Genomic DNA, 549,438 nt, shown 5'->3' with positions numbered 1-549,438 from the left:
TAATTTGAAAGTCTTTCCAGACCTTTAGAGTCTAAATAATTTAGAGTCTAATCCAGTGGTTTTCAAGCCTTTTTTTTTTTTTTTCCTTTTTTGAGCAAAGAGCCCTATTCGCATGTGAGATCAAATTTCAATACACTGGAGTCGAAAACATTAAATAAACAAACTGGATGAAACAGGTGCCTGGGGACTTGACCTCACCTTCTCTTCCTTTCTGCCTCCAGCCCCCTGGCAGCGCAAAGTAGTTCTAGCAAAGGAAGAAGGCCTAGCTGGAGTGCCTGGGTGGCTCAATCAGTTGAGCATCTGCCTTCTGCTCAGGTCATGATCCTGGGGTCCTGAGATCGAGCCCTGCATCAGGCTCCCTGATTAGCAGGGAGCATGCGTCTCCCTTCCCCCCTGCTGCTCCCCCTCTTGTGCTCTCTTGTTCTGTCAAATAAATAAATAAAATATTTTTTTAAAGGGTTGGGGGAAGAAGTCCCAGCTGGTGGTGGTGTAATTATGACCTGACACCAGACTCCCTAACTTCAGAATACCTTCCGGTGGCAGATACGGCAACATGACTCTTGAGTTTGTAGATGGCATGTATTTCCCCCTGTCTTTCCTTGATTCAGCAAAATGAATGGATTTTTTTCCCTGACATGGAGAGAATTGACTGTTCTAACTCATATAAATTAATACACATAAGTTTGTTCATCCAATAAACTTTTGAATACCCATTGAGTGCAAGAATTAACAAGGACACCTTGTTAATATCAATAGTACTTGAATACGAAAACTAGCTTTTATCACAAGAGAACATGAATTGCACATATAACAGTTTGAAACAAATTCTTCACAGATAGATAGTTTGACCTGTGCCCACTGGAACCTGCTAAGCTAACCAAGGGATGTGTGCCCCGCTTTTTTATTTATAATTGTTGATAATTGCGGGGCACCTGGGTGGCTCAGTTGTTGGGCGTCTGCCTTCGGCTCAGGTCATGATTCCAGGATCCTGGGATTGAGCCCCGCATCGGGCTCCCGGCTGCTTAGCAGGAAGCCTGCTTCTCTCTCTCCCGCTCCCCCTGCTTGTGTTCCCTCTCTCGGTGTGTCTCTCTCTGCCAAATAAATACATAAAATATTTTTAAAAATAAATAAATAAAATTGTTGATAATTGCAAAAATGGGGAATTTCTACAGCCAGTGAGTCAGTATGGACAGATAAGTTAGGGCTGTAATCAGCTACAGTTTGTTTGCCATTTAGGTATAAGACCCAGAAGATGGAAGTGATTTCTTGATAGTTCCTAAGGCTTGGAATTTTTATTTTGTTTTTCTTCTATGGTATATCATTTAAAATACTATTATATTAAAGCAAAAATATATTCAAGAATAGAATATGACATTTGCATGAATTTTGAAATAAAGGCCACATTGCGGGGATCTGTTTCCTGCTATGCTCTAAGGAGCATTGAAAGGGCATGGGTAGTAAATGAGCACTTTGAGTCTTCTCTCCACCTCTCCTTCCTTAAATGGTCTTTCCTTGGCTTCCATAACACCACTCTGTTTTTCTCCCTTCTTGGGGCCCACAATCTGTACAGGCTTCTTCCTCTGCTTAATCCTCACAATGTTAGGTTCCCTGGGCTAGGGATCCATCCTGAATCCTGGCTTTTAATGCTCTGAAGCCACAGGTTCTTGACAGTTGGCTACTCTCCTCTTGTGACTTCATCTACCCTCAATGAGCATAATAGAATGAACCCAAATCTCTTACCTATATATCCAGATTTTTTTGCTAGGTGCCTATCAGAAATCTCCACTTGGTTATCTTCTAGGCATCTCAGACATGTCAAAAACTGAAATTAATAATGGTTCCCACACAACTTTATTATTAAATCCTTCTCAGTTTTCCATAGTGGTTCCTTTTTCCCTCCTTCCTAGACGAGGGCCAACCTTAGCATATCGTGAGAAATTGTGGAAGAAAAAGGAATTGTATGTTTGTGGGCAAGAGGGACAGCGTTGGGAGCTGGCCCAGGCCCCCTTCTTCACATTAGGTTAGGATCTGGGCCAGGGTGGTGCTCTTGGCACCAGAGTGCCAGGTTTTCCTTTGTGGCAGGAGAGGTGAAAGAAAATGGCTCAGGTTACACTGTTCATCTGCTCCCTTCCCCTCAGTCCTGGTCCAGGGCTTCATATCCACCCCGTTACTTGGGCCAGAAATCAGAGTCCTCCTCACTCCCATCTTCACAACAGAATTTATGCACATTTTTCATTCCATTCTTTAATATTCATTTATCTTGGAGCACCTGGGTGGCTCAGTGGGTTAGGCCTCTGCCTTTGGCTCAGGTCATGATCTCAGGGTCCTTGGATCGAGCCCCGCATCCAGCTCCCTGGTTGGCGGGGAGCCTGCTTCTCCCTCCCTCTCTGCCTGCCTCTCTGTCTACCTGTGATCTCCCTTTCTCTCTCTCTGTGTCAAATAAATAAAATCTTTAAAAAATTCATTTATCTTAATGTTCTAAATTACATGCCATAAAAAAATATAAAACATGCCTAGCTGATGACTTAGATGCTGTTGAATCTTGTTTTCCTTTTTGGAAATCAGGGCTGAATTAAAGAGACTGCTACTACTTGCCGAGCGAACTTAACAGCCAGTTTCTCCTCTCTCAAGATTAAAATATTTTGAGAATCAAACCCATAAGTGGTGACATTTTTCCTACACTTTCTTATGTGTCAGGTGTACAGCTCTATAATTCAACATCTGTATACACTACAAAGTGATTACCAGCAAAAGTGAAGTCACTGTCCGTCACTATACAGTTGTCCCACTTCACCTGTTTGGCCCACCTTCAACTTTCTTCTCTAACCGTTGGTCTATTCTCTGTATCTATGAGGTTTTGTTTTGTTTATTGTTGTTTTTAAACTCCACAAGTGAAATTATAGCGTTTGTCTGCATCTGACTTATTTTGCTTAGTGTAATGATACATTCAAGGTCCATCCATGTCACAAATTGCAAGATTTTTCTTTTTTATGGATGAGTAGTATTGCATTATATAAATATACTACATCTCCCTTAACCATCTCTTGACAGATGCTTAGGTTGTTTCTATATGTTTTTTTTAAGATGTTATTTGTTTATTTTTCAGAGAGAGAGAGCACAAGTAGGGGGAACAGCAGGCAGAGGGAGAAGCAGGCTCCCCACTGAGCAAGGAGGCCAACATGGGACTCAATCCCAGGACCTAGGAATCCTGGCCTGAGCCGAAGCCAGACGCTTAACCAACCAAGCCACCCAGGCGTCCCGGTTGTTTCTTGGCTATTGTAAATAATGTTGCAATGAACATAGGAGTATATATATCTTTTCAGAGTAGTGTTTTCAGATTTGTCACCTAAATACCCAGAAGTGGAATAGCTGGGTCATGTGGTAGTTCTTAATTTTCTGAGGACTCTCCATAGTATTTTCAATAGTAGTTGCACCAATTCACAATCCCACCAATAATGTACAAGGGTTTCCTTTTCTCTACACCCATTCTAACACTTATTTTGTTTTGGTTTTGTTTTTCCCTAATAGCCATTCTAATAGATGTGAGGTGATACCTCATTGTGCTTTTGATTTGCATTTCCCTAATAGTGATGTTGAACATCTTTTCATGTGCCTGTTGGCCGCCTGTATTTGTTCTTTGGAGAAATGTTCCTTCAGATCTTCTGCCAGTTTTTTAATTGGGTTGTTTTTCTGTTGAGTTGTAGGAGTCCTTGTATATTTCAGCCGTTAACCCCTTATCACCAAAGTTTTGCAAATGTCCTCTATTCGTAGGTTGCTTTTTTGTTTTGATAATGGTTTCTGTTGCTGCACAGAAGCTTTTTAGTTTATTTTTGCTTTAGTTTCCTGGACCTTTGGAGTCCGATCCACAGAGATGCTGCTAAGACCAATGTTAAGGAGTTTACCGCCTGTGTTCTCGTCTCAGAATTTTATGGCTTCAGGTCTTATATTCAAGGCTTTCATCCATTTTGAGTTAATTTTTGTGTGTGGTGTAAGATAGTAGTCTAGTTTCATTCTTTTGCATCTGGCTGTCCATTTTTCCCAACACCATTTATTGAAGAGACTATCCTTCCACCATTGTATGCTCTTGTCTTGTATGTATGTCTGATCTGTGTCATAGATTAAATGTCCGTGTGTGTGCGGGTTTATTTCTGGGCTTTTGATTATGTTCCATTGATCTGTGTGTCTGTTTCTGTGTCAATACCATACTGTTTTGCTTACTGTAGCTTTGTAATATAATTAAATCAGGGGGCCTGATACCTCCAGCTTGATCATTCTTTCCCAAGACTGCTTTGGTTCCATACACATTTTAGAATTATTTAAGTTCTGTGAAGTATCCCATTGGGAATATTGGTAAGTATTGCATTAAATCTGTAGATTACTTTCAGTGTTATGGACAGTTTAACAAAACTAATTCTTCCAATCCTGTATTCCAAGAATACAGAATATCTTTCCGTCTGTTTGTGTCCTCTTTGGTTTCTTTCATCAGCATCTTACAGTTTTCATTACATGTCTTTCACTTCCTTCGTTTAATTTATTCCTAGGTAATTTATTCTTTTTGATGCAATTTGTAAATGGTATTGTCGGGGCACCTGGGTGGTTCAGTCCATTAAATGTCTGCCTTTGGCTCACATCATGATCTCAGGGTCCTGGGACAGAGGCCTGAAGCAGGCTTTCTGCTCAGTGGGGAGTCTGCTTCTCCCTCTTCCTCTGCCTGCTGCTTTGCCTACTTGTGATCTCTATCAAATAAAAAATAAAATCTTTTAAAAATAAATAAGTGTTCTCATTCTTTTTCAAGTAATCTCTACACCCAGTGCAGGGTTCAGACTTAGCACCCCAAGATCAAGAGTCCCATGTTCTACTAACTAGCCAGCCAGGTGCCCTAGTATTGTTTTCTTAATTTCTCTTTCTGACGTCTTGTTATTTGTGTATAAAAATGCCAGAGGGGCGCCTGGGTGGCTCAGTGGGTTAAGTGTCTGCCTTCGGCTCAGGTCATGATCCCAGGGTCCTGGGATCAAGCCCTGCATTGGGCTCCCTGCTCAGTGGGGAGCCTACTTCTCCCTCTCCCGCTCCTCCTGCTCACTCTCTGTCAAATAAAATCTTAAAAAAAAAAAAAAAAGCCACATTTATCTGTATATTGATTTTGTATCCTACAACTAACAATTCAGTTACTAGTTCTAATTGTATTTTTGGTAGATTCTTTATATATATATATATATATATATATATATATATATATATATATAATCTGTAGATAGTGGGAGTTTTATTTCTTCCTTTCCAATTTGGATTCCTTTCTTTTTCTTACCTAATTGCCATGGCAACTTCCAATACTATGTTGAATAAAAGTGGCATCCTTGTCTTGTTCCTGATTTTAGAAAAGGAGTTTTTAGTTTTTCACCATTGAGTATGATGTTAGCTATATATAGGATTCTCATATATGACACTTCCTTATGAGGTATGTTCCCTCTGTACCCACTTTGTTGAGTTCGTAATTATAAATGGATGTTGAATTTTGTCAAATGCTATTTCTGCATCTATTGAGATGGTCATACGGTTTGTCTTTTGTTAATGTGGGGTGTCACACTGATTGATTTGCAGGTGTTGAACCATTGTTCATTGTTGAACCATTCTTACATCTCACTTGATTATGGTATATGATCCTTTTAATGTATTTTGGACTTGGATTGCTAATATTTTGTTGAGGACTTTTGCATCTATGTTCATGAAGAATATTGGTCTGTAATTTTTTTTGTGATGTCCTCTGGTTTTGGTATAAGGGTAATGCTGGCCTTGTAAAATGTCTTTAGAAGCTTTTCCTTCTCTTTAGTTTTTTTCAAAGAATTTGAAAAAGATCAGTATTAAATTTCTGAGTTTGTAGCAGAATTATCCAGTAAAGCTTCCTGGTCCTGGACTTTCTGTTTGTTGGGAGATTTTTCATTACTGCTCTATCCTCCTTACTGTTAATCAGTCTATTCACATTTTCTATGTTTATGATACAATCTTGAAAGATTGTATGTTTCTAAGGATTTTTTTAATTAACATATAATGTGTTACTGGTTTCAGAGGTAGAGGTCAGTGATTCATCAGTCTTATATAATACCCAGTGCTCATTATATCACATGCCCTCCTAATGTCCATCACCCAGTTACCCCATCCCTCCACCTCCCTCCCCTCCAGCAACCCACTACGAATTTTTTTTTAAGATTTTATTTATTTGTCAGAGAGAGAGAAAGCTCAAGCAGGGGGAGAGGCAGGGAGAGGGAGAAGCAGGCTCCCTGCTGAGCAAGGACCCATATGGGGGACTCAATCCCAGGACCCTGGGATCATGACCTCAGCCAAAGGCAGGTGCTTAACTAACTGAGCCACCCAGGTGTCCCTGTTTCTAGAACTTAACATTTTTTTTTTAGGTCGCCCAGTTTTGGTGTATAGTTATTTTCCCTACAATTGTGAGTAACTTTATTAGTAAATGAACAATGCCCAGAATCTTGGAAAGAAGTGGTAAATTGCTGTTTGTAGAACTTTTAACAAGTAGACTTCTTTTGCTAAGAGGTCAGCTTCTATGTTAGGTAGCAGACTTCAGAGGTCTGCAATCCAGTGGTCAGTTTCCTCATGTGTCAGGGAAATGCTCACCAAAGATCTCTAGGGCGCCTGGGTGGCTCAGTGGGTTAAGCCTCTGCCTTCGGCTCAGGTCATGATCTCAGGTCCTGGCATCAAGCCCTGCATCAGGCTCTCTGCTCAGCAGGGAGCCTGCTTCCCCCTCTCTCTCTGCCTGCCTCTCTGCCTACTTGTGATCTCTCTCTGTGTCAAATAAATAAATAAAATCTTTAAAAAAAAAAATCTCTAAAGAAAGATGGGTTTATTTTATTTACTTATTTTTTTAATGTATTCATGAGAGAGAGAGAGGCAGAGGGAGAAGCAGGCTCCCCTGCGGAGCAGGGAGTCCAGTGGGGGACTCGATCCCAGGACCCCAGGATCATGACCTGAGCCAAAGGTAGATGCTTAATGGACTGAGCCATCCAGGCTCCCTATTTTAACTTTTATTTGGATAATAACACTGGTTTTCAGAGCTCATGATCCTCATAGCCAACTTCATCCAGTTCTTAATTGCAGCAGCTATCATGGTTTTTAAGAATGAATAGCTTTAGAGTCTTTGAGAATCCTTATCCTTGAGAAAAAAAATCTTGTACAGACAATATTGTGGGATCCTTTTAAAAATGATACTGGTTGTATGTGTGTATGTGTGTGTGTGTTAGTATTACATTCATATGGTACAACCTACAAAAGGACAGTGAAAAGGGAATTCTCCCTAAAGTCAAACCACTGTTTCCAGTTTCTGTGGATCATTCCAGAGATACTCTGCATAATCAAGCTTATGTATTTTTATAGAATGATATCATAATCTGTATACTCTCTTGCCTCTTGCCTTTTTCCATGTGATATATGTAGAGATTGTTCCACATGAACACACACAGAGCTGATGCTTTTAACTTGAGCCACATTTTTATTACGAAAGTAAACAATGAATAACTTGAACTAATTACCCCTTATCCATGTTTTTATCCTTTGTCATGACATTGTTTTCCATGAGGACAAATAATTCAGGGTAGAACCAACTTACCCAGTTTTAGTACACGTCCTTTAAATTATTTTTTATTTCATTAACGGATTTTCTTAAAAAGTATTCAAGCCACTTTTTTTTTTTTAACTAACCATTTTCCGTCTCCCTAAACACATTTGTTATATAAACTCTCACTTGACAATTTCAGATGTGGCCCTTTCTACTCATTTCTTTTTTTTTTTTTTAAAGATTTTATTTATTTATTTGACAGAGATCACAAGTAGATGGAGAGTCAGGCAGAGAGAGAGAGAGGGGGAAGCAGGCTTCTTGCTGAGCAGAGAGCCCGATGCGGGACTCGATCCCAGGACCCTGAGATCATGACCTGAGCTGAAGGCAGCGGCTTAACCCACTGAGCCACCCAGGCGCCCTCTACTCATTTCTGTACCATTTTTCATTCCATTATGTTTGCCAAAATTCAAGGGCCTTAAAAATTAACATGACTTCACACACATCATCACGCGTATGGCAAATAAAGGCCAAGGGAATGACCATATCTTTAATACCCATGTTCTCAGCTAACTATGAAGAATCAGGTGAAGCTGGGTTTTGCAACCAGTTGTGTTCATATGTCTTTTTAAGTACAGCAAAGATATTTTTGTTTCTAGCAATATAGATGATTTGATATTCTAAAAAAATAAGCTCTATTAAACACCCAGGAATTCTTGATGAAATATAACAATAAGTAACCAAGCTTACAGAAAGAGGGGAATCTTTAAGGACCAAAACAAAAGAACACTGGAGCCATTAGTTCCCTAGGCCATCTGCCAACTGGTGAAAAATATAATAGCTAACACTAAAGCTAATATTTATCAACTGATTATAATATGCCAGGCCCTGCTGTAAGTACCATACGAATATTAACTATACAACATCTCCATACTGTGGGTATATTATTAGCCCCATCTTTCAGAGGAAGAAACGAAACACATGAGAACCTTGGCTAGAAACACTACATGGGAGACAGAGATACAACCTTGAGCAAGATATGGAATTAAAATTTAGATTCCCCCATATAGCTGAAATATTCAAAGAGTTATTCCTTCAGAGAAAGGAAAAAAGCAAAGTCCAGCCTGCCACAAAGAAATGTGTCTGTTACAACCTTAGCTCTTGGTGGGAAAGAAGCATTCTATGAGAATACTAAACCACAAGTTTCCCCATACACATCATTTAGAGTTCAGATTTATGCTATCATCAAAGCCTCAGAAATAAAAATTAAAATATGAAAGTGGCTCTCAGTTAATAGGGCCATGGGGTGCCTGTCAAAAGCAAACAGGTGCTGTTTTGGGGATGGATCCTTAACTGAAACCTCCAAAGGATTCCAGTAGCTAAAACACACCCAAATATGAGCTCACAACCCAAAGTAACAAGACATAAGGAAATAAGCCACTATACATGAGAGACCACTAAAAACTAAGTACTAAAGATACCAGAAGTACTAGATGCAGAATACAAAATGATTTTGCTCTAAAATATTTAGAGAAGGGATGCCTGGGTGGCTCAGTCGTTAAGCATCTGCCTTAGACTCAGGTCATCATCCCTGGGTCCTGGGGTAGGGCCCCACCCTGGGCTCCCTCCTCAATGCGAAGCCAGTTTCTCCGTCTCCCACACCCCCTGCTTGTATTCCCTCTCTCGATGTCTCTGTCAAATACATAAAATCTTTTTTTTTTAAATATTTAGAGAAATGAAGGTATGATGTACTTTAAAAAAGGGGAGTTGCAGGGGCACTGGGTGGCTCAGTCAGTGAAGCATCTGACTCTTGATTTCAGCTCAGGCAATGATCTCAGGGTTGTGAGATTGAGCCCTACACTGGGGCTCTGCACTGGGTGTGGAGACTGCTTAAGATCCTCTCTCTGGAGGCGCCTGGGTGGCTCAGTGGGTTAAGCCTCTGCCTTCAGCTTGGGTCATGATCTCAGGGTCCTGGGATCAAGCCCTGCATCGGACTCTCTGCTCAGTGGGGAGCCTGCTTCCCTGTCTCTGCCTGCCTCTCTGCGTACTTGTGATCTCTGTCAAATAAAATCTTAAAAAAAAAAAAAAAAAATCCCCCCTCTCTCCCCCTCTTAAAAAAAAAAAAAAAAAAAAGCCAAGCAAGCAAAAAATGTCATTGAACTATGACCAGGCAAATTTGAAAAATAATAAACTTATGCAAGTGAAAAAAAAGTCATTGAAAGTGAAAATAGAATGGGTTAAACAGTTAAATGGAATACTGCCAAAGAAAACAAACTAGAGAAATGTCTGGATGGTTCAGTTGGTTAAGCATCTGCCTTCAGCTCAGGTCATGACCCCAGGGTCCTCGGATCGAGTCCCACATCGGGCTCCTTGCTCAGTGGGGCACCTGCTCCTCCCCTGCCTGCTCTGCCTGTGGCTCCCTTTGCTTATGCATGCTCTGTCTCTCTCTGACAAACAAAAATCTTAAAAAAAACAAAAACTGGGGCACCTGGGTGGCTCAGTGGGTTAAGCCTCTGCCTTCAGCTTGGGTCATGATCTCAGGGTCCTGGGATCAAGCCCTGCATCAAGCTCTGCTCAGCAGGTAGCCTGCATCCCCTCCCTCCTCTCTCTGCTTGCTTCTCTGCTTCCTCATGCTATCTGTCAAATAAATAAAATCTTTGGAAAAAAAAAAAAAAACTAAACTAAAACCTATAAAAGATTGCCAAGAATACATTACCTAGTGTACAGCAGAAACACAAATATGCACAGGAAATAATAAAAGACGTTAAGAGACTTGGGGGATAGAGTGAAAAAGATTGAATCTATATAAAATGGGAGTTCCGAAGATAACACAAGAGAAGCAAAACTAAGTAACAGCTGTAATTTTTCTAGATCTCATCATAGTAGGGAATCATTGGATTTAGGGAGCACACAGGTCATGAGCAGGGCAGTGTTCTAGGGGGACTGCAGGATGACAAAGCGGTCTTAAATGTGACAAAGAAAGGGACGCCTGGGTGGCTCAGTTGGTTGAGCGGCTGCCTTCAGCTCAAGTCATGATCTCAGCGTCCTGGGATGGAGTCCCACAACGGGCTCCTTGCTTGGCGGGAAGCCTGCCTCTCTCTCTGCCTCTGCCTGCCACTCTGCCTGTGCGCTCTCGCTCTCTCTCTCTCTCTCTCTCTCTGACAAAATAAAAAATCTTTAAAAAAAAAAAAAGTTTAAAAAAAAAGTGACAAAAATTGCCTAAAAAGAAAAACATTGAGAAATTGACTTCTCAACAGCAACAAGTAAAGCTAGAAGACAACAGAATGATACAAAGTTTTGAGAAGAAATAAATGTTCACCTAAAATTATAAACTGTCATTTAGTGCAAAGACTTAAAGATATTTTCAGAACACAGATTCCATTTACTATGAATAGATCACCACCGAAGGATGTACTTCAAGAAGAAGAAGAAGAAAAACTAAGCAGATCTCCAATGCAAGAATGGTGAACAAAGAATCCGGTGAACATGTAGGAAAACTAAACAAATGCAGGTTGCGTAGAGGAATAATAATGTCTCGTTGGGAAGGTGATAAAATCAGACCAGGATTCTCTGAACTGGAAAGAAATGAAGACTCTGGGAGGGGCAGAGGCACATCTGTTTTTTTTTTGTTTTTGTTTTTTTTTAAGATTTTATTTATTTGACACAGAGAGAGAGCACAAGTAGGCAGAGCAGCAGGCAGAGGGAGAGGGAGAAGCAGCCTCTCCACTGAGCAGGGAGCCCGATGCGGGGCTTGATCCCAGGATCCTGGGACCATGACCTGAGCCGAAGGCAGCCACCTAACTGACTGAACCACCCAGGTGCCCCGGCACATCTATTTTTAAATCAGCTTCAGGGAGAGCCTGGGTGGCTCAGTGGGTTAAAGCCTCTGCCTTCAGATCAGGTGATGGTCCCAGGGTCCTGGGATCGAGCCCCACATCGGGCTCTCTGCTCAGCAGGGAGCCTGCTTCCCTTCCTCTCTCTCTGCCTGCCTCTCTGCCTACTTGTGATCTCTGTCAAGTAAATAAATAAAATCTTTTAAATAAATAAATAAATCAGCTTCAGTATGTTCCTGCCATAGTTCTCCAGGGTGTCCTCCACCTCCCCCTTCACAATCACCATTCTCCTGTTTCACAAAAGACAGACTTCTTACACCGTAATTATTACTGTGGCGCAATGGCCCTATGTATAAAAAGCCTGGTTGTTAAGTATAAGAGACAATACAAAACCATTCTTGTTTATAAAGCCCCCACCCTTCATCTCACTGCTGTCAAATAATACGTCAATCCTGAAAGATAACCTCTTGGAAGTAAAGAGAGCATTAGTAAGAAATATTGAGACTGGCAGAATTTGACTTCACTCAGACAACAAATTCATACCACAGCTCTGTCTTAAGATTCAGAAGTGAGAGGTTTGTTGTGTTTTTTTTTTTTAATGGAAACACATATAAAATGAAGCCAGGCTTTTTCTAACAGAAATTAAATCTATTTTGACTGCTTGGTTTGCCAATAAGGACTTTCCAATCAGTTCATATGGTAGTCATTTTTTCCATAATTAGAATTAGCTGGAATCTGCAGCTACCAAAATAGGCAAAAGATTTAAAAATTATCAAAAAATATTGCACAAGTGTTGGCAAGAATGTGAGGAATTGGAACCCTTGTGCATAGCTGATGGGAGTGTAAAATGGCATAGCTGCGATGGAAAAGTGTGGTGGTGGTTCCTAAAGTTAGAATTATTTTTTGATCCAGCAATCCCATTTCTGGGTATATACATTAAAGAATTGAAAGCAGGGACTTAAACAGATATTTGGACACCAGTGTTCATAGCACTAATTCACAATAGGCCAAAGGTGGGAACAGCCCAAATGCCCATTCATGGATGAATGGATAAAATGTCATACACAGACACACATATGTACACACACATACATACATACCATGGAATATTATTCAGGCTTTTTTTTTTTAAAGACTTTATTTATTTATTTGACAGAGAGAGATCACAAGTAGACAGAGAGGCAGGCAGAGAGAGAGAGAAGCAGGCTCCCTGCTGAGCAGAGAGCCCGATGCGGGACTCGACCCCAGGACCCTGAGATCATGACCTGAGCCGAAGGCCGCGGCTTAACCCACTGAGCCACCCAGGCGCCCCTATTCAGGCTTTAAAAGGAAGGAAATGCTGATACCTGATAAACCACACACAAAAGAAGAAATATTGTATAATTCTTCTCATATGAGGTATCTAGAATAGTCAAATTCACAGAAGGTAGTATAGTGGTCCCAGGGAGAAGGAGGGAGGGAGGGAGTGGGTGGGGAATGGAGAGCTAACGTTTCATAGGTATGAAACCTCAGTTTCAAATGATGAAAAAGTTCTGGAGATGGATAGTGGTGCTGGCTGCATAACAATGTGAAAATAATGCCACTGAACTGTACAGCGGTGCTGTCCTAGAAACAGAAAGATGCTTAATTATTGTCTCTAAGAAAATCATTTTAAGAATATAAAATAAATCAATTATAAATTTGAGGGTTCACTTCTGGACTCTCAGTTCTATTTTACAAATCTAGATATCAGTCTTGATTTTTGTAGCTTTACAGTAAGTTTTGAAATCAGGAAGTGTGGGTCCTCCAATTCTATTCTTTTTCAAGACTATTTTGGCTCTTCTGAGCTCCTTGCATTTCCATATGAATTTTAGAATCAGCCTGTTAATTTCTGCAGAGTCCAGCTGAGATTTTGATAAGGATTGCACTGAACCTATAGATCAGTTTGGGGAATTGGTCACGTTAACCATATTAAATCTTCTAATCCATGAACATGGGATGTCCATGCATTTATTTAGCTCTTCTTTCAGTTCCTTCAAGGTTTTGGAATTTTCCATGTATGAGTCTTGTACTTCCTTTGTTAAATTTATTTCCAAGTAGTTATTTTTGATGGAATTTTCATTTCATTTTCAGATTACTCTTTACTAATATATAAAGATATAATTGATTTTTGTATATTGATACTTATCCCAAACTGGCTGAACTCATTGATAAGTTCTAATAATGATTTTATGTATTCCCCTTACGATTTTATACTAAAGTTTAACATTCTCTGGAAAAACTTTATATAAAGATTTTCTGACTTCCGGGGCGCCTGGGTGGCTCAGTGGGTTAAAGCCTCTGCCTTGGGCTCAGGTCATGATCCCAGAGTCCTGGGATGGAGCTCCGCGTCAGGCTCTCTGCTTAGCGGGGAGCCTGCTTCCTCCTCTCTCTCTCTCTCTTCCTGCCTCTCTGCCTACTTGTGATCTTTGTCTGTAAATAAATAAATAAAATCTTTAAAAAAAAAAAGATTTTCTGACTTCCCCCACCCCCAGAGGGTAAAACAAAATAATGAAAAGTTTCTAGTTATGTTAAAAAAAAAAATGATGCCATTTAATTTAATAAGTAATTTTTTTTTTTCTTCTTCTTCTAAATAGCCTCCACATCCAGTGTGGAGCCCAGCACGGGGCTTGAATTCTGAAATCAATCAACTCTGAAATCAAGACCTGAGCTGAGATCAAAAGTCAAACAAACACCTAACAATGAGCCACCCATATACCCCAAAGAAATCTTTTGTTTGTTTGTTTGTTTAGATTTTATTTATTTGAGAGAGAGACAGACAAAGAGCATGAGCGGGGTGAGGGGCAGAGGGAGAAGCAGACTCCCTGAGCAGGGAGCCTGATGCAGAGCTCGATCCTGGAACCCCAGGATCATGACCTGAGCTGAACGCAGATGCTTAATCAACTGAACCATCTGGGTGCCATGTTTTTTGGGGGGTTTTTTTGTTTTGTTTTGTTTTGTTTTCATTTTGGGGGGCAGTCAGGCATCACTCTCTATCCTGCCAAGAACTTTTTATTTTCAAAGATGTCAAACCTGTTAAAAAGTAGAAAGAAATGGTACAGTTGGCCCTTGAACAACACAGGTTTGAGCTGTGTAAGTCCACTTATATGTAGATTACAGTACAATATTATTAATATATGTTCCTTAGGATTTTCTTAACATTTTCTTTTCTCTAGCTTACTTTATTGTAAGAATATAGTATATAGTACATATAACAGAATATGTTATCTGTAAGGCTTTCAGTCAAAAGCCTTTATTAAGTTTTGGGGAGTCAAAAGTTATACAGATTCCCACTGCCTGGGGAAGTCAGCGCTCCTAACTCCACCTTGTTCACAGGTCAACTATATGATGAAAACCAAATACCCTTCACCTAGATTCACCTGTTTTAAACATTTGCCACATTTGCTTTATTAGTCTATACATAAATATGTGTATGTGTCTATTTATGTATACAAATACATGTACTTTTTAAAATTTTTGCTGAAACACTGTGAAACTAATGAAGTCCCTAATGTGTCCCCCCAAAAACAAGGGCATTATCCTAAATAATTGTAATTCTATCAGACCTAAGAAATTTAACGATTGGTATTTTACCTAACATCCAAGACATATCCAATTTCTCTAATTCCCCTCAAAATTTTATTTATGGCTGGGTTCCACCCACTCCCACCACCAATTCAGGATCTAGCCCAGGACCATGTCTTGCATTTGGTTGTCATGTCTTTTTAGCATCCTCTAATAGGCGAGGCTTTCTGCCTTTTCTTTCATGGCATTTGGCATTCATGAAGGTACAAAGCCAACTGTCATGTAGAATGTCCTATAAAGATTTGGGTTTTTCTGATTGTTTCCTCATGATTAGATTCAGGTTAAACAATTCTGGAAAGACTGTTACAAAGCTGATGTGGTATACTTCCCATTCCATCAAATCAGGAGGCACAAACGTTTGTCCCATCTTGGGTGACACTAAAGTTTGATCATTTGATCGGGTTGTGGTTGCCAGATCCCTCCATTGTAAAAGTACCCTTTCCTTTTGTAATTAATAAGTAATCGATGGAGAGGTACTTAGAGACCACATCATTCCTCAGCCAACTCACCCAGGGCCATTTACTGATGATCTTTGCACAATTATTTATTATGCTAGTGTTTGGGAAATCGTGCTTTCCTAATTTTCCCATTCGTTCTATACTTGACTTTCCTTTAGACCCCAAACAGATCCAGCCATATAATGAAGGACTCGTCAAAATTTCTCTGGGTATATGAACCTACCTTCCAGGATGGTTCTGGAAACTGCCCCTAAAGGAAGCTGTGGCAAACACTGTTCATGGACCACTGAAATCTCTCCTGCCCTGGCACAAGACTAGACTACATTCCCAAGCTCCTGGTGGCAATATGTGGGCACATCTAAATTCTCTACAATGGAATGTCATTGGAAGGGATGTGTGCCACTTCCAGGCCTAGGCCTTAAGATGATGAAAGGAAGCTATGCTAACCACTATACCACCAACACGAGATGATGGATATACTCCCTCCATGCTTTCTTTCTACTTACTAACTAGAACCCATGGCCACCTGGCCTTGACCATGAAGATGACAATGCCTTAGAGAAGGAATCAGTAAACTACAACCACCACAGGTCAAATCAGGCCCAGTGCCTGTTTTTGTAAATAAAGTTTTATTGGAACATGGCCACATTTGCTCATATACACATTTTCAGTAGTTGCTTTCACATAACAAATGGCATGGCCCACAAAGCCTAAAATATTTATTGTCTGGCCATTTACAGTAAAAGTTTGCCAATCCCTGCTCTAGTATACAGTAGGCACTTGATAAATGAGAAATGTTAACTTTCCCATTCAGTGGGCCCCTTAAACCACCACCAAATGTATTTGAAACACATCTATCTTGGGGAAAAAAGCCTGACCCTAATACCTCCAACTCTTTCCTTTTTTAACAGTAGGCTTCTGGAAAATCCAGGATCTTGCTCCCAGCCCTCTCCCACACATCAGGCCACCTTGTGCTTTAGGGCCAGGTGAATCTTCCTAAAACAGGATTGTCATCCCAATTTGCCCTGGTCAAGATCTCCCACTGTCTATTGTCCTGACATCAAACCTAATTGGCTCTTAGCCTTCCAGACTCAGTAATCTGACTCTTCTTCCCCAAATCAAACTTAGCTCCACTCCTACCTTACAGCCAGAGCTGGGACGGGGTGATGAGATGAGAGAGAGATTCCCCAACGCACCAAACTTAGGTGGGTACCAAAAACTCAGTAATCAGAATTAATAATATCTTAATGCAATTTAAAAAAAAAAATAAAAATTAATGCATAAACATCTATGAACAACAAAATATCCAAATTTTAAACAAAGTCTTTGAAAATTAACCTCCACCTGCTCTAAGTTCATGGGTTCTTGTACATGAAAAGGAGGTAATCACTCAAAACAGCTGGCCAGCTGCCTCCTGTCTTCAGGAAACCCACAGATCTCAAGAGAGATCATTCTGAATCTACCCCTCCCACAGCCCCCTTGCTATACCTCCAGCACCAACAGAATCTTAGCTTTAGTAATGAACGTACAATGTTTCAGCTTTGAGGTCGGAAGCCACCTGCTGATCCTACAGTGGCTTTCTAGGTCTTTGCATTTTCCATTAGCAGGTGGCAGTCTCCTCGCGACAGAAGAGCCTTTCATATATAGCTCACTTGACAATGACTCCAGCTTTGTGTTAGCACAGTCTAGCGGGAAAGGGGTGCGGAGACCCAGATCAGTGTGGCTCAGAGTGAGAGGAACAGAGAGTACTGCCGAGGCTGAGACGCCAGCAGTGCCATCAAACAGAGACCAGCAGGGGAGAAGGGCTTTGTGCCTTCAGATATGCAGGGATGGGGGGGCTGCTGCGAGAAGTGTGGGCACATTCTAAGGAGAGAAAAAAGTGAAAGAAAGCAGAGGAAAGAACTCTACAGTTGCTGCCAAACAGGAAAGCGGCATGTCCCTCCTCTGAGCCCTTCTCAGCTGGGGTTCCGTTTCCAGTTACCACTGAGCCAAAGGGGGTGGTCGTCTCATCACAATACAAATAATTTTCAAAAGGTGCTAAACATTGCCTCATCTGACTTAGAAAGACAAGGAAACTGCTCAGAGCCGCCCCCCCCCCTTTTTAAAGTCTCTCACTTTGCCCTTGCTTGTGGGGGCGGGGGGCTCTGCGATTGCCTCCACCCCCCCCACCCCGTCTTCCCACCTTCCTCCTCCCCAGGGCCATTTGCCTTCTACCACTTATCTGACCTCAACTGTGCAGTTCCCCCACCAAAGGAATTTCAAACATAAGGCAACAGCTGCAGAGAGATTTTGGGGGGATATTAAAGCCTTCAGGGAAAGTGCTTGGCCTTGAAAGTCTTTATCTACAGATAACAAACTTGGCTGGGTGCGAGGTTTGCTGAAGAACAGTCACATTAGCAGCTGTCCACTTACACATTCCCCAGGCAAATCCCAGCTTCAGGTCCCCACATGCCCTCCCCCGCCCCCCAGCAAGCAGTTCTAAATTAACACTCAGGAGGCTGCCTTGTCCTGAAAGCCACTGCTGCCAGGCCCCACAGGAGTAGGCTGTGTGCCGCCCACCTGCACCCGACAGCCCTGGGTGGCCAGAACTCTGTGTTCTGGCCTCGTTCGGCCACCAGTGCCCTTGATCCCTCACACACCACACCTGAAGGAAGCTTCACCTCCCTCCCCTGCTGTGCTCTCCTTCCACCTGGCTCTGTCCTGCTCTCCTCCCTAGTGAACAGCCCCCTCCTCTCCAGAGCCCAAAGCCCTCCCCACTCTCAGCCTTTACCTGCTGCAGGAACGGACACCTGGCTCCCTGCCCTCCCAGGTCTTGGGCTTCCCCACGGCCCTTGCCAGCGGAGGCTCACTCCCCCACTCCACAGCACACCATTTCCCCTCCAATCTCTGAGGTTTAAGCCATGCCCCAGCCCATGCCCACCCTCTCCTGGTTACTCCCCCTTACTCTACCTTGGCAACAAGCTCACAGCCTTCTCTCCACCCAGCTGCTACCACCATGGAAGGAGGTCTTCACCACCCATCAATCCCACACCCTGGCTCTCTGTCCCTTGACCCCATCTCCAAACACCTCCCCCCTCCTCTCCATTTCAGCCACACCTTCCCCTACACAGAATCTCTTCTGACACCAGGAATTCTGACCTTGTGACATTGCGCCCCCTTGCCCTAACCTCCCCGCCTTCCACCCCATTCGTCCAGTGACTCTCAACACACCAACACTGTGTCCTCAGCCTCACGTCCATTCCCTTTTCCACGCTTTCCCAGGTGGCCAGCGCCCCTGGCCCCCCGAGGCCTCTTCCCTATCCAGCCTGAAGCACACACTCCGTCTCTTCAACTGCCCTCTTGCCCAACGTCTCAAAATCACCACTGTCTTTCTGAACCACAACCCTGGATAAGTCAGTAGCCTTTTTTGCTGAGCAGACCCCACAGTGGAGAAAAGCACAAAACCTAGATCAGGCCTCCGGATCAATGGCGACCCACCTCAGCGGGGCCCTCTACACTGCCACCAGTGTCTCTGTCCCAATCCCCAGGGGCCCGCCGGGGAGGCACAGAGCTCCTCTGACCTAACCTTAATCATTCCATTCTCTCCAGCTCCTTGGAGGCCTTGAGCCACATTTCCTGCTCCATTCCTCCTATATGGACAACCTCTCCCCATGACCCAGAAACTTCAAACAGCATCTAAACAAGTCCAAGTGTTCTAGTCTCTCTCCTCTGAGAAATAAGTAAGCCCTCTCTGGGCACATCTCCCTCAAGCTACTGCCCCATCTCTCTCCTCTCCTCCTAACCAGAGGTCTACACTCCCTGCCCTGTTGTCAGCTGGGCCGCCCACTCCCACCACACCACAAGTGCTCTCACAGGGCCACTGAGGGGGACATTCAGTGTTGTTCTGACACAGCTAACCTCCCCCACCGCACCCCCCCCAACACGCCCGTTTCTGTGACATCACACTCCTGTGTGCACCTGTGTCTTAGCCCCCTCCTCACACCAACCCTGAGGCTGGGGCTCCTCCAGACCTCTTACGGGCCCTCTGCTGTCAACACCTCGACTCCCATCGACCGCTCTGCCACACAGATCGACATCTCGAGACACGTTTATCCAACTGCTTCCTACACTTCTCCACTCAGAGGCTGCAGATGTTCATGGGCAACACAGCCAGAAACAGATTACTTTCTCTTCAAGTCCTCCTGTGTCCCACTCCTCAGTGAATGGCTGGGCCCAGCAGAGAGTTAAAGATCAATATTTGCTGAGTGAATAAATCTTCCCTCGTTCTTCACAGCCAGTCACCAAGACCTGTCCATCCTCTTACTACAACCCTGTGCTTCTTGCTTAGGTAAGGCTGGCTGCCTTCCAGGCAACCTTTCGAAAGGCCCCGGAGCCCCCTCGATTCCGGAGGGACAGGGATCTTGCCGGTGTGCCCTGGCCCGTGAATAGCGAGCCACCGCGCGGATCACATCGCACAACGCACTGTAAGGCCCGCCTGGTCTGCTGCACCTCCGCTGCACCGGGAGCTCACCTCCACCAGCGCCCGTGGCCCGGCCCACGGGAGCCGCTCAGTCAGCATTATAGGTTTGCAGTCAGTGAGCGGAGTACCGAGCGAAAGGGACCACAGCGCGCCCGGGAGTCGGCAGCTAGACGCCCGGCCCGCGCCAGGCCCCAGTGCGCCAGCTCAGCCTGCACGCCGCGCGCCCGCGCGCCAGCCCAAGCGGCGGGCGAGGGGGGCCCCGCCCCCGTCCCACGCGGCGCTCCCGGAGGCCAATAGAAATGGTCTGCGGGGCACCGCCTCGACACGCTATGCACGGACAAGCCAATGGGCGCGCTCTGCGGCGAGCGCCTCTCCCGCCGCGGATTCGCAGCCAGCCAATGGGAATGGCCGGCGTATCCCTCAAGGGGGCGGAGCGGGCGGCGGGGGCGCGGAGTCCTGGGACGCTGTGTGGGTGGGGGCCCACTTCTCACGTCCGCGGTACAGGCGAGCGAGCTTTCGGCTCCTTCCCCGCGTAGCCAGCGGATGATGGGGGCTCTGGGCGCCCGGCGCGGCCTGGAGTGGCTACTGGGCCTCTACTTCCTCTCCCACGTCCCCATCACTCTGCTCCTGGACCTGCAGGTGGTGCTGCCGCGCGAACTCTACCCGGTCGAGGTGAGGGCGACAGTTAGTCCTGTCCGCCAGTCTTCGAGGTTGGGGCCCCTGCGCGCGCTGTGGTTGTACGCTGGCGTCCCCAAAACCTCCCGTCCTCCGCCGGAGCCCCCCCGTACCCCGGGTTCTGGTTCTGCTCCCCCTTTCCCTACCGCCCTCTTAGGCCCTTCCACTGCTCCGGCCCCTTCTTACCGGTCAACTCGACGTCTTGCTTGGGGTTTTCCTTGCCCCAGACCCTTACCCCAAGCTGCTTGGTGCAGACACTTTGGTCCTTTTGAAGACACTCCTTCCCTGGGTCTGTAAGGCCGCACCCACCACCTCTGGTCGGTGGTATTTGAGGGAAGTAGCCTGGGTGAAACCAGTGTCTCAATCACGTGCTGGATCTGTGTGTTCTTTGAAAGAGCTCTAAAATACCGTCTAATCCCAAAGAGATAGTGCAAGTGGAATTAGACCCGTAGAAAGGGCATGCACAGATCGTTCCTTCAGGATCAGGATCCCCCAACTTCAAAAGCTCGTAAGTAAATTAAGGATACCTTTTCAAATCAGCCCTTGTCATTAGGTTCCAGTAAGAATGATCACCTGAGTAGAAATCAAGGCAAAAAGCCCCATTCTCTGGTTGTTGAGTATTCTTTACCCCAAACATTGCTTTAATGCTTGTCATTCCTTCAGGGCAACCGTTTTATTTTCTCTGGTCTTTTTTATGTCTGGACCCCGTAACCTTCCAGTAACCTTCCATGAAACTCGTGTCCTCAGTTCTGTGCTTCTCCAGATTGTCTGCAGAACTGTGAGCAAGACTGACTCGTCTACCTAAGTAATTGATTTTGCCTCTCTATGTCTTTAGACGTTTTTTCTCTGCAGCGCAGGGATTCTTAACTTTAGGTCCAGGAACCCCTTACAGGGTATGCAAATTGTGCCTTGTATTTTTCTGGGAGGAGAGTCTACAGCTTCCATTAACTTTTCTAGGGGTCTGACCTTCCCAGAAAGGCCACTGCTCAACAGTGTGCCCCACTCCATAGTCCTTTTGTTTGCCTCTAGATCCCAAGCGTATCAGGGAAGACTTCTGACCTACCTTTTCTTGAGAAAACTGTAGGAATTGATTGGCAAGAACATTGAACTGCATTCTGAGGACCTGGTTCTTTCAAGAGCTGCCTTGGTATCTTGGGCAAGTCCAGGCTGTGTAGCCTCACCTGCCAAGTAAGAGAGAGCTGGTTGAGCTTGTGAGCTAGCCATACCGCGGTGTGAGTTTCCTGTTGCCGCTGTAACAAAATACCGAAGCACTGGGGCTTGAAACAACTTACTGGCTCACGGTTTTGGAGTTCAGGAGTTCAAAATGCATCTTGTTGGGCTGGTTCCTTTGCAGGTCCTACTGGAGAATCTGTTTCTTGCCTATTCCAGGTTGTGGTGGCTGCCAGTGTTCCCTGGCTTGCGGACATACCAATTCAATCTCTGCTTCTGTCATCGCTTTGCTGCCTTTTCTATAATTCGGGCTCCCTCTGCTCCGCATTTATAAAGGAGGCTTACAATTACATTCAGAGACAACCAGCTGGTCCGCATAGCTAGCCTCCCCAACTCAGGACCCTCAACTTAGTCACATCTGCAGAGTTTCTTGCCGAAAAAGGTTAGGTGCAGAGATTCCAGGGGATTAGGAGGGGGATATCTTTTGGGGCTGTCATTCCGCCTGCCGCACAGTCGCACTCTCAGAAAGCTTCCACAGCTGTGCACCAGCTGTTAGTTGCCTGGAAGAAAGGAGAGCCTCGTGTGTGGCTTGCAGAGCCTGTGTGACCAGCAAAGCTCGGGCAGGCTGCCTGCTCAGTCTTTGATGTGAATCCCTTTAGGACTGGGCACTTCTGTTCCTCCGGGTATTCCTGACTTAACAGCTGGGACTTTTATCTTTTCTGAATGTGCCGTTCCCCCAGGTCCTTGCTCCCCACTCACTGAATACAATAAAAATGCGTGGAGTGTCATAAAGACCCCATTTAAGCTTATATATTTGATTTGGTAAAAAGTTTTCTCACCTTTATAATATTGACTTATTGTAAACGGTCATGGGCAAGCAGAATCTGGCCAAATTGTGCGTACGTGTGTTTGTCTGTCTGATGCCATTTGAAGGTGTTAGCAACACGGGGGCATCCTATTTTGAAAAGGTTGTGTCTCTTTTCACTCTTGTTGCTTTGGAGTAGAGTTTGAAGGTTTTATTGGTTCTTTATGGGGAAATAATAAAATCCTTGAGTTATTCTCAGGTTCTCTTTGAAAAAGTTCCAAATCTTAACATCTGTCGTGTTTTTCTTCCCTACATAGAAGGAATTTTCCCCTAAACTAAAAAGTTTGCAGAGCTCCCATAATGGTTAGGCTAAAATTTGCCAATTAAATACCTTCCTTGGTTTGAACAGATCAACAATTGGACAAACTTTTACTATGAAACAGTAAGGATTTCGTTTGACTTAGAACTTGGAGAAGATGGGGAAGCATTTTGTAATATCGTTTGCAGCTGGGGAGCATTGCTTCTGCTAAAATAAGGAAAGATGGGGAGCACCTGGGTGGCTCAGTCGGTTAGGCTTCTGCCTTCAGTTCAAGTCATGATCCAGGGTCCTGGGATCGAGCCCCTCAATGAGAAGCCTGTTTCTTCCTCTCCTGCTGTGCTCTCCCTCTCTGTCAAATAAATAAAATCTTCAAAACAAATTTTTAAAAGGTGAGCGTCTATGTGTGAAATCAGTCTGTGCTCTCGTTCTTCTTTTTAAGAGAGAGCATGATCGAGGAGGGGCAAAGGCAGAAGGAGAGAATATTAAGCAGGCTCCACGCCCAGCAAGGAGCCCAGAATGGGGCTCAATCTCATGACCCGAGTGGAAATCAAGAGTAGGACGCTTAACCAACTGAGCCACCCAGGCACCCTCATGCCCTCATTCTAAGGTAGAGAAGTACCTTTGCAACTCATGGTTTAGAAATCCTTGTGCAAAGGCCAGGTAAAAAGTTTAATGGTTAAGAGTGTAAGTTGAATCAAATGTGAGTCCGGTATAAACCTTTTTTTGGGTCTTAGCTAATAGGAATAATTCTTACTAACAACAGTTGCATGCTGAGATTTTAATAAGATTAAACTTGAATTTCTCTGAATATGGGTTAATTACATTTAATTACGTAATGGTAACATTTACTGTGTGCTTGCCATTGTTCTAAGGTCCATGTACATTAAGTCCTTTCATCTTACCAATAGTGAGCTAAGTACTATAATTGGGAAACAAATTTCGTGAGATTAAGCACTTTGTCCAGAGCCAGGAATTGGGTCCCCAAGTCCCATGCTCTTCACTCGGCCAAGGACCTATGAGTTGCCTTCCATCTGCCCTTGTCCAGGCCTTGGTCTGGCATCATGTGGCTATTATGTGACTGTGGGCAGGTGCTTGGGTCCTAATTGATTTACTTCCAGAGCTGGCTGATTAGATTATTTTAAATTTTGCTAATCTCATCCTGCAGCCCTTAGAAATCACCAGGCTGTATAGAACTGTCTGGATTTAGGAAATAGGTTGATCTGAGAGGTTGTATACAAATTGAATAGAAAATGAAATTCAAATAAATCAGAGAATGCCTTGTAAATCTTAGGGTAAATCTTCAAAGCAGGTCATTCCCTTAAATTTTTTTTTTAAGAAAATCTAGAAAGCAGGGCGCCTGCATCTGCCTTCGGCTCAGGTCATGATCCCAGGGTCCCGGGATTGAGCCCCGCCTCCAAGCACAGCCGAAAGCCTGCTTCTCTCTCTCCCACTCTCCCTGCTTGTGTTCCCTGTCTTGCTGTCAAATAAAATCTTTAAAAAAAGAAAAGAAAATCTAGAAAACAAAAAAGGACCTTAAATATTTGGTCCACGTTGCTTGTTCTACTGATGAGGAAACAGAGCCCAGGAGAGGTGCAGGGACTTAAGCTTTAAGAGTATTTTCTATGCCATTACCTCCCTGAGAAGTGCCTAGAAGGAAGCCAAGAGTATTGCTGTAAAATTTTGATTTCAAATCAAGTACGAATATCTTTTGGTAGATAAGGTTGTTGAGCCACAGCCTTTCTGAAAGTAAGATCAGCCTAACGAAATGTTTGTTTCTGGATATTTGCTTAAAAAGGCTACTTTCAGCAGTGAGGCCTTATTTCACAATAGTGAGCCTTTATCTTTTGATTAAAAATTAACAGGAAAAACATCTTTGGATTTTCCATTACAGGCTGAATTCTGACACTGGAAGTTGCCTTGATTTATCATGAAATCAAGAAATGTTTTTGGTTTTGGAGGCTGGTGTGTCAAGACAGGGTGTAAAATGCAACAGACCTTCAGTAGTCTGTGTGGTGTGGGGAGCCCTGGGCTTTGGGCCCTAACAAAGGGCACAAGAGGGGCAACCTCAAACCTTCCTGCTTCCTTCCTCTGCTGGCAGCCGTGTCTTCACGGATGCACAGTTTCTGATTTAACAGTGGTTAGAGGGGTGGGCAGCCAGCTGGAACCCAGACTGCTAACGGTCAGGCGGTGACACAGCCTAGAAGCTCTGTAGCTTGTGGTTTGGGCAGTGTGTTCTACAAATACCCTCCTGGTCTCCTAAAAGAACACTCTTCAGAACTAGAGTAGTTAAGAATGATGAGGAGCTTGAGATTTAGGGATTAAATTGTCTAAAATTGCATCTTCATAGAGGTTAAATTGATCTCCCTTCTTCCATCCCCGCCACACCCCCCAACCCACCCCCAAAAGGCAAACGCAGTTCATTTCTGTGTTTGAGGCGGTCTGGGCCCTGGAGCCGGGTGTGCGGCCGCTTCTGTTCCAGGCTGGATGGTAGGATGCTTTCCACAGCTGTCCTTGACCAAGAAGGAGACTGTTGACAGATCCATTGCCTTTGTGTGCTCATTCGGCCTACTATGTGCCAGCTGCCGTTGCTCATGACAGTGGGCAACGCAGCAGGCTGCGTATTGTCACAGAGTCGTGAGCAAATGCTGGGTAGCCCAGAGGGCGTGGAAGAACTGAGAGAAGCTTCTAGGAGGATCTAGTGAGTTGTTTGGAAGTGACCACCTGGGCTGCGGTGGGACGGAGCTGTGGCCTGTCCCACCAGGTGGCTGTACTCACAGTGACCTTTCTCTTTCCTCAGCTGACAAACCTGCTGAAGTGGTACATGAAGGAGTTCAAAGACCCTCTGCTTCAGGCCCCCCCAGCGTGGTTTAAGTCCTTCCTGTTTTGCGAGCTTGTGTTCCAGCTGCCTTTCTTTCCCGTAGCAGCGTACGCCTTCTTGAGAGGTCGGTAACTAGTGGGGAAATCCCATTTTTGCTTTTGAAATGAGGTCCCAGAAATCTTTTGGGAAAGTGTCTTGGAGAAGGGGAGCAGTCCCCTTAAGGGTGACCTCGGGTGGGGTGGGGATGGCAGGAGACATTACTTGGGGTGCAGGCCTGTGCCTGTGCTTAGCTGGGAACCTCTCCCGCACCAGGGGCTGCTTGCAGATTGAACTCGTTCCTTTTTATTGTTTTGGGGGGTTTTTTGTTCGTTTGTTTTTACCCCTGCAGAATTTTCCTTTCATCATTGGTTTTTATGTTTCTGACTTGGATAGCACCAGACTGGCTTTTATGCAGTAGCATCATCCCAGAAGGGTTTCACTTCTCCTTTATTCTTACAGTGTTCCCCTGGGACTAACACTTTTATAAAGACGGGGCCGAACTCCCGTACATAGTAACTAAGCTCATATACCCTTTTTCCCACTGGAGACCCCCAGCTCTGTCTTGGCAGAAGCTGTTGGTCTTCTCACCCGTATGTAATTCCTTAACAGATGCTGTTGGCAGGCCCCGCCCCCGTGTCAACTGTTAATGGCCATTTTACTGCCACAGAGTTGTTCTGAATCCAACTCCAACCCCCGCCCTTGGTTCTCTGGCGGTCCCTGTGCTAGAGCCCCAGCTCCGGGCGCTAGGCAGCATTAGAGCACCCCCAGTCCTCCATTCGTTTGCCCTGGGAGGGGAGCATTCAACTGGAAGGAGCGAGCAGGCATGAAGAAAAGCGGGGGGCCCCCCCAGGGTCATGAGCAGACCTAATGCTTCTCTCTCCCACTCCCCACTTCAGGAGGCCGCAGGTGGATCCGCACCCCTGCAATCATCTATTCAGTTCACACCATGACAACGCTCATTCCAATCCTCTCCACGTTTCTATTTGATGATTTCTCCAAAGCCAGTGGTTTCAAAGGACAAGGACCTAAGACTTTCCACGAAAGACTTACCCTCGTCTCTGTCTATGCCCCCTACTTTCTCATCCCTCTTATGCTTCTGCTTTTCATGTTGCGGAGCCCCTACTACAAGTACGAGGAGAAAAGGAAGAAAAAATGAATGACAATAGTAATGACTGGCCCCAGGGGGAGAAGCCCACAGCGTGGTTTTCCTATTGGACCCGGTATGAGGAAAACTGCTCAGAACCCATGCCTCCAGTAGCATTTGAAACACACCAGCAACACACAAAGAGCAAGACTCTGGCAGGAGCCACATCAGAACCTCGCCTTCTGAGGACACTGGTGCCAGCAGACCAGTCAGCTGAGCACAGACAGAAGGGTGTGGGCTGGCTTATAGGGAAGCAGTGCCAAATACCTCCCCGTGGCCCCGAGTTCCACTGTGAGCAGGACCAGACCAGATCCCGGATAAACTTCCAAGAATCGTGGTCTGCTTGGCATGTTCATGAGTCCCCTGACCCACAGTGCACATGTGATTCAAACCCTTGACTCCTGATTCTTTGCAGCATATCCTTTATCAGCAAAATGAAGAGTGGGATTTCTGGGGTCATTTTTAAGTTTGAAATTATGCCTCTTTAATATGCATTAAAAACTATCATGGCTTTTTTTTTTTTTTTTTTTTTTTCCTCCACCCTTGGTTGGGGGAAAGTTTCTACAAGAGGCCTAAACTCAATTTTACTCAAGGGTCAGCTCTGGCCTAACTTTCAGAAATGGATTAAGCTTGAAGGTGTTTTGTTTCTGTATTAAACAGGTCATCCCAGAAAAACTTTTTTTTTTTTAATCTCCTGATTCCTTCTTTCCAAACCTTAATCTTCTATGTTTTTACAGACTACCTGAAATTAAGTCCCTTCCCTCTGAGGTCTGGTGCCTCACACCTGATGTGGAGTGTGCTTCCTATTGGATAACTGCACATTTCCTGAGAGTTTCGTCATCCTTCCTGGCTTGTTCTCTTGAGTAAAGGGGCAGCAAGGCATGACATGTCCATTGTGTAAATGCTGGCTTGCTTCATTGGGTTCCTTGCTTTCTCTAAATCATACTCAGGGTCAACTCAAAACACCCACACATACCTGTGAACACACATGGGAAATGAGAACTGGTCCTGTCTGGTTCCCTCTTTTTGTCTGTTTTGCTCACAGGCCATGCTGGTCTGCTTGTTGGGAGTATCATCTGACTCATGTGTCTGGTCCAAATAAAGGCACCTGCTGACCACTGCCTGATTTGTTTCGTGGCCGAGGGAGGGGCACGAGAGTCCAGGGTTCTCTCAAGGTCTTAAATGTACACTTCAAGGGCACCAGGAAAAGAGGGAGATCAAAGCATTCGAAAACAGTAATTTATTGCTCTTCCTTTCCAAAGCTTTGTGAAATTACAAAAAAAAAAAATCGAGTTTACAGACTGCTCAGGTCAGGTTAAGAATGCCAAGAGGTGAGAGCCTGGACCACCGTGGCTGTGGGTGTTCGCCAGCAGCTGCGCACAGACCTCTGCGACAAGCTCCCTGATTTGTTTACTGCCTTCAGAGATGCTGCATTCCTTACACACCATCTCTCAGGACATACGTGGGCCATTAGTCAAGTCACTGGAACAGCATAGAGGTTTTTTGGGGTTTGGGTTGGTTTTTTGCCCTCCTATAAAATTTTCAGTTCATTTCTGAAAAATAAATTGGTCAATAAATTCATTTTGTTCTGCTTCTACTTTACACAGAGCTTCATATTCAACCCGATACCTGAAAAACAAAATTGTTAGAAGCCCTAAAAATGGATGAAATAAACCATGCATTTAATTCTTCTAGAGAAGAAGATAAATGATTTAAATGATGCCAAGAAATAGTGTGAGTACACAATGTAGAAGTTAGGGTAAGAAAGAACAAAGAGTGGGGCGCCTGGGTGGCTTAGTGGGTTAAGCCTCTGCCTTTGGCTCAGGTCATGATCCCAGGGTCCTAGGATCGAGCCCCGCGTCAGGCTCTCCTCAGCAGAGAGCCTGCTTCCCCCTCTCTCTCTGCCTGCTTGTGATCTCTCTCTCTCTCTCTCAAATAAATCTTTTTAAAAAAGAAAGAACAAAGAGGCAAAGCCCAGCTTAGGGACACACATGAGAAGTCTCCAGCCCCAAGAGGTGTTTTCCTTTAGGAGAACCAGCTGAGTCTGGACACTTGCTACCTGAGCTTTCAAGCTCTCAATATTAGAGGTGGTTTTAAGAAATTTTCTTGGGGCACCTGGGTGGCTCAGTAAATCATTTGCCTTCAGCTCAGGTCATGTTCCCAGGGTCCTGGGATTGAGCCCCCCATGGGGCTCCCTGCTTGGCAGGGAAACTGCTTCTCCCTCTCCTACTCCCCCTGCTTGTGTTCCCTCTCTCACTGTCTCTCTCTCTCTCAAAATCTTTAAAAAAATTTTTTTTTCCTTTCAGCAAATGTAATTTTATTTTTTAAAAGATTTTATTTATTTGACAGACACACAGCGAGAGGGAACACAAGCAGTGGGAAGGAGAAGCAGACTCCCTGCTGAGCAGGGAGCCCGATGTGGGCTCAATCCCAGGACCCTGGAATCATGACCTGAGCTTAAGGCAGATGCTTTACTGAGCCACCCAGGTGCCCCTGTAATTTTATTTTTTAAATCTTCAAATCAGGATGACAAGTGAGACACTATCCCTGGGAGAACAATGATGAAGAAGGATAAGAGGTGACCATTCGAGAAGGAAAAACAGAATTGCAATTAAGTAAAGAACTTGCTTTACATCATAACTTCTTACCTTTCAAGCTGCATTTTCTTTTCCGCTATTAGTGCTTGGAGTTGCTGCTGTTGGGCTTCTCTCTGTTTTGCTATAGATTTGAGCAAGTTCCGAGCACCAATGGCCTAGAAAAACAGTATCACCGAAGAAGGTCATGGCTTCATTAAAACTGTCTTCAGCATTAAGTCCTCAGCCAAGGAAGGGCCACTGGGGCTATCTCAGTGTCCAGCTAGCAAGACAGTTGAGCCCCAGAGCCTTGGAAATGAGGAGGAGGACTACCAGCATGACCCCAAGTGCCTGACAACACCCAGACGGCAGCTTCGGGGTAGGTCTATGAGCATCCCCGACTCTGACACACAGGTGGTCAGCGGCCCATTTGATGTGCCATTTAGCCTGGGGTCATTTGCCAAGTCCTTGACACCCTGCATGCCCACATGCTTCACTTATAAAACGAGCGTAAAACCACCTATCTCGGTGATATGACGGTCAAAGGAAAGAATGACAAAATGTACTGGCATGTAAGAGTTTAACAGAAGGTTAACTGTGCTCATTACTAAAATCCTGTTTTAAATAAAGAAAAGCCCACCCCCGCCCCCCAAGAAAAAGTCAAGATGGCAGAGGAAGAGTGAATGGGCCAGGATTTAGAAGACATGCTGATCTTACCTTCATCTTCTCATTTTCTGCTTCTTTTGCAAGCTGGTCAACAAGCTCAATTAAACCGCCAACTATTTTCTGAAACTGGCCAATTTCTTTCAGGGAAAGAACAAAAAAAAGATTTTATTTTCTCTGCATCCCCACTCCCTCAGTGTTCCCTTGTGGCAAGAGGGCATGGCTAACTGCCCCTTCTAAATTGTGTCAAAACAATTTGGTGCCTGCTGACCTAAAGTCTTCCACCCTTAGTCTAAACCAGGAGAAGGGTGGCCAGGTGCCCAGAGCTGGACAAGGGCCCAGTGGACTGTGAGTCCCAAGTGAGCCAGCCAGTGACTATTAACCTTAGGTATAAGAACCCTGATGGGCCCATCCTCCGCGCACTCTCTCTCCTGCTTTCCCAGGAGTGACAGGAAGCACAAAGGGCCACATTCATAGAAGGACTGACTCAGGACATGAACAGAGCCTCCTGACTAGCCCCAGATAAGGAACTAGATGTCAGTTAATGGTGGTTAGGGGGGCAGGGCCTTGCCAACCATGACCAGAGTTAATACAGAACTCAAAGCATTTAAGGGCCTCATCTCCCATTTGCTTCTTTCAGTGTCCTTGGGTATGGTAGGACCTCATTCTACTGAGGAGTGAACTAGACCCCAGGAGGAAGGACAGCATGCAGTGAGAAGACTGGCCACAAAGCTCATGCTGCCTTTCACCAGCCAAGCCCTGTAGAGGCTAAGGAGAGCCCAGAAAGCTCAGAAATCCCTGCTCTTCAACAACAACCACAGAAATCCCTGCTTTAGCGAGAGCTGCTGTCACTGGGCTTACTTGCCTGCTAGAACAGGCTAGGACAGGTGTCCTGGATAACTAGCTAAAAAATGACCTCAGTGAGTCTGTTGAACTTCCAGGAAATCAAATCGTGAGTACCTAACTCTTCCCTACCCTCAAGCCCTAGTTCTGTTACAAGGTTTCTGAGGCAAAAAAAATCAAGGATGGGAAAGCCTCTCTCCATTTCACCATTTGCCTTGATCGGTGCTCTGTGTCTGACTACATGCGAGCATTAGAGAGCAGGGAGACAAGGTCACTGGTACGTGGGAATTCACAAAGGCCAGACACAAGTTCCAGGGAGCAACTAGGCCCATTCTGGCAGGGATGACAGCTACGTGGGGTGTGGAGGCAGAGCACAGTTGGCACAGCTCAAAGCTGAGTGGTACCACATCTCCCCAAATGACACTCACTGTCCACAAAGTCCTTGCATTCTTCCTTGAGCTCTATGGTCTGCTGGGTAACCTCAGGGTCCAACACGCGCAGCTTGTTCAGCTCGTCAAAGTGCAGCCCAGCTTCCCCCAGGATATCCTTGGCCATAGCTGTGAAGAAAGCAGCCTCAGTCCCCGATCACTTCCCAGCCACCCAAGGAAATGCCCACTTCCAGCCCAGCCCCACTCCTACCCCCAGACACCAGTGCCAAAACCCCAGACGCTCCTCCAAAGGCTCCCCTTCCCTCTGCCTCCACCTCTCTGAGCCTCACCTGTTTCCCTTCCGGCTTCCCTAGAGAAGCTCTGCTCTGCTCTGAAGGGGTGCTAGTGGCAGCCGGGAGGTGTGTCATAGGAGCAAGGGTCAGGAAAGAATAAAGTCCAGTTGCTTGTCACGGGCATCGTTCGTTCAACACACATTTCTTGAGTGCCTACTACATGCCAACACTGCTAGATGCGGGGGGTACAAGGATGAGGGCGACATGGTGCCCGCCCTGGAGGAGCACATAGTTTAGCTGGAGGAAGACAGATATGGAAACTGAGAAAGTATACTGTGTTAAGTGCTTTTACAGAAATATCACGCAAGTGTTGCAGGAGAACAGAGCAGTTAACAGGGTGAGGGAGTAACATTCGAACTAAGTTGTGAGAAGCTGTAAGTATATTTGTCCCCAATTATGTACCCACAAGGACACGAAAAAGCTCTTCCAGCACAGCCCTAGCATAACACCAAAAGCAAGTAAAAGAGGACATCTGCATGACTTAAAACTGAGAGTTTAAAAAAAAAGCCAGGAATAAAGATATTACCCACAATGTCTGCCACAGACATGCTGGCCTGAACTTGGACCAAAATTGGTTCCATCTCTTTCTAGCAGAAAACGCAAAAAGGAATGAAGCGTCAGCAAGAACGTACCAAGTGAGGAGGCTAGGGAAAGGCTTCCCAGGTGGAGAGAACAACACGGACAAGAGTGTGAGGTCACTGAAACAGCCAGAAGACCTAGAAGATGAAAGGACCAAGAACGGAGCTGCAAAGGTTAGCTGGGGCCAGATCAGTAAGACCCTGTGTGTCCAACTCAGGAGTCTGGGTTTCTTTCTGCAGGCAAGAGAATCAGCAGGGAGATCTTTTCCCTTCCCAGGCCACCCTGCATTCCTGGTCCAAAGGATGCCTCAATTCTGGGAAGGACACACTGAAAAATCACTGTTGTTCTGGCAAACAGACACCGCACGCGCGCGCGCACGCACACACACACACACACACACACACACACACATTAAAAAAAACACACCCTTTCCAAATAGGGAAGCAAGGCTACTTAGGTCTAGCCATTGGCTGCCATACCAATTCCCAAACCCCAGGTGTTCCAAAGGCTCTGCCACCACCTGGCCCTGCACCAGCCCATTCCTCTGCTCCCACCTCCCCCAGCTGTTTCCCTTTGGGCTTCCTTAGAGAAGATCTGTCCCAAATGCCGTGATAATGGGAGTAACTTCCCAGAGCAGGTATCCCATAGGAGGAGCAACAGTTAAAAAAAAATTAAGTCCCCCACCCACAAGAACTCATTTTCAAGACAGTCCAAAATCCAAATTTAGAGAAGAAATCTGATTTCTTTTTTAAGATTTTTTTTTAAAGATTTTTATTTATTTACTTGTCAGAGAAGCAGAAGCACGGAGAGCTACAGGCAGAACTGGTAGAGGAGGCAGAGGGAGAAGCAGGCTCCCTGCTGAGTAAGGAGCCCGATGTGGGACTGGATCCCAGGACCATGACCCCAGCCGAAGGCAGATGCTTAACCAACTGAGCCACACAGGTGTCCCAAAATCTGATTTTTTTTTTAAGATTTTATTTATTTATTCGACAGACAAAGATCACAAGTAGGCAGAGAGGCAGGCAGAGAGAGAGGAGGAAGCAGGCTCCCTGCGGAGCAGAGCCCAATGTAGGGCTCGATCCCAGGACCCTGGGACCACGACCTGAGCCGAAGGCAGAGGCTTTAACCCACAGAGCCACCCAGGCACCCCCAAAATCTGATTTTTAAAGGAAAGTCTTAAATTCAAAATTTTAAAGGAAAAACCACATCTAACACTGTGGGCCAACTAATGCAAGTCTGTAGACTGCCCATGTATGACTGTGGCCCAGAGCCCTTGGCCTACTGTACTCCACTGAAGGAACCAGGCTAGCATCTTCCTTTTGAAACATTTTAATCATCCTGAGCTTCCTTTTAATCCAGATTTTTAAAAGATTCATCTTCCTGCTGTTCTGTTACATTTACACATACAGTCCGAGCATTTAACACTTACAGGGCCCAGACCAGCTGCTCTAGAAAGCCTCCAATAACCTAAGGGATCAAATATCTGCTTCCACTTCCACTCCCTTCCCTGAGAGGATGCATTTATTCAGAAACATTTCTGATCTCTGGGCAGTAAACAATCACAAGTGGTGAGGACAGTATGAGGAAAAGCACATGGGTTAATATGAAGCTGCAGCAAGAGGACATAATTCATATGGGGGGAGGATGTCTCAACAAAAGTTTTTTTTTTTAACAATTTTTCAAGGTTTTATTTATTTTTTTGAGAGAGAAGGAGAGAGGACAAGCAGGCAGAGGGGCAGAGGCAGAGGGAGAAGCAGGCTTCCCGCTGAGCAGGGAGCCCAACATGGGCTCAATCCCAGGACCCTGGGATCATGACCTGAGCCAGAGGCAGATGCTTAATTGAGTGAGCCACCCAGGTGCCCCTCAACAAAAGCTTCTGAAAACTTGACACTCAAGCTGAGACCTAAAGAATACCCAAAAGTTTGCCAAGTGCAGCAGGAAGGAGGCATTCCAGGCAGAAGGAAAAGCATGTGTGAAGATCCTGAGGTGAAAAGAAATGTAGTGTATTCCAAGAGTTGAAAGGCTGGCGTAGTTAGAACCCAGAGAACAAGGGGAAGTGTGGAACAGGGTTAAGTCTAGATGGGAAGGCCAGAGCTGGCTCATGGAGGGCTCTCAAAGCCTCAGTCATGAGCTTGGATTTGATCATAAGGGTAGCGGGCAGCCAGCAGTTTTCAGTAAAGAAGCACAGTCATATCTCCCTTTTAGAACGATCACTCTGACCTAGGATGGAGAATGAACTAGAAGGAACAACAGTAGGGCTACACCTACCTTGTTCATCACTGTAACCCTAGCATCTAGCACAGTGCCTGCACATACTGGGCACCTGCACTCAGTAAATGTCTGTGGAACGAATGACTGGAAACAGAGAAGGCTATTACAGTAACCAAAGTTTGGAGCTGAAGAAAAGTGTTCCAGTTTGCGATTTCACGTAAGTTGATGGCATTTGGCAAAGGACTGATTGGATGTAGGGGTTTGGGGATGAGGGAAGGAAAGAGGCAAGCAAGATTCCCACGTATCGGGCTTGAGCGCCAACTCTATGTTCGGAGGGCAGAGTTGAATGAGATGGATAGGACCCGAGAAGGAGGGCAGGGAGAGGGTTCCCAGCCGACCGTCAGATGCCCTCCCAATTCCCACACGTGCGTGTCTGGGCATCTGAGGAGACACCGGGCACAAGAACCGCACTGAGCTCCTGAAGTTAACTGCAGAGACACTCTCTCCACCCCCTGGCTCTCCCAGATCACTCCCGGCACCGCGCGCAGGCGCCATCCGCGGGGAGAGGGGAAGGGGCACCGTGCACACAGGAAGACCTGGGTGATGGAGCTGGCTGTCCACACTACGTAAACGCCTTGAACTTATATGAGCTGCAGTTTTCTCACAAGACCATTGCGAGCATCAGCGCGGAAAGCTCCAGGTCCAAAGTGGACGTCGCACCGCTCGCAAAGAATCGCGCGGAATCCCCACGTTTCTTTCGGCCTGTCAGGTTCACTCGCCCCAGGTCCGCCCGCGTCCTCCGACTCGCAGTCGCTGCCTACCTGCCAACCCCGTAGCGGCAGCACGCTGCCGCCCGGGCTGATTCCCGCAACCCGGTTCTCTCCCGGGTCAGCGGCAGCCGGTGCCTCGCCCGCCGGCCTCAGCTGCTGCCACGGCTACAGGACCTGTTTACCGGTAACGTCATTACCTGACTACGGAAGTACTTACCTCGCCCAACCCGCAGAGCCTGCTGGGAAACAAGCCTGAGAGGAGGGACGGCTGCCTACAAGATCCAGAGGGCTTTGCGCCGGAAAGGCTGCCGGAAGTAGCTGAGCGCTCACCCCGAAATGCTCTCAGGGGCCCCTCCCTCCCCAGTGATTGGGTTCTGGGCAGGGCCGGCTTTAGAGTCCCAGGTTGAGGGGAGGGCGGGGTTGGGCCGCGGCTTAGGGCGGAGTCCGCGGGTGGAGGATGTGAGCTCACAGCCCCGGATTGCTGGCGGGCAGGCGGCCACAGCGCAGGGCGGCGCGGGGTCGGCTTGCAACCCAGCTGAGAGGAGAAGCGCCCCCCCCTGGGACGGTGAGAGCCGGGGTGCGGATGCCCTGGGGGGCAGGATGGACGGGTCCCGAGCTGGAGCAGAGGTTCCCACCCAGTCCTGGGGAAAAGGCGTGGGACGGCGTAGGGGAGATAGCTCAAATCCTCCACTGGGATGGGTGTCAAAATCGGTCTCAGTTTCTCGGTCTTGAGGAGGGGGTGCGGGCCGGGGAAGACTCACCACAGATCAGAGAGTTGGTCTGGTTAAATCTTTCCAAACCCTTTGGACGAAGTTTAAGATTTACACCTAGGATTTCTGCTAGATCCGCCCCCTCTATCCAAGATCTGTTACCCGCCCGCCACCGCCGAGTGTGATGGGTTTCTGGGTACTTCTTCCTTTAGGACTCCACCTTCTATAGCCGTGGTTGTTGTCGTGCCCTTTAATCTGCTTAGGTTCCCTTTAGCCTCGCTAAGAGAGACTCGGATACGCCCTCAGCCCCAGGCATCCCCAAGTATCCACACACAAAGTCCGGAAGGAACAGCGGTGAGGCTATCAATGGAAACTTCATTCTCATTGGAATTACTTACTGAGGCGTCACCTGCCACAAGATTCCTGGAGCCCAGTGGTCTGGGAGCCCAATGGTCTGGGAGGAATCCGAGCTGGCAGCATCTGAGCTGACGTCATCCAGGGGCTCAAAGCAATTGCTTTGTAGGCCCTGTTGGCCACTGCCTGGCCTTGAGTTCCTTTACTTTGGCAGAACGTATGTGTGCTTGCTTTGAACCTGGGGAAACTGGAGCTAGACCCAAAGTACATTGGGAACTTGCTAAAACCTGTTAAGGGGTGGACTTACGCCTTTGGGGTGAGCCAAGGAAGGTGAGGTGATTTCATACTATTCATGTGTTACTTAGGGATTAGGCAATCTGCTGGCAAGGGTTCATCTCATCCATACTCCGTTCTTGGGGCAAATGAGAGGCTCCTGGACCAACCACCGAAGAAATTAGGTACTTCACAAAGCACCCGCTCTGGTCCTTCCTTGGACATTCTTCCTAGGGGCCTACCTAAATCTTTTTAGGGACAGTTTTCAGTCTAACAAACTGATATATATTAAATACTAAATATATTAAATGCATGACATTGTGCACTGCTTCTGGATCTCACAGGAGGCGGCATGCAACCGTTAAGCTTTTGCATGTTGTGAGGACTACAAGGCAATTTCGTCTTTTTTTATGTCTGTTACCAACACTGCAGTCCGAGCCTCTGTTTCCTCTGGTATTCCCGCTTGCTCTCCTGCACCCTTATGATCCGTTCTCTACCAGGCAGCCAGAGTGATCTTTTCAAAATGTAAATAACTCAGATCCTGTCACTTCCTTGCTTCAAACCCTCCAATTGATTTCCATCACAATTAGTATAAAATGCAAACTTTTTCATATGAAGCAGCCCCTGCGTGGTCTGACTTTACATCAAGCCAACTTCCCCCTTTTCTATGCACTAGACATCTTGGCCTTATTTCTGTTCCTAAAACTTGTGGCTAACTGAGAAACTTTGCACTCATTCTTCCATCCATCTGGAATGCTCTTTCAGACTTCAGCTGGAATGTCACCTTCCCAAAGAGGCTTTCCCTGGCCCCATCCATCTTAGGACTTCTCCCTAGTCACTCTCTTATCACTAGCTTAGTTATTGCATTTCTTACCATCTGGAACTGCTCGCATATTTATTTTCTTGCTTATTATGTATATCTTCCCCCTAGAAGGTAATCTCTGTGAGACCATGACTTACTTGTTCTCTTCTATATCCTCAGTGCCTGGCACATAACAGGGGACAATAAATGCTAACTCTTACTATTTTTATTCTTGTTAACGTTATGTTGCTTCTTTGTACTCCTTGAAGGCAAGGCCCATATCTTTCCATCTCTCTGTCCCTACTGCCTAACAGAGTAGGCACTCAGTCTTATTTACTCACTATATGAATTAAACGAAGTAATGTCGGTTAAGTCGCCTAGACTAGTACCTAGAATACAGTAAACCTGCAGTGAATGTTTGCTCTTTTTTTCCAGTGGATGAATTGTAGTGATTCCTTAGAAAACCAAGACATATAATAAAGAATCTAGCTCACGAGGGGTGACCTAGCTCTGCCCTCCTTTGCTTCCCTCACTCCTCCCTCCTATGAATGCCTATCAGTGTTTCAGTTTCCAGATCACTTCGTAGTTGTTTTGAGATTTACCATCTTTGTGAGCCCCTTCTCCCCAGTCTTGTGGGCAGGGAAGAAAGGAAGAGATAGGGCTGGGCCTCATCTCAGGAAGAGGTAAAAATAACCATCCTGTAGTTGTTCTGTCCTGGAAAATGGTGACAATTTCAGGAACCTGGGACAGGGCTGGGACCCAGAAAGGGGAGGGTCAGGAAACTCCGCTGGGGCCAGGGGAACCTCTGCCAGGTACACTAGCCGGTTCCCTCCAGCCTAGCTCATTCCCTGCTCTCTTAAAGCTGCTTTTACTTTGCTTCCCGAAGCCAGACTGTGGTGGTGCTCAAAGTCAGCCCTGGTACAGGCTGCTTCTGAGCCTGGAATATTTAGAAAGGAAGTACATCCTGTCTCCCTCTGGCTCCTGGGAATCTCCTGCGCTGGCAGGATTCCTGGTACGTTTGGTGGGAAGTCTTGGGTCCTGGGAACGAGAATTGGACTGTGGTTCCCCAGGGTAAAACTTCAGCTGCCCCGTCCGCTCCTCAAACTGTCTCAGACTAACTCCAAGGGTTTGCTTGTCCTCCTTGCTGCTGAGAGCTGAGCTGAGGCTCAGGGAGGCCGGCGAGATGGTGGGCAGGCTCTGGGAGACTGCGCTGGTTGCTGGTACCATAAAGAAGAGCAGGGATGTCTTCTCTTGCTGTTGCCTCGGGCCTTAGCCTCTGCCAGGGAGGTTCTTTGCTTGTCAAGGAGAGAATGACTGCATGGTCTCCTCGCATCCCCTTGCAGCTGAGGGTTTTGCTCGGCTAACTCCTGTCTTCTCTCCCATCTCCTGCTCACAGTGCTGAGAGTATGAGGCTCTGGCCTCCACTGGCCACTCATTCGTGATCCTTCCACCACGGCGGAGCCTTCCAAGCCGACCTCCTGCCGTGTGGTGATCTACCTGCAGCGGGAGATGTCAGGGGATACCTGTCTGTGCCCAGCCTCGGGGGCCAAGCCCAAGCTGAGCGGCTTCAAGGGAGGAGGCCTGGGCAACAAATACGTACAGCTCAATGTGGGGGGCTCCCTGTACTACACCACCGTGCGGGCACTAACCCGGCACGACACCATGCTCAAGGCCATGTTCAGCGGGCGCATGGAGGTGCTGACCGACAAAGAAGGTGAGGCATCAGGGCTCGTTGGGCCAGCTGAGGAGGGAAGGAAGTGTTCCTGAGGAAGCTAGTTTGGGGCAGGGCTCAAGCGTGGCAGGTCTAGACTCTAGATTCCCTCTTCCTGTTTCCCAGTGCAGATCTCCTTCGCCTGGAGTCTTGGGTAGAGCCTCGGAATTCTTGGAGGTTGTAGGTAGAAGGGTGTGCGCTTACACATTTTCCAGGGTGAAGATCCATACTTCTTAAATATTCCCAAAGGACGAGATGCTCCCGAGAACCACGGTCATAGTGAGTGGGCAGGACACAGAAGGCAGGCAGGTCCTGGCACTGTCCACGTGGCCAGCGGTGGGCCTGAGTGCTCCTGAGCTGAGACCTCCGTGGGCTGCCGCGTTGCCTGGAAGGCCTCTGTCCCCCGCAGTCCAGGCCAGCCCGGGTGGAAGAGAATAGCCACAGGCCAAAGAGCTGGAGGTGGTGTTCCCGCTCCTGTGACCCTGTGCTGCGGGCCGCCCCCAGGCTAGTCAGGTGGCCTTTGCCCGCTGCTCATTCCTGGAGGCAACGAGTAACCCTGTGCGGCCTGTCTGAATCCTTAGGCTGGATCCTCATAGATCGATGTGGGAAGCACTTCGGCACCATTTTGAATTACCTCCGAGATGACACCATCATCCTCCCACAGAACCGGCAGGAAATTAAGGAACTGATGGCCGAAGCCAAGTATTACCTCATCCAGGGGCTGGTGAGCGTGTGCCAGACTGCTCTGCAGGTACGGAGCTGAAGAGGGCTCAGGTCCAGGAGGTTCGGGGTCGGCTTCTCCCTGCAGGGCCATCAAGGTCCAGTTCCCAGAAGGTCGCGTGACCGGTAGGGTTGGGAGTCCAAACCTCGTTGTCAGATATGCAGGGTGCTGCCCAGGCCAAGGATGCTGGCAGCCAGTCATTTGGAAGATGGCGGACTTGGGCAGTAGGGGACTGAGCCTAGTTTCCAGTTTCTCCACTTTGGTATCTGGATTTTAGGTTTTCTGGAAATGGGCTTCTGCCTGCCAACTGGCAGTTCCTATGGCCAGATGCCTCCTCGATAGGCAGACGGTAGCCTTGGCAGAGGGGCTCCGACAGCTCCTGGGGAAGGCCTGGCTTAGCCTAGCAAGCAGGAGAGCTCAGAAAAAGATTCTCATTGTGTGTGTCACCAGGACAAGAAGGACTCCTACCAGCCTGTGTGCAACATCCCCATCATCACCTCCCTGAAAGAGGAAGAGAGGCTCATTGAATCCTCCACCAAGGTACTGGGACCCCGGTGGGCTGTGGGCAGGGGAGGATGGGACCCTGGCCTGGCCCTCACGCTCTCCTCCCTCCCAGCCCGTGGTGAAGCTGCTGTACAATAGAAGCAACAACAAGTATTCCTATACCAGGTAGGGTGGGCAGCTGGGGGCTGGGGTGGGCAGGGCTTGGGGAAGGGTGGCAGAAGTAGCTAGAAGGACTAGGCAGCCAGCCATGGGGTAGGAGACCCGAGAGAAGCCACCTGCATTCCTGGCTCCGTTGGCGCAGGTCTGGGTCTTGAGGCGGGAAGAACAAAGAGAGAAGGGAGGTGAGGGCAGAAGCGTTTGGAACTGGGTGCTGGGCCCTGGCTGGGATCTAGAGGAGAATGAACCGGAAACCGCTCCCTCCCCCTCACCTCCCCCACAAGCGTGTCCTGTCAGGCAGCACGCCAGGGGTTTTCCCGGAATTAGCTTCTGGGGTGGAGGAGGGACCCTGGAAGCCCATGGCTGGGACTCCTCCTAAGCCAAGCTCTGTGCTTCACAGCTGGGCCACCCTTTCCCTTGCCCATTGTCCCCTCAGCTGGCCAGTTAGGTAGACGCTGAAGGCCACGGACTCAGGGAGTCCCCTCGGACAGACATGTTGCCGGCATCCCCCCTACAGCCAGGGAACAGACCCTCCTGCCGTGACAGCTGCGAGCCTCCCTCCTTCGGGGCCAATGAGAGGAGACCACCCTCCCTCAGTTCTCCCTGCTTTAATTTCCGAACAACTCCCCTCCTCTTCCTCACAGGCCCCCAAATCCAGAGGGTCCCATCTGACCCCTTGACTTTTCCTCAGTTCTGCGTGATGGGGAGGAGGGGACACACCCAGTCAGCACCCTCTCTTGTGCTAGAATGTCATTCCCAGGCCCACTGGCCTTCTTGGGTTTTCCAGCAACTCGGACGACCACCTACTAAAAAACATCGAGCTGTTTGACAAGCTCTCCCTGCGCTTCAATGGCCGCGTGCTCTTCATCAAGGATGTCATTGGCGATGAGATCTGCTGCTGGTCCTTCTACGGCCAGGGCCGCAAGCTGGCCGAGGTGTGCTGCACCTCCATCGTGTATGCCACGGAGAAGAAGCAGACCAAGGTGTGGGGGGCCTCCCTTTGCGCGGGCGGGGGCAGGACACAGCCTAGGGCAGCCCCAGCTGGGCCTTTCATCACCGGGAGCCAGAGGGCGTTCGGTTTGCTCTGTTTTCCCCAGACTCACATGATGGTGCTGGCAAGGACAAATTCAGTTCGGGGAGTTTGGGGAATGGCCTGGGAATGCTTTGTCCTGGTCAGCTGAGAGGCAAGAACAGCATGGTGTGGCGGGAAGGACTGGGTCTTTGGAGTTGGCCCAATTTAGGTCTGAATTCTGGTTCTACCGTGGACCTGTTTTCTGGCCTCATACAAGCTGTTTAAAGCAGCTGGGCCTTAGTTTCCTCACCTGCAAACAGGGGCCTGATAGTATGCAGTCAGTGGAAGTATTAGGAGAACGTGGCAGTTCCTAGGAGCAGCAGTGTAGGGTCTGATCACCTCTCTGGCCCTGGCTAGTCAGGCGTTCCTGGTTACCAGTTCAGCCCCTGCAGTAACAACGCAGCGCCAGGTGCATGTGAGGGATTCGACAGGTGACAGTTAATGCAAACTCAGCAAACCCTGTTCTCCACTCATAATTGCTGGAGCAGTATTTAAGGCTGGCTCTGAGCACAAGGCCAAGGCCCTAACCTCCCCACATGCTAGCCCGCTGTTCTGGGACTGGGCGGGGCACGGGTGGCATGCTAGTCTTTGACGTCCTTTTGTCCACGAATCCAACTCCCCACATCTCCTCCAGAGAGAGGCTTCCCCTCCCCCTCACGAGATGGGAAGCCACCTGTCTTAGGAGAGCGTTTGGGAGGAACTTAGCCAGCCCAGGGGCAAGGGCCCTGCCACATTGCAGCCTCTGGGGTGAAACGTCGCTCGGTCCTCTTGTTCCCCTGAGCCCAGGTGGAATTCCCAGAGGCCCGCATCTATGAGGAGACACTCAACGTCCTCCTCTATGAGACCCCCCGAGTCCCTGACAACTCCTTACTGGAGGCCACCAGCAGGAGCCGCAGCCAGGCTTCCCCCAGTGAAGATGAGGAGAGCTTTGAACTGCGGGACCGGGTCCGCCGTATCCATGTCAAGCGCTACAGCACTTACGATGACCGGCAGCTCGGCCACCAGTCTACGCATCGCGACTGACAAGACCCTCAGGGAGTCAGGGCACGGGACACCCTGTCTCCCGTCCTGTGGAGCCCTGCCCCGTTGGCCACCCCACACTGCTGTTGGCTGGATTTCTGCTCCAGCACCCAGAAGCATGACAGGAGGGCAGAGGGCCTGGGCAGGAGAGGGACCACATTCCTTTGCCCTGCTCCCTGAGCACTTCAGGATGACCCAAGTCCTGGATCCTTTGCTCACCCTTCCTGACAGGGAGCTGTGTCTGCCCCTGGGGCAACTGGGCTGACCTGCCCATGTCCCACGAGAACAGTCCCCTTGACCCCTTGCTGAGTGTCCTTTGGCTCTACTGAAGGGCTACCTTTAAGGCCTCTGGGGAGATCCGTGGGGAATGGGCTCATTCTGGTGCTGTGGAGGCCCAGTTTCTTATAGAAGGTGGGGCTTCTTTTTCCTTGAGGTCTTTAAGCACAGGCTTCATGACTTTGGTTTTTAAAAAATTACCTAGGAAATGAATAGCTTGAACTCTAATAATGAGGGGACTGGGCATTTGTGCTACCCCTCTAGGGTGCCAAGACCCTGGGTAGGGCTGAACCCTTGGCCTTCCTTGATGCCTTTGGCATCTGTTTCTTTAAAGCACTTTGTACTCTTACTCAATTTGTATTCTGCCCTGACCCATATCATCTTTTTCTGACTCTAACCCCTCTTCCCTGCAGAATCAATCTGAGAGAGGGGCTAGAGAAGCAATAAAACAAAACAAAAAACTGACTAGCTTTGGCTTTGCTGGGCTGGCCAAGCAGCCAGCCCAGAGAGCATGCAGGAAAGAAGGACATTTAGGTTGGGAACTGTGGTCCTAATAATGCCCATGAGAAAGGACATTTTAAGGTCATGTAATGGACTCCTAGGGCTTAACATGATTGCTCTTTTTGATTCTCTTGCCCTCAGCCACAAGGCATGCTTTGCTTTACTTTCTGGAAACCCAAAGGGCCATTACAGGGGCCAGGAGCATGAGCCACAGTGGGAAGGCAGTGGAGCCCATGAGCGCTGCACTCGGATGCCCATCAGCTGAGGTCAGTGACCACCAGCTCCGTGTTCCCAGCAGCCCTGTGCAGAGGTGACATGTGCTTGGCTGTGGAGCCCCTGCCTGCCCCATATTACTGGTTTTGTGTCCCCGCTGAGGATGGTGGTTCTGCCCAGCGCTGAGTCTGGACACAGGGTGATGGGAGCAGCCTAAATCCCTTTGGAGGCCGGATTAACGTGGCTGTGGAGCTGCCAAGCCCCAGCTCTCGGGCAAGGTGCAAGTTCCTCCTTGGGGCTTTTTCTCACTACCTGCTGTTTGGCTTGGCCCTCGAGAGACTGCTTATCCAAATTCTTTTCCAAAGGAATGCCATCAGGGAGGGACTGTGCAGCCGGCCTAAGAAAATGCCATATCTCATAGCTGCTGAGCGGTAGCTACTCTGAAAGGAGCACAGGTTATTAGGCTCCTCTCCCCTGACAACTGTCACTCTAGCTAAGTGGCCTGCTTGTGACTGACCCGGTGGAGCCTATAGGCAAATGCCAGGCCCACGGTTCGCAGACACCCACAAGGACCTGAAATGACATGATGAGGCTGGGGAAGTGTGACTAACCATGTATTTTACACTTGTCACAGCCTTGAATGTGTAGATTTTCCAGTGAGGCACCCTGGTCATCAGCTCAAAACACTTCTTCCAGCCCTGAGTGGAGTAACTAGATGAAGACAAATCCTTTCTTTGGCCAGATTCTGGCCTTTGGCTTTGTGGTTTTCCCATGGAGACTGGAATGCTTTCTGCCTGAGGCCACTGGCCTATTTCCTCTGCTACCCTCCTGAGGCCCTCTTAATACTCAAAGCCCCAGCTTCCCACTGAGGTATTTTAGTGCTTGTTCTTTGACCTCCCCAGCCCCAGCCTCTCTGCTGCTTCAACATTTAGATCCTCAGCTGTCTTCAGTGGTGACTAGCCTTTCTTCCCAAGAAAGCACAATAATCCTGGGCTGATCAAAAATATCTCCCTGGTCTTAAAGAAAAATACTAACGTTGAAATCACTGAAGTAATCTTAGCTTCTTTAATCAGACTTTGTGGCATAAGGGTTGGGGGAATTTCTTTGCGCTTCTCAGCCCCATTCAGAAAGCAGCTCTCAGCCGTGTGAATTTTTCAACTTGGAGCAGCCCATGGGAGCGCAAGCAAGGAGTGTGGATGAAGGTCACACCTTGTCAGTTTCTGAGAAAACTGGAAGCCTGCTGTTTACCACTGGTCCCGGGACTGGGCTTTACTCCATTTCTTATCTGACCAGTGTCTGCCTAAAGGATGGCCCAGGTCCTGCCATGAGAGAACATCCCCTTTGTCACTTACCTGCAATCCCTTGTTGCTCAGCACAGGTGATGAAAACAAACCCTAATTTCTAATAAAACTGTGTTACAGTGCTGTGGTACAGAGCTGTGCTTGCAGCGACCAGAGCTGGGTCAGCTCACTGTTGTGGACCTAGCTCTTGTTTTCCTCCTGTTCGCCACCTCCCTTGCGTTCTCGGAGTCCGAAATCCTATTGCACTCAGTTGCCCTGCAACCCAGGCTCCCCCTGGTGGAGGATTAAGGACAACACTAATAAGGGCTGGAACTGAGATTTAATATTAAGAATAAAACGATCTCTTTAACAATCACTATGGTAGTAGGGAAGCAGGAATCCCTACGATTCAGGGGGAAATGCAGCACATTTCATCTCTGGCTCTTAAGGATCTGTGAGCAGCTCAGAAAGTAGCTTGGCTCAGACGCCATTCACACATATCTAAAGCTTCTCGGCTGAGTTTCTCCATTTGTCGTCTGGAAAGGCCTGACAGACACAGGCTCATGGCTGGCAGGCCTATTATTCCAGGGACCTCACATGGCTTGCCTCACTCCTTCCCAGGACCAAGGAGGCCAGCGATGCCAACGGCTGACCAGTGCGGAGAAGCCCGAGCCTGATGCTGGCCTCCTGCTCAGCACTTGGCAGAGGGTAAAGAAAACAAGAGTCCAATCTAGCCCTCACCCCACTGGCTGAGAGGCACCGTGACCCTGGGAGATGTTCAGCCAAGTCCGAGCCTCAGGGGAGAAGCATACACTCTAACAGATGGGGCAGTTTCCTGGAAAGGCAGCAAGGACAGCAATCAAGGGCACCACTGGTCAAAAAGGGAGCCTGAGAACCCGGGGGCAGAAATGGCGAGGGTGGCCAAGTGTGCACTGGTTTATTGACCAAACCTCATATTCCAAACAACTTGTGGAACAGGCCAGGAAACCCAGGCCTGTGGCAGCTGAACACAGAATTCCTGGTGGAAAGGTTTACTGGAACACAGTGTAGCCAGGGCTTACGGGGGAGGCCAGCCTTGGAGGAGTCCTACACAGGTCTTCTGGAGAAAACGACTACACCCACCCGCTGAAAAAGAACCCCACAACCAAACGGTACAAACAATAGAAGAGACCCACTGTGGCCCATGGTGGAAAGAGAGTTCTGCAGCAGTTGTGGGAGGAGAGCTGTTCAGAGGCCAGGCCTAGGCACTCAGGCCTCAGCTGGCCTACCAGTGAAGGCCTGATGGTGGTGTCTTCTCATCTTTATTGCTTTCCAGGGAGAAGGGAGGGATCCGGACATCAAAGTGGGAGCCATCAGGCCTCTCGAAGCGGAATGTGCCCCTGCAGGTCAGAGAGAAGGCGGGTTAGAGGGAGTGATGGCAGAGGCCCTGCTGAGGATCTTGAGAGCCCTAGGCCCTTGACTCCGGGACTGAACACAGCAGGATGAGCTCCCTTCAGCCTGGTTCACGTCAAGATAACACTGGTCTACAAACCCGAGAGCCCTTCCTGACCCTACAAGAAAAGAAACACAGCTGCCCTGATTCTGGCCCTTAGATGCACACTCGTAAGCTACCCAACCATACTTTTAGGTTAAGGAGTGAACCACCAGGGGAAAACCAACTACATGGGCAACTCAGTGCCACACCAAACCACCAAACCTCTCAGGTCTAAGTCCTCAGTCCATGAAATCACAGGAACTAGAAAACAGAAAAAAATCCAACAAGTCCCCCATGACAACGAACAGCAGAAAAACCCCATCTCAAGATGGAAGCCAGCCCAGAATTAACAGCAAACTCTGAGCTCTCATGTTTCTGAGCTGTGGCTGTGTCTGCGGAGTTGGGGCACCCCGTCTCCCAGCATGTGCTCACCCACTCACCACATGTGCCCGCTGGAAGCTTGCAAGGAGACGTGGCTGCTGTACTGGAATGCAGGCTGCTCCTTGGATAACACGGGTTCCTATAAGGGTTCAGGGAAAATCGGTAAGGCCAGGCCAGCTCCCCATACCCTGGGGTCACATGCCGACTGCCAGTTCATCAGGAGGGTGCCCCTTCTGGCCCCCCACAATGACTGCCTGCCAGTACTCACCGCCCCCCACCCCCGAGACCAGCCACTGACCTGGGTCTTGCATTCTGATTCTGGGAAAGAGAACCTCAGACTTAACATCTGAGGCCACTGGGCAAAGATGCTGGGCAGAAAACCTCCTCTGTAAACAGCCCTTCCAGAGTCCATTCACTAAGTGCGTGGGTGCCAGGCGCTGTGGTGGTGCTCTGCAAACCTTGGCTAACTTAAACCTCCCGGGAATTATGAGGTAATAGGTGTGACTCCCATTTAACAGGAAGAAACTGAGATTTTTTTGTTAAACTGGCCCAATGTGGGGAATAAACCACAAACAGCTGGCATTCAGAGCCAGACTATCTCACTCCAAAGCCCTGGTCTCACTCAGCATCCCACCCTGCATCCCAAGTCCCTGCTCATGGGGAGAAATACACGTTAAATGTGGTCGCTGGCCATTTCTCAGGACTTCATTCTCAGAAGACAGGGTGGGGTAGTACAGGATTTGCAAAATCCGATCTCTTTGTGGACCAGCAGAGGCAGGTGTATTAAGAGGCAGAGGAGGGGTGCTTGGGTGGCTCAGTGGGTTAAGCCTCTGCCTTCAGCCCAGGTCATGATCTCAGGGTCCTGGGATCGAGCCCTGCATTGGGCTCTCTGCTCAGCAGGGAACCTGCTCCCTCCACCCCATCTCTGCCTGCCTCTCTGCCTACTTATGATCTCTCTCTCTCTCTGTCAAATAAATAATCTTTTATTTAAAAAAAAAAAAAAAAAAAAAGAGGCAGAGGAAAGACAACCAGAAGCAGAGGCTGGGGCAGGTTAGGGGGAGGAGCCCCACAGAAAGGCACAAAAGCTCTGATGTTGGGACTCCCCTGGATTCAAATCTGCCATTATCAGGCACAGGACCGGGGGCCAGTTACTCACTTCGCAACCTCTCTCTTCAGCTGTGACTCAGGCTGTAAGAAACCATCTCATGGGGTTGTTGTAAGGTGTCACCCAAAGCAGCCCAAGGCATCCCACAATGAGCCTCTGTCTCCAGACACAGAGGAAAGGAGAGCAGGCACTGAGCCCCCAGGCCTGCCGGGAAGGACCAGAAGCAGCATTACTGGCCTGATGACGCTCACCCTTCCCACCACGCCTCGGCCTCGCACTGTCTCCAAGGTGCCAGATAAACTGAATATCCTCCAGTGTCGCTCCCGGAGCTGTACCACGTCACTGTCGAGGTTCTCTAAGCGGATACAGTAGCGCCACTGTGGAGGGCAGAGGACAGAGTTCACAGCTGACAAAGAACAGACCTTGAGCTAGCCTACCTGGAATTCTACGAAAGCAAAAGGCAACCAAAAGGGATATCTGCAGTGCACAGACCCCTCCCGCCAGAGCCAAACTGGCCCCCTCCCAGCCCATCTACCCAGGTACACACTCACCCAGTAGACATGGGAATTCTGGGCTTCCTGGGGGAAAAAAAAAAAAAAAGAATTTGAGTCCCAGAGGGCAGGACCAAGTCTGTTCCAATCAAGAGCTCTCCAACTGAGGAGGTGTATTCCAGGAAGGTTGCAGAAACAGAACAATGCTGCGAGTGTCTGTGGGATGGTGACTGGACTGCAGCCAACAAGCCCCAAAGGAGGCAGCCTCCCCTGGCCTGGTCCCTGGCCTCCTCCCTCCTCCTTGATCACCAACAGAGCTGGGTGCCAATGGACATCAGCCACAGGGCCCTTCCCCTTCTCACCAGTCTTCCAGCCAGCTGCTGCCCCCCACCCCTGCAATCACGGCTGGCCCAGGCCATAGCCCTCCTCGGCCCTTCCACAGCCCAACACCGTGACAACACTTGATGGGTTCTGTGCAAACCTCTCCCACTACCATGGGCTCCTGAAAGGCAGGGACAGGGTTTCATGTTTACTAGAGGCTCACAGACAGGCAAGAAAGAGCTCAACAAACATCTGACTAACGCATACCGAGTGTGAACATCAGCCTCTACTGATTTAAACAAGTATGTGTATGTTCTTCATGAACAGGAAGCCTTTGAACCAGAAAGAAGGAAGAGTCAGCCTGGAAGACTCTGTCCCAGAACTTAAGGGTCTGCCGCTCTAGATCCTGAGAGTCTGCCCAGTATGTGCGGCACTTGGAAGCAGAACCACTAGGTACATGGTTTAAATGTGGAATCCACTCCAAAGTCACACTGGGGATACCAGAGAAAATCTGGGGGCCCACCCCGAGGGAAGGGACCCAGGCCAGGTACACACCCTCATGCCCATGTAGAAGGGGATGACGGTGACACGGATGTTCTCAGTTGTTTCCCGGTGGACATCAGAGAGCTCCAGCCAGGGGTGATTCTTCTCTTGCCAGGCCCGAAGCGTCTCCCGGGCCACAAAAGGAGGTGCTGGGGCAAGAGAAGACTAGTTAGTCCAGGCCAGAGTCCCGGGTGTTCTCCAACTGCCCCTCCTAGAAAACTCTTCCAAGTGAGGGCCCAGGGAAATAAGGCACCCAAACTGGAAGCAAAAGCACAGGCTGGAAGAAGGCACAAGGCCACCAAGAATAAGCCCTGAGGCATTATGGGACATCCTGGGAAGAAAAACGGGCTGGGAGTGAGGAGCCCAGGTCTTCAGACCCTACTGTAACCCTGACCTTGCGACTCACTAGCAACCCTGAGTCCCTTCTTCTCATCCCTGAGCCTCAGGTTCCATATCTATTAGGAAGAGACAACTGCCATCTGCCTGACAGATCTAATGGGAGGCTAAATAAGGTTGTGGATATACAGCTTTGAAGCTACTTGTGTGATGCCGTCTTTGAAGAAGGGCCCTCCCATTTCAGCTTCCCTTCTTGAGAGAGCTCACCTTTTGTCTGGTCGTATAGAAGAAATCTTTCAAATAGCTCATGCTGGATGGGAACCTGATCTGTGGAGGTATAGGGGAGGATGTCTTCATGGCTGACATAGTCCAGGCCTGGCACAGAGAGGGAAAAGAAACAGTGAAACTCACACAGGAAAAGAGAGGAACAAGACTGAGAAGAAACACAATGCTGGCCTTGTCTCCAAGCGGGACAAGCCTGGCACCACTGCTCTCAGCTTCTATAATCCCTCCTAGCAGATTAAAGGACATCGGAAAGGCATCGGAGTCTTCTCACTAAGACACACCAGGCCTCTCACCAACAGGCATACTCAGATACACATTCACTACTCACCTGGGATGGCATAGAGGGCCCGGCTATCATCATGGTTAGCCAAGAAAGTCACAGCTTCTGTCTGAGATCTCTGAGACTAAGGAAAGAAGCGAGTCACATTTTCTTAGTCACAATCCAGTCCTGAGAACTTGGGGCCCAGTGCTGATCTGGGCTCTCTTTGACCCTTCTCCCTCCCTCTGTCTCCACCAGGTTTAGGCCTTTCCCAGGGAGAGAAACCCCAGGCCCAGCCACCTTGCTTACTTACTATATGTGGACAGTCTCGGGCATCAATCAGCACCTGATAGTAAGTGTGAGTTTTGCCTTTCACCTCCTTAGAGCCATGGCCTGCAGGATTCTCTGCTCTAGAGGGTAGGGGAAGAAGCCCAAGATCACCCCAAGAGAAACCAAAGTGGTGCCTGCCCTAGCTCCCTACCACCTCCTTACCTAAACGGACTAGTTAGTGCCTGATCTGAAGGGGTTTTGGCATCAGCTGGGTACCTGCTCAGCAACATCCAGGCCCAGCCCATCCCCAGTCAGAATGTGGAGGACCCATGGCACCACGGGAATGAGGAGGACCCATGGCACAGAGTCTCTATTTGTCTTAGTCTCTGGCTGCTTCTTGGAAGGAGGGGACCACGCTGAGAAAATCAAATTGCTGGTTCTATCCCTGGAGCCCTGGGTACCCCACTCTTCCCACATCCCTGGGGTGGTCTGGGGTGGTCTGTGATTACTTAATGGAACTAGGCCTTTTCTTTTTTAATGTACTCTAATGATAAGAGACAGAAAGACAGATTCTAACTGAACATCAGAAAATGAAGGAAATTAGTCCCTCAATGCCTTCTGGGCCACTTATAATGCAAATAGAGAACAGCTTGGGAAGGCATCCTGGGGAGGCCTAAAGGGACCCTCTGGCTTCAGACTGTCCCTGGCACTCAGCACTTTTGTCTCCATGGCGTCCAGGAAGTACTCTGAGACTGTTCACATGGCCCAGGAGGATTTCAGTTCTCCCCTGGGACCCCAATTATGAACATCAGCCATGAGTCAGGCGTCCTCCTGAGGGGACCATGAGCACAATGACAGGAGTACTTACTTTTCTGGAGCTGTAGAAGCCACATCCCGGTCATACAGTCTGGCCTGCCAGGGAAACAGGACAACACCTCGGTAGCCAAAAACACTATGAAGGAAGAGCTAGGAGGAAAGAGAGCCTCAGTGAGTGTGTGGTCCACAAGTCTTTTTTTTTTTTAAGATTTTATTTATTTATTTAACAGAGATCACAAGTAGGCAGAGAGTCAGGCAGAGAGAGGGGGAAGCAGGCTCCCTGCCTAGCAGAGAGCCCAATGCGGGGCTCGATCCCAGGACGCTGGGATCATGACCTGAGCCGAAAGCAGAGGCTTTAACCCACTGAGCCACCAAGGCACCCCCCACAAGTCTTTCCAGGTGGGACTCAGAGCACTAAGCAGCACAGGTAGCTGGTAACCCCAGCACAAGGTCCTGCCGATCTTTCCCTTGAACTCGGTGATCCACCCCCACCAGCTTCAGAATACTCCTGACCCCCTTCACTGGGCTGACTTCTGCTGATCCCTTAGATGGTAGCCTAAAGCTCTAGGAAGACTTCCCTGACCTCCTCTCAACTCAGCACAGTGTATAACCACTGACCCCATAATTCCTTTCTAGACTGCCAACTCTATGAAGGCATTGCTTTTTTTCTTTCTTTCTTTTTTTTTTTTTTTTTTAAGATTTTATTTATTTATTTGACAGAGATCACAAGTAGGCAGAGAGGCAGGCAGAGAGAGAGGGGGAAGCAGGCTCCCCGCTGAGCAGAGAGCCTGATGCGGGACTTGATCCCAGGACCCTGAGATCACGACCTGAGCAGAAGGCAGAGGCTTTAACCCCTGAGCCACCCAGGTGCCCCAGGCATTGCTTTTTGATTCAGGTCCAACACACAACACCAGGTCTATTGCAGGAAGGCAAAAAAAGGGGAGTGGGAAGTTGAATAAACAGAAAGTCCTTACTTACAAGGTGCCTAAAACTATCTCAGTGCATCTGGCACAAAGTTGATACAAAAACTCTGCACCCACAACTTATATTACACTGCAATCAGTTCAATCATGACAAAGTATCAAAGGTTTGCTCTTCTTTCTTTTTTTCTTTCTCTCTCTCTCTCTCCCTCTCTCTCTCTCTTTTTCCCTTTAGCAAGAGAGGAAGGAGAGAGGGAAAGGGAAAGAGAGAATCTTAAGCAGGCTCCTCACTCAGCAGGGAGCCAGATGCAGGGCTCTATCCCAGGACCCTGGGATCATGACCTGAGCCAAAACCAAGAGTTAGCCACTGAAACTTCTGAGCCTCCCAGATGCCCCCAAAGGTTTCCTTTTCTGAAAGCTCCCTCCACTGGCTTCCTACCTTCCACAAACTTACAGGACTCTTCAGCAACCTGGCCCTCTCCTCACTTTGGTCCAAATTATCTCTGTCCACGCTAACTTGGAAAGGGAACCCACTGACACATGAAAAGGATTCACAACCAGGAAAACAGAAACCCCATCTTAAAAAATTTGTGATTCTGCTCTGGCACTAAACACCAAGGCAGAAAACTGTAAAATTCGGGTCTAGGACCAAAACTAACCCTTTCAGAAGCAGGGCACACCTTGAAAACAAATATAAGATGACCCAGCCCAGCACTCACCTGCCCAGTCTCGTATTTTCCGTTCTGTTTTGGCACCTCAAATACACCAACCGTCTCCAAAACTTTGCCCTCTGGTCGGTTCCTGGTTAGGAAGGAAAAGAACAAGCAACTGAAAAGAAAAGCTGAGAAGGTAATGGTACCTACACCATTAGAATAAGCTACTAGGATACTGAGGGGCCAGGCAGTGAGAGCAGAGAAGGGTCAAAGCAGTGAGGGGGGTGGGTAGTGAAGCAGATAAGGGTCCTCCCAAACCACCACTCCAGATTCTGCCTTTCGTCCTTTTGTCTAGCCACAGGCCCTGCCTCAGTTTCTCTGTTAAGTCTGACTGCTCCCAGATCACTTCCTCCTCTCTTCAGTCTCAGCATTCCTCATATCATGCCCTTGCACCCTGCTTATTTATACCCCTTGCCTCTGTTTCTTCCCTGACCCATCCTCCTGACCTCCCACAGCAATTTTTTTTAAAAGACTTTATTTATTTATTTGACAGACAGAGATCACAAGTAGGCAGAGAGGCAGGCAGAGGGGGGGTTGGGAAGCAGGCTCCCTGCTGAGCAGAGAACCTGATGTGGGGCTCGATCCCAGGACTCTGGGATCATGACCTGAGCCAAAGGCAGAGGCTTTAACCCACTGAGCCACCCAGGAGCCCCCCCTCCCACAGCATTTTAACCGCCTTTCCCATCTTGCATTTCCGTTGTTTGTGCCCAGCTCTTATCTCCACTAGAGACTGTAGGTGCCCTGAGAGCAATGCCTGTGTCTGATTAGTTGTGTTCCCCCTCAGAGCCGAGTGTGTGAAACATTTGTTTTATAATTCCAGCTCTGTCTACCCTCCCCCCAAAACTGCAGCCTTTACCCTACCCTTGAGCAGCTTAGCCATCATCTCCAGATGTCCTACCACACTCACTGCACTGCACCTAGTAGTCTCTCAATCTAGTTTTTGTTCAGATTCACATCACATTTCACAGGGGTCTTACACTGCAAATATTTATCATCTCTCCCCAATACCAGTGTCTGATTTCAGCCACAAAAAGTCAGTTCTCTCTGGTCTCTCTGGACAGGGCTGCTTTTTCTAGGAGTCCTTCAAAGACCTGCTATGCTTAACATTTTGGGGATGTGAACCTTATGCTTCCTCTCACTTGATCCTCCAGCCCCAAAGTGACCTGCCTGTCCCATCGCTAGAGACAATGCTCACACCACTCCCCATGGCCTCAAGCCCCCTCGCCAAGTCACAGAGAAAGAACCAATCTCCCCAAGGTCACGCCGAAACCCGGAACCCACGCAGGGCTCATTCTCAAGAGTCCGGTTTCCCACTTCGAGCATCTTTCTGAGGGAGGCTTTGTCCCAATCCGGGGCTGAGGGTTCAAGTCAGGAGCCCTGGGTTTTAATTAAAAGGCTGCCCACTAACAAGAGCGCTCGAGATCTCCACTTGGGGAGGTAAAATTCGCTCCGGGAGGGTTACTAGCTCCCCCTCAGAGCCAGTACTGCGTAACCCAGGGCTCTGGGCCGCGCTCCCTTCTCTGCTCCTGGCACACATCCCAGGCAAGGCAGGTCGGCTCCCGGCCGGGACCCTCTTCCGGGTCGAACTTCAATCACCCTCGGCCGGTCCGGCCTCCTGGCTTCCTCCCTGGCCGAAACAAGCTCCCTGGGCTCCACGTACGGGCCCCGCGCTCCGTCCCTCACCGGGACGAGAGGTGCCTCCGCGTCGTCGTGGTCGCCGCTGGTGGGAAGGCCCCAGCTCCACCTGCCGAACAGAGCGGCCTCGGCCCTCGGGCCCCGGTTAGCGAGCGGGACCACCAGCGGCTGCCCACCGCCAGGGCTCGCCGGGCCACACAGCCCGCCATGTCCCGCCCGAGCGCCTGCTCGGCTGCTGACACTGGGCCCAACCTGCGGCCGGAGGCGTTCTGCCCCCGCCCCACACTGCCCCGCGCCGCCTCCCCGCCCCCTTGGCCCTCTGCCCCGCCTCATCCCGCCCCGCAACCTCCATGCTCCTTCCGGTGAGCGATGAGCGGAAGTCCCTGCTCCCGGTCACCTGACCCTAGGTCCGCCAGACATGGCGTCTTGCTTGCTGGCAGGTGAGCGACTGGTTCGCGCTTTGGGCCCCGGTGGGGAGCTGGAGCCAGAGCAGCTGCCCCGGAAGCTGCGGGCAGAACTTGAAGCTGCGCTAGGGAAGAAACACAAGGACGGCGATTTTTCCAGTGGCCCCGCGCGCCTGGTTTCCTTCCGACTGATCCGAGATTTGCATCAGTATCTGAGAGAGAGTGGTGAGCTGCAGTCTCCAGCCCGGACTCGCCCCCCTTTTTCCACAGTCTTTTCCTTCCTGACTCTTTTTCCCCCTCCGCCATCGTTATGAGAGAGAAAAAAATCCATCACTCTTCACCCGCGGAACAGTCATCTAGCTAACTCAAGAGTCACCTCATAAACCATAGGACAACCCGCTCCCTTGACAGCTTCCATGAGGATTTCTTGTGGGTGGCAAATTTTACGTGTGTAGTTTCTGCTCTCTTGAGAGTCTCTTCTTCACTACCACCCCACCCCCCCTTAGGGCCTCCTGACCTTTGAGGAAGTCCAGTTCTAACCCAGTACACCGCACACAAGTTCAATTTTTTCCTTTTAAGCTACAGTAGAAAACAACTTAGGATAGTGAGCTTGTCCTGTTTGGGTATTTGGATTTCTTTTCATCTGATAGCGTCTTTCTCCACCCCCCCACCCCCCCACACATAGAACGATGGAAAGCTGTGTTGAAAGACCTGAACTGGGAGTAGCAGCTGAGTTCTAGTCCTAGCTCTGCAGCAAACTCCCCTTGGAGAAGTCGTGTCTCTTCCTTGGGTCTCAGTTCCCCTCACTGTGAGGGGAGGGACTAGGACAAACTGGCCTGTAAGGTCTTTTGTCAAAATTAACACAGTCTACCCAGAAGTACAAAGGGTAGACCGCTCAACTACTAGAACTATTAGAACTAAAAAATACCTTTTTGGGGCACCTGGGTGGCTTAGTGTATTGAGCCTCTGCCTTCAGCTCAGGTCATAATCTCAGGGTCCTGGGATCAAGCCCCACATCTGGCTTTTTGCTCAGCAGGGAGCCTGTTTCCCCCTCTCTTTCTCTGCCTGCCTCTCTGCCTACTTGTAATTTATCTCTCTGTCAAATAAAATCTTTAAGAAATAAAAATAAAAAGTACCTCAGATATCATCTAGTACACTATTCTTTAAGTATTTAGCATCACCATGACTTAAACCTATTTAGGGCAGTTCTATTGTGGCCACAGCGTGACTTAATCTGAACACAAATGTAAGTGGCTTATTGTTAGCTGTGACTTTGGCGAAATAATTGAGAGCTGACACTTAGCTATGCATACTAGGAGATATTTATGTGGAATTGTCCTCAATTCTTCTCAATTGAAAATGATCTTGGAGATGAATTGAAATAGGGATGGCCATGTTTTATTTTGGTAGAAAAAATAGAAGGGCCAGACCCTTTTCTGATCTTAATCCTTCAACCTCAATTCTATGCATCATTATGTTTGTAAAAATCTTTTCTTCCCAGGTTCCACACTATACCTTCATGAGCTCCTAGAAGGCAGTGAAATCTATCTTCCAGAGGTGGTGAAGCCTCCCCGGGTATGTAACGGATATATTTGTGAAAGTGGTGTTGGCTGAATTGGACTTACGATACATTCAGATTTATGAATCAACCTCTAGGCTCGAAAATTTGTCTTTTAAATCCTTGAGAGCTGGGATGGGGGAAACAGATACTGTCCTCCCTGCTTGACAGGTTGGAAAACAGATCTGCAAAAAAACAAAAGGTTTCCAAAGCAGTGGAGGCATAACTAGTACATGGGTCTCTTAGCACCCTTAGGAGTGCTTTGTCCCCTGAAACCAATGATTGTAACACGGCTTTCTAGTAAGCTGGGGATATCTTTCTCATTTGATTTTTCTGCCTCAGAACCCAGAGCTAGTTGCCCGTTTGGAGAAGATTAAGATACAGCTGGCCAATGAGGAATATAAGCGGATCACATACAATGTCACCTGTAAGGTAAGGGCCCGCTCCTCAATACAAGGACTGAGTAGCTTCTGAAAGCAGACCTCTGTGCTGGGAAGAGATACAGAGGGGGGAAAAAAAACATCGTGGAAGCTTAGTTTTTATACTAGTCAGGGTCCACAGAAGCTCTGTGCTGCATACAAACCTAATACAATTCCCAGCTCATTTACTGAGACTCTGGGCTCAGATGGTGACAGATTCTTAAAAGTTGGAGAGGTGGAGATAAGCCTTGGAGCCTTTCTTCTGATAGGACTCCCTATTATTCTGTGGCATGCTCCCACCCTGGAGCAAGAGAGGAGTAGATGGGTACTGGGAACCTATGTCCTTTTTCTGAAATGCATGATCTGTGGTTCAGGAAAAAATCTATCTGGTTCTGACAACAGAATCCATGGAGAAGGCAGACTTAATATGTTGGGAAATAAAGAGAGCAGAGCCCAGACTGACAAATAGTTACTCTCTGGGCTGCCTCTGAGCTGCTTCCATTGGGAATCATTTGTGTTTTCTTTTTCCCAGGATTCAAGACATGGTGGGACTCTTAGTGAACTGGGAAAGCAAGGTGAGGTGCTGGGATATCACACTGCTGAAACCTGGGACGGGTTGGTCATGGCACTTCTTCCCACCCCAGGGCTCTGGGTTTAAGCCTGAGCTATTCAGACTTGCCGTTTGAAGGCCCTCTTGTCTCACCCAGAGATAAGAGGGCCTTGTGGAGGATGCTGACATAAACGTTTCTTCCCTGGGTTCTTCCCCAAAGTGAGGTCAGTGAAAGCTCTGGTCATCACCATCTTCAACTTTATTGTCACGGTGGCAGCTGCCTTCGTCTGTACTTACCTTGGAAGCCAGTACATCTTCACAGAAATGGCCTCAGTAAGTAAGCACTGGGCAAGGCAGGGTATCCCAGGTGGGAGTGTTGGTGGGAGAGAGAGGATGTATGTGAAGGTGCCTTGAACAAGTTAGGCATTAGACAAGCATTTATTTAGTAAACAAGAGGAGCATTTGAGCTGTCCAGCATTCATGGGAGTACATAATAACCTCAAGAGAATCCAGATTCTCTTTTCTTCCCTTCCCCGCAACCTGTGGTCTGGGTTTCCCCCCCCCCCCCCACCCCCCCCCCCCCCCCCCCCGCCATCTTTACCAGAGGCCCTGGAGGCTGCAGAGCTGGATGCTGGCCTGCATCCCCTAAGCCTGGTTCTTTCTCTCCCCAGCGGGTACTGGCTGCCTTGATTGTGGCCTCTGTGGTGGGCCTGGCCGAGCTTTATGTCATGGTACGGGCAATGGAAGGCGAGTTGGGAGAGCTTTAACCTGAGGGTTCATCATCAAAGTCTGGAGCCGGTTTGGGGAGACTCCAAGCTCCCAGCTGCCAATCACTGACTCAGTCCACTTGTCAGGCCCTTTGTCTACAGCTCTGGTTAGTCAGAGGGCCAAGCCAGGGCCACCTGCTGTTCGTGCCAGAGCCCCAGCCTCTGTCAGTTTCCAGAGGGGCAGTAAAGGAGAGTCAGACAACAACTGAAAAGAACTGGTCTTTCAGTTCCTTCTCCTGAACCCAGTGCCCGTCTGCGTTCTGTAGTCCATCTGGGCCCTCCCAAGGCTGGGTTTTTCCCCATCAGGAGTAAATAGAATCCAGGTCTTCCTAGAAGTGGACCACATTGCCTTGAACTTCCCCAAGTGTACAAATTAATGGTCCCCCTTGCTTCACACACCCTTGAGGCAGACCTGTAATTTAGATCAGTAACCTCCAAAACAGAAAGGATTGCCTTTCTAGAAGCCAGTTTGTGTCAGAAGAGGAGCTGATCACAGGACATCAAATGAGAGAAAGACAGGTTGGTATAGGATGCTGAAATTGGGAGCTAGGCAGCTACCTTTCCAGAATCTTAGTTTCATTCTTCATCCTCTGCTCACCTTTTTCAGATTTTCTGTATGTTTCTGCCTGTCTCTACCACTCACCAGCCCTCCTTAAACTGCCCACCTTTTTATCACCCTTTGCTCTGCCTCCGAAAATGAAAACAATTCAGATGGCAAAACAGTATGTCTGCTTTTAATTGAAAATCTCTTGTGCTGGTGTGTGTTGGTGGCAAGAGTATGCCTACTGTAGATTGTCTCAGCTAATACAGGGAGACGTTCTTTGTAGATAGGGACTGTTTCCAGATTTGACTGTATATGTGGGCATAAATAACCATATACATGAATACATAAACATAACATGTTATGAGTATGTATACATATTATTGTATGTAAGCCTAACGGAGGTTATTTTATGTAGATTCTTAAAATGTCGGAGTTTGGGGGAGTGTGGAAAGTAGATTGTAAGTGTGCACAGTTGAGTAATTGCTTTACGTCATTACTCTTGGTCTTCATAACAATCCTGGAGGTTGGAAGAGGAAACGGCATTAGGCCCCTTTTCCCCGAAGACAGAACTGAGGCTGAGAGAGATCAGATGACCAGCTGTGGTCCTTCCTCTGTGAAATGGAGCCAAAGACTGCTAAGTGGTGTTGAAGTCCCCATGTAATGTTAAACTTCCAAGAACTTAAATTAGTGGTGTACTGATAGAATCTGTGTAAAGGTCCTTAGAAACTGTCAGCAATAGATTTTTATCCAATAAATATTTATTGTATCCATTGTATTCTTACTTCAGATCTTGTCACAACACAGAAGCCCAAAGATTGCTTAGTTCTGATCATTGTTCAGGATCTGTTCGTATTCTTAGTATATGTGCTGTCGAAGCAAGCACAGTTCAGGGTCTGTTCCTAATGGTATGTTCCTTTCCTTTTGTTCACACTGTGAGCTCCTGTGGCCTTTTTTCCCCCCCAGGATACACTTCTGTTCTTAGAAATTATACACTCATGGGGCGCCTGGGTGGCTCAGTCAGTTAAGCGTCCAACTTGTGATTTTGGTTCAGCCCACAATCTCATGGGTTGTGAGACTGAGCCTCGCATCAGGCTCTGAGCTCAGTGGGAACGTCTGCTTGAGTATCTGTCCCTCCCTTTCTGTCTCTCTTTAAAATAAATAAATCGGGGGGGGGGGTGTTGTTTGTTTTTTTAAAGAAGGAAAGAAATTACACACTCATTGGTTCAGTAGACATTTGCTTTCCAGGTTTGCTAGTTTCTACTTGATACATAGCCCGTCCCGGCTTCCCCAGATGGTACATGAGAGAGAGGGAAGGTTTCCTTCCTCTTGTCCCATCACAGATGACTTTGTTGAGAAATCTTAGAATTTCTGTTGTTGGTTGAAAGAAATGTCAGCTGTGAGAAAAAGTGCAGGTGGCATTTTACAACGTTTCTAGCAACCCAGACCACTTAAGACTGAGTTTAAAAGCTGCACTGAATGTTTGTGGAGATTCATGGCTATCCTACTTGCGCTGAATTCTGCTGGCCAGGTAGCCTGTGGGCCCACATGGCCTTCAGTGTTCAACCTCCCACTCCCCACCCCAGGTACCTGGATTGGAAGGTTGGAAGGCTTGTAAATGTTAGATGAAGGGCAGGCCCCCTCAAACAGCTTCTGACCCAGAGCGTCTTCTCACACTGAGATTGGGTCATTCCACATATGCACCCCTTTCACCAGAATGGGGTCCTTACCTGAACCCAAGCCCCTCCTCCCAAGTTTAACACACTCTGTAGCCTCGAACACTTATGGAGTGCTCCTTTATGAGCCATGGTACTGTGCTAGCTGCTGGAAATCAAGAGGTAAAAGACCTAGTTCCTGCCTAGGAAATCTTGACCGTGCAATGTTTTCCATGTGCAGGGACAGAGCTGGAGATAGCAGTCGGGTGGCCTGTGCTCTGGGTCTCATCACAGAGAAGAGAACTCTCTGCTCTCGGCCACTTCCTCCCTCTCTTAACCGCCCCCAGTGCAGTCTGGACGTAGGGCTTCCCAAGGCAAAAGGGAGTGCTTGGCAGGAGCCAGGGGAACAAGAAGTTTGGGGTCTTTCCAGTTTCTCCTCATCTGCTGTATGGAGAGGGAAGGTTGAATTGAGAGCTTTTATAATGCATCAACCAGACGAAGCCCTTCACTTAACATTATTGCTTCTCATTCCCCCAAATTGAGAGAAGACAAGTATTATCACCCCCATTTTGCAGGCTCAGAGACTTTCAGAGAATTGCAAGGTTACATAGCAGAGCCAGGATTTGAATCCAGCCCAGACTGATGGCAAACTCCTGCTTTTCTGGAGCAGAGCAGCTCCAGAAGTAGAGGCAGCTGGAACATCCTGGAAGCAGTGGGAGCGGGAGCAGAAGGTGCTAGCCGAGGCTCCCATCTCCCTAGGGTCTGTCAGCCAGAGCCCTAAGCCCTTCAATTAACCATCCCTCTACCTAATCCCGCTGGAAGCCTGGGGAATGTCCCCCACCCAGGACCTGTGTGGAACCTGGCCCTATTTAGGGATTAGGTGATGGAGATACATTTCAAAAGCAAACAGCGCTTGTCCCCATTCGTTTGCAGCACACAACAATCCAGATTAAGGTATAGAGTTTGGGTTTTATTTGGAGATTAGTTGGCATTACAGATGACGGTGATATGAAAACCCAGTGTTGCCAGCACGCACTCCCCCACCCCCTGCTAAATCTGTCAGGTTGTCTCCACAACCTCAGGTCACAGGGCAGCCAATCTGATCTTTGTGAAAATTAAATGAACATAAGCCCCGGGCTCCTCTTTCTACTTTATGACTTTAATATCACTTCCTCTTCAGATCCATGGTTCTGATTAATATGTCCAGGTGGTGGTAGGTCAGAAGAGGGGGCCCTGGTTCCCAACAGCCTGAAATTAGTCTCAGTGCTCTCCTCGCCTAACTCACTTAGCAGTTAGCTAGCTAATGGCCTGAAAGTGAGGGCTGGCTGCCCATTCTTTGGAGGGAGGAGGTGTTGTCACCTGGGGTGAGAAAAATTGAGGGCCTGGCCTGGCTCCTGAAAGGTGGAAAACCTGGCCCTTACCTCATCTCTCTGAAGGGACCTCCCGCCATGGCGATGGGCACAGGCTCAAGGAGGGGCAGAGTGCTGGGGAGCAGGACACAGGCCCTGGTGACTCTGGGCTGGACAGGATGACAGTCAGAGGGAGGGATACCTGCACTAACCTTCCGATAAGAAAACTCCCTTGTGTAAAAGGAGGGGTGAGGGATCCACATCTGATATGTTCAGTCCTAAGGGGCAGGGTGGGCTGCGGAGCCAGAGGAGCGATCTCAAAAGTTCTAGACTTAATTTAGGAGTGGTCCAGGTTGGTGACGATGGCAGAGGCATAGATGAGGTCAGATAAGCTGCCCAATGAGGTCTGGGGAGTGGCTCGCTCTGAAGAAAGGTGGACCCCTGAAACCCCAGCTGGTCCCCATGGGGCTACAGCTTTAGCCCCTGTCCACCCCTGTCCTGGACCCAAACCAGGAGCTGGGCAGGAAGCATGTCGACCCATTGAGGCACACTGAGGTGTGCTGTTGGAAGGTGGAAGCTGGACTAGTGTTCGGGGCTCCCGGGCCTGCTGGAGGGTGTCCGGAAGAGGACGGGCTCTCTGGGTGTGCTCGGGCCTGGGGCTTAGGCCTCCCGCCTTCCTGTTCTTGATTCTCTTGGCCCGGCGATTCTGGAACCACACCTGATCAGGGAAAAAATAATCTCTTCTGGCACCAGCTCCCCCTCCCCCAGCTACAGGGAAAGCAAAACCTGGAGAGAGGATACCCAGAGAAAAGGGACTGTGCGAGAGTACCCTCACCCTCAGACGGGGTCACTGCTCACCTGTATCTTGGCCTCAGGAAGGCAAGTGACCCGAGCCAGGTGCTCACGCGTGCTGATGTCAGGGTAGGGCCATGCTGCAAACACCCGCTCCAGCTCCAGCAGCTGCCCCCTGCTGAAGGTGGTCCGCTTTCTCCGGTGGGAACCCAACCCACTGGTGTGGCCTGTGGGCCGGAGTAGGAGTCAAGCCAGGATCCTTTGCAAGAGCCTCCATCCCAGCCTCAAGACCCTCAGCAGACCCTGAAGTCCCTTCCCCGATTCCTCATTTTGACCTTCCCCCAGCCTACCCTTTCCCCAGCAGATCACCTGTTGCAGGTGCATCCTCAGGGCTGGCCATGGAGCTGGCAGAGAACGAGGAGCCAGAGGGCCATGCCAAGGCTGTGCCCACACCACACCCCTCCTCCTGGGGTTTTATCCTGCTCAGAGGACCAGCCCCGCCTCCAGGAGGGGAGAGGTTTCCTGTCTAGCTTGAGAGGAGCAGAGCTGTCCCAGAGGAAAGAGGGGAGGGCAGGGGCAGTGTTGGGGCTTGTGTGGGTCTAGGGGCGGGAGGCAAAACTTTGGTGGCCCCTGCTCCTTCAGGGCTCATGAAGGAAGCCGGTCCAAGACCCCCTCCTCACACCCGCAGACTCCAACACTCTGTGTCTGAAATCCTGTGCTTTGTGGAAATATTCCCAGGACACCTTCCAGGAGGAAAAAAACAAAAAACAAAAAACAAAAAACCAACCCTGTCTCTAGGGCTCCCGGGGCTTCACCAGGCCCTTCTGGAGCCCTCAATGTGCTGTGCTGGCTGCCTTCAGGGGAGAGCGGGTGGACTGCTGTGCCACAGTGGAAGGCTGGGCAGGATGAAGAGGATGACAGGGATGGCAGGGGAACTGCAGCCACCCCGCCCCCAGCAGGGCTGGGGAGCAGATGTCCCCACCAGCCTGCCCTCAGGTCCACCTCAGAGATTCATCTGTGTTCAGCCGTTTCTCCATGGCCCCCTGAAAGCCCAATGGGCTTCTTGGAGTCCAGGAACCTAGAAGCAGAGGAGGTTCCCCGGAAACAATCGAGGAGTTCTAAGGAGATATTTGTTTTTACAGAGTATTCATCCTTTTAAGTCTTCTGAGCCACTTTTCTTTTCTTTTAAAGATTTTATTTATTTATCTTGACAGAGATCAAAGTAAGCAGAGAGGCAGGCAGAGAGAGAGAGAGTGGAGGAAGTGGGCTCCCTCCTGAGCAGAGAGCAGGACGCGGGGCTCGATCCCAGGACCCTGGGATCATGACCTGAGCCAAAGGCAGAGGCTTTAACCCACTGAGCCACCCAGGCGCCCCTGAGCCACTTTTCTAAGAGAAGTGGGTGCATTTGAATTCCCTTCGAGTTCTTGCCCTTCCCCCTCCTAACCTCAGTGACCCACACCCTAGACTGAAGACAGGCCTCAAAGAGAGGATCATCCTAGGGGTGCGTTTGGGGGAGTACAGCAGCCCCCCAACCACACTGCAGCTCAGAACAGGCAGAAAAGCTAAACCAGAACCCCACTCCCTCCGCCCCTTCTCTCTCCTCCAAGACCCTAGTCAACTCCAAGAGGCAAAGCAAGCCCAGGGCTGGGAGGAGCGCTGGTTGCTCCTGTCATCAGTGGGGTTCAAGTTCCTGCTGATGTTGGTAGGTTGGTAGGGGCTGCTTAGCTCAGGCAGAAGGCTAGCACTCATGAGGCCTTCCCCAGCCCAGAGTTTTTGGGGTTTACAGGGCCTGAGCCCAACGTGGACTGGACACGAGGAGGCTCTCCTCCCCCAAGACATCATGACACTCCAGCCTCCCCTCCTTTCCCCAAGCAAATCCGTGTCTCCTGCCTGTCCACCCCAGTCAGGACAGTAGTCTTAAATTCAGGGTCAGGGGATCTTTATTGGGCTAGATGGAAAAGGTTGAGGAAGGAATAGTGGAGGGCCCAGCTGTGTGGGCTCAGATTCCTACTGGTGGCCGGGGGCTGAGCAGCCCAACCAGTACTGGGCGATGGAGCGTGGGTAAGGAGGGCTCACAGTGTCCACTCGCCGTGTGCGAAGGTTGACTCGGTAGTACTTGTCTGAAAGAGAGGTTGGGAGAGGGTGTGTGAGACCCAGCCCCACCCTGCCCATCCCTGCCCTGAGAAGGAACACGTGGGTGTCTCCTGGAAGGGTAAGTGAACATCCAAAATGCAGCTAAGGACTCCCACCCTGTCCTTCTGGAGTCACCGCCCAAGAGCCATGTTCAGCCCACGGGGGACCAGGGACAGCAGGGAGGACCCAGCTGGACGAGGAACTGCAAGGATGGCAGAGGCTCCCACCTTGTAAGAAGAAGTAAACACTTTGGATGGGTTCGCAGGTGGCAGGCACAAGCCAGTCCATGTCGTAGTCATAGTTGTAGGTGCCCAGGCCGCTCTCCTCACTGGAGAACCAGGACAGCCAGGTTGAACGGGATTGTCGGTGGGGGTTCTGGCTGCGGCCTCGGCCACGGAGACTGTTACTGCGTGAACGGTAGCGCTTACGGTTGCGGCGCTTGGACTTGGGCTTCTTGGCCCAGGATCGGGGAGCTGAGCCCGAGATGTAGATGCGGCCGGCTATGGCTGCATCCACCGGCGTGGGCACACCGGGCCAGTCCTGGCTGATGAACCGGGGCTGTCCAGCACCACCTGTGGTGGGGGATGGGTTAATGAAAGCCCTGGAGGCCTGTAGAGTTCATCTGGTACCCAGCAATAGGCTGTTCCTTTGCCCAAGGACACCACAGGCTCATGGCAGAGCACAGCACCTGGGCCCTCTGACTCCCTGTCCAGTGCTCTTTCTCCTGGCCTTTCTCCACGACAAGCCTCCCCACTTGCCTCAGTCACAGCCCCTCCTCCTGCTGGCCATGCGCTTGGCTGTGCTAAGCAAAGTCCAGTGTGCAGGGTCCAGGTGGACCTCCCCCCAAAGGTCAACAGAAACAAAGTCTGGCCTGAGCAAACAGCTTTTGACCCATTGCTCCGCCATCACAGCCCCCTCTGGCCGGCAGTGCCCTGGCCCTCCTGGTCCCAGGAGGAGAAAGCGAGATTTGCCCTCCCTCCATACCGGAAGGTCTGTTCCAGAAGAGAAGCTCGAAGAAGGTCTCCCACCTGTCCCTCTGCAGCAGGGCAAAATGTTCAAACACGGCAGACAGGGAGCTGCCTTCACACTCCTCCTGACTGGGCTGCTGCTGGAACTCATATTCCCAGTACTGTCTCCCTGAGTGAGGAACCAGGATGAGGGAGGGAGGCCGGGGGTGGGGAGGAGATGTGTGAGCAAGGCTGGAAAGCCAGCCTCAAGGCTGCTGAAGATGGAAGCTCCTGGCAGGGGGTGAGCCTAGTTTGACCTTGCCCCTAGAGGAGTGTGGAGGCAAACTGAGACCACCCCACTGCCTGCTCTTTCTCCCACCCCTCCCTTGGTACCCTTGAAGAAGTAGACCCGCTCCCGGCCACTGTAGCTATGAGCAGGGAGAGCCAAGGCTGCATCCACGTTGTCTGGAATGCCCTTGAAGCCTTCAGAGATGTTGCGGGGGAAATCGGGTTCCAGGACACCATCCTCAAAGCGCCAGTACTGATTACCCTAAGGGGTAGAGAAGGAGGAGGGAGTTAGGGGGTAGCTGGCTGGGCACAGGCTGAGTCTACCACCCAAGGTGCAGCCATCCCAATTCTAAGCTTGTCACCTGGGATCTAGAGCCCTGGGTTTCCCTGTCCTCAAGAGCCCCAGTCATGAACCACAGGCTGGGATCCTACCTTCTCGCCCGCCCTAGTCCTGGGCACAGCAGCCCTCCTCCCCTGCCTAGATTACCCTTGACCCTGACCCTCAGCCTCCGGGGCCTCATACCTTGAAGAGATAGGTCTTCCCCTGACAGTTGATGCGGGTGAAGGCAGCATCAATGGGGCCCTCAATGCCCCAGACATCTTGGATAAGCTTGGGGTACCCAGGCCTCACTGCCTCTTCATCCAGCTCATAACAGTACCGCCCTAGAGTGCGGGAGGCTGTGTGAGAGAGGAGAGGTTCCAGGGGCAGACCCCTACCCCGCAAGACGTGCCCCTGGAGTCACCTCGAAAGGCAAAAAGGGAGCCATTCTTGAGGTCAGTGAAGGCATCAAAGGGCTTCCCACTGCATAGCTCCTCCTCTGCTGGGGACTCAGGGATGACTTCACCCTGTCCCTCAGGCCCTGAAGCCTCCTGTCCAGGTCCCGGCGCCTCTTCCTCTGGGCTCAGAATCGGTACCTGGGCGGGAGACTCTTCAGGCTGGGGCTGCAGGCCAGGGCTCAGCGTGGTGCTCTCTGGCTGTGTGAGGACGCTTGCCGAGGTCCCCTCGGGGTAGTCAAAGGCCCCGTACTCATCTTCTGGCAGAGTGAACACGTCCCCACGAGTCACTGCAGGCAGAGTGGGTGGTGGTGAGTGTCCAGCCGGAGAGGGGACCCCAGGCCCACCCAGCCCTTCCAGACACACCTTGGGGTTTGCACTCGGCCACGTAGTCCTCGCAGCAGCTCTGGTAGTAAGAGCAGAGCTCGTCGCATTGACACTTCCTGTCCGCGTTGAAGCCCTCAGTGCAGCGACCTTTGCAGGACTCTGTGGGGGAGAACGGGTCAGTTGGCATGGCCAAGCCCAGATCACCCTTGCCCACCCTTCATTGGCCCCAAGGGCCACCGGTACCCTCTTTCTTGCACCTTGGTCAGCCAGAACAACCCACGCCAGCAGGGCGAGCAGCAGCAAAGGCCTCGGGGAAGCCATAGCAGGCCCCTAGCTTCCAGCCTGGTGAACTGGGCTCTGCGCTCCTGGAGGTCTCTGCTGTGGATGCTTGAGGAAGGGAGGGAAAGGTGGGGACTGGGAGGGAGGGAACCAGAGAAGAAGAGCTGCCTTCTCTCCTGTTCTGTTTGCTCAGTCTCTGGCCCAGCCCCCAGTGCCCTGGATCCCAGAGGCTGCTGTAGCCAAGGGTCACATTCCTGGAACTCTGGGCCTGGGAGAACTGTGAATGGGATTCTTGCCAAGCTCAGTGTCCTATCCGAAGGGAAATGGCACAGTGGATCTGGAGGACTGAAGGCTCACTATGTCCCTCGCAGGCTGTGTGACTTTGGGCAAATGGTTTTACCTGCCTTGGCTTTCTTTTTGGTCAAGTGAGACTAATTACACTTGCCTCGTGTTGTGTTGGGGGTTACACAAGCTAAAGCAGATGAAATGCCCAGGGCCTGGAGTAGTGCCAGCTTCATTCTCCATAAATGGTTATTTATCTGTGATTTGTTTGATCAGGCACATCCCCAACTGTGTGTCTCACTCACCCATTGTGTATTTAGGGCAGGGAAAGGGGGGTTGGAGGAATGCTGCTAAACACCCTGGGGAAATATTTTTATTAAAAAAACACAGATTTCTTGTGTTTAGGTTCAACTCTTGGTTCATTGATTTCCCTAAGCTGGGCTTCACAGCACAGCGGAATGGGGTGACTATGGACCGTTTGGATTGGATTGGATTCCTTGGTCTCCCAGTAATTCCCAGCTCCCTGGCAGGTACTGCTCCCTGTCTCCACCTCCACCTACCTTCTGTGGGTAAAGAATAGCCTCGTTCCCCACACTTTTAGACTAAGTAGCATCCCTCTTTCCAGAAGGTACCTGGCACAGAAGGTCTGATTTTGTGCCCACTCTCAGGGGTCCATGGGGCTCCTGAAATCCTGCCACCACCTGGAAAAAAATGATTCTTGGCGTTTCCAACGGACTTTTCCCATTCCATAATCAGAGAGGGCTGTGTGACTTTGGGCAATCTCTTTTCCATGAGCTTCAGTCAGTTCTACTGTTAAATGGGAACACTAACCCCTATCCCGTAGGCCTGTCACAAGGCTTCACTGAGAAACAGGCGTAAAGTTGTACGGAATTGTTCTTATGGTTGCTTGAACCAGGGGAGGGAAAGGTGGGGACTGAGCTCCACACGCTCCACGGTGTTGCCTTCACGTTGCAGTGCCACGGGGTTTGCGGGGAAACCGAGGCAACCCTCCAGCTCTGCACCCTCTCGCCCTAGTCGCCACCCCACCCCTCAGCTACCGCGTGGACGTGGCTGGGGGAAGCCTGGGTTTGAGGCTATGCAGGCTGCAGGGGAGGAGTCCCACGTGACGGAGAGGCGGGGTGTCAGCTCCGCGACTGTGGCTTCTCAGGGGCGGGGCCGCTGCAGAGCATCTCCCAGTCGGAGTCCCCCTTTGTTCCTCTTGCTGCCTCCTAGATCCGCCGGCGTCTGGGTCCATCCCTCGTCCCCTCTCGCTCCTCCCGCCCACCCCTTGCATCCGGGCCCGCATCCCTTCACACAAAAGCTCGGTCCCAGTTCCTGCCCTTGCCCCTCCCCCAGACTTCTGGCCAGCGCCTTTGCCTGGTAGGTAGCCTTCTGCCCATCCCTCCCTTCTGCACCTTCTTTTCCCTGGATCCGTCTCCTGTCCCCCTTTTCCCCAAGTCCCGAGTCGCTCCGCCCTTCCGGACCGGGGATGTCCCCCGCAGCCCCGCGCCCATGGTCCTGACGCTTCTCCTCTCCGCCTACAAGCTGTGCCGCTTCTTCACCATGTCGGGCCCACGGCCGGGCGGCGAGCGGCTAGCCGTGCCGGGGCCCAACGGGGGTGGCGGCGCGGGCCCGTGGTGGACCGCGGGCGGCCGCGGGCCCCGCGAGGTGTCGCCCGGGGCGGGCACTGAGGTGCAGGGTGCCCTGGAGCGCGCGCTGCCCGAGCTGCAGCAGGCGCTGTCGGCGCTGAAGCAGGCGGGGGGCGCTCGGGCCGTGGGCGCCGGCCTGGCGGAGGTCTTCCAGCTGGTGGAGGAGGCCTGGCTGCTTCCGGCCGTGGGCCGTGAGGTAGCCCAGGGTCTGTGCGACGCCATCCGCCTGGACGGCGGCCTCGACCTGCTGCTGCGACTGCTGCAGGCGCCGGAGCTGGAGACGCGCGTGCAGGCCGCCCGCCTGCTGGAGCAGATCCTGGTGGCTGAGAACCGGTGAGGGTGCTCGCGGGCTGGAGGGTAGAGCGCCGGGTGCTGTGGGGTGACAAGGACGGTCCGCGGCCAGGGTCTCTGATGTGAATCGCCCTGTGCCTTTTCCCGCCTCACCCCACCAAATCCCTGTACTACCCCCCTGTTGGGGATGAGCGTGTCCGTTTTACAAATGAGGCTTGGGAAAGTTTCATGCTTTGCAGGGAGTCACAACACAGTGAACTGATGGTTCAGCCAGGATTCTCCTGGGACTGGTGGGGTGAGGAATGAGACAGGGAGAGGAAGAAAAGAGTATAGCAGGACAGGAATTTGTCCCTGGTTCTGAGGGTGGGGCTGGGACCCTAAACCCACAGACCTCCTCCCCACAAGCATGGGTGCCCTTCTAGGCTACATTCTCACTGCCACTGTGAAAGGAAGAGAACACAATGCTCAGGAAATGGGGTAGGATTACTGAAATGAGTGCTGATCTGAGGGTTACTTGCCCTCTTTAGGCCACCCCCAATCCACCTTCTGCTTCCTCCTTCTTCATTTTGGCCCACATAACAAGCCAGACATGATCTCATCCTGCGGCTGCTCATGGGGAACAGAAGGTTTTCTAGTGGGATCAATGGGTGAGAGAAGAGGAAACAGGTGAGGAACGAGGCAGGGGCCAGAGTGTGTGTTCTCCATCCCTTCCCCACATAGGGCTGAGATACAGTAGGGGGTGTCCAACTGGGGCCTGGAAGTCCCTCTCTTGCCTGCCTTTTGAGATCTCCCCCAGAATATGAGGACTCTTGCACTCACTTTCTCTCCCCTCCTATGCCAGAGCAGATCAAACTGTCACTCAGTAGTCACGTGCTGAATTCTCAGGCCCCTCAGATTTAGAAGGGTTTGGGAAGGGTCACTTTCAATTCATGCAGCTTTTTGATGTGTGATGGGTTAGGGATGCTTTCCTTACCATTTAAAAAAATTAAACATAACCTTGTGGATGATGGAAATGATACAACCGTCAGAAATACATGAATGGAGCAATTTAAGTTGGGAGAGCAAGTTAGGATTCTGCTTACTCAGAAAGTCATTAATTTCCCAACTACCATCAATCATCAGTACATTTGGAGGACTAGCAAATGGAGTGGGTGCTCCCTGGATGTGGTGGGCACGGGGTGACAGCGTACCTGGTAGCCTGGTATGTGGGGTGTGGCAGCTATAATTAGAATCCGTGGAGAAGCAGTGCAGCCAACACCCTAGGAAGAGGAGGGCGGCAAGATGCAAACTGCACTGATATTTTTTTCAAGGTTGAAAATAACAACACTCACCTCTTACAGAATTATTGAAGGGAGGAGTCACACTCACCATTGTCCCTGATCTGGGGAAACCACGCACTGGTCCTGACAGCACTTCAGGACCAAGGACAGAGCCCAGCAAGCCCCTTGGCCTTGGGATTTTTTCCCCAGAATCTCCTCAACTTTTAGTCTACTTTGGGTGGAAGCTGGAAGGAAGAGAAGGGAGGTGACACACTGAGAATTTGTGTTGATGAAATCTTGCCCTTCATCAGCCAACCTCCTCTTAAAGAAAGTTCCTCAATCAGTGCACCCACTCCTTTTCCCATTCCCTTCTTCCCAGAGTGCTGCTACACCTGTTGGCCAGGAGCCTAGATCACAGCATCCCTCACCCTCAAATGTCAAGAGAAATCCAACAGGGTAGGACCCTCTGAACTTGATCCCATGACACCAGTGAGGGCCCCACGTGACTGCTAGCCTTTGCAATTTATAGCCCAGCCCCATCAGGAGACCATAATTAGGTTAAATGGTTTAACTCTGGTTGAATGAATGAATTTCCCAAAAATACACAGTTAATAAGTGGAGGAGACATGTTTAAAAAGTAAAACAAGGGATGCCTGGGTGGCTCAGCCGGTTAAGCCGCTGCCTTCGGCTCGGGTCATGGTCCCGAGGTCCTGGGATCCAGTCCCACATCGGGCTCCCTGCTCAGCGGGGAGGCTGCTTCTCTCTCTGCCTGCCACTCTGCCTGCGTTTGCATGCTCTCTCTCTCTCTAACAAATAAATAAGTAAAAATCTTAAAAAAAAAGTAAAACAAAACAGAAAGCTATTGCATATAAATTCAAAAAGTGCAACGGTACAAAAAAGTCCCAAACTTAAGAATTTTTCCTTCTACCCAGACCCCCTCGCTGGATGCAAACCAGAAAAACAAGTGTTTTTTTTTTTTTTAAGATTTCATTTATTTATTTGACAGAGATCACAAGTAGGCAGAGAGGCAGGCAAAGAGGGGAGGGGAAGCAGGCTCCCCACTGAACAGAGAGCCCAATTCGGGGCTCGATCCCAGGGCCCTAGGATTATGACCTGAGTTGAAGACAGAGGCTTTAACCCACAGAGCCACCCAGGTGCCCCGCAAAACAGGTTTCTTGCACGGTATGTCCTCCCAGAACAATTGTATACATACAAGGATTTACACATATGTGTATATTATATATACATGCTGGTACGTGTATGTGTATGAATTCCCCCTCCTGAAGCTGGAATTTGAACCCAGACCCACAGCCTCTCAGGCTGCAGAAGCTGGGAGCTGAGTGTATAGTTCTCATTACAAGGATATAGTCCAAGTTCTGTGAAGGTGCCAAGGGCATAGGGAAAGGGGAGGGCTGGGGGGTCAACAGACTCAGAATAAAGTCCTCTTAAAAAAATTAAAAATGGGGCGCCTGGATGGCTCAGTCAGTTAAGTGTCTGCCTTCAGCTCAGGTCATGATACCAGGGTCCTGGGATAGAGTCCCAGGTTGGGCTCCCTGCTCTTCAGGGAATCTGTTTCTCCCTTGTTCTCTCTCTCTCAAATAAATAAAAAATTTTTAAAATAATAAAAAATTTAAAAAACAAAACAAAGCAAAAAAAGAATAAAGTCCTCTCTGAATTAATATTCCTGAGCAAGCCCTTCCCTTCACTTGTCCTCAGGAAATGAGAGTGTTGGATTAGATTATTGCTTAAACACATCTGCTGGTTCTGATATTCTCAGAGTTTATGTAGTCAGATTGTTCTGGAAGCACAAAGTATAGATGAAGGATCTTAACCTTGGAAGACAGACAGATGCAGGTTTGGACCCCACCTATGCCTCTTACCAGCTGTGTAACTCTAAGCATGACGTGTAACTTCCCTGAACTTTGGCTTTCTCCTTGGTAAAAGGAACAAGTGAATGATTGTAACCCACCTGTTCTTTTGGACTTTAGGGAAGCTCAGTGATCAACTCAGAAAAGTTGTTGTGCCATGTTATGGGCTCAGCTGGGACCTGCAGTGGACACAAAGTCACAAGCATCACTGTGATGCTCACTGGGCAGGGACTCCCTGCCTGGCTGAGTCTTTTAAGTCTTTAGGGGTAGTGTCAGTTGTGGAGGACATCATTTGTGGAGGAAACTTTCACCTCTGCCTAGAGTGTGCCAGCTTTCCTGCCTGCTGTGCTGGCAACCAGGCTCCCTCCCTTGGACATTTCCTCCCTAGAGCAGTCATAGTGTTTCCTAAAACCCATGTAAGAGCAGGTCACTCCCCTTCCTGAAGCCTTTCAATGGCTCATTTGCCATCGAAATAAAGTACAAATGCCTGGAGAGGGCTCAGAAGGCCCCCAGGACCCTTTCCCTACTCTCCCCCCTTGAATCTTCCACCTCAGCCACTAGAAATGGCTTCACTTCAGTGTGGCTGAGGTGGGGACAGATCCCCAAATGCACCAGCTCTCAGATATCCCCCAAGCCTTTGCATACATCTGTGCCTATAATACAATGTCCACAATCTCCCCTTCTCCTCTTCATGAATGTCCCACCATCTTCCCCAATTAATACCCTAGGCACCCAACCAATATATTTAATGTGTGTCTTTATATCTGTGTCCTGGTAGGATCTTTATTCTTGTTTTGTGTGCATGTATTTTTAATTTACACAAATGGAGGGATGCCTGGGTGGCTTAGTTGGTTGTGTCTGCCTTTGGCTCAGATCATGATCCCAGAGTCCTGGGATCGAGTCCCTCATTGAGCTCCTTGCTCTGCGGGGAGTCTGCTTCTCTCTCTCTCCCTCTGCAGCTCGTGCTCTCTCTCTGTCAAATAAATAAAATCTCTTAAAAATTTTATACAAATGGTGCTGTGTTTTATAGCACATTCCAGTTCATATTTTTATCCACTTAGTAGTATTTTTTAAAAGATTTTTATTTATTTATTTGACGCAGAGAGAGAGATCACAAGTAGGCAGAGAGGCAGGCGGAGAGAGAGGGGGAAGTAGGCTCCGCGCCGAGTGGAGAGCCCGATGCGGGGCTCGATCCCAGGACTCTGAGATCATGATCTGAGCCGAAGGCAGAGGCTTAACCCACTGAGCCACCCAAGCACCCCAGTAGTATGTTTTTAAGATCCTTCCTTCATGTGCCGTGGTATAATCTGTTCAGTCCCTTGTAACTGCTCCATAGCCCTCCAGAGTGGGTAACTGCCCATGTTACCTCTCCACTGTCCCAGGCTCGACACCAGACTGCCACTATCTTCCCCCATCACAAACAACCCCACAGCCTTTTCCACGTTCTTTTGTGGATCTGTGACAATTCTTAGGGATATAAACTCAAGAGCCCCAGTTTCTGGCTCATAGGGTGCATATGTCTTTAACTTCACCCATGCATCCCAGCCTGCTTTCCAAATTGACCGCCCAGCAAGCACCTCTACACAGAGAGCTTCAGGGTAGTTGATGGCCCCTCACACTGCCAACCTTTTCTGTTACCCAGCTTCTGCTTTTTGCCTATCCAATAGGTGTAAAGTGATAGCTGATTTAATTTTCACTTCTCTAATTACAAATGAGTTAGAGCATCTCTTAATTTGCTTGTTAACATTGTGGATTTCCTCTTTTGTAAATTGCCATTTATATCCTTTGCCATTCCCTATTGAATTTGCTGTCTTTTTCTTATTGACTTGACTATTCATATCTTCTATATATGAAACCTTTTTGCTTTTATATTTTTCCTTATAGGTTTTAAACATTGCAAATATCTCTGGCCTTCTTTCTATTCCTCAAACATGCCAAGCTCACCAGCCCTCAGGGCTTTTGTCCTTGCTGTTCATTCTGCCTGTTACACTCTTCTCCCAGACACCTGCAGACAGGGGTCTTTGGATATTGTACTCTCAGATTTCACCTCCTCTGCCGCCCACTGTCCTCCTCCACTGTCCATTACATCACCTGCATTTGCTAGCATAATAGCCATCTCACTCTTGTCCTGTTCACTCATTGTTCCCTTGCTTATTGTTTGTCTCCATATTAGCTGTGTATAAGTTCCAGGCTCTCTTAGGCCCTGCTCAGCTTCAGTCTCTAGCACAAAGCCTGACACACAGTAGTTCCTCAATAAAAATCTGTTGAGTGAACGGATAAATACACCCCAGTCACACCACATGAAGTGAAGAGAGGTTTGAAGGCAAGGCGAAGAGGGGTGTACTTAGAGTAATGCTTCAAATGATGATAAGAAGTTAAAATTTAGTAAGTCTTCCCTATGGCAGGTTTCCCCTGTGGGAAGCACTTTACACGGATTTTCACACTGGTACTCATAATGACCCTGTGGGGTGGGTACTCCTTTTATCTTATTTATGAGATGAAGTTCCTTATTTAGGAACTGAAGTTGGATAAAGGAAGGCACTCAAGGTCCCACACATTTCTAGACCAAAAAAACAAAAACAAAACAAAACAAAACAAAAAAAAACAAAAACAAAAACAAAAACAAAAAAACAAACAAACAAACAACAAAAAAAAAAACCCCACCAGCTCCCAAGGGATCTTCTCCAGAGTTAGGGTTCTTAACCATACACACTGCAGGGCAGGAGGCAGCGTTAAGGGAGGAATTGGGTGTGGCCAGGATGAAGCACCCTTATAATCGTAATGGGAGGAATCTGTTCCTTGCAGGGCAGGTGGAAGGGGGAGGCAGGGAGGTTAATGCTCTCCCTCACGTTCTATATGACACCATTGAGGCCAGAGAGGTTAAATGACCAGGTCATGGTCAGCTTTCCCCGGTGGTACCGCCATTCCATCATCCCTTGTCCCACTTTGTTTCGCCAGGGACCGCGTGGCGCGCATCGGGTTGGGTGTGATCCTGAACTTGGCAAAAGAGCGGGAGCCGGTGGAGCTGGCGCGGAGCGTGGCCGGCATCTTGGAGCACATGTTCAAGCACTCGGAGGAGACGTGCCAGCGGCTGGTGGCGGCCGGTGGCCTGGACGCTGTGCTGTACTGGTGCCGCCGCACGGACCCGGCGCTGCTCCGCCACTGCGCGCTGGCGCTGGGCAACTGCGCGCTGCACGGGGGCCAGGCGGCGCAGCGGCGCATGGTGGAGAAGCGCGCCGCCGAGTGGCTCTTCCCGCTTGCCTTCTCCAAAGAGGACGAGCTGCTACGGCTGCACGCCTGCCTCGCGGTAGCCGTGCTGGCCACCAACAAGGAGGTGGAGCGCGAGGTGGAGCGCTCTGGCACGCTGGCGCTCGTGGAGCCGCTTGTGGCCTCGCTGGATCCCGGCCGCTTCGCCCGCTGTCTTGTGGATGCCAGCGATACAAGCCAGGGCCGCGGGCCCGACGACCTGCAGCGCCTCGTGCCACTACTGGACTCGTCGCGCTTGGAGGCGCAGTGCATTGGGGCTTTCTATCTCTGTGCCGAGGCTGCCATCAAGAGCCTGCAGGGCAAGACCAAGGTGGGTGAGGGGTGGGAGTGGGGACAGGAGTTAGAGAGCATCTGGGAAGGCTTCCCAGAGGAAGTGACATTCAACTGGGACTTGAAGTACACATTAGAGTTAAGTGAAGCAAGCAGAAGGATGAGAGACCAGTCACTGGCCTTGAAGGCAAGACCGAGGGTTTTAAGCAGGGAGCATGCCTGGCATTCATACTGAGAGCTCAGCCTTCATCCCATGGAGATGGAAGCTGTTAGAGGGGAGAAATGAGGGGGAGAGTCGAGAGAGTTTCAGGAAAGGGAATGAATGGAACTAGGTGATCTATAGGGTGAATGCAGGGCTAGGGCAGATGATGGGAGTTTCAGCGCTGAGAAGAGGCGAGGGGAAGGACTGGGAATCTTTGGGGATGGCTGGTGAACTGGGGGACCCCTGACACTCTCCCAACCCCTCCCTAGGTATTCAGCGACATCGGAGCCATCCAGAGCCTGAAACGCCTGGTTTCCTACTCCACCAATGGCACCACGTCGGCGCTGGCCAAGCGCGCGTTGCGCCTGCTGGGCGAGGAGGTGCCGCGGCCCATCCTGCCCTGCGTGGCCAGCTGGAAGGAGGCCGAGGTCCAGACGTGGCTGCAGCAGATCGGCTTCTCCCACTACTGCGAGAACTTCCGGGTAGAGCAGCGCATCCCAAGGGCTCGCGGCCGCTAGGGGCGCCCTGAACAAGGCAACAGCGCCCCCTTGCGGCCCGTGCGCCCGCGGCGCCAGGGATTATTTTGGGGGTGGAAGCCTGTACTCCACCACTTTCGGGGTCACTCTAATTCGGGTCCCATCCGCCTCCCCCGTCGTAGTCTCCGGTTGCCTTTCCTTGCATCTTATGCTTGGGGTCCAACGACTGAGGAGGAGCGCCCTTCCTCACGTCTGACCCCTCCCCTAGGAGCAGCAGGTAGATGGCGACCTGCTTCTGCGGCTCACGGACGAGGAGCTCCAGACCGACCTGGGCATGAAATCTGGCATCACCCGCAAAAGGTACGGCACCTCCCGCCCGCCAGTCCTCACCTTCTGCCCCTAGCCAGTCCTAGGTCAGGACCTCAGCGTCCTCTTCTCCCCCAACCCCCGGCTGCAGATTCTTCAGGGAGCTCACGGAGCTGAAGACTTTCGCCAACTACGCTACGTGCGACCGCAGCAACCTGGCTGACTGGCTGGGCAGCCTGGACCCGCGCTTCCGCCAGTACACGTATGGCCTGGTCAGCTGCGGCCTTGACCGCTCCCTGCTGCACCGCGTGTCGGAGCAGCAGCTCTTGGAGGACTGCGGCATCCGCCTGGGCGTGCACCGCGCCCGCATCCTCACCGCCGCCAGAGGTCAGCCTGCCCATCTGGGAGCCCAGCCCTCGCCCAGCCCTCGCCCAGCCTCAGTCAGGGGTGCTTACAGAGGGTAGGGGTGGGAAGACAGGGGGTTTAGGCGATTAGCCAACAGCTTACCAAATACGGGTCTGGAGGTGCTTTAGGGAGGTCACGAGGGCAGAATGGATTCTAGGGCTCTAGCAACCCTTTTTATTTACTAATTTATTTTAATTTGCTAATTTACTATTTCGCTAATATTGTCAGTTACAATATATAAAGTTTTAAATATTATCTTATTAAAATCTATATGCATTCTATTCAGTGGGTGTTAATTTTTTAAAGATTTTATTTATTTACTTATTATTTTTTAAGATTTTATTTTATTTTATTTATCTGAGAGAGGGAGTGAGCGGGAGGAGGGGGGCGGGCAGAGGGAGAAGCAGACTCGCTGTTGAGCAGGGAGTCCATCGTGGGGCTCAATCCCAGGACCCTGGGATCATGACTGAGCCGAAGGCAGACGCTCAACCAACTGAGCCACGGGGGTGCTCCTGGGTGTTAATTTTTTTAATCAAGTAGTCACCATGCTGTGCATTATATCCCAGAACTTACTCATCTTTTTTTTTTTTTTTAAGATTCATTTATCCATTTTAGAGAGAGAGAGAGAGCAAGGCAGAGAGCAGGGGTGAGGGTCAGAGGGAAAGAGAATCCTCAAGCAGATTCCCCCCACTGAGTGTGGACCCCAACTAGGGGCTCAATCTCACCACCCTGAGATCATGACCTGAGCCAAAATCAAGAGTCAGACACCTAACCGACTGAGCCACCCAGGTGCCTTTCTATAATGTACTTTTTAAAAATTTTTAAGTAATAAGAGAAGTGTAGCTTCAAAGTGTCCAATTTGAAGAGTTTTGAAAAATGCATACATGTGTAACTACCATCATAATCCAAGATGAAGAACATTTCCATCAAGAGTGTTCTTTTTAAAGATGATGAAACTAAGTTTTAGGGAATTTAAATACGTTTCTCAAGGTTATCCCTTGGGGAATCCCAAATACAAACCCCAGAGCCATTAAGTAACAGAACTAGGATTTGAACCTCTGTCTTTCTGCTTCATAAACAGACAGGGGCTGACTGTGAGTGCTGAGACTGGATATTATATGAAGATGGATTCTTTTCATTCATCTCAACAAGGTCAACCAAAGCAGATCAGCTTTCATTATTTTCACACTGCAGCTCTTAGTATAACCCCAAGATTTCTTTTTTTTTTTTTTTAAGATTTTATTTATTTATTTGTCAGAGAGAGTGAGCACAGGCAGAGGCAGAGGGAGAAGCAGGCTCCCCACTGAGCAAGGAGCCTGATGAGGGACTTGATCCCAGGATGCTGGGATCATGACTGGAGCCGAAGGCAGCCGCTTATCCAACTGAGCCACCCAGGCATCCCTAACCCCAAGATTTCATTTCTTAAAAACAGGGAGGGGCACCTGGGGGGCTCAGATTTGCATTCAGATTTCTCCTGCTCCGAATCCTTTCTGGAGTTCCAAATGGCACATTTTCTTTCTATGTTGCTGGCTGAGTCCTCCGGTATGGCTTTGGAGCCAAGCTTCTGCAGGTTGTTCTCTCAGAACCCAGCCTGGGGTTAGGGTTAGGGTTAGGGCCAAGGAGTATGGAAGGTCTGGTCTGAGGGCATTGTGGCAACCTTCCCAGAGGGCTGAGTTGAGGGCGTGGGTTAGGGTTAGGGTTAGGGATCCAGGGGAGATTGTGACCTCAGCCGAAGGCAGACACCTAACCAACTGAGCCACCCAGGTGCCCCGCTCCATGCACCCTTTTTAAATGGATGCAGTGACCCACTGAGACTTAGATTTTAGAAGGACCCCTGTGGTTGTTGTGCAAACAGATTGAACTGGGCAAGTGTGGATTTGGGGAGGCCACTGAGAAGGCTGAGTTGGGAGCCTGGACATAGAGAGGGCCTTGGGGCTGGAGTCCAGGTGTTTAGTTGGAAGAATGCAGAGCATGGAATCAGGTGTTGTGAACGTCTGTCTGTTCTGTTCACTGTCGTATGGCAAGCCCAAAGGGTAGTGCCTGGCACACAGTAAGTACTTAGTGAATATGCGTGGCATGAATTAATGAGAGGTAGGGGTGCGGGCCGATACCCGGGTTCTGGCTCTGGTGGGAACTAGGAAGTCAGGGGCCTGGGGAAGACTTGGGATGTGTTGGGTGTAGTGTCTGTGGGCAGCTGCCCGTGCAGGTCTGGAGTTCTGGAGAGAGGACAGGGCTGGAGGTGCCGATCCGTGTCCCTAAACCCAATGCCTGTCTCCTGAGAGGGACTCACCAATAGTGAGCAGCCTGCCTTCCCGTAGGCCCAGCTCTCTATCTCAGTGACTCTCTTTTGCACAAGCCAGGCGGCCCGGGCCGGGCTGCGCTGAGAAGGCTGAGTGGGCAGCAGGTGACACCCCATGGGGAGTCAGGGGTGACTCTGACTGAACTCTTGTCTGTCTGCCTCAGAAATGCTACACTCCCCGCTGCCCTGCACTGGTGGCAAGCCCAGTGGGGACATCCCAGATGTCTTCATCAGCTACCGCCGGAGCTCAGGCTCCCAGCTGGCCAGGTGAGAAGGGGTGGGCAGGTGGGCGGCCCAGGGGCTGGGGGCCGGGCCGGGGCAATGATGTGGGACCTCTCGCCAGCCTCCTGAAGGTGCACCTGCAGCTGCACGGCTTCAGTGTCTTCATTGATGTGGAGAAGCTGGAAGCAGGCAAGTTCGAAGACAAGCTCATCCAGAGTGTCATGGGTGCCCGCAACTTCGTGCTCGTGCTGTCAGCCGGGGCCCTGGACAAGTGTATGCAGGACTATGACTGCAAGGACTGGGTGCATAAGGTAGGTGCTGGCCTCCGAGGTCCCAGCACTGGCCCGTGGCCAGGGGTCAAGGTCCTCCTCCCTTTCCTTCTCATTCGCACTCCCCAGCCACCTCCGCGGTCCAGTGGCGAGGCAGGAGCCACAGCTCGGTCTGTAATTGGTCTTTGGCAAGTCACTTAGGCTCTCTGGGCCTCAGTGTTCTCATGCAGAAAATGGGGATAACGTGCCTGTCTTACTCACCTTGTGGGATGGCCGTGAGGGTTGGAGAAGGAGGGAAGCGCTTTGATAAATAACCTCAGTGAGGGAAGAGGGGCAAGAGAGCCTGGTGACAGGCACAGTGGGATCGTGAAAGGCACAAAGCTGTGAGTTTGAATCCCAGCTCCGGCCTTGGGCAAGTTGCGTAACTGCAATGAGCTTCGTTTTGGCTACTGTAAAGTGGGAGAAGTATTGTCCTGGACTCCCTAGGATATTGTTATAAGAATTAAAAGAGCTAAAATCTGTCAAGTCCTTAGCAGAATGCCTAGTTCTATAGTAATTGTTCTATAATGGCAGCATTTATCCTTATAATTAGTATGAGTGCTTCCCGCTGTTTAATTAATGCCATTCTATCTTCAGTGCCTGGCATATACTAGAAACTTACTGAATACTGACAGAACAGATGGATGGATGAAATGGGTTCATACCACATCTGTAGATTATTAATTATTAATCAGTGAGGGATACGGCAGTCATCTGACCTAGAACCCTTGTCCTGAAGCAGCTAAGGCAACAAGACGTGTAGAGATCATATATGGGTTGGTGTCGCCGCTAAGCCACGTAGGTGAACCTCTCACTGGCCATAGGAGCGTAGAGAAGGGGGAGAACGTTAAGGGCTGGAATAACCAGGGAGGGCTTCATGAAGGAAGCAGAACTTGAGAAGAGACTTAAGAATTTAGGTAAGTGGAAAAGAAGGCATCCCAGGCAGGGCGACTGCACGAGCAGAGGACAAAAGTGGGGATGAGGAAGGCACATCCCCGGTGATTGCTTACAGATGAAGCAGAGACTCAGAGCAGTAGAATTCTTCTTCCGCTGGCCAAGCTGGTGTAGAAATCCAAAAAGCTGGCCTCTGAACTCCCATCGATCTGACTCCAAAGCCTCTGCTCTTTCCCAGCACCTGCCGTGGCACAGACCTGAGGGGGTGGGAGGGGAGGTGGGGGTTGGGGCAGAATTCTGCTGACACCAGAAATGGTCGTTTGCATCCCTTCCCAACTCCATGTCGGGTGACGCCATGTTGGTAGCCTGAGATCAGCCCTAGTGGGAATATTTACACAAAGGAAATTGGTAAAGACTACAAAGCAGGATTTTATTTGGTTAGTTGGTTGTTTTCTGTTTGTTTGGTTTTGGGTTTTTTTTCTTTTTGCCCCCAGAGAGTTATTTGTTAAACATTTGCCAGCACACCACTGGGGTTCCCCGGGTGGCTCAGTTGGGTAAACACCCAACTCTCGACTTTGGCTCAGGTCATGATCTCAGGGTGGTGAGATCGGGCTCCACACTGGACATGGAGCCTGTTTAAGATTCTCTCCAGCCCTCCCCTCTCCCCTCCTCACTGGCTCTCTCCCTCTCTTTAAACAAACAAACAAACAAACAAACTACAGAATCCATTTGCTGAGTACCTAAAGGTTGGGAGAAGACTTGTGTTTAAAGCACTGGGGGAAAGGGATCCCACAAGGGCAGTGAGGCCAGGCCAGCGGTGGTAGGGAGAAGGCTCTGGCATCAGAGTACAACCAGACCAACCATGGGGAAGAGGGTCAGGCCCTGGAAGCCGTGTTTTAGAGGCTGAGTACTGGGCTTGGTTGGGTGTTGGGCCGAAGAGACACCTGGAGGATCATGGTTGATGGCCCAGAGCAGGTGGCAGGCGGCCTTCTGGGATAAAGAGAGGAGTAGCTGAGCTCCACTCGAGGTCAGACCTTTCTGTGTTCACTCTATATCCCGGATGCCTACAAGCCTGCATGGTACGAAGCAGGCTCTTGACTAGTTGATGGGATACTTGAATCAGTTACCAAGCAGAGGAAGCTGAAATAACTGGGAAGCCATATAGGTCCACCAGGTTCACCCGGCCAGAACACTCGACTCTGATCAAGTTTTCATTCCTTTTTTTTTTTTTTTAAGATTTTATTTATTTATTTGACAGAGAGAAATCACAAGCAGGCAGAGAGGTAGGCAGAGAGAGAGAGAGAGAGGGAAGCAGGCTCCCTGCTGAGCAGAGAGCCCGATGCGGGACTTGATCCCTGGACCCCGAGACCATGACCTGAGCCGAAGGCAGTCGCTTAACCCACTGAGCCACCCAGGTGCCCTCAAGTTTTCATTCGTAACCTGCTGGATGACCTTGAACAAGCCATTCTTCCTCTCTTGGCCAGACTCTGAATCTTTACAACGAGCAGCATGCGGTCTTTGATTCTGGATAAAACATGTCGAAAGGCTCTCAAATAAATTTGTGCAGGGTCAGAATTCAAATGAGGGCTTGGCTGAAAGAGCCCTGAGCTTGGAATCTGAAGGCTTGATTCAGAAGCCTGGCCCCTCTTGGGCTGGGCATTTGTGTGACTTGGGGGCAAGTACCCTCTCTGGGCTTTCTTCTTCTCATTCATAAAATGAGAGGTTCCCCCAAAACCAATCAAGGTTGGAGTTATGTGGGTTTTTTCCCCAGGAAGGCTCTGGGACCCAAGGGTGGTTGACTCCCATCTAGCTGACTGCATTGAGGGAGGAGGGATGGGGGAAGCCTCTGCCTTGGACCAGTCCCAAAGGCCCCATCAGCCTTCCTTGGTTGTTAGTGCCTCACTGCCTCTGGTTTTAAGACTCCTTTCCCCGAAGCCACATTTAGTGGGTAATCAATACAGAAAACCACAAGTGAACTGCACTCAAGTAATTCCAATCCCTGAGGTTCCCCCCTTGAAAAGAAAAAATTCAATAAGCACTTACCAGAGCACCCATTAATAGTAATATCCTCAGAAGCGCCTTGTGAGGGAGGTTTATTATCCTCTTTTACAGAGGAGGAAATCATAACACCTGTGATTGATTGATTAAGCACACGCTACATGCTGGGCACTGGCCTAAGCACTTGCCACAGGACATGGCAGGTACCCCCCAACAGAAGAGAAAACAGAGGCTTTGAGGGCCCATTGGTTGCCTCATGCCACAAAGCCTATGTCAGAGATTTGATATGAACCCCAGTCTCAGGATTCTGGAGTGCAGCCCCTAACAGCTGTGCTTTGTTGTCCCCCTCCCTCCCTCCCTTCCTTCCTTCCTTCCTTCATTCCAGCCATCCAGCCATCCATTAAGTATTTGGCAAGGGCTGACTATGGGCAAGGCTTTGTGAAAGATGCTGAGATACAAGATGGATAAAAACCGGACATGATCCCTGTCTTTATGTCTGGTGGGGAAGACAGATATTAAGTAAATTACTCATTAATTAAGTTTGCAACTCTAGCATGTGTTAAAGAGCCTTTTAGAGCCTACAATAGGGAGATTGTGCATGGTCAGAGAAGGGAGGGGAGACTTCCTTGGGAAAGTATGGATTGAGCTCAGATCAGAGAAATTAGTAAGCATTAGTTAGGGGAAGGGGCCAGGAAGAACCTGTGCAAAGGCCCTGTGTAGGGAGGGAGGATGGCTGATCTAAGGAGGGCAAGGTCTGTGTGGCTGAGAGAGCAGTGCAGGGCTGGAGTCTGGAAAGGGAGCTGTGGCCAACCACATGGAGCCTTCAGACCACAGTATGGAGGGGGTTTTTTTGTTTGTTTTGTAAGACTGTATGTGTTTATTTGACAGAGAAAGAGCACAAGCAGGGGGAGTGGCAGGCAGAGGGAAAGAGAAGCAGGCTCCCTGAAGAGCACAGGGAGCCCATTGTGGGACTCAATCCCAGGACCCTGGGATCATACCCGAGCCAAAGGCAGTCGCTTAACCAACTTAGCCACCCCGATGCCCTGAATTTTATTCTAAGAGCTATGTAAAGTCTTGAAGACTTTTAGGTAGGGGGGGAACATGATCAGATTTGGATTTTGGAAAGAGCAGCCAGGTGAAGGGGCAATGTAGAGAACAAGTTAGAGGAAGCAAGAGTGATGAGGAGAGACCTGGTGGGGGACAAAGATAAAGGGGTTGGAGCAGCCCGGTGAGGGTGTGTGTGTGGAGGAAGAGCCAAAGTGGGTAGATCTGAGAAATGAGGACAACTGCCGGGCTGGTAATGGATCAGTTTGGGTCCAGACAGTGATGTTTTTCTCCTGACACCAAGTTGTGTAGTTTTGTTTTTTTTTTTTCCAGCACTAACAACCATTTCTCCAATCTGCCAACACCAACTGGGTGTCCCGCAATTCAGTTCTTTTTAAGAAAAATTTTTAGATTGATTTATTTATCTGAGAGCAGGAGACTGTGCCGCAAGTGTGAGGGGGGCGGGGGCAGAGGGAGAAGCAGAATCCTTCCCCCTGAGTGCAGAGCCCAACATGGGGCTCCATCTCACGACCCTGAGATCGTGACCCGAGCTGAAAGCAAGAGTCCGACGCTTAACCGACCGAACCACCCAGGCACCCCCAGTTCAGTTCTGATACTGACTCACCCAGATCGAGTGTCAAACTCCAGAAGGGCTTAGTCCCACATATCTGCGCTCACTTCAGACATCTGAGAGTCCCGGGTTCCTAGGCCACCCACACTTCTGTCTGACTTGGTTACCAAGTCAGGAGTTCCCATGGCACACATCCCTCCCCTGGCCAGTGCAATCATTTGCTAGAATGACATGCAGAACTGAGAAAGCACTTAACTATATTCCAGGTTCATTGTAGAGGCTGTAACTCGGGAACATTTGAATGGGGGCCATGCATAGGGCAAAGGTATGGGGTGTGGGGACAGGCAGGGAGGCTCAGAGCTCCCATGCCCTCTGCAGGCCACCCTCCCAACACCTGGATGTGTTCAACAAACCGCCCCATCCTTCGGGGATTTGATGGAGGGTTCACTGTGGAGGCATGGTGAAGTCTTTGGGCCCTGGTGAGTGAACTCAATCTCTAAACCCCTCTCTCCTCCTGGGAGGTGTGCGTCTGTGACTATATGTGAGATACTTAGTTTCCAACTTTTTCATCATAGCTTGGTCTTCCTGGCAAGCAGCCCCCATCCAGAAGCTCTCTAGGCAACCCCCATGCCCAACCTCCAGTCATCTGGGGATTCCCGGTGTTTCAGGAGCTCTATGCCAAGGACTTGGGGCAAAAACCAAATATTTGATTTTTATTAAAAAAACAAGGGGTGAGGGAAAAGCCAAAGCGGACTTCGGCACCAGCACCCCTCCTAGGGACTGCCTGGCACCAGGGTCCCTAGATGGGGGACCCAGGTCTCTTCTTTATCCCCTCGTTTCTTCCTGCAGGAGATCGTGACTGCTTTGAGCTGCGGCAAGAACATTGTGCCGGTCATCGATGGCTTCGAGTGGCCAGAGCCCCAGGACCTGCCGGAGGACATGCAGGCCGTGCTCACCTTCAATGGCATCAAGTGAGGAGAGGGGTGGGTGTGCAGCCCCCAGCCAGCAGCTCCCCCCACCCCCACGCGGCCCCCTGACCCACCAGCCCCTGTGCCCACAGGTGGTCCCACGAATACCAGGAGGCCACGATTGAGAAGATAATCCGATTCCTGCAGGGCCGCTCCTCCCGGGACTCATCGGCAGGCTCGGACACCAGTTTGGAGGGGGCCGCACCCATGGGCCCAACTTAACCAACCCTTAGATCCTAGGCCCTGCTGTGATCCCCGTTCCCATCATCCCGCTCGAAGAAACTGCTCCTCGACCTGGCCTCTCTCAGCTGCAGCCAGCTGGGCCCTTCTCTGGAAATTGCTGTCGCTCTGCCCCCATCCTCATGGTCCACCGCAAGCCCAGCTTCCTCCGCGTCTGCAAAGGGAATGGAGCCAGGCATTGGGGGCGCTCGGGGCCAGACACCTTCCCCCACCCCATCTCCAGGTCCTGCTACCAGGTTCTCTATCTCAGGTGTGGGAGAAACCCTGGACAATTGAGAATTTGCCACACACGGCACCCCCTCCTGCCCAGACAGCAGCCAGCTTGAGTAGGGGGAAGGCTGGCAGCCTCCCTCTGACGAGTTTGGGCGCTGCCCTCCCCTCTGAGCTAAGCCAGGGCCGGGGCCCAGCAGCCAGCTGGAGATCAGGCTCCAGTGATGGCTCTCCACCCAGTTTGTGCCTGGCTTCTGGCCTCACTGCATCCTGCCACCCTGTGGCCTTGACCTGTAATCACTGTGTCCTTAGCTGGCCTGGTCTCCAGTCCCCTCCCAGCCTTCCTGAGGTGCAGACCTCTTAGCCACACCGGAGGTCAGGGTCGGCCAAGCCAGTCCTCACTGTGGCTGGCAGCTGTTCACCAGGCCTGGACCACCAAAGCCGTCTCGACAGGCAGCTAGCCACCCTCCCTGTGCCTTGTTGCTGGGCCTTGTTGCCGGCTCCAGCCTGGCTCTGCTGGCTTGCCCAGCCCCTCCGCACCCTTTCGCTCAGGGGGCAACCGGGGGAGACAGCCCCCTGTGATGGCAGTGCTGGGCTGGACAGAGGCCGCAGCAACACGGGAAGAGGCGGGATCCTGAAGAAGGGTGAGGGGTGTGTTGGAACCACCTGGGAATTTTGCAACAATGGCGTTCAGACTACCTGGTCAGGGTTTGGGTTTCTGCTTTTCTCACAAATTCCCAGGTGGGTGGGTGCAGATGGTCAAGGAATGAGACACCTGAACTAGCGAGCCTCTAAAACACAAATCCCTCCCAAACCTTTGCCATTCCACCTCCCGCCCCCCACCCCCTGCCCCACCTCACGCCACTCCATGGATCCTGTAGCCCCACTCAGTATTATGTCCCTTGTATGGAGAAGGGACTGAATGACTGAATGACGGCCATTTCCCAAATCAGCAGCGGCCACCCCAGGATCCAGACCTGGCCTTCTGGTGCTTGGTCCAAGGCCTGTCTCGAGAACCATCCTAGAAGCTGTGCTCAGGGCAGGGCTGTTGCTATCCCCACGGCTGGCTTCTCCGCCCCAAGGGTCTGGCAGAGGGGGACAGGTTTTCACCAAAAAAGGCTGGTCCAAGAGCTATACAGAAATAAACAAGCAGAAACATCCCTCTGCCCCTTTCTCCACTTGGGTAGGAGAGCAAGAAAGTATCTCCCCGCTCCCATAAACCAGGGCTTCGGCTAACAGGGTCAGCTGGAGCCCGCCCTGCCTCTCCCCTCCCGGGGGCAGTGGGCAGTGGCCTGGCACCTCAGGCTGGCTCAGCTTCCAGAGTCACCTCACGCGGGGGCCAGCCAGGTCACTCACAGCTCCTGAGCCTCGTCGTCAAAAAGTCAAGAGGTCTTGGGGCGCCTGGGTGGCTCAGTGGGTTAAGCCGCTGCCTTCAGCTCAGGTCATGATCTCAGGGTCCTGGGATCGAGTCCCGCATCGGGCTCTCTGCTCAGCAGGAAGCCTGCTTGCTTCCCTCTCTCTCTCTGCCTGACTCTCCGTCTACTTGTGATCTCTGTCTGTCAAATAAATAAATAAAATCTTAAAAAAAAAAAAAAAAAAAAAAGTCAAGAGGTCTCGCCCTGGGCTTGGGACACCTTCCTTCTACTCCCCGTCCTTCTACTCCCTCTCTGGCCGGTCCTGGCCCCAGCTCTGGCCTTCACTGCTCTTGACCCTGCCTCCTTCAGGCCACAGGAGCGGCCACCAGTGCCAGGCCCTGGATGCGGAGCGGACATTGCCCTCACACAGCAGCATCAGTAATGATACACTGGCCTGAGTGCTCTCCCAGGGAAGCTTTTTGTCACCATCAGTCCCCCCGCCTCCTGAGGTGCTCTGCGGGCGGTATTCAAGGAGGCTGCCAGGCCGTTTCTTCTGTTCCTACAGCCTCAACTGCTGCCCCTTGGTGACTGGGGAATCAGAGCTCGGCCTCCGACCCGGAGTCATGACCCCCACCCCCAGCCAGGCTTGGCCCCACAGGGCTGGTCCTGAACGGGGGCTGAGAAACGGCGTTTCCCCCAGAGCCTGCTCCGACATGGGCCTGCAGGGTCAGGGTTTTCCCCCCCGCTGGCCTGCAAGTCCGGGCTGAGTCAGCAAGGCCCCTGCCCACCTCACCCTAGCCGTCCCCAGGGACTGAGGACTGCTCAGGGACACCCAGAGGTCAGAAGTTCAGCTCCAACTCCTTCATTCTTCTCCCCTGCCCAACAAGAGAGGCATCTCATTCTAAAACGTATGAGGTGGGAAAGGTCTCAGCATATCATCTAATCCAGTGTTTCCTAACTTGACCCCCTGTGATCGGACAGTTCAGGGCCCGGCTGCCCCAGCCCTTCGGAGGAGGGATTTGCTCAAGGTCACAAGCAAGCCAGAGGCAGTGCCCAGAGCAGAGCCCAGGCCTGAGGACAGCCCAAAACCTTTTCCCAATCCTTCTCACTGCCTCATGCTGGGACAGTGAAAAACTATTCCCCGCCTTGCTTTGGTCTCCCCATGATAGAGACGGTGAGTTGGGAACGTGGCAAAAGGCCCGAGCTACAGAGGTCACAGCTGACCCCGGTGGGGTCACACTTCACACCTGTATGATTTCTAGGGCAGGAGGAGGAGCCAAGCCCTGTGGCCAGTGCAGGCAAGTGCCGCCTGAACTGGGTCTATGTAGGGGCTGGCAGCCCTCAACAAAGGTGGTGCCTTACTACTTCTGGGCCGGGCTTCCCTAACAGCCTGGAAAAAGGCCCCTTGTTCTCTGAGAAGCTGCAGCCCCGATCGTATCGGGGAGTCAGGCCCCTCTCCGGGTTCCCGTTGAGCTACAGAAGCAGGAGGACGGTCTCAGCACACGGTCCCACTGAAACACATGGCAACGGGAGCGCTGGAGGGCAGAGTAGTAACAAAACCCAATGCCTTCAGGGGCGGATCTCTGGTGGACCCTCGGGAATGGGCTCTGCCCCCAATCTCTCCACTGGCCTGAGGCCAGCCGGGCAACCCTGAAGCCTCTCCAGCAGCTCAAGAGAAGAGAATGAGCAGTGAGATGCGGTGTGGGCCAGCCCACGGCAGCTCAGGGGGCTCCTGCCCAGCCCAGAAGCTTACTGCTGTCTGACTGCTGGTGGGCAGACCGGGAGCAGGAAAGCAGACAGCCCCACAGCCCAAGGCCTTACAGGCCCGGAAGGTTCACTTCAGTGTGATTCTGTGGATTTATTGTGACTGGCATTGCTAAGCTCAGAGGGTCGATCCCAGCCCAAGACGGCAGCACCCTCCCCCAGAGGGCACCCAGCCCTGCCACAGCCTTCCCCTCAGAACCACATCCGTCGCTGAGGGGCCACTGGTGGCTGCGCCCCAGAAACGGCCCGGTGAGCTGTGCCGTCTGGGCTGAAGCAGAGATGCCAGCCCTTGCGCTTCAGCCGCTCCCTGAGGTGTCCCTCCGTCAGGACCTCCACTCCCCTGGAGGGTTCCCTGTGACCGCTGGTAGGAAGGGGGCAGCCCCCCCCCATTCCAAATGGCTCCCCCACTGCCTCCTGGAGTAGGACCGTCTGGGTTCCAAGCTAGGTTGAAGTCCTAGGCTGGCACAGCCGTCCAGCTGGACCACTCTGTCCGAGGCAGACGTGTGCCCTCTGAGGGGTGGTGCCCGTGTCGCGTGGACCGGGATCCAGATGCATACTTGGAGTTGCTTTGTGTTCATTTCGCTCGCTTTGCCCTCTGTCTCCCATGCAGGCGGATCAGGGACTCTGAGGAAACTGCTGGAATTCAGGGTGAGGATTGGCCTTTTCCAGCACCCTGTGAGAGACCAGAGAAAGGGTTCAGATTTGACATGGGGAGACATCCTTAGCTCTTAAGAGATGGGACACAGGCTTTATCGCGTGGACTGGGACAGGTATTCTCTCCCAAAGCCGAGAGGTGGAGGACAAGGCAATGTCCAGAGACAGGGCTCTGGAAAGCAACTCTTAAGGCTACAGGGGGAAGAACCCAGAAGGTCAGGCTAGCCTGGGGGCCAGCCATATTAGCTGAGAAAGCTCTCCAGGCTTCTTGTTAGCACATTCCCGCCACCTTCCTTCCATCTGCAAAATGGGAATGGAGGAGGGGAGCTGAGGGAGAGAACACAGCCTTGCCAACAAGCAATGGGAGCCTGTCCCTTCCCCTACTGCCCCTCCACCCCTCGGCCTTGCCCTTGGAGAACGGCTCCCAGAAGATTAGGCCGCGGTCCTCAAGGGGAGAGTCAAGGGGTTCCAGGAATGAGTTCTGGTTGGGAGGAGGAGAAAGTGGAATTCTTTGGGATAAAGGGCATTCTTATGATCACGAGTCAGAGCCCTGCATTACCCAATCAGAATGGCCGGGATGAAGAGGAGGCCGGCTCCCAGGAGGAAGGGGAACCCCTTCATGAAGTTCAAGGTGGCTGGGTAGAGCGAGTTGAAGATGCCAGAAGCCATCAGCATGGCCAAGCCATTGACACAGGCCACAGCAGAAAAGAGAGCACCTGCAAAGAAATAAACATCATACTTCTACGTTGAGGTGGAAGACCTAGGTTCAAATCCCAGCATCACTAGCTCACTGCTGTGTGACCTGGGGCAAGTCACTTAAAGTTTCTGAGTCTCACCTTCCTCAACAATAAATCCTACATCATGTGTTGTGATAAGGGTTCAATGAGGTCGTGCATGGAGAGTGGTTGGCACACGGGCTACCAAATAAATGGCTGTTATTAAATCCATGTATTCAAAGTATGTGTGCTATCTTCTACCAAAACCCTGATAAAATGGGTTTTGGTTTATGTTCTTTGGGAATCATCTCCTGTTCAGATTAATTGCTGGCTTAATTCCCAGTTCCACCACGTATCTGTGTCATCACTGAATAAGTTGCCTATCCTTCCGGGTTTCTGTCCCTCTTCTGTTGAACAAGGACAATACCTATTTCACAGATGGGCAGCAAGAGTAAATTCACATGTAAAAACATCCATGACAGGCCCTAGCCCCCTGCAGGCAGGCAGTTAGTGAGGGCTGTTCTTTTCTCCGGGTCCCCCTTGGGGCCTCTCTGGGTACAGAAAAAAGGCTTACTGAGTGAATGAATGAAGGTACACAGGTTCGGGGTGGGGGTGGGAGGCAACAGAATGAATGTAGTGGGTGCACATGGCACCAGATGCCCCTTCCAGGCCAGATGGGGGGAAATGGATGAGCCAGATATGTCCAGACTAGGATCGAAAGACCCAGAGGCCCCAGAAGCTATTCCTTAGAGAGATGCCAGCAGAACCCAAATTTTGCAAAACGAGCAACAACCCAACAGAAGCTGAGTTTGCACTCTGTCAGAGTGTCAGAGCCAGGAGGACCCTGTCGTCGGGAGGAAACCACTCATGTTACACAGGAGGAAATAGGCACCGAGACAGAAAGGGACCTGCCCAAGATCACATAGCCAGTGGGTGACAGAGCCAGGACCTGCTGCTCTTCAAAACAGAGCTGGGGGAGCGCCTGGGTGGCTCAGTGGGTTAAGCCTCTGCCTTTGGCTCAGGTCATGATCTCAGGGTCCTGGGATGGAGCCCCACATCAGGCTCTCTGTTCAGCAGGGAGTCTGCTTCCCCTTTTCTTTGCCTGCCTCTCTGCCTACTTGTGATTTCTCTCTCTGTCAAATAAATTAAAAAAATCTTTAAAAAAAAAAAAAACCAAAACAGAGCTGGGTTTGCATCCTGCTCTACCACTTACTGAGGGACCTTGGCTGACCCGATTTAACCCTCTGGGTCTCTGCTTCTTCATCTGTTACTTGGGGACAAGGAAATATCTAAAAGTTGCTTGCTTCCTCTCTAAGCTTGCACACTGGCCCTAGTGAAGCAGGGAACTCTGACATCATCACGTCCATTTTACAGACAAAAAAGCTGAGGTCTGGAGAGAGTAAATGCTGTGCTCAGGTTACCCAAGAGAACAAGCGTGCTCTGCTGACTGCAAATTCCAACCCCGTGATCTCAAAATCCAAGGTCCTGTGGTCCTCTGCGAGCCCTAGGCAATGTGACAGAAGTGCATATGTCTTGGCTACTAACGTGTTCTGGGTGGGAGGGAGGAAGGTAGGCCCCTCCTGGCTCACAGTTGGTCTCTGTCCAGTTTGGGCAACACTGGCTATGAGCAACCAAACGCAGGTTGACCCTGGCACTCACCCTGCTCTGACTCGCCCACCAGCCTGGAGAGCTTGGCCCGAATGATGGGTGTGATGACTAAGGACAGGAACAGGAGTCCATACCCTGCAGAGAAAGAAACAAACAAGAAAACAGGGTCAGGGAGTGGGGTGCCTAAGCACCATGCATAGCAGAGCTCCTCTACATACATAGCCCACGTGGGACTCATGATGGACACAGGAAGAGCTTCCCTATTGAACGAGACAGTGATCATGGAGGGTCAGAGACCAACTTTCTCTAGGTTTGACCCACCCACTACCTCTTTCGTGAATGAATGCTGATTTCCCCCCAATTATGTTCTTGTCAGAATGCCTCTTGCGGTCACAGCGGGCACGATCCACCCACCTTGAGCTTCGAAGGGAGACGGCAAGGCACAGAAAACAAGCATGGGCTTTGGAGTCGGCCTTGAGTTCCTAACCTGATGCCATCTATTACTAACTGTGTGGCCTTGGACATGACTCCCATCTGTGAAATGATGACGAAGCCTTTATCACAGAATGGCTCTGGGGTGTGTAGGAGGCTGAATAACGGTCACCCTAAGACATCAAGTCGTAATTCCTGGAATTTGTTAATGATGCCTTATTTGGAAAACGGGTCTTTGAAGATGTGATTAAGGATCTTGCAATGAGGCGATCTTCCTGGACTGGACTGGGCCCCAAATGCAATCAGGTGAATCCTTAGAGGGAAACGGAGGGAGATGTGACAGAACAGAGAAGGCTCACAGAAGAGGAAGAGGCCATGTCACTATAGAGGCAGAGATTAGGGTGACTTGGCCACAAGCCACAGAATGTGGGCAGCCAGCAGAAGCTGAAGAGGGGAGGGAGATCCTCTCCCAGAGCCTCCGAAGGCAGCATGACCCTGCTGACCCCTTGCCTAAGGCCCACTGAGACAGATACTTCACTTCTGGCCTCCAGAACTATGAGAGAATACATTTCCATTGTTTTAAGCTATCCAGTTGGTGAAAATTCGTTACAGTAGCCCTGGGAAATGAAGTTCCTTTTCCCCTTGTGTTTGTTACTCAAGGGCTTACAAGCATTCTTTCGTAACCGTTTCTCTCCCTTCCGTGACTGTTGGTCCTAGAGCACAGTGGACCCTCACAAGTGGGTATTTGAGGTAACCCACGGCCCCGTCAGGTATCAGGCCCTCAAACCCCACTCCGCTGAGGCTCCCCAGAGTCATGACAGTGTCTCCATCATCTCTGCATCCCTGAGGGCACTGAGCCCAGCACCAGGGCCTCGGGAGATGCCGTGGGCAGGAGAGGAAGGTACCTGGTCCCCTTCGGCCTCACTCTCCATGCAAGCAGCCAAGTTAAGACATCTCTGATTACTCATCAGCTCACTTTGTAAACAACGTATTTAAGGACTAACAAAATTGATCTGTCTCTCTAAACAAAGTTAACTTCCTCATTCCTAGCCACCCCTCTCCTACCAAAAGAAAAAGGGGGAGGAGGGAGGGAGGAAGGGGAAGGGGATGAGGGAGAGGAAGAGAAAGAAAAAAAAAAGAACTAAGGCAGGGAGGAATTTGATATCTGTGTCAGAGAAGACTTAAAAAAAAAAAAAAAACTCAAGGAAGGGGTGCCTGGGTGGCTCAGTCATTAAGTGTCTGCCTTCGGCTCAGGTCATGATCCCAGGGTCCTGGGATCGAGCCCCACATCAGGGTCCCTACTCAGTGGAGAGTCTGCTTATCCTTCTCCCATTCCCCCTGCTTGTGCTCTCTCTCTCTCGCTGTGTGTCTCACTCTGTCAAATAAATAAATAAAATCTTAAAAAAAAAAAAAAAAAACTCAAGGAAGGTGACCAAGGATATTTGAGGTAGGGCCTGATTCTTATCAGAGAAGTGAATATTAAGACATTAATGGCATGGACTTTGTTTAAGAACACCATAAATGCTGGCTGTGGGAGGCCAACAAGTAAAGCAATCAGTGTATGAGCCATACTTGTGTCTTTTGCTCTATCTTACTAATGATGTTTATAGTTGACAACGTGGATTAATGACTGAGGCTACTGAAGGTCTGTCTTTTCCGGCTAACAAAGATGGCATTTTCATGACGATTCTTGGTTGTCTGTCCTCCAGTGCAGGCAAGGAGCCTAACAATGATTCTAGACACAGGCACGAATCACATTTAGAGGCCGTGAGTGTCTGACCCCCAATTTTCACCCAGCACCTTTGGGACAAACCGTCCCCGAGCCCACACACTTAACCTGTAAACATGAGAGGGGTGATGGTAGCAAATGCAAAGACCACCATTCCCAGAATGTTGAAGGCCAGGCCAATCTCGGCCACCCAGGTGTCGGCCAGGCAGTGCTGCAGAAGCCGCAGGCCCACCAGGCTGGTGAGGTACGGCAGATGCTGTGCGGCAGAACCGTAGCCGATCAGCTTGGAGTCCCAGCAGAGGGGTCTGCTCAGCTCGTAGAGGGTCAGGATGTCCTGGGCTCCAAAGTGCACAGTGACTACCATGAAGATGGCCAAAGAGTACAGGGCTAAGTGCCTCCTGGACTTCTCTGGGGCCGGAGACGCATACAGCTTGACAATGGACCGGTGATGGCGGAGCGTGAAGAGCCGGGCAGGTGTTGGCTCCTTTACCGTCTCACCAAAGCAGAAGGCTGCATAGAGAGTCATGGCTATCAACAAGGCCAAGGCCAGCCAGAAGGGGTTGGCATAACCCTGGGCCCTGAGCCAGTGGCCCCCAAGGAGGCTGGCCAGCATCCCTGCCACCCCAATGCACGCCTCCAGCAGGGCCATTCGAATGGTGCGGCTGCGGCTGGAGCTGACATCCGCCACCGAGGCAAAGCCTGCAGCCAGCAGGCCACTGAAGTCCCCCAGGAGCGCGCAAAGGATCCGGCCCAGCACGAAGTAGCCCACGTGGAGCTGCAGCTGCACCACGAAGATGGACACCAGCGCCTGCAACAACAGGCCCAGGGAGGCCAGCACCAGCAGGGGACGGCGGCCCACGCAGTCACTCCAGGCACCCAGCAGGGTGGACGAGAAGAGCCCCACCAGGAAGCCGCCCAGGTTCATGTAGAGGGTCCAGTGGGAGGTAAGGGTCTCCACTTCCTGTGGGGACATGAATCATAACCAGGTGCTGTTCCTCACTGTGGGCTGCCCGTCCCGCAAACCACCACCATCCTGGCAGATACAGGGATGGGGACTATCCTCGAAGCCCTAAACCTCCGAGAATCTTAGTAAAACTCCCAGAAACTTGGCCCTGGCTTATGGGGGAATGGACCACGGTCCCATTCCCTTACTTTCATTCTCTTTTGTTAATCCTCATGGCCTCTCTTTACGCAGGGCGACATTAGGCACAACACCCACCCCGTCTTCCCCCGCAGCGGTCGCTCAGGCCCCAACTTTGCTCTGGCCCCGCCCACTACCCCCAAACCAGCCAGCCCTCACCCGGACGCAAGCCCCGCCCCTCGGCCGCCCCCACGCTCCCGCCCGGGGCCACCTCCCCCCGCCCCCACCCCACCGCCGGTGCCCCGCTCCGCGCTCCTCCCGTGCTCCTCCCGCGCCGTCACCTTCATGATGGGGTCCGCGCTGTGATTGCTGCAGCTGCCCCTGTCGCGGGTCCCATTGTAGCCGAGGTCGGTACTGAAGCGGTGCCACAAGTACTGCGTGGTGAGCGGGCCCTGCAGGACCAAAGCGAAGTTGGCGAGGAAGACGAGCGGCTCCACGGGGCCGCGGCACAGCACCGCGGGGCTGAGGCGCGCGCGGGCCTCGCCCGGGGGGCTCGCGCACCCCTCCATGCGCGTGCGCCTCAGGGGCTACGCCAGACGGATGGCTGGGCTTTCTGCGCCTGCGCTCAGCGTCCCTTTTTAAAAAAGTCTGACGGGGCGGGGCCGCTGTCCCCCTCACTCTCGCCCCGCCCGCTGTGGGCGGGTGAGGGCCGGAGAGGGGCCCCACACCCCTGCCCCCGAGTGACCTCATCTGCAGTCTGTGCGAGGATACAGCCCTGCAGCCCTCCTTTCCAGGCTCAGAAACTCTCCAAACGATATAAAAATATCAATAATTAACATTTATTGATCATCTGCTGGGCACTGTACTAAACTCCGCGTGCATTATCCTTCCAACAACCCCATGGCTAGCCATTATTAATGGTCACCGTCTACAGATGAGGAAGTCGGGACATGGGACACTGCAGGCAGAGCCCGGGGAGCACCTAACCTCTGATGCCCATGCTGATGTTCTGCGCGGCAGCAGAGGCAACTTAGTTCTGTGACCTTGGCTCTGCTACCACCTTGGCCATGGCACTTAACCATCGTGCTCTGTTTCTTCATCTTTAAAGTGAGGATGCTAATAGAAGCTGCCTCAAAGAGCTGCTGTGGAAATAGTTTGGTACATTCTAAATGCTGTTGTTATCAATGGGCTGTCACTTGCCCCACATCTGCCGTAGGATCTTTTCCTGGGAAACCGGTCTTGTTTTGGAGGCTCAGGACTGGCTCTGCCCTCCGAGGAGCAGAAGAGAAGCTGGAGGAGGGCCTGGGAGGCCATCAGGTGTGGCCCTATGCTCCGCATGCTCCTGCTGTAGGAACTGGGCCAGAAGGCAGTTACACCTGTCTGGGCGTGTTTTATTGCCTATAAAAGGGGAAAACATTACCTGCCTTTCTCCTTTATCATTGACTCACTCAGCCCATTTCTTGAGCACCCCTTACATGTCAGGGATCATGCCGGGAGTGCTCCAAGAACGCCTTTACCAGGCCCTGTAGTTTTTAGAATGGTGGGGGAGACGCATCAAAGAATCCTACTAACTAACAAGAGTTCCACTGTGGAAAGAGCTTTAAAGGGGAGGAGCTGTGGGACTCCAAGGCTGCTCATTTGAGGGCCTGACCAGGTCTAGGAGGGACAGGACTAAAAAAAGGCCACCTGCCCTGACAATAGCGCAGCTGAATGCATTTCTGGAGGCAAGCTTTGTGCAGTGACCCACAGGCCTGAATTTTGGGCATGGTGAAGTTCCCTTTCCGGATACCATGACTGTGTGTGGGCTTGCTGCTGGCTTATTGACCATCCCCCACCTCCCCGCCCCGCCCCCCACCCCACCCCCAGCCAGAAGGTGTCCTAGGCTCACAACTGGTAGATGCTGGCTAGATACTGGTGGACTGAATGACGCCTGCACCGCCCACCCCCAGAACCATTAGCACCCTGTGGTCATCCCAGAGGTAGGAAATTCCACATTTAACATACAAGCCCCCAGGGTTATCTCTCTCCCCTCCCCACTATCTACATAAAAGCTTGGCCCAGTTATGTCAGCTGCAGGAAGGGAAGAGTTCCTAGCTGAAACTGGATTGTTCTTTCCTAGAGAACTAAGAAGGAGAGAACTAAGGCCAAGTTCCCTCAGCTGGGAATGGGACAGGGTATAGAACACTCCGGAGCTGGAGCCTATGGTGGTCACTAGACCAGAGGCCACCACCTCCCCTTCTGCTTCTCCTCCTCCTCCTCCGCCTCCCCCACCTCCTCTTCCTCCTTCTTTTAAAATTAATTTATTTGAACTATGCAACACATTGTGCCTCCCTTTTGTGCTAAGCCACAGCAGGATAAAGGGGCCTAAACCCAACTATATGTCGCATCCGAGGCACCCCTCACTAGGGCACTGATTTCTGCAGTAGTTGCTACTTTATTATTGGGGCCTAATCTTTTGCCTGTATTGGCCCTTGGGCACTTGGGATCCATGTGTTTTGTTTGGTAATTAAATGTTCAATAAATTCACAAAATAAAACAGCTAAAAATAGTAATAATAAAATAAAATTTATTTATTTGAGAGAGGGAGACAGCAACAAGCAGGGAGAGGGACAGAGAGAATCCCAAGCAGACTCCCTGCTGAGATCATGCCCCTGAGATCATGAGCTGAAATCCAGAGTCCAATGCTTAACCTTTGAGCCACCCAGAGAGAATCCCAAGCAGACTCCCTGCTGAGATCATGACCCTGATATCATGAGCTGAAATCCAGAGTCTAATGCTTAACCTTTGAGCCACCGAGGCACCAGAGGCCTCTTCTAACCCCTTTTAAAACCTAGCTGCAATCAGGTCATTGCTCTGCACAAAACCATCCAGTGGTTTCCATTTCATTCAGTGAAAGCCAAACCATTAAGAGGGCCCTAAGATGATTTGCCCTCTCTGACCCTTTCCCTACACCATCCCTTGCGCTCCTTGGCTCTAGCCAACCTGGCCTCCTTGTTCCTTTAATCGGTCCAGCAGGTTCCTGCCCCCAGGGTCCTTGCATTTGCTCTTCCCTCTACCTGAAATGCTCTTCTACCAGATAGCCATGTGACTGGCTTCCTGGCTTCATTCACACCTCTGCTGAAATGTCACCTGAGCCTTCTAGATATAGTAGCAACTTCCCTCCCCCATCTCCTGGCACTCCCTAACCCCTTAACTCCTTTATTCTCCACACAGTATTTGCACTATCTGAATTATTTTAACTCTCTGGTTTCTCTGTTTTCCATCTCTCCTTACTAGAAGGGATGGCAGAGGCTTTATTTTCTTTGCTACTGTATGCTCAGCACCTAGAATAATGTTCAGCACAGGGTAGATGCTCAGAAGATGTTAGTTGAATGAATAAAATAGTTCCTCGAGGAGAAAGGAGCCCCAGTCCCCATGGAGAGGGTTGCCAGTGTCAGGCTACATTGTAGAGTCCAGAGTCCAGGAATCCTCACCCGGAAGGAAGCCTAGAGATCATAGCTTTGCCTACCCATCCTTTTAGAAGGTGAGGAGGGGTACCTGGGTGGTGCACTTGGTTTCAGCTCAAGTTGTGATCTCAGGGTTGTGAGATCAAGCCCTGTGGCGGTCTCCATGTTCAGCCTGGAACCTGCTCAAGACAGTCTCTCCCTCTCCTTCTGCTCCTCCCCCACCCCAAATAAATAAATCTTTAAAAGTAAATAAATAAATAAATAAATAAATAAATAAATAAAAGATAAATAAAAGAAATTGAGGTCTTCATAGAGGGAGTGAAAAATTCTTGCCCTTTCAAACCTTTAAAGGAAAGAAGTGATTGTCAAGAAAGAGCTAGGTAGGGGTGTCTGGGTGACTCAGTGGGTTAAAGCCTCTGCCTTTGGCTTGGGTCCTGATTCCAGAGTCCTGGCATCCAGCCCCACGTCGGGCTCTCTGCTCAGTGGGGAGCCTGCTTTCCCCCCAACCCCTGCCTGCCTCTCTGCCTACTTGTGATCACTGTCGGTCGAATAAATAAATAAAAATCTTTAAAAACGAAAGAAAGAAAGAGTTAGGTAGGACCTAATTCCATCAGAATTAAAACCCTAAATTAACAGGCAAACAGAGGGGGTGCCTGGGTGGCTCAGTTGGTTAAAAGGCAAACAGAAAACAAAATATTCCTTTTAGCTCTTTTTAAAGTGTATTTGATAACAACTTAAGATCTCTCCCTCATCCATCAAGTGGCTAGATAAAAACCAAGCCCCGAGAAGTTGGAACACGGAACCGTGTGTGAAACACACATGTGTGCTCTTCTCCGGCTTTTGGATAATGAAAGAAAAGCTGTGCCTTTGCTTTTGTTTTTTGTGGCCAACACATTAGTAGAGATTTTGTTTTAAGGGAGGATGCCCAAAGCTGGTAAAGCTGGTGTGAACCAAACACAGCTGAGGGAGTTTGAATGCACCCTTTCAAGAGACAGGTGGCTAACGTTGCATCAAGATTCTTAAATTCTCAAGTTGCCTTGAGGCTCTAGCTTAGGGAAATAATATGAAGTACCCCCCACCAAAAAAAGACTCTTGAGTCAAGACATTCTCTATCACATTATTGATAGTCGTAAAAAAAATTGTGAACAACGCATTTGTCCAACAAGCAGGAAATTCGCGGTGTAAATTGTAATAGATCCATTCAAATAGCTGTTCACCATTAAGATGATAATTTCAAAGAGATTGTCATAATATAGAAAACTGCTTATGTCACCATTTTTATGTGGAAAAACTAGAGAAGTTTTTGTCCATATGGTATGGTCATGGGTATAGAAAAATCTGCTGAGTAAAGACAAGAAGATACCACACCAAAAATATTCACAGAGATCTCTCTGGGTGGAGAGGCAGTGAGGTCATGTTTTCTTCTTTTCTTTCTCCTTTTAAAATATTGGCAATTCTCCTAAAATAGGCATGTATTTAATCATGGAAAATATCACATTTTTAAATATCTGATGACGTTCCTCTGCTTTAAACCCATTCTAGCTCAATTGCCATAGATCAATTTCATGCCCATTGGCATTCTGGAACCGTCTGTGGAAGCTGCCTTTCACTGAACTAGGAACTGTGTGAGGTCATTACATACATTATCTTATTCAGTCCTCAGCACTTAAGAGGGAGGCACTACTATCGTTTTTACAGATGACCTATCTGTGGCTTAGAGAAATGCAGGAAAGAGGTCCTTCCCACTTTGAGAGTCGATTTTCTTCTCCTGACACCCATTCCAGGGCTTTCTGAATCCCAAGCCTTAGTATGTGTTAGTTCCTTTGCCAGGAATGCCTTTTCCACATCGCTTGGCCTATTCAACTCCTATTCATCCTTCAAAACCCGCTTCTGTGTCACGCTTCTATGAAGAATTGGTCATCGCCTCATATGAGCTTCCACAATACCGTGTTCATAATTTAGCCCTGGTTTTATACGTAACCTGGCTGTAAATATGGGTTCACAGTTTTGCCTACTCCCTACCCCTACCCGTATTTGACTTGAGGGCAGAGACAGTGTGTTATTCATCCCTGCATCTCCTAGCAAGGGGCCCAGCATGCAATAAGGTGAAATGTTGACTAGGTTTGTTGGCGTGCACCCACTCCAGTCGATTGGTTGCGGCTACTTGAATTGCTGCATTGATGGGCTATTTCTCTGGCTTGGTGGGAGGGAGTCCTGTGATCTGTAAGTGATGTCTGCCATAGGCTCAGGAATGAAAAGTCTTGGCGCTAATGACAGTGCCGTCCAACCCTGGGTGTGTACTCGGTACTTTTTGTTGAGAAGCTTTGGAGAAGTTTTTGGAAGCTATCCTGGCTTCTTCACACCCATTTGGGTAATGCCTGTAGAAGACTGTGTTACAGTCACTGTGAGAGGTGGTGGCAACAGGGATTCCTCATTTAAATGGCAGTCTGGGGGATACCTGGGGGGCTCAGTCAGTTGAGCTTCTTACTCTTGATCTCAGCTCAGGTCTTGATCTCAAGGTCATGAGTTCCAGCTCCTCATTGGGCTCCACGTTGGTGTGGAGTCTGCTTAAAACAAAACAAAACAAAAGCTAAACGGCAGTCTGTCCCAGCTTCCACCCAAAGCTCGTACTTCCTTTCCACAAGTCATCAACCACAGCTTCTGAAGAGCTATTTATGTTTTCGGAAATTAACAGGGAGTGCAGAGAGAGCATGAGGGGAAAGCCTATTCCCGTCTTGAGTTGTGTTTCTCACATGTCAATTCTAAAGGTCAAAGCAGCGTCCATATCACGACCACGGGTGTCCCTAGCACTAATTTGGAAGTGGCAAGTATATCTGTCTCCTGGCGAGACTTTGACCAAGTGCCTTTCTGACCACTGTTTTCTCACCCGGTAAGTTACGTCTGGCCTCTGTTTCCTTGCCTGTGAAAAATGAAGTCAAAACATCCGTCTAGGGGCATGGTTGTTAGGATCAAATGAGAAGACGTGTGTGGCTGTGTCCAGCTGCCAGGGACGGTGGTTTCTGTTGATCTGATCTTGAAGGTGGGGAGGGATTTTGCCAGAAAGAAGTGAGGCTGTCACAAACCAGGGGACCAGCAGAGTCGCAGACAGGAATGCTGGCTAGAGGCCACAGAAGTGAGGGTCTGGAGGGGGAGCTCCCCAACCACTTACCCCACAGGAGCGATTCCCCAAACCACTTCTTGTCTTGGGGATCCTACTTTTTAAAAAAAGATGATTTATTTATTTATTTGACAGAGAGAGAGCAAGAGATCACAAGTAGGCAGAGAGGCAGGCAGAGAGAGACAGAGAAGCAGGCTCCCTACTGAGCAGAGAGCCCGATGCAGGGCTCCATCCCAGGACCCTGGGATCATGGCCTGAGCTGAAGGCAGAGGCTTAACCCACTGAGCCATCCAGGTTCCCTGGGGCTCCTACTTTTGATCTCATTTTCTTTTTCTAAGTTTTAAAAAATATTTATTTATTTATTTTAGCGAGAGAGAGAGAGAGAGAGAGCATGCATACACACATACAAGGGGGGAGGAGCAGAGGGAGAGGGAGAGAGAATCTGAAGCAGACTCCCCGCTGAGCATGGAGCCCGATGCGGGGGGCTTGATGCCAGGATCCTGAGATCATGACCTGAGCCGAAATCGAGAGCAGGCCGCTTTTCTGGACTGAGCCAGCTGGCGCCCCAACACTTTGTTCTTGCTAGAGCCTTCTCATCTCTCCTTCCCTCCCTCCATTCATTTCACATCAACAGTCTGCCAGGACCAGGCTGGGTGCTGGGGTTACAGACAAGGGTTTTCCCAGTCTCTTCCCTGGAGGCGTCCCCAGGCCAGCGGAAGGTGCACTGCCAATCCCAAATCGCAGTAGTAAACATATGCAACAGCGCAAATTAGTTCAGAACTTCCTCAAGAGGAAGTCAAAGAAGGAGTCACAGCAGAGGAGCTGAATCTTGAAGCAGGAAATGAAGAGAAGTCGCTAGAGGAACAGGGAAAGGAAATGAAGAAGGGCTTTCTGTGCTGTAGAGAAGGCAGTTCCATCTAATTATCCATGAATAGCACAGTTAAATAGAATTATAGTGTGTGTGTGTGTGTGTGTGTGTGTGTGCGCACACGCGCGCTTGTATGGACTTGTTAATTTGTTCAATGTAAATATTTATACTGTAAAAGCTTGTCTTGGAAAGTGTTCATTTTTTTTAAAGATTTAATTTATTTATTTGACAGAGAGGGAGTATAAGCAGGGGGAACAGCAGAGGGAGAGGGAGAAGCAGGCTCCCCAGTGAGCAGGGAGCCCGATGCGGGACTCAACCCCAGGACCCTGGAATCCTGACCGGAGCCAATGGCAGATGCTTAACTGACTGAGCCACCAGGCGCCCAGCAAGCATTCATTTTTAATTTGCCTGAAACCTCAAATGAGGGAAATGGTCCCAGGCCTCTTGACCTCTGGCAGACCGTGCAGGGGCTCCTCATGGCCAACATAGTTTGGGGCTGACAATGAAGGTCATGTCTAGGGGTTCTTGGGAAGGACATCTTTTGGCCAGGCCCTCCCTCCAGTTCCAGGCTCAGAACCCTGGCACTGATGGCCTGGAGCATCTGGCTTTTCTAAGTGCATCGGAGAACGAAACGTAGACAAGGCTGGGGGACAAATCAGAAGGCTGTGCCTACACTGTACAGCCACATGGCTTATCCAGAGATGCTCATTCCCAGTCCAGGGGAAATGGGCAACTGAATAACTGAGCAGCGAGTGCTTGTGGCTGGCCCTCCCCTTCCTTGGTGTGTTCATATACCCAGTTGTCCTATGCTGACCGTGTAAACACATTCTTTTGATATATATGTCAGTCGTGCTGATGGAGTGCAAACAGACTTCCGGGCGCCTGGGTGGCTCAGTGGGTTAAGCATCTGCCTTCATTCGGCTAAGGTCATGATCCCAGGGTCCTGGGATCGAGCCCTACATCGGGCTCCCTGCTCACTGGGGAGTCTGCTTCTCCCTCTCCTCCTTCTCTCCTAATCCTGCTTTCTCTCTCTCTCTCTCTCTCTCTCTCTCAGATAAAGAAATAAAATCTTAAAAAAAATTGACATCCATTTAGGGCACTGCTCTGGACCAGTCGTTTCACAAATACAAACTCTTATCTTCATTACCACGCAGGGAAATTTGAGCTGATGTCTGTCTGACCGCCAAGCCCCACACCCACATCTTCTATTCACAGACGCAGAGCCCACACCCAAGACAGGGATAGCACAGTGTTCTTAAAAAATTATTCGGCTCACATAGTATATTTTAAATTTTGAATTAGTTGCCACCATTTAAGGGTTGGAAGATTCACATGAAAATCTAGATGTCTGGATTCTCTTGAAAACGCGGGGGTCATGGCTATGTGCACACAAGCCTACTCCCACTGAAGGAATTATCCCCTCCTTTGAGGTGGGGCCCATGTCCTCCAGTTCACCACCGCCCCGCCACTCACCTTCACTCAGCGGAAGGATGCCTGGCCCCTTGAGGCACCCTGCTGTTGTCCAAGAATGAGATCCCAAAGTTTCTATAGGATCTATACTGAGGCTTTCTGAACATAAAGCAGATGGGATCACTGTGACATTATGCCAAGCTGCTATTCTAAGGGTCTGAAAACATTCTCTTGCCTTCCATATTCGTTTGATTTAATTAGCTCTAAGGCCACATTCGTGCTGAGCCCACCACAATCTGGGAGATTGTGAGGCCAGAGACATCTGTGGGGATCAGATGATGCCTCTAAGGAGTTCCGTTTGGATCTTACTGAGTTTGCGGTGCCTGTGGGACATCCTGGTGGAGGAGGGCTCCCAAGGCCAGCTGTCCCCAGATTCACGAAGGGCCGGGCTGGGAGCCATCCGCCGTTGTCTGACGGAGTCCTGGGAGTGAACAGCCCATCCTGAGAGGACAGAAGCGACAAAGAGCCCAGGTCGGTGGGGAGCCAGCCACTTCAGGTGGACAGACAAAGAGGGAGCAGACAGAGAGGGAGGAGGAGAAGCAGAAGAGAGGGTTGAGGAAGCCAAGAGAAGAGAATTTGTAGGTATAAGTGGGGACGTGCTGGTCACTAAAGAGACATCTTGGTAATTAGGGGTCTGTGCTGGACACCCTCAAAGTTCCAGAAGCTGAGGTAAGGGAAGGGAAGGATAGAAAGCAGATCACAATGTGTTCACTATCAGCTGGACATTTAGCACAGAGGAAAGAATCGGAGGTGTCCCTTGATAGGCTCTCCCTTGGAGAACGTAACAAGCAGGATACAGCACACATGAGTGAGGTGAGCTCCTCTCTCAGAAGTGGAACTGAGGAGCCTAAGGGACAGGTAGGCTTAATCTCGGTGACCAGTGCAATCTCAAAGAAGCATACCTGAGGTGGAAAACTAGTCATGGGGAGTGGGAAAGCGAAAGGTGCTGCAACCCCAGCCAACCCTAGCTGGCTACATGGATGACAGCAGGAGACATGTTCTCGAATGTTCCACGGCATTTACTGGCCAAGGCAGCCAGCTGCCCTCGATGGCCCACAAGCTGACCCTTTCATACTTATGTTCCAACACTCCTGGGTCACCTGTCAGAGGCTAAGCTGGGACATCGTCACAGCCCTGCCAAACCAATACTTCAGGCTGTTCCACAGTGCCTTCCCCACCTGTAGCTTTTCTAGGCACTTATCTTGACATTTGGTTGGCGTTTGCTCTTACTCTATAATGCTGGGGGACAGGGAAAACACGAAAAAGGGAAAACACAGGGCTGACTCCAATGCTGTGTACTTCAGATAAAGAAGAAACATCAGCAGCCACTGGAAAGGCACTTGGGGCCGAGGGTGAGTGACAGATGTTCAGTGGTGAAGAGAAAAGGCAAATTTAAGGACCACTTGTGACATGATGGGCCTGGGTTTCCAAGGTGTGTCTAATACTTGAAGAGATGGGATGTTTCTAAAAGGACAATTGAGGATCAAAACACCTACCTCGATAAACCACCTTAGGACCCCTGGTATGACTGGTGATGAACACCGATCTAGGGTTCTGGCAGGATTCCTAATTTTTTCCTCCAGCTTTGAGATATCATTGACCTATAACATTGTGTAGACTGAAGGTGTCATATGTGAATATATTGCAGAATGACTACCACAATAAGGTTAGGTAACACGTTAATCCCCTCACCTTTTGTGTGTGTATCTGTTGAAAACTTTTCAGATCTACTTTCTTAACAACTTTCAAGTATATAATAGAATATTTTTAACTAGTCACCATGCTGTATATTATATCCCAGAATTTACTCATCTTTTTTTTTAAGATTTAGTTATCCAATTTAGAGAGAGAGACAGAGCAAGAGAGAGAGTGGGGAGGCCAGAGGGAGAGGGAGAGAGAATCCCAAGCAGACTCCCCACCGAGTGAGGAGCCCGACACAGGGATCGACCCCAGGACCCTGAGATCATGACCTGAGCCAAAATCAAGAATCAGAGCTAGGGGTGCCTGGGTGGCTCAGTCGTTAAGCGTCTGCCTTCGGCTCCGATCATGGTCCCAGGGTCCTGCATCGGGCTCTCTGCTCTGCAGGAAGCTTACTTCTCCCTCTCCCACTCCGCCTGCTGTATTCCCTCTCTTGCTGTGTCTGTCTCTGTCAAATAAATAAATAAAATCTTAAAAAAAAGAAAAAGAGTCAGAGCTCAACCAACTGAGTCACCCAGGAACCTCTCGTCTTTTTTTCTTTTTTTTTTTTTTAAGATTTTATTTTTAAGTAATCTCTCCACCCAACGTGGGGCTCAAACTCAAAATCCAGAGACCAAGAGTAGCACATGCCACATATTGAGCCAGCCAGGTGCCCCCAGAACTTATTCGTCTCAAAAATACCTATTCATGGGGACGTTTGTACCCCTTAAGCACCCATTTTTCCTACAACCCACCCAACTACTTTCTACTTCTGGGAGTTTTGTTTTTTCAGATCCATAGAAGTGAGATCACGCAGTATTTGTCTTTCTCTGTTTGACTTATCTCACTTAGCATCATATTCTCAAGGTCTGCCCATGGGGTTCCAAACAGCAGGGTTTCCTTCCTCTTTGTGGATGAGTCCTATTCTATTGCTTCTGCATACCACATCATCTTCATTCATTCATTCATTGATGGACATTTAGCTTGCTTCCATATCTTCACTACTGTTGATAATACTGCACTGAGGGGGCCTGGGTGGCTCAGTGTGTTAAGTGTCTGCCTTCATCTCAGGTCATGATCTCAGGGTCCTGGGATAGAGCCCCGCATCGGGCTCTCTGCTCAGCAGGGAGCCTGCTTTTCCCTCTCTCTCTGCCTGCCTCTCTGTCTGCTTGTGATCTCTCTCTCTGTGTCAAATAAATAAATAAAATCTTTAAAATAATAATAATAATAACTCTGCACCAAACATGGGGTTTCAACAAGCTCTCTGAGACAGTGGTTCATTTCTTCCCATACATACCCACAAATGGAATTTCTGGCAGGATTCCGAATTCTTTTTTTTTTTTTAAGATTTTATTTATTTCTTTGACAAAGACAGACACTGCGAGAGAAGGAACACAGCAGGGGGAGTGGGAGAGGGAGAAGCAGGCTTCCTGCAGAGCAGGGAGTCCGATGTGGGGATCAATCCCAGGACCCTGGGATCATGACCTAAGCCAAAGGCAGACGCTTAGCGACTGAGCCACCCAGGCACCCCAGAATTTCTAATTCTTGACCACATTTGTATCTGCAGTTCGCCACTGCCAGAAGCTGACTCTCCTTTCCATACACCTCACCTTGTTCCCTCCCTCACAGGTCTCTCTGTATCTTTAGAGCCTAACAAATGGACAGGTACAAACACGGGGCTTGTGTGTCATCGAAGAGAGAAAGATGAGATTCCCAAAATCAAAGCACATGATACCAGACCTTCTAAATGTTAATAACGCTGAGTGAGAACCATGCCCCTCTTTTTAAACGTATATGAATTTCCTCTTAGATATGTACTTTATCTGTGCACTGCAATTCCCCTTGTTTTCAAAAGGTATAGTTGAATCTCTCTCTTTTTTTAAGATTTTACTTATTTGTTTGACAGAGAGAGACACAGTGAGAGAAGGAACACAAGCAGGGGGAGCGGGAGAGAGAGAAGCAGGCTTCCTGCCTAGCTGGATGCGGGGCTCGATCCCAGGATCTTGGGATCATGACCCGAGGCAGAGGCAGACGCTTAACCAACTAAGCCACCCAGGTGCCCCTGAATCTCTTTTTAAGCCTACATTTACTTTATTTCCTCTGTTGTCAAAGTGTGGACTTGAATTTCTTTCCAAACATATACTTTAAATAAGAGTGTGCTTTGAGAGTTCAGTGAGAAGGGTGCCTGGTGGCTCAGGCAGTTGAGAGTCTGCCTTTGGCTCAGGTCATGATCCCCCGGTCCGGAGATCCAGTCCCTCATTCGGCTCCCTGCTCCGCGAGGACCCTGCTTCTTCCTCTGCCTGCTGCTTCCCCTGCTTCTATTCTCTCTCTCTCCCTGTCAAGTAAATTAAAAAATAAAAAATCTTAAAAAAAGAAAATCTTGGGACAGCTGGGTGGCTCAGTCGTCAATCAACTGCCTTCAGCTCCTGTCATGATCCCTGTTTCTCCCTCTCCCACTCCCCCTGCTTGTGTTCCCTCTCCCACTGTCTCTCTCTGTCAAATAAATAAAATATTTTTAAAAATCTTAAAAAGAGAAATTACCCTAGAAACTTAATTTTGCTGTTATTTGTATTTAATGCTGTCATGTAATCCAGCTTTAATTTTATATGATTATGAAAATGTACACATACACAAAATAGGTTAGTGCAAAGAAACCCCATATACTCATAACTCAGATTCAACAATTAATCAAATCTTGCCACAGATTTACCTAGTTTTGTCCTTTGCTAAAGTATTTTTTTAAATATTTTATTTATTTATTTGACAGACAGAGATCACAAGTAGGCAGAGAGGCAGGCAGAGAGAGAGGAGGAAGCAGGCTCCCCGCGGAGGACCCTGGGATCACCCGAAGGCAGAGGCTTTAACCCACTGAGCCACCCAGGTGCCCCTTCTAGAGTATTTTAAAACAAATTCCCGACATTATAATGTTCTGTCATTTCTAAAATATATAGACATTGTCTCACATAAGCATAATGTTATTATTACCCCTTAAAATGTAGCAATTTGGGGCACCTGAGTGGCTCAGTCATTAGGCATCTGCCTTCACCTCAGGTCATGTCCCAGGGTCCTGGGATCCAGCCCACGTCGGGCTCCCTGCTCTGTGGGAAGCCTGCTTCTCCCTCTCCCATTGCCCCTGCTTGTGTTCCCTCTCTCGCCGTGTCTCTCTCTGTCAAAAAAATAAATAAATAAAATCTTAAAAAAAAAAAGTAACAATTCTTCAACATGATCTAATACTGGGTATTCAATAACTGTTGCCAAAAAAATGTCTTTTTACCATTGATGTGCTTGGATTAGACTTCAGACAAGCCCACACAGTGCATTTTAAGGGCATGTACCAGCTCTTAAATCTCTTTTGTTCCAGAACAGTCTCTTCCACTCCTCATCGTCCCCCGTGTCTGCTTTTCCTGAGTTGTAAAAAAACAATAACCATAAACATTTATATAATAAATACAGGTTTTACACTTGTGGGCTCCAGGAATGGGCTCCATCCTATGACATGTAAACTTAATTCTCAATTTTTGCAACCTTCACTGTCACAATATGTAAGAAACAAGGCACTGCTTGTAGTGGAAAATGTATCAACAGAAAAGAGGGGCCCAGAATAGGTTGGGAGGAACATCCGGAAAACAGAGATCAAAGGGAAAGATGAAATTTGGCAATTTATGCACTCCAGGATGAGAGGCGTTGAACCCAGCAGACGTGGGCATTCACTTTCCAGGAAACATGGATGCCCCAGTGGACAGCAGTCCTCACCAGCAAGTGGCTCGGGTTGTCCTAAAGAGCCTTACAGGGACCCCACAATCCCACACCTTCATTCTCCTTCTCCCTTGGTGACCTCTGATGACCCTTCCAGGCCCCAGGGCGAGGGCATAGAGGTGCCTGGTGAGCGGCAAGTGAACCCTGTCCCTGTTTAGATCTGTTTAGGTTTACAGTAGTAGTTTGAGTTTCTTTTTTTTTTTTTTAGGTTTTTTTTTATTTATTTGACAGAGAACACTAGCCAGGCAGAGGAGGAGAAGCAGACGCCCCATGGAGCAAGGAGCCCGATGCAGGACTCGATCCCAGGACCCCAGGATCATGACCTGAGCTGAAGGCAGACGCTTAACCCCCTGAGCCACCCAGGCGCCCCGAAGTTTAATTTTCTCCTGGGAGTTAACACATTGATATTTGAAACTTTGAAGCAGTCCCTGATGGGCTCAGTCCACCTCTGAAAACCAGGTGGTCTGGCTGTTCTGACAAAGTGGCATTTGGCCACCCAAGCTTCCATTGCTGTGACCAGGATGGGTCTTTGAAAGACCGCCTGCCATCCTCATCACTCGATATCTTACCTGGTGGACAGGCCTTCTGTGACCTCATCTTTTCCCATCCTGCCACCCCAGTAACCCTCCGATTCCTTCCCTGTCCCCACTGCTCTTCCACCAGCCCAGACCACTTTCCTCCTGGGACTATTCCAACCACATCCTGGCTTGTCTTATACATTCCAGTCTTGCTCTGCTTCCAAATCATTTCCACAGTGATTTTTTTTTTTTTTTTAAGATTTTATTTATTTATTTGATAGAGAGATCACAAGCAGGCAGAGAGGCAGGCAGAGAGAGAGGAGGAAGCAGGCTCCCTGCTGAGCAGAGAGCCCGATGCGGGGCTCGATCCCAGGACTCCGAGATCATGACCTGAGCCGAAGGCAGCGGCTTAACCCACTGAGCCACCCAGGCGCCCCAGCAGTGATTTTTTTTTTTAATGCAAATATCATTTGGTTTCTTCCCCCCTTAAAAACCTTCCGTGATTCCCTTGGCCTGACATCTGAGGTCTTTCTGATCTGATGCCAACTCCATCCCCCTCAGTCCCCATTCCATGCAAGACACTATGTCCCCTCCCCATACAACCTTGGCACCGGCTACTCCCCTCTCCCGTGCCCATCCCCCTGGCCAGAGTAACTCCTTCCTACACATCTTTCTAGACTCACGTTAAATACCCCCTCCTCCAGGAAGCCCACTCCCCATCCAGAATAGGCAATACCACAGAGCCCCATACTCCCCACACTGGGTTACTAGACTGTTAGTCCGCTGAAGCCGAATATGTCTTGCCTTATCCAGCAGTGCCTGACGTGCCAGGAATTACTGTCGGATGACTGAAAAAGTGACACTTTAAGATTGCATGCCTTCTTGGCTCCAGGCTGAAGCCCCTCGGCTCCTTTCACTTCTCCTCTTTTGATGAGATGTCCAGATCCCTCCTCACAGTGGCCCTTCTTGCAAGAACAGAGCACCCTGCGGATTGCTGCCTAAGCGTCCCCTGGCTTGTCCAAGTTCTATGCCCCATTAATGAAGCCGTAACCGGGGAGGGAAAGTGCATTCTCACTGCCTTGCTGGCTTCTGCTGTGCTGTTCCTGGGAATCCCCAAGCTCTCACCTCACACTCTACCCCTGGGTCCGCTTTCACCTTCTGGCCCACATGCAGGTGGGTTTTGGACCCATCATCAGGTTCATACAAGTATCCCTTACATGTGATGTCATCTTCTTTGATTCGGCCCATCTGGGTCACTTAGCGTTCTCTAGTTGCAAGGAAAAGAAACACATTCTGGCTGTCTTTTTCAAACGGCTTTGTTTGAAGTCCCTGGAAGGGTAAACTCTCAGAATACAAAGAATGCTGAATTGCCAGGTCACAGCTGGGACAAGAAGCAGGACAGTTCTGGGAATCTGGGCAGCAGGAACCATCAGACACACTTACAGGACCTGGCTGTCAGGAGAAATCAGCTATATCCCATTTCCATCATTCTCAAGATTCCGGTTCACGGGAAACAGGCTGACTGGCCTGGCTGGGTCATGCGCCCACCCTTGGGCAAGGAGGGAGGCTCTTTGACTTTTCCATAGCTGCACCCAGTAGGGCAGGCAAAGCAAGATACTGTTATCAGAAGGCGAGTTGATTGCTAGTCAGGGGGAAACACTGATCTCCATGTGGCTGGCCTTTTGCTCTAACTTGGACAAATTCTAGAGATCGAGGAAGCCAGGATGGGGAAGATTCGGTGCAATGTTCAAAGGGTAACCTTGGGTCAGGCTCCAGCAGGGTCCACCCAAGGCTCTCTTCTGAGTAGTTCAACACTGTGGCAGGGGGTCCTAAGGGTGGCTGAGCAGCCAGTGTGGCCCTAGGGCACCAGTCTGGTTCAGAGCTAACCCCACAAAGGGACAGGCTAGGACTTACAGAGTGTGCATGGGCTCTGTGCTCGCCACCCAACAGTTACCACCAGGAACCAGCAGCAAGACAATCCAATCTCCATGGCTTAGGAGGTTTCCTTGTTTTCTGGTGACTGAGAGCTTTACCACTTTCCATTCCTCGAGTCCTGCTTCTAATGGATTCTCTCCAGACTGGGTCCCAGCTGCTCTTGCTTGCTTCCTGGTGGCCATGCCTGGTATGACAATGCTCTCCAGTCTCTGGGAAGAAGTCCCCACCGGCAGGGACCTAGCTCTACATCCTGATAGTGAGTCTACCAGATTAAGCAAGTGTATTTTCCACAGAAAGAACCATCAAAACAGAAGGGTTTTTTTTCCCCAAGGGGTTGACTTATGTAATGACAGTCCTATAAAGGTATGAATGAACAATTATATGGACCAAGCCACGGTTCAGTCCCTACACTGAAACAAGAAGAAGTATATGACACCAAGACTCTCCTGGAAGAATGTTTCTACCGTCAGAGACCAGCCCTCTTGGCTCTGTGGGGCTTTACACTGGGGAGAATGGTCTACACTGATGAAAGGTTAGCCTGTCAACACGTCTCATGTGCTTCTCCAGAAACTTCCTTCTCAGCACACACATCCATCCCCAGCTTCCTCGATCACAACTCCTCTTTGATCACAACTCCTCTCACCCCCTCCAGACCTGACTGCCAGTATTTCTCCTCCAGATCCTGTCAGCCTTTGGTCCATCACCTGCAATTTTCAGCCCTCCTATATTAGGCACGACCAGAAGATAGGCTATACCTCATTGTCAGAGAGAAGAAAAAGAAGGAGGAGGAGGAAAAAGGGAGGAGGAGAAAGAGAAACAGATATTTCACAAAAGATAATGTTCAGACGTCAGGTAGACATGAAAAATTGCCCACCCTCACTTGTCACCAGGGAAGCACAGACTGAAGCCACAACATAGTATCACTACAGACCTGATGAGCTCAGAGGAAAAGGAGATAATATCAAGTCTTGACTAGGGTAGCCAACCATGTGGAAACAACTCAAATATGTGTCAGGAGAGCCAAGAAGTTGTGGGTATTCACACAAGCAAATATTAAAGAGCAAGCACTACAGATCCACGTGACAAAAGAGTGAAAAAAATCAGATACAAATGAGTACGTACTGTGTGAGTCCACCTATGTGGCCTTCAAAGAGCCAGTAAGACAAATCTATTTTGTTAACTGTCCGTGCAGTGGTTCCTCTTGGCAGGGTGATGGCAGGAAGTGGTAACTGGGAGGTGGTACTGGGATGGCGGGACGTGGTAGCTGCGAGGAGCTGCTAAAGTCCCTTCATGTGAGTGGTAGTTACATGGGTTCTATCTTGGCAAGTCATCCCACTGAACACTTACAGTTTGTGCACTTTTCTGTATGGATATTTTATCTCAAGAGAAAAAATGTTAATCCCCTTTCCTCTATTACTTTGATGTTTCTCCATTTTTGCCTCCCAAACCTCTCCTCCCCCATTCTCCTTGACACCAGTCACCCACTTGGGGTCTTTTCTTTCCTCCCTCTCTCTTTCCACCACCCCAATCTTATTATCCTTTCCACTCTCCCAGATAACATCTCATCATTCCTACAAAACTCCCCACACCACCTCCTTGCTTCACTCATTGATTTCTCTAGTTTTCACACTGAGGCCAGGGGCTGGAGGGAAGAAAGACACTGACAAGGTAGTCCTCTAGTGACAGGGGAGAAAAGAAGAAGCTGCAAATAGTTTTGACATTTTGATAATTTGTGTCCTTTTAACAAGTCAGGAGTCGGGGCATCTGGGTGGCTCAGGCAGTTAAGCTTCTGCCTTTGGCTCAGGTCCAAAGGCGGGATCAAGCCTGGCATAGGGCTCTCTGCTCAGTGAAAGGCTCCTTCTCCCTCTCCCACTCCCCCAGCTTGTGTTCCACCTTGCTCTGTCTCTCTCTGTCAAATAAATAAAAAGTCTTAAAAAAAAAAAAAGGAAGGAGTCATGTTCTGATGTTTAACACCCTTATTAAGACCTTTCTACCAGTTGCCTTTTGTTTTGTTTTATTTTAGGCAAAAGGAGAAGTTATTGATTCATCACACAGTAAAATGTGGGGGTACTTCAAGCATGACTTGATCCAGAGGCTCACAGACATCTTCCAGACCAAGTGTCTTTCCATCTTACTTTTGTTTTCCTTGGTGCTGATTTCACTGATGAAGGCTTTGCACACCTGCTAGAGGCAGCCCCCAGCTTAGATCCCAAGGGGTGCTTCTCAGCCCACCCCTGGAAGAAGTAGAACTCCTCTTCCAACAAAAGTTGCTTCCAGCAAAAGTCATCATTAGTCATGGGTTATGGACCTGTGAATTCACCTCCTCATTTAAGTGTATTTATAACCCCAAAAATCAATACCAGGCACTTTCACCATGCTTTCAAGGTCATTTGTACACATGTGTGGAGATGAAAATTTTGAGTCACCCATGGGGACTGCATAGCGTGGGTGGGATAGAGGGTTAGATATATTATCTGTAACCAGTACAACCCAAATAAAGCTTGGCAATCTTTGTTTCTCTTTTGCTTCCAAAACAGAAGAAAAGAAAAAAGATTTTTGAGTCACCGAGCACATTGGTTCCCATCTGAGATCCAATAAGCCAACACTCTCTCTTCTTGCTTTTGCTCATCCTGTAAACAGCTGTCCCTTTTGCAGTCTATTTAGTGCTGTGTTTTGGGCATTGTTGTGCTTTTTCTTGCTGATTTCACTATTTTAAATGGCCCCAAAGATAACACTGACGTACCATCTAGTGTTCTGAACCACAAGCAGCCTGCCTCTAATGTACCTTAGGGAGAAAATTCACGTGTTAGAGAAGCCTCCCTCATGCATGAGTAATAGTGCCATTGGCTGTTAGTTCAACCTTAGTGAATTGATCATATATTAAATAGGATGTCTAAACAGAAACATATAAATCAAGATTATGTATTGATTGGTTAAGGAAAATGTTAGCAGAGGCTGATAGGAACCTAATCTTTTATTTCCCCTAAGAGCAAGGGTTCCGTATTTGCTAATTTGCTGTTTCCGCCAACTTGATGGAACATAATGATCCCAGATAAAGAGAATTGAATGTACTAGCATTAAGTGTCTTTAACCAGGCCGGAGGGGTGTGCTGTGAGTACATCACCTGAGCAGGAGGAAGGAATGATCTGATTGGCTAGGCCTGCATCATCCCTGGATCTGTCCAGTGGAGACTGCTTCACCCCCACTGCAGAGGCTGAATGGGAGAGGGGGAAAAGGTTCCCAAAAAGGAATCAAAAGGAGAGGAATGGAAGTGAGGCAAACAAAATGACAAATGCCCACTACTCCCGGCCTCTGTTTTGAATTCTGTCTTACTTTACAGACTGCAATTGACATTAAATGATTGGGTAAAAAGTAGGAGTGAGGTGGGTACAAATCTATTGGTAGCATAGATATTAATCAGCTAACTTAAGCAGAAAGGCTCTGGAAGGTCATTGAGGAATTCAGAGAACTGGCTAGGAGAATGGAAAACCAGGCTTGGAAAATGATGAAACCGCAGCCATGGCTTGCCCCAAGAACTGTCGGGTTGGGACTCAGCTGGTCACTGCTGTGGGCAGGACACTGATAGACACGGACCTTGCTGTGAAATACCACGAGTGGACATTGATCCCATGCACGGAAATACGTTCTGCTTCTATTATCACCAGACATAAAACTACATAAGTGGCAGAGACTGTAAACTTGGTTTACTCAGTATCATTCCAACCCGTTTCTTTCCTGCCTTCCTGTATTATAGAGGCCAGAAGAGTTTGCACTTTCTAGACTCCCATGCAACTGCAGTGATCTAATCTCCCTCCAGCACAGGAGAGCAATGAGCTAGGGGTCCGAGGCTGGGAGTCTGAAAATTCTGCAAAGCACAGTGGTGCACCTATCTTTTATTTTTGGAGAGTAGCTAGAGATGAGGCTCCAGGGTTCAAACTTCCCATCAGCATGTGAAGCAGGTACCATATTTTTAAAAGTCCGTTAGCCGTATATTCTCATATACCTCTACCCTCTTCTACTTACGTCAAATAAATCAATACATATACAAATTCAATACAAAATTCAGAGGACTGGCTAAACATTTATCTATGCTGATTAGAGGCTAAGAAATCCATGGGGCACCTGGGTGGCTCAGTGAGTTAATCCTCTGCTCTTGGCTCAGGTCATGATCTCAGGGTCCTGGGATCGAGCCTTGCATCGGGCTCTCCACTCAGCAGGGAGCCTTCTTCCCACCCCCACCCCAGTCTCTGCTTGCCTCTCTGCCTACTTGGGATCTCTCTCTCTCTGTCAAATAAATGAATAAAATCTTTAAAAACGAAAGAAAGAAACCCAGAGAATAGAATAAAATTTGAAGTCTACTATAGGTCTAATCTGGAAGCTGGGAGCAGAGTCTAAAGAGAGTAAAAAGAGGCCATTTTTGAAGAGACATGAGCTGAGGAGTTCCCAGAATTCAGAAGGACACAAACCATCAGAATCATAATAAGTTCAATCTAGGATAAATGATCCCCAAAGCAGGTATGGGATGGAAGAAGGAGCTGAATGCCAATAACGGGCAAGAAAACGTGTAAAATCAAAGCAAGCATTAACTGTATGTACAAAGCAATCTTATGATGACAATGTTTAATTTGGGAGGAAAGTTGTAAAAAAAAAAAACCACACAAATCAAATAACGAATGACAGTTACATGTATGAGAGGAGGGAGCGATTGGTGTTAAGGAGAATGGTAGAGATACTGAACAATTCTCGATTTTATTTCTTTTTTTAAGAAATAAATCTTGGGGGCACCTGGTTGGCTCAGCGGGTTAAAGCCTCAGCCTTCCGCTCGGGTCACGATCCTGGGCTCCTGGGATCGAGCACCGCATCGGGCTCTCTGCACAGCTGGGAGCCTGCTTCCTCCTCTCTCTCTGCCTGCTTCTCTGCCTGCTTGGGATCTCTGTCTGTCAAATAAATAAATAAAATCTTAAAAAAAAAAAAAAAAGAAAGAAATCTTAGAGTCAGGTTGTGAGTTCAAGCTCCACTTTGGGTGTAGAGTTTTCCTTTTAAAAAAAAATCAGAATGACTTTATTTATATTTTTTAAAAGATTTTATTAATTCATTCAACACAGAGAGAGAGATCTCAAGTAGGCAGAGAGGCAGGCAGAGAGAGAGGAGGAAGCAGGCTCCCAGCTGTGCAGAGAGCCCGATGTGGGGCTTGATGCCAGGACCCTGAGATCATGACCTGAGGGAAGGCAGAGGCTTAACCCACTGAGACACCCAGGCGGCCCTGACTTTATTTTTTTTTAAAGATTTGATTAATTTATTTGAGAGAGAGAGCACAGAGGGAGAGGGGGAGGAAGAAACAGACTCCCCGCTGGGTGGAGAACTGGTCACGGGGCTCAATCCCATGACCCAGAGATCATGACCTGAGCCAAAGGCAGACACGCTTAACTGACTGAGCCACCCAGGCACCCCCAGAACGACTTTAAACGTCTCCAAAGAGTCACTCGAAGCAAGAATACAATGGAGAAATGACTTAAAAATTCTAAAGGCAAGTGATTTCCTACCTAGAATTCTATAACCAAAGAAGCTGTTGTTCCAGTGTGAAGGAGCAATCGGGCATTTTCAGATAAGCAAGTTCAAAAAGTTTACTTCAGGGCTCGCTTCCGCAGCGCATATACTAAAATTGGAACAAAAAGTTTACTTCATATATCCTTTCTCAACGAACTATGAGAAGTTGTCCTCTACCAATAGGAGGACGTAAATTAAGAGACAAGAAATCGATACATGAAACAGGAGATTCGACACAGAGGAGGAAGGAAGGAAATCTCCAGAATGATGATGTAGGGAGATTCCAGGATGACAGCTGTGCCCCAGATTATAAAGGGCAAGCCCCCGCCCCATGGGTGGGGTTATGATCACCCTCAATAGAAATGCCTCGTGAGTCACCCTATTGAGGGTGGTCATGAACACGCCCTCTGCTGGCGGATGTGCGCCACTAAAAGAAGGAAGTAAATCAAAGAGGAAAGCCCATCACCCAACTCAGGAGAAAGGCAAAGGAAACACCAAGAACACGACAAAAGAAGTCCCAGGCGGATAACTGTGCAGCAGGGCTGGAGAGCCACTAGACTAGCCTGAAGGAGACTGGGGGTCTCCAGGATGGAGGAGAATGAAGATCTCCAAGAAATGATGTGAAAGTGACTTATCACCTACTGTGAATAGTTTTTGGGAAAACTGTAGTAAGAAGAGGCTTTTAGGTGGCATGAGAGGGTGAACAATGTGTACAAAGACAACTATGCTAACAAGGCACATATTAACGTTAATAAAAATAAAGGAAATATAATCATCATACACCACAACGCCCAACTGTGAGTATTTGCATAAGCATTCTAAGATTAAAAACTAAATATTGATTCAAATTTTTAAAAGATTTTATTTGTTCCTTTGCCAGAGAGAGAGAACAAGTAGGGGAAGCAGCAGGCAGAATGAGAGGAGAAGCAGTTTCCTCACTGGGAAAGGGAGCCTGATGAGGCACTCGATCCCAGGACCCCGGGATCATGACCTGAGCCAAAGGCAGACACTTAACTGACTGAGCCACCCAGGCACCCCTGACTCAATTTTAAATTATAATATAAACAGGGGCGCCTGGGTGGCTCAGTCAGTTAAGCGTCTGCCTTCAGCTCAGGTCATGATCCCGGGGTCCTGGGATCGAGTGCCTCATCAGGCTCCCTTTCCCAGTGAGGAAACTGCTTCTCCCTCTCCCTCTCTGTCTCAAGTGAATAAATCTTTAAAAAATTATAATATAATCACATTTGACTTGAGAGAGCTAAATATTCTCAATATAGTTGTATTATACTGAAATGATTCTCTAATGGGAAGCTGATGGATAACTTTCAAAATTGATGAATAAAATATGATGTATGGGGCACCTGGTGGCTCAGTGAGTTAAGCATCTGCCTTTGGCTCAGGTCATGATCCCGGGGTCCTGGGATCACGAGACCTATGATGGACTCCCTGCTCAGTAGGGGAGACTGCTTCTCCCTTTCCCTCTGCGGCTCTTTGTGCATGCTCTCTCTCTCTCTCTCTGTCAAATAAATAAAATCTTTAAAACAAAATAAACTAAAATATGGATGTATGCATTCTCTTTAGAAATAAGGATTATATAAATGCTCAAACAAATGGCTAAAAGATTTGAAAATGTCTGATGCTAAAAAGGGATCCTAGGGGAGTGAGAAGGAATGTGACCAGAAACTTCTATATTTTTTAGCCTTTCAGAATATTTGGCTGTATGAATGTATTATATTGTATTTGGCTATTGAGATGTGGTATTTTGATAAAATAAAAATTAGCTTAGGGACGCCTGGGTGGCTCAGTTGGTTAAGCAGCTGCCTTCGGCTCAGGTCATGATCCCAGCATCCTGGGATCGAGTCCCGCATCGGGCTCCTTGCTCGGCAGGGAGCCTGCTTCTCCCTCTGCCTCTGCCTGCCATTCTGTCTGCCTGTGCTTGCTCTCTCTCCCTCTCTCCCTCTGACAAATAAATAAAATCTTTAAAAAAAATTAGCTTAGAAATGCCATTTAATCCTAAAGAGACCAGGAAAACATAAAAACAAAGCACAGAAAAATCAAGAAAAATGTAATTTCAAAAATAAGAGGAATATCTCCAAGTAATTGATTAGAACAAGCAGATACTAAATCAGAAAGCATACAGCTGTCGATTTGCATAATACTAACAACTGACTTAACCTGACTGACATTTATAAAAAACACAATCTACAACAGGTGTGAAGTACACCTACTCTTCAAATACACACAGAATGTCCACCAAGGTAGACCATAATCTGAGTCATGGTCTATTTGATGAGAATCAGCAAGTTTCAGAAGAATTCTGTTTTAAAGATTTTATTTTTTAGGAAATCTCTGCACCCGACGTGGGGCTCAAACTCATGACCCTGAGATTAAGACTTGCACGCTCTTCCAAATGAGCCAGCCAAGCAGCCCTTTAGAAGACTTTTTAAAACAAGGGGGTGGGTAAAGTCAACATGATGACCCTCCCAGGGAAATATATAGCTTTAAGTGCCTATATTGGGAAACAAAAGGGTTTATCCTAAACTAGATCTTAAGCTAAGAAATTAGAAAAAGAACAATGTGGGGCCCCTGGGTGGCTCAGCCATTGGGTGTCTGCCTTGGGCTTGGGTATGACCCCAGGGTCCTGGGATGGAGCCCCACATCGGGCTCCCTGCTGGGGGGAGCCTGTTTCTCCCTCACCTCACAGCTTATGCTCTCTCGCAATCTCTGACTCTCTCTCAAATAAATAAATAAAATATATATTTTTTAAAAAGCCCTTTATATAGACGATTAGTACCATCATCCCATTGGAGACCAGGAAATCAAGGCCCACAGGAATGAAAATGACAGGCAGAAAACAGGGTGCGGGTGATGCATGTCCCCCGGATGGGAGGCTCAGGAGCCAGGCCTGAGCTGGGGGTGTGGGACCCAACCGCTACCAGGAAACCCTGCCGGCTGGGCCTGCCTACTCTCAGCAGTCCTGAGCCAGGGAGCTGCCCTGCAGCATTCCTGAGGCCTCTGAGGCCCGGTTTGCTTGTTATGCAAAGCAGGGCCATAGTCTGCCGGAAGGCCAGGGCCCAGGACAGTGGCCACCATCAGTGGCACCCAACATCTCCAAGGGGCCCGAAACCCTACCCTTAACTCTCAGCTGGGCATGGGTGCCAAGAGCCCCCCAAGCTGCCTTTCAGGAGCAGCCTAGGGGGACTGCAGGCCTGGTGGAAAGGGTCCTGAGCTGGGGAAGCCAGTAGAAAGATCTGGATTCAAGTCCTAACTTGGCTACTGACTACCTGTGAGGTCTCAGGACAGTCACTTCCCGAGTTGGCCCTCTGTCCAATGAGAATAATACCAACCTCAAGCAGCATGGTGGAAATTAAATGTGAGATTGAATGTGAAAGTCCTGGCTAGATCCTGGTCCACATGATGGGGTTCTGGAATATAGGTGAGGCGGGGTGGGGTGGGGTCTGGAGCCCATGGCTGAGGAAGAATTCTTGAGACATTTTGGTGCAAAATGGTGGTTTCATAAAAGCATGGGGACAGGACCTGTGGGCAGAAAGAGTTGCTGTCCCCCAGGGTTGTGAGGGGTGACTGATTATATATTTGGGAGTTGGAGGACATAAGGAAAAGGGAGGTTTCGCAAGGATGTTAAAAGACTCACAGGATACTGGAGGCCTTGCCATTGTCAAGTTGAGGTTGTTTTTCCCTCTAGCAAGGTATTAACATTAAAATGCGGTGGGGAGCGGGGCATCTGGGTGGCTTAGCTATAAAATGTTTGCATTCAGCTCTGGCTCAGGTCAGGATCCCAGGGTCCTAAGATCAAGCCCCACATTGGGCTACCTGCTCAGTGGGAAGCCAGCTTCTCCCTCTCCCACTCCCCCTGCTTGTGTTACCTCTCTTGCTGTCTCTCTCTCTCTGTGTCAAATAAATAAATTAAATATTTTTAAAAAGATAGTTGGGGAGCTTCCCAGAGGAATGTCACACCTATCCCACACAGGGGTTGGGGGAGGGGGTTAGGTCACAGTGTGTCACTTTGTGCTTTGTCCTCAGCTAGCCTTCTGCTCCCTCATCACATGTGGAGTGTGAAGGGTATCAAGGTTGGGGACACACAGAGGGAGGCCCCATCTCCCCTAGAGACCTGTATGCTTTGCAAATTCAATAGTGAGGAGCTCTGTCTTGACATCTTGTTGAGGGAATGAGGTCAGTATGTGGGGGGAGAGGGGGTTCTGGGTGTTTGATAAGGGAATCCAGTGTCTGTCAGGCATCACGGTCTCTGAGACCTCTGTTCTGAGAAGAACGCTGGGCTACACACTCAACAAGTAACCAAAGGGGACAAATTGGATCCTGGCTCTGCTCGCCGGCCTCTCACCATCCAGTGAAACACGCCAGGGACAAACAGTACCACCAAAAGTACCGTCAGTGCGGGAAACCAGAGCAGCTAACAGATCCCCAAAGGAGTTTTGGGGACCGCGGTCAAGAAGAGCCATGACTTCGGGCAAAGGTGACAGGCGGGGCCCGGTCTTGTGGGATGGGGAGAGTTTTCATGGAGTGGAAAGGGAGGTGGGCAGCACATTCCAGAAGTTAAGGCTCTATTGTGCCCGGTGGAGAGGTGGGGGCGTGGGGTGCCTGAGGATGTTTGGCCTTGGCAGGGTACTCGCCCCCCCACCCCCATCTGCAAGGCCATCCCCACCATCCCCGTTCGAGAGCCCAGCAGGAAGCAGAGACTGAAGAGGAAAGGGAGGAGGAAGGCAACCTTGGCCTCAGGACCTCCTGTGCACCCCGTGTCCTCTCTCAGAAACCCCACACCAACCCTTCCAGGCAGGTTTTTCTTATGCTCATTGTACAGGTGAGGTAATTGAGCCTTGCAAGGACTACGCGCTGGGATTGGCAAGGGGCAAGGGGCACAGCTGGGATTGGCAGCTGGGTCCCGAACCACGGCCCCTCCTCCCTACCCTTGGGAGCTACTTTCTAGGCTTTGAAAAGTGGAGGATTCTTTCGCAAGAGGGGAAGATGGCTTCTCCCCCGGAGGACCAATCAGGCCTCTCTCCTCTTCCGGGCAGTCTTCCAGCTGCTCTCCGAGTCAGAGAGTTCTATGATCCAAACAAACACTGTCCCCAACCCTATACCCTTATCGCCACTCCCCACCCAGAACAATCTGATTAAATACTGCTGTCGTCAGTAAAAGGTCTTTTATTAAAAAAAAAAAAAAAAAAAGTCTTTGCTTTCCTTAAGCACAGCCTCCTTGCCGGACAGAACATGCTCCCTGCCTCCCAGCCTTCAAGGTCAGGACCGAAGGGAAACTTTGTTACTGTCCCATCCGGGAGAGGCTTGATCAGACAGAGTCCTGCTACATTTGTCAACAAGTAATGATCTCCTAAGCAACTAAACTGAAGTTGAACCCTAAGAGAGCCTTGGTTCCTTGATCCTGACACTCAAGGGACCCTAGGGAATGGTTGTGTTACCCAATACTAGCCACCAAGAAATAATAATGGCTGCCTTTAGGGAGTCCCCACTTCGGTGGGCCTGTTTGCCCACCTCCTAGCTCTTCCCACCACCCAGCAAGGTCAATTCAAGTGTTCTCCTCTGGCTACATTTTCAGTTTTTCTGCTTTATAGAGACAGAACTGAAGCTCAGAGAGGTTGTTCTGTCCAAAGCCATGATGGGACTAAGCTTAAAAAGAAAGGCAGGATTCAAACCTAGGTCTGTTTGATTCCAAAGCTTGGCCATGCTCCTCTGTAAGTGTTCGATGAATGGATGGATGGATGGATGGATGGATGGATGAATGAATGATGATGATAATGAATGGAAGGGATCAGGTTCAGAAACCCAAAGATTGGAAGCCAGCATTCAACTTACCATCTCCTCCTGACTCTGTGGCCTCTGCACAATGTTTAGATAGGTGAAATCAGGTTAAAATAAATGTCAAAAGAAAGTTTAAATGAGAAAACAGGCCTCAAAAGAGCTGGGTATATGTATCTAAGGCCGCCGTCAGCAGAGTGAAAAGGCACCCTGTGGAATGAAAGAAAAATACTCGCACATCAATATCTGACAGGGGATCAGTATCCAGCATAAATAAAGGACTCCTACATCTCAGCAGCAACAAAAACCAAATAACTTGTTTTATTTTTTTAAAGATTTTATTTATTTATTTGACAGACAGAGATCACAAGTAGGCAGAGAGGCAGAGAGAGAGGGAGAAGGAGGCTCCCTGCTGAGCAGAGATCCTGATGTGGGGCTCGATCCCAGGACCCTTTGATTATGACCTGAACTGAAGGCAGAGGCTTTAACCCACTGAGCCACCCAGGCACCCCTAAATAACTTGTTTTAAAAAATGGGGAAAGGGGGATGCCTGGGTGGCTCAGTGGGTTAAAGCCTCTGCCTTCAGTTCAGGTCATGATCAAAGGGTCCTGGGATCGAGCCCCACATCAGGATCTCTGCTCAGCAGGGAGCCTCCTTCTCCCTCTCTCTCTGCCTCTCTGCCTACTTGTGATCTCTGTCTGTCAAATAAATAAATAAAATCTTTAAAAAAAAAATAGTAAACGTAGCCCATGTCGTGTCTTCAAGCATCAGTCCTACGATGCCTGGTCTCTAAACTCCCCAGATGGGGGACCCCTGAGCTGCACCCCATAATTGCACCAGGTCCCAGGAAGAAACCATGCTGTTTAGCAAGTGCTGAACCCGCAGAGTGGGAGAAACCTCCATGCCACATGTCACATCCAGTTCCTTGCTTGGCAGGGAGCCTCCTTCTCTCTCTGCCTCTGCCGGCCTCTCTGCCTGCTTGTGTGCACACTCTCTCTCTCTCTTTCTCTCTGACAAATAATAAATAAATAAGATCTTTTTTAAAAAATGGGGAAAGGGTCAATAGACATTTCTCCAAAATATACAAATGGCCAACAAGCATATGCAAAGATGCTCAACATCACTTGTCATTAGGGAAAGGTAAATTAAAACCACAGTAAAACGAGACATCACCTCGTCCCCATTAGGATGGCTGCCTGAAAGAGACAAGCAACAAAACAACAACAACAAAAAAAAAAAAAAAAACCACAAAAAAAGAAAATAACAAGTGTGGGGAAGGATGTGGGGAAATGGAAAATTGTGCACTGTTGGTGGGAATGTAAAATGGTGCGGCCACTATGGAAAACAGTAGAGAATTTCCTCAAAACACTGAAAACAGAATTAACATATGATCTAGCAATCCCATCTTTGGGATTATCTTTGGGATATAGCCAAAATCCATCTTTGGGATATAGCCAAAAGAACTGAAATCAAGTTTGAAGCGATGTTTGTAGCAGCATTATTCACAATAGCCAAAAGATGGAAGCAACTCAATGCCCAAAGATGAAGAGATAAATAAAATGTGGTATATACATACAATGGAATACCAGCCTTAAAGAGGAAGGGAGTTCTGGCCCATGCTATAATATGGATGAACCTTCAGAACATTCTGCTAAGTGAAATAAGGCAGTCACAAAAAGACAAATACTCTTGATCTTGGGGTCATGAGTTTGAGCCCCACGTTGGGCATGAAGCCTACTTAAAAAAAAAAAAAAAAAAGAAAAGAAAAAGAAAAACTGGGGCACCTGGCTGGCTCAGTGGGTTAAGCCTCTGCCTTCAGTGCAAGTCATGATCTCAGGGTCCTGGGATCGAGCCCCACATCGGGCTCTCTGCTCAGCAAGGAGCCTGCTTCCCTTCCTCTCTCTCTGCCTGCCTCTCTGCCTACTCGTGACCTCTCTCTCTCCCTGTCAAATAAATAAATAAATAAAACCTTTAAAAAAGAAAAAAAAAAGTAGCACCTTTAGAACCAGAAAGTGGAATGGTGGTTGCCAGGGCTTGGGGAGAAGGAGGTGGGAGTTCTTGCTTAATGGGTATAGAGTTTCAGTTTTGCAAGATGAAAAAGTTCTAGAGACTGGTTGCAAAACAATGGGATTATACTTGACAGGACAGATCTGTATGTATAAAACTGATTAAGATGGTAAATTTTACCTTATGTATATTACATTACAATTTTTTAAAAGAGCATGACATGGAAACTCAGAAGACAAGGGGACAGGCTTGCTGCTCAGTAATGCAGGGGGTAGGTTCTTGGGCTGACTGTATCCAAATGAGTCTCAGGTTAGCATCAGAACATTCTGTAGATGGGGCGCCTGGGTGGCTCAGTGGGTTAAGTCTCTGCCTTCGGCTCAGGTCATGATCATAGGGTCCTGGGATCGAGCCCCGCATTGGGCTCTCTGCTCAGCGGGGAGCCTGCTTCCTCCTCTCTCTCTCTCTCTGCCTGCCTCTTTGTCTACCTGTGATATCTCTCTGTCAAATAAATAAATAAAGTCTTAAAAAAAAAAAAAAAGAACATTCTGTAGATTCTTGCCTAGGCTCAGCTTCCAGAGGAGGTGGGCTGGGCCAGCCCTAGAAGGGGGATTCCCTATTGCCTCTTCACACTCTTGATGGTGGTAAAAACCCATTGACTTCTTTGCCTTCTCACCTGACCAACGGCCCCCATCATCCTATTGAAAGATCCAGAGAGCAACTCCATGACATGATGGTAAGAGGGCTTGACTCTCTGGCACGAACCTTATAAATTATCACGTGGGCACCCTATCCACCCACACACCCAACCATCCATCCATCCATCCATCCACCCATTCATCCTTTCAACGTATAGTTGGATATTCGTTCAAGAGGCTGAAGAGGTCTATAGGGACAGTCATACAAGACAGACCCTACCGTCCCCAAACTCAGAGCATGGTGGAGGAGAACAAAATGCAGTGTCCTATGTGCTTTTGCGGTGATAGTGTCTTCAAGAGCACTCAGCAGGGACCTGTTCCAGTTGGTAATGAAGGTTCGCAAAGGAAGTTCAGTCTCAGGCTGAGACTTGAAGGGTAAACAAGATTCAACCAGCCACGCAGGGAGAGGGAGCCTGGGAGAGTATGCCTGAGAGAAGCAAGAACATAGGCACCTGTCGGAGATCTTAGTAAAGGCAGGGTCCGGTGAGACTCTGCAAAGAGTGGAGTCATGGCAGGAATGGTGATTGCTGAGGCAAAGATGGGAGCAAATGAAACGGCCACTAAAGGACCTGCTTTTTGGATGCCTTTTTCTGCTCTGAGTCCTCCCAGGACCTACACCCCCAACTTATGCACGCCTTATAGCACAGATAATGCATATCAAGGAATTAGCGATTTCTCTGGAGCCTTCCAGCGCAATGAGTAACATCTAAGGAATGACTTGACGGGGTCGTCGGTCATGAAGGTTTTCCAAGACCACTGACTCATCAAGACCCCTGGCTGCGGGCTTAAGCGACTTCTGGAGGACACCTAAAGGCTCGTTTTGTTCCTGGATTACTGAGAAGACACGTGTGCTGAACCACTTTCCTTAATAAAAACCCCAGACCCCAAACAAAGACAAGACTCACTCTCTTTCCTCTCCAGGTCTCCCTGACACTCTGTTTGATCTACGCTTTCCCCACATCTTTAATAAATAGTCTCACTTCCTCTTGGCTCACATTTGATTTCTATCCTGCGTGAAGCCAAGGACCTTCTTGGCTGGTTCCGCGGGACACCCCTCTGCATCCTCAGCCCCAGCCAGCCTGCAGCACAAAGATGGGGTCTTGTAGATTCATGGAAGCGCCTTCTGAGCAGTCCGCAAGGTGCTGTTGGGGGATGGGAACAGGTAAAAGATGAAATGAACATGCCCCGTTGGAAAGACACTGGAATACAAGGGCCTTTGGAGTCAGATTCTGGGTCTGGGATTATCAGAGCTCTGAGCAAGTTGCCTGCCCCCCACACAGTGTAGGATCCCCTCCATCTCTCCCTCTTGCCCCAGGGCAGGCTAGCCGCCCAGAAGGGGCCCTTCCAGGGCTGAGGCCCATATCACCTTTCACCAGGGGGCCTCAAAAAAGCCGCAGTGTGCTTTCCTACCTTGCTCCCTGTGGTCATTTCTGCCCAGGAGAATGCTCATGCCCTATGCTTCCACCGATGGTCTGACAGCCACCCCCAACGCTATCTTCTCCCCTTTAGGCCAGGCAGCTCCAGCTCTTTTAACTCATTTCTGGGGCTTCCCACCACATCCAGCCTTTCCCACCTTTCCGGGACCACTTGGATTGTGCCCTTGTTCAGTTCAACCCCCAGTTGTCTCAGGGGCCTTTGTCTAAATGCCTGGCCCTGTATCCTGGTCCAAACTTCCTAAAAGCCACATTTGGACCCCATCCCCAGCCTTGGCTCTCTCTCCCCAGTGTATCTGCCCCTTGATTCTGAGGATAGGCTGGTTCTTGTAAGTCGGGGACCACCTCCTGTCTGGCTAGGACCTCCTCAGCAGTTCTCAGGAGGCCCTCTCCAGGAGGGTCAATGGTCCAAGTGCAAGGTCAAGGATCCTCCCTGAGATATACAGAGGCCTGTCATGGGAAGAGCCCCACAAAGACTGAAGAAAGACAGTCATGGCATCCTGCCATGGATTGCTTACATGCACTAGGAGGCACGGAAAAACAACAACAACAACAACGACAAAAACAAAACAGAGTTATTTGCTGCAATCATTGAAGGAAATGGAGGGTGGTGCAAAGTGGGCAAAGCCTGGGGGCGGGGACAGTGGCTGCGACCACCAGGTGGGGGGAAGGTCCTCCTGATGTAAGTGTTGAGTGGAGACTCCCGGCTGGTCTCAGCACATTGCTTTGTAGAGGACCTGATCACTGATGGGCCCTGGCTCCTGCGGATCCCCCCCCCCCCCCAGCCACAAGCTGCTGTGGGTCCTCAAAAGACGCTCGGAGAGGGGCCTGAGGGTCTATGACTTTGAAGGGCGTTGCAAGTGTGAAGTGTGGGTTGGGGGTTGGGTAAACTGGGTTGCAGAGGACACACATACTGGAGGCCCAGCCCCTCTTGCGGCTCTTCTAAAGCCCCAGGCTACAGAAGAGGCCATCTCTGCACCGAGACAGAATTCAGGTATTGTCTTGGGTATCTGAAACCCTTTGTCCTGCGCCTCCTGACTGCTCCTCGCCTAGCCCTAAGCAGGCGGCAGGTTGGCTGAATGGGAGGGAAGAAGCCATAACCCCAGACAGGGGTGTAGGGTGGCCGGTCTGTCCTGTCTTATGGCAGCTTCCCACCAGGCTGCCCTCAGCAGTCGGGTGACTGGATTCCCTCCATAGCTCTCTGCTCTCCTCCCAGAGGGCACCGGGGGTCTCTCCCCAACAGACCTCACTGGCTCCAGGAGGATCTCACTGACAAACCAGCCAAGCCAGGCCGTTCGCTGAACACCCTGGAAGTGTGGCGATCGGCTCTCAGTCCTGCCCCCTGCAAACCCATACTCCAACCACAGAGAACCTTCTGTTCTCTGAACTCCGTCACGGTTCCGCCTCTTTGCCCAGGCTGTGTTTCCATCCTGAAACATTCTCCCTGACATCCTGCCTTCTCACCCAGGCACACACGGATCTTCAACATAATCGTGGAAATATGGAAAAATGGATCGAATTTCTCCTGTGTGCAGTTATGGGCTGGGGGAAGGGTGGCAGCACCGGGAGACAGAGGCTCTGGGTGGACAGACTCCAGCCATTCCTTGCAACCCTCAACCGGCCCCCTCCAACACAAACACCTCTATGCACACTCCACCCTCCGGGCCTTAGCTGGTTGGTTCTTCCCTCTGCCAGCGATCTTCCCTTCAACACCTGGCAACCAAATTAGATTCAGCTTCAAAGGTTTAGCTCACACGCCCCACGCTCCTTGTTCTCTCCTTTCACCTGGTGCCCCCGATGGGTTTAGACCTCCCCAGGGCACTCAGGGCACTCAGAAAGCATGTTTGAATTCCGGCTGGCTCTGTATCCCGGGGCCTCAGTTGTCCCACCTGTAAAATGGAGTAGTCACACCTAATTCATAGTGTGTTTTGTACAGAGTAAATGAACCAGTACACTAACCAGCTCGTACTAAATGCTAAACAAACATTCACTGTTACCAGCGCCATCTTAATTATTACGACCATGGCACTGAACACAGGGCTGAGTCTATAGTTGGTGCCACATACTTGTTTGGTGAATGGGATGGGTGAAGGGATGGATGGATGGTGGGTAAATGGAGAGATCAAGATCTCTCTGGTCTTCTGTGGCAGTTTGGGGTTGGGGGTGGGGGAACCAGGAAGAACTTAAAAAGAAAAAACCTAACCTTTTCTGATCAACATACCATAGGTTGTCTCACTTATGCCTCATAATAGGAAGTTGTTACGGCAGAACAAGGAAGTGGTTATTCAGAGATGTTAAGTCAGTGGCTCAACGTCACACAGCAAATAAGAGACAGTCAGGATGGGTAACTTTGACAGTTTCCTTTGACAGTTTCCTGGATACCTGGAGGGAGGAGGAGGAGGGTTTGCTTCAGATTGGCTGGGCTCGATCTTAGATTGGAAACCCCTGGAGGGCAGGGCGTCTCTGGAGGCCGGACTGCCTCGTGGGGCTCTGTAGGACCCACTCTGCGGATAACCTGGCTTTGGGGGAATCAAAGGAGAGAGGAGAGGTTGAGCTGGGGAGAGGGCCTGGGTCTTGCCCCCCAGAGGCTGGCTCTGGAGCTTCCCAGACACCCTTCCTTCTCCATCTCCTCCAGCCCTTAGCAGCCTGTGCGCACAGAAGGAGTTAACTTTGGGCTTAACTTCTTGAAAGAACCCGAAGCTTTTATTCCTTGATCTTGCCTGCTCCTTTTCTTTGCAAAGTCTTCCTGATCTTTACACCTCCAGCAGGTCCCTCCTCCTTACTCTCACCTCCTGGACTCCAAAACAGTCTGATTGCCAGGGTGGGTCAATGGTTAACACTCAACCAGCTTTATATAAGTTTGCCCTGGCCTGCCGCCTACCTGCCGCATCGCTCCTTTGGCTCCCTGGATCCCGGAGGCCGTGGCTCCAGAAACCCTCGAGGGTCACACCATGGCCACCTGCTGGCAGGGCCTGTGGGCCTATCGCTCCTACCTGCTCGTGTTCTTCCTGCCTATTTTACTTCTGCCCCTGCCCATCTTCATCCCCACCAAGGTAAGCACTCGGGGTTTGGCTCCAAAGGGGTGAAGGAAGGACGGGGGAGGGCAGTCCAGGTGAGCGCTGGGCGTCCTTAGGACCAGCGTGGTTTACTCATCCCTCCCTGTCCTGAAAGTGAGGCTCTGACCTCATGGTCCTCCTGAGACTGATGGTTAAGAGGCCAAAGGGGGCTTTTTTTTTTTTACTTTTTTTAAGATTTTATTTATTTATTTGACAGAGAGAGAGAGATCACAATTAGGCAGAGAAGCAGGCAGAGAGAGAGAAGGGGAAGCAGTCTCCCTGCCTGCCAAGCAGAGAGCCCGACGCGGGCCTCCATCCCAGGACTCTCAGATCATGACCTGAGCCGAAAGCAGAGGCTTAACCCACTGAGCCACCCAGGCGCCCCAAAGGGGGCTTTTGCTTGGCACCCAGGAGTAGCCACCCAAGGGGAATGGCTTAGGTGCACTTGAAATCTGACGCCTGGGGAGACGGGAAGCCAGTTCCGTAAAGGTGGGTGCAGGTGGAGGCAGCTGGGGTTATCTGGCTACCGTGGGCTCCCCCAGCCCTGCCGGGCTCAGTGGGGTGGGAGCGGGGCTGGCTGCTGTAGAAGGGTGGAAAGAGTGTAGGAGGAAGCTGGCTTCAGGCAGTTTGTGCCTTTAAGAGTGTAAACAGAGGGGCGCCTGGGTGGCTCAGCCGGTTAAGTCTCTGCCTTCTGCCTCCGGCTCTGGTCATGATGCCAGGGTACAGGGATCAAGCCCCATGGGGCTCCCTGCTCAGCAGGGAGCCCGCTTCTCCCTCTCCCTCAGCCATGCGTGTGCATGCACTCTCTCTCTCTCTCTCAAATAAATAAAATCTAAAAAAAAAAAAAAAGAGAGAGAGAGAGAGAGTATAAGCTGAAAGAGAGAGAGCTCACCCTTGATCCCAAGGGCTAAGTCAGCTGAGGGAGAGGGGCAGGAATTGGACAATGGACGGGACCCTGCCAGTGGGCACCATAGACAGCATACCCTGGATGGAGGGACAGGTGCCTCAGCTTCCTGCCTCCCTTGGCCAAGCAGCAGGAACCATAACTTTGGCTCCCATTTATTGGAGCCCTCACCACATGCTCTGAACCATGCATCCAGTCTCCCTTCCTCTCCTCTTACCCCTCCCCTGACAGACCCTTCCTCTCACCTTCAGTGGCAAGCCTGACTGTCCCATTTTACAGATGGGAAAAGTGAGGTTAAGTCACTGAAACCAGGGCAGATCCTGGTTTCACAGACCTTGGCTATAATACACTTTGGGGGCCCCCTTGTAAGTAAAAAAAGATAAAATGATGAATCTAAAATTATAGGTCTTTAGGGGAGGTTCAGTTCAGGAGGAGGGTCCTGAAGCTCAAGTTTGCCATACAAACAGCAGGTGGGGCAGGTCACAGAAAGTGGCAGAGCTGGGGGTGTGGTTGAGCACCAAAGCCTAGGCTGTCTTCTCCCTACCCTGCTGCCTCCTGAAGGCTGACACAGGATCCCCTGGTCCAGTCCCCACCTCACAACCCCAGGACTGCCCACTGAGTGATTTGCATCCTTTTGTCACCAAAAGGGAAATCAAGGCAGGCTTTTTGTTCATGGTATCACAAAGGGGTGAGAGAATGGGGATGCCGGGGCACAGCTCCTGAGCCTCTGACACTTGGTAAGTGACAAAGCCCTGTCTGACCTTCGAGGAGATCCTCATCTCAGGTCAAAGCCAGTGACCTCCCTGTGCTGGGGACCCGTCCGATGGGTTTTGAAACAGGTTGGGCTTTGTGTGTAAACTGCAGGAGGAAGGACAGACAGGGATCCTGATTCACATTTCCCTCCTCAGGAAAGTACAGCCCAGAAAGATTCAGCAACTTGCCTAAGGTCACACAGGAAAGACCAAGTCAGAAGAGAAGCCAGGCCCCCTGGCAGGAGGGCTAGAGGTTGGGACCACCACCCCCCCACCCGTGTGCCCTGTGCCGCACCCTGCCCTGCTGCTTGCTTTGGCCTCATAGATGGTGCTGACCCCGGCCTGACTCGGAGGAACTGTTCCCAGTCCTACCTGTGGAGTCCAGGCCCTCCACGGAGGCCCTGGAAACCAGCTCCTCTCAAGGACTTTGCTCCCCTCATTATCTCCTCCCCAGCCTCATCAATTTTTCCCTCTCGCCTAATCTCTGCCATCAGCATACAAATGTGCTGTAATCTCTCTCACCGTGAAAAAACAAACAGACCCTCCTTGAATCCCACATTCCCTCCACAGAAGCCTGCGGAAGGTCTTGGAATCTGTCTGCACTGCACGTGTCTTTCCTTAAGACACCTCCAGTCTCCAAGAGGCTACCTTCCAAGCCCCCCCTTATTCCCACTCCCCCGCCCAGGTGACTTTGGCTATCTCCATGCTGACAACTCCCCAGTCTTAAGCCCAGCCCTAACCTCCGTATTACCTAGCCAACACTGGACGCTTGCTCCCGAATCTTCTCCAAACGGCTAATGTTTCCACACGGACACATCCAAAACAACACTGCTTGCCCATCTTTCCCAGCTGGTTCTTTCTGCCGTCTTACCAAGATGTGGTTCAAGTTTCTACTTCAGAGCGTTTCCTTTTTTTTTTTTTAAATATTTTATTTTTAAGTAATCTCTATATCCAACGTGGGGCTCGAACTCACAGCCCCGACTTGGTCAAGAGTCGCATGCTCTCCCCACTGAGCCAGCCAGGCCCCTGGAGCCTTTCCTGATTCCTCTTTTCCCTTCATTTCCAGTTCTGTCAGTAGGTTCCTATTGACTCGAGACCTACGAAATACTGAGTGGAAGTGCTTGCCACTGCCTCCCCAGTGGGTCCAGGCCGCCATCATTCCTCTCCTCTCCCTCCCCAGACCATTCTTTTTTTTCTTTTTTTTTTTTATTTCATTTCTTTTCAGCATAACAGTATTCATTGTTTTTGCACCACACCCAGTGCTCCATGCAATCGTGCCCTCTCTAATACCCACCACCTGGTTCCCCCAACCTCCCACCCCCCGCCCCTTCAAAACCCTCAGATCGTTTTTCAGAGTCTATAGTCTCTCATGGTTCACCTTCCCCAGACCATTCTTCACTCAACCACTACCTGTGGAAGCCCTTCTACAGGCTTCTCATCAAACTCGAAATAAAACCCAGACCTCTTAGGGCAGCCAGGAGTCCCTAGGGCTGCACCCCTGGAGACCCCGTGGTCCCCAGTGCCTCGTATCTTCCCTTCCCTCTCGTTCACTCTTATCCAGCCTCACCAGCTTTCTCCGTGCTCCTCACGTCACTCGTCTCCCTGCCTGGAATGTTCTTTCCCAGATGACTGCTTCTCACTCAGGTTTCAGCCTCAATCTACCTGCTCAGAAAAAGCCTTCTCTGACCGCTGCCGGTCACATACTATTAGGAAGCCCTGTTGTTCTAAGTAAAGGGCTTTCCCTAACTGAAGTGATGCACTTGTTTATTTTTTATTTATTCTCTGACTCCCTGTGCTAGAGGGTAGGCTCCATGAGGGCAGGCCCTTTGTCTTCTTCCATGCAGAATCTCCAGGACCTGGCACATAGTAGGTGCTCAACAAAACACATGTTGAATGAATGCATGATTGTGGGCAAAGAGGATCCTGTGTTGAACCCCTGCTGTCTGGAGTGAGTTCCCAAGCTTACCTCCATATCCCTGAGCCCCTGAAGTGGGAAGACTGGGGAGTTGTCAGGATGGAGAGTTTGATGAGTCCCAGACAAGGCTCAGACAGATGTCCATATTATAACAGTTGACATTTATTGAGTATTATTTCTGTGCTAGTCATAATGCCAAGCACTTCAAAGCACTAACCCATTTACTTCTCACAATAACCTGTGCGTTACTGTGAGGGAACTGTTATCCCATTTTACAGACATATCAACTGAGGCCCAGAGTACTAATTTGTCTGAAGTCCCAGCTAGAGAAAGGCAAAGTCTAAACTGGAACGTGGCTTTGAGGGTCTCTGCCCGAGGCTGTCCAGGGATACAGGCTGGTGGCCCCATTGTGAGTTACCTCTTGAGCCATCTACCTCCCATCCACCCTACCATCAGCCAGTGCTCCCACTGGGCTGCAGTCGGGGAAGTCTGTTGAGCTCCTAGGGCTCTGTGCTAGAGGTTACTGGAAAGGAGTACGGGGTTCTGTCCTCAGGTTGCTGTCAGAGGAACATGTGTTTACACAGAGGTATAGCAAAGGAGCTCAGAGAAGGGAGCAAATTCTTCCCACTGACTCAGGGGTGAACCCAAAGCAGGTGTTGTTTGAGTTGGGCTTTGAAGGCTGAGTGAGATGCCAACAGTCAGAGGCACCCATAGATGGCCGGCCGGGTGAAGGCAACCATAGGAGTAAAGGTGTATGGGGCTGGAATCATAGGGTGTGTTCCAGAAATAGCAACCAATCCTGGAAATGCTCGCCATCCTCTGGTGGTCCCAGGGGAGGAGGGACGGTGGGGCCCGAGGCCTCCTCACTGCTTCCCCCAGCTCAGCCACTGGACAGTGAAGGGGCACTATGGGTGTGCCCCAAACCTCATACCCGCCCATTCACTTGCCCTCTCACTTGCCCATCAGGGAGCAAGTACTACATCCCAAGGACTGTTTAGGTGCAGGGACTGGAAAGACATGCAGAAACATATGCTGTGAGAACCGACTGTGACTATGGCTTAGGGACAGGCTGCCTGGGATGGGGTGTTCAGGAAAGGCCTCTCAGGGCAATGATATTTACCCTCGGACCTGAATGACAAGCGAGGGCCAGTCAAGCACAGCTCTGAGCAAAGAGCTGTCCAGGCAGAACACGCAGTGCAAAGGCCTAAGGCCACGAACAAGCTTGGCAAAGCTGGAGGGATGATCAAGGCCAGCGTGGCACGGGGAGTAGGAAAACCGTGTACGTTCAGTTAGAGAGGGAGGGGGAGGTCAGCCTATGTGGTCAGCCCTGCAAGGCCCTGGGGAAGGAGGGTTTTTAGGGTCAAAACTGCAGGTGCCCCACTCCCCAACCCCGCCCCCCACATGGGACCATCTGGAAAAACAGTCTCCTAGGGGCACAGTGTTTGCCAGGACAGAGCTTAGCTAAAATCCAGATCGTAGTTACAGGAGGAACAGAAGGCAGAAATTCTTAATCTGAATCAGCTGCTCTCCTAGACTAGACAAACAGTATGTCGTGTTGCCCACGTGAGCTTTTAAGACCCGTGTAACTAAAATACCCTAACTGCAAGCTATTCCTGAACCCCAGGGACAGAGCAGGACTCAGATGATTCACCGTGGGCATGAAGGCTGCACGTGGAATCTGGACCTCGGTGCTGGGGTTCGCCTCTCTCTTTTGAAACTTCCTGGCTCGTGATCAAGAAGGCAGAGCCCAGGGAACAAAATAGGGATTTCAGAGCCAGACAGATGTGGGTTCAAATCCACACTGTATGTGACCTCATACACTGTATGAGAGGCACTGTATGAGCCCTCTCCTCTCTAAGAGGCTGTGTGAAGATTAAAAATGAGAACCTGTGGACATAGGGTCCCTGGTACCTGGGGCCCCGTAGATGGTTCCCTGTGCCTTCTGCCTTTTATCTGAATTTTTAACCCCTGAAAAGCACAGCCAGCCCCAGGTACCTGACTTCTTTTCCAGAGATGACTTCTGTTCACAGGGGCTGTTGCCCCAACAAGGGGGCATTGATGTTCCCACCTGTGAATCAGGAAGGTGAGGTACAGCTGGTCATGGACATGAGAGCAGTGAGGTATAGTTCCTAAGTGTAACCACCACCTGGAGGCACACTTTCTGGCCTCTGGGGGGGCCTGGGAGTAGGATTAGAAGAACCCAGGGCGCCTGGGTGGCTCAGTGGGTTAAAACCTCCGCCTTCAGCTCAGGTCATGATCCCAGAGTCCTGGGATTGAGCCCCACATCGGGCTTTCTGCTCAGCAGGGAGCCTGCTTCCCCCTCTCTCTGTCTCTGCCTGCCTCTCTGCCTACTTGTGATCTCTGTCAAATAAATAAATAAAATCTTTAATTAAAAAAAAAAAAAAAAAAAAGAAGAAGAACCCAGCCTCCAAATCCAGCGGGATCCCTGGAGGAGAGAGAGAGAGAGACTTTTCCCCAGTCTGGACTTTGTTCCCAAATTATTAGATTATGTTGATGCCTGTCAGCACCTGCTAGGTGAGGGTCAGGAATGGGCAAACCAGGTAGAATCTTCCACAGTAGTTTCCTGCATGGAATCCAGTGGTGAGGTCCATCGAACGCACGGAGTGTGGAAATGCTTTGCTCACAGTCAATCTTGCCTGCTGTTTTGCTCTTCTGTGGACCCAGGCTGACCTGGCCCCCAGCCCAAGAGGTCAGGACTCTCCCCCCCCCCCCCCCCCCCCCCACCCCCGCCCCCGACGTTTGTCTTCTCTGACACTCAGAAACCCATTGTTTCCCTTTGGCCTTTTAGAGCAGAAGATGACGCAACCAACTCATTCAGACTTGAGTGCAGAAATAAACAAAGATCTCAGGAGTGAGAGCAGGCAGAGGAAAGGCAGGCAGCCAGCCACCATCGCTCACTGTTAGCAGACCCTCAAAGGTGGGGCGGGGATGGAAATGCTTTACTGGAGGAAAGGAGAGGCTTCAGGGGTGCCCCGACCAGAGGCTGTTGGCAGGGGAAGCCGGAGAGGCCTGATAGACGGCGGGCAGGCCATGAGGCCATGTGATTGGTTAGGGATGCGGATTTGGCTCTCACCAGTTGGTCCGGCACTGGAAGTGATGGTAGAGAGTAGGGGAAAAATGGAGGAAAGCCAGCCGTCATTGAGCAAATCCGGACTGTTCGGGCCACCGGCTCTAGAGGCTGTAATTTGGCTACCCGGGCTGGTCGCTGCAGACCGCGGGACATATTTTCGTATAACTGGCTGTCATCCCCTTTGCATATTCAGTCTCTTGAAAAGGTTAGGTATTTAGCCTGGACCTCCTATTCCTGGAAAGAATATCCGGCAGTCCGGCCTACTCTGCATCTCCTGCCCCAGGTCCCTCCAGCCCTTGGGCTCACTGCAATGTGTCTAGACACCCAGAGCAGGCACATGGGAGTGTTTGCTTCCCTTTCCTCCTACCCAAGATTTTGTTTACTTATTTGAGAGAGAGACAGAGACAGAGACAGAGATAGCAAGAGAGCAGGGAAGAGAGGGAGAAGAAGGTTTCCCACTGAGCAGAGATCCCAGTGCAGGCGGGACTCGATCCCAGGACTCTGGGATCATGACCTGAGCTGAAGGTAGACACTTGACCAGCGGAGCCACCCAGGAGCCCCCCCATTTTCATCTTTAGATGATGTATTTATTTAATTAGATGTATTTAATTAGATGATGTGTTTATTTAATTAGATGACACGCTGACGTCGTTTAACATTGGACAGTACCAAAGAATGAAATGGAGAGATCCTGCTCCCATCCTTGTCCCTGGTGCCCATCCAGATGACAGCCTCAGTGGCCAGTGCAGGGACTCCTCATCCCTGGGAATCTATGGGGAGAATTCAGGAAGTCTGTGAACTTGGATGGAAAAAAACCCTATATTTTATGGTCAATAATATCTAAGGAAAATTTAGTACTTCCTTCTGTTATGAATGTAGATAACAAATCACAATAGTATTAACCATATCTTTGATTTGGCCACCAGGAAAAAAAAATCACAGATATTGTTACATTTCATTAGATTCATTATATCTTTCTAATTCTGATTCATATATATATATATATATATATATATATATATATATATACACAGACACTTGTGCACATATTTTTAAAAATCACATAGGGGATGGGGTGCCTGGGTGGCTCAGTTGGTTAAGCATTTAACTCTTGGTTTTGGCTCAGGTCATGATCTCAGGGTTGTGAGATGGAACCCCTCGTCAGGCTCTGTGCTGAGTGTGAAGCCTACTTAGGGTTCTCTCTCTCCCTCTGTCCCTACTCATGTATGTTTTCTCTCTCCCTCTCTCTCTCTCTAAAATAAAATCTTAAAAAAAAAAAAAAAAACTCACATAGAGTAGCATTCGTGTAACCTGACAGTGTAACTCTCTCCTCTTAAAACCCTTTAAGGGCCTCACTTTTCACCACTGTCTTCCAGATAAAGCCCTAGATCTCCCCTAAGGCAGACAAGGCCTTTTCCAAGTATTATACCCCTCCAAGAACGCATCAAAATCTCTCATGCCTCATTCTGTTCCCTCTCTGCTCCCTCCCTCACCTCAATACCTTTTGCCCACCCGCCCGCTGAACTCCTATTCATCCCTCAGCACTCGTTCAGCATCCCCTCTGGAAGCCTTCCTCAGCCCAGACAGATGGAGGCTCGGGGAAAGTCCCCTTCTCCTCTGGGATCCCACTCTGGTCTCGCCTTTGCCATGGTTCTTGGCCAGCTGCCGCCTAGTATGTCACCTCACTCCCAGACCTGGGAGTGCTCACTGCCAGCAGCATCACTCCTCACCAGGGGCAGGGGGGTAGTGGGAGTGGCCCCCTGTGTGCCAGGCCATCCCCCCTCCCTGGGTTAACCTTCAGTCACCGGGAAGAATAAGTCAAGATGCTCTGAGACTAAAGGCATGTTCGCAGCTGTGCAATAGCCACAGGCTGCTCTGTGCCCATCATGGGTAAAGGCCATGATGCCCACAGGTCCCACACCTTGCCCGCACCCTGGGTCCAGAGTCTGCCCTGGACTCTGGCACTGTCATCTCCATGTGTGCCTCATGAATCCACGCTGGTTTTCCGGGAACCAGGGAGTACATTCATCTCTCAACGCCAACCCTACCAATTGCTCACCACCGTCAACCGTACTTTACGACATAGTCACATCCTTTATCCTTATAATAGCCCAGAGAGGCAGGTGTTTCTTTTATTCCCATTTGCAGATAAGGAAACCATATAAAAGAGATAAATGTGTGTATAGCTGGAAATGATCAGTGTCGCTTACAAAAAAAGAAAGAAAAAGCTGAGAGAAGTGATGTAACTTGCCCAAGGACACAGCCATTAAGCTGGGCCTGGGCACGTGAGTTTTCTGACCTCTCACCTGTGTTTCCCATTACAAAAGAAGCAAGCTGCCAACCTGGGGGTTTGGAAGCCCTCTGAGTATTTATCTCTCCTGTCCTCTGTTGGCTTTGCAGGGCAGCCTGCCCACAGTGGGCCGAGGGGCCAGCCCACATGGGGGCACCCAGCGTCCCAGAGGGCCAGGGCTGGGCCTGACTCATGCCTGGTGCTCTCATTCATGCATTCCTGCCCATTCCATGTAGGTGTCTGATGGGGTAGACAGAAACGGACTCAGCCCTAGCTCCCTAGAGACTACGGTCTGATGAAAAAGGTTGATGTTCATCAAGAAATTCATGAAACAAAGCATTTAATTATAGCCTGTGATGAGTGCTAGGCAGAAGAGGTACAGGGGCTTATGTGTGAAAACAGGGAACCCATGGAGGATTCTCTGAAAAAGGAATACTTGGGATCTTGAGAATGAGTAGACATGAACTGAGCAAAGTGAAAAGACAGGAAATCGTGTGTGCAAAGGCCCTGTGGCTGGGAGAAGGATGGAGCATTTGAGGAAGTGGAAGAGGGCTGGTGTGGCTGGAGCAGAGAGCAAGGAAGAGAGGCTCAAATGAGCCCCAAACTTCTCCTGAGAGCAGTGGGGTACTCTGAAGGGATTTGAGTTGTTTTGAGGTGAGTGTGTCCATGTTGGAGGATTGGAGTGGATTAAACAGACTTGTGACTCAAGATTGCTCTGCCTGCAGCAAGGAGAAGGGATTTCGGGGCAAAAGAGGAAGAGAGGTGAATGAGGAGACCTTGTAGGATTCTTGGTGACAGATGCTGGGGCTCGGACGAAGCCGGTGGCTAAGAGCTGAAGAGAAGTCAATGGGGGCATTTGAGGTGTGGAGGACCAGCAGGACTGCAGACCTGGAGGAGAGAGGGTATTTGTCTAATGAGTGCCTGATGAACAGTTGAGGGGCCTAGGGCTTGCCCCCCAGGGGCTCCCAATAGCAGGGACTTCTTGATGTAGGGCTGGGTGTGGCACAAGTGGGAAAGGAGGATTTTGCATCCAGGCCAGCACCCACCAAAGAGCCAGGGGTAACACCCGGAGGTGAAAAGACTCACTCCCTGTCCTCAGCAGCCCATAAACAGATACTGAGAGAGGAGCAAATCCTCAGCCAAGGCACAGAGCTGGGGAGCACCTCCCCTGCCCTCCTGGGCAAGGGAGAGGTAGTGACAGAGGAAGGGAGCAAAAAGCGTTAGCTGCCGGGGAGAAAAACTCTTCCCCACTGCTAGCTGAGCCACCGTGGACTGCAGTGCAGGCTATGCGTGTAGGATTGGTGTGTGGAGTTGTACGGTGCCAGCAACCCTGGGGAACTGTCAGTGGCCAGAGCGTAAACTGACCGGGTCCCAAGCCATAGGCTGCCAGCTGGGTTTGGCCAGCCCAGGTTCCTCCCACACCATGAAAGAAGCGACAACCACTGCCCCATGGAGATGTGAGGAGGAAATGAGAGGGAAGGGACACGGAGCACCCACCCAGCTCCGCAAGCTTGACCTCTGTTGATTCCTTGCTCTGGCTCACACTGCATCGCTGGGGCTTTTAGAGACCCCTTCTCCCACCCAGAGAGGAATTCCACTTGGAGATGGACCTACATACGGGTTTAGAAAGTTCCCAAGGTAATTCAGGGAAGCTACCATAATTGGTGCTAGGTCATTTTTCTCTTTCCCTTCACCTTAAGGCAGGGATAAAACTGGGGCCCAAGGGAGCAAGAGCACTTGGCTGTGAGGGACCCAAACAGAGGGGGTTGGGCCACTTGCTGCTGATAAAACTCAAAGGCAGAGAGATGAGCGGTGGTGAAACAAGGAAGGGATTTATTTCAGCAAGTCCATCACAGGTAATAGAGAGCGGACTAGTGTCTCCAGGAAGGTCTCCACAGTGCTGAAAATACATGCTGGTTTATATAAGGAAAATGTGGGACAAAGGAAAGGTCCCACAGGTGGGCAAGAAAGGTCAAGTTGACCACTGTCTCGGGGTCAATCATGCAGTTTCCTATGGCTGTCAGGGCAGACCCTGCTGTTGCTTGGGGGTTTCTTTGCCTGCATCTTTTTGCCTGGAGATAAGAGATAAGTGGAGGGAAGAACTTAGGGGCATCTGGGTGGTGCAGCTGGTTGGTCATCTGGCTCTTGGTTTCAGCTTAGGTTATGGGTTCAAGCCCCATTTCAGGCTCCACGCTCAGGGCAGAGTCTGCTTGGGATTCTTGCTCCCTGTGCCTCTGTCCCTCCCTGTAGTACTCTTTCTCTCTCTCTTTCTCAAATAAAATTTTTTTTTAAAAGAAGAACTTAATTAGAAAGTATGGACTGAGGTCAAAATGGAGGTAGCTGAAAACCTCGTTCAGGGATTTTTTTTTTTTTTCTTAAAGATTAATTAATTTGGGATGCCTGGATGGCTCAGTTGGTTAAGTGTTTGCCTTTGGCTCCGGTCATGATCTCAGGTTCCTGGGATCGAGCCCCGCATCGGGTTCCCTGCTCAGGGGAGAGCCTGCTTCTGCATCTCCCTCTGCCTGCCACTCTGCCTACTTGTGCTCTCTCTCTCTATCTCTCTGTCAAATAAATAAATAGAATCTTAAAAAAAAATTTATTTATTTATTCATGAGAGAGAAAGAGCACAAGAGGGAGGGGCAGAGGGAGAGGGGCACTGCTTGGAGCCCAACCTGGAGCTCCATCTCATGACTCTAAGATCCGGAACTGAGCCAAAACCAAGAGTTGGTCACCTAACCGATCGTGCTACTCAGGCGCCCCTCGTTCATGGACACTAACCCATTTCTGAGCTGTGAACACCTTTGGCTGTCTGGGGAAGACTATGGACCCTTCTGGAATAGTGCTTTAAAATGCCCAAAAGAAAACATATGGGATCGCCAAGGAAACCAGTTACTTTGAAATACAGTACTAAAAATATGAAAAAGCCAATTGCAATTCAGGAATACAGGTGATCATTCATGCATTAAATAAGATCTGGCATTGATACAACTACCATGTCAGAATGAGTGATGGGTAGAAACAGGATTTCGAGATACATTTTGAGATAATGGCATCAACTGATCTGTGCAGCACATAGCTGATGGCTGATGGCCACGATCAAGGGCCTTTGAGACAAAATCAGCCGCGGTACCCCTAACCACAACATGGCTTCAATGCCTATGTTTAGAGCCTTAGTTAGATGTTAGTGCAAAGATGAAATCGTTTTCCCGCAGATTCCTTGGAATTCCACGCCCCAGTTAAGCACCCTATGACCCAGGAAGAACAGGTCAGCAAGTTATGCTACAGCTGGACAAGACTGCCCAGGAGGATAGGATGGAGACGTGGGCAGCCAGAGAAGGCTTCTGGATGGGACTTTGAAACCGGTTTTGGGCTTGATCCAGAGACAGACTGACGGATGGGGAGAGGACTCCAGGAAGTTGTAAAGGGGTAAGGGAGCCATAGACGGAACACACTGGAGTACACGGGGGCTGGGTTAACTATTAACAGCTCTCTCTGCAGCCAGGGAATGGGGTCTCATATGGGGAAGGTTTGGGCTTTGGGTTTACTTGCCTGGAGCCTGATGGCAGGAAGTGGCAGGCCCCAAGGAGGACAGTTCTGTTGGAATTGAGAGCCCCAGCCCATCCCTATCCACCCCACTAGTCACAGCGAACCTGAGGCTGGAGGGCACCCCACAACTAAGGGATTCAGCTCAGGGCAGAAAGGGAAAGATCAAGAGCCAAATGGTCGGGCTTCTTCAACTGCGGACGTGTGACACGGAGACGCTGGCTTCATTTATTTGTGCCTTCGTTTCTTCATCTGTGGGATGGGAACAATAGTCAGCCATGACCTCACCGATCCATGAAATGCGACAGTCACCCAAAGCACGGGGCGCCCAAGGCCTGGCACGGAGGAGTCCTGGGGTTACATGTGCTGTTGTCACCTCGTTCCTCTTGAATCAGCCCTGACCGCGCATCCCAGCCCTTGTCTCCATCCCAGACTCCTTGTCTCCAGCCAGAGAATTCCGAGTCAGTTAGGGGGGGTGGGGTTGCCAGGGTCCAGAAGGGGCCGGCCTGCCCTTAGCCCGGGGTGGGCGGGGGTGTGCAGAGATCAGTAACTGGCCACACCATCCATGCAAGTGAGAAGGAAGCAGCTGAGAACAGCAAAGTCAGCAGAACTGGCCTCCTGTTGGGGGAGAAGGTGGGGTGGGTCTCTGGACGAAGGTCAAGGTGGCCCCACCCCTGGGGCCGAAGAGTCCATGTCCAGGGTGAGGAGAGCTCATGGAAGTTTCGTGATGACAGTGGGGACTGGGCAGGCTGCATGCTGTGCCATTCCAGGCATTCCTAGAGCACTGGGGAGACTCCCTTGGAGTTCTTCAGTCTGGATGCCTTGCCTGGGTTCCAGACTGGCTCTGCCACTCCCCAGTTCTCTGTGACCTTGAGCAAGCCATTCACCCCCTCCAGCTTCTCTAGATCCTGGGCCCACCACACCCACCTTCAGGGCTGCTTGAGTTACCCAGGAAAACACCCAGCTCCTAAAAGTTGCCCCATCAGAAGCAGCTTCGTCTCTCAGGGATCCTCCCCAAGCTTCAGGGCACTAAGGGGAAGAGGTACTCGGGGTGTGCACCAGGTGAAAAAAACAAGAGGTCAGGGCAGGCCTCCCAGCCCATTGTCCTGGCACAGCCTGCAGCCCCACAACCCCTTTGGCAAAGAGCGGGCAGGTGCCCCAAAGGCCTCCTTCTAGCTTATGATTCTCTGGCCCTCCCTGCAGGGGCCCCAGGACCCTGGAGGCTCTCTGACTTCCATTTCCACCCCAGGTCCCCTCCCAGGTCTGATGTCTGGCCTCTCCAGAAAGAAAGGAGCACTTCTGGTACCCAAAGACTTGCAAGACTATGATTCAAAGTCCCCCCCACCACAATCTCCTGCACAGCTCAGGGCTGTGGGAACCTTTACATATTCTCTAAATGTGTATGGCAGCTCCCGGAATTGTGTGATGCTGGGGTCATCCCAGGCTTGCTGGGAAGGAGAACTCCCACTATTCCAAAACTTCCTCGTGGTTCATTCATTCAGAAAAGTTTTGCATGGAAGCCTGCTGGGTCCTGAACTCCAAGCACCCAGATGCCACAAAACTGACTCAGTCCTCATGAAGCTCCCCTTCTGGGAGAGGAAATGAACATTTCATTGCATCGTCATGCAAATAATTCTCACAGGCTCTGACAAAGCTGGGCAAGGCCAGGGGGCCAGGCAGAGGTCTGCAGCATCCAGGCCTCAGTCCCATCTAGATGAGCCCCCCATCTCATCTAGGGGATCCTCACTTTGGCCCCCTGCAGTCCCCTCGGGCTGGGTGGGGCCTGATAACCAACTCGAAGCTCTCCAGTCCCTCCTGTGTGGCTGGATTACAGCGCGTAGCCTCCCCAAAGTCAAAGACAAGGTGGTGAGTGCCTTGCTTTGTTTTTTATTTCCATTTTGAAATGAGACCTTGGACTCAGGAATCAATGACTGGGGATTGTGCAGACTCTTCCTACACTGTTACCAATAGCCTGTTTTCTCTCGGGGCCAAGAGGTGACATGACTTTGGGACACAGGCCTGCCCTTCCAACAGCTCTTCTGCTCCCCTCCTGCCCACAGGAAGCCTCCTGTGCCTACTCCATCATCATCATGGCGCTCTTCTGGTGCACTGAGGCTCTGCCCCTGGCTGTCACCGCCCTCTTCCCCATCGTCCTGTACCCCCTGATGGGCATAATGGATGCCTCTGAGGTAAGGCTCCTGGGATGGAGGGGGTCTGGTATGGAGGAAAGCCTCATCACAGGCAGGGCACACAGAAGAGGAGTCCTTGCCTCTGTTTGGCAGGTCAGGGAGCACTAAGGGAGGAGTCAGAAGATGACAGTGTTGGGCGGCGGGGGAGGTGCATTCTAGAAATGCCGAGGGCATGGTTGGTGTTGAGGGTTAATTCAAAGTGGATCAGGTATAGGCCAGGGAGGTGGAAAGGCCTGGTGACCCAGGAAAAGGGTCCTTGAAAGTCAGCTAAAGAATGTGTATTCTCCTGGGTCAACAGCTCTAAGTCATGAGTGTGCGTGTCTCGGGGCCACGTGCAAGGCTGGTGAAAACACAGACTGCCGGGCCCCAACTCCAGCGCTTCCGAGTCAGGAGACCTGGGGCAGGGCCTGAGCATTTTGTTCCCAGCAAGCTCCAGATGGGGGATGAGGCCGGCTTGTGGACCACACTTGGAAAATCATTGCTGTACTTTCTAGTGTCAGTGCTAAATTCTCTGTCTCCCAGTCGATGGTTTGAAACATGACTGGAATCAGGCTAGATTATCTCCCACTCATTTCTGAGGGGAGAAAGAAGGGGAGGAACCTGGGTTAAATTCTTTTTTTAAGATTTTATTTATTTATGTGACAGAGAGAGAGAGAGCACAAGCAAGGGGAGTAGCAAAGGCAAAGGGAGAAGCAGGCTCTCCACCAAGCAGGGAGCCTGATGTGGGGCTCCATCCCAGGACCCTGGTATTACAACCTGAGCCAAAGGCAGATGGTTAACCATTGAGCCACCCAGGGGCCCTGGAACCTCGTTTGTTTTCAATGGAAGATAATCCAAAGACCATTTCCACTTGGTTCCTAGAGCCTAGGAGACCAGCCTGTGTTTGTGGGAATGTCAGGGGGCATGGGAGAGACCCCTTCCTGCCTCTAAGCTGTCCCTGCCTGCTAGGTCTGCCTCGAGTATTTTAAGGACAGCAACATCCTGTTCGTCGGGGGGCTGCTGGTGGCCATTGCCGTGGAGCACTGGAACCTGCACAAACGCATTGCTCTCCGTGTGCTCCTCATCATTGGGGTGCGGCCAGCCCTGTGAGTTCCCACAAACCAGGACTGAAGAACCTGGAATGGGTGGGGTGCTGGGGATCCAGTCCCTGAAGGGATGGCGGGACGCCGGCCAGCGGTTCCGTCTTTGTCTGTCCCTAGGCTGCTCCTGGGCTTCATGTTGGTGACAGCCTTCCTGTCCATGTGGATCAGCAACACGGCCACCACCGCCATGATGGTGCCCATCGCACATGCTGTCCTGGACCAGCTGCACCAGCCACCCACAGGCAGGAAAGCAGAGAAAGGCAGCAACAACCCCGCCTTTGAACTCCAGGAGCCAGGACCCCAGAAAGAAGTGACCAAGTTTGATGAGAAAGGTGAAGTTCAACCCCGCTCTGCCCCCACCCCTGCCCCCTCCATCTCAGCTCTTAGTGGTGGTGGTGGGGGGTGGTCTGGGGTGACATTCTTGACAAGGTGGTCATCTCAGAGCTTTCAGGGAGAGAAAAGGGAGACATGCAGTGAACTTGTCCTGGTTTAACCAAGACTGACGCTAGTTTTATTTTTTTAATTTTTTAAAAGATTTTATTTATTTATTTGAGAGAGAGAGAGAGAGTACAAGCAGGCAGAAGGGCAGAGGGAGAGGGAGAAGCAGAATCCCCACTGAGCGGGGAGCCAGATGTGACACTCATCCCTGGACCCCCGGGGATCACGACCTAAGCCAAAGGCAGACACTTAACCAACTGAGCCACCCAGGTGCCCCTATGCCTAGTTTTAAAATGAAAAATCCGACATTCTGAGGATCCCTTCCATGCAGGGCCAGATGAGATGCTAGACCACTTGGGGAGGCAGAGGGTTGGACTCTGGGTGGGCTGTCAGGGATCCAGGCTCCCTTCGTCCTGTGTGCTTCAGATAATCCTCTTTCGGGCTCTGTGCCTCAGTTTCCCTCTCTCAAGAGAGAGGTTGGGCCAGATTCTGTCTGAGGGTTGACCCGGCCTGAGAGCCCAGGGAGTGCAAACCCTCGCAGACCTGGACTGCAGCCTCGCCCCCCTCGCTCCCCTATCTCCCAGCTCATGGACAGCGGAGGGTGGGGGTGTTGCCCGCTGAGCTCTCCTTTGTTTCCAGATAACGGGCAGGTCCACCCCATCCCCGCCGCGTCCTTAGAGCCAACCGCACGGCCACAGGAGCAGGTGCGCTTCAGCCAGGGCATGAGCCTGTGCGTGTGCTACGCGGCCAGCATCGGGGGCATCGCCACACTGACCGGCACCACGCCCAACCTGGTGCTGCAAGGCCAGGTCAACTCGTGAGTAACTGGGGGCAGGGCCGGGGGCGGGGAGAAGGGTCTGCACTTGCCCTGGGAGGCCCCTGGGGCAAGGTCATACGACAGACTGCGTCCCCCCACCCCCACCCCCAGGCTCTTCCCCAAAAACGGCAACGTGGTGAACTTTGCCTCCTGGTTCGGCTTTGCCTTCCCCACCATGGTCATCTTGCTGGTGCTTTCCTGGCTGTGGCTGCAGATCCTCTTTCTGGGGTTCAAGTAAGTGGTGGCAGAAGTGGAAGCAGCCCAGGGGCCTGCCCTTACCCTCTGGTAATCTGGTAGCCGTTTCCGCCAAGGGTATAATTACCTTCCCATTGAGAAGGCCTCTCCCTGCCAAGGCCTCTGTATGCCCTTGCCGCACCATTGAGGGATTTACTGTGCAGAGACTATTACTCCATTTAGCAGATGAGCAAACTGAGGCTCCAAGAGTGGTGTACAGCTAGATTTGCCAATGCGGAGGCTGAAAACTAGGTCTCTTGATGCCCAGGCCAGATCCATTCCATAATGTTCCACAGTCCTTTGGTTAATGCTTAAGGAGCACACAGTGAGCACAGTCAGTTCCAAAGGGTTTTTTGTGTTCTTACTGGACATCTGGCCCTGTGCAAGGCACTGAGAATACTAGGGGATGTTAGGTGCAGCCCCTGTCCTTGGAGCTTGTCTAACGCAACAGCGAGAAGCCTGGAGCTGAGGATAGTGGAGATCCCAGAAGGCCCCTATGGGACATGATGTCTAAAGCCAAATCTTGTAGAACGAGAAGCCAGCCAGATAGGGAATGGGGTAACGGCACTCCAGGTGGTAGCAACAGCCTACACAAAGGTGCAGATGCAAGAAAGAATGTGAGAAAACTCGAGTTCTGTTGGTTGAAACATCAAGATCAAAAAGAAGTATCAGGAACTGAAGCTGGAGAAGTAGGCAGGGGAAGATGACGGAGGTCCTGTGTACCACATCAAGCATTGGGACATTGTCCTTGAGGCCAGGACTTGAGCAAATAGGTTTTATTCTTAACTTCCAGCCCTGGGTTACAGGTAGTGACCAGAGAAGTCTGAGTTGACCATCCGGTCAGACCTTGCTGGAGCTCAGCTGGAATTGAGTCTGAGATCGACTGGTGATGTCTCTGTCAGTGAGGGAGGAGAGTAGTGATAAGGGTGGTATTGTGGTAGGAGTTACTGGTCTTCCCTGCCCAGGGGGTGGTGTGGGGGGGGGGCGGGGTGGTGAGGATGGAAGATGGGACATGGAAAGTTTTTAAGTATTGTTGCTGTACTTTGGAACAGTCACTTGGGCGGGTGCAAGGCAGCCGGATGGAGGCTGGGGGCTGGTATGAGGCTGGGTGGTGGTCAAAGACGCCCGCATACGCAAGGCATCATGGGACATTCAAAGCTGTGCTAGGTGGATGGTCTTTGCCGCTGAGGAATTCATGGTTCATCAGGGGAGTCCATCAGATTTGCCCAAGTGAAAAATTAAAAGTCAACCCAAGTTACGCAAGGGGCACACAGAAGTGGGTGGCAGTCTCCTCAGCCTCCAAGAGTGGTGTGGGTGGGGCTCAGGCTCCCAGGGGATGCTGAGAAGCAGGTAGGAGAGGGAGGGAAAGATTTCCCGAAAGGCTGCTGGAAGGGGGGAGTGGCGAGTCCTGGCCAGAAGGAGTTGTGGGGCCAGGCCTCTAGATCCTCCTCACTCTGGGCAAGGGAGGGCTTAGCGCAAGACAATCTCTGGAGGGAAAGGGGTCAGTGGGGCAGATGGAGCAGGGTTAAGCATGGGGAAACCTGCCCCTGGAGTCCCAGCCTTGCTTCTGCTAAAGAAGAACCATGACCCCACCCCACCCCACCACCCGAGTCTTCTGCTCTTCTTCCAGAACCTTGGGTGGGGTCGGGGCCAGGTTGGTGGTGTAGCAGTCCTGCCAGCATCAGCGTATCACAGGTGCTCAAGAGTCCCTTGCTTCCCTGCCTGGCACGGGATCCTCAGGAGCTACCCCAACTCCCCCCTCCAACAGCTTCCGGAAGAACTTTGGTTTTGGGGAGCAGGCGCAGGAGAGAGCGCAGGCAGCCTTCCGCGTCATCCAAACAGAACACAAGCTACTGGGCCCCATGAGCTTTGCAGAAAAGGCTGTCTCTGTCCTCTTTGTCACCTTGGTGGTACTGTGGTTCACCCGGGAGCCGGGCTTTTTCGTTGGCTGGGGCAACCTGGCTTTTCCCGACAAGGATGGAAACAGGTGAGCATTCTTGGGGAGAGGAAGATACTTCTGGGGCTCACCTGGCTAAAGGAGGAGGGAAGGGAGCAGGTCCCCTGGTGCAGACCCAGAGGGGACCTGGTGGGGAGGACTTGCAGGGAGGGCTTTGCACTTCTGTGGGAGGGGCTCCTCTCCACCGCTGTTCTACCCTATGACCCTGAGCAGCCCTGAGTCTAAGTCTGCCCTCCTTGCCCTACCCACAGCATGGCATCTGATGGAACAGTGGCCATCTTCATTGGCGTAATTCTGTTCTTGGTGCCCTCCAAGATCCCAGGGCTGACTCGGGATCCAGGTAAGAACCTGGAGTGGGGCAGGGAGGGGCCTCTGGGCAGCCCCTGCCTTCCAGCATGGAATGCGCCTTCAACCACACTTGATAGGAACAGTCAAAGCCCAGAGAGGCTGGGATGACTTGCCAAGGGTGCAGGGACTCAGGGACAAAGTAAGGATGCTGCGTGCCTTGAGCTCTGATAGGGACCCACAGAGCGACCAGGGGGAGGGAAGGAAAAACCTGTCAGCTCTCGGTGACCCGTCCTCCTCTGCTTGGGAAATAGAAAACCCTGGAAGGCTGAAGGCCCCTCCGGCCCTCCTCAACTGGAAGACTGTAAATGAGAAGATGCCCTGGAATATCGTGCTCCTGCTGGGGGGCGGCTTTGCTCTGGCCAAGGGCAGCGAGGTGAGAAAGCCCCGCCCCCTCGCCGGCCTGTTGGACGGGGACACTGTGGCAGGGAAAGAGGCACCCTGCCTCCATCCCACACTTAGGATCCTCCTGGTGGGTGGAGCCTTGGCAGCGGCAGGAGAGACAGGTTAGAGATCCATCTAAGGGAGGGGGAGGAAACACAAGCCATAAGGACCTCCGTCTGTTAGGGTTCCCAAAGCCAAAGGGAAGGCGGGCTCCCCTGGTGGGCAGGGACTATTTGTTCTCAGTTCCAACCCGGTCCCACCTCACTCCAGCCGCCTCGCCCTCTGCCAGGCGGAGAATGCAACAGCTTTAGGGAGTAGTGAGCGTCGAGGGGACGCAGTTGGCCCGCTGAGGCCACCAGGGGGCGCCATGATCACACCCGGCCGGGCTCTAGGGACCGTAGAGCGCAACATTCCCCAGAGCCTCCAAACAGAAGGGAAATCCTTGAAGCTGCCAGCGCCCCTCTGCGCCTCCGTGTTCTGGCTAAGCTCATTCATTGTGCAGGCAGGAGGCAGCTTCCCTGGGTCAGAGACTCCTGGATCTGGGGTTAGTTCTCACGGACTGTGCCAGGCACTGTGCTGCCTGCTGGGTGGGCAGTATCATACGAGATAAAGTCCCAGCGCCCTGGGACTCACAGTCTGGCAGTACGCTCGTGGACAGGTAATGAATGACCTTGGAGGCCTCATGACCCTGTGAACTGCCCCCATTCTCCTGCCAGCCTCTTCCCAGCATCTTCCCAGGGCCCTCCGCCCTTCTCTCTCCTTGCCAGTCTGCTGGGCTGGAGGAGTCCGGGAGAGAATAAGGATGGCCAGGGAGCTCCCAAGAGCCGTTGGGAGAACAGGAGGAAAAGGAATTAAAGCCTTTACTCCCACTAAGCCCCAGGCTTCCCAAGAAGGCCCTTTGGCGCCATCTCCTAGCTTCTCATCTGACCCTTCTCCCCACACCCAAGTGTTCTTCAGAATGCTAGAGGGGCCTTTTGGTGCTGGCTGGGTCTTATCTTCTTTCCCAAGCAGATGTGAGTCTGAAGACTCTAGAGAGATAGAGGCAGGAGCAGGACCCTCCCGGACCCCCAGCAGGGGACTCTGGAGCCCGAGGGACCCCAAATTCTCACACACTATCTTCCTTTGCCCACAGAAATCAGGACTATCTGAGTGGCTGGGGAAAAAGCTGACCCCTCTAGAGAATGTGCCACCTCCCGCCATTGCCCTCATCATCAGCCTCCTGGTTGCCACGTTCACCGAGTGCACCAGCAACGTGGCCACCACCACACTTTTCCTGCCCATTCTGGCCTCCATGGTGAGCTGGTCCTTCAGACACGCTTCTTTCCGGCAGCCCTCCCACCCACCTCATCCAGGGGCCCCGCCTACAGGTCAGAGTGACCTGTCAGCACCTCCTCTTGCTTCCGGGAGAAGACCCCTGAGCTTCCCACCCTTCCTCAGACTCTTTGGCTACCTTGGGCCCTGAGGCCCTCTGGCCCCTGACTCACTCCGTCCCTGGTGATGTCACCCCTTGAGTATCCTGATGGGCCTCATTGGTGGCCTCGCCCACCTCCCCGGCCCAGCCCCTGTTCTGGTCAGTCCTGAGGTGACAGGTTGAAATGACTCCCTGGAGCGTCCCCAGCCCCTTCCTCCCCTGGCGCGTTCCCACAGCCTTTGATGACACCCTGGAGCCCCTTTGAGATCCGTTTTATGGGCCCCTCCCCTCACCACGCCCCACTGGGCAGGGCTGCGCACTCATCCCCTCCAGAGAGGTCAAAGGGCCCTTCCCAGGTCACCCTAGTGCCTCCTGGCAGAAGTGGGTTCGTGGCCAGAGGGTATGTCCTTAAAAGGTGGGGGACGCTGTCCTCCAGAGAGGGGAAGCGGGAGAATCGGGAATGGGGACTGGGATCAGTTCTGCCCACTGTCTCCCCATCCAGGCTCAGGCCATCTGCCTCCACCCTCTCTACGTCATGCTTCCCTGCACGCTGGCCGCCTCCCTGGCCTTCATGCTGCCCGTGGCCACCCCACCCAATGCCATCGTCTTCTCTTTCGGGGGCCTCAAAGTGTCTGACATGGTGAGTGGCAGTGGGGCCTGAATGCCTGTGTGCTCCTTCCTGCAAGGCACCTGCCCCCGGGAAGGTGGACTCAGGAAGAACAGAGTCCAAGGTCTTAAAAGCTCACACAGGGCTTCCTTCTCCCTCCTTAGCGCCAGGATGAAAGCAAGGGACAGGGACCCTGCCTGGTGCTGCAGGTCAGACCCACAGGGAGACTTCTCAGGGAGACTTTGGCCAGTCAGAGAGCTCCTGAGCCCCTAGGAGCCCCTAAGGGATAGGTTCCAGCCCAGCTCAGTGACCGGTCACTCAGACTGGCTCTCCTGCCACCAGGCCCGGACAGGATTCCTGCTCAACATCATCGGAGTACTGGTCATCACGCTGGCCATCAACAGCTGGAGCTACCCCATCTTTAACCTGCACACCTTCCCATCCTGGGCTGACACCAACAACACGGCCAACTGCCTGGCCATCCAGGGGAACATCACAACACCGAGCCCCTAGACCTGGGGACGGTCTGGCTAAGACCAGGGAGACCCGCCTGTCCGGATGCCTCTGAGCCAGGAGGGGACATGTGCAGGCTCTAAGCCAAACGTGGAGAGAAAGGCTCATATACATGGAACCTCGTGCGCATGTCTGTGAGGAAGGGGTATGTGTGCTCTGTGCTGCATTTCCAAGGAAAGTGTGTGTGTGTGTGTGTGTGTCTGTGTGTGTGGTGTCACGTGAGGATGCCCAAAGGGGTTTCTTGTGTGCGCACACAACCCTTGGTGTGCATGCTGGGTGGGGTGCACGTCTGGGTTCTCGGACCATACGATGCACCCTCTCTAGCACTTTGGGTCCTCATCTCCCCCATTTGGTGAGTGACCAGCCCCCTTTGCACTGTATTTATTGAAATTTGGGGGTGGGGTAACCCGGGGAGCAGGGCCTACCAGCAGTTGTCATGGCAACGGTCCCTGGGACCAGCCCAGCTACGAGGTCTCCCCAGTTTCTCAGGTTTGGGGAGAGGGATGGAATATTAGCCCCATTAAAGTCTTTTTTTTTTTTTTTTTTTTTTTTTTTTTCAGTAGAGTCTGGGCTGGTTTTCATGGCACTTTCTGGGGCTGGTCCACCACATGGCTCAGGCCCCAGGTTGGGAAGTGATGGGAGGGGACTTGGCCTCTGTCCTGTGTGGTGGCCCCCTTGGCACCTCTCCCACCCGAGGGAGAAGGTAATGGCCAGGAACCCCTGCCAAGGCTGACTGGAGTGGGCGCAGCCACCCAGGAGAGCAGCACTGACATCACCGGGCCCGGCTAATTGGGAGCTGCCAGTCCCTGCGTGTCTTTGGGAAAACCGGCCTCCCCGTTCCCAGAGCACTCCCTGGGCATTTACATAAAACCCTCTCCCTCTGCCAGTTCCTCACCGACCCTTCCTCCAGCTTGAAAAACCAGTCCCACCAGACCAGGGAAGGCAGACTGACCCATGCTAGGTGTCCAGAAAGAGGGACCCTCGCCCAGAGAGGGGGCCGGAACAAGAGGGATACAAGTGAGACACACAGGAACAGGTTCAAAGTCGGCACGGACTACGGAGTCCAGGACCAGACAACACTCTGGGTCATTCTGCCTCCCTCCCCACCAGCCCCGCTCTGCTTCCCCACCTTCCTGAATTCCTGATGCCACAGCCGTCATCCATTCTAAGAGCTCAACACCCCTTCCTGCCTGCAAGTTCATCTTTGTATCAGTCCTAAGTCTCTCGCTGGGACCATGGCCCGTAAGCCTTGAGTTCATCGGGATGGAAGTTTCCAAAAGTCTCCTCCGAGTTCCCTACTGCTGCAGCAGGAGAGAAAAGAGCAATTTTCCAACACTCTCATGCCTGCTGACAAAGGGGGCTGAGCTGCGAAGACAGAAAACTGGAAAGGACTCAGTTCTGGATTCCCCCTCAGCTGGGCCGTCACTCAGTCTTCCCAGAGCTGGAGGGTCGAGCTCCAGATGGGAGGGGGCTGCTGCATGTGGGAGAACATGGCTGTCCCCAGGGGACAAGAGAGTCCTGACAGGACCTGGCAGACATCCAGCAGAATGAGGAGTGTCAGGCAAGAGGCTCCACCCCCAAACCAGCCCCCCAGGCTGGCATTCCTCACTCAGGAAGCAGGGTCATAAATCATGGCTCCCACCCAGACCCACACTAGGACCCCCCCCTCCCCCACAACCCGGGGCCCTAGGCTCTGGCACCCCCCCAACAGGGAGTAGTGGGCCAACCCCTCCAGAATGGTGGGACTTTTCCAGTGACTTCCCCACAATGCAGTGGGTGCCTAAGAAGCGGCCCCAGCTCATCTCCAAGGAAGGCCTTCTGCTACTACCTTCTTTTGGATTCTAGTTGGGTGCCCACAGTAAACTCCTCACTGGGGAAGAGGAAAGCGTGCTTCTCAGCCCCTACCCACTGTCCTCCACTTCCCTTCCTACCTTCACTTCCCCCTCAGTCCTGCTCAGAGAGGGCCAGATGGGGACTGAGGCCACACAGCAATCCCCAGCAGATGAGGACTGAACCGGCCCTGCGTTCTCTGGGGACAAGGTGGGCAAAAACTGGGGTGATGGTTGAGGGTTCAGGGGTGGCGAGTGCCCTGGCAGAGTGCAGGGCAGCACCCCCCCCCCCCCGCCAGGTGTTTGGAAACCATCCTCAGCAGGCAGGAAGGTGGACACAGGAGGCAGGTAGCACCTGTTGGCTAATCACCGTCATTAGCGAGGCAATAAAGTGGCACGGACTGGGCCAGCCTTTGAGGGAAGGGCCTGTCAGCCCAGGTCTGGTTTTTGCAGCCAGCCCTAGCCCCTTAGCACCTCCTGCACACACTCAGGGCTGTGGCAGGTGGATGGGGCCCCATGGGGACGACGGGCTGCACCCTCTCTGCCTGGGCACCTGCACCCTTTCTCCTGTGGCTTCCAGAAAGGGAGCAGGGGGTGTGGGCAGGGAAGCTCCAGGTGTCTCCTAGAGGCTGATTTGCGCAGTGCTGGGATGCAAGAACTTCTGTGAGAGCAAACTCCCTGTTGCTAGAGAAGAAAAGTGAGGCTGGAAGCAGCCCAAGGACAGTCTGCCTGCCTGATGTCTCTTTGTTCCCAGTTCCTCGCACAGGGCCAGGCCCAGGGACGGTTGTGTAAAATGCATGCATGAAGGCATGAATGTATCAGAAGCATAGGGGGACTTCTTACCCCTGGAGGTGACATAGTGCCCTCAAAGCTCCTTTCCAAGCTGCTGGGCAGAACCAATGTTGTCTTTAGGCTCAGCCCATAGGCCCAGATTTCTCAGCCATCTCTTACTTTTCCCCCTGCCTCTGTCCCCTAGAGTTCTGGGAGTGTTCCCTTTGCCTCCTTCCTCCTGCCAGGCAGCCCCAGCCCCAGAGACAACTGGCAGCCAAAGAGAGCGTGGAAGCCCTATCAAGCCAAGTTTTCAAAGAGAAACTAGCCAGGTGGAAAGGGAGCCTTAGTTAGGGGGATGGAGAAGGTGAAAGGAGGGTCACTGATACCACCTTCTGGGTTCATGTTGACTTGGGCCTTAGGTCAAGGGCAGCTCTGGGGGTTAGGGTCCTCAAACCCAGAAGAGGTCCCTTGGGAGGCTCAGGCCATGACTTCTCTCTCTCCCCAAAGTCCCCAGTGGAAGGCTGTTTCCTGCAGGCTGGAGGGTGATATGGTGAGGGGTACAGGGTGAGGGGTGGGGCAGGACTGGGATGGCTGAGGTTCTGGTAGGTGCCAGCCCGGAGAGACGCAACCTGGTCTGGGCCCCGTTATTCGTGGTCAGCAGAGCCGTGAGGTTCTACTATGAGCAGGCAGTCAAAAGGGCGAGCCGACAACTTCAGGGAGGGGAGGGGGTGAAGAGGGGACAAAGAAGAGTGTGGGGGCAAGAGCATAAAGCAGCCTGATTGGAAAGACCAAGACAGGGATTCCAAAGAGTTGCTCTTAAGGGCAGGTGACCTACACACATATATACACAGAGCCACAGACTCTTAGGCACAGAACAACTCACAGATACACACACAGATGTGAGTACCTGCATACACACAGTTATACACACACATAGACACTCATACAGCCCTTCGGAAGCCCAGTCATCATTCACAAAAACACAAACACAGCCACAGACATATTTCTGCACACACACACATTCTGGCATCACTCTTCCCCACCTCCACGACCTCGCTTCTTAAAGCAGGAGGGATTAAGACTAGCCAGGAGAAGCCTGTCCTTCTCCCCCAGCAGGACTCTAGCTGTGTCCCTCCCGCCCTTCATCCTGGACCACCCTCCCCCAACCAAGCTCTCAGCTTGGAAACTCCCTGAATTTCCCAGAGGGTCAGCCAACCAGAACAGGCTCAGACCTCTCAATTGGGTGCCCCAGTCACACACCCTCCACAACTCTGGCCAGTGCTCCTCTGCCATCTACAGCCAAGGAGCTGCCTGCTTTCCCCCAGGAAGCCCACCCGGATTAACCCCAGACCTCTCCAACCCTTCTTTGACATGGGGTCCTCAGGCCTTAGGGCCTCCGGGCAGCTCCACTAGGGCCCAGTTCCTCTGCAGATGGTCTTACATGTCTTCCCTACCAGTGGAGTGAGACTTGGAAAGCCTGGGAAGTGACAGTCTTGGGAACCCATTTTGGGGAGACAAGTCCAATTCACACAAACAAAAGCAGACAGAAGATGGCTAGTCCTGATATGGGGTACACGGAGGGAGCCCCTCCTCCATCACACTGGGATTCCCCACGGTGGAAACAACCCCCCTTTCTTCTCCCTGGGGTCACCAGAGTCTCACATGGGATGGGAGCATGGCGGACAGCAGCATCAGGGATTTCCATACCCGGTTAGGGCTGATACTGGCTCAAAGCAGCCCAGCCCTGGGCAGAGCTCAGCAGCCGGCAGCAAATGGGTTCTGACTTCCAGTCTCTGGAGAGACACAGCTTCCCCTGGCCCCTGTCTGTTTCAACACCCAGCCACGGTCCATCCAGGGCAGAGCAAGGCTATACCTAGAGGCCCTGAAATGAGGCTGCTGGAAAGTATGAGATCAAACATCCAGATGGCAGTCCTTTCCAAGGAGAGCAGAGCCAACACTGCAGCCCCTAGAGCTGAGATTAGACACCAGGACAGACTTTCTAGGTCTAGGACTGAACTCTGAGGAGCCGATGTGATGGGAGAAGGAGAGGATGGTCCTGTCTGGAGGTGGAGAAGAGAAGAAAGACCTCACAAACCCCCCTGTAGTCCGAAAACACTGGAATTCCCAAGGCTCCTACTTCAACTCCCAGACGGCCTGCAATGAGGAAGTAGTACTTCTCAAAAAGAAACAGGGACCCAGAGCCCGCACCCAATCCTGGGGCAGGGGTGGATCCTGTCTCCCAAGAGGGAAAAAGGAATTCACCTCTTCATCAGAAGCAGAGTCTGCAGGAAGTTGAAAACCAGTCTCTCCTGGCATCCCATCAGAGCCCCTCTGGGACCCTTGGCCCCCAAATCAATTGACATTTCCTTGATTTTTAAGGAAGCTAAAAATCTTCTTCATTTGTTTATTGGCCATTTGTATTTTACCTCTGAATTGATTACTCATGTCCTTGGCCCATTGTCCTATGATCATTTGATTTATTTAGAGGAGCTCTTTATATATTATTGATTAATTATTTGTCTGTTATATATGTTGCAACACTTTCTTCCAGGCTGTTTTTTTTTTTTTAAACATATATAATTTAGCTTTGTTTATGGTATATTTTGTTCTAATGAAATTTGTAATTTTTACCTGGTCAAGTCTATCAACATACTCGTTCGTGGTTTCTGGATTTGATGCCATTCTTAAAAAGTGCCTTCTCTGCTCTGTAATTATTAAAATGTTTTCTATATTTTTTAAAATTTATGTGTACGGTTTCATTTTACTTAAGTCTTTCATGTACCTAAAGTTTTTAAATGAATAGTGTGAAGTAGGATTTAACTTTATTTCTTTCAAATGGAAAACCCAAGGGCACCATGGTGACTCAGTCCATTGGGCGTCTGCCTTCAGCTCAGGTCATGATCCCAGGTTCCTTGGATGGAACATGTATTGGGCTCCCTGCTTGGCGGGGAGCCTGCTTCTCCCTCTGCCCCTCCTCCTGCTTATGCTTTCTCTCTCTCTCTCTCTCTCTCAAATAAATAAATAAATAAGATCTTAAAAAAAAAATGGGAGGGGCGTCTGGGTGGCTCAGTGGGTTAAGCCTCTGCTTTCGGCTCAGGTCATGATCTCAGGGTCCTGGGTTGGAGCCCCGCAATCGGGCTCTCTGCTCAGCAGAGAGCCTGCTTCCCCCTCTCTCTCGGCCTGCCTCTCTGCCTACTTGTGATCTTTCTCTCTGTCAAATAAATAAATAAAATAAAATTTAAAAAATTGGGAAACCCATTATCCGAAGTTCATTCATTGAATTTTTTACACTTTCCTGCTGCTTAGAACTCTTGTTATTATATGTTCAATTCTCAAAAATTCCCATTCATCCCAAACTCTATTATCTTCCATTGATTCATTAGCTAATTTGCACCAAAATCACACTGTTTTAACTGCAGAAGCCCTTATAGAACATTTTGAAATCTGGAAGGCAAGTTCTCCCTATTAGTCTTCTTTTCCAAAAGTTCTAAATTATCCTCATGTATTAAATCTTCACCAAAATTTAGAATCAACTTGTCAAGTTCAGGGGGTGAAAGATTAAATTTGGTCTGAATTACATTCAGTTTATAGATTATTTAAAGCAGAACTGACATCATTACAATATTATATTGACCTTTCCGTTCAAGAACGTGATTGCCTTTATATTTACTCAGGCTTTATTTATCAGTAAAGTTCTATTGTTTTCTTCATGGAGATTTGATGTACTTCTTATTACGTTTATTTGTGGGTACTGTCTAATGTTGTTACTATTGTGAATAGGATCTTTTGTCTCCTTTTATTTTCCACTTGGCTATTTTAGTTGCATAGACATGGTTTTGGTTTTCTGTATGTTCTGGTACTTTACTAAATTCTCTCATTAGTCCTAATAGCTTTTTAGGTGATTCTCTTAAATTCCTAAGTAATCACATCATCTGTAATTTTTGAAGATTTTGCCTCTTCCCTTCTCATATTTATATCCCTTATTTCTTTTTCTTATCTTATTGCGCTGGTTAGCACCTTCAGAATAATGCTGATTGATAGCAATGAGAGCAGCTTCCAATTCACAGCTTTCATGGTTCTCTGTGCCCATATGGAAATACCCATAAGTCTAAAATAATAATTAGCCTCATATACACCAGAGAGGAGCAGTAACAAACACACTAGAAGGTCCAGACAGCTGTTCTTTCATTGTGAAACTCCCATTTTTTATTAGGTTAAGGGAACAGAGCTTTGATTGCTAACATGAGCCCCAGAGAAAGATGCATTGAGTCAGGGCCCCTGTTCTAGCCCCAGAACACAATTCCTATATCCAGGTGAGCAAACCAGCACATCTTCATTTCCCACCCACCACCACTGGGCCTGGGGAAGAGAGAGGGGGCACATATTTATTGAGAATCTACTGTATACCAGACATTGTGCTAGGAACTTTAAACATGATCTTATTTAATCTTTGCCACAATTCTATGAGTAAATAATATTATTCCCTTGTTAACAGTTGAGGAACCTGAGACTCCAGTGGTAAGTATGGAGGATAACACCACTAACCATCACTCACAGATGGGTTCATTATTATCTACCTCAACACTCGCTTTTCTGAAATGATTGTTCCCTGCCTAGACCAGGGAGTCTCCAAATGTTTAAGTCTGGTGGCAGATGACAGCCACCATCCCCCAGCCAAGGTTAGCCTGACCTCCCTCCTCAGAATGAGATGGAGAAAGTGGGGAGGAATGGCCATCTCCAAACCCTCAGGCCAAAAGCTAAACCCCAGGCATTACTGGGCGGCAGATCACCGCTAGGTCTCTGGACACTTCAGCTCCAGAAAAAGATACAAGTGGGCTTAGAAACCAGGACAAGTGGGGAAGAGAGAGGAGAGAAAGAATGCCCAGGGACAGGAGATGGGGGTGGGGCAAAGAAGATGGAAAAGGAAGCAGTGAGAAGGAGATGGGGACAGGACCTGGGGCGTGGGTGGGGGGGGGCGGAGCAGAGGAAGGACAGGGTTCAGAGGGGAGCAGTGGGGACCAATTCCAAGGGCTCAACGGGCACCTCACTGTCCGTGTGGACTCTGAGGGGCCAGAATCAGGGCCACAACCATATGGGTTTCTTTTTTCATCCCCCAGAACATAAAGAGTGGCTCTGGGATCATGATACAGAACCAAGGGCTACCTCCCCCACCTCCACCTGCACAGACCCACAGATGCACACACAGACCAAGACTGCTGACCCAGAGCACAGACACAGAGTGCCTACCAGAGGACACAGACAGGGGTGCTTGGGTGGCTCAGTCAGTTAAGCATCTGCTCAGGTCATAATCCCAGAATCCCAGGATCGAGACCCACATCGCGTCTCCCAACTCAGCAAGGAGTCTGTTTCTCCCTCTGCCTTTCCCCTCACCCCCCAATCCCCGGCTCCTGCTCATGCTCTCTCTCTCTGACTCACTCTCTCTCTCAAGTGAATGAATAAAATCTTTAAAAAAAAATACATTTTTAAAAATTAAATAAATAAATAAAAAGAGGATGCGGACATAAGATCTAGACCCCCACACAGACACAGGGGAAGACACTGATGCAGATGTATGCCACTCCAGGAGACAGGTGTATAGACACCTGGAGAGACTCACATGTCCACAGACCCACGGAGAGAGCCGCGTGCATATCCACATCAGGGTGCCCACACCCACACACACACACACACACACACCCACAAGGAGACACCCTGAAGGTATCCAAGGGACTGGAGAGACAGAGGGTTGGACTCCGTAGACGGATAGTTCTCTGCACGTCTGTGTTTGAATCCAGCCCTTGAGGGATCACGGCCACTGCCTGGTCCCATCAGGCTGCAGAGAACCCCGGGCTGCCACGCAGTGCCGCTCCCCAGGATCCCTTTGCAGGTTCCGTGAACATACGTGTGATGGCCCAGCTCTCCTGACACGTGTGCGTGCCCCAACAAGCCTGTGCCCCACCCGTGGGGGCTGACATCCCCTTTCTGGGGTGTAGGTGGGGGCCACGGGACAACCCCCTCCTCCACAGGCCACAGGCTGTGCCCGCTGGCAGAGACTGGGGGCCGGGGCTGGCCCGGGCAAAGGGAGGGGTTGGGGGGAGCCGGGGTGCGGCTGGGGCGGGCGCAGGAGCCGGGACCTGTCAAACGAGAGCCAAGGAGCAAACGAGCTTCTTAGTCACCTCGCTCTTCTCCCCGTTTTGGCAGCAGCCCCTCGGGGCAAGGGGAAGCTGATATCATAATTATTGGCTCACCCAGCAGCTGCCTCCCCTCACCTGATGTCAGCACAGACCCAGGACGGCCAAGCTGACGGACTGACAGGCGGACGGAGCTCCTGGCCCCCCAGACCCGGGCCCCCACGCCGACCTGCTTCACTGAGCAGGTAAGAGGAGACTGGTCCCAAGTCAGCCGTGGAGGCCAAGACAGGGCCAGAGCATGGTGTGTGGGGGGGAGTTTGCCTTTTTAACGGGCCCTGGGAGAGGCTGGGAGCCCCTGGGTGCTCCCCATCTTCTCACTGCAGCCGAAGGGAGACTCAGGAAGCGGGGTGAGTGCCTGGAGGACAAAGAGGACCACCCCCCTCGTGTTCTTCCCTCTCGTCCCTGTCCCAGGCTGCCTAACATCAACCCTTCTCGCTGTAGTAGGGCTTGTGGTTCTGGGGTTGGCTGGATTTTGTGTGTGGCTCTGTGGCTGGAGAGGCCGGGCTGAGCCACCCCCGTGCTGGGGAGAAATGAGGACTCGGCAATACTAGGACCGGAAAACTAGAGCTGAAAGACGGAGAGGCAGATTCTCAATTGTAGTGGCTTTCTGGGGGACAGGGGAGATCCCAGCTCCAGGGGCCTGGGTGATGCCAAGGGGCTCTGTTGATCCAGACATCGCTTAATGTCTCTGGGCGGTTTGGGCTGGGGTCTGGACGCCTGGGGGCTGGAGGGAGGCCTGGGATGCAGAAAGGAGATGGCACAGCTGGTGGAGAAGCAAACAGGTGGCAAACAGGTGTTGTGGCCAGTGCGGATGCGGAGCTCAAGGCAGAATCCCCCAGAGGTCTAGGAACACCTCCCTCCCTCAAGACCTCTGTGATCAAGAGGTCTGGCGAGCAGACCTGGGATGGGCAGGCAGCTCTAGGACCCTTGAAGGGTAGAACTGGGAGTCTGGCAAGCAAAGGCTCTTAGGGAAATGGCTGGAGCAGCAAGAAGCCCCCTCTGGCTCCCACAGCTTCTCCCCACCCCCACCTGATCAGGTAAGGTTCTGGCATTCCCCGGGGAGTCCCCCAGGCCCTCCCTAAATGTCCAAAGAAGCAAGTTAGATAAAGCACAGACTCTAACAAGTGGGCGTGTTTGCCTGCTCTCTCTGCACCTACGAGCGTGGGGTGGACATTGGTGTGGGGGAATATGTGTACGTTTGTGTGTGCATTGTGTCCAGACCCAGTTGGCCAGCGGGAAAGGACCTGGGTGAACAGGACCCGGGCCAGAGAAGTCCCCTCATCCCTCTCCCAGCCCCGATGCCGCTTAAGTCCCATGCCAGTCGGGATTGCCCTCCTCTTTCTAATCCTGCAGGTGGAGGCTCACACAGCTCCGTCAAAGTCAGGAAGTCTCCACTGCTCTGCTTGACCCATAGCCTTGGCCTTCCCCCACTGATGAGACCCAGCTTCTCTGGGCTGACTGGAGGATGGCCTTGCGCTCCAGACCTGTCCCCATAGAGATTGGCTCAGGTCCTTTTGCCACCTCGGTCATTGCCTGACCCACAAGACAGGCCGTAGGAGGCCATCCCCCACTGATGGGGGATGTGGCACCTCTTGTCCTAGACCTTCTCTTGTGTGGGGACCCAGACAGGACCAGAGGCGGGCTGAGGCCGGGGAGACTCGGGATCCTCAGGGCCCATGGTGCCATGGGGAGAGGCGCATGTCCTCCCAGCTCCCCACCCAGCCCCGCCCGTGGTGCCTCTGCGGAGCTCAGCTCCCGGCTCCGGGGCCTGCTGAGGCATGCTGGCCCCCCAGGCCCGGCGCCTCACTCACCTCCCAGGGCCAGGAACCTGTTCTCCCGGGAATGCCAGGGAGTTCTCAGAGGACTTCATTTCCCAGGGGCTCAGGGAGCCCCAGAATCCTCTCAATTCTGCTCTCAGTTAGGGGAGAGAAAGATGGGGGGTCCCTGCTCCCCCTATCTTTGTCTCATCTGCAAACTGAGCCCACCACCTTTCCCCCTACCAATGGCCTTCACCATTCGTCGTGAGAAGTGGAGAAGGCTCAGGAAGTGAAAGACAGAGGGGAAAGCCCACCAGGGACACGCGCCTTCTAGGACGCTGTCGGATGCCAGCCCCCACCCACACCCTAGTCTCAGGGAGGGCCTTTCTTTAGCCCCCAAGGAGAGCCCCATCTGCCTTCCTTCCCATGGGCTCTGTCCATCCTTCACAGCCGGGAAGTCCTCCCTGATGTCTAACTCCCTCCTTCCAGCTTGTGTCTTCTTGCAGAGCAAAACCCCACTGCATGCACAGGGCCCAAGCATATGGCTAGAGACTGTTACTAAGGCACATTGAAACTTCCAGAGACCTGGTATACGGGAAAGGACAGAAGGACGGCCCCACTGCCCTTCTAGTGGTCTCTCCAACCCCACACTCTGATGAGATGGGGCTGTTGGGAGCCACTTCTGCCCGCCTCCCCTAATCTCCCCCTACTACAGAGGGAGGCAAGGGACAGGGGTCCCACAGGCATGCCCTCCCCTCTTCCTTTCCCCATCACAGTCCACCACCCCGGCTAGGCCTGCAGGGGGCCTCCAGCAAGCCGAGACTGGCTTCTGCAAACAGGAGAGATGGACGTTGGACTTCATGACATGTTTCAGGGTCATAAACTGAATTTGGCTGGACTGTGTGACCACAGGAGGTGGTTTCCTGAGTGGAGAGGCAACCATTGATCTGGGATGGGTGTGGCTGGGCTGGCAACGTGCCCAGGAGCAGGGAAATGACAAGATAACCTCTGGGAGAGTGCATCTCAGAAGCATCAAGCATCCCTGAATAATTTTGGTCTTTCCGATTTACTGCCCCTTCCTCCATCTCTGTGCCCATCTCCAGCCTTAACCCCTGCCTCCCCCTAACACCTCCACTCCCACCCACATCCCCAGTTTCACCTCTGTCTCCACAATCCCATCCCTCTCTTCCCCTTCTACCTCACCTCCTCAGCCCCACGTCCATCCTCAACCCCAAATCCGTCTTCCATCCCCACCTCCCTGGAATGGATCTCTCTGTGCACCAGAGATCTCCCTCAAAGTCCAACACCCCTCAGCCTCATCCTCACCAGGTCCTGCCATGTCCTCACCCTTCTCCAGTGTTTAGGAAAAGCCCAGAGCAATGCCACTAGAACAGAAAGGACTGGATGGGGTCATCCCCGGAGAAGTCCTCTACTTCCCGAGCCTGTCCAGGCCTTCAAGGCTGGATGCTGGCCAAACAGTAAAAATGAGGTCAAGTGCAACAAGACGAGTTGAGGTCTGATGTTCAGGTGGACCTCTCTGCATTGCAGGTGGGTGGCAGGCGAGGGGGAAGCTGGAGAGACACGCCCAGAGGGCCCCAGAGGGAAGAAGCAGCAAGCTTTCTTGGGGGGCCTCAAGTATAACCAATCCAATTAGGCATGGCTGGCCCCAAAGTGGAGAGATGGACAGAAGCCGAAGCCAGAAAGCCTGCCGGGTTGTTTAGGAACGACTGCTGTCGTGAGCATCCCTGGGTCTCTACCCTGCCTGTGGTTCTTGCTTAGTCAGCTCAGATTAATGGGGCCGGAGAGAGAATTAGCTGAATCGTGATCGCTCAAGAAACTTGACCCGAGAGCCAGCTGTGAGTCACAGAAAGAAAGGGAACCCTTGCTGTCCTGGCTACTCTGGGAGCTCACTGGCGTGGGCACCCCCCCCAAGAACCAGAGATCCCCCTGGGAGGTCTGCCCCTAACCTCCACCCTGGGCTCATGGGAAGATGGTTCATCAGTCAGCTTGAAGCCCTGCTCCTCTGGCCTGAAACTACTGCTTCTGACAAATGACAGCCGGCTTGGCCACCAACACACACACACACACACACACACACACGCACACACACACACACACACCAAGCATGGGGCGTGTCCCTGGAGCTGGATTGCCCGGAGACACTTGGAGTCCACCTACACTTGTAAATTCCATAGCCATGTCCCACACTACACAAGTCCGTCAGTCTTGGAAGCCATCGGATGTGCTCACACACACACACACACACAAACACACACACACACACACACACACATCACCAAGCTCAGAAAACCCAGGGATCAGACTCCCCCTTAGCAGAGCCAGAGTGATCTTAGCAGAGCCCAGGCAGCAGGGCTCACCGTCAGAGACATCCCTGGCTCCTTCCGGGAGGGGTGGCTGGAGCCCACGTGGGGTCCCCCAGAGCATGTGGTTTTGGAGAGGAGGCTCAGCCTCTCTGAGCCTTCCCATGAGCATGCCCAATCTCTCCAAGGTGGGAAGGGTTTTGGAGAGAAGGTTCTTTGGGCTGACAATGCCAAGCCCTGGGGTGGACCTGGGGATGCTCAGGGGAGAAAGGTGAGGGCTGGAGCCCGCGAGCTAGATGTGTTCAGAGAAACACCCCCAGAAGGAACTGCTTCTCTGCATCCTTCTCCTCGGATGCACAAGGGAGTGAGTGTTCACCCAGCCTGGGGGAGCCTGGAGGAAGAACCACGCCCAGATACCCGAGTAGTGGAGAACAACCCCTTCCACAATCCCTTCAGTTTCCTCATCTGTCAGATGGAGAAGGGCTTGGCTGGGTGGGCCCTCCCGTGCTCTTTTCTCTCCAGCTGGGTAAACTCAAGCAGTTAGCTTGCTGCCCACCTTGTAGGAGTGAGCACGGGCTCTGGATGACGTGGGGGGAGGGGCCACACCCTGAAGAATTTGTCTGGTACTAGATCTGTATTATTAGTAGTGGTGACAGAATTCATACCCGTGATAATAGGCTGGTAATAATGAGCAGGCCTTCTGAAAATGTACAGAGCACAAGAGGCCCCTGGCCCAAGGGAGGGTGGGGGGTCCTGAGCCCCCACTAGGGTGGGTAGGCAAAGAGGGCCCACCAACTGAATGGGAGCACTCTTACCTTCCCCCACGGGAACACCCTGGGAAGGGCCAATGGTTGAAGGGGGAATGATGTCAGCCCCCAACCCTTTCCTGAAATCCCATGGGCCCAGGACCTCAGGGGAGGAAGCAGGAGCCCCAGAAAAAAAGGGATGTCAGTTTAGCTTCCTCCAACCATTTTGATTTTCCGAGTCCTCAGTCAGTCTCCGGGATAGCCAAGAGAGTTATGTAGGGCAAAGATGATCCCATTTAATACAGGAGGAACTGAGGTTCATGGCCGCACTAGCCCATGCTGATGGCAGAGCTGGGAAAGAACACTTCTGGGGTCTTTGGTCAGAAGGACTCCCTATCAGGGAGGAAACAGGGGGCTTGGTGGAGCGGCCGGGGGCTTCTGAGATGACAATGGCCAGGCTAGGGGGATGAGGCAAAACAAGGTTGTAGTCATCCCTATCAGTCTCCGAGCTCAGATGCTCGTCTGACAATCACACCGTAGCCCATCAGCATCTCAGCCCATTATCCATGAGGCCCGCAGGATGCCAGAGACGGGACGACAGGTTCACTGAGTGACTTCTTATGGGGGGACTTCTGAACATAGGACTGTCTGTAGAGCTAATTGGGCTGTAGAGGCTGGCAATGGGATCCTATCCCCCCGCCCATTCCTCCACCTCCTCAGACAGCATGCATGGCTGGAGGAAGCTTGTCATAAGGGAGAATGAGGCCATATTTCATAATCTGTGAAAAATCCTCCTGTTCCTTCCATCACTCCCCACCTCACCATCCGCTCTTTGGCCCCTTTCACAGCTGGGAAGATTGAGGTTTAGAAGGAACTTGCTTCTCCGGAAATCAGTATCTGGGGCCTCAGAACACTGCTTTCTGCACGCTGGTCCCCCTGGGGGGCTTTAGCAGGCAAGAGTCCCCACCCTCCAGGAGCCCAGCTCTCTTGTCAAGCCCCCAGTGGTTCCGGGTTGCTTTGTCTATCTACGAGTCCCTTGCCAAGCTTGTTCTCACCATCAGACCCAATTATGCTTTTAAAAACCCCTGAAGGGGGGGCACTTTGGTGGCTCAGTGGGTTAAACCTCTGCCGTTGGCTCAGGTCATGATCTCAGGGACCTGGGATGGAGCCCCGCATCAGGCTCTCTGCTCAGCAGGGAGTCTGCTTCTCCCTCTCTTTCTCTGCCTGCCTCTCTGTCTACTTGTGATCTCTCTCTCTCTCTCTCTCTGTCGAACAAATAAATTTTAAAAATCTTTAAAAAATAAATAAATAAATAAAAACCCCTGAGGGAAGGTAGAGGGGAGCGGCACCTTCCTCTCTAAGTTGCCCATCTAAGGGGCTCATGTTCTTGGAATTGAGAATTTTCCTCCTCCTCTTCCTACTAACCTTGGTGAGCAAGCTGACCTTGCTTCTGGGAGCAAGATCTGGAGTGGGCTCACGGCTGCAGAGCCTGGACTCCGGAGTAGGCAGGAGGGAGGAAAAGGTAGACCATGAATGACCTTCAAGAGTAAGAGTAAAAGATCTCTGGGGGTTAGGGTGTTTGGTCTCCAGAAAGGGGCATCTAAGGAGTAGGGAGAACCCATTAAATCCAGTGGACTCTGACTAGGTGGACAGTCTTTTCTAGGAGAAAAGGGGTCCTGGGAAGAATTGTGTCTCAAAAGGAATGGATAGGAGCATGAAGGGTGACATTTCTTATTTCCTTAAAACCAAGCATCCCTTTCTTCCCATTTACCAAATGAACATCCTCAGGGATGTTCCCCATCCATTCATCCATCTGTCTCTCCATCTGTCCATCTATCCACCTGTCCAGCTTCCCATCCAGTCATCAGTCCACCCATCAATCTGTCCATCCGTTCACCTGTAGACTGCATCCATCCTTCCGTCGTCCATCCATCTAGAAAAGTCAGGCCCCAGTTGGTCTCCCCAGGGCTGCCAGGAAGGGCCTGTGGTCCTGTGGCATTTATGGGGCACGTGACCTGCCTGCCTGGCCTGGGGAGGCAGCCCCGCCCCAGCCCTCAGGCAGGGGGCCGGTCCAGGCATGTGGGAGTATTTATACCTCGATGGAGGCTCCCTGGGTGTTGCTGGGCTGAATGACTCCCCGAAGCCGTGATGGTGGCCATGGCCCCGAGCCCACTGTGAGTGCTTGGGTTCAGCTCCTCTGAGGCCAGAGCTGGGTGGCAGGGTTGGGGATGGGCCGGAGAGATGGGAAGCTGTTCAGAGGTGGCCAGGGATGGTGGAAAGGAAAGGATGCCCGTCAAAGGAGAGTGGGGGGAAATAGGAAGCTGCTGGAGTCGGGCATCCACAGCAAGGCTGGGACCCACCCCGGAGAAGGGATGAGTTGGTTGCCTCTGGAGGATCCCTTGGTGGATGGCAGGAAGAACAGGGCAGGAGGACTAAGATGACAAGGGAGACTATGGTTAGATATCTGGAAGAACTTCCAGGTCAGCCCCAGACATGGAAGGGGGCTCATGTCTGGGGCTCATGTCTCAGGATGGGCGCACCGAGTCCCAGTCTAGGACCAGTCCGTTTCCAGCCGCAGGGGAACAACTGCAGAGGCTCTGGGACAGCTCTGTCTTGGGGGATGGGAATGGTTCAGTGGCAGGTGTCCTTGGCTTAGGTTTGAGGAAAGCATCCCATGAGGGGGACACTATTGCTGTTTGCTCTTCTCCACTCCTCCCCCTGCTCTTTCTGTCCCTAGGCTGCCTCTCACAGCACTTTAATCAGAGCTCAGGGCAGCTGACACTTTTTCCTGAAACTGAGGCTGGGTGAAGAGCCAGAGGGGCCAGAATTTCAGAACCCCCAACCTGGATGGGACAAGAGGATGGAGAAACTCCCTCCTTCTTGGCACGCTTGCACTCCCAGTATCCTGGGGTGCTCAAGCCTTGGGAGCAGCCCCGGGGCCCTTCATGGCCTCCCCCAGCTAGGTAATTACTGAGCTGCTCCAGGGGCCCCCTCCCAGTGGCCGGGAGGGCGGAGCCCTGGGTAGGGCCACCGGCAGCACCAGGCCCAGGCCCGGGCCCCACCTCTCATAAAACATGCTGCCTCAGCCAGTGACAGAAACCATTAAGGCGGAACTCTACCATCTCCTCCCCGCTCATAAAGGGCGGGCGGGAGGCTGCCCAGTGGGAGGGAGTGTGCAGAGAGCCCAGGAAGGGCCCTCCATGTCCTCTGTGACTCAGCTGCCCACAGAGGATGCGGGGACAGACAAACCCTCCCAGGGGAACCTCCAACGTTGCCCCCAGCCCACCACTCTGGCTCCCAGGTGTGAGCGAGGATGCTGAGGGGTCCCTGAGTGGGGGCCGGGGAGTGTCATGGTTAGGCACACAGGCTCTGAGGCCCAGGTGTGAATCCTGGCGTGGTGGGGGGGTCATATAATTTGGTAGCTGGGCCAACTCGTGTAAGTCGGGTTAATGGGAGCTTCAGTCCCTTCGTCTATAAAATGAGGATAATAAATCCTCTTCTGGGGTATAATAATTCCCTCCAGTTACAGGGAGGTCCCTCAGGGAGGCAGGGCACAGGCGAGGCCCCGCTGACAGCTCGTTGGACATGGGCCCCTCTGGAGGCAGGACCAGTGTCAGCAACATCAGATGCAAATGGTTGCGACCCCTCATTGCACTTATAAGGAAACAGAGGTACAGAAAGAGGAAGTGACTTGGCCAAGGTCACACAATCAGCAAACAGGGGGTCCTCCGCCTTCCACTTCTTCCAAACGGTCTCTTCTGCCTGAGTTCTAAGGCACCAGGAGAAGGGTCTCTGAGAAGTGGGGAGTTGTCCTGGGTAGAGGGAGCACAGGGCCTGGCTGTTTGTGAGAAGGGCACAGACCAAGGACGCAGTGATGCTCCTTGTTGTCCCTGCTGTCATGCTTTCTGGGGAATTTCTTCCTATCGTGCTCCCTAAGCAGGTTAGGGAGCAGGGACTCTGCTCTGCCTTCCCTCTGAGCCCAGGGAAGATCAAGTCTCCTTCCAGCCCTAGCCATGCCCCGAGACTCTCTGAGGGTCATGGGCAGAGGAGAGGTAGCTTAGAGAACCGAGGGTAGACAGGATGCTGAGCTACTGAACTGGTCTCCAGACCCTGTTTGGTCAGGGTTATTGTGTGTTTGGGGGTGTGGCTGGGGGTCCTGTGGCCAGAGTTTCGGGAGATGGGATTTTCAATTTTAGCTGTAGGGCGCTGGGCACGGCCCTTCCTCTCTTTGGACCTCAATTTTCTCCTCTGAAAAATGGGGTTAATGACCTTGCCCCCTCTCCTGGTGCTGTGCTGGTCAATGTTCACCAACGAGCTCCTCCCACTCCCACCCCCCAAAAAAGTCTCTGATTTGTAGTGTTTGCTAATGTCCATGAGTAAATGCTTACACCATGGCCAATCCAGTCTGATTTGACAGAACGGGGAGCTGGAAAGATGTGGGCACAGTTGGCTCCTGCAAGGCCACAGTAGCTGTCTCTAGCACACCACTGCCTGTTACCCTCTGGGGCAGAGGGAGAACGAGGGAGATGACAGATACGAGAGCTTTGTAAATTGCAGGGTGCTCTATAGATGGAGAGTCAGGAGGACGGTTGGTTGGTAGGTCGGTCGTCCTTACAGTAGAAGGGACCTCAGGGTACAGTCTGCCTTTGAGATCCCTGGCCCAGCTTCAGCCCAGGAAGGGGGCAGGCTGTGGATCGGGGGAGCCCACACTAAGCAGCAGGGTCATGGCAGTCATTTCTGGTAGCTGCTGGGATCTGAGAGAGGAGGTGAGCTGACTGGACCTCCCCCATGGGTTTGCTGCTATTTGCACACACACACACACACACACACACACACACACCCCATCGTGTTCCTTGGAACAAAAGCAGGTAGGATAGAGGTTAGACTCCAAGATTCCCTCTGAATGTGGATGCCAGCCTCAGGACACTGGAGGCATTGGTGAAGCCTCCTGAGAGACCCAAAGCAATAGAGCAGCCCTCCCCACCCCCCACCTTCCCTGGGAGTTTCTACGGACCCTGGCTCCATCTACCACAGGGGGACAGCTGGAATGATCTCTGAGGGCAGAGAGTCAAGGGGAGGGAAGTTTAGCCTCCACCAGTGCTGGGGGATGATGCCATGGAGACAGAAGGGGGAGTCCTCCTTCCCCCACCCCCAGAGCTCATGCTTTAAATTAACTCTGCCCCACTGCTAATTATTACTAATAGCTACTATTTATTGAGTATGTACTATGCATTAAGCTATTTACAAGCAATATTTCATCTAACCCTCCAGAGAGGTATGTATTATTAGCCCTCTATTACAGATGAGGAAACTGAGGCCCAGGGACGGAAGTGAAGCACCTTGCCCAACCGAAGTCCCGCAGTTCCTGGGATTCAGATTCAATCTTGGCCCTAGAGCTTCTGAACTAGATCATCCAACCTCAGGGTCACTGAAGGCTACTCCAGGGAGGGGTCGGGGACCAGCCCAGCCCCCTCCCTTACCCAACAGTGAGCTCCTTCCTGTGCTGGACAGGACCCCCTATTTACACCAATCAAAGCCCCACAGGCTGGCCTCTTTTGTTTTTTCTTTGTTTGTTTGTTTGTTTTAGGTTTTATTTATGTATTTGATGGAGAGAGACATAGCGAGGGAGGGAACTCAAGCAGGGGGAGTGGGAGAGGGAGAAGCAGGCTTCGCGCTGAGCAGGGAACCCAATGCGATACTCTATCCCAGGACCCTTGGACCGTGGACCCAAGCCAAAGGCAGATGCTTAACAAATGAGCCACCCAGGCACCCCTGCCCAGCCTCTTTTGGATGCATTTGTCAAGGGACCTCCTCTTTCAGGGGCTGTGTGGTCTTAGGCTAAGTCACCGAACCTCTTCTCTGGGCCTCCTTTCCTCATTTGTAAAACAGTCTGGGCTGAGGTGACCAAAAGGGTACCACTGAGTCAGGAGTGGTCCCTCATAAAACCAACCCAGAGGAAGCTCGGCAGGAGGACCATTCCAGGGCAGTGGGCCTCTGAGCTCTGTGTACACTCCCTGGTTTTAAGCCTGTCTATGGGGCTTGGCCAAGTCCATGTGCATCATACAGCTGTGTGTGAACTAAAGCCTTCAGTTAAGGTCTCTGAGATCAGGAAGTGAGCCAGGCCTCCAGATGATATCCTGGGACGTAGAGGCTGATGCAAGTGTGGGAGTGGGGCAGAGGCTTTAGGGGGCCTTCCGGGAAGGTTGGGCCAAGGTGCAGCCTGCTCAGATTCACATCTCAGAGGAGCAGAGTTGGGATCTAAGCCCCCGGAGGCCAGGCTGAGTGAAGGCCAGGCAGAGAGGGCAGCTGCCTCCTGGGGGGTCATTGACCAATCTCCCCAGGCCTGCCAGGCTCGAAGTCGCAGGACCGTCGGGGAAACCAGAGTCCTGGGTCAGTAAGGCCAAATGCGTGACACATGTCCCTGAGGGTTTGCTATGGGCCGGGCATCTTACACACCTTGTCTCCCTTCATCCGACTCTGGGAGATAGGCCCACAAGCCCCATTCATCAGAGGAACAAGATACAAAGAATTACAGGGTTTTTTTCAAAATCGAGAAGCCAGGTGGTGACACAGCTGGGACTCAAAGTCAGTTTGGACCAAACCCAAAACCTTTGCTCTTAACCACACACCATTCTGCCTTCGGAGAGGGGAGCAACCACCACCCCCCCATGGGTTCCAAAGCCCAAGACCTGGAGGAGACGAAAGGGCCCTGGCCTCACCTCTGGAGGTGCTAGAGGAGGCTTGGGAAAGCAGCTCTGGGCCACATCCAGGCGTGGCAGGCAGGCCCTGGCTGTCCCAGAACTGTCCAGGGAACGGCAGTGGAGGGGGTGGGGTGTGGGCCGTCAGTCATGCGGAGCCGGAGATGGGCTGCCCTGTACCCCGGGCCCCATGCCTGCTCCGCTGTGGTGTCCAGTTACGGCCAGCTCTGCGCTTCCCTGGTCACGCCGCATTTAGCATTATGATTGAGCGGGTGCCGGGACATGGAGAAGGGGCGGTAGGGACTCTTGAAGGGGCGGGAGAGCCTCCCCACACCTCCCCCACCTGGACCCCAGCTACTAGCCCCCTCTGCCACTGATCCCTGGAGGGACTTGGGGCAAATGCCCTCCCTTCCTTGTTCACGGCACCCCCAAGCAAAGGGAGGAGACAGTTCATGCCTCCCTGGCATGCGGATCCTAGGCTGGGCACCCTTGGGTCCCCCAGGGCACTCCCGAGAGAGTTCAGTCTGGGAAATGCACAATTACCCTGATCTGCTTGGCAGAGGTCTCGGGTAGGAGGGAGTGAGTGTGAACCTCAGGCTTTTCTTGTTGCTTGGCCCCCCCAGCTCAGCCAACACTCAGTCTGGCCCCCATCAAATGAAAAAACCATACGAGGAACCCAGCGAACAGAGCTGGGTTCGAATACTGACTCTATTAAGGATTTGCTGTGTGATTTGGACAAGCCGTGTAACACTTCTGAGCCTCAATTTCCTCAGCTGTAAAGTGGGCTTAAACCTTCCTTATGTTTTTTTTCTGACAAACCCATGAGAAAACTTTCCAAATCGCTTACACAGAGGCCAGCCCAGAGCGGGCCCTCAGCCAATGGCAGGCTTTATCTGAGACTGCTTGGCAAAGAGGAGAACATTCCAGAGGAACTATCCTTGGCAGGTGGTGGGGAAGGAAGGCAGAAAGCTGAGGGTGAGAATAGTAAAGCTGAACTAATAAGGATATTAATAACGAGAGCAGGCATCTGGAGAGCACTTAGGATATGCTAGGTATTGTGCAAAAGGGTTCCTGTGTGTTATTTCCTTTATTACAGCATTCCTCGGTGGGAGGCCCTACCTCTCTCCCCGCTCTATAGATGATGGTGTCGAAGCTCAGAGAGCTTCCCTGACACAGCTAGCAAGGAAAGGCTTGGACCTAAGTCCTCTCAACCTCTGGGGTATGCCGGGGACAAGGCTCTGTACTTCTAGAAGTAGGAGCTGAAAGAGTCCTAAGCTATCATCTACTATCATCTACTGTGAGGCCCTAGTTTTCAAATAGTGAAACCAAAACTCAGAAAGGGCAGTGGCCTGGGGACGCCAGGCTGGCTCTATCACTGGACCATGTGACTCTTGATCTTGGGATTGTGAGTTCGAGCTCTGAGTCAGGTGTAGAGATTACTTAAAAATGAAATTTCTTTTAAATTTTTAATTTTTAATTTATTTTTTTAAAAGATTTCATTCATTCACCTGTCAGAGAGAGAGCACACATACAAGCAGGGGGAGCAGAGGGAGAAGCAGGGTCCCCACTGAGCAGGGAACCCGACATGGGACTCGATCCCAGGACCCTGGGATCATGACCCAAGCCAAAGGCAGACGCCTAACGACTGAGCCACCCAGGCATCCCAAAATTGAAATATTAAAAAAAAAAAAGAGGTTAGGGCCTCTCGTATACATAGGTACAAGAGGCAGTTTGGAAGCGGCAGGAGGAACAGCCTGTGCCGAACATCGCCCAGTGGACCAGTGGTGGCACCCCGGGGCCAGGCCAGGCTCACAGGACCACCAGGCGGCCAGGTCCCCTCGAGTCCCCAGGGGCACACTGGGCATGCCAGTCCCTGAAGTGGCATCGGTGACAGGTCCCACCTCTACGGAGGGCTCGGTCACCTGCAGCATGAGAAGTGTGAGGGTCGGGGCTTGACCCACTCTCTCCAGCCCCCTTCTCTCCAGACCAGCCACCTGTTCAGGCCCTGTGCAGAGGCAGCTGGCAATAGTCACCTAGTCCGGTCCCTCTCTGGGAGATAGGGGCCAGAGTCAGTGTCTTGAGGGGACCATCCGCAGCTGAGCTCCAGAGAAGCCAGCTCTCCCTCATGGGGAAGGGGGTTGGGGTAGGGGGTAAGGGGGTCTCCCACCTGGTGTGTTTTGTTCTCTCTCCAGTCTTCCCTCTGTGCTTCCTTCCTCTGTCTCTCATAGTTTATCTGCTTCCTTCTGTCTCGAGTGTGTCTCTCATTGTGTCTATTTCTCTGCCTGTCTGTCTGTCTCTCTCTCTGTCTTACCAGATGTCCGGCTAGAGTGAGGGCACCAGCCCAGGGATGGGGTGGGAGTAGAGGGTGTGAGCTTGGGGTTGGTCACCCCAGGACCCTGGTCCTCACTCTCATCACAGCCGGCTTTCTTCGAGGCCAGGACTGGGTGATGGTGTCGCTACTCCCGCCGCAGTCTGACGCCACACTGCCCGGCCCCGCCAGACTGGAGGGCGAGCCCCAGGGGGACCTCATGCAGGCACCGGGCCTCCCAGGCTCCCCCGCCTCACAGAACGTAAGTACCCACCACTTGGGCCCAAACACAGCCCAGCAGCAGCTGGACCAGTCCCCCCTACCCCAGGGCACCTCCTGGGATCTGCCTTGTCCCTTCCAGCAATGAGTAAATTACCCAGTGACTCCAAGCTCCAGAGGGTTCGGATCCCCACCTCTGCTTATCCCTTCTGTCTGGGGCTTTCCCAGGGCAGGGCTGTGCATCCCTCTGACCTGGGGTACCTCAGATCCAGGAGCAGAGTGCCCTCATCAGATTAGGGCTTCCAAGGGAAGTCTAGGTCTCCTCCATCATTTGGGAGTCCCTCAGAGCTCAGCTGCAGACCCCGTTACCCTAGCCCAGAGTAGGGTCCTGGTCCAGCCTCTACTCACAGGCTCTCTACCCTCTGTCCACCCCAGAAGCTTGCCGGCTTCAGCTGCTCATCATTTGTGCCTGACGGCCCCCCAGAGAGGGCACCCTCACTGCCCCCACAGAGCCCCAGCGTCGCATCACCAGGCCCCGAGCAAGTCCACTGCCCAGCTGGCCCGGGCCCGGGCCCCTTCCGGCTCTCGCCCTCAGACAAGTACCCCAGCTTCGGCTTTGAGGAGGGCCCAGCAAGCAGCCCTGGGCGCTTCCTCAAGGGCAGTCATGGGCCTTACCACCCATACAAGCGGCATTTCCATGAGGACGTCTTCCCTGAGGCCCAGACCGCCCTGGCCCTTGATGGACACTCCTTTAAGACCCCGGGGGCGCTGGAGGCCTTCGAGGAGATCCCCGTGGATGTCGGGGAGGCTGAGGCCTTCCTGCCTGGCTTCTCAGCAGAGGCCTGGAGCAACGGGCTCCCCTATCCCAGCCAAGAGCACAGCCCCCAAGTCCTGGTGAGTACCAGTGGCCAGTGGGCAACCCACCCTCCCCGAGGGGTCCTAATTCCCAGAAGCCCAAGATGAGTCCTCTGAGGTCAAACTCCTCCTTCCCTTCCCAGACCTTCCCCATCTTGGACTCAGGGTCTGTGGGCGCCAGGGAAGCAGCAAGCTCAGAGAGCTGGGGTCTCGGCTTTCTTCTGGCCTCCAGGTCATCTGGGGGTGGGGTGTGTGATGCTGACCTGCCCTGGCCATGGAGGGGCCAAGGTGAGGGGAGGCAGGAGGTCAGGCTAAGGAAGCTGGCAGCTTCCCAGAGGTTCCTGAGTCAGGATTCCCGAGTGTGACTTCTCTGTTTGTTTAAGAATCCCCAGCCAGACCTACCCGCCCATATGCAAATGTGAGAAGAAAGACACATTCCAGAGACCTAGAAAAAGGGTTTAGGGAGGAGCCACAGAGCACAGGATTCCTTCTCCAGCATCAGCGTACATGGGTTGAGAGAGGGCTTCTGGTTTCTCAGAGGACACTTCCGGGCCCTATTCTTTGCCCAGAGAGGGGGGCCTGGGTATATTCATAGAAATACCTTGAAAGCACCTTGGAAAGTGGGGATGTCCTTCCACAGTCATACCCACTAGTTGTGTGATCTTGGGCAAGTCACTTAACCTCTTTGGGCCTCATGTAAAAAGAGGAACTGCCTCCTAGTTTTGTTGCCCTGGGAAGAGAAAAGTTCAAGGGGGATTTGGAGCTCCCTGAGATAGTGGGCACAAGTGGGCTCAGGCTGGGATGTGCCTGTTTCAGATGCTCACCAGCTCTCCTCACCTCTTATTCTCAAACAGGCTCCCACTCCATCCCCAAGCCACCCCGACAAAGCCTGAAGGGGTTGGATACCTACCAGTAGTGGCCAAGACAGGACCCTTGGTTCTGGGGCCCTTTGGATGGCTTCTCCTCAGGCCCATTGAACGTGACAGTCACTCATGGTGAGGGTGTCATATTAGCTACTGCCCCCCAAATCCACTCGCTGCAAGCCCCCAGGCATCGTGCCAGAGGCTTTCTCTCAAGTGCCCATTTAATCCTCACGACAATCCTCGAAAGACTTCCCACAATCCCCATTTTGCAGCTGAGGAAACCGACATTCCATAGAAGTCAAGTGACTTTCCCAAGGTGTCCTTTGGCCCTATAGGAAGTGAGGCTGAGATTTGAGCCCACTCCCTTCCCTCCTGCGCAGTGAAGAGGGGCTTGGGCCCAGAGAATCACAGCCAGCTGGTCGACTCACAGGGTGACCTCGGACACGTCCCTTCCCCTCTGTGGGCTCAGCCCCATCATCTTCCAAATGAGGCGGTTGGACCTCGTGCTGCTGGCCCTTCCAGGCCTGAGATTCTATGATTATGGCTATCTCTGCATCAGCAACCCCAGGGCACATCCAGAAAGAGCTGACAGTTGATTCGATCCTCGGGGCCCAGATGCTGGCTCCCCAGGCCCCCGGGAAGCCCAGGAAGAGTGGGCTTCTTCACCTTCCAGTACCTAGCTGTGCACTCCCTCTGACTCTACTCAGGGTAGAGCCCCATGCTAGACTCTGGAGGCCCCTGGGGAGCTCACTTCCCATGGAAAGCCAGAGCCTGGCTGCCAGCAGCTATGGATTCTCTGTGCCAGGGTAAAACAGCCATGGGGCTCCAGCAGACCAGCAATGAGGGAGACTCCCCGGAGCAGGCAGCAAAGGCCTTTGAGTTGAAGATGGCTGGGAGATAGACTGGGGAGGACTCATCGACCATCTCCAAGGAGCCCGCCAGAGCTCCTCTGCGCTTTGCCAAGGAGGAAGGGGCAAGGCTTTGGGTCACCAGCTGGGCCAACCTGTCTGGCCACTTCCTGTGCTCCCCCTGCTAGGGCTCTGCAGTGGGAATTCTAGAGCGGGACTTTTTCAGGTGTCCTTCACAGACCTGTTCCAGGAGGCTTGCAGCTCTGAAAGCGAGCAGACCCCAAGCCAGGCTTGATGTGTGGGATCAGGCCCTGTATCTTCACGCTATTCCAGAGAGATCTCTGACCCCACCCCACCTCACTGTGACCATTGTCAAATCTCCCCCAGTACTTCCCCCAACCCCGACCCGGACAGCTCACCCTCTGCCTCTCACCTGAAGTGAGGTGCGGGGTAGGGATCCCAGCCCCAGCTCCACGGCTAACCTGCTGAGCTCCCTCAGAAAAAATCCCTGACCTTCTCTGTTTTCCATTTGATCTCTAGGACTAAGCTTTGGGGCAAGCAGAGGAGAGGCTGCTTTCGTATAAGTTTCAAAGCCGCAGAAGGGAGGGAGGAAGAAAACCAAGGCCTCACCTGATCATCTGTTTTTTTTGCCTTCCAGCAGGGGTCAGAAATCAAGGTCAAGCCCCCAGCTCTGGAGACCGGCCCTGGGATGTACTGTTACCAGCCCCCCTTGCAGCACCTGTACTGTCCCTCCCAGCCCCCCTTCCATCAGGTGGGTCAGGGACAGGTGGGCCCTAGGATACTATGTGGTATGAGGTGTGATGGTATGAGGCATGGATGTGAGTGTGCATGTCTGCATCCCCAGGGAGGGGCCGCCTGAGTCCAGGGCCCCCTGGGGAAGGAAGCAATCACCCTTCTCTAGGAGGAGGTGGGGTTCATCTGAGAATTGCAGACGGAAAGTCTCAGGAAAGAGAGTGGGGCTGAGAGTGGGGCATGGCCCAGATGTGAACCAAAAAGAGAGAGAGGAGGAGAGCCCAACAAAGACAGGGGCCAAGAGAAAAGCAATGTGTGGGGTGACTGAGCAGAAAGGCAACAATGGGCTCCCGCCTGGGTCTGCCACTGTCTTACTATGGAGCCCTGTCCCCTAACTTCCCTTTCACCGAGACAGGGTAGGACCAGGCATGGAGGTTGGGGGAACTTCCTACCTGGAAGGCTCCATGACCCCATCATCTCTGGCCCTTCTCCTCTCTCCCACCCCACGGCCCAGCCTCAGCTCCTCCGATATGGCCAGGATGCCAAGTAATTGCCCCACACTGGCATGGGATGCAGGTTTTTACAAAAGAGAAAGAAAAGAGCCCCAGAGCTGCCAGGCAGATCCCAGGAGTCACCGGGCAAGACGGAGCAAGTGGCTGCCCAGCGCCCAGCTCCATCCACCTGCAGCCTGGCGCTGAGACAGGCCCTGCCTGTGGAGCAGGTTCTACTCCCGGCTCTTTAGCTTTGGCCCTGATCTTGGCCAAGCCAGGGAGGCAGGCACATTGCGGGGGGAGGGTGCCATGGGGGAGGTGGTCAGAACTGCTTGCCGTGAGGGAGGGAGGCAAGAAAGAGATGGAGGGGCGCCAAGGGAGACCAGGAGGGGTCATCCTCGCTGCCACAAGGAGCCCAGCTAGAATGGCTAAAGCCCTCCTGAGGCTCGGAGTCTGACCTGGGGCAGGGAGTTCCCCGAGGCAGCCTGGCCCATCAGGGACAGAGCCGCAGCAGGGTTCAGGGGCTGCCAGACCTCAAGTGGCCTCACCGTGCCTAGCCTGCTTTGATGCCTTCTGCATTCCGCAACCCCCCCCCAACAAGATGGCCGCACCCAGGGCTTTATAGAGGCTGCAGAGAGGGTGACTCAGGCACCAAGTGTCTCTCGGGTGACCTGGAAAGAGCACCTCAGCCCGGAGCACATGGGGGAGTCAGAGTCTCCTACCCCCTTTACCCCCATAAAACACCACCCCTGGCACCGCAGCCACTCCCTTTGCCGTAAAACCACCTCCTACCCCCACCTGCCCACCACCATGACCGGCCCTTTCAAAGAGCCACTGAAACTCATAAAATGTGGCAGTGCCCAGCAAAAGAGTGCCCGGCCTGGACACCCCACTTCCGACCCAGCTGCTCCCGGAAATGGAGGGGAGGTCTGGAGGGCCTCACACTCTCTGGCCCAGCTGGGCTGCTTCCCCATCGCCATGGCAACCGGAGGACCTGGATGGCCTAGAGGAAGGAACTGGAGGAGAGGAGCTTTGAGGCCTCTGAGATCTCACATCTGGGGATGGGGATCTCCTCAGAGGCCCTCAGATGTCCACGCCCTTGGCCAGCCCCCTCAGATGGCTCTGCTCTTGGAGCCAGTAACCAGGGAGAGAAGAATCTAGCCTCAGCTCTCTCTCTGGATGTATGTGAATGGGTTGTGGGGGATGGGATTCCCATGGCAACCATCTGCCCCTTTGACCCCTACAGTACTCACCAGGTGGTGGTGGTTACCCCATTCCCTACCTGGGCTCTTCACACTATCCATACCAGCGGATCGCACCTCAGGCCAGCACGGATGGGCACCAGCCTCTCTTCCCCAAACCCATCTACTCCTACAGGTATGTTTCCCGACCCCCCTGGGGTGGAAGGCAGAGGGGTAAGAGGACCAGTGAGGAAACTGATGCACAGAATCCTCAAGGTACAAGATGATGGCAGAGGTTGGAAATCATACCCAGCAGGCTTCGAGAAGATGCTGGAGAGGAGATTCCTGAATGGGGGCAGGCGGATAGACTAGATCACCTCTGATCTTGTCTGACCCTGTGGAGCTATGTCAGAGGCTCTGCTCAGCAGAGGCTGGTGCCCTGAGATTGGGCCCCCTAAGTTCTGGCCTCATGGGGTCCAGGGCATCTGACTGAGAGTTGAGGAGGGAGGCTCGGCCCTAGGGACAGAGCAAAGACCAACCCCCAAAGTTCTCCTGGAAATAAGTGAGGGATGAGGTCTACAGATGCAGCTCAGGCAGCCAGCGCCTGCAGGGTTGGGGCTGGGGTTATAAGCGCCAAGCCCACAACCCCCAGCCCATCTAGGACACCTTTCTCCTGAGCTTTCATTCCTCCCATCCACAGTGACACCTGACCTTCTGTGTGCCAGGCCCCACATGGGATCAGGTCATCAGCCAGTGTCCAAGCTCAGGGAAGGACAAGGAACTCAAACAGCAGCCCCGAGCACAGAGAAGGGGTTTGTGGGAGGCAGGGTGGGGCACAGAAAAAAGCACACCCCATCCTTGGAGGCCAACAGAACAGAGTTCAGGTCCAGGCTCTTGAATTGACTAGCTGTGAACCTCAGGCAAGTTCCTTAATCTCTCTGTTTAAGAAAAAACAAAAAAGAACAGCAAGATTCAGGCCTTTGGGAAGATTAGTAAGAGAATACGCTTGGCACACTGTAGGGGCTCAAGAAACCATAGTTGCATCCCTTCAGCATGCAGTTGGCTGAGGGTTGACTGGTAATGACAGCTTCCATTTAACGAGTGCCTTCTATATTCAAGGCATCATCCTTAATCCTCACAACTCTGAGGTAGCTATTACTTTCCTTACTTCAAAGCTGAGGAAACTGAGGTTCAGAGAAGTTAAGGCACTCACCCGAGGTCACACAGCTAGTAAGTGGCCAGGCCAGGATGACAAGCCTGATCTCTCAGATTCCACAAGACCTTTGTATCTCAGTAATTCCCGATGTCAGTGGACACCTTCTCATCCTTTCTCCTTTCAACTTCATAGAGCCTCTCACCTAAATCCACAGCAGATTATTTCTCCTCAACTACTCCAGCCAGGGCAGGCAGGGGGTGGGGAGGGGCAGGTCAGGGGGAAACTCTCTGTCTGCTCAGAAGTTCAAACCCTCAAGGTTGTTCTCTGCCTTCAGCATCCTCATCTTCATGGCCCTTAAGAACAGTAAAACGGGGAGCCTTCCTGTCAGTGAGATCTACAATTTCATGACGGAGCACTTTCCCTACTTCAAGGTGAGCCCAAGATCCACCCAAATCCTCCCACCCCGAGTCCTGGGTGAGACAGGCCTCTCTGAACCAGAAGGTTCAGCGGGAAGGTAGAGCACGGGTTAGAATGAAAACCAGGAGAGAACTTGCCTCCTCTTTTCCACACTTCCTCTCGAGAGAGTTCTGCATCAGGAACAGAGAGCTCGAGCCATTCACCCAAGGTTGCACAGCAGGCTGGAATCTGACCTCATGCTGGTGGAAAGCGGACATGTCAGTCCTGATGGGCTTCAAGAAGCCTCCACCTGCCCCAAGTGGGGAGAGAGAGAGCTAGGGAAGAAATGAGAGGCTGTCCCATGCCTGCACTCCAGGAAGCTGTAGTGTTAGAAGGATCAGAGTAAGCGCTCTAGCCAGCCAGGGGGCAGGGGAGGCTGGGACCCCAGGACCCGTTGCCTTCCAGGGAGAGATTAAGATCTGTCCCTGTGGGTGGCAGGCTCTGCAGCAGGGCTGCCAGAAAGCAGGGTGTGGGTTTCATGGTCTTCAAGTGTCTCAGGGAACTCGGTGGCTCACCTGACCTTCCTATGTGCAACCTCTAGTTCCTGTCATCCACAAAAGGGGCTTCTATCAGATTCCCTCCCTAGAGGTGGGACAGATGCCCTTCTCTCCAGATAGGCAAACACATAACAGGGTATTCCTCCTGCTCAAGGTCACACAACAGGGGGGATGGGTTGGTGGCTCAAGCTGTTTGGCTTCACATCACCCACTTCTGTTCTCGGCATGTGCCCTCATACCCTCCAGCACAGACCTCTGCTTCCAGGGTGGGTGCAAGGGAGATCAGAGCTTGTATGTGAGGAGTGTCTTCTCTGAGGTCTCTACTCTGATGGATCTAATCTCATCTGCAAGCCAGGCCAAAGGTGGGAGCTGAGGCCCGGGTCCAGAACTCAGCTCCCACCAGCCGGAAGGTGGTCTCTAGCCCCACTGGCTTCCCAACTGTCCCGCCTGAGGATAATCTGAACCCGATACTCCAACAAGCTTGAATTTGCCACATGGTGATCAAAGGAGGAGTGGGTCAGATGGCCAGCATGGTCTGGCCAGGGAATGGGGAAGTACCGTCATCCACCAGAGATTCTGGAATGGAGAGGAGGAGGGAGGGGAGCTGTATCCGAGATCTGAAAAGCATCAAAGCCAATATCTAGGGCTGTCCCTATATCCCGACAGATCCTGAGACAAGAGCTTCCCTAACCCCAAAGCTTTTGGAGGGTCCTATATAGGGCTTCAAAGGGCCAGGCCAGAGAGAGGGAAGTGAGGGCCCTGCCCTGTTCCTCTCAGCCCTTCCTCCCTGCCAACTCCTGGCCTGCCCCCCAGCCCCTCCCTGCATCTCATCTTCCTGGCTTAATTATTTTTCCTGGGAGCCGTGTAATCCCTGTTTTATGGGGCTGAAGAGTGAAGAGGTCTAACAACTTTTTTTTTTTTGTTCTAGTTGTTGTTCTTAGCCAGTTGCATCACTCCCTCACTCCTGAGTTTACATTTGACTTCAGAGAGAAAGCATCTGTGAGGATGGGACGGGCCCCAGTAGTGAAGCCAGCTCTATAGGGTGACCTGGGCAGGGCCCTTCCTAAGGGGACAGAGCTGGAGTCCGGGCTCTGTCACTGTCTTCTGTGTGATCTAGGGCCAGGCCCTTTCTTCCCTGGACCTCAGTTTCCCAATCTGTAAAATGGTCAGGTTGGACCAGTTGGCTCATCCATTCCCTCCAACTCTGACACCTCCCCTCTGAACTACCTAAGGCCAGCCCCCTTTATCGCTCACGTTCCATTTGAAGGGTCATTTTTCCCAACAAGAACAGAGTGGACCCTAGGGTGGGTAGCTCTCATGCCCCAGGCAGTGGAGGTGGGCGTCCTGTAGCCCCATGAGTCAGGGCTACGGGACCGGGGAAGTGTCCAGCCGCTGGGCATAATTGCTACTGCCGACCATCCCTCTTCCAAACAGGAAGTGGCTGGGGTGTGGGGGGTGCCCTGGCATCCCAAAGTCACAGATTTATGGGCCCATAAAAGGGCCCAGTGCACATTAACTCTGTCCATCAGGCGACACAGCCTTGACTCCTAGTAGGGACTGTCGTGGGAGTTGAAGGTGAATCCCAAGCTGACCGGTCTGGTGACTCGAGAATCCTTCCTCCAGAACCCCAGAAGCCTTGAGGGGGGTCATCTCCACCAGCCCCCTGCCCCCAGCCAGCTGCCCCTGGGAAAGACTCCAGCAGCTCCTGCCAGTGACTTGCCGTGACGCTGGCATCAGGACCCAGTTCTGCGGGGCGTGATTCAGCCCGGCTGCTCCCTGGGGCAAGTGAGCCGGGGAGGAGGGCGTGGCTGCCCCTCATTAAGCAGAAACTGCAAGCTGAAAGGGAAAAGGGACGGGGGCTGAGGGTGTGGGGGCCCCACTGGCTGGAGCCGATGTTCTCCCCACCCGTCAGCCACTGCTGGGCTTAGGACTGTCACAGAGGCTAGGACAGAGCTGGAGGTGGGGGGATGGGGGGAGCCCACTGGCACCCCCGCCACCGCCTCTCACCCCACTGAGTCAGCCTAATGGTTTTTACAACCCTCCCTGGGCACAATTACTGCACTGGTGGCATGACCGGGCCTCCTAATGGGTGTTTATTCTGTTGGCACGAGCCCCCCCCACTCCCCACCTGAGGGCTGGCCTCCCCACCGGGGCCCCCGTACACTCATGTGAACACTCACACCCACATACAGTCATGGATCCCCCCACACACCCAGGGAGACTTTCTCACACTCACATCCTTGCACTCAAAGGAACTCACAGGCCCACACCCCAGAGACTGGCTACACCAGGGAGACATATTTAGGGACACAAGCACACACAGACTCATAGCCAATCCCCCCCCAACACACACACACCTCGTTCTCTCTCCAAAACCCAGCTGTACACACAACATATATGCGACACGGGCACACACCCAAATACGACCTCACCCATCGTTCTTCCCTCCAGGGTTTGCCCAAGCAGGGATGAGGCAGCCCCTGGGGAAAGGATCATCTCCTAGCTTCCTTGGGGAGACCTGGGTGTTGTGAGTTTGCTTTTGGCACAGGGGTCGGAGCACAGGCCTGGAGACCCAGGGGGAGTGGTCCAGCTCCAGACAGGGAACGGGCCCTCCCTATACGAATCACCTCAACAGTCCTCAGAAGGGTTGGCCAGCGGTGGGGATGAAGGCAGATTTTAGGTGAAAATAATTTGCGGCCAAGGTTCCTGCCCACCCCTGCCCCACCCCGGAAGGGTGCCAGACGCAGGCTGGGTGCTGAGGAGGACGACAAGCCCCGGAATGGGTGGCAATTAGGTGCCCAGAGGGCAAAGGAGTTTTCTGGAGCCCAGACCTGGCTCTGGCTACTTGACCCTGACCCTGACCTTGTCCTGCTCTGCTCCGGCAGACGGCGCCCGATGGCTGGAAGAATTCTGTCCGCCACAACCTCTCTCTCAACAAATGTTTTGAGAAGGTAGAGAACAAATCGGGAAGCTCCTCTCGCAAGGGCTGCCTGTGGGCCCTCAATCCGGCCAAAATCGACAAGATGCAGGAGGAGCTGCAGAAGTGGAAGAGGAAAGACCCTATCGCCGTACGCAAGAGCATGGCCAAGCCGGGTGAGAGGCTGGGGGGCAATGCAAGGAAGGGCGTGGTGCACCTAAGAGCAGGGCGAGGGGGACAGTAGAGGGGAGGGGGAGAGGGAGAGAGGGATAGAAGCTGAGCAAAGAGAACTTATCAATGAGTGAAGGTCTGAGTGGTTCCAAGGCTGGGGAGAGGGCTTGTGGGGAAAGGGAGGTCTCACGGTGTCCATCTCTCTTCTCTCTCGGGCCTTCGCAGAAGAGCTGGACAGCCTCATTGGAGAGAAGAGGGAGAAGCTGGGCTCCCCACTGCTGGGCTGCCCACCCCCTGGGCTGACCAGCTCAGGCCCCATCCGGCCCCTGGCCCCTCCAGTTGGGCTCTCCCAGCCACTGCACTCCATCCACCCAGCTCCAGGCCCCATTCCCGGCAAGAATGCCCTGCAGGACCTACTTGGGGGACACGTGTCCTCCTGCTATGGGCAGACATACTCGCACCTCTCACCGGGCCTGCCCCCTCCCGGACCTCCGCAGCCGCTGTTCCCACAGCCGGATGGGCACTTGGAGCTGCGGGCCCAGCCAGGCACACCCCAGGACTCGCCTCTGCCCGCCAACACCCCACCCAGCCACAGCGCCAAGCTCCTGGCTGAGCCTTCCCCGGCCAGGACCATGCAGGACCCTCTGCTGCCAGACGGAGACCTTGGCACTGACCTGGATGCCATCAACCCCTCTCTCACCGACTTTGACTTCCAGGGTGAGCTGGGGGCAGGAAATGGAAGGTGGGAAAGAGCTGGAGAGGTGCGTCCGGCGGTGTGGCCCATTCCCTCCAAGTCTCCAGGCTGGGGCCTAGCTAGCTGCCAGGTTTCTGGTCAGTTGAAACGGAGAAGTCCCTAGCCAGCCAGGGGTGCCAAGGGGCAAAGAGAGACGTCCTTGCCCCCACTTCCCTCCTTCTGGTACCCCTGAACATGTTGCAATGGACCCCATCATCAAACCACTCCCAGCTTCAGGTAGCTGGAAAAGAGTCCAGTGTGCCATTGAATAGTGGCTGTGAGCGACTGCCCATCTGAACATTCCAAGAGGTGGCTGCGTTTTCTCATTCATCTTTTAGGGCAGAAGAAGGAGAGTGGTGTTCCCCCCGGGGAAGAATGCAAGACCCCAGAACTAGGCAGGCCCTGCAGAGATTTGCAGGATGGGAATCTGGGGAGAGGTTCTATCTAGTCCATTCCACCTTGTCCGCCCCATCTCTGCACACAGCCAAGTCCATCCATTCACACCTAAACTCCAGTGGATGCCCAGCCCCTGGTCCTGGCCCCGGGAGGCTTGGAGGAGGTGGCTGACCCAGGCCTCAGACCCTCTGGGTGCATGGGGGTGAGTGGGGACATCCATAGGCAGCTGGAGACTGCTGACCCTCACAGAGCCCCTGGTCCTGGAGCCCAGGTCTTGGTAAACTTGTTAGGAATGCACGGCTAGAGCCTCAGCCCAGAAGTAGCCAGAAGTGGGGGCAGCGCTCACCAGGGACCATCAGCTTCACAGGTCCCCTCTCCTCTGGGCCTCTAGAACCAGAGGAGGGATTATTAAACCCCTTTCACAAAAGCACATGGAGGTTAAGTAACTTATTCAAGGTTACTTGGCTAGGAAGAAGGAGATTAAGGATTGGAACCCAAGCAGCCAAGTTCAGTCTGGGGTTTAGTCCAACCCCCTTCCTCCATCCCGGCAGCCCTGATGCCCAGGCCCTGGCCTGCCACAATGCAGATCCCACAGCCCAGAGAGGAGGACGGAGTAGCAGCAATGACTCCTCCCTAGAGTCTCTGCTCCAGGCTCTGCTCTCCCTAGGGCCTGCAGTGGAGGACTACATCAGGTCCCGAGGAGCACTGTTAGAAGATTCTTGGTCTTGACTGCAGATTGCCTTCCTTGGAAGCCTGGGCACAAGCCAGGGGGAAGAGCACCAGGGCTCCCTCTGCAGGCTAACCTGGGAGTGCACAGTACAGACATCCGTCCTTCCAAAGGGCCAGCTCTCAAGTCCTTGGCTACCCCCGCCCCCACTGCAAAATAAGAGCCCCGGAGATCATCTAAGCTATGGCAGAGGAATCGGAGGGTTCCAGCAACTCCCTGGTACCAACAGTCTGTTCCCTGGTCAAGGTCATCCCAACCATGGTCTTTTTAGCATGTAAGAGCCAAGGGGTGGGGGTCCACAGGGTTCCTCGGTACCTCCCGGTGACTCCTGTTCTCTCCCCCAACTAGGAAACCTGTGGGAACAGCTGAAGGATGACAGCTTGGCCCTTGACCCCTTGGTACTGGTGACCTCATCTCCAACATCCTCTTCAATGCCACCACCTCCTCCCCCACCCCATGGCTTCCCCCCAGGGCCCTGTCTGGCAGAGACAGGCAGCGGGGCCGGCGACTTGGCACCACCCGGCAGTGGGGCCTCCGGGGCACTGGGTGACCTGCACCTCACCACCCTCTACTCGGCCTTCATGGAGCTGGAGCCCACACCCCCCGCGGCCCCTGCCGGCCCGTCTGTGTACCTCAGCCCCAGCTCCAAGCCCATGGCCCTAGCCTGAGCCACGCCCGGCAGCCACTCCGGCCTCCAACCGGCCTGGACGTCCCCGCTGGCCGCCCACATCGGGCCCACCTAAAAGGTCAAGGAAGGAAAACCAGCCCTGTCCCCTAAGCCACCAAGCCAACTGATTGTCAGCTGGCAGCTTGGGGGTGCAGAAGATAGCCCCCAATGCCACCCCTCACACATTTCTGCCATCTGGGGAGCCAGCTCCTCACTCAGGATCCCCAGAGACCGAGTGTCCAGGCGAGGAAAGAACACACCATCCCTAGCTCACACTCATCCACACCTACGTCCTGCATAATATGTGTGCACACACATACACACAGTCAAATCAAACCCACACCCACCCACATACCTACTATCCAGAAGTATCAGAACTACATCACCGAGAGCCTGACTCCATTTCTAAGGTGGCTGACAGCTGAGGGCCCAGGTCCTTGTGCGAGATCCAAGACCACCCCGAAACCCTCTTCTGCTGTCCGCATTCTCTGCAGGCCTGGCCCCTTCTAGCATGTACTCTCCCGGAAGGACCCTGTATTTATTCTCCCATCTTCATCCCAGCAACCTGTCAGGAAGGAGTCATTGTACAGCCTCTCCCCAAGTTGTCTGTGGGTCCCCCAGGGGGCTGCTGTTCAGGGCACCCACCTGGCCAGGCTCCACCCAGCCTCAGTGTCTGCTCTGTCTGACCTCCCCCAGAATGCCACACGGGAGAGGTAACGGCCACCCCAGGACCAAACTGAGCCCAGTTCTGACACAAAGTGTTTGGAAAAGCCCGTGCCCTCAGAAACTTCAGAGTGTCCTCTTCTCCCAGCCCTGGGCTCTGGAAGGGCCTCTCCAGGGCACGACAATCTCACTCCTTCTCTGGAAGAACTTCATGTAGTTTAGTTCCCAACTTACTAATGACTTTTCACTGGCCCAGGCAGCCTGGGCATTCAGGGAAGGGGAGCCTGACACAGGCTGGCGGGGGCGGAAAGTGGATGTGTGTGGCGGCCGACGCCCCCCTCTCTTTGACTGTTTGGCAGACCCACGATGTCCCCCAGAGCTGGGGGTGTGGCCTGGTCAGCCACCATGCCCTACTGGAGAGTCTAACCCCCACCGAGTGGGAGCTTCAGCCTACCCTGCACCCAGGGGTGACAGAAATCCTCAGAGGTTGGCCTGGGCTTGGTTAGGCACAAGCAGATCTCTAGACGGTCTGCAGTTTTCCCCTGACCTGGAACAATAAAGCAAGTGCCTGTGGTCTTGGCTCCTGAGGCTTCATTTCCAGATTTCCCCTCGCTGGGCAGAAAGGCCAGGCCTTTCTGTAGACACCCTGGTCTGGGATGTCACCCCGACCCTCACTCTGTACTGTGAAGTTTCCAAATCCAATGAGTGAGGCACCCAGGAAGATTTCTGGACCAACCTGAGGAGGGCGAGAGGGCAGGTAGGCGGGGCCTCTTTCCAGGAGAACTTCCAGAAGGATCCAAGGAAGCAGTTCTCCTGCCCCTAAGAAGGAAGAGGATTCCCTCCCCACCCTCAACCCCTTCTTACTGAGATTCACTGCTTTCCTCCTTGAGCCCCACCATCTCTTCACACAGGAAGGGGTCACTTCCCTGTCCCGGTCGTAACTTCCTGTCCTCCATCTTTCCCTGGTGGGGGCTACAGGTTCCACGGGTGAGGTGACTGGAAGGGAGCCCGGTGCTGCGGACACTGCTGGCCCTGGAAAGTGGTCTCTGGGGGGTCAGGGCCCTACTCAGCCTCCACCCTCCCTGAGAGCCTGTGTCCAGGACCAGAGGGAAAGGGCAGGGTAGGGAGCCAGGGGAGACAGGGCCAGCCGGTGCACCCGAGAGGAAGACCCACCTCCCTCAGCCTAGCCCTGACTATAGAGGGAAGGGGTGGGGGGAGACTCTCTGTGAACCCCCTACCCTACACCTCCAGCTCCGGCGGTGAGCAGAGATCAAGATCTCCTCCAGAGTAAAACTTCAGTCCCGTGGGCCCATTGAGCGCACCTACAAGGGAGTTGGCACCCACACAAGTAAGGCAGGTGGCAAACAGAATTTGGGGTCTCCGAGTTTGTTTTTATAACCAGACCGGCCCTTAAACTTGAAAGGGCTGCAGCCTCTCGGAGCTGAGCCCCAAGCTCCCATTCATAGGCTGCCCCCTGCTGGTCATCTCACAACAAACAGCCACCGTTTGAGGACGTGAGCTGAATGGATGCAGGGTCTGGAGGTGCCCCGTTCTGGGGGAGTTGGCCTTTTCTTTCTGGCGGGGGCGGGAGTGTTGAGTGGCTCTAAACATAAGGGTTCTAAAATTGGTTAGTTCATGGGTTCATTAAATTGGATGAAGAGGGGCGCCTGGGTGGCTCCGTCGGCCCCGCAGCCGTGAGATCAAGCCCTGCTTCGGGCTCTGTGCTCAGTGCAAGGTCACTTGAAATTCTCTTTCTCCCTCTCCCTCTGCTCCTCCCTTCATCCCTGCTCACGAGCGCTCTCTTTCTCTCTCTAAAATAAATAAATAAAGTTTCTTAAAAAGCTGGCTGAAGAAATCATACCTTCATTGTCACTCATCTCAACCTCAAACTTAGCATTTCCCTCCATTACAAATGTCAGCCACAAATCACAATAGCTATAGAAGAATCTGTGACGGGGCGCCTGGGTGTCTCAGGGGGTTAAAGCCTCTGCCTTCGGCTCAGGTCATGATCTCAGGATCCTGGGATCGAGCCTCCCCATCGGGCTCTCTGCTCAGCAGGGAGCCTGCTTCCTCCTCTCTCTCTGCCTGCCTCTCTGCCTACTTGTGATCTTTCTCTGTTAAATAAATAAAATAAAAATCTTTAAAAAAAAAAAAGAAGAAGAAGAAGAATCTGTGACATTGTCATAAGGTAGAGAAATTGCAGATTAGAAATCACAGATGTTTTCATATTATATTACAGGTATCGCAGAATAGATATGTAGATTCCTATTACACAGTTTTTAATACCTAAAATACTTAGGATTACCGTACATTTTGTACACATAAGACCCTTACCGTTTCTAGGCTTCAGGAGACGATAACAATGGGGTCCATAACACACAAAAAGGTAAAGCACCCTCGTTTTCGCTAACAGGGTGGTGAGGGATGGATGGTGGCTCTTAACAGGAGGGCCTGGGGCAGAGAGGAAGGTGCTGGGGGTTACAGCTAGCAACTTTTTACCATCGGAAGGGAAGCATATCAATATTTCATCATGGGTTTGGCAGTCCTAACATGCACCATACCATGACCAGCCTGGGTAGGCACAAATGGTGGGTCTCTCGGGCTTTCTTGCTCGACCCAGTGGCAGGGTCCTTGTGACAATTCCTGAAGAGTCAAAGCCAAGAAATCTGGACCACAGCAGAGAAATGAAATCTGAGGCCCAGATCTGGCCAGCTCCATACGGACCTTCCAGCTCATTAGCATCAGAGCCAGGGCCAGATTCACCCTTACCCTGTCTCCTCCCTCCTTATATTGCCCAGGGACCCTCTACATTCTCAGGGGAAGTGCCAGGAACCAGACGCAGCAAGGTGCACCCTTGGCAGCAGACCAGTGCCAGAGACAATGAAGACTTCCAAGGAGACAGGGGGCCAAGCCTTTTCCCAGCCGGAACTCCTCTTCCAGGCCCAAAGTACATGGGACTCTCGGGGTGAGGGCCAACCCCATAATTCAGCCATCATTGCAGCTTCAGCAACCATCTTGTGGCCACTGACCTCCAAGGATCACCATCTCCAGCCTTCATCCACTTCCTGGTCTCAGGGCCTGAATTTCCTGTCTCTTCCTCTTCACCTCCTTCGGGACATCTGTATGCACATGCCAGCAGGTCCCAACCTGAACTCATCACCTCCCCCAGCCCCCGTCCTGATCCAACTTGGATTCCCAAGCCCCGTGACAGCAATCCCACCCCCCACCCCACCCCGATATTCAGGCCCCAGACCAAGCTTCAGCTTCAACTTCTTCCTGTCTCTGGCCGTCTCATCCCATCAGCCGCCAGTTCTGGAAATCTCCCCTCTGAAAATCTCCACTTCGTCTGTTTCTCGCCATCTCCGTGAATACTGACCGAGTTCAGGTTCCCTTTGGCTGTCAGCCCAAATTCCTGCACCACCCTCCCAAGAGCCCCTCTGCTTGCCGTGGGGGTCTGTGACCTGGAGCCACACTGTGGGCTTAGACCCCTGACCCTGCCACTGAATAGACACACAGCTTCGGCCACACACGTTCATCCCTCTAGGCCCACACTTCTGTGAAATGGGCATAATAACAGTGCCCGCCTCAGAAGCAACTACGAACAGTCTAAGTTAACACGTATCCCCAGACCTGGCACTCAGTGTGTGTCGGCTGTTAGTCTCCCTCCTTCAAATCCAGCCTTCTCTCAGCAGCCAGAGATAATCTGACTGGGTCATCCCAATTAACCCTCCCACCTTCCCCTGGAGAAGCCTTATCACCGGGACTACAAGGTTCCAGAAGACCTGTCTTCCTTTCACATCATAAATATCCACTTTCCCCTAGACACCTGATCCATCTTGCCTCCAGACCCCTGCTTTATGCTGTTCCCTGTGCTTCAACGCTCATCCTGCCTCTTCCAGCCAATCATCCTGAGTGTCCGTGGTCCTGCTGGGAACAGGTGTCTCCTCCAAGGATCCTCCCCAGATCCTCTAAGCAGGATGACTCCCACTCCCCTCCCTATAGGCCCAGTCCATCTGATTCCTAGGAACAAGTGTGTGTTCGTGTCTCACTCATTTTAGAATTCCCAGAGTACTGCCCAGCCAGGGCTCCAAGGAACCCAGAGGAATCCTGGCACTTGTAGGCATCTTAGAGTTAAGTCTCAGCCCAGAGAGGGTGGTCACCAGGTATATCCAAATTAGTGCCTGAGAACAGTAGGGTGTGAGTTCTCTACCTACCCCAGGTCCTCCGTTTCCTCCACTAAGGAAATTAAGAGCTCTTCTGGGTTTGGGGTGGTGCTAGGGGCCAGGGGCTGTGTCCTATGCAGGCCGGCCAGGACAGGAGATGCTCCCCCGGACCTGAGCCAAAACCATGTCCACCTTGTCTCTCTAATGAGGGCTCAGTGCACAACCTAGCTAGCAGTCCTAGTGGTCTCTGGGTGTGGAAAGGTGCTCTAGAGAACCAGACCACCCCCTCCACACACACCTTCCGTCTACCCTAGAGTTGAGGCCTTTGTCCCAGCCTCTGTTTTGCCAGAGCTGCCTATGACTTTGGGACAAAGCTTCCCTTCTCACAGTCTGGGTCTCCATCTTTATCAAAGGAAAAACCCCTTCTGGCTGCAACATATGCTAAATGCTGACTTGAGATGCTGAGTGTGACACCAGGGTATAGAGGATTAGTGGACAGGATGACCTGGGGGCCATGCTATCGCCCCACCCCCAGCGCCACCCCCTCCCCATACACACATGCGGGCTCACAGCCAAAGAACAGAAAAGGAGAGAGTTTATTGAAAACTATATACAGTTGGTCCAGGCCCTATCACAGGCCACAATCTGGAGGGATTCCCCCCCCACACCTTAGGCAGTAGCTCAGCCCCCGATGGTAAAGGCTAGAGCTGGAGCCGGGGCTGGGGCTGGGGCCGGGGCCAGGTCCTGGCTCCCTTGGGAATCTTGGCAGCCAGACCAGCCCTCCACTCCAATGGATATTTATCTGTGAATTGACAATCCTAAATAGCCTGTTGGTGGCAGGCAGGGAACAGGGAACAGGGAACGGGTCCCTGCCCTGACCTTGCCAAAGCCTGGATAGGGGAACACTACTCTTAAACCTGGGTCCCAGAGGCCCAGCTAGGCTGTCCGGAAGTCCTGGCTACTCCTCTCCTAGGAGGCCTTCCTGGACATGGAGGCAGACAGCCCTCCTACCCCACCCCCACCCCACGGGCTTCAGAGACCTGGACTGGGGACATCAGGTACCCTCCCTCCCATCGCCAACTTGGGGGTCCAGGGCTCTCGGACCACTCCCCAGGCAGAAGACCTCGGGTTGAGAGGTGAGTGTTGGGGAGGACACAGCTAAGGGCCCAGGACCCTCCTAGGGCAGGGGGCTGGTTTTGCGGGTCAGGGTGTTCCACTGTAGGAATAGTCTGCTTTGTTGTGCATCACCAGCCGGTCATCCACGAAGTAGAAGCTGTCAGACTGTGTCTCGTATGGGTGACGGATCATTTCACTGACTGCAAGAGAGGCCCCACCAGTTGGGGCAAAGGTCAGGAGCCTGAGCCGGGGCCCCTGCCAAGGAGGCTTCGGGACTGTGGGATGGGGACAAGCTGAACAACCTCAGACCTCCCTCCACCTCACAGAGCTCCCCCAGCCTTTTTGAGCCTCAGTTTCCCTACCGGTGGCATAGGAATGGCAGCCAAACAAGAGACCCAGGGTAGGAGAAAGGGGTCAGAACCACACTCCCCCGCCAGTTTGGTCTCTCTAGTCTTCCCTGCCTCCCCCCAGCCCCCCACAGGCCTTCCACGCACTCAGCTCCTCAGAGAGAGGGGGGAAGTCGTAGATGTGCTCGCAGGTGTTCTTGCTGCTGGGGATGCAGAAGCCAAAGTGGAAGTCAAAACTTTTGAGGAGCTGGTTGCGGAAGTAGTGCCTCTCAATCATGCGGAAGTTGTTGACAGGCTTGTCTCCCACTGTGAATTCCACCCTGGCAGATAGGAGAGGGCAGACCTGAGCTTGGCCTTGAAGTCAGGCGGCAAGGCTCCAGACAGACACCACCCCCCAAAAAGAGAGGCTCAGTAAGAACTCATTCCCCACTCTCACCCCTATCCCCAGCCCTTGCCCACCCCCCACCCCACTTCCATCCAGTGACTCACGTGGCTCCCACCTGCCTCAGGCGGAGGAAGGCAGGGGTGAACTGGTAGCGAACAAAGCGCCCAGCATTGGGGTCCAGGTCCCGCCGGTTGATGGGCAACCGCTCTGTAATGTACCCCAACTGGGGCTCAGAGGGCTTCAGGCCAGGGCCCCGGGCCCACCCAGGGTTCCCATCCCAGGGCCCCCATCTGTCTGAATTCTTAAAAATTCCCCCAGGAGATTCTGATGCACCTTGAGGGTTCAGACATTTGGCCAACTGGTTCCCCACCCCGGGAAGGGGGGTAGTTTCTAGGTCAGCAGGTCACCAATTTTAATTGAGGTTCCCGGGGCCCCAGGAGACAAAGGCCTGGGGCCTCTGGGACTGCAGTTCCCAGGAAGGCCTGCAGAGGGCAGGCTGGCAGGGATCGAAGGAGCCAGACGGTCCACCCAAGATGTCCAGCCCCAGAAACAGATGGGAAAGAAAAGCAGAGGCCCAGCCCCAGCTCTTCTCTGACTCTTCTGCCGCCTGATGAGTCCCTGGGCAACCTGCTTCACAGCCCTCTCCCACCTCGTCCTTCTGTTGATGGCCTACCCAGCCAGACCACTCACCTGAGGCTGGGGGCTTCTTGATTTCAAAGAGGACAGTGCCTGAGTCCATGTCTCGAATCTTGAACCTGATGAAGTCGATCTTGTAGATATTCTCCTCGGGGGAGCACAGGTAGTCTAGGGAAGACAGGCAGCTAAGCAAAAAAGGGACCCGCCCAGAAGCCCCAGCTATCACTTTCTCTGATTCCAGAAGGTCATTGCCTTCTAGAAAGAGAGAACGGAGTCCCAGCCTTCTAATGAGGGAAAAACGCTCTATCCTCTGAGGTCTCGGAGGTCAGGGACGGGCAGAGTGAAGGAGGAGGGTAGAAGACAAGGTCACCCCCCTACCCAGTCTCCTTTCCATCGTGGAGTTGTGGGGCCTTATTCCAGCCTCTGCTCTGGAGGGGCCAGCTCAGTGACTGTGAGCCTGATGGGTCTCCAAACTAACAAGGAACCCCAGCTAGAGAGGGATACAGCCCTGGCCTTTGAGAACCTCGTGCTAAAGAGGGTGACACAGCTCCACCTCAGGAGAAACACAGTACTTCCCCAGAGAACATTCACACCCCCGCCACATAGCTGCCCCTGGTGCTACCTCTAGGAAGTGTCAAGGCAAGGACTTCCCTGACCTAGGTTGTGCTAGGGCAGGCAAACAACCCCTCCGAGGTCCCCCCCCCCACAACCCCCTCTTCTCCCCATAAGCGGCTTATATAAGCCCAGCTCCCTTAAGCAGCTTAGCCAAAGCTCTGCTGACTCAAGCCCAGAGCCAGGAATATTGGGGGAAGGAGGCCACCTTTGCTCCCATCCCCTGCTGATCTCCAAATGGGAGGAAGTCTTAGCAAATGGAGGGAACCCCCTCAAAGCTCATCGACCTAGCCTGAGCTCTGAACCACCCCCAGAGAGAAGAGTACAAGCAAAGCCAGGAAGTGGGTGTGTGCGTGGGGGAAAGGGAGTCCTCGGGCCCAGAAGAGGAACCGGGACACAGTGGTGAACTGTGGCTGAGGAAGCTTGCTTAGGAACATCAGGGCCTGGTCCAGCAACAACTGTAGGTGCTCAGGGAGGCCCCTGCAAACTGAAAGGAGCAATGGTAGGTCTAGTGCTGTCAGCTGGCAGGCCATCACATCCTCCCTGACAGAGGCCCGGAAATCAGCCTCCAGGCCCCTGGGCCACCTCCTATTCCTCTGGGGCAGGAAGAGGAAGTGAATGTAAAGTCCTTCTCTCGTCCCCAAACCCAAGGCGGCCCCCTCCAGGAAGCCCTCCTGGTAGCCTCCTGGCATCCTAAGGTCCAGCAGGGCTTAGAGGGAGAGGCTAGATCCCTGGCCTGTCAACCACCGTCCATGGTGGAGAGAGAGAGGAGGAGGAGGAATGCCAGTGAGCAGCCCTCACCTCACCCTCGACACACCTTATTTAAACAGTAAGTAAGTACCAGTCCAAAGATGCTGAAAGAAGGTGCGGGGCACAAGGAAAAGAGGTAGCAGAACTGGGAGCAAAATCCTAGCTGCCCAGTTCCAGCTCCTGGGAATGTCCTTCCTTCTTCTCTACATTCTTCTGCTGTTGGAGCCTCTCCTCGAATGCCGGGCTAAGTTCTTAGGTCTGCCCTCAGTCTCTTCTACCACACCTTGAATTATCAGCCCTTTTGTCCTTAGAGGAAGTGAGGGAAGTGGGATGCCCCTGGCTCAGGACGCGGCGCCCACACCCTCCCTTCTGCCAAGGGAAGGATGAGGCCTGGGACCAGGGTCAGAGTGGCCCAAGGCTCAGAACACAACTGCCACCCCCTTGCCCTCTGCCACAAATATCTTCCTAAGCTGGATTCAGGGCCAATAATCCAGGAGGAGCAAAACTCAGACCTGTGTGATTAGGGTCAAAGGAGACCAGGGGGTGCCAGGATAGAGATCCCTGGAACCTGGTTCTCAGCTTCTAGAGAGTAAAGAGTTCCCAGGAAGCCCCTTCCCCTGCTCATCCTCACAGATGCCCCATGTCTAACGGCTTTGAATCTCCTCCAAATTAGGGGACACATGGCAGTGACATGGGCTAGGCGCCCCCACAGTCACAAAATAACCTCTAAAGTTACCGAAGACCCAGACAGGTCAGCCTGACCTCCACAAACCCTGTAAGTTCTGCCCCCATTCTAAATGCTGCTGTTGCCAGTTCCAGCTCAACTGGCACGAACATCAGACTGGTCCAGGCCCCCTCCCTCTGCTAGTGTCTGCTTGGGCAAGGCAGCTCAGTGCTCTGCGGGCCCAGCCAAGAATGGCTGCTGCCTGGCTCTGAGAGGAGGGAGAAGCTGGTCCCCCAGGGACTCAGATGCACAGGCCTAGCTAGACCTGCCATTACGGTCCCCTCCACGGCTCCAGCTGGCAGCCTCGGGCTCTGCTGCTCCCCCAACTCCAGGGCTCAGGCCCACTCCAGCACCTGCCCCCCACCACTAATGAGGGCTTCCAAGAATTGCTGTCGCAGAGGGAGCCGGAGCAGGATTACTGAAAAATGAAGCTAAGGTAGAGGGCCACTCTCTCTCCAAATGCCTCTGTTCTTTGAGGCTCAGCCACTGCCTCTGGCACGAGGCTTCCTAGCCCTTGTTCCCTGACTGTGGTAACCTCCTCCCGGGCCCTGAATGCCCAGTTGTCTGCCTCCAGGCAGCAGACGTGAACAGTCCTGTGGGGCCCTCAGTACTACTGACAAAAGAGCCCTATTTACAGAGCACACAGCAGGCCAGGCACTAAGCAAAATCAGAAAACTGGTTTCCACAGCAGCCCTATGAAGTAAGTGCTGTTATCCCCATTTTACAGATGAACATGGTCAGAGAGGTGCAATTACTTGCCCAAGGTCACACAGCCAATTACATGTCATAGCTAGGACTTCAACCCAGGCAGTTCAGTTCAGAAACTCAACCACAGCAGAGACTAAGCCTCCCGGAAGAAGACAGGCTAAGGTGGTAGGGGGGAGGGTGCAGGGAGCAGTAACCTACTCCCTTGAGAGGGCTCAGACCAACCCACTGAAGCTTCCTGCCCAGGTCCTTTCCTGGGGCTGGAGGATGGCCCAAGACTTCCTGGGGGGACCCAGAGTGAGGACATTTAATGGTCAGGGAGACTGGAGGGTCTTAAAGTCACCTAAGTAACTCTGCCTCTGCCTAGCCTCCAGGGTGGGGACTGAGGACAGATGGCACTTAGCACCCATCCTTATTATTGCAGAGAAAAGCCTCAAAGGCCTGTGACGGCTCCATGGGGAAGGGGTCACAGTTGCAGCTGCTGCCCGACCTCCACCATGGGAAAGGGGGATAGCCTCCTCAGGAAGGAAGGAGTAGGGTGAAAATAAATGTCTAAAAGGAGAAGAAGCGGGCACAAGGAGATCAAGGGAAGAGGGAACATGGAAATCTCACGCTCGGAGGCAGAAGGCTAGGGAACTCAGGCGAGGGGCACCCCGGTGGGGGAGGGGAGGTAGGGGGAGGTGGTAGGGCGGGAAAGGGGGCGGGGGCCCAGGCTCCGAGCTCCGCGAGGGCTCCCTCCCGCGCTCTCTCCCTCCCGCCCTCCCGCTGCGGGTGGCGCGCCCCGCCGGTACTCACCGCCGGTGATCCGCTGCAGCCCCAGCACGTCCTCTGGCCCTATCGGCTGCTTCCTCTGCAGCGGCCCCGGCCTGGGCCCCAGGCCAGCCTCGGGCTCCGACTCGGACCCGGACTCGGATTCCGCCTGCAGCTGCGGCTCGGGCTTGGGCTCCAAGCTTGGGCCCGAGGCCCCTGGAGCGGGCTCCGCCCCCGTACCAGCCCCGCCGCCGCCCTTCTTCACCTTCATGGCCTCTCTGGGCCGCCGCTCGCCTGCTGCCGCGGCGGCTGCCTGCGCCGGCTGGAACGAAGAGAAGGGGGAGCGTCCGCAGCCCCGCCCCCGGCCGGGGCCCCAGGTACCGCCCCGCCCCCAGGGGTGGGCCAGCTCTGGGCCCCGCCCACCCCGCCCAAAGGCTGCGCACCAACCTGGGATCACTCCCCCGGGGCTGGGCGGGGCCTCGCCTTGGGCTTCATTCACTTTTTCACTAGGTACTAGGAGTCCTGTCTACCTCTCCATACTCGCTGCGCTCCCGCCACTCTGTCCTGCCGTCTGCCCCTCAAGCGAGTTCCCGCCTCAGGATCTTTGCCTGGGATGCTCTTCCCCCAGATGGCTTCCTCTTCTGGTCTTAGTTCGAATGTCATCTGCTCAAAGCTCCCCTCCCGCCAACACCCAATCTAAAGCACTAGCCGCAGGTACCCATCTGATCAGCCTATTTTTTCCTTCTAATGCAGGATCTGAAATTAGTTTTTGTTCATTGACTCTCCCCACTAAAAGATCAGTTCCATGGAAGCAGAGATCCTGTCTTTGTTATCTTATAATACCTAGCAGTTACAACTGTGCTTAATATATTCTTTTTATGAATTTATGAATGAGTTTGTATTTAAAGGCTTACACTGGTACAAGCTATTCCCTCCCAGACCCCCTGCGAAAAAGGCAGAAGTAGATGCTAACAGCTTTGTTGGGCAACCTTGTACGTGCTAAGGGACAACAGCCTAGGCGACTCGCCACCACAGGGCCCTCCAGGGCAGGGAAGCGGGGCCTCTCTCTAGGGCACATGGCCATGTAGAAGCAAGGTGGGCCCAGGCATCCAGGACAGTTGGCAGGAAACCATTACTTGGACACAAATGAAGAATGAAAGGTATGCTCGTACTTCGTATCATTCCAATTAACATTCGACCGAAGTTTATTGAGAGCCTAAAATAGACCTGACACTTTCATATGCTTATCACATTTAATCCTCATAACCACCTTGTAAGGGAGGAATCATTAGTGCTGTTTGAACAAATGAAAAACTGAGGCTCAGGGAGATTAAGTGGCTTATTCAGTGCTCCCCAGATGTTAAGTACAGAAGGTATAGAAAAAAGGGTCTGAATTCAGGCATGCTTGACCCCAAGTCTGGAACCTTCCCCACTGCATCACACTAACCCATAAAAGGGTGAAGGGAAACTCAGCCACATGCTTAGCATCAGGGTATACCCAACAGGCACAGACAACCAGGAGGGATGGGAGGGAGGGAGAAGGCCCCAGAGGCGACCTGTTCCCTTCCATGAGAGCAGTGCTAGGGCTCTCCCTGAGGGGTTAGAGAGAAGCATGGAGGGGACGGGGCTAGAATCCAACCCAGGGCTTTCCCCTAAGGCTCCCTCTGAGTGCAAGAGGACCTCGAGGAACAGGACAGAAGCACAACAAACTGCCCCTGCCCCGGAGGGAGACAGGAAAGGGCCTTCAAGTTTAAGCCAGATAAGGAGACCCAAATGACACGTCTTCTGGAGGGAAGGGGAGAGGAGGGCACAAAGGTTGTGGGGGGAACCTGAGCTAGCGGAATGGGAAGGGAAGGAAAGATGAACCCTTCTTGGAGTGTTGTACTTTGGTTACTGGAGCTAAGTCCTTCACGGCAGGCCCCATTTATGTGCCTCTCAATCTCCCACCTCCCATTCTGGCCAGAAAGGAAGCCTTCCTACTGAGATTCTGCTGTCCTGTTCAGTCTCTCTTCTCAGGCTTTTTCCAGGACTTGCGGGTTTCCAGGAAGATCTTGACCAGGGACAGGAGGATGGGCACGGCCATAGGCAGGAAGAGCGGGATATAGATGGCAAACTTCTGGTCATCCGGGAAATAGAGGAGGTGGAGGAGCGAGGGATCAAAAAAGGCACGCTCTGAGGATGTCACAGCTTCCTGGCTGGCAATGAAGGCAGAGGCCAGGTGCCCAGCGGCCAACTCCTCTGCCGCCTTCTGGACTGCAGCTACAGCCCTGTACACCTAGGAAGGGGGCAGGGGGTTACCATTAAGTCCTAGGCACCAGAGGGGTGTTGGGGCAGGAGCGGGAATGGGTCTTACTGTATTTGCCATCTACAAGGCACATTGCCTGGAGTTTGCCTAGGATATGGAGACCAGTATAAAAGGGCTACAGCCAGCTTAAAACCTCACACCCCATCTGGTGTCCTGCCCCCTAGAGGAAACCTGGGGCACTCCCGGATGCATGCCCACACAAACCCTGGGCCTCGTCTGGCTCTGATCTCACACCAGACCCTGGCCCTTGCTGGCCACTCTGGGTCCTGTCACAGAATCCATCCCCTGCCCACTCACCTCAGATGCCACATCATCCTTGATGACAATGTTGCTGATCTTGCCCAGAAGCTGAGCCAAGGAAGTAAGAGTAGTGGTGGCCGTGGCCACGTTCTCCACTGACCGAGCCCAAAGCAGCCGGTCGAGCTCCCAGGTCGTTAGCCCTTCACTCTTGGGCCCTGAAAACAGGCATTTCAGAGGTATCTGGGGCTGTCCAATCCCGAAGAGCAGCCTGTAGGAAGAGTGAAGTCAGGAAGGCTGGGAGTAGAAGATGGCTAAGCTTCCTAGAATTAATGAGAAAGATTTTCAGTCTTACCCAGAACCACGGAAGTCATAGGGAAATGCCTTGGGGTCTCGGAGAGGTAAGTGGCAACATTCAGCAAAACATAGCCTCAAGCCCCATTTTAACCAGTGTTTTGCTTTTACCTGTTCCTGGATTAGATTTCTAAGATCTTGTTTGAAAAAAGGTCTCATGGTGACAAGATTTCTGGTAATACCTACCTTAATCCCCTCATCCTTCTTACCCTCTCTTTGGACAAATGGGACCACTGAGCCTTTAGTTAAGGGGATGATCCAGGACCACTTTTTTTTTGTTGTTTTTTTAAAGATTTTATTCATCTATTTAAGAGAGAGAGAGAGAGAGAGTGTGTGTGTGTGTGTGTGTGTGTGTGTGAGCAAGCAGGGGAGGAGCAGAGGAAGAGAGACAAGCAGACTCCATGCTGAGTGTGGAGCCCAATACAGGGCTTGATCCCACGACCCAGAGATCATGACCTGAGCCAAAACCAAGAGTCAGCCGCCCACCCGACTGAGCCACCTGGGCTCCCCGATCCAGCACCACTTCTGATAAATGGGTGCCTCTCTAATGCCGCACCCAGGGCAGACATTGCTAATCAATCAGAATCCTCTTTCCTGATCGTCCCAGGCACAGCCCTAGAATCCTCAGCACAGGGCATTAGGAAGCCACTACCAACATAGCGGTTAGCATCAGAACTCGTAGCTCTTTCCTTAAGCACCCCTAATCATACCCCAGGGACCTGACATTCGGGAGTTTGTTTTTTTCTCAAACAGTCTGTCAGCAACTACTCCTTCTTAGGAGAAGGAGAAGGTGATCCTTAGAAAGCTTGCTTGGTTTCCCTGCAGCTGTATGCACAGGGGAGGTATTCCTGCCGGGTGAGATGTCATTCTACTCAGCTGGGGAGGCTGGGGTCAGACTCAGTGGCCACATCCCCAGGCGCATCAGCCAGGACCTCACCGCAACTGGGCCAGGAACACCTCCATCACTCGCACCATGTCCACCTCGACCCTCACTGGCAGCTCCGAGCCATTGTAGGCTTTGGGGTCCACATTGTAGACCTGCGGCGGGGAAAGGAGATTGCCTCAGGACTACACCCAGATGGTTCACAGCTCTGCCCTAGACGCTCTGGAGGCCGGGAAAAAAAGAAGACCTTAAGGTCTCTAGAAATTATAAACCTGATGGTCTAGCTAATTTTTTTTGAAAACCTATTAGGTTTTCATAAATTATCTCCATTATCCCTTCAAAAGTCCTGTAAAAAATATTTTTTATTCCATTTTAAGAGTTCCTATGAGAAACTCCCAGTCTAACCGGAGAAACAAAGTCCCCAGCCTTGCAAGACTGCCATAAACAGGGCCAAGATCTAAGATGGACACACAGAGAAGTCCTCAGTGAGTGCAAACCACTACATGCAAAAGGGTCGTATTATAGAAAACAGTGACAAAAATAAGAAGCTGTGGGGCTGGCAGGGGAGAGGAGGAGCTCACAGCACCCTGACCTACTTGGTGCTGCCCCTCCCACAGGCTGGGCCATGGAGGACACCAGAGGAATAACAGAAGGAACAGTCTCAGGGAACATGTGTCTGTCTCTAAAGCTGGGGCTCTAGGACCATTACCATAATGCCACCCCAGCGGGGACTGTGGAAGGCGTTGGTGGCCACTGGAGCCCCATCCTTGTCCTGAATGTACAGCGGGGAGTGGGCAAGCTCGGGTACATAGAGCAGAAAGTTGAGCACCGGGTAAAGGGAGGCAGCGCTGGATCCTGCGGTACAAAGAGAAGGTTAGTCAGATTACCAAAACCGACTGGGTCTAGAACTCAGTTCCAGGTCAGCCTCTAACTTTCTGGTCACTCACTCTGGGCCTCATTTTCCCCAGCTGATAATCACCAGGATAACCTCCAGTCCTGGGTTTCTGCGGTCAAGGACGTCCTCTGAACATTCTCCCAAGATGTGCCACATACATGTAGAGTTCTTAGCCCCTCAAAGGCCCCTGGAATCTCCCCCTCTCTAACAGGCCCCCTTCACTATCTAAGACCACCATCTTGGGCATTGCCCCATCACACCCGTATAACTATAGCCCATTTTATACATAAGTATAAATATGACCTCATGTCAATTCCCTCTTAATCCTTCAATAACTAGCCATTCACACCAGGTAAAGGCTCAAGCTACTTACCATGGGCCTTATGATCTGACACCAGCCCGCCTTGCCAGCTTTACGTCAGTCACTCCCTCACTCCTCTACACAACTTCTCTGAGCTTTCTGAATGCCTATCTTTTCTGCCTCTTCTACATCTAAGCTCAGAGTTTTCCTTGCCTGGAAAGCCCTTCTATCTCTGTACTCAACGCTGCTGGAGGGAGAGAGAGAGAGGGAGGGAGGGAGCAGAGAGGAGAGGGAGGGAAGGAGAGAGGGAGGGAGAGATCACCTGTAGTCCCACCCATATCATGGTCCACACTGAAATCCCACAACGAGTGATATACTAACTTTGGTTTGCTTATATTACAACTTGTGGTCATCTCTTCTTCATAGGTACCACCCTCACACTTAAAGTCTAGAATCCCAGCTTCAAATCTCAATCAGCAGAACCTTCCAAATTCTGCCTTCACATACTTTTGCTGTTATCTTTCCTACATGCGTGACCGTATCTTTCCTGGATGACTTGCATGGAGGGAGATGCAGCCTACCATGTCTTTATAAAAAGCACTGGGAGTCATGTTTAATAAATGTTTCTGGGGGTGCCTGGGTGGCTCAGTGGGTTAAGCCTCTGCCTTCAGCTCAGGTCATGATCTCAGGATCCTGGGATGAGCCCCACATCAGGCTCTCCGCTCAGCAGGGAGCCTGCTTCCCGCTCTCTCTCTCTGCCTGCCTGTGATCTCTCTCTGTCAAATAAATAAATAAAATATTTTTTAAAAAATGTTTCTGGATATAAGTTTCATGAATCCCATGAAAAAGGAGCCTAAATGCCTTTTTCTTTGATGCCCTCAGACCACCCAACCTGGGAACCAGAACGATATACTACCAGCCTCCAACCCCACCCTGAGCCTTCAGGGTCCCTCCCCAGCCTGGCAGATAGACCCTCGTCTTCAGCTCACCCAGCCGGGACTCCACTGGGTTGATGACATGGGGGAGGCTGTGTGCAGCCAAGTAGTAGCTGGAGGAAGCCGGGTCAAAGCGGGGGTTTACCCCCAACACTGCATAGTAAAGAATCTGTAAAGCAAAGAAAGGAGAACGTTATTTTGTGTATTGATTCATGCTCCACGTTGTCCCAAAAAGGATCTGAAGTGCCTTAAAAAGATACAGTGAGGGGCACCTGAGTGGCTCAGTGGGTTAAGCCTCTGCCTTCAGCTCAGGTCATGATCTCAGGATCCTGGGATCGAGCCCCGAATCTCTCTCTGCCTACTTGTGATCTCTCTCTCTCTGTCAAATAAGTAAATAAAATCTTTAAAAAAAAAAAAAAAAGATACAATGAGGACAGGACAAAATATAAGAGACAAAATCAGAGCTGAGAGAAAAATAGGTGTGGTGGGGGGGCGGGGGGAACAAAGCCCAGGGTAAAGTTAATACAGTAAATACATGCTTTGAAACTGCATTTTTTTTTAAACCAGGCTTTCCAAAACAAAGAGGGAAACAAGAAGAGCCTAATTCAGTATCCGCAAGATCAACTCAAGTCAGTGATTCAGAAGTACTCCCACTAGCAAGACCTGATAAAAATGTCTCCCACATTTTCCCTAAAAGGACACTGTGTGATACATTCTTCACACGTAGGAAGCTACATTCTTGCCATCTTCGCTGCTACTACATTAACATATTTTGGGAAGTTTTATTTTTTAAAATAAATTCCTTAAGGATGGCACAAGTGGGTGAATATGGTTCTAAAGGGGGCTGTAAGGAAGGTTGTTTTTTTAAACAAACCTTCACAAAAGTCCCCGAGCTGGACAGCACGGTGGGAAAGCAGACACTAGAGTCATATACACATGCAGGCAATTCCTAGCAAATCAGCGAGCTCTAAGAACTGGGAGAACAGACTCCACTTGAAAACAATATGGAAGACTCTGGGGTGTGGTCAGGGAAGGGACTCCCCGGCTTGCTCCCAATCTCACCTGAGAGTCCACAGAGAAGTTGCCCGCAGCACTGAGGGCACTCAGGAAGGGCTGCACATAACGCCGGACGGCCCCCTCGATGTCCCAGTGGACGTCATGGGACTTGGGGTCTGGGTTGAGTAAACTGAAGGTGATCTCATAGCCTAGAAAAACAGGAGTCAGGGAAGCCAGAGGCAGCTGTACCCTGCACTGAGCTGAACTTGTTTCTCCTCCGGGATGGGGTTGGTGGCCATCAGGGAACCCAAGGGAGGATAAAACTGGGAGGAGGGACACTAAGTGCTTTAAAAACATGAAACCAAAGAAAAAAGGAGTGAAGAGTCCGCGTGCAGATTCCCCTTCCGCCCCATCACCTCCGCATCATTCATTTCCCTGTCCCTTCTCACAGCAAAGCCCCGTCACCCTACCCAAGCTGGACTTGAGAGGCCGCCTCTTATCAGCGCTCCACTTGTCCTCTGGAAGGTGGTCAGCCAGGGCTGCCGCGAGCACATCCTCGGTCAAAGACATGGCCTGTGCTACTTGGATTACGCGGCGGCCCACGATGTGGAAGGCCTCCCGGTGCGTGATCCCTCGCACGACTGCTGTCCTCTCGGGCCCGATGTAGCTTATCATGTCCTGTGAGAGGCCACCAAGGGACAGAACGTCGAGGGCTCAGGGAAGAAAGCAGAGAGCATGCTGGCTCCTGTCTCAGAGAATCTGACTTTTTGCCACTGACCAACAGGCCTACCCCTCCCTCTAGATTCATAGTGAACACCTATCTCAGCACCTCTGACCAATCAGTGTACATGAATGTTTTCATTCATTTCTGTTCCCTTAGCCTTCCCAGCAGACTTAAGTCCTAGGCGTGATCTAAATCTTCACAGGCTGGAAACTAGTAGGAGATGCCATGCTGAACACAGACAGCGGAATAAACACACACCTGGAAAGTCTGATATACGTAGACAGCACGCGGCAAAGAGGCAAGCCCCGGAATGCTCACAATAGCATTCTTAGAAATTCTTAGCACTCTTAGAAATGCTAAGAGTCAAAAACCAGAAGACAATCCAACTGCCCATCAGCAGTTGGATAACTTGTGTGGTTATGTTTCAATAATGAAACATATTAAAAAATGAACAAATTAGACTCAACTGCACATTGATTATCACAGAGGATTCTCTCAAACATAAATGTGGAACAAAACGAAAGTTCCAGAAGAACATGTGGGGTATTAATATGAAGTTCAAAAGTGTGTAAAACTGTGGATGTTGCTTAGTGAGATACAAAGCGTATGATAAAACTTGAAAGAAAAGTAAGAAAATGACACACACAAAATATGGTCACCCTGGGCCAAAAGGGAGCAGGTCTGCGTAGAACCACGGAGATGCACGAGTTCAGCTATACGGCTAGACTGTAGTTTGCAAGCTGGGGTTGGGTACATGGGTGGTCATTAAAATTTTTTCATTTTTTTATAAGAATTAAATTTGGGGGCACCTGGGTGACTAAGTGAGTTAAGCCTCTGCTTTCAGCTCAGATCGTGAACTCAGGGTCCTGGGATCGAGCTCTGCATCGGGCTCTCTGCTGGGCCAGGAGCCTGCTTCCCCCTCCACCTCTGCCTGCCTCTCTGCCTACTTGTGATCTCTCTCCTTCTGTCAAATAAATAAAATCTTTAAAAAGAAAAAAAAAAAGAATTACATATTTCATCACAAATTGTAAAAGAAAACAGTACGTGATATAGCTCCCACTGAGCCTCTTGCTCGTCAAGTGAAAAGGTCAATGTGTCGCCCGTATTCCCATCACAACCCATTCAAACAAGTTTCTTTTCTTTTTCATCCTGATTTTTTTTTTTCCACTTTAAATGGTCATCGGACCTTGGTCTGGGCTTTAGAAAGACCCAGGGTCAATGAAAAAATCCCTATTTACATTCTATGTTTTTTCCTATTTTCATTCTTTAAAAAAACTATTTGTTAAAGAGTTTTCTGGAGCAAATGCCAGCAATGTGGGGTGCTACTGCAAGGAGGAGGTGACCTAGGAGAGAATGAGCTGATGGGATAAGGCAAGTCCGCAGTCTCTCTGCTCACCCTACCTGGGGCAGAAGCGAGGAGTTTTCAGAGATCACGTACACAGTCAGGGAGCCTTCTGCTTGCTCCTGCAGCTCAGCTAACATGGTTTCTGCCTCTGGGGACAAAAGCAGGAGGTGCACCAGAAGCAAAAACACCATTCCCTTTCCCTCTAGCCCCCTACAGAGGGCCTGAGCTTTCCACCTCCTGCTCACACCTGGCTGGCACTGTGGCCAGGCTCGGCCCCCAGTGGCCCAGGCTGAAACACACGGTATCTCATTCCCAGCTTCCCCAGAGATTCTGAAGTTAAGATAAGAGATCGGAAGAGGAAAAAGAGGACTTCATGTTAAACTAGCATAATCACCCCTTCGGGTACCTTGCATACTGCCCAGGGACAGGGCCTCCTCCTCGAGCTCCAGAGCCCTTCGATAGGCCTTCTGGAAACGGCATTTGATTTTCATTTTGTCTGAGAGGAAAAGGAAGAAGCAAGGTAAGAAGACGAAGTACAGACCTCTGTCCTCCTTCCTAGCCCTCACACTGTCCAGTGTCTCAAGACAGCAAGAATATTGTTTGCAAAGAAAGACCAAGAAGCTGCAGCCAATTCTAATGATTTCTACACAGCTGGTATCAAATACAGGGCACCCCACCTCCTTCCCCTAACTAGCTCTTGCCTCTGCCTATGGACATCCTACTATCAACCATTCTACCATCCTACCATCAACCCTCCCAAGGGGAAATCTATTACAATATTCACTCTACTAACAGGTGAAAGGAGAAAAACCAATGATCACTTCAATATGTGCCTCAAAATAATTAAATTCAATGAATGTTCTTGATACAGATAAGATGCACACTTAATGACAAAACACTAAATGTAGTTCCATTAAAATTAGTAATAAGGGGAGCCTGGGTGGCTCAGTCAGTTAAGCATCTGACTCTTGATTTCGGCTCAGGTCATGATCTTAGGGTCATAGGATCAAGCCCCACATTGGGCTCCCTGCTTCAAAGGAAGCCTGCTTTCCCTCTCCCACTCCCCTTGCTTTTGTTCCTGCTCTTGCTATCTTTTTTTTTTTTTTAATTTTTTATTTATTTGACAGAGGGAGAGGGAGAGAGAGAGAGAGAGCGTGCACAAGCAGGGGGAGTGGCAGGCAGAGGGAGAGGCAGGCTCCCTGTTGAGCACAGAGCCCGATGCAGGACTCCATCCTAGGACCCTGGAATCATGACCTGAGCCAAAGGCAGACGCTTAACCGACTGAGCCACCCACGCATCCCTGTGTGCAACTCTTGATCTTGGGGTTGTGAGTTCCAACCCCACGTTGGGGGTAGAGATTACTTAAAAATAAAATCTTGAAAAAAACAAAAGGAAACAACAAAATCCTTCAATGGCTTCCCTTCTCACCCAGAATAAAAGCTGTATGTAAGTCTAGCCTCCTCTGCCCCCTCTGCCCTCACTCTGGTCTTATGTCATCTTCTCTTACTCTTTCCCTCATTCACCTCCCTCTCACCACAATGGGATTCTCACTGTTCTGCAAAGGCACCATTTCTGCTCCTACTTGAGGACCTTATACTTGCTTATCCCTCTACCAAAAATGTTCTTCTCCCAGATATCTATACAGTTTACTCCTTTATCTCTTCTTAGGTCTTCATTTGGAAGTCTTGTTTTCAAATGCTGCCTTCCCGGGCTGTGCTTCTAAAACAGCAATGATCTCCTTATCCCCCAAGAAAATTGCCCTATCCCTGTCCTGAACTATTTTTCTCCTGTTGCCACCCAACATACATTTATTTATTTAAGATTTTATTTTAAATAATCTCTACATCCAACCTGGAGTTGGAACCCATGACCCCAAGATTCAGAGTCATACTCTACTGACTGCGCCAGTCAGGAGACACCTCCCCCATCAAACAAACATTTATCTTCCTATGTCTCTTCTCTTTTTCATCTATTTTGTTCACTGTATTTTGCCTATTTTGTTTGCTGTATCTCCAGCAACTACAACAGCATCTGATATAGATACTCAATAAATATTTGTTGAATAAATGAACAAACCTATTACTATTCCTATCTAACAGATGAGAAAACCAAGATTTAGAGAGGTTAACAACCTCACCCAAATTCACACAAATAAGTAGCAGAACCAAGGCTTTATCCAGCTCTCTTACACCAAATTCCATACTCTCGGCCATTCCACTATCCTACTCCACAATACGTCCATATTACGGAATGGCGTGTCACTAAACACGAAGAATTCCACGACAAATTGGTAACAATCACGTTTAAACTAACAGGTGAGGTATGATCCATTCTTGTTTTGAGAAACAAAAACTATGTGTGTTTACATTAGCTCAAACTGTATGAAATATGATTTTTTTTTAATTTTTTTTAAATGTAAGCTCCCTCCCCAATGTGGAGTCCAACACGGAGCTTAACTCACAACCCTGAGATCAAGACCCAAGTGGAGACCAAGAGTCAGACAGATACTTAACCACCTGAATCACCCAGGGGTCCCATGAAATATGATTTTTTTTTAAATGTGTATTACCAAGGTTAAAAAGCTAGACAGTAAACGGCCTACAGGAATGTCACAGTCTGGACTTGGCCTACACATCCAGTCACTCCTAAACTTTCACTTCACACTTCAGAAAAGTAAAACTTCTCACAGATCCCCCAACACGTTGATTCACCCCTCCATGCTTCTACACGAGAAGCAGTAGAGTTTGTTGGTGAAAAGCCAGAACACCGGAATCAGTCAGGCCTGGATTTAAATCCCAGTTCCACCTCTTACTAGCTAGCTGTGTGATCCTGAACAAATCAAAATCTCTTAAGTCTGTTTCTTCATTTATAAAATGGAGATCATAATGTTAAGAGAGGATTAAATGAGGCAGCACATGTAAAGTCCTTTACCTAGTTTCTGGCATATAATGAACAACTAATATTAGAGATTATTATTACTGGTTCATGCTGTTCCCTTCTTCCCTTCCCCCATTTAACCTGAATTCCTGCACATCCTTTAAAAATCCGGCTTAAAAATGACATTCTCAAAACCTTCTCTGCCTGCCTTTCCTCCCAGACAGTTAAAGTCTCTTTCTTTGGTGCAATCTCAGTTTCTTAAATACTTTTGATTGTGATTTCTTTATCTAAGTGTCTTTCTCCCCTACTGGACTATGAATTTCTTATAAACATCATCAATTCCTCATTTACTCCAAAATCCCTGGTACTGAAAAGTACCTAATATTCAGTAACCTATTTCACATTAAATTTAAGAAGGCCTGTATACAACCCCAACTTGATTCCAAATCCAGTGTCCTTTCCGCTACATGCCACTTCCTCTCCTATCCCCTAATAAGTATTAATTGCTTCTCATCGGGTAGCATAACTGTTTTATGAATAAAACTGTTGCCTTAATGGTGAACACTGAATTTAAAGTTGCTTTCCTTCTGCCCAACCACACTGTTCATTCAGAGAGGGCTTTTAGTAAGTTTTTAACTACCTTTAAGGGACACCCACGGTCCTCTTACCTAACCCATCTCTGGACTGAGCTCAGACCAGAAAGGCAGCCCTGACTCTCCAGGAACTCACATTTCAGGGGGATCTCTCTCTCATGCACAACGGTGAAGGGCAGCTTCTCCTGGTCGTCCAATGGCACCGATTCTCGGGTAAACACGACAGTGACGGGCACCGTGAGCCGCAGCTAGGGGAAGGAGCACCAGGGCCAACAGCTGAGTCTCCAGCGGACTGTCCCCTGGCTTTCTCCCACCGAGCCCTCTCACCTGCAGGGCATTCAGTCCACTGATCTGGGAGTAAGGCAACGGGGCCCGGTAGGTCTCCGTGGTCTTCCACCAGAGCGGCAACCCCAGCAGGATGGCCACCGCAGCGAAGAAGAGAGCCGCCCGCTTTCCTCGGACCACTTCTGGGGGGTACGGAGGTAGCGACTTGAGCCGCTGGAAGTGGGCTTAGGTGCACGCCCCACACCCGACCCTTAAGAGCCCCAGCAACCTGCACTCAGAGGCTCTCCGGCCGCGTTCATAGGTAGGAATCCCTGTGCTAGAGGGGCCCGCGCCCAAATCTAAAGGGATCTTGTCTGAAACGACCCTCCGACCCCCAGTCCGCGGGACCTCTTGCATACCACAATCCCCAAATCCCGCATTCTTCCCTCTCAATACACAAGCCGCGGGCCCCGCCTGAAAGCCACCGCACCTAGGTCTGTAGCAGCTTCCCCCGGAGCCGCCATGCTCGCTTCCGGTTGCTCTAGGCGCCGAGGGCGGAGCTACGCAAGCCGCCCCCAATCGGAAACCCGCAAGGAGGGGGCGGGACCACGACAGCGGTCGCAGCCAATCGCGAGCCGCACTCCAGGGGAGCGGGGAGAAAAAGAGGTCGAGGGTGGGCGGGGTCCACAAGGAGCGGGTCCGCCAGTTTGAAAGGAGTCTATCCCGCGCCAAGGGCAGTCGAGGAGGTTCGCGGATTTCTGTGTTGCTCGAAAACTCTTCGTTAGTCCCCCGCTTCCTTGCAGAACACATCCCTAGTCCCACGGATTAAGAGCGCAAACTCTGCAGGCGTTAAACACCTGTTGGGCTACCACAGGCAGCTCTCAGTCTCAGTTTTCTCATCTGGAAAATGGATACATTTACTAAAATGAGCTCACTTAGGGTGGCTTGCCCAATCCGTAGAGCGCAGGGGGCTTGATCTAGGGCTCATAAATTCCAACCCCACGTTGGGTGTAGAGATTACTTGGAAGAAATAAAATGCGCCGCCTGTGTGCCTCAGTTGGTTAAGTATCTGCCTTTGGCTCCGGTCATGATCCAAGTGTCCTGGAATTGATCCCCACATTGGGCTCCCTGTTTAGCGGGGAGCCTGCTTCTCCCTCTCCCGCTGCTCGTCCCCGCCCCCCACGCCCAGCTCGTGCTCTCTCTCTCTCTCTCTCTCTCTCTGGAATAAAATCTTTAATTAAAGAGGTGCCTGGGTGGCTCACAGGTTAAGCATCTGCCTTCGGCTCAGGTCATGATCCCAGAGTGCTGGGATCCAGTCTTACATCGGGCTTCCTGCTCAGTGGGGAACCTGCTTCTTCATCTCCCTCTGCTGCTCTTCTTGCTTGTGCTCTCTCGCTCTCTGTCAAATAAATAAAATCTTAAAAAAAAAAAAACTTTAATAAAGAAATAAATAAAATAAAATGAGGTCATTCATGTAAAGAGCCTGGCACAGGAGTCACCCAAATATCACCGATCACATCGCTGTTTATCCATATCATAGAGCGCCTCTTCTGGGTGTCCTCTCCTCAAGCCTTAAATATGGAGGTGGAAAGCCAGTAGTACCTTTTTAGCATATTTGGCTCATTCAGTATTTTGTTAATTCATTTGAATTCATTTCCAACTCGTATAAGTGAATACTTCACCTTAAATTTTAGGAAATTCACGAGCAAATTCTGGATCCTGGATCCAGAATTCTGGATCACTTAGGTTTAAATCCTGACTTCTTCACTTCACCTGAGTGCTCTCGAGAGTTTAATTAATTAACCACTCTGTGCCTGTTTCCTCATATTAAAATAGGGATAGTAATAGTATCTGCTTTATACAGTGTTATAGTAAATGAGTTACTGAATGTAGAGTGATTAGAATAGGACCTGGCCTAGGGACGCCTGGGTGGCTCAGTCGTTAAGCATCTGCCTTTGGCTCAGGTCATGATCCCAGAGTCCTGGGATCGAGTCCCACATCGGGCTCCCTGCTCAGCAGGAAGCCTGCTTCTCCCTCTCCCACTCCCCCTGCTTGTGTTCCCTCTCTCACTGTCTCTCTCTCACCAACAAATAAATAAATAAAATCTTAAAAAAAAAAAAATAGAATAGGGCCTGGCCTGCCAGGAATACATAGTCAGTGCAACAGGGGATTCCTGGGTAGCTCAGTTGGTTCAGCATCTGACTCTTGGTTTCAGCTTAGGCATGATCCCAGGGTTGTTGTGGGATAGATCGAGCCCTGGGTTGAGTCCCATGCTCAGCAGGGAGTCTGTTTGAGATTCTCTCTCTTTCCCTCTGTCCCTTACCCCGCTCAAGCAATCTTTCCCTCCCTCTTAAATAAATAAATCTCTTATTATTTTTTTAAATTTATTCGAGACAGAAAGAGAGAGCATGCACAAGTGTGGAGGAGGGTCAGAGAGAGAGGGAGAAGCAGACTCTCCACGGAGCAGGGAGCCCGATAAGGGGCTTGATCCCAGGACCCTGAGATCATGACCCAAGCTGAAGGCAGACACTTAACTGACTGAGCCACCCAGGTGCCCCTAAATAAAACTTTTTTAAAAAACAAAGTACCATATAAGTGTTACCTATTTGTTAATATAAGGGCAAGCTCCCACTGAGCCTACATCCCCATACTGCAGTAATTAGCTGGGTGGAGCACTTTACACAGAGCATGGCCTCCCCAGTTCACACAGAGCACACCTAGTTCTCTCATCTTTTCATCGCCTCAGACAGACCAGGTGTTTGATGAACCCCCACGTCCCAGCTAAGTGGGCAAAGTTTAGCATGAAACCTCAACAGGTCTACCCTTGCCCAGACCCTCAAATCAGCCTTCTCTGTGTCCTCTTCTATCCCAATGGGAATGGGCAAGAGCCCCTGGCAACCTCCTAGACAGCCTGCTTCATCTGGCAGTCCTGAGACTTGGGGCTTTTCCATGTTGGGCGGGAGCCCAAGTGCCGCTCCTGCAGTGCCCACTCCATAACCCCAGCACAATGTGTCAAGCCCCAGCAGGGTTCAACGCAGAGGACAAGTGAGAGACTCCCATCCCCTTATCTGTTTTGGGCTCTGTGCAAAAGCTGCCGTCAGGAATTGTACAAGTCTCGCCTTCCTCCATCCTTCAGCTGCCCCCTAGTGCCTGAGGCGACAGTCCCTGAAGAACATGCAGCCCTCCGCACTGCCCACACTGCAGCCATGGACATCACCAGCAAGAGCCTGAGCTGGGAATGGTGACTCCATGTACCCCTCCCTCATAAACTTAGAACCCAGGAAAACTACCCTCCCCACCTCCACAGGCAGAAGGCCCAGAGACAGTCAGTGGAAATCAGAAACTGAGGTGGGAATTTGATGTGTAAAACAGACAGACAAATTAGCATGGTTTGCTACCATTTATTTGCTTTGTGGTATGTACCCAAGGCATGAGTCACGTCTGGTGTCTTACTTTCTGATCCCAGGAGACAGGGCAGGCAAGGAAAGCCCAAGGAGAAGCTACCACATCATGAGGAAATTGTGGGGGCTGAAGGAGGCAGGGGGAAACCCAGGCATCCTGCTCTGACTTCTAGCAACTTCTCCTGTCTTCAGTCACAAGCGCACTATCTTCCCATCCAATGGTCCCGGGTGCAGCAGTGGGAGAGGGGAGGGGAGGACAAGAAAAGGAAGATGACTCAGTGCTAGATGGAGGCATCTCTGCTCTGCATGGCTATTTGGTCCTAGCCGTAACTATAGGCAAAATAGGGTGCAGGTGGCCAGGCCAAGGGCTGTGGTGTGGAATGCGTACTCAGTAGGCGTGGTTTGCAATGTAGAGGGACTGTGCTGCTGCTCCCCCGTCTTCTCCGCTGCCTTCATACTTGCCCTGGGCTGCAAGCCCATTCACCTGCAAAAGGGTGCGGGGTAGGAGGGAGGTGGAGTAAGCGGGCTGACACTGCCCACAGGTGCCAAACCCTGCCCAGGCTATAGTCTGTGGGTGCTGCCCTCCCGCCTAACCATACCCCTCTCCCACAACCACCATCTCTAGCTCCCTACCTCAGCCCGCTTGATGAACTCCTCAGTGGCAGCCCCAGCATTGTCTTGTTGCCCTCTCCAGGCATTGAGGGCAGAGGCCTGAAGGGCACGCCCATAGGAAAAGGTGAGGGCCCAGGGCCGAGGAAGGGGGCAGCGGTTGATAGCATTGAGGTTGAGCGATGCCTCCTCTTCACTCTGACCCCCAGATAGGAAAGTCACTCCTAGGGTAGAGAAGAGAAGACAAACTGGTTGGTCAAGCCCCTATTTTTCCAGGGCACGGGACCCATGAAGGCCACAAGAACCTGAGAATGGGTCTTAGGGACAGGAGCAAGTTAGGAAGCAGGGTAGTACCTGGGACAGCTGGGGGCACAGTGCGACGCAGGGCAGTGACAGTTGCCATGGCGATCTCCTCTGGGCTATATTTAATGGGACAGGCATGGCCAGGGGTCACCATGTTGGGCTTGAGCAGGGTCCCCTCCAGGTACACGTGATGGTCACTCAGGGCCTTGTACACAGCAGCCAAGACCTAGAGATCAGAGGAGGCTTACTAAGGTTCTGGTGGCCCCTTTTTTAGGGGAAGGTGGGCATGACTGTGAGGGTCAGTATAGGCTCAAACTCGCAGGTGTGTTCTGGGACAATGTAAAGAGTGCTTGGGGTGAGTGCCTGCATCTGAGCCAGGGACTATGGGGAACAGGCTCCCCCGTCAGGCCGCCCTTGCACTATGTGTCTGTGTGCGGCTGTGGACTCACCTTCTCAGTAACATACTGACAACGTTTGAGGTCGTGGTCTCCATCTGGCAGGATTTCAGGCTCCACAATAGGCACAATGCCATTCTGCAGGTAAGAGCAGAGTAGCTTGGGCGGGGCAGCAGGTGGGAGGGGAGAAAGCCCTTGTACCACTCTCCCCACTAGGCACAGGGCACCCACTAAGCCCCTTACACACACACACACACACACACACACACACATACCTGCTGGCAGATGCTGGCGTAGCGGGCCAGCACGTTGGCATTTTCTAGAATGGCAAGTGCTGAGGGTGTGCGCTCACTGATTTTCAGCACGCAACGCCACTTGGCAAAGTCGGCGCCATCCTTCTTGTATTGGGCACAGCGTTCCGAGAGCCCATCCAGCCCTGCAGGCATAGTGCCAGCCTCATCACTCTGCCCTTCTTTGCCAGCATCAACCATCCAACAACCCTGTGGTCTTCACCCACCCATCCTGTACCTTGAGTGGTGGTTTCTCCGTCAGTCCCTGCTAGAGGCACTACGCCCTTGTCAACCTGTAGGGGAAACACACATGCAGAGGGCTGAACCCCAGCAGGATTCCCCTTGTCAACACACACACACACACACACACACACATCTATTTCCATTTCCATGTTCGGCCCCCATCAAGGGCCAGTGGCTGCACCTTGATCCCCACGACAATGCCTTTATCCTGAATGGTACGAACGAAGGGAACACCATTATCGTCTTTCTGGTAGAGCGTCTCATGGAAGAAGATGACCCCGCCGATGCACTTCTTCACACGGTCATCAGCACTGAACAGGACCTGGCGGTACAACCGGCGGTTTTCCTCCGTGTTCTCCACGCCAATTTGGCTCAGCCGCTTGGCCATGCTGCCTGGAGGCGGAAAAAAGAGGGGTAGCAAGCTCATTCCCAGGGCTCTCTGGCCATCTCTACCCCACCCCACCTAGACACAGGTCCCCACCTACCTACAGACTCATCTGCGGCCAGAATGCCTTTGCCTGGGGCCACAATCCTGAGCGCAATGTCAGACAACTCCTTTTTCTGCTCAGCAGAAAGGGCTGGGTATGAGTGGGGCATGGTGACAGCTCTGTGGAGTAGAGACAAGATATAAAGGCTGGATCCGACCTACAGCTTCCTCTGCTTCCTCTCCTGGCCACATGGGGGCCAAATGGCCTCCCCCACCTCCCAACAAGCATAGAGCTAGGAACAAGGCAGTAGTCCTTGGCGTGGGTCCTGGGCAACACAGTGGCACCAATCCCTCTGACAGCTAGCAGGCTTAGGGCCCCAGTTCCCACATCTCCTTTTGTCCCTGGTGGGCACCCTTCCCAGCCCTGGGGAAAGATGCAGGGTGGGGGTGGGTAGGTAAACTGCCGGAAGCTACAGGTCTTCTTGTGAAACTACTGCCCAAACAAAGATCCAGTCCTTCTTTCACTGAATCTGGCCCCTTCAGGTAGGACATAAGCCCTGGCCTTTGCATCTTCCATTTTATCATCTTCGGCAAGACCCCTAGGAAAAGCATACTTACTTCCAAGGCTTCAGAATGAAGCAAAAGTACCTATCATCCTCTTCCCTTGGGTTCTGGAGGAAAAGTGGGTGACAAGTGGGGAGCAGGAGTGGCACACACAACTGCCATAGGCTTCTGTAACCTCTTCTTTTCCATACCCCAAATCTGACTGCCTTTGCAGCCAGATGGGAGCAAAGGACCAGGGTTGAAAGGAGTGAGCAAAGGGCCTGAGAGAGAAAAGGAGGATGGAGCAGGGAGATCTGTGGGGAGGTGACAGAGAGACAGGCTAACTAGCCAAGGGAAAGACCTAAACCAGGGGGAGAGAGTAGGCAAGACAACTGGACCAGGAACTTAGCCTAGAAGAGGGAGTAGGCTGAGATGAAAATGGGATGGTTGGGAGAGGCTGACCCCCAAGAAAAATTCTGTAGGCAGAGGAAGACTTGGGATTAGAAAAGCTGAGGTCCGGGCATGAGAGCTAAGAGGAAGGGGTCCTGTGGGAGAGGCTGAACCATAGGGTTTCCGAGTGGACAGAAAGGAGAGAGGATTAAGAAGAGAACTGAGAAGGCACATCCAAGGACCCCCGGGAGTAGGGCAAGGGTGATAGAGGGAAGAGTCAGGGAGAGGAAGGAGAGATGCTGAGCAGCTCTTGCCTCGCCGGATTACCTCACCTGTGTGCAGCAAGGTGCGCAGCGAGTTAGCGGTGGCAGCCACAGGAAGGGCGCGGATTCAATTCCGCAACAGCTGCGCCTGAAGCTCAGGCTCCTGTAAATGAGGCTGCGGATGCCGCAGAGCTACGTGACTCCCCCGAGGGGAGGGCACATCCCCGCCTTGGCCACGCCCCCTCCCTGGACTGGTAACCCGACAGAGCCACGCCCACTGAGGCGGGGCCACGAGGTGGAGTGACTACCCCGCCGGCTTCTAGGAGGCTGTCGTCCCACTCCCACCTCCCTACCACTGGGGTCCCCGGAGGCAAGAACTGGCCTTGCCCTCATTTCTGCCACAATCGCTTTTACCATGTGCCGGGCACTGGGCTGGATGCAGGGGACTGAGCCTGGTCTGATGAAGGAGAGTCACCTAAGTAGTTGCAACTGGTGGGGTAAGGAGAGGCACGAACAAAGTGTGGTAGTCCTGGGCAGAGAGTAGGAATGAGTTTCTCTGTCCTCACCCTCTTATTTAGGACCTAGCCTAGAGGGGGGATGGTGAAGGTAAGAGAATGAATCCTTGTCTGTCCCACCCCCAGGCTAAGAGCCAGGGAACAAGCAGTCCAGTGCCTTTGGCTCTGGATGCAGGGGGAGGGTGGTATGGAGGGAGCCCAGGCAGGAGAGCCAACAAGGTTCTCTAACCTCATCCATCCCCCACACCCAAAACACAGGATTCGGTGAACTTGAAGAAATACATTAAATATATTTTATTTAAATAACATTAAACACAGCTAGCTCTTTGTCCGTTGGTCCTGGTGTTGGGGTAAGGGAGTACTGCAGGTAAAGGGTGAAACAGATTCCAGCTTTCAGTTTCTTAGCTCAGAAATTCCAGCAATCCCTGTAGCTCCTTGCAACCCCTCACAACCTCTGGGATGGACTGCAGAGTCTGGGAAGAGGCATAAAAGGCAGCTTAGGGTTACAAGTCCAAGGCTCCCAGCCCCAGGAAGCACCAACTGGGTCAGAGGGGAGAAAGCAGAAGCCACAGAGAAGCCTGCAACAGTGAGGCAGGCCCAGGGCTCAGCACAGGCTGGGAACCACAGAGATGCTCCTGAGTACTTCCTGAGGCCAAGCCCTATGCCAGGTGCCTTAGCTACATCAATTCCCTCCCTCCTTTACCTCATAAATATGCTGAACAATGTCATCTAGTTTCTTTAACTCCTTGTCAGAGCGCCGAAGATTCTCCTCTAGTATGTTTCTCTAGAAAACAGACAGGATGCATTAAGTCCTACACTCAGAAGAACAGCATAGCTTGTGGGGCAAGGGAAATACTGCAGAGCACTTGCTAGTAGTAGTGGGAAATGGCCCTGAATGGCATTGGAATTCTTACATGGCTCTGGAACTTGACCATGAGTTTTGCCTTCTCATTTTTCATCTCCAGGAACATCACCCTCAATTTGTCCACCTGTAGGTATATCCAGATCAGTAGAGGCACAGCCTAGGGTTCCTGCCAGCTGCCCAGCTCCTCTGCGAACTCTGAGTCACCTCTCACCTCTTGGGAGAGCCACACTTTCTCCTGGATCCAGTTAGTAGCCATAGGCTGACAGTCGGGGTTCAGCTGACCTGCTAGAGTCTCTTGGAGCACCTTAGTTTCTGTCTCCGCACGCCGAAGTGAGCGGGTGAGCTGGGTCACCTCCTCTCTAAGGCTCTGGGGACGAGAATGGAGAGATGTCCAGTAGCCCTCAAAGGGCCTCTCTACCCTTATTATCCCATGTGGTGAACAAGGGAAGACCAGGGATCCATTTCCCACCAAATCTGAGATTCTAGCCCTGAGGGACACAGAAGGCGGAGGGCCAGGCATCATCCTGAACGTACTATGAGCTCGCTGCTCCTGTCTATCTGCTCTAGGATCTTCTCGTTCTGCTGTTGTATCACTTCCTGGAGCTCCTTTTCATTCTGTGAGGGAAAGGGAGGTAAGAAGCACTGAGAGAGCTGGCTTCTTAGCAGCCCTTGCCAGGAGATAGGATTTAGTGTCTGACCCCTGTCCAGCTCCAATAACACCAATTGATAACACTCCCAATTCTTCCTCTAGGGCTACATCAGGCAAGGCATGTTTCAGTGTTGAGAGAGTTCTGCCAGAGTTCCTGACTTCTAGGTCATCCTGGGAGATAGGTCAGACCATTGCTAATTCCCAAACGTGTGAAATGTCTGACCCCAGGAAGGGTAAAACTAGGGCAAGGATTGGAAAATCCCCACCACCCAGATTCCTGGAGAGACCATTGCTCCCAATGGGCCAGTAGAGCTGCCCCAGTTCTTCATCGCCCCACTTCTAGGACCCTCCTTCACCTTGTAGCGCAAGCACAAGGCCTGGTTCAGCTTCTCTATGTCTGCCTCCTTTGCCTTCTGGTCTTCCTGATGCTGTTCTTCCTGGGCCTGTAGCCTCGCCTGCAGATCACAACTAGGGGAGGGACAAATTCAGCATTATTTCTGTCCTCCCAGGTGCTGGCTGGGCCCTGGACATAAGGAGCTGTCTCACGTTACCTGCCCCCTCTGATCAAGACCACCCTCCACTCACATCTTTCGCTGCCGAGTCCTGACAGCTTCCTCTTTAGACTCTTGCAGCAGGGAACACAGGCTTTGAAGCTCCAGAGTCTTTGCACCCATTTCTGCCAGGCTCTTCTCCATGCCTGGGATCTCTGAAAGAACAAGTGCAAGCTGGAAGCAGAGCCCTTGGGCTCTGGAAGGAAGAAGTGTGGGTAGACATCACCACCACAACTCTTATCCATGTTCCCCACCCATAGGATTTGAATTTCCAGAACACTGCAGATCCCAAAAGGCAGAAATAAAATGAGTCCATGTAAAATTGAGGTTTTTAGAGCAAATTACTTCTCACTGTTTTACTCTTTATCATGAGTACCAGATCTAGAAATGAGGCAGGATCCCTGGAGCCCATCCTAACCTGTAGGCTGAAGGGAAACCATTGATGCTACTCGGGTGAAAGCACTCTTGTCACTTCCAAGCAAGGGCACAGGAGATGCTTCTGGCTCTGAAACAAAAACCAACCAAGGTAGAGGGCCCCTCTGGTGACCCAGTAAGGATCTGCCATAACAGAAGCCAGGACCACAACTCTCCCACCCTTAAATCCCAGGGCCTTTAACCTTCATCTGCCATTGCTGTCAAGACATTTCCCAAGAAGGCGCTGTCAGTAGGCGGAGGGCATTCCTGGGCAGGAACACAGGCTGTGCTTACCATGGGGGTCTCTGGTTCAGCCTAAGGGTAGAGGAGAAACATGGTCAGCCGGCTCTTCAGGCTTAGGGATCTCTTGAACTTCCAGGTACCGAGCAGCCACCTCCTCTGAAATGCTGTTCCATCTACTCTTTTTTTTCCTCTATCAGCACCTTCTCAATTAGCTCCTTTCCCAGAATTTAATTCTCTCACAAAATAAAACAATTAAACACAGAAACCTTCTTAACTTAAATCCCATTTTTAAGCTGCCTTTTCTCTTTCCCCTCCCATCAAGAAAAAGATAAAGAAGCCTATATTTCCGGGGCGCCTGGGTGGCTCAGTGGGTTAAAGCCTCTGCCTTCGGCTCAGGTCATGATCCCAGGGTCCTGGGATCGAGCCCCGCATCGGGCTTTCTGCTCTGCTCAGCGGAGAGCCTGCTTCCCTCTTCCTCTCTCTCTCTGCCTACTTGTGATTTCTGTCTAATAAATAAATTAAAAATCTAAAAAAAAAAAAAAAAGAAGCCTATATTTCCTGCCTAAAACTGTCACATCTAGTGACTCCCTACCCCACTACACTCAGTCTTCTTCCTCACCATTCCACCAAAACTTGTTTTGTTCACTAAGGACATCCTTACTTTCAAATTCCACAGACATGTTTCAGCTCTTGTTTTACCTGACCTATTTGATAATCGATGACCATGTTCTTCTTTTAGAAACTTCCTTTTCCTTAAATAAAAATCTTAAAAAAAAAAAAAAAAAGGGGGGCGCCTGGGTGGCTCAGTGGGTTAAGCCTCTGCCTTCGGCCCAGGTCATGATCTCAGGGTCCTGGGATCGAGCCCCACGTCGGGCTCTCTGCTCAGCAGGGGAGTCTGCTTCTCCCTCTCTCTCTGCCTGCTTCTCTGCCTACTTATGATCTCTGTCTGTCAAATAAATAAATAAAAATCTTAAAAAATAAATAAATAAATAAATAAAATTTAAAAATAAAGAAAAGAAACTTCCTTTTCTTGGGGCGCCTGGGTGGCTCAGTGGGTTAAAGCCTCTGCCTTCAGCCCAGGTCATGATCCCAGGGTCCTGGGATCAAGCCCCACATTGGGCTTTCTGCTCGGGCGGCAGGGAGCCTGCTTCCTCCCCCCACCCTCTGCCTGCCTTTCAGTCACTATTCTGAAAGATATCAACAATTTATTGTGTGGTGTGCACTGTGGGAAAGCCAAAGAAGAAAGGCTAAATTTCTGGGTTTTTTTTGTTTTTTTGTTTTTTGTTTTTTTAAGATTTTATTTATCTGACAGAGAGAGCAAGTTCATAAGTAGGCAGACGGTGTGGGGCGGGGGGAAGCCTCTCTGCCTACTTGTGATCTCTATCAAATTAAAAAAAAAAATCTAAAAAAAAGAAACTTCCTTTTCTCAGCTTCTGGGACATGACTCTCTCCTTCATACACACGCCTCATAACTTTCTATTTCTTCTCTCTATCCACAGGTTGTTCCTTAAACTGTTGGACTCCTTTTGGTTCATCCTTTGCCTTCTTTATACTCTAATCCATTCCCTAGGCCTCGCTTTGGGGAACTCCACAAAAACAGCTACTACTACATGGATGAACTTTCTATCTGTCTCTCTCAAGTAGATTATTTTCCCAATCTCCAGACCCAAAAGCCTGTGAAAAATCTACCAGAACGCTCCATAGTCTACCTGAAATTTAGTTTACATAAGGCTGACCTCACCATTTTCCCTGTCCCATCCCACCAAAAATCTGTTCCTCCTCCAGTTTATGATCCTAGGGCCGGAGGATTGGGAGGGCAGCAAATGACAGCCTCTGGTTCAGATCTGGCCTGCCACCTGTCTTGGTAAATAAGCTTTATTGAAATACAGCCCATACATTTATTTACATACTATCTATGGCTGCTTTTGAGCTACAAAGGCAGAGTTGAGTAGTTAAGATAGTGACAACATGGCCAAAAAGACGAAAGTACGATATTGTACTTTATGGGAAAAGTGTGCCACCCCCAGTTCTAGAAGGTATCATCATCTTTCCAGCAATTTAGAGATGACACTTCACTCTTCCACCTTACTCCTACACCAAATTGGTCACCAGGTTCTATTACTTCTATTTTCTAAATACGTATTCAATTCATCCAGTCCACCCTTTCCTTTCTAACCCTTCTATAATCGCCATTAGTTCAAGCCTCCAGGCCTCCTGTCTACTTCTCTAGTCTTGTCTCCTTGCCATTCTTTTTTTTTTTTTTTAAGATTTTATTTATTTCTTTGACAGAGACAGATCAGAAGTAGGCAGAGAGGAAGGCAGAGAGAGGAGGAAGCAGGCTCCCCACTGAGCAGAGAGCCCGATGCGGGACTCAATCCTAGGACCCCGAGATCATGACCCGAGCTGAAGGCAGAGGCTTTAACCCACTGAGCCACCCAGGCGCCCCTCTCCTTGTCATTCTTGCCCCATATAGCTTCTATACTGAAAAGCTACTTCCCAGACTCCAAACCTGCCAAATTCCATATGAGCAGGGCCTTGTCTTATTCACCTGTAGCCCCAGCACCTAACCCAGGTCATGTTACAAGGTAGACACTACAAGAAGAGTACACACAGTGCCTCTCTGACTTTCATAGTCAGAAAGGCACTCTCTGACTTTGCCTAGTAGGCCTTCCTACATAACCCTGCCCCTGCCCCACCCTCACCTTCCAAACCTCAAGACTCTGCCCAAGGATCACCTGCTCTGAGAAGACATGCTAACTCTCAAAGGTATAACTGATGCTTCCTCCATGAAGACTTCTATCATGATTCCAAGTCAAGATGTCCAGGTTACACCTGTCTTCCCTGCAACACTGTGGATTCTTTCACATTTTCTGTGCTCAGCACACAAATTTCAGGATCCTGGTTGTACCTTTCAATGTTGAATAACCTAATTAACTATCCTGAAAGATATCAACAATTTATTGTGTGGTGTGCACTGTGGGAAAGCCAAAGAAGAAAGGCTAAATTTCTGGGTTTTTTTTGTTTTTTTTTTGTTTTTTTTAAGATTTTATTTATTTGACAGAGAGAGCAAGTTCATAAGTAGGCAGACGGTGTGGGGTGGGGGGAAGCAGGCTCTCTGCTTAGCAGAGAGCCTGATGCGGGGCGCGATCCCGGGATCCTGAGATCATGACCTGAGCCAAAGACAGAGGCTTAATCCACTGAGCCACACAGGTGCCCCCTCTTTTTTTTTTTTTTAATATTTATTTATTTGAGAGAGAGAGAAAGAGAGGACGAGTGAGTGCAGGAGGAGGGCCAGAGTGAGAGGGAGAGAGAGAAAATCTCCAGCAGACTCCACACTGAGTGTAGAGCCCAGCTTGGGGCTTGATCTCATGATCCTGAGATCATGACCTGAGCTGAAATCTAGTCGGATGCTTAACCAACCGAATCACACAGGTATCCCATCTGCTTTCTTTAAACATCATAATCTAGATGAAGAGAACAGACATCTGAGGGAAACTAATGCAAGTGCAAAAGGAGAGTAAGTTCATGAAGAATACAGCAGGAGATCACTGAATCCATGTGATTCTGGAACATTTGAAAGAAGTTGAAATAAGGAGGATAAAGAAAGGAAAAGGTATTTCTAGTATGAAGACAGAGGAAAATGGGCATGGTAACAGCCCAAGTCTGGGTATGATTAGAGACGGGGCATGTATGATTAGAGACGTGTGGTATACAGGCAGTCTAGTTGGAGTAAAGTGTTCATAATAGGCAGGAAACAGATGAAAAAAAGGATGACAGGATGAAGTCCCGTAGGTGACTGAAAGTCAGTGAAGGTCAGAGATGGAAGAAGAGTAGCGTTTTAGGAAGACCATTCTGTATGATAAAGATACAACTGGAAAAACTCTCATCAACTAGGAATAGAGGAGAACTTCCTCAACCTACAAAAGCCTGCCGCTAACATCATACTTAAGATCAGGTATGAGGCAAGGATGTCCTCTTTTACCCCTCCCTTTCCATGTAGTGGTGGAAGTTCTAGCTAATGAAGTAGGACAAGAAAAAGAAATTAAAAATCTACAGATTGGGAAGGAAGGAATAAAATTGTCTTTGGTTGAAGATATGATTGGAAAGGAAGAGAAGGAATCCCTGGATCCTACCTTCTCCTTTAGTTTTGCCTGTAAGAAGAGGGTGAGTCTCCGGAGTTGCTCAGTCAGCACCCCTAGCTCTTGGGAATACTGGCGGGTCTTCTCCAGGTGTTGTTCCTGGTTCTCTGCTATGGTGCTAGCCAGGTTAGCCCTGAAATCAGGAAGGAATAGAGAAAACAGCCGAAGACCAGGCAACCTTCTCTGAACTCTTCCCCCAAATCCCTACACGGAGCTTCGTTCAAAAAGGAAACATGGGGCTCCTGGGTGACTCAGTCAGTTGGGCGTCTGACTCTTGATTTCAGCTCAGGTCATGATCTCAGAGTCCTGGGATCCAGCCCGGCCTCAGCCTCTGCACTCAGTGTGGGGTCTGCTGTCCCCCTCACTCTAGTTCTCCCCCTTCTCATGCTCTCATTCTCTCTCTCTCTCTTTCAAATGAATAAATAACATCTTTAAAAAAAAAAAAAAAAAAGAGGAAAACAAGAGTTTCTTGGATCATGTCACAGTCTCCTTGGAGACTGCAGTTTCCGAAGTGCTCCGAGGAAGCATAAACACTTAGTAGGTGAAGCACAGAAAGGTAGAAATCTTACTTCAGGTTCTCCACAGTGTCCTTCAGGTCCTCACACTGCAGGCTGCGCTCCCGGAGTGCTTCCAGCGTGGTTTTCAACTGACACTCCACCTGGCCCAGCTCTAGATGAGCAACCTGATTCTCTTGGTCTGCAAACTGGGGACACAGGAAAAGGAAGGAAGGCAAGGGGCGAGAGAGGGAGGGGGTAAAAATGAGCTAAGTGGGAAATTTCAGAGCCCTGGGAACAGAGGCTCTTCCTGGTCCCCAGCCTCAAATGTCACCAGCACAGCATCAGGTAAGAGGCACGCTGCTCCCGGCTCCCCTGCCCCCAGCCATTTTCCTCACCTCCAGGGTCTCCTTCAGGTCTTGGACCTCCTTGGCCAGGACGGCCTGCTGCTGCTGCAGCTCTGCCTGCGTGTGTTTTAGTGCCGCCGCTTCCTTTTGCCATCTGCCAGAGACCTTCTGTTAGATCCCAGCCATCCTACACCCTGGGTGCCGACTGCCACCACAACCCGATAGTGACTCACTGAGTAGCCTGCTCCTCATTGCTCTGGGTCAGCTGGCAGAGCAACTCATCCTTCATGGCCAGGTCCTGGGTACAATGGGCATGCTGACTCTGTAGCTCTTTTAGCTGACTATCCATGCTGGCCAGATTCTGCAGCTGAGCCCGGAGATCTAAACCAAAAGCATCCTAATGACACCATGTAGTCATCAGGCCAAAATCTCTCTATTCTTCTGCTCTGAAAAAAATGCTCCACAGCACTTCCTTGCTCTACTGCCATACGCCAGGATTCAGCAGGGCACAGGGCTTGTTCATGTATGTATGTGTACGTATACACACACACACACACACACACAGACACACACACACACACCCCTACCTGTTGCTAGGCGACTATTTTCCAACTCCAGTTGTTCTATTAGGCCTTTGCAGTCCTCTAAATGGGTAGTAGCTTGTTCCAGCTCCCTGGAAACCTAGGAAAAAAAGATAGACTTTTCTCCTATGGTTCTTCCTGAATCAGGAATCCTAGGACTCAGCCCAGCTTCTCTTTCTGGACAGAACAGCAAAGCACCTTGCTCCTGGGCAGCAACACTACAGAAATAAGGTCCCCGGTAAAAAGGAGAAAGAGGAGAAAAGTAGCTGAAGAAGGTACTAAAGAGAAAAGGAAACAACTGGGCCCAAAGCCATCTACAGTGAAAGGACCTGGCTGGTCTCCAAACCCAGAGGAGAAAAAGGACACAACCAGGGAAAGAGGCTAATGATACCACTCATTAGAAAGGCCTTCTACAGAGGAGGAGGAGGAGGAAACCAGGCCTAAGAAGTCCCACTCCTGGTTTGTACCTGCTGCTTTTCCTCAATTGCAGCATCACGTTCCTGCAGGGTCTGCCGGCTCTTGGCTTTGAGTTTCTCTGTGAGTTGTTGAGACCGGCTCAGCAAGGCTGTCCATGTTACATACTAGCAGGGGAAGCAAGCAGGTCAGGAGAGCACATTCGAGGCAGGGCTCCTAACAGGGCGGGCTGGGAGTAAAGGGTGATATAATGGCCCCAAATACTCACATCCAACTGCATGGATATCCAGTCCTGCTGTAGGTCTGAAGTCAGACTCGCGGTCTGCTGAGCCACCTCTTTCTGCTCAGCGTGAAGCCCAACCTACACAAGAAGGACTGCCTACAGAGATGGCCCCTTCCCTCTGGATACAACAGAGTGCGGGGATATGGCCATCCTCCCGGTGTGTCAACTTAGATCCCAGGGAAGAAAATGCCTTCAAATTACCAGCTGGGCCTGGGTCTCCTTCAAAAGGCCTCTGAAGTCCCCGGTGGATGCCAGGTCCTGTTCCAGCTGGCTGATGCGCTGGCTGGCATGTGCACAGAAAGCCTCTAGCACAGCCTCAGCCTGTTGAGGGAAGAGGGCAAGTGACTCTGTGTTCCTGCAGGAACCCTGAGGAAGAGACCTCCCACATCCAGGAACAAAGGCCTGGCACCTTACCGCGTCCTTGCCTCTAAGGGCCATTTCCTCTTTGTGTTTTGCCTCCTCCCTTTCTGCTTTGAGGCTCTGGAGCCTTGCCTTCAACTTCTTCAACACGTCACAACAGCAGGAGACCAGGGTTTCTGCATGCCGAGACTACAAGATAAGAATCAGACACCGCGTTCGGTTCCCTTTTTTGGACTTTCAGTCTCACCGGAGTGCCTTCACCTTGTGCTACTTACCTCCTGACTCACGGCAGTTTTATCTTCCTCTAAGTGCAACAGAGATAGATGAAGCAAGGATATCAGCTCTTTAGAAGCCAGCACCCACGACTGCTGTAAAGGGAAAGGTGCTTAGGTTAGACCAGAGACCAAATAAAGTCACTAAGCTGGAACTAATAACCAAGGGCACTAGGAGGGGAAACCACTGACCCCAGTTTCAAGCTCCCAGTAAGGAGAAGATAATCACCATCTGCTAACCACCCAGGACTCTCCATTCTTTTTTTTTTTTTTAAGATTTTATTTATTTATTTGAGAGAGAGAGATCAGGCAGAGAAAGAGAGAGGGAAGCAGAGAAAGAGAGGCAGGCAGAGAAAGAGAGAGGGAAGCAGGCTTCCCACCGAGCAGAGAGCCCGATGCAGGGCTCGATCCTAGGACCCTGAGATCATGACCTGAGCCAAAGGCAGCGGCCCAACCCACTGAGCCACCCAGGCACCCCAAGACTCATTCTTAATCGTCACAGGACACCCAGAGATGGTATAAAGGCAATCAGTACTTACCATGACATTCCTGGCCTGCTGCAGAGCCTGTCCAATCTCTTGGCTCTCCTGAAGATGCTGAGGTTTCTTACTTATCTAGTCAGAGAAATAAAAGTGTGCCCTTTGCAGAGGCAACATGCCCCACCAGCACCACATTCCCGCTCCCATCTGCCAAGATCCAGGAGCCTCTCCTATGAAAAGCAGGAGCAAGGCTCACAGCTCGAGGAAGCGGAGTCAGAAAAAAATCCAGAGGTACACAAAAAATTCCTTTTCAAAATGACCTTTTTTCTAACTATAAGGATGACATGTGTTTAAAGGTTTATAAAAGTTTGAAAATATAGAGTGAATAAAATAGAAAAAGAAGCCATTAATAATTTCACCATCTGGAGCAATGATTCTTTTTTTTTTTTTTTTAAGATGTAATTTATTTATTTGAGAGACAGCAAGCATGAGTGGGGAGAGGGACAGAGGGAGAAGGACAGGGCCAAGCAGACTCCCTGCTGACCTCGGATCCAGACCCAGACTCTATCCCAAGACCCTGAGATCATGATCTGAGCAGAAATCAAGAGTTGGCCGCTTAACCAACTGACCCGCCCAAGGACCCCTAGAGCAATGATTCTTAACCAACAGTATAGCAACTACCCCGAAAGATTTCACTATAACTCCACACCAGAGATTTTCTGGCTATAGGGATTTGCTGTAACTGAGGAGTATATTACTTCCCTCAAGTGTCAGGGAGATTACTGATTTAGAAAGAAACTACCATATTCAGGGGGCCTGGGTGGCTTAGGTCATGATCCCGGGGTCCTGGGATCGAGCCCTGCATCGGGCTCTCCCTGCTCTGCCTGCCACTCCCCTTGCTTGCGCTCTATCAAATAAATAAAATCTTGAAAAAAGAAACTACCCTATTCAATAAATTCTAAGATGATTATCTTTTTATACAATAGTGCCACTGAAGTTGGGATGCATCTTAATATGCACAACTAAGATTATCACATAAATAAACGTGGGGTCCTGGTTCTATTACTTAATTTCATTATATTAATGTTATTTAAGCCTGAGTTTATATTCACTCTCTTCACTGAAATAGCCTGAGACTGGAACATCTGCTTTAGGGGGACCTATCAAAGTAGAGTACACTCATTTTTAACTTCCGCTGATACTTTACCTCACCTCGAAGCCTTTCAGAAATTATCTAAACTCTGATTTCCTTTCTTTTTTTTTTTAATTTCCTTTCTTTAAAAGCCATGATTTATGTTATACTTCTTTTCCATGTTATTAAAAACTCTTCATAAGCATACTTTAAAATTACGTTGCAGGGCGCCTGGGTGGTTGTCGGGTTGGTTAAGCATCTGTCTCTGGCTTAGGTCATGATCTCCAGGTCCTGAGATCTAGCATCCACTCCCTGCTCAGCAGGGAGTCTGCTTCTCTCTCTCTCCCTCAGCCCCTCCCCACTGCTCATTCTCTCTCTCAAATAAACATCCTTAAATAAATAAATAAATAAATAAAATTACATTGCAGAATATCCCATCTTATGGTGTACCACTATTTTTCATTTCATTTTTTCATCATTTTGAAAAAAGCTACTGTCTTTATGCAGCATTTTTTTTTTTTTAACTCTTAGGATACATCCCTAGAAGTGGAACTACTGGGTCAGAAAGTCTGAATTGCTTTAACAGTCTTAAACTACTTTCAAAAAAGGTTGAACCAATTTATACACCCTACCGGCAATGGGACAATACTTACCAGTATTATCTATTTTATTTTTTGCCATTTTGTGAGATGAAAATAGTTTTAATTTCATTTAATTTCATCGTTTTAATTTGTAATTCTCTTAATTTCTAGTAACCTTCTTGAATATTTCTTAGTCATTTTTCTCATTCTCTGTCTATGCGTTATCTTAGTGCAGATAAAAATTAGTATGCTGTGTAGAGTGGAAAAGTATGATCTTGAGACAGCAGAGCCATACAAAGACTCAGGTTCTGAGAGAAAAGCCCAGAAATATCATTACTGCTGAAAGGCAGCCGTCATCTGAGACAAAACCTGTGGGAGCAGCAGTGCTGAGTCATGATGTTACAGCAGTCTGGATTTAAGGGGACAGAGCTTGTGGCATTCGCTGCTCCCCTCCCCTGCAGAGCGGCCATTATTCCCCACCACATCGTGTGTGGTAAGGCCCGCAGCACTCTGTGAGCCCCGGGCAGGGCACGCATGCTCCTCAGAGCAGGGCAGTCAGGCAAGTGATGAGATTAGTGTGAAGGAGGCAGCCAAGCGGGAAGGACAGGACACTGCAATGGGGAATAGGGAATGGCGGCAGGTGCCGTCACTGCCCCTCTTTGGCTCTGGCTCAGTGGCCTCCAAAGGGATTTGGCAAGCTTCCGGGAAAGAGAGGGGAAGGAGGTCAGGATTTTGGCAGAAGGTAAAGTTGAGGATATTTTCAACCCCAGGTCTCTGGGCATTTGGAGACCAGCTCTTCTTAGCAGCAGCTACCGGTTATCTCAAAGGCCACAAAACTGAGGCTCTCAATTCCTTCCCTGGACACCATTTCCTTCCTTTCTCAACCTGTGCTGTCACAACCAGAATCGTCTAGGATAGTGGTCTTTGAACTGTTTGCCTCTCATATCTCACAGAATAACCTTGAAAGACTGAGTACTCTTAAGTTTAAAATGTTATAAAGGCTGTAATTTTAACCATAAATATTGATAGTTTGAGGGGCACCTGGGTGGCTTAGTTAGGTAAGCTTCTGCCTTCGGCTGGGGTCATGATCACAGGGTCATGGGACTGAGCCCCACATCAGGCTCCGTGCTCAGCATGTTCTCTTGCTCATTCTCTCTCAAATAAATAAATAAAATCTTAAATAAATATATAAATAAATAAATATTGGTAGTTTGGAATAAAACTGTTAAATCACTCTTCAATATATCCAATGGTATAAATACTACACATACCATAATGATTTAATACCTATTTGACACCATTAAAAAATGGATAAACAGGGGCCCCTGGGTGGCTCAGCTGGTTAAGCTTCTGCCTTTGGCTCAGGTCATGATCCCAGGGTCCTGGGATTGAGCCCTGCATCAGGCTCCCTGCTCAGCAGGAGCCTGCTTTTCCCTCTCCCTCTGCTCCCCTGTTCCTGCTTTCTTGTTCACTCTCTATCTCAAATAGTTAAATAAAATATATATTTTTTTAAATGCATAAACAGGGGCGCCTGGGTGGCTCAGTGGGTTAAAGCCTCTGCCTTCAGCTCAGGTCATGATCCCGGGATCCTGGGATCGAGCCCCGCATCTGGCTCTCTGCTCAGCAGGGAGCCTGCTTCCTCCTCTCTCTGCCTGCCTCTCTGCCTACTTGTGATCTCTCTCTGTGTGTCAAATAAATAAATAAAAAATCTTTAAAAAAAAAATGCATAAACAGGGGCCGCTGGGTAGCTCAGCCAGTTAAGCATCCCACTCTTGATTTTGGCTCAGGTCATGATCTCATGGTCCTGGGATCAAGCCCCACATGGGGCTCTGCAATCAGTAGGGTGTTCACATGAGGATCCTCTCTCTCCCTTTCCCTCTGCCCCTGCGCACATGTCTCTCTCAAATAAATAAATCTTTTTCAAAAATGCACACACAAGCTCTTCTTAAAGGTCAGAAATTTAAAAACATAATAATAATAATAATGAAAATAGATTTAAAAATTTTTAAAAATTTAAAAATAAAATAAATTTAAAAAATAAAATAATTTTTTTTAAAGATTTTTATTTATTCATTTGACAGAGAGAGACACAGCAAGAGAGGGAACACAAGCAGGGGGAGTGGGAGAGGGAGAAGCAGGCTTCCCGCCAAGCAGGGAGCCTGATGCGGGGCTCGATCCCAGGACCCTGGGATCATGACCTGAGCCGAAGGCAAACACCCAACTGACTGAGCCACCCAGCGCCCCCAAAATAAAATAATTTAAAAGAAAAAAAGATCAGAAATTTGGGGGCCCCTGGGTGGCTCAGTTGATTAAGCATCTAACTCTTGATTTCAACTCAGGTCATGATTTCAGGGTGGTGAGATCAAGCCCTGCGTTGGGCTTTACTCTCAGTGGGGAGTCTGCTTCTCTCCTTCTCGCTCTCCCTCTGCCTCTGCATGCATGCACATTCTCCCTCTCAACTAAATAATTCTTTAAAAAGAGTCAGAAATTTTTTATCATCCCTTTTCTTCCTTGAACCTTGTATTTTTACGCTCAGAATTTTATCCTCATGTAATATATTTTAAGTCTATAATATATTAAATCTATTATTAACCAATATCTCTGCAACAACAGAAGTCCATTTAACCCAGTAACATTTTATTGGGAATAATCTATCAATAAAAAGGACAGCAATTCCCTCCCCTTATTAACTCATGTGTCTGTGGATTACTATAATTCCTACACTAAGACATGCCTCAGCAACAATTCTATGCTGATTTTCCTTTCTTCTAGATGTAAGAACTGAGAATCTGCTTCACATAAGTAATGGGAATAAGTAGGAATGGAGGAAGAAAAGACCCAATTCTAGGCGCTCCTTTGGAGAAACATGCCAAAAATCTCAATAGTGAACTTCGGTCAAAATTTTTAATAATCCACATGATGTGTTACGTTACCATTGCAGCCATTTGCTTTCTCAGCTTGTACACAAAGATTTTCTATTGTCCTTTGATTGCTATTCCTTGACAATGTAAGATTCAGGATAGGTCGTGAATATGCTGCTCTTTAGTAAAGTAGGAAAGGGCCATTGAGAATGGGGAAGTAGGAAAGAAAAAAATTAGTTAAGAATACATGTGTGGTGATTCACAGACCTGTACCCCTGGGGCTAATAATACATTATATGTTAATAAAAAATTAAAATAAAAAAAAAGAGTACATGTGAAAGATGAACATCTAGAAACTGATTCCTTTAAAATTTTCCTTGCTTATATTCCCTTGGAAAATGACGATGTATCCCAGGGGTATAGTGAGTACCCACAGTCTAAGGAATTTTCCAGATCCTCAGCTTTTATACATATTTTAAAGAAGAGGGCCCACTGGGAAGAACCTTCTTACCCCACTGGGAGATGTGTCAGTCTGTGTGCTATTGTCCCGAACCTCTGAGTGAGGGACAGTCAGCTGGCTCTTCCAGTCCCGCAGCTGGCGGGAGAGAACCTCCAGGAGGACGAGAGAGTTCAGCAGGTTATCTTCTAGATCATGTCGAGATAAGGCAGTTAGATCCGGAGGACGGTTGCTGCAGCAAGAAAAGAACATGAGGAGAAGAAAGAAAGGGTGAGGGGATGGGAGCAGCAGGTCCCGGTTAATGGAGCCCAGGGGCACAAAGATACAGGGACACTTACCCCCATAGGAGGTGCTCTGTCTCAGAAGTACCGTCCTTGATATCCGCTGGGCCTGTCTGTGAGGTGTTTGTACTCTTTTCCTGTGCTGCTGGGGGAGTAAACCAAGTCCCCACCGAGCAAGTAGGGAAAGGGGTAGTACTAATCGCAGCATCCCGAAGCACAGAGGGAAGGGATAAGCTCTGGCGGAGATTTTCCAGCATAATTGAAGTATTTACATCTTTTTCCAGCCAGGCCAGTGGGGACATCCAAGGCCCTGTATCAGAGATGAGAACCCTACCAGCATCTTCTACTGCTGGGTCTGGAGCTGCCTGGGATTCCATCTCTCCTGGATTTGGAGTTAGGCATGTGGATGGAGTATCTCCCATATTTGAGACAAGTGCTTGATCTCCTAACTCAACCTTCTCAGGGAGTGTGGGAAAGCTAAGTTCTCTTTCCTCTACAGATCTGTGCTCTTCAATTTCCTCCCCGGGGTCCACATGACTGGCAGGGAAATCTGCTGCTAAGGCAGTTGAAGGGGAGATCCAGAGCATGGAGGAAGGCAAGAAGATATTACTTTCCGAAGGGACTAAGTCCTCAACCACAGCCTCAGTCCTACCACCCCTGAGGCTTTCTTTGGAGCAGTGTGGCTGTTGCTCTGAACAGGGATTTGGTAGACACTCCAAGATATGGGATGGAGGATGCGGAAATGTAGGTTTATCAGGCATAGCGGGAACAACTTCTGAAAAGCTGTCTTTTTTGCAGGCTGCCACCCCTTCTCTTAGCAGACCTCCTGGCCTCAGAGGCTCATCTGGAGAGATGCTGTTTGTCTCTGTCATAGTATCTAAATGAGCTTCAAGTGTAACGTCTTGCTGTTGTCTCACTGGAGAGGGTACAAGGACCATGGTTTTAACCACATTGTTGTCCAGTGGATCTACAGCTTCCTCAGATATTTTGGGAGTAGAGTTGGTTTGGGGATTCAGATCTAGGGGCTGCTCAACTGATTCATGCTGACAAGGATCTTTTAGCCACTTTGAGGGATGGGTGAACTGTTCTGAAGGGGAATCAGTCCTCTTGGCATTGATAAAATTGGGTGGAGATGCGGTGTTGCTGCCTTCCTGCCAAAGAAAACAAAAGGAGGTGACCAAGGCAGTCAATTCAGGTTCCCAACATATAATTATGGGTACAGAATATTGTCTGAACTCAAAGGAAGAGTTTTCATTACCTCTGTGTAGCTAAAATTTGGCTAAGTCTTGCTGCTCACTAAAGAAACCCTAAACTAAACCCTGACTAAAGCTGGGAAACCTTAGATCTTTGCAAGTGAACAAGCCTACAATATAAACAAGGCTGAGATAATCTATCTATATCCTGGGGAGATGGTAGCTTGAATGTGACCCACTTGTCTCCAATCCTAACTCCAGCCCACTTTTAGAGGAATGGGTAGGAAGGATCTCTAGGTAAGCTCTGCCAGACTCTAGAGTTGCTCCAAGATTTTCCCTCTTCTGGGATAGATGAGAAATTGGGGACCAGAGTTAGTATACTGTGTTGCTGGGGACCACAGAAATCTATGGACCCTAGGAAAAAGGGCAACGTCAACCTGAAGTAGTGACCTAGTCTCCTTGGCCTCAAGAGCTGAGAGTGTCCTGAAACACATGGGATGAACCCATTTAACCCTTGGGATTTTTAGAGCTCTAACCTTTACAGCAGAGGAAAATGAAGAGCAGAGACTTCCTCCTGGTGCCTCATAAAGGACTGATAACCCCCCACATGCTGGTTCACAGCAACAAAGACTACTGTGCCTTCTACCACCTGCAGGGTTGCTGGTCCTGAGATTCAATGAACAAGAAAAGGAAAATATGACTGTACTTAAATGGATCTAATAGCCACAGAAAGGACAAATCCTAAGATTGTTAGAAAAAGTAGACCCTAACAAAACAGCTGATAGAAGAAACAGATGACAATGGAAGAAGATTTGAGTACAACAACACACATATACAAAGACCTTCTGGAAATAGTAAAAAGTACTTTTAAACAAAAAATTCAGCAAACTGAATTAAAAGAGGATAGTACAATACACACACACAAAGCCCTTATGGAAATAATAAATATTACTTTAAATTAAAAAATTCAATAAAATTAATTGAAAGACAATGATCAGAGTAGAGGTTGGAATTACTGGCCTGGATCAAGTGGAAAAGTATCTTAAAGCAAAGACAAAAATACAAAGAAATATAAACCTTAGGGAAGACCTAAAAGAATTGGAAGATAAATCCAGTAAATCTAACATGTGAAGAAAAAAAGTTCCATGAAGAAATTAACAATTTTTATAATTAACAATATTTGATTAACAAATCAACAAATATTATAATTAACAAATATTATAAGAAAGTTTCTCCAAGGTAAAGAAAGACCAGAGTTTGCATATTGAAATGGCTTACCAAGTCCAAGCAAGACTGTTTAGAAAAAATAAAATTACTGAAGTATATAAGGAAGATAAAACTATTTCAGAAGCTTGAGATAGAAAGACCAATTATTTACCCCCAAAAAAACCCAAAAAACACAAAAAAATCAGACTTACATGAAATCTCTCATTTACATCAGTGGATAAAACTTTAAAACATAAGGTTAAGCTAAAAAGGGCTTCTGATATTCTGGCAATTTGCTGACCGAGTGTTGATTACAATGACAGGTGCTTCATACAAATTTGTTAAGTTGTATATTTTATGTACTTTCACACATTTTATTTCAGTTTTTTTTTTTTAAGATTTTATTTATTTACTTATTTGTCAAAGGGAGAGAGCACAAGCAGGGAGAGTGACAGGAAGAAGCAGAGAGAGAAGCAGCCTCCTGGCTTAGCAAGGATCCAAGGACCCCGGGATCATGACCCGAGCCAAAGGCAGTGGCTTAACGGACTGAGCCACCCAGGCATCTCTTTGTTTCAGTTTTTTGGGTTTTTTTTCAGTTTTTAAAAGTTTTTCTTTCAAAGTGCTTTAAGGAAAAGTAGAAAATAATGTGATGACAAAGAGACATGAGGTAAAAGCAAACAAAGAGAGCAAAGACAGCAATATTAGTAAGGTTAGAGCACTATTGTAATAAAACATAAATTAAGATATGAAATAAAAAACATAAATCAGTATGCAATAGATAGCTCAGAAACTAAATAAACAAACCAAAGACTCAGAGATGTAAACGTGCACTTACAGTTTTTGCTGTGTTTATCAAGTTCCTATTCATTTTTTTTAAAAAAATCACTTACGGAAAAAATATTTGAAAATCTTAAAACTGGTAATATATAATATATAAAGAACTCTTACAATTCAACAACCACAACACAATAACCCAATTTAAAAATGGTCAAAAAGGGGCTCCTGGGTGGCTCAGTGGGTTAAGCCTCTGCCTTCAGCTCAGGTCATAGTCTCAGGGTCCTGGGATCGAGCCCCACATCAGGCTCTCTGCTCAGTGGGGAGCCTGCTTTCCCCCCACTCTGCCCGCCTCTCTGCCTACTTGTGATCTGTCAAATAAATCTTTTTTAAAAATGGGCAAAAAATTGGGGTGCCTGGGTGGCTCAGTTGGTTAATCGACTGCCTTAGGCTCAGGTCATGATCCTGGAGTCCTAGGATCGAGTCCCACAGGGAGTCTGCTTCTCCCTCTGATCCTTCCCCCTTCCCATGCTCTCTCTCTCATTCTCTTTCAAGTAAATAAACAAAATCTTTAAAGAAATGGACAAAAAACTTGAAAATAGACATTTCTTGAGGTAATACATACAAATGACCAACAAGTACATGAAAAGATCCCCAACATCACTAATCATTAAGGAAATGCAAATAAAAACCACAATGACATAACACCTCACACCCATTAAAATGGCCACTATAAAAAACAAAACAAAAAGTACCAAGTGTTGGTGAGGATGTAGAAAATTACTTTAAGGATTTATTTATTTATTTGAGAGAGAGAGAGAGAGACACAGAGAGAGAACAAGTACACACATGGGAGAGCAGGGAAAGGGAGGCAGATACTCTTTTTTTAACCTAGACTGTACTAATATGGTAAATTACAATTAAATAAAACCAAAATTTATTTTATTTTTAATTTTAAAAAATTTTTATTTATTTGACAGAGACAGACACAGTGAGAGAGAGCATGCAAGTAGGGGAAGCGGGGGAGTTGGTGGGAGAGGGAGAAGCAGGCTTTCTGATGTGCAGGGAGCCCAATGTAGGGCTTGCTTCCAGGACCCTGGGATCCTGACCTGAGCCAAAGGTAACCACTTAACTGACTGAACCACCCAGGCTCCCCTAAAAGTCAAAATTTAGGTCCTCAGTCATAATAACTACCTTTCAAGTGCTCAACAGCCACAAAACTCATGGCCACCATACTGGACAACGCATATTATCAAACATTTCCTTCAACCCAGAAAGTTTTGGGTGTTTTTTTTGTTTTGTTTTGTTTTTTTAAGATTTATTTATTTGAGAGAAAGAGAGAGAGAGAATGAGGGTGAGCGAGCAGGGGGAGGGGCAGGAGAGGGAGAGGGGAAGCAGACTGCAGAGCCAACATGGGGCTCAATCTCATGATCCTGAGAGGACAACCTGAGCTGAGTCAGATGCTCAAATGACAGCCCCCCACCAGAAAGTTCTACTGGCCAGTAAGTGTTAAAACAGTGTTTTTAAGAAAGGCCGCTACCTTTATACATATGTTATTTAGGAAGTCTCTGTTTTTACATATTCTTCTTTCCTCCTCTAACCTATTTTAATTTATATTGTATCTCAAAAATAATTCAGACTCCAAAGGAGCAGCGGAATGGCTTAGTGGGTGGAGCATGCAACTCTTGAACGTGGGGTCCTGAATTCAAGCCCCCCTTTGGGTATGGAGCCTACTAAAGAAAAAATAAAAATAACTAAAAATAGGGACACTTGGGTGGCTTAGTCTGTTTATCAGCTGCCTTCGGCTCAGGTCGTGATCCCAGAGTCCTGGGATCGAGTTTCCCATTGGGCTCCTTGCTCAGCAGGAAGCCTGCTTCTCTCTCTACCTCTGCCTGCCACTCTGCCTGCTTGTGCTCTCTCACTGACAAATGAGTAAATTAAAAAAATCTTTTAAAAAATCAACTAAAAATAAAAATGTTACAAATAATTTAGTCTGCATGAAAAAGGGCAGATAGAGGTTAATGAGATACCAAATCATAGAAAAGAAAAAGGAAGCAAATCTTCCTATTTCAAGGAGTAACAGTAGCTATATCTGATGATCAAATTTTGACCCTGAGCTCTCTAGAAGCCAGAGCAAGAGGGAAAATACGGTAGACTACCTAGTTCTCCGTATCAGAAAGAGAAGAGAATAGCAATTTCTTCAGGAAGACAAGTATCCCCGGCAGTTAAGTTCTAAAAGAAATTTCTTTAAGGAATTTTATAGAGGGGTCAATCTCCTTCCTTGGCAAGTTTTTACAACAACTGAAAAGCAGTTTCCACGTGCTACTTCTCTCAAGACTTTTGAAAAAAGTACAACTCAGTGAGGGCAATTCTACATGGGGCTAGTTTAAAAGAAGTCTGTCCAGGTACCCTGCCTCCTAGTGGGGTAACTTGATCCCAGGAAGAGTTCTGGCAACCTCTTGGAATGAACGTGGATATTGCCTCACTGTGGCAGCTGACTGATCTCTGCGTGTGAGCCCACATTAGCGGAGAACCACTAATCAAAGTGATAGTGTTTCTCAGTAGTTTGGTAAAGGTTTAACGGGGGAGGAGGTGATAAAAACTAACAGCTAAATAGAGGTCTGGGTTCCCCGTGGATTTCCTTTAACCACCCTAGGGCACCTCTCTGTTGGCCTGAATAGCTGTAAATGGATGTCACTAAGGCAGAAGACTTCATTATCCTTATTAATTACGTTCCAGCCTTGGCCCTCTGTTCCTCTGAGCTCTCGACCTCGGCGAAGAGCCCAGTCGAGAAGCCGGCCAGGCGAATCTCACCTGCAATCCCAGTTTGCACAGTGATGAGGTCGGCGAGTAGCCTATCGGGGGCCCTTTTCCAGAGTTGGTGAGGGCACCGGGCTGCAGGAGAAGTTCTCGGAGAGGAGTTCTCATAGCTGGTTTTCCCTGAGAAAGCAGAGTGTGAGAAAGCCTGGACTGGGCCAGGCCGGCCCCTCTTCCCTCTCTAAGAAGCTCCTGGGGCAATAGAAGAGTAGACTTCCACCGCAGCCGCGCTTAAGCGGCAGGACCGGTAATAGACCACACACACACACACACACCCTTTCCCAGGTTCCCCTCGACCCAGCTTTCCAGGACACTCGGCGCTGCGGCGTCCCGCCCCAAAGCCCCGACCCAGCTCTCTCCGTCCCTGAGGTTCTCTTGCTCACCGGTTGGGGCGAAGGCGACAGGCTAACGTTCAGTTTTTTCACCCGCCACATTTTCACCACAGAACGCGCAGCGATCACCTCCCAGACCCAAAAGCAGACGCCATGTTCACCCGCCGTCTTTATTTGAAACTGCACCGTGCCTCTCGATTGGCTGCGAGGGCCTAGGTGCGTCGGCCTAGCGGTCCGCAGCAGGCTCGAGCCCGGCGGAGGAGGCGGGGCTTAAGATGGCCCCGCCCCGCCACCCACCCACGGGCTCGCGGGCCCCGCGCGCAGTCTTTAAGGACCGGAGTCTTCACCACCTGCGCAGGAGGGGGGCTGGAGGTTTGGAAGTCCCCGGGGTCCGAGGCCCGTTTTGTGGTCTCACCTCGGGGCGGGTACCCAGGTAGCTGGAGAGTCAAAGAATCTGTCCCTCCCGCTTCCAGGGGGCCCTCCTCACACCCTGTCCGAAAAGTGTCTTGGTCGCCGGCCACAGGTGTCTCCCCAGGTTTGCCTTAGTTACCTGGCGCCTCAGCCTTGACGGGGAAGTGCGGGCCGGGGAGCGCGGAAGGGAGAGGGGAGTGGAGACTTCTGTAACGAGGCCTGGTAGGTCCGCGCGCGTGGGCCCTACGTCGGGGGTGGCCTGAGCTAGAATTTAGCCTCTTCGGAATTTCTCGTGTTTTCCTGGGACTTACACATATCCTGCTACAAGTTTACGGGAACAACAGCTAACCAGTATTGAACATTTATTCTGTACCTGGCACTGTTCCAGATGCTTTATCTATATTAACTCCTCTAATCCTCCTAAGGACCTGGGAAGTAAGTGATGTAAATATCACCCTTTTGCAGACGAGAAACTGAGTCCTAATGAAATTGGCCCCGGTAGTAAATGACAGAGTCGAGATTTCAACCCACACCACCAACTAACGACAGGACTGTATTCTGTGGGCCTGAATCGCCTCCATGGGAAGTCTAGCTATTGAAGGTGGACCTGATTTTTGGAAACAGCCTAATGGTAAGTATTGAGTTCATGATAAAGTGTGTTCATTGCAACACTCACTGTACCTTATTTATACTCTGAGGTGTTAATGAATTTGGAAAAGGAAATCAGCCAAAGAGGAGGAATTATAAATTTGTCATGAACTATAGGGCTTTCAGGTGATGAGCTCCTGTTCAACCCTGGGGTCTGATACCATAGCCACTAGCAACATGGAATTACTGAGCACTTCAGCTGTGGCTAATCCCAATTGAGATCTATTATAGGTGTAAAACACAAGCTGGGTTTCGAAGACTTTGTATGGAAAAGAGAATATAAAATATTTTTAAAATATTGATTACATGTTGAAATTGTATTTTAGGTATATTAGGTTAAGTAAAATACATTAAAATTAATTTCACCTGTTTCTTTTTACCTTTGTAATGTGGCTACTAGCAAATTTAAAATGACTTATGGGGCTTACACTGTACTTCTATGGGACAGCACTGCTCTTGAAACGTAACAGTTCTAGCCTGCAGGCACTTATGGATAACAGTTGCTTTAATGGAAAACTGGGAAGAAAGACCACCTAAGAGCACAAGCATGAGCCTGGGGTTTCCCAAGACTCAGCAGAGGGTATCCCAAGGTGTATGTACTTCTGGTCAATCAAAAAGATTCAGCAAATAAGAGTGGGAAGTGGCAGAAAAAAGAAAACTAAACTAAGTGCTACTGGTAAAAGCTTGTATCACAGAAATGTGTGAATTGGAATGCTTAGTTCTTGTTGCAGTTTGTCAGATGCTAGGTGAGTAGCCAAAAGGGTATAGTGCTTCCAGCAGCAAATCAGGAGAGATATGGAAGGGTAGATGAATGGGAAAATACCGTTTATAAATAGGTAACATAAACAGAATGTTTATTGGTGGTGTTTTGCATAATTTTTTAAATTTGATGTTTTTCAAATTATAAAAATAATAGATGCCTGTTATAGCAAGTGAAACAATGCAATGCAAAGATGTATTAAAGGCAAAGCCTCCCCCCCATTCTACCTGCCTGAGGTAATCAATAGTGTGTACACCTTTGTAAAAAAACATATGCATACACATACAGATTCTGTATGTCTGTTTACACACAATTTTCCTCCCCCAAATTAATATGTAGAATGGTGTCTCTGGGATTGAGGGGCTAGTATCTTTTTTTTTTTTTTTTTAAACTCCACTTGTACTTACTCCTTTCTTCCATTTTTTTTCACGTTCTCTCACCACACACATGGAGGAGAAGAATGCACTGAGTTCTTTACAAAAACGGCACCACTTCTTACACTTCTGCATTTTTTTCTTCTCCATTCAATATCTTGTATGGAGCTTTTTTTTTTTTTTTTTTTAAGTGAACTTGGCTCCCAATGTGAGGCTTTGACTCACAGCCCCAACATCAAGAGTGGCATGCTCTACCAACTGAGCCAGCCAGGTGCCCCCCTGTATAAACAGCCTTCTATGTCAACCGATACAGATGTAATTAACTTATTTATCACTTTGTATTCCTTACCCTTTTTTTTTAAATGGTTTTTTTTCCTCTGTTCTAATTTGTCAGAGTTTCATGTGACAGACCTTAACTCATTACAAGCTTTTTTTAACTCTGTTTTTGTCCATTGACTTTTATTAATGGCATCTTTGGCCCTACATTTAAGACTTCTATTTTTAAGGTTTTATTTATTTATTTAAAAGATTATATTGGGGCGCCTGGGTGGCTCAGTGGGTTAAAGCCTCTGCCTTCGGCCCAGGTCATGATCCCAGGGTTCTGGGATCGAGCCCCACATCAGGCACTCTGCTGGGCAGGGAGCCTTCTTCCCACCCCCCTACCCCACCCCACCACCTCGGCCTGCCTCTCTGGCTACTTGTGATCTCTGTCAAATAAATAAATAAGGGCGCCTGGGTGGCTCAGTGGGTTAAGCCGCTGCCTTCGGCTCAGGTCATGATCTCAGGGTCCTGGGATCGAGTCCCGCATCGGGCTCTCTGCTCAGCAGGGAGCCTGCTTCCCTCTCTCTCTCTGCCTGCCTCTCTGCCTACTTGTGATCTCTCTGTGTCAAATAAATAAATAAAATCTTTAAAAAATAAATAAATAAATAAATAAAATCTTTAAAAAAAAAAAGATTTTATTTATGACAGAGAGAGATAGCAAGAGAGTGAGCACAAGCACAGGGGAGCTGGAGAGAGAGAAGCAGACTCCCGGCTGAGCAGGGAGCCTGATGCGGGGCGATCCCAGGACCCTGGGATCATGGCCTGAGCCTAAGGCAGACGCTTAATGACTGAGCCACCCAGGCGCCCCAGATTTTATTATCAGACCACAAGCGAGAGCGAGCGAGCGTGCACAAGCAAGGAGAGCAGCAGGCAGAGGAAGAAGCAGGCTCTCCCCTGAGCTAGGAGCCTGATGTGGACTGGATCCCAGGACCCTGGCATCATGACCTGAGCCAAAGGCTGACGTTTAACTGACTGAGCCACCCAGGCATCACCATAGAAGACTTTTATGCAGTCAAGTTATCTTTCTTTAAAAGTATCTTGATGGAGTCATTCATTCTTCACATTTTTATGTAAATGTTTTTCTTTTATAGTGCTTTCATTTTCTGTCTTGATTTAGGTATCTCCTCCATTCCTTGATTGTAGATCTAATCTCCCAAATGTTCTAAAATTTTTAATATTTTGATGATCACATTTAAATCCTTAATGTATCTGGTATTAAGTTTTGTATATGATATGAAGTAGGGGTCCAAATATTTAAAAACACTTGTACTTTTATTTTTTAAGTAATCTCTATGCTTAACGTGGGGCTCAAATTTACAATCCCAAGATCAAGAGTCACCTGGTCTACCAACTGAAACAGCCAGGTACCCCAACACTTGTAGCTTTTAATTTTAGGATTAGACGTTACTTATTTTGTAAAAATCCAAATACATAACCCAAATCAGCAACTCTGAGAAGTATGTAGCAGGCAGTTCTAAGTGAACTCAAGGATGAAACTGTGGAATTAGTAGCTGTGCTACAATGACTGATGTGTGTATAATGTGTATGATGGGAATACTGAACAAAGGAGGCAATGTGACAGCTGCTAATCAGTGGAGCTCCATAAACCAGCAAAATTCATGGAAAAATGGTGTTCTCAGAATATAAGCAAAGCCAAACTACAGGGAGTAAGGTAGCATGCTTTTTTGTAAATAATCATTCCTGATTAATCTATTAGAACTCATCATAGCGGTTCTATCAGTTTGCTAGGGTTGCTATAACAAAATACCACAGACTGGGTGGTGCAAACAATAGAAATTTATTTTCTCACAATTCCGGGGGCTATAAGTGTGAGATCAAGATGTCAACAGAGCTGGTTTCTTCTGAGGCTTTCCCATTGGCTTGTTGCAGATAGCTGTTGTCTCCCTGTATCTTCACTCCGTCTTCCTTCTCTGTGTGTGTGTCTGTGTCCTAATTTCTTCTTTATAAGGACACCAGTCATTGGATTAAGGCCAACCCATGACCTCATTTTAACTTAATTACATCGTTAAAGACTATCTACAAATACAGTCACATTCTGAAGTACGGGGGTGAGGGGTTAGGACTTCAACATATGAATGCAGGAAGGCAGACTGCAGTGGAGACATAATTCAGCTCATAAAAGGGATTAATAATACAGTGAATATGATTTTATTTTGAAAAAGCTTTGACAAGATTTTTACACTGAAGGCTCTATTTAAAGAAGTAACTAAGGAATTGTGATTACCAATTCGTTAAATTAATGAAGAAATGAACAGATCGATACATGGTAAAGAAATTGAGAGGTAAGAAACAATGAGTAGAATTACAAAGACACTTTTCTAGAAGACTATAAGGATTGGTGTTAAGACGAATCTTACATATTTAGAAAAGATAGAAGGGAGTACAGCATAAAATATCCATACTGATAGCTATATCTGACTTCCTCTAGGTAATGAAAAAACAGAGTTAAGAGGTGATATCAGGTGGTATATGAAAGTATTTTTAAGTGGATTTCACGTGGATAAGTACAATGTATTATATTTATAGGTCAGTGATTTTAAATGGGGGTGGAGGATGGCAGGAAAGAATGCCTTCCAGGGATAAGCATATCAAAACTAGGGGGTGTAGACAGTGCTTTTTCAAATTATACTTTCTGAAACTTTGATTTTCTGTCACTCCCTCCACTCTACATTGATAATCACTACTACAATGCTCCACTGATTAAAAATGTCCCCATTTGATAAATGATTCAAATTACACTTATATGATTATGGTCCCAAAGCTACCTAATATTACCTAAGAAAGGGACCCTAGAGACATGTCAACCATGTCCAAAAGACCTTCACCCAATATGCTGGTTGTGACCAGAGAGGCTATATAATGGTAGGTGACCTGAACATTAACACTGGACCAGACACAAAGCATCATAAAATCATCTACAACTGCCCTTTGAAAAAGCATCACAGAACTCTGAAGCCCAATCCCCTTCAATCAAGAACCAGTGATTATAACCTCCTTATTTTATTTATAGGAAACTAAGATCCAGAGAAGTTCAAATAACTATGTAAAGACTCTGAGATAGTTATTGGTGGATCTAAGCACAAGTCTAATACTCTTAACAAGTTTAGAAACCATTAATTCCTATTTCTAGTGTTCAGGGTTTTTATCCAATATGCAGTTCTGCTCACTACAACTTTTACAAAAAAAATGTAGGAAAGCTAAAATAGCATCTAAAGAGAAACAAATGAGATAAAAGGATTAATGTTACATTTTATTATTCATTTAGAAACAGAAAAAAAGAAAATAAAGGTAGCAAAGATGGAACCAAGAATGTGGCTAGCATACAAAATATACAACATGAAGTCCTAAACACTTGCTGGAAGTGGACTACAAATTAGGCTTTAAGTGGCCTAGCACTGATATAAAGAGAAAAATACAGTCTGTTGAATATTTAGTGTCTTTAAGGTAAAACCAAATAGCAATTTAGGAAAAGCACAGCTGGGTCCAGAGGAAATTTCTCCCATGCATCCTTAAATTGAACATTATGAATTATAATGAACACCCTTTATAGTATATCCACAGCAGTTAAATTTCATAGGGATTTTCCTACATTGCCGAAGTATAATCCAGAGAAAGCAATTTTGCAGAGGCCAGTAAAATGCCAGCTTTGTACAGGGAAAATCTGGCTTAATCCAGGGAACAGAATTAATAAACACATGTATACAGGGTGTTCCAGACTCTTTTCGGTCTGTAAAGAGAGATCAGAAATAACTGAAGAATAATGAAAATGAAGACTTTGAAGGGCTCCTGGCTGCCTCAGTCAGAAGAGCGTGCTACTCGTGATCTCAGGGTTGGGAGTTTGAACCCCGCATTGGGTGTAGAGATTACTTATATACATAAATTAAAAAAATTTTTAAATGGTTTTGAGTTTAAGAAAAATGAAAAGAAGTCAGTAAACGCCAGAAATACATACAAATTTAAGGTCCAGATGATTTACCTTTTCCTTTAGGAAAAGGTTCTCGAAATACATCTAACCTTAAATCTGAAGGTTGACGTCATGCCTGTTAATCCCTTGGTTTGTCCATCAGAATGTGAATCCTAGGTTATCTAGGAAAATGATCAGTTTAAGAATCTTGTCTTTTGAAGAGGTTTTGTCTTGGAAAAAAATTCAATAGCTATCCCAATCAGCCCTAGAAGACATTTAACCCACATTTGTTTCAGTTCCTATTCCTCACATTTTAAATTCACTTTTGAAATTTTTAAAAATTAGATTTGTTACGGACTGGCTTTGAGCCCCCAGGTCTTATGTTTTAACTGCATATTTAGGGGTTAAAATGCCAGCTTATGGGGCACCTGGGTGGCTCAGTGGGTTAAAGCCTCTGCCTTTGGCTCAGATTGCGATCCCAGGGTTCTGGGATGGAGCCCCACATCAGGCTCTCTGCTCAGCGGGAAGCCTGCCTACCCCTACCCCCCACCCCTACCCGCCACGCCTGCCTCTGCCTACTTGTGATCTCTGTCAAATAAATAAATAAATCTTTTTTAAAAAATGCCAGCTTATGAGACCTTTGAAAAACATTCATATTGCTTCCAACAAGCCTATAAATAGCACCTTAAGGACCCATGAAGTGTTAATATTGCTCAAGAAAGGAAATATGGCAGGGGTGCCTGAGTGGCTTGGTCGGTTAAGCATCCAACTCCTTATTTCAGCTCAGATCATGAATTCAGGGTCGAGAGACTGAGCCCCATGTCAGGCTCTGTGCTGGGCATGGAGCCTGCTTAAGATTCTGTCTCCTTGGGGCGCCTGGGTGGTTCAGTGGATTAAGCCTCTGCCTTCGGCTCCCGTCATGATCTCAGGGTTCTGGGATTGAGCCCTGCATCAGGCTCTCTGCTCAGCAGGGAGCCTGCTTCCCCCACCCCATCTCTCTGACTACTTGTGATCTCTCTCTCTCTGTGTCAAATAAATAAAATCTTAAAAAAAAAAAAAAAGATTCTGTCTCCTTGTGCCCCTCCCCTCTCGAATAAATAATGAAAGGAAATATGGCAGAGGAAAGGAACAGGAAAAGTAGAATAAGCCTCTGGCTGAAAGCTTCAGGTATGAGCATTGAAGAAATGAAGCAAAGGAAAAGGTTGACACTCTGATATGAGATGTTGAATTGAGAGGTGGGTTGTATTAGAGGGTGGGAATGGTCAGGAATTGTGGCTGCCAATAGCAGCATGCCCAAGATTTGAACTCTGGTCCAAAAAGTGTAACAGAATGGTAAGAGGCTACAGATTGAAAACAAACCAGATCATCAAAGTGGTCATACGGAGTTGGCAGTGGAAGAAATCCTCAGGTTCCCAGATGGGCTCAAATCTATAGTAGAGGGGCTCAAGCAAGGCTGGGATGGACCAGGTAGGACTCCAGGTTACAGTCAAAATCCTTGAAAATCATGGACTCCGATGGACTGGGCTGAGTAGCTTGTGCCTTCATGACAAAGTTCACTGGCTGCTTCTGTAGGAGCTCTGGGTCAAAGGCCACACCCCGAAAGAAAGGGTGGACCTGGAAGTGATGCAAGTAACGCAGACGCTGGAGGGGATTCTGGCATAAGAGCTGAAGGCAAATAAAGCATGAAGGGTGAGGAACTGGGATGGGAAGGGGGCTAAACAGAAAAGCTGGAAAAGGAGAAGTTCATCAAGCTGTGGAGGCCAGGAAGGAGAATCCTAAAGAAGACTTGAAAGAGAAACAGGCTGATTTTGGGGCAAAGGTAGGAAGAAAGGCGCTGTATTGGTAAGAGAGTAGCACTGGCCCTCTCTCTCAGAAGTGACCTGTTATGGATGGGGAGGATAGATGAAGGATGAAAAACTCAGAACTGGAATTTATAGTGCTGGTTAGAGGGCGAGTGGTGAGGTGGTACTTGATCAAGTTGGAGCACACGCCCACTCTAGCCAGATTATTAGAGGAAAGGGGAAGTATCACTTCAGTGGGGTAGATAGGAATAGAAGGATAGAAGGAAAATAGTGTTCACCCTTACCTCATGGAGCAGGAGTGAGAGCCCCTGGTTAAGAGAAGCTGGGATCTCAGAACCATAGTGGGTCACACTTGCCAGCATGGCCACATGATCTCTCTCTGCAGCCACTGGGAACTGAGTTGGGCCGGGTTAGGGCGGGGGAGACACAGTATCGTTGGTTGGTAGGAGTGAGGCAAGATTTCCTAAGGTCTTTTTCCCATTACAGGGCAAAGCTCCTCTCTTTGCTCAAAATCCCTACCATTCTCTCACCTTCCCAGTAGCCAGAGAGAAAAGCAAGACACCCAAGGACCACCAATCAGCAGCGTGGTTGTAAGGCCCTCCACTCAGGACCTCTGGGGCTAGATTTGAAAGACAGTTGTCATTGACATCAATCAACTAGACTCCTGCCAATGCTTACCCACCAGCTTTAGCCCCTCTCTCACCCATGTACTGAAGAGTGCCACAGATAGTATAGGCTCGGGTTCCCTGGGGCAGGCGGCGGGACAGACCAAAGTCTGTCAGTTTCAGATGGCCTATGAAAGATAAGGCAACAGCACCACTCTGGTCCTCCCCTCATCAGCCACGACTTATTCCCAAACTGAGGGTCCTTTCATTCTGGGCCTAGGAAAGAAAAGGACTTACCTCGTTCATCCAGAAGGATATTCTCCATCTGAAAAATCACAGGTGAGAAGTTATTAGTCATCCTCTTCCTTTTTTTTTTTCCCATCCTCTTCCTTTCAACCCTCTTCCATCATGTATACCTCCAGCTGAGAAACATGCCCTATTCAGTATTCAGGCCTATACATTGATGGCCCTTGCCCAAATCCTTAGCACTCCTGAAGGTCCCAAGGTCAGCTCTTCTCAGCTCCCTCCCCCGCTGCCTTCTTAGATCTGTTGGAACTTCTGAGGCCCCACTTCAGACAAAGAAAAAAGCACTTAACTCTACCTTCACATCCCGATGGATGATGCCCAAATCATGGAGATAGCCTGCAGATGACAAGAAGTTTGGGGTGTGCTAAAGCTCTCCTGTAGTTCCCATCCCATTCCTATCCCTGTTCTTTGACCTCCAGAGTTAATATCAGATCTATTCTCTGCCCCTCCCTCTCAATTCTTCCCTCATTCCCATTACCATTCTTGTTTCACTTACACAGCACCAGAACCAGTTCAGCAGCAAAGAGGCGGATGGAAGCCTCAGCAAAGCAGCCAACAGAGGACCACAGGGAGTACAGATCTGTACTGCAGTAGCTGCACACTGCGAAGTACCAGAAGTCTAGGCAATGTTTGGGGTTACTGTGCCTGGGCTCAAGGCATTTTAGGCCTCTTGCCCAAATGGATGCCACCCGTTGTTCCCTCTCTTGGGAGAGAAACGTGCTCTGAGAAGGGAAACAGAGCAAAGGGAGTACAGGCCAAAGGAATGGGTACTCTCAGGTGGGGAGTACAATAAAAGGGTTCTTGGGAATGAGAGGCCCATCACTCACTAATGAAGAGGTGCCGTTTTCCCTGCCAGCTGTCCCCCAAACAGTGTACAAAAGGATGGTTGATCTGTCGCTAGGAATGAAGAAAACAGGAAGTTAGGGAGGTAAAATGTCACTGAGAATCAAGGCAGCCAAGAAGTCAGGATTTACCTAGTTCTGCAGAAAAGGAGCTGCTGCCCCACCTCTCAGTTCAGGTGAACTAAGTAGGGATTTCCTGCCTGGTAATTCCAAAACCAGCATGATACTGAGGAACACACTATGACATGCTGGAGAGATTTCCATGGAAGGGTCTAGAATTAATTGCTGATAACTATTTTTCCCAGGATCTACTTTGGTTGAAGCAGAGGGAGTGGGCAGAACCAGAAAGAGCCGGACAGTTGGGACAGGAAAGGTACTTTGTCCACCTGTGGTTTACTTCTTCCTAGGATCCATTCCTGGGCTCTGTGCATACCTGGATGCTAACCTCCTCTTTGCACTGCCTCAGGATGTCCCTCTGTAGGACCTTTACCTTGGGCACCACCTATAAAAGGAGAGGAGTGGTGACTCCAACAGGTTGTTTATGCCTACCAAACCTTTCTGAAACCAAGATTGGAGGCAGGGACTAGAGAATGAAGTGGAAGAGTACCTAGGTCCCTACCTTCACTGCAAATACTGCTTTCTGGCCACAGTCTAGCACCTTGAGGACTGTTCCAAAGGAGCCTTTAGCCACAAGGCCTAAAATCTGTACAGAGAAATGGAGAATAGCACAATTGAAACTCTGGCCATTCTTAGATGTCTCCCCAAGACTGAGACCCCTTCCAGGGACTGACCTACCTTCAGCTGGTGATGCCCCCTGAGGGGCCTAATGGGAAATTCCGGCAGAAAAAGGCTGACGAACTGAGGCACTGGCCACTCAGACAGAGGCTTCTCTGTTAGCAATGGGGCCGGTTCCAAGGACTCCTGGTGTAGGTACTGATGCCCCCGTAGTCCCCACAGCTCTTCCACACCTGACCTGGTAGTCCCCACACCTGACCAGAGGCTCTTCCAGCCTCGGACCCAGGGACCCCGGATGCTGTCACCCTGCTGAGAACCAAGGGAGCCACTCTAAACCTCTGCCCTTGAGGCATTACAAGTTCTTCCCATCTTAGAAGACATACCCTCAAATCACAACCTTAGGGATCCATTTTTGAGCACCAGGCAAAATTGTCATTGCCATTACCGTTGCTTTGGGCCAAGGCCTAAATTTCCTGGACATGATTTAAATCCTCTAGGAAACCAGTATTTGGATATTTTTCCCCTTGAGGCATCAGAGATTCAGCCTGTGGCTCTTGGTATGGAATTGGGGTATTTTCACAGCATAGCCTACTAGTTCCCCTCCACAGTGGGCATCACTAACATTCTCCTCAGTTCCCTCCTAAGTCAGTTCCCAGGCCTTAAGCCCATGCCCCCTTTACCTCCCCCCTAAACAGGCTACCAGAGCCCCACAGCCTACCTTATGAGAAGTAGCCACCGGGGCATGTTGCCCCTGCCGACAGCTCACTGTTCCCATCCAAAGCCTCTGCCTCCTCTCCTCCTGCTAAATCTGCTGTCCTAGTTACATAAGCAACCCCTGCCCCTGATGCTACATTACACATGAGCTCCGCCTCTTCTCTACTGTTCATGACTGGAGATGCAAGTTGATGCAGCAAAACCCCACTCTTATCCCCAAATTCTATCCTCCCCCCAACCCCAGTTATGAATAGGCTGAGCCAGCAGTAAAACGTGTAGAGACCTATTAGGAGGCCAGTGTCAAAGCAGAGCTGGGACGTATCTGTGATACAGTCTCACAGAGGAGAGAAGAGGTCATCCCCATTAAAGTGGTAGCTAGAGGATATGTCTTAGGTTGATGGGGAGGGAGAGACACAGGTTGAAACCCATGCATTTAACACACCAAAAAGAAAAAAAAATCAAATTTAAAATATTTTTTTTTCTCTTTAAGTCGTTTTCTTACCATTTTCCAGGGCATACCCCAAGGGGACACATGGCCAGCCCTGGCATCTATTGCCATCTTCCCAAGTGAACTTGGCACAGATTGAGAAGGGGCTGATTTCCCCCCAGAACCCTAATACCTCTCATACAAAGCAGTGGAATGAGGAACAGGAGATCGACTCCTCCCCTCAACTTTCTAACACAGAGGGAGAGCAATTACACTTAGAAATATATATGTATATATTTATATATAGGTCTATAAAAATTTATCACACTTGATCAGAACTGTCCCTCCCACCCTTTCAGTTGGCCCCAGTGGAACCAGATCCTAGTCCTGGGCCCATTCCCTGGGTCTTGCTCTCTTGATGCCTCTCTGGCCCTTGGCCTGCTGATCAGTGTGAGGTAGAACTCAGCGTTATTATCCACTGTATTCTGCAGGGAACAGGCCAGCTGCTAAAAGAGCAGTGCCTCTCTCCACAGTACCCTGTGGGCTCCTGACCCCCCACAAATCCTGATAGGTAAAGGGAAGCACCTCCCACCCCACAAGTCCCTGGGGCCCAAGCCAGAGTCAGATCCTGTACTGCAGCCACTCTTGGATGCTGGATCACTTGCGCCTCCCAAAGATGGACTTCTTGCCAGGGTTCTTGTTGCCCACACTTAAACCGATGAGGAGCCGGGCTTTCTCCTCCTCTTCCTGCTGTTGCATGTTGAGGTCTGATTTAGTTTCTAGCTTTCCCCGGACCTCAGACCCTGTTGCAGGCTTCAGCCTTAGCTTCTCTTTGATTACCTGATAGGTTAGAGAGGAGAAAAAGGGAAGGTAAATATTAGCAGTACAAGCAGAATAAATCAATGTGAACAATTCAATAAAGATTTATTAAGCTTACATGAAGGCACAGCGGGGCAATTCAAATTACAAAATGATCTCTGCTTTTAAGAAGCTTACAGTCTAATTAGAACCCATTCTGAACCTCAAGTTGTGTCAGCCCTCAGTTTCCTAAAAATCAACTGTTAAGATACACAAAATACTCAGTAACCATCTAATTTAATCATCTGACCAAAGTCACGGAGCGGGTAGGGATAGAAGTTGATCACTTCATTCAGCTGCCCATCCCCAAAGGCTGCTTGTCCTATATATGTCCTACAATGAAATGCACCTGAGCACAGGATCTGTTTGCCAGCCCCTGCTAACCAAACCTCCACAAACTCTGCCGGCATACCTGGGCAACCAGGGCTTTGCGGCTGTCCCGCTTGACAGCCATGGCAAAGTCGAGCCATGTCCAGGTGTTGTTGTGGTACTCCAGACAGGGCAGCACCAGGTTAAGGTCACCCCAATCCACACTGTTCTTCTCACCCTGCAAGAGAAGGTGAAAGAGGGGACAGAGAAAAGAAGAATCAAAAGATCTATCAGCTGCCATTTTTAGTTCAAGCCATACCTGAGTCCGAGCCCAGTGCTTTCCTAGAGTAGCAGTTTAGCTACTGATTTCCCTTTACCTCATCCTGTAATGGTACTGACTCCCGAAGGCAGCGGAGGGAACAGCAGGTTACCACCCACAGACCAGCTTCACAAACTAGACGGTGGTGCCTAACTTTAATCTCTGATCTTATCTGGTTCCATTCCCCCCTGTTCTAGAAAGTACTGGGGAGAAGCAGACCTTGTAGCTGACGCACAGAGGAACCTGTGGAATCTTTATGTAGATGAACGAGTTGTTCATGGCAGCTCGCTCTTTCATCTTGTCAATATCATCCACAGGGTGCTAGGAAAGGCAGGAAAGGAATGTGAGTCCCTGAAACCATCGGAAGAAACTTAGGACCCCAAACATCTCCATCTCCTTTCATCCCTGGAAAAGAATGAAGAAATCCCTAGTGGGGCCAAACAGAGAACCCCAGGACTTTCCCATCTCTACGCCATTAGGGGCATGTGTGGTACCTCAGGTACTTTCCGAAATGACCTCCTGACGCCAGAACTCCGATTTAAGCCTTGAGCCACACCCTTCCCAGCGCCCAGTGGTGCTGCATCATCCGCCGCAATCAGCTGCCGAGGCTTCACCACTGGAATCCCTACGAGAAAGCGAGCATACCAGCTGCCATCCTCTTTCTGAAGCTTTAGCTATCTTGGGGCCACTACCGCAGTCTTCTGGAGCTCCACCATAAAAGTTCTCACCAGTAGTCACCAGTTTGGACTTATCTTCTTCATCTCCAACCTCATCATCTTCCACACTTCGGCCAGGAAAGAAAAAGCCCATTATTCTATGGAAGAACTGGTGTGTCAGCTGGATGGTGAGAGGCACCACATTTACCTAAAGAGGAAAAAGGCTGAAGAAGCAATTAAGCTCAGACATCATCCCTCAGTTTTACCTACCCCTAATGTAGCATAGTAACACACAGATAGCTTTTGAGTGCCCTTTGTTTCTGTATCCCCAAAGGACTGTATACTAACCTCAAAATGTTCCTTAACAGAAATACCCCCAACAGGGGGCCGGACTTTGCTGAAGAGGCGAAGGGCCAGCTGTCGCCCAGACTGGCAGGAGCTCTGGGGCCGCAGGACTACCTACAGGATAATGAGTGACAAATCAACCCACAAGTCTGTTCAAACTAAGAGAAAAAGCAATGGTCTTGCTAAGCTGGGCAAGCTTTCAGCCTCTCAGATCACCACACTACCTCCCACCCTGGATTTATGTGAAAGGGCCCTTACAAATGCCCTGTGTTAGGGGGCACCTGGGTGGCTCAGTTAAGCATCTGATTCTTGATTTCCACTCAGGTCATAATCTCAGGGTCATGAGATCTAGCCCTGTGTCGGGCTCCACACTGAGCACAAAGTCTGTTTGGGATTCTTTCTTTTCCTCTCCCTCTGCCCCTCTTCTCTCTCTCTTTCAAATAAATAAAATCTTACAAATGCCCTTTGTTAGGAAGCATGAGAATGGGGGAGGAATGGGGAAATAAGACTTGCCTTATAGACCGCATTGGGGAGGAGGTTGTTCATAGTGAACCAGCCCAATTCCAGAAGATGTTCTGCTGTGTCATCAGACTTATTCACCTATAAAAAGATTTCCCACCACCCCCCGACCCAATATACTATAATTAGCCTTTCTCAGGAGCTTGCCAGAGAATGGCTAAATTTCCTATTTTTAGGTTCTCCAAATGTCTAATCCCAACCTTTGGCATCCCTTTCAATTTCATACAATCAATTCACCCTCTCATCCAGTGTTTCTCATGGGCACTACTGGCGAGGGCACGGTTGGCAAGGATGCTAAGTCCCAATAGCACTTCCCACAGTCACTGTGATATTTAAAAAATGGTCTTACATATTTCCAAACTCCCAGGGGGAAAAGGATGTGGAATAATGAATCATGTCCTTTCCTCCATGCCATTAGTTCCTTATTGCTGGAGAGCTGAATGTCCATATAGATTTAACAATTCTATTCCAAGCTGGACTTGGAAGATGACTTCCCTCTGGGCCATATTTCTGGGGATACTCTTATTCAGTGAAAGGAGCATTTGATCAAGCTCATCTATATCTGTGTAATTTCGAAGTACAAACAATTGTGTCTGAGGAGAACTATGCTCATGTCTCTATCATCAGTAACATCATCAGTAATCATATAATAATTAGCCTCTTTATGTCTCTTTCTATAAGACTCCTGAGACAGGTCAATGCCTCTCAACACAGCTTGCCTTTGTATGACTGTATACCCGATACCTTGCTGTAGAGGAACCGCTGCAGCTCTAGTTCAGCAATTCCTAGCTGTCCGTCTTCCTCTGTCAAGCGCCATCGTGCCTGAGCAAAGTAGAACTCAGTGCGACGGACAACACTCACATCTTCTTGTTGCTTCCGCAACTCCATCTTATTGGCCTGTTGCAACTGGAAGTCCTTAAAACACCTGCAGATGGACAGGAGGGCCAGAGCCAATAACGGTAACAGCATTTCGGTTACGGTGGGGTGGAATGCTCTAGAATGATACAGGAGGTAAACCCAGAGATAGACCTATTTTGGAAGAGGTACTCCCTAAATTTTTTCCGCTGGATTCACTGTTCCTCACACCTGGAGCCTGGGAGCTAAAGCCCATCTTTTAGTTCCACAGCTGCTGCTGCTTTTATTTTTTTAAGTAATCTCTACACCCAGTCTGGGGCTTAAGCTCATGATCCCAACATCAAGAGTCGCTCTACTGACTAAGCCAGCCAGGCACCCCCCGCGGCTAATAAAATATTCTCTGCCGGGTATGCCTGGGTGGCTCAGTCGGATGAGCCACTGCCTTCAGCTCAGGTCATGATCCCAGGGTCCTGCGATTGAGTCCCACATCGGGCTCCTTGCTTGGCGGGGAACCTGCTTCTCTCTCCGCCTCTGCCTGCTACTCTACTTGCTTGTACGCACGCTCGCTCTCTCTCTGACAAATAAATAAATAAAATCTTAAAAAAAAAAAGTCTATGCCCACTCATAAACCCCTATGATTGTATCTGCAATTGTGCTCCTTACTGATCAACTTCAAGACATTTTATTGTCAGTTCACCTGCACAGAGCAAGGCCACAAAAGTGATCTTTCCAAACCATTTGGTTTTCTCCTTTCCTAAGAGGAAAGGAGAGGAAAGGCTCTAATGAAGAGAGCCAAAGGAGGGGGTCACTTATTCTCAGTCTTTTGGCCAAGTCCAGTCAGGTTCATTCAGGAAGTACCCAAATCTATATCAGCCTTCAATGATGTGCACGAGACCCAAAGACTATCATTAACATGGGCAAGGAAGGGGCGCCTGGGTGGCTCAGTGGGTTGAGGCCTCTGCCTTTGGCTCAGGTCATGATCTCAGGGTCCTGGGATCAAGCCCCGTGTTGGGCTCTCTGCTTGCGGGGAGCCTGCTTCCTCCCTCTCTCTGCCTGCCTCTCTGCCTGTGATTTCTGTCTCTCAAATAAATAAATAAAATCTTTAAAAAAAAAAAGAAAAAAACATGGGCAAGGAAGAGAGATCAACCCTAGCTGGGGTACCAGAAAGAGGCAGAGAAAGAACGCTGTGGCACCTGATGAGGATATTAAGTTCTTCGCTTTCCAGCTGTAGACTGGCCTTCTCCTGGTTTAGCTGCAACTGAAGCTTTTGGTTCAGGTCAAGCAGATTCTCATTCTTGCTGTCATCCTGCAAAGACTAGGGATCCAGGGCAGGAGAAACTGAGAGGAGATCTCCCTTGTCCTAGGAGAACACCCTCTCCTCAGACTGCCCCGGTAACTACCTTCATGATAGAATATATCTGCTTTTCCAGCTGCCGTATCTGGGCCACATGCTGCCGCACAGCCTCCTGCAAATGTAGTATGCTACTGCGCTGTTCCTCAGGATTGCTAGAGATCTCGAGCTGGAACCTGACCCGCTGCTTCTTCTCACTATGCTCCTGAAGCAGTGGAAAAGGAAATGAACAAGATTTTTTTAACAGATATGTCTTGCAGTAAAGTGAAACAGAAAAAGTGACAAGGAATATGGATCTCTTCTAGAAAGCTTACCTGTATCTGTCAGCATTAGTAGCAAGTGTAAGGGGCAGGCCCATGCAGAAGTAGTAAAGATTTCACAGTAAGCCAGTCCCACAGGGTAGGGATGGAGGTGATAGTGGGGACTAGTTACTGATTTCAGAGGTATCAAAGTGACTGAGTAGAGAACTGACCAAGAAAAACAATCAAGTAAACAAGCTCTACAGTCTCTCGAACACTCATGACCCTTCCTGGATAAGTGAAATTTCAATAGCTGCTACTGATTAACAGAGGATGTACCAATCACAAGGCCCTTTTTCAGTCTGAATCATGGCTTTTCTTACTGGACCCCAAATAAAGCACAAGGTCTATGGGTTCCTGTGAGGCTAACTGGCATTCTATAAAGGACCATGCTCACCTTCCGCTTAGGTTCTACGTGGAGCAGCAGGTTGTTGACAATGTCCAGGATCATGGCATACTGAGCCGGGTTGGTGGAGATTTCCAGCTCATGATGAATAAGGGTAAAGGTATCCACAGCCCCTACGTAATTGTTAGCAGCTAAGTAAGAAACTCAAGGTTCTCTCTAAATACCTACCCCATCTTTAAACCCATACTTGGAACCTCTCCTGTTAACCCCATAGAAACAGCTTAGTGAGATGTTCATGGGTAGAAATATGTTTGCTTATTTTAGAATCAAACAATTCCCATTCATCCCAGTTCCCTCCAAGAGCACACTTCAGCCTCTTACAGCAGACCATACATAATGCAGAGCAAAGTAATGTCCAGTGCACAGTGGGACTTCTAATAACACTACTGACTCAGAACCATGAAGGAAGCAACTACTTTCACAAGTACCCTAGTCCCCTTCTAAAAGCCTTTCAAGCCCTGAATACCTTCCTGTTTCTTTAGGAGATCTTCCTTTTCCTGGTTCTCATGGACCTCGGGTGGTTTAATCTGAGTTGCCAGCTCAGGATCAATGTCATGGCTGTAACTGATATAGTACATTCGGCAGCTACAGCGTGAAATGATCCGCTGGACTTGCTGGGCTTGCTGCGCTTCAGCTGGCTGGTTCCAATCTGGGAAGAAGTGGGAAAGAGATAAAAGACATTCTCAATAAAGGTACTGTAAGAGCTAGGAGTGATGTCTCTGGCTACATGTGATATCTAGGGAACTCTATAGACACTTGCTTTCAACCTAGCCTAACACAAAATGGTCCCACCCCAGCATATGTTAATCTTGAGAGTATATACGAAAATGCGCCTCTCTTCCTAACCACATGATGGGAATAAGGGAGCACTGACCTGTGGTGGTGGTAACCATGCCTCCCACTGCCTGCCCGCTCTCCATCAGCTCCTGCACAGAATCCAGACTACGCTGCCGGTGCTCCTCGATATTCTTTACCTGAAGACAGAGATACAGGCACATTTAACTCCTGGCCAACTGGGTCACAGACCTTTAAGATGCAAGCAGTTATACTTACTATTCAGACTTCCACTGCCTAGAATAGCCTAAGGATCTCCCATGGTAGAAGACATACGTGACTCCCTCCTGGCCCAAACCACTCAAATTCCCCAAAGCCAAATGATTTACATGCACAATTGCCAAACCTGCAGGCCTGAGGCCAGAAAAGCAAGCTAGGTTAAAATTAAATCCTGTCCTACCTCACACCTATTAGGATAGCTACTATCAAAAAAAAAAAAAAAAGAGAGAGAGAGAGAGAATATACCAAATGCTGGCAAGGGTATGCTGAAATTGGATCCCTTGTGCACTGCTGGGGATGTGTCAAATGGTATAATGGTACTGTGGCAAATACTACGTCAAGCACAATTCCTCAAAAAGTTAAGAACAGAATTACTGTATGATCCAGCAATTCTACTTCTGGATATATACACAAAAGAACTGAAAGCAAGGTCTTGAAGAGATTTGTATATGTTCATATGGCATTATTCACAATAGCTAAAATATGGAAGAAACCCAAATATCCATTGGTAGATGAATGGATAAGCAATATGTGGTGTATACACACACACACACACACACACACACACACAAAATGGAATTCAGTCTTAAAAAGGAAGATGCTGGGGCACCTGGGTGGCTCAGTTGGTTAAGCGTCTGACTCTTGATTTTGGCTCAGGTCATAATCTCAGGGTTGTGAGATGAAGCCCCACACTGGGCTCTGCAGTGTGCACAGAGCCTGCTTAAGATTCTCTGCCCTTCCCCCTATCTGCCTCTCTCTCTTTCCCACTTCCTTTCTCCCTCTCTTAAAAAAAAAAAAAGGAAGACGCTACAACACAGATAAACCTTGAAGAGATTCTAGAAAGTGAAATTAAGTCAGTTACAAAAAGACAAGTGCTATATGATTTCATTTATATGAGATACTTAAGAATAGTCAAAACTAGGGGTGCCTGGGTGGCTCAGTGGGTTAAGCCTCTGCCTTCAGCTCAGGTCATGATCCCAGGGTCCTGGGATCGAGCCCCGCATTGGGCTCTCTGCTCAGCGGGGAGCCTGCTTCCCCCTCTGTCTCTGCCTGCCTCTCTGCCTACTTGTGATCACTGTCTGTCAAATAAATAAATAAAAACTTAAAAAAAAAAAAAAAGGATAGTCAAAACTAGATGCCTAGGTGGCTCAGTCATTAAGTGTCTGCCTTCAGCTCGGGTCATGATCCCAGCGACCAGGGATCGAGGACCCCTGAGCAGGGAGCCTGCTTCTCCCTCTTCCACTCCCCCTGCTGGTGTTCCCTCTCTCACTGTCTATATCAAATAAACAAATAAAATCTTAAAAAAACAAAAACAAAAATGAATAGTCAAAATTATAGAGACAGAAAGTACAATGGTGGTTGTTAAGGACTGAAAAGGGGAGGTGGGGAGTTATTGTTTAATGGGTACAATTTCAGTTTTACAAGATGAGGAGTCATGGAGATGGATAGTAGTGATGGTTGAATAACATCATGAATATATTTAATACCACCAAACCTTATACTTAAAAATGGTTAAAACAGTAAATTTTGTATGTATTTTACCAAAATTAAGAAAACAGGAAAAAATTCAAATCATGTTAAGCACAACAAATTTCATCAAAACCAATGACTTTCCCATCCACTTTGATATTCATGTGTTTGTATTCTTGCTGTTTTCTGTCTTCAGATGATCACTCTGACACTTGCTATGGGGTAAGGGGAATGAATTCTTTTTTTTTTTTTTTTAAGATTTTATTTATTTATTTGACAGACAGAGATCACAAGTAGGCAGAGAGGTAGGCAGGCAGAGAGAGAGAAGGAAGCAGGCTCCCTGCTGAACTAAAGTCTCTGCTCAGCTGAAGTCAAAATGAGTAACAGAATGAGTGATATGGATAGACCATAAGCAAATCTGCCAAGTCACAAAAAATTCATATAGGAAAGGCAAGATAAAAGTTCCCTGCCAACTCAGTAAAGGACACCATAAGCAAAACAAACAGGCAACCTATTGAATGGAAGAAGGTATTTGCAAATGATACATAAGGAACTCCTACAACTCAACACCAAAAAAACATTAATCCAATTTAAAAATGGGCAGAAGACCTGAGTAGATGTTTTTCCAAAAAAGACATACAGATGCCTAACAGAAACACGGAAAGATGTTCAACATCACTGATCATCAGGGTAATGCAAATCAAAACCACTTCACACCAAAATAGCTAGTATCAGGGTTTCTGGGTGGATCAGTTGGTTCAACGATTGACTCTTGGTTTCAGCTCAGGTCATGATTTCAGGGCTTCAGCTTGGCACTCAGCATGGAGTCTGCTCCAGATTCTCTCTCCCACTCTCTCTCCCTCTGCCCCTACCCCTGAACACCCCTGCACAACAAGCACACTTTTTCCCTCTCTCAAATAAATAAAATCTTTAAAAAAAAAAAAAAAGATTTTATTTATTTATTTGACAGATAGAGATCACAAGTAGGCAGAGAGGCAAGCAGAGAAAGAGGAGGAAGCAGGCTCCCCACCAAGCAGGAAGCCCAGGACCCGGGGATCATGACCTGAGCCGAAGGCAGAGGCCTTAACCAACCCACTGAGCCACCCAGGCACCCCAAATAAATAAAATCTAAAAAAAACCCCAAAAAAACCCACCCACAAAGTCCCTCCCATCTAAGCCAAATACACATTCTATTCTAATGCTAATACCATAGCCTGACAGGGAATAAAGGGTTCACATGCAAAAGAAGGCATGCCTAAAAGAAGCAGAGGCCCAGAAAATGCTAGAGAGATCTTACATAGCTCATCTTGCCCACCTCTGCCTGAGTAGTTAGAATCTTCTGTGCCTACCTCCTGAGGCTAATGGTAAAGAGCACGGCTTGTCTGAACCACAGCTGTAATATGATACATTACATGACCTCTCATATTATCAACAACCTGACCCTTCCTTGGCTTGACATCTGATTAAATTATTACCTTGTATGTAATTACATCTGAGGTTGCTAGATTTGAGCCCAAAGGTTCTTGGAGTAAGAAGCACCAGGCAGGGAAGAGGGATTAGCTTTTTCCCCATTGAGTATAATGGCAAATGAAGTTACCACACTGGTGCTTACCAGTGTGAAGTTACCACAGCTGGATGCATAAGTCGTTTGGGTGTACCATGCCCAGCACAACGTGACCACTTCACGCCTGTGTAAGAATACGGACTAGGTACATCTTACCTTATAAACTATTAGATCTCTCAATAATTCTGATATTATATCTTAGAAATTATAATGCAAACTGTTTTACTAAGCTGAAAAGAAAACCTACAGCCTAGTCCCTGCCAACTGCTCATAAGTTCACCATCTAAGAAAATATTACCTTGACACACACGCCACCCCTGACCTAACAACTTTTTAAAAATGGTAGGATTATTTTCCCTCTAAATGAAGCTTTGTGTTTTTCAAAGCACTGTCTCACTGATCCTTTCAATAATCTTGTGAGAGGGAAGTATTAATTCAATTGTATAAATAACAATGACATGCTCAAGGGCTCATAGCTACTATAATAGCAAAAGTGGCATTAGAACTCACATAACCTGACTGCTAGACAAGCAATCTTTCTATCCAACCTTACTACTTTGCTGAAACAACCAATCAACCATCTTCATAAGAGAAATAAGAAAAAGGGCAGATAGAGAACTTATCTAAAGTTCTCAAACTTACTGCCTATTTTCTTGGCTGCCCACTGATTGTGTGCTTTATTAGCAGGGGTCAGCAATCTTCTCAAAAGTAAAAAAGTTCTTGGGGTGCCTGGGTGGCTCAGAGGGTTAAGCCTCTGCCTTCGGCTCAGGTCATGGTCTCAGGGTCCTGGGATAGAGCCCCACATTGGGCTCTCTGCTCTGCGGGGAGCATGCTTTCCCTCTCTGCCTGCCTCTCTACCTACTTGTGATCTCTCTGTCAAATAAATAAATAAAATCTTAAAAAAAAGAGAGAGAAGTAAAAAAGTTCGAACCTACTTTATTCTGGTGCTGGGAAATGAGGTAAGAATTTCCTTTGCAATGAAAAAGAATACCAAGAGATTAAAAAAAAAAAAAATCACTATGTGCTCACAGACCACAAATCAGAGACTACCTACAATTCCTACATTCAAGGTGTTACCAGCTTCATTATTCTACTAAGCTGGAGCAACGGGTACTAGCAGGAATCTTGCAAATAGTCTGCTGGAAGGAGCCAAATACGGAAAACTGTGACTAAAATGGGCCTTCCCGGTGCCACTGACTAACCTCTAACCAGAGCTGTCGGCCATCCTGCTCAGTGGGGCTGCTTTCAGTGGTGGCGAAGTACTGCATGCCATCCAGTAAGCAAGTCCAGGATGTCTTTTGCTTCAACGTGTCACCATACCAGGCTGGATGGTGTTGGCACTGCAGCAGCTGAGCTTTGGCAGCTGACACAATGACACAGCCTTCTGTCTCTGCTCCACGAAGAACCATCTATAGCACAGACAGAAACAGAATTACAGCACAAGAACCACCAGGGAAGGTGAGAAGGTTAGTGAAAGGATTGTACCAATGACTACAGCTGGGCCTAATTCTGGCTTACTGAGTGAATGCTATGGTTTGAGATATGAAAGTTGGATTATCCTGGATACCTGCTGGAAGGAATATTTTTTTGGAACTCTGTCTGCCCATTCTTATTTGGTGGCGGGAGAAGATGAAGTTAGTATGATCTAACTCAAGGCTGAGGTGCTCTGGTAAAGAGAAGTTACCTGGCAGTTAACCAGCTCAATAAGGCAGTTTCGGTTATATATGTCATCCGTCTGGCAGGCAGCAATGCCACACAACTGGTCACTCACACCTGACTCCTCTTCTGTGAACACTACAAACCTATCCGTCTCTTCAATCAGCTTCTGCAACATGTAGGCACCTGCAGGGAAAAAGCAAGTGGGAAAAAAGTCATAATCTCAAAGGGATGGGGAACACATCTAGAGCCAAAATGATCTTCCTTCAATTTCTCTACAACACATTCTCCTATCTGCAACTTACCACTCCACCCCTTCATCCTTGAGAGCAAAATAAGGGTTGTTATTTCATTTTCCCTTCAATTTAACAAAAGTAATAGATTCCCAAAAGAAACTTAGAAATACTATATAAGTGGCAGCATTTTTTTCTCCTAGGTATATCAAACTCTGAATTATTCTAGGATCTTTTTTTTTCTCATTTTGTTACTTGTATTTTTCACTTCGTATTATCTTAAACGTTTGTTGACCACTCCTTTCCCCATGAAACCACTCCCTTGCCATTAGTGCCACTGTGTTCTCATACTTCTACTGCTTCCTCTGATTATGCCTCTAAATCCTTTTCTCCCAAGTTTTAGAAAATGAGTATCTCCTAAGGTCCATCCTTGGCATGTTCCCCTCTTCCTCTTTTCTTCTAATGAGTTTGTTTAACAGTGTGTTATGGTTAATAGCTGCCTCCAGAATCAGACTAGTCTGCCTGTATTTAAGATCCTATCTCTGCCAGTTTCTTGATTGTGACCTTTGGCAGCTTGCTTTAACCTGGGCCTCAGTTTCCATGTCTGTAAAATAAGAGTAAGTGTCTCATAAGATTGTTGAGGGAATTTAATGCAACAACATATAGAAGTATTTTGCAGAGTACCTGCCACACAGTAGGCAACTATTATTACCTCCTTGGCCTTACCTCTTAGCTCATGCTGAAACTCCCAAAATCTTCAACTCTAGTACTAAACTTTTAGATCTCATCTCCAGCTGTTAGACATTACCTAGATGTGTTCCTTGCGTTGCACATTTCATAGACACATTAACATTTCTATTTATCTCCCCATCTCCATTCTCACTGCCTCTACCATTACATGTTGTTGGGATGCCACAATAGTTTCCTTATCGGTCCCTCCACCTCCAGTTTTCCCCCCGAGTCCTCCTCCACAGCACCCCAAGATTTATCTTCCTAAAAATTAAGTCTAATGATGACACATCCCTATTCAAAAGCCTTCAGTAGTTCACCACTGTCTGGTAAGTAAGGACCGAAAACTCCTTAGCCTTGTACGGAAGACCTTTGATGGTCTATGTGCAGCCTTCCTTTCCAGGATCTTCCCTCACCCCTCATCTTAGCTACTCTCTATGACAACTCTCCTTTGAATGTACTGAGCTTTACCAATTCTACTCCTATCAGGATACGCCCTCTGCCTTGAATGCCCTTTCTCCCTATTTGCACAAGTTCAAACCATATTAAGGCTTCGAAGTCCAGCTTACATGTTACTTCATCAATAAATCTTTCCCTGATTGCACTCCCTCCTTCACTCTAGTCAAGAACTCCCATATACTTTCACTTCTCACTTGTGACATCATCACTTTTCACCTTGTTCTAAACTCACCATGAACTTGCATTCCTCTGTACTTATCATTCCTTCTCCCTAAAATGCCCTCTCCTTTCTCCTTGCCTGTTGAAGTCTTACTCATCTTTCTTTTTTTTTTTAAAGAGTTTATTTATTTATTTGACAGACAGAGATCACAAGTAGGCAGAGAGGCAGGCAGGGGTCGGAAGCAGGCTCTCTGCTGAGCAGGGAGCCCGACGCGGAGCTCAATCCCAGGACCCTGGGATCATGACCTGAGCCGAAGAGGCTTTAACCCACTGAGCCACCCAGGCGCCCCTCTTACTCATCTTTTAAGGCCCATCTCAACTATCTTTTCTGGGAAGCCTTTCTAGACTTCCCGATGCTGATTTAAATACTTTCTTCTTGAACATTCTTACAAAGCATTTTCATAATGAAATAATAATTTACATGCCTACCTACTAGTTTCTGAGCTTTCCCTCATCTTTATATCACTAATGTCTAAGGTTATGTCTGGTGCATTATAAATCATCTATAAGCTAAGAAGAATCTATGAATGAATGAGTGGTTGAGTGAATGAACAAATAATCTTAGCTCATCCATAAACTACTTGCTGTGGCAAGTAGAATGTCTTTCATTTTATATCTCTTTTATGTCTTATATATCTCTCATGAACCCAGCACGGTGCTTTGTGCCTGTTAAGTACTCAATATTTGCTGACTGAACAAATTAATTCATCAAACCACAAAACAATTCTTTAATCCTTTCTTTCCCTTACTCATACTGTTTTGGCCCATCACTCCTTCATGATCCTCTTCTCTTGGACACAGGATCACACCCTTTAAATGGCCTTATATCATTGCTATGTAAGACTAAGGTGGACTGGGTCACCTGCATGGCTCAGTCAGATAAGCATCTGCCTTCAGCTCAGGTCATGATCCCAGGGTCCTGGGACTGAGTCCTGCTTCAGGCTCCCTGCTCAGCAGGGAACATACTTCTCCCTCCCCCTTTGCCCCTCCCCCTCAGCTCCTGCACACTCTCTCTGTCAAATAAATAAAATCTTAAAAAAAAAAAAAAGAAAGGGGTGCCTGGATGGCTCAGTGGGTTAAAGCCTCTGCCTTTGGCTCAGTTCATGATCCCAGGGTCCTGGGATCGAGCCCCGCGTCGGGTTCTCTGCTCAGCAGGGAGCCTGCTTCCCACCTCTCTCTCTGCCTGCCTCTCTGCCTACTTGTGATCTCTGTCTGTTAAATAAATAAATAAATAAATCTTTAAAAAAGAGAGAGAGAGAGAGAGAGACTAAGGCGGCCTAATATGGAGAAACAATAGTTTTCATCTCTACACCTAGACGGAACCATCCATGATTTAGTCCTTCCCAATTCCTGTCCAATCCCATGGACATATTCTAACCCTAACCTGATGAAGTCTCATCTGCCCAGCTTACCTCCTGATGACCCCTTCTCAGGCTGTCCACTAAAGCTGGGAGTGTTGACGGGAGGTGGGGCTGGGGCACTGGTCAGAACACTCTGCTTTGGCTTTTTAGCAGGCATCTGGGGTTCAATCTTTAACCCCTTCAGGGCCTCAGTAGACAGGTTACGTTTGAGTACTGCTGCCTTTTTATAGCCATCATATAAGCCAAAGGCAATGTCCCGATTGGTGGTTGTCCACGAAGCCCGTAAATCTACCAAGTGCAGCTGGTGTGTGTGAAAGGCAGGATCCCCAACCCGAGCAGAGAGCTCCTAAGAAACAAGAACCACAAGATAGCATGGAAATTCCCACAATTTCTCCCATACCACAGATATAGAGATAAGAAAACAAACTTGTTGAATAAGCAATCTATTTGGGTGCCTGGCTCAGTTGGTTAAGCATCTGCTTTCGGCTCAGGTCATGAGCCCAGGGTCCTGGGATCAAGTCAAGTCCCACGTCGGGGGTCGGGGAGGCCCTGCTCAGTGGAAGTGTGTCTCTCCCTCTGCTCCTCCCCCTGCTCATGCTTTCACTCATTCTCTTTCATATAAATAAATAAAATCTTTAACCAAAAAAAAAATTTCTCTCTCCCTCTCCTTCTGCCCCCCCGCCACCTAAAAAGAAAAAAAAAAATCTGTTCTAGGAGAGATAAGACAACCCTAGAGAAAGAAAAACTAAGTGGTCTTAATGTGTGCATTAGACTACACTCAGACTATATCCACTATATTTATATGGTTCAGAAAATGTCAACATATGATCACCTAACTGTCTCAGTCAGTAGAGCATGTGACTCTTGATCTCAGGGTTGTGAATTCAAGCCCCAGCTTGGGCATGGAGCCTACTTAATTAAAAACCAGAAGAAAAAAAATTTCAACATAAAATCTTTCCTTAATTAGGGGGCAAAAAATCCCACCAAATAAGGTCCTAGGAAAAAAGTTTTACTGTTTCCTGAAGTGCAAGAGACTATCTTTAGAAGGAGAGGGAGAAAAGGAATTTTCAAAAAGAGGGACACTGATACAGCTGATAGTGAATTCATTATATAATAATGATATATATGCTTGGAATGTAGTTAGAAACATTACCGGGACCTTTGCCTGAAATCCACTGCCATGGACTGAATTGTTGCCCCAACCAAACTTCATATGTTGAGACCATAATCCCCAGTATGATAATACTTGGAGATGTGGCCTTTAGGAGGTAATTAGGTTTAAATGTCATGAGGGTGGGGCCTTATGATAGGATCAGTGTGCCCTTATAAGAAGAGACACCAACGAGGATGCTCCCTTTCTCTTTTCCTGCCTTGTGAGGACACAGCAAAGGCAACTGTCTACAAGACAGGAAAGAGTGCCAAAGGTGCCAAAGACTATGCTTGGCACCCTGATCTTAGACCTCCAGACCCCAAAACTGTGAGAAATATATTTTTGTTGTTTAAGCCACACAGTCTTCGGTATTTTGTTATGGCTGCCCAAATAAACCAAGACACGTACAGATACAAATAAGGTCGTAAGGAGACTGAGTCACGCGGTACCTCTTCAGCTGTGCGATTGCTGTGCCGCTGGTAGGTGAGGGAGGACAGGCTCAGTAGGTGGGTCTTTGTCACCAAAGGATCAAGGCAGTGATCAGCATTCTCTTCAGTGGGCGAAGCCATCAGGTGAACAGTCACCTGACTTAGGTCACTAACCATCTGGGTCACACTCCAGTCAGAGATGAGGCGCCGCATCACTGTGCCCGCTGAGACAAGGAGCCATACAGAGCCCATGCAGACTGATACAGAAGGGCAGTGTGGGACAGAAAGCAGGAAGAGGAACGAGAAGGGCGAAGAGGGCAAGGACTACGAGAAAGGAAGGCAGTTTTTGAACCTACCTTGAGGTATAAGCCGCTGAGTTCCCCTAGTGAAGACATGGCCCTGACTGCACTCAATCTGGATGCCCCGTTGCTGGGCAAATGAGGCCCAATAGTGCACCTGACAAGCAGAGAGCATAACGCTGAACAAAGAATGGTATCCAAGAGATGATGAAGATAAGGAAAAAATGAGAAAACTAGGGAAGGGGAACAGAACTGAAGATGTCAGAGCCTGACCTGCAGCTGGGGAAAAAGCGCAGTATAGGAAAGCTGCTTGTAGTGCTGGCCAAGTTTCTTCTTGCTCGGTTTCAGGTTATTGAAGAGCTTTCCCCGACAGATAGGCCTTGTGACACTAGTCCAAGTTGCCCAGAAGTTCTGCATCCAGCGCAGGGTACTACTATATAACAGAATCCGGGGCTGGGATATTGCTGTAAAAGACAAGATAGATATCTCCTACCTGTGATTAAAACAGAGATGAACCTAAATCCATCCCTAGCTTCAGCTTTTAGAAGTTTAAAAACCCAAGCAGCATTCAGCCTCAAGTCAATATCCCCAATACCCTTTCCTTTTAAAGATCTAAGCTTTGGGGCCGCCTGGGTGGCACAGATGGTTAGGCCTCTGCCTTTGGTTCAAGTCATGATCTCCAGGTCCTGGGATAGAGCCCCGCATCTGGATCCCTGCTCAGTGGGGAGTCTGCTTCTCCCTCTCTGCTTGTACTCTCTCTCTCCCAAATAAATAAAATCTAAAAAAAAATAAAAATCTAAGCTTTGTCTTCACCAACCCTTTCTCAAAAAAAGGTCCTAATCCAAATCCTCCCTTGCTTTCCCTATCCCCGCCCCAAAGGGTCAAGTCCTTTGTGTTTAAGCCCATCCTCCCAACTCTTCCTCCCACTGTCCCAGACCCAAGCCTCACTCCCACTGTGCCGGGTCAGATCCATCTTGATGGAGAGATTGAGGTTCTCAGAGCGGAATGCCCGGTAGGAGTCATGGAGTTGGCCCAAGGGCACCTCAGGCAGAAACTCTGGAGCCCGCAGAGTGACACTGTGGTGATCATGGGGGTTCCCATGGCATAGCCACTGCAGGTCCAGTGTCATGCAGAGGTCAGGCAGGTGAAGGAAGCAGCAGTCATCATACCTGTCTCACAAAAGAGTCCCAGCTCTCAGTGCCCTGATCACTTGTAATCCCCTGGCTCTTCCCCTCTCCCTCCAACCTGAATCCCTCCCCCTGTTGAGGCCCCACCCATCACTCCACTCACTTAGAAGCTGTTCTCACGTTGACATCCAAGTCACCCTTGAACACAAATTGACCAGGTTTCCAATGAAAAGACAGGTGGCTCCACTCCCAGTGCATATTTTCTGTTGTGTTGTATGGGTCCTGTAACCACCCCCAACAACTCGGTGAGATCTGGATTAGACTATCTCCCAATCTCCCAAATAAGTACCACTGGGTCTCCCCCTTCCATGTGCTATACAAGCCCCAATCATAGCATCCTAGTAAGAAAACAACTCCGGAACCCCTCACCTCAGTAGCCAGTTGGTGCAGATTTGCCTGTTCAATGTCCATGTGCCAGTCCCCATGGAACAGAAGACGGCTCTTGTCCCACCAGGGCAAGGGTGGGCTGGGGTCAGCTGAGGGCTTGGTCAAGAGGTCCACAGACTGGCTAATCAGTGTCCAGGCTGGATCCCAGCACGGGCCCCATACCACTGTGTACTGAAAGATTTCCGCTGGGATAGAGGAGCAAAGGGTACAGCTTATTACGCTACTTCTTTCTTCACTCCGGAGGGCCTCAGCTCATCTCCCATCCCAGCCATCACAACGTCCCTCAGCCACACCAACTGCCCTCCTCTACTCACAGTGGAAGTCGTGGTAGAACTTGAGTGGGGGCATGTTCCTCTCTACTGCCACATTACCCCATGGAAGCCCCAAGTGCAAGATTTGACGCCGCCGGGAGCAAGGCTGACCACTCTGCTCGGTGCCCACAAGTCGACCCATCAGCCGCCAGTCACGTATCTCAAACAGGTACCGGGGATAATCTCTTATCCGAACTGTTATTACAGGGAGGATATACGCTGGCTATTCAGAGGACTGTCTCAATATTCTTGAGCATTTTCTCCCCTGCCACTACTTTTACCCATCTATTTAACAAGGTCAACTGAGAGAACAATAGCTGGCAGTTGGCAGGAAAGCTGGAAAATGGCGTGGAGACACGAGCAGGTGGTGAGGAGAATAACACCGAGATCCAAGAGGCACACTAACCCTGAAGATGACTGTGTTAGTTGTCCTTCGTGTTAGCCAAGCAGTTTCAGGGTGAAATTCAGGAACCAAGAAATGAAGAGGAGCCCACCCATCCCACTCCACCCATCCAAAAACCACCACAGTTCCCAGTATAACTGAGTTCCTCTGCAGTCACTCAGAGAGCTTTCTGGAGCTCTGAGGGCGAACACTACACTCTATTTACAAATGAGGAAGTGTTACTTACCCAAAAATGTCTTAACACTGCACTTGAGCATACGACACCACTGAATGACAAGATCTATCCCCTCAGCAGGGAAAGGGCTGCCTGGATCAAGCTCTTGAACTTGCTCTATCACACGCTCAGGCCCATGGAAGGAGGCATCTGCCAGAGCTACCAGTTCTAGCCCTGACAGGCTCCAAGTGAGCAGAGCCCGGCGCATAGGTGTGTTGCCATAGAGACGACGGGAGCGCTGAATGTAGATTTCAATGTTTTTATGTTCCAAAGAGGCATAGAGCTCCTCAATTTTACGGGCTGGCAGTAACTCCCCATGTTGCTTCCGAAGGGCAGCCACCTTGGCATCCAGCAACTGCAGCCTTTTGGCGCTCTCCTTACTTTCATCCTTCATTAGTTCATAGTTATCACGAAGTTTCACCTCAAAAACGTCATCCAGGAAAACCCATGAGAAGTGATGAACCTTCAAGAGCAGATCAGGTGGGAGTGCGGCAGGGCTTGGAGAAGCCGGAGCAGGAGTTCCTCCATGCAGCCCCTTCAGCCATTTCTGTACGCCCACAGCCTCATCCAGAGTTCGAGAGAAATCATACTGATAAGGAAACTCCACTGAGACTGAGCCCAGGGAGAGAAGCCACACACGGTTCCGGAGGGTCTGCAGCACGGGGAAAGGATTCCGGTGGAGGATCATCTCCTCCAGTTCGGGCAGCAACTGTACCTCCACCTCCTTGAAGTTGAAGATGCTATTGCCATCAAAGCCAGCAGCCAGCTCTGGGCAGTAAGCCTGCAGCGAACCCCCATGCCGGCTCAGCGACACACTCTCCGCAGCCAGGGTAATGAACTTGTCCTCAGCTACAAAAGCTGTCAGCTTAGCTGTGCTCACCTCTAGCGTCAGGTTTAGTAGCCGCTTTGGGGGAGATGGCTCAGGGAGAAGGCCTTCTGGTTCAGACGCAGTCTCTGGGATCTCTAGAGCAAGGAGTGGCACAGACTCGGGAAACAGAGTGGCTCGCAGTAGGTCTCGGCAATGCAGGGTAGCCAGGACGTGCTGGTATAGGTACATGTGATCTGGAGGGCTCCAAAGTAAGGTGAGCCCTGTACCACACTGAACCTTCAGGGAGCAAGAGAAAAGGATCTGTCAATTACAAGATCCCAAAATAGGAGAGATGGATGAGATTATTATACATGCACACCTGGGTCCAGAACCATCTCCACTCAGGACCATTTCCTGAGCAACTGCATCAATTACACCCTTGCCTTGTTCTCCTTAGCATGAATATATGGAGCTAACAGTTCTTACTTACACACTCTTGAGTTCCCAACTGGATTCTAGACTGTTGATTCTTCAGTATCTACCACAGAATATACAGTATATACAGCACATACTTAATAAGTCATTTGACTTTTTGTTTCTGTGAGTTATCTTTCTATAATAGCCGTACCCTATATAATAACCATTTTTTTAAAGATTTTATTTATTTATTTGACAGAGATCACAAGTAGGCAGAGAGAGAGGGGGAAGCAGGCTCCCTGCCAAGCAGAGACCCCGATGCAGGGCTCGATCCCAGGACCCTGAGATCATGACCCAAGCCGAAGGCAGAGGCCCAACCCACTGAGCCACCCAGGCACCCCAGTAATAACCATTTTAATAATCACTTTGAAAGTTTTTTTTTTAATTTTTAAATTTTTTTATAAACATATAATGTATTATTAGCCCCAGGGATACAGGTCTGTGAATCGCCAGGTTTACACACTTCACAGCACTCACCATAGCACATACCCTCCCCAATGTCCATACACTTTGAAAGTTTCATGCAGGGCACCTGGGTACCTCAGTCAGTCAAGCATCTGCTTTTGGCTGAGGTCATGATCCCATCATAGGGAGACTACTTCTCCCTCTGCCCCTCACCCTGCTTGTGCTCTCTCCCCCACTCTTTACTTTAATAAGTAAATAAAATCTTTAAAAAAAAAAACTGTTGGGGCGCCTGGGTGGCTCAGTGGGTTAAAGCCTCTGCCTTCGGCTCGGGTCATGATTCCAGGGTTCTGGGATCGAGCCCCGCATCGGGCTCTGCTCAGCAGGGAGACTGCTTCCTCCTCTCTCTCTGCCTACTTGTGATCTCTGTCTGTCAAATAAATAAATAAAATTAAAAAAAAAAACAAACTGTTTCATGCAATGATTGCATCTTGACTTAATTTTTTTTTTTTAAAGATTTTATTTATTGGGGCACCGGGATGGCTCTGGCTCAGTGGGTTAAAGCCTCTGCCTTCGGCTCAGGTCATGATCCCAGGGTCCTGGGATTGAGCCCCGATCGGGCTCTCTGTGCAGCAGGGAGCCTGCTTCCCCCTCTCTTTCTGCCTGCCTCTCTGCCTACTTGTGATCTCCACCTGTCAAATAAATAAACGAAATCTTTAAAAAAAATTTTAAAAAAGAGATTTTATTTATTGGGGCGCCTGGTGGCTCAGTGGGTTAAGCCTCTGCCTTCAGCTCAGGTCATGGTCCCAGGGTCCTGGGATCCAGCCCCGTACTGGACTCTCTGCTCAGCAGGGAGCCTGCTCCTCACCCCCACCCCCGCCTGCCTCTCTGCCCACTTGTGATCTCTGTCAAATAAATAAATAAAATTTTTTTAAAAGATTTTATTTATTCATTTTAGGGGGAGAGAGTGTGTGTGCGAATGGGGAGGGGCAGAGGGAGAGGGAGAAAGTATCTGAAGATTTCACACTGAGCGCAGAGCCTGACATGGGGCTCGACCTCACAACCACGAGATCACAACCTGAGCGGAAACCAAGAGTCGGACACTCAACCAACAGAGCCATCCAGGTGCCCCTTAATTTAATTCTTAAAAAATATAAAAAAGACTGACCACACAAGTCAATACAGCAAATGACTTATATGTGAAAGTGTGCTTCAAAGAAAGGAGTCCTTGTAAGTTTGAAAAACAAAATCCATTCTGAATAGTTAAGCAGAGAAAATTTAAATTCCAGAACAGAAAAATGCCTTTGAATTCCAGCCTTGAAAAGGCGACTTCTTCCAAAGGAAGCTGAAGTCTGACAGTTGGAAAGATACCCCACTCCCTTCCTAAGACGATTCCATATTCACCTGATACCCTGAGGAGAAAGATCTTGGAAAGCCTCTTAGAACTTGCCACTGCCTTCATCTTCCGATCCCTTTTGACCTTTTATTTTTTTGAAAACTCTATTTTTAGGTAATCTCTAAACCCAACACGGGGCTCGAATTTACAACCCTAACATCAAGAGTCGCACACTCTACCCACTGAGCCAGCCAGGCGCCCCTCCCTTCCAGCCTTTTAATAAGCTGAGGGCTTCAGTGAAATAACAACACATCATGATCTTTAAAAAACAAAACAAAACAAAAAAAAAACCTCTTATTTTTCAGAGATATGCACTGAAATATTTACAGTTGAAATTATATGTCCTGGTATATGTCTGCCTCAAAATAATGCAGGAGCGGGCAGCAGGGTGACTGGTGGGTACAGAGCTGAAACATGTTGGTCCTAAGTGATAATTACTGAAGCTGGGTATGGATACATACAAGTTCATATATTCTCTCTAGTTCTGTGTGTGTTTTATGTTCCATAATAAAGAGTTTAAAATGTACAGAATAAGCCAGGACAAAAAGGATAATGCAAGATGTCATATTTCTCACAGATGAATTTCACAACAGACTCAAAAGACTAGGAGGGGCGCCTGGGTGGCTCAGTGGGTTAAGCCTCTGCCTTCGGCTCAGGTCATGGTCTCAGGGTCCTGGGATTGAGACCCGCATCAGGCTCTCTGTTCAGAGGGGCGCCTGCTTCCCCCTCTTCTCTCCGCCTGCCTCTCTGCCTATTTGTGATCTCTGTCAAATAAATAAATAAAATATTTTTTTAAAAAAAGAAGAAAAAAAACTGGGAAATGCTCTTCAGCCTAGAGAAAAACCAACCTGACTCCACCTCCCCAGAGAAGCATTACCTCCAGAGAGCGGATGCTGCTGTGATAGGTGATGGAGAGCATGGAGAGGCTGAGCACGGGAGTGGGGATGTCAGGAGCCTTGCAGCAGGGCTGCATCTTCTCTGTGACTGACTTCACCAGGGCCAGCACAAGTCCCTGGACACCCACAGTGGAGGTTTCAGCGCTTCCCAGGATGGTCAGCGTGTCCAGTCGGATCTCTGAAGCACCTAACATCCAGAAACCACGTTAGCATTGGTTCTCAGCTCTCAAATGGCAACTTCAGCCTTTACCCTTTCTTACTCATTCTCTTCACGCTAGTTTTCTGTATTCCCTATACCTCCCTAAGTTCATTCCTCATATTTCAGAGCAATTTTTCCTCTCCTATCTTACCCTACCTAAATCTGGTAGCAAAGCCAAAGAAGCTCCCTAACTCCTACAAAGTGCCCAGAGATGTATTACTTTCTAGAACCAAACACATAAGGAAATAAAAAACTACACAAGTCTCAATTTCTTGATCAACTATCAAAGCTTTTTTTTTTTAATAAATCTTGCTTAATACTTAATACCTTCTATTAGCCTGTAAGAAATATCAAGAAACCCAAGTTACGTAAGACCTTCCAGCATCTCATGCCTTTAATTAGGAAAAATCCAAATAATCACCTTCATTAAATGAGAAGGACCAGACTGAACCAGTATAATCTGCTTAGGTTACAAACTACCCACTTAACTATAGACTCCCTGTCCCACTTACCAACCAGGGCAGAAAGGGTGAACAAGTTCATGTCCTCCACCTTCAAGTCCACCTTCCACAGTAATGACACAGATTCCCCAAATGAAGATTCTCTAGAGGCAGCTGACTTCCCAGATTGTGTGTCCATCAAGGATAAAATGCGAGAGAGACACTGTGCACAGGTATCTGATGCTTCTACCTGCAGTCCACGGATGGTACAATCAAGAAACAGGGTATCTGACTGGGTGCTAGACAGGCCCAAAGGCTGGTTATAGCTACCCTAGAAAAGAAGAGAGAGCGAGCCCCATTAGAAGCATGCAGAACCCACAGTTCTATGACACCCTGATGCGTCATCTTCTGCCATAAAGGTGCTCTGTGCTCTAAAACATGGCAGGAAAAGGAAACTATGGGCCGCTGTTCACCAAAGTCCCCACCTACCTGTAGTGTGAAGGAGTCCAGGACAAGTGCCTCACCCCAAACATGCATATTGGGTGGGTGGGGTGCCCGCTGAATGTGGGAGTCACTGCCCACCCGCCAGCAGAGATGGTCCACAGTTAACACACCCCGCTGATGGATACTCTGTGGCCTCAGGTGCTGGTAATCTGAACAAAGGTAGGAGAGAGTTCTATGGAGCCACTGTAGCCATCAATTAGGCCTAGCTTCACGAATAGACAGATTCTTGTTCCTTTTCTATCCCAGAGTCTTACCTAGAGAGATGGAATTGAATCCCAAGGCAAAGGGTGGTGTATCACCAAGCTGAACGGAAACGTTGACATTGGAGATGGAGGTGCTAAAGATGATGGGAGCCAGGATTTGGGGGAAGGTTCTGCATAGAGATGAGACATCATTGTTTGATAAAGAAAGAACTGGAGCTTCCTATTATGGAACAGATACCTGAAGCTCTCAAAAGTCAGGGTGAGTTTTGTTGTGATTCTCAGGATGGAATGCAACTAGAAAATAAAAGACCAAACTCCTAAATTTGTTATTCCCAATGGTAAACTGTGGGGATGCAAGAAAGATTATTAGGTTGAACCATAGGAGACTGCCATTTCAGAAATCAAATATAACTGTAAATATAAACATCAGTATATCACATGATTCAACCTAATACAACCAAGGAGCACTGCTTCCAAGCCATCTTTTTTTTAATTTATTATTTTTATTTTTTATTTTTATTTTTTAAAGATTTTATTTATTTGACAGAGAAAGATCACAAGTAGGCAGAGAGGCAGGCAGAGAGAGAGAGAAGCAGCTCCCCGCTAAGCAAAGAGCCCGATGTCGGGCTCGATCCCAGGACCCTGAGATCATGACAAGCCAAAGGCAGCGGCTTAACCCACTGAGCCACCCAGGCGCCCCTATCTTTTTTTTTTTTTAGAGAGATTTTGTTTATTTATTTGACAGAGACCACAAGTAGGCAGAGAGGCAGGCAGGGGCGGGGTGGGGGGGAGGAAGCAGGCTCCCTGCTGAGCAGAAAGCCTGATGTGGGGCTCGATCCAGGACCCTGAGATCATGACCTGAGCCAAAGGCAGAGGCTTAAACCACTGAGCCACCCAGGTACCCCAAGTCATCTTATTTTTAAAGATTTTATTTATTTGTCAAAAAAGGAGAGAGATCGCCCGTGCATAAGCAGGTAGAGCAGCAGGCAGAGGGAGAAGGAGGTTCCCCACTGAGCAGGGAGCCCGATGTGGAACTTGATTGCAGGACCCTGAGATTATGACTTAAGCAGAAGGCAGACACTTAACCAACTGAGCCAACCAGGTGGCCCCTGCTTCCAGGCCATTAATCTTAAGTTCTCTATGCAACACAATGCAGAGAGAGATGACATTGCTGACAGGATGTACCACCTTATAATTTAAGGCAGACAAGATTGTGGATCATTTAAATTCAGTGCAAAAAAATAAATAAAATAAAAAATTAAAATAAAAATAAATTCAGTGCAACAATTGTTTATTTTGTATAACAAGGCACTGTGCTGGGCACTGAAGAAATAAAAACAAAAAGGACTTCATCCTACTGTCAAATAATCTAGTTTAATGGGGAAGATATATAAAATAGAAATGCTATTGGGGCACCTGGGTGGCTCAGTAAGTTAAGCATCCAACTCTTGATTTCAGCCCAGGTCATGGTTTCAGGGTGGTGGAATCAAGCCCCTCCCTCTTCTTCTGCCCCTCCCCCCACAGCTCCCATGCTTGCGCTCTCTCTCTCTCAAAAAATAAAAATAAATAAAATAGAAATGCTATTGAACTCATCAAAATACATATTTAACACAATAGGCCACTTTAGATCAAAAGAATCTGAGAATCCACCTGATAAGATGGTGGCTAAAAAAAGATTACACCGACCTTTTCTTTCTTTGCTTAAAAACAGATGAACTAGACTCTTGGGTCTCCAGGGCCAGCATGTGCAGCCAGTGAGAGAATTCCTGGTGCCGGTAATGAATAATACAAGTATTCAAAACCAGGGAGGCTGAGAGGTCAATGGTGGTCACCTGGAAATAACACCAGAACTGTTGGCTTGGGTTTTATCTCAGTAGCTTACAAGGCAATGATACAGGGAGAAAGCACAGAAAGGAAGGATTCTTGGTCCCACAGTCATCACACCTGCACATTAGCCTTGAGGGAGCTGAGACAGACGATGCGCTGGCGACTTTGGGACAGCAACAAACCATCTGTGAGGGCAAAGAGCGATCAGAGAAGAACACTGGGAAAACAAAAGGTAAAACTAGGAGACAGTAGAGACAGGCAAGCAGATGAATAGACTATCACCAAAACTTGTGAGTTGGGGTTATTTTCTCTCAGTATATTCCCTCCTCCCCATCCCCAGCTACACTGATATTAAATTAAGAAGGCCACCTGGGGCATGGGGGAAAGAGAGGGTCTAGTCCTTTCGGTATCGACTGCCCCCCCACCAGGAACCTTTCAGTATGAGTTCAGTGCTCATCTGTGCCATATCAGAGTTTGCTGTGAAGCTTCGAAGAGGCAGCTGATCCTCATCACGGTGGTACAGGAAATGCAGCAGCTTCAGCGTCCAATTCAGGTGCCTAGAGCAGAGCCAGACTTTGACTCAGAAATATGTGGAATATCGTTCTTACTCCCTTTCCCCCACAGACAAGCTCAGTGCAGCGGAGCTACTAGGTGGGTTACTGAGACCCCAGCATAGAGTTCAAACCATCTCTCTCCACACTCTGTGTCAGCAGAGATCTCACCTCTTTTGACTATTCATTGACAGCACCACACTTGTGATCTCCATTTTCACCTTGACCTGATCTGGCAGCTGCTGGAGGAGGTACAGGCCAGGCAGAGCTGGCTCAGCCAAGTTCTCTGTCACCTCTGAAAACATGAATGAATAACACAAGAGCCATCAATCCTTAGCATACTCAAGTCTCACAAAATGCCCTGTCCTCTTTGGCCAAGTCTTCCCACATAAGTAGAGTAACCAAATGCCCAATCCTAGGCCACAAGGCAAATATCCCAGAGATTTAGGTACCTACTGTACTCCCTTCCCTGGAGTTTAGAAAAACAGTATGGGGAGCAGGCTGATACAATGTAAAGAATATGGACTTTAGGGGCACCTGGGTGGCTCAGTGGGTTAAGCCTCTGCAATCAGCTCAGGTCATGATCCCAGAGTCCTGGGATCGAGCTCCCGATCGGGCTCTCTGCTCAGCAGGCAGATTGCTTCCCCCCCTCTCTCTCTGACTCCTCTCTGCCTACTTGTGATCTCGTCAAATAAATAAATAAAATCTTAAAAAAAAAAAGAATATGGACTTTGGGGCAAAATAACTTATACTGAATTTTTACCACTGACTAGCTCTATGACCTCAGTCAAGTCACCTATCTGGTCTTCTTGCTTCAGTTTCCTCGTTTGTGAAATGCTGAGAATTGAGAGAGACAATACAAAAAACTTGTACTACAAGTCTAATTTTTAATAATTACCCACTAAATGTTAGTTCTTTCACTCACAAGTAAATACCCTATCTCCTTTAGCTATCCTCAGTGTCAAAAGTCATGCTGAATAACAAAGCACACCTAATGAGTAGTGAGACCACTGTTTTTACATAATTCCAAAAAAATAAGAGAACAGCACACCCAAGAAGCTAACTGACCAGGGCTTTACCTGAACAAGGAACAGGTTTGGGTGCCAGGCTTGGGCCCTGGCGTAGCAGCTGACTATGAAAAAGGCCCTCATGCAGTTCAGCATGGAGTGTCCACATATCCACAGTGATCGCCTTCAGTTGCCGACTGCTGATGCCCACCTCTAGACACAGCTTTAGGGCCAGTGAGAGCTCCGCTAGGCAGGTGTCCTCCTGTAGGGAGGATAAGCCTCTAAGGTGTTAAGACGTAGGGAGTCAGGAAGTTTTGGGTCCAAATGCAGTGGTCTAGAACACCACCTTGAGAGAACTCCCCATAAGAACACAGAACCTAGGGGCGCCTCGGTGGCTCAGTGGGTTAAAGCCTCTGCCTTCGGCTCAGGTCATGATCCCAGGGTCCTGGGATCAAGCCCCTCGTCAGGCTCTCTGCTCGGCAGGGAGCCTGCTTCCCCCTCCCTCTCTCTCTGCCTGCCTCTCTGCCTACTTGTGATCTCTGTCTGTCAAATAAATAAATAAAATCTAAAAAAAAAAAAAAAAAAAAACTTATTACAATAAAGAACACAGAACCTAGAATGTAAGCTCCTTCATATCCTATGCCCAGAAGGAAACAAGGCATCTAAATGACCATGGCATACTCACCAACTGGCCACTCTTAAGAACTTTGCTGTTGATCTGATTTAGGCTCACCTCACATTTCAGCCTGGGAAAGGAAAAAAATTAAGAGCACTCGGCCCCTTTCTTACCACTTAACTTCAGTCAAGCTTTACTGGCTAAATGGAACAAGGCAAAGAAAAGTGCCTAACTTTAACCTCTCCTCAAATTGTTATAGAATGAGAACTTGACACCTTTATAAAACCCAGACATCCAGCCATGCGGAAACTATAAGGCAAGAATGGGACTACCAGATCTTCTTTCACCCAGTGGTTACCTTTTCCCATCACTATCCAAAAGAAAGCTGCTTCCTCTGATCTGAATGTGCCACAAAGACTCAGAAGTAGCCACCTTGAGAACCATGATGTTTATAGACTCTACATGAATGGAGAAGAGCTAGAAAGAAGCAGCAAAGAATAACCATTAGCACCAAGGCACTGCCTTTCTCTTCCAGAAGAGAAAAAATAAGAGGCAGCTCTTGGTATTATATTCCCAAAACAGCAGAAAAATTCACCCATCACTCTACAGCCAGCTATCCCTACTAAAGTCCGAGAAACTGGGAAAAGAATCTCACCTGACAGAAGATCTTCAGTAAGGATGGACTGAAGGACAGTTCCTTCTGATGCACCCCAGTGCTCTGGGAAAATGGGGCAAACAGGCCAGAAACCTTCTGTAGGTCCGTTCTGATACGCACTTCTCCAAAGCACAATGCCACATAGCGTCTGCCCAGAAGAGAAATCTCACTGCCATCAGGTCCAGCCCTTTATGGCAGTCTTCTCCCCTCCGCAATATCCACTCTCCATTCCTCCCTAAAAATGTAGCTCAAATCATGGAGAAGAGCCTCATAGCAGTTATCAATATCTGTCTCACAAAATAATAGCCTCCAGGCTAACCAGGAGACATCAGCAAAACCCCAGCCCCCTCCTTGGGCTGTCAGGCCCCTGCAGAATGTCATTCTGCAAACCCCAATCCCAAAATATTCCCCAAGGGAAGAGTGAGGATATAGGGTACTCACGGCAGATCATGGCTAAGGAGTTTGCTGGAAATCCACAGGCTATCAATTTCCTAAAACAGTGTGGAAAATAGCTTTGTACACTAGCTGCAAGGTAAGCCATGAGCAGCTTGACAGCCAGGAAATTTTCTAAGAAGAGGAGGAAGTCCTATAGCCCTTTCACTAAATATTCTCCACTCCATTTCCACCAGCTTCTCTCCTCAGCACTATATCCTGCTCCTCACAATGACACTAGTTGAACTTGTTCAGTATTTCTCTTTTATGGACATGTTACTATTTCTCCTCTTAAATTAGAACAGTAAGTGCTTCTATTTCCTGTTATCTTTTCTCTGTGCTTAGTTCTGTATCTTTCTTATTGTACCCTGAACACTCTGTGCCTTATAAGCATTTTTAACTCAACAACTTGCATCAATCCCAGCGCTTCCAAACTCTAAAACCATCTTGGCAAAGAAGTGACAAGGCTGGGCTAACTAGGAAAGCCACCCAGGATTTTAGAGAAAAAAAAAAAGAAATAATTAAAATTTAGCTGAGTCCACCCCACACACACCCAGGGAGTTCCCCAAGACTCACCACTGTTTGCTGGTGTTGCTGAAACTTAAGGCTGACATTCTGGATCCAAAAAAAGGAGCCAATCTTTAGCTCCGCCTGCAGCTTCCGCTGACACCACTTGGTGGCCAACCGGACCACAAACCACCTGCAGAAAAATCCCTGTGAGTTCCCAGGACCATCTCCCAATTTTGGCTTTCCTCACCCCTTCCTGGTCCTAGAAGGCCTTGCAAAAAGGTCATGTCCTAAAGCTGGATCTTCTGGGCAACTCTCCGGTCTCCCAAAACAACACTCTGTCACGTACACTCGGCCACAAAGATCAAAACCCTAGCCCTGGAGTGTCCCCTTCACCCAAATGAAATCAGACAAACTACAGTCCACCTCCTAAACTGGGGACAAAGAAAGCAATCTTTCCAATCCTTAGGAACCCCAGATGAAGAAGGAAGAGGCCCGACGGGAAGTCGAAATACAGGCAGCCGTGTCAGATGTGTCATCACACACTACCCCCACGGGGTCTCTGTCTCCGCCCTCCAGACAGGTGTCAGCGAGAAGGCACCGTGGGGTCACAACCCGGCCGGCTCAAATGCCGCTCTTCCCTGGGCAGCCAGACCTGTTCCGTCTCCTAGGGCGAGGCTGCAGGTGCCCTCTGCTCTCGGTTAAGGAGACACTCAGCGGCGAATGGAGGCCACGAGGCCGGGCTCCCTTCTCTCTCTCTCTCTCTCTCTCTCACACACACACACACACACACACACACACACGTATTCAGCTCCCAGCCTCAGCATCCCCTCAGGCCTCGCCCGGTCCCTCAGTGTCCCCTACTCCCAGTTTCTCGGTGCCAGCTCGGGCCGCACGCCCCCGCTCAAGCCCGCCGCGCGCGCCCTCCGCGGCCCTACTCAGGCCCTCCCCCTCCGCCGCCCGCGCACCTTATCCTCCAGCCCGCTTCCCCTCCCCGCCCGGCCCCGCGCGCCTTCGCAGCGCGCGCCCCCTCCTCAGTCTCTCTTCCTTCCCCAGCCCCCACCCGCTGTAGCCGGGATCCTCTCACCGGCCTAAGAAGAGGGCGCTGAGGGCAACCAACAGCAAGGCCAACAGCGCGGAGAAGAACAGGGGCATTCCGGCCCCGGCCCGGCCTGGCTCCGGCCCCCGCCCTGCCGGGGCCCCCCCACGCCGGCTCCGCTCTGCGCCGCCGCGGGCCGACCAGCCGCACGCGCAGGAAAAGCGCTGGACTGGGAAGCGTTGGCGCGCGTGCACCCCGCCCCCTACAGCCCGCCAGCCAGCCAGCCAGCTGTCTCCCTGCCCCACTCCTCCCCGCGCCCGCGAGCCGGCAGGGCCGACCGGCTGCCTGCGCGAGGTACGGGCGTGGCTCCAAAGGAGCCGGGGCGCACGAATGGGTAGGGGGCGGACCTCGCCCCGACTGACACTCATGCCCCGCCCCTGACCCACCCTTCCGCACCCGGAAATGGGGAGCCTGAGGCTTGCAGGAGACCCGAGTCTGAGCCCGTCCCTGACTGGCAACAGACTTGGCTGTCTCATTTTCATGGCAGACTTCCACTTTCAAAGCACTTTCCCAGGGTGGTTAGAGAGTCCGCTTTACCACTTCGGGTCCGAACTGAGGGTACGGCGGAAGTTATGGCCCTAGGTCACACGGAGTAACTGTCCTATCTTACTCAAGAGACTTATCTGAGAATCACTGAGGAAACCAAGAACTAAAAGGCAGCAGTGGAAATTCACACCTCATTCCAGCCACAGAGGAATGAGTTGTTCATTCATGTTACTGTTTGAATACTGTTCTAGTCAGTATGTACTGACCTACTGTGTGAGAAACGCAATTTTCTGGACTCCGCTGGACAAGTTTTCAGTCTCTACTGTGTATAGCACAATTTGGGCACCGAGCAGAGGGGATATGACAGAAAGAGAGAATATTGTTCTTACTGCTCAATAAATAGTTTATTTTGGAAGCAAACATAATTGCAAAAATAGATAATTCAGGATCAGCTTTATTTTGCCTGTGTCCATCTCTGTGAAATGAGGAAACTGGACAAAGATCCCTTCCAACTCTGATACAGTGATGCTAATACAATACAAGCTAAAACAAGTTCTGAGGATTTCAAAATAAGTACTTCATATCCCTTTACTCTTACATCCCAATCTCCATAAATGTTCTTCAAGATTTTACTTGGAAACTCTTTTCCACTCCTTCAGAAAAGGACCATTTCAATTTTCACATTGGGTTACCCACAGTTTTTACCCCTCCAACTGGTTTCCTTATCTAGTCCTCTTGTCAATCATTTCACATCTCCCCAAAGACTCCACCATTTGTTTCAAATTCATACTTATCTCTCAAGCATTATAATCTGCAGCCTCTTAGCAAGGTAGGTTCTGTCTGTGAACCCTCAGGGAAGGCCCAGCAACTCAGTGAAAACTCTGTTCAAGCCAAATTGGGGGTACCTTGCAACATACCTCTCTATTCATTTTCATCTTGTCCAATATGTTCCCTTTACCCAGCTGATTCCTATCACTCCTTTCTTCTTTCTCCCCAGACTATTTCCAGCCTACTCCCAGTATCACAATAACCTGAAATGTTGATTTTATCGTTTGTCTACTTCTGGAGATCTCAAGTGATCAATGCAACTGAAATGGGAAGAGGGGAGAGAATGGAGATGGAGCTCAACTAGTTCACGGTCTCGACGTACTGAAACAAGTCCTTGTGAAAGAGACCAAGCCTCTTAATGTCATGGGCTAAACCTGGCACAGACCCATTATGCCCAAATGTTTAACCTTAAGTCCGTAAAGGAAAGGACAGGAGAACAATTGTTTCTAAAAATAAAAGGCCTGCTAGTCACTGAAACTCCAGCATATAGAAGACACCTCTGTTCACCACTACCATGCTCAAAAGACCTAGGAGCAAACTTTCTGGAACTGACCATCAGAGAGAAAGAAGAAATGAGGTAAGCATAGGACAAAAGTTTTCTACCCCCCCCTTTCAGAGAAAGCTATCCCTACATTTATCCATAAAATGCAATTATTATCCAAGAGTGAATATAACTATACTGTAGTAAAAAGAATGTGAGCCAGACACAGTTGGATTCCTATCCTTATTTACTAGCTTTAAGTTACTTACTCAAGGGCAATTTAAGCACTTAAGTAAGGCAGTTATTCAACCTTCATGTTCTGCATTGGTAATACTGTAATACCTACCCTAGATCTATGAAGATTAAAGGAGGTGATCTATGAAGATTAAGGAGGTAAGAGCTATAATACAGTATCTAGTATTTAGCAGACAGCAAATATTAGTTTTTCTTTTTTTTCTCAACTGCAGTTAACACATCCAGAGTAAAACATTTCACTATTTATTAAGCTGAATTCCTTGAGGGTCTTCAGCCATAATTAAAAATCTAGTAAAAGAGGTGCTAGGAGAGAAGTGAAAATAGAGAAAAAGTTTGGATGCAAGTAAGGCTCTTAAAAGGGCCCACACCAAAGGCTCCCAGCATCTCTAGAGTGATAGCAGTGACATGTGTCAGACTCAAGGATCAATCAGATTATGAAACAGCACACCTAATAAAGGACAACACTGGTGACTAATAATGAAATTCTTTATCATTTTGGAGAAAGAAAATAGGAGAAAAGTCACACATCAATAATCCATGATCCCAAGATTCTGATGAGTAAAAATTTCCCAACTAGGAGGGGTATCTCCCTCAGTTTCTGTTTTATCAATATTAATAAAAATATCTGCTCCTTCACCAGCAAGTCCTGTACTCAAAAAGAACTGACCCAGAGTCTGGGAGAACAACCAATCAAGTTGAAGGGCTGAAGCTTCCAAACACAGCCACTGTTTTCTGTCATGCATCTTCATCTCAGTGGTGACATGGCCACTGCCCAGGGAACCTGGGGCAGGGATCCCAGGGTGGAGCAGGAACAGATGTCATGAACACTGTGTGGTAACACTGGTTCACAGCTTCCAGACTCATAGCTCTGCATGATGAGCTTCTGCCTTTAACAACTCACTGGGTTTCATGAAGATGCCTTCCATGGCTTTCCAGTAGTTGTTCTGGCTCGGCTGGGCCATGCCATGTACCTCCTTTTGCCCACTAATGGGTCGGCCATATTGTTCTCCCGTGACAGACAGCAGAACATCAGTGGAAGAATGCTTGAACCGCACCTCACCATCCCTCACCCAGTAGGGCCCATTGCAGAGCACTGTCCAGTCATCTAGATAATCGCCTTCACCTTCCTCACCAAAAGCACTCACTTCCTGAAAGACACAAATGGTAGCAACATTAGCATAATTGACACATAGGCTTAGAAGGGAAAAAGAAGCAATGCTAAGAAAAATAAGGCTACTGAAAAGCAAAAAATAAAAGGCTTTCCAGTGCTATTTAAAAGTAAACTGGGGGCACCTGGGTGGCTCAGTGGGTTAAAGCCTCTGCCTTCAGCTCAGGTCATGATCCCAGGGTCCTGGGATGGAGCCCCACATCGGGATCTCTGCTCAGCAGGGAGCCTGCTACCTCCTCTCTCTGCCTGCCTCTCTGCCTACTTGTGATCTCTGTCTGTCAAATAAATAAATAAAATCTTTAAAAAAATAAAAAAAATAAAATAAATAAAAGTAAACTGTGGGAGGGGCACCTGGGTGTCTCAGTCATTAAGCTGCTGCCTTTGGCTCAGGTCATGATCCCAGCGTCCTGGAATCGAGCCCTGCATTGGGCTCCCTGCTCAGTGGGGGACCTGCTTCTCCCTCTCCAGCTCCCCCTGCTTGTGTTCCCTCTCTCCACTCTCTCTCTTTCTCTGTCAAATAAATAAATAAATAAAATCTAAAAACAACAACAACAAAAAAACCGCGGGGAAAAGTTTTTTAATAAAAATTTCAAAAATAAATGGTGAAAAAAGATTTAAAAAAAGATAAAAAGACACAAAGGAGATGAAATCAGTTGCCCTAGGATTATATTCCAAACACTTACTTTGCAAGTAATCCTGTATTTGCCTTACTCTTGTTATTTGACTTTAAATATTCCTGCCTCATTCCCTTAACTACATTTTAAGTGACACGGTGAGCCACAAAAATAGAAAGCAGGGGATGGGCTCTGGAGACTGGCAGACCTTGAATCTCCACTCCATTCCATTCCTTCCTGTGCAACTTCTTCATTTTCTCCTCTAAAAACTCATGACAGTATCACCTTACAAAATAATTGTGAGAACTAAATAAAATAAATAGCAGAGTTCCTCCCCTTCTCTTCTACTCCCACTCCCCTTAAGAACAAATACTCACAGAGTTTCTATTGCAATAAAAAATTAATGGGACACCAGGATGGCTCAGTTGATTAAGTGTCTGCCTTTGGCTCAGGTCATGATCCCAGGGTCCTGGGATCAATTTCTGTGTCAGGCTCCTTGCTCAGTGGGAAGTCTGCTTCTCCTTCTCCCTCTGCCTGCCACTGCCCCTGCTTGTGTTCTCACTCTGACAAATAAATTTAAAAAAAAAAAAAAAAAAAAAAAAAAAAAAAGGTAGAGGGGACCTGGGTGACTCAGTGGGTTAAAGCCTCTGCCTTCAGCTCAGGTCATGATCCCAGGATCCTAGGATCGAGCACCGCATTGGGCTCTCTGCTTGGCGGGGAGCCTGCTTCCCTTCCTCTCTCTCTGCCTGCCTCTCTGCCTACTTGTGATCTCTGTCAAATCAATCAATCAATCAATCAATCAATCTTAAAAAAAAAAAGGGTAGAAAGTCATTTAAAAAAAGTTACTGATTATTTCAGAAATATATAAATCCATCCTAAGCTATATAATTTCAGATGACTAAAAGCAGTCATTTGGAAATAGTCTGTAAGACTAAAGGCAAAAGGAAATGTACATAATTAACAATTCTACTATACTTGTATTTTTTTTTTTTAAAGATTTTATTTACTTATTTGTCAGAGAGAGAGAGAGTGAGCGCACAAGCAGGCAGAGTGGCAGGCGGAAGTGGAGAGAGAAGCAGGCCAAGCAAGGAGCCCGATGTGGAACTCGATCCCAGGACCTTGGGATCATGACCTGAGCCGAAGTCAGCCACCCAACCAACTTAGCCACCCAGGCGTCCCTACTTGTATTGTTTTGAGTGCAACTTTTTGTTGATCATCTATTTGTTGCTGTGGACTTTTTTTTTTTTAAGTAGGCTCTATGCCCAACATGGAGCCTAACGGGGGATTGAACTCATGACCCTGAGATCAAGACCTGAGCTGAGAACAAGAGTCAGACAACTGGGGCACCTGAATGGCTGTTGGTTAAGCGTCTGACTTGGGCGCCTGGGTAGTCAGTCAGTTAAGCGTCTGCCTTTGGCTGAGGCCATGATCCCAGGGTCCTGTGACTGAGCCCCATGGCAGGCTCTTTGCTCAGCAGGGAGCCTCCTTCTCCCTCTCCCTCTGCAGGCTGCTCCTCCTACTTGTGTGCTCTGTCAAATAAATAAATAAAATCTTTTAAAAAAAGCGTCTGGTTTCGGCTTGGGTCTTGATCTTGGGGTGCTGGTATCAAGCCCTGCATCAGGCTCCATGCTCAGCAGGGAGTCTGCTTCTCTCTCTTCCTCTGCCCCACAGCATGCTGTCTCTCTCTCAAATAAATTTCTTTAAAAATAAAAGGGGAGGGCTGGGGCGCCTGGGTGGCTCAGTGAGTTAAGGCCTCTGCCTTCAGCTCAGGTCATGATCCCAGGGTCCTGGGATCGAGCCTCACATCGGGCTTTCTGCTCAGCAGGGAGCCTGCTTTCCTCTCTCTCTCTGCCTGCCTCTCTGCCTACTTGTGATCTCCGTCTGTCAAATAAATAAATTAAAAAAAAAAAAAAGGAGGGGAGGGCACCTGGGTGGCTCAGTGGGTTAAGATCTCTGTCTGTCAAATAAATAAATAAATAAAATCTTTAAAAAAAAAAAAAGTCATTTAATCAACCAAGCCACCAGGCACCCCACAATTCTACCATACTTGTATATGGAACTGAACAAGTAAATGGATGACAGTGGTGGGAACCAGGTTATCTGTGTGGAAATTTACAAACAAGTAAAGGGAGGAGAATAGTATGGTCTAAATGGTAATGGATTATAGTTGGAGACATCAACAGGAACTCACGTTTAACATAATCAAGATATATTTATACATAAAAATATTTATAGATAGGCCTACATATATATACACGTTTCTTTGCTCTGTCAGGTGAGAAGGCCTAAAAGAGACAACACCCCAGTAGCAACAAAGCTCACGTAAGGGCTAAGATCATGGTTTCTAATATTATTCTTCAATAAAAGGAAACAGAACTCCTTGGAGAAATAGCTGATTCTAGGACTGGGGCAAGAAATATACAAGATGGGGCACCTGGGTGGCTCAGTTGTTAAGCGTCTGCCTTCAGCTCAGGTCATGATGCCAGGGTCCTGGGATCAAGTCCCACATCGCTCCTTGCTCAACCAGGAGCCTCCTTCTCCCTCTGCCTGCCACTCCCCCTGCTTGTGTCCTCTCTGCCTGACAAATAAATAAATATCTTACCAAAAAAAAAAAAAGAAAGAAAGAAAGAAAGAAAGAAAGAAATATACAAGACGAGTCTAGAGTATCTTCAAGTGCCAAAAAGAAAAGGAAAGGTTGGGATGCCTGGGTGGCTCAGTTGGTTGGACGACTGCTTTCAGCTCAGGTCATGATCTCGGAGTCCCGGGATCGAGTCCCGCATCGGGCTCCCAGCTCCACGGGGAGTCTGCTTCTCCTTCTGACCTTCTCCTCGCTCATGCTCTCTCTCACTGCCTCTCTTTCAAATAAATAAATAAAATCTTTAAAAAAAAAAAAAAAAAAAGAAAAGGAAAGGTTAAAACACACACATACACAAAAATGGGAGTATGTCAAATGGACACAGGAGACAAGTAAAAAAGCTCCCAATGGCCAATGCTGGAACAATCTAAGCAACAAAATAAAGGCAGTGGTATGTGATTATAACTCAAAAAGTATAAAATATTCATGAGTCCATACTGATACAAATGAGTGCATATGTAAGTAAAGAAGAGACATATACCCATGCAGAAGAATTCCAAGTAACTTTTTTAGCTACTCTATCTAAAGGAAGGGGAGCATAACTCCCCATTCTTTAAGTGTGGGCTGTGCATAGTGACATCCTTCCAAAGCATAATACAGAAAAGAGTGGGGTGGAGAGATGAAAAGAATAACTTTTAAGGAGAAACATCACAAACATTATTTCAACAGTCATAAATCATGTAGATAGTGTGTACCTGTGACACGATGTGATAAAAATGGCACTTTACCCCTGTGGCCGTCCTCCTAAAAACCTTTCTAAGCCAGATCTAACTGTAACAAAAACACCAGACAAATCCCAATAGAGGAGCATCTTATCGTATACTTGACCAGCATTCCTCAAAACTGTCAAGGTAATCAAAAACAAGAATTTGGGAAAGAAAAAAGAAAACAAAAACAAAGAACAAAAAAACAAGAATTTGAGAAACTTCCACACCTCAGAGGAGCCTGAGGAGACATGACAACTAAATGTAATGGGTATCCTGGATGGGCAACTGGAACAAAAAAAGTACAGTATGTAAAAACTAACGGTATCAAAATAAACTAGGACTTTAGTTGATAACAATGTATCTTTAACTGCTTTATAAAATATAGGAAATTTACCATACTAATATAAGATGCTAACAGGAAAAACTATGTGCAGAGTGGCAGTGGGAAGGAAGCCCTCATTAATGAGTTCATATCTCCCAAAAGCTCAAGGCTTTAAAAAAAATGGCACAATACCGGGGTGTCTGGCTGGCTCACGTAGAGCATGCAACTCTTGATCTTGGGGCAGTGAGTTCAAGCCCCACACTGGGCACAGAGCTTACTTTAAAAAAATAGTTAAAAAATAAAAATTAAGGGCGCCTGGGTGGCTCAGTTGGTTAAGCCTCTGCCTTACCGCTCAGGTCATGGTCTCAGGGTTCTGGGATCAAGGCCCACATCAGGCTCTCTGCTCAGCAAGGAGCCTGCTTCCTCCTCTCTTTTTGCTTCCCTTTCTGCCTACTTGTGATTTCTCTCCCTCTGTCAGATAAATAAATAAAATCTTTTTTAAATAAATAAATTAATTAAAATTAAAATTAAAAAGTGGCACAATACTTAATTCACTTTCCTAATGTGGTTGGTTAGCTGAACTCATTTAAAATAATTTTTATTCAAACTTTGGACACAGTTGTTGTTTTTCTATTTGAATATAGTTGATAGACAATTGTTTTATCAGTTTCAGGTGTACAACATAGTCATTCAACAAGTCTATACATTATGCTACACTCACCATAAATGTGTAGCTACCACTGGTCACCATACAATGCTTTTACAGTATCTCGGATTATATTCTCTATGCTGTACCTTTTATCTGTATGACTTAGTCATTGCATAACTGGAAGCCTGTTATCCTCCACTCCCTTTACCCATTCTGCCCATCTCTCCATCCCCTTCCTCTCTGACAACCATCAGTTTGTTCTCCACATTTATAGGTCTGATTCTACTTTTTGTTTGTTCATTTGTTTTCTGAGATGCCACATATAAAAGAAATCACACGGTATTTGTCTTTCTCCTATTTATTTTATTCAGCCTAATACCCTATAGGTCCATCCATATTGTTAAAAATGACAAGATCTCATTCTTTTTATGGCTGAGTAATATTCTACTGTGTATATACGTATACACCATATCTTCGTCACCCATGCATCCACTGACGTACGCTTGGTTTGCTTCCGTATCTCAGGTTTTGTAAATAATGCTGCAATAAACATAGGGGTGCACGTTTCTTTCCAAATTAGCGTTTTCATTTTCTTTAAACATACAATAACAAAATTACTGAATTATATGACATTTCTATTTTTCTTTTTTTTTTTTTAAAGATTTTATTTCTTTATTTGACAGACAAAGATCACAAGCAGGCAGAGAGAGAGGAGGAAGCAGGCTCCCTGCTGAGCAGAGAGCCCGATGCGGGGCTCGACCCCAGGACCCTGGGATCATGACCTGAGCCGAAGGCAGAGGCTTTAACCCACTGAGCCACCCAGGAGCCCTATTTTTCATTTTTTGAGGAACCTCCATACTGTTTTCTAAAGTGGCTACACCAATCTAAATTCCCACCAACAGTGTATACGGGTTCCGTTTTCTCCACATCCTCACCTATGCTTGTTATTTCTTGTTTTTTGATTATACCATTCTGTCAGGTATAAGGTGATACCTTACTATGGTTTTAATTCGCATTTCCCTGATGATTAATGATGTTGAGCTCTTTTCATGTGTCAACACTGGGTTTCTTTGCTGCAGAATTTATCAAGATGACTTATGATATGCCAATATATACCTATTCTGCCTTTTCTCATTTCTTGATTTCATCTAGATGTAAAGTCTCTATTTTGACCAGAAATAATTTCCTTCATACTTATGAGACAAAGCCAATTCTCCATGCCTGCACAAAAAAGAACATCTACACCCAGAAAAGAAAGGGCTAAGGACCAAGATATTAGACAACGCAACGAATGCACAGGGCACCAGTGATCCACAGGATGCCACCTCACCTGGTTTCCAGAAAGAGGTGAGGTGAAGTGGTGACTATGGAGGTTCCGGCCAGTGTTGACATGTGTCAGCCGGATGGGTTGGCCACATTTGATGGGGGTTCCCCTCTCACACACTGTAGCAGTCTTCCCCCGTATCCTCCAGTAACTATTGCTGTCGTCCACAGAGGTTACACCTGTCACTGACTGCTGCCCACTACCTGTAGTCCAAAAAAAAAGAGAGAGAAAACGAGCTCAACCTAATCCCTCTTTCCTAAGGCCAATAATGGGCCCTGTATTATAAAACAGGTTTGGAAGAGTGGAGAGGAAACCCTATGCTTGTTATTTCTTCGTCTATAACATTTTAAAAATACATGAGAAATACTAAATATATTTATACAGTATTCTTGTCTGATAAATTATACTTATATGTACAACATCAGAAAACTCTAACAATTTGCATCAAAGGGCACTATTTAGTGAATGAACTTATGTTCATTTTTTTGAAACACAAGTATGATGTACCTATATACAATAACCTGGGTAGTCCCTAGTATATGTCACATGATTGAAACATGTTTAATATTTTTAAATGTTTACTATGTGTTACAATCAAAACTTTTGTCACATTTCACAATAAAAAGGAAACCAGATTTTGCTGTCAACTTTAATCTAAGCAATCACTGCAGCTCCCCAATGCCCTGTGAGTGATCAATGTGTTATAAGAGTAATCATAAGTCCCCTAAATTTGGCTAATACTGCCTAAAAGAGATAAAATTCTGGTTAAAAGGTACCAGATTAAACACACACCTACAGGCTTAAAAAGAAAAAAGAAAATATATGAATAGTAATTACTAGCCAGCTATGTGTACTCAGCACTTTCTAAATGTCAGATACCAATCCATACCTTTTGCCTGAATATTCTTATTTGATACATGCATATACCCTAAGGTAGATATTATTATCATCCCCAATATACAATGGAGTCTCAGAAAGGCTGAATAGTACACCCCAGGCCACACAGCACCAAGACACGGTGTTGGGGTTTGAACTTAGATGGCCCAACTCTAGAACTCACTCTTAACCACTCTACCACATGGCCTCCCAAGAAACTTTATTTTCTGTCAAGTTACATCAGAGACCACTCTCTCACATAAATTCCCAGGATATTCTCTTTCCTAGGCTATACTCAATTCTTTAAAGGCACTCGAGACACTTTCCTAGTTACTCTCGCCTGTTCCTCCTGTCCCTGGCCCGGCTTGACAGCCTCTTGATAACACTCACTCTTTACCACTTAACACCTTACACCCTTGCACCAGATATCTGGGTGAATGTTACAGCCAAACTACCAGCTTCTATTGCCTCACTCAGCTCACAATGACTCCGTAAGGTCTTTTAAAGAAAAAAAAAAAAAAAAAAAAAAAAAAAGTGGGGCACTTGGGTGGCTCAGTGGTTAAAGCCTCTGCCTTCAGCTCAGGTCATGATCCCAGAGTCCTGGGATCGAGCCTCGCATCAGGATCTCTGCTCAGCGGGGAGCCTGCTTCCTCCTCTCTCTGCCTGCCTCTCTGCCTACTTGTGATCTCTGCCTGTCAAATAAATAAACAAAATCTTAAAAAAAAAAAAAAAGAAAGAAAGAAAGAAATAGGGCGCCTGGGTGACTCAGTGGGTTAAGCCTCTGCTTTCGGCTCAGGTCATGATCTCAGGGTCCTGGGATGGAGCCCCACATCGGGCTCTCTGCTCAGCAGGGAGCCTGCTTCCTCCTCTCTCTCTCTGCCTGCCGCTCTGCCTACTTGTGATCTGTATGTCAAAATAAATAAATAAATAAATAATCTTAAAAAAAGAAAGAAAGAGAGAGAGAGAGAGAGAAAGAAAGAAAAAGGCAAACCAAGCCTCCCTTCTTACTTCTGATTTTTGCCGTACAGCTCTCTTGGTCCTGGGTCATTGCCATACTTCACTAAAACATAGTCTATACTTTGTATCTTGTACTTTTTCCTGTTCGGTTCAACCCTTCACTTCCTCTCCCATCAATCAAGGTTGAGACAGGATGGACTGCCTTCAGGGTGGTATGGCTGTAGACTCCTCTCCCACCCTTAAACCCTGGGATTACCCAAAATTCTAGCCTTATCCATTCTTAAATACTTATCAGAGATCAGGACTAAGGCATTTATATGTGGTTCAACAGATTTTTCAAGTGATTCAAATTGACACCAGATTAAGAATCACAGTGCATTTTACACAATCTCACTTATTCTCTCGTCAGCACACCACCCCCACCCAATACAGAGATGTCGTACTTAACTCTACCCCAGGCTCAGCACAGACTGAATCTGATTCTTAAATCTGACTGCCCATTAGAGGCACCTGAAGAATTTTTCAAATCCACAGATTCCTATTATCAGGCCTTTATTCCTATTATCAGGCCTTTCTCCCACATTTGTAGAGCCAAACTAGGAATCTAGATTAAATTAAAAAGTGGGGAGCTGGACACATAGCAAGTGTTCACTGAATGGCTGCTAGGATTATAAAACATCCCAACAATGACTACTCAGTCCTTTCCTAGTCTAACTAGTCAGATATATTTTGAGAATCACGAACCACAGACTAGCCCCCATCCTCTCTTAACTGATAGCATCATCAGACATCCAATAGAGAAATCTAGCAATCATCTTAGATGCATCTCACATCTCACTAACTGAATTTTTTTCTCTTTTTTGGTTGGTTCTGGTTTTCCTGTAACTTGGTGACTGGCTCACTATTCTATCGCCTGTATCTAGATTACTATTAAGGATATAATAACAGTTTATTATATCTATACTGAATGGATGAACCCACAAATAATTGCTAAATTATAAATGAACCCAAACCAAGCATTTTAATATCCTATGTTAAAAAGCCCTCTTAACGATTTCCTCTCCAATTCCAATGAGTGCTTTGAATTCTTTACAAGAAGGGTAAAGTCTGAATAAAAAGAGGCCAAAGGAAAATGGTTGAAGAGCAAGTGTAAGATGCAAAACAGCTAGAACAGAAAGATACAGTCAAAAAGTTAGGTCTTGGAATTCAAGACTTCAGAGATACAGCACTTACTGTAATTTTCTACATGTCTGTCTCTCCCGCACTGAATAGTGCCAGCCTGGAGTAGCTGAAAGCAGGCTTTGAAACTGGACAGATTTGGTTCGAACCCCGTCTCTGTCATTCACTAGCTGCAAGGCTCTGAGCATGCAACTTATCTGAGTTTGTTTCCTCATCTGTAAAATGAGGATAACAATCGTCTCTACCTCGTAGGAATGTTATTATAAGTCCAAAAAAGTGTACGTGTAATGTGCCCGATACGCAGCTCACCCGACAGAAGCTGATATTTTGCCCACTTCTCTGATTCTCCGCCTCTAGACCTCAGGAACCTCCCCGGGACTCCCCTAACCTTCCCAGACCACACCCCTCAAATTTTCTCTTGGCCCCGCCCCCTCCAGAGCCTACCAGCCCCTCCCAACCCACCTAACCCGGGTGGCAGTACCTGACCCATAGCGCACGTCGTGTGAGTGCAGTCTCACGTTGTGGCGCGTATTGAGTAGCTTCACCACCGAGCCGCATGTAACGACAGCCAGATTGGACGCTCCCACAGCACTCCACAAACCCCCCAACAACAGTAGCGACACCACAACCATCGTAGCTGAAGCGCAGAGCCCTTAATCTTCGAAGAAAACTCGGCCCCTCCCCGGAACCGGAAGCTGCCGGCGGAACCACAGAGAGGAGGAAATGAGGAAGCCCTAATTTACTCTTTATGGTTCCTTTGGCTAGAGCGGCCCGAGGAAGCCGTGCGTCCGGACGCTTCCGATCCCCAAATTCTGTTCCCAAGTCTCTGTGACACTTACCTTCCTGAGCCGTTTCGGCCAGTTTTCGCGCACTACTAAACGAAGCCCCGAGAGCCAGGTGGGAGAAGAGTGAAAGAAATGGCCCGCCCACTCCCAGTGACAGGGAGCCGGAAGTGACGTAGCACGTTGACGCAGCAGCGGCGGCGGTGGCGGCGGAGGGGCCGTGCGGTGGGTCCGTACTATCCTTTCCCAGTCTCGGTTCGACGACTCCATTTTCCTCGGTGGGGGCTTAGCGCACCGGAGTAGCGGCGGGCTTCAGGCAGGTAAAGTTCGATCTGGAAAGCGTGTTCCTCGAAAGGGTCAGGTGAGGAACAAGGCTCCTAGGGCCTGGTCCCGTAAGGGAAGAGTTACTGGGGAACGGTATGCGGGAAGAAGGAGGCCCCCCCCGGCCTTCCCTACTCTATGAGGGAAAAGGGGAAGGAAGCCTGAGTAGTTTCCTAGAGTCTCAGAGCTTTTCCCAGCCCTATGCTACCCGGAGCCCGTGAATTGTATCAACAGGCTTCCTGGGATTCCGTGCTTCTCTCGAGAGCTTGTGAAAATTGGGCCACGCCAAAGGATTTGGGAATGGAAGGGACTTGGGGCATCTGAGTCAGGATCAGGTGATCGAATTTTTTGTTCTGGCGATGTTAAACCTACGGATCTTTCAGGAGTTAAGCCATTGGGCTAGAGGACGATGCTAAACACCATCTTTTTCCATATTGTAGAAAATAAAATTAGAACTTTTTATAGATGGTTGCAACCATCAACAGCCTACTGCAAACATCCGAATGGGCTACTGAGTCAAAACTTGATTTTCTTCCAGTTTCTGCCTTTCTCTCCAGGCAGTCCCTTGAACCAGCTGGAGCAGTTCGTTTCTCTTGGTTGTTTCAAGAAGTGATACTTATTTTTCTTTAAGAGGAGGCCTAAGCTCTCTGAAAATGCATCCGTGGAAATTCACTGTAATATCAGAAGTAGCAAGGGAGTATTGAGTTACACCGCTGCTATTAATGAGCATGGAGAATGTAAACAGTTTTGAATTTGATTAATTCCTTCTAGGAAAAAAAAAAAACTTAACTTGCAGTGTTTATTTGGAAGGTACCGATTCTAAAGTCTTCAGTATATTGATTTCAAAAGTATGATTGCTCCCTCATCACCTGATTTTAGAGCCCTTTTCCAACGCTTGTGTCCCTTCAGCCAATACAAACACATTCTTTAGTTGGCTTGTATGGCTACTAAATTAGATTAGCGTAGTTACTCCCTAAGAGGTTTAAACCTTATTAAGAGATTAATCACGTCTAGAAGTGGTGCAGTCTAGAGAGGCTGTCAGGTTTCACAGTGTGTAGACCTTCGCAAGAACGGAAGCCCATGTAATATACTGAAAACCGTCTTTGGGGGCAAGTAAATTTGCCCATGCTCCTATGTTCTTGGTCTCAATAAATGGCATTGTGGTCAGGATCCTTTGTAAAATCCTTAGATTCTTCCTCTCCATTATTCTCTGGTAAAATCAATCACCCAATCCTACCTCTCCATAAAAATCTCTTCCCATCACATACAAATTATGTTCTGGAATCCCCCTCATCCCCCTCCAGCTATCGTCCTTATTTTTTTATTTCTCTCATAGCCAGATTTCTATCTGTGTCAACTTTCTCAAATTTTATTCATTTTTCTGGCTCTCCTAGTCTGGTTTCTCTGCTGACCATTTGGTTGAAGGTCTCTGGTCGAGGGTTACTAATGATTTCTTTATTGCCAAATCTCATGGATACTTTGTTTTTACTTTCCTCAATCCCTGGAATATGCAACACAGTTTACTTCTGTCTTGACACTCAGTCTTCTCTTGGGGCGGGTGGGTGGCTCAGTCGGTTAAGCGTCTGCCTTCGGTTCAGGTCATGATCCCACAGTCCTAGGATAGAGCCCCCGTCAGGCTTCGTGGTCAGTGGGGTATCTTGCTTCTCTCTCTCCCTCCCATTGCTTGTGCTCGCTCACTCTCAAATAAATGAAATCTTTTTTAAAAAAGAAGAAGAAACTCTTCTCTTGGTTTCATTGACACTTAACTCCTGGATCATCTCCATTTTTCTGGCTGCTCCTTCTCAGTGTCCTTTGCTAGCCACTTTTGCTCTCTGCCTAGTTGTGTAAATGTTGAATTTCCTTCAGAGTTTAATCTTGGGCTCTCTGCATACGTCCTTTAGATGATCCAGTCTCACGGCTTTAATTACCATCTGAAAAGTGGCAACTGTCAAGTTCAGCTCTTTAGTCCTGCCTCCTCTATGTTCCAGAATCATACACAGAATGCCTATTTAATAGTTCCATTTGGATGTTTCTTAGACATCCCAAACTTAACATAATAAAAAGAACATTTTAGTTTTCCCATAATTCCAAACGTGATCTCCCCTGTCTCACTAAGAAGTACTCTCATCGACATGGTAACTGAAGCCAGACTTCTGAGAATCATCTTGGATTCTTTGTCCTTACTACCCTCCTACCCAAGTCTTTTGGTAAGTCCTGTCACTTCTTCCAAAATATATTTCAAATCTGTTTTCTGTTCTCATCTCCGCTTCTACCACCCTATTCCAAACCACCATCATCTTTTGCCTGGGCTCCAAGAAGGGTATCCTCAGTTTTCCCTGTTTCAACCCAGGTCTCCCTGCTTAAAGCACCCCAGTGGTTTTCCATGGCTTTCAGAGCCCCACTTGAGCAGGCCCCTCCTCCTTCTCCCATTCTACTATCTTCATCATTCTCTGGTCATACTGGCCTTAGGACATTGCCTACCATATGCCAAGTTCTTGCCTACCAGGAACCTCTTCCTTACCTATTGTTGACATCTCAGGCTAAACTCACCCTCTCAGAGATGAGGGTATTTATTTCCTTTCTGGTACTTAGAGCAATGTTTATTTTGTTTGTTTTCTACATCAGAATATAGATATCCTAGGAACAAGGACTCTGTTTTTCTTTTTTATTTAATATCCCTGACATGTAGTAGGCACTCATTAAATAAATCTTTGTTGAATTAGCAAGTATACTAAGTCAGTTCGGTTTAAGTCAGTTCGGTTTAAAACCCTACAGGGGTTTTCCCAGCACCTTTTAGAGTCCACAATCTTTAACTTACTCTGTCGAGATTCTTATGACTTCACTCCAACTCATTATGACCCCTGCTCCCTCTCTAGTCAAACTGGCCCTCACTGGCCCTGCCACTGGCCTTGGGCCTTGTGCTGGAAATACTCTCCTCCAATACCACCACTCCTCGTATGACCACCAGAGAAGCCAGCTCCTCCCCTTAGCTAATTCCTCCGCAGTTTTACAGTCTTTATTCAAAGTCACTTTCTCAAAACCAGATTGAAGTCCACTCTTATGGGCTCCCATGGTACCTTGGTCACCAATTCTTTCAGTTACCCCTGTACGCCTAGATCATGGGTCAACAAATTAAAGCTCCTTGGCCAAATTAAGCAACTCCCATTCATTTACATATCATCAGTGTCAGATTTTGTGCTGCAGTGGCAGATCTGGCCCTCCATGGTTAGGAATATGTTCCCTAGTGTGTGTGGCACAAGACTCAGTAACTTACTCCCACCCTCTCTTGCAGGGATTCTGATTCTGGTTACATATTTCAGTTGTTTCTGCTCCTCTTTTGTCCTTATTCTGCAAGTAAATGTGGAAAGAGAAGAGATTACTTGTATTTTTAAATTACTTATGCTAGTCATCATTAACAATAATGCTTTCTATGCTCTGTTATTGAAAAGATCCTAAGAGGGGCACTTAGGTGGCTCAGTCGTTAATCATCTACCTTTAGCTCAGGTCATGATGCCAGGGTCCTAGGATCAAGCCCCTCATCGGGCTCCCTGGTCAGCGAGGAGTCGGCTTCTCCCTCTCCCCCATCCTCTCCCTTCTGGCTTGTGCTCTCTCTTACTTACACTCTCTCTCACTCAAATAAATAAATAAAACCCTTAAAAAAAAAAGTTCATAATATTGTTATTTCCTGTAAACGTGGTGTGCACATTAAAGTGATGATAGATGGAGTTAACGTTTTCTGTTTTGTGTGTGTGTGTGGTTTTGTTTTAATTTTATTTATTTGTTTGGTAGGCAGAGAGAGAGGAAGGGAAGCAGGCTCCCTGCTGAGCAGAGAGCCCGATGTGGGGCTCCATCCCAGGACCCTGGGATCATGACCTGAGCCGAAGGCAGAGGCTTAACCCCCTGAGCCACCCAGGCGCCCTGTTTTGTTTTGTTTTTTAAGTAATCTCTGCACCCAACATGGGCTTGAATTTACAACCCTGAGATCAGTGCATGCTCTACTGACTGAGCCAGCCAGGCACCTCTTACTTTTTCCTTATTTTAACATCTTGATTTGGTTTGATTAGGATTTTTCTTCAAGAGTTCTGAATTTAAAGATTTTTTTTTTTTTTTTTTTTAAGATTTTATTTATTTATTTGACAGACGGAGATCACAAGTAGGGAGAGAAGCAGGCAGAGAGAGAGGAGGAAGCAGGCTTCCCACTGAGCAGAGAGCCCGATGCGGGGCTCGATCCCAGGACCCTGAGATCATGACCTGAGCCGAAGGCAGAGGCTTTAACCCACTGAGCCACCCAGGTGCCCCAAGAGTTCTGAATTTAAAAGAACTTTTCTTAAGTGGATTCTGAATACTTCATTTACTAAACTTCCAGGTTTTTGAATTCCAAATTGGGTAGTCCCTTGTGAACACTTTTGAAATAGTCCTGGGCTTTTGTTCAATTTAAAATACAGAACGTTTTAGAGTTGGAACTCCATAGCAGACTTGAGGAGCTGTTCCCCATACCACTAGGCCCTTTTAGACCTAAACCTTTGCTCATGTTGCTTTTTCCAGATTATCCTCTTAATTCCTCTCAACTCAGGCATCAGCTTTTCTGAGGCATTCTCTGACATCTCTCTCTCTCTTCATATCGCTCCCATAGTCCTGGTATATAACTATGATACAATATTCATTATGCTTTGTCATAACTGCATTTACAAATTTTTTGACATAGATTGAATTCAACCAAGGTAAAAAAGCATATTTTACTCATTTATATATACCCAAGTCCCAGCACAGAGCTTAATCCTGTGTGTGTGTGTGTGTGTGTGTGTGTGTAAACACACACACACGTATATATGTATGTATTTAAAAGTAAATGTTCATTGAAGCTGGCAGTGGAGGGAATTAACAGACATCGTTTTTGCTCTGGTCTCCTTTTAATTGCCCCCTACATCATCTTGTTGAAAAGGAGAGACTGCCAAGGGCCTCCCTGTGGCAATCTGATCCCAGCTCCATTCCTCTTCCAGAGAATGTCATGGTAACGGCCAGCCTCTCCCTTTGAGCCACATCTTGTACTGCAGCTGTGCTTCTGCCTGGAGAAACTTCTCTTCGTTACCCCATGCCCTTTCTAGACCTATTTCAGTAGCAGATTTAACTTACGTCTGAATGTGGGGAAAATTCAAGAGCCTAAGTTCTAAATAAAAAATCTGAACTCTGCTGGGCTCATCTCAGATATCATATGTTAATAGTAATCATACACTAATAAAGAGTGTTTTTGTTCGAGAATAGGTGCTGCTTGCCAACCTCAGCCTGCAGTGCTGCGGCACCCTCCACACATTTAGCTCCTGCGAGTTGCAGCAAGTCAGGCTTGCTTCTGGTACACCTCTTTAACTGAAAGTCTTGGCACTGAGCTAGACTGGAAGCATTCCCCCCACTAGAGCACAGCATGTACTTTATTGCTAACCTAGGGAATGGGAGGAAAGCTGCACATAGCACAGAGCACCAGCTGCCCCCCCAGAGACAGAAAAAGCTGTTGTTTTTGTCAGGTAGGCTGTCTGTTTCTCTCTGGTGAGTAGATGGAAGGGCATCTGGTCTGCAGGAGCTGGGATTTAATATGAAGATGTTGAGGCCTTATAAGACTGAATTTGTGGGTCTGATAGCCTAATTAAAGCAAGCCATGTGTGTGGGGGGTGCTGTACCCAAATCTATTTTTAATGGCTTAGTTCAGGGCTGGGGGCGGGGGCTTGATGTGAGGATTCAAATTAGAGCACTAGATTTAATTAGCAGTTTTAGATACTCACTTTCTACAGTACTCAAAGTAAATTACCTTAAGGACATAGGTCTTGGGGGAAAAAAGAATATCAGTCTAACCACAAGACTTATATCACCACCCGGTGGGTGTATAGCTGTATAGCATAGCAACTCTCAAATGTGTTGATCTTATGGGGCGCCTGGGTGGCTCAGTGGATTGGGCCGCTGCCTTCGGCTCAGGTCGTGATCTCAGTGTCCTGGGATCGAGCCCCGCATCGGGCTCTCTGCTCAGCGGGGAGCCTGCTTCCTCCTCTCTCTGCCTGACTCTCTGCCTGCTTGTGATCTCTGTCTGTCAAATAAATAAATAAAATCTTTAAAAAAAAAAAAAAAGTGTTGATCTTAGGACCCCTTTATAATCTGAAAAATAATTTCAGATTGCAAAGACATCGTGTTTATGTGAGTTGTATCTGTTGATGTTTATGAGATTTTTGTATTTTGATGTTTATGAGATAAATTACAATTGAGTATATTAATTCATTTTGAAATAATAAAGTATCACCGAAAAAGTAATTATTTTGCAGTATATGGGTATATTAAATTAACACGTTATGCACCTTAAACTTACACAGTGTTTTATGCCTATTATATGTTAATAATATAACTGGGGAAAAAATAAGCTCACTACATTTTAACATAAATGATACTTTTATTAAAAAAACAATTACAGGGGCGCCTGGGTGGCACAGTGGGTTAAAGCCTCTGCCTTCGGCTCAGGTCATGATCCCAGGGTCCTGGGATCGAGCCCCGCATCGGGCTCTCTGCTCAGTGCAGAGCCTGCTTCTCTCTCTCTCTCTCTGCCTGCCTCTCTGCCTACTTGTGTTCTCTGTCTGTCAAATAAATAAATAAAATCTTAAAAAAAAAATTACAATCTTCAAAACAAAAGTAGTGAGAAGAGTGACATTGTTTTAAAGACTTTATGTATTTGAGAGAGAGAACATGTACACAGTGTGGGGAATGAGGGGAGCAGAGGAAGAGGAACAAGCAGACTCCACCCAGTGCAGGGCTCCATCCCATAACTCTAAGATCACGACCTGAGCTGAATCCAAGAGTCGGATGCTTACCTGAATGAGCCACCCAGGCGCCCTGCCCCAATCTTTTTAATGTCTCCCTTCATAGAATACAGTTGGGTTTTCATATCTGTTTCTGCATTCAGTGTTGCGATACTATACGTCATATTACCTCTGGAAGACTCCACTGTACACTCATGAGAGAAGGGAGGAGGTGGTCCCCTGACCACACTTGGAGACCTGCTGACATACTAGAAACAACTGTGCAGCTGTGACTTCGGAGTCTGACACAATTTAACTCAGATCTCAGCTCTTACAGTTGATATTTGTAGCAACTTGAACAAGTGACTTCCTCTGTGAGTCTTTCATCTCCTTTGTTGAGTGGAGAGAGTGCAGTGTAACTCCGAGGACAGTGTAGGGGTTAATAGATGTTCCTTAAGTGTCTGGGACTTGGTAGGTGTGTGATTACTGTTCCTCTGGGCACTCTTGTTTTTTTCATTGCTTAAAGGAAAAGCCTATATTAGTTTGCTTGAGTTTTGTGTGAGTGTTGTGGATTGTGTGGTTTCTAATCTCTTCCTGTGCCTGCTTTCTGCATGTAATGCATAAAATTGTTCCATGGTCCTTATTTGTTTTCACATCTCTCTCCCTCTACCAGAAATAATCCTGCTTCTCCTCAAATCCCCAGGTCTGAGCAGAACGTATGTACACGTCTGCGTACACGGCAGGCATTCAGTAAAGCTTGAATGGCATCTGAAACCTCAGCCTGAAATTGAACATAAGACCATGTCATTGCCCCTCCCTTTCCACCAGAACTCAGTACCTTCAGTTTTGTTTTTTTGAGTTCAGTCAATCTTAAATTAATTGCTTGTGATATCAGTTGATATCAGTAAGGGTAATTTCCAGAAAAATTAGAGCCATAGCACCTAAGGCTCCTTCTAGAGCTCAGACCATTTCAGGTAACTTAGCCAACCTCCTCTTTTCTCCCATCCCACTGCCATCTTTACCTGGGAATGTGGCAACAATATGAAAACACAAGTAATATATTTAACAGATATTTAGCTGTTCCTATTTTGTGCAGAGCACTAGAAGGATATAAGTTACTTGGTACAGAATCACAAAGTGCCTTCTGATGCCTCTTGTTTTGCCATTTATGTTTTCACATAGTTTTTAGTACTCCTTCAATTAGATATGGTCTTTAATATCCTGAAGCTTGTGGTCTTAGGTGTGGAGAAAGGGCACATACACGATGAACCATAATTCAGGACAAGGTGAGAAATGATGCTGAGTTTATCAGCAGCCAGCTTCAGGATCATGACCTGAGCCAAAGGCAGGGGCTTTAACCCACTGAGCCACCCAGGTGCCCCTGTTTTTTTTAAAGTCCTACAAGATGTGGGGCACCTGGGTAGCATGGTCGTTTAAGCGTCCTACTCTTGGTTTCAGGGTCATGGAACCCAGCTATGCATTGGGCTCCATGTTCAGTGCAGAGTCCGCTTGAGATTCTCCTTCCTCTCTCTCTCTCTCTCTCTCAAATAAATAAATCTAATAAAGCCCTACAAGGCCCACATAACTCCATGTTATGGTTCTGCCATTTCCAGGCTCTGGGTGAGTCCAAAAGCGGGGAGGTAGAAGACAGAGTTGGGACTGGTTGGTACAAAATTACAGAATGCTGAGAAAAATTAGGCCCAAGATTCAAATTCAGACTCAGTTAACATTGATTGAAACCGTAAATTTGGTTCTTTCCCCTGTGTCATCTAATAGTCTCAACTGCTCTACAAGGTAGGTAGTGCTGTTCCTGTTTTTCAGAAGAAGTTGATAATCCAGACAAATTCAATAATTTGCTTAGTTTCTATATCTGGTAGATGACGGGACCAGGTTTTGATCTGTACTCTTAAGCTCAGCAATCTTTGCATTTAACTATGCTGCATTTATTTTGTAGGCCGTGGAAGTCACTTTCAAAATGTTTTTTGGCTAGGGAAGTAAATGGTAAAAATAGAGTTATGGTTCTGATGTTTCTAAAGAGACCCCCTTCTCCATTCAAATGTTCCCAATCAGTAGTCACACACGTGGCTCAAGTTCATGAAATGTCATTTAATCTGTGGAAAAGAATTGTCCTTTTCACTCTGTCAGCAGCCAAATGTAGTGTAAATGAAAGTATCTGTCATTTAGGTGGCACTTGCTTAAGAAATACCCAGATTTCTTATGAGCAAGTCATACAATCTCGCTGCTACCATATCCCTACTTATATAACCACTCCTACACTAATTTCTTTCCTCATTCACCCATTCCTGCCCCCAAATGATAAGTGAGATAAAATCCTTTGTTATACAGTTGACCCTTGAACAACGTAGGAGTTAAGGGCACTGGCCTCCCCCACGGTTAAAAATCTGCATATAACTTTTGACTCCCCTTAAACTTTACCAATAGCCTACTGTGGACTGGGATAACATAACATGATAACCTAAATAGTCAATGAATACATTTTGGACATTATATGTATTATATACTATATATATATTACTGTATATGCTTAAAGTAAACTAGAGAAAAGAAAATGTTAAGAAAATCATATGGAGGGGCATGTGGGTTAAGTGGGTTAAGCCACTGGGTGGCTCAGTGGGTTAAACCTTTGCCTTCGGTTCAGGTCATGATCTCAGGGTCCTGGGATCGAGCCCCTCATCGGGCTCTCTGCTCAGCAGGGAGCCTGCTTCCCTCTCTTTCTCTCTGCCTGCCTCTCTGCCTACTTGTGATCTCTCTCTCTCTCTGTGTCAAATAAATAAATAAAATCTTTTAAAAAAAAAATCACATGGAAGAGAAAATGCATTTACAGTAGTCTGTATTTATTGAAAAAAAATCTCTAAGTGGATTCATGCAGCTTAAACTCCTGCTGTTCAAGAGTCAACTGTATATGAAGAAGTCCAGGGTAATCAGTTATCTTCTTTTTTTAATCAATCATCTTTTTAAAGGAACATGTGAGAGCGGTGACCATGGGAGGGGTGGAAAATGGATGCGATGGAGCCATCTGATTCTTACTGTCTCCTCCCTCGGTGGGAATGATGGAGGAGGCAGAGTTGTGGCATGTGACTAAATGGCTGTTGGTGGAAAGGCTTAAGGGTTCTCTGTAAAGTCATGTGTCTCATTTTTAAATTTTTTCATCCCCATCTTCCTTTCTTCCCTAGGCATCTTTGGGCAGGCCGTGAGAAGCTGCAGCCATGTCTGATTTTGTGGAAAGCGAGGCCGAGGAGTCGGAGGAAGAGTACAATGATGAAGGCGAAGTGGTGCCCCGAGTCACCAAGAAATTTGTGGAGGAGGAGGATGACGGTGAGGAGGCCCCAGCCTCAAGCTTCTCCCCACTATTGCTAAGCTTTGGATAGTTGGATTCTTGCTGATGAGAGGCTCAGGCTGAGCACAGAAGTTATCACACATGAGGTACCAGCTTGAGAATTTTCAGTAATTTATAGAAAATACTTACTGAGCATCTGTCTGCTGTATGCCAGGCACTGTGCCTAGAACTAGAAATATAAAGACCCTGCTGTCTTGGAGTTTACATTAGTGGGTGGGGACAGAAAGTAAACCAACGAATAAATACATACATAATGTTTTCCTCTTTTAGAGACCTAGCAGTGTTGGTATTTTTGTGCCCATTTTCCTATTTCTCTGGCCAAACGCAACCATTAGGATTCTCAGCAGAGTAGAACCATGAAATGGCTTTAAAGACAGAAAGGTAAATGTAAGTTTTATCAAAAGAATTATGGATAAAAGAACTAATATAGCTGCCAAATTTATAAACTAAGAGGAAAACAAAGATTATTGGTGGCTCTAAAACCCCTAGTGTGAATTTTGAAGAGCCCAAGTAATTAGGAAGATCATCTTTGCCTAAATACAGATGGTGAACATAGAAAGGAGATCATTCTTTTCCAGATACTGCTGCTGTAAGTCAGTGGCCATGTTTTACATCTTTAGATGAGGCTGAAAAGTTAGCATGGCACCCATAACATTAGCTTTAGAGCACAGAGAGATTCACAGTCAAGCAGGTGGCCCCGCCCCACTCCAGCCCATTACCCAAACTCCATGCCTCAAACATGCATGTTTTCCAGATGAGGAGGAGGAGGAGGAGAACCTAGATGATCAGGATGAGCAAGGCAATCTGAAAGGCTTTATCAATGATGATGACGATGAAGATGAAGGGGAGGAGGATGAGGGTAGTGACTCTGGTGATTCAGAAGATGATGTTGGCCACAAGAAGAGAAAACGCAGTGAGTAGTCTCTCCTCAGTCAAGCGAGGCTGGGTGGAAATTGAAGTGGAGAAGGGGACCTCTCCGTCGCCATGGGTAACACTTTGTTTTCTCCAGCATCTTTTGATGACCGCCTGGAGGATGATGATTTTGACCTCATTGAGGAGAATTTGGGTGTCAAAGTCAAAAGAGGAGTAAGTGTCACTCTTTATCTCTGTCCCTGGGGAATGAAGGAAAGAAAAATCCTTGAAACTCCGTGATTTCGGGGGGATGAGGCACTCCAGAATGCTTTGGGAAGCATTAGGGAAGAGAAAGTTGCTCCGTGTCCTTGTGCCGTGGAGACTAGCTTTGCATCCCCGAACAGGGTTCCTGTTGGAGACAGGCTTGTCAGAGTTTCAGGGGTGGGCTTGGTGCTCAAAGAGCATCACTTAACATGTTCTTTGCCATCTCCCTCGGTCAGCGCAACCATGGTGGGAAAATGGGAGTGAGACTAGAAAGCAAGCGTCCTTATGCCCGTCCCCTCAGACCCTGATGAGAAAGGTTTTCCCACCCCTAGCAAAAATACCGACGTGTCAAAAAAATGTCAGATGATGAGGATGATGACGAGGAGGAATATGGCAAAGAAGAACATGAAAAAGAGGCAATTGCGGAGGAAATCTTCCAGGATGGGGAAGGGGAAGAAGGGCAGGAAGCCGTGGAGGCCCCCATGGCTCCTCCAGAGGAGGAGGAGGAAGATGATGAAGAATCAGGTATGTGGCATCAGGCAGGGAAGCCTGGGATTGCCTGGCTTACGAGCAGGGTGGGAAACCATCCTGCAGCTACAGGCCCCCAGCATTTGACAGAAAGAAGTTCATTTTTAGGAGTCTCCCTACTCTTCTCCCTGGCCACTCACATAATAGGAAATAAAGCCATTCAGTCCTGGCTCATGCCCTGCCTCTGAGCACTAATCCCTTCCTTCCCTGCCCAGACATTGATGACTTCATTGTGGATGATGATGGACAGCCTCTGAAAAAACCTAAGTGGCGGAAAAAGCTTCCCGGATACACAGATGCGTGAGTGGGGTCTGCTACAGGGTGGTGATACGGGCATCTGAGTAGATGCAGTCAGGAAGGAGGAGGTCAGGTGTTTCTGCCAAAAATGGAACATCCCAGCTCTGAACCGTTTTTGCTTCCCTGCCTCAGATAAGCTTTCCTGGGCAGGAATGTCAGACTGCTCCTAGAAGCCCTGAGAGCGCTCTGCATTATGGGGCCATTGTGGTCTCAGGGCGGAGTCACCTGTGTGTACGCCTCCATCCAGCCTCCCTCTGCACCTGTGGCTCTATGTTTACTCATCTGTATATCGGCCTTCTAAGTATAATTTTGTTGCACGAAAGCTTTTGCTCTAAGAGAATACTGTGTTTCCTTAGCAGAAGATGGCTCTGCTGAGCAGAATATGGACCTCTGTTGTGTGCCCTGTTGCTCTTTGATCCCTGACATGGGCACATTACCAGCCATGGGCTTTTTATCTTCCATATATAATAATTTTCCCAGAAATATCCCCCAACTAAGCCTTTATTCCGTAGTAAATACGCTTTTTTAATTTATCTTTTTCTTAATCTTTGTTTCCTTTGGGGCAAGTAAAGGATCTCTGCATGGGGTGCATCTCTCTCCTCTCACCAGAACCTGGCCCAACAGCCTCTTGCTGTCACCCACAGGGCCCTGCAGGAAGCCCAGGAGATTTTTGGTGTGGACTTTGACTATGACGAGTTTGAGAAATATAACGAGTACGATGAAGAACTGGAGGAAGAGTATGAGTATGAGGATGATGAGGCTGAGGGTGAGATCCGCGTGCGCCCCAAGAAGACCACCAAGAAACGTGTGAGCCGCAGGAGCATCTTCGAGATGTACGAGCCCAGCGAACTAGAAAGCAGCCACCTCACAGATCAGGACAATGAAATCCGGGCCACAGACCTGCCTGAGAGGTTCCAGGTGAGAAAGCACCAGCTTTGCACGCTTGCGTGGCTCAAGTTGTTTAACCTCTGCCTTCAGCTCAGGTCATGATCCCAGAGCCTTGGGATCCTGTCCTGCCTCGGGCTCCCTGCTCGGTGGGAAGCCTACTTCTCCCTCTCCCACTCCCCCTGCTTGTGTTCCCTTGCTGTCTCTCTCCCTCTCTCTCTCTGTCAAATAAATAATAAAATCTTTAAAAAAAGAAACCAAGCGAGCAAGCACCAGCTTCTGTCCTTCTGCCAGTCTGTCATCACCTGCCTTGTGCCTCCTTCCTCCAAAAGTTGTAGCAGAGGAACAGTCTAGCAACAATCTGATATTGGATGGTATGTTGGAAATTGGCTTTGAACCCCATCTGACCAGGGGGTGCAGGGAGTCCAGCTCTTAGAGAAGGCTCTTGTGCTTATGGTTCTTAAAATGGCACGCTTCCTTTAGCAGATACACAAGGCGTTTACTTCGTGCCAGGACAGCACTCTTCCAGGGTGCTGGAAATTGTGTCTGTGGAGCTAACGTTTCTGTCCTGAAGTGGTATGTGTGTTTCCCACAGGAATACAGGATAAAGTCGGCCTCACTGTTGTCTTCTCCCCCACAGCTCCGCTCCATCCCAGTTAAGGGGGCTGAAGATGATGAACTAGAAGAAGAAGCTGACTGGATATACAGGAATGCCTTTGCCACACCAACCATTTCTCTGCAGGTATCCAAAAAAAAGATCCTTAGGTTTGACATGAACTGGAGGCCACTTTATCAAGGTGAAGATCTGCTCCTCCCATGCCCCAGACGTCTGTGTGCTTAGTACAGGATAGTATGAGTGTGTGTATGCGTATGAGAGATGTTCCTAGATTTCATCTGTTAAGGTTATCCTTTGACATGAAGCAGTTTCACACATGGTAAGACAAAACAAATAAAAGCATTGTTGCCATTTCTGTTTTCTTCTGGCCGTAGGAAAGCTGTGATTACCTAGACCGAGGGCAGCCAACCAGCAGCTTCAGTCGAAAAGGACCCAGCACAATTCAGAAGATTAAAGAAGCCCTAGGCTTCATGCGAAATCAGCACTTTGAGGTAGCGGCTCAAGCTCTCTAATGGCCCATTGTTTAGAAATTGAGCTGTGGGGGTGCCTGGGTGGCTCAGTTGAGTGTCCAGCTCTTGATTTTGGCTCAGGTCCTGATCTCGGGATTTTGGGATTGAGCTCCAAATCAGGCTCTGTGCTGGGCATGGAACCTGCTTTAGATTGTCTCTATGCCCCTCTGCCCACCCCGCACCCCACCCCACCCTGCTGTGCACATGCTTGTGCACGCACTCTCAAAAACAAAACGGGGGGGGGCGGGCCCTGGGTGGCTCAGTGGGTTAAAGCCTCTGCCTTCAGCTCAGGTCATGATCCCAGGGTCCTGGGATCGAACCCCACATCGGGCTCTCTGCTCTGCGGGGAGCCTGTTTCCCCCTCTCTGCCTGCCTCTCTGCCTACTTGTGATCTCTCTCTCTGTCAAATAAATAAATAAAATCTTTAAAAAGGGGGGGCACCTGGGTGGCTCAGTTGTTAAGATCTGCCTCGGCTTAGGTTGTGTGGGATGGAGCCCCGCATCAGATTCCCTGCTCAGTGGGGAGCTTGCGTCTCCCTCTCCCACTCCCCCTGCTTGTGTTCCCTCTCTTGCCGTGTCTCTCTGTCAAATAAATAAATAAAAATCTTTAAAAAAAGAAAGAAATTCACTTAGGGATTGAGGGAAAAGGGAGCTACCTGTCAGATGGGGAGCCCCCTTCTCCTGTCCTCAGATGTGGTGCCTTGGCTCAAGAGTGTGAGAACCAAAGGAGACTCTGGTGATCAGGAAAATGATGCTACCTGTCTCCAGCATCATTTTCCCCTGCTGGGGAGAGCATAGGCCCTTGATGAGCCTGTGAGGGAGGTCAAACTTCTGACTAGAATTTTCTAGCACTATTTATCCCTCTGTCAAAGGAGCGCCTTACAGATCTTTCCACTCTGGTTGACTGCAGTCTCCATACTACTCTAGGTGCCTTTTATTGCTTTCTACCGTAAAGAATATGTGGAGCCTGAGTTGCACATCAATGACCTATGGAGGGTGTGGCAGTGGGATGAAAAGGTAAGATGGATCTATGGCCCCTAAGAGGCTGAGGTATGGATTGGGCACCACTACTGCCAGAGTCCAAGCTGCCTATACATACCAGGTGGCAGCCCAAACCTCCCCAGCCTATCAAGCTCTCCCTCCAGGGGCTCCGGGTAAGAAACAGGCAGCCTCAGGTCTCCGAGGCCAAACACCAGCACTTACCCCTGCTCTCTCTCGTCCTAGTGGACCCAACTGAGGATCCGCAAAGAGAACCTAACACGGCTGTTTGAGAAGATGCAGGCTTACCAGTATGAGCAGATTTCCGCTGACCCTGACAAACCCCTTGCTGATGGCATCCGGGCTCTGGATACCACCGACATGGAGAGGTGATGTGTACAGGGTTTATTCCATGCAGGGAGACCACAGGCAGCCCCCCAGGGAGCAGCGTAAGCTACTAAGTCCTCAGCTCAGGGTCCATCCTTTAAAAATCCGATTTGTCACCACATCAGAAGTGATTTTTCTGGCAGGCAGATTCATTTTAGTGATCTATATTGGTGTAAAAGGTTAAAAGGATAAGACAGTCGTGTTTGCTGATCTGAGAATTCCTTGCATGTAAAGTTATATGGGAAACCAAATTACAACCAGAAAGGAGTTTGAAGAGCTTGCCGTCAGTGTGGCGTGTGGGAGGGGAGCAGATGACTTTAGTGGCCAGTGTCTTGAAGCTGGAGGGTAGGGGGGCAGACTTCTCAAGGACTCTGAACTTTGCTAGAGACATGATACTTAACAGTTTCATCTCTGTTTGTAACAACTGCCAACCATCGCTTCTTGGCCTTTTGGCTAAGATCAAGTGTTGTAACAACCGCCAACCACCATTTGATGTATTGCCTCTCTAAGATATCTTGGTTGCAAGTAAGTCATAGTCTGGTGGTGTTGTGTAGTTCTAATAATTGAAGAGTACAGGCGCCCCTCCCAGTTGGGATCTTGCCTCCATGGGAACTGGACCTCTTGTAGCAGTACTGACTGGGTTTATACTTTTACTCAGTGACAATTAAGGTCTTGTGTCCCTTTCCTCCAGGCTTAAGGATGTGCAGTCAATGGATGAACTGAAAGATGTCTACAACCATTTCTTGCTTTATTATGGCCGTGATATCCCCAAGATGCAGAATGCCGCCAAGGCCAGCCGCAAGAAGCTGAAGCGTGTACGGGAAGAGGGAGATGAGGAAGGCGAGTGCTGGAAAAGAAAACCCAGGAGGCTTAATGGCCACACCGTCCCCTTGGACGGCCCGGACTGAGTGCCCTTTGGGGCTTCTCTCTACATGTGTCGGATCCTCGGGAGTGACTGGAAGCTGGAACACTAACTCATGCTTTCTTCCCAGGTGAGGGTGAAGAGGCAGAGGATGAGGAGCAGAGGGGCCCAGAGCTCAAGCAGGCCTCCCGGCGAGACATGTACACCATCTGCCAGAGTGCTGGGCTAGGTAAAAGCTAGCTGCCTTGTGTCCTGGGTCTTGTAGCCATGAGCAAGGGAAGTTCCCTGGTAGTCACTGGTGGGCAGGAAGAGGACTTAACAGACATTTGAGCAAATCACCAGCGCAGTTCTGATCACGGCCCCCGGCACCCGCATCCACTTTGCAGTAATGGCCCAGCCTTTCCCTAACTTCCTAAAGGAATGGGAAGTGCACACGATCAGAGGGGCAGGGTCCTTCCTATCTTTCAGATGTTCTTTTATTAAACTATAAGTTCTACCTTAGTTCTGAGCGCAGGAGTCACAGAAAATTCCTCTTTCATAACAGCCTGTCGGGTGTTTAAAGGCCGTTTTACTATGCCTTGTAAAATTCTTGGTCCTGCTTTTCTGTGATCCTCTTAAAGTCTAGTGCCCAGAGTTGCTACTCTGGACCCAGAGCAAAGAGATTTGTCAGCCTAGCTGTTGTTTTACCCTTCACCCTCCTGTATGCTTTAGATGGTCTGGCCAAAAAGTTCGGGCTTACTCCTGAGCAGTTCGGGGAAAACCTCCGGGACAGCTACCAGCGGCATGAGACAGAGCAGTTCCCTGCGGAGCCTTTGGAGCTGGCCAAGGATTACGTTTGCAGGTAGGCGTGCAACAAGTAGCTGGCAGGAGGAAGGGCCTGAGGGCCAGACACTGTCATCCTGCAGCTGCCCCTTTTCCCCACAGCCAGTTCCCTACGCCAGAAGCTGTGCTGGAAGGTGCCCGCTACATGGTGGCCCTGCAGATTGCCCGAGAGCCCCTCGTCCGACAGGTGCTGAGGCAGACCTTCCAGGAGAGAGCCAAACTCAATATAACCCCCACCAAGAAAGGTAGAAAGGTGAGCTGGGTGCAGGGTTTTGATCCGACACGCGGCCCAGCTCTGTGTTTGACTGAACTGAGTTTCTTGCTTTCGTGCGCAGCTGAGCCGTCTGCTCAAGCCAGCCTGTCAGTAGGCTGATGATTCCTCTTGGTGTCTACAGGATGTGGATGAGGCCCACTACGCTTATTCCTTCAAGTACTTAAAGAACAAGCCTGTTAAGGAACTGAGAGATGACCAGTTCCTCAAGATATGCTTGGCTGAAGACGAGGGGCTGCTCACCATTGACATCAGCATAGACATGAAGGGGGTAGAAGGGTAAGCAGAGCCTTGGGGTGGGGGCTTATTGGGGGAGGGCTTGATGAGGGAGGGGTTCCCTCAGGAATGTGAACTGCAGTTTCAGAGTTGAGCGAGCCGTTGTCCCTGGCTCACTCAACATTTGTGGACACTGGAGTATCCCCTTTCCTCCCTCCCCAACACTGCCGGTTGTCTCTCCTCAGCTACGGCAATGACCAGACATATTTTGAAGAGATCAAACAGTTTTACTACCGAGATGAGTTCAGCCACCAGGTGCAGGAGTGGAACCGGCAGCGCACCATGGCCATCGAACGGGCTTTGCAGCAGTTCCTCTATGTACAGATGGCCAAAGAGCTCAAGAACAAGTTGCTGGCAGAAGCCAAAGAATATGTCATAAAGGTGAAGACAGAAACTCACGGTCCTTTGTCCTGTGATTTCTCCAAACTAGAGCTGAGAATTCAGGAACCCCTTAACAGTAGTCTTCTAGCTAATGGAGAAACACTGGGGGCAGGGGGAGGTAATCACGGGGAGCACATAGAAGGCCAGGGGTCACTCCAAGACCTCTCCATTTGAAGAGCCTCTTGACTCGCCACCCCCAATCCAAACATTCTTTGTTTTTATTACTGTTCTCCGTATACTCCCCTGTTTCCAAAAGCAACGTAGGCCTTCGCACCATAAGCCCGTGAAGGACTAGAAGCATGTGCGCATGTCAGTACAACCTTTGCACATGCGCACCCGCATCTGTTTCCTTCACACACTCGGTGAGCCTCTCGGCCATAGTGTCTGGTGTGTCTCCTCAGGCCTGTAGTCGGAAACTCTACAACTGGTTGAGGGTCGCACCCTACCGGCCAGATCAGCAGGTAGAGGAAGATGATGACTTTATGGATGAGAACCAAGGGAAGGGCATCCGCGTTCTAGGCATCGCTTTCTCCTCTGCCAGGTGACTGCCCGTTTGTGCCTGCCCAGCCTCACCCCTTCCCTATCTTCCTAATCTCATTCTTCTCTAGCTGTATTCTTTTATTTCTGACTGTTGCACTGTTCTTTCCTGGTCTGGTTGGCAGAGATCACCCTGTGTTCTGCGCCTTGGTCAACGGTGAAGGAGAAGTGACAGACTTCCTTCGGCTGCCCCATTTTACCAAACGGCGAACTGCATGGAGAGAGGAAGAACGGGAAAAGAAGGCAAGTGGCTGGGATGGGGTAACCAAGTGTACATCTTAAGTGCATTTACAATTCCATGGGGATGCGTGTTCATGGTCTATACAATGTCTATGCAAGACCCTGGTTATCTCTACCGGTTTGCTGAAGCCTGGAGTCCTGGGAGAAGCCTCACTTTCATAAGCAGTAGATGGCACTCAAGTCCTTGTACAGAATTTACTTCTGGCTGGAGGCCAAGTCCTCAGCCTTGTGTGCTTCTGGGAGCTGCCATTATGGCTTCTGTTCTTACCAGCATCTGGGTCATCCTGTTCCAGGAGCTAAAAGCCATTGAGGCATTAAGCCAACCTTTTCCCAGCTTTAGCCTTTCAGTGTCTTTTATTCCAAGGAAAGGGGAATTCGAATTCATCTCACGTATACGTTTCTGATTTTTTTTTTTTTAACCTAACAGTATCTTTCCATTTTGCCGAGAGAGCTGCATTCTAAAATAATTTTTAACAACCTTTTTTTTTTTATTATTTATTTGAGAGAGCAAGAGAAAATAGAGCATGAGTATGGGGTGGAGGGAGGGAGAGCCTAGTTCTCGAGCAGGAGCCCAGCGTGGGGCTCAATCCCAGGATCCTGGGATCATGACCCGAGCATAAGGCAGACGCTTAACCAACTGACCCACCCAGGTGCCCCATTAACAACCTTTTTTTTTTTTTTTAAGATTTTTTTTTTTTTTTTTTTTGACAGATCACAAGTAGACAGAGAGGCAGGCAGAGGAGAGGAGGAAGCAGGCACCCTGCTGAGCAGGGAGCCCGATGCGGGGCTCGAGCCTAGGACCCTGGGATCATGACCTGAGCCGAAGGCAGGGGCTTTAACCCACTGAGCCACCCAGGCACCCCTAACAACCATTTTTTTAAAAGAAAACAGTGAAATGAGTTTAGAATAGTCCTGCCAACCAAACAGTGGCTTATGTTAGCAAAAACCAAGTATGTTTGGATCAGTCAGGGGAGCATGGGACTCTTGCTCTCAGGGTGGTGAGTTCAAGCCCCATGTTGAGTGTAGAGGTTACTAAAAAGGAAGAAAAAGAAGACCCAAGTGTGTTTAATCACAACCAAGTATGAGCCAGAAGTATAGTAACTTTAGGAAACGTTAATGCATATACGACATTGAAAACGGAGACCTTAGTCTCCTTGATTTGTGTTCCACTTAGACAGTCTAACTTGGAGCTTACTGTTCTTTGGTCTTATAAGGTCTTGCTGTTACTTAGGGAGAGAAAGCTGTTAAAAAATCTCCCTATCTTCAGAGCCATTTAGTTCTAATTTTATTTCAATCCAGGCTCAAGATATTGAAACCCTAAAGAAATTTCTTCTGAACAAAAAGCCTCATGTGGTGACAGTCGCAGGAGAAAACAGGTAGGGGCACCAGGGGATCAGACTAGACCTGGCTTATATTCACTCGTCCCTTCTTATTGAATCTGGCATATGCCTCTGTAGACCATTGGTAAATTTCCCATCCCCAGGGAGTATCTCTTTGTCTTCCTCCCCCACCCTACCCCCATCCCAGCCCTGAGTCTGTCTGTCCTTGATAAACTATTCCAAAAGAGCCCTGACCCAACACCCCTCCTCCCTCCAGGGACGCCCAGATGTTGATTGAAGATGTGAAGCGAATTGTGCATGAACTGGACCAGGGCCAACAGCTGTCCTCTATTGGGGTGGAGCTGGTTGATAATGAGTTGGCCATTCTCTATATGAACAGCAAGAAATCGGAGGTAATGTTGGAGCCCCATTCTTGGGACCTGCACAAGTAAGAGCTGTGAATCCCAGGGAAATTTAATAGGGAAACGAAAGTGATCAAGGGCACAGGACTGCACTTACTCAATTACCCATATGGGGGTGCTTCATTTCACCAGTCATGGCTCAGATAGGGAGCCCTGCAGATTAAATTGGCCCCTGAGGGGACAAGAAAGTGACTTGAGGCCAGAACACTTTGTATTTCCTTTTGCTGTTGAGAGCTGAGAGAACTTAATGGTCCTGCTGGTCCTCATTTGACTTTAGGCAGAGTTCCGGGATTACCCTCCAGTGCTGAGACAGGCTGTCTCCCTGGCCCGGCGCATCCAGGACCCTCTGATTGAATTTGCCCAGGTGTGCAGCTCTGATGAAGACATCCTGTGTCTCAAGTTTCATCCCTTACAGGTGAGTAGGGTTTGACAGGCAAGCTTGAGTGGGCAGAATGGTACAAGAACCTTACCCCTGCCTGTTCTGTGTTTGCAGGAGCACGTGGTGAAAGAGGAGCTGCTCAACGCCTTGTACTGTGAATTTATCAACCGAGTCAATGAGGTTGGGGTCGATGTCAACCGTGCCATCGCCCACCCATACAGCCAGGCCTTAATCCAATATGTCTGTGGCCTGGGACCTCGAAAAGGGACACATCTCCTCAAGGTAGGATGGGGTTGAATCAGAAAATAAGAAAAGTTCCCATTTCATTGAGCCTTTACACTCTGCCAGCATGATTTGACAAAAGACCAAAGTCAGAGGAGTCAAGGGACTTGTCCAGAGTCATCCAGCTAGTGAGAGTCCAAGTCAGACTTGAGACCACAGCTATGCTCTTCACTACTATACTGTGGGAAAGATAGCCATAAACCAAGATTTAAAACAGATGGAAGAAAGTGAGAAGAGTACCCTACACCAGCCTCTGGATAGTGGTTCATTCCAGTGAGGAAAAAAAGGGATTTCATTCGGAGGCTAAAGGGGGTGGTATGCAGGGAGCTTTAGAAATTTTGGTAATATTTCTTTTTTTCTTAAGATGAGTGGCGGGCACTTGGATATATGTTTTATCATTAACTTTTTTAAATTATTACTAATTTTTATAAGTAATCTCTATGCCGAGTGTGGGACTCAAATTCACAACCTCAAGATCAGGAATTGCATGCTCTTCCAACTGAGCCAGCCAGGTGCCCCATTTTATCATTAACTTTTAAGCCATATATTAGTTATGTATTATTTTTGGCAGGTGTGACATCGTTTATTAAAATAATTTCTTTTAAATGGACAGTATGGCATAGTGCTCAGTTAGATACTGAGGCATGGGGACGGAGTTCCCATCACGGAGGGTTTCCCAGAAACCTGAAAGGAGGCGGGGAGGGTGGGGCCTGCCTGCTGCTCTGGCTCACTCCACACCTCTCCCCTAGATCCTGAAGCAAAACAACACCAGGCTCGAGAGCCGGACCCAGCTGGTCACCATGTGCCACATGGGTCCCAAAGTCTTCATGAATTGCGCTGGCTTCCTCAAGATTGACACGGCCTCCCTGGGGGACAGGTGATACCCTCTGCCTGGGTGGGCCAGGAGGATTCCCTTGGGCTTTGCTTTGGGGATTCGGGGAATTAGGGCTGTCAAAGGGCCCGAGGTATTTGAATTAAGAAATATTTTAAAGCAAAGGTGAGGAAGCTTTATTAAGTCAAGAGCCTCTGACCTATGGAAAAGATCGGTTCAATTATGTGAAGCTTTTTTAGTGTGAGAAAAACATAAAAAGAACCAACTTATTTTATAAATTAAGGACAGGAAACACAATACTTTGTTCAGTAAACACAAACATATTCTGTTATGATCTGCCATGGCTAGATGAGGGCGGGAATAGCAGGGGCAATGGAAAAGGAGTGTGGGGGTATGATGAAATAAGGAAGGGGGAGAGAGATTCTGTATGTTTTAAGATGATGTTATTGAGAGAAAGTTCTATTCACTTGGACTTTGGACTTCACTATTGACCTCTTCCTCTCCAGAAGTTATCAACTCAGTCTTTGGAGGATCTTTTCCACGGGCACATAGCTCCTCATTCAGTAATGGAAATCAGTGGGGAAATAGGCTTCAAGTTCTAAAACTTCATTTTCCACCCAGCTTTGCTGTAACACTCCACGAATAACATAGGTCCATGTGAGTGCACGGGCAAGACCAGCCTGGGAAGGCTTTATGGGGGAAAATAGCTGCCAGCAAATTGTCAGAAGTCTTTTTCCCCCTTCTTGTTTTATCTTGTTATAATACTTATTTAAGTTCATGATATAAAATTCAATGTATAGCAGTATTATGCAGAAAGTGGAAGTCCCCCATAATCCCACCCCCCAGAGATAACTACCATAACAATTTGGTGTATACTACAACGTTCCTAAATTTTATTTTTGCTATGCATTTACTAACTACCCATTTACTACAAAAATGGGATCATATGGTTCATAGTGTTTTGCAGTGCATTTTTCACGTATCAGTATATCGTGGCCATCTTTCCATGTCAGCACACATAGATCTACCTCATTATTTTTAATGGCTGTATAGTATTCCATTGTATGGAGGTACCCTAATTTATTTAACCAGTTCCCCATTGCTGGACATTTGGGTTGTTACTAGAAGCTTCTCGTTCTATATCCTGGCTCCTTTTCTGCCTTTCCTTCAGCACTGACTCATACATTGAAGTTCTTGATGGTTCCCGAGTCCACCCTGAGACCTATGAGTGGGCCAGGAAGATGGCAGTGGACGCTCTGGAATATGATGAATCAGCTGAGGACGCCAACCCTGCAGGAGCCCTGGAAGAGATCTTGGAAAACCCAGAGCGACTCAAGGACCTGGACCTTGATGCCTTTGCAGAAGAACTGGAGAGGCAGGTGGGTGACAGCATAGAGGCCCGGCACAGAAATCATCCCAAGTCCCCTGATTGGGAGGAGACTCGGGCAGCAAGTCCCCAGAAAACCTCTGATACTATGGACATGGGAGACTCGATCCTCTCTTCACCCTACCCGAGCAGGCTCTACCGGGATTTTCAAGAAAGTGTTTAGTCTGCTTATTAAGGAGCCAAGGAAGTCTCAGACTCCTACAGCCATTACCAGTGGTTCGGGGCAGTTGTCAAGTTTCCTTCTAGGCCTTCTTGCCTCCTCTCCAATAGCACAGCTTTGTATGTGTCTGTTTCACACATTGGGGTTCTCTGAAGGTTTTAGAGAAAACTTGAAAACTTCTTGTCCTAAGTGTTAAAGGAAAAAAAGTGAAGAGAAGCCCTGACAGGGGCCAGCTGGCCTATTCCTTTCCTTGAAAGCCCCTGTGGCTCCAGTTAGGGAATGGTTGCAAGGTTCTTCCTGATGGGCTTCTTCCGCAGGGCTATGGTGACAAACATATCACCTTGTATGACATCCGGGCGGAGCTGAGCTGCCGGTATAAGGACCTCAGGACAGCCTACCGCTCTCCCAACACAGAGGAAATCTTCAATATGTTAACCAAAGAAACACCAGAGACCTTCTACATTGGTAAATTCTGGGCCTGGTTTTCAGTTGGAGGAGGATGTATAAGGGTGGGGGATGTGTTCACTGTGTACGTTCAAACCAAGCCATGATTCCCACAGAATGAGGCAGGTCTGCAGGGAGAAAAGACCAGGGGGTCTGTAAGAAGATTATAACTAGGGGCACCTAGGTGGCTCAGTGGGTTAAAGCCTCTGCCTTCGGTTCAGGTCATGATCCTAGGGTCCTGGGATCGAGCCCCACATTGGGCTCTCTGCTCAGTGGAGAGCCTGCTTCCCCCTCTCTCTCTGCCTGCCTCTCTGCCTACTTGTGATCTCTGTCAAATAATTATAAATAAAATCTTAAAAAATAATAATAATAAGATTATAAAGCCCTGGGCTAGAAGTCAAAACTGAGTCCAGGGTCAAACTGTGCCTTTAACCTGCTACTGCAGGATCTTGAGGGAGTCACTTGTGGGGGCTTCATGTTCCCCCATCACCAAATCAGGGGAGGATTTCCCTTCTCAAGGATGTGAGGGAAATCTGTGGAGATGCTATAAGACCGACATTCTGTCACTACATGTCAGTGGGAAGGAGTCACCCCTCCAGTTCTCTTAGCCTGTTCCCCATTCTCTTCTTCCCTTCCCTGTCCACCTCGCCCTTTCTGCAGGAAAGCTCATCATCTGCAATGTCACCGGCATTGCCCACAGGCGTCCCCAGGGTGAGAGCTATGACCAGGCAATCCGCAACGATGAGACAGGGCTCTGGCAGTGTCCCTTCTGTCAGCAAGACAATTTCCCCGAACTCAGTGAGGTACGTGCTGCCATGCTAGCGTGGTCACTGGAGGTCTTGATTGAATGTTCTCTGTGCCCTAGAAAGGAGTCGAGAATTGGGCTGTTTTAAGCGGTGCTTTTACCAAATACACAAGAGGGGGAAGAGGGCTAGAACACATACAGGTCTAACGTGAAGTCCCTAGGTATGCAGGTCAGAAATCTGTATGCTTCCTTCTATTCTGGCTCAGCCTTTAACCCGAGTTTTCTATTCTCTGGGGATCTAACTAACTCAACCAGACTGACGATACGAAGATGTGCATGTCTTACTTACAGGGGAGGCACAGTGTCCCCATACATGCTAATTAAAAGGTATCTCTAGGCTCTTTTGAATTTTCCCGTTTTCCACACACATTTTAATTTGTCGTAGTTTCTTCTAAACATTATCTCCCTTTCTGATGGTCAGAAGTTAACTAACGCCATCCTGAACGCTTTTTCTGAGTCTTCAGATGTTATCAGGCAGTCTATGAAAGAGATGACTTCTGAACTTGACCTAATAGAAGCTGTGGGATTTGCCTGGGTTTTAAGAAAGCCAGGGGGCACCTGGGTCACTGGAATGGGTTGTTCTGTGGAGACTGGCATGTTTATTTCTTGTGTCAAAACAAGGTGGGAGAAGGGACCTCAGTTGTAGGTAGAGGGACGTACACATTTCGATTAACATGAAGGATTGCTCTGATGGCTGGTGGTGCCAGCCACTGACATCACTTATGAGTCAAGGAACATTAGGGAGGTTCAGAATCTGTGTTGGTGGGTGGCTGAGTCATTGTGTTTTCAGACCACAGTGCCAGGTGTTACGGCAGAGAAATTGCAGTGCCTGGCAGCTCTTTTTTGAACGCGTGATCTCCAGAATCTTAATGACCAAGCTCCTCTCCGGTGTACTTTTCAGGTCTGGAACCACTTTGACAGCGGTTCGTGCCCGGGCCAGGCCATTGGTGTCAAAACACGGCTAGACAATGGTGTCACCGGCTTCATCCCCACCAAATTCCTCAGTGACAAAGTGGTAAAGCGGCCAGAGGAGCGAGTGAAGGTAGATGAACGACCAGGCTAAGGCATCTAGTAGGGCTTTCAGCCACCCAAACTGGGTGATCCGGAACTTTGGGCTGTGCCCCCCAGAAGTGAGGCTCTGTTCCCACTGGCTGCCGGTAGGGAGAGGCCGTCAGAAGGATTTATAACTAGTTGAAAGAAGCCAGGGTGAGAAGCATGTGAATGAGAAGCAGCTTTTGTTCACTGTCTTTGTGAGATCTCACTGGCTTGCCAGCCTTTCAGAGAGGGCTCGCTCTTCCTGTGTGGGAAGCTGTGCTTGAGTCTGCAGGCAGGAAGCAAGGCCCAGCGTTCCATGCTGTGAAACAGAAAGGCTACGCTCTCTTTCTGTTCTAGTATTCTCTTGCCAGCTGCCATTTATTATGCACCCACTAGATACCAGCACTTGACATTTACATACGTTGTCTTTAATCTCATGTGATGGGGAAGGAAAATAGGACCTTTTTGGGGGGAGAAATTGGAGTGTCTTTTCCAGGATCACCCAGTTAGTTGGTGACACGGCTGGTATCAGGTCTGCCAAATTCTCTGGTTCTGAGTGTCATGATCGCCCAAGAAGTGTGGAGATAGGGAGGTTGGGGAAAGATCTTCTGAAAAATGGAAGCTCGGAAGATTTTCAAAAGGAGAGCCATGCCATGTGATTGGCTTGTGCTGCTGTTTAGACAGAAAGACAAGTCCGGGAAAGAACAGAAAGCTCTTACTTTGCCTCCCCTCCAGAAAGGGCAGCCAGGCTTTGATGGCACCCTGGGAGCAGTAATTAAGTAACTTTATGGGAGAAGGGACTAGCCAGGGGCAGGGTAGACACAGTAAGCCCTAGTTGCTTTTCCTGCCTAGAGCAATAGGCATCTGTGCAGGGCACGGCCTGTAGTGTGTAGAACAGAGTCAGCACTGAACTCCTGATCGCTTGTTTGCTCGCTGGCTCGCTTTGGGCAAGTCACTCTCCCATCTTCCTGCCTGGACTTTGGTTTTCTCACATGTAAAATGGGGCATCGGGCTAGATCGTCTTTGTCCCTTCCAGCTCAAATGTTCTGTGGATCTAGGTGGGAATGACTGTTCACTGCCGCATCATGAAGATTGACATTGAGAAGTTCAGCGCCGACCTTACCTGCCGAACCTCAGACCTCATGGACAGGAACAATGAGTGGAAACTGCCCAAAGACACCTACTATGACTTTGACGCGGAAGCAGCAGACCACAAGCAGGAGGAGGACATGAAACGGAAGCAGCAGCGGACCAGTGAGTGTGGCCACCACCACACCTGTACAGCCCAAGTCTCGGCAGCCCTCCCTCCACAGGGTGCACTTGCTGATGGCTGTGCCCTGGTGGGAGCGAGTGCTCAGCTCTGAGGTCTGAGGCCCATAGACCTCACGGATGGAGTCAGTGGCAGGGCTGGAAACCAGAGTCTTCTGGGGTCACACGTCTTTGCTAATGTACTATGACATTTAAAGGCTCGTTCTCTGAGCGCCTCAGGAACCCAGGTGCACACATCCTTCACATCAGAGAATTCAGGTCCCGAGAGGGTGAAAGAGTCTCAGAATTTGACAGCGGGTCAGAAATGATGCCACGATTTGTCCCGTTGTTGTGGGCTCCCAGTCCCCTTCGCCTGATCTGTACTTCTCTCCTGTCCTCCTCAGCATACATCAAGCGAGTGATTGCACACCCATCTTTCCATAATATAAACTTCAAGCAAGCAGAAAAGATGATGGAGACCATGGACCAGGGTGATGTGATCATCCGCCCGAGTAGCAAGGGTGAAAATCACCTGACCGTGACCTGGAAGGTCAGCGACGGCATCTACCAACACGTGGACGTCCGGGAAGAAGGCAAAGAAAATGCCTTCAGCCTGGGAGCCACCCTGTGGATCAATAGTGAGGTGAGAGCCGGATCCCGCCCACTTCCCATCCCCTCTCCTGCTTCCAGAAACAAGGCATTTCTGGCTACTTTGAGCTGATGTTAGTGACTTATATGCGTTACATGTATTTTAGCTACACGGAGTGACAGAACAGGAGGTTGATTGTGAGATGAGTCATTTGATAACAAGTTTTGTGTATTTCGTTCCCTTTTCTGTGTCCTCTAAATTTTAAAATAGACTACCCGGAGAGCGCCAGCAGAGGACAAGGAGAAAATACGCACACAGAAGCATATGATTGTGTACACACCCGCACACACACGCAACAATGTGTTTCTCTTTTTTGGTTTCAGTAGAGAAAAATGGTATGAAGCTCCCTGTTGTTCCCAAGCAGCAGGGGAGAATCAGGGTTACGGTTTAAAAAATTTTGTGCCTATAAGCTGATCAATCTGGGCACCACTCAAACAGCTGGGTAAAAGGAGGGGACTTCCCAGCGTAGTCAGGCCACAGCAGGGCTGGGAAGGCCACGTCCTCCCTTAGGTTCTCTTCAGAGTGCATCAGTTGAAGGGCCAGGAGTCCCAGCTCACTGTGACATGTGGGGCCTTTACCGTTTCCCCACAGGAATTTGAAGACTTGGATGAGATTGTTGCTCGCTATGTCCAGCCCATGGCATCCTTTGCCCGCGACCTCCTGAACCACAAGTATTATCAGGACTGCAGTGGTGGTGACCGTAAGGTGAGCCCAGGGCTCTTCAAGGCATGACCTCTCCCAGTCACTTCAGGATGTCTGGTTTCCTTTCAGTGCAGGAGATGTGTGCCTCGTGTGTGCACCAGACACCATGTGCCGAGCGTGCTGCTATCCCAACCTCTCCCCCTCGTTCTGCCCCCAGAAATTAGAGGAGCTGCTCATCAAAACTAAGAAGGAGAAGCCCACCTTCATCCCTTATTTCATCTGTGCCTGCAAGGAACTGCCCGGCAAGTTCCTCCTGGGATACCAGCCCCGGGGTAAACCCAGGTGAGCACTGGTGCCAAGAAGGTGCTGCCACCAGGGTCCGAAGAAAGGCCAGCAGGGGAGTTAGAGACCCCTAGATTGGTCCTCTCTCTGGTTCTGCTTGACTGTCTTTTCCCTCTTACCTGTTTAGACCAGCAGTGGAGTTTGGAGTTGGGGAAAGAGGGTGATGATTTAGAGGCAAAAGGGCAAAGATTTGGTATGAAAGATACCTTCCTCAACTCTGTAAGAGAAAGTTTCCTTCACCTGTTCTCTCTACCACGGAGTGATGGAAATTACCAGCCTCTCCCCACCTGACTGGCAAAGATGGGGGCCAGGACATGGGTCTCTCCTTTTTCTTTCCTGCTTTGCCCTGGCCAGGGCAGTCATCTCATGTTGGCTCACGGTCGCTGTAGTGTGCTAGATGACTTCTGCCTGCATTGCAGGGGTGGGTCAGAAGAACTTCTCTTTCTCCCACTGACCCCCCTCTGCTCCCTTCCATGTGTGACTAAGCTGACCTTCCTACGTATTCCTTTGGGTCCCTCTAGAGCTCACGCTGAGTCAAAGTCCCTTTTGGGGGAGCGGGCTCTGCTTTCTTTTTGTCTGTTTCTTCTCTATGCCCCCATCCTCTCTTCGCCCCTTGGCCAAGGCCAGTGCATTTCTGCTCTTTTCCTTCTGCTGCCTGCACATGCTAAACAATGTAGACTATAGGTGGGCTCAGTGGCTTGGTGACAAGAAGCTCTAGACTCCAGACCCTACACCGTCTTGGGCACATATGGAATACTGCTGTCGTTTCTGGGAAGCCATTTCTGATTCACCATCACACTTCTAGAGGATGGCAGCCAGAGCTCTTGGCTGGACACTATCCCGTGAGGAACAGTTGAATAAACAAGGGACCTTTAAATAAGGGAGTAGAGGCACCGTGATAACCTTCCATGGGAAGGTGTGCAGATTCCTTCTGTCGCCGAACTAAGAACACTTGCGTGTCATCACATTTAGGAAGCAGAGTTCAACTTCGGTATAAATGAGAACGTGGTGTTATTTGTCTTAGTCTGTTGGTAATTGACAGTTATCCTTAATTGAATAGATCTCTCTTTCAGGCATTGTGCTGAGTGCATCTCGTGCCTTGTCTCATTTATTCCCCACACTCAGTTCTAAAAGTTTAAGTGTTATTACTCTCATTTTCAAATGAAGCTGAGATTCAGGGTTAGTAACTTCATATAAGGTCATCTAGGCATCAAGTGACCGAGGCAGAGCTAGAGCTAGAACTGGTCTGAACCCAGAGCCCATCCTCCTGCACTCCCACCACTGCCAAGTGTTGAGTAAGGTCAGACTCCCCACCTGAACAGGGGTGCTTCCAGATTCTAGTTCTCAGGGAATTGTTTTTGCTGCCCTGGGAAGCCCCTCCGGCCCTGACACCGGGACCTCAGTCTTACCCTCATTTGCAGGTGCTGCCATCATCCTACAGCCCAGGGTGGTGGCCCAGCCCACAGCAGGCCTTCCTCTGGTGGCCTGTACCTAGCATACTAGGGGCTGCTGATGCCTGGCCTTGACCTGCTTACCTCCTCAGAGTGCGGCCTCCTTTGATGGAGTCAGGGCTCTTTCATCTCTCCTTTCCCCCCAGCACCTAGTTTGGCTCCTTCACATGGTAGAGATCTTTTCTGGCTGCTCACTCAGGGCTGGCCCCAAGTGGTGTCTGACACGTGTTTCCTTCCAAAATCCCAGGATAGAATATGTAACAGTGACTCCCGAAGGATTCCGGTACCGGGGCCAAATCTTCCCTACTGTGAATGGACTTTTCAGATGGTTTAAGGATCACTACCAGGATCCCGTACCGGGTGAGTTCTGCACTGAGCCCTGTAGTGTGCTTAGAGGGACAGGTAGGCCCTGAATCAGGATGCTCACTTGCCACCTGTGGAAGGGACAAGGCCTGAGCTGTCACCACAACTGTCTCACGCCTGCTCCAGCCTCCTGGCATCAAGGATGTTCTCCATCTACTTTGCCAATGCAGCTTCTCTTCTTTCTGCCCACCTCAGACCTCCTCCAGTCCCCTATGTTGTGAAACCAGAAATAGGTTCCTGGAGGGACATAACTAACTTTGGCTGTTTCCTGTAGGCATCACCCCCAGTAGCAGCAGCAGGACCCGGACACCTGCTTCTATCAATGCCACCCCAGCCAACATCAACCTTGCAGGTAAGGAGCTTATGTCTGGGACTAGGACCTGGAGGGATGGGACCAGAAGGACTTTGACTGCTAACGTGCCCATCTCCCACCTCTGTGTGCTTACAGATCTGACGCGAGCTGTGAATGCCTTGCCCCAGAACATGACCTCCCAGATGTTCAGTGCCATTGCAGCCGTGACAGGCCAAGGACAGAATCCTAATGCCACCCCAGCCCAGTGGGCCTCCAGCCAATATGGCTATGGTGGCAGTGGAGGGGGCAGCAGCGCTTACCATGTACGTGGCTTGGGGACAAGGCTCCCTGCAGGGGGTGGAGAAGACTGAAAGGGAACGTCATCCGTTCTCCATGTCTATAGACTGGCCTCTGGCAGTGACCACCATGGGGGGCTTCATACATACAGATGGGGTCATCACAGCCTTAGGAACTGTCTCCAACCCACAGTCCTTTTCCTTGGGCCCACTCGAGGGTAAAGGGAGTGAGGTCTGATTTTTCCACAGTCCTTTGGGATCTTTGGAACCCTTAGGCGGCCAGGAGTGGTGGGCCCCATTGTGCCCAGTGCCATCCCACTTGCCTCTCTCTGCTGCTTGGGACTACACACTGCCCAAGAGATGGTTGGTTAGCTGGAAAGCTCTGGGCCAAGCCCCAGCTTTCAGTTTGCCAGAAGGTCATAGCAAGGCCAAATAGGCCCTAGACTCATCTCCATTTAATGGTTCTCCTTTGTCCAGGTATTCCCAACGCCAGCCCAGCAGCCAGTGGCCACACCACTAATGACCCCCAGCTACTCCTACACAACCCCCAGCCAGCCCATCACCACACCACAGTACCACCAGCTCCAGGCCAGCACCACCCCACAATCTGCCCAGGCCCAGCCCCAGCCTTCTTCCAGCTCTCGGCAACGGCAGCAGCAGCCAAAGTAAGTGTGTGGTCGGTGGCACGGAGCAGGATCCTGGGGGCAGATATCGTTAAGAGGCCAGCAGGCCCCGGCATAGGCAGGTACCTTGGGCCTTGTGAGAGCTGTGACCCAGGTGATAGCCCGGGATGATGCTTGCTGGGAGAAGACAGAAGAGAGTGATGTGGCTGCTGCCAAAAATAGGTGGTCCATTTCTATAAGAATGAAAAAGGGAAGGCTTTCTTCTAGCGATCTCCGGGAGAGTCCTGATCTCAGATGCCCCTTTTTCCTGCTCCCAGGTCCAACAGCCATGCCGCCATCGACTGGGGGAAGATGGCAGAGCAGTGGCTACAGGAGAAGGAAGCCGAGAGGCGGAAACAGAAGCAGCGGCTGACACCTCGACCCTCTCCCAGCCCCATGATCGAAAGCACCCCCATGTCCATTGCCGGCGATGCCACCCCGCTCTTGGATGAGATGGATCGGTAGGGGGCCTGCCCCTAGGACTCTGGTTACCTCTGAGGCTGGGAGAGGCCCAGCTGCCCACTGCCTCACTCCCTGTCCCTCCTTTACTGTCCATAAAGTGGCGTGAATTGACATTCTCATTGGTGGTCAGCCTGGATGGGTGACAAGCTGGATGGCCTCACGAATTTGAGCTCAGTGCACGCTAGGCAGCAGTGCCCCACTCCAGGCCCTCACTGACCACTGTCCCGGGACCAGGCTGGGAGGGGTGTGGCGGGGAGGAAGAAGAGGAAGACGAGAATGAGAGTGGAACAGTTTTGTATTCTACTCCCTACAAGCCATTTTGAGCTTCTGCCCTCATCTGACTCTGGGCTGTGACCCTGGGGCACCAAGCTCAGCACATGAGTCTCCCCCAGCTCTCGCAGGGAGAGGAATGCTATTTATTCAGTTTGGGGCAGGAGGGAAAGGAGGAAAAGTATTTCTGACCCTGATGCCGACAGCCTGGGTGGCTAGCAAAGCAGAATTGCAGGGAATGTGGGGGAGCAGTGCTAACCTGCCCCGCCCCCGCCTGGCCGCCTTCACCCACCTGCTGCTGCCTCCGCTTCCTGCCTGTCATTTGAATAAACAGTGTTTCTACAGAGCACTTGGCAAAGTCTTTCTCTCCAACATTCCGGTGCTTGAAGGGTGGCTTTCAAAGCAGTGTGTGGAGCTCTGGGGGCTCCCTGTAACTCCTCCCAGGCCATCAGACTGACTCAGAACAGCAAGCGGCATCTGTATCTGACTACCTGGGATCACATCCCTGCTCCACTTCCCCAGCCCTGGGCCTGTTGGCTCTGAGCCAGCCATCTTCTCTGTAAAGTGGAGTGATTGCTACCTGCCTCGTCAGGGCAGCTGCCAGCACTGAGAGGATGTGTGAGTGCTGAGCCCAGGGCCTCGGACCTCGTAAGGCCCTAGGACCCATTAGCTGCTGTTACTACACTGGCAGGCAGCCACTCCATCTACTGGGTTCACAAGTCACCTCTGGCACAGTGAAGAAGGGCAGAGAGTAAGTTTCAGTTTCTCGAGCCCCTCTACCTCCCCCCACTCTTTTTGCCAGCTGGGCCTTGGTCTGTGATAAGTACAGTACCTCTACACGGGCACGTCAGCCGCGGATGGGCCCCATGCTTGTCTGCTCCCACACCCGCCCTGGAGAAGGAAGTGCCGGGCTATTGCAGGGGAGGCCAGTCCCCCTCTTACCAGCTTGGTCCAGCCAGCCTCTGGCCCTGGCCCTTTCCCCCAGCCCCACTGCGTCTTTGTGTTCTAGACTCCTAGTATTCCATGTTTCTTAAGAAGGGCCTCGTCTCACAGCTTTGCAAGTTGGTGCTGAGAAAGTGAGCCTTTACCCCCTCCTTTTCCTCTGCTTAGGGCTCAGCAGAGAACTCGGAAAAGGTCATTACTGCCCAAACTTAATGAGCCTCCCATCTCGACTTTATCCCATCGTTCAAGACCTCTTTGGCTGTTGGCAAGAGCTGGGAGGGAAAGGCTGGTCTTCTTCCAGGAATTCAGTTCCATTCCCTTCAGCACAAAGGTCTGGAAGGGCCTAGCAGGAGCAGGGACACACCAGCCTGGAAGATGATATTCCCTTTGGTGCCACCAGCACGTGTCTTCCTAAGGGCCACTTAGAGGAGGGAAAGGCCAGGCACAGTGGCACAGAGTGGGTTAAAAGGTTAGATTTATTAGGGGTATCACTGCAGACAGCACTGCCTGTCCGCCGAGCAGATTTCACACAGACCAATCTCCCGGGAGATGGGCAGCCTTCTTCCCACCCCACCCCGATGTGCTCCTCTCCTGCCCCAAGCCTACGATGTTACAGATAAACAGGCTGCACGGCCTCCCACCTACGTTCCCACGGATTCCCTCCTGAAAGACACATTACCCTTCAAAAACCCCTGCAGGCCCCTGGCCCCTTAGCTCTAGCTACGCGCAGAGCCCACCCCTCCTTGCCCCGCCCGGGACGGGTTGGAGGGAGAGAGAACAGCCGCAGGGGATCAGCTACAGGCTTGATCGCATTTATTCTTCACACTGGACGCCCTGGCCTCAACTGAGATTGGGGTTGGATCCTGGGGGAGATTTCCTCTTGACCTTCTTGACTGGTGAGGTCTTCGCCCCAGCTTTCTTAGTCTGGACCGTGTTCTTCTCTCTCTTCCTGGGTGACGAAGACTCCACGATATCGTCACTGGAGGGCTCCTCCCGCCGGGGGTCATTGTAACTGTCCTCACTCTCCAGGTCTTCCCGGCTGTCTGGGCTGGACTCTGACATCCTGGTCAGCTCTCTGGGGCTTATTGATCGGCTCAAGTCCGGAGGTGAAGATTCCGATTTAACTGGGCTTTTCTTCTTCATCAACTTGCCCTTCTTGACTTTTTTCTTCGGCTTTGGCTTCTCATCCAGCTCCTCTTCCTTGTCTTTCTCCTTTTCTTTTTTCTTCTTTACCTTCTTGATCACCTTGTTGCCCTGGGACTTCCCTGTGGGGCTCTCGGAGCGCCAGATAGTGATGGGAGCTGCTGAGTCCGGGGTAGTTGTGACGGTGCCCAGGCCTGTGTCAGCGGGGGCGGTGGTGGCAGGCCCCACCTGGGTGGGAATGGGAGGTTTGCTTTCTTCCTCCTCCTCCTCCTCCTCCTCCTCCTCTTCATTCAGGTCATCTGCCACATAGTCATGGTGGATGGGATGGTGGATCACTGCCACAGAGACAGGCCTATAGCTTTTGCACCTGGGAGGGAAGGGGACAGGAGGAGAGATTGACAGAGAGTGGGGGGCCCATGCCCCTTCGTGCCGCCCCTGTCAGCCTGCCGGCACTCACCAGCCATACCAGAACCGCTCCACACACTCCTCCTCTGGGATGAGCTCAAAGCAAGGGGACTGGATGATGTTGAAACATGTTGGACCCTCATCTCGGGAGCAGGTTGGGCCCACATCTTGGGAGTTGTTGCTATTTGTCTTCTCTGAGCAGTCCTTCAGCCTGCCACACAGAGGACTCAGCCTGGCTCCCATGCCTCTGTGACTCCCCCGGGGACCCAGAGCCAGAAGCCTGAGGGACAGCTGGCTTCCTCCCGGCTCCGCCCGGGCTGCCAAAAGACCTCCTCCCTGTGACTCCAGAGCAGAGCCAGGTTTACAAAGCTGCGGTGAGGCTAGCCGGTGCTGGGTCAAAGCTGAGGGGCGAACCACAGGGCAATGGTGGGCCTAGCTGCACCCAGGAGTCTCCCCTGGGCTGGGGGTCTCCCGAGGAGGGGGGCCCTTACCTAGACTCGCAGTCGCAGTGGCTGATGGAGTGCAGGTGCAGGTTGTGGTGGCCATAGTCCGAGGGGAAGGGGTGGATGACATGCCCAGTGCACTGCTTGTGTTTCCAACAGCACCTGTCCGGGTCTTTGAATTCACCTGAAGGGGCAGTGGGGTCTGGGTCACACAGGGGTGGCGACAGCAGCACACCCCCACCGCCTCCCCTCGGACCCTGCCGAAGGCTCCAGTCCACCAATGGCTCTCCTTCAAGCCGCTAGCTAAAAGGTGAGCCTATGAAGTGACTCCACGTGTCCAACGTCTCATGTACCAGGACAGAGAGAACAAGGCACCTTCTTGTAGGTTCCCCCTTGGACTCCAGCTCCTCCCACGCGTGGAGGAAGACGTGAGCTGGCCCTGATGAGTTCCAGCCTGATACGGGGTGCTACGGCTGGCTTACCCCCCTCCCCCCAGACAGGCCAGGAGGACTGAGCCTTTATCTAGCCTCTGTGAAGGTGGAACTGGGACAGGACCTCTCACTGGCCACCCCTAGGGAGGTAACCCAGGCTGGGAGTGTGTCAGTCCAAGTGGCCTTAAAAGTACTTGAGAGATGAGGGGACAGCAGCTTTGCCCCACCTTCCTTCCTCCCCAGGCTGTGAGGGCCCCAGGTCCCCCATATACCCTTGACCCACTTGGTGGCCTCCTTTTTTGCTTCTCCCATGACCCCTTTCTACCCCGGCGGGGGAATAAGGCACGTGAGGCTGGACCTTGGGTCACCAAGACCTCTACCTTCTTCGGCACTGCTGAACTGGGAGCAAGGGACAGCAGAGTGGCACATCAGACAGGCCTGAGTCCAAGTCTCGGCTCTGTCACTAGCTGGGCATCCCAGAGCACGTGACTTCTCTGAGACTTCATTTCCTTATCCATAAAATGGGGATGGCAGTAATATGTATTTTGCAGGATTGTCGAGAGGGCTCAGTTCATATATATCAAAGAAATCCGTGCATTATAAGATGCACGGCTGAAGACAGGAGTAATTGTGGCCTTGGGGAATGGGGTATGGGCCCTCCCAGCCTGGCAGGGAGTAGGGGATGGGGGGGTAACCCGTTCAGGACCAAACACTTCCCTCCCTCCTGCCTGCCACCGGTGTCTGTTCTCTCAAGTGAGATGGATGGGGAACCCCGGGGCCCAGAGATTCCCTGGACCCACCTTCAGAGGAGAAGGTAGATGCGTCAGTGCTAGAGGGCACACCAGCCAGCAGATGTCCTCTCTCCCAGCCGGGTAACCTGTTTACATCTGAGAGAACACAGAGTGGCAGCAGCCGCAGCCCCCTCCCCATGCCCTTCATGCCTCAGCCATTCCCTGACAAGCTCCACCTGCGCCCTGGAGATGCGGAAATTTCCAAAACAACCCAACAGTGCCTATTCTCAAGGTGAGGAGAGGGACACAGAGGATGAACAGTTCAAGGCAGCCGGATGACGCAGATCCTGATGGGAAGGGAGGTGGTGGGAAGAAGGCCTGTGGAAGCAGAGAACAAGAGCGCCAGTGTTGCGGGGCTCTTGAGGAAGACTTCCTGGAAGAAGCATGGCAGGAGTGGAGTCTGGAGTAATGAATAGGAATGAGCCAGAGCCGAGGCAAGGAGGGACAATTCCAGGAATTCCCGGGGTGTAAGGAGACTGGTCAGACAGTCCCTCCCTGGGCTGAGACCCCACCACCATCAACGACCACAGGGTTGCCTTCCTGCAATGAGCTTTCCCCTTTGGGGCATTGGAGCTGAGTCCTGTCCCTTGAGCTGATTGCCAGGTCCTGGTCATCTCCTTCTATTTTCCACAGCTTAGTAAGTACTCAAAATGTATGGAAAGAATGAATAAATGAAAATTCCAGCACCTTCCTGGAGGTTCCCACCCTGGTGCTGTTCCTCTGAGCTCATCGCACCAGCATTACCCAGGCCCCTCCCACCTCCTCCTCCAGCCTGGGGAAGTATCCCTCCGCTGTCCTCCTGCCCAAAGCTCCTGGATTCTAGGTCCCAGCCAGAAATTTTTACCTCTCCCTCTTCACTGTTGTGGTTTTTCTTCTACAGGCAATGAATATCTTTAAACAAAACACTCTATAAACCCTGTTCCTCCTTCTAACACTGCATATCCTTTTCAATCCGTATCATTCACTCCTTCCTCTAACAGACATACTAGCTTCACGAGGCACCTGTGAAGGAGGCCCAGTCCCTATCTTCAGTGAGCTCAGGGTCCACCTCTCTTCCATGCCAGCCACGTACAACATGGCAGCTACTGGACCCTTCTATCAAAAGAGCCCAGGCACCGATTTCCTTTTTATTTTTTTTAAGATTTTAATTATTTTTTTTAAGTAATCTCTATGTCCAACGTGGGGCTCAAACTCACAAGCCCAAGATTGAGTCCCATGCTCTGCCAACTGAGCCAGCCAGGCGCTCCCCCGCCAACAATCTCCTAATAGTTTAACCCAGTGGCCTTCTTTTTGTCTCATCTCACCCAACACTCTTGGCCATTCAATCTCTTTTCTCCTGCAAACTGTTCTGCTGACTCCCATGACAGAACTCTCTCCTCTCACCTGCCTTCCTTGTCTGACTAGCTGTTTCATTCTTTCCTAACTTCTTTGCGGTTTCCTTTTCCTCTGCTGTCCCCCTAAAATTGGTGAAGACCAGGATTCTGTGTTTGGCCTCCTTCTCAAAGACTCTACAGCCTTCTCTTGGATAATGTTATCCACTTACATGGTTTCAACATCCACCAAAAAAAAAAAAAAAAAGACATAAATCAGGGTCTCCAATCCAGACAGCTTTCCTGAGCACGTAGTTAATATCCTCTTGAACTTCCCCAAAACATCTTAGACCAGCATGTCCCATACAAGCCTTTCATCTTCTCCTTACCCCCCAATAAACCGTCTCCTCTTATCTCTTCCATTTCAAAGAGGAACAGACACCTCATCTAGAAATCTAGGGATTGTTCTTTCCTTCACCTCTACATCATCTTGATGACCAAGTCTTGCCATGCCTACCTGTCCCCCACATCTGCCTCTATCTTGGTTCAGACTTCCATTATCCCTAAGACCGCTGCAGGAACCTCCTGGCTGGCCTCCTTGCCTTCTGTTTCACTACTCTCATGCAGTCTTCACAGTGCAGCCAAACTGAATTTTCTAGAATACCAACTCATCCACCATGTTCCTCCTGTTCAATAGTCATCCATTGCCTTCAGGATGAAGTGAAACTCCTTATCATGACATAACTGACACCTCCCCCCCCCCCAGGACCCAGGTTCTGGTTCCTTCCTCAGTTATAAGTCTCTCCCACCCATTCATCCTTCCTCCCACAACTCCCTTCTCCATTCCTTCTCTCCTGCCTTTCCCTCTCCAGAAATACCTGTTCATCTTGGAAAGAACAATGCTATTCACCCAAGTAGAATTGGTCACACATGTCTTGTGCCCCTTTACCCTGCCATGGCACTTCATGTACTTACTCTATGGCAACATGAGACAAAACCTATATTTGATCTGCCTCTGTATCTGCAAGTCCTGGGACATGAAAAGTGCCCAGCAAATGTTGGTGGATTGAATGACTACATGAGTAGAATAAAATAAACCCCCTATTGGAACCACAAAGAAAGTACAGCGTTGGAAATTCTGCCCAGGGTTCAAAGCTGGGGGTTTTTCTAGAGAAAGAGAATCGACCCAGGATGAGCATCTCCCCAACGTTAGGCACTGTACTGGGCTTTTAAAATATGCTTTTGATTCAAAATCCTCACCACAATCCATTCTGTCAATGGGGACTCAGAGATTCAGGTTAAAAAACCCGTCCAAAGACACAAGTTAATAGGTGGTAGGGGTAGGAGTTAACCTAATCTTCTTGGCCTTGTATGACCTGGGCTCCTTCAGCCCTGTCTACTTGGGGTTCCTATCCAAAGCCCATCCTGCTAGCTTGAAGCCTGTAGCTTCCCTACAGCACCTGCTTTTCAGCTCCAACACAGCCAATTCTTCATCCTCTGGTTTGACTCAATCTTGACTTCACCACCTCCCAGATCCAGCCTGAAGCCTAAGGGTGAGGATTCAAACTCTGCTTTATCTGACTCCAATGTTCTTACTCTCTCCAGAGTAATGGTGAAGGCGGCTTGTAGACAGAGTCCACTGATTAACTCTTCCCAAACCCCCAAGAAGTCCTAACAGTCATAACTCTGTTTGCCAAGGGGTGGGGTTTAGTAACTCTCCTCAGACGCGAGGAAGGCAACCTGCTCTCTAGTTTCACAGACAGGAGAGCTCCTACTGGAGCAGCAGTCCCGCGCTCCAGTCAGCAGAAGTAACGGTGGCAGGCACAGGGCGGACTTCATAATGAAATGAGGAGAGTGATAACTTGAAAGGAAGAGGGTAACTTGTGGTCTTTTTCTTGGGAGGGGCATTCAACCAGGCGCAGGGGCCTAACTCAAAACTCACAGGTAAGGCTCATTGGTACAGAATCCTCCCAGTCCTGAAGGCCGGGGAGCTCCCCCTGCCCTTGTGGCGCAGGTGGCGGGGCTCCAGGTGGGGCACCCAAGCAGCTGAATGGGGGAGGAAGGGAGGGGAAAGGGAGAGAGGAGGGGAAGTAGGGAGAAGGAGGGAGCTAGACAGTGCGGTGTGCACGCGTCTCCTGGGAAATGCCCCTCTGGCCCCGCCCACATCTGGTGGTGATTGTGATGTCACGCGAGGAACTTCCAGACTCCTTCCTCCCCTCAGAGTCAATGGAACCCCCCGTCCCAGCCTGGCGACAGGGTGGGTGCTGGAGCAGGTGCTCCAGCCAGGGCCCGCATTTCTTAGGCGGCAGCCGGGCCTCCGGAGGCAGCACCGCAATGCCTTCCACCCCTACAAACTAGGGGTTGGGCTGGCAGCTCTGGCTCCCGCCCGACTCTCCAGGGCCTTAGGACCCCAGTCCTCAATCATTGGTCCACGGCTCGGCGTGAGCCCGCCCCCAGGCCCTAACTCCGCCCCAGCCCAGCCCCTGGCCCCGCCTCCTTCGCCAGCTCTTCCCAGTTCTAAACCCTCCTTGGTGCCACGCCCTCAGACTGAAACCCACCCCCAAACTCCTGCCCCACCCCTCTTTACCAGTGCAGCTCTCATCCCAGATGCTGGCATTGTCCTCAGTCTTTTCCTTAGTCCACCTTTCAATCCTCAGTGTCGTTCTGACCCACATCGCTCTCAGCCCAGTTCTCGTCTCTACAAGACTCTTCCTCGCAGAAGTCCAATCCTGAACCTCAGCTTGGTCGAGCCAGCCGTAAACCCCAATCTCAGCTTCGCCCCAATCCAGCCCTTAACTCCGCCTCATGCTTGCTCAATGCCCCCCTCCACCCTCCCCTGGCTCTGTGTTGTCTTAGCCCAAATCTAAGCTTCAGCCGCGCTCTTCATCCGGGGCCTTGCAGCTCCTTCCAAGCTCCTCTTTGTCCCACCTTTAGCCTTCGTACCACCTCTTTCTCTCAGGCCTAAACCTTAGCTCGGCCGCTCAGGCCCAGCCCTCAGTCCCATCCCTAGTTCCTCTCCAGACCTACTCGGAGCTCTTAGTCCTACCCCCAGACCTTAGCCCCGCCCCCACCCCACCCCCGTTCTTAGCCCCGCCCCAGGCATTCTCTCAACTTCAAGCTTCTGCCGCAATCCAGCCCCTCCCAAGCGGTCGGAACCCAGCCGCGCGCTGTCCAGCCCGCCTCCCCGCAGGCAACCTGGCTTCTCCCCGCTCCTTCTCTCTGTGGAGTAAGGCGGTCTCCGGCTCGCTCGCGTTCGTTCTTTTTTTTCTTCTTCTTCTTTTTTTTTTTTTTTTTTTTTTGCGTTTTCTCTTTCTGCCCTCACGCTCCTCCACAGAGCACATGGCCCAGTTCTCAAGATGAGGACTTGCTGTCGGCTCCCAAACCCTCGTGGCGCCCATCCTCAGGGCCCCCTCCCCACCGCGTTCCCTCCTTGCACCCGCGCCGCCCCCAACAGGCACCCTGTCCCGGAGACAACACTGCCCAATAAAGATGTCAACATAGAGCCAAGATCTCAGGTTACTCTTACCCCAAACAGTTATTAAAATAATTAAGATAGGGGCACCTGGCTGGCTCAGTGGGTTAAAGCCTCTGCCTTGGCTTAGGTCATGATCCCAGAGTCATGGGATAGAGCCCCACATCGGGCTCTCTGCTCAGCAGGGAACCTGCTTCCCCCCCTCTCTCTACCTGCCTCTCCGCCTACTTGTGATCTCTGTCTGTCAGATAAATAAAAATCTTTAAAAAAAATAATTAAGGGGCGCCTGGGTGGCTCAGAGGGTTAAGCCGCTGCCTTCCGCTCGGGTCACGGTCTCGGGGTCCTGGGATCGAGCCCCTCGTCGGGCTCTGTGCTCTGCAGGGGGCCTGCTTCCCCCCGCCCCCCGTCTGCCTCTCTGCCTACTTGTGATCTCTGTCTGTCAAATAAATAAATAAAATCTTTAAAGAAAAAAAAAAAAGATTTTCAAGGGGCGTCTGGGTGGCTCAGTCGTTAAGCATCTGCCTTCAGCTGGGGTCATGATCCCAGGGATGGAGCCGCGCCTTCGGGTTTCCTGCACCACCGGAAGCCTGCTTCTCCCTCTCCCACTCCCCCTGCTTGTATTTCCTCTCTCAAATAAGTAAAATCTTTTTTTTTCTTTTTAAGATTTTATTTATTTGGGGCGCCTGGGTGGCTCAGTGGGTTAAAGCCTCTGCCTTCGGCTCGGGTCATGATCCCAGCGTCCTGGGATCGAGCCCCACATCGGGCTCTCTGCTCTGCGGGGAGCCTGCTTCCTCCTCTCTCTCTCTGCCTGCCTCTCTGCCTCCTTGTGATCTCTGTCTGTCAAATAAATAAATAAAATCTTTAAAAAAAAAGATTTTATTTATTTATTTGACAGAGAAATCACAAGGAGGCAGAGAGGCAGGCAGAGAGAAAGAGGGAAGCAGGCTCCCTGCTGAACAGAGAGCCCCCTAAGGGGCTCAATCGCAGGATGGAGCTACCCAGGTGCCCCTAAGTAAAATCTTTTAAAAAAATAATAAAGGTTTTTGAGCTCTTCCTATGTATGGTGGTGCTTTATCTTACTTCACTTAGGCAACCGCATGTGTCTCCATAGGCTTGCTGTGAGGGGAAGCAGGGCCAGCTGCATTCCATAGTAACCCACTACACACACCCCTGACACCCTTAGATACAGCATATACATGGCACATCCATCAATCACACCCGTTGCCTACATAAAAAATCTACTCCTCACACAGGGACTGATGCAATATGCACACAGGAACATGCTCCTCACAGGTATCACCCAGAAAACCGAACCACACCCCTGATCCCCACCCCAACCACCACCCCTGCAGCACAAACATTCCACAGCAGCTCTGCGCACATGTACACACACACTCTCTCTCTCTCTCTCTCTCTCTCTCTGAGTTACAGGCTCTGTACAAGAGGAGGGGTGAAGCGCACAGCCCTGTGAGGGAAGAAATATGGAAAAAAACAATCCCAGAGAGTGAAAAAGTGTTAGAGCCGTACCACCCCCACTCCACACCTCACTCCGCTCCAATTCTCTTGGCATCAGGCTCCTAAGCAAGGATATGCATCAACAGATGGAAAAAAGGGGAGAGGATGGTGTTTAAACTGTTTTCTCCAGTCATCCAGGGTCTCTCCTGCTGCTGCCGCTCTGTCTGCATGATCCCAGCCTTCACCTTGCTCCAGACCCAGGAATCTGAGCGGATAGGGTCACTAGCCAGACTCCCCTTCCCACCTTAGCTCTCGACAGCTCGAGGAACAGCAGAAGGGAGAAGCCAGTGGGGAGGAGTATGCAGAAAAGCCAAACCTTTCAGGACAGAGTAGCTGGGTGAGAATGGTACCAGGCATGGAATGGACAGAGCACTCGCTGACTGGGAGCCCGATTTGTGTTCTAATTTTGGCCCTCCACAGCCTCTCAGGATGACACCTGAGGCCACATGTGTCCCACCACTGTTGGGCCGAATGTCTGAGATACTCCCAGTCCATCTGACTCTGGGTCAGATATCAACAGGGAGCAGGTTCCTCGCCACTCCTCCCTCCAATTAGTTATAGTAGATGAGGTTTTTGAGCTCTTGCCATGTATGTTGGCGCTTTACCTTATTTCATCCATGAAACCTCATCAGTATTTTTTTTTAAAGATTTTATTTATTTCACAAACAGAGATCACAAGTAGGCAGAGAGGCAGGCAGAAAGAGAGGAAGGGAAGCAGGCTGGCCACCGAGCAGAGAGCCCGATGCGGGGCTCGATCCCAGGACCCTGGGATCATGACCCGAGCCTAAGGCAGAGGCTCTACCCACTGAGCCACCCAGGCACCCCCCTCATCAGTATTATTAGCCTGAGGAAACCGAGGCACAGAGGATAAGTGATTTGCTTGGGAGTCTGAGAGCTCTTTCCTTTGGTTCCTTAAGCCCCAACTGTATCCTCCTACTTGGTGCCTATTCCCAAATTTTTACCATTGGATAATTGTTCTCTTTTTTTTATCCCCTTCCTGCCTTCCCTTTAAGAAATACTTCTCTTTAGAGTGCCTGGGTGGCTCAGTTGGTTGAGCATCCGACTTTTTTTTTTTTAATATTTTATTTTATTTATTTGACAGACAGAGATCACAAGTAGGCAGAGAGTCAAGCAGAGAGAGAAGAGGAAGCAGGCTCCTAGTGGAGCAGGGAGCCCGATGCAGGGCTCGATCCCAGGACCCTGGGACCATGACCTGAGCCGAAGGCAGAGGCTTTAACCCAGTGAGCCACCCAGGCACCCCGAGCATCCGACTCTTGATTTTAGCTCAGGTCATGATCTCAGGGTTGCAGAATGGAGCCCCAGCTGGGCTCCCTGCTCAGTGAGGAGTCTGCTTCTCCCTCTCCCTCTGTCCCTCTAACTGCTTGTGAGTGTGTACTCACTCTCTCTCTCTAAATTGAATGGATAAATCTTCAAAAAATAAATAAATAGGGGCACCTGTGTGGCTCAGTTGGTTAAGCCTTCAGCTCAGGTCATGATCCCTGGGTCCTGGGATTGAGCCTGGCCTCCGGCTCCCTGTTCAGCAGGAAGCCTGCTCAAAGAACCTGCTTCTCTTTTTCCCTCTGCCCTTCCTCCCCCACAACTCTCGTTCTCTCTCACTCGCTCTGCGTTCTCTCTCAAATAAATAAAATAATCTTAAAAAAAAATAAAAAAGAAAAATAAATAAATAAATAAATAAATACTCTGAGAACACAGTGAGAAGTGATTGAAGATGACAGTGAGAACTCAGATGAAGGACCTCCTGACTCAGGGCATGTCTTTTTCTTTTTGAAAAGGAAAAAAAGTATGCTGTTTTTCTTCCTTTTTTTTTTTCTTTTTCTTATTTTAAGTAAGCTCTAGGCCTAACATGGAACATGGAGTTTGAACTCACGACCCTGAGATCAACAGTCAAAGGCTCTACCAAGTGAGCCGGCCAGGTGCTCCTATGCTGTTTGTTTTAATCAGGTTTTAAAATATAAAAAGACACTACTCATAAATTTATGCTTATATCACTAATAATGTTAGATAGATATTAGCACATCCTTTTCCTTTTTTTTTTTTTTTAAGATTTTATTTATTTATTTGTCAGAGGGAGACAGTGAGAGAGCAAGCAAGCACAAGCAGGGGGAGCAACAGGCTTCCCACCAACCAAGGTGGCCAGAAGTGAAACTTGATCCCAGGACCCTGGGAATCACAACCTGAGCCAAAGGCAGACGCTGAACCAACTGAGCCACCCAGGCATCCCTACATAGCACATCTTCTGAGTAAGAGACAAACCCACATCGCCCTGGGCCTTCTGGTCAACCCAATGAGCATCCAAAACTCAATCACTTTTTACTGTGTTCCCCTCGGTGAAGTATTTTTTTTAAGAGAAGGTGAGAAGGGAGTGAAAAAAATAAAACAATTATCCAGTGGTAGAAATTTAGGAATAAACACCAAGTAGGGGGACACAGTTGGAGATGAGGAACCAAAGAAAAGCACTCTCAAAGCCAACCACTGCGAGTGGGACAGCCAGAATCCAGCAGGAAGCTTGAGTCCCAGGATAGCCATCTAGCCTTGCCCATTCCACATCCCTCATCCCCAACAAAGGACTCCAGTCCCCAAACTGCTAAAAACAGAGATTTTAATGCATAAGGCACAGTGTGAGGCTGGGATCATTAAGCATCCTCCTACTCCAAAGGGCCCAGCAGGCTAAGCAAAAGCAGCAGGGATTACCTCCCCACTGCTGGGCACCCTGGAGAGCCCCCGGAGGAGGGGTACATCTAGTCTTTGGCATGGTGCCCAGGGCAGGGAGCAATTAGCATGGTCCCTGTTACCCCTCCACGGGTACTGCCATCAAGAGGCAGCTCTTTGGTCTGGAAAAACAATCAGTGCAAATGTCCAGGGTTGAGCTCTAGGGGAGTCAAGGTGGCACAGTGCCCCAGGGCTGGGCAGGTGCTGGACAGTCCCCTTACTGCTCATGGGCAACACGTGGGCTTCTTCTTGCTGGCAGTTAGGTAGAGGTTGCTGTCATCACTGTGGATGCCTTCAAGAAGGGTGGGAAATACATGAAGCAGGGATCAGAGGTGCCCCACACTTTCTGCCACCCCCCAGCCAGGCAGGCAGGCACTCACGGACAACATCCCCAATGCGCCGGGCCCCTGATTTCTCTAGCTCAGCCAGCACGTTGGCCTCAAAGGTCAGCGCTGCCACACGGAAGAAGAATTCCCGGACATTTTCACCTGACACATGGAGCAGATGGGCACTCAGAGGCCGTTCCAGGCGCTCGGGTCCCTGGGTACGGATCAAGGGACAGGAGGGAGAGGCCAGGTAGACAGGAGCACCACAGCAGAAGACCCAAAGCCTCTGACTCACCAGTGAGAGATGAGACCGCCCAGTACTCAGCCTTCATCTCTTGGGCCACCTTGAGTGCGTCTTTCTCCATCAGCACATACTGAGCGGGAGTCTAAGGGAAGGTCGGAGTCAGATGGCAAGGGGCGACGGGGTCCCCTCCCCGAGTTGGTAGCCGCCCCTTCCCCAGAACACACTCACACTCAAGTCCTTCTTGGAACCCACAAGGAAGAGCAGCACACTGGACGGGTCGTTCTCCTTGAGGGCATCGGCTAGCCACTGTCTGCCACAGAGGACAGAAAACCAAGGACGGGTGAGCTGGAGAGGCTCCTCCTGCTGACACTCACAGGCTCACCACCTTCTCTCTGGTCCTCGATGCAGTCTTCTCCTTCCCTACTAATGCCCCTGACCACCCCTCTTTTCTGTGCCCTCTCTTCCTGGAGCCCCCAGTATAGTTCAGCATCCCCACATACTTGGTATGTTCCAAGGAGGCCACATCATTCAGGTTGAAGACAATGATGATGGCTGGAAAAGTGGTAAAAACAGCGGACATTACTAGCTCATTTCCCCAACCCCTCAGCCCTAGCTTAGACACCAGGAACCCCCACCTGCCCCACTTCACCGAGGCCCTTACCTTGAGCTCCTCGGTAATAGGTTGATGCAATGCACTTGAACCTCTCCTGTCCAGCAGTATCCCAGCTGGGAGGAAGGAGGGGGGTACAACACAGGTATATGGGAAGGGGGCATGAGATGGGGTTCAGGTGCTAGGGGAAAGAATGGCTGGAATGTATGGAGGTAGCACTCACAGCTGCAGACTGAAGGGGATGCCCAACACCTCAAATCGTTCCATCTCAAAGTCCACTCCAATGGTGGCCTTGTAATTCTTATCAAAAGTGTCTTTGCAGAACCTGAGGGAGCACGGGATGCTCTGGCCCTGAGCCCAGCCCACGTGGCTAGGTCTGGCCGAACCCTGCCCAGCCCAGCCCAATCCAGCTCAACGAGAGCACCTTCTTACCTGTTGATGAGACAAGTCTTGCCCACTGACAGGTCCCCCACCACAATGACTTTGGAGATCTTAAATCTGCAGGACACAAAAGGGAGCAGGAGGAGTGAGCACTAACCCTTCCAACCTAGGGTGTCTCAATGTTCCTTACTAAGTCCATAAAGGTAGCTGCACCAAGGCTGAGGTTACCATGGACAGGAGGCCTCCCAGGTGGCTTGCCTGGACACATACGCTTGCAGAAGAGTGTTTTGTGCTTCAGCATCAGAAAGCCATGAATGCGAATCCCAGTTCTTCCATTGACCGGCTGTGTGACTTGGGACAAGTTACTTAGCTTCCCTGAGCCTAGTTTCAATGCTCGTTAGGTGGAGATTTAGTATATATTCTATAGGGTTGTTGTGAAGATTATAATGAGATTAATGTCCTATATTCTGAGATAAATGTCCTATATATTCTCCCCTTCACTCCCCCACATACATTTTAACATCTCTGAAATCAGGATACATCTTTTTTCTTAAGTGCCCCCCCTTTTAAAGATTTTATTGGGATGTCTGGGTGCCTCAGTCGTTAAGCCTCTGCCTTTGGCCCAGGCCATGATACCAGGGCCCTGGGATCCAGCACCACATCAGGCTCCCTGCTTGGGGTGAGCCTGCTTTTCTCTCTCTCTCTCTCTCTGCCTGCTGCTCCCCCGCTGGGCTCTGTCTATATATATCAAATAAATAAATAAAGATTTTACTTATTTATTTGACACAGAGAAAGAGAGAGAGAGTAGGGGCTCGATGTGGGGCTCAATCCCAGGAGCCCGGGATCATAACCTGAACCAAAGGCTGTCACTTAACCCACTGTGCCACCCAGGCACCCCATGAAATCAGATGATGTTAGGTAAAACAAATAGGTAAAATAAAAAATGGATGGTGTTTTTCATTTAATAAAAGATAATAATAGTAACCAACACACTGCCTGGCACACAGTAAATGCTCTATTACTGACCCGCCCACAAATTTTATCAGGATTACCTTCTTTTACCCATAATGGGACACATCCCTACAGGCACAGCCCTCTGTCCAGGGGCTCAAATGTATGGTATGTGGGAAGCTGACCTGGGGACCACCCTCTCCTGTTAGACACCTTCTTTGTGTGAAGAAGTGAAGGGCCACCTCTCTACCCCACCCCATTTCATAGGATTCATCACATCCTTGCTGGGAAGAAAAGGGAGAACACATTGGTATGAAAAAGGGGGAATTACCATACAGCTGGTAGAGGCTGAAATGGAGACCCCCCGGGAGTGGGGGGGTGCTTGTGTATCCTAGCTTTGACTGAGACTTCCTTTCTTTGTTAAGGGTGTCTAACTCACCCCACGGTGCCTGTCCGGTGCTCCTGGCAGGCGCAGATGACGCGGGGGTGGAAGTCTTTGTGCACGTGCAAAGCGGCCTCCTTCCTCAGGCACTGAGAGGGATAGAAGAGAACGGGACTCACCCACTCCTGGCCCACGTCCCGCAGCCAAGCTGCCCTGGGCGGGGGTAGGGGACCACCCAGAAGCAGCAGACCTCGCTGGGCCGCAGGGCTGGGCCCAGGCCTCTAACTGAACTGGTGCCGCCTCCTCCCCGCCCACACCCCATAGCAGCCAGAAGCCCGACGTGGCCCTGGCGCCTACCTGGGGCAGCTCCGCCAGGACGCGGTCCCTCCGCACCGGAGCCAGAATGTTCATCTCGCCTGCGACCTTGCGGGGAGCCCCGAGAAGGCGCGGGGACCTGATCCGCCCCAGCGACCCGGGCCCGTGGAGACCCGACAATCACCCGCGACCGGGGTGTCCCGACTATAACTCTGGGCCACGGGGAGCCTACGGGAGCCCGCGGCCTCGGGGACGCTACGACCACAGCGGGCCACGGGGATGAGACGATCATCCGGGGCCGGGGCGAACCCACAATCACCCGGGCCCGGGGCGTCCCGACGACGACTCGGGGGCGGGGTGACTCCGCCGCCGCCAAATGGGGGCGGGAAGTCCCGTCGGAGGGGGGCCGGGCCCGCGCAGACCCCACAATAACTCGGGGCCGGATAGTTCCTACAATGACTCGGGGCCGCGGTGACCTGACAACACCTCGGGGTTGAGGCTGCCCTACCATAACAGCTGCCAGTGGGTGCGGAGCGGCCCCGCCGCACGGGGTCAGTGTGAGCAGGGATGGCGCTGCAAGGCCCGCGGACTGCTGGAGGAGGGGGCCAGGGGCCCAGTCCGCCGCAGGGCCCGGCGTCCCACTCAGCTCTCCCTCCGCGAGCGCTGTAACATGATCCCCGGAAATTCCTGGAGAAGGGCCGCCCCCTGCCCCTCTCCGGGCAGCTCCCAGCCTTGCAGCCTGTCCCAGCCTCCCCCTCCTCTCCTCCCCACCGCGCTGCCCCAGCTCTGGGTACCCTGCCAGACTGCTCAAGGGCATCAGGACCGCCTCCAGCCAGGCTGGAACCCGCCCAGATCGAAGGCCCCCAGGTCGCTCACCGCTGCGCCTCTGGGCCGGGCTCCGGCTCCAAGGGGACCCTTACCCGGTTAAATTGGTGATGGAGAATCGGTGATTGCTACGCAGTATCTGGCTGGGCCAGGAACGGCGGGGAGGGGAAAGGAGGAGAGAAGGGGCCCAAGGAGAGGCGGCGCTTCCCTCCTCAACTCCAGGCCCAGGACGTGACTCATAAGAGTCTGCCCCCGCTCGCCTTTCTGCCCGGGATAGGAGTGGGGTGGGGGGAAGCAGACAGGGATGCCAGGGTCGGAACGGGATGCACACCGAGGAAAGAGACGTCCAAATTCTGGGGTGTTTTCCTTCAAGTCTCCCGTGTAGACTGAGGGGTGGGAGGCCAAAGACCAACCCGCCTCCCTCGTCTAAAGAAGGGTTAAGTGGACCTGAAACTTCGCCCTTTGGGTAGGTCGCCGCTCTGGTACCCGCGTTCTGTCTGATCCCATTGGAATCAAGGACAATTTTTCCATTTCGCAGTTCTGCAGGGTAGAGGAGGAGTGTAGTATACAATAATTCTCACCGTCAAAGGGGAGATCTGGTTCTAAAGAGGGAAGGAGGAAAACAGGGCAGGGTGGAGGTGGGACAGAACAGACCCTCAGAGAAGCAAACCTAAGCTTTACTAAAACTTGTTCTGTGTCGGGAACTGAATTTGATGATGCAGATATGACTGGAGCAGGGAAAGGAAGACTAATTAAAGGGAGTAGACTGAATGAAATTCGCAAGAACTAGGGAGCCCTAGAGAAATCTGTACCCCGGGTGATTGGAATATTGGTAGTTTCAAGTGCGGGAAAACGCACGAAATCTGTCACAGGTAAAGAAGAGTAGAAGTTGTTAGAGGGACTTGGACCAGACAGATTATTAAAATTCTTTTTTGTTTGTTTTGAGAGAGAGAGCGAGCGCGCGCACAAGCGGGGCGAGAGGCAGAAGGAGAGGGAAAAGCAGGCTTCCCGCTGAGGAGGGAGCCGGATGCAGGGCTCTCTACAAGGACCCCGAAATTATGATCTGACCGGAAAACAGCCGCTTAACTGACTGAGCCACCTAGGCGCCCCTGGACCACACAATTTCTGCTCCAACATTCTAGAACTTTGCTTCACCCTCCCCGAGTCAACCTAATTATACTCCGTCCTGTTTTCAGTGTTACTATCTCCTGGACCTGCAGTACTCTTTCCTCAAGATGGGAAAGCGCTCAGGACCAGACAATGGCTACACCATCCATATCCAACAGCCGCAACAAATAAACACGTGTCTACAAAAAAAACTACAACCCCCAAGAAGCTTTACACTCTTTTGAGGGAAGAGGTGGCGCATGCTTGATCACTCTCCCAAGGAAATTAAACCTAACTACCATTCCCAGAGGGCGCCGCGCTACAGATTACCCAATCAGCTTTAAATGAAAAGCATCGCGAGTCTTCGGTGAGACTCTGCTCTATAAGCCCCTGGAAACGAGCGTTGGAAATCCTTTTTACGAAGATGGCGCCGAAAGCTAAGAAGGAAGGTTTGTGCTGGAGCTGGGGGGTGACTACGGGTAGCTGGCGTGAGATCCCCTCGGAGTGAACGGACCGGGAGGACAGTGGCTGAGCTAAGCCTTGCGGTGTCTCCTCCGGAGCCGCTTCTGGGATTCTGGCACGCTGCGGTGCGCGTGGGCCCAGCCGCATGGGCTGGGCTTCTGTGAGGAGGTTGGGGAGGCAAGCCCGGCCGGCACGCACCTCTCGGGGCTGCCGGACTGTTGGCCTTGGGGAACAACACGCATCCACAGGACGGAGCTCCACATTTCCAGACCTGTAAAGAATTACAGTCCTCAACTTAGTTTCCTTTTTTTTTTTTTCTTCCGCGTTAGAGCTGTATAGGTAGGTAAAACCACTAACATATCTTGTCACATAATCAGCCTTTCGATTATTGCTAGTTCCTTTTTTTTTTCGTCGTATTCCTGGAGTTACCCTTAAGTTCGCCCCAGCATCGTGCATATGATGGAAAAATTTTAACCTGAGACTTGTGATGTCTTCAAAGGAACCACTGATGCACGTGTGGCCTGGAGCGCCCGCTAGGGGTTTTGAGTAAGGAAGTGACTGGTTTCTGAATCCTGTGCCCTCATTTTCCTTCTTTCTCTCAGCTCCTGCCCCTCCCAAAGCCGAAGCCAAAGCAAAGGCTTTGAAGGCCAAGAAAGCGGTGCTGAAAGGCGTCCACAGTCACAAAAAAAAGAAGATCCGCACATCACCTACGTTCCGACGACCCAAGACTCTGCGTCTCCGAAGGCAACCCAAATACCCTCGAAAGAGCGCCCCCAGGAGAAACAAGTCAGTACTGCTCTTTCCCTTGGAAAGATGTTGGGTAGCCGTTTGTAATTTGGAAATTTACCAAACCTGTAGCACAGCTTCGGGAATACATGTTAGTACGTAGTGTGTGTCTCTAAGGGGAGTGTGAAGAGATTGTTAATGCCTGATTTAAGAACAAGAAGAGACGTTTTTACAGTATTGAGGGGAACAGCTTAAAACAGCTCAATGATTATTAAGTTTGTTAGGTTAATTGTTGCTTTATATATGGTCAGCGTTTTAAATTCTGCTTTCTTTGAGTATATAGTGGGACTTTAATTTTTTATTTTTATTTTTTTGAGTTCCAGGTTTAGCTGTTCATTGCACCTATTCCTGTAGGGAGTAACCCTTGAGGGTGACAGTGTGGGTGATTCTAGGTTGATAAGGACACTGTATTTCCAATACAGACACTCTGTATTGGAAAGAGAAGACCTGCAACAGTGTATAAAGGGGTCTTTCATTTACTGTCTTTACACTCAAAAAACGGGGAAATGGGCAAAAGGTTTAGGGTCTTGAGTGTTTTGGTGCCACACTACTAATGATAAAACTGAGCTTAGGGGGCCACAGATTCAAATAGTAGTAATAACGGTCACTTCCCAGTGCTGCTGCTGCTTTTTTTTTTCCTTTTTCTTTCTTTCTTTTTTTTTTTTTTAAGATTTTTATTTATTTGACAGAGAGAGATCACAAGTGGGCAGAAAGAGAGGGGGAAGCAGGCTCCCAGCTGAGCAGAGAGCCCAATGCGGGGCTTGATCCCAGGACCCTGAGATCACGACCCGAGCCGAAGGCAGAAAGGCCCAACCCACGGAGCCACCCAGGCGCCCCTTCTTTTCTTTTTTTTTAAAGATTTTATTTATTCATTTGACAGAGATCACAAGTAGGCAGAGAGGCAGGCAGAGAGAGGGGGAAGCAGGCTCGCCACTGAGCAGAGAGCCTGACACTGGCCTTGATAGATCCCAGGACCCTGAGACCACGACCTGAGCCAGAGGCAGAGGTTTAACCCACTGAGCCACCCAGGGCCCCTTGCCTGGGAGGGGGCGTCTAGATGGCTCAGTGGGTTAAAGCCTCTGCCTTTGGCTCAGGTCATGATCCCAGGGTCCTGGGATCGAGCCCCACGTCCGGCTCTCTGCTCAGCGGGGAGCCTGCTTCCTCCTCTCTCTTTGCCTACTTGTGATCTCTGTCAAATAAATTTTTTTTTTTAATTAAAAAAAATGTTGAAGTCAAAGAATGAAGGGGGTTTGGAACTCAGAGATGATTCTTAAATAAACTGAAGGATGAAAGTCCTTCAAGTGAAGATACCCTTTGCCCAGTTGGTTCAACTCAGGTCATGATCCCCAGAGACCCAGGATCAAGCCCCACATCAGTCTCCCTGCTTCTCCCTCTGCCCCTCACCTTGCTCTTGTGTGTGTTCTCTCTAACAAATTTTTAAAGCCTTTCAAGGGGAAGAAAGTGCACAGGTTTCTGTCCCCAGGTCCCTAAGTTTCAGGGTGCAGATGATGACACTATTTAGCGACCAAAGTCTGACAGAAATGATTGCTACTTCATGGTCTGATGCACCTGGGCTCTTCTGGGGTTGGGCTCTAAAAGAGGGCCTGTCCTTCCCTTTGACCTAGGCCAGCTGACACCATTTTGCTTCTTCCCAAGGCTTGATCACTATGCCATCATCAAGTTCCCCCTGACTACTGAGTCAGCCATGAAGAAAATAGAAGACAACAACACACTTGTGTTCATTGTGGATGTCAAGGCCAATAAGCACCAGATCAAACAGGCTGTGAAGAAGCTCTATGACATTGATGTAGCCAAGGTCAACACCTTAATCAGGTGAGTAGGATCTCAGGAGCCAGGAAACGTGCATGGAGTCAGAAGTAGGTTTCACAGCTTGCAAGCCTTAAGAAATGAGCATCTTCTGCTGTAATTCTAGTCTTTTGTATCTAATACGGGCTTTTGAGGACACATTAGCTCTCTTGCCTCTACGATTTATTGTATGGTGTTGGTGTTTTCTTGATCACTACACCTCTAGATAGAGGCAGGCCCTAGAGTAAGATGCAATTTATGTCAGATAACCTGGACTTAGTCTTAAGATGTTCTGTGATATTCCCCCAGAAAGGGGAAGTGGGTTCATTTGTGCTTTGGTGGCATCCCTAGCCTCCTGTGCAAATGATGGAAAAGTCACCATTTGGGAAAGAATGATATGAACAAAGGAACCACTGATACCCTAGAAAGACTAGGGGGAAAGGGAGGGCTTAGGGGCAGTGAGGGTGGGAGGAATTAAGACTTCCTTTATCCTAGGCCTGATGGAGAGAAGAAGGCATACGTTCGGCTGGCCCCTGACTATGATGCTTTGGATGTTGCCAACAAAGTAAGCTACCTGTGCTATGAACTCACCCATCACCTGGCTCCAAGTGAGGTGTCCGTTAGTGACCAAAACCTGACATTTGCTGCTTAACTCACTGCACTCCTGTCCTGAATGGGCCCTACCCTCACCTCAATTTGATTTTTAACCATGACATTCCAGCTTAATCTTTTTACATTTCAACTCCCAGTAACAAAGCTCCCCTTTTGTTTTTCAGATTGGGATCATCTAAACTGAGTCCAGCTGGCTAAATCTAAATACAATTTTTTCATGATACATGTTTGTCTGTTGATTTGTTGGCTGGGCTTTGGGGAGGCCATACTGGGGTTACACACACTTAAATTAACAGGGCAAGACTTTGGTCTACTTACCCTCTTGGAACACTCTGCCTTAGTACCTCACCACACTTGTTAATCCTGGCAGTGGGAGCTTAGGTATTTGTGACCCAGATTGGGCTTCGGACAACGAAAATTTGTTGTCTTAACCCCATGATGATGGCAAACAAGAATCCCTCCTTTTATCTGGAAGGGGCTTTGTAGGAAACCAGTATACAGAGTGGCATCCACTTCAGGACAGTGTGGACTGGCTGGCTTCTATAGCACCTGTCCCCGCACCCAACTACCATGTCCAACCGGTCTGTCTGCTTCCCTCACCCCTTGCCCAAGAAAGGACAAGGACTTCAGAGGACTGCTTTCATTAGCATTTTCAATAGTAGGTGCAGAGCCTGTCCTCAGAGGATGCCCCAGACTTGGGGCTAATTCTCTTATATGGTGAGGCTGTTCTTGGCTGTGTTTGCTCTTCATGCCACAAGTTGCAGGCCTCTCACTCTGTCAAAAACTTGTCTTTGTGTTGCTGGCTGGGGACACCTCCAGGGCAGAAGTCTGAGCGGAGGAGGCGGGAAAAGTAGATGAGGATCATGATGTCTAGCATGAGCAGGTTACCCAGCAGAAAGGTGCCCAGGGTCCTCTGGCCCAAATAACGCAGGAAGAAGTGGGTGAGGTAGGCCTGAGGGACCAGGCGGAAGAGAAAGTACATGACCAGGTTGACATACTTGTTGACCCGGTACAGGAGGAGGTGCTGGGCATTGTTGATCTTCATCATCATGCGGATGGTGAGGAATATGTTGCTGACCTCCACCAGCAATGTTAGGACTCCCCCACCAACAAAACTGTTCCAGAAGATGCCTGCAAAGAAGGCACCCAGGGCCTAGAACGCAAGGGAGATGTGTTAGGGGACCCAAATACCATGGCTTTCCTGAAAATTGGTGGGCATATCAAGGCTACCAGATTAATGGTTGGGAAATCCATTCTTGCTGACATCGTTCTGGGTTATAGTCTGTGGTGGAATCAACAGGATTAAATTTTGATGCCTGCCCACAGATTCTGGCTCTGAGTGGGGTTTGTAATTTGTTAAAGGAGGTAATAGGTAAGACCATGGATTACTGGCCTCAAGTGAATTCACCAAGGGCACGGATACTGCCAGTCTTCAGTGTCCTGACATTGGTTGGAGATGGGGTTAAGAAAGGTCTTTACCTCCCAGGTTCAGAAAAGGCTGAGACCAGGTTGCTAGCACCAGGCCTACACCCAACCCTTGCCTCTCTTACCATGACGTGATGAACGAGGTATTCCCAAGAAGCTCGTGTCTGACGACTGATCACAATGTCCACCGTGTCGTGGATGAAATACCCTACCGGGTCATATGGAAAAAAGTCATGAAAGGAACTGAACAAAAAGCTCCCTGTCCCCGCACCTACTTAGTATTTTCTGGGCAAGACCTACCTGCAGAGAAGCAAGCGAGCAGATAGCCAGAAAGCGACCATGCCGTCTCAATCTCCACCAGCATCTCGGGGGTCTGCCATAGACTGGGAGGGAAGAAGGCAGGCTCTCATCTCCGCATCCCCAAGGACCCTCTACTCCCCCATTCCCCCTCCCAGTCCCCGGGGAATCCGGGCTCGCGCTATTGGCTTTGTGGGAAGTGGAGAGGCTTGGCTGAAACCCAGGTGTCTCCCGGTTCCCAGATGAGCTTTCCCCCTCCCCTGGGACCTCTGCCGCTCCTAGTTGTAGAGCTTTCTGAAGAGGGAATCAGGTGAGACTGCATGGCCTGAGCCTGCCAGAGGGTGATGCGGAGAGTAACGTGGGATCCCCCAACCACCCACCCTCACACCCCCAGTCCTTCACTTACCACAGCACTGCCCAGACCCCGGACACAATGGAGTGGGCGAAGGAGACCAGCAGGTTGTGCCAGCGCCAGGTGCGCAGGGGGTCGGCGCGCACGTGCTCCGGCAGGGGCAGGCGGCTGAGCGCGCGCCGGAGGGCCCGGAAGGTCAGCGTGGCGCCCAGGAGCAGCGGCAGGGCGGGGTGCAGCAGTGGGGGCATGCTGGCCCTCCCTGCCGTCCGTCTGTCTGCCCCCTAAGCTGCCTCCTCCGGCTGCCGCGAACCGGGCTCCTCTCGGGCCAGTGCACTCCAGCCGCCAGCCTCGCAGTTTTCGCGGAGCCCTCTAGGCCCGGAGCTCCTCCAGTCCCCTCCCCGCCGGCCTCTGCCCCCGCCCCCAGCCGCCCCCGCCCCCGCCCCGCCCCGGCCGCCTGCCCCCGCCCCTCCGGCGCCACGCTCGGCACCGAGGGCGGGAGCACCATTTCCCGCGGGCCTCCGGGCCCCGCCTGGCTTCCGCGGACTTCGGGCGAAAAAGGGGCTGTCCTGGGGGGCGGCGATGCCGCGGCACCCCTCGCTGGCGCCTCCCGACGGCCGACGGAGTCCCGCCTCGGTCGCTTGGCCTCATTAACCTGCGTCCCCACTTTTCCCGGGGCTACCGGCTCCCCCGCCTCGGCGCGTACTGAGAGAACTCTCCCTCCGCCCTCAACTCCTTTCTGGGCAGAGCGGGGCGGGGCCCGTCACACACCCGCGTCCTTTAAGCCCTGGTCCTGGGGAGGGGTCCGAGCCGAGCCTCGATAATGGTCTCCGCCTATATTCTGTTTTTTTTTTTTTTTTTCCACCGGATCTTTAGCTTCTTTGGGCCAGAGACGGACATGTTTATCAGCATCTGTGGCGCCCCGCATCGACTCGGTGTCTAGGAGGGGTCGACTAATCCATCACCCTTCTTCCCAGCCCGCTCTTGGGCTCCTGAGGTCGAGCGGCTGTCACAGTCCTCCCTTAGACAATCCCGGCTCTTCTCCCGGCTCCCTGGAGGCTGGCACGAGGAAGACCGGGGATGCTGGGGTGACCCTTACTCTTCAGGACGGTGGGCTGGAGCAGTTGCAGCTCGTGGTCACTAGGTGTCAGCCTATCCCCACCTTGGCGCGGGATCCTCTTCCCGCCTCCAGGCAAGTGAGGTGCAAACGAAAGGCTGAAAACGAGTGCTGGGGGAGGTGGTGGTAAGTAGGAAGGTGGGGGGCTAGGGAAGAGATTCTGCGAGAGGGAGGGAAAGCTAGAAGCCTTAGGCGCCGGAGACGCAGGGACCAAGAGGTTTGGGTGTTTGCTCTGCCTCCCTTGCTGGCTCCAATGTTACATATTAACGCCTGTGGGGCTCCGCGGTCAACCACGGCCCGACTGGTTTCTAGGTGAGGGCACGAGTGTACCGGGTTGTGCGGCTTTTCCTCTCTGCGCTTCCCTTTGCTCCCAGGGCAGCTTTGTTCATCAGCCAACAGCAGCCTGAGCCAGCCACCGAGGGCCCCTCGTGGGGCCCCTCTCGTGGTCTTTCCACGTGGACAGGTTTGAGTCTCTTTTGAGGGGTGGGGCGGGACAGAATATAAACACTCCTTTCCTCACATTCCTCACTCACTCAGAAACAGGGACGCTGACTCTTAGCTAATCACCATCCTCTTGCTCCTTAGCTTTTATGGAGCTCGAACACAGCAGGAGGCACAGGGAGACAACAGGAATTAAACTCACCTCCGGCCAAGACCCTAGACAATCATACTAACCAGCCCCTTACGTTTAGGGCAGAAGCCTTGATCCCACACCAGTCAAACAGCTCTCCCTCCTCTCTCTGATGCTTTCACATAGTGGTCCACATCCCTCCCATCTTCCCCACAAGGAGATTCTCCTTACAGTTGAGCCTTGAAGGCGGATTACCCGCGGCAAAATTGCGGGGAAGGGAGGGGTGTGATGAGACTGCTGACGCGGGCGATGCTCACTTGTTGGGACAGCCTGGAGTCTCCTTCTCCCTAGGTGAATCAGTGTGCACGGCTCGGGGTTTCCCCGGTCCCTCCCTAGGCAAACACGAAACTAACCCTGATCCCTGCCCCACAAACCGAGAATGCTGACGCTCTTCGTAGTTTTGGTAGTTTATCATTTGCGTGCCAATGAGAATCCGCTCTCTCCTGAAATAGTGTCACTAGTGAGCAAAGAGGTGGGCTGAGATGGGCGCCTGGGTGACTGAGTCAGTTAAGCGTCTGCCTTCCACTCAGGACATGATCTCAGGGTCCTGGGATAAAGCCCCGCGTGGGGCTCCCCGCTCAGCGGGGAATGTGCTTTTCCCTCTACCTCTGCCTTTCTTTGCCCGCTCCTGCTCTCCCTGTCTCAAATAAAGACAATCTTAAAGAAAAGTGGGTTAGGGAGATTGGTCCTCGCTTTCCACCCTCACTGGTTGTGAAGAGCACCCCTCGGGTCTAAAGCTTTGTGAGGGCCAGATGCGAACACGTGTGTAGGGAATGGCTTGTACCGTCCTAGCTGCCAAGCGCGCCAAGAAATGCCATAAAACCCCATTTCTGGGATTCTGACAAAGGAACTGTGGGAGTGGGCTGCAAGGACGTGCAAACGGCACAATACAGATGCAAAGCCGAAACCCACACCAATTTCCCTTGCTCCGCCCCGCAATTATCTTCCAGGGTCGGGGGTGCGGCCACAGGGTGGGCGGGTCCGCGCACGCGCTGCGTCTGGGTTGGGGGGGGGTCCGGAAATGTGACTCTGAGAAACGAGATGGAGAAGTACGAGCGGATCCGAGTGGTGGGGAGAGGTGCCTTCGGGTGAGCCAGGGATCTGGGGAAGGAAATTGGTCGGGGAGAGGGAAAATGAACCCCAACTCTGCCAGCGAATTCGCTGCCCGGCTAGCCCCGCCCCGAGGCGTGAGCGCCAGCTTGGAAAGCCCCGCCCAGGCTTCCGGTCCCGGTCCTAGTTGGGAGACTCCGCCTCTAACGAGGTCACGCCCCCCACCCCTCCACCCCCGGCCGGCAAGCCTTTGCGCGGCCGCAGAGTTTCGTTCTTTGATTCCTGACTCAGCCATTCAGCAATTATTGGGCGCTAGCTATACCCGTCAGGCTCTCAGCGCCGAGTGTACAGTAAAGACCAAAATAAGCGTGTTTTTTTTCCCTCTCGGGGCGTGTAGACTGTAGTAAAATAATACAATAAACAAGATACTAAAGCAATTATTAACAAGCTGCGAACGTGGCATACACCACGACTACTTATTTGGGATGGTGAAGGAAAATTTCTCTTTTCTTTGAGAGGTGAATTGTAAAGCCAAGACTTGAGGGATGAAAACCAGTAACCGAAGATGAAGGCAGAACTTTTCAGGCAGAGGAAGCAGCATATCCTCACGCGGGAAAGAATTCAAAGTATTCAAGGAACTGAGAAAAAGACTGGTGAAGTTGGAATGTAGTGGGCAAAGTAAAGGATGGTAGAGAGAGAGAGAGAGAGAGAATGGTATAAAATGTGATTGTCACAGAGAACAGCTGATGGCCTAATAGGCTGAGGTAAAGAGGATGGATTTATTCAAAGTGTAAAAGGGAAGGGGTTTAAGCAGAATGAATGGTCTTGATATGATTTGCATTTTTATTTATTTTTATTTGTTTTAAAGATTTTGTTTATTTGAGAGAGTGTGTGTGAGAGAGAGAAGCAGGGGGCAGGGGAAGAGGGAGAGGGAGAAGCAGACTCCCTGCTGAGCAGGGAGCCCCATATGGCGCTGATTCCAGGGTCCTGGGATCATAACCTGAGCGCAGGGGGTTCTGGGATCATGACCTGAGCAGAAGGCAGCCGCTTAACCCACTGCGCCACCCAGGTGCCCCTGATTTGCATTTTTAAAATGTCATTCTGGTTGCAAGTCAGAAATGGATGAGTTCATATTATTTTAGAAGTGGAAACAGGAAAGATTTTGGCATGATTTTCAGGTGTCTTTTTTTTTTTTTTTTCAAAAAAAAATTTTTTTTAAGATTTTATTTATTTGACAGAGAGAGAGATCACAAGTAGGCAGAGAGGCAGGCAGAGAGAGAGAGAGAGGGAAGCAGGCTCCCTGCTGAGCAGAGAGCCTGATGCAGAGCTGGATCCCAGGACCCTGAGATCATGACCTGAGCCCAAGGCAGAGGCTTCACCCTTTGAGCCACCCAGGCACCCCCTTTTTTTAAAAGATTTTACTTATTGGGGCACCTGGGTGGCTCAGTGGGTTAAGCCTATGCCTTCGGCTCAGGTCATGATCTCAGGGTCTTAGGATCCAGCCCTGCATCCCGCTCTCTGCTCAGTGGGGAGCCTGCTTCCCCCACTTTATCTCTGCCTACCTCTCTCTTGTGATCTCTGTCTGTCAAATAAATAACATCTTAAAAAAAAAGATTTTGGGGCGCCTGGGTGGCTCAGTGGGTTAAAGCCTCTGCCTTCGGCTCAGGTCATGATCCCAGGGTTCTGGGATCGAGCCCCGCATTGGGCTCTCTGCTCCGGGGGGAGACTGCTTCCTCCTCTCTCTCTTTCTGCCTGCCTCTCTGCCTACTTGTGATCTCTGTCTGTCAAATAAATAAATAAATAATCTTAAAAAAATTTTTTATTTATTTGGCAGAGATACTTCAAGAGAGGGAACACAAGCAGGGGGAGTGGGAGAGGGAGAAGCAGGCTTCCCACCGAGCAGGGAGACCGAGGCAGGACAGGATCCCAAGACTCTGGGATCATGACTGAGCAGAGTCTTAACGACTGAACCACCCAGGCGCCCCCAGGTGTCTGACTTCAATGGTTTTATCAGTTACTGAGATGGAAGAGCCTGAGGAAGAAAAGGTTTGGGGGCAGTTTGAATTTGTTAAAATCTAAGATGCAGGATGCATGGGTGGCTCAGTCTGTTAAGTGTCTGCCTTCACCTCAGGTTATGATCCCAGGGTCCTGGGTTCAAGTGCCGCATCAGGTGCCTTGCTCACCGGGGAACCTGCTTCTCCCTCTGCCTTCCACTCCCCCTCCTTGTAATGGTCACTCCTGCATGCTCTCTCTGACAAATAAATAAAATCTTTTTTTAAAAATTTAGAATGCTTGCAAGCTACTCAGGTAAAAATGCAAAGCAGGTAGTTGGATTTGTTAGTCTGGGGCTCAGAGGAGAGGTTTGAGATGGAAATATAAATTTGATACTTTTTAAAGATTTTTTATTTATTTGACAGAGAGATCACAAGTAGACCGAGAGGTAGGCCGAGAGAGAGAGAGAGAAAAGCAGGCTCCCTGCTGAGCAGAGAGCCCGATGCGGGACTCGATCCCAGGAGCCTGAGATCATGACCTAAGCCGAAGGCAGTGGCTTAACCCACTGAGCCACCCATGCGCCTTGAATTTGATACTCTTAAATGATCCTCTTAAAGTCCATTCACTCAGCAGATACTCATTGACTCCCTACTGTGTGCTAAATACTGGGCTGTGCTCTGGGGATATAGTTGTGAAGGAGACTAGGAGCCCTGCTTTTATGGCCACTGACCAGAGTTGGAAGAAAATAATAGTATGAACGGCTTCCACTCATCCTCTCAACAACCCAGGGAAATTGATTCTGGTTTCCAGATGAAAATGTCATATAATCCCAAACCAGGTAAGTAATACAAGGAGGAGCCAGGATTTGAACCCAGGCAGTTAACTCCGAAGTCTGTGCGCACTAAGGACGATCAAGACTAACTTCACTGTGCCCGTGCTGAAACCGAGCCTCAGGTTAAATGACTTGCCCAAGATCTCACACACAGCGTTTGTGGCCAGTTCTCCCTATTCTTGAACTTGTCCTATGCATTTTAGATGACCTCTTAGTCTCCATGCCTGTTTCCCCTCTCCTAAGGAGCATCCAGTGACAAGGTCTGCCCTGCCTGATGTGTGGCTGGAAGCTCAGCTGGGACCCACCCCTGTGCTCTGTGTCCCCAGGATTGTGCACCTGTGCTTGCGCAAGGCTGACCAGAAGCTGGTGATCATTAAGCAGATCCCAGTGGAGCAGATGACCAAAGAAGAGCGTCAGGCAGCCCAAAATGAGTGCCAGGTCCTCAAGCTACTCAACCACCCCAATGTCATCGAGTACTATGAGAACTTCCTGGAGGACAAGGCACTCATGATTGCCATGGAGTATGCACCAGGTGGGCCAGCCTCCTCACATTGGCCTGGCTCCAAGGGCCCCTCTCTTCTGGGACAAGCAGACCCAGATCAGCCAGCTTCTGTCCTCAGACTGGGTTTGATGGCGGTTCACAGGTATAGGGTTGTGACACCAGGTGTACGAGGCTGGCAGACCCTTGCCCTGTCTGCACTGTTGGTTTCTTTCTTTTTTTTTTCCGCTGTTGGTTTCTTAACAGGAGAGTGCCAGGCACGGGAAAAGCCTAGATCTTAGCTAGTTCCTTCCTGCTGCAGGTGGCACGCTGGCCGAGTTTATCCAGAAGCGCTGTAATTCCCTGCTGGAGGAGGAGACCATCTTACACTTCTTTGTGCAGATCCTGCTTGCACTGCACCACGTGCACACCCATCTCATCCTGCACCGGGACCTCAAGACTCAAAACATCCTTCTCGACAAACACCGCATGGTTGTCAAGATCGGGGACTTCGGCATCTCCAAGATCCTTAGTAGCAAGAGCAAGGCCTACACGGTGCCTGGGCACAGAGGGGACCTCATGGGTGCTGGAGGGGCCAAGGCTCACTCTGCGTCCCAGCCCCCTCCCTCTCCAAGACTTTGGCCCCCTGCCCCCCGACCCCGGGCTGGGTGGTCCTGCAGGAGGAAGCGGTCTGCAGTGGGCCTTGGACAGAGCCTTCCCTCCCCTAAGCTGTAATAAGATCTGCTTCCCTCTTGCAGGTGGTGGGCACCCCGTGCTACATCTCCCCTGAACTGTGTGAGGGCAAGCCTTACAACCAGAAGAGTGACATCTGGGCCCTGGGCTGTGTCCTCTACGAACTGGCCAGCCTCAAGAGGGCCTTTGAAGCTGCGGTGAGTTATACCCCCAGAGAGACAAGTGAGAAATATCTATGTCTATCTCCCTGCCCTAGAAGTCCTTGGTTCCAGCCACTTCTGTGTTCCTTCCCTTGTGGCGGAGTTGTTTCCCGCGTCAGACTGGGAAATTACCCCATGGCTGGGCTGTGGCTTCCCTCAGGCTTGGGTCCCCCGTTAAACTGAGGACTCCTAAGAGCAGGGCTCTCCCACCAGATTAGGGATTCCCCCCACCCCTGCCCCCGCTGCTTCCACTAAGGGCAAGACCTGACCTGAGTTCTCCCAACCAACCACCTAGGGTTTCTGAGGACATAGCTGCAGCTCCCCTATCGGGAGTTCCTGTCCCCGGGAGTCCCCTCGTCAGATTGCAGATTCTCGGTGCAAGGCTTTGACCACCCGGTTAGACCTGGAGGCAGGAGGTGCTGCCACCCAAGAGCCTGGGACAGGCTCTGGCCAACCTCACCCTCCGTGCTTCCACAGAACCTGCCAGCACTGGTCCTGAAGATCATGAGTGGCACCTTTGCACCAATCTCTGACCGGTACAGCCCTGAGCTGCGCCAGCTTGTCCTCAGTCTGCTCAGCCTGGAGCCCTCGCAGCGGCCACCGCTCAGCCATATTATGGCGCAGCCCCTGTGCATCCGCGCCCTCCTCAACCTTCACACCGATCTGGGCAGTGTCCGCATGAGGAGGCCTGTGCGGGAAGTGGGGGGAGGGGTGCTGGAGCTCTGGGAAGCGGGGTGGTGTGTGTGTGTGTGTGTGTGTGTGTGTGAGAGAGAGAGAGAGAGAGAGACACCCAGTGAGAGCACAATAAGCCTGGGCAAGTCCTCCATTCCTAATTGTGTGGTGTGTGGGGGGGTGGGGGGGGTGGGGGGGTGGGCAGGTGCCAGGAACGGTCCGTGTCCTGAAGCCCCCATTTGACCTACAGGGCAGAGAAGTCCCTGGTCCCCGGGCCACCCATGGCCCCGGGCTGCAGCCCAGGAAGCCGGACCACCGGCCCCCGCTGCAGGGGTAAGTCAGAGCCAACCTCCGGTGCCTCCCCAATGCCAAGCCATTCCCACCAGTTTAATATACCTGACACAGTGTCCCACAGGCATACCCCGGGGACCCCCACGGCCGGCCATTCCGCCACCACTGTCGTCCGTGTACGCGTGGGGTGGCGGGCTGAGCGCCCCGCTGCGGCTGCCAATGCTCAACACAGAAGTGGTCCAGGTGGCGGCCGGACGCACGCAGAAGGCAGGCGTCACGCGCTCTGGGCGCCTCATCTTGTGGGAGGTGAGCCGGCTGTTGGGTGGGGGGAGCCTGGGGTGGGGTAAGCGGGGCGGGGGGGGGGGGTCCTGAGGGGGCCACTGAGGCCTCGCCCATGCCCTCCATAGGCCCCGCCCCTAGGCGCGGGAGGGGGCGCCCTCCTGCCTGGGGCCGTGGAGCAGCAGCAGCCCCAGTTCGTCTCCCGTTTCCTGGAGGGCCAGTCGGGTGTGACTATCAAGCATGTGGCCTGTGGGGACCTCTTCACGGCCTGCCTGACCGGTGAGTCCAGCAGGGGACTATCCTGGGGCATTCCACAGAGTCTGAGAAGGCCCCCCCAGAGCAGCTCTCCTCACTGGTTGTCATTTGCGCACTCATTAATGCTTCTTCTTTTTTTTTTTTTTTTTAAGATTTTATTTATTTATTTGACAGACAGAGATCACAAGTAGATGGAGAGGCAGGCAGAGAGAGAGAGAGAGAGAGAGGGAAGCAGGCTCCCCGCTGAGCAGAGAGCCCGATGCGGGACTCGATTCCAGGACCCTGAGATCATGACCTGAGACGAAGGCAGCGGCTTAACCCACTGAGCCACCCAGGCGCCCCCTCATTAATGCTTCTACTAGTTATCCTGCACCAGGTGCTTTATTATTATTATTATTATTACTATTATTTTAGATTTTATTTATTTATTTGACAGACAGAGATCACAAGTAGGCAGAGAGGCGGGCAGAGAGAGAGGGGGTAAAGCAGGCTCCCCTCTGAGTGGAGAGCCCGATGTGGGGCTCCATCCCAGAGCCCTGGGATCATGACCCGAGCCGAAGGCAGAGGCTTTAACCCACTGAGCCACCCAGGCGCTCCGCTTTATTATTTTTTTAAGATGTATTTATTATTTTGAGAGAGAGGTGCTTTACTTATACAGTCTCCTTTACCCTTCACAACAGGCCTGGCGAGGTAGTTACTATAGATTATCTTCATTTGAGGGAGGCTGAGTGACAGACCTGGAAAGCTCAGATGTACAGCTCAGAGGCTGTCTCTTGTCCAAACTCACCCAAAGAGATACGCTGCCTGTCCTTTTCTACCTTCTGCCCCATTCTTCCAGCCTTTGCTTCCAACTTCCTTCACCTGCAACCCATGGACTGGCCTCTCTGGAAAAACAGCCTACCCTCTCTCCCTTCTCTTTCCTCACCACCCCTCTCTGCAGACCGAGGTATCATCATGACCTTTGGCAGTGGCAGCAATGGGTGCCTAGGCCATGGCAGCCTCAATGACCTCAGCCAGGTGGGTGCTGCAGGTACTTGGGGGAGGAGGAAGTGGGCGGGTGGCAAGGATTGTACATCTGACAGCTGACACCTGAGTTGGGGGCCGGGAATCCCCAGCAGCCACGGGTCCTTCTAGCTCCTGGGCTGCACCTGTTCTGAGCAACACCAGGGGAAGTACAGAAAGACCAGGCTGCCCCAGTGGTGGCAGTGCATGCATGCATGCGTGCGTGCATGCGTGTGTGTGTGTGTGTGTGTGTTAAAGACACAGCTGTCTGGTGAGAATTTGCAGCCTCCAACTTCTTCATCCCTCCATGGGATGCTGAGGCCAGGCAGCAGTCCAGGCCCCTTGCCTAGTATCTCTTTCTTCCTCTTTCTCTCTCTAGCCCACCATTGTGGAGGCCCTGCTGGGCTATGAGATGGTGCAGGTGGCCTGTGGAGCGTCCCACGTGCTGGCCCTGTCCACTGAGCGAGAACTCTTTGCCTGGGGCCGCGGAGACGGTGGTAAGCTGTCTTCTCTGTTCAAGCTTCTAGGTTCCATCTCAGCACCCTGACTGGGACTTGAAGAGGACTTCATACCCACCTCCCAACCCTGGCCTCTTCTCCCTCTTTTCTCTTAAGCCGATTCCATTCATTTCTTTGTTCACCAAAACTTTACTGCCCATCTAGTACGAGCCCCTCCTGTGCTGGGTGCAGAGACAAGATGAGGAGGAATACCTTCCTTCAGGGGCTTATGATGTAGTGAGAGATCTCTTTCATCCGGCGGCCCTCTCTGGGTCAGATGTCATGCTGGGCATTGGAAACTAGAGAGGACTTACATGGGGTTTCTGTCCTCCTGGCATAGTGGGGGGAGGGATGACATCTCCCTACAATACAGGACAGACAGCATCAGGGCTCCCCCCAAGGTCCAGAGATGTGGGAACCCAAGGAATGGCACGGGATGTCCCTGGAGGAGACAGAGGTGGCATCTGAACAGGGCATTAAGGGGGAGTAGGATTTTGACCACAGAGGTTAGCTATTTCTGGCAGAGGGCACAGCCTTAACTCACGCCGTTACCTCCTCTCCATGGCTGGTCCGCATCCTGGCATCACCAACCCTAAAACCCAAACTAGCCCCATCCTGGTTTCTCCTTGTAGGCCGGCTGGGACTGGGTACCAGGGAGTCCCACAGCTGCCCCCAGCAGGTGTCCATGCCCCCAGGACAGGAAGCCCAGCGGGTAATATGTGGCATTGACTCTTCCATGATCCTCACTGTCCCGGGCCGAGCCCTGGCCTGTGGGAGTAACAGGTAAATGGGTCCAGTGGCATGACTAGAATGCCCTCCCCTTCCCTGGCTGCTAATGTTCTATCCGTCATTGCCTACTTTCCACCCAGGGTCCAAGCTGAGGGTGGGGCTGAGCACACTGCTGGGTTCAACCCAGGGTGGGAACTGTCCTCTGGGAACCAGCCCTGGCACACATCGGTGGGGTCCGGAGGGTCTGTGCAAACCGCCAGTTGGACTTGGCTTCTGGTTTTACCTTCAGGTTCAACAAGCTGGGCCTGGACCCCCTCTCCCTGGGGGAGGAGACTGCCCCCCATCAGCAGGTGGAGGAGGCCCTGAGCTTCACACCACTAGGCTCTGCACCCCTCGACCAGGAGCCTCTGCTCAGTGTGGACCTGGGCACTGCTCACTCAGCTGCCGTGACTGGTGAGTAGGACCCAGGCCCAGGAGGCCATGAGTGGACTCCCCCGGTCTCCTCGGGATCTCAGCTGAGACAGCCCCTCTCCTCTCCTCTTTCCTCCCCTACAGCCTCTGGCGACTGCTACACTTTCGGCAGCAATCAGCACGGGCAGTTGGGTACCCATGCCCGCCGGGTCAGCAGGGCACCTTGTCAAGTCCAAGGCCTGCAGAACATCAAGATAGCAATGGTGGCCTGCGGGGATGCCTTCACTATAGCCATCGGGACAGGTGATTGATCCGTGGGCACTGTGGGGCCAGATAGGGGTGCTGGCAGGCCCATGGGCAGTGGGGGTGGTATCCCGCTCAGGGCTGCTGAACATCCTCTTGGGGCTAGATGGATGGAGGGTAGCTGCTTGCTAAGCCGTGTCCTCCTCTTCCTGTCCTTGGGATTCTCTTTGGCAGAAGGTGAAGTGTACTCTTGGGGGAAAGGGGCCCGAGGTCGACTAGGAAGACGGGATGAGGATGCTGGACTCCCTCGGCCAGTGCAGCTGCAGGAGACACATCCCTACACAGTGACGTCTGTGTCCTGTTGCCATGGAAACACTCTCCTGGCTGTCCGCCGTGAGTTGTTACCTTTTCCCACCTCGCCTCCACAAGGTTTAATCCAGCAGTGGGTGCCCTGCCCACCCTCCCATCCCCCAGTGGTCACGGCCCAGAGCACTAAGAGCACGTTAAGCCTCCAGATAAATGAAAGCAGAAGCTTTTGGGTAAGACAGCTGCCTGCCTGGCGAAGGCAAGGGAGTCTGCTTCTTGGGCCTCACTTGAAGGACTGTTCCCAGTGCTTCCCAGGGCCCAAAGGCATTCTTTCTCCTACCCCCAGTCCAGTTTAGTTTGAACCTCTGTTTCTGGCCGGTCAAGGTCCAGAGTCCAGGGCACAGTGTGTGTGGGAGTGGGAGCGAAGGTGGGTATCCCTTGCTGTTGCTGGAGGCACTGCCCTCTGGGTGTCTGCAGGGGTTTCTCATTTGTATCTCCAGCGGTTACAGATGAGCCCATCCCACCGTGAGGCATCTAGATACACTCCTGGACCACCCCGATATTGCTGCTCCTCAGAACGTGCTTGAAAACTGCAGACACTTGCAGAGGACTGTCCCCACCAGCCCCCTGGAGTGTCCTCAGTGCCAGAGAAGAACCAGCGAAGCGGCCACTCTCCTTTGGCCCTGGATCCGGAAACCCCAACCCACCCCATTCCCCCAACATCTCTTTTGTCTCTTCCCACCCCTTTTAAGTTGGTGTCCCCAAGGTCCAGCCTGGCTAGGGTCGGAAACCAGACCCAGCCTTCCCAAGCAGGGTGGTCTCCAGAGTCTTGGCAGAAAAAAAGCTGGAGGCAGCTGTGACTCCACCCAGACCCTGCCCTTTACCCCCAGCACAATTAGAGAATAAGTCGCTGGTCCCCCCTGGGAGAGCAGCTCAGTGCTTTGGAGCAGGGCAAGCCCTGTCCTGCCTGGACTGGCCATTCTGGCTGCCTGGCTTCTGCATTGCTGGGATATCTGGAGGCACAGAACTTCTGAGTGGACTGGGAGTGGATCTGCAAGGGCACCAAAGTGTCCACTGCAGAATGGAGGTCCCTGCCGGAGGTTGCCCCTCCACCCACGCCATTCCCCCAAAGCAGGTTGGAGAAAGGGTAACTGGTTGGGCCAGACCAGTTTTCCAGATGACTGGGAAATAGCGCCAATAAAAACATCAACTGCCTGCCCCGAATGTGATCTCTTCGGGGATGGGGGTGGAGACCCGACACCCCAGGGCTGGGCAAGGCCGAGGTCCAGGGAGGAATGTGGGCGCAGCCTGAGGCTGGGGCCGAGGTTCCTCTGGCCCAGCGCCCAGCTAGGCTTCCCTGCGCCAGCCGAGCTCCCCAGATCTGGTTGCCAGGCTTCGGCTGCCTAGCACCTGCAAGCTGGAGTCCCGGGCCCCGGGGCGACACGTGGCCCCCCGAGACCTAGGTGTTGACGCTGGAGAAGCGAACCTTTGTGGTGCGTCCCAGCCTGACCGCCAGGGCCCTGCGCCCTATCCAGCGTCAGGAGACCCCCCCAACCCCGGGGAGAAGCGGAGCAGCCACGACCGCTCTTCCGAAAGGGAGAGAGGAGGAGCCCGAGCTCTGTGGAGGGCGCCAGGCGGGAGGTCCGCCGACCCCCACACCGCGAGCTGGCGAGGTGGGTGGGAACCGGGTGGGGAGGGCACTAGGACCCCGCGGGCGCGGCTCCACCCCCTCTTCCGGCGGGCGGGCTCGCGGGCTCGGGGGCTGGGCGCAGGCCGCGGCCGCCAGTCGGCGCCGCCCGGAGCCGGGAGCGCGGCCGGAGCGAGGCGCGGGCTGTGGGGCCGCCCCGTGCCCGGCCCCGCTCGCCCGTGCCCGCCGCCCGCCCGCCATGCCCGGCTTCGACTACAAGTTCCTTGAGAAGCCCAAGCGGCGGCTGCTGTGCCCGCTGTGCGGGAAGCCCATGCGCGAGCCGGTGCAGGTTTCTACCTGCGGCCACCGCTTCTGCGACACCTGCCTGCAGGAATTCCTCAGGTGCGGGCCGGGGGTGGGGAGCGGGGAACGGCCGTGGCCGTGGCGAGGGGGGACGGAGCGTGGGGAGGGGCCCAGGCGGGAGGCATGCCGGGCCTTTGTCTGCGCCGCGGCTCTCTGACCTCAGGGGCGCCCACCGTGACGTCACGGGGCGGCGGTGACGTCAGGCCCCGAGGGAGGACCCCACGCACTAATGCGAAGGGTCCTGGGGCCCTTCGGAAGAATTCCGTGCCTGCCCGCGGGGTGGAGGTGGGAGAAAACGCCCTTCCTGACCCGTGGCAGGCCCTCCCCTTCACCTGAAAGCTGGAGCGGCCGCATCCTTGAACTTTGAATCCGCAGGGGAAGAGGAGGACAGAACCCTCGGTCCCGCACAGGGCCTTAAGTCTCTCGGGTTTCCGCCCATCTAACCTCTGAGCTAAGAGCAGTCCGAGAGCGGCAGCTGTTGTTCTCCCATTTCACAGATGGTGAAACAAGAGATTCAAAGAAAGGCTGCGACTTGCCCACGGTCACACAGTTCCTTAAAGGCTTAAGTGGGATTAAGCCCGGGCTGCTTTTGGTCGCACAATAGAGGGAGAACTGTGACGCTACAGATCGCCCCTGAAGCCGTGGAACCGTCCGGGTGTCCCTCCTCGTCCCTGGGGATCTTGAGTACCGAGGGTGGTCTGTAAATCGCGAGGGAGGGGGGCGCATCCTGGGTGTAACTGAACTAGGCTCTGGGGCCTCTGCTGAGTTCTGGGCGCTCTGCCGTGTCGCGAATCTAAACTCCTGCTGGGAACTGTTCAAGCCTGGGTGTGGGGAGGCGAGATGAGGGAGCCCCCGCTCCTGGGGAAGGTCGTGCCCCGGGAGAACAGGGGATAGCTGGGTCAGCCACTGCCGCCTGTCTGGACGCTGTTTGCTGAGGCGAGCTAGGGGCGCAGACAGCATTTCTGGGGCTCCTGCCTTCAGTGCTCCCCGCTCCCTTTCTCAGCCCTCCGCAGCCCCTCGCTGGCGGAAATCTCAGCAGGCCCTTTGTTTTCAGTTCCCCCCAGTCTGGGCCGGCTCCTGCCCTCACATATGCTCCTGCGAGAGCTACGGTGCTGCCTGCCCCCCTCCTCCTTTTCCCTCACCCTCCTCCCTCCTCCCTGCAGTGTACACACATACTCCCCTACAGACACACAGTCCCATTGTCTTCTGCGGTGCCCTTCCCCGGCCCTCTGGTTTCCAGATGAGGCCAGCTGAGCCCCTGCCTCCACCCCCAGCCGACCCACCCTTACAGCCTCCGAGGGAGCAGGGGAGGGGGCTGTCAGGCCATTTCCCTCCACCACCTCCTCTGCCCCTTTCTCCAGCTTCTGCCCCTCCCCCTCCCGGAAATCCCCTCTTCCTCTCCCACAGCCCCCTCCCCCCATCCTGTTTTCTCCCCTGGGCCTGGGCCTTCACTGCACAGCCTGGAGCTGTCTGGGCCCCTTTCCTTCCCCCTTCCCCAGCTCTTGAGCTGTGCAGCTGAGGCCCCCGAAGGACAGAAGTGGTTGAACAGGCTCTGTCCCTCACCACCACCCCCTACCCTACCAGGGTGTCCATAACCCTGGCGGAACCTTTGTCCTGGCTGGGCCCCAAGCTGCTCCTGCTAATCTGCCTGAAGACTGGGGACTTGCCTCAGTCCCCTCCCTGTCTCCCAGACCACTAAATCAGCACATTCCTGAAGCAGCCGAACAGAACCCCCCCCCCCCCCGCCGTGGCCCACCCCTCTTGTCCCATTCCTACCTGGGCTATTGCTCAGGTTGGTCCAGGAGGGCTGGCTGCCTTGTGGGCATGGGTGCACCTCTTCAGTACCTGGACGTGTATTGTTCTTGGCATTGGTGGCATGACCAGTGGTGGTAGTGGGGTCGGGGGAGGTGGGTGCTAGAAATCTTTAAAGCACCTGGGGCCTCTGAACTCCCCAGGTCCTACAGAGTAGCATCATGGACAGGCTGCCATGTGGCTTCCTCTTCCGCTTTGGTTTCTGCCTCCCACCTGCTTGACTCAGATCTGTCGGGAATGCCATGCCTGAGGGCCTTGGGTCCTACTGGGTGAGCCCTTGCCCTGCCTAGGCCACGCCAGATGTGTGTGACTGACTGGCCCTGGCCAGGGTCAGCAAGGCCATGTTGGTGGAAGCAGGTGTGCCAGCAGGTTTCTTGGTGCCGGGTGGGGATTAGTGCAAGGTCAGAAAGCTTTCAGAGCTTGCCTTTAGGTGACCAGAGTCTTGGCCGAGCTTGCCTGGAGGGTTTTTCTTGCCCCAGCCCCTTGTGTGTATACAGTGTAGTAGAACCTGTCTGAACTGTCTGAAGATGTCCAGGTGCTGCTTTACCTTGAGTCTCAGTTCTTTCATCTGCAAAATGGGGGACATGCAGCCCCTTTCCAGAGGCAGGTGGTTAGGACTGGATAGGAGTGTAAACATTGCCTGAGGGTGAGACTCTCCTCTTTGCTTTAGAAGACACACCCTCACCGGAGGAGGAAAGGGATGGGGTAAAGTGGCCAGAAACTGACCTTTGCTCTGGGTTCTTGGACAAGAATCCTAAGGGGGGCTGGGGTGCCCTGCCACTTAATTTCAGCCCATCGCTGCCCACCTGCCCACCTCCCCTTCCCCGCACCGGTCCCCCCAGCCAGTAAAAACTAACGGGTGGAGGGCAGGTGTCCTGTTGCTTTTCCAGTCCAGCTGCCCTCCTGGGTGAGGGGGGGGAGGGATACCAGCTGCCACCTGTTGGACAAATGCTCTCAGAGGCAGCTGTCTGCCTCCAGTGGGCCCAGAACCCCTCTCCTCAGGACAAGAGCTGGGATCTGGGGTCTTGGCTGAGAGGTCTGGTGAGGGAGGGAGGGTACCCTGGTTGAGGGGGTGGGGCCTGGGTATTTCCTTCCCATAGCTGGATCCTGACCCTGTCCCCTCCCTCTTCACAGTGAAGGAGTCTTCAAATGCCCTGAGGACCAGCTTCCTTTGGACTATGCCAAGGTGAGCCTACAGTGCCAGGCGGGGGCCCAGGTTACAGGGTTTTGCCCTTGGTGGAGGCCGGAGCTATTGGCAGCCAGTTGGCTCAGGGCCAGTGTCAACCCAGTACTGTGGAATCTTGTGCCCCCATGAAGGTGGCCTCTTCCCTCCCACTGGGCCAAGTTGCAAATGAGGCCAGTGTTTGCCCTGGAGGGCAGGCACAATGCCCAGCCTGTGGGGGTGCACAGAGCCGCTCTGTGCCCGAAAGGAGTGCTCCCCTCCCCTTCGGGTGGCAAGCCAGACCCGTGGCTGACGGCCAGGACCCCTCTACCAGGAGGAAGGAAGCAGAGGATGTGGGGGCTGCCTGGAACTGAGCAGGCTGATTGGTTGCCCCTCCGAAGGGAGTGTCATGTACAGGCACGCTGGGAACCCTGGTGTCCAGCTTTGGAGCAGACACCACCTGTGCCTTTTATCGCTGGGCACAGAGGGGATTATAGATCAAGAGAGCGTGTTCCTGAAGCTCAGGTAGAGCTGGCTTGGCCGGGGTGGGGTGGGGTGGTGGTGACTGGGGACTGGAGCAGCCTCTGACCCTGGCCAGTTCCTCCCCATCCACCCAGATCTACCCAGACCCCGAGCTGGAGGTGCAGGTGTTGGGCCTGGCCATCCGCTGTATCCACAGTGAGGAGGGCTGCCGCTGGAGTGGGCCACTGCGGCACCTGCAGGTGAGTCCCCGGCGGGGAGGGAGGGATGAGTCCTTTCCCGGCGGGCGCTCACCGCCTCCTTTCCCACCAGAGCCACCTGAACGCGTGCAGCTTCAACGTCATCCCCTGTCCCAACCGCTGCGCCATGAAGCTGAGCCGCCGGGACCTGCCTGCCCACTTGCAGCACGACTGCCCCAAGCGGCGCCTCAAGTGCGAGTTCTGTGGCTGCGACTTCAGTGGGGAGGCCTTTGAGGTAAGCAGGGGCGGGGGGGCTGGCTGAGGGGTGTAGTTGAGCCGGGCACCCTTAACTTGGCCCCCCGGGGCATCTCCTCAGAGCCACGAAGGCGTGTGCCCTCAGGAGAGTGTGTACTGTGAGAACAAGTGCGGCGCCCGTATGATGCGGCGCCTGCTGGCCCAGCACACCACCTCCGAGTGCCCCAAGCGCACCCAGCCTTGCACCTACTGCACCAAGGAGTTCGTCTTCGACACCATCCAGGTGAGGCCCTTTCCGGGTGGCAGGTGATGTGTGGGGAGCGGGGAGTCAGGCTGACCTCTGTCCTTCTGCCTCTGCGGCCCTAGAGCCACCAGTACCAGTGTCCGCGCTTGCCCGTGCCCTGCCCCAACCAGTGCGGCGTGGGCTCGGTGGCACGGGAGGACCTGCCTGGCCACCTGAAGGAGAGCTGCAGCACGGCGCTGGTGCTATGTCCGTTCAAGGACTCCGGTTGCAAGCACAGGGTGAGCTGTCCCCCTCCCCTCCCCCCCGCTCGGCTTTCCTGCCAGCCCCCTTCTTGGCCCTCCATGGCCCCTGCTGTGCTGCTTGGAAGCCTTTGGTCCTTCCCTATGCCAGCCACTGCCAGGCTCCTAAGTGTCCTCTATCATTCCCGTTCAGAGTTGGGGCCCTGTCCCCGGCCCCCTCTCTCCCCAGGGCCAGTGCCTACTAAGAACTGTCCTCCCTTCCTCCCCCTCTCCACACCCGCCCCCCGCGGCCCTGGGCTTTGCCCACAGTGCCCTAAGTTGGCGATGGCCCGACACGTGGAGGAGAGCGTGAAGCCGCACCTTGCCATGATGTGTGCCCTGGTGAGCCGGCAGCGGCAGGAGCTGCAGGAACTGCGGCGAGAGCTGGAGGAGCTGTCAGTGGGCAGTGACGGCGTGCTCATCTGGAAGATCGGCAGCTACGGACGGCGGCTTCAGGAAGCCAAAGCTAAGCCCAACCTCGAGTGCTTCAGCCCAGCCTTCTACACGCACAAGTATGGCTACAAGCTGCAGGTGTCTGCGTTCCTCAATGGCAATGGCAGCGGTGAGGGCACGCATCTCTCGCTCTACATCCGCGTGCTGCCAGGTGCCTTTGACAATCTCCTTGAGTGGCCGTTTGCCCGCCGTGTCACCTTCTCCCTGCTGGATCAGAGCGACCCTGGGCTGGCCAAGCCACAGCACGTCACTGAGACCTTTCACCCCGACCCAAACTGGAAGAATTTCCAAAAACCGGGCACTTGGCGGGGCTCCCTGGATGAGAGCTCTCTGGGCTTTGGTTATCCCAAGTTCATCTCCCATCAGGATATCCGTAAGCGAAACTACGTGCGGGATGACGCCGTGTTCATCCGTGCCTCTGTTGAATTGCCCCGAAAGATCCTCAGCTGAGTGCAGACGGGGCTCCTGGAGAAAGGGAGGGGGGATTGTGACCTCAGTCAGGAACTGGCTGAACCCAGAGAGGGGGCCGGACCCCCTTTCAGCCTCTTCTGCTGCCTAGGTTCTGTTCCCTTGTTCCCCCTCCTGCCTTCCCTGCCACCCTCAGGTGCCTCCTATTGGTGCTTCAGCCCTGGCCTCTGGAGGGGAGCTGGTCTTGGGGTCATCAAGGGCTTGGAAACAAGAGATCCCAGGGTCTTTCTCCTCTCCTGGGCAGGGAAGAAAGACATGCCTTGGTGCCGGTCACACTCTACCCGGGACTGAGGTGCCTGCTGGTGCTATGTCCCAAGAGCCATAGTCAGGGGGTGGGAGGTGGGAGAGGGAGGGGTAGTTCAAAGAATCTGTCTTGAGATCTGATTTCTCTTCCCCTTTCCCCGGCTGTGCCTCCTCTGGTTATTTATTTACTTAGTGCCAGGGGGGCACGGCAGGGGAGCCCTGGTTTTTAATAAATCCTGAATTGTATTTATTAACTTGGTTCCAGCCTGACTTATCTGGGATGGTTAGGGCCCTGGAAGGCTGGCCCAACTGTGAAGGCACAGAGCCAAAGGCGGGGGCTGCTGCTCGCCTCTCTGCCCTGTTGGGTCGCCCTCTGGTGGGCGATAGGAGAGCTGCATCAGGCTTTAGGAAGGCAGTTGCCTGTCGCTGCATTCTGGTGGGTAAATGGGGGAAGTGCAGGCTCTGGACCCTTTTTTTTTTTTCTTTAATTTTTTTCTTTCTTTCTTAAAAGCTTGGAGTCCCTGATCCATACTCCACCAAACTAGTGTTTCTGCCCTAGGTAGGTCTTTCTTGGTCTAATGACAGTAGCTATCATGTGGCAGACACTGCAAAGTGCTTTACAGTGGCTTTAATACAATAGGCAAATGAAGTCGCTTTTATCACCATCATAAAAGAAGCCATCTCAGCCAGCTGTAGTGAAGACTTGGTAAGACAGTGCTTGTTTCCAGCACTAAGTATGTGCTGGACAGAATGGTCATCCAGTTCCAAAGCCCATCCCATACCCAGGGCCTAAGCAGAGCCAAGGGCCTTTTGGTTTTCTCATCTGTATTTGTTTACTTTCCATACAGGCCTCATTGAGTGTGATTATCCACATTTGGCTGATGAAATAGGCACAGAGGCGTGAACTGACTCTCATTGCTCTTTCAGCTGGTTTGGGACAGGGCCTGGATTCTGTTTGATGCTCTAGCAATCCCTGGTAGAATATCTCCCTCGAATTTTGGCAGTAGGGTTGGTTTGGATCCTTGCTGTGCTTGCTTTTTGCCAAGTTGCTCAGCTACATGGGGCATCGTTAGTCTTATGGTAAGACGGGAGTACTCCTGTTCCCCTAGACTTGTAAACTGTACGATTAATCAGCATCGAGTTCCTTACTCTTCTTTCTTGGCCCCGGGAAGAGGACCGGTGTGTGACAGCTATTACCTAGTAGGGAAAGGTTCAAGGCTGGAGTTTTTGCCTTCACTCTCCCACATACAGGCCCAGGTGAAAAGAGCCCTTGTTAGGTGATACGACGGTCTGAAATGCCGGCCTGGGGAACAAACCACCAGCTTACCCTTCAAAGAGCCAAATTCAATGACCTAAGGGGGAGATGGGGCCCTGCCTGCCTTGCTGAGAGAGGAAAGACCACCTCTTCCCCAAATAAACCATCTCAGTACAGTGACATCTGGAAGCTGGGAGGGAAAAGCATGGGCTCTACATGGGCTCTGCAGCTCCTCCGTTAGGTAGGAAGTGGAACCTCCCATCCAGCCTCAGTCTTCCCTTGGGCTCCCTCTGCTGGCAGCGCTGCCGTGGCGCATTCACAGGGGAAGGTTGAAGGGAGCCTCCTAGATTTGTGCAACAGTGGGTGTCACGGTCGGCCCCACACCCCAGATCTCCTCATCCCAATGCGGTCGCAGGCAGAGAGAATTGCTTTGTGAAACTCTGGCCAGATTATGCACCAAAAAGTAAGCTGGACTCTGCAAGCACCTGCCCAAAGAGGCCAGACAGAACTGGGCTCCCCTTGGTTCATTCTAGCTGTGTGACTTCAGGCTGACTGCAAATATGTGACCCAAGTAGAAGGCGGCTGGCTTTCACAGGGATGGCATGGAGTAAAGGAGGCAAAGCGCCTTCTCTGAAGGGCACCACAGAGACTGGCATGCTCAGAAAGGGACCGGACTTACACAACTCCATCAGTATTCCTAGAGGCTGCTTCCCGTGTTACGGATTACTGCACCAATCACCTCCACCAGTCAGAGGCCCTAAGAACTTCCAAAGTGTTGGAGGTAGGGGTGCCTGGGTGGCTTGGTGGGTTAAGCTTCTGCCTTTGGTTCAGGCCATGATCCCAGGTCCGTGGGATCGAGCCCCACCTCAGGCTCCCTGCTCAGTAGGAGTCGGCTTCTCCCTCCCTCTCTCAAATAAAATCTTTAAAACAAAAGACAAAGGAGGGCAGGGGGAGGGGCTTAGTCTTCAGTTGGCTCATGAGCAAACCAGATCCCTTTTTCAATGGCCCTTGAAGTATAAGTTGACTGCACACTCAGCTGGCAGGGCAGGACAGAGCTGCAAACCACCTCGACCAGGGGGAGGTCTGGCACTGGCTGTGGGCCACCACCTCAGGCTTCTGAGGGATAGACACAATATGGCTCCCCTCAAAAATGAGAACTGGCTTCCCTTCTGGAAGTCAGACATGTCAGAAACCATTACAAGAAAAATCACCTCAAACATTCACAGCATTCAACGAATAGGACAAGATCAGAAGGTGAGTTTTTCCTTTTTACTGGTTTATAATAATCTTAAAAACCCCATCACACCCATAAACCACCACAGGTGAGAAGATGAGGGAGATGGAGAATGAGTGCTACAGTATGTGGACAGCGTAGGGAATCAGGTATTCCCTAGGGGCAGTGTGGGATGGAGGCAGGGAGTGTGGATAGGAGGCCCTGGCTTGGACCCTTATTGCTGGTTGGGGTTGGCTGGCAGAGGGGGAGAGGGGCTCAGGGTGAACTAGGAAACATCTCACACCAAAGGCAAGGGCAGTTGGGGGGGGGGGGGGGGTTTGGGGGGGGGTCACAGTACATTTTCCATGCAGACCAGGGGTGGGAGTGAGAGTTCAGAGAGTTGCACCCCTACACAGGAAGAGATTTGAGGGTTTGAGGTTTGATTTAAAGCCCCCAAGTTGGTGTCTGGTCCAATTTCCTAAGATGGCAGCTCACCTTTCGGGGAGAGGCATTGGAAAAAATTATGGCAAAAATACCTGGTTTGGAGATCAAGCAAGGGATAAGGGGAGACAGTGGTGCTCTTTAAATGTAATCCGAAAAGCAAGAACCAGAAGGGGGCCCTAGGTGAGACGGTGGCCAATGCCTTGGGGGGCTGGCCCTGAACCAGAAGCTGTAGGCGCCCCGCCCCCCCCACCACAAGGGCTCAGGGACAGGGGGGTACCAGTGTTCACAGACGGCAGGGAAATCAGAACAATAAATTAGGACTTCATGTTGCTATCATTTGGCATAACACAATCAGGCATTTTTTTCTTTTTTTTTTCTTTTTAAATATAAGGCAACTTGCCAACACATAATTTAAAAACTGGTCTTCAGTCACATTGCTTCAGATCACTAGAGAATTTCTGGCTAAAGAGCAGTGGATAGTATAGTAAACAAAACCCCAAATCTTAAATAACATCATCAGCTCACATTCCCCAGAGACAAGAGGAAAGGTAAGGGCTTATTTGGTTAAAAAAACAAAAAAAGAGCCCAACTACATATCTTTAACAAAAAGGTGCAAAAAATTACGAAACATGTTCTAAATTTAAATTTATAGAAAAGTCTTAAATTTCTAGCCAACTATTTGCCACTTGGGGATGAGACACGCTGAGCATGGGGTGAAAGGATGGGCATGTGAAGGGCAGGCAAGGGCAGGAGGGGCTGTTTCCCACAGAGGTCCGCCTCCAGCTGTTAGAACCATGCTCATTTGGTAAAGGAAGAATTCAAAGAGCTTAAGGCTTTGTGTTTTTTTTTTCTTTCTTTCTTTCTTCACTAAACTGAGGGGCTGCAAAAGGAGGTGACGAGAGGGTGAATGTACCTGTGGGGCCGCTCACACGCTACTCAAACCCACACTACATTCACACAGAAACAGGACATTTAAAACTTACAGTGTAGAGCAATATTCTTAGCCAGTGTAAAGAGAACCAAATGCATTGTAACTTTTTTTTGGGGGGGGGTGTTTTTAATTCTGAACTCCAATGTGATCACCCTTTACCTACTTAGTTCAACATTCTGTTTTGTTTTGCTTGGTTTCTGGAGGGGCACCAGGGAGGGAGCAACAGGTGATTAAGGAGAGAGAACAGTGAGAAAGGGATTTTGGCTGCACTGAAAGGTCACTACCACCTTACTACCTTTCTCTAGGGCTGGAAGGGGGTGGGTGGTCAGGAACTAAGATACCAGCACAAAGATCTTCCCATGCCTCAAGGCTAATAATAAGGCCAAGTGCCTGCAGGGTGCCCTTGAGGAGTGTAGCAAGGACAAGTGCAGTGGCTCTGGAATCAACGTAGGTGTACAACGAAGCCCTGAGGAATGGAGAGGGGTGAGAGGAGGTGAAGACTGGGTCAGCTTTGATTGGAGATCTTTGGGTGAATAAGGAATTAGCTTCCAGAGCACTTGGGAAGTCTGGCTTCTTAGTCCCAAAGAGACAGAGACAGACAGGGAGTGGCCAAGCTGAAGGGGCTGCGCACCACAGCCACCTCCCCCAGGCCCCTTCCCCTTCCCACACCTCAGTCCTAAGGAAAACAGGCAGAGGTGCAAGAAAGGATGGGGTGCCTGGTAGGAAATGGCCAAGGCAAGGGATGAGAGGCAGCAGAGATAAAAGCCTGGAGCTGGGGTCAGGTCCTCACATAAACCCAGAAGTTGCTAGGGGTGGTGGAGGGGAGGATGAGGGCACAGGGGATCCCCTGCTGTCCTCAATTAGATCCCACCAAATTCCCTTTCTTAGACATCTAAGAATGATCACACTGGAGCAGCGAAATTTTGAAACTATCCAATTACTCAAAAGTAAGTCTACACCTAGGAGGGTGCTGTACGATGTGTAGCTTGTGGAGGGCACCAGGGCTCCCTATCTATACCCAGGGTGCTGAAGATGAAGATTTCGACTATCTGCGGGATCAGGGGCTCGGGTGCCAGGGGCTCGGTGGGCCTTGCTCAGCATGGCCAGGCTCTGTTCTCGAAAGCAGGCCTGCTGGAAATCCCCGCTTAGGTAATCCACCGTTTGCATCAAGCTGTTTTGGCTTGCCACCGGCCCACCCCCGGTCCCTGCTCGGTAGTGGGCCCCAGCAGCCGTCCCACAGTCGAGGGGTGCACCCGTGGGCTGCCCACCATGGAACGGCATGGCGAGGTCCTGAGACCCCGAGCTGTCGCTATTGGGTGTGGGCAGAATGTTGTTCCACAGGGGCTGGAAGTAGTGACCATTGGGGTAGGCCAGTGGGGCTGCCAGGCCGTTGATGGGTGGGGACGGGGTTGGCTTCTCCAGGGCTGGCTTCAGATGGAAGGACTGTGCCAGGCAGAGTTCCTGCGGGTAGGCAGGGGCCTTGCTTACAAAGCCAGGCCCTGCCAACTCGCGTCCTGCTGCATGCTTGCCTGTCAGGCCAGGGGCCGGCGTCCCACCAGCCTCACTGCACATCTGCTGTAGGTGGGCCAGCTGGTGCTGGTTCCAGGCGACTGGCTTGAGGTCGCTAGGGTAGCCAGTGGGGGCTCGAGAGACACCCGTGGGCAGGTTGACAGGGCCTGCGGCAGGCAGCGCGGCCGAGGCCGCATGGGTGTGCTCCATGGGATTGACCACACATGAAGGCATTGGCGTGGGGACGCTGTGGGTGGACACCCGGGTGCTTGCATTGATGAGCAGACTGCGACTAATGGGGCTGGGGTTGGCGATCTGGCCCTCACACACTGAGGTAGTGCTGATGCCCGCCCTCGTCTGGCAAAACTGGTTGATCTGGTGCACGATGCTGCTCAGGTCCGGGGGCTGGCTGTGCTGCAGGGTGGCCGCCATTGAAAGGGGGATAGTTGAGGTAGACACGGTCACATTCGGGGGGGCATCTGAGTCTGGCATCTTCCGACCTCCATGCAGCAAGGGATTGGGGGGGTGCTGGAGACCCTGGTGAGACAGGGCAGGAGGGTGGACCAGGCCCTGGGTCTGGGCCATGGGCTGAGGGTGGCCCAGGCCCTGAGGCTGCTGGAGGCTCTGAGGGTGGGACAGCGCCTGGGCTGACGGGATACCCTGAGGGTGCTGCAGCGTCTGGGGAGGGGCATGGGCCAGGGTCTGTGCGTGCTGCAGGGCCTGCTGGCGGGCCAGAGCCTGGGCCTGGGGGTGGGCTAAAGTGCTGGGTGCCACAGTAGCATAGGGCGCCACTGGGGGGTTCATGATGGCCTCAGGGAGCAATCGGGCTCGGGTGCCGTCAAAGTCCTTGAGTATGCTTTTGGCTGGCACTTTGACAATGGCAAGCAGGCCTGCCTTGGTGGCGGCCTGAGTCGGGTAGGGGCTGTAGCGCTGGGCTGATGTGTCGAGGCCGTTCACAGTACGACGAACGTGTTTCCGCTGGGGAACCTTCACACTGTTGGGGAAGATTTTTATAGTCAGTGGGTTGTTTGCGACCTTCTTAGCATACGCGTCCAATTCGGCTGGGGTAGGATAGTGAGCAGCTCTCATTTTCTGTGTAGTGTCCCCTAGAGAGAGAGAAGGGTAAGGAGAGCAAAGAAGGAGAGGGAGCTCATCAGTGCCAAGCCAACCAGCCCTTCTAGATTCCCCTTCTGAGGGTGTAGGGTAGAGTGGGGGATAAGGAAGTTGTCCCTGGTCTTCTCATCTTAGACCCAGTCTCACCGAGCCCCACAGTCACAAGCACTGCTAACATTTAGTCACTACTTATAACTGTAACTGGTCAGGCCTTGTGCTAAGTGACAGGCTATCTCAACGAATCCCTGCTCCAGCTTTAGAAGGCAGCTACTATTAGGATTCTCACTTATAAATGAGGCCACCAAAGATCAGAACAGCAGAGCAACTTTCAAAGTCCTGGATTTTGGAGAGCCAGAACCTGGCCAATTGTCCCAAAGGTTACTGATGGTTGTTCCCCTACATGGAACTCTAAGTTCCTACCAGCTTACGCTGGCCTTGGGGGTGAAGGTTCTGCGCGGAGCTGCATGTCAGAGCCCTCCGTGGCCACTCAGTCCCTTCCCCAAGACACTGCTGTAAAGACGGCACCCGCAGTGGCGCCTCCTCGGGCTGCGGAGGCCTGGGAAGCAGGAGCTTTCCCTTGTGCCCCGGCAGCTGGGGCACCATACCCACTGGGTGGGCACCCTGGCACAGCAAACAGGATGCTTTTTTCCTCAGGAGCAGAGGAATACGCTGCCAGCATCCCTCCCCTAGCCTTATGTCGCAAGTTCAGTTTTGTTTACAGCTCACTCTCTGCCTGATTGGGTGAGGATCAAAAGGCTTTATTTCCTTGTGGGGGGTGACAATAATGACAGGGTAGCAGGGAGGGAGCTGAGAAAAAAGGATTCAGAGAATCTTTAAGTCCCCAGAGCCAAAAATAGTCTGTATTCCGCCCTTGTCAGCTGTCACTTTCCAAAACGAAAGAGGAAAAACCTGCCTTCCTTTGGAGACTGCGGAAATACCCACTCAATGTGCCTCATTAACGTTAACAGTCTCTTTGTTCCCATCTCCAGCGGCCACCCATCGGGGCTCCAGCGGATGTCAGACTTCCAGTCAAAAAGGAAAAGGTTCTGAGAACAAGGGCCCTGTAAGGATGCCAGGGTCCAGCAAAAGGTCTCAGCCCTCTACTCCCTCTCTGAGGTAGGGTCTCTCCTAAGTGTACATAGAAGGTGCTTAATAAAGGTTTGCTGAGCGAGTAAGCCCACAGGCTGCCCAAGCAGAAGGAAGGGGCTTGGCGGGGAGCCTCGGCTCAGCTGGCGAACGCCCACCCTATTTCCTCCCCTTACAGGAGGCAGCCAAGACAGAGCAAGGACTAAGCTGACTGAATGCGCAGCTTGTGGCCTCAGCTGCCTTGGCCCAAGGAGACCCCATTCAGTCACATCACTGGGCATCAACTGAAAGGGAAGTGGCTCAAGGAGTGGGCTAGAGGGAAGAGAGCACAGCTGCCTTCCTTTGGTGGCATTGCTGGTTAGCCTGGCAGCAACTGCTTAGAAAATGCTGCTTTTAGAGGCAAGAAAAGAGAGCTCAAGTCCACAAGGCGCAGAGAGATTTAGTCCCACGCTCATCAAGGTAGAACCGAGCACAAGAGTACAGAAAGAGCTGTGCTTTCAGCGGCACAGTGCCTCGATATAGTTGGCACTCCCACATGTTTGAGGTCTGCTTTATTAACTGCATACAGAATGGATGCTCTATCCATAAACAAAATGTTTGTAAGATGACTGATTTGGAGAGAGTCTTTTTTTTTTTAATTTTAAAGATTTTATTTATTCATTTGACAGAGAGAGATCACAAGTAGGCAGAGAGGGAGGCAGAGAGAGGGGAAGCAGGCTCCCCGCTGAGCAGAGAGCTCGATGCAGGACTCGATCCCAGAACCCTGAGATCATGATCCGAGCCGAAGGCAGTGGCCTAACTTTCACTGAGCCACCCAGGCACCCCTGGAGAGAGTCTTAAAAGAATGAATGTGAAAGAGATAGCGAGTCCAGAAAGGAGAGGGAGGCCAAGGCCCAGAAACCTTCCCCAGGTAACACTAGCTGGGGAGCAGAATCAGAGCCCCGAGAAGAGAGTCTGAGTTCTGCTGCTTCTTTTAAGCCACTGACCCTCAGTGGGCTTCAGTCTCCATAAAGTGGGGCCATTTTCTGACCCTTGCTACATTCTCCTAGATAAGAAAATTCCAGAAAATCTGAGATTACTCAAGACACCAGAATTCCATTGGAAACTGACCAGATCAGCCACTGTACTTAGGTGCTGACTGGTCAAAATCACGTGACTCTCCTAGCCCCGTGCCTGACCCAGAGCAGATGTGCAGAAGACTCAGTAAGCATCAGCAGTATAGGGTCTATTCCGACGGAACGACTTGGGCTCAGCTGAGGGCTGGCAGTCTAAAGCTGCCGAGGTTTAGTTCAGAGAGGTAATACAGGTTGGATCCTGGGCTTTCCTCCATGTTGGTGGGCTTCCCTTCTTGAGGGCCAGGGAAGAAAGAGTGGTACAGGGGCTTGCTGACTGATAGAGTTCCTCTGTTCCAAGTCAGTACCAAGTCTCAGAGTGGTTTTTTTTCCCCTAGCAGAGGCAGAAGGCAGCTTGGCTTGATTCAGGGGTATGGAATGGGACACGGATACCGGTTAGTTCTCTTCGTCCTGCTTCTGCTGATGTTGGCAGTGATGATGAGGATAGTCAAATAAAGGAATCAGAATCACAAGAAGTGGGAAGGGTGGATACAGGCTGTCGTATCCTTGTTAAGGAGGACTCTCCAGGATGAGAGGAGTATACTGGATAAAAAAGAGGCTACATTCTTGGAATCCAGCACCCCCCCATCTCATGTACCAGACTTAAGTTCAGCCCTTGAAAGAAAAAAAAAAAACAAGTTTTCTCAACACTTTATCTCAGTCCCATGCAGTCATCCCAGAAGCTTTCTTTCTTCTCTAACATCTTCCCCTAAGTGTACAGCTGACACAGATACCACAGCTTTGTAAGCAACTTATTTTAATTTTTTTTAAAGAAAGCTACGTGCCAAATGTGATGCTCAAACTCACAACCCTGAGATCAAGAGTTGTATCCTCCACAGACTGAGCCAACCAGGCTCCTCTGTAAAGCAACTTATTTAAATATGTGATACCAAGGGTGTTATTAATTGGGACATAAGGCAGTGCACAGGATAGGGAATCTGTGCTTAGAATCTAGATTCAAGTACTGGCTTTATTATCTACTACTCAGGATCTCAGTTATTCTTCATTTATAAACAGGGATGATACCTGCTGTCATACCTCACAGAATTTTTTTTTTTTAAAGATTTTATTTATTTATTTCACAGACAGAAATCACAAGTAGGCAGAGAAGCAGGCAGAGAGAGAGGGGAAAGCAGACTCCCTGCTGAGCAGAGAGCCCAATGCGGGGCTCGATCCCACGACCCTGGGATCATGACTTGAGCCGAAGGCAGAGGCTTTAACCCACTGAGCCACCCAGGCGCCCCACAGAATTTTTTTTTAAAGAATTTCATTTTACTTTAGAGTGAGAGAACGAGCAAGTGTGAGCACACATGTGTGCTCAAGTGGGGAGAAAGGGGAGAAGGAGAGGGGAATCCCAAGCAGACTCCATGCTGAGTGCAGAGCCTGATGTGGGCTTTGATCTCACAACCCTGAGATCATGACCTAAGCCGAAACCAAGTCGGACATTCAATCAACTGAGCCACCCCCAGGTACCTCTGAACCTCACAGAATTACTAGGATCAAGAGATTCAGTGAATAGGAAAAAGCTCTGTGAACAGGAACCATGACTATCAAAAGTTATTCAAGGATAGCAGGTTTGGTTGATTTTGTACAGATAGAAAAAGTAACCTGACGGAGAAAGCCCACGGGACTTGAGTCTGGGACTTAAATGTAGCAGAAAGCAGTGTTGTCTATTCCAGGGACTGCAAGAGGTGGGGGCAGGTGGTGAAGGCCAATATCTCCCTGAATCCCAGCTTTCCACAGGGGCCTCCCTGTTTATCCTTCCATTTCGAAGGTCAGAAGACACAAGTATCATATGCAGCTGGAAACTCTATCAATAGATGGAGAGACACAGGCAGTGTTTCAAACACTGGGTTTGGAGTCTGACCCAAGAGGGAGTTCTAACGTAGTCACTTAACATTAATGTGACACTGGCAAGGGCTACTCTAGGTCTCCTCCTCAAAAGAAAGATGAAAGTTTCTCATATGGGATTATTGAGGAACGAATAAAAATATGCATAAATACACTCAAAATCGTGCCTGTCACATAGTAAGCAATCAACAAATATTAGCTACTATTTCTGAGATTTCTACAGCTTATCCAGTTTCTGGGCCAATTCACCATTTCTAGGCCCTTCCACTAGGGGGCAGACAGGCATAGAAAAGTAGTAAAACTGGGTAATTTTGAGGTTGGTATCAAACCCTGATACTCTATAACGAAGGAGGTCAGAGCTGTTGGCTAAAAGATGATTTGAGGGGCGCCTGGGTAGCTCAGTCAGTTAAGTGTCTGCCTTCAGCTCAGGTCATGATCCCAGGGTCCTGGGATCGAGCCCCACATCCGGCTCCCACTCAGTCAGGAGCCTGTTTCTCCCCTTCCCTCTACTGCTCCCCTTGCTTGTGTTTTCCTGCTCTCTGTCAAATAAATAAATAAAATCTAAACAAATGAATGAATGAATGATTTGAGGACCAAGGACCTTTGGTCATTTCAGCCACTCAACTAGACATATTTATTGAGCCACCACGATATACCTGATGGTGAGCTGGGGAAGAGCAGAGGCTTGCAGTTAATTTGTGGAGGGGGGGGGGGAGTTCAAAAACACATTTTCTGAGGAACTGGGAAAAGATGGGTCAGAGAAAATTTTTCTAAATAAAGTTCCCAAACAGCTGAGAACTTGCAAAACAAGTAACATCATGGAATATACAATCTAGAAAAGCTCTAGGAGGGTATCCAGCTAACCCAAACTGTGGTCCTCTATCAAGCACAGGACCCACCAAGGCCAAGGCGTTCCTTAATCCAGACTGCCCCACGGCAAATGCCACACCTAGGGTGGGAAATGCATTACATCCTCTTAGGAAGAAAAGAAAGGGGAGAGGAGGAAATGGTGGTGTGAGAAGGGATCAATCCTGTGATTCTGTACCCATAGTGGGGTAAGCCTGGGGAAAGTGATTAGCCAGGTGACTTAGAGTGCTGGCCAAGACGCCATATACCCCACATCTCCAGACCCCTGATACATCTCTCCTGCCTGAGCTCTTACAATATAAAGCACAATAATCAATAAACATCTGTATTCTATCCCTGCCCCACCAGACACTGAATTCTGTGTTTCTAACAACTCATAAAACCCTCCCGAGGATGAGGGGCAGAGAAAGGGTAAAAAGCAGAGTCACAAAACTGGTTAAGCTCTCTACAGCTGAGAGGTCCTCTGAGCAGGATCTTGGTGCTGGTTCCCAAAGGAGAGTTTATGCTCCATCTCACCTTCAGTGTTCCATGCTAACAGCTGTAAGTGACATGGCAGAATTTCTTTTCGTATACATTTTGGGAGAGGTGAGAAGAAAGCAAATAAGCTTAAAACACCATCAGGTTTTCTTCTCTGCAAAGGCTTAGATATAGTTAAGGACAGCAACCAAATGAGACAAAGGGATTCTAAAACACTATTCTCCTCAAACAGACAAGCCAGAAACCAGAGAAGGTTATCTCAATTCTTGAACAGAATTTGAAAACAGTGGTTAGCAGAGGCTACCTCTGAGGCTATTTTGGACAGAGAAGGAGTGGAAATCCAAAGTCAGCACCCAAGATAAAGCTACCCGCTTGATATCCCATCTCTGGGTAAAGCTGTTTGAGTACATGAAGGAACCTAGAAGAAAGTCAGTGAGCTGCTCTGTCATGCTTCCAAGTATACTTCCTTCTCCAGATGTGTCCCTGGAACCCCAGAACCAGTCAAAATGCAGTTAGCATGCAGAGTTCAGTTGCCAAGGAGCATGTACAACTCTATCACCTGACAATCATCATTTATTAAGAGAAAGACTAAGGGAAAAGCTGGTACAGCATAATATAGCTTGCCTATGGGGTCAGGCAGCTGCAGAAGGAAAACTTAACTTTCAGCTTTGTCATTACACAAGCTGGATTCACTGGGCAGATTCCAGAACTAGCCAGGCTCTGAGCCTTACTCTCCTTCAAAGAAAGGAAGTCAAGAGCCTAGAGCATTCTTAACTTTTTTTTTAGATTTTATCTATTTATTTGAGAGAGAGAGAGAGACAGCAAGAGAGGGAACACAAGCAGGGGAAGTGGGAGAGGGAGAAGCAGACTCCCCGTTGAGCAGGAAGCCCGATGTGGGGCTTGATCCCAGGACCCTGGGATCATGACTTGAGCCAAAGGCAGACGCTTAACGACTGAGCCACCCAGGCACCCCCCTTTTTAACTTCTGAAGATGATCTCATACAGCAGGTGGAAGCAAACTATAGCCTGTGGGCCAAAATACAACTGCTTTGTTTGTGTAAAAAGTTTTAGCAGAACACAGCCACACTCATTCGTTTACATGACCTTTGCCCTACCACAGCACCTCTGAGTAGATCCAACAGGGACCATATGGCCCACAAAACCTAAAATACTTGTTATCTGGCCCTTTACAGAAGAAATTTACCAGCCCCTGTCATAAAGGATTTGGGTAAGGTGCTGAAGCGCCTTTTATATTAAAGGGTAAGCCTAGATGCCTCAATGATTTCCCCTTTTGCTCTGAAAAAGGTCTATCCCAAATTTAAGGCAATATTTATACATGAAGACACTGTACATGGTAATGAGCTAGGAACAGAATCTTTTCCTTGCACATCATTGTAGTGCAGGGAAAGAAGCCGGGAATCTGGGGCTCCTGGCTGGCTCAGTCAAGAGCATGTGACTCTTGACCTCAGGGTTGGGAGTTCAAGGCCCAGATTGGGCGTAGAGCTTATTTAAAAAAAAAAAGAAAAGAAAAAAAAAAAGAAAAAAGAAAAATGAAAAGAAGGAAGGAAGGAAGAAAAGAAAGAAAGAGGGAAAAACACAGGAATCTAATAGTTCTCAAAAGTTCACTCTTGTGGGCAAGTTTATTAGCAGGAATATACCCAGAGAGACTGATAAAGCTAGCTCCCTGTCCCTTCTGGAGGTGAAAGCTTCTTGACTTGTGAACTGAGGTCACTGGTTCAGCAGAAAGCAAAGCCAAAGGGAATGGTAGAGAATGCTCAGAGAGTCCAGAACAACAGAAAAGGGTAAAGCGTATGTTTCAGAGATACAGTAAATAATCAAGAGTGTGAGTTTTCATTCAATTCCTCATGGGGGTTCAAACTAAAACACCTTTCTGAAGGGTGACATATATATCCTATAAAACTCCGTATAGCTTTGTTGCTCAACAGATAGCTATCAGCAACAACGATAATTCAGATGACACACACTGAGGAATTCTAGTATTTAAGAGGATCTCTCTGATCAAAAAAGCGTCCACACTGCTAACAAGTTTGGCCGCTGCCTTCCTGCTGTCTGTGCTGAAGAATATCTTGGAGGTACCAAAGTTCACGGTCAATATACCCCTGATGTGCCTGTTATTACCCAAATGCAGAGACAAAATAAGGGTCACATCCTTCTCTGGGATCCAGATTACTTACATTTCTGAAGTCCAGTGTTCATCTGCGTGTGAGAAAGAAGCTGAAAGGACAGGTCACCTGGCCCTGGCAGACAGGCTAGCATGGCAGACTGGCATCAACACAACATGGGGCAGTCACTCACACTGCAATGAACGAAAAAACGAGATCATAGAATACAAGGCAACTCACTCAAGAAAGATACCAGGGACATCGGATATGAGCTGCAGAGGCCCACATTTAGATAGAGAAGCAATTTAATTAGCAGCACGTTGGTTGAAAATACATCTATGTTTTTATCTGCAGCAACAATTTGCTCTCAACTATTACTATGGCTAAAATGATGTTTCAGTCAGCACAGATGCATTGGGGGGGGAATAAAAACTGGAAATACCTATCCACACAAATAACTGGAAAATACGGTGCATCTATAAAGTCTTTAATGTTCACCAGCTGTGGATGCACTTCTGGCATGTGCATTTCCTACAGACAGCCTCTCCCTACTACTTTTGGGCAGGCCCACGGGATTGCCAGGGATACATGGCATGCTGGCTCTCATCTGTGCCCCAGCTAAGGCAGGACCAGAAAGGCTAGGGCAGATTCTAACTGAGGTGAAGGGAAAAATTATTTCTCCCTGAAAATAGAACAGGGTTCCTGAAGAGAGAGGACCTTCATAGGTCCTGGTTCAGTCTATTTACAGAACTGACCAGGGCAGGGGCAGTCAGACGTTTCCAGAAGTAGTACAGTATATGAGCTGCAAAGGCACCCAAAGTCCAACTTGCAATGGCAGTAATCTGAGCTCACTTTTAGAAGGAAGAAGGGGCAAAGCTCCCTAGGAGATACAACTGAGCACTATTAAAGCATATTCTGTTTTTAAGTTTCTGGGGATTTACCTTTCCTGTTGCCTATCACACAATTTGACCCCTCTAGCCCCCAGGGAAAAAAAAAAAATGCATTGCTCCCAGAATAAATCAAGGTGGTTATAGGCTGCCAGCAGCCCTCTCTAGGCCAGTAATCCTGACATTATGTCAAGATGGCACAGTTTCCTCAGTAATGTCTACCAACAAGACCTGCCCAAGAAAGCCGACCAGATGTGGCCTCTGTAGGGAATAAGCTCCCTGTGTACCAAGGACCAGGCTCTTCGCAAACAAGTATAATGTACTAAAATAAAATACATGGAATTCTTTTTCCTTGCTGCAAAACCCAGGTATCCAGGTGGCACGTTAAGGCTTTAATCCCAACAAAAGAGGAGTGGGGAAAGAGCTCAAGTGTTCAACAAAGACCACAAATCCTCTTTATTCCTCTTTGAGGCCCCTCTCAGGTATGTGAAACTACCTTGTCAGGATGAGCATCAGAGAGCTCTAGCTTGCAAGGCCAGGTAGCTGAAAAGATACTTTGTAAAAAGAGGCTGCTCAAACTGTCTAAGATAACAACTGCAGAAAGAAAATGCCTCAATGAGAATCGAGCTGCCTCAGAGTTCTGGCACAAATTCTGCCTTTTCAGGTCTCCAGTGGGTGGGATAACAGAATGTACACAGGACACCAATTGCAGCGCCTCAAGAAATAAAAAGGCTTCTGTTGGGGTCAAATGACTGAGGTACTGCTTACAATTCCTTCCCTTGTGAAGGCTGTTCTTTATTTAATAATCTCTCCCCTATGGCCCTAATATAGGAGAGAGCAAAATCCAAGGAAAAGAGGGGAATTAGCAAATACTGGAGCCTAAGATTGTGAAATGGGCTGTATGAGAGGCATTAGTGAGGTTTTCTTAATTAGGTCTCCCAACCTTTCTTGGAGATAGGTAATAATTCCACTTGCCATCGCATCATCTCTAGCCTGGATTACTACGATAGCCTTCTAAATGGTTTCTCTGTTCCTCCCTCGCCCTATCACCCAGTCTGCTTTCCACACAGCAGCCAGAGTCATTTACTTTTTTAATTAGAAGTTAGATCAACTCAAAAATCTCCAATGATCGCCATCTCACTCTGAATACAAAATCCCAACAGGTCCACAAGGCTTACCACAATCCGTTACTACTACCTCTCTGACCTCATCTTCTAACCCACCCCCTGCCCCTCTTGCTGACTCTACTTTCAGCCACTATGGCCTCCTTGCAGCCCCTCCAACGAGCCAAGTACATTTCGCCTCCCTGCTTGTACTTCATCCAGATGGCGGAGATGCTGTGATATGGAGGTTCAGAGAACACACTCACTAAGCTGTCTTGCAGACCAAGTACCCCTGTACCTCTGAGAAGGCACCAAACTATGCAAGTTCACAGCAATCTCTGATAGACCTATTAAATCTTGATGCCTACAACCAGAAAGAGGAGTGTGGGGGGCTGAGGATCGTCCAAGTTGACCATAACATACTGCCCCTCAAAACCACAACTCTGGATTTCAACAGAAGAGACATTACCAGCTAAACTGTGGCAAAGACACAATAATGGATTTATTAATAGCAAACAAAGGAGTAAAAATAATAGGTGAATTCTGTCAAGACGCCAGAAAGTCAGGGCACCTGGCTGGCTCAGTCAGTGGAGCATGAGGCTCTTGATCTCCGGGTTGCGTTCAGGCCCCATGCTGGGTGTAGAGCTTACTTAAAAATAAAGAGGAAAAAGACTCCAGAAAGTCAACTTTTAGTTTGGACAGGAGGGGGTGAATGAGGAAGAAAGATACCACAGCTTGGGGCCCTCCATGATGATGTTCCCAACAAGAAGCACCCAGCAAGTTTGGAAAACTCCTCGTCAAGGCTGCTAAGAGTACAGCCTCCATTTTGCGACCCTTTCTTTAAAGATTTCAGGAATCTATCTGCCATCCTTTCCAAAAGACTGCCCTCTGTACTTAAGGAAGACTTCAAGCCCCTTGACCTAATTCTTAGTTAAGAATTAGATTCTGCTAGAGCAGAGAAGGCAGGGAATATGGCAAGGTCACAAGGGTTGTGATGAAACAGGAAGGAAGCAACATCCTTCCAGAACCCATTCTAGCAGCAGGGATATACAATATAAAGTACTCCTCTGGAGGCCTGGTAGCAGAGCACAGGCCTTTATTTAAAAACTTCAAACCAGGGGTTCCTGAGGGGCTCAGCTGGTTAAGCATCTGCCTTCAGCTCAGGTCATGACCCCAAGGTCCTGGGATCAAGCCCCACATCAGGCACCCTGCTCAGCGGGGAGCCTGCTTCTCCCTCTCCCTTTGCCATTTCCCCACTTGTGCTCTCTGGCTCTGTCAAATAAACAAATAAAGTAAAATAAAAATTAAAAATAAAAATAAAAACTTCAAACCAGGGGCACCCGGGTGGCTCAGTAGGTTAAAGCATCCAATTCTTGATTTCGGCTCAGGTCATGATCTCAGGATCCTGGGATCCAGCCCCGTGTTGGGCTCAACGCTTAGCGGGGGTCTGCTGGGGACTTTCTCTCTCTCTCCCTCTGGCCCTCCCTCCACTCACACTCCCACTGTCTCTCTCTAAAAATAAATAAATGAATCTTAAAAAATAAAATTAAAAAAAAACCCCACATGCCTGGGTGGCTCAGTCATTAAACATTTGCCTTCGGATCAGGACATGATCCCAGCGTCCAGGGATCAAGTTCGGCATGGGGCTCCCTGCTGGGCAGGAGGCCTGCTTCTCCCACTCCCTCTGCCTGTATTCCCTCTCTAGCTGTGTCTCTGTCAAATAAATACATAAAATCTTAAAAAACAACAACAACAAAGGACACAAAAAAACTTCAAACCACCCATACATTCTGATTATCACCTGGCTTTTTCTAAAAAGCAAATTTCAATATAATTTTACAGTTGTTACTTCCAGAAGCACAAGTAGGGACAGAAATCAACCTAGCACTACCTTCTCAAGGGACCTCAAAATTCCAGTCCTGACTTCCAAACAGAATTAAGTAGTAATCCAGAGCTCGGTCCAAGTGAGCTCTCGGCCAGCTTTCCTGCTGCCAGCTGGTATGCTCCCTAAGCAGGGGGACTGTAATATCCCAGTAAACCCAGAATGAAGGTGTTCAAACTCTCCTGGGGCATTAGCACCAGTGTGAGCATTTACCAGACTACCTCTAATTAAGGAACAAAACCCTTGTGCCCACTGGGAAAATTCAAAAATACTTCCATCTGCTCCCCCTATCCCTACCCTCCACCATCCCTGTCAGAAGACTGCCAGAGGTTATATTAGAGTTGTGATGTCATACACTGTTTTCCTGAATGGCGTCTAATAAAGAAAGGACTCTCTCTACCTTGGGAGTATCTCTGTGGCTGTTAGAAAACCTCAGTCATTGTTTGTGCTGCTTGTCCCTGCTCATTTCTAAGACCACTGAAAGGTAGGGAAGGGAGAGGAGAGGAGATGGAGTGCTAGAAAAAGGATTTTTTACTCAGGGCTCTGGGGCGAGGTGAAGTGGTCTAGAGCCATCACTTCCATCCCAGTTTCATCACCCACAATCTACTGCCTCCCACTACACTTCTTTGCCATTTTCTCTCCCGCTTTCCCTTCTCTGCCTGCAACCCCCACCTTCAAAAAGAACACCCCCTCAAAAAAGAGGTTAACTAGCCAACTTTCTGATTCATGCTGTGGTTCAAAACTTAGTTTGTCATTTGTGGTCTTTAATTAAAAGCTGAAATTGACACTGGCGCCATCTCTGCGACTACAGGTACAGAAACGTTATTCTCCTCATTTGCCTTCACTTTATAAAATACAAACAACAGTGAAAATCCTGCGGACATGCATCTTAAGAGAATAAGATTACTACCACAAAACTGCATTAATTTAAGAGTCTTCAGTATCTGTGATTAAAGCTTTCTCATTTGTGAGTTAAAGGCTTATTTAAAAAGACTACTTCTTGGGGTGCCTGGGTGGCTCAGTGGGTTAAGCCGCTGCCTTTGGCTCAGGTCATGATCTCGGGGTCCTGGGATCGAGTCCCGCGTCGGGCTCCCTGCTCAGCAGGGAGCCTGCTTCCTGCCCCCTCTCTCTGCCTGCCTCTCCATCTACTTGTAATCTCTCTCTGTCAAATAAATAAATAAAATCTTAAAAAAAAAAAAAGACTACTTCTTGATAACAGGGAAAAATTTTTATCCTACTACTTGCTCCCCGTTCCTTTCTTTACTTGTGGGGTCCAAGAAATTAGGTTAAAAGCTAAGGGAAACACCAAAAATATTGCTCGGGAAAATAAACAGGACGAAAGACAGTAAAAATTACATGTTTATCCAATCAGGCTCTGCAAAGTCAGTCACCTGCATGGTCTGTTACAATAAAAAACAATCTAGGGGCGCCTGGGTGGCTCAGTGGGTTAAAGCCTCTGCCTTCGGCTCAGGTCATGATCCCAGGGTCCTGGGATCGAGCCCCGCATCGGGCTCTCTGCTCCGCGGAGGGCCTGCTTCCTCCTCTCTCTCTGCCTGCCTCCCTGCCTGATTGTGATCTCTCTCTCTGTCAAATGAATAAATAAAATCTTTAAAAAAAATTTTTTTTAAAAAAACAACAATAAAACAATCTATTCAATGGGTAATTCTGTCAGTCCAGGTTTAACTGTAAACTTCCAATTAAATCTAACTTTTCACTACTTACCCAACCTGAATAAAGTTCAGCCACTGCTCAAAGGCATCTTTCTTTTCCATCTTTAACCTATAAGGGGAGCTAAAAATCACTTGGAATTGTGACCCCACAATTCTAGGGAGGCAGGGAAGAGAACAAATGTTCACTCCAGGCTTACTATTTTTTTTAAGATTTTATTTGTTTGAGACAGAGAGCGAGCGAGCAAGACGGGGAGGGGTGAAGGGAAAGGGAGAAGCAGACTCCCTTAGCAGGGAGCCCGATGTGGGGCTCAATCCCAGGACCCTGGGATCATGACCTGACCCGAAGGCAGACACTTAACCGACTGAGCCACCCAGGGCCCCTACATTTTTTTAAAGTAATCTCAATGACCAACGTGGGGCTCAATCTCACGACCCGAGACCAAGCGTGGCATGCTCCACAGGCTGAGTCAGCTAGGTGCCCAGGGCTTACTTTTTTGAAAGCCCAGAACCACCCCTACTGCAAACCATTCCTACTTTGGGTTTGGAAACATTACTCCTCTCCTAACTGCCCTTCAGAACCTATGACAACAGGTACTCTTTCTGTCCGGTCCCACCTTACCCTAATCCCTAGCACTCTCTCTTCTTCAGCTGGGATGCTCCTTCCTGGATCCTGTAATTATTTAACTCATCTATGACCCAGTGCTTTCTCCTGAATGTGTTACTCTGGTACCAGGAATGTATGCTCCCCAGACATTTTAACTTTTCAACCTGAGTGTGACTGAGTGTCCCTAGACCAGAGCCTGTCTTTTATTTTATCCTTCTAAGTTACAGAATCAGGAATAAGATTATCACAAAATAGACACTGCATAAGTATCACTGGCTCACATTCCTGAAGAAAATAGCATATACTTTAATCTCAGGATCCGGAAATTATCTGAATTTACATCCTTGAGACACGGATAACAGAAGCATCAGCAAGTGCTTGTGCATGTGCGTGGGGCAGGTACCTTCGCCCTGTGAGAGCACTGAGAAGATAAAAAAAAAAATGCCTGGGCAGCTCTCCCCGGCTCTGGCTGCTGTAGTGAGAGGAGCTGCCGCCATGTCCACCCACCAGCAATGAATGTTCTTGCACAACTACTCCAGCTTCCTGATCAAAAGGAACAAGAAGACATACAGCACAGAACCCAGTAACTTGAAGGCTTACGACTTCTTCCACTACCACTTCCACCTGATTCACTGCAAGGCTGTGGGTATGGAGCTGGCAGCCAATGGCAAAGGTTAGCAGTGGACAGGAAGCCGAGATCCAGCCAGTGAAAACCTTCCACCTCCTACAAGGGACCACCACGAACAAGAATGCCCCTCCGCCTACAGCACCAGGCACATGATCCACAAGAACAAGTACTGCCCAGACCTGTGCATGGTTGCCATTCACAGATCCAGTGCTATCCCATGCAGACAGGAGCCTGTGATGATGACGAGGAATCAGCCCACCCCGACCAAGAGCTCCTGAGCACCTGCCCCCCCACCTCCAAAGCAATAAAGATGTCAAATACACACACACACACACACACACCCCAGGGCACCTGGGTGGCTCAGTTGTTTAAGCACCTGACTTTGGCTCTGGTCATGATCCCAGGGTCCTGGGACTGATCACCCTGTGAGGCTCAGGAGGGAGTCTGCTTCGCCCTCTCACCCCACCCCAACCCACTCGTGCTCTCTCTCTCACAAATAAATAAAATATTAAAAAAAAAAAAAAGGGGGGGCGCCTGGGTGGCTCAGTGGTTAAAGCCTCTGCCTTCGGATCAGGTCATGATCTCAGGGTCCTGGGATCGAGTCCCGCATCAGGCTCTCTGCTCAGCAGGGAGCCTGCCTCCTCCTCTCTCTGCCTGTCTCTCTGCCTACTTGTGATCTGTCAAACAAAAAAAAAAATAAATAAATAAAAATCTTTAAGAAAAAAAAAGGAGGGGTGCCTGGGTGGCTCTGTGGGTTAAAGCCTCTAACTTCGGCTCAGGTCATGATCCCAGAGTCCTGGGATCGAGCCCCACATCGGGCTCTCTGCTCAGCAGCGAGCCTGCTTCCCTTCCTCTACCTCTGCCTGTCTCTCTGCCTGCTTGTGATCTCTTTCAAATAAATAAATAAATAAATAAATAAGAAAGAAAAAAAGCCCCAGGTACTACTTTTTATTTATACTGTATTGGAAGGTATCATTTGATATCTGTACTTTAATCTCCATTAAGTAAAAATCAGTTTTCCTAAAAATGTGAAAATGCAGGCTGTGTTCTTTGTAGGCGGCTAAATCAGAACCTGCAATTTTTCATCATGGTACGGAATAAGGCTTGAGTTTCCAAAGGCCTATCAGGACTGGATCGCTATAACTTAAGATGAACCATCTTAGAAACAAAGACTGACCTTTGCATTTAACCCCATTCAGAACTGCAAGCAGAGCTGTCAGACTGGATAGAATTTTGCTCACAAGTACCTGGACTGTGCCCAGCAGGACAAGAAGAAAAAGAAACCAGAAGAAACTGCTTCCTTGAAGTAAGACACAAATACTGGATCATTACCTTTTACAATTTTCTGTAGAAACTTGTTCTGAATCAGAAAGTTTTAAATTATTATTCAGATGAAATATAATTCAACAAATGTTACAATTTGTGGCAATTTTTAATCTTCAAAACCCTGAGTCCCATAGAAGCCCAGGAAAAGCTCTGCAGTGACAGGCAAGTACTTATCTCACACCCACATGGGGAAATTGAGGCAACAGACCAAAACTATTTTTTAAAAGGGGAATCTGTTTAAAAAGATATCAAAGTTGGGTACAATTTTAAGTCTGAGAGTGTCTAAAAAGACCTTTAATAGGCCCTGAACACAAAACAAGGCAGACCACAGATTGTATTTATTCTGATAAAAATAGAAAAGGCAGTTCCCCAGTTAGCTTGTGTAAACTTATATAGCCCACAGCTACAACACAGAAAAAGAATTTTAAGAATTTAGCAGGCTGTTAAAAAATTTTGGCAAGCATATGTTTAGAGAACAGCTAAACAAGTTGCTTATTCATGCCCTTTCTCCTCCCCTCAACTGCACAAGGTACAACAGAGGCCCAATTTCTTTAGTGACTCCCTTGCATCAGAAACACCTCACCAGACAGCAGGCCCTCTAACCCAGTCTAGAGTCTGACTTTGAAGTCTGAAGGGTGACAGAAATTGAAGAGTTATAAGGGCAGTCACTTAGCTGCCCCCATTCTGGGTATACATTTCCAGGGTGTTATTCTGAAATAAGCTGAGGTAAGAGCGTTTTGGACCATGTGTGCTTATGTTTTCTTGACCCTCGTACAGATGTCTTTCTTTTCTGAGTCTAATGTGTCTCATCAAAGTTCACTGCTGCATTTAAAAATTTCAAAAGACTATTTACAGATCAGTATTTTTGCCATGTAATAAGTAACACTGATTTGCACTGCATAAGAGGGTAGTTTATCAAAACTGCAGAGAAAAGCTTAAATGAAATTTTGAATAAGTGTTCAAGAGCTATGAATGGAAGGAGTGAAAGAGGATCCACAGCAACATCTGAATCCATGTAAGGGGAGTGAAGACATGGCTCCCATCACAGTTGTATGGAGAAATATAAGCAACTACTAAATATATGAAGAAATAGTGCAACTATCTAATAATTAAAGAAATGTAAATTAAGTGGAATGAGATTTGATTTTTTCCTTAAAAATGACAAACATGTTTGAAAAGAATCTAAAACATATAGAGTCAGGGATATAGCGAAGAATAACTGAAGTAGGATGTTTATTTTTTTAAATTAGCATCTAATATATTGTTTCAGGGGTACAGGTCTGTGATTCATCAGTCTTACACAGAGCTCACCACAACACATACCCTCCCCAATGTCCATCACCCAGCCACTCCCTCTCTCAACCTCCTCCCCTCCATCAACCCTGTTTGTCTCCTAAGATTGAGTCTAAAGTGAGATGTTTAAATTAATACATTCTTTCTGGAAATAAGCATGAACAGTTTTTGTTTTTTTAAAGATCTTATTTGAGAGAGAAAAGGGAGGGGAAGGGCAGAGTATTAGAGAATGTTTTTTATTTTTTTTCTTAAAGATTTATTTGACAGACAGAGATCACAAGTAGGCAGAGAAGCAGGCAGAGGGAGAGAAGGACCAGGCTCTCCACGGAGCAAAAAGCCCAATGTGGGGCTTGATCCTAGGATCCTGAGATCATGACCTGAGCTGAAGGCAGAGACTTTAACCCACTGAGCCACCCAGGTGCCCCAGTGATAGAGGATCTTAAGCAGACTCTGATGCAGGACTTGATCCCACAACTCTGCGATCAAGACCTGAAACCAAGACGTTCAACCAACTGTGCCACCCAGGAGCCCCTGCATGGACAGTTTTTTAAATACTCATATTTTTCAACATAGTTATTGTACTTCTAAAATCTAATTTAAGGAACAATCAATGAGAGATGCAAACAAAGATTTATATATGACTCTCTTCATTCACTTCAGTTGTGTAGAAACTAGAAACAATCTAAATGTCCCAAAGCAAGGAAACAGTTACATAAATTATGGGATATTCATCTAATAAAGTTAGCGTGAGCCCCTCAATTTTTTTTTTAAGGATTTTATTTATTTAATTGACAGAGATCCCAAGTAGGCAGAAAGGCAGGCAGAGAAGGTGGGGGGGGTGGAAGAGCAGGCTCCCTGCTGAGCAGAGAGCCCCATGCGGGGCTTGATCCCAGGACCCTGAGATCATGACCTGAGCCAAAGGCAGAGGCTTTAACCCACTGAGCCATCCAGGCACCCCAAGCCTCTCAATTTTTAATTGTTAAAGAGTATCTAAAAATGAAGAAAACTGTTTATGATATAAATGCTAGGTGAGAAAAGTATATACAATAGACAAATATGATATAAGTTGTAAAATTTATTTTATACACACACACAAATTATAAAGCCATTTGTATTTGACCATTATACACTATAGCATTTTACACAATAATGCACAAAGTGCATTATAGTACTTCATAGCACTTTGTGGGGATAAATGCTCATTCCTGGCCCATATAGTTTAGGATAACATCCTTTTTTAAAAAAATATTTTATTTATTTGTCAGAGAGAGAGCACAAACAGGGGGAGCGGCAGGCAGAGGGAGAAGCAGATTCCCTGCTAAGCAAAGAGCCCGATGTGGGACTTGATGTGATCTCAAGACCCTGGGATAATGACCCGAGCTGAAGGCAGATGCTTAACTGACTGAGCCACCCAGGCATCCCTAGGATAAGATCCTAATTAGCTTTCACTTCCTGAACGTAAAGTCAAGAGAGGCAGTGAAGTAACTTAGGAAAAAAGTGAGTGGCAAAGGCAAGCCATTTTCTGGTTAAGTTTTTATAAGGGTAAAATTCACATGCAGATAAATGTCAACCACCATTCAAATCACCTCCAAGAAACCTGGATTAACAAGTGGCACTATATAAAAGTAGTTAAGACAAGATTTTAGGTTTGAATCCCAGCTCTTTTGCTTACTTGCAGTTTGACCTTGGGGAAGACACTTAACTTCATCTGTAAAATGTACCTACTTCACAGGATTGCTGTGAAGATCCTTTTTTTTTTTAAAGATTTTATTTCTTTATTTGAGAGAGACAGACAGACAGACAGTGAGAGAGAGAGCACACCAGTAAGGGCACAGGGAGAGGAAGAAGCAGACTCACCTACTGAGCAGGGAGCCCCAATGCGGGGCTTGATCCCAGGATCCTGGGATCATGACCTAAGCCAAAGCCAGATGTTCAAATGACTGAGCCACCCAGGTGGCCCTGTTGTGAGGATTAAATGAGCTTAATACATTCAAGTGCCTGGGGCACATGGCTGGCTCAGTTGGTAGAGCATGAGACTCTTGATCTCAGAGTCATGAGTTGGAGTCCCATGTTGGGCACAGAGCTTACTTAAAAACAAAAACAAAAACCACTCAGGTGTCTAACTGATATTGGTGACTAACATGTCGTGAACAATTATTTAAATGCTGGCTATTGGGGCACCTAATTGGCTCAGTCGGTTAAGCATCTGCCTGCAGTTCAGGTCATGATCCCAGGATCCTGGGATTGAGTCCCACATCAGGCTCCCTGCTCAGCAGGAAGTCTGCTTCTCCCTCTCCCTCTGCCTGCTGCTTTGCCTACTTCTGTATTCTCTGTCAAGTAAATAAATAAAATCCTTAAATAATAATAATAATAAATGTTGGCTATTATCACTTTCCTAATCTATTAAAATTCAGATCACTTTTTATTTTGCCAACTGAACCAAACCATCACCTCACATTTTATAGTTCTTTATATGCTGAAGTATGTCCATACAAATGATTTCACTTGAAATTTAGAACAATCTCTTGAGATGGAACAAGTATCATTCCTCTTCTATGAATTAGGAAACCCAGGCTCAGAAAGATTTAAATTACCTGTCCAGTGATATGCAGCTGCAACAGTGGACCTCATATTAAATTCTGTCTTAACTCCTAGACTTGTGGCTCATTCCATTAGACAAGTATTTTCTAATTTACAGACTGTGACCAGCCTTTTAAAAAAAAAGTGAACAAAAAAATTCACAAAGTCAGAATGCTTACTGTTTAATGATTCTCACTTCAAATATCTCATTTATGTATATTTTAGTGGGATGCAGTCCCTATTGTGGGCTTAGACAAAATGTTTGAAAAACTGCACGATACCATAGCTGGCCCTCAATCAATATTTATTGACCACCTATCACAGCCCTCTTCTTACACTATTACATACAACAAAAACATACAATTCTAAGCCATGGTTTTGTTTTTTAAGTGTGAATGTAATTATTGACTTTCCTATGGATCTGGGGACTTGCCTGTCCCAGATCAGTACTCTGCACTGGAACTTTATTATCCTTTGGCTAGCCTAACACTTTCTAATCAGCCCTCAGTGAAAATTCTTTCAAGCTGAACTATAAAGCCAGTAACTATAACCAAGGTAAGAATGCACTGGGAAAGTGTCTACATAAAGACAAAAACAAACTTCATGTTCGAGTTGTCAAACTTTTTTTCAGGCAAAAGTTGTATCAATTTACGCTGAGGAAACTACATCTTAGGATGTTAAGTAATGAATGAACACCACTCCTCATCCTCGAACAATCCTGGGACAGAAAACTCTACCCCATATCTCCTCAGGCTCTCCCCTGAACTCTTAACTCTGAACCTATTCTCAATTCATACCTTTTCTAAGTTAGTTGCCATTTGGACACTTGTACTATGACAGCTTTTGGAAGCTGAGCATCATAGAGCTCACCCAGGTCTCTGACAGAAAACATCCCTCTGCTCTCTCAGGAGTTTTAAATTTGGGCAAGGGCGGAGGGAGGGTGGGCTCATACTTTTCCATGCCTCACATTTACTATATCTGTATTCATTTGGTCTATTACTTTCTCAGAACTTGTTCTCTGAACACAATGCCTTGAGTTTATGTGCCTTATATATCTAGTGAAGTTTCAGAAAGGCTAATAAATTCAATGCAGATGGGGAATGAAGCTTTACTTTTAGTTAACACACTGCCCTCTCTATCCTCTAGTCTGCTGCCATCCAGGGTTAGTTTGGCAGTAGGCAGATTTTAAGGTAAGAGGACAAGGCATAATTGCTATTTTAATATATTCTGTTCACTGAGCCCCTCCTTTTTCCTCTGCCAGTGGAAGCAGAGGACCATGAGGAATCCTGATGTTTGGGGTGAGGGCTTCTGTAGCCTTAGCAACATTCCAAGATCATTTCACTGAGATTCATTATAACCTGAAGTTTTATGGCTCATACCCCACATACCTGAGGAATTACCAGGTTTCTGAAGCTAAAGGGTCTCTGAAAGTGCGATAGGCCTCCAGCCTCAAAACCACCGAGGAACTGAAAGCCCACTGAGGAAGAGGAGCACCCCCTCCCTCTACGTCCTACAAATCGTTGCAACGAGCTAATGAAATTTGGAATACTGGTTCAATCTACAGAAAGAAGAGAGAACAGAAGTCCCTATTAGAAGAGTACTTTTATAGCTAGAGTAAACATCCACTGAAATAAAATTCTGAACGGAGCTTTAGGAGGCATCCTCATTTCAGGAATTGCTTTGTAAACAAAACAAAAACTAAAAAAGTAGTCCTTTAAACCTCTCAAAGATTCAAAGTACACAACTCATTCACTGATCAGAATTCTTTTGCTCCTTTCTATAGCCCTGAAAAATTCCATAATCATTCTGTACTGTTGTTGTTTTTTAAAGATTTTTTTATTTATTTGTCAGAGAGAGAGAGCGAGCGCCCAAACAGGGGGAGCGGCAGGCAGAGAGAGAAACAGGCTCCCCACTGAGCAAGGAGCCCAATGTGGGACTTATCCCGGGACCCTGGGATCCAGATTTGAGCTGAAGGCAGAGGATTAACCGACTGAACCACCCAGGCGCCCCACAGCACTGTTTTGTTGTTTTTTTTTCTTTAATCAGTGTATGACTAGTTCTAACTGGTCAACCGTGTGTCTTATACCACATATTAAACCCCAAACAAAGAATTTAACTCAAGATTACCTTAGCACCAAATGAATCAGAAAAAGAATATATAAATACACGTTTTATCCTACAGATGTCCAAATGATGTGCTTTCCTTTACCTCAAAGACACCTCAAAGAAATGACTAACACTACCCAAATTAACATCTTCTGGACAGCAGACAACAACAAAAGTTCATAACTCTTCTATTCCTGGTACACTGCCTCCTTCACTCAGCATGCCCATTCCCTGTCCTAATTTCTCCTCTGTAAACTACTCTCTCCAGGGCCTCCCTCACCAACCAAGCATCCTTACCAGCCTTCACCCAGTTCCCTGTTAAATCACTTCAACTAGACTGGAAATAAAAGGGACCCAAGCAGAGTGAGGATGGCAGCCACAAAGTGGTGGGGGGCTTGTTATGGGGAGCCAGAAACCAACTGGTATGAGAGCATCCCCGGAGGGAAGCAATGATGACTCCACCATCCAACAGCAATGGGCCCCACTAAGGTCCAAAGAGATCTTGATTTCTGGATCCTGATTTCCAAAGTCGTCTACTAACAGGAACAAAGGCTCTATGGAGAAATAGCTGAGGCAGAGAAATGAGTCTGGAACATCTTATTGTGCAGGAAAGGAAGGAAGTGTTTAAAGACTAATGGTGACATGTCAAAGAACAGAGAAGCTATGGAATACTCAAATGGTGACAGAAACTCCTAAAAGAGAAGTTTGCACAGTAGGAACTGGAAAGAACAATAAACTTCATGAGTGAAGGAGATATGTCCTAGTAACAGAAGAATTAAAAACTTTTGTTTTCTACCACTATTCATTAAGATGTTAGTTTGGGTAGTATCTTTACAACTAAATATATAGTTATATAATTTTTTTTTCTGATATACTGATGTATTCAGGGATAATTTGAACATCAAAAAAACAGGGGCACTGAGTGGCTCAGTCAGGTAAGAAACGGACCCTTCATTTTGGTTCAGGTCATGATCTCAGGGTTGCGGGATCAAGCCCCACATCAGGCTCGGCGCTCAGTGTGGAGTCAGCTTGTCGCTCTCCCTCTGCTCCTCCCTCTGTTCATGTTCTCTCAAATAAATAAATAAAATCCTTAAAAAACAACAACAGGGACACCTGGGTGGCTCAGTGGGTTAAAGCCTCTGCCTTCGGCTCAGGTCATGATCCCAGGGTCCTGGGATCGAGCCCCGAATCAGGCTCTCTGCTCAGCAGGGAGCCTGCTTCCTCCTCTCTCTCTGCCTACTTGTGATCTCTGTCTGTCAAATAAATAAAATCTAAACCAAAAAAACAAAAAAACAAAACAAAACAAAAAAACCCACAACAACAAGCAAATGATGATAACAGATTAGGCTATTGAATAAAATAGAAAATCCATAATTATAAAGAAGTTGAGGGGCGCCTGGGTGGCTCAGTGGGTTAAAGCCTCTGCCTTCAGCTCAGCTCATGATCCCAGGGTCCTGGGATCGAGCTCCGCATCAGGCTCTCTGCTCAGCGGGGAGCCTGCTTCCTCCTCCCTCTCTGCCTGCCTCTCTGCCTACTTGTGATCTCTCTCTGTTTCAAATAAATAAATAAAATCTTAAAAAAAAAAAAAAAGAAGTTGAATCACAGGGCATCTGGGTGGCTCAGTCGATTAAGCATTTGCCTTCAGCTCAGGTCATGATCCCAGAATCCTGGGATCCAGCCCCGATTCAGAATCCCAGAGCTCAGTGGGGAGCCTGCTTCTTCCCCTCCACCTCCTCTGCTTGTGCTCTCTCTTGCTATGTCTCTCTCTCAAATAATTTTTTAAAAAAATCTTTAAAAAAAAAGGTGACCACTAGTGTTATATACCTGAAACTACTTTAACTTTGTGTGTCAACTATACTCAAATTAGAAAAAAAATTTTAATAGAAAATCATGAGTTCATACTAATGTAAATATATAAACAAATAAACTGAAAAGATGGAGAGGAACAAGATATTTGCATAGTCTCAAAGTATCTCCCTCCAGGGGGCATCTGGCTGACTCAGCTGGTAGAGCACGGGATTCTTGATCTCAAGGTCATGAGTTCAAGCCCCACGTTGGCCATGGAGCCTACTTTAAAAAAAAAAAAAAAAGGTATTTCCTTCTAAAATGCTTACTAATTAAAAAGGGAAAAAGAGTAACTTTACAGTAAAAATGCCTAGCAGGCACCACCTTAATCAAGTCATTGAACATTACCAGAAATAGGGCACAAAAAATTCTGTACTTCTTAAAATTATGAAGAACATAGCATCAATATTGCAATATTCCTGCTGAAGATATATAACCTCAATTAAACAAAAGGAACCACCAGACAAATCTAAATTGAGGGACTTTATACAAAATAACTCTCAGTAGCATTAAGGTCATGAAAGTCAAAGGCCTGAAGAACTGTTCCAGATTGAAGGAGACCAAGAACATGTAACAAATAAATGCAATGTGTGGGGCGCCTGGCTGGCTAAACTGGTAGAGCACATGACTCTAGAACTCCAGAACTCGGTGCTTTCTGAATTCAAGTCCCATGCTGGGGGTAGAGTTTACTTAAATAAACAAACAACAACAAATAAACCCACTTTAAATAAATAAATAAGTGTAATGTGTGATTCTGAACTGGATCCTTACTGCAATGAAAGACATTACTGGTACAACTAGTAACACCTGAGAGGGGTCTGAGAATTATATGACAGCAATATATCAATGTTAGCTTCCTGATTTTGATGATTAAATTGTGGTAATGCTGGTGAGTGTCCTTGTTTATAGAAGATAAACACTAAAGTATTCTGAGATGAAGAAGCAATCAGGTCAAATGACTTAAGGAAGAAAAATATCCTTTGTATTGTACTTGCAACTTTTCCGTAATTCTGAGCTTGTTTCCAGGCATTTTATTTATTTATTTAAGATTTCTTATTTATTTATTTATTTATTTATTTATTTATTTATTTATTTGACACAGAGAGAAAGATCACAAGTAGGCAGAGGCAGGCAGAGAGGGGGAACCAGGCTCTCTGCTCAGCAGAGAGCCTGATGCGGAACTCGATCCCAGGACCCTGGGATCATGACCTGAGCTGAAGGCAGAGGCTTTAACCCACTGAGCCACCCAGGCGCCCCTTTATTTTATTTTTAAAGATTTTACTTACTTGAGAGAGAGAGAGAGAACACAAGCAGTGGGGAAGTCCAAGGGGAGAGGGAGAAGCAGGCTCCCCGCTGAGCAAGGAGCCTGATATGGGGCTCAATCCCAGGACCCTGGGACCATAATCTGAGCCGAAGGCAGCCACTTAATCAACTGAGCCACTCAGACGCCCCTGGACATTTTATTTGAAAAACAAAAGAAAAATACACAAAAAAAGGAGACTCATGCTCCTTTTTTCCTTTCCGAGTCTCCTAGACACTCAATCTGTATCTCTCTACATCTTCAGTAAAGTCTACTTTCACTTCCAAAAATTAACAAAAATAAAAAAAAATAAAAGAGGCAGGGGCGCCTGGGTGGCTCAGTGGGTTAAAGCCTCTGCCTTCGGCTCGGGTCATGATCCCAGGGTCCTGGGATCGAGCCCCGCGTCGGGCTCTCTGCTCAGCAGGGAGCCTGCTTCTCCCCTCTCTCTCTCTGCCTGCCTCTCTGCCTACTTGTGATCTGTTTGTCAAATAAATAAATTTAAAAAATTTAAAAAAAATAAATAAATAAAAGAGGCAGCAGCGTTGAAGTCTGCAAAGGGCATGGGGGCTGGAGATTATGAAGAAGAGTTGGAGAGAATGGCCTGTTGGTAACCATATTGTTTTATCTTAATGCAGGTAACTTACCTCTACGTTGGTTAAGTACTGACATTTGGGGTTCTTGCCATCTGGAATAGGTTTCCCGTAACTTTCTGCCTCATCAACTTCCAATTTCTTTTCAACACTTACCTGAATAACATTTTCTCCGGTGCCTATACTTCAAATTCTCTCCCAACCTCCCCTCTGCTCGGGCAATGCTTCCACTGGGTGGCATTCAATGCAACTCTCTTACTTAAAGATGGAGAATTCAACTTTTGGAAAGGTTCCAAAAGAAATGTTTATTCTGAAATGGCCCTATTAATAACCCTCCTTTTTCAGGCCTGACATTCACTAGCATTTCCATCAAGTTCATGTGTTTTGCAAGGCCTTTCCTTCTAAGCACACATCCTGAACCTCATCAAAAGTATCATGAAAACCCCTTTACTCTAAAGGAAATCCTTATTGTATCTTCCAGAGTGGAAAGGAGTTTTGACACTCTTTCCTCCCACTACACAAAAAGTTTCAAATGACATTATGAACTTTATCTCCAGACTTCCTGAAAAGTACCCACTATAACTAGCTTCTCCACTTTCACACCAACAGCAGCTGGCAGGCATAGAGTCTCGGTTATTCTACAGCAGAAAGGTTTTCAGTAACAATCAATGAAGAGCTTTGAAGTTGTGTAAGAATGGTGTTTATCACTCACCCTTTCCTCTTCTTTCTTTTTAGTGTGATCAGGGAAGCTTTGGGGGAGAAATAACTGTATTATGGCCCTTCTCCAAGCAGCCATGAACTTTCTTCCTTTACCTCACACAAACACTAAGAAAAGCAAGCTCCTAAAATGCATTGCCATTTTCCCTGGCCACTTACTCTCAACAATTTTTTTTTTAGGATTTTATTTATTTATTTGACAGAGAGAGAGAGAGAGATCACAAGTAGGCAGAGAGGCAGGCAGTGGGGGGGGAGCAGGCTCTCCGCTGAGCAGAGAGCCCAATGCGGGGCTCGATCCCAGGACCCTGGGATCATGACCTGAGCGGAAGGCAGAGGCTTAACCCACTGAGCCACCCAGGCACCCCTCAACAAAATTTTTATGCAGCCACATCCATGAAGTATCTAAGGAGACTAGTGAGCCGCTGGGAAGAAACCCTAGCAACAAAGGACATTAGGGTGAGCAAGGACATCCGAGATGAAAGAAACAGCAAATCACCTGAATATCTAGGAACAGTCCCAGTTTGGAGTTAACTTTAGTTTTCTGCATGTTAAGGAGATAAGACTTCGCACATAAGACCACTTACTTTTCAGGGTTACCATCAAACAATAATGAAGGGAAAGTCTAAAAAAAAAAGCAAAGAGACTTTGTCATCTTCAGAGAAAAACAAACTATTCCTTCTGTCTCTCTCTCTCCACCTGGCAAGGATGTTTCCAAAGGTATTATGCAACTTCCTATTAGAAACAGCTAAAATTAATTTTTTTTTTAAGGAGGCACCTTTTGAGCTCACTGAGTAGACATCAAGAGCAAAGCTCACGCTCCCAAATAGAAAAAAATTATGGATAAGAAATTATCACTGAAGTTAAATGGTGGCAGACATGTCCAAGGAATATTGCAAGGGTTCAATCCCTTTATGAATCTTGTGACAGATGAATGTATGGAGATGGCAACTAGTGAGCAACAGAATATCGGAATGGTGGTAATAGAAGGAAATAACACCATCATGTTAGAAGCCTTAGAAAGAGCATAAACAACGGGTGTTCAGGGAACCTGGGTGGCTCAGTCAGTTGAGTGGCTGCCTTCACTTGAGTCATGATCCCAGGATTCTGGGATCTAGTCCTGCATTGGGTTCCTTGCACAGCAGGAAGCCTGCTTCTCCCTCCCCTTCTGCCTTCCACTCCCCATGCTTGTGCTCCATCAAGTAAATAAATAAAATCTTCAAAAAACACTGGGCACCTGTGTGGCTCAGTGGGTTAAAGTCTCTGCCTCCGGCTCAGGTCCTGATCCCAGGGTCCTGGGATCGAGCTGAGCATCGGGCTCTCTGCTCAGTGGGGAGCCTGCTTTCCTCTCTCTCTCTGCCTGCCTCTCTGCCTACTTGTGATCTCTGTCAAATAAATAAAATCTTTAAATAAATAAATCTTTTTATAAAAGTGCCCCCAAGCAAAGTTTACTTCTGCACTTCAAAGAATTTCATATGCAACCAGAAGACTAGACTGCACCTTGCCAAATTATTACAATCTTAACAATAAGCACATATAGCTGTGAATGACATTCAGTTCCATCTCTGTCTATTCTCTAAGCAGCAATGAACTCAAGGGTATGATTTCAGAAAATAAGAAGCCATTAAGGCTGCTTTTAATAGACTCTTCTAAAATATGATCCTATACAGCTCTTCAAAAGAAGGACAATACATTTTAATTGTGAGATGAATTTTTACAATGCTTTCATCTCCCGTCTAAAAGAGGTCTGGAAAAAGAAATAGCTACAGTGGAGGGAGGGAGTAAAATGTGTCATTCTGGTTATTAAAATCCATCAAGTTCATACTTCAGCCTTGGGATAACTGCAGCCAAAAAACTGACTTGCAAGTAATTATCACCACTATCTGCAATAAAAGTTAATTGGACATAATTGAAATAACACCCTAATCGGAGGGAAGCTGCAAATGGCACACAGACCGCTCCTCCTGCTTCTTCAATCTGCAAATGAAACTGCTAATGATAATTTGTGGACAAACAAGAAATTGGTCTCATGGTTTCCCCACTGCAAATCACTCAGCAATTCCAGCTAATGCCCAGCATTTTGAGCCAGGAGAAAAATCATTAACCAGTGCTTCCTTTGATAAAGATGAATTTTAACAATAACCAAGTCCATTTTGGCTGAGAGTTGCTGAGAACTGGTACATTTCCCCTAACCACCCTAAGTAAGGCACTATGGCCTAATCTACTAGACCCTAGTACTATGCATTAGATGTGCCCTGTGACACTAACATGTAATACTAAGAAGAGATGTTATACAAGGGAAGGAGCTACTATTATGCTAATAATTTGTCTCTTCTAAGGGAATCCTGTGTAATCTCATATTTTAGACAGGCAAATGGCATTGTTGATCTGTCCCAACAGCAAAGACTAAATCACTTCTGAATAGACTTTGGAGCTGATAGATTCCTGCTGCTTAACTCATTTGCCTTCAATTCTGGATAAGAGCTGTAACTTTTCCCCTGAAATTTAGTACCAGACTCTCTGTTTTTCAATTGTGTCACAGCCCAAGGGACTAAGACTCCCCTAAGGGTATTGTGGAGTCTTAGGAAACCATTCTGTTTTTGTTTTTTTTTTTAAAGATCACAGGTAGGCAGAGAAATAGGCAGAGAGAGGGGGGAAGCAGGCTCCCTGCCGAGCAGAGAGCCTGATGCAGGGCTCCATCCCAGGACCCTGAGATCATGACCCAAGCTAAAGGCAGAGGCTTAACCCACTGAGCCACTCAGGTGCCCCAACCATTCTGTTTTATAGAAAGGGGAAAACTGTGTTTTTTTATTTTTTTTTAATCAACAGTGACTTATAAAGTGGGATGACCCTGCTGAGGTGACAGAAAGTAAGAGAAAAGCAGGCACAAAGTGCTCATCTCTGCTAATTTTTTTCTCTGCTTCTTTTTAAGTTTTATATATATATATATATATATATATATACACATATATATATATTTTTTTAAATTTGACAGACAGAGATCACAAGTAGGCAGAGAGGCAGGCAGAGAGAGAGGAGGAAGCAGGCTCCCTGCCGAGCCGAAAGCCTGATGCCGGGCTCCATCCCAGGACGCCGAGATCATGACCTGAGCGGAAGGCAGAGGCTTTAACCCACTGAGCCACCCAGGTGCCCCTTAAGTTTTTTATTTTTAAGTAGTATCTACACCCAACGTAGGGCTCTAACTCACATCCCGGAGATCTACAGTCAGTCACATGCTCTAACGACTGAACAGCCAGGTGCCCCTACTCTGCTTATTTTTCTTATTTTATTTGGGCTCTATTCTAGCAAGGAGGTGACTAGAAATTAATGTAATCAGAACCTTTTGCAAAGCAGCAGCTGGACAACCTGTTCATTTGGTACATTTTTCATTTAAAGTTATTTTGGAAGGTTGGAGTTCACTTTCTGCAGTCATTCCATTTCTGATGGAAATAGAGAAAAGCCTAGGAATAGCTCAGCCAAGATGCAATAAACAGAGAGGGATCTAGAAACTACAATATGAATAGTAAATGGAAAAAGAGAACACTTAGTACGAACATCCTTCACTCATTCAATCCCTGAGCAAAAGTGATGCAGTAGGCACTGTGGTAATACTATGTATTAGGAATACAAATATGGCAGACAAAATCCCTGGTAAGAAACATGATTACTGGGACACCTGGGTGGCTCAGTGGGTTAAGCCTCTGCTTTTGGCTCAGGTCATGATCTCAGGGTCCTGGGATCGAGTCCCGCATCGGGCTCTCTGCTCAGTAGAGAGCCTGCTTCCCCTTCTCTCTCTCTGCCTGCCTCTCTGCCTACTTGTGATTTCTGTCTGTCAAATAAATAAATAAAATCTTTAAAAAAAAAAAAAAAGAAACATGATTACTGTGGTGAAAGTATCACAGTATAGGGGCACCTGGGTGGCTCAGTGGGTTAAAGCCTCTGCCTTCGGCTCAGGTCATGATCCCAGAGACCTGAAACTGAGGCCCGTATCAGGTTCCCTGCTGAGCAGGGAGCCTGCTTCTCCTTCTGCCTCTACAGCTCTCCCTACTTGTGCTCTCTCACTCTAACAAATAAATAAATAAAATCTTTAAAAAAAAAAATGTGGATGAAACTGTTTGAAAATCAAAATAATGAAACAAATACTTCCAAGGAACAATGAGAAAGAAGGGAGAACAATAACATGGGTCATTGAAAGCCAAGCAAGAATTTGCTGGATTGAGAAGGGTAAGCTACTCTAGGCAGAGAAAACTAACATAATGAAAGGCATGCACGACTATGCTAGAAAACTAACATAACTAAATGCATCTTTGGGAAACCACAAATGGTATGGTATAAAGAGGTGGGTGTTAGATGTATATGCCAAACCTGGATATGAGCCTGATGTGCCAAGTTATGAAGAGCCTTATATTTCATACTAGAGGAACAGAACACCAGATTAAGAATAAAGGTGGGTTGGCACAGTTAAGCAGCCAGACTCTTGGTTTTGGCTCAGGTCATGATCTCAGGGTCCTGGGACTGAGCTCTGTGTTGGGCTCCACATGCAGCATGGAGTCTGCTTCAGATTCTCTCTCTCTCTCTCTCTCTCTCATCCTTCTACCTATCATACTGTCACTCTCTCTCAAAGAAAAAAAAAAAAACAATAATAAAATCTTTAAAAAAGAAAAAATAGAATAAAGCTGGGTTGGAGTCACAGCTCAATATTCTTTTTCTTTAAAATTTTATTTATTTGATGGCGGGGGGGGGGGGGGGCGGAGTGAGCACAAGCAGGGGGAGTGGCAAGCAGAGGAAGAGGGAGAAGCAGGCTCCACGCTGAGCAAGGAGCCCGATGTGGGGCTCAAAGCCAGAACCCTGGGATCATGACCTGGGCTGAAGGTAGTCACTTAACTGACTGAGCCACCCAGGTGCCCCCATGGCTCAATATTCTTAACATTAAATCAGTATAATAGTCCCAACATCTTACAGAATAACTGTGATGATTAAATAAGATTATATTCATAAAGTGCTTGGTGCAGTGTCTATGCTCAACAACAGTAATTATAACTCTTATTAGCTAATGTGAGACTTTATCCTGAAGCCATGGGGAGAAAGGGACAGGTTTCAAGGAGACTAACATGATCAGATGTCTATTTTAAATCAATCTGCCGAAAATATGAAAGACAAACAGGAGATGGCAGAAATCAGTTAAGTAGCTATAGTGATTTCAAGGCAAGAGACGATCTTAAACAAGGGTGCCATAAGAGGGCCGTCACACAAAGGAGGGAGTAGATTTATTTCTGAGTCCACAAACACGTTAGTAAAGTCTGAAGAAAGGCAATTTTAGATGAACATAAACAACAATGAGCTTATTTAATTCAATACTGGCACAGTACTCGAAATGCTGAAGCAAAAGTCATGACTACTCCTTAAGAATGATGGAAAAGAGGGGCTCCTGGGTGGTTCAGCTGGTTAAGCATCTGACCCCCTTGATTTCAGCTCAGGTCTTGATCTCAGGGTCATGAAAAAAAATGATGGAAAATTTATTTTCAGGAACTAAGAATCTGAACTAGATGATCGATCATTAAACCAACTTCCAGATTCCATGACTCTAAATCACTAACAAAGGTGATTTTATATGGTCATTAATGACTGCTTCCTTTATAGAAAAGTTCATAATTTTTGAAGTGCTTTCACATGAATGTTCTCACTTGATTTTCTCAAATGCCCTATGAGATAGTTTGTGCAAGGATCATTAGTCCCATTTTCAGAGATAAAGGAACTAGGAAAAGCTCTTGGGGAACCTGGGTGGCTCACTGGGCTGGGCGTCTGCCTTTGGCTCAGGTCATGAGCTCGATCCTGGGATCGAGCCCTGAGTTGGGCTCTCCGGCTCTCTGCTGGGGCTGGGGTGGGCCTGCTTTCCCCTCCCCCTCTGCCTACTTGTGAGCTCTGTCAATAAATAAATGGAATCAGGAAAGAAAGAGAGAAAGAAAGAGAGAGAGACAAAGGAAGGAAGGAAGGAAAGAAGGAAAAGCTCTTAAGTACGTCGACTACAACCAGGTTTTCTGACCCCTGGGCTCTCTCTTTCCATTCTCACCACTGCCTCCAACATAGTGCCACAGATGAGAAATCAATTCTGAGAAACCATCCTTCTTTGGTCACCTGTTCCAGTATTTATTTCAAAATCGGGAAATTCTTCTGCATGTCTTATATTCATTGTTCAGGAGTTTCAGACTATTCCTTTGTCCTCTTCAAGGTGAATAAGAGCTATCTTTATATAATGCTCCTTCATATTTGCATAATATAAAATATCCGTCATTTCCCTAATCTGGGCTAATTAACCCCAATTCCTTGAGGTTTTTTTTCACGTATTCTTTCCCTTAAGCTAATCAAGAAATGTGATTCCTAATTTAGTATTAACTCCAATAAGACAATAATCTCTTCCCATATACTCCAAATTCTAATCCACAGGTATCTTTTAAAGAGTACTTCTCCAATTAATTCATACCAGTATTTACTGAGCACCTACTATGTAATAAGACATTGCTCCAGGAGTGAGGGGTTTGGCAAAGAACAAAACAAACAAAAACTTGTGCTTCCATTTTTACACAAGGTACAGTGGGAGGGTCAGATAAATTTAATGAGTGGATTAAGTTCCATAGACTCTTAGAAGATGATAAACACTAGGGAAAGAAAGACAAAGCAGTGTTAGGAGATGAGCAAAGTGGGTGGAATAGTGATTTCAAATAGCATGGCTAGAGGGGTCCTCACTGAGAAACTGTAGTTCTCCATGGCTTATCTACTACTTTCAGTGCAAAACAGCAATATAGCTTTTAATTTCATAACAGATTTTAAAAAAGATATTATTTAATTTATTTGTCAGAGAGAGAACGAGTGAGTCTGTGCACTTGCACAAGCGGGGCAGTGGCAGAGAGAGGGAGAAGCAGGCTCCTTACCAAGCAGGGAGCCAGATGTGGGACTCGATCCCAGGACCCTGCGATCATGACCTGAGACGAAGGCAGATGCTTACCTGGCTGAGCCACCCAAGTGTCCCAATGTAACAGATTTTTTTAAAGCAATTAAATTATAATCAGTATAGTTGTCCCCTCTCTCCTTTCAAGCTTAACTCTTAGACTTGCACTTCTAATAAAAAGCAACTTGTCAACTTGTTTAGAAGAGTGGAATCTTATTTCTGTAACATGGAAATACTCTTCACGCAATAATGCAACAAACTAATGGACGTCTGCTCCTTTGTACATGGGCACACACAATTCTGACTTTGATAAAAACTAGCATTTCCCTGGTTGAGCAACGGTACTTTCTTAACTAGTTGTGGGAAGCGGAGAGATGAGCAGATGTGGACAGACTGGGGGATGCAGGCAGTTGGTGGAAACAATTTGAGAGAGTTACAGAATTGGTGTGCAGGTTTAAGTGGCATCAGCGTCTCACTTCTAAGTGCACTTGGAACGATCTCCCTAAAACATACTATGAATGATAAGAATGATACATTTCAGTTGGGACATTTGTTTAGCTTGGAGAAGAGGCAAAAATTAAAATATGGCCTGCTGAAAAAAGCAACTTGTTCCAACTAAATTTTGCCATGGACTATGGAAATAGGTGAAGGACTTTTCTTAAAAAGAAAGGTTTGGGGGCTCCTGGGTGCCTCAGTGGGTTAAGCCTCTGCCTTCAGCTCAGGTCATGATCTCAGGGTCCTGAGATCGAGCCCCGCATTGGGCTCTCTGCTCAGCAGGGAGCCTGCTTCCCCCCCTCTCTCTGCCTGCCTCTCTGCCTACTTGTGATCTCTCTGTGTCCAATAAATAAATCTTAAAAAAAAAAAAAAAAGGAAAGGTTCGTTTTGTCTCTCTGCAGAAATGTCTTATCACACTATCACACTCCAACTGCACTATAACTTCACAGGGATTGAATGAAACCTAAGTACCAAAATCTGTTGTAAAGCACCTTAGTGAATGCACAGTAATACCTAGCAGGACAGTTTAAAACCAAGATATGGATTCTTCATTAATGCACTGGTCCCACTTTCTGCTGAATGAAAAAGGTTCTGGGAGAATAAGATAAGCAAAAGCCAAACCAGTACCTTCACAGCTACAAAATTAATGTCTTCACAATGGTATATCCACTTCCAGCTGAATAGCTGGGTAATACAGACAGTCCATTCAGGAACTCAGGAAATGTGTCTTTTCCATTGATATACTGCAACCTGGGATGAGCGGTCTTTAACCTCTCACAGACTTGATAGTCCTTTAAACATAGATTAAGTTCTACCCTTTACACAGTAAGCGGGGTAAGTGAGCTGCCAACGGAAAAAAATACTTTAGCTTTTGGAACAAAAGAAGAAACTTAAGTTATGACTAACAACATTTATGCTTCTCCTCTGAAGCAACAGGAATAGTGTCAAAATCCCTTCAATTTTCCAACTGGGATAAAATCTGATTTTTCACTCAGATCAGCAACTGATCTTCAAAACCACTTTGCTGAGTGCAAAGAATTAGCGATTGGTCATGGAAACCTTGCCTTTTAAATCTGCTGTAATATTCAGCTGATCCTCCACTGAAAGAAACAGAAACAAGCAAACATTTTCCCATCAGACAGCACTTAAAGAAATCCTCAGCTTCGAAAATTGTAACATATAGCACTACTTTAATCACAATCTGACTTCTGACTCCTAAATGGGTTTCATTTTGGCCAACAGTTCTCATCATTACAGTATACACAGTCCAGTGTTAAGAGGATGGGTTTGCTTTGGTACCACTTCTATGGTTTGGTTATCTACAACGTGTCCACATATGATGAATCACTGGACATACCAAGGTGCCAGAAGATGCTAACAAAGAAGACATGCTAGTACCAAAAGCTAGTTTACTATGATCTACTAGGAAAATCTCAATTCTCCATAGGATGTCAGTGTAATTAGATAACAAGGGTCAAAGTCTTAAAAAATTAAATAAACAATCTCAAGGATACTAAACTGAGCTAAACTTTTCTAGGTCCAGTAATGAGCTATATGCTTTTGTTATATATATACTTTTGTTTTGTGTATATACTATATACCTTTGTTGATCAAAAAACTAAGTTTAATTCAAGCTTGTGGATATCTTACTTACTGGTCTCTTGAATGACCAGAGAAAGAAAACAAATCTCTAATCAGTTTGTTCAGCTTGTAAATCCCCATTAAAAAGCAGAGGAAGTTATTTAAGCTATTGCCAGGAGTATCTTTGAATTTTACCTATCTCTACTTTGCCTGTTTGCCCTTCTGCATGAATAATCAATAACTATATTCTCTGATCAGGAATGAATCCTTAACTAAAGTTCTGCCCATGTGTTGTAAAGATGCCTCTGCCCTTTTCAGCTAGGCTGAAATGTAACAAACTCAGTCCATGACTGAATTTAATCTAATATGCCTAATGCTCCCTCCCTGAGATCTAACGGCAACAAATATCATATCAAATATCACCAAACTGGAAAATTTCAAGTCACTTCAAATAAGGATCCTGAGGGGTGCCTGGGTGGCTCAGTGGATTAAGCTTCTGCCTTCAGCTCAGGTCATGATCTCAGGGTCCTGGGATCGAGCCCCCCATCAGGCTCTCTACTCAGCTTCTCCTTCTCTCTCTGCCTGCCTGCTTGTGATCTCTCTCTGTCAAAATCTTTTAAAATAAATAAATAAGTAAATAAATAAAGGATCCTGAAAGGAGTTCTTGGAGAAAAGAATTAAATGTACTAAAAATTCAGGGCACCTGGCTGGCTCAGTCAGTGAGCATGTGACTCCTAATCTCGGGGTGGTAAATTCAAGCCCCAATTTGGGCATAGAGCTTCCTTTAAAAAAAATATAAATATATTAGAAATTCAAAGGGAAGGATCCAGAGACCTTGGCTCCAGATCTGGATCTGGCTTCACTACTAAATCACTAAGTTATTTAGACATTCTCAGGGCATTATTTTTCCTACTTGAGAGAAATGCTGAGAACAGTGACACTGCTTATTTCATTCACTGAATGAAACTAATCTAAAAGTAAAAATGTGTCAATACTGAAAATGACTCTTGGGTTGAAGAAACTCTTGTCTTAACCTTTTGTGAGTCGTTATATAATGCTACCCTACAACTCCACATTTAATTTCAAAGTATAATATGTAGTAAAGATACATACAATATGTACTAAAGAAGTTAAAGAATTTTTTTAAACCAGATACAGGCTTTCTCCATTTTCTTCTATTACCACATGTATTTATAGCTAATAAAACCTCCCAGTAAGTAAAATTCTAAGATCTGGCCAAACAAGAGGACTGTCCAGTATTCATGGAATGCTAACATATAGATCAAAGCTGGGGGAAGGGGCAAAGGCCTGGATTCTAAAAAGATTAGCAAGTTGAATGGTTTAAAAAAAAATGGGTTATAACCTCTGGGGGGTGCCTGGATGGCTCAGTCAGTTAAGCATCTGCCTTCGGCTAGGGTCATGACTGGGGTCCTGGAATGGAGCCCCATGTCAGGCTCCCTGCTCAGTGAGGAGTTTATTTCAACATCTCCCTGTGCCCCCTCGTAGCTAGTGCATGTGCTCTCGCTCTCTCAAATAATTAAAAGTCTTTTCAAAAAAAATTAAATTAAAAAAAAAGCACCCCTGTTTTGAATAGCTTTAACAACCCCATAATAACTGCAGTATCAAACATAGTCAGGGTAATTAATTCAGTGGACTTTTCCCCTTCCACTGCCAGCTTGAACAGCTCTGAGGATAATCTCCACTCTCCCAGGGCTCAGTTGGAAGATTCATTATTTATGCCCTCAATTGTTTACTCTGTCCTATTTTCCATCCATCCAGGCCCAAGGGCAGTGTTATCACTGGCCTGTTTCCAAAATGAATGTGTTAGTTCACTGCCTTACTAGTTACAAAACCAAAGATAATCAAATACAATGGTATCCTACAACTAAAGAGCCAACCCTACTCACCACTTAATCCTGGAGAAAGACAATGCTGACCCACGGTTACCAAAAGCTAAATTCTTAGATGGATGAAGTGAGATCCATAAGTCATTCTGCTCTGTGTGTGTGTGTGTGTGTGTGTGTGTGTGTGTCCAACCGAGCAACATATATGCAAATGCAACAGAATTCTTAAAAGGGCAGTATCATTAGAAAGGCAGCTCTGGCCCTCACCAAGAGCAGACCTGTAAACTATTGAGGATTAAAACTGATTGAGATGCATTTTGCCTAGCAACCATTCATTAGGAAGAGTTCAGTAACTCACCAGCAATCAATTCCACATCTTTATCTGAGCAGATAACAGACTCTACCAAGTCCTCTCCCCTCCAGATTCAGACTCACAGCAAACTTCCTCAAAAGACTCAGCTTCCAAGAGTCAACCCCTGGGGGAGGGGGTTGGATTTAAGCACACACAAAATATTGTCTCAGACACCTGACAAAATTGAATAGCTTAAAACTATCACCAATCACATCTCCATATGAATGCATTCATTGTCTCTAAATAAGTCTCTCACAGAGCAGCATTCCCAGTTGTTTGCCTCTAATATTTTTCCATCTTGAGCAAGCTTTTCCCGATTCCAAACCTTAAAACACTCAAGGTGATTATTATGAGAATCAACACCAAGGGTCCAATCTTTTCCTTCACCTTCTCAAGGGGGTTCATTTTATACTTCTGATGTGAATGGGGGATTGGGCTTGAGTCCTCCCTTTAGAGAGAACACAGGGCCCTTTTTAACACATTCTAAGCTCTGACTCACAGAAATAATCAGGATGGATAAAAACAGATTGCTAAAGAAAATTAAATCAGCTACTTTAACTTCAGCAGCACCATGATAATCTCTCAACCTAAGAGATTATGGGAAGTCATGGCTTCACATAATTGTTTCCTTGCAGAGGACCAAATTTGAGGAGTTCCATCCCCCTTTAAATGATATTTGGAAATCAGTGTAGATACACCTATGATTAGTTCTATACATAGCCTTTTCTCATGGGGAACATTCTTTGGGGAAATCACTGTACCATGCAAAATATTGATTACACAAATCAGGCAAGAAAATAGATATATAAAAAAATAAGGTAAACAAAGTTTAATATAACTTTACAAAACTGTATTAATTGCTTACTCATGGGTAGACAAAAAAAACCACCTAGGATACCAAATAGGAAATCAACTTATTTTTTAGTAGAAGCAAGCTGAAGTGATACATGCTTTAAATGGCCTCTAAATATTTTTTGTTGTTACTTTCTCAGCTTGCTATAGCTTAGACATTAAAGTGTGTTTTGTTTTATACAGCAGCTAGCTGTCAAGGCTCCAATCAGTGATTTTTACCAGTTTATTCTCAGTAAAGAAAACATCTAGGGGATCCTTTTAGCCTTTCAATTTAAACAAGATTATGGAGTCGTAAGGGATAAATGGGTAATAAACAACACATCTCAAATCCAACAAAGGTTTACTGTGAATCTACTTTTTTGCACAATTCCTTTTTTTCCCCCCCAAGTAATCTCTATACCCAATGTGGGGCTTGAATCCCCGAGGTCAAGGGTCACATATTCTACCAACTGAGGCAGCTAGGTGCCCACTTTTTTGTACAGTTCTGTAGTAAGGCTACCTGAAATTTAAAAAATAGAGTCCTGATCCCCAGTAAGTTTCCACAACTGAGATGGTTTCCTATCTTACTACCCCTCTTCTTCGTAACACTTGCTTTTACCAAAAACTGCCTTTTATTAGAGATCCACTATATCACTGCAAAGGAAAAACAATGATCAGTTAAAACTGTAAGACAGCTCCAGCATATAATTTGTCTTTAAAACTGAATTCCAGTTAGAACAAACTGTGGAAACTGAACCTGGATTGTAAGAATGAACTCAATCATTTCAATTAATATTTACCAAAATGCTGCCAAAAATTGATATTCACCCCCTCTGGTGTTCTAGCTCTTTGCTAATCAACATGAAGATGTATTTGGTCCACACACGTTTGGTGAAAACACCCAGTGAAATTAAGCAAGTTTATCAAGGACACTGCCGCTCACCACAGAAAGAGAGACAGACAGACACACTCACCCTTTGTTTCTAACATCATAAAATTTGGGTTCTCTATCTTCAACTGATAACTTTCCTCTCAATTAAAAACTTATAAAGCGGTTCCTGATTTTGGCTGAAGCTCTGTGTCCTTCAGAAAGAAGGGATCCTTAAGTTTTAGAAGCAAAAGAGGTAAACATAATTTAAATTGTAATGATACAGCTACCCAATTCAATAAAGTTTGGGTCAGAGAGGAAACTTTAAAAAATAAACTAAACAAAATTCACCTGGATTTTTTTTTTAAAGATTTTATTTATTTATTTGACAGACAGAGATCACAAGTAGGCAGAGAGGCAGGCAGTGAGAGAGGAGGAAGCAGACTCCCCGCCGAGCAGAGAGCCCGACGTGGGGCTCAATCCCAGGACTCTGGGATCACTACCCGAGCCAAAGGCAGAGGCTTAACCCACTGAGCCACCCAGGCGCCCCTCACCTGGATTTTTTAAAAGTTTGGTCTGGTTTTTCATGACAAACTAACCTCTCTGAGAACCTATGGATATGAGAAATAAACCTATGGAAAGAAAGACAAGACTTTTAGGCTTCAGTAACAGTAAGCTAAGTTTGCTCACTCTAGTTAGGTTCCTCCAATAGAGCTGAATACTAAACAAAGCCGGTAACAAGGTACTCAGTAAAAGACTTCAGCAGAGTTAATCTCCAACAACTATCAGGATTTCCTTCAACCACCATTTGACAGGGGCTGCTCCCTCTTTCCACTAGCACCTCCTTCCTTTTCAGATTGTTTTTGCTGATTAAGGCAGTCCTAAGTACGAAAATGGTGAAGACAGCCTTAGTGGACATAGATATAGTACAGTTCCAAAAACCCACTCCTAGCCTTTTTTCTTTTTCTTTCTTTCTTTTTCTCTCCCCCCCCCCCCCGCGGTTTACTGCATCAGATGCCACACTAGAAAGGGCTCCTCTTTCCTTCTCTGTTCATTTTACTACATATGAGACCGACATCGAAATAGGAGTAAAAAAAAGAGAGAGAGAGAGAAGAGTCCTGAATCTCCTTACCCTGCTGCAGGGGTGAGATGATGGCAGGGAAAGAAGAACGAAGGGTAGAATCAGAAAATCAAAATAAATTGATGGGATGTGGAGCTCTTACTTCCCCTTCCATTTCCCCTTTTCTCACAAGGTGAAGTCGGCTGAAGTCGGTGGGGCTGCATTAGAAAAAGCACACACACACACCTTGAGCCCTGGAAGGGAGGTGAGGTTCGCTCCGCAGCGCTCGGTGGGGCTCCCGGCTCCGCCCCGTCAGCCTGGGGCAGCTCAACCCTCCTCGCCCCGCCCGGGCAGGAGGGATGAGAAGGGGCTTAGAGCGGTCTTGGCAGGGGGAGGGGGAGGCGGCTGCTCCGAGTGCCAGGCTCTCAGAGCACAGCACTCCGCGGTGTGCCGACACCCCCTCCCCCAGCAGGCTGCCACTTGCTCCCCTATGCTGCCGGAAGCCAGCCCCGCCCCCTCAACTCTATCCCGGCCCTCCGCAAACCCCCTCCCGTCCGCACAGCCAATGGCAAGCCAGAGAGCCAGGAGAGCGACCCACCAAGCAGCCAACTGGGGAGGCCCACTGGGAGGTCAGCCGCCGGGGATAGGCCAGCTACCCGCGGCCCCGGCCCCTGCGCGGCTCCTCTTTGTTAGAGCTGCCCCCATCTCCCCTGGCTACCACCCCAAAGCCAGGAGCCAAGCATCCCACAGCTGGGCCAGGTGATGCAGTGATCCTTCGACAGCTCCCCTGCCCACTCTCTCTGCCTGGGTGCTAGGAGTGACCCCCATCCAGGTGATACATCCGAGAGGGCCTCAGACTTCCACAGCAATAGCCACCAGATGACACCCGACAGTAAGAAGAAGCTCTTGGGGCCTTTCTGCCTCGCCCTTCTTTTCTCAGACTAATCAACTTCAGACCTGGATAGATATAGGTTTGCACATTTAGATCAGCTACACACATCAATCCAGCCTATCTGAAACTCCTGCTTCCTGTGATGCAGAAATTAAGAAGGGAGGGGGCATGTATGGGAAGGTATGTATTTGGAAGTTGGGGAGGCAGAAGGAATACATCAAATAACCTGCAAAAACACAGACGCCCAAAAACACTCAGTTGGCTCCAACCCAGTTCAGATACAAAACATCTACATCCAGTTAAATCCAAGCTAACCACTGCTTTAGGCGGTTTCAGTACAATCAGGAAGCAAAGATCTAAGTCTTGTTTAAGCTATATACCAAATACTGGGGGAAAAAAACCTCTTACCTACAGTCAGGTGGCTAGATAACTGGCAGGTTACATCAACACTTCAATCAGTAACGCCAACGTTAGGGGCATAACACTGCTGGGATGGAACATACCAAAGACTGCAGAATATTTTCTTGGGGGTACTGGTAGAATAGTGCATGGGGCTCACTTAAGTAAAATACAATGGGGATCAGAGAAGGCAAGCTATTGCCTATATTGTTATTCTTGTCCACAGAGTTCTTGAAACAAATGTTAAGTATCTACATCACACTCTACAATCCCCCTTAGTTTCCCCCAAGTAGTACTATAATTTTTAAAAGACAACAAAATACTTGCAATTTAAGTACCCCTTTCTTATATGGAGCTCAAGGCATTTCACATCTAGAACCCCAGTCTTCTCATAAGAAAAGGAGCTGTATGGCATGCTCCCTTTAAAAACAGCTCTTGTTCCTTTTTTCTTTTTTTAAAGATTTTTATTTGTCTGAGAAAGAGAGGGAGTACATATGCAGGGGGTGGGGGAGCAGAGGAGGAGGAGGAGGAGAGGGACAAGCGGGCTCCACTCATGCAGGGCTCAATCCCAGGACCCCCACTCACGACCCTAGCCCGAAGGCAGATGATTAACCGCTTAACTGACGGAGCCACCTAGGCAGGTGCCCAGAAACTAAAACTTAAATGGTTCCAAGATCATGCATCTGCCAATTAATTTGCCAAGACATCAAAACCAAAGAAACAGGGTGCCTGGGTGGCTCAGTTGGTTAAGCGACTGCCTTCAGCTCAGGTCATGATCCCAGCGTCCCGGGATTGAGTCCCACATCGGGCTCCCAGCTCCATGGGGAGTCTGCTTCTCTCTCTGACCTTCTCCCCTCATGCTATCTCTAGTTCTCTCTCTCAAATAAAGAAAATCTTTTATTAGGGCGCCTGGGTGGCTCAGTGGGTTAAGCCGCTGCCTTTGGCTCAGGTCATGATCTCAGGGTCCTGGGATCAAGCCCCACATCGGGCTCTCTCCTCAGCAGGGAGCCTGCTTCCCTTCCTCTCTCTCTACCTGCCTCTCTGCCTACTTGTGATCTCTGTCAAATAAATAAAATCTTAAAAAAAAAAAAAAGAAACAAACAAACATACCAACCTCACCACTATTAACACAAACGTTCTTGACAAGAGGATAATCCAGATAAAATTTCTAATAACCTCTTCTAAAATATAATATTTTTACAGATGAAGAAACTCAGGTCCAGAGAGGTTGAAAGATCTTCTCTAGGTCACATAGCTGGTAAATGGGAAAGTCAATATTAGAATTTGAGTCTTCTTGGCTCCAAATCTAATACTCCTATCCACTAAGCTATCTGTGGCTCTCTCTCTCTCGCACCTATGTCATTGAGCCAAGTTTCCATTCTATGGTTGTTATATGTTCCATAATCTAGCACTAGCCCACATTACCAAACTTACTTCCTACCTTTCCTCGGCATGTTTTCCCCATACCAGACAAACGAATCTGCTTGCCCACTGTGTATCATGTTCATCCATTTCTACTTTCATGCCATGACTTACGCTGTTACAATCATGTGAGTTAAATCCTACCCATTATTCAAGACCCAGCTCAAATTCCACCTCCTCTGTAGAGCCTTCTTTGATGCTGTCAGCAATAATTCCTTTTCTGAATCAATACTACACAATTTAATACTCATTCTGTTGTCTGATATGTGATTTGTCTTCCTAAATTAGATTGTTAACTCTGAACTTGTATATTTGCCTTTGTATCTTCTCCATTCCCAATTATGCACAATAAGGCACACATAGTAAAGTCCTCAATATATATTTAGATCAGTAAACTTTATACCAAAAGAATGATCCAAACCACCTCAATGATCCAAGTTCTCATAACAGCCACTAAAGTTGAAATAAATTCTCTTCATTCATTTTCATGATACAACAATCAAATTGTAACTCTGCCACTACTAAGTAGTTATCCACTCTGTGCTTCAACAGTTTTATGGACAAATTGATAGGAGGGGCTTCAAGAGAGCTGGTTGTGTTTCTTTATCTGGGAACTAGTTAACAGGTATCAATTTGTGAAAATTCACACAGCTGTACACTTATGTGCACTTTTTTTTTTAAGATTTTATTTATTTATTTGACAGAGATCACAAGTATGCAGAGAGGCAGGCAGAGAGAGAGAGAGGGAAGCAGGCTCCCTGCTGAGCAGGGAACCCAATGCGGGGCTCAATCCCAGGACCCTGGGATCATGACCTGAGCCGAAGGCAGAGGCTTTAACCCACTGAGCCACCCAGGCACCCCTCAAAATTTTTTTTGAGACAAAATATATAGCATAGAAAAGTGCACATAGGGGCGCCTGGGTGGCTCAGTGGGTTAAAGCCTCTGCTTTCGGCTCAGGTCGTGATCCCAGTGTCCTGGGATCGAGCCCTGCATCAGGCTCTCTGCTCTGTGGAGAGCCTGCTTCCTCCTCTCCCTGCCTGCTTGTGATCTCTCTCTCTGTCAAATAAATAAACAAAATCTTAAAAAAAAAAAAAAATTTGAAGTATAAAGATTCATAATGCATTATAAAATAATCACATTTTTAAGCATATATGAGTATTATATGTGTCTGCAGGTCTAAGAAAATAGCTAGAAGTATATACACCAATCTATCAACAGTAGTTACTACTGAGAGGATAAGAGGGCTAAGGGGGAACAAAGGAGGGAAGTTTTTAAATATTTGTTTTACTGGATCTTTCACAAAGTAAAGAATATGCATTAATTTTGTAATTTTAGATTAGTTGAGAAGTGTAATTAAGAGATTATCTTTTCTAATTTTTAAACTTTTTATGTTGAATGCATCTAACTTTTATAATCAGTAAAAGATATTAAAATAGAAAACAAGCACACTGCCTTTCAGAAGCAGAAGGAAAAGATCAATGAGCTAGACTGAAAACTAGTTCAGGTAACATCCAACCAGTCTGATCACATTTCAATATTTCTTGAGTACTCTAGCAAATTTCCCAAATGACATTTATAACAAACAAAACACCAAAAAAGTGCCTTCGACACTTATTTAGTCCAATCAAAATAAACAGTTTTCAGTAGAACTGAATAACAAAAACAAAACTGTAACAGTGATCTATCCCCAGCAGAAGCTGAAAGTACTTAAAAGGGCATTTTCTGGGCTGCCTGGGTGGCTCAGTGGGTTAAGCCTCTGCCTTCAGCTCAGGTCATGATCTCAGGGTCCTGGGATCGAGTCCCACATCAGGCTCTCTGCTAGGCAGGGAGCCTGCTTCCTCCTCTCTCTCTACTTGTGATCTCTCTCTCTGTCAAATAAATAAAATCTTTAAAAAAAGGGGGGGGGGCATTTTCCCCATAAAGACCTGCTATGTGACATTTTATAGAATTCAAATACCCATGAGATACAGCACAGACTTTGATTTAAAAAAAAAACAAGAAATGGGCGCCTGGGTGGCTCAGTGGGTTAAGCCTCTGCCTTCCGCTCAGGTCAGGATCCCAGGCTCCTGGGATCGAGCCCAGCTTCGGGCTCTCTGCTCAGCAGGGAGCCTGCTTCCCCCCCCCTTCCACCTCTCTCTGCCTGCCTCTCTGCCTACTTGTGATCTCTGTCTGTCAAATAAATAAATAAAATCTAAAAAATAATAATAATAATAATAATAAAATAAAAAACAGGGGCGCCTGGGTGGCTCAGTGGGTTAAGCCTCTGCCTTCGGCTCAGGTCATGATCTCAGGGTCCTGGGATCGAGCCCCGCATTGGGCTCTCTGCTCAGCGGGGAGTCTGCTTCCTCCTCTCTCTCTGCCTACCTCTCTGCCTACTTGTGATCTCTGTCTGTCAAATAAATAAATAAATAAATAAAAACAAAAACAAAACCGTATGATTATCCACTAGTCTTAAAGAGAACAGCCCGTTTGAAAAAAACAAATGTGAAAGTTTAAAAAAGAAAAAAAAGGCAATGCTTTCAACGTAGCAAAGTATTAAGTTTGTAGGGGTTTTCTTTAGCTGGCTGCACTTTCTCTTTCAGACACTAGAGGGAAATGTAAAATCCATTCACTATATCTTTGAAAATTCAATTTATTCATTCATTCACTCACATCATCATATGTTACTGCATTCCTATATACCAGGAACTCTGTTAGACCCAGAGACAAAAACAAGTGAATAAGCTACACTCCTGGTCTTTAAGGTACTTACTCTAATGAGGGGAAACACATCAGTTTAAAAAAAAAAAAAAAAAGGAAACTAAACAAAGAATGTATGTAAGAACCAAACCCACCTTTTACAAGACTATGGGTTTGAGGCAGGAAAGAAGGGGAAGCATTTCTGGCAAAGGGAGAAAAAAGCATATATACATATGATAATTCACACTAGACAAGCCTGCTTATCCAAACTTAGTTTCTTCTATTTATTTTTCCCCACCTTAATCCAAATGGAAATAACCTATACCTATAAGGTATCTTTTTTTTTTTAAACACTTTTTTTTTTAAAGATTTTATTTATTTATTTGACAGAGAGAGATCACAAGCAGACAGAGAGGCAGGCAGAGAGAAAGGAGGAAGCAGGCTCCCTGCAGAGCAGAGAGCCCGATGCGGGGCTCGATCCCAGGACCCTGAGATCATGACCCGAGCCGAAGGCAGCGGCTTAACCCACTGAGCCACCCAGGTGCCCCCCATAAGGTATCTTTAAACTATTATCTATAGAAAGTAGAGGCATGAGATGTTAACAAACGTTGAAGACTTGCTAAAATATTGAATTTACTAGATTTCAAAATCTATTATACACAGTTGTTAAAGAATTTTTATAAGTTTATTTAAGTAAGCTCTACAATCACCCTGGGGCTTGAACTCAGGACCCCGACATCAAGAGTCTCCAGCTCTTCTGACTGAGCCAGCCAGGTGCTCCCTATTACAGTCTTAAAAACATGAAGGAAACAGGTACAAGTGGAGTTAAGACTGCTTACATGATAATAAAAAACTCTTGTTTGCAATCATGATAAATTATACTATACATCCCTGAAGTGTGTCAAGGGTTAAAAAAAAAAAGAAGTTCCTAAATGTACTCTGTCTTACACAAATTAAGCTTTCCAAGTTAGGAAATAAGAGTACTCTGACAATTAGCTTTCACTGATGCCTTTGTCAAGAGACATCCTGATCAAGCAAATCATTTCCACACCTAAATAATTCAAGCCTACATAGGGAAGACTAAGACTTAAATTCAAAGTCACCATAAGAGCCATGGAAACATTTGTGTGGTCTATTTTCCCCTAATCCTAAAATGACTGTTGCATCTTTTGCTATGGTCTGGGATACCTAGATTGTGTGCGTTGGGTTTGGGAGTTGGAGACAAGGAACAAGTTGTTAATTTCTCATACTGAGGGTAAATTTCTCAGACTCATGGGATAGCACATGGTAGAAAAAGTAAAAGCCAACATCCTGAAAAAGTTTCACACACATACACAAAATGAGGCAGCAAACTTGTGAATCAAGCATGATTTGGCATCTTTAAATGCAGAGCCGATTCTCTTCTAGTGCCAAAGCCAATGGCTTCTCCCGTAGATGAAATGGCACAGTTCCTGAAAAAGCCCTGGACGCTGTTTCCCCACAATCCTATAATCTGTCAGAAGACAGAAAACAAAAAGGCGGCTTTGCCAGCCAGAAAAAGCAAATTATAACCAACAGAGCCAACACTTTACTTCAGACAGAAGGAGCTTTTCTATGCATCTCTGGAAGGAGAGAGACAAAAGAAGCTTACTACTGCTCAAATAACCAAGGCAAACATTTTAACCAAATACCATATTGGATAAGCATTTGATGCAGTTGCCTGCTTTCTCACTTCTTATTCATAGCCTTCAAGAATAATTTGCAACACTTACAAAAAAGAGTTGGTGGCCACAAAACACAAAGAACATTTATAAGACAGTAAGAAAAAGGCAACCAAAGGGGAAATTTTCAAAAGGCATTAACTGGTAGTCACAGAAGTAATACATAAGGTCAAATAAGATATATATATTTCATATTGTTAGAAAGCGGTGGAAAGTGCCTTCTCTATACAGTCCTAAAGGTATTTTCCCATGACAGTACTGCCAACTGCAAGCTCCAAAGAAACTTGGCTGCTCAGAATGAGAAAACAAAAAACAAAAGATAATGGTACCTAAAATCATCACACTGTACACTCTAAATATCTTACAATTTTGTTTGTCAATTATAACTCAGATAAGCCAGGGCAGGGAAAATAAGGGAGCCTAGCATAAGTAACACATTGCTAAAAATATTTAGAACAGAAGCTTTGTGAAACACCTACTCTGGAAAGGCAACTACTAAAGAGAATGGATACAGGTAATAACTGCAAATCAAATCTAAAGGCACTAAAATAAGAATATAAGATGAACCTCTACTTGTGAACATAAAACAGCCGAAGCCAATCCCCAAGTCTACCATGAACAAGGGAGATAAAGGAAGCAAATAAAAGAAAATCTAAATACAACCACAGAGGTAAAGCTTACTCAACTGCCCTGCTGTGGAAACAGGCCATTCTGGGACCGCTTTTCCAGTCACCAAATGCAAAAGAAAAGCAAACAATGCCTGGATGCAACAAAAGTCTTCCTATCAAAGAGGAAAAGAAAGCTAAGCCTTTTACTTGTCCTTAATACAAAGAGGGAATGGGAGTGCCTGGAGGGCTCAGTTGGTAGAGCACGTGACTCTTGATCTCAGGGTTATGAGTCTGAGCCTCACGTGGGTGTAGAGATTACTTAAAAATAAAAATCTTAAAAAGAAAAAAAGAGGGAATGAATTGTGGGAAAACTCAAATACCAGAAAAAGATTCAATTGCAACCTATGTAAAGCTAAGAATTTCACATCACTTTGTTCTAAAATTATCAATACACAGGTCCCTACTGAAAAAACAATACACAAAATCCCAACTAAACTGTCAGCAGGGTAAAGTTCTAAACATGTCAGCAGATTACGGCTTAACCATTTCAGTTTTCCCCTATCAGTTTCAGACATAAAAGAACCACATCCCAAGTTTGCTCTATTGTTAATGCCACTTTAGAGGCCAAGAAAAATTTAGTTCATCAGATTCAAATTTCAAGCATTTGCTAAGTACATTATAGGTAATGATGCCTCGGATTCTATATTTAGCCTCGGGGTGTGGAACAAGGAGTGCTAGTTTTGCCTGAAATGGCACCGTGTCCTCCCTCCAAGCCTAACTGCAGCCATCACCTAAGCCTTCATGGAGGTGGCTATATGATGTTACCTAAAATAAATTAAAATGCATTTTCAATACTTTTTTTGGTGAGTGGTTCCACTAATCAGCTATGATGCTTTAAATATAGATAATAAATTGCCCCTACCAGTCATTTAAACATTCAGCATTATAAATGCCATAGGGCGGCATTCATACCCTCACTTGAACCAAAAAGCCAAGAATGGTAAAAAAATAAAAACTTGTGATAAGAATCCTCTGAAGTGATATTATAATAAATCCTTTAGAAATGTTCTTTGAGGGGCGCCTATGTGGTTTAGTCCATTAAGCAGCTGCCTTCAGCTCAGGTTATGATCTCGGTCTGGGTCCTGGGATTGAGCTCTGCATTGGGGGGTCCTGCTTTTCTCTCTGCTTCTGTCACTCCCCCTGTTTGTGCTGTCTCTCATATGAATAAATAAAATTTTTTTTAAAAAGGAAAAGAAAAAGAAATATTATTTGACTAAAATTTGTTTCATTGTGATTCCATAATTGTTACATTCCAGAAATCAGGGTAGCATATCTTTTCCCAAATCCAGAGCTATTTTTTCTTTAAATAGCATTTATAAAAATGTATCACCTTTCTCAAAATGAACTTATAAGGCCTCTAACAGACAGCATGTTGCTAATTTTCACAACATCCCAATAAAGAACTATTACTTAGCATTTATATCACACTTCAACTTGCAAAAGTGTTTTACAATTATTTTCATTAGTAGTCATGCCTCATAACCACGCATGAGCTAAACTGGTCCTGTTATCCTCATTTGACAGCTGAGAAAACTGATGTATCTGTAAGGCCAAGGTCAAGCCAGTCTGTTCCTTTATAAAACCAGGAACCTAACCCTTAAAAACAGTCTCATTCACTCAACCAGTGTATCTGTATTGCTCATAACCCTAATTTCAGTAGGTTCTTAGAAAACAGGAATCCACCCAAACGGTGGTACAAAAACATGAAGTTATTACAGCAGTTCAACAAAAACATACAACTCAAATACAAATAGGTAAGGACTTAATAACAATGACAGGAAGTTTTCAGAAACTGGTTTCCAAAATCTCTGTGTCTTCATTTGAAAACAAAAAAGGATCAAATGCTTCTTCATCTTATCTTTCTCCTCAATCTACTACAAGCTGACTTCTAACTCCATCATTCCAATGAGTGGTTCTACTCAAGGTCAACAATAACCTACAGGTTACTAAATCCCATGAGTACTTCTCCGTTCTCCTCTGAGACAAGAATCAATACAGTGACCCATTCCATCCTTGAAACATATTCTTTACTTGGCTTCTGTAATAGCACTGGTTTTCCTCCTACCTCACTGGCTGCTCCTTCTCCGTCAGAGCCCTCTTATCTAGCCAAAATCCATTCCTAGGTGACCTCCTGATTGAATTTTAGGACTTCAAATTCTGTATACGTGTTGATGATTTACAAGTCTATGATTCCAGCCCAGATGTCTCCGAGGAATGCCAGGCTTTTCTAGTTAACCATCTTATAGCTCCAGCTGGTTGTCTAACAAGCATCTCAAATTTGACATGACCAAAACAAAATTCTTTCTTTTTTAATCAGAAAATTTCTAATGCTAAGTAGTTTTTTTTTTTTTTAAGATTTATTTATTTTACAGAGAGAAAGAGAGAGCACAAGCAGAAGGGGCAGAGAGAGAGGGAGATAAAATTTCAAGCAGACATTGTACCAAATAGGGAGCCCGACATGGGGCTCAATCTCACAACCCTGAGATCACGACCTGAGCTGAAAAGAGTCTAACACAATCAACTGTGCCACCCAGCCACCCTGACCAAAACAAAATCCTTTGGTTTTTTAAGATTTTATTTATTTGGGGTGCCTGGGTGGCTCAGTGGGTTAAGCCTCTGCCTTAAGCTTGGGTCACGATCTCAGGGTCCTGGGATCAAGCCCTGCATGGGGCTCTCTGCGCAGGGAGCCTGCTTCCCCCACCTCCCACCACCTGCCTCTCTGCCTACTTATGATCTCTCTCTGTCAAATAAATAAATAAAATCTTAAAAAAATATATTTTATTTATTTATTTGGGAGACAGAGAGAGAGAGAGCATGAGCAGGGTGAGGGGCAGAGAGGGAGAAGCAGACCCCTCACTGAGCAGGGAGCCCAATGCGGGGCTCCATCCCAGGACCCCAGGATCATGACCCGAGCTGAAGGCAGTCACTTAACCAACTGAGCCACCCGGGTGCTGCTCAAAACAAAATTCTTAACAAATATGTTCTGCCGAAGTCCTACCCATCTCAATAAATATCATCACCATTCACCTGCCTAATTGCTCCAGCCAATAATGCAGAAGTTAGGCATGATTCTTCTCTTTGCCTCACTCCCCTTATCTGGGCCCCATCCCTGAGCAAGCCCTGTCCACTTCATTTCCAAAAGAAACTCCAAATCTGTCTACTTCTCTATAGGTCTTCTACCTACCATCCCTCTGGTCCAAGTCACCATCAACTTCAACACCATCAACTCTGAATTCATACAAGTCTTGTAACTACTCTCCCTGTCTCTACTCTGGATCCCCCTACAATCAATCCACTTCCACACAGTAACCAGAACATTCGTTCTAATTACAAATCAACTCACATTGTATCCCCACCTAAACCTCCAAAAAACACATTATCCTAGCTTTCCAATCTCTGTGTCATCTGGTCTCTGTCTTCTTCTGGCACCACTCTCCCTCTCATTCACCATATTCAAGCCATACTAGCCTTATTTCTATTCCTCCAAGATACAGGGTTCATTCCTCTTTGGCTTTGCATTAGAATGTCTGATCTGGTAATCTCTGAATCCTCCTAGATCTTAATTGCCACACTCTCAGAGAAGTATTCCCTAGTCTCCTAATCTGAAGTAGCTACCCATTCATTCTCTAATACATCACTCCAGTTTTTAATTCTCTGCATAATATTTACTATTAAATGGGTTCTTTTTAAGAAGATTTTATTTATTTACTTGAGAGACAGCAAGCTAGAGAGAGAGCACAAGTGGGAGGGGAGGAGTATAGGGAGAGGAAGAAGCAGACTCCCTACTGAGCACGGAGGCTGATGAGGGGCTGGATCCTATGACCCCAGGATCATGACCCGAGCTGAAGGCAGAGGCTTAACCCACTGAGCCACCCAGGCACCCCTCTTTAAATGGCTTTTTAAAAATTGTTTATTGGGGCACCTGGGTGGCTCAGTGGGTTAAGCCTCTGCCTTCAGCTCAGGTCATGATCTCAGGGTCCTGGGATCAAGCCCCACATCAGGCTCTCTGCTCAGCAGGGAGACTGCTTCCCTCTCCCCGCCTGTCTCTGCCTACTTATGATCTCTCTATCTCTCTCATATAAATAAATAAAATCTTAAAAAAAAAAAAAAAGTTGTTTGTTGTCTGTTTACCCTCCCCAGAACACAAGCTCCATAAGAGGAGGGACTTTGTCTATCTTGATAACCAGTGTATTACTAGTGCTCTACACATACTAGAAACTCAATAAATTTGGCAGGCTTAGTTACCCCTACCCACAAAGAGCTCACAAACCCGTGGAAAAAACAAAAAACATTTCATAATAATGCAATGCTAGCAGGATAATGAAACGTCACAGTAGCCCAACAGCAGGAGTGATTTATTCTGCCTTGGGAACTAGAAGACCTCACAGAAGAAATGAGGTATGAGCTAAATCCTAACGATTAATTAGGAGATTCACCAGCTTATGGGTTATGTTTGTCTGTTTTGGAAAAAGCATCCATGGAGGGAAAGAAAACAGCCTGAGCAAAAATATAATGAGGAAAGGAGGAAGGAAGATGGAATCAATCATTTGCTATATATTAGGCACTCTGGATAATGAAGGGTCCTAAAGGGAAAGGACATAAGTAATCTTACAATTTAGGAAGATCACTCTTGTGGCAGTGTGGTGGATCAACTGAAGGGGTGATAAGACTTGAGTCATGCAGACCAGTTAGGAGGTTACTGCAGCTGTCCAAGGAGAAATAAAAATGGTCTAATCCAAGACTATGGATAGCTGGAAAGGAAAGGCAGATTAAGGAGATCTTTGAGGTTAAAATCAGATCTAGGAATCAAGCAGATATAAGTGATAAGGGAGAAGGAAGAACCGAGGTCAAATCAAGTGTTTCTGATTTAGGCAACTAACTGTATGGCTATTAATAAGCAGGGAATATAGAAGGTTTAGATTTTGTAGGAAAAATAATGAAGTCTGGGGTGCCTGGGTGGCTCAGTGGGTTAAAGCCACTGCCTTCAGCTCAGCTCATGATCCCAGGGTCTTAGGATTGAGCCCCATGTCGGGCTTCCTGCTCAGCGGGGAGCCTGCTTCATCCTCTCTCTCTGCCTGCCTCTCTGCCTACTTGTGATCTCTGCCTGTCAAATAAATAAATAAAATCTTAAAAAAAAAAAAAGAAAAGAAAAGAAAAAGAAAAACAATGAAGCCCAACCAAGGTGCCCATAAGATGTTTGGGTGGATTTTGTAAATACAGGTCTGGGTCCCAGGAGAGAGAGATTTGAGTTAAACACAGAGATTTAGGGGTGGCTCAGTGGGTTAAGCCTCTGCCTTTGCCTCCGGTCATGATCCCAGAGTCCTGGGATCCTGCCCTAGTCGAACTATGCTCAGCAGGGAGCTGCTTCCCCCACCCTTTTCTATAGGCTTCTCTGCCTACATGTGATATTTGTCAAATAAATAAATAAAACCTTTTTTTTTTTTAAAGATTTTATTTATTTATTTGACAGAGAGAGATCACAAGTAGGCAGAGAGGCAGGCAGAGAGAGAGAAGGAAGCAGGCTCTCCACAGAGCACAGAGCCAGATGTGGGGCTCGACCCCAGGACCCTGGGATCATGACCTGAGCCGAAGGCATAGGCTTTAACCCACTGAGCCACCCAGGCACCTCTAAAAAAAAGAAGAGATTTGGATGCTGTCTGTGTATAGTGAATTACGTTACCTATAAAAAATAAAAGAAGAAAAAGGTGGCTAAGAACAGGATTCTCAGAAACATTAACATGTAGAGACTGGATAGAAGAAAAGGAGACTATGAGACTATGAGGGAGACTAAACAGGAGTAGGAAGAGAAAAACCAAATGTGGACAATATCCAGTTTAAAGAAGCAGAAAGATGGGGTGCCTGGCTAGTTCAGTCGTTACGCATCCAACTTTTAATTCTGGCTCAGGTCATGATCTCAGGTTTGTAAGATGGAGCAGGGCATGGAGACTGCTTAGAATTCTCTCTCCGTCTCTTCTGCCCTTCCCTCTCTAAAAAATAAAAATAATTTAAAAAAAGCAGAGAGGCAAAATAATTAGTTAATTAATTAATTTAATAAAATAAAATAAAAGAAGCAGAGGCTCCTGGGTGGCTCAGTCATTAAGTGTCTGCCTTTCCCCAGGTTATGATTCTGGGGACTTGGGATTGAGCCCCACATCCAGCTCGCTGCTCAGTAGGGAGCCTACTTCTCCCTCTCCCACTCCCCCTCTGTTTCCTCTCTCACTGTGTGTGTGTGTGTGTGTGTGTGTGTGTGTGTGTGTCAAATAAATAAATAATCTTTTAAAAAATAAAATAGGGACACCTGGGTGGCTCAGTTATTAAGCATCTGCCTTCAGCTCAGGTCATGATCCTGGGGTCCTGGGATCAAGCCCTGCATCCAGCTCCCTGCTCAGTAGGAAGCCTGCCTCTCCCTCTCCCATTCCCCCTGCTTGTGTTCCCTCTCTTGCTGTGTCTCTCTCTGTCAAATATATAAATAAAATCTTTAAAAATAATAATAATAAAAAATAAAAGAAGCAGAGAGGCAAAACAAAGGACTGAAAAGCATCATCTGGATTTGACAATTAGGTCACCGAGCAAAGCAATTTCAGTGGAATGGTGGGGACAAAATCAAATTATGTGCTTGAGAAATAAATAGACTGTGAGAAAGTGAAGAGAGCAGCAGGAAAACTACTTTTACGAACAAAAGAGAAACTGAGCAGTAACTGGGGGTAGGGTGGGGACAAAGTATTGGGGGAAAGAAAGAAATACAGACAGGTGCCCTGGGTGGCTCAGTCAGTTAAATGTCTGCCTTTGGCTCGGGTCCTGATCCCAAGGGCTCCTTGCTCAGCAGGAAGTCTGCTTCTCCCTTTACCCTTCCCCCTTGCTCACAATCTCTCTCTCTCTCTCTCTTTCTCAAATAAATAAAATCCTAAAAAAAAGAAAGAAATACAGGCATAAATTCTGAAGATTCAGATGAAAGAGAAATAGTGATACAACAGGGTCACAGAGGAATTAACAATATGGCAAAGAAAGGAAAGGCCAACATGAATATAGTCAAGTGTGCAGGTGTGGAAGAAAGTAGTAAAGGTAACTTTCACTTGATAGCCTTTGAGAGAAAGGTAGGGGAGAAAGTAACATTAAGGGACTAGATAACAATTTACTAAGGGCAGGCAGACATTTAGGTGAGACAGGAGCCTAACTATTTACCCAACAACCTCCTACTAAGAGAAATGATCTTACTTTATCTAAATAACAGTCCTTACTGTTTGAGATGTGGTGGAAAATCAGGTAGTTGTGGAAAAAAAGAGCAGAGACATGATCCAGAAACACTAGCAAATAGTTCAGATTGCTCCTCACAAGAAAGCAGTAGCAGAGGGAAGAGGATGGATGGCCAAGCAGAGGGGGAAACACTGTTAATCAATATTGGGCCTGGTCCAGCTGCCCAAAAATCACAGCCAATTTTCTCAATGTCTTACCAAATCTGAAAATCTACACTCACCTAGAAGCTGTAACACTTAACTTCCAAGAATTTGAAGGACATATCCTGCCACAATATTCTGAATGTCTAAGCTTCAGTTCATTAAGTAATCCCTGGGAGAATAGATAGAGCTTGGCTACACCTTGCATGATATTCATATATCCCCCAATTAACTTGTGAAATATCTTCCTATACGTTTTCATGCATTGAAGTAGAGAATGTATCTTTAGGTGACACAGCAGTGTCCCAGGATAGGAAGAGAGTGGAGAAGGAAAGCTAGCAGCATCATGCTTGAGGATAAGCAAACTTAATAAACTGAAATGGCAAAATACTCTTGAAGTCTTAAGAATCAGAGTACACAACTGAATTTCAAAGTAAATGAAGTGGGGGTGGGGTGGAGGGAGGGATAGGGTGGCTGGGGGATGGACATTGGGAACAGTATGTGCTATGGTGAGTGCAGTGAATTGTGTAAGACTGATGATTCACAAACCTGTACCCCTGAAACAAATAATACATTAAATGTTAGCGGGTTTTTTTTAAGTAAATGAAGAAATTCTAAAGGATCTAAAATTGCCACTCAGGGGGTGCCTGGGTGGCCCAGTGGGTTAAAGCCTCTGCCTTTGGCTCAGGTCATGATCCCAGGGTCCTGGGATGGAGCCCCGTATTGCATAGGGCTTTCTGCTCAGCAGGGAGCCTGCTTCCTCCTCTCTCTGCCTGCTTCTCTGCCTACTTGTGATCTCTGTCTGTCAAATAAATAAATAGAATCTTTTTAAAAATAAAAAATAAAATTGCCACTCAGAGACTTTTCACTATGCATCTTTTTTTTTTTTTTTTAAGTAGGCGCCACACTCAATGTGGGGTTCAAATTCACAACCCCTAGATCAAGAGTCTTATGCTCTGCTGACTGAGCCAGCCAGGCACCCCCACACTATGTATCTTTTAAGTTACTTAAAATATATTCAAGAAAGAAATAAAATTAAGTTAAAATTTATATTTAGGAAATTACATTTCTGGAATTCTTTCAAGTCTCCCTCTGCCACCCCCAAGCTTTTTTTTAAATTTTACACAGTAAAATTCATTTTTTAGTGTTCAGTTCTAAAAGTTCTCATAAACCCACAGTTGTGTAATCACAATCAAGATACAGAACAGTTCCATCACCCCCAAGAAATCTCCTCATGATATCTCTTCGTAGTAACACATTCCCTACCCTTAGCCCAAGAAAATCACTCATCTGTTCTTCACTGTCCCTACATTTAAAGTTTTCTGGAATGTCATATAGTGAGAAGCCTTTTGAGTTTGGGTTCTTTCACTTACCATAATGCATATGACATTCACTCATGTTACTACATATATAAATAGTTCCTTTTTATTGCTAAGTAGTATTCTACTCTGTGAATATATCACAATTGGTTTATCCATACTAAAGCTAAAGGATATTCAGGTTGTTTCTAGTTTTCAGTTGAGTAGTAATAAAGCTGCTATAAATATTCACATAGAGGTTTTTATGTCATAGCTTGTCATTCCACTTGGGTAAATACTTAGGTAATATGTTAAGTGTGCAAGTTTTACTGAGTAAGAAACTGCCACAGCGTTTGCCAAAGTTCTAGTTGTTCCACATCACTGCCAGCCCATAATCTGGTCAGATTTCGGTTGGTTTCCTGGCATATCTCCTTATGATTTTAACTTGCTATCTCTAATGAATGAGATAATGACTGAGATGCTGAGCATTCTCACTCACTTACCTGCCATTGATCTATCTTCTCCAGGGGCATGTTAGTGGGTCAGTAGTTTAGTATCTGACTCTTGATTTCGACTCAAGTCATGATCTTAGGGTCATGGGATCAAGCCCCACATCGGGCTCCACACTGCTAAGTGTGGAGCCTGCTTAAGGTTCTCGCTCTCTCCCTCTGCACCCCGCCATTAGCTCACTCTCTCAAAAGAAAGTAACAACAACAAACTGTCCCCTCCAGTGAAGTCATTCAAATCTTTTTCTTTTAAAGATTTATTTATTGGGGTGCCTGGGTGGCTTAGTCAGTTAAGCAACTGCCTTCAGCTCAGGTCATGATCCCAGGGTCCTGGGGTTGAGGCTCACATCAGGCTCCTTGCTCCTTGGGGAGCCTGCTTCTCCCTCTCCCTCTGCCTGACACTCCCCCTGTTTGTGCTCTGTCAAATAAGTAAATAAAATCTTTTAAAATATTTATTTATTTGAGAGAGAGAAAGAGAGAGAGCGAGAGAGCACAGGAAGGAGCAGAGGATCTCCAGCAGACTCCTCACTGAGTGCAGAACCCAACATGGTTGGGGTCAAGGCCCTGAGATCATAACCTCAGTTGAAGTCAAGAGTCAGATGCTTAATCACGGAAATACAAATCAAAACCACTATGAGATACCACCTTACACAAGTTAGAATGGCAAAAATTAACAAGACAGGAAGCAACAAATGTTGGAGAGGTTATGGAGAAAGGGGAACCCTCTTACACTGTTGGTGGGAATGCAAGCTGTACAGCCACTCTGGAAAACAGTACTGAGGATCCTCAAGATGTTAAAAATAGAGCTACCCTATGCCCCACCACTTGCACTACTAGGTTATTTATACCAGAGATACAGATATAGTGAAAAGAGGGGCACCTGCACCCCAATGTTCATAGCAGCAATGTCCACAATAGCCAAACTGTGGAAGGAGATGTCCTTCAAGAGAAGAATGGATAAAGTAGATGTGGTTCATTTAAACAATGGAATATTACTCAGCCATCAGAAAGGATGAATACCCACCATTTGCACCGACATGGATGGAACTAAAAGGCATGATGCTCAGTGAAATAAGTCAAGCAGAGAAAGACAATTATCACATGGTTTCACTCATATGTAGAACATAAGGAATAGCATGGAGAACCATAGAGGAAGGGAGGGAAAACTGAATGAGAAGAAATCAGACAGGGAAACAAACCATGAGAGACTCTGGACTCCAGGAAATAAACTGAGGGTTACAGGGGGCAGGGGGATAGGGTAACCAGGTGATGGGTATTGACAAGGGCACGTGTTACGATGAGCCCTGGGTGTTATATGCAATTAATGAATCATTAAACACTACCTCAAAAACTAATGATGTACTTACTATATGTTGGCTAACTGAACATTATAAAAAATTTAAAAAAAAAAAAAAGGAATAGGAGGCTTAACTGACTGAGCCACCCAGGCGACCCTATTCAAATCTTTCACTCACTTTTTTATGGTGCTGTTTGCTTCTTGAGGAGCTTTGAGCTCTTTATACATTCTAGATATAGGTCTATACATTTCTGATATATGACTTGCAAATACTTTCTCCCAGTCTGTGTCTTGTCTTTTTTATTTTACTTATTTTTTTTAAAGTAAGCTTCATGTCCAACGTGAGGCTCAAACTCATGACCCCAAGATCAAGAGTCACATTTTTTTTTAAAGATTTATTTATTTATTTGACAGACAGACTGTGAGAGAGGGAACACAAGCAAGGGTAGTCTGAGAGGGCGAAGGAGGCTTCCCGCTGAGTGGGGAGCCCAAAGCAGGGCTTGATCCCAGGACCCTGGGATCATGACCAGAACCGAAGGTAGACGCTTACCAGCTGAGCCACCCAGGTGCCCCCTCCCTTTTTTTTTTTTTTAAAGGTTTTATTTATTTATTTGACAGACAGAGATCACAAGTAGGCAGAGAGGCAGGCAAAGAGAGAGGAGGAAGCAGGCTCCCCGCTGAGCAGAGAGCCCGATGCGGGGCTCGGTCCCAGGACCCTGGGATCATGACCTGAGCCAAAGGCAGAGGCTTTAACCCACTGAGCCACCCAGGCGCCCCCTTTTTTTTTTTTTTAATTTAAAGATATCTAGTTGTTCCAATAACTCACTGTTGAGAAAAACTCTATCGTTTTTCCTTTGATTTGCCTTTGCACCTCTGTCAGAGATCAAATGGCTATAATTAATAGTGTGGGTCTATTTCCAGACTTTCTATTTTGTTCACTGATCTGTCAAACTATCCCTTCACCAATAGCACATGTCTTGCTTATTGTATCTCTTTAGTAAGTCTTGACATGAGGCATTATTAATAATCTTCCAGCTTTGTTGTCCTTTTTCAAAACTGTATTAGTTATCTTGGTTTCTCTGCCTTTCTATATAAATTTACAATCAGCTGTCAAAGACTTTTCTAAACCTTCCACAAGTGTTTATTTTTAGGTGGGAATAAGCTGCCTAGGATTACTTTAACAAAGATGATGGTGGTATTGTTAACGTTGGAAATCTTATATTTATTTAAAATCTTTAAAAGATTTTATTTATTTATTTGACAGAGAAAGAGAGGCTACAAGTAGGCAGAGGGAGAGGGACAAGCAGGCTCTCCACCGAGCAGGGAGCCCGATGTAGGGTTCGATCCCAGGACACTGAGCCGAAGGCAGACACTTAACCAACTGAGCCACCCAGGCACCCCATATGTTTATTTTTCAAGGTTCTGATTTTTACTTGCACAGCTGCTCCTAAATTGTGCAGAAAAAAAAAATATTCTATATAGGAGAGGCTGGCCGGCTGAGTCCATGAAGCATATGTCTCTTGATTTTGGGGTTGTGAGTTTGAGCCCCATGTTGGGTGTAGAGATGACTTAAGATAAAACCTTAAAAAAATATATATCTTTAGAGTAAATAAATAGGGGCACCCAGGTGTCTCAGTTGTTAAGCGTCTGCCTTCCACTCAGGTCATGATCCCAGGGTCCTTGGATACAGACACGCATCGGGCTCCCTGGAAGCCCGCTTCTCCCTCTCCCACTCCCCTGCTTGCATTCCCTCTCTCCCTGTGTTCCTTTAAATAAATAAATAAAACCTTTAAATAAATAAAACCTTAAAAAAAATGAAGTAAATAACTAGGAAATAAATAAATGACTGAATGAATAAGTATGGGCGCCTGGGTGGCTCAGTTGTTAAGTGTTTGCCTTTGGCTCAGGTCATGATCCCAGGGTCCTGGGATCAAGCCCCGCTTCAGGATCCCTGCTTGACTGAAAACCTGCTTCTCCCTCTCCCACTCCCCTGCCTGTGTTCCTTCTCTGTGTCTCTCTCTGTCGAATAAATAAGATCTTAAAAAAAAAAAAAAAGGGCAAAATCCTTTAAAAAAATAAAGAAAAATACTTTGTATAAAGGTATGTACTATTATATGGTACGGGGAGGTGGGGTGGGGCGCCTGGGAGATTCAGTCAGTTGAGCATTGGCCTTCAGCTCAGGTGGTGATCTCTAGGTCCTAGGGTCAAGCCCCACTCCCAGCTCCTTGCTCAGTGGAGTCGGCTTCTGTCCCTCCCCCAACTCCTCTGTGCTCGCTCCCGCACGCGCTCTTTCTCTCTCAAATAAATAAAATCTTTAAGTATATTGTACATGGTACAATAAAACTGAAAACCCAATTTTCCTAAAAGACATGCCATTTATTTCAAATAGTGAAAATAAAAATGTTGAGCCGCCTGGATGGCTCAGTTGATTAAGTGGCTGCCTTCGGCTCAGGTCATGATCTCAGGGTCCTGGGATGGAGCCCCGCATTGAGCTCTCTGCTCAGCTGAGAGCCTGCTTCTCTCTCTCCCTCTGCCTGCCACTCTGCTTATTTATACTCTCTCTGTCAAATAAATAAATAAAATCTTTAAAAATAAATAAATAAAATAAAAATGTTAAACTTGTGTTTTTTCTTATTTCTCCTCTTTTTTTTTTAATTTTTTTTTTTTTTTTTTATTTGACAGAGAGAGAGATCACAAGTAGACAGAGAGGCAGGCAGAGAGAAGGGAGAAGCAGGCCCTCCGCCAAGCAGAGAGCCCGATGTGGGGCTCGATCCCAGGACCCTGAGATCATGACCTGAGCTGAAGGCAGAGGCTTAACCCACTGAGCCACCCAGGCGCCCCTCTCCTCCTTTTTTTAGTAAGAGATTTTATTCATTTATTTGACAGAGAGAAAGCGAGAGAGCACAAGCAGGAGGAGTAGCAGAGGGAGAGGGAGAAGCAGCTCCCTGCTGAGCAGGGAGCCTAATGCGGGGCTCTATCCCAGGACCCCAGGATCATAACCTGAGCCAAAGGCAGACTCTTAAATGACTGAACCACCCAGGCACCCCTCTTGTGTTGTTGTTTTTCAAAGCTTTTACTTATTTGGGAGAGTGAGTGTGCACACATGCACACAAGCAGAGGGACAGGCAGAGGGAGAGAGAGAGAATCCTTTAACAGAGAGCTTTTAAAAAGATACCAGGCTGAGTACAGACCCCAACGCAGGGCTCAATCCCAGGACCCTAAGATTATATGACCCAAGCCAAAGTCAGAGAGGCTTCACCAACTAAGCCACCAAGACACCCCAAACTTCTTGTGTTTTACAAGCAATGGTCCCTCTGCTGTCAGTAACAGTACCGCATTCCTCATCTAATTCCTAACTCATCCTTACCTTGCACATTCCTCCATCCACAGGGCTTTCCTGATTCCCCAAATACAGGTTAAGGGTTAACGTTTCCACTGCACCCTGAGGTCTCTAACATCACTCTTAATACATTGTATTCTGTAACTAACAGTTAACTTTGTTTCTCCCATCAGGACATAAACCCTGGGTGGGCAGGAGTTAACTACACTAGCTACTTCTTAGCTCCTAGCACAGAGCGGGCAATGCATAAATGTTTGTTTTGAATGACCTTTTGTTTTGAAAGACAGCAAGAAAGGAATAAAGCTGAAAACAGGATACCTTACTTTGCAGAAATACTGTAAAAGTTGCAGAAATACTGTAAAAGGAGTAATAGCACCTTTTAAAAAGATCTTCAATAAGGACATGAAGAAATGGAGGACAGACATACAGATTAAAAGCTAAACAGAAAACATAAGAAAACCATAATGTATGGACTTTATTTGGACACGGTTTCAAAAACCAGTTGAAAATTTATTGGTATAAAGGGGGAAATGTGAAAACTGGAAAATTGATGATATTAAGAAATGCTTGTTAGGGGAGCCTGCCTGGCTCAACCGGTAGAGCGTGCAACTCTTGATCTCGGGGTTCTACGTTTGAGCCCCACATTGTGTGTACAGATGACTTAAAAATAAAATCCTAGAGGGGCACCTGGGTGGCTCAGTGGGTTAAGCCTCTGCCTTCGGCTCAGGTCATGATCTCAGGGTCCTGGGATCGAGCCCCGCATCGGGCTCTCTGCTCAGCGGTGAGCCTGCTTCCTCCTCTCTCTGCCTGCCTCTCTGCCTACTTGTGATCTCTCTCTCTGTGTCAAATAAATAAATAAAATTAAAAAATAAAATAAAATAAAATCCTAGAGTGCCTGGATGGCTCATTCGGTTAAGTGTCCAACTCTTGGTTTCAGCTCAGGTCATGATCTCAGGGTCTCAGGATCAAGCCCTGAGATGGGCTCCAGGCTCAGCAGGGAGTCAACTAGAAATTATCTCCCTTTCCCTTTTCCTCTACTCCTCACACCCCTCAGGAGTGCAGACACATGCTCGCTCATTCTCTCTCTCCTAAAATAAATAAACAAAATCCCATAAATAAATAAATAAATAAATAAATAAATAAATAATTAATTAAATCTTTTTAGAAATGCTTGTTGGGGCACCTGAGTGGCCCAGCTGGTTAAGTATCTGTCTTCTGATCAGGTAATTATCCTGGGATCCTGGGATTGGCCTTGGAGGTGGGGGGATCCTGGGATCTGCCTGTGTCAGGCACCTTCCTCAGAAGGGAGCCTGTTTCTCCCTCTCCCCCCGCTGTACTCTCCTATCTCTGTCAAATAAATAAATAAAACCTTTAAAAAATTTTTTTAAATGTTTGTTAATTTTTCTGTGGGATTTTTCTTTTAGTCCTTATCTTTTAGAGATATATACAGAAATATTTGTTAATTTATGAATCTACAATTTGTTTAAAAATACCTAGGGTGGGTTAGTGGATAGGAGCAACAGAGATAACACAAGACTGGCAATAGTTGACAATTACTGAAGCAGAGTGATACGAATTCATGACATCGACATCTACTCTTGCATTTATTTTTTTTTTTTAAGATTTTATTTATTTATTTGACAGAGAGATACACAGCGAGAGAGGGAACACAAGCAGGGGGAGTGGGAGAGGGAGAAGCAGGCTTCCTGCTGAGCAGGGAGCCTGATTCGGGGCTGGATCCCAGAACCATGGGATCATGACCTCAGCTGAAGGCAAACACTCAACAACTGAGCCACTTAGGCGCCCTTACCCTTGTATTTATTTGAAATTTTCCATACTAAAGAGGTAAAAAGAAAGCCTATCTAGAGAATTAATTTTCTCTTTAACCTGAAATCCCCAAGGAAAGGGAGAAAAAGAGATATATGAGGAGTTAAGCCTTGAATCAAGTTGAGACCCTAGGGATGTCTGCAATTTCCAGCATTTGATTCTTCTGTCAAACCCAGACATCCTGTTTAATGTCAATATTAAAAATGTTTAGCTAAAATCAACCAACAACTTTAGATACTCTGCATATTTCTTGCTTTCATAAAACATGTTTCTACTTTCTACTAGGATTTCAAAATCATGAACTACAAAAAAAGCATCTAAATCATACCAAACTGTCCTTCCAGACAGCAACAACAGCATGTGTATCTTTCACTTACCATCAGGTATATGTATTTCAGTATTTTCAGTTCTTATATGACTGGTGAAAAAGCTATGGGGTAGCAGACAACTAGACAGCTGGCTTAAGTTCCTAATCCCAACTCTGAACTAACCTGGCACTGGTTCAAAATTGTCCTGTGATCTTCAAACCAAATCTGCTGAGGGTCTAGTTCATAAAAACCATCTAGTTTCTAATCAGAGGCATTCAGTGGAATAGATTCTTTTTTCCTCCACATTTATAATAGAACAACTGATGTTAGAAAAGGCAGTTTTCTGAGAACCTGGCTTGCTCAGTCGGTAGAGCATGTAACTCTTGATCTCAGGATCCTCAAGCTCCACACTGGGTGTGGAGGCTACTTAAAAAAAAGGCGGCGGGGGGGGTGGGGGGTGGGGGGGACGACTGGGTGGCTCAGTTGGTTAAACATCTGCCTTCAGCTCAGGTCATGATCTCAGCGTCCTGAGATCAAGCCCCAGATCGATCCAGCCCCAGACCAAGGTCCACATCAGGCTCCCTGCTCAGCTGGGAGCCTGCTTTTCCCTCTCCCTCTGCCTGCAGCTCCACCTGCTTGTGCTCTCTTCTATCAAATAAATAAGTAAAATAAAATAGAAAGAAAGAAAAAGAAGGAAGAGGAAGGGAGGGAGGGAAGAAGTAGGTAAGTGGGGGAAAGGGAAGGAAAGGAAAGAAAGAAAAAGAAAATTTCACTGGAGAGCCTGGCTGGCTCAGTTGGTAAAGTAGGCAACGCGATCTTGAGATCATGAGTTCAAGCCCCATGCTGGATGGGTACAGAAATTACATAAATGAATTTTAAAAAAAGGGTTTTTTAAAAATGGGGAAATGGGGCACCTGGGTGACTCAGTTGGTTAAGCATCTGCCTTAGGCTCAGGTCATGATGAGAGAACATGGGAACAAGCCCTGTGTCGGGCTCCCTACTCAATAGGGAACCTGTTCTTCCCTCTCCCTCTGTCTCTCCTCTCTGCTCAAACAAGCATGCGTGAGTTCTCTCTCTCTCTCAAATAAATAGATAAATAAACAAATATTTTATTATTCTATAAATAGATAAAATCTTTTTCTAAACTTTCTTTAAAGATTTTATTTGTTTGAGAGAGAGCACAAGCAGAGGGGCAGTGGGAGAGGGAGAAGCAGACTCCCCGATGAGCAGGGAGCCCAAAGTGGGGCTTAATCCCAGAACTCTGAGATCATGACATGAGCCGAAGGCAGACACTTGACTGAGCCACTCAGACTCCCCAAATCTTTTTTTTTTTTTTAAAGGAAAACTAAGAGGGGTGCCTGGATGGCTCAGTGGGTTAAAGCCTCTGCCTTCAGCTCAGGTTATGATCCCAGGACCCTAGGATCAAGCCCTGCATCGGGCTCTCTGCTCAGTGGGGAGCCTGCTTCCTCCCTTCGCTGTCTGCCTCTCTGCCTACTTGTGATCTCTGTCAAATAAATTATAAACTCTTAAAAATAAATAAATAAATAAAAGGAAAAGTATTAGCACTGTATGAATTACTACTATAGAGAAGATACTTAGTACCACATTCCCATAAAGCCAATCCCTCCAGATGATATGAATGAACATATAAAGCAACTGGAACACAGATGCACAGAGTAATCACACTGACTTTAACTCTTACTTATACTCTAATGATTTCTAGATCTGTATCTCCACTTTAAACTTTTCTACTAAACTCAAGACCTAAATATCCAGAACCCTATTGGACATTTACTCCTGGATTTTCCTGACACCTCAAATCTAATATAACAAAATCAAACTCATTTTCCCTCGAATGTAACACTGTCTCACTCCTGTATTCCCCACCTTGGTCAATGACATTACCATCCACTTAGTTGCCCAAGCAAGCAATTTCAAATCCATCTTTCACAACTCCTTCTCCCTTACACACTCCCCAATATAAAGTCAGTAAGATCCTCCCCATCAGTTTCCTAAAAAGCTCTTTAACCTGCCTAGAGTTCCACCATTACTACTGTAATTGAGATCTACAATATCTCTGAAGTGATCATCACACCGGTCTCATAACCAACTAGTCTCCCTGCAACCAATTTCACCCTTGAAAATCTAACTACCACACTGCCAACAGTGTTACTTTTCTTAAACAAGGATCTGAACATGTTCCTTACCTGACTTAAAACTCTCCCATGATTCCCTAGTATCTACAAAATAAAATTCAGACCCCTCACCAAGGCCATCCGTAACTGGGCTCCAACTCACCTTCTACCTCAATTCTTTCCATTCCTTCCTCATGCCCCATTATCTAGCCACATTAAACCACTGGCTCGCAGGTCCATACTCATACACCGCTGCGCCCTTGTGCAAGTTGTTCTCTGTATTTGAAACACTATCATCTCTAATCCTTTTTTGTTGAAGCAACTAAATTGTATTCATCCTTTAAAACCCAACTGACTCTGAGGCACCGGGGTGGCTTGGTCCATTGAGCATCTGACTTTTGGTTTCAGCTCAGGTCATGATCTCAGGGTCGTGAGATGGTACCCCACACAGGGCTCCCAGCTCAGCACCGAGTCTGCTTAAGAGTCTCTCTCCCTCTCCCTCTGCCCCTTCCCCATTGCACACTTTCTCTCTAAAATATATTAAAAAAATAAAAAGTTTTGGGGCACCTGGGTGGCTCAGGGGGTTAAAGCCTCTGCCTTCGGCTCGGGTCATGATCCCAGGGTCCTGGGATTGAGCCCCGAATCGGGCTCTCTGCTCAGCAGGGAGCCTGCTCCTCCCCTCTCTGGCTCTCTGCCTGCCTCTCTGCCTACTTGTGATCTCTATCAAATAAATAAATAAAAATTTTTTTTAAAGATTTATTTATTTGACAGACAGATCACAAATAGGCAGAGAAGCAGGCAGAGAGAGAGGAGGAAGCAGGCTCCCCGTGGAGCAGAGAGCCTGATGCGGGGCTCGATCCCAGGACCCTGGGATCATGACCCGAGCCGAAGGCAGAGGCTTAACCCACTGAGCCACCCAGGCACCCCAATAAATAAAAATCTTGAAAAAAAAAAGTTTTTAAAAAATAAACACATTAGGGGTGCCTGGGTGGCTCAGTGGGTTAAGCCTCTGCCTTCGACTCGGGCCATAATCTCAGGGTCCTGGGATTGAGCCCTGCATTGGGCTCTCTACTCAGTGGGGGGCCTGCTCCCCGCCCCACCTGCCTCTCTGCCTACTTGTGATCTCTGTCAAATAAATAAATAATACCTTAAAAAAAAATAAGGGGCGCCTGGGTGGCTCAGTGGATTAAGCCTCTGCCTTCAGCTCGGGTCATGATCTCAGGGTCCTGGGATTGAGCCCCGCATCGGGCTCTCTGCTCAGTGAGGAGCCTGCTTCCCACTATCTCTCTGTCTGCCTCTTTGCCTGCTTGTGATCTCTCTGTCAAATAAATAAATAAAATCTTTAAAAATAAATAAATAAACACATTAATTAAGATCTTTCCAAAAAAGTGCACTCTAGAGTCACCTGCCTGGCTCAGTTGGTAGATCATGCCACTCTTGATCTTGAGGTCATGAGTTCAAGCCCCATGATGAGCAATGATGATCATGGAGCCTTTAAAAAATAAAATGCACTCCTGGGCACCTGGGTGGTTCAGTTGGTTAAGCAACTGCCTTTGGCTCAGGTTATGATCCTGGAGTCCCACGACAGAGTCCCACATCGAGCTCCCTGCTCTGCAGGGATTCTGCTTCTCCCTCTGACCTTTCCCCTCATGTACTCTCTCTCTCTTTCTCAAATAAATAAAATCTTTAAAAAATAAAATAAAATGCACTCCTTACAAACAAGGATTGTTATTTATATTTTAATTCCAGTGCCTAGCACAATGCCTAACACACAGTAGGCATTTCATGTGCTGAATTCCATTGCTGAAAGGATCAACTCCAACATTTTTTTTTCTTTAAAGATTTTATTTATTTATTTGACAGACAGATCACAAGTAGGCAGAGAGGCAGGCAGAGGGAGAGGAACGGAAGAAGCAGGCTCCCCGCTAAGCAGAGAGCCCGATGTGGGGCTCGATCCCAGAACCCTGAGATCATGACCTGCGCCGAAGGCAGAGGCCTTAACCCACTGAGCCACCCAGGTGCCCCAACTCCAACATTTTTTAATGAGATCAGGGACCAAAAAGTTTAAGACATTCAAACCTAGTTTTGGTTTACTGGTGAAAAGAAAAGACATCACACAAACTTATGCTTATGCTCTTTCTAGTGTTTCATATCTTTCCCTACTAGTTTCAGGTTTAGTTGCCAGAAAATTAGTAACTTAGTCTTTTAAACCATTCCTTAGGGGCGCCTGGGTGGCTCAGTGGGTTAAGCCGCTGCCTTTGGCTCAGGTCATGATCTCAGGGTCCTGGGATCGAGTCCCGCATCGGGCTCTCTGCTCAGCAGGGAGCCTGCTTCCCTCTCTCTCTCTGCCTGCCTCTCTGTCTACTTATGATCTCTCTCTGTCAAATAAATAAATAAAATCTTTAAAAAATAAAAAAATAAAAAATAAACCATTCCTTAAATGATCTATATTTTCCCATGAAACAGTACAATACAATGCTATACTAAATCACCATTTTATAACTAAACCTCAAATCCAGTAACTTACTACCCTCCCTGTGTTAAAAACATTTTTAGGGGCTCCTGAGTAACTCAGTCCATTAAGTGTATACTCGTGGTCTCAGCTCAGGTCTTGATCTCAGGGTCTTGAGTTTAAGCCCCACACTGGGCTCCACATTGGGCATGGAGCCTACTTAAAAAATAAATAAGTTAAGGGTGCCTGGGTGGCTCAGTGGGTTAAAGCCTCTGCCTTCGGCTCAGGTCATGATCTCAGGGTCCTGGAATCAAGCCCCACGCATAGGGCTCTCTGCTCAGCAGGGAGCCTACTTTCCTTCCTCTCTTTCTGCCTGCCTCTCTGCCTACTTGTGATCTCTGGCTGTCTAACAAATAAATTTAAAATGAATGAATGAATGAATGAATGAATTTTTAAGGGCATTTGGCTCTAGCTGGCTCAGTTGGAAGGGCATGTGATTCCTGATCTTGGGGTAATGAGTTTGAACCCCACACTGAGTACAGAGATTAAATAACTGAAACTTTAAAAAATAAATAAATAAAATAAAAATAAATGCATTTCTATGGGGCACCTGGGTGGCTGAGTCAGTTAAGCATCTGCCTTTGGCGCAGGTCATTATTCCGGAGTCCTGGGATAGAGCCCTGCATTCGGCTCCCTGCTCAGCAGGAAACCTACTTCTCCCTCTCCCTCTCCCCCTGCTTGTGTTCCCTCTCTCACTGTCTCTTGCTCTCTGTCAAATAAATAAATAAAATCTTTAGAAAAATTTTAATAAATGCATTTCTTAAAAGATTTTATTTAATTATTTGAGAAAAAGCTAGAGAGCACAAGCAGGGGGAGGGGCAGTGAAAGAAGCAGACGCCCCACTGAGCAAGGGTGCCCAACTTGGGGCTCAGTACCAGCATCCTGAGATCACAACCTAAGTCAAAGGCAGAGGCTTAACTGACTGAGCCAACCAGGCACCTCTAAATGCATTTTTAATAAAGAAGATTTAGCATTTTTCCTCTTGGGTTGTATTTCCTGTCACTCTAAGTTACAAAGCTCTAAAAGGGACATAATCAAGACCTTGAAAGGTAGTGAAAAGACAGAAATAGATATTAAACACTTCTCTGCTGAGAAAGCATTCAACCTCTCACCATGAGTACAGTGACTTCACACTTATCCCCACTCTGGTCAGCTGTGAAGCTTCAACTCTTCCCCTGGCCACTTCGCTTCTCACACCACTCTCACTTCCCACTTTATTATATTAGTATCATCTTTTTAGAGTTGCTATTATATTTTAGGAGTTGAAATCCAAGAATTAGGCTCATGTCTCTTCTGAAAATGTTCCAAGCTTCCTGTCCTGCTCTGCGACATTATACAATGTTACTCTGCCAAAATCTTAGCTCATTTCCTCCTCCTTCTTGTCCTGATATGGTGGTACACATCAATACTGCCTTCACCCTTCCCATTTTCAGACCTCACTGTCTGCTTAGAATGTCCTATCTTCCTTGTCCATCAATGAGGGTATATCACACAGGTTATGCAAAAGGCCTTTAATGACAACACCTGTACGCAGCCTTCCATTAACTCTTAAAAGTTGCACTTCCCTCCAGTAGAGAACTTACTGTATTTCATCAATTCTAAGACATACTTTCCTTCCCACATTTCTCTGAAAACAGGATATACCTTACAAGTGATGGCATGTCAGTCTCATTAGCAGCATTTTTTTTCTTTCTTGTTAAAGTAATTATGAGCCTTACAATCACTGGCACCACAGATTTGATTAAATAAGTTATTACATTCTATAATAATTACTTTATATACTTCTGTTTCCTCTGCTAAACTGTGAACTGGAAGGGCAGGGGCTACATTATAAACATCTCTGACCAGCAGATTTCGGCACAAAAAGAGCGTGCATCCGACAACACTAGCTGGATAGTATTTATTTAGCATTTACTAAGTATTAAGTACTATCCTAAATGTTTTACATGTACTAACACATTTAACCCTCATAACAACCTGTGCAGTAAGTACAGTTATTATAGATGAAGAAACTGAGGTAAAGAAATATAGGTAAGCTCATTCAAAGACAAAGTTGCAGAAGATTTGAACTCAAGTTTGCTGATTATGATTTATATTGGAGGTTATCATTTTTTCATTCAGCAAATATTTTTTTTAAGATTTTATTTATTTATTTGACAGACAGAGATCACAAGTAGGCAGAGAGGCAGGCAGAGAGAGAGGAGGAAGCAGGCTCCCTGCCGAGCAGAGAGCCCGATGCTGGGCTCGATCCCAGGACCCTATCCCAGGACCCTGGGATCACGACCTGGGCCAAAGGCAGAGGCCCTAACCCACTGAGCCACCCAGGCACCCCGCAGCAAATATTTTTTTAAAGATTTATTTGAGGGGCGCCTGGGTGGCTCAGTTGTTAAGTCTCTGCCTTTGCCTTGGGTCATGATCCCAAGGTTCTGGGATTAAGCCCCACGTCAGGCTCCCTGCCCAGCAGGAAGTCTACTTCTCCCTCTCCCACTACCCCCTGCTTGTATTCCCTCTCTCGCCATCTCTCTCTCTGTCAAATAAATAAATAAAATCTTAAAAAAAAAAAAAAAGATTTAATTGAGTGAATGAGAGACAGAGCACAGCCAAGAAAGCCAAGGGAGGGACAGAGGGGAAGGGAAAGAATCTCAAGCAGACTCCCCATTGAGTACTGGGGGAGGAGGGGCGGCTCAATCTCACAATCCTGAGATCATGACCTGAGCAGAAATCAAGAGTCAAATGCTTAACTGACTGAGCCATCCAGGTGCCCCCCCATTTGGCAAATATTTAATGAGCAATTACTCTGGGGCAACTATGAACTCTGCCAAACACTGGTAAGCAAAACCTGGTCCTCAGGAGGCTACAATGAATCATATATATATTCTTGAATCCTTCACCCTCCAAACATCAGAACCCACCACAAATTCACTAAGTTAATCTGCTTTCCTCTTTACTTTTCCTTGTTAACATCTTCCCATACAGCCCTCCTTTAAAGTCTTTAGCGCTCTATTAAGAGCGAAACAACTGACAAAAAAAGAACAAAAACTTTTGTGCTCAATTATCAGCAGCTGTGAAAGTATCACAAAAGACACTTCAGTTAAGGAATGGGTGGCAAAATCAAAAGGGCCATAAAGGAACAAAGATTCTGTTCACAAGCAAATATTCAAAGTAGAAGAAAGGTTAAAACACCATAATTTTGTTTTTAAATTGACTGTTTTAAAAACATTTCCCCTGGGGCACCTGGGTGGCTCAGTTGGTTAAGGGTCCCATGCTTGATCTCAGAGTCATGAGTTCAAGCCCTGAGTTGGGCTCGACGCTAGGTGTGGAGCCTACTAAATAAATAGATAGATAGTTTTCCCCTGAGGCATGAGATGCTTTTTTAAGTATTATTAATTTTGGGGTGCCTGGGTGGTTCAGTCGTTAAGCATCTGTCTTTGGCTCAGGTCATGATCCCAGGGTCCTGGGATTAAGCCCCATGTTGGGCTCCCATCTCTGCAGGAAGCCTGCTTCTCCCTCTCCCACTCTCCCTGCTTCTGTTCCCTCTCTTGCTGTCTCTCTCTCTCTGTCAAATAAATAAAATCTTTATTTTTTTAAGATTTTTTATTTATTTATTTGACAGAGATCACAAGCAGGCAGAGAGGCAGGCAGAGAGAGAGGGGGAAGCAGGCTCCCCACCGAGCAGACAGCCCGATGCGGGGCCCAATCCCAGGACCCTGGGACCATGACCCAAGCCAAAGGCAGAGGCTTTAATCCACTGAGACACCCAGGTGCCACTAAAGTCCTTTTTTTCAAGATTTTATTTATTTATTTGACAGAGAGATCAAAAGTAGGCAGAGAGGGGTGCCTGGGTGGCTCAGTTGGTTGGGCCACTGCCTTCAACTCAGGTCACGATCCCGGAGTCCCGGGATCGAGTCCCACATCAGGCTCACAGCTCTGCCAGGAGTCTGCTTCTCCCTCTGAACTTCTCCCCTCTCATGCTCTCTCTCTCACTCTCTCTCTCAAATAAATAAATAAAATCTTAAAAAAAAAAAAAAAGTAGGCAGAGAGGCAGGCAGAGGGAGAGGGGGAAGCAGGCTCCCTGCTGAGCAGAGAGCCTGATGTGGGTCTTGATCCCAAGACCAAGACCATGACCTGAGCAGAAGGCAGAGGCTTAACCCACTAAGCCACCCAGGCACCCCAAATAAATAAAATCGTTTTTAAAAGGTATTACTTTTATCAGAATAGGGGCGCCTGGGTGGCTCAATTGGTTAAGTATATGCCTTTGGCTCAAGCCATGATCCCAGGGTGCTGGGATCAAGCTCCACTGAGCAGGGAGCCTGCTTCTCCCTCTCTTCCCTGCTACTGCTCTCTCTCCCTCCGATAAATAAATAAAATTTTAAAAAAATTTTATCAGAATAAAAATGAGGTAATAACCATTAATTCCTTTTATTTTAGCACTTGCTACCTCAGAGATTCATGGGAAGTCCTTATGTCTCCACTTTGTTTTATTGTTGTTAGAATATTTTATTTTATTTTAACTCTTTAAAAAATCTTTTTTAAAAGTGGGAGAAGCAGGCTGCCTGCCAAGCAGAAGTCTGATGTGGGGCTTGATCCCAGGATCCTGGGATCATGACCTGAACTGAAGGGAGATGCTTAACAACTGGGCCACCCAGGTGCTCCTATTTTATTTTTTTTCCTTTTTTTTTTTTTTTTTTTAAGATTCATTTATTTTGGGACACCTGGGTGGCTCAGCCAGTTAAGCATCTGCCTTTGGCTTGGGTCATGATCCCAGGGTCCTGGAATCGAGCTCCACATCATGGTCCCTGCTCAGTAGGGAGCTTGCTTCTCCCTCTCCCTCTGCTGCTCTCTCTGCTTGTGGTCTCTCACTCCCTCTGTCAAATAAATAAATGAAATAGTCCAAAAAATTAAAAACAAACAAACAAGGATTTACATATTTATTTGAGAGACAGCATGCAAGCACAAGCAAGAGGGGCAGAGGGAGAGGAAGAGAAAGCATCCCAAGCAAACTCGCCATGAGCACAGTGCAGGGTTTGGTATTAGGACCCTGAGATCATGACCTGAGCTGCAACCAAGAGTCAGACCCTTAATGGACTGTGCCACCCAGGCAACCCTTTACATCCCCGCTTTAGACAGACTGATCAAACAACAGTTAATCAAAGCACTGACCATGCCTTTTCTCTTCCCCAGGGGAAGCCTCTCCTTTTGGTCACAGTCATCTACTACATAAAAATAACCACAAATAGGAAAAAGAACAGAGAGAAGGACAGGAAATTCTCATCACAGCGGAACAAACCTCTATCATTTTAACATAACACAGACAGCATTATGGACTTGTTTGAACCAATGGAAATTTCCAGTAGAGGGAAAAATACATTACCAAAATTAAAAATAAATGCCCAATTATTAAAATAAAATAGGCCAGCTAGGCCAGCTCTAACATTTTATATCTCTACTTCATCTTCGTGTCTAAGTCAAAAACAGAAGAAATTTGTACTCTGTAAATGACCTATGACGAGAGTAACAAGTGCTTTTTTAAAAAAAACTACCCTCTAAAACAAAAACAAGCAAAAAATAATCGGTGTTATGGATACTCATTGGAAGAGCCAAAGAACTAGAGCAAAAAATTAAAAATAATATATACTGTGCATTTCCAGGAAGGAGAGGTAAAACACGTTCTAGTTCTACCAGAAGTTAAAGACAATTAGGGTTCATTTCCCCCATTCCTATAAAATAATTCACTGTTCTTATCTGTGAATCTTCAAGGATCTAGTACAGCCACTCCCTACCTTTGCTCAGACGAAAGACAAATCACTAATTTCCAAAAAGCCTCGCCATTTCAAGCTTTCAATCAATCTTCATAGCCAGAAAAGCTGAAGTATCCGTCTCCTTCTGTCCTTTTGAAAGAAGTTTCACCTCTTCCAAAAGCTGTGGCTAGAAAGCCATTTTCTCTCTCTAGAAGCACAAGGTTTAACTCTGTCCACTGCTTTGTCTACCCTAAATAACATCAAGAAAAACAACAAAGCCTCAGGAGTGCTCCTTCCGCCTCTCAGAAAAGAACCAGCCACCTCTTGGGCTCTAGCACAGCTGCTTCTGTCTTTCTCCGAGAGACACTCCATCCTGGAGGTTCCACAGTCAGGATAACAAAAAGTGGGAGCTGAAAAGCTGCTATACACTTATCTGACCTCCAAAATAGAGACTGGGCCCTAGGGCAGCCAGAAACTCCCTTGCAAAAGAAAACTTTTTCACAATTTAAAAATAACAAATTGTATTTGCACATCCCTCATTGTGCAGCCCTCCCAGCTTGTGTCAAACTAGTTTTCTCCACTCTTAATAAAGCACATTGGTACCAGCTGTGTTACAAGTCAAGCGACGTGAGTGAGCTATGTTCTGAAAGCATTTAACAGATTGGCCCTCCATTCTCTATTTCCTTCCTCTTGAGTAGGAGCTACACACCATTTGTAAAAATGCCCAAGAGTATGGTATTTTTCCTACACAAGTCTGATGGCTAATTAGTCACATCACAAACTGGTATTTTTTGCACATGATCTACCGAGCCTACGTAGAACGGACATATGTGCCTACTGGGGTTTTACAAACAATATGCTTCGCCTTGACAAAGAAATCAATCATTCTACTAATGACGGTAAGGTAATACTGCTGGTGATACAGTACCATCGGCATAGCACCTACAATTCACAGTTTTCATACACAATCTCAATCACATACAAGATCCTTGAAATTGCCCACTGAACCACTGCATCTTTCAGAGGTTCAGAAAGGTTAAGTGGGACCTGCCCAAGGTTATCGATCAGCTTTATCAATGGTGGACGTGGTTTCGAACCTGTCAGACTCTAAGCCCCTAGCTTTTTTCTCTAGATCCCTCCCAGCTTTAAACGGAGGGCTCCTGACTCCCCCATCCTCCACCCAGAAAAGCCCATGACTCCGGGCGACCGGCCCTTGCCTGCCTGGATCAGAGTTAGCTTCTTCAGCTCCGGCAGGGCTTTCATCCTCCACCACCCTCCCCCCGCGACCATTCTCTGAAAGAAGCGGAAAGGGAGAGGCGACCGAAAGCTCCTGGGGGAAGGGACGATGACAAACGGGGAAACGCGGGACACTGCCCCTGGCGTGGGCTCCTTCACTCTGCAGCACTCACCTCCTTCCCTCCGCCAAGCTGTCCAGTCCTGGCGCGGGCGATCCGGCCACCTATGCCCCAAATTCTCCCATCATCACCTCAAACTGTCCCTCCCCCACGCCCCTTCGCCTCCGACAGGCAGAGCCCACCCCCCTGCCAAGTCGAGGTATCCTTCCAACAGGCCACCCCTCTTCTCTCCCGCCGCCCACCCCTCTTCCACCATTACTCACTGTCGGTGACTGGGCCCGGCCCTCATGGCTGCTCCGTTGCCGCCTGCCGCCGCCACCGCTGCTCCACGCCCGGCCCCTCAGTAGCCGCCGCCGCCGTCGGGACTCGCCGGGAGCCGCTCATGCGCCTGCGCAGCCTGGAGTGCCGGGGCCCTCTACGGACGCCCGCGCTTGCGCAGCCCGCGCCGAGGCGTCTTCTTCAGTGCCTGATGCCCTGGACTCCCGGATCTCAGGTGGACATGGCTGCTGGTTAGGCTTACAGGCTGTGGCGGCTGACCCCAGGTCCAAGGCCTCTAGATAACCTTGCCTAGGTTACTAACGCTTAGACCGCGATGCTCGTAAGGAACCATAGACATAAGGACACTTTTAAGATTCTAGATCCTACTTACACTTAAAGGCCTGAATGCAGGTGCTCTGAGGTGACTGATAATGAACTTGGGATTTCTTTCAAAAAGACGATCACATCTAGAATACACTGGGGCTAATGGTGTAAGAGGCAGCTTTTACATCCCAGAATATACTACGGGCCAGGAGGTGCTCAGAAGCCCCAAGGATCTTGGCAAGGCGGTGACCGCACTAAAACTTCCTTGGGACACTGCTAAATTCAGTTTATCAAGCGCATACCGTTTATTGGACAAAAATGTTCTAGGCATCTCATATGTGCCATCGAGGGACCTGAAGGCTAATAGTCCCCTACTTTCCAGCTCTCACTATGAAGCCTGGCCCTTGTGCAAACTGTTAAACAAAAACTAGACCTTTAGCCCATGGAAACCCAACCATCAGCTCCTAGACCACTGTGCTGCCTTGGCATAGCCAAACAACAGACTAGGCTTAATTGAATCTTGGAAATTCACTACATACTTGACAGCCGAGGGCAGTGCACTGCAGTAGAAAGGAAGAGGAGACACAGGAATAAACTCTCTCCTTATAACCATGACCCCTATCCCATCTCCAGCCCAGTCTTCCCTCTACAGTTCAGAGTTTGGAAATCTAGGAACCAAGATATAATGTAAGGCAAAAGAAGATCAAAGAGGAGAAGGGGAAGGCGGGGAGCAGTTCCATTCTTTCTGTGAAAGGTGTTAAATTCTTTGTACTTTGGGGAAAGCAAAAGCTACTCCTAATGCCAGGATCTGATATGAATGTTTAAACTCCTAAGATTAAGGAAATTTTTTCCTTATTTTGGAAAGAAGCAAGAATAGCCCCAACAGTAAAGTTTGAGAATGCTAAAAATGGAGTGTCACTAGTATTATTTATTACAGATTATTAATTAAAAATGCATATAGGGGCGCCTGGGTGGTGCAGTCAGTTAAACGTGTGACTCTTGGTTTTAGCTAGGTCGTGATCTCAGGATTGTGAGATCGAGACCCTCATGGGGTTCCACACTCAGCATGGAGTCTGACTGAGATTCTCTCTCTCTCCCTCTGTCCCTCCTGCTCATTCTCCTCCCTCTCTCTAAAATAAATAAGTCTTTTTAAAAATACATATAATGGAATTCTCAAGTCACTAAGAAATGAAGGCACCTAGGAACTGAAGGATTTTTTACTTACCAGATGCATGTGACTTTTACATACATAGCTATATGTTGCTGTGGGAAAACACTGTACAGATAGCATAATTCAGTTCCCAGAAAAGCAAATCTACACAAAGGTGCTTGCCTCATATATGAAGTGCCTCCCAATCTCTTGACATACATAGAGTAAGATGCAACTGCTGACAGAGTAGGGTATGGGGCCCAGGACCAATCCCATAAGCTAGCTCCTGACCTGGAAGAGTTGTCTTTACTTGCAAAAGTATTACCCTTTGGAACGAGAACACATTTGGCACCATGGGGAAATCTAAGAGCCAGAGGAAGGAAGAATTAATATTGATACTATGTTCAGATGAATGGATGTGTTTAAAAAAAAAAAAAAAAAAGCTAAAGCTGACCCCGAAGTTTCCAGGAACTGTATTTTCCTAATTCTACCACCACATGAAGTCCTCTGTTGGAATCTATATGATGATGATATATCTTTTTTGTTTTGTTTATTTATGTATTAAAGGAATCTCTATACCCAGTGTAGGGCCCGAACTCATGACCCCAAGATCAAGAGTTGCACATTCTTCCAACTGAGCCAGCCAGGTGCCCCGACAGCATACATGAACCATACGGGTCTCCTGAACCATTTCCCTACTTGAATTTCTTTTTTATATGGATTTATTTATTAAGCTCATTTATTTATTTACTTTTAAGAAATCTCTACAGAGCACCTGAGTGGCTCAATCGTTAAGTGTCTGCCTTCGGCTCAGGTCACAATCCTAGGGTTCTAGGATCAAGTCCCACATTGGGCTCCCTGCTCAACAGGAAGCCTGCTTCTCCCTCTCCTACACCCCCTGCTTGTTTTCCCTCTCTCACGGTGTCTCTCTCTGTCAAAAAAATAAATAAATAAAATCTTTAAAAACTCTACACCCAATGTGGGGCTCAAACTCATAATCAAGAGTCCAGCCAGCCAGGCACCCCAAACTACTTGAATTTCTTACCAAGGGCAGAACCACAGACTTTTTTTTCCTGCCAAGTATCGACACACTACATCCGATGATAATCATTCAGAGAACCAACCCTACTCCATTTTCAGACCCTGTGATTTGGATGAGGTCACTCTGGGCATAGAACACATTTACATAACCCAGATCTAAGTCATTCAGCACATAACATTCTCTAAGCTACAATCATTGTTTCAGGAATGGGCATGTAACCCCGTCAGAGCCAAAATGCACATGGAGAACGTTCCTTCAGGGGGAATCTGTTGCTCTTTCCAACTAAAACCAGATGTGAGAACAAGATGCTGCAGCCATGTTGACACCACAAAGGTATGCCAATCTATCTATAGAAAGATATAATTTATTCACTCACTGAACAAAAATTTAATGAGTACCCATGATGTGTTAGACACTGTTGTAGGTGTTGGAGATACAGCAGTGAGTAATATGTATTGTCCTTGACCCCATAGAACTTACAGTCTAGTAGGGGACATCTAATAACAACAACAAACACTTGAATAACATTTATTATGTGTCAAGCACTGTTCTAAGTCCTTTATACATATCAGTTCTTTTCATCATCACATCCCTATCCCTATTTTATAGATAAGGAAATTGAAGGAGAGAGAACTTGCCCTGGTCACACAGTAAATAATGGAACTGAAAATCAAACCCAGGATATCTGGCTCAATAATTTTTTTTTAAGATTTTATTTATTTATTTGACACAGAGAGAGAGAGATCACAAGCGGGCAGAGAGAGGGGGAAGCAGGCTCCCTGCTGAGCAGAGAGCCCGATGCGGGGCTCTATCCCAGGACCCTGAGATCATGACCCGAGCTGAAGGCAGAGGCTTAACCCTCTGAGCCACCTAGGCACCCCTGGCTCAATAATCTTTGTGCTCAATCAAGATATTATAAACTGTCTTATCAAAGGAGGGGAAGAAAAAAATAAGCATCCTCGGAGAGAATTTAATCAGTCATGGAAGGAACGACAAAAGGAGACACCTGAAGTGGGAACGAATACCAGGCAATTGGGAGACTGAAAAAAAATTCAGTTAAGCTGAAAAAGAGGAATGACAAGAGTTGCGACTAGCGGAGGCGTGTGGCTGAATCAGTCCAAAGAGTCCCACATTGAATGTAGAGATTACTAAAAATAAATAAACTTTTAAAAAAAGCAAAACAGAGAGGAATCTAGCAAAGTAAGCCAAAGCCACGTTACTTTACACTTTTTTCTGAGGACAGTGAAGCAAGGGATTCAGTTCAGATTGGGGCCATGAGGGGTTGGTAAGACTGTGAAGACTCTTGACGATGCTCCTATAGCATTTCAGGCATGCAAGAAAATCATTGCAGGTAGTGATAAATGCTGTGAGAAAAGGACATTTAAGCTGAGACCTGAATAGGAAGCAGAAGCCAAATCTAGAACATAGGAGGCAGGAGCAGCAGATATAAAGGCCTTGGGGCAGAAATGAGCTTGGTATATTCAAGAAATGACGGGAAGAGGGATGGCTCTCCCTCGCTCTCAAACAAATAAATAAAATCTTTTTTTTTTTTTAGGTTTTATTTACTTATTTGACAGAGACACACACAGAGAGAGCCCACAAGTAGGGGGAGCAACAGGAAGAGGGGGAGGGAGAAGCAGGCTCCCCACTGAGCAGGGAGACCGATGCAGGACTCGATCCTAGGAACCTAGAACCTTGACCAGAGAAAAGACAGCCACTTAATGACTGAGCCACCCAGGCGCTCCAAAAATAAAATCTTTTAAAATGGGGCGGGGGGAGGGGCACCTGGGTGGCTCAGTGGGTTAAGCCTCTGCCTTCAGCTCAGGTCGTGATCTCAGGGTCCTGGGATCAAGCCCCACATTGGCCTCTCTGCTCAGAAGGGAGACTGCTTCCCCTCTCTCTCTCTGCCTGCCTCTCTGCCTATTTATGATCTCTCTCTGTCAAATAAATAGATAAAATCTTAAAAAAAAAAAAAAAAAGCCAGGGTGGGGAGGCAGAGGGAGAGGAAGAAGCAGACTCCTCATGGAGCAGGGAGCCCAAGGCACGGCTCAATCCCGGGACCCTGGGACCATGACCTGAGAGGAAGGCATACACTTAACCCACTAAGCTACCCAGGCATCCAGAGATCAAGCATTTTTAAATAAATGCTGATGAGAGGAATACAGTACAGAGAGAAACTGTCTCTATAGAAAATAAAGATTAAAACAATTAGCTTTAAGATAAGGACATTTATTGAGAGCCTCCATTGTTCTAAATCCTCCATTGTTCTAAATCCTAGACTCAAATAAACACATGGTATTAGGTAGACGTGTTTATCATTTTCTTCTTCATTTTACAGATGACAAAACTGACATTTGGAAAGTTGAAATAACTTGTCCAAACTCGCACAGCTAAGTGGCAAGTTGACATACGAACCGGCGCAGTCTATTTCATTTGATTAGCCTCTCCTAATCTCACAAAATACATTTCCCTACAATATCCTTTGAGGGAAAATCTAGGGGAAAGAAGAGAATTAACAAAGCACTTTGACACATTTCCTCCAAGTTTTTGTGTTATCCCAGGGATTCTTCCAAGGTGTTCTCTATTGCCAATGCTGTAGTACTTGGTATGTGTCCTTTGGGTGACTTTGCATTTATTTAATTAAGCTCTTCAGCCACCATTTAACCTGAAATTGCCCTTCAACCAAATTACAGTTGAAATGGCATTTCACCTTACTCTCCATGCAAGATTCATATTTTTCTGGTTGTCAGCTGCCCTGTATTAAGTGGTATTTTATTCTTTGGGCACCCATATGCCCAAGGAACATCCAGAATATCATGTTCCAGAAAGGTTGTTTCTTCCGCTAATAGAGCAGGCAGACTGAAAGCTGGAGCCTGGCGCCATTTGCAAACCATCAGTGCATTTAGATGCCCAGTCTCTGTCAATCTTGTGTCACTCAGAGCTATTCTGGACACTCAGCCTCCACTCCAACAGCAGCCCAGTCAGTTGGTTCCATCCTCCCAACAATTCTCCCCTCTCTGTCCTATACCAACAATTTTCTCCTCTCTACCTGGTCATTGCCATGAGCAAACAAAAATCTTTGATCTTAGAAAAGAAAATCTTTTCTTAACCCCACTTCTCTCCCCTTCTTCTGTTACCACTCCCTTTTGCTCTGCTCCCCTGGAAAGATGCATATATATTTTTCCCCCTGGCTTTTCTCAATTACCTCTCCTCTCATTCTCGCTCTATTTTAAAGATTTTATGTATTTGAGAGAGAGAGAGATAGAGCAAAGCAGGGGGAGCAGCAGGTAGAGGGAGAGAGAGAAGCAGGCCTCCCACTAAGCAGGGAGACCCATAGAGGGCTCCATCTCAGGACCGTGGGATCATGACCTGAGCCGAAGGCACACACTTAACCAACTGAGCCATCCAGGCACCCCTCTCTCTCTTTTAAGTAAGCTCTACACCCAACCCAACACTGGGCTCAGATTCACAAGCCTGAGATCAGGTGCCGCATCTGAACCAGACAGTCGCCCCATCTTTCATTCTGCTACCTGAACTGTTCCTGTCAGGTGTCTCTGTCTCTGTCTCTGTCTCTGTCTCTCTCTCTCTCTCTCTCACACACACACACAGGGCCTCCAGAACACAAGTCCTGTGACAGAGATTTTTGTCCATTTTCTTAATTCACGCATCCCCATCACCTGGACACGGCCTGTACACAGCATATGAATAAATCCCCATTTCTCCAACAACTGCAACATTTCTCTCTCAATTTCAAGAGTGAGACTGAGAGACTTCAAGGATAATTAAGGGTTAAGGGCGCAAAACGACTAAGATACATCAAGCTCCGCAGGCCGCTAAGGCAATCTGGGGAGACTGTAGCTGACTACGCAGCTTCTCCTCCCTTTACAGAGCCTCTGGTTTTTCCTCAGAAAGGAATGGCCTTAGGGAGAAGATAGTAACGGAGGTTCATAAATGGGAAATCGGGTCTACTGCTCCTCAGGAACACCGACCCAGGGAGTACTCCCTACAGGAGGCTCACATAAAGCAAAGGTGCAGACTGTCGGAAAACGCGGCCCACCGCTAGTACAAGCCAGCGATATACTGGGAGAGAACCTGCAAGCCTGAAACCAGAGAGAACTAATAAGGCACGCATTCCGGTTCCCAGGACCTTCCCTCCTTCGGTGCATTCGTTTCTCCAGCTGGGAGAAGTCAGAAGCTAAGAGAAAAATTTCTGCCGCTTGTCCTCATGGGAGCTGTAGTCTCTCAGGGCTCGAAGGGCCTTTTATAAAACTTCGGCAGGAGGCGAAGAAAACAGGATATTTATGGGAGTCCAAAAGGATCATTATGTCCACGCAAACTCTAAATACACATTTTTCCTTTCCCTTAGCCTTGGTCAGTCTCCGGAGCAGTTTCTCCCCCAGACCACCTCCAACATCATCTGTATTTCCGCACTCTGGGCCAATCTAGCATCCCTCGTTCGCTTTTCCACCGCCCTATCCAATCGTAGGTGAGTTCCTGGTTAGTTCCCGGAGTGCCTTGCGGCTGTAATGGCTGCTCCCAGCCGTCGCGCGGCTACGCTGTTTCGGGCGGTGTCAGGGGTCCGGCAGTTGGGCACCAATGCCGCGAGGGAGCGGGGGGTCCGGCTCTCCTCGCTCTTTGACTGTCAGCGGAGGTGCGTGTCCTGTTTCGCGGGCGCCGCCTTCTCTGGTCCCCGCCTGTCCTCTGCCTCTCGCCGTTATGGCCAGAGCTCAGCCTTGGAACGCTTCCTTGGACTCTCTCAGCCAGACAGTTCGTTGACTTCTCACCCTCCCGGCGTGTCTATGCACAGAGGTAAAGCGCCCAGATAGGCTTGTCCCAGACTGTCACCGTTTTAGCGAAAACGTGAAACTTCTGGGTCTGGGAAACTCCTCAGTCCCTGGGGATATCATCTTTGGTCCTATATTATGGAAAACGATCATGAGGCCCCGAGAGAAAGGCGAGCCTTGGAGTATCTCACAGGGGAGAGATACCACGTTCTAAGAGTTGGGAGCCAGAGGGAACCAATGTGGTCACAATCAGAGACACTCACAAAGAGCAGGAGATTGAAGGGACACGGGCAGGGCAGAATTGTGGCTCTCTGTCCCGAAATGGGAAGCGAACTGGATCCAATAAGTGCCCCATCTCCTTGTCAAGAGACTGAGTTACACCTAGGAAATAGCACCCTCTGTTTCTCAAGTAGCAGAGACTACACTCTGGTAGCAGGCTGGACACAGAAACTGGTCATGGTAATGCAGTATTATAAGAAACTAATACTTAAAAGCACTGAGAAAGCTTGCAGAGCCTTTATAACACCCTTAGTAGGGTGAGATTGTCTGAGCTGGAGGGATTTCTGACTTTATCTGTTCTGGCTGTGCTTTCACACATGTACACATGTACATACATTTATCAGGGACAACTACACAGTACAATTCCACACAGTAATTGAGTATTAAATGCCAGGGATTGTGTTGATAGTTTTTGCAAAAGTGCCAATCGTCAGAAGGTTTTAAGTAGGCATTGTTAATATTATCTCCCATTTTACAGGTGAGAAAACTAAGGAGCTTAGAGAAGTTAGAGAATTTGAGAAAATCATATAAACAAATGAATGGGCAAACTAAGTCTCAAAGCCAGGTCTCAGCTTCAACCTGGTACACTAAGCTTGTATTCCCTATTTCCTTTGTGGGCCAGTAGGACTGAGTACCTGAGAGGGGATCCATATTGCATTACCTGTCGCTTCCTTCCTGTCCCTACCCAACGCACAGATGAGCAGGATCTCCTATTGGTCCATCATCCCAACATGCCTGAGAACCCCCGGGTCCTACGAGTCGTCATCCTGGGTGCCCCGAATGCAGGGAAGTCAACACTCTCCAACCAGCTGCTGGGTCGGAAAGTACTGCATCTTTGACACCCCCTCCTACCCCGCCCCTTTCATCTGTCACTTTTTTCTGTTTTTTCATGAATTGTTCCACAGTGATCTGGGAACTCAGTTGGGACTTCTTTGTTTTTGGCAGGTGTTCCCTGTCTCCAAGAAGGTGCACACCACTCGCTGCCAAGCTCTGGGGGTCATCACGGAGAAAGAGGCCCAGGTGGTGGGTACCTTCAAAGGAAGTCAAGCAAACTGAACAGTGGGTGAACTTAAGAGGATCTCCCTTACAGTTAGACCTGAACAAAATGTTTAGATTCACTTTTTTTTTTTTAAGATTTATTTATTTATTTATTTATTTGACACAGAGAGAGAGAGAGATCACAAGTAGGCAGAGCAGCTGGCAGAGAGAGAGGGGGAAGCAGGCTCCCCACTGAGCAGAGAGCCCTATGAGGGGCTCGATCCCAGGACCCTGTGATCATGACCTGAGCCAAAGGCAGAGGCTTAACCCACTGAGCCACCCAGGCACGCTGAGATTCACTTTTCTGAGGGAAGGGGGTCTCCTCTTTCATTAGGCCTAGTGCAGTTCTCTCTACTTTACACCCTCTGGCTTCTAGTCAGAAAGATCTATTTCCCTCTTTACTCCTTCCTAATCTTCCATATATTCACAGTCATCATCTTTCTCTTAGATCCTGCCTAGAATTAAAACAAAGCTGAAGGGTAAAAATCTGAAGTCATCCTGTCCTGGAGTGGGTGCAGTTTTCTGACATCAGTGGTGGCCTTTCTCTCACTTGCTAGTCCTAATCGCTCCATCTTGGGGGGTGGGCATCTCTCTTTCCTGATTTTAGATTCTACTTGACACCCCTGGCCTCATCAGCCCTGTTAAACAGAAAAGGTAATAGCTATGGAAACAGGTTTGTAGAGGGAAAGGTGTGAGGAGAAGGTGGGGAGATTCCACCATAAGGTCTGGAAAACCCTCTTATCATACCCTATCCCTCATTAGGAGTATATCAGTCATAAGACCCTTTCTGACCTATGTTTGTCTGTCCCTCAGGCACCATCTGGAGCTTTCTTTGTTGGAAGATCCATGGAAGAGCATGGAATCTGCTGATCTGGGTTAGATTCATGATGGGAATCTGAAGCCCAATTTACATGGTCACGGTCTCTTGTTCCTGGTAGTTTGGGGGATGGGGGTTGACCCAGAGCCCATATCATGGACATTTTGGAGGGGTGGGGAGAAGAGTTGTCATATATTTGTCTTGCTCCCCACCCTGCCAACTTCTAGTTGTGGTCCTTGTGGATGTCTCAGACAAGTGGACTCGGAACCAGCTCAGCCCCCAGGTGCTCCAGTGCCTGACTCAGTTCTCCCAAGTCCCTAGCATCCTTGTCATGAACAAGGTGAGCACCACCTACTTGATGAAGGGGTCTTCTCTCCTCTGTGGGGCCCATCTCTCTGACCACACACCCTTTGCCCATCTTCCACGCCCAGGTAGATTGCCTGAAGCAGAAGTCCATTCTTTTGGAGCTCACAGCAGCCCTTACCAAAGGTGTGGTCAATGGCAAGAAGCTCAAGATGAGGCAGGCCCTTCCCTCACAGCCTGGCACTCCTTGCCCCAGCCCAGCAGCTGAGGGCCCAAAAACACAGTCTGTGGGAGGCCCTCAGAGGATCGGTTGGCCCCACTTCCAGGAGATCTTCATGTTGTCAGCCCTAAGCCAAGAGGATGTGAAAACACTAAAGGTCAGTTAGCCTTGACCGGAGCCTGGCCTTTGATTTCTACCATGTGAAGACAGGCCTCGGAGTTCCTCCTGGTAGTGAGAGTGAGTAGGAAAGTCTTGGTTGGGACTGAGCTGCCCACCTGTCCCTCTCTGTACCCACAGCAATACCTCCTGGCACAGGCCCGGCCAGGACCCTGGGAATTCCACAGTGGAGTCCTCACTAGCCAGACGCCTGAGGAGATCTGTGCCAACATCATCCGAGAGAAGCTCCTAGAGCACCTGCCCCAGGAGATTCCCTACAGTGTGCAGCAGGTGTGGGCACAGTGAAGGAATTTGGGGGCTCTTCACCAGGCACAGCACCTAGGACCAGACACATGGGGCCTGGAGAGCTAGGAATGTGGGTCCGTCTGACTAATCATGATGTCTCCCTGTGCAGAGGACAGTGATGTGGGAGGAAGGGCCAAGCGGGGAGCTGGTGATCGAACAGAAGCTTCTGGTGCTCAAAGAATCTCATGTGGTAAGCCGGGTTAGGCTTGGAGAAAGGACCAGGGCATTAGGCAAGGGTCTTCCTCCACTGCTCAGGAGCCCCGAGAGCAGCCTTGTGTGTGTGTGTCTCTCTCTTTCTCACCCCACCCTCAGAGGATCCTGATTGGTCCAAAGGGGCGCTTGATCTCCCAGATTGCACAGGAGGTGGGCCGAGATCTCATGGACATCTTCCTCTGCGATGTTCAGCTGCGGCTCTCTGTGAAGCTTCTCAGATGACTGCCCTCAGCTGCCTCTCCCATGGCATCCCAGCCTAAGCTGGTGTCAGGAGCCACTGACCAGGATGGCCCCTGCCCAGGGATGGGGACTGGTGAGAGGCATGGGCACTGCCTGATGGACTGACTGGCTGGCATGGCCTTAGTGAGTCTGCCTAGCCCCTGCCTGACCACATCTGTTGGTGGAAGAAACTTAGCTCAGTTACGGGGTCGTGCCTCTGCCTGGGATTCCAGCTGCTGAGCTCTAGAAATTGGCTCTTCGGTAGGAACAATGTCACTCTGCTTCTGGCTGGCATCGAACCCAGAGTTTCTCCCTGAGTTGCCAGTTTTAGCAGAGAGGGCTTTTTCCTATCCCCTCAGTTCCTCTACCTTAAAGCCACGCATAAGGACTTGTGGGTCCTAAGGGAGATAGTGCCACTTGCCCCATCCCTCTCCCCAGTCTCGAATGCTAATAAAATTATAAGACAAGCATACTGGTTCTCATCTTTATTTCTTTAGAACAGGAAAGAGAAAACCCATTCCCTCACCCCCAACCTGTTGTCTGAGCTGGAGTCTCCCTCCCTTCCAGTGATCTGCTCCAGGGTCCTGAGCTCTCTTCTTGACACGTATTCTGGGTACAGCAAGAGAACCGTTACCATTACTAAACTCAGTAATGGTAACGGTTTCCTCGCCATCCCCAAGCGTCCTGGTGGTCAGCAGGCTGTGATAGGCTGGGCGGCGAGCCTGGTGGGTTTGCAGCATCCCCTGCCCTCCTCATCTGGCTCCAGAGCTGTGGGGACCCGGACTAGTACATCATCTATACTGTAGTATCTCATTGCAAACTTACAGTATATGATGATATCCCAGCCAGGGCCCCGCAGCAGGCACAGGGAGCATGGCTTGGAGAGCACTGAGGCAGGGAGAGACACGGGCTGGGAGCAGAGCAGGACCAGTCAGTGCTGGACATGCAGCACTCCCCACTCCCTGCTCCATAGCTTCTGAGCCAACAGCTCCTTGATGGCTGTGGTCAAGGTCAGGTAAGGAAGGGGCCTGGCCGGGAGAACCCTGCAGAGCTAGGGTCTGTTGAGATCTCCCTGGGGACCCAGTGTCAGAATTAAAGAAGCCAGAGATCCCATGATGAGGCAGAAGTTTCCCTCAGGTCAGACCAACAAGTAGACAGGCCCAGGAGAGGGTACTCACCTGGAGCTGGAACTGAAGACGGGGAGGCCTTCAGGGGTGAGGAGGCCCTGACCCTGCCTCTCAAGCTGCCCGCCTTTTAATCCACTGGCCCCTCCCTTGGGTGGGACACTTTCCCTGGGTTCTAGAAAGCCCAGCCTCTTAACCCTTTCCCTACTGGGCTCCTTGGAACAAGGGTGACTGGTCACTCTATCTAGTAGGCCCTTTCTCCCATAGACTTTATGGACCTTTCTAAGGCTAGGGTCTACCTTTCAGTCCTGTCCCCTTGAAGTCGATCATCTGTCTGCCAGGCCTGGGAGGAGGAAGGACAGCCTCATCCCATCCTTTAGGCTTTCATTGTCAGCCATAGCTAGGTGCCAGTTGTTTCGGCCATGGCACTAGTGTGATGGCAGTGGAAATGTTAGTTGAATCCTATAAAGTAGGAAGGGTCCTGAAAGCTGGATTCCTGAGGCAAGCTCTGGCTTAAATTTCAGTTCCTGGGCCCCTGCCTATGTTTATGCAGAGCCCAAGGAGGATAGACCTAGGCTACCTCTGCCATGCAAGCTCCCCTGGGTAGAGGGGTCCTCTGCTGGGTCATTTGAGGGCAGGGGGATTCAAGCTCTTCTGAGAGCCAGCATAAGAACAGGTAGGGGCCTGTTGAGTGCTAAGCCACTTACAGTGAGAGCCTGGCAGTATTCAGTGCAAGATTCTTCGTGTAGAGACTTCTCAGAAAGCCGGCGGGGGGAGGGGTCTGTTTATTTCATTTTATTTTATTTACTTCCCCCCCAAGATTTTATTTATTTGAGAGAGAGAGTGAGAAAGAGCACCAGAGGTGAGAGGATCCGAAGGAGAAGCAGACTCCCCACTGAACTGGGAGTGTGATGTGGGACTCATCCCAGGACTCCAGGATCATGACCTGAGCTGAAGGCAGTTTGCCCAACCAACTGAGCCACCCAGGCGCCCCTGATTTTTAAAGATTTATTTATCTGAGAGAGAGAGAGAGAGAGCATGTGCTTGTGATGTGGGGGCAGGTGGTGGGACTAGAGGGATGCAGGGTAGGAGGATCTAAGGAAGAGGAAGAGACTCTCAAGCAGATTCCCAGCTGAGTGCAGAGCCCAGTGCAGGGCTCAACCCCACAACCCTAGGATCACACCCTGAGCTGGAACCAAGAGTTGGACACACAACCGACTGAGCCCCCCAGGCGCCCTGCAACTGTTATTTTAGACCCCACATTCTGGGAGACACATCTGCTGCTCGGCTCCCTCCCCTTCTCCATCCTAGACAATCTGGTCTGTGTGCTGGGAGGCAGTTAGACCCCAACTCAGCAGGGGCAGATGGGGCCAAGATGGGGAGTGGGAGGAGAGACCAAACCTTTTGGTTCCTGGGAGATGTTCTGCTTCTTGCTGCCACAGAATGTTGGCACATGCTCTTCCCCCTGGTTTTGGTTTTGGTATTTATTTATTTTTAAAGATTTTATTTATCCATTTGTCAGAGAGGCAGAGTGGCAGGCAGAGGCAGAGGGAGAAGCAGGCTCCCCACGGAGCAAGGAGCCTGATGCAGGACTTGATTTCAGGACGCTGGGGTCATGACCAGAGCCGAAGGCAGCTGCTTAACCATCTGAGCCACCCAGGCATCCTGGTTTTTGTTTTTAATCTTTTTTTTTTAAACTGTATTTTTTAAGATTTTATTTATTTAATTGACAGAGATCACAAGTAGGCAGAGAGAGAGAGGAGGAAGCAGGCTCCCCGCCGAGCAGAGAGCCCAATGTGGTATTTGATCCCAGGACCCTGGGATCATGACCCGAGCTGAAGGCAGAGGCTTTAACCCACTGAGCCACCCAGGCGCACCTAGTTTTTATTTTTTATTTGAGAGAGTGCAGACCAAGAGAGAGAGATCATGAGCCAGGAGGAGGGGCAGAGGGAGAGGAAAAAGCTGACTCCCCACTGAGCAGGGAACCCCTACACAGGACTCGATCCCAGGACCCTGAGATCATGACCTGAGCCAGACACTTAACTGACTGAGCCACCCAGGTGCCACTGTTTTTGTGGGGTTTTTTTTAGATTTTGTTTTTTTAAGATCTCTATAGCCAACAAGAAGCTTGAACTTACAAAACCAAGATCAAAAGTTGCATGCCTGCCTGACTGAGGCAGCCAGGCACCCTGCTCTTCCCTCTGGCACAATCTTCGCTCTTTTATCATCTAGTTAACTCCTGTTCCTCTTCATATGTAAGTAACACTTCAGCAGGGAAGTCTTCTCTGGCTGGTTAAATCTCCCTATTATGGGCTCGTTTATTTGTGTGATTAATCATTTAGGCAAATAATCACAGAGGCCTGGTTGTTGGCCGATCCTGTCAAATGTCTGACAGGGAGCTAAACTGTTGATGTGATGTGGGAGAGGAGAAAAACTTTGGCCTGGGGAGGAAGGCAGACAAAATTGTAGCTCTTAGGCAAGTCTTTTTCTCCCAGACCCTTCCTGTTCTCCATGTAGACAGTAATAGCCATCCCCAGTCCAGAGCTGGGAACTCGGTGACTAGCTACCTGCAAAGCACTTAGCCAAATGAAGTAGCCAAATGTCCCTCATGGAATATTCTCGAAAGCTGCTCAAGGCCATTGAGAGCCCAGGTTTAGAAATAAAGGGCCCTGGGACAATAGGCTGGCTCAGTAAGTGAGGCATGTGACTCTTGACCTTGGGGTTGTAAGTTCAAGCCCCACACTGAGTGTAAAGATTGCTTAAAATAGGGAGTACTGGGTGGCTCAGTGGGTTAAGCATCTGCCTTTGGTTCAGGTCATGATCCCAGGGTCCTGGGATGGAGCCCTGCATCGGCTTCCTTGTCGATAGGGAGCCTGCTTCTCCCTCTGCTCCCTGCTCATACTGTCCCTATCTCTATCTCTCTCTCTCTCTCAAATAGATAAAATATTTTGAAAAATAAATAAAATCTTGAAAGAAAAGAAAGAGAGAGAGGAAGGAAGGGAGGGAGAGAAAGGAAGGAAGGAAGCAATTATAGGCCCCGAATGACAGTCCGTCTCCTGCATCCAGCTCTGTGTCCTTGGACCGAGAACTCTCAGGTTCAGTTTTCTTGTATGTCCAATGGGAGCAATCCATACCTAGCTCCTGTGGGGGTGACCAGGGTCATGGCAGTGCTCATCAAACTCCCAGGTTGTGCACCTGTGGAACCAATGTCCATGTCCTTCCCTCTTTCCTCTGTCTCACTCATTAGCTGTGTGACTAGAGGCAAAGTGCCACTTCTTTGGGCTTTGCTGTTAACACATAGTTCACCAAGTTGTAAGAACTGAGAAATATGTCTGAGAAACCTTCCTGGCCCTCTAGCCAGGTGAGAAATTATCATATGTCTGCTCCTTGCTCACTTTCCTGTCCTGCGACCCCTCTTACCTCACCTATTCTACTCAGAAACCTCACAAGCAGGTCAGGCTCCTTTACCAGAGTAAAGGCTTCATGCACTGAAGCCAAGATTTATGCCACTCATTGCCTAGGCTCCTGCCTGGTCCTCGCTTAGTCCTAAGACCAAAGGTGGACATGGGCAGAAACCAGGGGTCCTGAGGGTAAAACAGAGATATCTCAGCCCGCCAGAGATTCTGAGGCTGTGGCCCTGGCTGGGGTGGAGAGTGCTCTCATGAGGGTGTGGGCTGGAGTAGAGTCTGAGCCTGGGTGGGGTATTCTGGGGACCATGATAAGCAGCCTTGAGACTATCAGGGTGGTGGCCCTTCTTATCAGAAGCCTGCAGATGGCACAGTAGGACCTGGGGACACTTCCCGCCCAGAGCTGTCTCCTGGATGGCCCCCCTTCCATCCCTTTGCCTCCTTAGAGCCCTTCGGGAAGTCATATATGGAGACTCTGCCCCTTCTCCCCGGCCAGCATGGGGGTGGGGGATACAATCCATTTCCTTGGGTCTGGTCTTGCATTCTAAATTTTATTTATTTATTTGAGAGAGGAAGCACAAGCAGCGGGAGCAACACAGAGAGAGAGAGAGAGAGAGAGGGAGAAGGCAGAGCTCGATCTGAGGACTCTGGGATCATGACCCAAGCCAAAGGGAGACACTTAAATGACTGAGCCACCCAGGCGCCCATGACCTTGCATTCTAACAACTGTTGCTTCAGATCAGGAGTTCCATGGCTCTCCTGAGGCCAGTGTGGACTGGTCTGGGACCTTGACCTTCTCATGTCTAATTCCAGTCCCTGCATGGACAGCAGCTTCGAGCCCTTGACGCTTATTTTGATCTTCTTTGGCTGAAATCCTTAAACAGTACGGTGAATGACAAAGTTAGGGAGGGTCAGATCTGCAAGAATCCTTCAAAATCATGGAATTTGAGTAATCCATTCATAGAGGAGAGGAAGCCAAGGCGCAGAGAAGGGGAATGAATCACCCCCAAAGCCTCAGGGTTCTGTCCACCTCTCCACACCTAGGAACCCATGTACAGCAAGGCAGGTACTCCCAGATATACAGACACATATAGCATGTGGAACAGACACACATGTACACCCCACACATGTGCAATGCCTGCAGATACACAGACACACAGAAATACACAGCGCACATATAAAAAAAAAAGTCAGGTAGTAAAATTGCTCTTAATTCCCTCTTCCTCACTCTTTGAAGTTCCATGGAGTTGACAGTTGTGCACAAAGATGGTGGCCAAGTCACAGGGTCACTAGTGTCCCACTCACAGTACAATCAGCAGCAAAACTCATCCTGGAACCAAGGACTAAATGAGAAGTTCTGGGAGGTTCTTGCTTTCTGTTTTGCTTTACCTACAGGGGATCCAAAGCGAGAGCCTGGTACAGTCCTAGGAGTTCAGCAGGTATAAGAAAGAAAAGCTGAAACACGGTTCTAACCTCCACTCTCTCTGTGATGGACTGGGGCTTGAGATCTAGGGGAACTATCAGAGATGACAGCTTGGTTTCATCGTGGCCAACCTGTGAAGCTTCCCCTAACCCTCCCCGACACCTGCTCCCTTGTGTCCAGGCTTTGAACCTGCTCTGTTTCCCGCATCACATGGAGAATTCATCTGATCCCTTATTTGTCCCCAGTTACCCTGGGAGCAGGCACCTTTGGAATCTTCTCTGTGGCCCCCACAGCCCTTAGGGTCTTGTCCTGCAAGGTGCTCAGAGGACACATTTGCACGGAAAAGACGCTGCCCCTGCAGATGGTGTTCCACGAGCACGCGAGTTCCTGCCATGCGCCCTCGCACTCTCTGTGCCTTTCAGCCCCATGAGCAAGTGTACGTGTTGAAGATCAAATAGGCACAGTGGAGTCCTAGCCCTGGCTTCTGGGGGACTTTGCCAATGTCCGTCCATCAGTCTCCAAAAGGTGACTACATGCCAATTTTATTTGTTTGGTAAAGATTTTATTTTCAAGTAATCTCTATATCCAGTGTGGGGCTCAAAGTCATGACCCTGAGGTGGCTCAGTGGGTTGGAGCCTCTGCCTTCGGCTCAGGTCCTGATCCCAGGGTCCTGGAATCGAGCCCCACATCGGGCTCTCTGCTCAGCGGGGAGCCTGCTCCCCCCGCCCCGCCTGCCTCTCTGCCTACTTCTCTGTCAAATAAATAAATTTTTTAAAAAATTAAAAAAAAAAAAAAAAAGAGTCACGCACTCTGCTGACTGAGCCAGCCAGGCGCCCTTATGGGCCAATTTTATCGTAGAGAAATTGAGGCTCCTGGAGTACACGCATGGCCTGCGTGAGCAAGTATATTGGGAGATGACTCAGGACTTCAGTTCTGTTCTCCAGACCCCAGGCCCCAGGCTTTGTGCACAAGCTTGCTATGAATGAGGTGGATTTTGTGTGTGTCTCTGTGGGGACTTTTTGAGGTTTTTTTTTTTAAAGATTTTATGTATGTATGTATGTATGTGTATATATTTTTAAAAATTTTACTTATTTATTTGAGAGAGAGTGAGAGAAAGCATGAGAGGGGAGAAGGTCAGAGGGAGAGGCAGACTCCCCTTGGAGCTGGGAGCCTGATGCGGGACTCGATCCTGGGACTCCAGGATCACGACCTGTGCTGAAGGCAGTCGCTTAACCAACTGAGCCACCCAGGCACCCCTATTTATTTATTTGAGAGAGAGAGAGCTTGAGTGGGGTGAGGGGCAGAGGGAGAAGCAGACCCCCTGCTGAGCAGGGAGCCCCATGCAGGACTCAATCCCAGGACCCCAAGATCATGACCTGAGCCGAAGGCAGATGCTTAACTGACTGAGCCACCCAGACACCCCCAACTTCTTGAGTTTCAAAGGAAAGAGAATCAGACCTGAGTTTTGGCACTTACCAGTGATATGTTTCTGAGCCTGTTGTCTCATTGCTCTGAGCCGTGGTCTCCCCATCTCTAAAACGGGGATGACAGGGGCACCTGGGTGGCTCAGTGGGTTAAGCCTCTGCCTTCGGCTCAGGTCATGATCTCAGGGTCCTGGGATCGAGCCCCGCGTTGGGCTCTCTGCTCGGCAGGGAGTCTGCTTCCCCCTCTCTCTCTGTTAACCTCTCTGCCTACTTGTGATCTCTCTCTGTCAAATAAATAAAATTAAAAAACAAATGGGGATGACAGTAATACCCACCCCACAAGACCCTGGGAAAGATTCGGTGAATGAATGTGTGTGAAGCCTTAGGATGCCCTCCTCGCTCCCACTTGCTCTGATTCTCCCACCTGTCCAACCCCTTTTTGAACTTCATCCACAGCCGCTCCAGCCAAGCAATAATCCTCCCTCTTCTGGTTCCTGCCGTTTGTGGACCAGGCCCCTATGCGGGGTTCACCAGCCCTGGACTCCCACGCCATCCTTGGCTTGAACCAGAGCCTTAGCCTGTATAGTTCTGGGTTTATGCCTTTGAGTTGCTTTTCTTCCAGACCACCTGGCCCAGGGAGGGACTCAGAGCCCACAGGGAAAAGCACAGCTCCAGATTTGTCAGACCCTGGACTCCACTCCTCCCTGCTGGGTAGCCCCAGAGCTTGCCTACCCTTGGAGCCTTGGCTTCCTTATCAGATACATGGGCTTTAAACGGCTTCTTTTCCAGGATTGGTGTGCAGATGGAATGAGATAGTAGAGGTGGAAAGTTCTAGGTAGAGTCTGGCTCCCATATCCTAGGAGCTCCACAAATGTGGGATTTCTTCCCTCCTGGCTTTGCAGCGGCCTTTCCCTTCTGGCCCTCCCCAGTGTCTCAGGAACCATGGGCATGTGTGCTCGCTCAGACACCTATGCCGGTGCCCATAGTAGGGCACCCCTCACACCCCTGCCCAGACACACACTGAGTCAGAAATAGAAACTTCCCTGGGCGCCTGGGTGGCTTAGTTGGTTAAGCAGCTGCCTTCGGCTCAGGTCATGATTCCAGGGTCCTAGAATCGAGCCCCGCATCAGGCTCCCTGCTCAGCAGAGAGCCTGCTTCTCTCTCTCTCCCTCCGACTGCTGTTCTGCTTACTTGTGCTCTCTCTGTGTCATATAAACAAATAAAATCTTTAAAAAAAATTAAAAATTTTGGGGCGCCTGGGTGGCTCAGTGGGTTAAAGCCTCTGCCTTCAGCTCAGGTCATGATCCCAGGGTTCTGGGATCGAGCCCCACATCGGGCTCTCTGCTCAGTGGGGAGCCTGCTTCCTCCTCTCTCTCTCTCTCTCTCTACCTACTTGTGATCTCTGTCAAATAAATAAATAAAATCTTAAAAAAAAAAAAAAAAGAAATGGAAGTTTCCCAATCAACACCTCCCTAAGTCTGTTCATTTATCAGCTCCCACTTCCTAGTCTCTGGATCAGTGGGAACCCCCACGTTCAGACTTGGGCCTGACCTACGGTCTGCAGGCATAGTCCTGAAGGTGGCTATAGGGTGGGAAAGGATCCCCAGGGAGCCCGGGTGTCCCTCCTCAAATCCTTCCCGCCATCAGCCAGGCCCTTACTTCCCTCCCTGCCAGGACAACCTGTCCGCCTCACAGCTGCTGTGGAAGAGATAGGCAGCCTGGATTATCAGGCCAGACAAGGCTCTTTCTGACAGTTCCCCATGGCCTCCCCGCCCCCTGCAAGGCAAAGGTTACAGGGCCCTTAACTCCCTCTGTGCCGGGCCCTCAGGCCTAGGGACTGGGAAGAACAGGGAAGGGGGTAGGCCTCTGACCCCCCATAACCAGTTCCCAAGACCAGAATCATGAGCACAAGGAAGTGGGGGTACAGTATCACTTGTGTCCTCCAGGAGCCCAGTCTACACACTGGGCCCTCTCCAGCCCGTCCTGGATCCATGGCAGCCTAGGGAATGAAGGGACAACCCACCCCAGGGCAGGCCATTAAGGGCTTAGGCCAAAGGCTCTATACTCTCTACCTCTCTACTCCCCCTTCCCGAGGATGGTTCCAGGCTCTGGGGACCCCTGGCTTCAGCAAAGATCCTGATACATCATCCCTCTCCTTCCTCCCCCACATCATGGCTGCTTCCTCCTCTGCAGGATCCTTTAAGCCCTCCTCTACAGGATCCTTTAAGCCCTTTTCTTGCCAACTGCCTTTTTCCAGGTTGCTCCTGTCATCTCCTTGGGCTAGCCGCAGTCCCAGATATTAAGGCTAACCGAGACTGAGTCCTAGTCGGTCACCACTGCAACTCCCCCAGGCTTCCCTTTCCTGAAGTCCAGCAGGAAGGCATGAAAAGAGCAGGAGCATGGAGTCTGGGAGCCTGGCTTGCAGTCCTGGTTCAGGCTCCGACACCATGTGACTTGGGCAAGTTCCTTGAATTCCAGGCTCCGCTGTGTCCTCATTTGATAAAACAGAGGGCAGGAGCTCTTTTCACAGGGTTGACTTAGGGATTAAATGAGTTAAATATATATATATGTGTGTGTGTGTGTGTGTATACACATATACATGTATAATTTTAGTAATCAGCTAGAAAACAACATTAATATCTGAAAACATGGGGTGACTGGCTGGCTTACTTGGTAGACCATGCAATTCTTGATCTCACGGTTGTAAGTTTGAGCCCCATGTTGGGTGTAGAGATCACTTAAAAATAAAATACATAGGGGCACCTGGGTGGCTCAGTGGGTCAAAGCCTCTGCCTTCGGCTCAGGTCATGATCTCAGGGTCTTGGGATCGAGCCCCACATCGGGCTCTCTGCTCAGTGGGGAGCCTGTTTCCCCCTGTCTCTCTGCATGCCTCTCTGCCTACTTGCGATCTGTCAAATAAATAAAATCTTTAAAAAAATATATTTTAGGGACGCCTGGGTGGCTCAGTTGGTTAAGCGGCTGCCTTCGGCTCAGGTCATGATCCCAGCGTCCTGGGATCGAGTCCCACATCGGGCTCCTTGCTCGGCGGGGAGCCTGCTTCTCCCTCTGCCTCTGTCTGCCTGTGCTCGCTCGCTCTCTCTCTCCCTCTGTCTCTGACAAATAAATAAATAAAATCTTAAAAAAAAATAAAAAAATATATTTTAATATATATTATTTACTATACAATATTAATATATAATACTATATATATATTTTTTAAAGATTTTATTTATTTATTTGACAGAGATCCCAAGTAGGTGGAGAGGCAGGCAGAGAGAGGAGGAAGCAGGCTCCCCGCCAAGCAGAGAGCCCGATGTGGGGCTTGATCCCAGGACCCCGGGACCATGACCTGAGCCGAAGGCAGAGGCTTTAACCCACTGAGCCAACCAGGCGCCCCTACAAAATATATTTTAATATATTATATATATTTGTGTGTGGGGATGTGTGAGTAAAGCGATAGAAGTTTATTTTAAAGTAAGGATACAGAAAAAGCTCTAGAGTGAGAGGTGTCCCGACAGGGTTGCCCTAAAATATATTTTTTTAATGTTATTTATTTGAGATGAGGAGAGAGAGAGAGAGGACAAGCAGGGGGATCAGGAGAGAGAGAAGCACCAATGTGGGGCTCCAACCCAGGACTGTGAGATCATGACCTGAGCTGAAGGCAGACGCTTAACCAACCGAGCCACCCAGGTGCCCCAAAAGCAGTATATTACCAGACTATTCCCAGGAGCTTCCTGTGTCCTCTCTCAGTTGCTCCCCTTTTCCTGTCGAACGGTGACCTCCATCCTGACTTCTAATGCCATAGATTAGCTCTGCTTGCTTTTTGGACTTCAGATAATGGAATGATACACTATGTATTCTTTTGCCTAGTTTCTTTGGTTCAATGTTATGTTTGAAAGATTCAAATTGTTGTATGTATCAATAGTTCATTTTTATTACTACATGGCATTCAAAGTCATGAATATTCTACACTTTACTCATTCCATCTTTTTTTTTTTTTTTAAGATTTTATTTATTTATCTGACAGGCAGAGATCACAAGTAGGCAGAGAGGCAGGCAGAGAGAGAGGGAGGGAAGCAGGCTCCCTGCTGAGCAGAGAGCCCGATGTGGGGCTCAATCCCAGGACCCTGAGATCATGACCTGAGCCGAAGGCAGAGGCTTAACCCACTGAGCCACCATCTTTAAACAACTGGTTTGTTTGAATTTAGAGGCCATTATTGATAATACTGCTAAGAATATTCTCATATGGACATATATGTATATTTCTGTTGGGAGTGGAATGGTTGTGTCAAAAGATATGCTTGTGTTCAACGGTAGTAGATGCCATCAAATAGGTTTTCTTTTTAAAAAAGATTTTATTTATTTGACAGAGAGAGAGAGAGACAGCAAAAGAGGGAATACCGGCAGGGGAAGAAGGAGGGGGAGAAGCAGTCCTCCCACTGAGCAGGGACCCCGATGGGGGGCTTGATCCCAGGACCCCAGGATCATGACCTGAACTGAAGGTAGACACTTAACAACTGAGCCACCCAGGTGTCCCTCAAATAGCTTTTCAAAGTGTTTGCATCAATCTTCATTTCTTCCGGCAATATATGAAATTCCTAACTGAATCACATCCTCACCTGCACTCGAAATTGTCACTCTTTTCCATTCTGGTCATTCTGCTGGGTGTGTAGGGACATCTTTTTTTTTTCTTTTCATTTTGGTTTTAATTTGCATTTTTCTAAAGACTAATGGGGTTAGGCTGCCCTTCCCATTATTGCTGTGTAAGAAATCATCCCCAAATGTAGAAACTCAATGAACAGTCCTTTTACTATCTCACACTGTTTCAGTTTTGAGGGTCAGGATTTCGAGAGGTTGGTTTAGCATTTCTCGTGAGGATGCGGTCAGATAGGAGGCCAATATGGGATTTTTTTTTTTTAAGATTTTTTTTTTAATTTATTTATTTGACAGACAGATCACAAGTAGGCAGAGAGGCAGAGAGAGAGAGAGGAGGGAGCAGGCTCCCCACTGAGCAGAGAGCCCGATGGGGGCTCGATCCCAGGACCCCAGGATCATGACCTGAGCTGAAGGCATTGGCTTTAACCCACTGAGCCACCCAGACAGAAATGGGCTCTTTTAGCCTGGTATAATTCCCTGGAGATTAATATGTCTTTTGATAAACAGATTTTTAAAAAATTACATTTCTTTTTTCTTCTGGGTATTTATTTATTTATTTATTTAAGGTGAACCCTTAAATATTAATAAATTAAGTAAATTAAGGTAAACTCCCAACATGGGGCTTGAATTTATGACCCCAAGATCAGCATTCACATGTTCCACTAACTGAGCGAGCCAGGCACCCAGGTAAATAGATACTTTTTGTTTTTTTTAAAGATTTTATTTATTTGACAGACAGAGATCACAAGTAGGCAGAGAGACAGGCAGAGAGAGGAGGGGAAGCAGGCTCCCTGCCAAGCAGAGAGCCCAATGCGGGGCTCGATCCCAGGACCCTGGGATCATGACCTGAGCTGAAGGCAGGCGCTTAACTGACTGAGCCACCCAGGTGCCCCAAAGTTATTGATTTTTGTATTGGTCTAAAAAAATGTTTGCTTAAAAGAAAAAAGTTTGCTTACCCTAAAGTCATAGATATATTCTGTTATTTTCTATATGTTTATTTGTTTTTTAAAGATGTTATTTATTTATTTGATAGAAGACCCAGCGAGAGAGGGAACACAAGCAGTGGGAAAGGGAGAAGCAGGCTTCCAGCTGAGCAGGGAGCCCAATGTGGGGCTCCATCCCAGGACCCTGGGATCATGACCTGAGCCGAAGGCAGATGCTTAATGACTGAGCCACCCAGGAGCCCCTTTCTACATGTTTATTATTTTACTTTTCACATTTAGATCTACAATCCATCTGGAATTGATTCTGTGTATAATGTGAGGTTCAAGTTCAAGAAACATCCCCCCCACCCCCAGGTGTTTAGTATTTTTTAAAGAGTTTATTTATTTGAGAGAGCCAGAGAGCAGGAGCAGGGGGAGGAGCAAAGGGAGAGGGAGACACTTAACGACTGAGACACCCAGGTGCCCCAAATGTCTAGTATCTTTTATTGAAAAGACTGTCCTTTCCCCACAGCTCTGCATTGCTACTTTTGTCATAAAACAAGTGTGGGTCTATTTTTGGACTCTGTTCTATTGCACTGGTCTTCTATGTACCAATTTCATACTGTCTGAACGACTAAAACTTTAAGTCTTGGTATCTGATAGTTTTAATCCTTCAACTTTGCTCTTTTTCAAGTTTGTCTTGCTTATTCTTTGTACTTTGGCATTTCCCTCTAAGTTTCAAAATTAGTTTGTCAATTAAAAATCTTTTGGGGGGTGGCTCAGTGGCTCAGATGGTTAAGCATCTGCCTTCTGCTCAGGTCATGATCTTCAGGTTTGGGGATTAAGCCCCACATCAGGCTCCCTGCTCAAGGGGGAGTCTGCTTCTCCCTCTGACTCTCCCCTCTGCTTGTGCTCTCTCTCTCTCAAATGAATAAGATCTAAAAAATAAAAACCTCTTGGGACTGGGGCACCTGGCTGGCTCAGTTGGTAGAGCATGTGACTCTTGATCTGGGGTTGTGACGTGGAGCCCCATGTTAGGTGTAGAGTTTAATTTTTTAAAAAAAGATCTTTAACATATCTGGGTTTTGATGGTGTTAAATTCCTGTCTGCAAACCAGCAGACTGGAGACTCAAGAAATACAATGATCAATCCAAGTCCAAAGGGGGAAAAGACATCCATGTTCTTGCTCAAGCATTCAGGCAGGAGGATCTCCTGTTTTCTGAGCATTTGTGTTCTATTCATGTCTTCACTTGACTGAATGACATTCCTTCACATTATGGACAGCAATCTGCTTTACTCAGTCTACAGATAAATGTAAATCTTATCCAGAAGCTATCTCATAGAAACCTGCAGAATAGTGTTTGACCAGATGTCTGGGCATCCTACGGCCCCATCAAGTTGACATTTAAAATTAACCATCACGTGGAATATATTTGTTACTGCTTTATGAACTCCTGTCTTCTGCTCATCATCATATCTCATATGGACAACCCCTTAGCATCCCTAAGCAGTATGTCATGATGACTATTTGCCAATTGGAAAAAAAAAAATTACAAAACATCCCTTCAGAAGAATGTATTAAAGACCAAGTATAAACTTTGAAAAATAAAATAAAATAAAATAAAATAAAAATAAAATAAAAAAGATCTTTAAGGGTGCATAGGTGGTTCAGTTGGTTAAGTGTCTGCCTTTGGCTCAGATCATGATCCCAGGTCCTGGGATCGAGCCCCACATAGGGCTTCCTGCTCAGCGGGGAGCCTGCTTCTCCCTCTCCCTCTGTCTGCCGCTCCCCCTGCTTGTACTCTCTTTCTTTCTCTCTGTGAAATAAATAAATAAAATCTTTTAAAAAAAGATCTTTAAAAAACCTCTTGGGATTAATTTCACTCATGTGGCATCTAAAAACAAAACAAAGCAGAAACAGACCTATAAATACAGAGAAAAAACTGGGTGGTTGCTGGAGGGGAAAAGAGGGTGGGAAAAGAGAGGGAGAGGTAGTAGGGAGAGGGGAGATGGGCAAAATGGGTGAAGGGGAGTAGGAGATACAGGTTTCTGGTTCTGGAATGACTAAGTCATGGGGATGAAAGGCACAGCACAGGGAATACAGTCAATGGTACTGTAATAGTGTTGTGTGGTAACAGATGAGAGCCACACTTGGGAGCATGGCCTAATGTGTGCAGAGTTGTAGAATTACTATGTTGTACCTCAAATGCTACATTGTGTGTCAATTATACTTCAGTGAAAATAAAAAGATACACAAAATAACAAATATTGTTAAGTGTAAAAAAGAAAGGGAAAAGAAGTGAAAAAATCTCGGGCTTTCGGTTGGAATTGTGGAGAACTGGTATCTTTGCAATACGGAGTCTTCAAATTCATAGGCATGGCATATTGGGGACATATTTTCTCTTTTTATGTCACATCTATTGTCCTCCACTCCGGCTAGTTCGAAATATATCCAGAATTACAGTGCTTCTCACCACCCCCACTGGTCTAAGTAGTCATCCTATTTTGGCTATATTATTGCAGTATTGGTGAGAAGCAACTGTCCTCCCTGCTCCCTCCATGGCCCTCTTCATATATTTTTTTTAAAGATTATTTATTTGAGAGAGAGTGCATAAGTAAGCACGAGCAGGGGGAGGGGCAGAAGGAGAGGAAGACAAGCAGACTCCCAGCTGAGTGGGGAGCCCCACTAAGGGGATCAATGCCAGGACCCTGAGATCATGACCTGAGCCAAAGGCAGATGACTAACCGACTGAGCCACCCAAGCATCCTGCCAGACCCACTTCTACCTCAAGGTCTTTGGACAGGAAGCTCTTCATTCATGGCTCATGCCTTTACTTTCTTCAGTGCTACCTTTTCAGTGAGGCCTCCCTTTGACACCCTAAAATTTCACCCCCACCCCAAACTTTCTATTTTGTACCTCCACCCGAACGTAAGCTCTAAAAGCTAGCATCCGTATTGTTCACTGTGGTCTCCACCATCCAGTACAATGCCTGGCACAGAGCAAGCATTAGATAAGTTTGTAAAATCAGTAAGAGTATGAAAGCCCAGACAGATGAAGTTACTTGCTCAAGATCACACAGGGGAATACCAACAGAGCTAAAATTTAAACCTAAGCAGTCTGACTTCAGAGTTCATGCTCTTAAGGCTGAGAAACGGGCTCTATTACTGAGCGGGACTCAGGACGGACAGAGAGATGCAGTGAACCCAGCAGCCGCCTCCATCTTCTGCCTGCAATGGAACCAAGTCTCGCAAGGCTCAGCTCTGGCCACAGCACCCGGGCCGATGGCCTCGCCGCCCCAGGGTGCTACTGGAGACAAGGCCAGGGTGCTAATGCCCCCCAGTGGCTATCATGGGTAAGAACACAAGTGTAGCCTTCAGGCCGAATGGGTGTATGCGTGAGAACTTGGTCCATCCTTGCTTCCTAGTCCCTCCCCTCACAGAAGACACAGTCTGGGGTGTAGGCATAACAGATCTTTATTTTACTAGAAGGGACAGGCAGTGGGGCAGTGCAGCATCCAAGCCCCAGACCAGACATGCAGCATCCACATGCAGAACAGCTACACAGGCTGGGGCAGAGCCAGAAGTGGGAGACGGGGACCATCGGATGCCCACAGCACCCCCACCATGACGCTTGGGCTCTGGGTTCTTCTGTCTCCACTAGAGCCAGGAGACAGAGGGCTGAGCTGCTTCCCCATGGCTGGAACCCTATCACTCTGGTCAGAAGAGAGATGGCACAAAGGGTATAGAGTCTGGCCAATCTACAGCACTCGATTCTGCATGGGGTTGGTGCAGTCATGCCCACTGGAAGGGCCTGGCCCCATACCTGGGACAGCGCGGGCCTAGCAGGAAGAGGGTCTACACACCTTCTAGTCCCCAACAGGGCTAGACCCTGATCCCAGAAAGGCTTAACAGAGTTGGGGCTGAGCCCTACTCCACCTCGTAGGGACATGTCCGTGAAGGGGACTTCCCTGAGCACAAGCAGGGGCCTCCTAAGGCAGTAGTGAACTGAGGGAGCTGCTATAGACAGGAGGCCTTGCCTCTGTGCCCCTAGGTAGGGAGAGAGAGGGAAGGTGCGAGTGCAGGGCTGGGGAGGGCGGTGGCCAGCGAGGCCTAGGGGCTCGGGCGTGGGTGAGGCTGGGGACTTCCTGGGTAGGGCTTGGGGCTGGGAAGACCAGGCCAGGAGAGGGGAGGGGGGCCATCCAACCCAGACCCGCCACACCCATGCCGAGTCTTGGCAAGGGCCACGGGGAGGATGGCCAGATGCACAGAGAACTTCAAGGCACCAGGATTCAGAGAGGCAGCAGGGCCACCGCCCCCCACAGACGAGACAGTGATTATAATAAACGTATTCAGCTCGAACTACATGATGTGTGTAGAGGGTGGGAAAAGAGAGGGAGAGAAAACGACAAAGGGAGAAACGTCAGGGGAGATGGGAGACGAGGGCGAAGAGACGAGCCAGATGGATGTGGCAGTGAATGTGAAGGTGTGGGAAGGAGAGAACTGAGAGCACACAGCCAGAGACAGGAGAGGAGGGAAGACAGCCAGAGAAGGCCTGAGCACGCAGCACTTCTGGTCCCTACGAAATAAGGCACCAGAGTCAGTAACGTTCCTGTTGTCGCTGTGGTAGGAAAACGGCTGCTGAAGGGTGCAGGCCTTCGGGAGCCTCACGCCTGTGCACCAGTGGCCTTCTTGATCAGGGGTATCTGCCAGGATGGGAGATGCTGTGAGGCCGGGGCTCTGGGGCCGGTGATGGCTCCTCCTGCCACCAGCCAGGCACTCACCTTGGACAGGTCCACACCTGTGAGGGCGTGCACGGAGGCTGGCAGCTCGGCCAGCAGCCGGTTGACTTCTGATGTCACCTTGCTGTTGTCCCCGCTGAGGACCACAATCTCATCAACTTTGGTCAGGGGGGCGGCGATTTTAGCAGCAATCTAGGAGGTGGGGGGGTGGGAGGAGAGCTTGGCTGGTGCGGACTCTGTCCACCCGCCCCATCCGCTATCTCTCCCTCCTCCTTCTGCCTCCCTCCATCCCAGTGCAGCTTGGGGCTCTTATTTGCAAGCCACAGTCAGAGACCCAGGGGGTCAGGTGAGCCCATGCATGTTGTAGGGGTCCTGCCTTGCTGCCGGGCCCCTCTGGGTTGAATGCTTCTAGCCAGCCTGTGGCTGTGCTCTGGAAGAGGCCCGCCAGACCCACCCCAGGGGCGGGGCCTCACCTGCGGCAGGGCCTCCAGCACCAGCGCCATCTTGGCAGCGTCCCCGTATTTCTGGTAGGCCTCGGCCTTGAGCTTCATCCGCTCAGCCTCTGCTGTGCCCATTGCCTCAATGACCGCTGCCTCCGCCTCCCCGAGCTTGCGGATCTTCTCAGCCTCTGCCTGCGCCAGGAGGACCTGCTTCACTCTGCAGGAGTTCACACCAGGCAGGATCAGTGGCAAGAGCCAGGGGCCCCTCAGACCTTGCCTGGGCGCCGGCAAACCCTCAAGCGCTCTGCTTTGATGGGTGTCGGCGGGTGGGGACCCAGGAAAGGAGGTGCCCCAGCTTTCTGGCTCTGGCCAGGGGGAGGCCACTGGCTGCTTAGATGCAAATGGGAGGGGGTACTAGCCAGGATGCCCGCTGAGCCAAACCCCATAGCGGGCCCTCAAACCTCCATTATCCCCTCCGGCCCTCCCAGTGCCAATCCCATGGGGGAGGCAGGTCACCTCCACTTCACAGTCAGGAGGCTCCGGGAGAGGTGGCTTCCAAGCTGGGGCTGGGAAGCAGGCGGGGTGCGTGGACCAAGGAGCCTGACTAGTGCCCACCGGGCTGCGGCCAGGGTGCTCACTTTTCACCCTCGGCGATCTGCTGTATGCGGTGGGCCTCAGCCTCAGCAGGGCGGCGCACCGTGGCAATCAGCTCCTTGTCTGTGCGAAGGATCTCCTGCGCCTCCACTGCAATCTGCTTCTTGCGCTGTACAACCTCGATCTCAATCTCTTCCTGCCGGATCTTCTGCTGCTCCCGGGCGCCCTGCAGCTCATAGGCCAGCTGGGCCTCGGCCGTCTGCGGTGGGAGGATGGGCTGTCAGAGGCCGGCTGCCAGGTCCTGAGCCCTGAGCCCCGACCTGGGATGCCTGATGGCGCCTCACCTTGATGTTGACCTCCTCACTAAAAGCTGACTTCTGCAGCTCGAAGGCTCGCTTGGAGTCGGCAATCTTGGTGTCTGCCATGAACTTCACATCCAGCATCTCCTTCTTGCACTCCGCTTCCTGGCAACCGCAGGGGCAGGTGCTGAGGGTCCCCCGTGCCGGCAAGGCCCCATCAGCCCTGAGATCCCTGTCCCTGGGGATGGGAAGGAAAGACCGTGTACCCGGATGCCTGCGTCCCGCTCGGCCTCGGCCACCCCGATGTCTGCATCTCTCTGTACCACAGCGGTCTGCGTCTTGCCCAAAGAGCTCAGATAGTCCACTTTGTCATACACGTCCTGGGAGGGAAGGGGGAGTCATCCTTGGGAACAGTCACAGGCACAAAGGGGCCAAACACCCAAAGGGGGGCTGCACCCATCACCTTGATGGTGAAGCTGAGGATCTCGATGCCCATGCGGCCGACGTCAGGGGCCGCCACCTCCCGCACCAGCTTGGCAAACTGGTCTCGGTCCTGATAAATCTGCTCCACGGTCAGGGTCCCTGGGGAAAGAGGCATCGTGGGCTGGCTTCCTGGGGGCCCAGCCCACTGGGCAAGGGAGGCAGCATGCAAGCAGTGGTCTGAGTGCGTGCACACATTGTAGTCTGAGCTGGGCCTTCCTCAGGGTTCTTCTTCACAGCATTTAACACTGAGCCTCCTTCTGAGAGCCCAGGCTGGATGAGCAGAGGTGTCCCAAGCAACACCAGGTGCCTGACCAGACTGGCAGCCCTCGTCCCCCCCATCCCAGCGCCCTCCCCTTCCCTTGGGCCACCTAAAGTTTTGAAAACAAAGTCTTGGTGGGACTGACAGATTCCCTTGCCCTGCCCTGCACCCCTCCCTGCCCCGGCCTTGGAGATCCTGCGAGGTTCTTGAAGGCAGCAGAAGGGTCCCTGGGCGGGCCGGGGCCTTACCGAGGATGGAGCGCAGGTGCCCCTCCAGGGTCTGCAGGACGACGTTCTTGATGTCCTGCACATTCTTGCCCAGAAACTGCTCACAGGCCACCGCCAGCAGCTCCTTCTCCGTCATGATCTTCACCTGCCAGTGGTCACAGAGGTGCCTGAACCAGGCTGGAGTGGGGCAGGCAGAGGCCCCAGACCCAAAGGTGTGGAGGATGGTAGCTGTGCCCCTCCCCCCTCCTTTTTCAGACCTGGAGGCCCAGGGGCCAGGAGGTGGTAGAGACTGACCGAGGCCTCTAGTCGGGATAGCACACCAGGAATTCTTACACTGACAAACCTGATGTTCACAGGCAGCCTCAGGCCCTGACACAGCCTGTCTGCTAGGCATCTGGGGCTCATCTCCCCACCCCTCAGCCCATTCACTCTTCCCTCATTAGCCAGTTCCTCCCATGCAGGCTCCCCACAGGTGGGACACCTGCAGGCTGAGGGTCAGAGAGGGCGAAAAGGAGAATGAGTAGTAGGGACACAGACAGATAGGCTGAGGAAGAGAGCCTGGACAGGGCAAGAGACAGGTCTGGGGGGATGCCACTGAGGGTGGGTATCTTCCTGCCTTTCCTTCCCCAGGTACTAAGGCAACCACCCCCTTACCAGAGGCCTCTAACATGGTTGCAGCTTGCTGCTCTGTGAAGTTGAGAACTGGGCTAGAGCAGGAAGCCCCTCGCCCAGGGCCTGAGCTGGGAATACTAAGTAACCTCCCAGAGAGTTCCTCTGCCTCATGTGGCCTTGTCCTCTGGTCCCCTCCCCTTTAGCCCCCAACCCAGGGACAGGGAAGGCCTGGATTCTGGGACGTGGCACTTCCAACACCTGCAAAGAATCGGGGGGTTAGTGAGACAGGAGCCCTCAGCACTGGTTCTGTCCCTTGCGGGCCCCGCTGAGGAGAAAAGGGGTGTCTGTTAGTCCTGCTGAGTGGCCAAGGGGCCGAGTGAGCACGTTCCAGTGGCGACGACCCTCTCTTGGTTGGGCGGTAGGGGCAGGGGCACTGGAGAGAGACTGCCCCTGGCTGCTGTCCTCTCCTCCTCCCCCCACACCCAGCAGAGGGACGAGGCAGCTCAACGGACATGCGCAGGGCTGCTGAGTTACTATACCTGGGCGACACCCGTCACAGTTAAAGCTACCCCCTCGGCCGTCTCTACGTCCTCGCAGCGGGGCTGCAACGTCATAATCTCTAGGGAAATCCTGCCAAGAAATGCAAAACAGGGGCATGGGTCTGGGGGCCCCGGGCCTGGGGTGTGGGGAGAGTCCAGCACCTCACTGCTCCAGCTGGGATGGGCCGGGGTCCTGCTACAGAGGGATGGGGGGGACGCTTTGAGGGCTTGTGGGGAGGGGTGTGTGAGGAGATGCGGGAGGAGGCAGAGCAGCACCGGTGCAGCGTGCTACCCACGGCACATATGTCCCCTGCTCAGGGCAGCCTGGCTGGCGGCGTGGGGGAAGGAAGCTGAGAAGTGGGTGGGGGTGGCCTGGGCCGGTTGAGGGGTTGCAGGGGTAGCTGTGTGCGGATGGCCTGGGAATGCTCCGGAAGTCCTGGTACCCCCGGCTGTGCCGTGTTGGTCGTCTGCGGGCGTCATGGGAACATCCCTCAGAGGCCTTTGTCTGATCCTGGGTCTGCTTGGTACCCTGAGATGCCCTGGAAAGCTCTGCCTACTAGCCTGGCTTGCTCGAAGTCTGCCCGCTGCTGGACCACGATGGAGGTGATCCTGCGTCTGCCCCTTGCCAGGGAAGTCCTGCCTGGTCCCTTCAGCTGGAGGCGGGTTTGCCTTGAAGCCTACCCTCCGGAGCTGGTCCCTCGTGGCTCAAATGGGGAGTGAGGGCAGAGGTCACACGAGAGCTCCCTGGCCCAGACCATCTCAAGGGACCACTACCACCCAGCTTGAAAGGGACTTTCCAATCCCTCTGGAGACTTGGGGAGGTGGGCACTTGCAGCTGTTCCAAGTAGGTAGTGGGTTGGAGGGGGAGCGGAGCCACTTTTTTGAGGGAAGCGGGGACCCTGCCCACTCCACACAAGGTGCTCTGGGCTTCTCAGGCCTCTGTGCTGAGGTCCAACTGCCGGAGGCTACAAGCAATGCGTGAGGTGGGGACAGTCCTCCACCTGGAGAGAGCCAGCAGGACAGGCAAGGCAGGGGAGGGGTGGTGTAGGGTTTTGCCTGAGAAGCCTGAAGGGCGATTTCACGCAAGGGAAGGGGATGGGTAAGAGGATGGTTAGGGCTCTTCCAGTCTGGGGACCCAGCGTGTAGGCTCTGAGTGGGGACAGGGGCTTTCTGACGCTCACTGCTGCATTCACAGTGCTCAACAGAGAGCTGACGAGTGAAGCGGTGAAGGTGAGTGTTGGCACAGCACAAGGAAAGCACTGGGAGGCAAACACCTCGGGTCAGGAAAGGGTTTCCCTGGCTATGGCCAGCCGCACAGCAATGGAGAGTGAGACATCCGGTCACTTGCTTTTCTAAGTGAGATTGGATCCATGATAAAGCTTGGGTTTCTCTAGCACTCCCTCTTCTGCTGCTGCTTCTTTTTTTTTTTTTTTTAGTAGGCTCCATGCTAGGCATGGAGTTCAACCCGGGGCTTGAACTCATGACCCTGAGATCAAGACCTGAGCTGAGACCAAGAGTCAGACGATCAACCGACTGAGCCCCCCAGGTGCCCCTCTGCAGCACTTCTTTTCCAAAAATCCCGAAGGGCCCTCATATTGCTTTACTTGCCTTTCCCAACTCCCTACAAAGCACAGAGGACAGGATTCCCCTATCTCACATGTAAGGAAATTAACACAAGTGACGAGAGATTTGCTCAGAGGTTTCTGCACAAAAACGAGGGGCAGGGAAGAGCCAAGACTGGTTTTGCTAAGACCTGTCAGGGAGATCGGAGGAGGCCAAGGAAGTGGGAGAACAGAACTCTTCCGGAAACCCATCTTCTGGCCCTGCGTGGAGGAGGGCTAGGACAGGTCGGGGCTGGCTAGCAAGGGCTCCGTGGCGCCTGGAGTGGTTGGACTGAAACCTCTCTACCCCGACAGCCTCACTCTGGCACATAGGGGCCTGTGTCTCCTGCCTCAACTTACCCCTTGGCATCCAAGGAAACTACCCCCCTGGCAGACTTGGGCAGAGCTTCCAGACTCCCTTGCTCTTTCCCCACTAGCAGCCCCAGTAGGTGAGGGCAAGGGAGCTGGGGATCTACAGGGGTCTATCCTGGCACCCAGAGCAGTGCAGGAGGGAGCAGAGGGGAGGGAGGCACACTCTCAGGAGGGGAGTCCATCTGGGTCTTGCCTGCCGGGCCCCGCAGGGCAGGAAGAGAAAAGGTTAGACACAGAGGAGGAAGCAGGTGGGTTATTACCTGTGCAACCCCTGTTACGAATAGCGGGACCCCCTCCGACGTCTCAATATTCTCACAGCGACACAGGATGGTCATAACCTCCAGAGACAGTCTGAGGAGCGGCCAGGGGGAGGGAGAGGTAGGGACAGGAGGGATAGGAGGGGACACAGCAAACACACACAGTGGTTACCAGACAAGCAATGATGCCTGATGCCTGGGGGCGGGGGGGAGGTTGCTCTCAGTATTTGAGCCCTCTCTTGCCAGCTCAGTCTAGGACTGTAGGGGGACAGAGGAAACCCCCTTGCTGGCCTGGATGCCTTCCCTAGCCCCCATACCCGTCTAAGGAGGAGTTGCTGGGCTGGGGGTAAAGCCTGCTGACACCCTGGTCCTCCCCGAGGTGGGGAGGCCTATGCACAGGGTACCAAGGTTGTCCACCGCCTCACTTTCTCAGGACGGTCCTGGCACAGTCTGGGAGACTTGGCCTCACTTCTACCTTCCAAACACAGGCAAACCTCTGTGTCCAGAAACTGGGCAGGAGAGGCCACTGTGGGGATTCACAGGCCAGGGCAAATACCGAGTCTTTGGTCTGCGCTCCCTGTCACTAAGAAGGGAATTTTGGGCCAGAAAAGCCTAGGGAGAACCTGGGATTTTCTGATTTGGGGGGATAGGTGTCAGGGAAGGCTGGGGGAGGAAGTGTGTCCCTGCCAGAATATTCACAGGGACAACAGGGAGGGGATGGAGTAATTCACTTTGGAATTTCCAAAGTTGGGCCCAGGTAGAGAAGAGGTTATGGCAAAGAAAGCAAGGTGCCTCGAAGCTGCTCGGCCCACCCTCGCTGGGCCTCCCTAGCACAGCCTGTGTGTGTGAGTATGTGTGCTGGGTAGCGGGCTGGGCTAGGCTGTGGGCAGCGTGGGAGGTTTCCTAAGATCAGAGGAAAGGAGGACAGTGGCTGAGTCCCAAGGAGCAGAAGCAGGTGGGCCGGGGGATGGGAGCAGTAGGCCCCGTGGAGCCCTGCTGGCACAGGTCACAGTGCCAGCCCTGGGGGCCCTCGGCCATGCAGGTGTGCAAAGGCTGCCTTCATTCAAGCCCCTAATCCTAGCACTCCTGGGCCTGAGAGGACTCTAGACCCGGCTCAGACAGGAACGCACCAAGCTCTCTTCCAGGGGAGGAGGAGAGAGGGAGGGAAGGAGAGGAGGAACAAGGGAAGGAAGGAGGCTGCAGCTCAGACGCCAGAGGGGGAGGAGTCACTCAGGTGAGGGAGAGGGAGCTGCCACAGGAGGGCCTCAGGATCCTATAGGACTTGGCAGCAGAGTGCAGTAGGAGCGACTTCATGGAGCCTGGAGACGGATGGCTGACAACAGAGGTGGGGGACGTGAAGGGTGGCTGTGGGATGGGAGGCTTAGAATCCAGGCTGGGTTAGAAGCCCCTACTCTGACCTGAGAGGCTCCTGCCAGCCTCAGAATATTGAGGCCCCAGCTTGTAGAGATGTCCTTCAAATAGGCCAGGGGTCTGGGAAGGGGCTGCCCTCAGAAAGACAGTCCGAGAAGGGGCGGGGCCAAGGGCTCAGACTCCCCAGCAAGTGGGACCAGAGGGAGAACGCTAAGCCTGGGTGGGGGAGATCCGTTTCCTAAGACTAGGCACGAAGCCCTCTTCTCCTTACCTCCAGACTTATTGTCAGAGAAGCCTGGCCCCCTGTCTCAGGGGCTCTGCTCCCTGGAATAAGCAGCAGGGGAGGGGGGGGGTGCCAAGAACACTGAGCAAGGGCCGCAGGGGTGTGACCCTAGTGGTGGATGGTCGCGAGGGACAGGTGTCTGGGTGAGCTGCGAACTCTCCAGGGCCGGGTGTGCAGCAAGGTCTTTGGACAGGACACTGTCATCCTGGTACAGTGCCTCTGGAGAGGGCAGCCCATGGCTTCCCACAGGCCAGCTGGCCCACTCCTGAGAGAAGTTGTGACCAGTCGCGGTTATTCTCGGACACTTTCAGCCTCAGGCCCTAACAGTCCCCTACGATCCCTCAATTCAGGTGGAGCAAAGTGAGGAGAGGGCTACTGGGAAATCAGTGAAGTTAAACAGTTGACCTCCTGCTCTTGACCCTAGCCAACACCCTCAGCCTCTGTGTAGCCATGGGGCTTCCCTCTGCTGACTGCTGGAGCTGGGGCAGAGGGGGATTTCCACTGGAACTGCCACTGCCCCTCCCACCCTCCCAGTTCTGCTGCCCCTGCTGCCTGGGTCCTGGCCTGGAAGGATCTGGGCACAGTCAGGAAGAAGGTGATGGTGGAAAGGTGGCTCGCCTGCCTCATCTCTTCCGGGGGGGCGGGCCAAGTCTGGGCCTGCTGGGGGTCCTGGAGGAGCTCCAGTGAGAGCCCAATGACATCTTCCTTCGTTTAGTGAGTCTTTCCAGACTAACCACGGAGGTCCAGATCTGTTTTGCCCAGCCCAGCACCAATTCCTTAGCTCTCCTCCCCCTGTCTGTAAGTAGCCACTGCCTTCATTGTCTGGGCCTGCACAGGTGAGGGCGTGTGTGGGTCTTTTCAGCCTCTCCTCTCCAGAGGAAGGAAAATTTAGAATTCGTGAATAACTGAGCTAGACTTAAGGAATGAGGATTCTGCCTGGGCATGACCCCCAGATGCTCTGGGACACAACCGATGTCTCCAGCGGAACAAAGCATCCCCACTAAGGAGAAGGTGCCCAGATGAACCCCCTGCACCCCTTCTCACCTGCATCTTAGGAGGTCCCACCCCCCCAGGATGGAATGTGGCAAGTGGTGGATGCTCTAGCTGACTGCAGGGGGAAGCGGGGCAGGGGGAAGGCTGGAAATCCTTCCCTCTCCCTTGCCCACCTGGATGCCAGGTTCCCGGGGGCCCCTGAGCCCTTACCTCTGAGTGTCGGAGATACACCACCAGGCCCAGGCCCAGCCGCCAAACACGTACTGTTTATAGTCAGAACCACAACAGCCCCCTGGAGAGCAAAGCAAACCACTGCTGGTCAGTCAGTTCTTGGGTCTGTCTACTCCCCGTCCCTTCACCAGCAACTCGGGCCCTTTACCGACCCTGACCCTTGACAATTCCCACTGTTGGTTGCTGAGGTCACACAGAAGGGGAAGAGAGCTCCTTAGGGCCTGAAACTCAAGTTCAGTAGATACATGATTTGCATAAAAAGCTATCTAATGAGTGGTCCCCAATGTAAGTGTTTTCAGGGAACAGAGGAAGTCAGTGGGCAGGAGTAAACAGGAAAAGCTTCCATCTTTCATTCAACCATTCATTCAGCAAACTCGTAATGTAGGTTTCTGGGCTAGGGAGTCAGAGATGAAGATACGACTCCCATCTGGAAGGAGGTGGGAACTTCTCCCGAGATCATGAATACTAATACTGTGTGATCTGCATGTTATCAAGGCGTGTGCAGGCCAAGGGGGAACGCAGGGGGCCCTGGGTGGGGGCGGGGGGGCACTGGGAGGCCGATGGGAGGGAGGAGTCTCGGAGCCAAGATGGGATCCTCACTCACGCCCAGCAGACACATCTCAGTAAAGCTGTTTCTCTATTCCCAGGGCTGCACACTGACTGTGGGCCTCTGGGGAGTAGAGTGAAGAGGGAAGGCAAGGCCTCCAAACAAAGGCCAGCCTGTGGCACCCATGGGATAAGTGAAGAGAAAGGGGAAAGGTCGAAAAAAGAAACTATCAATTACACAGAATGTTGAATCGGGCCCCAACTTGAATCTAGCCGTAGACATGCCCGGCATGCTGTCTGTGTAGAAGTGAGAAAAACCAATTCCTGAAATTCTTGTTGTGAACTCTCCTGCAAATGCCAAAATTATTCATCAAGTTCAAGGAAACTTTAGTAAAAGCTAGAAGGCAGTTTCCTTGCAACGCAAAAAAAAAAAAAAAAAAAAACAAAAACAAAAACCAAAAATGTACAGGAAGTAGATGATTCAAAGGAAATGTGATTTAGGAAAAAGCCAGTGGAGGTCGTCATTTCTGTATACACCAGCTTGGATTTTCGGGAAAGCCTTAGCATGTGTGCTTCCAATGGGCAAGGGTGAGGGGTCGTTTCCTGTAGCTGGGTCACAGTGTCTCTGAGGACCCACAGCAGGGAGAGCAGATCATAGGGTGTCTCAAGTATCAGGCCAAGAAACTGCGTATGTGTGTGTGTGTGAGACAGAGAGTGTGATGAGGAGGTCACATAGGGATTTAAGTGGGGGGAGCAACAAAATTACATTTGCATTTCCAGAAACACCACTTTGCACAAGGGAAGATGGGGATGGGGTGGTCTAGGAGATTGGAGAGAAGCCTTCTGCAGGGACCTAGGCAAGGCATGGTGGCTGATGTTGGGGAATAACTTCCAGAGCAATCTTGTCTGAGAGGATTTCCTGCGAGGGTTGAAATGTTGCATAGCTGCAGTGTGTAATACAGCAGCCACTGGCCATGGGGGCTTACTTCACACCTGAAATGTGGCCAATGTAACTGAAGAACTAAATTTCTTTTTTTTTTTTTTTTAAAGATTTTATTTCTTTATTAGAGAGAGCATGAATGGGTGGGGGGCGGGAGGAGCAGAGAGAGAGGGAGAAGCAGGCTCGCCGCTGAGCAGAAAGCCCAACACGGGGCCCATCTTGGGACCCTGGGATCGTGACCTGAGCCAAAGGCAGACGCCCAACCGACTGAGCCACCTAAGTTTCCATTTCTAAATTTCTAATTTAGAAATTTAATTAATTTAAGTTTAAATGGCTAGTGGCTACCCTATCAGTGTAGCTGTGGAGTCCAGGTCGGAGTGGGTGGGGACACCAACAAGGGAAAGAAAGACAACAGAGAGAACAAGGAGCTGGAGAGGAGTTCTGGACAGGTGGAGCCGAAGGGGACCCCACGAGGGCAGAGTGCCCGTCAGCACAGAGAGCTGGTGCCTGAGCCAGCTCATTCGGCGGCCAGCCCACTTGGCCTCCAGGGCCTGCACCTTGCGCAAGGAGCCTTACCAGAAGTTCAGGGAGCAAAGAGCAGGCACGCAGTATGAGTAGGGGAGGGAAGAGGAACTCTGTTTCTCTGTGATGGAAATACCAGCCAGCATGGCTGCTGCACAAGGGAAACTACTGCAGGCTTCTCAGCCCTGGGAGTGGGGTGGGGAGGCTCTAAGGGCAAGTGATCAAGCTGAAACCTAAGCCATCTTAGGATATGAGAACCTGAGAGGGTCACACATCACAGCCTGTTTCACTCTGGCCTGGTGAGGGCTAGGCCCTAACTGCCTCTGGCCAGCGCTAGGGAGCTTCTTCAGTGTAGGGGGTAGAGGTGGTAGGGGTGGGGAGGGAGAAGGGTAAGTAATGGGGGGTGGGGGTGGGGTCCGCGCTTTACCTTTAACTTAGTCTTTGACCTTGGGAGCAGGCTGTCACCACTTAAGCTGGGTCTTGGCCAAGGGCAACATGGCCCGGTTCCCAGGGAGAGCAACAGGAAGCTGGGCCTTCCAGCCTGCTCTGCCCCCCAGCAGGCTCCTCCCCCTGAAGGCATCTTCCTCCCAGATTCCTGGTCACCCTGAGTCTGAGAAGCACCACTCCCCAAAGAGACCATGTAGGTGTCCCTTCCTTGATCTCCCTTGCTCTCACTCTTTTCACACCTGGAAGTTTCTCCCGGTTTTATCGTACGTTTTCTAACCCAACTTACTTTCCTTTGTTCTGTCTTGGCCCAAGCTGAAGAATCACAATACAGGGGTGCCTGGGTGGCTCAGTCATGAAGCGTCTGCCTTCGGCCCAGGTTGAAGGGTCCTGGGATCAAGGCCTGCATCAGGCTCCCTGCTTAGTGGGGAGTCTGCTTCTGCCTCTGCCCCTCTCTTCCACTCATGCTCTCTTTCTCTTTCTCAAATAAATAAAGGAAATCTTAAAAAAAAAAAAATCATGAAACATCCCACAATAACCTCCATCCCGCTCTCAGCCCCTCCAGACCCAGCCCATTCCTCTGCCCTCTCAGGAACACTCTCCTCCCTTCCTGCCTCTTTTCTACCTTCTTCCCACTACTCCAGAAGACCAAACTCTACAAAGGGGATTTAGCTTTTTTTGAGTCACAACCCCCCTTAGTCACTGAGCAATGCTGGAGTGTAAATAAATTCATAAAATAAACAGGAAACACATCTGGAAAGTTATAAAAATATTAAAATAACCAAATGTATGATATGTAATACGTGGTAATACATGTGATACAGTAAAACATTAAATAATAAAATCCAGTGGTAGATTTAATAACTAGCTTAACTTCAAAGGCATGATGAGCATGAGTGACTTTGATGGTACCTACAAAAACTGTGGTGTGGTAGGAAAATATCTCCTAATACTATCCCGGGTTGTAGCCGGCATTTATAAAGTGAAGAAATGCTAACTTTCGATTCAGGTTAGTGAGAATAAAAATTCACGTATCTCCCTATCCAAATGCACAGACCTCTAAATTCTCCCCATGGACCCCAGGTTAGGAACCTCTGATTTATTGTAGAGACAAGAGAAAGGTGTATGGGGTTTGGACTCCCCTTTTAGGCCTGATAGTAGAAACAGAGAAAGAGGTTTTATATTACAGTTGGGCAGAGGGAGGTAAGACAACCAGAAAAACTTTCACCCTTTTCAGGTGGAGAAGATGACCAGGGGATATATCAGCATCCTTCTCAAATTGGGCTGAACGAGATGCTTCTGGACTTGGACACCAGCTTAAGTAACCATGTGGGGGCAGGGCTGGGAGTGGCTGCTCCCCTCTTCCAGGACTTGGGTGCGGGAGAGAGAGGGATCTCGGCAGGATCAACTCAAATACCCAGGTACTGTGATACTGGGCACTATCCCTCCCTCTTCTCACCCATCCTTCCTCGACTCCAGCACCCTCAATTCTCAGCTCAGCCTCCTCTCCCCACCCCTGAAACAGCTTCGATGCTAGCAATGCTCTGGCCTCTAGTCAGAAAACCAGGTTTCCAGCAAGGGGAAGGTACAGAGCGGCCCATGTCAGGTGCTCCTCTCACCTCTCAGTCTCAAAGCTCGCTCTCTCGAGCCCAGAGTCTCAGCTTCCAGAAAAAAACTCCCCGAGAGAGAAAAAGTGTGGTGCAAATAGGTTCTAAAAGTTGTCTTTAGGATCAGGGCTTGGGAGACAGGTTCAAATCTGGCCTCGGTGCTCTCTGAGGGGTCTCCCTTCCAATCCCAAGGCCACCTCTGGTTTTATCTGCTCTCCCCCCAAAGAGGAGCGTGCTTGTCGGGAAGAGTGGGGATTTCCTATCCTCGAGGAGAGACTGATTCTGAGATCCAAACAGCCACAGGCCAGGTTCTGGGGTAAAACCTCCCAGTGCATTGATCACACCACCCCCAAGGCACAGCCCCAAACCCTGGTCTAGTCCAACCTCCTTCTACAGCCAGCCCTAACAACTCTTCACACAGGCTGGAAACTGGCATCGATGGGGAGATCACCTGAAGGATTCCCGCAGCTACAGGCCTTCAAGCTGTCAGCAAACACCACCCTCCCCAGTACCGGTGAGCCAGGAGCTGCACAAACTGGGGGCTTCAAAGGCTTCAACCATCTCTCAAGATACCCAAATATACCAAATTAAGCAGCCTTAAGGCAAAGGCACATCTCCCCTCCCCAGTACAGCAGTCCCACGGCCCTGCGGAAGCTCCCAGAAATTCTAGAGCCTGTAGCATTTTGCAATCGGGGCGATAGAACCCGATTTCTCAACCTGTAGAGGCCGCACCCGCATTTCTGGGGCGGGCAGTGTAAGACCCAGCAAGCCCCAACCTGCTCAGAATTAACGGGAGCACAGGGATCCCCGTCTCAGCGCCCCTCCCCAGGCAGGCACCTGCCCTCCGAAGCTGTGAGACCCGCCCCAAGGCCTGGGAGCCGGAATCCAGCCAAACCGCTGTGTTCCGGTAACCACGGGTTCACTCTCTCCGGCCTCAGCTCGGGACCCCCTAGGCCACGGTGGAGTAGAGGGGAGGAGGCGGAGAAAGGAGAGAATAAACACGAGAAAACACGCAGTGGCAGGGGGAGTCCCGAGGGCGCCGAGCACCGCAAGCGTGAGAATGGGGAGGGGGTGCCTTCCTGGAAGGTTCTCAGACCGACACCCGCGCCCCCTACCCCGTCCCTCACCCTCCGCGCCCTTCCCCGGCCTAGCCGGTCCCCGCTCGCTCCGCAGCCCCGCACCCACCCCGAACCCCCTCCTCGACCACCTCCGCGGGCACGGCCGGCGCGCTCCAACACCCTCCCGGCCCCTGAGCCCCGGCCCCACCTCCCTCGCAGCTCTCTCACCTGAAACCACCAGCGCCTCGTTGGGCCCCACCGTGTGGCAATTGCCCATGGCGCCAGCTGGACGGAGGGCCCCCGGGCACCGCAGGGACCTGGACAGCACCGAGCGCACCACCGGCCGCGCCCTGTCTATCCCGCCACCCCCAGCGGCCGCCCGCCCGCGCCCCTCCGCGCTCGCTGCCCCGCCGGAAGTGTGGCGGCGGAAGGCGGGGCCGCCGGGCGACAGCGGCGGCCTCGAGCGCGAGGCTTCGGGCGCCAGTCCACACGCTTTATTTCCCTGGGGTCCAGCCCCGCAGCACCCCGGGACAGCGCACCCTGCTCCTGCGGGCCGCCCGAACCCGACGGCACGGCCCTGCCTCACCTCCCCGCACCCAGCCGACCGCCGTGGGCCCCGGAGTCACACCCCTCCTGCCCAATGCCCCCCCCCCCCCCGCCCCACCACCGGCGGTGAGACCTTGGGCAAGTCCCTTACCTCTGCAGCCCAATCTCGCCTCGGCAAATGGGGGGCATGTAACTACGTGGCTACATGGTTTTGCAAAGGGCCCAGTTCGGTAATTCTCAGTGTTGCACTGTAATTACAAATTACAATCGCTGTACCCCCTCATCCAAAGCCGATCAGCATCACCCAGAGTGGGGACAGAGGTACGGAATTCAAATTGCTCAGAAGCAACGTCTGGCGCATTAGCCCTCACCTCTCAATCTGGGATTATTGTTTTTCTCAGGAAGAAATCATCACCCACAATTTCCTTCCACCAGGAAAAGAGCTGTTCAGGACACAATCTGAAGCCCCAGCCAGGAAGCATGGAGGTAAAAATTGCAAACCCCTCAGTGCCCAGGGCAGGGCTTGACATGCAGTTAAGGTTTTCGAGGGCCACCAAGTGTCATGGAAAGCATCCCAGCCTGGGGATTAGGAGATTTAGGGCTCAGGTTCAGTTTTAACGTGAATTCTGTGTGTGACCTTAGATAGGTCTGGTGAACTCTGAGGGCTAGGGTGGGGTTCAGAAACTGTGGGCTCCTTAGAGTGGGGTCTGCTCAGGGAAGATGGGGCCCCTGGGTCCTCAGGCTGGGGATCTTCATCAGGTTCGGCCTCCTCTCCAGGACCAAGGCCTGCCAGCCTCTTGCTGGCCTCCCACAGCCGGTGAGCTGCACGGTCATCTCGGGCAGCTGGGGACACCTCCTCCACGCGGCAGTTGGCAAAGTATCTCCCACTAAGGGGCTCAATGCCCTCCTGGAGAGCGCAGTACAGGGGTGTCTGGGCACCTCCTCTTGGAGCCCTCAGCACAAGCCAAGCTAGTGGGCGCAGAAGTGGGCACAGCCATCCAGGAACATGGCGCAGGAAAAGCTCCGAGTTCACAGGCCCTGTGGACAGGAAGAAAGGAAGGAGTAGTGAGGATGGTGGGCTAGGGCCCAGGGGAAGAGCAACAAGAACAGGGCTAGAAGTGAGTGGGGAACAGAGTCCAGTTCCAGGGAGACCAGGATAGTATTGAGTGGGCATTCAGGGTCCCCACAAGGTGACCTCACGCATTTCAACAGCAAGGCTCCTCCTCTCCACCTGTACATCCCCATCTCCCAGGTTTTCCCACATGTTGAATCCCCTGCCCGAGGGGACCTCTTTTCTTCTAGCTCAAGTCCTATTCCTTTGTTTAACCAGCAAATGTATACTAATGCCTATGGCAGACCAGCTACTGTTCTGGACATTAGAGATGGGGAGTGTAATAAAGGCTTATAAATGCTAGCTGTGATTATTATTGTCACTGTTATAATTACTAGTGAGCCTCAGGCAACGACTATCTAAAGTGCAGTATGGTTGGAGTCTCACTCAGTTGTTGGAGTATGACTCTCAACCTCCGGGTTGTGAGTTTGAGCCCCATGCTGGCTGTAGAGATTAATTAAAAATAAAATCTTAAAAAAATGCAGTATGGCAATATGGGTTATCCTATAATGTGTTCCATAAGGCAGAGATGGGCCTTATTCATCCATTAACTCCCTCAGACTAAAAGCTAAAATGCTAGAAGACCCTAGATGACCCAGCCCATCTCTATACCTCATCTCTTGCCACTCTCCTCCTCTCACTCTGTTCCAGCCTCATGCGGCCCCTAGTTCCTTCTCAAGCACACCAGGGACTTCTGCCTCAGAGCCTTTGCACGTGCTATCCACTCTGTTCTTTATGCTCTTCTCTTCTGAAGACCACATGGCTCATTCTCATCTCCTTCAAGCCTGTCACCTTTTTGTCTATGCCTTCCTTGACTGCCACAGAAAAACAGCACCTGCTGTCACTTCCTATCCCTGTCACTCTGCTTTATCTTTCCCATAGCATTTTATCACCACTTGTCATTGAATGTATTTATTAGTGATCTCCCCTTCCCTTAAACTAGAATGTAAATTCTACAAGGAAAGGGCCTGTTTTATTGACTGCTGTCTTCCCAGCACCAAGATTAATGCCTGGTACATAACTGGTAATCAGTAAAAGCTTTTCGAATGAACAAGTAGTTATTAGCCGTCATCATCATTATCCTCCTATTATAGTGAGTTCATTCATATGGATGGCTCCTTGGGGTGAGAACCTGGGCTTCATTCATTACATACCCTATCCAGTAGCCAGCATCCAGGCTTACTGGTGTGAGAGGAAGAGCTCAGACAAGGAGAACCTCCTTCCAAGATCAGCAAGGAACAGGTCTCTCCTCGTACAGTGCTTCCGTACTGTTCTGAGAGTCTGGGGCTCAGTGAGAGGTGGGGGGTGCACAGGATGGGAGAGGGGACTCAAAGCACAGTCAGAGAGCCAGGCCTCACCTGGGTGGGCTGCATAGCAGGTGACACCAGTACCCTCCAGCTGCGTGGCGAGCTCCCTGGCAAACAGCACGTTGGCCAGCTTACTGTCGGCATATGCCCGTAGCTCCTGCCGCCAGCCCACCACCGGGCGGTCCAGGCGTGTGAAGTCGAGGCGCCCTCGCCGGTGGGCGGCTGATGATACCACCACCACGCGACTTGGGGCGCATGTCTTCAGCCGGGGCAGCAGCAGATGAGTCAGCAGGAAGGGGCCAATATGGTTCACTCGAAGCATTAGATTAAACGGCTTGTGGGTCCGGCCACAGGAACTGATCCCTGGGGCAGGGGCTCGACATGAACCACTGCTCCATAGGGACCCCTGAAGACCTCAGTATCCCCATCTGTGAGAGGGTGGTAGGGGGCGTCCTTCCCATGGATCCACTGGCCCTTGGCATACACCTTGCTGGAGGGGACAGTTGCCCACCCACCGCCCCCCCTGCAGGGCCTGCTGCCCCTCACCGGCATTGTGGATGAGGATGTCCAACCGTGGTTCAGAGCTCAGGAAGGCGGTGGCAAAGGCCCGCACAGAGGCCAGACTGGCCAAGTCCAAGGCCATGAAGATGACCTCATTGTTCCCACTTTCCTGTGGGGCAGCAAGGGCTGGGCTTGTCACCAGGCACATCTCTCCTCTTCCCTCTCCCCAGGTACCAAATTTTGAGAGTCCTCCTCCTCCTTTTACTAAGATCTGCCCTTATGCATTAGAATATAGTGGACAAGTATATGGACTCTGGATGCAAATCCTGACTTTGTCTTTCATTAGAGCGTGACATTAGACAAGTGTGACATTCATCTCTCTGGGGCTGAGTTTTCTCGCTGTAAAATGGGAACAACATAGTACGTATCTCATGAAGTTGTTGTGAAGATTCAATGAGTTAATAAGTGTGAAATACTTAGAACAGTGCCTGGCCCCCAGTCAGCACTCTGTAGGTAGTTCTTGGTATTATTATCATCATTCCCTCTGACCTTTATTGCTTATCCTAACATTTACAACTGACTTCTTTCTCCTTGGTCTCCTCTCACCCATTCTTGCCCCTACCCCGCCACCCCCACCCTAGTTGGGGCCTGTACAGCCACTGAGGGGTTCCTCCCAGAAGGCTATTTTGACAGTCCATACCCTGCTGAGGACCCTTCGTTGGATCTTCACTGCTCATCCTATAAAATCCGAGTTTCTCAATAGAGTCTATAAAGGATTCCAGAATCTAGCCCCGGTTCAGAGCTTCCAGCCTCTTTATTTCACCTCTTTACTCCATATTTTGTGGTCCATCCAGCCTCAATAAACCTTTGCTTTCAGTTTTTTAAAAATCAATTCAGCTGTCTTGCCTCAGGGCCTTTGCATATGCTGTTCCCTCTGCTGTTCCCTTCCCTACTGTCTTTCATTGATGTAAGTTTTACTGATCCTTAAACCTCTTCAAAAAGCGATCAGTTCTTTCAGAAAGCCAACATACTAGCTAGCTTGCGTCTGGTGCTCCTTCCCTGTTTGACCAGAGCATCAGCCGACTGTTTTCTGCACATAACGACCAGTCAAGGAAGCCGCTCTGTTCGCCCTTCCGCGTCCTACTGTGTCTGTTTTCCGCTCACCCTCTCCCCTTCTCCAGCCTCTCCCCCGACCCCTCACCTGGCGGAGGTCGAAGGCGGCCGCCTCACCGCGCTCCCGGCTCCGACAGGCCAGCACCACGCGCGCTCCCCGGCGCGCCAGCTCCAGCGCCGTCATCTTCCCGATGCCGCTGTTGGCGCCTGCGGTGGGTGGGCGGTAGCCGCGCTGAGCCCGGTGGGCCGCTGACCCCGCCGCCCGGCCTCCCCGCCACCCCGCCGCCCGCGGGCCTTCTAGCACTTACCCGTGATCACTGCCGTGCGGCCGCGCAGGCTAGCTATGCCGCCGCAGGGCGGGGCCTTCACCAGGTTGTAATAGACAAGCACGTAGGCGCCCAGCAGCAACCCCGCGCCCAGCAGCAGCGCCTCCATGCCCGCCGTGCCGCCAGCCCCCCCCACGCTCCCCGCACAGGCCCCGCAACACACTGGATCGCCGCCCGCCCGGCGGCTGCCGGTCCGCCCCGCACCCGCTCGCGCCTCCTTGGAAGGCGGAGGCGGAGGCGGAGGCGGGCGAGAGGCAGGACAGGGGTGTGTGTGCGTGCGTGTGAGCGTGGGCCCTACGAGCGCCCCCTAGGCATGCGTCTTCGTCCTCCCGGTGTGTGCTTGTGGAACACCTTCTAGGTGCGCGTGTGCATTTGGGCCCTGGCAGCGCCCTCTAGGCGTGTGCCTGCGGGAACTCCTTCCAGATGCCTGTTTGTGTGCATTCACACCTACTCTTGAGTGTGTGAATGACTCTGTAAGTGTGTAATGTGCCCGTGGGCCCCGGCATTGCTCTTCAGGTTGTGTTTGTGCCCCTGGATCCTGGATGTGAGCACCTTGGAGGTGTGGGTGTACTTGCAGGCCCAGGAAGTACCCTGTGGGTGTGTGTGCTGCGGGACCACCTTTTACGGGTTTGTGCCCATGAGCGCCAAGAGCTCCTCTAGGTGTGTGCACGCATCTCTGGTCTCTGTCAATGTGTGCCCTTGAACAAGCCTCTATGTAACTGTCCTTTGTGCGCATGCGCCGTAGCAGAGGCCTTGCAGGAGGGGCTCACAGGGTGTGTGTGAGCCCTGTGGGTGTCATCTGTGCTTAGCAGAGTCCTCCCCTTCTAGAGAAGTGTGTACATCAATGCTGTTATGTCTGAGAGGGAGTGAGTCTGGTCCTGGATGCCTTGGCCTCCGTAAACAAGTCCTTCAATTCCTTATCCTCACTTCCAGCCCTCAGGTTCTAGAATTCTTCCTCATTTTTCCTATAAAGGTCAGAGAAATGATGCCGCAGTCAGGGTGGCACCATCTGTTCAGGGCTGTTGGGAATGCACTCATTCATTAGCTGTCTTTATCTCCTTGCCTTTGTACCCTCTGATGCCCCCCATCCCCTTCATTTCTGAAGGGAAGCAGCAGGAAGACAATAAAACACAATCTATTATCTGACTTCCAGGAGGAAATTTCTCTGGGGTGGTCCTCACAGGTGGTAGAAAGATAAGAATCTCCATGACTCAATGCAAGAAGCGACTATGAAGGCAAGGTGGGTGGGGACAGCTAGGGAGGCACAGGTAAGGGGACTGCTGGCCAGGTGACTTGCCAGGACAAGGACTTGCCTGAAGAAACCATTACAACTGAGCACCCACTGTTTGACACTGTGCTCAGCAGTGTGGTTAGCCTTGGAAATGCTGAGTGGAACAATATATGTTCCTGCCCTCAAGGAGTTCAGGAGGCCCATCAGGGTAGGAGGAGCTGAGTGGTGGAGATGAAGCTAGGCGGGTAGGTGGAAGTCAGGGACAGACCTAATTTGGGGAGAGGGGACATTTCTGACTTGGCTGTGCTATGGATTTGGGGTTCAGTTGTAGACGCTGTGGGATGAAGCTGGGAATAGAATATGAAACAAATGGGTGCGCTCTCCATCCTCAAGGCAAATTCCTGACACACCAACAGGTACCACTTCCTTGAACACTGCTGGGATAGATGAGCAGGTGATCTCTAAGGAGTCAAAAAGAACTTCCCAGAGAAAGTTTCTCATGGCAGGTCTGCAAGGAGTTGAAAAAGGATGGGAGCTTGGTTTGATGAGAGGATTCTCAGGGCCTTAGAATTAAGGTAATGCAGTAGATTCTACTGATGAGCTGTGATTATAGGTAAGTTAGGATTGCTAGTCACGCAAGCTGCGGCTCCACTGGTCTTTTTCTTCATCGTGCTTCCCAGAGACGTTTGAATTGACTGATTGCTCCCCACTAGATTCTAAGCTTCAGGAGGCAGGAGCCATACCTCTTAAGTTGACTGTTCACATCGAGTTCCCTAGACGAGCCCAAAGTCCCAGCAAAGGCCATGTGTAGGGGAGGAACTCAAGTGATGCCCGAATGAGTTGCAACTGCCCAGTTCAGGCTGACAGCGCAAGGACAGAGCCAGGTGTTGACTTCTCCCAGAACTGATGACTCAAATATGATAGCAAACAAATGCAACTAAAGGCAGCCCCAGCTCCTGAGGTTCAAGTTTCTAGACCAGCGTGCAGAAGTCTCAGAACAGCTTGTTTTATTATCTTGGTTTTGGAGTCATCAGGAAGGAGTGAGGGCCTGCATGTTCTCGGATTCATGCAGTATGTGGTCATGTAAAATGATTCCAGGTCACTCGGAAGGCCAGACAACAGCTACCCCCCACCCAACCACAAATGCACCCCTAGCCCTCCACTTTCCCACACCCACCTCGGGCTCTTTTCTCCCAGACCTCTGCTTTCCTGCCTTCCCTTGGGGACTGAGTGTCTGGGAATTAGACTAGTTCAATAGGACTGTGACTAGGATCTTGGGGAGGGTCCCCTCAAAGGGTGATGACAGGTAGGACAGACAGGCAGAAAACATAATTTGAAGTATTTTTGTTTTTTTATATACAGAATACAGGAAAGTTTCTGTAAAGTCTAAAACATTACAATTACTATGTACATTGGTACTACTTGGGGGTGGGGGTTGGGGGGGAAGGAGGGAGCCAGGGGTGGGAGGAACAGGAGAAGTGGCAAGAGAACAAAAAAAGAAGACGAAACAGGTTTACGACAAAAACGTTTTTGCTACAATAGACAATTTGAAGAAAACGCTCTACCACATGTAGTACTGTACAGTTTTTAAAAACATTGAAAAAAATGTCATCACTAGATGTATTTACACAAAATCCAAATACACTTTTCCTTATTTGAAATAAAATAGATGGACAGCCAGAAAAAGAATTCATTTCTCATTTGTCCATAATACACAGTAGCTACCTGTAGTGCAACCGCTGCAGAAAGGGAAAATAACTTGGAGGGTGGGAACCACGGAAGTAGGGTGGGTAGCGATCTTTATATTAAATAAAACAATGATATTGTATAGATTTTGCTGTATGAAAACTGTATTTTTTCTTTTAATATAAAACTATTGTCACTGCCACAAAATAGAACAAGTTTCTGATTATTTTACAACGGCGGGTGAGGGGGAGGGAGCAGGAGGTGGGCAGGAGGTGGGTGGGGAACAGTTTCGTGTTGGAGGAAGTGTCCAGACCGTGGGCCTTCCCCTCCCTGCCCACGCTGTTCCTCAGCTCGGGTCTGCCGCTTTCCCATGAAATGTTGAGTACAAATATATGTGCAAATGCCCCCTAGAACTTGAGAAAAGAAAAAGGATTTTTAAAAAACAGTCAAAAGGTTTTCTTCATTTCATGCAAAGATTGTAGTTGAAGGGTTTCTGGTGGAGTATAGAAAAAACCCGGGCTTGGTTTGTGTACATTTTTGCATTGCAGGAGTCTTGGGGTGGGCGGACAGGCGGGTGACAGGGTAGCCGCCAGTCCTAGGGAACGGAGTTGGAGCGCAGCACAGGGCCCTGGTGGGGCTTGAGAGACAGCTTCTCGGCCAAGACCCCATCCTGCAGCAGGCCAGCATCGCCTTTGGGCTGTTTGGTCGCAAACTCAGTGATGCTGAAGACGAACTGCAGGCACCCCAGCTTGATGTAGCTGCCGTGGTGCAGTAAGGCCGTGCCCTCCCAGCCGGCCCCACTGCCCCCAATCAAGCTCGAGCTGCTGGCTTTGCAGTTGCAGGGTCTCCGCGGTGGCCCCTGGGCCTGGGAGCTCATCACGGCTGCCTCCTCACTTGGCTCTTCGTCCTGTTTCCGGTGCCGGCGGCGCCCTGGGAAGGAGGAGTGTGGTCACTGGGAGAGGAACAGTGAAGGGGCCGGGGCTGTTGGCTGTGGCTGGGCCCCTGCACCTCCCAATTCTAACTGCGGGGTGACTAGGGCTGGGGGATGCTGCGAAAGGACAAGGTGAGTCTGAAGTCCCCAAGTGGGTGTGCACATGTATGGCACTGGCTTCTCCGTGGCTTTCCCCGGGCCCATGAGCAAGGAGAGTCTGCCCAGTGGGACCAGGAAGACACGTGCCAGTCATTGGCGGCAATCCAGAGCCACCCAGTTGGGGCTCTTAACACAACAGGTCCAAAAACGGCCGGCTCTGGGGCCACGGGGTCCAACTTACTGATGACACTCTGCACTTTGGCAACAATACTGCTTGGGGGGGTTGGCGGGGTCTTCTCAGAGAAGTCACATGAATACAGCACATTGTCCACCGTTGTCCCGTGCTCACTGTAGTTTAACAGCTCATAATGTTTGGTATTCTGAGGAGGAGGAGGGAAGATAAGATGTGTGGTCTGCTGCGTGGGGCCTGGGGCTAAGGGGAGAGAGGACACATGGAGAAGGCTGTGCTGCTCTACCTGGGGAGCTCTCTTTCTTCCCCAGTCAAGTCCTGCTTCCCTGTCTCTTTCAAATAGGGCTTAAGACTCACCTCCTCTGGGAAGCTTTCCTTGCCAGTGGCCCCCACCCCCCTAGCTTACCCCCACTCTCCCATTGCTCCTTTACTCTGCCTCCTCTTGAAATGCTATTCATTGGCACAGAGGGCTTGGCTTCCTTCTATGCTGGTCCCCTGCCCTGATTTTGGGGGAGCTCCCCCTGCTGAGCCTGTGACCAACCTCAGGAGAAATGGCAGCCCTGTTCCTGGGGAGGGTAGCCACGGTAGGACACCCTTTCATACCAAGACTCTTCTCCTCCAGGAATGACAGGGACGGAGGAAGAGAAAACCTCCCCGCCCCCCTTCCCCACACCCAGGACACTGAACAAAAACCCCAGTGCCTAGGAGAGGCCTCAGGTGGGGAGAGGCCCCTCCCACCCCATCCCCACCCCTCACCTCATCATAGAATATGCAGGCGTGTTTCCCGGACACGTAGTTACAGTGACCATAGTTTGTAAGGCACACGTCCATGTCAGCTCCTGCAAGTGGCAGGAGTAGAAGCAAAGGCAGGCAGAGAACAGACTGTAAGGTGTATGTATGGGGAAGGTGGGGGGCAGGGAGTTAGCTTCTGGGCGGCTACTGGTAAGACCTCATGGAGAAGCTAGCTTGGGGCCCCTTCCTTGTATTTTTGAACAAAAACGGATTTCTTTTCCAATCCCCTTGGAAAGAACAGCTGTCCCTGCCAGCCGATTTCATTCAGAACATGTGGCTACTGCCCAGAAGGGAAGAGTGAACTCCTGAAGAGCGGGCGTTATTTCCATGAGGGCACAACATGGGCTGCAGGGTTCATAAATCCTATCATCGGAAAGAAAGGAGATATCTTGGTCGCAGGCTAAGTTGACTATCCCTCCGTACAAGATACAGGACTAAGGAAAGGTTATGGGTGTGTGAGCCCTATCACTTTCTCGAAGACCTCCAGGGACACAGTGCGTGCCCTCTACGCAGGTATTTCCTGCACGCCTGGAATGGCTCGCTGAGCAGCAATCAGAGCTGACTCCCCTCTCTCCCGAGGTCATGCTGGGCCCAAGCGAAAGGGCTGGAGCCGGGGAAGACAAGCAGCTGATAATCTCCTTTCTTAGTCCCTCTTGCCTGGTATCTGCTGGGTTAAACCAGTCAGCCCTGGAGAGGGTTTCCCTCCCCCTTTTCTGGCCCTGTGGGTAAGGATATTAGTATTTGGGGCTGAAGAGATTTTGGCGCCTTCCCCAGCTGGCTCACCTGTCCCGATGTATAGGGTTCGGTAGCACATGTTCACAGCTCCTCCCAACCCTAAGAGAGGGTAGAACACAGCTCTGGCCTGTACCTCCTTTCTTTGCACTACAAGACAAACACAGGGATAGGATCATTCAGAAACTCAGAACCTGAGATCCAAACATAAACCAGAAGAACCCAGACCTCTGGCTTGTGGCCTACAGAAAAAGATCCCATACCTTGGACATTGGGCTGCTTCAGCGTGACACTCTCCCCCCCACCCACAGCATTCCCAACATGGGTTAAGCATTTCCACCTTAAAAGAAGGTCACAGAAGTCAAGGATGAAAGTACTTTAAGTTCCTGGGCTGCTGACTGGCTTATCATGGACAGACCAGACGATACCATAGAGAGGGATGCCAAACAGCAGAAGACATGGACCAGCATTTCTCAAACTTTGGTGTGCACACAAATCAACTAGGGATCTTGCTAAAATGTTGTTCTGATGCTGCAGGTCAGAAGTGGGGCCTGAACTCTGTGTTTCCCACAAGCCAGCTGGTACTGCTGGTCTGGGGACGACATGATTTCAATCAGTAAGGCTCATTAAGGGTTAATGCTCAGAAAAAGAGCCTAAGCAGTTAGACTTGTGGGAAGAATTTCCAGGAGGCTAGCCCAAATGTTATTTTCTTTCTTTTTTATTTTTTAAAGTAGGCTCCATGCCCAAGACGGGGCTCAGCCTCATGACCCTAATGACCCTAAGTCATGACCCTCATGACCCTAAGATCATGAGTCTCTATCAACTGAGTCTATCAACTGAGTCAGCCAGGTGCCCCTAGCCCAACTGTTATTTGGCTTCTCACCTTGGACTTGAAAAATTCCCTTTTGGGAAACCTCTGTAACCCAAATATCTGAACACCGTTCAGCAGAAAGCGTACCACATATACCCAAAGGCACCGATAGCTGCCCTCTGTGTCTCAAAGCGGATGAGCATGAAAGAGAGTTAAGCAGACTTCCCTGAGTCTGATGTGAAAGCTGTAGTTGCTTTTTGTTCCTGTTTTCTGGGGAAAGAAGCCACGGTGCTTTACTGAGCCTGTGAAAGGCACACACGGGGCACTGTGATTCTGAAAACCGAGATGGCTCACGGAGCGGAGACAGACGCTCACACACAGAGGGGAGACTGGATGGTGGGCTGTTGGCAGATGTGTGCATGCGCACCTTCAGTGTGGTGCCCTCCAGAAGCCAGCGTGTGTGCCCCAACACTGCCCGGTGAAGCTTGGACCCGGGAGGGGAAAAGCTGATGTATTCTCTGCAAGGCCAGAAACTTGATCAGCTTCTCGTCCAGCATATTTATCTCGATTTCTATCAACCAAAGAGAAAGATTAAAAAGCAGCTGAGGAGGAAATGCAACGTGGAAATAGGTGAGGATCACACAGCGAATTGTTTAGCATTTCTACACTCTAGCCAAGTGACTGTTCTCGAACGGCAGAGAGTACAAAGTGGCGTAAGGATCCCGAGCTGGGCATCTCACTGGCCATGTGCAGTGAGAGACGGGCCCCACTGCAGCCAGTGCAGCTGTCTCTTGGAGGTGGGTGGCCTGATTTCAGGTCGAGTGGTCCTTGAAGGGCAGAGCAAGATACACCACTTGCCGCCTATGGGGGGAGGGCTGGATGTCTGACACTGAGAATCAGATTTTTCTACCCAGCCTCTCTTCACAGAGGGCCAGTGGCGCCTCTGTTCTCTCCGACTCAGGGAACAAGGACCTCCTGGTTTTACTCTGCCCTGGGTAATTATCCTCTTTTCTCACTGGCTTAGCTGGCTCTGCTCTCGCTTCACCTTTGATTATGAGGTGTAGAAGGCAGAGGAAGGAGGGGCTTTCTTTCTTAACCCACCTCCCCAGCCCTCGGAGATCAGGCATCCCTTCTGTTCCCTTCTGAAATGAGCTCGAAGGCGCAGGAACAGCACCTCCACGCAGCAGCTCACTCACTCACCTCCATTTCCATCCATAAATGCTCGCAGTGAGCTGGTGAGGTCCACCATGGCAGTAGAGTTGGCTGGGAAAGAGGGTACGGTTAAAGCGCTTCCTATGGATAACGTGCCGGGGCTGACCTTGCCATCTGGGGACGGAGCAGGAAGACGGTTACTTACGTCGCCTTACGAGGGAAACCCACCGGTCCAATCCCCCACTGCCGAGACAGGTCTGGATTTCGGACCCAAGGTGATGTTCCCTTCTTGATTCTCACCCCATAGGCTCTGGAACTCCTAGAGCTAAAAATGTGTGGTGAGGAAGGGCAGATGGAACAATGCACCCAGGCACGCAGGAGTCTCCAGGGCACCGGAAACTGGTGAAATCTACTGCTCTGGGGAATGTGACGGGGCGGCTCTGTTCTCTGGGCCATCGCTACCTCCCTGCACTACGCACTCACGTAAGCAGTGCCTGCCTCTGTAACTCTTGCCTCCTGACGCAAAGGGAGCAAAACTTATCCAGGTTGGTATTAAGAGGTAAACAGAGACAGGAAAAGAGCCTGAAGGTAGGGGCCATCCTGGGACCAGGGGCCCCCATGCAGAGAAGTCACAGTCACCTGGTTACCGAGACTCCCAGCTGACTAGGAGGCCAGCTTCAGTTCACACGGGAGAGACCACAGGGGGTTCCAGCAGCATCTGAAACCTAGTTCAGATGCTGGGGTCAGCAATCTCGAGGTCCGGAGTGCCGACTGGGGACAGCTGAGAGAGCAGGTCCACACTAGGCCGAGTATGGGTATGGGGACTGCCTTTCTGCACGCGGCCTGAGGGAGAGTGTTTGGGCCAGGCCAACCTCCGCGGGCCTGCCGCTGTGCTGCTATTCTGAAAGGCAGTGCTGCTTTCTATCCCTGCTTCCCCCGACCTGAAAGCTCCTTCAAATGAGCAGGCGCTGAGAATCTAGATCAGGTGGGATCTGGTGTCTGGTGTGGATACTGAAACTTGGGGAGGCCACTGCCTAGAATCTCCAGCTGGCCACAGTGGCTGAACAGAGCATGCTGCCTTCCTCTAAGGAGAGAACAAGAACAGGCAGAAGACTAGGCCTGAGAGGTGTGGGAAGGGGATTCAGGAGACCTGGCTGTAGTTCCAACCCTGCCACTGACTTGGTAGGTCACCTGGAGGAAATCACTGAACTTTCAGAGCCTAAGCAAGCCCACCAATAAAACGGGGACGAGTTAAAGCACGCTCTCTCCTCTACCACCTAAATGTGGAGAGAGCAAGTGAGAGAGAGACTAAAGTCCTCTGAAATATTCACAGGAATACAAGTGTTTTTTGAAGTTTAACTGCCAGGAGGAGCACGGAAGGACTGGATGGAAATTACCCCAAGGCTGAGCAGCACTCACCTGATGATGGCGCTGGTGAGCAGAATCGTTGGTTGGCTCCTGTGGCCAAGATACCATCTCCTGCTGCTTGGGGGGGAGTGAGCACCCGGGTGGCATTTGGGGGTGAGCCCAGTGGCCTTGAATCTGTCAACGGAGGTCCTATCTGTGATTGGACAGTCTTTCTTTGCAAAGTGCTGGTGTTCTCGATGCTGGCACAAGAGCTGGGAATGGAAGGGGGCAGGCTTGGGACAGGAACCAAACTCCTCTGGGGGCAAGAGCTGGGGCCAGTGGCATTCTCTGTCTTCACAATGATGCCGACGGTGTGGTTCTGAAGCCCCCCAGCCGCTGGTGGCGTGAGGGGCCGGGGCCAGCCTTGCCGGTGGGAGAGGCCTGGTAAGGGGGTGTTGGCGCCTGGAAGTCGCCGGGGGTCCGTGGAATCAGTGGGGCTGCTGTAGAGGTGTGGGCCATTGGCTTTCACCTCTGTGCTCACTGGCCCGTTGGCAGTCCCGCAGGGGGCTTTCTTGGATTTTTCCGCACAAGAACTGCAGCTGATGTCCTCTAGGGCTGGGGGCTGGTGGGGTGGAGAGCAGCTCAGGGAATTCTGGGTGCTAATCCCTGAGGGGCAGGACAAGGGGCAGTGGGAAGGTGTAGGTGCCTTGTCAGCTGTTTGCAGGGAGGTGGTGATTGAGCTGTCAGTCACAATAACAGGCTTAATATCAGCCTTCTCTGTCTGTTCAGAGTCCCAATGCGAAGGCATCTGCTTAGCAGATAAATGTTTCAATATGCTGCACTGGAGCGCAACAACACTACAGAGCCACTGCAACGGAAGGAGAGGAGAGGAGAGGAGGGTGAGAAGCCTGGGAGGCGCTGGTCCTTCCTGCCCCAGTGGCCGGGGCTAGAGCAGAGCCGATAAGCGCCGTTTCCGAGGTCCCATCGCGAATGCCCAGAAAAGGTGTGCTGGACTTCCGACAGGATTCCACTTCCAGTCCCAAGTGAGACTTGTTGGTGCACTCAGCAGGCAACACCCTGGTCAGCAGAGCTTGGGGTTCCCATTCGGGCTCTGCCCCTAAGGCTCACCTCGCGAACCAACAGGCGGCAGGTACCCTAAGCCACTGCTGTGCGCTCAGCACTACCACCTGACCTCTCTGGGGGTCTACTGCGCTCTTTCTACGAGACGGATGTGCCCGCCTCGAAGCACAGCAGGGGGCCAACGGAGAGAAGCAGACTGGTTGACTCTGTACTTCTTTTACTTGCCTCAGAATATCGGCCAGAAGTTCTCTCGGGAATAGTCAACTCTTGGGGGATGGGGGAGGGGGTGGGTGGGGTTGCAGAAGATGGGGATGGGAATGGCACTGAGGCTACTTCCAGTAACAGCTGTGGTGCGATGGAAGGAAGACTGGCTGCAGGATCCCGGCCCTGCCTTCACTCACCTCTTGCTGCTCTGCCTGGGTGGCTAAGTGCTCAGAGTTCAAAAGGTGCGTCTGTGATTCCTCAGGGATCCCATTGCAGATCAGCTCCCCATCCCGAATGGCCGCAGGTGCAATGAGAGGGGGTGGAAACTGGTACTGGGATTTGATAGCATCAGGAACCTGTTTAGGACAGACAGGAGGAGGAAGGAGAGGGAGATGGCGCCAACAAGTCCAGCGGATTCTGCCCCGACCGCATTTTTTCTGCTGGTGGAGCCAATGCCCATGGGACCATCATGCACTCTAGGGTCCACTAGGACAAGGAGGCTCCGTGGGCTGCAACTGCTCTGTGCCTCAGACACACATGGGTCAGCCCGAAAAGGCACAGAAATGGAGACAGCAGGCACATGCCGCCACCCCACCCCAACTTCTTCAGCAAGGTGTAAGGCCTGCAGAGGGCAGAAACCACTGCTTTGGCCTAAGAAGTGTAAGACTGATTCTGGACACAGACTCACAGCAGTACTCTAGGCTCCCACTGCTCGGCATCAAGTTTGGGAGGGGAGTGAGCAGTATCTGACAGGTAAAAAGTTAAAGGAGGTCACATTCACAGTGGAAATGCTCAGCATGAGGCCTGGCCTGTGACAAGCACTCAGTCAAGGTCAGTTTTCTTCAGCCATTCATTCAAGACTAATCAAACAGCTGAAGACCTCTTTGTTGTACAAAGACAGAAGACACATTCTGAATCATACCACATAAGAATGAAAGAGCCACACCACAAGCAAAGAGTCATTCATACATCCGACCAGTATTTATTGGGCACCTCCTGAGTCTGGGTACTGTCCCAAGTCCTAGAGATCCAGGGACGAATAAAACTTAAGCTCTGCTCTCAAGGAGCGCACAGTCTAGTTGGGGAGATAAACACAGAAACATTACAACACAGCATAATGAGTCCTAGGATAGAAGCATGGCTAAGGAACTATAAAAAACATAAAGGAAGAGTGCTCATTTCTGTCTGGGTCGGGAGGGCACAGGAATTTGGGATTAGGAAAGATTTTACAGGAAGGCAGTATTTGATCTGAGCCTTGTTAAGTTGAGAACTTCCAGGCAGAGGAAGGGGAACTGAGGGCAGCGGAGCAGCATACATGGCACAGAGATGTGGAAGCACTTGGTAGATTTGGAAAACATTTGGAGGACAGATTTGGTGACCGAGTCCTTAAGGAGGATAAGGGGAGAAGAGCTGAAAATGGTTTCCAGCATTTTGGTTTGAGGGGCTGGGTGGAGACTGTGGTTATTTACTGTAGAAACAAGAAATACAAGAGGAAGAGCAGATTTGGAGGCAGAAGACTTTTGGTCTTGGGCAAGTTCAGACCGAAATGCCTGTGGGATGGGTGAGCAGACATGAATCTGGATATGAGGAGAAAGGCAAGGCAAGTGGAATCAAGAGTCAGTACCATTAATATTGATGGCCGGTGCCAGAGGCTTGTCTGAGGTCATCCAGGAATGGGAGGCGGAGGAATAGAATGGTATGCAAATCTAAGGTTGCCCCCTGGTGAAGAGTGAAGGCGTAGCAGGAAGATGAATACCCGGCAAAACTACAAAGTTCTTAAGCTGATTTTGCCACACTGCTCGGTCAATGATAGAGATGTTCCAGGACAGAGCTGAGCAGTTCTTGGCCACAGTCCTCAATCCGCTCCCGGACTAAGTACAAAATGCTTCCCAGAAAATTCATGGCCTTGGATTTTCCTCAAGAACAGGGAACCCTTTATAGAAGGGGAGGGGATGCCTGGGTGGCTCAATCGGTTAAGTGTCCGATTCTTTTTTTTTTTTAATAACAGATTTTATTTATTTATTTGAGAGAGAGAGAGCGTGCGCGGCAAGGTCAGAAGGAGAAGCAGACTCCCGTGGAGCTGGGAGCCTGATGCTGGACTCGATCTGGGACTCCGGGATCATTGACCTGAGCCAAAGACAGTGGCTTAACCAAATGAGCCACCCAGGTGCCCCTAAGTGTCCAATTCTTTTTTTTTTTTTTTTAAGATTCTATTTATTTATTTGACAGGCAAAGATCACAAGCAGGCAGAGAGGCAGGCAGAGAGAGAGGGGAGGAAGCAGACTCCCTGTGGAGCAGAGAGCCCAATGCGGGGCTCGATCCCAGGACCCTGGGACCATGACCTGAGCCAAAGGCAGAGGCTTTAACCCACTGAGCCTCCCAGGCGCCACAAACAGCAGGGTTTTATCAAGGCTTCTTGACCTGTTCATTTTAGTCATCATGTTCTCTTCCTGATCTACAGTTCAGATCTCTTTTAAATCTGTTTCACTAAGGTATGAGGCATGCCAACTCTATAATACCCCCAACTGAAAATACCTTCATTTAATTTTGGAAACTGGTGTTTGCACTGAAGTGTAAATATTTACACAGTTAAGAGATTGTCATACAATTTCCAACAGTTAGCATCTTGCTGGTGCTGACATCCATTGCCAAGTGACGGGAGTGGTGTGAGTGCGTTAAAGCGAGGGTGCCACCAAGTGGCCATATTTGAGAACTGCTGGTCGCCACTGGCACGGAGCACCGTCTGTGGGATTTCTCAGAAGATAAAATTCACGCCTATGTTTGTGTATACAGTGCTGGGCTCTCCAGGTTAAATGAGGGAACTGACTGGTTTATGAAAACAGCCTCAACACCCCCAAATGCTTTTCAACAAAGGGATTTTTTTTCCTGTTGATCTCTGTAGACACATTTTATTTTATTTTTTAAGTTTTTTTTTTTAAATTTGAGAGAGAGAGAGAGACAGCGAGAGAGGGAACACAAGCAGGGGGAGTGGGAGAGGGAGAAGCAGGCCTCCTGCTCAGCAGGGAGCCTGATGTGGGGCTCAATCCCAGGACCCTGGGGCTACTACCTGAGCCGAAGGCAGATGCTTAATGACTGAGCCACCCAGGTGCCCCCACACTTTATTTTTTAAAAGATTTTATTTATCTGACAGAGAAGAGAGAGCCAGAGAGCACAAGTGGAGGGAAAGACAGAGGGAGAGGAAGAAGGAGGCTCTCCACTGAGCAGGAAACCTGATGGGGGGCTCAATCCCAGGCCTCTGGGATCGTGACCCAGGTTGAAGGCAGATGCTTAACCATCTGAGCCACCCAGGCGCCCCTGTGGACACACTTTTGCAACTGTCAAGTGCATATGAATGTTAGGTAATATTACAGCCAAGGCCACAATTTGGGGTATTCATGATATATTACCAGCAGCCTGGAAAAACTGTTTTAACTCTCCTTTAGTCATTCTCCTCTTAAGCTCCTCAGCCGGGACAGGTGGTCCTCTGCTTCATCACCACCGCCTTCACCCCACTAGGCAGCTCTGGGACAGGGGTCATCTCCCAGGAACAGAGAGCATGAGTGCCCGGTGAGGGTAGCAGAGGTAGAGCACATCTGTTTGGCAGAAGGGGCTAAAGAGCACTGATCCTCAGAACTGGAGACTCGTAGAATTTGGGGCTTGGCCTTGGTAGTCCTGACCTCCATCCTCAAACATGAAAACGTATGGTCACATTCACCACTTGTTGAGACACCAGAGACAAACGTTGGGGCTTCAGTCTCCCTATCTATAAATTCAGGCCCATGATCCTGTCTGTTCCCTGAAAACAATCAGAGCCCACTATCCTGCCTGCACCAGGCTGGGACTCACCTTCAAGCTTCTTCTTTTGACTGACTGGAGCACACGGCGGTTAGGAGGGTGCTTCTTATGGATTCGGTTCAGGAAGTCCACTTTGACCACGTGCTGTGAAATGGTGTCCTGGAAACGGTCAAACACCTGGCACCGATTGCTCAACGTCATATTCTTCTGGTTCAGCTAGGGACAAAGCAGACACACTCTTGCAATGAACCTCAAAAGGCATCCCCTTCCCAATGACCTCTGTTCTCTAGGTTTTGAAAAATAGAAGCCGTTGGCCACACAGGGTTCTTCTATCAGGAGCTGGTATTATAGCAACACTCTTGTCAGAGGGCCAGGGGAACAGGGGTAAGACGTCCTCCCTCCACTCTGCCTGGTCTAGCCAGGGAAAGCTGGTATGTTCTATTCCCTAGAGAGGCTTGAGGGGGACAGGAAATAGGAAATTAGCCAAGAAATGCCCTTCAAATTCAGCCTCTGACAGCTCACACCACCTTTTGCCAGCATACCCTAACAGAGCACAGGTTTCAGTGGAGATGCAGGCCTTGGCCCTCCAGACCCAGACTCCCTTTCTAGAAGGCACTCTTGCCCACAGGAAGCAGGAGTTTTCTATACAGGAGCGTGGCTGACAGCAGGGATCAGCACCAGAATGCCCATGCACCCTGCCCTAGTCCTCTTTCAACATAGCACGGAGTAGCAGCAAGCCCACTCGGCTCCCACAGTCCTGCTCTACAGGAGGTGGGAAACCGGGACCACTCTCAGAGGCCAGAGGGAGGGAAGAACAAAGCTGATGCAGCGGCACACAGAAGGCATATAAATCCTGAGCCACCTTTCCGCTTCCACGTCTGGTCCACTACACTGTAACTCAAAAGAAAAGATCTGCACCGCAGCTTCCTAATTAGTCAAGTAGGAAGAACCCCTAAGTGGCTAATAAAAAAATTACCCAATTAATTTTTCATCTGTTGGAAAGCTGCTCTTTAAGATTCGTATTTGGGCATACCACTCATGGTTGCTTTTTTTCCAGTTCAGCAGGAGGCAAAATGAAACACTCATAACTGCGGCTCAGAGAGAAACGTCCTCCTAGCTGAGCCCTCAGCAGCGTCAGCCGAGTGAAGAGGCCGAAGCAACACGCGTACAAGTCTCTAACTATGGTCCCTCAGTGCAACGCGAGGAGCACACGGTCACGCTGAGTGTCACAAGACATTCCATGGTTATTACCATCTGAGAGACAGTGTCTTAAGCGATAATCTCTTTTTAATCTGAAAGGCTGCTCTTCTGAGGGAGCTGCTCTTCGGAAGCCCTCACCCATTCAACCTTGTAAATGACTGTTCTTAGTGCCTAGCAGGAAAGGGACTAAGCTTAAGCCTCTTTTGGAGACAGCAAACTAGAGTTCTGTTTGAGCCCCAGGAAGCATCTGAAACTGCACCCGAGACTCCTGGGAGAGAAGACAGAAGGACCCTCACACCATTCATTCATTCGACGAATACCTATTATATACCATGACAAGGTGGGTGTCAAAAACTAGAGACAGGAAAGAGACTCATGTGGTGCCCAGGACACATTAGGGTTTAGTCACTGGCTGACTGGCTGTGACCCATGCCAATTCTTCAACTCTCCCGAGTTACTGGGAGTTGACTGCCTGTGATAATTCCTAGGATAGAGGAATAAACGTTTCAGAGTTTCTTAGTTTGTTTCCTCTAAAAATAAGAGGCAGGAAAATATGGAAGCAACTACCACAAGAGCATTTATTCCCATAAGTTGGATCTAACATACTCCCCTTTTAGAGCTGTAACATCAGCTGCTTAATTCACTGTGGAAGAAATTATACATAAACAACCAAGTCTGCCTGTACAGCTAAAACAAGGCATTGTGGGGAAAGGCAAAATGCACAGCTGAGGCATTTCAAAATAATCAGACCTGAAGAGGACGGTCTACAGAACCCAGTATCTGCGAGATTATGGTGAACTCTGGTACAAACCTGACCCTAATATGCTTTCTACTGAATCAGTCCACACGTTCCAGCTGTGCCCAAAGAGAACTGAAGGGGCGACGCTGCACTTACCACCACATGTTCGATGTGATTCGGACACATCCATCTGCCCAGGGGCATGGCAGTGAGCGGTGGCTCGAGGCAGTCCATGTGGAACAGGAGGGGGCAATAGTCACACTGGATGAGAGGGGCCACACGGCAGCTCCTACAAAAAAGAGTTGTAGGCCATTTCTGTGGCAAGATGGGAAAATTCAAACCAACTCTGCACTGTGGAACAGCCTCTCCTCCTTAACCCTCACTATGTTCTCCCAGAGCCTCCTCCCCAGTGATCAGTTCCACTCACGATCAGGAAGATGGATGAAGTTCGGGGCTGCCACCAGGCTCTCCATTATTCTCTCTTTTCAGAGGAATGTGTCTTGTGGGGAAGGGAATGTTTATTTGGAGTACAGCTACAGTGGCTGTCAGAGCAGGAATGATGAATGCTCAGCACCCACAGGGGAAGACGGCCAACTCTGCTCTGATCTTTCTACTCCTTAAAAGAAAGTTAACTACTACTCATTAAAAAAAAAATCTCTAGCCACGTTTCTAGAGTCTTACACTACAGCAAGAAAAGATGTCTCTTCTGCACGAAGCACTCAGCAAAAATGACACGCAGAGATAGGTGCGCTGGGGAAGGATTTTGTAACATATTTGTGTATGCATGGTTCAAGGGAGGAGCTTCAGCAAATACCAACTCTGACTTGTAACCACGATTCTCCTCGGGTGTCTGAGATGCATGGGAGCCTCAGCCTGGGCCTGGCTCAGAGTTCTGCTGCTCTACTATCTAGTTCCCTACAGCTTTTGTTGTGGAACATTTCTTTTTTTCCCTTTGGCACATTTCTTTTTGATAGCTATTTTCTCCTGCTATCCTGCCCTTCTAAGACACCCAGGCCACAAAGTCCGGCTTCAGTAATTGAAGCAGCAGGTTCCTGTCACTGAGGAGATCCTATTTGAAGGAAACCAGTGTCTCAGGAAAGCTACAAATGGGGAAGCCTGGAGGCGTTTGGAAGTCATCCAGTCTGATGCATCCTAGCTACATGGACACTTGAACTACTTTTAAATTCACCTTTGGTGATTTAAAAAATTATCTGCCTTTTCCAGGGACCTGTGTCTCTGCTGGCCAGAGCTGCTCCTCCTAGCTAGTTTAAGTATCTCCTGCTTCTGTTTAAGTCCAACTCCTCTCACCCAAGTTTCTGTAAACATAGTCTCAGGTACTTCAGGGAATTTGTTAAGACAGTCAAGGCTCTGGTCAGTCGGGCAGCCAGTCTCTGTAGTCACACCATCAGAATACGGGTTGTCCACATTTAACAAAGAGGGTTTGGAAGAGGAGACAGGAGAGAGAAAAAATATCATTTGCTGACTATGGAGAAGAGTCCTTAGGATGGAAGAAAAATACCTGTTGCATGTGAAGCAGACTTTGACTGGTAGGGGAACAAGACCATTGTGATCTAACTCGTGCTGTGTCTTTTTAACGTTTTTCCCTGTGGTTTCCTCCTTTCTTCTCCTCTTGCTAGAACCTAGAAGAGAAATTGATGGTGCTGAGCTTTCCTGGATGTTGAGTTCCTAGTCTGGGACACAGAAACAACAGTATGTGAAAGATCAGATCTCAGGAAAAAGCATGTGGCATGGCCTAGATATGGGTCTCTCTCTGAGACCCCTTGGGATGGCTTCAAATGAGAAAAAGAATAGGAAAGCAGGGAAAGGAACACAGACAGAAATCAGAACCATGGTCAGAGGTCATTTGTTCTGGGGCAGAAACACAGATTTATGTTTGGCAAATATGAAGTGGTCAGAAGCCTGGGTTGTTAGATACTGGTAACCTAAGGAATATAAGGGCCCGAGTCAGTCAACAAAGACTGTTTGATGGAGGTGCCTGAGGAAAAGACTGTAATTTTACTGCATTTTTAACAGAAATCAGAAAAGCTTGGATTCCATATACATCCTGCTGATGACCAGGATTTTTTTTTTTAATCTTTTTAATTTTATTTATTCATCTGAGAGCGAGAAAGCGGGGGAGCAGCAGGTAGAGGGAGACAGAGAAGCAGGCTCCATGCTGAGCAAGGAGCCCGATGTGGAACTCGATCTCAGGACCCTGGGATCATGCATGACCTGAGCTGAAGGTAGCCGGTTAACCAACTGAGCAACCCAGGAGGCCCCTGACCAGGATTAAGACTGTCAATTTCACTTTCTCTGGGAAAAAGAAAGGAACATCTAGAAGCTTTGTGGTATCAAGTAGAAGACATGACTTGATTAAAAAAAAAAAAAAAGTATGGAGGGTAATTTAGCAACACCTTACCAAACTATAAATGCATAGTTATAACCCAGCAATTCAAACATTAGGAATTTACCCTACAGATACAATCACATGTACACAATGATATAATTATAAAATTATTTGTTGAAGCACCATCTATAGCAACAAAAGATTAGGAACAACCTGAATGTCCATTACCAGGAAATCAGTTAAATAAATTATGGCATGTCTATATAATAGGTCATTATGTAACCATTAAGAAAAACTGAGGAATGCCTACATTTAATATGGAAAGACTGCTAGAGGATATCGTGAAGTGAAAAAAGCAAGGTGTAGAGCAGTATGCCAAGTAAGCTAGTTAGAGGGAAAATAGAGCATATTATCTATAACTGCTTGTATATGCACAAAGAAACTCTAGAAGGAAATACACAAGAACCAAACAGTGGTTATCTGTGAGGGGTAGGAAGGTAGAAACGAGGCAAATGGCAGACGGGGCAGAAGGGAAATTTTTCACTTAAAGTCTTTGTATATTTTTTCGCTTTCAAACCATGAAAACGTATTACCTGTATTTTTAAAAAAGGTGATACATTGAAAGGCAGAAAACAGAAAACTGAATAAGCAGAGTAAAAGCTAAAACCTTCAAAGATGTCCAGGAAGAATGAAGAACAGGAAACTGAGGGCGGCTCCGCACACAGTGACCCCACAGGCAGCACAGCCCTCCAGCCAGACAGCAGCCCTTTGGGGAAGCTGGGGTGAGGTGGGGGTGGGGCGTAAGAGTTTGGCTAACCTGGTAGTGCGGTGGTACAAGTCAGTTCATTGGGCAACTGAAACTGGGTGGGGTTCCGCTCCATGGCGGCAGCGATCAGCAGCTCAAAGGGCCGCCTTAGCTGGGGCTGCACGTAGTCCGGCTCTGCTGCCACTGGCTCCTCGTCCACGTCAATGATGTCCTCGTCGACGTCATTCTGCTCAGAAGTGGGGGTCTCTGTGCTGGCATTGGATGTGGGCGTGCCAGGCCGGCTGGCTCTCCTTTCCAGGATCCGGGCATGGGCAATGGCCTTGAGCTCAGTTTTGCTGGCTGATCTGTCCAACAAGTCAGTATCACTGCTGGGGGATGTAGTCCGTTTGCCAGATTTGTCCACCAGTCCATTGACGTGGCCCAGCTCCTTTTTCTGCTCTCGTTTCTGTGCAAATGAACAGGCAGGCCCATCACATCAAGTACCACAAAGAGAAAGAAATGGATACTACCAAGTCCTTGCTAGATCACTAGCCAAAATTATGAAATTTTCTAACCTGTCAGACTCATCTGCCTGGAGACTCGGAACATTGGTCTCTCACCTGTCTGTTCAAGTTGACAAAACTACACCTGAACTACACTAAACTGACAAACTACAGTGGCAGAGAATCACCAAACAGCAGAGAAAGTTAGAAACAATTATACACGCTTCTCATACATCCTTTACTCTAAGTCATCATATGATCCACACGATCTCTATACAAAGCACAGAGGCAAAGGGACAAAAAGTTACCACAGTGAGAATAAACAGAGTGAGGCTAAGTGAGAACAGTGAGAAAAACGTAAAGGGATTCAACATCACTGTAGTTTGCCTTGAAGCATCCTGACCTTCTGAATGGTTTTAAGAATTTTGCTCCAAATAAAGTCTGCAAATACAAAGGTAAGAGGTAAAATAGGCAAGCATAGCTCCCTGTCCAGGGAGGCTGGGTGCTAACATGTAAAGTAACTACACTACAAAGTGGACGGCTGGTGTGTGGAAGGTAGCCACCACAGTGTCTGAGACCAGTGGCTTTCAATGTTTCAAGTTTAACTAAAACTCTGAAAGGGACTCTGAAAGGGACATTTCTTCAAATGGGACGATGGGGAAATGGAAAAAGACCATGTTTGTTCAGTAGGACTGGATGGCTGGTATTATATTTTCCTCTAGGACTCAAAAGAGTGGTCAAATGAAGGTTTAACACTGGTCTCCAGTCAGGAGACCTGGGATCTGTCCCAGTACTGCCAAGGATTCCTTATGACCCTAGATGACTCAGGTTGGTGTGCAGGAATTTCTCTGTCTGGAAAGTAAGACTAATAAAACCTTTCTTCTCCACTTTTCAGAGATACGGTGGAGAAAGAGGGTCCCATATATGAGAAGGATGAAGGCTCTGAGTCAGGGGAAGATCCAGCCTTCACTAGTGAACAGGACCTGAACATCAGAGGTTGCTGAGGGCCAAAGGATGTATCATTTCAGTCTACTTCAGCATAACTACAGGAGGTCAAAGGCGGACAGAGATAGTGGTGCTGGCAAAGGCAGACTTGACAATGGGCAAAGAGCGCCATCTGAAAGCACGTCAGAGCGGCATTTCGGGGAAAGCACACTATGTTAGAAAAAGGCTACTAGAATCCCCACCAAGCAGCTCTGCTTCTAGAAAACTGATGAAGAGGTAACAGAGCTTGGAGTGAAGCAATTTGGGTCAAATCTTGGCTCTGTTAATTCTTTTCTTCTAACTTGGGAAAGTTATTCTACATTAGTGAGCCTCAGTTTCTTCCTCTTTAAAATGGAGGTACTACTCCCAGTATCCACAGATGGCTGTATGGATTAAATGAGACAACATATGCAAAATACCCGGCGCATGATGGGCACCAAACTAATGTTAATTCCTCTTTTCCACCCTCTTTTCCTGGCTTCACTTCTCCCCGAGCTGTTCCCAACCCTTTCACATCCAGCTTCTTCAGTGGCAGGTTTCTGAAAGGCCTCCTGGCTGGCAGGTGCTACTAACGGGCCCTGCTCTAACCTAACCAAGGACACACAAGAAGAGACCTTGTGAGGTGGACAGGCTAGAGGACAGCCTGGTTTGTGAACCTAGGAGATAATCAAACTACAGCTGGGGCTAAGTGGTTGACTGGGCCTTGCCTTGCCTTTTAATAAGAATCCTTGTGCACATGTTGAAAAATAAAAGTCTGCCTGTCTGTTTACCTTCCTAAAGGCCGAAAACTGTTACACACATAAACCACAATCTCTGAATCATCTCATCCTGTTTCTGCAACCAAGGAAATCATCATTCATTGTGACATCATGTTCAGGGGCTGGGAAAACAGAGATGATGTCACAACGAAGGCAAGTTGCTTGCTGTGTAATTAGTGTGAGGGGAGGGAAGGAGACAGTTTACGATTCATAGACAGATTCTAATCCACAGTCTATAATTTGAGGATTGGTTCTCTCATAATCTGGATGGAAACACACCTACTTCCTTTTTTGAGAAAGAGGAATTTAGCTTTTGCAAGCCATAAAAGGTCTCAACATAGAAAATGATGTTCTCCAAGCCAGTGCTGAATTATCAAAGACAAGGGAAGGGGAGCTAAAGAGGGATTAGGCAACCTGGGGTACAGATGGGTTCAAAGTCTTCGGTCCCTCATACATCCAGCCAAGCCTCTGGATATCAGTGACTTATCTGCCTTGGGGTGAGGGAAATCCTTTTTCCACCAAGCCAGAAAAGCAGCCCTTTTTTCTTTAGCCACTTTCAGTCATGGATATAGCTGCCACATTCAAGCCACTTATCAGCCTACTCCTGTCACTAGTGAATGAACAGGGCTCAGTAAATTAACACACCTCTTCTGCCCATTTCAGCAGCTCATGTTTGGATTTTAGGCCCTACTGGATTCCAAAGAGTCACCATGGGGAGAGTGAGGGTGATTCCAGGGCTGGAAAAGACAAGAAGAAGGGACGAAAATGCCTTCAGGGCCAGGCCGTCTTAGCTCTAGAATATCAGTGCTCTAGATCTGGCATTCTGAGCAAAGCCTGCAGGAAGCGGCATTATTACCTTTCGGCGAACAGTGCACCGGTGACACATCCACTCCCCAGGAGGCAACATCTCTTCACTCAGTGGAGGGTTACTGTAGGGAAAAGACAATGGCAAGACTAAGTACTAACCTTGGATGCAGCAGGAAAAAGCCTGGCTGGGTCTGGCACAAAGCCGCAAGTCCCCTATTCTGGCCAGTCCTACAAGCACTGCTAGGGTGCTCTCTTACTTCAAAATGGTTACCTGGCATTATCTGTAATAACCTCAAGAGTGAGGACCCCCTCCCACATCTCAGAAAGAGAAGAAATCCATAGCTATGAACACTGGGCTTACAGGGAAAGACACAAAGAGCTAGTTTGGAGCCTTAAGAATCATTTCCCAAACTATCATGCTGATAAAATCATTGCTAGGTCGTCCACACTCCTCAAAGTCTGTCAGTGTAAGGCTAAGCTCTTCCACCTGCTGTTCCGAGCCCTGTGTAGCACAGACCCATCACTCTTTCCCAGGACCCTTTCATGTACCCCCTGCCCCCGTCAAACCGAAGACTTGCAGATATCTCTTTCTCTACACTACTTTTTCTCCTAGAAAGCTGTGCCTGTTAAACCCCTATTAATCCTGTAAAACTTGCCTCAATCAGCCTATGGTAGATTAAAGATGGCTGCAAATTCTTTGCTACTCCTACTATCCAGAGGTAGGCCATTTCCTTCCTCTTGAATGAGGCTTGTCTTGTGACTTGTTTTGACTAATAGAATGCCCCGGAGGTAACCATGTTGTAACTTCCGAGGCTGGGTGTTAGGAGACCTGCAGATTCCATTTTTACATGTTTGGAATGTTCCATCTCAGAGCCCTGTTGTCATGCTGAGAGGCCACACTGTGGAGACTTAAGGCACTCCAATTAACAGCTTCCTCTGGATGCCAAGCCAAAAGCCAGCATGAACTACTGCTGTGTGACTAAGTCCTCTTGGACCATGCCAGCTTAGACAAGCCTCTAAAGGACTGTGGTCCCAGACAACAGCACACTGAGCAGAAAAACCACCCAGCTGAGCTCAGTTAACCTGCCGACTTATGAGAGATAATAACTAGCATCTGTTTCAAGCCATTGAGTGTTGGATAGCTTGTTACACAGCAACAGAAAACCGAGTACAGCTCCTCCATACGCTCTTCCTGGGTTACTCAGACATCCTGGACCTCTGGGCTACACGGTTAGTTCTCTTTTCGTACTTTCTCCCCCCACCCCTTTTTCTTTGTATTTCTCATGTTTTCCCTTATGTGACAGGTTTTTTCTTTTCTTTTCAAATAATCTCTACACCCAACATGGGGCTCAAACTCACGACTCCAAAATCAAGAGTCGTATGCTCTTCTGACTGAGCCAGATAGGAACCTTAGTTCTCTCTTTTCTTATTTATTACTTATTGTAAGCTCTATGCCCAATGTGGGGCTTGAACTATCACTCATTCATTCATTGTAAGCTCTACGCCCAATGCTGGGCTTGAAGTCACAACCCTGAGATCAAGAGTCGCATGATCTACCAACTGAGCTGGCCAGATGCCCCTCTTATTTCTTTCATTAGAGGGCCCAACACAAAGACTGGATCTCTTCCCTCTCTGTAGGTTTATATTATAATACAGAGGTTGTACAGAGAGTAGTCACTCAAGTCAATACTGAGTCAGAATTAGAGCTGTGTAGGGCAGGCCTTACTGATCCTCCACTGATTTCCATTAAGGTAACACCAAGAACCATATAATGAGACTTTATTAAATCCTTGGGAGGGTCACATTTCTAATGTCTATACAGTAGTGGTTCTCAAAGTGTGGTACCTAGATCAGAAGGAAACATCAGTATCATCTGGGAGCTTATGAGAAATGCAAATTCTGAGGAACTCCCAGTCAGTTGGATGTCTGCCTTCCGCTCAGGTCATGTTCCCAGCATCCTGAGACTGAATTCCGCATGGGGTTCCTTGCTCGGTGGGGAGCCTGCTTCTCCCTCTGCCTGCCCTTCCCCCTGCTTGTGCTCTGTCTCTCTTTGACAAATAAATAAATAAAATCTTAAAAAAAAAAAAAAAAGAAAAAGCAAATTGAGACCTCAGTTCAGGCATGCAGAATCAAAAATTCTCTTCTACAGAACGAGGCTACATTTATGCTTAAGAAAATCTTGTATTTGGTTCCTGGGAGTCACCTATTTGGAGTGGGAAGGAGGAAGTTTTTCATCAAAAAAGGATGAGAAAGGGGCACCTGGGTGGCTCAGTCGATGACATATCTGCCTCCAACTCAGGTCATGATCCTGGGGCCCTGGGATTCCGGGGCCTGAGTCAGGCTCTGCTTTAGCAGGAAGTCAGCTTGAGATTCTCTCCCTTTCCCTCTGCCCCTGCCCCCACTCATGTTTTCTCTCTCTCTCTAATAAATAAATAAAATCTTAAAAAAAGAAAAAAAAAAAAAGAAATACTAAAAAAAAAAAAATTGAGGGCTGAATAACATAAGGACTCTTCCTGAAGTCCCAGGGCTTAATATTACATTGGTCTGTTTCTAGCTAGGAGAACACTTGGTTTGGCAAACGTTTCTCTCTCCTGCTTTGCCATGCTTCCCTGCAGCCCTGGGTATTCCACCAGGCCTTCACAGGTCCTTGCTTCCTTTTCTCCCTTTTTCCTTGGTGGAATCTCAGGAGATCCTTACTAGGATGCAGAAAACGGGAGCACACTGGCCTACTGTGACAGGTCTTCAAATCCCAGAGGACCACAGATGAATGTCACCTGTAAAGTCTTCCCCACTTCTCTCCAATGGATTTTTGCATAGGCCCCATCCAAACTAATGAGATGCCTGCATGTAATCTGCAAAGGCCTACAGACTCTGCTATGCTTCAGCAGCTGTCATATTAAAATTAACCCTGAAAAGGCTGTCACTTCTGATTCGGTTTTTCATCCTTTCTTTTCATCTGCCCGCTTGGCTTTGTACCAAGACACTCTCCACCAAACAATGTAAAGCAGAGAAGGGCAAGGCAAGGTGATTTGAGCTTCCATCTTTTACCAAGATGTAAATGGCCTCCTGGCCACCCTTCACACTTCCCTCAATCTAGCCCCAACCCCTGCTGGCAGAATTAGTTATTAAAACACAATTCTGACCATATCACCCTCCTAATTAAAAAGCTCTTCAGTGTCACCCCTACCCTACCGTATCCTTTATTACAGGATAAAGTTTAAGCTTTATCAGTATCAGTATTGTAGGTTAAGACTCCTGTGGCCAGAATTCTCCATCTTTCTCCAGCTTCATTAACCCGGAGGCTCCCCACACAGTCCATACCCTTCCTCCACACTGCATGTCTATTCATTCTGGAGCTGCTCCCTATAATCGCAAAAGCTGGGCCTTCCCTCATGTATTCACCCGGTGGACTCTTTATGTTTTGAGGCTCAAGTCAGGTAGTGCCTCCGGGAAGCCTTCTCTGGCAACCCCTGATTCCCTATAACACTTCTGTGCCACACTGTACCCAAATCCCTTTTTTTATGGCTTATTTATCTTTGTACCTCCACACTCTGCAAAATGCCTGGCACATACTAGGTACTCAATAAAGCTTGAAAGAACTGAGGGACACGAAAAGAATGGGCTTCTAGGAAGTGAATGTAACCCTCCAAGGTCATGAGGCAAGGCAATGCAGTTGGGCTGACCCTTGATTTGGTGGTTAAATCACATATGAAATCATTTGTTTTCTAAGTCACAAAACAGTAAGACATCAGAGTCAAAGTCCACACTTCCAAACCTGAGCCTCACACAGAACCACCCCACCTGACTCATTTATATCTTCTTTAAACAATTTGATTTCTCATTTCTTTTTCTAAACACGTGGGTCAAATGTTTAAAAATTTTAAAAGTTTTTTTTTTTTTAAAGATTTTATTTATTTATTTGACAGACAGAAATCACAAGTAGGCAGAGAGGCAGGCACAGAGAGAGGGGGAGGCAGGGTCCCCACTCAGCAGAGAGCCTGACGCGGGGCTTGATCCCAGGACCCTGAGATCATGACCCAAGCCGAAGGCAGAGGCTTAACCCACTGAGCCACCCAGGTGCCCCTTAAAGAGGTTTTTTAAAAGTAGCTCCTGGTTGGTTTCTAAAGGATCACTTTTAGGGAAACCAAGTTTAAGAACTCATTTCTCAGAATTCTAGATCACGGCCACAGGCTCTTCTTGTCTGCCCTAAAGTGCGTGATGAGGGCTGTGAGTTTGTTTTTGTTTTTTAAGATTTTATTTATTTCTTTGACAGACAGAGATCACAAGCAGGCAGAGAGGCAGGCAGAGAGAGAGGGAGGAAGCAGGCTCCCCACTGAGCAGAGAGCTCGATTCAGGGCTCCACCCCAGGACCCTGGGATCATGACCTGAGCCAAAGGCAGAGGCTTAACCCACTGAGCCACCTGGGCGCCCGAGGGCTGTGAGTTTAGGGAATAGCACAAGAAAGTCAGAGTACTGTCTCCAGGATGAACACAGAACATTTAAAAGAGTGAGGCCTTATTGAGATTTTGCTGCTTTCTCAGAGAAAGAATATACATCTTGAAATAAACATGAAAATGCAGTGTTTTGAGAAGGCAGTAACTAAGATAGGATGGACGGGGTTTCTGGGTTTCTAGACAATGCTTAGCGCAGGTACAGCAGGAATACAGAAACTGCCCATCATAAAGTTTTCTCGGTGTTTCCTCTTTGCCCCTAGCAATTCCTTTCAAGATATTTAGTAGGCAGTTTTTTCCCCCTTTTTTTCCCAATTTATATGACAGTGAGAGAGGGAACATAAGCAGGGGGAATGGGAGAGGGAGAAGCAGGCTTCCTTCTGAGCAGGGAGCTGGACACGGTCCTGGGATCATGACCTGAGCCGAAGGCAGACGATTAACCATCTGAGCCACTCAGGCGCCCCAAGCAGGCAGTTTTTCAACTCAAATATCTAGAGCAAAAGGATTCATGAAATGGATCCAGGAAAGAAAGACTGTTGTTGGAGTAATAAGCTCAGGAACTAGTTTGGAAAGAGGCTGCTTTGCAAAAGACTAGTTTTGCTCTGTATCAGAAATACTGCCAATAAGGAAAGGATTCTAGGGAGAAAGGAGATTCTGTAACCTCAGGACCCTCATCCACATCCTGAAGACTTTCCCCATCTCAGAGCTCTTTCCCCCATAAGAATGATATTCTCTTAAGTTTCGTGTGCAACCCTGAAACAATTATACATATGCCAGTCTTTAAACCATGATATGTTTGTCAAGAAAAACAAGGCTTTGTGTCAGCATCCTCTTATCCTTATATATCAGTGAAGACAAGGTGCTAAGGGCCATTCTCTATAAAAGGAAATCATTAAAAGTTAAGAAGTCAGGTAATGTTGGAAATGCTCTATCAGAGTTTCCGCTGCTCAGCAGTGAAAACCATGAGGATGCTATAATGAACCAGTGCTGCTTGTAAAGACATCAATATGCTTCCTAATCACTAAAGCCTAGAAATAGCAGAGCGATTATCTCATCTTCCATCTACATAGTGTACTACAGTTCACAAGTGTTTTCACAGATGGTCTTATTTGATCTTCACCAGCACACTGTGAGAATTCTTAGTCCCATCATGCAGGTGATGAACGGGACTTATCTAAAGCTACAGAACCAGTGAAGTTGCAGAATTAGAACCCAAATCAGTTTCCTGGCTCTTTCAAATCTTGAGTCCTAGCTGTTTGTAAAAAAAAACAAAAAACAAACAAACAAAAAAAACAAAAAATACTTTGGTAGTTCTCTTATTTCTGGGGGACACAGTGGACTATCCATCAAGGTATCATCCTCAATCTCAAGGTTGAGCACTTCCTTCTCCATCAGTCAATATTTATTGCGTTCCCACTGCTTACTAACTAACCAGTGCCACGCCAGAGGCACCACACTGGAGGAAAGACACAAAGCAAACAAGTTATGATCTATCCCACCAAGAAACAGCCTCTGGGGAGAGAGGATCAAAGTCATTCAAGCATTTAATGAACAATTAATTATTTCACACTAGGCAATGTGCTAAGTGGTGAGATTTCAAAGTCTTTGTTCTCAGGGATCATAGCCTAGAACAACATGAAAAGGACAGCTAACAACAGGATCACATACAATCAACTACGAACTGAACCTACCCTAAAGACCTATAGAAGACTCAGCTGTCCATCTAGAACCCAAAAGTACATAAGACTTTAGCATTCCTTCTGAGAACGGTCCAAGTCCTAGAAAGGAAGGTGAGTACTGGAAAGTCTGTGAGCTGGCTTGTCTTGGAAAATGTAGCTTTTTTTTTTTTTAATTTTTATTTATTTATTTGACAGAGATCACAAGTATGCAGAGAGGCAGGCAGAGAGAGAGAGGGAAAGCAGGCTCTCTGAGTAGAGAGCCTGACGTGGGGCTTGATTCCAGGACTCTGGGATCATGACCTGAGCCAAGGCAGACGGTCAACCCACCGAGCCACTCAGGCGCCCCAGAAAATGTAGCTCTTTAGAGAGTACCCTGCGAGGGCAGAGCTTCTGCAGATATCCATCTGCCTTCTCTGCTATAAATGTTTCCTCTCAGATCATTTGTTAAAGAGCCCCGGCCTGGGGCGCCTGGGGGTGCTCAGTGAGTTAGGCCTCTGCCTTCGGCTCAGGTCATGATCTCGGGGTCCTGGGAACGAGCCCCGCATCGGACTCTCTGCTCAGTGGGGAGCCTGCTTCCCCCCTCTCTCTCTCTCTGCCTGCCTTTCTGCCTCCTTATGATCTCTGTCAAATAAATAAATAAAATCTTTAAAAAAAAAAAAAAAAAAAAAAAAAAAAAGCCCTGGCCTGCGATTCCTGGCCAGAAAGTGGCTATTCACAGCTTTCTCACTTGCTGCTTGACCACCACCTGATCTCAAAGACATCCTGTCAGCTATAAAACAGTTCGTAACAATAGAGCTCTAATTCCTCAAAGACTGTACAACTGAAATATATGCATCTCAAAGCCTGGTGTGGCTCTCTGTGAGGCCTATAAACCGATGACAGTAACACCTATACACAAACCAATTAGAAAGCTGGTCAGAGCATTAATTTTTCTAAGAAAGATTTATTTATTTTAGAGAGAGAGGGAGAGTGTATGTGCAGGAGTGGGGAGTCGGAGGGAGAGACAGAATCTCAGGCAGACTCTGTGCTGAGCGCGGAGCTTGATGTGGGGTTCATCTCACGACCCTGAGATCACGACCTGAGCCGAAATCAAGAGTGGGTCACTTAAATGACTGAGCCACCCAAGTGCTCTCGGAGATTTTATTTTTTAAGTAATCTCTATACCCAACATGGGGCTGGAACTCACAATCCTGAGTTCAAGAGTCGCATGTTGTTTTGACTGAGCCAGCCAGGCATCCCAATGATTTTTTTCTTTTTAATTCTCTTTGGGAGAATGGGGACTGACTTAACTGACTCAGCCACCCAGGTGCCCCGGCATTTATTTTTCAAAACTGAAACTCCTAAAGCCAACCTCTGCGGTAGGACTCCAGCATCCAGACTCCCACAAACAAATCCAAATGACCTGACTCTATAGCTGATGACGCTGCCTAGGATGGTATATTTCTGGTTATGGAAGAGAAAACCACACACACACACACACACACACACACACACACACACACACACCCAGCTCACTGTAATGCCTGCGCTGATAGCCCCCTCCGTGTCAAAGATTCAAAGCCCAGAGCCAGATGATCCCAACTCACAGCCAAAGGATGGAGTCCGGTTTTAATTTAGAATGCCTCTTTCATTCACTAATGAGGCTGCAGCCCACCACTGCCGGTGGAAGGTGTTAGTTGTCATGGTTCTTGGCTCTCTAATTAAGAGGATCTATTTCAAGTCATACACCAGAGTGGCGGATCTGAGTCTCACCTCACTCATCTCCTTCACCTATTAATACACGTGAGCCTGCACGACATTAACATTTACTTCTGATTTAGTCGCCACCAGTGGGACCTGTTGCTCCATAGCTCTGTGTTAATTATCCATCCAGCGCAAGCAGTTTTTCAATATGGAACTGGAAGGGAGCAGGGGGAGGGGAACAAGAGAACAAAGGGAGGAGGGGAGAGGTGGAGGGAGAGAAGGAGACAGGGAAGCAGAAAGACTGCCTTTGATTTCAGAGACCTGTTTTTTTTTTTTTTTTTTTTTTCATTACAACATGTAGATAAAAATGGTGGGGAACAAAATGGTGTTGGGCTCTGGACTTATTTTTTAAAAATATGTTAGTTTACCGATGTATGGCCTGCAAATGTCTATCCAGCTGAGTGACAATGACATTTTAAAACTTGAGCCAAATGCAGCTGGGAAGACATGGAAATATCACTTAACCAAATTAAAAGCTCTGGTGTGTGTCTTAGGACAAAAGGAAGCAAAACAGATGAAAACTATTTAAGAAAGAAGACATTTTATTGTCTCTTCCTAGACTGACAAAATATTCTATTTACTATGAAGACTGAACAGGAACACTATGCAGACAGCGTATCTATACACAATATACCAACAGCATTCCACTCGGGTTCACTTCTAAAAGAGGTCAGTCGCGTGAACTGCTAGGGTCCCTCCTGTCAGAATCCATCATTCTCCAAGAATCAGAAGCTCTCTAGCCATATATGGTAGTCTCAGTTAAAATATCAGACTAAGAAAGATTTCATTGACCCTTCCCTGCATCTGGATGTCTCGTCCCTTTTTTGGGTGGTGGCGGGGGATTCAGCCAGCAAACAACAGCACCGAGCAGGTTTGATTTTTAATTTCACAGTTCATGGGTCTCGTCCATCCATCTGAGGTCCACTACCAGATAAAAATCCTGCAATCATATCTAACGGCATTGTGTAAGAGTGACTGCAAAAGACAATACATGCTCAGAACAGGCCTGCTCTCCCTCAAACCAGCCCGCTGCCCTTGGCCAGCTGAGGATCTATGTTGGTACTAGCCAAAATGGGAGGGAAGGTAACCACTGATAGGACCACCATCACATCTCCGCCTCCTGGTAGCTATCCTGATCTACAAAGAACCTATGAGCACAGAAAACAAGCCTTTTATAAACTGAAACCAGCTTCTATTCTAGAAACGAGATGCTGGGTAAGAATTAATTAAAAAATTATCTTTTAAAGCGTAAAAGCTGTATTAATGTACCCCAATTTAATGGCTTGAAACAAAATCTAATGAGATTTAAATGTCAGCATAAATAGCCAGCTTCCTCTGGACACATACTTGTATGGGCATCAGTTTTTCTTTCCTTTTTTTTTTTTTTTTAAAAGATTTTATTTATTTATTTGACAGATCACAAGTAGGCAGAGAGGCAGGCAGAGAGAGGAAGGGAAGCAGGCTCCCTGCTGAGCAGAGAGCCCGATGCGGGGCTCGATCCCAGGACCCTGGCATCATGACCTGAGCCGAAGGCAGAGGCTTTAACCCACTGAGCCACCCAGGCGCCCCAGTTTTTATTTTCAAGTACAGCCTACCTTTCAAAGGCTAGGAAGATGGCCATACTGGAAGATACAAGAAACGAGAGCAGAAAGGTCCTGGGGTCCCTGATCCTTAATTCCTTACCCTCCTTCATCCCAGCTACTGACTCAAATACAGCTAATGCCACAAAGTACATAAAAAGTGCAAGGACCACTGGCTTTTTCATGCAGAGCCTCAGGAGCAGTGTTAACAAGGAGACCAATGAAGTGCCAGGCCATTACAAGTGCCCCATTGAGAAACTTCGCTAGTTGCGTCACTTCCACAGGCGTACGATCCTTTCAAATTAGCTGACTGGGTCCCCAAATTTCACTGCCTTCTATGCAGAGCTGGGCTATGGTGGCATCCTCCCAGTGAAGGACACCTGGAGAACAGGGTTATGAGTCAGGGCAGCAAAAGGAGGGTGGGAGGGTAGAGTACCAACTGTTACACCAGGTGTTGCCCCTGCTAACTTCTCTTGACAAGCTGAGACTGGGTGCCACAGGGCCTTATCTATCATTAGTTTGGCTATTCTGGCAATCTTGGCTTCTCCACGATGGAGAGGTGGAGGTGGCTGCAAACATTTTAAAATGGGTTTCGGGGAGCCTGGGTGGTTCAGTTGGTTGGGTGGCTGCCTTCGGCTGAGGCCATGACCCTGGAGTCCCGGGATCAAGTCCTGCATCAAGCTCCTGACTCTATGGGGAGTCTGCTTCTCCCTCTGACCTTCTCCCCTTTCATACACTCTCTCTCTCAAATAAAAATAAACAAAACCTTAAAAAAAGAAAGAAAGAAAGAAAGAAAGAAAGAAAGAAAGAAAAAGAAAGAAAATGGGTTTCATTTATTCACCTCCTGGTAAGATTTTGGAGCCTAAGTGTTTTGGAAGAGTCACCATTCTGGCCTCAGCAGACACTTTCTGATGTTCCCAGGGAATGTTCTTCCTTCGAAGGAAGAATCAACAACTGTAACTGTGTATTCCAGAGGAGTCTCAGAGGTATGGAAAACTGGGTACTGTTCCATGGTCAAATCAAGGAAAAAGCCAAGACATTTTTTTTTTTTTTTTTGGCATACACAGCCCAGGAAATCTGGATCAGTTTCTATCTTATAGATACTAGATCTAAAATTGTATAAAGGCTGGGAAAACTAAAAACACTAACAATGTCTTGGGGTACCTGGGTGGCTCAGTCGGTTTAAGCGGCTGCCTTTGGCTCAGGTCATGATCCGGGAGTCCAGGGATGGAGCCCCATGTTGGGCTCCCTGCTCAGTGGAAGTCTGCTTCTCCCTCTTACCCTCCCCCCTCTCATGCTCTCTCACAAATAAATGAGTAAAATCTTAAAAAAAAAAACAAAAAAAAACAAAAAAAACCCCACCAAACTAACAATTTTTTAAAAAAATTTTTAAATTAGGGGCGCCTGGGTGGCTCAGTGGGTTGAGGCCTCTGCCTTTGGCTCAGGTCATGATCTCAGGGTCCTGGGATCGAGCCCCACATCAGGCTCTCTGCTGCTCAGCAGGGAGCCTGCTTCCCTTCCTCTCTCTCTGCCTGCTTGTGATCTCTCTGTCAAATAAATAAATAAAATATTAAAAAAATTTTTTTTAAATTAAAAAAAAAATCTTTATTTGAAATTCAACTAAATAGAGAGAGAGCAGGTTTCTACTTAAAACCTAGCTGCTTTTCCCTAAGGAGGATTTCTGCTTCATTTACCCTCCTCTGAAAGGGTCTTCTTAAAAGGAAAGAGAATAATGATATGATTTGCACCAAAACAGCACAGGGCCTATTCCCTGTTTCTTTTTACTCATAAACCCCATTTTACTCATAAACCTTAAAACTCCCCACCTGACATGACTGCAGTAATCTCCTGGGCATGCTGTCAAACTGTGCTGTCATGGTTTGATGCCACAGCTAAGTGCTGACTTGGGCTTCTGAAGCCTTCCAGTTATACCCCCAGTGACCTATTTAGGAGGTGAACAGACCTCTCAGAGACAGAGCACCATAGTTTTTTTTCCCTTTGGCTCACTTTTCTCTCAGATGATTCCTAACCAAAGAATGATCACCCTAAAGGCCTGAATGTGTGCACACAAGTGGTAAGATTTGAGGAAAGCTCATATGCAGCAAGCATTCAAGTCTTGGACATAAGCTCTTTCCCACTAACTTAAATGAACTGCAGATACTTTTCTTACCATCCAGCTTACTTCAACACCAACAAACTAAGGCCTGCAGTCAAAGATGTCTCATGAATTAGGTGTTAAGAATTAAGTTAAGCTAGAATGGCTAAGTGTTATCTAAGCCAGGCAAAACCATGAGGACTACAACCAAAGGATTAAAAAACAAACAAACAAACAAACAAACAAACAAACAAGATAAAGTAAAACAGGGGCACCTGGATGGCTCAGTGGGTTAAGCCTCTGCCTTCAGCTCAGGTCATGGTCTCAGGCTCCTGGGATTGAGCCCTGAATTGGGTTCTCTGCTCAGCGGGGAGCCTGCTTCCCCGCCCCCCATCTCTCTGCCTGCCTCTCTGCCTACTTGTGATCTCTCTGTCAAATAAATAAATAAATAAATAAAATCTTAAAAAAAAAAAAAAAAAAAGGCAAGACAATGTCTATCAAAGGCCAAAATCATTAACAGAATTCTCCCTACATTTAAGATGCTCTTTCAAAAAAAATGGTCAGCAAGATCAAGGAAAATTGAATATAGCTAATCTATGTATAGAAAGAACTACAAAAAGGTATAGGTTTAGACACATTTAATGAGATTAACAAAGTATAATTTTCATAATGCATCCTAATAACTGATGATTGAAAACTGAAAAAGTTCATTGTAGAATTTCCCTCTAATATCTCCAGAGCTTCACTAGAACCAGGAATCAGTAGAACTCTATCTGCTGGTTCAGTGAATGTGGGAATTAAAAAGCACCCAGCTCGGGGAGCCTGGGTGGCTCAGTGGGTTAAGCCGCTGCCTTCGGCTCGGGTCATGATCTCAGGGTCCTGGGATCGAGTCTCGCATCGGGCTCTCTGCTCAGCAGGGAGCCTGCTTCCCTCTCACTCTCTCTGCCTGCCTCTCTGCCTACTTGTGATCTCTCTCTGTCAAATAAAAAAAAAAAAAAAAAAAAGCACCCAGCTCATCACAGGTGACCTGGTCTGGTGTAAAGAATAAGAGTAGCTGCTCACTGCCCAGTTTTGTAATGAGGAGACTTATCTACAACCACTTAAAGAGTTCTATGCACTTCATTAGCTTCTCTGCTCTCTTCTCTGCACTACTGCAGACAGGAGAAAAATACTATTCAACATCCACCTAAGGATCACAGCTGGATACAAGACGGTCAATGTGTTCGTGCTGCTGCAAACAGGGTTCCTTCCGCCCTGAAACTCAAGCTTGCTAGTAATTGAGAGATTCCCTCACCCTTGCCTGGCCTGGTGGTAGAATGACGTCTTCCGGCTATGGTTAAATTCAAACCCTACGAAGAATCCTCTCTTGCTCACTCCAGCTTATTTCAAAAGAGAGCCTCGGGACGCCTGGGTGGCTCAGTTGGTTAAGCAGCTGCCTTCGGCTCAGGTCATGATCCCAGCGTCCTGGGATCGAGTCCCACATCTGGCTCCTTGCTCGGCGGGGAGCCTGCTTCTCCCTCTGCCTCTGCCTCTGCCTGCCATTCTGTCTGCCTGTGCTCGTTCTCTCTCCCTCTCTCTGACAAATAAATAAAATCTTAAAAAAAAAAAAAAAAAGAGCCTCATGCAGAGTCCACATCAGTGGGAAACACTGACCCTAGGTTCAGGCTTGGAGTCCCCGCCCCACTGTTACACTCCCTGTCTTTTGTCTTTTCAAGACTGGGAAACATTTCCTGGGAGATATATCTTGTATAGTTTGTCAGAAAAACAGGGGAAGGGCAAAGACTAAACACCAACGCTATTAATATACAGGAAACAAACCTAATTAGGGGGAAAGGAATAGTGACCGTGTGTTCCTGTTAAAGGTATCATCCACTTGGTAGCAGCAGACATCAGTTCTGTTCCCCAACTAAGTGCTTGTCTTTGCACGTCTCTCATTTGTAATACCACTACATATTGCACAGCAGTGAACAGAGGATACGTGTCAGCCCCTGGCTTTTGAGTGGTGTAGTGAGCATTTAATGCATGGTTGCAAAAGGGAAAGTAGCTTTTTGAATGAGCGAGTCAAGTTATATATTACCCAAAATGTCACCAATCTGTAAGGTGTACTTGGAATTTGCTTACTATGAATGCAACAACAGGTCTACATAGTAGACAAGTTCTTTTTTGACAAGGGGTCAAAAGCAATGGTTTTGCCTTTTATCAGTGTCTACTGTACCCCTCAGTGTCTTCTGCCTCCCATACAAATGTGCTAACACTTCGTCTTTATTCTTATTTGCTGAGACCTAGATTCAGAAATAATGTTAGACTTAAAGGATGAAGACTTTGACATCTATAAATGGCAGGCAGAAAAAGGAGTCACCTTCTTACTCTTCTTAACTGCTCTCAAGTCATGGGAAAAGCAGTGAGCTAGTGACCTGTGCATGTGTCCTGGGCATGGTGACAAATCCGCAATACCAAAGTGCCTTTCTGAAATTTGGTCTAGGACTTGCACTGAATACAATGTCCTCCTCTTTCAGGAAACTGGCAGGGGGACAGCTGTACTCCTGTCCAGTCTCTCGGGAGGCTAGCATTATGCAGAGGTGCTCTTATAAGTGTCACTCACTGAATGGCAATGCAGCTGGCCATATTTGTACTCCTTGGGGACTTTTTTTTTTTTTTTTTAAGATTTTATTTATTTATCTGCCAGAGAGAGAGAGAGATCACAAGTAGGCAGAGAGGCAGGTGGAGGGAGAGGGGGAAGCAGGCTCCCTGATGAGCAGAAAGCCTGATGCAGGGCTTGATCCCAGGACCCTGAGATCATGACCTGACTGAAGGCAGAGGAAGGCAGAGGCTTAACCCCCGAAGCCACCCAGGCGCCCCCTCCCTGGGGACTTTTAAGTCAAAGGAAGAGCACAGTAGAGGTGGGAAAGCAAACCCCCCTCCCCTGCTCTGGTGACTTAAAACTCTGGCACCTTAAAATAGGAATGCATTTCCAGGAGCCAGTGCTGCATTATCATAATAATATAACCATCACAACTCCAACCAGGGTCCTGGTGGGATCACGCCCCACAGCAGGAGCCTGCTTCTCCCCTGCCTGCCATTCCCTCTGCTTCTGCACAATGTCAAAAAAACCTGGACAGGGGCGCCTGGGTGGCTCAGTGGGTTAAAGCCTCTGCCTTCAGCTCAGGTCGTGATCCCAGAGTCCTGGGATTGAGCCCCGCATCGGGCTTTCTGCTCGGCGGGGAGCCTGCTTCCTCCTCTCTCTCTCTGCCTGCCTCTCTGCCTACTTGTGATCTCTGTCTGTTAAATAAATAAATAAAATCTTAAAAAAAAAAAAAAACTGGGCAAAGGATCAAAACAGACATTTCTCCAAGAAAATATACAAATGGTTAATAAGCACATGAAAAGATGTTTGGGATCATTAGTCATTAGGGAAATGCAAATCAAAACTATAGCACTTCCTGCCCATAGGATAGCTTTTATCAAGAAGATAGATAATAACAAGTGTTGGAAAGGATGTGGAGAAACTGGAACCCTGATGTATTGGTGAGGATGCAAAATGGTGTAGCCACTTTGGAAAATAGTTTGGCAGTTCTTCAAAGGTTAAACATGGGGGCGCCCGGATGGCTCAGTTGGTTAAGCATCTATCTGCCTTTGGCTCGGGTCATGATCCCAGGGTCCTGGGATGGAGCCCCTGCACTGGGGATGGGGTGAGGGTGGGTGTCTGCTCAGCAGGGAGTCTCTGCTTCTCCCTCTCCCTCTGGTCCCCCACACCTCATGCTCTGGCTTGCTATCTCTGTCTTTCAAATAAATAAATAAAATCTTAAAAAAAAAAAAAAGGTTAAACATGAGTTACCCTGTGACCCAGCAATTCCATTTCTGGGATATACAACCAAGAGAAATGAAAACAGATGTCCACACAAGATTTGCACACAAATGTTACAGCATCATTATTCACAATAACAAAAAGTAGAAAAAAACCCCAAATGTCTATTAACTGATAAATGGATAGACAAAATGTGGTATATCCACACATGGAATAGTATTCAGCCACAAAAAGGGATGAAGTACAGATAAACCCTACAAGGGTGAACCTTGAAAACTCACTGAGCCCTTTTGAGTTATCACTTGTCCTTTCACTCAGAGCTTAATAAAAACCACTGTCTCATTCAGTAACACACAGTAGTGACTATTTGGTTCCTTTTTCAGTTCAAATTACATAATTTGTTTCTATTTTACGATTTGGCTTAAAAAATTCTCTTGGAGGAGCACCTGGGTGGCTCAGGCGTTAAGCATCTGACTTCAGCTCAGGTCATGATCCCAGGGTCCTGGGATGGAGCTCTGCACCAGGGCTCCCTGCTCAGCAGGAAGCCTGCTTCTTCCTCTCCCACTCCCCCTGCTTGTTCCCTCTCTGGCTGTGTCTCTCTCTGTCAAATAAATAAATAAAAAATCTTAAAAAAAAAAATTCTCTTGAAGACATACTTAACAATTTAAAACAGATCAACATGAATCCCTTCTCCAATTATAAATGAAGATGCTACCTAAATATGTCTTATACATGATTTCACACGTAAACAATACACTAGTCATTTCAAAGCCCAAAAGCAGTCCTAATATTTTAATACAGCCCACCTATAAAGTACTGTGAGAGCCTTAGGGAGCAGCAGGAAACTGCTGAGTTTACAACTGTATTCTATCTCTCATTGAGTATGGCGATTAATTTGGGGACAGACCCCCCCCCTCAAATTTCCCACAATAGTACCATGAAATGCTTGCCTTAGGTCACACAAACACTGTTACCTGTGAGGAGCACTACCTCCTCCTCCAGTTTAAAAAAATTTCTGATGCTTCCTTTCTTTTCTTTTCTTTTTAAAAAGATTTTATTTATTTATTTGACAGACAGAGATCACAAGTGAGGCAGGCAGAGAGAAGAAGGGAAGAAGGTTCCCTGCCGAGCAGAGAGCCCCATGTGGGGCTCGATCCCAGGACCCTGGGATCATGACCTGAGCCAAAGGCAGAGGCTTTAACCCACTGAGCCACCCAGTCGCCAGATGCATCCTTTCTTAACCAAAGCCACCTAGATCCTAGATCAAACCCATTTTTTTTAAAGACTTTATTTGACAGAGAGAGATCACAAATAGGCAGAGAGGCAGGCAGAGAGAAAGGGGGAAGCAGGCTCCCTGCTGTGCAGAGAGCCTGATGCAGGGCTCATCCAGGATCCTGAGATCATGACCTGAGCCAAAGACACAGGCTTAACCCACTGAGCCACCCAGGCGCCCCCAGATCACACCCAATTCTAAGTAAACATTTCATACTAAATATTATCATTTTTAAACAGTGATTATACTTTCATCACTGAAACAAAGCACTCTGATCACAAGAATGAGCCCAAGCCCCACATTAAGTTTACAAAGCATGCATATAAAACTGAGCTAAAGCTGAATGTTACTGGACCCTCCCTGCCGGAATGGAACATTTAAAAACAGTAATACACACCCAGATTCCAACGCAATGTAGCAAATGCAAAAATAAATAGATAAAATACACATAAAACCAAATTAGGTTTGTTTATTGTTGAATCATTTTACTACAGAAGAGGCAGGGTGACAGGAGGAAGTCCAGATGCTGACCCCTCCAGTTCTTCAGTGCCAGGTTTCCAAGCACCTCAAATGTTAGAAATAACAGATTCGTAAGATAACATTAAATTAAATGTATTTTAATTCAGCACTAGCCTGGTACTTTTCTAATGAGGAGCTAAACGCAACAAAATCAGAAAAAAAAAATCACCTTCTGAAAAGTTCAAATAGCAAAGATGTTCTGCAACGCAGTTTTCTACTCTATGTGTGAAACCTTTCTTGTTATGACTCACTGAAAATTAAATATGCAAAACTCCAAGCTGAGCTTAGTTTTGCCTGTGCACAGAGACCTTTTTACTCTCATTCTTCGAAAACCTCATTTTGGATCTCACTGCCAACACCAAAGAGAGGAAAGCCGGCCAACAATTCCAAATATAACATGCGGAGGCAAATGCTACAGAAATCTGTCTGACGGGAAGCAACCATGCTGAGGTCTGCTGAGGTAGATGCGTTTCTCAGACCATTTTGATCCCTCAGTCCGTTTGGAGCAAAATGCCACGAGAAAACAATCAGAGAGAAAAACATCCAGTTTTTCCGGCCTCATTACTGATGGCCTATGGTGCTCACTTTATCAGTGAGAACAATTCAATCCATTTCAAATAGAAAGATGGTCAGCGGCAAATAGAGCTCCACCAGCTATTCTTTTTTTTTTTTAAACCAATTCTTAGGGACCATTCCATGGAGACCAGTATTTTCAGAAAGTTCAACTAATGGCATGACAATTATGATAGGGGTCGGGTTCACCAGAAAACACTTAAAAAGATACCTCTTTCCAGTTCGTGGGGCAGGTTTAATAACCCCCACTACCACTCTGAATAAGTGATAAACCAGTTAAACTCAGATAAAATGATCATACTGTTACTTAAACAAAAACTAAACGATCACCTCCTTAAGTTTAATTCTTCAGCGAGGTCATGGTACAGAGCACAGGACAATTCATTCCCTCACCCAAAGGATCATGACAGGGAACCCAGAAATAGGGCTCCCAGTCTAACTGGGAAAAGAGAACGGTTCCTCATACAGAGCACTGGCCCCCGAGAAAAGACAAGACAATTAACAGTTTATCTTACCAATCATTTCCTACAGTAGTTTATCTTAGAAAAATCCCCTGTGGTTATGACTATGTCACTAAGCCCAGGAGGTAAAGTTTGCCTAAATCACTTCTGGAACATTTTATTAGATCTTGTTCACTGTGATGCAAGCTGGCAAGACGCACTAGAGACAGAAAAAGGATGGTCTCAGAGAATTTTGAACGAAGACCCGCAATAGCACTACAATTATGACCAACAGGGTTTGCAAAACCTCCATCTTCACTCTTGTACATTCTGTACGTAAGGAAAATGATCATTTCTGTGCTTACGTAAATACAGCTGACCCTTGGAAAACATGCATTTGAACTGCACGTCCTCTTCTATGGAGACTTTTTAGAGTATGGTATGGTACGTGCATTTTCTCTTTTTATTTCCATAACATTTTCTTTTCTCTAGCTTACTGTGTTGTAAGAATACAGTGTACAATACATACAACATGCAGAATATGTGTTAACTGACCTCTGATGGTACCGGTAAGGCTTCTGGTCAACAGCCCGCTGTAAATAGTTAAGTGTTTGAAAAATCAAAACTTATGTAGATTTTTGGCTGCATGGGGGTCAGTGTCCCTAAGCCCCCAGCATTGTTCAAGGGTCAACTGTAAGCCAGTCATAGCCAGCTGAAAAGGAAAGCCAGAGAAAATATAGCCACACCTAACTGCACTCCTACAGGGCACAAGTAAACAGTAACGGCATGAATTAAAGCCGGCACACTCAGGAATCAAAATGGTCTGAGACTGTCAAAGGCAGGACCCAGACTACTCTCGTGGAGATGATTAATGAAGTAGTTCACTTGGGCTGGAAAGAGTGTGGAACAGGAGGCAGGAAAGTGGGATAAGCCTCACTTGAAAGAAGACTTCCTGCCTTTGTACCAATATCCAGAATGTTTTGTAATTTATATAACAACTCTGCTAAATCAATGGTACCTTCAGTACTGGCATCTTCAAAGAGGGAACTGGAGATGTAAAATAAACCCTGCCTCACTTACTAGGATTCTCGAATCTCTGATTACCGGTTCCCATTCATGGTCTTTTTAAAAAAAAAAAAAAAAAAAAAGTATTCAATGAAATGCACAGTCTGGGCAAGTCTGTCTCACCAAGAGCTACAAGTACCTCCCTCTTTCCTAGCAGAAGCAGAAACTGTTAATTGTTACAACTTGACAAGACTCACACTCATCTAATTAGAAGATCCAGAGGTTAGGTTTTAGAATTTGAAGCCCAAACTCAGGCAAAACAGCACACTTTTTCCATACCTGAAGTTTCTAATAAACAATCTCAGCTTTACTAAACACGAGGCTAAAGATAAAGAGCTTATAAAATTCTCAATATGGAGATCACCCTTCTCCTTTAGCTAACCCTAGCTTCATCCTAGAGGTGAAACACCCACACTTTACATCAAGAAGCCTACAATTCAGTACAAGCGTATGCATCAAACAAGCACAATAAAAAATGTAAGCAACAGGGAAAAAACTGATAAACAACATACATATCCAGGTACAAATCTCTTGTTTGCTCAAGAACATGGGAAAACTTGACCAGAGGTATTTTCTCCAGGTGGATTACACCTTACAGGAAGCAAAGGCTAAAAACCACAGACCCCTCCTGCTGGTATTAGTCACCTGGTAATAAAAATTTAAAACCAGCAACAAAGCTTCCTCCAGGATAACCATTTTTGTCCCTGCAACATTACAAGCCCAGATGGGGTGCCCTCCTGGGCAAAAGCATCTGGGGAATAGTAATGGGAGCTTCCTACATAACTTCTGACCACAGACTTAATTTGCCCAGTATCAGTCATCTGTCTAATAAGTGTTCCAAAACCTCCAATTAGTACAAATACACAGTAGGCACTAGTCCACAAACCGAGAGACGGAATGTGAATGGAACAGTGTAGAGAGCTTAAGGAAAACCTCACTTTTTCTTTTTAAACAAAAGACTTAAAAAAAAAAAAAAAAGGCAACATCAAAAACGGGTGGGAACAAACAGAAGCCCCTCTCTTTCCCGCTCTCACAAACGCCTGCATCAGTCAACTGTTGCTGAACAACAGAACAAGGCCCATCCCAACACGACGCAATCTGGGTTCCCTAAGCAGATGTGGGATTTCTGTGGAGATGGTTTCTCCAGGCAGAAGCTGGAGTTTAAACTCTTCCTGGCCGGATTGTTCTGGGCTGAGCTGCTGAGCAGGATCACGCAGCGGGCGATCAACCCAGGTCCCTCCCTCTCTCGCTCTCTCTCTCTCTCCCGTCTCTCCCCTCCTCTCGCGTTCAGTTGAGAGCGGGGGGGGGGGGGGCGGCGGAGGGAAGCGCAGAGCTTTCCAGCTCTCTGCTCCTTAAAAATGCCCTCGCGGAGCTAACCGCACACAATCCCACCCCGGCAGCAAAGAATTCTGCCGCGAAGGGCTCGCTGATCCGGAGCGGAGAAGTGAAATCGGCGCCCGAGGGCAATTTTAATTGTCTAACCCGGCCCGATTTCCTAAGAGGCGGCAGCGCGGGGAGGGGAGGGAGAGAAGGAGGCAGCTCCGAGAGGCAACAGGGGGCAAGCGGAGCCAGAGAAAGGGGACCAAAGCGGCGAGATCCTAGCCCGGGTCCCCGAGGAGCTTCTGCAGAAAAGACTCCAGGCCTCTACCCCCACCGTTCCCCGGGAGACGTTTGCAAATCATATATGCAGCCAAAATGGCGCTGAGAATAAAAATATAATTTAAAGGCAGGTCGCCATATTGTAAACAGAGAAGCGGAGAAGAGGCAGACTCGAGAGACACCCTCCATGATTTCTTCCACAGCCGCAAGCGCCCGGGTGTCCGGCCCCCCGGGTCTGGACCCCGCCAAGTCCGGCGGCCGAGGGCTCCGCGCACCCGCCCGCAAGAGAGCCCAGCCCGGCAGGAGCCCGAGGGCGGCGGGCGCGCGGGCAGGCGAGCGGCACAGGGCCCGGAGCTCCTCCCCTTCCTCCCCCGCCACCGCCGGCCGTGCCCTGCCGGCTCTGTCCCGGCTACCCAGAGCCTTCCAATCCCAGATGGGGCTCTCCTCACTCGTCCCAACCCCTACCTCGGGGTCCGGACCCACTGCTGCTCCTCCCCCCCACTCCCAAACGGCCAGATCCCGGCAGACACCTGGGGGCGGGGAGGCGCTCGCCCCAGCCGCTGCAGAAAGTCAGCTAGCGGCTGCAAGCGCCCGTTATTTCGGCAGCCAGGGGTAGGCCGGGTGAAGGAATGTGCCGAGAAGGGTCCGCCAAGGAGCTCCAAAGGGGTCCCCAGACCTTACCAGCACTGGAGGTGGAAGGCGGCCGGGCAGTGGTCACAGCACAGGAGATCCCCACCTTCTTTGCAGCTATCGCAGCTGTCGTGGTTGGTGGCCCTGCCGCTTCTCCGGGGCTCTTTTTCAGGTTTCCGACTCCGCTTTTCTGCCTCGTCCGTCTTGGGGGGAGCCAGCAGAGCTTGGATTTGCTGCACACACATACAAACGGCGTGTGTGCACACTCGGAGCTCCCGGGCGGTCCGTCGCCCCCCCGGCAAGGCTTCTCCGTCACCCACCCCTCTCCCCCCTTTTGTCCTTCTTCCTCCCATCCAAGCTGCTCCCAGAACCTCTCAGCCCCCGGAACCGGGGGGAGCCCACCCTAACAGCTTTCCTGCAGCACAACGAGAACAGCTTCTTCCAAATGGGGAGGATCAGGGTAGGGGGATGGGGAGAGGGTGCGCGGTTCCCTTCTCGCCACTTCCTTGTATGGACAGTGGGGGACTCCAAAGCCAGGCTCTGAAGAGGCCTGAAACCCGGTACCCGGACGTGCTGGGGGAAGCACAAAGGGGCCGACAAGAAGGGGGTGGGGAGGCCCGCCGGTGCAACGACATGGAGTGGGTTGGTGCCTCGGGAGAACGAATCCAGGGCGGCGGGTGGGTGAAACTGCTGCAAACGTCCTCGGAGGCTGAGCTCAGCCCCTCGAATTGCAAAGAAGGGAGGGAGAGTCTGGGTGAGGAAGAAGCCCCCCTTCCTCTGGCCCTTTTGCGCTGTGAGCTCAGGACCGGCTTTGTGGGGCGGAGGGCGGAGGTTCCCTCCCGGCGCTGGGGGAAGGGGATGAGGAGGGCCACTCTTACCTCCATCAGCCCCCCCGACGTGTCCAAGTCGTACACGATCGTCTTGGTCTCCATTTTCTCCCACATTCATCCACCTCCCGGGCTGGGCGCTCTCTGCTCCGGCCCCCCCAACCCCGGGGGGAGGGGGGAAGCGGGGGGAGGGGGCGCTCCTGACCCCGGCCCCCCTTCTTTTTTCCCAACACGGGTCCCGACTTCCTCGCCCTGGCTCCCCCCCACCCCCCGGCCCCCAGTCCCCGGGACGGCAGCGTCCTCCCCACGGGCCGTGAGGGGGGAGCGGCCCCTCAGCCTCGGCCCGGCGGCTGGCTGCACGGTGGGTCCCGGCTCCCGGGGTCAGGCCTCGGCGGGGCCTAGTCCCACAGGCTAAAGCCGGCGCTGGCGACCGCTGGTCCGGCCGGGAAGGCTGGCGGGCGCTGCCATCCCGGGGTTGGGGGGATCGGAGGGGGGGTGAGAGGTTAGGTGAGGTTGTGGTACGTGAGGTGACTGCGGGGAGGGTGATGGGGGGTGGTCCCCGGGCTCCGCCTCTCGCCGCCGCCGCCGTCTGCGTCCCGGCTGCCGCGCACTTGGCGCAAACTTACCGCGAGCGCCCGCAAAGCCACCCGCGCAGGCGCCCCGGGATCGCCGCTCGCCGCGCGCAACCGCAGTGACAGCCGGCGGCCGGGCTCCCGCGCAGCCGCAGTGAGCGGGTACCCCCCAGCGCGCAGCCGCGCTGGCATTCGTCTGGAGGGCCGAAGCCCCGCCTTTCTGCCTTGCGCCAGCGTAGTAAGATAAGAGGGCGGGACCTGAGGTCTCGCGCAGGCGCCTCGGAGAGTTTCTAAGGGTCATAGCGCAGCCGCAGGAACGTGGGGGCTCTTCATCCATTGGTGTTTGTGTACAGACCAAGACTACTCTGTTCCTGCGCAGGCGTGTTGAGAATGCTCCCCTCCCGCCCCACAACACAGCCGCCTTCCGCGCAAGCGTATTGTCATCTGCAGGCTCTAACAAGAATGCTTCTACTTTCGCCATTTTGGTAATGGGATATAGGCTACCATGTCCTTGGAGTCCTCAGGCAAGAACAAGAAGGAACAAGGTGTGGTGTTGGCTGGAGCCGGTATGCTGTCGGTGACAGCAGTATTCCTAGGGATATTGTACTGGATCGTTTGGTTCCCAGCATCAGGTGTGGCAGAACTAGGCGCCATATTGGTAAAGAGAAAAGAAAAGCCACCGCGACGGAAAACTATTCTTTTGGTGTCGGGTTGGGTGGCTGCTGTACACACTACCCTCCCGCTCCTGACAGTTAATTTTAGCCTCAGCGTCCCTGCCTTGCGTAATGAAGACACCATGGAGAGTTTAGCAGGCCCATTACTACTACCCTCTCTTGATCACTGTCCCTGAGAACTGCTCCAGAGGAAGCCCACAGCGAAGAGTTAGTAACGCTGACAACGCCCAACTACCTGCCTATAGCGGACTTCAACTCCCAGTTTGCAATGCGGAAGACGGCCAAAGGCCGAACGGGAGCGCATTGCACCCTGGGAGCAGCAAGAATCGCGAGGGATGTGGTGGGTTGTGGGAGCCGTAGTTCCGTGTGCATGCTGTGTATGCGCTGTATGGTGGGATGGACTCGGGGAGGAGAGATTTGCCTGCCAGGAAGGGATGCTTTTGAGAGCTGGTGTGCTGTATGCTGGGATTTGTAGTCTGAAGGCCTCACCTCGAATTCTGGCTTC

At 49.1% G+C, this 549,438-nt stretch overlaps 30 protein-coding genes and 3 non-coding genes across 71 annotated transcripts; 14 read left to right on the top strand and 19 right to left on the bottom strand.

The window, feature by feature from the left end:
* Window positions 1–20,424: 20,424 nt before the first annotated feature.
* On the top strand, window positions 20,425–28,006 carry TMEM97 (transmembrane protein 97). The gene is made up of 3 exons (XM_032845321.1): window positions 20,425–20,589; window positions 25,684–25,828; window positions 26,640–28,006. The coding sequence occupies exons 1-3, from the start codon at window positions 20,461–20,463 to the stop codon at window positions 26,897–26,899; spliced, it is 534 nt and encodes a 177-aa protein (XP_032701212.1). The 5' UTR covers window positions 20,425–20,460; the 3' UTR covers window positions 26,900–28,006.
* A 109-nt stretch (window positions 28,007–28,115) lies between these two features.
* Window positions 28,116–35,438, bottom strand: IFT20 (intraflagellar transport 20). Of its 2 annotated transcripts, XM_032845322.1 has the most exons (6): window positions 35,299–35,437; window positions 31,685–31,924; window positions 31,395–31,523; window positions 30,178–30,263; window positions 29,536–29,639; window positions 28,116–28,516 (listed from the first exon to the last, which is right to left on the bottom strand). In XM_032845322.1, the coding sequence occupies exons 3-6, from the start codon at window positions 31,519–31,521 to the stop codon at window positions 28,435–28,437; spliced, it is 399 nt and encodes a 132-aa protein (XP_032701213.1). In that variant the 5' UTR covers window positions 31,522–31,523; window positions 31,685–31,924; window positions 35,299–35,437; the 3' UTR covers window positions 28,116–28,434. The 2 variants fall into 2 exon arrangements, with proteins under 2 accessions (XP_032701213.1, XP_032701214.1); XM_032845323.1 differs by lacking the exon at window positions 31,685–31,924 and having other exon boundaries at window positions 35,299–35,438.
* Window positions 35,439–35,698: 260 nt separating this feature from the next.
* On the top strand, window positions 35,699–43,305 carry TNFAIP1 (TNF alpha induced protein 1). 2 transcript variants are annotated; one of them, XM_032845338.1, is made up of 7 exons: window positions 35,699–35,812; window positions 38,783–39,100; window positions 39,679–39,848; window positions 40,269–40,358; window positions 40,435–40,487; window positions 41,266–41,461; window positions 42,337–43,305. In XM_032845338.1, the coding sequence occupies exons 2-7, from the start codon at window positions 38,896–38,898 to the stop codon at window positions 42,571–42,573; spliced, it is 951 nt and encodes a 316-aa protein (XP_032701229.1). In that variant the 5' UTR covers window positions 35,699–35,812; window positions 38,783–38,895; the 3' UTR covers window positions 42,574–43,305. The 2 variants fall into 2 exon arrangements, with proteins under 2 accessions (XP_032701229.1, XP_032701230.1); XM_032845339.1 differs by having other exon boundaries at window positions 35,701–35,824.
* A 1,856-nt stretch (window positions 43,306–45,161) lies between these two features.
* POLDIP2 (DNA polymerase delta interacting protein 2) lies at window positions 45,162–54,675 on the bottom strand. Its single transcript, XM_032845337.1, has 11 exons — window positions 54,438–54,675; window positions 52,761–52,842; window positions 51,174–51,271; window positions 50,349–50,445; window positions 50,105–50,180; window positions 49,759–49,866; window positions 49,168–49,304; window positions 48,352–48,378; window positions 48,052–48,177; window positions 46,755–46,834; window positions 45,162–46,219 (listed from the first exon to the last, which is right to left on the bottom strand). The coding sequence occupies exons 1-11, from the start codon at window positions 54,596–54,598 to the stop codon at window positions 46,105–46,107; spliced, it is 1,107 nt and encodes a 368-aa protein (XP_032701228.1). The 5' UTR covers window positions 54,599–54,675; the 3' UTR covers window positions 45,162–46,104.
* A 100-nt stretch (window positions 54,676–54,775) lies between these two features.
* On the top strand, window positions 54,776–59,406 carry TMEM199 (transmembrane protein 199). Its single transcript, XM_032845340.1, has 6 exons — window positions 54,776–55,018; window positions 56,295–56,368; window positions 56,694–56,783; window positions 57,303–57,345; window positions 57,541–57,653; window positions 57,992–59,406. The coding sequence occupies exons 1-6, from the start codon at window positions 54,808–54,810 to the stop codon at window positions 58,085–58,087; spliced, it is 627 nt and encodes a 208-aa protein (XP_032701231.1). The 5' UTR covers window positions 54,776–54,807; the 3' UTR covers window positions 58,088–59,406.
* A 2,447-nt stretch (window positions 59,407–61,853) lies between these two features.
* On the bottom strand, window positions 61,854–62,904 carry SEBOX (SEBOX homeobox). The gene is made up of 3 exons (XM_032845341.1): window positions 62,794–62,904; window positions 62,491–62,651; window positions 61,854–62,350 (listed from the first exon to the last, which is right to left on the bottom strand). Exons 1-3 carry the CDS (start codon window positions 62,822–62,824, stop codon window positions 61,970–61,972), a joined length of 573 nt encoding a protein of 190 aa, XP_032701232.1. The 5' UTR covers window positions 62,825–62,904; the 3' UTR covers window positions 61,854–61,969.
* Window positions 62,905–64,346: 1,442 nt separating this feature from the next.
* Window positions 64,347–67,351, bottom strand: VTN (vitronectin). The gene is made up of 8 exons (XM_032845336.1): window positions 67,151–67,351; window positions 66,933–67,052; window positions 66,536–66,856; window positions 66,316–66,455; window positions 65,898–66,054; window positions 65,542–65,694; window positions 64,785–65,129; window positions 64,347–64,544 (listed from the first exon to the last, which is right to left on the bottom strand). The coding sequence occupies exons 1-8, from the start codon at window positions 67,212–67,214 to the stop codon at window positions 64,432–64,434; spliced, it is 1,413 nt and encodes a 470-aa protein (XP_032701227.1). The 5' UTR covers window positions 67,215–67,351; the 3' UTR covers window positions 64,347–64,431.
* A 572-nt stretch (window positions 67,352–67,923) lies between these two features.
* On the top strand, window positions 67,924–86,134 carry SARM1 (sterile alpha and TIR motif containing 1). Its single transcript, XM_032845398.1, is given in 11 exon segments — window positions 67,924–67,962; window positions 68,371–68,713; window positions 68,716–69,436; window positions 75,480–76,098; window positions 76,530–76,742; window positions 77,005–77,096; window positions 77,194–77,429; window positions 79,911–80,013; window positions 80,090–80,279; window positions 85,633–85,754; window positions 85,844–86,134. Coding segments are annotated over 11 exon segments (2,808 nt in total). The 3' UTR covers window positions 85,974–86,134.
* A 3,255-nt stretch (window positions 86,135–89,389) lies between these two features.
* On the bottom strand, window positions 89,390–96,158 carry SLC46A1 (solute carrier family 46 member 1). The gene is made up of 5 exons (XM_032845329.1): window positions 95,882–96,158; window positions 94,568–95,420; window positions 92,350–92,433; window positions 90,534–90,690; window positions 89,390–89,993 (listed from the first exon to the last, which is right to left on the bottom strand). The coding sequence occupies exons 1-5, from the start codon at window positions 96,107–96,109 to the stop codon at window positions 89,936–89,938; spliced, it is 1,380 nt and encodes a 459-aa protein (XP_032701220.1). The 5' UTR covers window positions 96,110–96,158; the 3' UTR covers window positions 89,390–89,935.
* Window positions 96,159–129,344: 33,186 nt separating this feature from the next.
* On the top strand, window positions 129,345–153,519 carry SLC13A2 (solute carrier family 13 member 2). 3 transcript variants are annotated; one of them, XM_032845345.1, is made up of 12 exons: window positions 129,345–129,350; window positions 145,409–145,537; window positions 146,486–146,622; window positions 146,737–146,951; window positions 147,697–147,874; window positions 147,986–148,108; window positions 149,877–150,095; window positions 150,317–150,405; window positions 150,665–150,786; window positions 151,927–152,088; window positions 152,708–152,845; window positions 153,155–153,518. In XM_032845345.1, exons 2-12 carry the CDS (start codon window positions 145,439–145,441, stop codon window positions 153,323–153,325), a joined length of 1,653 nt encoding a protein of 550 aa, XP_032701236.1. In that variant the 5' UTR covers window positions 129,345–129,350; window positions 145,409–145,438; the 3' UTR covers window positions 153,326–153,518. The 3 variants fall into 3 exon arrangements, with proteins under 3 accessions (XP_032701236.1, XP_032701233.1, XP_032701235.1); XM_032845342.1 differs by lacking the exon at window positions 129,345–129,350 and adding an exon at window positions 130,533–130,850 and having other exon boundaries at window positions 153,155–153,519; XM_032845344.1 differs by lacking the exon at window positions 129,345–129,350 and adding an exon at window positions 143,849–143,981.
* An 8,720-nt stretch (window positions 153,520–162,239) lies between these two features.
* Window positions 162,240–189,191, top strand: FOXN1 (forkhead box N1). Of its 3 annotated transcripts, none has more exons than XM_032845334.1 (9): window positions 162,240–162,301; window positions 176,072–176,208; window positions 176,601–177,059; window positions 179,393–179,503; window positions 181,222–181,352; window positions 182,647–182,743; window positions 186,151–186,358; window positions 186,579–187,070; window positions 188,558–189,191. In XM_032845334.1, the coding sequence occupies exons 2-9, from the start codon at window positions 176,086–176,088 to the stop codon at window positions 188,875–188,877; spliced, it is 1,941 nt and encodes a 646-aa protein (XP_032701225.1). In that variant the 5' UTR covers window positions 162,240–162,301; window positions 176,072–176,085; the 3' UTR covers window positions 188,878–189,191. The 3 variants fall into 3 exon arrangements, with proteins under 3 accessions (XP_032701225.1, XP_032701223.1, XP_032701224.1); XM_032845332.1 differs by having other exon boundaries at window positions 162,245–162,301; window positions 176,077–176,208; XM_032845333.1 differs by having other exon boundaries at window positions 162,268–162,301; window positions 176,057–176,208.
* Window positions 189,192–194,547: 5,356 nt separating this feature from the next.
* UNC119 (unc-119 lipid binding chaperone) lies at window positions 194,548–200,062 on the bottom strand. The gene is made up of 5 exons (XM_032845388.1): window positions 199,773–200,062; window positions 196,241–196,354; window positions 195,655–195,757; window positions 195,313–195,485; window positions 194,548–195,018 (listed from the first exon to the last, which is right to left on the bottom strand). Exons 1-5 carry the CDS (start codon window positions 199,996–199,998, stop codon window positions 194,906–194,908), a joined length of 729 nt encoding a protein of 242 aa, XP_032701279.1. The 5' UTR covers window positions 199,999–200,062; the 3' UTR covers window positions 194,548–194,905.
* Window positions 200,063–200,902: 840 nt separating this feature from the next.
* On the bottom strand, window positions 200,903–212,975 carry PIGS (phosphatidylinositol glycan anchor biosynthesis class S). Its single transcript, XM_032845385.1, has 12 exons — window positions 212,927–212,975; window positions 212,500–212,639; window positions 212,309–212,420; window positions 209,109–209,198; window positions 208,759–208,850; window positions 207,104–207,311; window positions 206,700–206,842; window positions 205,692–205,806; window positions 204,216–204,361; window positions 203,561–203,661; window positions 202,330–202,540; window positions 200,903–202,002 (listed from the first exon to the last, which is right to left on the bottom strand). The coding sequence occupies exons 1-12, from the start codon at window positions 212,958–212,960 to the stop codon at window positions 201,727–201,729; spliced, it is 1,668 nt and encodes a 555-aa protein (XP_032701276.1). The 5' UTR covers window positions 212,961–212,975; the 3' UTR covers window positions 200,903–201,726.
* A 2,842-nt stretch (window positions 212,976–215,817) lies between these two features.
* ALDOC (aldolase, fructose-bisphosphate C) lies at window positions 215,818–219,503 on the bottom strand. 2 transcript variants are annotated; one of them, XM_032845386.1, is made up of 9 exons: window positions 219,370–219,503; window positions 218,163–218,284; window positions 217,859–218,070; window positions 217,673–217,727; window positions 217,420–217,580; window positions 217,199–217,282; window positions 216,801–216,975; window positions 216,471–216,670; window positions 215,818–216,321 (listed from the first exon to the last, which is right to left on the bottom strand). In XM_032845386.1, exons 2-9 carry the CDS (start codon window positions 218,272–218,274, stop codon window positions 216,226–216,228), a joined length of 1,095 nt encoding a protein of 364 aa, XP_032701277.1. In that variant the 5' UTR covers window positions 218,275–218,284; window positions 219,370–219,503; the 3' UTR covers window positions 215,818–216,225. The 2 variants fall into 2 exon arrangements, with proteins under 2 accessions (XP_032701277.1, XP_032701278.1); XM_032845387.1 differs by lacking the exon at window positions 219,370–219,503 and having other exon boundaries at window positions 218,163–218,302.
* Window positions 219,504–220,085: 582 nt separating this feature from the next.
* On the bottom strand, window positions 220,086–241,790 carry SPAG5 (sperm associated antigen 5). Of its 2 annotated transcripts, none has more exons than XM_032845382.1 (24): window positions 241,592–241,790; window positions 241,206–241,331; window positions 235,276–236,369; window positions 234,992–235,169; window positions 229,967–230,041; window positions 229,431–229,523; window positions 229,210–229,344; window positions 228,997–229,116; window positions 228,781–228,873; window positions 228,566–228,679; window positions 228,105–228,198; window positions 227,751–227,898; window positions 227,569–227,671; window positions 227,246–227,379; window positions 226,671–226,809; window positions 222,498–222,609; window positions 222,299–222,385; window positions 221,915–222,035; window positions 221,686–221,797; window positions 221,215–221,295; window positions 220,892–221,047; window positions 220,730–220,804; window positions 220,519–220,599; window positions 220,086–220,288 (listed from the first exon to the last, which is right to left on the bottom strand). In XM_032845382.1, the coding sequence occupies exons 1-24, from the start codon at window positions 241,640–241,642 to the stop codon at window positions 220,217–220,219; spliced, it is 3,594 nt and encodes a 1,197-aa protein (XP_032701273.1). In that variant the 5' UTR covers window positions 241,643–241,790; the 3' UTR covers window positions 220,086–220,216. The 2 variants fall into 2 exon arrangements, with proteins under 2 accessions (XP_032701273.1, XP_032701274.1); XM_032845383.1 differs by having other exon boundaries at window positions 229,431–229,520.
* Window positions 241,791–249,039: 7,249 nt separating this feature from the next.
* On the bottom strand, window positions 249,040–253,563 carry RSKR (ribosomal protein S6 kinase related). The gene is made up of 12 exons (XM_032845381.1): window positions 252,988–253,563; window positions 252,330–252,575; window positions 252,154–252,237; window positions 251,968–252,036; window positions 251,520–251,589; window positions 251,189–251,293; window positions 250,988–251,028; window positions 250,684–250,711; window positions 250,485–250,574; window positions 250,312–250,400; window positions 250,066–250,176; window positions 249,040–249,644 (listed from the first exon to the last, which is right to left on the bottom strand). The coding sequence occupies exons 1-12, from the start codon at window positions 253,042–253,044 to the stop codon at window positions 249,423–249,425; spliced, it is 1,212 nt and encodes a 403-aa protein (XP_032701272.1). The 5' UTR covers window positions 253,045–253,563; the 3' UTR covers window positions 249,040–249,422.
* A 116-nt stretch (window positions 253,564–253,679) lies between these two features.
* KIAA0100 (KIAA0100 ortholog) lies at window positions 253,680–284,606 on the bottom strand. Of its 5 annotated transcripts, none has more exons than XM_032845376.1 (40): window positions 284,458–284,604; window positions 283,440–283,563; window positions 282,873–282,922; window positions 282,432–282,579; window positions 282,135–282,253; window positions 281,846–281,906; window positions 281,233–281,422; window positions 280,325–280,448; window positions 280,035–280,159; window positions 279,720–279,787; window positions 279,462–279,607; window positions 277,827–277,945; window positions 277,558–277,721; window positions 277,141–277,399; window positions 276,411–276,616; window positions 272,463–273,555; window positions 271,837–272,028; window positions 271,505–271,707; window positions 271,239–271,357; window positions 270,897–271,117; window positions 270,222–270,412; window positions 270,006–270,105; window positions 269,671–269,873; window positions 268,123–268,417; window positions 265,099–265,256; window positions 264,617–264,823; window positions 260,202–260,301; window positions 259,794–259,976; window positions 259,319–259,440; window positions 258,937–258,942; window positions 258,672–258,827; window positions 258,465–258,586; window positions 257,161–257,341; window positions 256,411–256,497; window positions 255,901–256,011; window positions 255,625–255,760; window positions 255,391–255,521; window positions 255,116–255,217; window positions 254,681–254,815; window positions 253,680–254,250 (listed from the first exon to the last, which is right to left on the bottom strand). In XM_032845376.1, the coding sequence occupies exons 1-40, from the start codon at window positions 284,523–284,525 to the stop codon at window positions 254,068–254,070; spliced, it is 6,708 nt and encodes a 2,235-aa protein (XP_032701267.1). In that variant the 5' UTR covers window positions 284,526–284,604; the 3' UTR covers window positions 253,680–254,067. The 5 variants fall into 5 exon arrangements, 4 of the variants coding, with proteins under 4 accessions (XP_032701267.1, XP_032701270.1, XP_032701268.1 ...); XM_032845379.1 differs by having other exon boundaries at window positions 284,462–284,569; XM_032845377.1 differs by lacking the exon at window positions 258,937–258,942.
* A 785-nt stretch (window positions 284,607–285,391) lies between these two features.
* SDF2 (stromal cell derived factor 2) lies at window positions 285,392–297,881 on the bottom strand. 4 transcript variants are annotated; one of them, XM_032845373.1, is made up of 4 exons: window positions 297,790–297,881; window positions 297,005–297,165; window positions 293,945–294,141; window positions 285,392–287,667 (listed from the first exon to the last, which is right to left on the bottom strand). In XM_032845373.1, exons 2-4 carry the CDS (start codon window positions 297,111–297,113, stop codon window positions 287,380–287,382), a joined length of 594 nt encoding a protein of 197 aa, XP_032701264.1. In that variant the 5' UTR covers window positions 297,114–297,165; window positions 297,790–297,881; the 3' UTR covers window positions 285,392–287,379. The 4 variants fall into 4 exon arrangements, with proteins under 4 accessions (XP_032701264.1, XP_032701265.1, XP_032701263.1 ...); XM_032845374.1 differs by lacking the exons at window positions 297,005–297,165; window positions 297,790–297,881 and adding an exon at window positions 297,432–297,653 and having other exon boundaries at window positions 285,392–287,529; window positions 287,638–287,667; XM_032845372.1 differs by lacking the exon at window positions 297,790–297,881 and adding an exon at window positions 297,432–297,548.
* Window positions 297,882–297,914: 33 nt separating this feature from the next.
* On the top strand, window positions 297,915–330,979 carry SUPT6H (SPT6 homolog, histone chaperone and transcription elongation factor). Of its 5 annotated transcripts, XM_032845368.1 has the most exons (38): window positions 297,916–298,052; window positions 305,530–305,660; window positions 308,021–308,162; window positions 308,939–309,097; window positions 309,194–309,270; window positions 309,633–309,825; window positions 310,044–310,128; window positions 310,770–311,043; window positions 311,651–311,752; window positions 312,001–312,117; window positions 313,062–313,151; window positions 313,359–313,501; window positions 314,191–314,339; window positions 314,492–314,590; window positions 315,073–315,202; window positions 315,286–315,436; window positions 315,579–315,733; window positions 315,916–316,111; window positions 316,513–316,652; window positions 316,774–316,891; window positions 318,188–318,264; window positions 318,485–318,620; window positions 318,907–319,044; window positions 319,123–319,290; window positions 320,040–320,167; window positions 321,294–321,501; window positions 321,987–322,134; window positions 322,774–322,916; window positions 323,820–323,960; window positions 325,012–325,207; window positions 325,606–325,844; window positions 326,442–326,555; window positions 326,710–326,834; window positions 328,533–328,645; window positions 328,923–329,000; window positions 329,097–329,263; window positions 329,714–329,901; window positions 330,177–330,979. In XM_032845368.1, the coding sequence occupies exons 3-38, from the start codon at window positions 308,054–308,056 to the stop codon at window positions 330,361–330,363; spliced, it is 5,181 nt and encodes a 1,726-aa protein (XP_032701259.1). In that variant the 5' UTR covers window positions 297,916–298,052; window positions 305,530–305,660; window positions 308,021–308,053; the 3' UTR covers window positions 330,364–330,979. The 5 variants fall into 5 exon arrangements, with proteins under 5 accessions (XP_032701261.1, XP_032701259.1, XP_032701260.1 ...); XM_032845369.1 differs by lacking the exon at window positions 305,530–305,660 and having other exon boundaries at window positions 297,916–298,048; XM_032845366.1 differs by lacking the exon at window positions 305,530–305,660.
* Window positions 330,980–332,363: 1,384 nt separating this feature from the next.
* Window positions 332,364–339,163, bottom strand: PROCA1 (protein interacting with cyclin A1). Of its 4 annotated transcripts, none has more exons than XM_032845348.1 (5): window positions 338,683–339,163; window positions 334,795–334,881; window positions 333,612–333,747; window positions 333,173–333,331; window positions 332,364–333,082 (listed from the first exon to the last, which is right to left on the bottom strand). In XM_032845348.1, exons 1-5 carry the CDS (start codon window positions 338,768–338,770, stop codon window positions 332,413–332,415), a joined length of 1,140 nt encoding a protein of 379 aa, XP_032701239.1. In that variant the 5' UTR covers window positions 338,771–339,163; the 3' UTR covers window positions 332,364–332,412. The 4 variants fall into 4 exon arrangements, with proteins under 4 accessions (XP_032701239.1, XP_032701238.1, XP_032701241.1 ...); XM_032845347.1 differs by lacking the exon at window positions 338,683–339,163 and adding an exon at window positions 338,038–338,117; XM_032845350.1 differs by lacking the exon at window positions 333,173–333,331.
* A 4,522-nt stretch (window positions 339,164–343,685) lies between these two features.
* On the bottom strand, window positions 343,686–348,038 carry RAB34 (RAB34, member RAS oncogene family). Its single transcript, XM_032845356.1, has 11 exons — window positions 347,942–348,038; window positions 347,064–347,276; window positions 346,764–346,855; window positions 345,425–345,490; window positions 345,216–345,317; window positions 345,044–345,108; window positions 344,883–344,934; window positions 344,611–344,692; window positions 344,434–344,524; window positions 344,193–344,300; window positions 343,686–344,104 (listed from the first exon to the last, which is right to left on the bottom strand). Exons 2-11 carry the CDS (start codon window positions 347,115–347,117, stop codon window positions 344,037–344,039), a joined length of 780 nt encoding a protein of 259 aa, XP_032701247.1. The 5' UTR covers window positions 347,118–347,276; window positions 347,942–348,038; the 3' UTR covers window positions 343,686–344,036.
* Window positions 348,039–349,865: 1,827 nt separating this feature from the next.
* Window positions 349,866–349,929, top strand: LOC116859830. Its single transcript, XR_004381218.1, has one exon. It is a non-coding gene; the product is annotated as a small nucleolar RNA SNORD42 (small nucleolar RNA).
* A 1,770-nt stretch (window positions 349,930–351,699) lies between these two features.
* Window positions 351,700–351,771, top strand: LOC116859827. The gene has a single exon (XR_004381215.1). It is a non-coding gene; the product is annotated as a small nucleolar RNA Z17 (small nucleolar RNA).
* A 593-nt stretch (window positions 351,772–352,364) lies between these two features.
* LOC116859831 lies at window positions 352,365–352,429 on the top strand. Its single transcript, XR_004381219.1, has one exon. It is a non-coding gene; the product is annotated as a small nucleolar RNA SNORD42 (small nucleolar RNA).
* Window positions 352,430–353,247: 818 nt separating this feature from the next.
* Window positions 353,248–355,064, bottom strand: TLCD1 (TLC domain containing 1). Of its 2 annotated transcripts, XM_032845359.1 has the most exons (5): window positions 354,748–355,064; window positions 354,345–354,427; window positions 354,170–354,252; window positions 353,618–353,772; window positions 353,248–353,447 (listed from the first exon to the last, which is right to left on the bottom strand). In XM_032845359.1, exons 1-5 carry the CDS (start codon window positions 354,939–354,941, stop codon window positions 353,366–353,368), a joined length of 597 nt encoding a protein of 198 aa, XP_032701250.1. In that variant the 5' UTR covers window positions 354,942–355,064; the 3' UTR covers window positions 353,248–353,365. The 2 variants fall into 2 exon arrangements, with proteins under 2 accessions (XP_032701250.1, XP_032701249.1); XM_032845358.1 differs by having other exon boundaries at window positions 353,248–353,772; window positions 354,748–355,057.
* Window positions 355,065–357,451: 2,387 nt separating this feature from the next.
* On the top strand, window positions 357,452–367,583 carry NEK8 (NIMA related kinase 8). 2 transcript variants are annotated; one of them, XM_032845330.1, is made up of 15 exons: window positions 357,452–357,526; window positions 360,639–360,844; window positions 361,113–361,345; window positions 361,549–361,680; window positions 362,161–362,369; window positions 362,606–362,688; window positions 362,771–362,952; window positions 363,054–363,204; window positions 364,121–364,197; window positions 364,562–364,679; window positions 365,312–365,462; window positions 365,698–365,861; window positions 365,964–366,122; window positions 366,297–366,455; window positions 366,869–367,583. In XM_032845330.1, the coding sequence occupies exons 1-15, from the start codon at window positions 357,480–357,482 to the stop codon at window positions 366,895–366,897; spliced, it is 2,100 nt and encodes a 699-aa protein (XP_032701221.1). In that variant the 5' UTR covers window positions 357,452–357,479; the 3' UTR covers window positions 366,898–367,583. The 2 variants fall into 2 exon arrangements, with proteins under 2 accessions (XP_032701221.1, XP_032701222.1); XM_032845331.1 differs by lacking the exon at window positions 357,452–357,526 and having other exon boundaries at window positions 360,733–360,844; window positions 361,193–361,345.
* Window positions 367,584–368,153: 570 nt separating this feature from the next.
* Window positions 368,154–374,186, top strand: TRAF4 (TNF receptor associated factor 4). The gene is made up of 7 exons (XM_032845324.1): window positions 368,154–368,397; window positions 371,305–371,356; window positions 371,950–372,054; window positions 372,125–372,286; window positions 372,368–372,529; window positions 372,613–372,768; window positions 373,039–374,186. The coding sequence occupies exons 1-7, from the start codon at window positions 368,255–368,257 to the stop codon at window positions 373,669–373,671; spliced, it is 1,413 nt and encodes a 470-aa protein (XP_032701215.1). The 5' UTR covers window positions 368,154–368,254; the 3' UTR covers window positions 373,672–374,186.
* Window positions 374,187–377,695: 3,509 nt separating this feature from the next.
* On the bottom strand, window positions 377,696–456,286 carry FAM222B (family with sequence similarity 222 member B). Of its 3 annotated transcripts, XM_032845413.1 has the most exons (3): window positions 456,152–456,286; window positions 387,986–388,107; window positions 377,696–380,390 (listed from the first exon to the last, which is right to left on the bottom strand). In XM_032845413.1, the coding sequence occupies exons 2-3, from the start codon at window positions 388,065–388,067 to the stop codon at window positions 378,784–378,786; spliced, it is 1,689 nt and encodes a 562-aa protein (XP_032701304.1). In that variant the 5' UTR covers window positions 388,068–388,107; window positions 456,152–456,286; the 3' UTR covers window positions 377,696–378,783. The 3 variants fall into 3 exon arrangements, with proteins under 3 accessions (XP_032701304.1, XP_032701305.1, XP_032701306.1); XM_032845414.1 differs by lacking the exon at window positions 387,986–388,107; XM_032845415.1 differs by lacking the exon at window positions 456,152–456,286 and having other exon boundaries at window positions 377,696–380,278; window positions 387,986–388,106.
* Window positions 407,254–407,472, top strand: LOC116859807 (small nuclear ribonucleoprotein G-like). The gene has a single exon (XM_032845397.1). It carries the CDS (start codon window positions 407,281–407,283, stop codon window positions 407,470–407,472), a length of 192 nt encoding a protein of 63 aa, XP_032701288.1. The 5' UTR covers window positions 407,254–407,280.
* Window positions 456,287–463,177: 6,891 nt separating the features above from the next.
* ERAL1 (Era like 12S mitochondrial rRNA chaperone 1) lies at window positions 463,178–467,467 on the top strand. Its single transcript, XM_032845346.1, has 10 exons — window positions 463,178–463,471; window positions 464,422–464,549; window positions 464,671–464,748; window positions 465,371–465,417; window positions 465,577–465,638; window positions 465,808–465,920; window positions 466,012–466,260; window positions 466,401–466,550; window positions 466,675–466,755; window positions 466,878–467,467. The coding sequence occupies exons 1-10, from the start codon at window positions 463,189–463,191 to the stop codon at window positions 466,998–467,000; spliced, it is 1,314 nt and encodes a 437-aa protein (XP_032701237.1). The 5' UTR covers window positions 463,178–463,188; the 3' UTR covers window positions 467,001–467,467.
* Window positions 467,468–483,410: 15,943 nt separating this feature from the next.
* On the bottom strand, window positions 483,411–498,769 carry FLOT2 (flotillin 2). 7 transcript variants are annotated; one of them, XM_032845430.1, is made up of 11 exons: window positions 498,600–498,769; window positions 493,234–493,315; window positions 490,380–490,470; window positions 487,017–487,140; window positions 486,490–486,608; window positions 486,293–486,406; window positions 486,072–486,191; window positions 485,772–485,986; window positions 485,167–485,350; window positions 484,736–484,885; window positions 483,411–484,657 (listed from the first exon to the last, which is right to left on the bottom strand). In XM_032845430.1, exons 1-11 carry the CDS (start codon window positions 498,646–498,648, stop codon window positions 484,619–484,621), a joined length of 1,287 nt encoding a protein of 428 aa, XP_032701321.1. In that variant the 5' UTR covers window positions 498,649–498,769; the 3' UTR covers window positions 483,411–484,618. The 7 variants fall into 7 exon arrangements, with proteins under 7 accessions (XP_032701321.1, XP_032701320.1, XP_032701322.1 ...); XM_032845429.1 differs by lacking the exon at window positions 490,380–490,470 and adding an exon at window positions 488,147–488,237; XM_032845431.1 differs by lacking the exons at window positions 490,380–490,470; window positions 498,600–498,769 and adding exons at window positions 488,147–488,237; window positions 495,996–496,102.
* A 522-nt stretch (window positions 498,770–499,291) lies between these two features.
* DHRS13 (dehydrogenase/reductase 13) lies at window positions 499,292–503,512 on the bottom strand. Its single transcript, XM_032845436.1, has 5 exons — window positions 503,258–503,512; window positions 503,038–503,156; window positions 501,882–502,005; window positions 501,387–501,698; window positions 499,292–499,955 (listed from the first exon to the last, which is right to left on the bottom strand). Exons 1-5 carry the CDS (start codon window positions 503,382–503,384, stop codon window positions 499,513–499,515), a joined length of 1,125 nt encoding a protein of 374 aa, XP_032701327.1. The 5' UTR covers window positions 503,385–503,512; the 3' UTR covers window positions 499,292–499,512.
* Window positions 503,513–506,182: 2,670 nt separating this feature from the next.
* On the bottom strand, window positions 506,183–548,174 carry PHF12 (PHD finger protein 12). 7 transcript variants are annotated; one of them, XM_032845400.1, is made up of 15 exons: window positions 547,739–548,173; window positions 546,912–547,582; window positions 525,458–525,530; window positions 522,429–522,822; window positions 520,784–520,904; window positions 519,421–519,553; window positions 517,377–517,541; window positions 513,728–513,886; window positions 512,319–513,114; window positions 510,948–511,073; window positions 510,175–510,318; window positions 508,988–509,086; window positions 508,169–508,251; window positions 507,464–507,602; window positions 506,183–507,122 (listed from the first exon to the last, which is right to left on the bottom strand). In XM_032845400.1, the coding sequence occupies exons 2-15, from the start codon at window positions 547,211–547,213 to the stop codon at window positions 506,788–506,790; spliced, it is 3,069 nt and encodes a 1,022-aa protein (XP_032701291.1). In that variant the 5' UTR covers window positions 547,214–547,582; window positions 547,739–548,173; the 3' UTR covers window positions 506,183–506,787. The 7 variants fall into 7 exon arrangements, with proteins under 7 accessions (XP_032701291.1, XP_032701292.1, XP_032701294.1 ...); XM_032845401.1 differs by having other exon boundaries at window positions 546,912–547,093; XM_032845403.1 differs by lacking the exons at window positions 546,912–547,582; window positions 547,739–548,173 and adding an exon at window positions 531,312–531,317.
* Between the last annotated feature and the right edge of the window lie 1,264 nt (window positions 548,175–549,438).

The sequence above is a fragment of the Lontra canadensis genome, unplaced genomic scaffold (genome assembly GCF_010015895.1).
Source record: "Lontra canadensis isolate GAN:19392208 unplaced genomic scaffold, GSC_riverotter_1.0 scaffold163, whole genome shotgun sequence".
Classification (NCBI taxonomy): Eukaryota; Metazoa; Chordata; class Mammalia; order Carnivora; family Mustelidae; genus Lontra; species Lontra canadensis.
The sequence above is the reverse complement of the archived record's forward strand: the minus strand, read 5'-3'. Positions and strand labels throughout refer to the sequence as shown.

What these genes read in the sequence shown, in the direction of transcription:
- TMEM199 (XM_032845340.1), top strand. Translation starts at nt 54,808, where the DNA reads ATGGCGTCTTGCTTGCTGGCAGGTGAGCGACTGGTTCGCGCTTTGGGC. An exon ending in TCAGTATCTGAGAGAGAGTG is followed by an intron (nt 55,019 to 56,294) that starts GTGAGCTGCAGT and finishes TTTTCTTCCCAG; the next exon opens with GTTCCACACTATACCTTCAT. An exon ending in TCTTCACAGAAATGGCCTCA is followed by an intron (nt 57,654 to 57,991) that starts GTAAGTAAGCAC and finishes TTCTCTCCCCAG; the next exon opens with CGGGTACTGGCTGCCTTGAT.
- PHF12 (XM_032845400.1), bottom strand. Translation starts at nt 547,213, where the DNA reads ATGGGAGGAAGAAGGACAAAAGGGGGGAGAGGGGTGGGTGACGGAGAA. An exon ending in ATCACATCGAACATGTGGTG is followed by an intron (nt 517,542 to 519,420) that starts GTAAGTGCAGCG and finishes CTTTGTCCCTAG; the next exon opens with CTGAACCAGAAGAATATGAC. An exon ending in AACCCTATACATCGGGACAG is followed by an intron (nt 508,252 to 508,987) that starts GTGAGCCAGCTG and finishes TGCCACTTGCAG; the next exon opens with GAGCTGACATGGACGTGTGC.
- PIGS (XM_032845385.1), bottom strand. Translation starts at nt 212,960, where the DNA reads ATGGCGGCTCCGGGGGAAGCTGCTACAGACCTAG. An exon ending in GGAAGCTGCTACAGACCTAG is followed by an intron (nt 212,640 to 212,926) that starts GTGCGGTGGCTT and finishes CGTACCCCCCAG; the next exon opens with AAGTGGTCCGAGGAAAGCGG. An exon ending in GTGGACTGAATGCCCTGCAG is followed by an intron (nt 212,421 to 212,499) that starts GTGAGAGGGCTC and finishes TCCTTCCCCTAG; the next exon opens with CTGCGGCTCACGGTGCCCGT.
- FAM222B (XM_032845413.1), bottom strand. Translation starts at nt 388,067, where the DNA reads ATGCTAGCCTGTCTGCCAGGGCCAGGTGACCTGTCCTTTCAGCTTCTT. An exon ending in GAACACTGGACTTCAGAAAT is followed by an intron (nt 380,391 to 387,985) that starts GTAAGTAATCTG and finishes CTCTCTCTCTAG; the next exon opens with GGGACACTACACAGAAAATG.
- SLC46A1 (XM_032845329.1), bottom strand. Translation starts at nt 96,109, where the DNA reads ATGGAGGGGTGCGCGAGCCCCCCGGGCGAGGCCCGCGCGCGCCTCAGC. An exon ending in CACCCCTCTCATGTTTACAG is followed by an intron (nt 92,434 to 94,567) that starts GTTAAGTGTGTG and finishes CTTTCTCTGCAG; the next exon opens with GGTATGGACTCCTGTTCCTG. An exon ending in ATCCCGGCCATTCTGATTGG is followed by an intron (nt 89,994 to 90,533) that starts GTAATGCAGGGC and finishes GGTCTCTCACAG; the next exon opens with GGTGCTGGAAAAGGCCAATC.
- SUPT6H (XM_032845369.1), top strand. Translation starts at nt 308,054, where the DNA reads ATGTCTGATTTTGTGGAAAGCGAGGCCGAGGAGTCGGAGGAAGAGTAC. An exon ending in GCCAAGGATTACGTTTGCAG is followed by an intron (nt 315,203 to 315,285) that starts GTAGGCGTGCAA and finishes TTTTCCCCACAG; the next exon opens with CCAGTTCCCTACGCCAGAAG. An exon ending in GCAGTGGTGGTGACCGTAAG is followed by an intron (nt 326,556 to 326,709) that starts GTGAGCCCAGGG and finishes TTCTGCCCCCAG; the next exon opens with AAATTAGAGGAGCTGCTCAT.
- FOXN1 (XM_032845334.1), top strand. Translation starts at nt 176,086, where the DNA reads ATGGTGTCGCTACTCCCGCCGCAGTCTGACGCCACACTGCCCGGCCCC. An exon ending in AGCACAGCCCCCAAGTCCTG is followed by an intron (nt 177,060 to 179,392) that starts GTGAGTACCAGT and finishes GCCTTCCAGCAG; the next exon opens with GGGTCAGAAATCAAGGTCAA. An exon ending in AGCACTTTCCCTACTTCAAG is followed by an intron (nt 182,744 to 186,150) that starts GTGAGCCCAAGA and finishes CTGCTCCGGCAG; the next exon opens with ACGGCGCCCGATGGCTGGAA.
- ERAL1 (XM_032845346.1), top strand. Translation starts at nt 463,189, where the DNA reads ATGGCTGCTCCCAGCCGTCGCGCGGCTACGCTGTTTCGGGCGGTGTCA. An exon ending in ACCAGCTGCTGGGTCGGAAA is followed by an intron (nt 464,550 to 464,670) that starts GTACTGCATCTT and finishes TGTTTTTGGCAG; the next exon opens with GTGTTCCCTGTCTCCAAGAA. An exon ending in GCATCCTTGTCATGAACAAG is followed by an intron (nt 465,921 to 466,011) that starts GTGAGCACCACC and finishes TTCCACGCCCAG; the next exon opens with GTAGATTGCCTGAAGCAGAA.
- SPAG5 (XM_032845382.1), bottom strand. Translation starts at nt 241,642, where the DNA reads ATGTGGCGGGTGAAAAAACTGAACGTTAGCCTGTCGCCTTCGCCCCAA. An exon ending in GACAGCAATGGCAGATGAAG is followed by an intron (nt 222,386 to 222,497) that starts GTTAAAGGCCCT and finishes TTTTTGTTTCAG; the next exon opens with AGCCAGAAGCATCTCCTGTG. An exon ending in CCTTGTGCTTGCGCTACAAG is followed by an intron (nt 221,296 to 221,685) that starts GTGAAGGAGGGT and finishes TTTCCCTCACAG; the next exon opens with AATGAAAAGGAGCTCCAGGA.
- SEBOX (XM_032845341.1), bottom strand. Translation starts at nt 62,824, where the DNA reads ATGGCCAGCCCTGAGGATGCACCTGCAACAG. An exon ending in TGAGGATGCACCTGCAACAG is followed by an intron (nt 62,652 to 62,793) that starts GTGATCTGCTGG and finishes TCCGGCCCACAG; the next exon opens with GCCACACCAGTGGGTTGGGT. An exon ending in TTCCTGAGGCCAAGATACAG is followed by an intron (nt 62,351 to 62,490) that starts GTGAGCAGTGAC and finishes TTCCCTGATCAG; the next exon opens with GTGTGGTTCCAGAATCGCCG.
- RSKR (XM_032845381.1), bottom strand. Translation starts at nt 253,044, where the DNA reads ATGGGAACAGTGAGCTGTCGGCAGGGGCAACATGCCCCGGTGGCTACT. An exon ending in AAGCAGTATTTGCAGTGAAG is followed by an intron (nt 252,037 to 252,153) that starts GTAGGGACCTAG and finishes CTCCTTTTATAG; the next exon opens with GTGGTGCCCAAGGTAAAGGT. An exon ending in TGGCACTCTTCAGTACATGG is followed by an intron (nt 250,401 to 250,484) that starts GTGAGAGAGGGG and finishes TTTCAAATCTAG; the next exon opens with CCCCAGAGGTCCTGAGTGGA.
- TLCD1 (XM_032845358.1), bottom strand. Translation starts at nt 354,941, where the DNA reads ATGCCCCCACTGCTGCACCCCGCCCTGCCGCTGCTCCTGGGCGCCACG. An exon ending in GCTCGCTTGCTTCTCTGCAG is followed by an intron (nt 354,253 to 354,344) that starts GTAGGTCTTGCC and finishes ATGACCCGGTAG; the next exon opens with GGTATTTCATCCACGACACG. An exon ending in ACCTCGTTCATCACGTCATG is followed by an intron (nt 353,773 to 354,169) that starts GTAAGAGAGGCA and finishes CTTGCGTTCTAG; the next exon opens with GCCCTGGGTGCCTTCTTTGC.
- NEK8 (XM_032845330.1), top strand. Translation starts at nt 357,480, where the DNA reads ATGGAGAAGTACGAGCGGATCCGAGTGGTGGGGAGAGGTGCCTTCGG. An exon ending in TGCCATGGAGTATGCACCAG is followed by an intron (nt 360,845 to 361,112) that starts GTGGGCCAGCCT and finishes TTCCTGCTGCAG; the next exon opens with GTGGCACGCTGGCCGAGTTT. An exon ending in CTTCACGGCCTGCCTGACCG is followed by an intron (nt 363,205 to 364,120) that starts GTGAGTCCAGCA and finishes CCCTCTCTGCAG; the next exon opens with ACCGAGGTATCATCATGACC.
- TNFAIP1 (XM_032845338.1), top strand. Translation starts at nt 38,896, where the DNA reads ATGTCAGGGGATACCTGTCTGTGCCCAGCCTCGGGGGCCAAGCCCAAG. An exon ending in TGTGCCAGACTGCTCTGCAG is followed by an intron (nt 39,849 to 40,268) that starts GTACGGAGCTGA and finishes GTGTGTCACCAG; the next exon opens with GACAAGAAGGACTCCTACCA. An exon ending in AACAAGTATTCCTATACCAG is followed by an intron (nt 40,488 to 41,265) that starts GTAGGGTGGGCA and finishes TGGGTTTTCCAG; the next exon opens with CAACTCGGACGACCACCTAC.
- SLC13A2 (XM_032845342.1), top strand. Translation starts at nt 130,749, where the DNA reads ATGGCCACCTGCTGGCAGGGCCTGTGGGCCTATCGCTCCTACCTGCTC. An exon ending in AGGGCTGACTCGGGATCCAG is followed by an intron (nt 150,406 to 150,664) that starts GTAAGAACCTGG and finishes CTTGGGAAATAG; the next exon opens with AAAACCCTGGAAGGCTGAAG. An exon ending in CTCTGGCCAAGGGCAGCGAG is followed by an intron (nt 150,787 to 151,926) that starts GTGAGAAAGCCC and finishes CTTTGCCCACAG; the next exon opens with AAATCAGGACTATCTGAGTG.
- RAB34 (XM_032845356.1), bottom strand. Translation starts at nt 347,117, where the DNA reads ATGAACATTCTGGCTCCGGTGCGGAGGGACCGCGTCCTGGCGGAGCTG. An exon ending in GTTCCAAGAAGGACTTGAGT is followed by an intron (nt 344,525 to 344,610) that starts GTGAGTGTGTTC and finishes ACCTTCCCTTAG; the next exon opens with ACTCCCGCTCAGTATGTGCT. An exon ending in GCGCATTGGGGATGTTGTCC is followed by an intron (nt 344,105 to 344,192) that starts GTGAGTGCCTGC and finishes CCCTTCTTGAAG; the next exon opens with GCATCCACAGTGATGACAGC.
- KIAA0100 (XM_032845376.1), bottom strand. Translation starts at nt 284,525, where the DNA reads ATGCCCCTGTTCTTCTCCGCGCTGTTGGCCTTGCTGTTGGTTGCCCTC. An exon ending in TGGACTCCTTCACACTACAG is followed by an intron (nt 277,400 to 277,557) that starts GTAGGTGGGGAC and finishes CTTCTTTTCTAG; the next exon opens with GGTAGCTATAACCAGCCTTT. An exon ending in AACGTGAGAACAGCTTCTAA is followed by an intron (nt 271,118 to 271,238) that starts GTGAGTGGAGTG and finishes TTTGTGAGACAG; the next exon opens with GTATGATGACTGCTGCTTCC.
- PROCA1 (XM_032845348.1), bottom strand. Translation starts at nt 338,770, where the DNA reads ATGTGGGTCAGAACGACACTGAGGATTGAAAGGTGGACTAAGGAAAAG. An exon ending in CACTGCGACTGCGAGTCTAG is followed by an intron (nt 333,332 to 333,611) that starts GTAAGGGCCCCC and finishes TCTGTGTGGCAG; the next exon opens with GCTGAAGGACTGCTCAGAGA. An exon ending in GAGCGGTTCTGGTATGGCTG is followed by an intron (nt 333,083 to 333,172) that starts GTGAGTGCCGGC and finishes CTTCCCTCCCAG; the next exon opens with GTGCAAAAGCTATAGGCCTG.
- VTN (XM_032845336.1), bottom strand. Translation starts at nt 67,214, where the DNA reads ATGGCTTCCCCGAGGCCTTTGCTGCTGCTCGCCCTGCTGGCGTGGGTT. An exon ending in GGTTGTTCTGGCTGACCAAG is followed by an intron (nt 67,053 to 67,150) that starts GTGCAAGAAAGA and finishes TCTCCCCCACAG; the next exon opens with AGTCCTGCAAAGGTCGCTGC. An exon ending in GGCCGAGTGCAAACCCCAAG is followed by an intron (nt 66,857 to 66,932) that starts GTGTGTCTGGAA and finishes CTCTGCCTGCAG; the next exon opens with TGACTCGTGGGGACGTGTTC.
- IFT20 (XM_032845323.1), bottom strand. Translation starts at nt 31,521, where the DNA reads ATGGCCAAGGATATCCTGGGGGAAGCTGGGCTGCACTTTGACGAGCTG. An exon ending in ATGCAAGGACTTTGTGGACA is followed by an intron (nt 30,264 to 31,394) that starts GTGAGTGTCATT and finishes TTTCCCTGAAAG; the next exon opens with AAATTGGCCAGTTTCAGAAA. An exon ending in AAGAAAATGCAGCTTGAAAG is followed by an intron (nt 28,517 to 29,535) that starts GTAAGAAGTTAT and finishes TTTGTTTTTCAG; the next exon opens with GTATCGGGTTGAATATGAAG.
- POLDIP2 (XM_032845337.1), bottom strand. Translation starts at nt 54,598, where the DNA reads ATGGCGGGCTGTGTGGCCCGGCGAGCCCTGGCGGTGGGCAGCCGCTGG. An exon ending in CCCGAGACTGTCCACATATA is followed by an intron (nt 50,181 to 50,348) that starts GTAAGTAAGCAA and finishes TTCTTTCCTTAG; the next exon opens with TCTCAGAGATCTCAGACAGA. An exon ending in CCTTCTACATGGGCATGAGG is followed by an intron (nt 48,379 to 49,167) that starts GTGTGTACCTGG and finishes TTTTTCCCCCAG; the next exon opens with GAAGCCCAGAATTCCCATGT.
- DHRS13 (XM_032845436.1), bottom strand. Translation starts at nt 503,384, where the DNA reads ATGGAGGCGCTGCTGCTGGGCGCGGGGTTGCTGCTGGGCGCCTACGTG. An exon ending in CCGCCTTCGACCTCCGCCAG is followed by an intron (nt 502,006 to 503,037) that starts GTGAGGGGTCGG and finishes GCTGCCCCACAG; the next exon opens with GAAAGTGGGAACAATGAGGT. An exon ending in CATCCTCATCCACAATGCCG is followed by an intron (nt 501,699 to 501,881) that starts GTGAGGGGCAGC and finishes CCCCTGCCCCAG; the next exon opens with GGATCAGTTCCTGTGGCCGG.
- TMEM97 (XM_032845321.1), top strand. Translation starts at nt 20,461, where the DNA reads ATGATGGGGGCTCTGGGCGCCCGGCGCGGCCTGGAGTGGCTACTGGGC. An exon ending in GCGAACTCTACCCGGTCGAG is followed by an intron (nt 20,590 to 25,683) that starts GTGAGGGCGACA and finishes CTCTTTCCTCAG; the next exon opens with CTGACAAACCTGCTGAAGTG. An exon ending in AGCGTACGCCTTCTTGAGAG is followed by an intron (nt 25,829 to 26,639) that starts GTCGGTAACTAG and finishes TCCCCACTTCAG; the next exon opens with GAGGCCGCAGGTGGATCCGC.
- FLOT2 (XM_032845430.1), bottom strand. Translation starts at nt 498,648, where the DNA reads ATGGGCAATTGCCACACGGTGGGGCCCAACGAGGCGCTGGTGGTTTCA. An exon ending in TGTATCTCCGACACTCAGAG is followed by an intron (nt 490,471 to 493,233) that starts GTAAGGGCTCAG and finishes GCCGCTCCTCAG; the next exon opens with ACTGTCTCTGGAGGTTATGA. An exon ending in TCCTCAGCTTCACCATCAAG is followed by an intron (nt 486,407 to 486,489) that starts GTGATGGGTGCA and finishes CTTCCCTCCCAG; the next exon opens with GACGTGTATGACAAAGTGGA.
- SDF2 (XM_032845371.1), bottom strand. Translation starts at nt 297,582, where the DNA reads ATGGTTGTGGTGTCGCTACTGTTGTTGGGGGGTTTGTGGAGTGCTGTG. An exon ending in CGACGTGCGCTATGGGTCAG is followed by an intron (nt 294,142 to 297,431) that starts GTACTGCCACCC and finishes TTTGGACTACAG; the next exon opens with GTAGTGGGCAGCAGTCAGTG. An exon ending in CACCTCTTTCTGGAAACCAG is followed by an intron (nt 287,668 to 293,944) that starts GTGAGGTGGCAT and finishes TGTGTCTTTCAG; the next exon opens with GAAGTGAGTGCTTTTGGTGA.
- ALDOC (XM_032845386.1), bottom strand. Translation starts at nt 218,274, where the DNA reads ATGCCCCACTCATACCCAGCCCTTTCTGCTGAGCAGAAAAAGGAGTTG. An exon ending in GGCCGCAGATGAGTCTGTAG is followed by an intron (nt 218,071 to 218,162) that starts GTAGGTGGGGAC and finishes TTCCGCCTCCAG; the next exon opens with GCAGCATGGCCAAGCGGCTG. An exon ending in TGTGCCCCCAGCTGTCCCAG is followed by an intron (nt 216,671 to 216,800) that starts GTACTACCCTGC and finishes TCTCTACCCTAG; the next exon opens with GAGTGACTTTCCTATCTGGG.
- UNC119 (XM_032845388.1), bottom strand. Translation starts at nt 199,998, where the DNA reads ATGAAGGTGAAGAAGGGCGGCGGCGGGGCTGGTACGGGGGCGGAGCCC. An exon ending in CAAGAAGCCCCCAGCCTCAG is followed by an intron (nt 195,758 to 196,240) that starts GTGAGTGGTCTG and finishes GGTACATTACAG; the next exon opens with AGCGGTTGCCCATCAACCGG. An exon ending in CCCTCTCTCTGAGGAGCTGA is followed by an intron (nt 195,019 to 195,312) that starts GTGCGTGGAAGG and finishes CCTCTCTTGCAG; the next exon opens with TCAGTGAAATGATCCGTCAC.
- LOC116859807 (XM_032845397.1), top strand. Translation starts at nt 407,281, where the DNA reads ATGGATAAGAAATTATCACTGAAGTTAAATGGTGGCAGACATGTCCAA.
- TRAF4 (XM_032845324.1), top strand. Translation starts at nt 368,255, where the DNA reads ATGCCCGGCTTCGACTACAAGTTCCTTGAGAAGCCCAAGCGGCGGCTG. An exon ending in GGCCACTGCGGCACCTGCAG is followed by an intron (nt 372,055 to 372,124) that starts GTGAGTCCCCGG and finishes CTTTCCCACCAG; the next exon opens with AGCCACCTGAACGCGTGCAG. An exon ending in TCAGTGGGGAGGCCTTTGAG is followed by an intron (nt 372,287 to 372,367) that starts GTAAGCAGGGGC and finishes GCATCTCCTCAG; the next exon opens with AGCCACGAAGGCGTGTGCCC.